General features: G+C 42.1%; 14 protein-coding genes and 1 long non-coding RNA gene across 84 annotated transcripts; 9 read left to right on the plus strand and 6 right to left on the minus strand.

Moving 5' to 3' along the window:
- Positions 1-146: 146 nt before the first annotated feature.
- Positions 147-1,239, plus strand: LOC105690616 (larval/pupal cuticle protein H1C-like). The gene is made up of 2 exons (XM_025746951.2): positions 147-366; positions 480-1,239. Exons 1-2 carry the CDS (start codon positions 355-357, stop codon positions 1,125-1,127), a joined length of 660 nt encoding a protein of 219 aa, XP_025602736.1. The 5' UTR covers positions 147-354; the 3' UTR covers positions 1,128-1,239.
- An 8,267-nt stretch (positions 1,240-9,506) lies between these two features.
- LOC110117249 lies at positions 9,507-11,189 on the plus strand. Of its 2 annotated transcripts, XM_048656184.1 has the most exons (5): positions 9,520-9,628; positions 9,700-9,742; positions 9,807-10,209; positions 10,300-10,570; positions 10,785-11,189. In XM_048656184.1, the coding sequence occupies exons 1-5, from the start codon at positions 9,535-9,537 to the stop codon at positions 11,075-11,077; spliced, it is 1,104 nt and encodes a 367-aa protein (XP_048512141.1). In that variant the 5' UTR covers positions 9,520-9,534; the 3' UTR covers positions 11,078-11,189. The 2 variants fall into 2 exon arrangements, with proteins under 2 accessions (XP_048512150.1, XP_048512141.1); XM_048656193.1 differs by having other exon boundaries at positions 9,507-9,628; positions 9,700-10,209.
- A 12,274-nt stretch (positions 11,190-23,463) lies between these two features.
- LOC105690566 (polypyrimidine tract-binding protein 1) lies at positions 23,464-320,026 on the minus strand. Of its 6 annotated transcripts, XM_048656159.1 has the most exons (17): positions 319,671-320,026; positions 293,810-293,834; positions 189,186-189,347; positions 122,393-122,428; positions 99,668-99,772; positions 78,599-78,748; positions 62,719-62,865; positions 46,320-46,466; positions 39,204-39,255; positions 37,725-37,783; positions 35,164-35,395; positions 34,620-34,834; positions 32,777-32,810; positions 31,613-31,705; positions 31,310-31,526; positions 31,092-31,233; positions 23,464-31,009 (listed from the first exon to the last, which is right to left on the minus strand). In XM_048656159.1, exons 1-17 carry the CDS (start codon positions 319,676-319,678, stop codon positions 30,941-30,943), a joined length of 1,893 nt encoding a protein of 630 aa, XP_048512116.1. In that variant the 5' UTR covers positions 319,679-320,026; the 3' UTR covers positions 23,464-30,940. The 6 variants fall into 6 exon arrangements, with proteins under 6 accessions (XP_048512116.1, XP_048512122.1, XP_012263857.2 ...); XM_048656165.1 differs by lacking the exon at positions 122,393-122,428 and having other exon boundaries at positions 319,671-320,025; XM_012408434.3 differs by lacking the exon at positions 122,393-122,428 and having other exon boundaries at positions 62,680-62,865; positions 319,671-320,024.
- On the plus strand, positions 196,853-197,895 carry LOC125501133 (probable nucleoredoxin 1). The gene has a single exon (XM_048656196.1). The coding sequence runs from the start codon at positions 197,381-197,383 to the stop codon at positions 197,642-197,644; it is 264 nt and encodes an 87-aa protein (XP_048512153.1). The 5' UTR covers positions 196,853-197,380; the 3' UTR covers positions 197,645-197,895.
- Positions 263,102-268,869, plus strand: LOC105690567 (esterase E4-like). Of its 2 annotated transcripts, none has more exons than XM_048656181.1 (9): positions 263,102-263,302; positions 265,547-265,678; positions 265,802-265,967; positions 266,057-266,433; positions 267,070-267,229; positions 267,385-267,560; positions 267,652-267,799; positions 267,881-268,022; positions 268,419-268,869. In XM_048656181.1, the coding sequence occupies exons 1-9, from the start codon at positions 263,129-263,131 to the stop codon at positions 268,687-268,689; spliced, it is 1,746 nt and encodes a 581-aa protein (XP_048512138.1). In that variant the 5' UTR covers positions 263,102-263,128; the 3' UTR covers positions 268,690-268,869. The 2 variants fall into 2 exon arrangements, with proteins under 2 accessions (XP_048512138.1, XP_012263869.2); XM_012408446.2 differs by lacking the exon at positions 263,102-263,302 and adding an exon at positions 264,633-265,064.
- Positions 320,027-320,676: 650 nt separating the features above from the next.
- LOC105690629 (coatomer subunit beta') lies at positions 320,677-327,882 on the plus strand. Its single transcript, XM_012408606.3, has 8 exons — positions 320,677-321,022; positions 321,386-321,737; positions 321,821-322,759; positions 322,965-323,200; positions 323,303-323,641; positions 323,738-324,337; positions 325,950-326,303; positions 327,596-327,882. The coding sequence occupies exons 1-8, from the start codon at positions 321,020-321,022 to the stop codon at positions 327,632-327,634; spliced, it is 2,862 nt and encodes a 953-aa protein (XP_012264029.1). The 5' UTR covers positions 320,677-321,019; the 3' UTR covers positions 327,635-327,882.
- Positions 327,883-332,844: 4,962 nt separating this feature from the next.
- On the plus strand, positions 332,845-334,669 carry LOC125502256. Its single transcript, XR_007280130.1, has 3 exons — positions 332,845-333,613; positions 333,711-333,774; positions 334,540-334,669. It is a non-coding gene; the product is annotated as an uncharacterized LOC125502256 (long non-coding RNA).
- LOC105690655 (forkhead box protein I1c-like) lies at positions 334,663-355,072 on the minus strand. 4 transcript variants are annotated; one of them, XM_048660347.1, is made up of 9 exons: positions 354,433-355,072; positions 351,724-352,666; positions 348,172-348,325; positions 336,825-337,661; positions 336,535-336,739; positions 336,237-336,288; positions 335,968-336,046; positions 335,723-335,886; positions 334,663-335,618 (listed from the first exon to the last, which is right to left on the minus strand). In XM_048660347.1, exons 2-8 carry the CDS (start codon positions 351,790-351,792, stop codon positions 335,732-335,734), a joined length of 1,551 nt encoding a protein of 516 aa, XP_048516304.1. In that variant the 5' UTR covers positions 351,793-352,666; positions 354,433-355,072; the 3' UTR covers positions 334,663-335,618; positions 335,723-335,731. The 4 variants fall into 4 exon arrangements, with proteins under 4 accessions (XP_048516304.1, XP_012264073.2, XP_012264072.2 ...); XM_012408650.3 differs by having other exon boundaries at positions 335,719-335,865; positions 354,433-355,067; XM_012408649.3 differs by having other exon boundaries at positions 335,719-335,886; positions 354,433-355,067.
- Positions 355,073-359,987: 4,915 nt separating this feature from the next.
- Positions 359,988-363,386, plus strand: LOC105690624 (dnaJ homolog subfamily C member 11). Its single transcript, XM_012408598.3, has 8 exons — positions 359,988-360,212; positions 360,600-360,729; positions 360,866-361,109; positions 361,206-361,525; positions 361,608-361,815; positions 361,898-362,462; positions 362,547-362,676; positions 362,763-363,386. Exons 1-8 carry the CDS (start codon positions 360,141-360,143, stop codon positions 362,783-362,785), a joined length of 1,692 nt encoding a protein of 563 aa, XP_012264021.2. The 5' UTR covers positions 359,988-360,140; the 3' UTR covers positions 362,786-363,386.
- LOC105690626 (uncharacterized protein C1orf50 homolog) lies at positions 363,109-365,182 on the minus strand. 3 transcript variants are annotated; one of them, XM_012408602.3, is made up of 5 exons: positions 365,030-365,182; positions 364,477-364,628; positions 364,278-364,390; positions 363,872-363,994; positions 363,109-363,790 (listed from the first exon to the last, which is right to left on the minus strand). In XM_012408602.3, exons 2-5 carry the CDS (start codon positions 364,535-364,537, stop codon positions 363,605-363,607), a joined length of 483 nt encoding a protein of 160 aa, XP_012264025.2. In that variant the 5' UTR covers positions 364,538-364,628; positions 365,030-365,182; the 3' UTR covers positions 363,109-363,604. The 3 variants fall into 3 exon arrangements, with proteins under 3 accessions (XP_012264025.2, XP_012264023.2, XP_012264022.2); XM_012408600.3 differs by having other exon boundaries at positions 363,872-364,090; positions 365,030-365,181; XM_012408599.3 differs by lacking the exon at positions 365,030-365,182 and adding an exon at positions 364,742-364,932 and having other exon boundaries at positions 363,872-364,090.
- Positions 365,150-366,381, plus strand: LOC105690627 (transcription initiation factor TFIID subunit 10-like). 3 transcript variants are annotated; one of them, XM_020854941.2, is made up of 4 exons: positions 365,150-365,481; positions 365,584-365,725; positions 365,786-365,850; positions 365,942-366,381. In XM_020854941.2, exons 2-4 carry the CDS (start codon positions 365,606-365,608, stop codon positions 366,141-366,143), a joined length of 387 nt encoding a protein of 128 aa, XP_020710600.1. In that variant the 5' UTR covers positions 365,150-365,481; positions 365,584-365,605; the 3' UTR covers positions 366,144-366,381. The 3 variants fall into 3 exon arrangements, with proteins under 3 accessions (XP_020710600.1, XP_012264027.1, XP_048514396.1); XM_012408604.3 differs by having other exon boundaries at positions 365,153-365,481; positions 365,579-365,725; XM_048658439.1 differs by having other exon boundaries at positions 365,156-365,725.
- Positions 366,382-369,282: 2,901 nt separating this feature from the next.
- On the minus strand, positions 369,283-459,103 carry LOC105690568 (calcium-activated potassium channel slowpoke). Of its 50 annotated transcripts, XR_007279354.1 has the most exons (29): positions 458,249-459,102; positions 431,078-431,139; positions 430,514-430,616; positions 429,409-429,672; positions 428,572-428,739; positions 411,585-411,676; positions 405,433-405,543; positions 403,274-403,379; positions 399,864-400,016; positions 399,402-399,557; positions 398,628-398,764; positions 392,078-392,233; positions 391,849-391,925; positions 387,335-387,403; positions 385,097-385,147; positions 383,137-383,157; positions 379,986-380,048; positions 378,611-378,643; positions 378,384-378,516; positions 377,282-377,341; positions 376,181-376,577; positions 375,811-375,994; positions 375,681-375,746; positions 375,457-375,593; positions 375,261-375,373; positions 374,947-375,108; positions 374,420-374,513; positions 374,146-374,320; positions 369,283-373,808 (listed from the first exon to the last, which is right to left on the minus strand). XR_007279354.1 is itself a non-coding variant. In XM_048658231.1 (28 exons), the coding sequence occupies exons 1-28, from the start codon at positions 458,552-458,554 to the stop codon at positions 374,240-374,242; spliced, it is 3,555 nt and encodes a 1,184-aa protein (XP_048514188.1). In that variant the 5' UTR covers positions 458,555-459,103; the 3' UTR covers positions 369,283-374,239. The 50 variants fall into 50 exon arrangements, 49 of the variants coding, with proteins under 49 accessions (XP_048514188.1, XP_048514350.1, XP_048514236.1 ...); XM_048658231.1 differs by lacking the exons at positions 403,274-403,379; positions 411,585-411,676 and adding exons at positions 404,298-404,403; positions 418,995-419,086 and having other exon boundaries at positions 369,283-374,320; positions 458,249-459,103; XM_048658393.1 differs by lacking the exon at positions 411,585-411,676 and adding an exon at positions 418,995-419,086 and having other exon boundaries at positions 369,283-374,320; positions 374,953-375,108; positions 398,628-398,740; positions 430,514-430,610.
- Positions 459,104-459,618: 515 nt separating this feature from the next.
- LOC105690480 (set1/Ash2 histone methyltransferase complex subunit ASH2) lies at positions 459,619-463,428 on the plus strand. 5 transcript variants are annotated; one of them, XM_012408268.3, is made up of 11 exons: positions 459,619-459,771; positions 459,969-460,127; positions 460,220-460,398; positions 460,473-460,645; positions 460,738-460,912; positions 461,627-461,835; positions 461,940-462,117; positions 462,199-462,343; positions 462,410-462,545; positions 462,631-462,882; positions 463,146-463,428. In XM_012408268.3, the coding sequence occupies exons 1-11, from the start codon at positions 459,743-459,745 to the stop codon at positions 463,248-463,250; spliced, it is 1,740 nt and encodes a 579-aa protein (XP_012263691.2). In that variant the 5' UTR covers positions 459,619-459,742; the 3' UTR covers positions 463,251-463,428. The 5 variants fall into 5 exon arrangements, with proteins under 5 accessions (XP_012263691.2, XP_048514355.1, XP_012263692.2 ...); XM_048658398.1 differs by lacking the exon at positions 459,619-459,771 and having other exon boundaries at positions 459,805-460,127; XM_012408269.3 differs by lacking the exons at positions 459,619-459,771; positions 459,969-460,127 and having other exon boundaries at positions 460,273-460,414.
- On the minus strand, positions 462,882-464,414 carry LOC105690482 (bolA-like protein DDB_G0274169). 3 transcript variants are annotated; one of them, XR_002305929.2, is made up of 5 exons: positions 464,256-464,414; positions 463,970-464,190; positions 463,812-463,880; positions 463,425-463,556; positions 462,882-463,206 (listed from the first exon to the last, which is right to left on the minus strand). XR_002305929.2 is itself a non-coding variant. In XM_012408270.3 (4 exons), exons 1-4 carry the CDS (start codon positions 464,284-464,286, stop codon positions 463,476-463,478), a joined length of 402 nt encoding a protein of 133 aa, XP_012263693.2. In that variant the 5' UTR covers positions 464,287-464,414; the 3' UTR covers positions 463,245-463,475. The 3 variants fall into 3 exon arrangements, 2 of the variants coding, with proteins under 2 accessions (XP_012263693.2, XP_048514386.1); XM_012408270.3 differs by lacking the exon at positions 462,882-463,206 and having other exon boundaries at positions 463,245-463,556; XM_048658429.1 differs by lacking the exon at positions 462,882-463,206 and having other exon boundaries at positions 463,245-463,570.
- Positions 464,415-468,959: 4,545 nt separating this feature from the next.
- LOC105690487 lies at positions 468,960-491,007 on the minus strand. Its single transcript, XM_012408275.3, has 2 exons — positions 490,877-491,007; positions 468,960-472,476 (listed from the first exon to the last, which is right to left on the minus strand). The coding sequence occupies exons 1-2, from the start codon at positions 490,895-490,897 to the stop codon at positions 471,445-471,447; spliced, it is 1,053 nt and encodes a 350-aa protein (XP_012263698.1). The 5' UTR covers positions 490,898-491,007; the 3' UTR covers positions 468,960-471,444.
- Positions 491,008-510,686: the final 19,679 nt, after the last annotated feature.

The following is a 510,686-nucleotide window of genomic DNA, read 5'->3' on the forward strand; positions in this document are numbered from 1 at the left end:
CGTTCGTTCATATGAAGTGACTTACAAATTGCGTAATAATAGTATATCGAACAAGGATATCTGGGTGACCGCGGGCCATTATTGAGGTAGATAGTGTGTTGGTCTTTTTTTTAATGGGAAGCTCCATCGCTGCTGACTTCGTAAAACTTATTAGCTAGCAATAAGCTACCTGTATCTCAATGTCAGGGAGCGTCAAAAGGCGTGGTCCCGCATGGTATCGTTGTGTACCTGAAAACCCGGCTGACCAGCCACCAGAGGTACGTATATAAAGCCCAAATCGAACACTGGAATCATAACACATTCGACAATTATAGCGAGTACTGGTGTACCAGCAGCGCTAAATTATCAACCAACATGAAATTCTTCGTGAGTATATCGATCGAATCTATAAAAAATATATCATTTCAAAAGTACCCGTCATCTGAAATATACTCGGAAAATAAGGGGCGACGTTTCATCCATTTCTTCTGTATTTTCAGATCGCTTTCTCCGCTCTCGTGGCCTTGGCCGCAGCTAAACCCCACGGTGCTCTTCTGGCGCCCGCGGTGGCCTACGCTCACGTACTTCCTGGCGCTCCGATCGGCGTTGACGGCCGCGTGGTGGACACCCCGGAGGTGGCTCACGCCAAAGCCGAACACGCCGCGGCGCACATCAACGAGAAAGTCACCCTCGCCAACGAGGCCGTAAAGTCTGCCGATCACGTCGTCGTTCACGGAGGTGCTCCAGCGGTGATTTCCGCTTATTCTGCCGTCCCAGCGGTCGTCTCGGCTTACTCCGCACCCCTGGTTCACGCTCGTCTCGTACCGGGAGCACCGATCGGCGTCGACGGGCGCGTCGTCGACACCCCCGAGGTCGCCGTCGCCAAGGCCGAACACGCCGCCGCTCACATCAACGAGAAAGTCACCCTCGCCAACGAAGCGGTGAAGAACCACGCCGCCTACTCAACCCACAACGTTGTTTCCGCTTACTCCGCGGTCGCACCAGCTGTACTTCCGCTCGCCGCCGCCGTCTCCGCGTATTCTCCAGCTGTGGTACCGGCAATTTCCAGTTATTCCGCTTACTCAGTCCCCCATGCTGTATCCGCATACTCGAGCCTCGCTCATCCCGCTGCTGTTTCTGTCTGGTAATCGGTTGATTCGATACGGTTCAAACCTCTGGATATTTCGCACTCTGTTTCATCGTTCACCTGAAATTTATACTTGTTAATATTTGATGCAATAAATACCATAACTCCGAAAACATATCGTTCTTGATTCATTTTTGACAGCATGACGAATTACGAATGATCCAAAAATGGATTAGTTTCCCGTACTGGAAATGAGGTGACATGATTGGAATCATATTTTTGAGATGGATATCTCGGAAACCCTGAATGAATTTTGTTGACGGTAAATGTCAACTTTGAAGAGACGTATATTGTCCCAAGGTGAGTTTAGCAAGTTGCCAAGAACATGATTGCCATGATTGTAAATTCTATAATTATTCTACTTCTTTAATGGATTCTAATATATTTTAATCCAAAGAACACAAATCCATCGAGAGAATTGAGTTCGAACGAAGACTCATCGAAATCTTTCAATTCTTTTAAGATGACCCTCGGGATATTTGGTGTCTCGCGAAGTCTGCATTCGCATGGTCAAGCCGAAGAGAACCGGTGCTTCAATAATTTAATTTAGATTCAAACCATCATTCATATACATATATCAAGGGGTTTCATTTTTAGGCGATATTTTTTTTACTTCTCCTACCTGAAAATGTGAATATATAATTTATTCATATTACACAACAAAAAAATTTATAACAGACACTATAAGGCTCTTAAATAATTGATTTGAGGAAGCGCCATTTTTGAAGCGCGTTGATTTTTGAATCCAACTTATTTTTGAATTTCTTCCGTTTCATGTGAGTTTTTTTCCACGTGTCGAACGATTCCATGGTAATTAGTGATTAAAATTCATATTTGATTGCAGTGAATAAACAAGTACTTCCTGAAAACAATAATTTAGAAACTCTATAGTGTCTATGACGAGTTCATTTTTTATGCAAGATAAATAAATTGAGAGTTGTACTGGATTTGGTGTCAATTTTTATTATCATTCGCCTTTTGAGCTCTGTGACTGCAACATTATTAGCAGTAAAGCTTGAGTTTACTGGAACATATTTGTAGCAAATTTATTGCCCTACGAAAGCTTCTTGCTCTTTTCTCGTAGAAACAAGTCTTGAGCACTGAAATGACGAGTTGAAACCAAAACGAAAATTGTTCATTGTTACTTAAACGAAAAAATGAATTTTTGGATAAGCAAAGTCTCTAATTCACAGAGAATTCTTTTCTAACAGGGAAACTTCTTCTCTACCAGATATTCAGGTAGAAACAGAGAGAGGAAGGACGCCTAAGAATCTAACACCCCGAAGTACATTGCGACGTCTCCAGTATGTCAATAAATATTTCAATCGACAAAATGTTCAGCATTGTATTATGATGTATCCTGGATTAACAATTTATAAACAAATAAAAACCATTTGTGAAATTGATTGATCGATTAATATTGATAGAACCTCTGCACCCGATATCCTTAATGAGTAACGCATCATGACATCAGGCCAGTGGATACGGATGGCTGGCTAGCAGGCACGTGACTGATTAACAGTCTGAAAAGATGTGCATGCATCCATAACATGTCTCAAGAGTTCGAAATACCTCCTCGGATTTCCTGTTCTCCTGATACAAATACCCACTTTTGGGCGAACTTTCCATTTTCAGGGCCGATATTCTAGAGCTCTACATTATCAGTTTCGGTTTGTATTGACGCAGAAATGAATGATTGAGAACACGGGCAGGCGTATAATGATTCGTGCAAGGAACCGGTTACTCTCTCTATCATGCTAGGACTGAATGCACAGAACTAAAGGCATGCACACGATGAGGCACACGGGGTCTCGGAACACCTCCTCGGGTTTCCTGTTCTCCTAATACAAATACCTACTTTTCGGAAAACTTTCAATTTTCAGGGCCGATATTCTAGAGATCTACATTATCGGTTCCGGTTTGTGTAAAAGCATGATCGAATGATTGAATGCAAAGAGAGGCATATACTTAGTCCTGCAACGAATCAGTTGCTCGCTCTATGATATTAGGAATAAGTATACAGGATTGAAAGCATGCACACGATGAGGCACACGGGGTCTCGGAACACCTCCTCGGGTTTCCTGTTCTTCTGATACAAATACCTACTTTTCGGAAAACTTTCAATTTTCAGGGCCGATATTCTAGAGATCTACATTATCGGTTCCGGTTTGTGTAAAAGCATGATCGAATGATTGAATGCAAAGAGAGGCATATACTTAGTCCTGCAACGAATCAGTTGCTCGCTCTATGATATTAGGAATAAGTATACAGGATTGAAAGCATGCACACGATGAGGCACACGGGGTCTCAGGACCACCTCCTCGGGTTTCCTGTTCTTCTGATACAAATACCTACTTTTCGGAAAACTTTCAATTTTCAGGGCCGATATTCTAGAGATCTACATTATCGGTTCCGGTTTGTGTAAAGGCATGATTGAATGATTGAATGCAAAGAGAGGCATATACTTAGTCCTGCAACGAATCAGTTGCTCGCTCTATGATATTAGGAATAAGTATACAGGATTGAAAGCATGCACACGATGAGGCACACGGGGTCTCGGAACACCTCCTCGGGTTTCCTGTTCTTCTGATACAAATACCTACTTTTCGGAAAACTTTCAATTTTCAGGGCCGATATTCTAGAGATCTACATTATCGGTTCCGGTTTGTGTAAAAGCATGATCGAATGATTGAATGCAAAGAGAGGCATATACTTAGTCCTGCAACGAATCAGTTGCTCGCTCTATGATATTAGGAATAAGTATACAGGATTGAAAGCATGCACACGATGAGGCACACGGGGTCTCAGGACACCTCCTCGGGTTTCCTGTTCTTCTGATACAAATACCTACTTTTCGGAAAACTTTCAATTTTCAGGGCCGATATTCTAGAGATCTACATTATCGGTTCCGGTTTGTGTAAAGGCATGATTGAATGATTGAATGCAAAGAGAGGCATATACTTAGTCCTGCAACGAATCAGTTGCTCGCTCTATGATATTAGGAATAAGTATACAGGATTGAAAGCATGCACATGATGAGGCACACGGAGTCTCGGAACACCTCCTCGGGTTTCCTGTTCTCCTGATACAAATACCTACTTTTCGGCAAACTTTCAATTTTCAGGGCCGATATTCTAGAGATCTACATTATCGGTTCCGGTTTGTGTAAAGGCATGATTAAATGATTGAATGCAAAGAGAGGCATATACTTAGTCCTGCAACGAACCAGTTGCTCGCTCTATGATATTAGGAATAAGTATACAGGATTGAAAGCATGCACATGATGAGGCACACGGAGTCTCGGAACGCCTCCTCGGGTTTCCTGTTCTCCTGATACAAATACCTACTTTTCGGCAAACTTTCAATTTTCAGGGCCGATATTCTAGAGATCTACATTATCGGTTCCGGTTTGTGTAAAAGCATGATCGAATGATTGAATGCAAAGAGAGGCATATACTTAGTCCTGCAACGAATCAGTTGCTCGCTCTATGATATTAGGAATAAGTATACAGGATTGAAAGCATGCACACGATGAGGCACACGGGGTCTCGGAACACCTCCTCGGGTTTCCTGTTCTTCTGATACAAATACCTACTTTTCGGAAAACTTTCAATTTTCAGGGCCGATATTCTAGAGATCTACATTATCGGTTCCGGTTTGTGTAAAAGCATGATCGAATGATTGAATGCAAAGAGAGGCATATACTTAGTCCTGCAACGAATCAGTTGCTCGCTCTATGATATTAGGAATAAGTATACAGGATTGAAAGCATGCACACGATGAGGCACACGGGGTCTCAGGACCACCTCCTCGGGTTTCCTGTTCTTCTGATACAAATACCTACTTTTCGGAAAACTTTCAATTTTCAGGGCCGATATTCTAGAGATCTACATTATCGGTTCCGGTTTGTGTAAAGGCATGATTGAATGATTGAATGCAAAGAGAGGCATATACTTAGTCCTGCAACGAATCAGTTGCTCGCTCTATGATATTAGGAATAAGTATACAGGATTGAAAGCATGCACATGATGAGGCACACGGAGTCTCGGAACACCTCCTCGGGTTTCCTGTTCTCCTGATACAAATACCTACTTTTCGGCAAACTTTCAATTTTCAGGGCCGATATTCTAGAGATCTACATTATCGGTTCCGGTTTGTGTAAAGGCATGATTAAATGATTGAATGCAAAGAGAGGCATATACTTAGTCCTGCAACGAACCAGTTGCTCGCTCTATGATATTAGGAATAAGTATACAGGATTGAAAGCATGCACATGATGAGGCACACGGAGTCTCGGAACACCTCCTCGGGTTTCCTGTTCTCCTGATACAAATACCTACTTTTCGGCAAACTTTCAATTTTCAGGGCCGATATTCTAGAGATCTACATTATCGGTTCCGGTTTGTGTAAAAGCATGATCGAATGATTGAATGCAAAGAGAGGCATATACTTAGTCCTGCAACGAATCAGTTGCTCGCTCTATGATATTGGGAATAAGTATACAGGATTGAAAGCATGCACATGATGAGGCACACGGAGTCTCGGAACACCTCCTCGGGTTTCCTGTTCTCCTGATACAAATACCTACTTTTCGGCAAACTTTCAATTTTCAGGGCCAATATTCTAGAGATCTACATTATCGGTTCCGGTTTGTGTAAAAGCATGATCGAATGATTGAATGCAAAGAGAGGCATATACTTAGTCCTGCAACGAATCAGTTGCTCGCTCTATGATATTGGGAATAAGTATACAGGATTGAAAGCATGCACATGATGAGGCACACGGAGTCTCGGAACACCTCCTCGGGTTTCCTGTTCTCCTGATACAAATACCTACTTTTCGGAAAACTTTCAATTTTCAGGGCCGATATTCTAGAGATCTACATTATCGGTTCCGGTTTGTGTAAAAGCATGATTGAATGATTGATTGCAGAGAGTGGCATACGCTCAGTCCTGCAACGAACCAGTTGCTCGCTCTATGATATTAGGAATAAGTATACAGGATTGAAGGCATGCACATGATGAGGCACACGGAGTCTCGGAACACCTCCTCGGGTTTCCTGTTTTCCTGATACAAATACCTACTTTTCGGCAAACTTTCAATTTTCAGGGCCGATATTCTAGAGATCTACATTATCGGTTCCGGTTTGTGTAAAAGCATGATCGAATGATTGAATGCAAAGAGAGGCATATACTTAGTCCTGCAACGAATCAGTTGCTCGCTCTATGATATTGGGAATAAGTATACAGGATTGAAAGCATGCACATGATGAGGCACACGGAGTCTCGGAACACCTCCTCGGGTTTCCTGTTCTCCTGATACATATACCTACTTTTCGGCAAACTTTCAATTTTCAGGGCCAATATTCTAGAGATCTACATTATCGGTTCCGGTTTGTGTAAAAGCATGATTGAATGATTGAATGCAAAGAGAGGCATATACTTAGTCCTGCAACGAATCAGTTGCTCGCTCTATGATATTAGGAATAAGTATACAGGATTGAAAGCATGCACATGATGAGGCACACGGAGTCTCGGAACACCTCCTCGGGTTTCCTGTTCTCCTGATACAAATACCTACTTTTCGGCAAACTTTCAATTTTCAGGGCCGATATTCTAGAGATCTACATTATCGGTTCCGGTTTGTGTAAAAGCATGATCGAATGATTGAATGCAAAGAGAGGCATATACTTAGTCCTGCAACGAATCAGTTGCTCGCTCTATGATATTGGGAATAAGTATACAGGATTGAAAGCATGCACATGATGAGGCACACGGAGTCTCGGAACACCTCCTCGGGTTTCCTGTTCTCCTGATACAAATACCTACTTTTCGGAAAACTTTCAATTTTCAGGGCCGATATTCTAGAGATCTACATTATCGGTTCCGGTTTGTGTAAAAGCATGATTGAATGATTGATTGCAGAGAGTGGCATACGCTCAGTCCTGCAACGAACCAGTTGCTCGCTCTATGATATTAGGAATAAGTATACAGGATTGAAGGCATGCACATGATGAGGCACACGGAGTCTCGGAACACCTCCTCGGGTTTCCTGTTTTCCTGATACAAATACCTACTTTTCGGCAAACTTTCAATTTTCAGGGCCGATATTCTAGAGATCTACATTATCGGTTCCGGTTTGTGTAAAAGCATGATCGAATGATTGAATGCAAAGAGAGGCATATACTTAGTCCTGCAACGAATCAGTTGCTCGCTCTATGATATTGGGAATAAGTATACAGGATTGAAAGCATGCACATGATGAGGCACACGGAGTCTCGGAACACCTCCTCGGGTTTCCTGTTCTCCTGATACAAATACCTACTTTTCGGAAAACTTTCAATTTTCAGGGCCGATATTCTAGAGATCTACATTATCGGTTCCGGTTTGTGTAAAAGCATGATTGAATGATTGATTGCAGAGAGTGGCATACGCTCAGTCCTGCAACGAACCAGTTGCTCGCTCTATGATATTAGGAATAAGTATACAGGATTGAAGGCATGCACATGATGAGGCACACGGAGTTTCGGAACACCTCCTCGGGTTTCCTGTTTTCCTGATACAAATACCTACTTTTCGGCAAACTTTCAATTTTCAGGGCCGATATTCTAGAGATCTACATTATCGGTTCCGGTTTGTGTAAAAGCATGATTGAATGATTGATTGCAGAGAGTGGCATACGCTCAGTCCTGCAACGAACCAGTTGCTCGCTCTATGATATTAGGAATAAGTATACAGGATTGAAGGCATGCACATGATGAGGCACACGGAGTCTCGGAACACCTCCTCGGGTTTCCTGTTTTCCTGATACAAATACCTACTTTTCGGCAAACTTTCAATTTTCAGGGCCAATATTCTAGAGATCTACATTATCGGTTCCGGTTTGTGTAAAAGCATGATCGAGTGATCAAATACACATGCGGGTATATGCCGAGGCCTTCATGCAACCAGGTGAATTCTCAATCATACGGTCAAGGAGTATGATTGAATTCACATGATGTCGTGATGTGTTGCTTGTAAAGGATGTTATCATATAATCGATGCAAAGGTTCACCTCACGTCAGGTTATTATTCAATTTGAGGGGAGTTTCGTTGAGTGATAAATCGAAGATATGATAGAAATTTCAACACATTTTTATTTTTGATATGGATTTATTTACAGACAAAAATCGTTTTTTACAATAAATTTCTTCTAATCTGATTGATTGAAGTTTTTTATAATAAAATAAACATCCTCAACATTCCAGGTAGTGCATGATCTATGGCAACGTGATGAATCATTCGGTTGACGAATGTAGCGAGCAATCATGCAGAGTCTTGTGTTCCAGACGCAGCGCGTAGTTGCTTTGAGACTACGGCTGCCGATTTCCCCCCTCTAACAGGAGAATTAAGTCAAATTTATCATCATAATGTCACTGTTAATATGACTCATGAGTGGCGAAAAAAAGAGAAAAAAAACCACACACTTCTCAAGAGATTATAAAATGGTTTCTTCGAATACGGAAGTGATGTGTGTCGACAGACATCTGAACCAAATGGAATCGATCAGTCGATTAAACCAGAGATTTACATCAGTAACGAGGAATTAATCTCTCACCATTGCCTCTCTCTGCGTGGGTATTACCTCGGATATTACCCACCGAAACGACATACCTAATGGGGTTGATGCTGATGAGAGAGCTAGTATATGTTATGAGATCTATTTTAAGCATTCCCGTATTTCCTTCTTTGCCAGTACAACTTTTGCTCTTCGGTATCAAAATCGAAGCTGCCCGAGTAATAGCGGTGATAAAACAGGTACTCACTGGTTCAGTACAGCGACGTAATGGTTCGAAAGGATTCTCACAATTTTATTGATAATCTGCACCCATGATCGTTTACCGACCTTACTTGTCCTATGAGAAAATAAAGGAATGGAACCCTCTCCGTACGGCAGTTGCTGGCGAGAATTTTTCAAAATAATTTAAAAAGACACCCCTTTAATTATCGCGACCTCGATGCCGGCTGACATATTAGGACAGGCAATGTGCTCGCGCTGCGGGAAACGCGTTCCTTGTACTCGCGAGACACGAGTAAAAAATAGAGTATAAAAAATATCATCCTCCACCCAACCACCAACGTATGCGCGACAGGAGTACACGGGCAGAAGTATTTTGAACTTGCATGTTGACCTTGCTTCTCCGCTGCGTCTTGCTCGACGCACAACCTGTTCTCGTTCAGATTACATACACAGACATGTATGTCCACGTTGTGTAGTTCCATCCTCGTCTCATCTGGTTTACAAATTCGCAATAAAAGACCAGATAACTTTACGCGTAGGGCGTGGCATATACTCGGTCCTGTTTTTGCCCGGTTACTCCCCTGGATCAAGCTCTATATAAGCTGTCAGATGGGCACCCGACGACGTCAATGTGCAAATCGAGTCGTCAGCTCCGCTGGTTCTGCGCGCGAGTAACAAAAATAACAGTGATCACCCCGTTCGAAAAACGCCATGAAATTATCCGTAAGCTATTACCGCACGATCTACGAGAATATGAATTCTCGAAGACCGCTCTAAACTCCGTTAAATTTTAGGTGCTCCTACTTTTCGGGGCTGGTTTGTTCAGCGTAGCTTTTGGTAAGCCAGCGGGAATAATTCTGGGCTATCAGGATGGTTTGGGACAGTACAGTTTCGGTTACAGTGCGCCTTATCAGGCACGTTCCGAGGTCCGTTCCGTCGACGGTGTAACGCGAGGCTCCTACAGCTACGTCGATGGCGCCGGCTTGGTTCAAAGCACCGACTACACCGCTGACGGAGAACACGGTTTCCGAGTTGCGGCTACTAACCTCCCTCAAGCTCCTGTGCCCGTTCAAGATACCCCGGAAGTTGCGGCCGCCAGAGCGGCGCATTTACTTGCGGTCGAACAAGCCGCGGGAAGAAACATTGAAGATAATCAACAAGCTGCAGCGGATGATCAATCGGACGGTGTTTCCGTCGTAGCAGAATCGTCGGCGGACGCGAAATCGTTCAAAGACGAAGTTCCATCGGTCGAGGCGGCTGCTGAACCCGGAGCGAAAGAATCACCGGTCGAAGAAAAAGCGGAAGTATGCCAATGCAACGATTCGTTGATTACGTTGAAAATATGACGATCCCTTTCTCTAATTGTAAACTTCTGTCCATGATCCGATGTACAGTCGGTAGCGGAGGCGAAAAGCGTCGCGGCGGACGAGGGGGTCGAGAAGAAGGATGAGTCGCAAAATCATCAGGATGTCGAACAACAGCAGAAAGGTCGCGCGATCGGAGGAGAGCAACATGTCGCACCTGTAATTGCATCGGGTGCGGCGACACTCCCGGTTCCCCTCATCCCTGTCAATTTTGACGTACCTTCCGTCTCGGTTTACTCCGTTAGACCCGCCGGTGCCAAGGCCGAACAAGGATCACTTCCGCAAGCAACGCCCGCTCAAGGTCATTATTAATATTCACCTATGTGAAACTGGATCTGAACCCACGCCCAGTAAAATTATCATTGTGTGCTAATTCTTTCCAAAGCTATTACGGCGACGGAATCTTTGTTTTGTTCGATAGTTTCTTTTCATTTGTTTTTTTGTTTTTTTCTTATCAAATGTTCTGGCGTTTTAGTGGTTAGTTGTTATTATATATTTGTTTCAATTTGAATCAGGACTAATTACCCCCGCGGGAACGAAGCTGAAGAGTTTACCGGGTGGTCAAGTGATCGCAGTGGCTCCTCGGGTAGCTTTGCCAAGTGAATCGCAGGCATCGGAATCATCGGCACAAGGTGCGGCGGCGTCATCGGTCGAGACATCGAGAGATTTTCCACATTACGAAAGAGCCCGTGCCGTATTTGCTCCGGTAGTACCGAGCATAAACGTGATTCCTTACGGATACGATCCGACCGTAGCATCTTTTTTGAGATACGCACCATTTCCATACATCGCTTATAACGTCTTGTAAATCACACACGATCGATTACTCTTCTTCTACTTTCAGCCGATTATAATTGTGTACCTATCGTATTATATTTAATCTACATATATGCTGGAGAAATAAAAAAATTCTTACCGTAGACCGCATCTATGTTTGACAATTAGTAAAGGGTGTAGTGTTTTCACCTATCGGCTATATCCCGTATGTTACGAAAATTTGACATTCGTATTCATTATTCCTTTCGTCATTCTGTGGCCCATAATTTATTCAAATAAATTGTATGGGAATTACTCGTCGGTTGATTCAATAATAATGATAATTTCTCACGAATTGGAATAGCTTATTATTTTATGGTAATATAAATCCTACCGCGACTTGTTTACGACTACATAATCGATCTCAGCAAAATAGAATCGTATTGAAAAAATGGACAAAAAACAAAACAAAAAAGAAAGAAATCATATAACCCAGCAGAAAGTGAACTTGATATTTTTGTTTAATGATTTTTATTTTATACGTATACCTACCCACGGCATACCTGCCTGGAAGTGGAGAGTGTCAAACATTCTCGCGGTTCAGTCTTTTTTTTTTCTTTTTCCATCGATCTGCAGTACAGCATCTACTTATTTGTACGCACGCTGTAACGATAAACGATGAATTTATCGAGATTTTTATTATACTTTTTAAAAAACAACATAAAATGTTTGAACAACAGAAAGAAGGAATTATATCTCCATTTCCATGTAAAGTAATATACGTATGAATATTTATATGTATACAATGGTACTTTTATATACGTGTAAATTGATTACAATATTAATGATAATAATAATTATCTATTATTAGCCATCTATACGTGCTTTCAAGTATGTAGATGATTAGCTACCAGTTATCTTTGAGATTTAATTAGCATGTTTTTTGATTGAATTTCCCTTACGTTGATCGCCCAGAACAATACCATCGATCTCAAATCACCATAGCATGTACCCACGCCTATAGACACGCTATAGATATCATACCTACACAAAGTTTATTTCAAAAACGCACCATATAACTAACCTACCACAACCTTACTGACCTAGTACAACACGTGTATTTGTAGTCAGCGTTGATTGGCTTCTGCTGCTCGTTCGCCAGTGGCATTCGTAAGGGTGCATTGGTTTTGAAGCACTGTTTGGAGGCAATACCCTAACTCCTGCGCGAGTGTGGTCGTTTTTCGAATGCTCATAACTTTTTCAAAAATGCACTCAGATAAATGAATTTCAGCCGAGATGAAAGTTTGAACCTTCCGCTCTCAGGCACGTCCGTATGAAATATTATCTCGTATTTCCCCCCTCGGCGCAATGTTCTAGATCGACCGGTGTGCGAATTCACTTTTTGAGAGTAAAAATTCAAAGCAACACATCAGGCGGACGGATTTTTCTTATTCACAAAATCGGTTCCGACTCACGAGATCCGTCACCTTCAGAACACTCCATCTTTTTTTTTATAGATTTTTTTCCTCGAAGCTAGACCCGTACGTTGCCTTTGTTCTCGCAAGTAATGTGAATGTAGGAAATTTATTATTATTATTATTATTATTGTTATTACTATTATTATTATTGGTGTGGTTAATATTAATTATTCTCATTATCGTTTTCTCATTATTAAAATTTCTTTTTTATTATTACGGTGATTAATTAATTTATTGAAAAATGCTGTAGCCTGTAGCATAATATTCTACTAAAGTGGACTTGTTTTTTTCATAATATTTTTATTCTCTTCCATGTTATAATTTGTTTTATAAATTTTTTAGTCATCATTCCCTTTTTTTTTCAGTTAACTGAAGTAGCGGCGCACGTATTATATTTCTATTACAATAATTATGTATTTCCTATATTTCATTTGTAGGTAATATATCTAGTTGCGTTTAGGTAATGATGCTGCACTCCGTGTCGTCCCAACACACATATAATATGTACCTGGGGAATTTTCGGTTTCAAAACAAAGTGGACTACGCAGTTATAATAAAGTGTTAGACATGATAAATAATTTTTTCACGTCATCATATATAACATGTAATACTGAAGTTTTACAATAGAATACTATTAGGTATTATTTGTATATTATATAATTATGGAATACCCTAAGTCTTCTCTTTTATTTTCCTCGTCTCTGTCGGCGTATATCATATAGGTATATACTATGTACATGCATCATTCCATGTACTTGTCAATAAATAAAAATGATACATCATATTATAGTGTATATTGTATATGATCATTCAATATAATTGTATATAATATATGATACGCGATTAATTGTATACGTAATCGTACTATATATTAACGTCGATAATTATACATATTAGAATAGTTTCCATACAGGTATCATAAGAGTTTCTCGTCATTTATTTATTTTGCAATTGTTGTCACTCATCAATTCATTCTCATTAATGTTTTTGGTTTTTTGGGAATAAACCCACACGATTCGAGTTGCAATTGCGTATAACGCAGTGATTTTATTTTATATTTATAATTACATATTCTAATATCTTATGTTTATATATATATATTTTTTATACAATTACAACTTAGGTTCAATAATCGCCATTTTAATTACAACTGCGTTACCAATATTATATAATCCCGATACATCGACAGTTGTAATCAATCTGAAGTATATTTCATTGAGGATTATTGATTTTTATTTATTTGTTCATTTAATTTATTAATTTATTTTCTTTTATTCTTCAATCCATCGTTTCCTATATTCCTTTTGACAAATTTTTGCTGTCGTTACAATACGATAATATATAATCGATAATAATAAGTTACTTAATTAATTTTTTTTTGACTTTACTCGTTTAAACTATTAAATATTTGGGCGGTTTTTCCATAAACTTTAACGAAATATAAGCTGTCGTATCACAGTACAGGTGAGAGGTTCCGCAATTTTTTTTTTGTCTTGATTTTTTGCACAGCTATAATCTTTATACGGTGAAATATTCAAATATTCAAACTCCCATAGATCTTGCCAGATTAATAATTCGTGATCTAATATTTGATATTTATCATCATTCATGCGCCTGCAGCGAAGAGTTTCAATTTCATACGCTTTACAATGTTAAGAAAATTACTTACGATTCTCACGGTGTAAATGGCAGAAGTATATATTTTCATTTCAATTCGCCCGGTCGGTATTATCTCGATTATTTTCCACGTAAATTTCGCAACGATTATTAAAATTCTTAAAAAGATTCATTAGCCTTTCTCAAAATTAGTGTACATTATCAATACTACATTATTATTTATGTAATATATATGTAACCGACGCGAATCATGAGTATATTAAATAGACGTAGATAGATGGTGTCGGATTTAAAATGAGATCGCTGTACAGAATATTTCGAAAATGAGGGTTTCTACTGAAAAATTTATAAAACAAAAGCCCCGGTTATGTCTCCGATTAGAATCTTTTTGGTGCATAGTTCGAAGATGGCAGATCGAAATTAACAATTTTTTCGCGTATATCCTTATCGAATTATTCCGATATCGCGTCCCTTCAAACCCAAGACACCCCATATATATTCAGAATTTTATAGCCAGTGAGAATCTTTTTTTTTTATATACGGAACACCTCCCTGCACGAACAATCATTTATCAATATTATTATTAGTATTGTTATTATTAATATTACATCATATACTTATCATGTATGCAAATATATATAGTATAATAATTCAATTAAAGTTTCACAATATCAATTCAACAATATTATAATTAACATTTTACCTCATCATTATACGTAAATATTCTTTTTTATTATATATATACGGAACATCTTCCATGTGTTACAATATTGTATTATTATTAGTGTATTTTTTTATTGTTTTTTTGGTTTGTTTATAGTCCATTGAATTTTTCATCATTATTGTTAATAATTTGTGTATAAGTATAATGTATATGTATTATCTATAGTTATTTGTATTTATTATACTTAAGGTAATAAATATTGATTCGCAATTGACTCTATACCTCTGTTGTACCCTCTCCAACCTGTTTTCCGAAATGCAGTATTTTATACACATTCTTTAGGAAGTTTTTAAACCAAAAGTAGAGAGCGATATAAATATACACGCTTATATGTTATATATACTCAACAAAAGTTTTTTGGTGTATAGCATATATATATATATATATATGTATATGTGTATAGGTATGTATAACGTAATTGTACAATTGTACCTATTTTTATTAATTACCTTTAAGTTCCAACTATATATCAAGAATTGAAAGGACATTCACTAACCAATCTATACACGCGGTATAAGTATACAATGTAAATCGTTACAATTATATTCATTGTTCCGATCCGAATATCGTTATAATTATTGTACATATTTTATAAACTCGTACGAATTTCGAGAAATATATTATATCCATCGTAATCTATCGTAATCACATAAATATCATCTATTATACATATGTAATTGCAATCAAATGTACCGAATATAACTAGAGTAGTACATAGGATATATATACTTATTGTTAGCACACGAGGATATTGTAGTTTGTTATTTAATTTTTCATATTTTCATTTATCTATATTACCACGTCTATGTACAGAGAATTCTCAGATTCGGTCGGAACCTCGGAAAATCGTGAAAAAACCCGTGGAATCGCGGCTTCGGAATTTTTACCGAAACAAATGAAATGGAACGGAAGGATATTTGCAGTCTGTTATTCTAGACGCGACGCCGTATATTTATTGTACATTGTAAATATCTTATCCATTTCAGATAAAGAAACAGAAATAAAAATCTCCCAATGCAGAGATTGTAGTACAAAAAGTTCAATTATCCGAATGAAAAGAGAGAGAGGAGAAATAAATTGATCTACGTACGAGACTTTGATGAAATATTTATACACCTTATAGTAAAAACAGCTGGAGGCTTACCCGATCAGATTTTCCCTAGTCACTCCGGTGGTATTGTTGTGTTTTCATTTTTTTTCTTTGTACACATAGATTTCTTTTGGCGCCGTAAATAATGGCAATTGATTATTTCAACTCCGTGTAATTGTGGCGACGTTTGGGCTAGTCATACAAAAGAGCGATACGCCTTTGGAACGTTGTTACAATACCTTAATTGGTTAATTACTTAATCCGCGTTATATTTGCTCATTGCCATTCAAGGTGAAATTCCTGAGAAGGCCGCCTCGTCGCTGCCCATGCGTCAATTTTATTTCAGTGCATTGCCTCATAGAAACCTATGAGAAATCGGCGGTACCCCCCGGGATAATTGACTCATTGTCAGAATTGAAACACGTAACTTCACGTATATCCGTCGCGATTTTAAATCTGCGCTAAATTTGCAAAATTCATTTTGCCAGTTTAAATTAATTTCATTGCAGCAATTCGGAATGAGATAATACAAAACGACGGGCGTGCCTACCGGGTATTTTTTAGCTGTTTCTTTACCTGCTCTCCATTCCCTCTTTTACCTCAACTTCTCTCCCTCTCCCTCTCCCTCTCGATTGTCGGGTATCATTTAATCCACACCAGTTTTTCTTCTTCGGCTGACATTGGACGACGAACGACGGGTGATCGACGTAAATACGTGGAAAGTACAAGCGATCGTTGAGCCCCTGGCGTTGTCGTCACGGCATTCCTTTGTTACCAGGAGCTTTTTAGCGGCGGCAGGACGACCATCTCGGTGGGGACCCTATCCGGTCTAATTACTTTTCGAGACTTTTATAGACGGACCTTTCCGAGTTCTGCAGCATCGAAGAATCCTCGAGGTTTCTTGTTCGCCCGAGGGCGTCCTCCGCGTAAAAGTAGATCGTACTTGTAGATATTAAATCCGTACCGTACACATAAAGAAATACGCTCGGTGGTTACTTCAATTTACTCGATATACATGTTTGAACCGGAAGGTGAATTCATTCGCTCCGATCTTTCGTCCCTCGAAGTTTTCAAGGACTCAGCAGAAACGATTCACGGATTCCAAAAGAAGCAAAAAAATTCAGAATCGAGGAGGTCCGTCGAGAAATTAGCACGGATAAAATCGTTCCGATATTTTCCTCGCAAAAAAGGAATTAACGCTAGAAAAAAATAGAGTTGCCAGTCGAACGATTTGAAGAGTGAGAGGAATAAAAAATTGAATACTGTTTTTTAATTATATTAAACTTCGACTCGACGGAAGGATCAAGGTCCCTTCGAAAGTTCGTTGACATCGCCGCGGTGCGCCGGATTAGGTATTTATGCGACCGAGGATCATAGATCGATTTCCCAGAAGGACGAAGAGAAGCTGACCAGAAAATGAAATTTTTGAAAAAATCTTTTTTCCCCCAAACAATTTTTTTTCTTCAACTTCGGTAAATACGATTATTGATATCCCGTGATTGTAGGACTTACCTATTCTATAACCCGTAAATACTTTCTACAGCGAAAAATCGTGCCAAATATTTATACACTATAAATATATAATATACAGTGTATGCGGTAACGATATCCAACCGTAGGTTATGGTCTGATAAATTTAAACAAGAGAAGAAATTGAAATCAGTTGCATAAACAACGTAATACGCAACGATCTATTAAGAAAAAAAAAACGAAAAAAAAACGAAAAATATCCTCCTAAAAATTTTTCATCAAGGATTCCTCGAACCCGACGATGTTGGTTTGTCCTATTTTATCAACTTTTTTCTTATTAATAGTAATTGTTTCATTAGAACAAACGATTCTCGCATCGATAAAACTACAGGTTATTGATTTAATAAGAATTTTGGAAAATTGTTCCAATCTGATTCCTATATATACCTATTTATATATTTTACACCTTATAGTAATACATGGAAATTTTCGATAATTTTTTTTGTCGTTAGTTTTCCCTCTTTTCTTCAAATTTCATTGTCGGTGTCGGTATTTGTGTCAATAGTGTCGTGTACCGTGTGCGAGAGTGAAGTATTTTGAGCACGTTGTGCGCGTTACAGGACATCGGTGCGTGTATTTATAGATTTTGGAGGCTATAATAATTCAAAGGGAAAGCGGGGCATAACGAGGTACGTGAGTTTGGCGAAACTTAAATACGATGAACAATCCATATTTTATTTGTACGAGGTACCCTCCAAAAAAGTAACGGAAATAAATGTGGTTGTCTGTTAACGTTAACTCAAAAACTATTTAATTTTAAATTGTAAATATTTTCAGTTAATTCGTTTGTATAAATAATATATTGTTACCACAAATATTTATTTGAACCTAAAGTGTCTTTTTTCCGATCCAAACTGTTTGAAGTCTTCTTCGATCCTTTAGAAAGAAATTTCGCACATTTTTTCGGCTACCCCATCCTACCCCGATACCCCACATTGCCCCGCGTTTCCCTGTATGCCAGGAGAGTTGATAATCTTGGCGCGTTTTTTTTTTCTTGTTTTTCTATTTCTGATACAAATAACTATAACCATAATAACGTAATCCAAAAGAGTTGAAAATTTAACCTGAAAGTCATTTGTCATTATAAATTTCGAATCGGAGCCCTGATGCAGATTCCGCTTTACAAATTGTTACCTCCTCAATCTTAATAATTGCAAAAAAAGAATAACTGAATAAATAAAGAAAATTAACTCAAACGCATCCAAGAAATATAGAAGATATAACGTTTCGAAGTTATTATAAAGATTATTGAGAAGAAATAGGTACTTGTAGTTTTATAGGTAGATTTGTAGTTTTCAAAGACTCAAATACGAGAGCAGGTAGGTAGGTAGGTAGGTAGGTATATACGAGTAGAAAAATTGCAAGAGGGAAGTAAAAGGAAAATATATAATACGATCTTTTTTCATTCAAAGATACGTATCTATATATGTGTACACGAGAAGAAGAGATTCCATCTTCCGTTTCCGGATAAATGAATGAAAGATTGTAAAAAGGTATATAGATTTTGATAAAGTTTAATAATATTTGTTTTTTTGTTTTTTGTCTGATTATATATATATATATATAATACATATAGCAGCAAAGAATAAGAGGATATAATGACGATGATGATAATAATAATAATAATGATAATAATAATAGTAATAATAATAATATGTATAGTACAGACAGATAGACTACATAGGTACATGGATTAGTAGGTACAAGTATAATAATATAGATATGAAATTATAACGTGTGATGGTAAATAGAAGATATATGTATATAATACATGTATATAGATATGACAATGATATAAAAGAATATTTAATAGTTCGCGAATCACGTAAGTTGTGCGTTATATGTATACATATCTTTTCTTTTCTTTATTCTTCTTCTGGTTCTTAATTAAATTAGAATTTAATTATAATACTATCGGCTAATAACCGACGAAGAGATTCGATCTTTCACAATTATCCATCTTGTATAAGTTCAGCATTCGGATCTGGATATATTCATCGGTCATTACGCGATAGCTTTTCTTTTTTTTTCTTTTCATGCATGGCGTTCGCGATTCGCCGAATACAAAATGTCTTCTTTTGCATTTTTCTTCTCTAATTTTTCCGGGTATTTTAATTAACGCGATTAGTTTTTCCGATCGATGAAGAATAAATTCTTTGTGTGGAATATCATGTGCATATTATGCGTAGCGAGAAGACTTAATAACTGACAAAATGGTGCTGAATTAATTTTCGTTTTCTTTTCTCGCAACTATAGAGGTCAATCATGATACCATCCCAATTTTAATGGTGAGATAATCTAACTCAATTAATTTTCATGTATATATAGTAATAATTAGTTTTATCTTTAAAGGTAATGACGTTGATCCCATAGAATACGTGTTTAAACATCTAGGCACAATTCCTAACGATTGTTCTGGCGAGCTTGTGCGGAAATTTTATCTTAATTTCATTTTTTTTTTTTTTTTTCTTGTTTCCTGTTCAATATATTCGATATATAATATATATATAATATATTATATCATATTATATTATTTATATATATATTTATAAATATTCTTTCAAGTATACAGGTTTTAATTGTAAATACGCGACGTTAACTTCCGTTTGCTATAATAATGTTATAATTGTTAATTATACTGGTAGGTATATATACGATATTTATGTATTTTATTTTTCTATATTTATACGTCTTCATGTATAGGTATATATACGTAATATGCGTGTAAGTATTACACCTATATTTATATATATCTATACATATGTGATTTTTTTTCTTCTGTTTTTCAATTAAACTTTTCAAGCCCTGAATATTGAAATAATTATAATACGAGACAGCGCCGATGTGCATGAATTTAATATTACCAAACTTCTCTTGGATACTTTTTTCTTTAAACCTGTAATGACCAGCCAAGTCAGTCGATCGTACATTTTCCATACATAGAGAAATGCTTTCTCCAGATCTGGAGAGAAAATTGAAGAAAAAAAAAACCGTTCGTCCAGGCATGTTGCAAATAGAAACCAAAAGGAAATAATATGATAATAAAGGTCAAATCTGTATGCGTTTATATTCCCAAAAACGAAAATTCCCATATTGCATCATGTATAATATATTTTATATTAGAAAATTCGACTCACGTACGGGGTTGTAAAATAAATTGCTCCGATTGATTTGGGGCTGCCAAACTGCTGCGCGTATCGTAATTCCGTCGTAACACACACCGATGTATACGACGTATAATATTATAAAATATCAGATAATTAAACTCTTCGCTTATGCCTATTTTGGCAGAGAAATTGACTAATTGTAATTAATAATTATCAATCGTACGAATTATCGATTAATTAATTTATTATAAACCTTCAACTATAAACTTCGTCCTTTCAGTGACCGTAAAATCGTGCTGCAGGTATATAGGTATATATATATATAATTTATCAATATAACGGTGCAGGGGTAAAAATTCCGATGATATAGAATAAAAATTCCGAACACATAAATTCACCCTCGCATATATATAATAAATTACTTAAAATACTCGCTGATCCCCGATACGCAACGGGAATTATAATCATCCGAATCATAATTTTTATCAAATATACACATATATATATCAAATTTTTTACCCACTTTATGATTACAATATTAATAATAATTATTAGTTTTATAATAACTCCGCGTGATTTTCCCTTACACTTCATTATATATTTATATACGCGTTTTTTCATCATTTTTGTTATCGTTACGTCTATGAATTATTTTTATTGTAACATATTATATTATTATTATTATTATCAATATTTCCGATATATATCTACATGAGTGTGTATATAATACCTATAGATATTATATTATTCAATTGATTAACGAAAACGCGATAAATAAACACCCCGAACGTGCCCCAAATTATACAATATACACTAATCGGAATTGAAAATTGTTTGCGTGTTTTATCTTAATAAAAATAATAATAACAATAAGAAAATTGAAATTGCGTTTTTTCCTTGGAGAAATATATGCGAGAAAGAAATTGACCAGCACTTATTTTTGCTCAGTGTACGTGAAGCCGTGATTTTCGCCCCTGTAATCGCGAATACCGCGATCAAGTATAGCGTATACACATGAGCGTTAATGTGGAGATAAAATCGAATGGAATGTGTTCGATGTGATTAGTATTTAGGTATAACGCACAAACAATTATTGAAATAATACTGCGAATAGGTAAGAGAAGATTGTTAAATATTTGTGATTTTCTTGTTTCGATCGAATTTCTTTTCATTTCCAAACTTGATTTCGTTGCGATTATCAAGTTGGAACGGAACACGAAAATACTTTGCACATTCAATGAAAGCGGAGACAAACTCGAAGCAAATTAACGAAAAACACCAGGTATGAAAAACAATTATGTATCTATATTATACGCCGTAGAATATGCTACGTTTTTGCGCAACCGCGACTGCTACCTTCCAAATTTATACATTAATCAGACATATTAGATACAGTGGTATTTAAAAAAAAGAAAAGAAAAACATTGATGTACAAACATGTAGGAAAAATAAACCATGGGCATAGGAGCGTAAAAATGATATGAAACAACGAGGGATCGGAGAAAATGAACACAAAATACTGGATATAAGTTTGACAAAATGAATATATTTTTATCGTGTTTTTTTTTGTTTTTTTTTTTCGTTTGATAATAAAGATAAGAATTAGAAATTGGGCATAAGAACACACAAAGACATTAGACAATACAGAAGGTGAGGAAAAATAATAATAATAATAATAACTAATAATAGTAGCAGTAATAATAACAATGATAATAGTAATAATAACGATGATAATAGCAGTGATAATAATGATACTGATAATAAACAGGCAAGGATTAAATATAGTGATAAAGACAAGGTGAATCAGAGTAATTAAACGTTCAAAAAGTACATTTTAATTGAATGCGTAATTCTATGTGTAACTAGTAAAATGAACATATCTTGGAGATGTTCCAAAATAGGAGAGAAAATACATGAACACAAAGTATGAACTAAAGATATAGTACATATTAAAATGTAGTATATAATAGGTAAAAATAATGATAATTTTCAAAGTACAGACAGATCTGGAAGTAATATAAATAACATTTATGATTCAAATATAGTATATATGTATAGAAATGATATAGAAATACTGTTCGTGAAATCGCATAATGCCTATTATCGGTTACCGACTTTACCTATTCCCCACTCTCTCTCATTTTCATTCATCATTTTTCTTTTTCTTAAATTCAACATTTTCAATCTCTTTCATCATCATTCCATACTAGCACCAAAACGAATCTTGTGCGTTTCTTCGACTAATACAGAAACGTAATAGCAATAAAACGTTATAAGCGTAACAATTATATCGAATTAATTTCCATTTTCCTATTTTCAATTCAATTCAATTTCTTTTTTCTTTTTTTTTTTTTGTGAAATTGATCGTTAAGTCACAAGAAAAATTGACGAATTATGAATTTTAAATTTAATAACAGATCTAAATTCAGTACATTAACGAAATAATAATCCCTATTCAATTTTTTGCGCCCGCGTCTTCCAGATCTGTTGAATAAAAATGAGGGTAAAAGGAATAGAACCAAATACAGGGAAATTACTCAAGTATACAATGAAGAAAATTTTTTAGTTGAGGTATCGAGTGGACATCACTGCAGCAGATTCATAATTTTTTGTGTTTGTGCTGAATAAGGTGTTTGTGGTGAACAATTAGGTGCACGGAATTTATGGATACGTGAATTCGATGAGAATTAAAAGTATATCGAAATTTCACAAAGTTTGTGATAAATTGGAAGAGATTAAAAAAAGAGTCTCGCAATATTCGTGCTCATGTGTGCGTGTCGGTATTATGTAATAGCCCTGCGTTTATCATAAAACTATACGCATCGTCTAATTAATGTATTTAATCTAATTCAATTAATGCGGTCCCCAGGCGTGGATTCATTGTATGATTGATTATTCGTATTCTTTTTTTTTTTTTCACTTTTTTTTAGCTCCGTTATACGTTCATAGTTTTAGCTGCCGTTGCTTACAATTATAAAGTCATCTTTCAATCCCATTCATTTCTCTGCCTCTTTCCTAATCTATTTTTTCTTCTTCTGATAAGTTTTAACGCGACAGGACCAAATTATTATACATATATACTATATATATAAAATAAACGAACAAATAGAAAATAAATTGTTCGCTATTTGCTAATAACAATATAAGATGTGTGTCGTACAGTTTTATTATATTGAAAGGACACCCACATTACGCGTGTGTACATCTCGTCTTCATGTGTGTTTTTATTATAACTTCTTGAGAATTTTTATTTAATTCTTTTTTTGTTTTTTATTTTTTTTTTGTTTTTTAATTTTCTTAGTTTGTTTCTCTTTGTAAACTACCTAATCAGTAATCAATTACTAGCTTAACTGTTAATGCTCGCTCTGACAGTTTATTATTTAAAAAATGATTTTTGTCTGAGTCGAGCTGATTGTGATTCTTAACGCAATTCCTGGCCCAATTCTTTCCCCAAAGGGCATCCTAATCGCTGTGGGCTAGTACCGTGGAGCCAAACTCACAGAGATATTCATTAATTGTTGGATAAGAAGTTGAGAACTTATAATTTTCATATTATTTATTAAAAGTGGAGTAATCTTCGCAGTGGGAACCATTCAATCGTCAATTACAGCCGTGGAGAATGATGAAGCATTGAAAATGTAGGATGGAACACACTACTGTGCGATTCGCGAGAGTTTGGCCCCAGGTTGGGCCACAGCTTCTACCCAAAAGACACCACAGAAGTCAGAATTCGAGTTACGGAGTAAAGAAGCGTGGAAATGAATAAAAGTAAGTTTGAATGTGGCTAAAGAATATGCTCGATGTAATGAAAATGCACGAAGTAGTTTGCTTCATCTCGCTTTGGAAGTTAGGGCGACAACGGTTTTCCTGCGGGGTGATAGATAATTTTAAGAAATTAATGTTGAACAATTAATGCAGCAACAATAAGGGGTTTGTTGCTAGTAAATAGTGATTGTCAGTACCTAAACGTTAAGATATTATAGTCAAAAGGTAAAATAGTTACCGCTAACAACGCTACTATTTCGCACTTCGGACATGAGGCGTAATTAATTTGCTAATACTTATAAGCTTCTGGAAAACATTTCCTACAAACTACGACTCTTAACGTTCCTACAGGTCTAACATTGACGACGGTGTGCTATGGAAATATATGTATGTATATTCACAGAGTTTCATAAAATAGACAGTGCAATCATTTTATAGGCTACCAACCAAACAGAGTCCCAAAGTTACAAGGACTGAAATATCAATTCCAGCGAACTAAATCGCGACTCTGATCATCATTTTTCACTTCGTCTATTTTTTCGTTTATAAAAGAGAACTTGCATATGTGTGGGGGTGTACGTGTGTGGTCATAATTTTTTTATTTCACATTTAGGAACCTGTTTGTTTTCCTGGAACCTATCGTCGCAAATCGGTAGCCTGACATAGTCGCGGTATGAGATAAGCCGATGATAAAGGTGTAGTCACATCTTTTTAGGTTTAGTGTGACTTTTCAAACCTCTGATTAGAGTAGGGTGTAGTCTTTTGAAATACCAGACATTGAAAATTCACTTCATTATCAAACCTTGCAACTTGTATCAAACTCTCAACGAACAACAATAGAACCTTTTCTAAATGTGTGGTGAGAGCTCCTTTCTCACCGTATTCACATTAATTTCGAGCTTACTAATTTCAAACACTTTGAGAATGATTACTTTCATTTCTCAGTGCCAAATACAATTTGTTATTTTTTTCTTCACTCTTTTTAAAACCCTGTCTAATCATATTACATATTATATATAATCATTTAAACTTAGCTAAATTTATGGTTTTTTTTTTTAAATTTTCTCTTCTCTTTTTCATATGTTAATTTAGTATCAATAATTTTCATGTTATATACGATTCTAGTGTTTTGTTTGCTTGATTTCCCTCTGTTTAAAGATCTCCCGACTTTAATTCATCTAATTATAGATAAATCGAAGAAAGAAGTTAGGCTTCTTTTATTTTCCAACGCAAATAATCAGTGGACTTTCACAGTTGTATATATTTCCACACCAAATTCCAGCAGGCTTTCGGCACAGCCGTGAACCACCAAATAGTGAATAAATTTTGCGGATTATATTTATACCAGTACAAACAGCATGTGCTCTTTAAATAAATACCACCATTTTTTCTGCTCTTGCCGACTTTGACTCACCAGAGTTTGGTGTGGATATAATTTATCGTTGATTTTTAGTATAGTCATAGTATGTTGTCTCGAACTTGTTGTGAATTGAAATACCACGAATTATCTCCTGTTCGACACCGCAGGTACGCCAATGGCTCGAGCATGCAGTTTCACCTGTTTTGACCCTCATGGGGTTTCATAGCTTAATGTTCATTTTTTAACTGTACCACTTTAAAGCTATCTCGACGATACATCAATACTGATACTGATAGTGTTTCTCACTATATTTTACAGTATAATGTGTACGTTATGTATATTATTATACCTAAATCATTCATGGCGTAACTCTAGGACTTAATCGTTATTAATAAAATATAATATTGATGCGGTCGTGGAGCTGACGGGCCGGTACCAAATTGCCAATTCAATCGTTTTCTCTCTGACAATAACTACCCAATACTTTTTGGCACGAGATGCCCGCTACCCCAGAACTCACAAAATAGACACACCTGTTAGAATGTACCCATACATGTATAAACATGTACAAATTGTACAGGTGAAATATATATATAAATATATATCCTCTTCAAGTTAGGCTCATCTACTGTTTGTCAAACTTGTATGTTGAACTTGTCAATCGAGCACGTATTTTTTCTAAACACAGTTTCTCAATCTTCTAACTTTTGTTATGTGTCTAAAACTTCAGTCGCCACGGAATTAGCGCACGCTTTGTCGAATCAGTCTCATTATTCAAAGTCCCACAGAAAAACAGGGCAATTCAGCTAGATTCAGATAACAGCGGAAACAATTATATCAATTTCTTTTGAGAAATTAGAAGTGTGCAGAGATTTACGGCTTTGCTCGAGTGATAATTTCAAGCATCAAGTTTATCTATCATCTTGTAGCGAGTGCTGGCTACCCCAACTCTCACCGCGGCCCCCCTCAATCCAGCTAGTATTGGAAAGATATAACTTTAATTACATTATAATTGCTGCCTAATTCGGATGACGCCGAATTGAGATATCACTGTTATTTATTACATGCGATGAATCTATCTCAGGAAATAATTGAGTGGCAATGTAATTTACTACGTATGCGAATGTTTGCATCTCGAGATTTATAGATGAATCTACATGGGAACATGTGCAATCACATGAAATTTTTTCCACCCTCAAAGGACGAACAATTTTCAAGGTGATGATAGCCTCGTGGGGTGTTACTGTGTAATGTGGAACGTGATTTTCAGTGAAGGAAAATGTTTCAAGAATGAATTGTATTTATATTCAAGAGATTTTTGTTGTTTGTACAAAATATGGGCAGCCGATCCTATTTTGTGTAATTGAGAAAACACTTAACAATTCGATAAAATTTAACGAGTTTTAGGCATGAATAGAATTAATAAGTGAAAATAAATTTTAATCATAGTAATACAATTTTTCGGATGACGACTGGTAGTCTAAAATTATTACCTGCTACGTTGTGCTGTGGTAATGGAAGCTGACAAATTGACATTATTACAACGCGATTAACAAAAGATTTAAAGGCTAAAAGTTGTGCAGCTGAAATAATATTAATACTTAAAAACACTAATATAAAATGTTTGAAACTGATAATTCTTAAGGTAATATTAAAAAAAAGATAGAATACTGCACCTAAGCAAGCTATGAAATCATGCAACGATCGATAGAAATGGTAATGATACTACAATAATATTTATAATTAATGAACTAACAACTAAAACCTAAGAAAAAAAAATACTTGTAATCAAATTTAATACTAGTTTTTATATTTTGCGTGTGTTGTGAAGCGTTGCTTTGTGCACTGGCGGCATATTAAGTTGATCAATAATTTAAGATTCCAGTCGGTGCAAGTGAACCTCTGGCCATCTGAACTTTCAAGTTGTATTAGATGTGGGCTTCGGAAATTTTCTCTCACCGATTTCATTGATTAATAGATGGATTGATTGCGTGATAATCATATTTTATCGTTAGAGTACAGAGTCTCTGCGTGGAAACCCATACAGACTGTACAGACTTTCCATGCCGCCATTTCAAATATAATCAAATTTTAACTCAAACTAGTCAAGCAAGAGAATATGCTGTAATAGAGTTTTGTAGCGAAATTTTTTCAACTCCTTGTCTTTAATTTTCATTTCATACCCGACAACGCAGACATTTTTCGACTCGATGCGTCATGCAAGTTGTGTTTAGAATTTAGGCCATTCAAGTTATATTATAGAGATTCGAAAGATACGAAACGCGGATGCAAAGACAGGCCTCTTTTGCTCACGTCGGCTGATTACTATGAGATTGAACATGCGTCCAATGATAATTACAGCAATGTCAATGTTAGAACTTCACCTTTAGATATTTTTTGATCTAGTGTTCATGTATCTTTGTTAAGAACTTATCGCGAAAGCAAATAAACTATAGCTAATCGTGTAAATATTCGACACACTCTTTGATGGATGGCAGCACCGAAAGAAAGATGAAAAAACGCCCTGAGCTAGTTCGGTGAAAATATTTGTGTACTGGCTGCATTATCGGAATTGAGTAAAAATATGATAGTGGATTTACATGTCTCATGGATTACACTGACTCGATCGCTGTTAAACTGGATTTACTTCGAAAATTTCCTGATCCCAAATAGCCTAATTTGGCACAATGAACATTGCCTGGGCCGGCACTCGCTGTTTCTACTTAGTATTTTGTTATTTTAATTGACTTCAACAGAATATTATATCAGTTAGACAAAAATGTACACAGTTCAGCACGTTTCTTTAGTATTAATAAAGTTATCTCACATTGTATTAATTTGCTGCGTCCAAAGCGATTTGCAAATTGTCCAATGTCCATTGCTCAATAACACTATCTTTTCTTTTGCAGGCTTATTCCGTAGATCCATATGAATTGATATAATGATTATTCAACATCCATAATCTACATATACGTATATACATATATATACACACACATGTATATTTGTATATATATACATATATATGCATATGTAACAATAATAATAATTTGATCTTGTAAAACTCGGTCATATCATTTGATGGTATGACCATCGTTTTTGTTACAATTTAGTTATTTCTCAATTTTTACTAATTTGAATTTATTTTTATACTCGAACATCACGCGCCTTCGGTTAATACTACATTTCGTTAATCGTTATTAGTTAATATTTATATTTAAAATTAATTTCACTTACATATATGTATATATATACATAAGTATACATATATATATATATATGTATATCTTACATGACCATAATATTCAAACACAACAGAACTTACTCAGCGCTTTGCTAGCACTTTTAGCTACCATGTTGTCCGCAAGCGCTTTATCAAGACTTTGACTAAAGATTTAATGGTAGGTAGAAAATCTGACGGTTCTTAACAATCTGTGACGTCTCGGATCTACGATACAAAATTTATTAGAATAACTTTATAATGTCATGCAATTAATCCAGATTATATCGAGGATTCATCCCAGATTATTTGATCACCATCAATTGACCATCCATTGCTGCACTTTCAGAACATGATTAATGCGTCATGTTATACAGAAACTTGGATAGCGATATGTCAATGTTCATTTATCGTTTACCTATGATATAAGCTACGCGATTCTAAGTCCTAAAATTAAAATATGTAATACTTATCAAACTGAAATACAAATTACAAAAATAAAACCCTTGAAACACATCATCGATCGATATGCTTGCGTGCAATGCAGTAGCGACAAAATCAAAACCATGCGACTTTGGTCAATCTTTTTCCCCATTCTCCATTATTATTATCATCAAGATACGAGTTTTCAATTAATAATTCATCAGAAGATCTCGATTGTTTGCCAATTCGGATACTATGTCTAATTTCCAACTATCCTCCAAAATCTCACGTCGTTTTGTCGTGGAACAATAACACCTATAATACCTGCAATTTTCCTGATCTCAAATTAACTGGCAATTCGTTTTCTACATCAAGCTAGTAAAAATTATAGTAACGCATGCTTTGAATTTCCGCAAATTATAAAAAAAAAAAGTTAATCTAACAAATAGCACTGTGTCGAGATGCAAAAGTGGCTATCTGAATGTAGAGACCTTAGTTTCCTCCAATCAAAAAAGTCAATATGTAAAATAAACCTGGCTTGGCTGCACTAGTCGAATACGGACGAGAATTATATAGTCAGAATAGTCACTAACTAAAACTGCCACGATAATTAATGATTTGTATGATGTAGTGTGGTATAAGTTTCGATGCCTCTGGTAATAGGCAGTCAATGCAGTCAATGTCACATGAATAAAACTACGAACGCAATCACGTTGCGTCAGTTTATATACCTTCTGCCTCGTGTGCATCGGTAGTTGATTATGACTTATTGTATCCTACAATTAAAGTTGCCTGTTGAATAAAATTGTTTTCTTATGTTTACAAATCCTTAACTCTTATTAGTAGTTTTGCCAGGAATTCACAGCTAGCGTCACGCTTGTAAAATATATATAATATATATATGTATATATGTATATATATCTTATTTCTTAACTCTGTACAAGAATGGGATTGTCAGCGAGGGGCTGGATGCCCTTTACCAAACTTTACGTCGCTGAATTTTTTTTCCAAATACCAGAACGTTCTACTTACTCATTCTCCATGAAAAAATGCACCGATTAAACCATTCCATCCTAGTCTATCCGAGAAGCTGTAGACTTGGAAGCGTAAACACTGATGTTTGAACAGTCGTTAGAATTATCCATTAGCACACGGCACTGCTGAATCTTAAATTAGTGCGTGAAAAAATGGAATTTGAGGGTGGATTCTGGTATCTGAAAAAATATTTCTGCACTGTAAGCCCTTTTTTCACCCTAAAACTGATCGGAACAATACTTGGTGTGGGAAATACGATGTTTCATAAGTCTTGATCAACGAGGTAGCTGTACAGCTATCGCGCTGAAAAGTTGGAACCACAGGTACGGGTGGCTGGCGTATCTTACTTTGCTTTCAAGCGAAGCTCTAAATCATTTCACATGAACGGTCACATCGTATGAATATTTGTCCCGACCATGAAACTCACTGCGATAGAACGATTGATTATTGATCAATCGATTACCCAAGTGACCGTCAATCAATCAATCGTATATAGCACTGGGATACCAGTAATGAACTAGGGTATAGGGCTGGAACCACTGGGGCTCGCTGTGAAGCCTCTCTTGTTAGATGTTACTCTTCGAAAACGACACCCTGAGGTGGTTGGATTCGCTCAGTTGATAATTGTGCATTTTCTGGAACAGAAACATCATCGTGTTGAATTAGTTTTGATAATTCAGCGATCGCAGAACGACGAAAGCTTCAAGCAGTACTCACGATCAGGGCTACAACGGCGTCGTCCATGCTGCCCATTTGAATGAGAGCCATTTTTCTATCCTTGGGGAAGAATTTGAAGGCTTTCACCGTAAACTCGTTCTTTGTAAAGGCATCTTTTATCTCATCTTCGGATACGGTTGCTCTGTAAAATATACCATGAATTTTCAACCGACGACCGAGGCCTGATTACCTAGCTACGTATTTGAAATTCAACTTACGGAATGTTTGATAAGTGAAGAGTTGAGCTGGGTGGGTAAATGTTTTGATAATTTTTTGAGCCAGGCTTTTTGAATCGATGAAGGGGACTGTTGGTATAGTCTTTGGTAAGACCTGCATCGGGTTGCCCCTCTTTGGGAAGCTGGACAGCCTGGTGCTTACTAAGCATCACCCTAATTTGTTTCCCAAACACTTTGAGCTTGTCCATATGCGTCATTGCTGTAAGTAATTAGGTTCTTTAGTGCCACCGGTGAAAATTTTCGGCAACTAAACTCATAGAATGATAATTTTACACAGATTATTACCTAGATGAGCTTGGTGTGGCTCAGCGAGCTGAATAAGTGCGGAATCCTTCTTGTTGTATAGTATTTTTACACGTTGTACGTCACCATAAACGCCTATGCACAATAGAAGAAAATACTATGGTATTATTGTTTGATAAATCATTCGATAATTGTGCATGGAAAGTTATAGATATGTTTTTTTCAATCGATGTATTTTTCAATAATGGGAACAAGTGATAGCTCGGTTTAAAATTTGAAGTATGTTTCTCAACTAAACATCTACTCGCATGCGTGAAATGTTCAACAATGAGTGAGAGCAATTTTGTCAATCAATCTGGTTAATCAACTTTGTTGAAAGAAGAAAAATGAATAATAATATTTAGACATAGTCAATGCAAAGATTTGGAAATTTTTACGACATCGATCAGGCACAGATTTTCGAATTTTGTATACGAAATTTGAGAATAATATAGAAATAACCGTTCTTATACATGCGTCATAATTGTTGAAATTCAGTTTTGAATAAAACGCTCAATCATTGTCAATCCATTCATAATCATTCCTATACGTGATATAAAAACAATATATACATCTACCTATATGCATATGTATTTGAATAAAATAAAATAAAATGGAATAAGCAAAGCTTATATTAAGGTGTTTGAATTAATAGTAAAATATTAATGATAAATTCAGAAGAGATGCTTGAAGAATAGAACGTGACGAGTGGTGGATAGCAGTAAAATAATAAAACAAGTTGAAAATTTTGAAACATCAGGATTGAAATAGTTGAAATCGAGCTCATAACGGGAATACTGAAAATCTATATAAAAAAAAAAATATGCATTTACCAATCTGATTAGTAAGAAGTTCATCACATTATATCACAGAAAGACAATAATCGATTTTGTAAAATTGAACCAAAAAACTAACTTCACATCTCGGACTTTTTGATAATATTTTACAAAGATTAATCTATTAATTTCAACATGACATTGAGGGGGAAAAAATACATTTCCACAAAATACAAAAGAAAAATATAATATGAGTATATATTGTAGTATATTCTGGTTAACGTAAGCGGCCGAGCGACCGACGATAATATTTGCATAATAATGAACGTATAAATATAGGTGTAATAATTAATAATGTAATATAATTAATAATATAAATGTAGAGACGTACCGAACAGGGTAAAGAGAGCGTCAGGCGTGACCATCTACACAGAGAACAGACAGAGTCCACAGTCAGTAAGTAGTCAGTGAGTATAATAGAATTTATGTATGATGTGGGCGAACGGTTCCCCTTTTAGCCCTCTTCTCTCTCTAGTATTGACTAATTAAGTAAACTAACATTTATGAAAACGGATATGAATTTATTACAAATAATAGGAATATCGGCACTCCGATTAAACATATATATATGTATATATGCAAAATAAGTACCAGGTACATACTAAGAGCAACAAAAACATTATCCAAAAAAGATTTTTTCAAACGAATAACGACAATAAACTGAAAATGAAAATTAAAGGAAAACAGATGATAGAATAAAAACTGTTTTATTTAATTATGATAAATGTTAGCCTGTATGAATAAGATCAGCAAGAGAAAGAGAGAGGGAGAGAGTGGCAAAAATCGAGAATCGTGCGCACACGCATAACGATAGTATGAGTATACACACAGTTATAGTACAGTAGTGACATAATAGTTGCAGCTGCGGAGTGTGGCGTTGACACACAAAATTATTGCAGTACAATGTTTAGAATTGGGGGAAAAAAAAACAACAACAATTCTTTCTATTCCAATTTTCTCATCGACAAAAACCATCAAAATACCTTCTAAAAATCAGATCGTATATCATCATTTGTAGTCCATGACGCATCGATCATATAAAAATGATTAATACAAAACAACCGATACATTTGTGACCTGCACTGCACCAATTTATTTCTCGTGAGAGGGAAAAAAAAAAAAAAATTAGTTGTCATTTCTTCATTTTTGGAAAGCACTTGGATGGTTATTACATATAAATATCATCTCATATATACGTTACGATTGCGGGGTGGATGTGGTTCCGACTATCTTTGGACATCTACTTAATTATTAAGTGTATAATATACAGGCTGGCTCATGGAAACAGGACGTATTTCTACCGTATATACTCAGTACAGTACCATATCATCTGCAGTTCACTGTCAAATCTTATTTTATACAACTATATATAAAATTTTGATCAGTCTATTGCAGATTATTATTATAAAATAATCGAACTATACAAGTTACAGCATTTGAAATGGCAGGAATGGATGAAAACTATAATTCTCCCGACAACTGCAGCGCTAAATTTTTTCCAAAACACTAATCGGTATATAACAAGAGCGATACTGTCAACTGCGGAGGAAATAGAGAATAGAATAAATGAACGGAAAACGAGAGAGAAAAAGATCAAGTGGCGTTCGGAGATGTATGATAACGCCTGGTAATTCGGTAGAAGGTGAATCATTGCGATGATTATGGAAAAAAAAAAAACAATAATGAACAATAAGCGAAAGAATAGGAAAAATCGCACGCTGCCATATCCGATCAGAGGACGGTTCGATCATAGTTTCAATATTCAAAACCGGCGCGAAACCAACTACCTGTTGAATATCACATGAAACGTCGTGCACGTTGAATCCAGGATTCTAGTATGAACTACCAACGGAATCGCAGAGAAAAAATTCAAATTTTAAAGATTTTAAAGAGAAGAATGAGCAACTGTATTTGAAAATGGCAGTCCCGTAACAAAATACAAATGCGTAGAGGGAGAAAAAACTTTATGGGATCGATACATCTCACCGTGACGGAATATATATGTACAATTTTTATTTGGCCAGTATTTCGGCAAAGTGAATCACGAATGGTTAGAAGATCGTTATTTTTTTGGGGTGTAGTTACCTACTGCGTTTCTACGGCGGGGGACGTGGATTCAAAGTACTTTTCTTTTCCTTACTAGAAATTTCTGGACCGTATAAATTGGAACTTACCTCTTCGTTGAGGTTGCTGACGAGGAGTACCGACGAGGGTTGAGGACTGCCAGGAACTCTAACTCCGAGTGCTCCCGCTCCAAGGGTGAAACCACCCAATCCTGGCAAACCACCAGCCGCTGCGACACCGTTGTAAGGTCCGGTCAAAGGTGATGCCAAACCGTGCATAGCCGCGAACGGGGATGCCAAGACACTCGGAGCGCCTGTAAACACATCTGCTTTACAAAAAAAAAGCAACGCTTATGATTATTCTTTTTTATTATCGATAACACTTTTTTGAAAATTTAGGAAATTCACGAGCTTTTCGCGTATCCGCCGCCTAACGTGCGAATTCACGGAAAAGGGCTAACGAAATTTTTGTCGCCCCGGCACGTGCGAAAGATGCATTTTGTTACGTCGCCAAAATGATGCCGTTTATGTGCAGACGCGACCTTTCGGAGGTTGATCTTGATGATCAGCGATCTTCGCGGTTGAATCGATTATTCGGTACTTCAAAAAAGCGGTAAAAAAATAATCGGAAAAATAGAACGGCAAAACTGGTTACCTTGGAGTCTGGCGCGAGGCTGCGTCCCAGCAGCTCCTAGAAGAAGTTGCGGAAGAAGTTCACCGCCTAGGGCCAGCGAAGCAGCGTCGATATTCGTGTCTCCGGTGGGAAGAGTCGGGTTGGTGTAATCCCTGGATTTGTCGTTGTTGTACTTAACATTGAGACTCTGCATTTTGCTGTAATCGATCCTGAGCGTACAGCAGGAATTGTAGATATTTTGACCGTCGAGCGACTGTAATATACACGGAACATAAACATTAGAACACAATATAACGTGAGATAACTTCACAATGCTTCGCTTCGCCGCGGACTCGTTTCGTTTTCGGTGGCTATTGTAGTCGGGGAGACCGTGAAAAGCGAGGAAAATAGAGGGAGAGAGCGAGGGAGAGAGAGAGAGAGAGAGAGAAATAATGAAAGAAAGACAGATGAAATGAAAAGCCAGGTTGGAAACCAACGGCGATAACAATTTCGCCGGAGAGCAGTTTTGCGCCCTAGGTGGCTGCGGTGCAGTGGCCAAAAACGTTATTTGGATTTCATTAATAATACAAGCGGAGACTGGAAACGCGACGTATGGTACGCTACATACAACGGAGCACGTTGTTCCGTATGTATATGGAAAGTCCGAGGGAACTGCGAAACATCTACTAACAGTTCGTACTTGTTTGACTTGCGTTTCCCATAGTGGGTTTCACATTTTATCGCATGGGAAATTCTGATTATACCGCAAAGTACACCACCTACGTTCCTCCCTCCGTGTCCTCGGCCGCTATTTACCGTTATAATGAATTAGAAATTAGGGACTCCGGCGGAAAAATGAGGGTTAACTCCTGCGAGGAAAAGGAGAGAAGAAATAAGTTTTTTTCTCATTGGAGAAAAAAAAAAAAAAAAACACATTTCATTCTTTTAATTGAAAGGAATTCGCAATCGGTATTGACTCAGGACCCTACAGTTTTGGGTAAATTTTTGGAAATTTACAAACCATAAATTACTCGTTAATTTTTAAGGTTGTGACAGCGCTTATTGGTGAAATATACGTATATGTATATTTCTATATAACGACGTAAAATCACCGCGCTGAAAATTACTTACCGTAAAACAATTCGAACAAATTCCTATTTTCTCTGATTTAGTTCAATTTAATTTAATTCTCTCATTTTCATATACGTTATTTCTTTTCTACTCGTATGCATAACAGTGGGGTGTAGGCTGTATAACGCAGCGATCGTCGCTCGCCTCGGAACCCTCGGGCGTTTCAACATTATTTAGTTACCGCGAGCGGACGTCGTATGTATATTTCACGTCGGCGTGTATATATCTATACATGACATTTACACATTACACATACACATCTGAAATGGTACCTCCACTTCGGAGGCGTGGGGAAAGTTCTGTTTATTTTAACGAATCCAACGAATATGTACGTACGTACATGATAACTCAAAGCCTCTCGTTTTCAAAAACTCCGTGAAACCGTTGGAGTCAAAAATACCGGGGGGGGAGTCGAGGGGCCCCCGGATATTTGCACGTGTACATTTTTAATTACGGTATTCTATGATTTTTTCATAGTTTTTTTTTCCCCCGCGTTTCTCCCTATGGCAAATCTCTTTAACGCGATGAGCTCAACGTTTCCGCAGATTCTTAGTTTTCCGTATTCGCGTTCAGCACTTTAATGATGTCGAATCCTGTTCGACCCACCGTTCCCATATTTCGGGAGGCTGAGCGCGGCGCGATGTATAAGAAAATGGCAATTACGCTCATCCCTACATTTTCGTTGTTCGCAGTTCGACCGACCGACTCACCCGTGTTCGTTGCCTCGTCCAGAAACATCCCTCGGGGCAAACATTGCGGAATCTCTTTCCTCGTGTCGCACGATATAAGTAACTCGCATTAAGGGTATACACGGGATATCTGTACATACCTATAACCTACGTATATATCTATATATAATACACGTAAAGACTTGCGGCAAGTTTTGCATGTAATAACAATGCGTCCTTAACAATACCCGTAGAGTTTCCCCGCGTTATATATAACTTTTGAACAACAAAACTTTGTACCCCCGTTCTGCAACGGCAATAGGGTTGGCGAGGTAGGTATACGCGATGTTGTATACCTAGTTGATTTGTTTTAGACGATGGCTTACCGCGTCGTTCTATACGAATGGTATATATTACATAGGCGTACCAAAGATAATACGCAATTTATACATCCGTGCACATGTAATCGAACATACGTAACCCCTGCGAATACAAGAAGGCGCAATAATATTAGGTCGTCGGCCTACTGCAGGTTTGACGACGCACGAGGTGCTCCGTTTCGCCGTTCCCTCGTAGTATTTTTGAAAAATAAAAAATTAACAATCCACAAAGGGAACTCGATCCGCGGGCGTACACCGTACATAGGATCTTTTTCTACTGCGCTGCGGGGTCGAAGTGAAAGAAGAGAAATGGAGAGAAAGAAAAAAAAAACGAAAAAAGAAAGAAAAAAAAAAAATAAAAATAAATAAAACCAACAACGAAAGGAAGCGGGGGAAAAATAGAAAAAGTGAGATGTGTACTCACGTATTTGGCCGTTTGCGCCGCCACCATGTCCGGGTACTGTATGAGCGCTTGGAAAGAGTCTGCAACAAACGAAGAGTAAATACATAATTCGTTTCGAACGGCCAATAATACCATCGCCGATGCGGTGCGCTTTAATAATGCATTGTGCTATTGTAGGTTGGTTTGTTGTACAGCGGCACCGAATCGCTGGTACATACAACTGTATTCGAGCATGTGGGGTAATACGAATGAATATCAATTCGGCGGCGAAATGGTTTTCCGAATAAATTCATGCATGATGCGGACTTTTTAGTGCCGAGGTTTTACTTCGCAATTAGGTACGCCCAATTTATTTCTTCATTTTGCATTTGCCGAATCGAGTCAAACTTTCGAAAATTCAAATCCTCCATTCACGACTGTACCGAATAACCTGCGCGATCGATACCGGAGGGAAGAAAAAAAACAAAAAACCGCTCTAGAATTTCGACCGAGTGTAACACGATAAATTGAATCGCAACTATTGAGGTAACTTTAGAACGCTAAAAGCGACAAAAGTTCTAGTCGGACGTCTCTTTGTTTTTTTATTTTATTTTATTTTTTAATCCAAGTAAAAATCGCGGAATCGGCGGACACGCGTCGCCACGAGGCGTCTGGCGGTTGTTTCCCGTTTCCGAATATTCTCACACACGTCGACAAACTTATCGCAGAATATTACAGTCAGTTGTTATCAGCGTTTCCGATCACATTCCGGCGTAGAGCGCGACTATTACACCCGAAGCGAGAGGAAGATAGGGCGAGCAGAATAAGGCGAGGCGAATTTCCACGAGGTTTGTGCAACGGCCGAACACGTAGTTCGAGAAAAGAGAAAAAAAAACGATAAAAGAAAAAAAAATGATTCTTACATGCGACGTGCAGTTGCACCCCCGTTTTCCACGTATGAATTCGTAACGCCTAGTCTAACCAGGAGAAAATGTTCAGGAACACTGCGGTTCGGTAGAAATATATATACCTACCTCTATAGTACCTTCGAGTTACCACCGACCACTGCACTGCGGAAACGAGTGAATATCCGACAATCCGACACCGTGACCTTCGAACTCATCGAGTTCGTCCTAATTTTAGTTTACAGGACGATATAGAAGAGAAAAAAAAATTTCAGACGGTCTCTATGCAGAGCACACCGCGTACCCGGTGAATGCTGATAGTGCATCGTGGGAATTTGAATCGTAAGAAAAACACGTTTACGACTGCGGATATAAATGATAACGGGGGGATGAAAGAAAGTTTTTTAGAACGTCCGTTAATACAGTGAAAGCTGTGGTGGTGAAGATGCAATATCGAAGGTACCGTATAGGTAGGTATAAGCCCTGAAGGATCCTATGGCAAAGTGCCTACAAGAGTCTCGTTGAGGATACACGGTAGGAGGGGGTGGATATAAGGTAGAGGTCTCAGGATGAAGTTGCCGGGGAGATACACCTGGCACGGAGATGCGGTACTTACTGTTCTTCGTGAAGGTAACGATTTTCAGAACCTTTCCAAAGCGTGTGAATATCTGAAACAAATAAAACGATAAAAAATAGACCATTAATCGGGGCCAAAAGGGTTTTCAAGCTGCAGCTGCGGAGCGAAGATTCGCCGCTGTTGCTGCTGTAGGGGATTAAAGACTGCTTTTAGTACAGGTGAAACAAAGGAAGAGATAAGGGGAGAAAAACTGAAACTTTTTGAATACCCTTTAAAAAATATCTACACGAACGGAGATTCGATAAAATTATAGTAGCAGTAGAACGTAGTATAAAAGTAGTTGAAAATATCCGTATTACGTATAAAATTATACACGGTAACTAATTTGACTCGGAGTTAACCGAAACAGTGAAAAAAGTTTCGTGTAAAGCTTGAAAAAACTTTTCAACCGACTGATTTTCTCTTTACCTTTTTTCTTTCACTGATTCCCTTCTCGGTTTTTATTTGAACGATAATAGGCTAAGTTTTTTTTTTCTGTGGGTCGCGGGTCTCGTGAATTTTTTTATCCATTCTTATTATATTTTTTCTTCATTTTTTTTTTTTTGGTTTGTTTGTTTTGTTTTGTTTTTTTTTTTTTTTTCTTTTGCTTTGGCATCAAACCAAGGGTGAGCTCTAACCTTGCACGCGGTATATTCAAAAATTTCCCTTGTGGTTCTACCGAATTGGTCTCGCGGTTCGCCATCTTCATTGTTACAAGAGCGGCTGGTGTCGCAAATGTTTGCGTGGGTTTGTCACATCATTACTTGGTTTAATCCGCGCACGTCGCAGTCTTTTAGAGATAAAAAGGAAGAGAGAGAGCGAAGAAAAGTGGATGAAAAGGAAAAAAATGAAATAAAATAAGTACGAGGGGAGGAGAGGCGATGTTCCTAAACATACGGGGATCGATATAAGGGCACGGAAACAAGGAAGCCCGGAGAGACAATTTAATACTTCGTCTTACATTATTTTAACTTCATTAAAAATTATTGTTTTTTTTTATCCGTTATTCATTTCTTTTTATCAAGTAAAGCCGTAGGCTGTGGACGTGATCTCTTCTTTGGTATTAAAAGAGATTAAAAGTACATTCGGAATTTTGTTCTTTGATCGCTGATAATTATCACATTGTAATAAGATCCGCGGCGGGGATATAACGTAAAGGAAGAAGAATCGTTTCAGAGGGGGAGGGGGGGGAGGGGGGGGGGCAACAAAAAAGCGAAAACAGGGGAACGAAAAAAAAGTTTTTCGTTCTTCGCGAATCGTCATTTATGAAAATTATAACGATATATTCTTCAACGTCGCTAATGGTTAGGTGGGCGGAGTACACAGTACGTGTATCGTCAATTAAAATAGTGTAATTGGAAGCCCGAAAAAATCGTACACGAGGCGGAGGTATAAAAAAAAAAAAAATCAAATAAAAACCTAACTCGTGTCAATTTAGTTGCGGATCTTTTTCATCGTTATTTTAGTTTGTTTTCAGTGATTTTATTTTTCCGATTCCACTATTTTCGTAACCCGTGTAATCGTACGCCTTTGTCGAATTCATCGTTCCGGATCTACTTCTATTCCCGTATACGCGGTCGTCTCTACGCTGAAAAATATAACGGCGTGTTACAAAAGTAAGGGTATCATTTGGACACGGAAGATAATATCTCCGGGTGTTTTCCGATAACCGCTACGTAGAACGTCACTTGAACATACCTTCGAAAAATGCAACAGCGGTAATAATACCATACGTACGCACAGGTATAGGTGAGAGCGCAAAGAAAAGCTTCGCGCCCGTTATACATATAGCTACAAATTTCCGTATAGGTAGATACACGCCACGTACGGTGTAAGGAGATGATTTCCCACAGGGTTTCTTAGAAAAGCTGCACAAGCTTTACAGCAGACTCGAAACCAGTCTGAATATAGCTACTTGAATACGGATCCGAATATAGAATGACATTCGGTTACCGATCGCAGCTTTATCCGCCCTTTTTTTCTCCCCGCCGTTGCCCCTTTCATTCCCTTGTAACTTACAGGGAAAATCCTACACCTCTTCCACAGCTCCGAACCGCGCGCGCGCCCCATTGCGTTTCGGCGTTACTTTGAACGAAAACAAAAGAGAACAAAAAAGAAAAAAAAAAAAAAAAGAAACGTTAATTTTTTTCCAAATCGAATGGAGCGACGATGAGGATGACGAGACGAATCAAGGGTGACACGGCTAACCAACGGCTGCTCGGTGTTGTCGCGAAGCGAGAACGAGGGAATTAGGTGGGGAGTAAAATAGACGGGGAAGGAAGTAACGTGTTCGTGGAAACCTCCGGGGAGGAGGTATTCGCCTATAGTCGAAACAATGCGAATTAATAACTGTAACGCCAATCAATAACGACGATCACCATTGACCGCTGGCATCGGGAAAGGGCTTCGATAATCCCTCGACACGGACTACGAATTTCGATAGCCCACGGGGCCAATGGCGATGGCCGCCGCGACAGCCAATCGTCGATGTACGTACGTACGTACGTACGTAGAGACTCTACAGAACGATATGGACGGGCGCGGAGTTTAACGGTACTCGCTCTCGTTAGCCGAACTACCGCACACCCCCACTATCATCTGAACGCCACCTCCCTTCATCCCTTCATTATTCAGAGCGTAATTTTAGCCCTCTATTCGTAATTAGTTAGAAGAGTATCGCTGAATAACCGTTGGTCACGTTCACGTAGAATTTGCAATAGATAATCCTGCTGCTTCCGTGTGGCGGCGTGAACTACGGATCAACAACACCATATTAAACGCGACGCGAAGAGGGTGAGAAAGTTTTCGAAAACGAAAACGGACTGATCCGGGTGTATTCTACCGCCGCCGCCGCCGCCGTTGCCGTTTCAAGAACTTGTCCGAGTGTTCTAACAGATCACTTGTATTGTTATTATCGTTGTATACGAGCCTGCCACAAAAACGAACAAAACCGAAACATTAATCAAATGTTTCTCGCATTCTATGATTAATGGATTTTCAGACCCTCTTAGCTAGACACCGTGTTGCGTTTAACGTTCTACGTAAGAGTGTATTATACATATTACACAGCTTCCCGATCCGTCGAGGTTATTCCTCGTCCGTTCGATACGTAGATATATACGTGAATATTATACGATAATGTATGTACGCATACATCGCGCGTTTCGCATTCGGTTTTCACCGAATTACACACGGCGTGCAACATTTCGCGACCCCCTTCAGCTGCCCTTGTACGCAAACTCGGTGAATTTCAAATTTTCGAATCTCGTGCAGAACGCGATTTCGAAGCAGCTGTTTTTCATGCGGGGAACGGTAAAAGTTTAACCACCCCCCCCCCCCCCCTCCCCCCCTAGATTTTCCATCTTCCGCGATAAAATTTTACGCACCCGTTGATTGGCTGATATATCGGTAGAGGAGTCGCGTGCCGATGTCCGGTTGCGAAATCGGATGGAACGATCGTTCGAAATTCTGACCTGTGTTTTTTTTTTTCTTTTTACTTTTTTTTACTTTTCTTTTCTCGTTCCGCAGCGGAGATCGTTCGAATTTTCGAGTTTCTTCGGGTACATATTTTCGATTGATCGTCCGCGAAGAATATTTCCTTTGTGAAGAGTTTTAAGATGGGGGGTGGGGGGAGTACGCTCATTACAATAACAACGCGCGACGCGTCTTCCTGTACATTATATATTTACGTACATAGTTTCGTATGTATGATATACATACATATAGTAGGTATACATAACCAGTTTCCCTGACACTCTTCGCTCGCGTGTACGTACCAGCCGCCCGCTCCCCTATTCTATTACGTATTGCGCCGTTACGCTAGTGGAATATCGGCGTAAAATGTTGAGGCTTTTAACGTTTATGCTCGTGGTGCGGGGATGTGGCCGCTAAGGTGAGTCTGTGACATAAACGGGAGCTCCTAGTGGTTGGCCGGCACCTGCGACACCCTAAATCTCGCCTTATTAAGGCCCCCGTTGTTTCTCACCCTCTTTTTCTAACTTCAACCCGTCTAAAATAAACCGCGATAGAGATTATGCGTGCTGCCTTTTTTCCGTCGTTCCCTTCGTATTCTTCTTCTTGTTTTTTTTTTTTTTATCAAAAAAATTTCACCGGTGTTCAAAAAAATAACGAAGGCTCGGTAAGAAAATTGAAAAAAAAAAAAAAAAGTCACAAAGACAATTTTCATTACGGAGATTTAATTTTCTAACGTTCACCCCGCAATTGCACGGTGAGGCTCGCGGTGGACCATAGGCATTAAAAACCGCTTGTAGGTGAGCTTTTAATGAAGAGAGAAATAATATTAACGACGACGAGGAGGAGGAGTAGTAAGTATAATTAATGATGTTAAACAATAACGACGATAATTTCTTCGATAATTATTCGCGTGTATCGTACGAGATTCATTAGCGCTATTTCATCGATACACTTCCGATGAATTGACGTATATATATATATATATATAACATTCGAACGACGACGACGAGGTGATATTAGAAATCGTATGAACGGGGGCTCGAGCCTTTGGTTTCAATGCTCGGAACCGTCGGAGCCCTTTGACCCCGATATGCTCGAATCATGCCACGCGTACGAGAAATTTCCCATTCGGACGGATCGCCTATTTTCAAGCTGCGCTTTATGTACTACCTCTATGCACGGAGCCCACGGCTGCCGTTATAAACGCGTGCACGTATACGGGTGTGTCGCTCGTAGGTGTGTACGTGCATTTTGCGCGTGGGATAGCACCTGTGTTAAGCTACCCCAGCACATTCAATTTTCCCTTCCACAAAACCACTACGCTAATTACAAACCGGGAGTAGAGAGGGGGAAGGAGGATATTATTTTGTGTAAAAGTTTCAAGTGCTTTTATAGCCCCGGAATTTCTCTCCAAATATACACGTGTATATATATACATATACATATACATATATATACACCTATAAATACTATATACCCGACTCTACAAGCCCCCAGTGGTTTTGTGTACACACACCGCAAGGTTTTAAGCAACGACAGTTAATTAATTAAATATCGCGGCCCGGATATTGCATCAATTTTTCCATTCATACCTTCCCTACCTAACCTAACCTACCTACTGTAACTGCCTTTCATTTTATTTTTGCCAACTTTTTATTTTCACTTATTATTATCATCGTTATTGCTTTGGATTACGAGTGTTAAACTTGTTGTTACGGATTATCCAATTTTTCAGATCAACGATTTCAAACACTCGGCTGCACACGGTATAACGTACAGGTGTACGATACGATATACCTATATCTACATATATTTATACCGTGAACTTTACTCTCATGCATATCATCCCCGCGTCGAAATTATACTCTGAACCAAGGCCGTAATATTCTTCGCGATTAGCCCCCTCCACGACCCGCGCCGCCCCCCTTTTTCCGTCGTAAGTATCGCGATACGCGTTACGTTTATACGTTTATACGTGTACGGTACGGTACGTACGTACATCCGTACGAATCAATTCTTACGCCCGACTAACGTCGTATTTGACAAGTGAGACGCGGCACAGTCCGAATTTCCGCTCGGAATAAAAAGGCTCGCGATTATGGCGATGCTCATTTTTGTACCGTTGAAAATGAAATCAGAGTTATCACGATACGCCGTGCGAATTTGTTTTTTCTTTCAATTTCTCTACTCGTCTCCCATCGCTTGACTTTTCTAGACACCGGAAAATCGATCGGCTTCGGTACACACACGTCGTATGGTACGTACGTACGTACGTGTAGAGAAATCAATGCGAATATATAGACACGTTAGGTACTCAAACGAATGAGCAGAACAGTCTGTGGTAATTGGAAGCTGTCCATCTTAATAAACGAAGTTCGAAGGGGGACTTGCATCAGCGGTTAGAATTTAATGTATATATATATACGGTACGGTGAGAATCATAAATTCTCCTCATATATGATAATAAACTTGACGATTGCAGTACGGTGTAGATTATACAATTTCAACCTCATCGTAAATTGAAAAACCGTGTTTTTTTTTTTTTCGGTTCATTGTACGATAAATTACGGGAAGGAAAAATAGAGGAGAAAGACACGGAGTTAAAAAATCGATAAATTTCTGTTTGTCGGAGAGAAAAAGAAAAAAAAAAAAAACATCAGAAAAATGACACCGAGTCAAGTGAACTAGGTGGAAATCAATCGTTTCTGTGGGTTTTCTCAGCTTTCTACTTCGGGTTGTATAACGTGTGGAGAGAACGATAATAGAGAGAATTGTATGCGAATAAATCTGAAGACGCGCATAGTTTTTTTTTTTTTTTTTCTCATCCCATAAAATGAATCCCTTCCTACACATCGACCTTTCCGGAGTCGGAGGATAATGATATCCAGTTAAAGACAAACGGCGACCGTAACTCGCAAACGTAATCCTGTGTGGGGCGACGACGATATATATATATATACTCAGAAATTATGGAGTCATATAAATATATTTATAGCCATGCAACCACCACCCCCCGTTCGTCGTATGTATATACGTACACGTACACTGCGTTGTGCCTTTTACAGGCCATAACGCGAAGAGGAATGTGAAAATCGATCGCCGCTGCAGTCCATTCCAAACGTATGTAATTTATGCGCATTTTACTCGTGACAAACTGTTAATTAATTGATCGATTTTTATTTGATTTTGAAGAAAAATTCGATATCCACGAGGGTGTCGTGTAGCGTTCTGAAATTACTGGGTGACAGTGCAGTCTGACCTGCGGATCGTGTCGACCGGTTAGTTTGTCGAGTCGAGTCAGACATAGGGTGAGTATTGCAGAGGAGTCATTAGGACAGGCAGCGTTTCCCAAGGGATACAAACCGGAGAGTGCTTCCGGTCTCGCTTGAGTGCCTTTTGAATTTTTAACACTCCAAGTGCCAGGTAAATAAACACGAGATTGAAACAGGGTGCGGGGGTTGCTTTTTCGCGACAAAAAAAAAAAAAAAACAAAAAACAAAAGCAAATCGCGCCGGCATTGGGATAAATGAATCTCCGTTTAATTGGAAAGAAAAAAAAAAAAAATGTCAAATTTGAGGCCGGTGAAAATGAGCGTGTGGAGGAATGGAGAGAAAAAAAATTATTACTCTCCCCGCAACTCACCTGATAAAGAATGTCCAGAGAAATTGGATAGATCATGTGCTCTATTATGACTCTTAAAACGGTGTTTGGTCCACCCTGCGTTTCGGCGCCTTGACCTTGGGCCCCCTGACCCTGAGCTGCCTGTAAAGCTGCCTGGGCATTCGCGTTCTGTAACGAGAAATGTAGGAGAAAATTATAAAACGGAAATCGATTACCGTATGATTCTTAACGATCTAACTTATGATTCTATGCACTTATGGAATAGCAATAATTATCGTCATTGTTATCATCGAGATATTCGTTCAGCGTATATTTTACACTCGATCCATCCGATCCGTATTCGTTGCAGATTTTCATTTTTATCGCAATAGTCCCGACGATCGATCGCGTCGTAAATGGGCAACCCTAAGTGTCTACGTGATCAGCTACCCTCGGGTAGGGGATGTACTGTAAACAAACAGCCGGTGAACATTCCTCCCCAACTCCGTTCTATAGATCACAGTTCCTGCAGGAACAACCACCAACGGCAGCACAACACCAGCTATCGCGACTGAAAGCGCGCCACCGCCGGTTTCCACACATACCCTATTTTCGTTCGATTCGCTGCTGCCTTATACCGTTAACTCGTCATGCGTGAATAAACGAAGCTCCGTAATCAGTGTGTTATGGTAAATTGAAAGCGACGATCTGAACCGGTAAAATTCGTCCGATATTCGTTCCATCCCGATCGCGTCGATGTTCGTTTTATAGAATTTGGGAAAAAAAAAAAAATAAAGGGGGAGATGAATCGGGAAAGTATTCTCACGCTGCCGAACGGAGGTTGCTGCTCGCTGAGAATTTTATTCCATCTTATTTAAATGCCTACTTTATTTTTCATGGGTTGTTCGGAATTATTTATATCGCAAATTAAACGAAATTAACGGTCGACCGTCGTACGATGCTACGACGTCGAGGTTGTATCACCGATACACCGCAAATACATTGGAAATTAAACGAAGGTAGGCGTCGAGACCGTACGAGGGTGCAGGGGTGGCGGTAAAATGAGCTTTGCTAGGCAAACGGAAGAGAGGTCTTCGTCCCGAGGGAATTATCGTAAATTGTTGCTCGAAGTAGAAAAAGTGAAGGGGAGAAAAGAGAAGAAACCGAAAGAAAGGAAGACTACGTCGCCGGTGTATCGAATGACGGGTAACGGGGGTGTTGGTAACGCGTGAGCGATTCGAATACCTGCGGTTTTTCCCCCGTCTTTTCAATAATATCCCACCCCTTTTTCAACCCCTCGCAGCATCGCGCCGGAGTTCCGTCGGTTGTTTGCACTGGCGTACCGCGGAGCAGAAATAAGTACATATACCGTCGGTCGGTATTCAGGAGAGGGGGGGGGGAGGAAGTATTCGGGCAAGGAGGAAGAGGAGGGTTGGGGATATTCAAATTGGGCGCATATTAAGCGTAAAAATGACGCCCCATTATACTTTATAAGTAAGAGTAATGGCAGAGGACAATATTGGGTTATTAAACTAAACCGCTTGGCGCTTCTGTTGTTTGGTACGCGACACGTTTTTTTTTACTAAAATATAGATATATACCTACAGACACGTATAATACCTGTACACAAGGTAGTTATTGTTATTAATATTATTATTATCATTACAGACCACGTTGGGTGTGGGAATTTTGTGCGGCGTTGCACCAGCGGCGTAACCCGCAAAGTTCTAAATAATGATTGCGCTAATTATAATAACGAGATACGCGTTGTAAACCGTACACACAATATTAATTCTCCGTAGCGATTATAAGACCAAAAATTACCACCGACACGGAGAGTATTCAAATCGGAATAATTTAACAAGCGTATAATCATTCCAATTCCCCACACAATTCGCTTGGAATTCAGACGAGGAAAGGCAATAAGAGCGACCGCTGGATCTCCGGAACCGAAAAATGTAGAGGAATAGAAAAAAAAAACAAAACAAAACAAAAGAAAAACGACATAATCCGACGCACATTCGCGGTTACACGTTGCGTGCGTCGGAGGGTTGAGAAGGATCGCGGGGGATGAAGAGGGAGGAGGTTCGCAAAATATTACCGCGAAGCCGAGAATAGGAGTTGAAAATTAGCGGTAGACATTAATTAATTTAACGAAACTGCGGTTGGTTAGATTGCCATCGCGTAGAACGGAGTAGCTAATTCTCCGAAGGCCCTTCCACGTTTCCCTGTCCCCCCCCTCTCCCTCCGCGCGTTCGGTCTCGTTCCTTTTTTATCCGCGGCGCGAGGCCCTAAGGGTTGAGAGAACCGTACCCCCTCCCCCGCCCTTTCGTTCCCTCGTCGCCCTTCGTTCGCTTTACCGTGTCGCGGGAGGCAGAGACTCGCTCAGTCATTTCGATCACGTGACGCAACGAGTAAAGTGCCGCCAACTGCCACAAGGTAGAAAATTAACCGAGTAGTCCCCGTCGTTGCTGGCGCTAAATCAACGCAAGCTGTGCTTAGAATCTTACTAAATTAGGAAAACCACTTCGCCTCTCCGCGCCGATGAAAACGACCACGATAAGACGGAGAGAGAAGCGTATGGTAAAATTGCTGTATATAAAATTCAACTATGAAGAGACGAAGCAGCTCGGGGGGCTTTTTTCATCGCGAAAATATGTTCACCGTGATTCGTTTCGTCGATTATTTAGTCTTTTTTCCTCTTTTTTTTTTGTTTTTTGTTTTTTGTTTTGTTTTGTTTTTTTTTTTTTGTTGCCGCCCCGTTTGCGGCTAATCATTATTTGATAAAGACGGTGTAATTTTATCCGGTGAACGCGGGGGCACGCGCACGATCCGCGACCGTGGTGAAAAACGTTCGTTTGATCACCGTGAAAAGTGTCACACGGGTTACGAAATTTCAATAACAATAAATGTAGATTCGGCAGGGGTACGTACGTACGTACGTGTATCGACGGTCGCAACGTGCGAACGCGTAACTATGTGTATGGGAAAATTTGCGCGAAACGAGGCGGGCACGGGACGGAAAATGGAGGAAAAATGGGAGCGCGCGCGACTCCCACGGGCGTAAACATTGCGTGTGCTTGTTATTTTACTTTTTATCCTTTTTTTCCATTTTTTCATCCGACGTACGCACGGTCCACCGTTGAGGTTTATATCGGCGTTGAGAGAAAACGAGGAAAAAGAACTACGAGAGAAAAGAAGAGAGAGTTTGACATAAACTATATATAGAAACACACGTACAAACGCGCGCGGGGGGCGTAGAGCCATTAAAATTGCAGAGGCTGGAAATTGAAGTTGGAAGTCGAGCGCAACGAAAACAATGACATTACCCCCTTTTCCGAGAGTCCTGCACGTGCGGGGGCTACTCGTACTCTCGTATTTCCGCCCCTCGACTCCCCCCCCCCCCCCCCGCCGCCTTTCTATCCTCGACCGATTCTACCTTCCCTCGTATATATATATATATATATATATATATGTATACCCACGCGGCCAATGTATATCGGTAATTTAATTTGAATTCGCCGTTCCGTTTGTACAAACGTTTCGGTGTATACAGAAGGGCATTGCGTTCGTTTCGAAATGACTGCATTGTTTTCTACCCCGCCTTTTATCGGCCGCGTGCCCTAGCGGCCAACGCGTCGCTTTGAACCGCGCCTGCACGAAAAAAGGAAAAAAAGGAAAAAAAAAAAAAATATTTGCAAAACCAAAAAAATTGTTTCAGCTGCAGGGCGCGTTGCACGTTCGAGATGTCCATTCAAACGTTTCGTATTTTTTTTTATTTTTTTATTTTTTTTGATTTTTATTTTATGCGTTTTTGCAGTTTTGCCTTTTACCTTTTGCCACGCTAAATACTCCGCAGCGATCGCGAAATCTATAAATATGAACACGCACGTTTTCGGAGGCGTGAATTTAACACCGAAAAGTCAATCGGTTCGCGATCATCGCGGGATAGCGATAAAAATGAAGAAAAAAAGTCGTCCGACTAACGATAAAACAAATTCAACGAGAAATACCCTTCGATCAAACGAGAAGTTGTGGAGAACAACTGTTGAGAGTGCGAAAAAAACAAAATTGATTTTGAAAGAGGTACTCCATTGGGACTCGATAAATATTCTTCAGTCACGTCAGTTTGTTCTTTTTATTTTTCGTCCAGAATTTAACGCCGAATCAACGAATATTCACGTTTTGCACGGTATAGTCAGTTCTTCGGTATATTCTCGGTGGTCCTTGGGGACGATCGAGTTTAAATTATACCTTGGAATTTCTTATTTCCCAATTATCTGTAACGTTTGCTGCGTACGACGAACGTAAAAATGACGTTATGCACTCTCACCGGTATACGTCCGCATTTTATCCACAGAGTAGAACTTCGTTCTACGCAATAACCTCTTCTACGGTATCCTTTCATCGAATTATTACCCGCTTTAGTTACTCGCGTGGATTTAAATTCGAGATTCGAGAGAACTTTGTTAAATCCAACTACAATGGGACGAGTCAAAACTGTTGTTACATAAAGTACATCGTGCGCTATGCGAAGTTATTATACGTTACTATCGGAGGTTTATTTTCGTCATAGGTATTATATGCCATTTACTATGAGGAGTAAACGTTGCTACGGGTTCAAGGCGTCCTAGAAGGACGAGAGCGAATAACGAACAGTTTCCATTCCTCCGCGACGAGATTGCACTCGTACGTACGGTGGAGAGAACGTTACGTTAAACACATCTACGTATCCACGTATTCCCGTTCGTCTAATTTTGTACTACTACGTACCGCGAGGCGAAACCTCGCAACTTTTATGTAATCCTCTTCTGATTACGTCGTTTGCCTCCGCGCAACCCTCCGCATAATTGGCCCTTTATAAACTCGCGTTCACCGCAATTAACGGAAGGGTTGAAACGAAAGAGAGGAAATAACAAATTGGAGCGTAAAAATCGAAGCAACCTAACCGGAAGTTCGATTCTTCCACTTTCTAAAAATCTGAAACGCGACAATTTTCAAAGTGCACGACCGATTCTTCGGATATATAATCTGCGGCGATTTCCTCTTCTTCTTTTTTTTTTTTCCCCCCACCTCCTCTTACGATTCGTCCGAGCTTTTATCACGGCGTCGACATTTAGACCGATAGTAGCGGAGATGCTATTCCGAGAAATACAATGAGTGAATGATGTACAGTATTAATGAAGATGCCGAGTCTCTTTTGTTCGGGGTTTCATCCCTTATATTATTCCGATGAACTTGGTATTCTTCAACGATCTCTGAAACTGGAAACACCAAATAGCCGTACACCCGCTGAGGGTATAAGATGGTCTGACTTGGCGAAAAAGAGGAGGTTGGATATGGGGAGGGGGTTGGTGGGGGGGAGGGAGGGAGGAAGGGAGGGATAAGAGTTGCTGGAAAACTGCCGCTATTAAAAACTGAAACTAGGTATTACCTGGCTGCTGCAGGGTATTACCAGAAACTGGAGCTTAAATTATCGGGTAAAGTTTTCAGTAATTGTACAACGGCCTTCCTCACTACCCTCTTTATCCCTCTTTCTCTTCCTCCTCCTCCTCCTTACCCCTATTATGTATATAACAAGCGCGTTTTACAACCGTCGTTTTCTATTAACAAACTTTACAAGGAAATGTGATATCCGCGCGTACAAGTTAGACGTAAAATAAATTCGCCCTGCAACCTAACCTGAACCTCGCTTTCTTTGATAATCGTACAAATAGATAATCTTTGTTTCCGAACAAAAATTCACTCGGAAATGAAAGAAGGAAAAAAAAGAAGAAAAAAAAAAGATGGGCGTGATCAAACACGTATTAACAAATTGCATTGTTTCCTTTCGAACTCTGGCGGTGGAATGAGGCGTATCGTAGAAATTAGGCGTCAGAATGGCCGCGAGCTTCCGTTCTTGCTACGATAACTGCAATGGGTACGATAACTGTGGTGACGTGAAGTAATTACATTCGGAAAGTCCCTCTCCACTTCCCGCTCTCTTCCTATTCCCATCCCCGTTTCCAGTTCCAGTTACGATTCGTCGGAGTCGGAGTTGGAGTTGGAGTTGGAGTTGGAGTTGGAGTCCCTGTCCTCTTCTTACCAACCGGCCGCCTCGGGTGAAACGCGACGAGAGAAATACCCAGCTATCTTGAGACGATGCTGCCATGGGACGCGAACGCTACGCTATATGCCCGGGTAAGCTATATCGAAAGTCCCGAAGTCAGAACCCGTGGGGTGCCCGTTCCCTTTTATACGGAAGGACGACTTCCTCCATCAAATCAAGACGTGTGACTCGAAAATGAAATTGGGTGCTTAAACCGGTGGTGGGGATATAGGTGTATAGATCGGTGTGCGGCGGTGTTCGAGCCTTGTAACGTATGTGTAAGTGGGCCACCGCTGAATTTATTTACTTCGCATGTACACTTCCGACGTTGAAATAGGAACACGGAAAATCGGCTATCCGTTCGCAATACATACGAAATAAGTGAAAGGAGGATGAAATATATGAAAGAAAGAAAAAAGAGAGGAAAAAAAACAAAAAAAACGTGAAGTAATATTGGCTATAAATTACTTTTCCAATAATCTCCCCCTCGACCTATTTATTCAATCCACTGTATCTCCGCATAAATTGATTTCAGACAGGTGGTACGAATTATTTAAGCAAAGATATGAATCTCGCGATCAAGGATCCACCCCAACCGCTGCACTTTCTCCACCCCCTCGGACTTCCGGCCCCCAGTTTCATCCGGAGTTCGCTCGACTTTCTCTCCTTAAATAAGACGGCGGTCGATGACGGAGGACGAAGACGGAGCGGGAGGCGAGAACGACTGTGTCGCTTGCGTGAATACATCAGGCAGATAAATATACACGTTTAATATTGTCCTACGTGCACACCGTATACATATTTACATGTATATGTATACATACGCGAACGAGGGTGGCTGAGATCAGGTTGGGATTGAATCTGAAAACTGCCGCGAAACATTAACCATGCAGAATGAAATCCGATTAATCTAGACTCGTCAAATGAAGTAGCTCGAACAGAATTACATTGGGGGCCGGGGGATGAAAAAGTACGAACTCTACCTATAGGGTATGTATTTCCACATTGTTGCAGGGGGTTGCTAGCGTCATTCGTTCAAACTCGAGTATATATTTAGGCGTATCAACCTCCTTTTTCCCTCATTTAAGGTATACTCGATTTTTCCCCACTAGCTCGATGTACCGTCACTCAAAACTGACCACCGTAACGTCGAAAAAACAAAAAAAAAAAAAAAAAAAAAACGAAGAAAGCAGCACTTCGAAGTTATATGAAAATTTCAGACCATAAACATCGAAGACAGTCGTCGTCGAATACAGTCGGGCTCTGCCAGCTTTCAACGAAATCGCGTTTTCATCTGTACTTTTTTTCTTCTCATCTCCCGTAAGGTACGCAAGATATCATTGTTTCGAATGAATATCATCGTCTGATGCCTATTCTCGGAGATATCATTATTTAAGGGAAAGAGACACAAAAGTCTGGGTGGCCCGAGCGTCGTGATCTCCTCTTTTTTTCACTTTTCCTTATCCACCGTGCCAGCCAGCCTTTTCTTACTTGTACATTTATTATGGCATGAATTATTCATCAGCCATAGACATCAGAGTCGAGTGTCAAGCGCGCTCTTATCCTTCCATCCACCTCCTATTCCCGCGTGACCCCCCCCCCCCCCCTCCCTCCATCCGCTTCGTTTTTCTTCTTTTTTTTTTGTTCTCCCATAGCAGCTTCTTCTGTACCCACCGTACTGCAGTCACTTTCCACGATCGTGTCCACTTACCTCCTCAATGTTTACCCGACCTCCCCCCCCCCCATCCCTCCCCCTCCCTCCCTACCAGTCTCGCTATTTCTCCGTACATCTTGACGCAACCCCCGGCGAAAGTATAACCAACGTAATACAACGAAGTAGAATAAAAAGATTAACCCCCCCCCCCCCCTCCCGTCTACCGTGTCCTAGAGAAGAATTTAATTTTCACTCTCGAGGGAGCGTTTGTCGGTGTCGAAGAGCTCGTTGAAATTTTATTCGAAAATTTTCCGGGTCGGTTGAATATGAAAATGTGTAAAAAAAAAAATACGGTAGGCGCGTATCGGGAATAGATATTTTGAAATTCATCGCGCACGTAGACGTGAAGGTACGTGGAAGAGTTTTTGCGGGGCACGTGCGCCTTCGACTGCACGGCGGTAAACATGTTACAACCCCTGGGAGGAGGAGGGGATGTTGTACCATAATCGGTTAAATATGTATAGTCAGAAATATGAGGGGGAAGTAGAGAGTCGTGGCATCCGGAGAAGGAAGCGGAAACCGGGGTATGAGGTTTCGGTCCGTATAGCAGACGGCGTACGGACCTTTCTTGGTAAATTTTAGGTGCAGGGCGCGTCACGTGTTGCCAGCGGACGGAGGTTTCTCTTCGGGGGTTTTCGGGCCCGTTCAGTTACCTAATAGGGCTGAGAGGGCTACGTAGCCTCGATAACGGCGACGATCGTAGCCGCGATAGCGTAAGACGTGTTAATTTGCGACGCGTTCAAACATTATTCCCAACTGTACGAGGGCGCCAGAAACGACCGGGCGGTCCAGATCTCGATAAAACGCCCTTCCGCTCTTCCGCCCTTCCGCCCTTCCGTCCACCTTCGACCTTCGACGCGCCGCGATCCCCTGCTTTTTCTTATTCGAGCTAAAAGCGGACCTATTCGAAGGGTACAACGGGCAAAGTAAACGCGAAAATTTGCTCAGAGGCTCGCCAGCCGACGCGGTGGCGATTTTGGCGCCTTCCAAAAGCAGAAAGAAAAGAAAAAAAAAAAAAAAACAGAAACAAGTTTATTCCCGAATTTACAACCCCGAGGTCTCCTTTTTCAGACGAGGACTAATGCGATCCGACATTCGGTACGCGGATCGCGTTTAACATTCGAGAGAAGTTGGGCGTTTTCCCGACTATTTTTCGCCTCTCAACCTCTAGTTGGTTTTTTTTTTTTTTTTTTTCTTCTTATTTCTCATATGGACCTATATCTCCGCGACAGCTAGATACGTACACCCTTCGCGCGCCGAGCCAATTGATAAATTGGGACGTAGAGACTGCTGCTGGTGGTGGTGGTGGTGGTGGTGGTGGTGGTGGTGGTGGTTACGGTGGCGCAGGATATATGTGAGGGGGAAGATATTCGTTGGAGTGAAAAGCGAATAGCGAAGAGCGAGAAGGTGCCGTGGACCGCACAACCCGGCAGCGTCGTTTTTCCGCCAAATTGCTGCTTCTATTATTAAGGAGGCCGAGAGTAACTTACGGTTCTCCTCGCCGAATGCCGCTGAATAATAATCCACCTTCTTTAATGCGACGGTTAGTTTGAATTAGGTTTCACGCGAAGTTTCATTCCTACTAACCGGTTTAATCACATCCGTGTATCACGGGTGCGTTATAACTGTTGCGATAAATAAATCCTCGCCACTAATTTTATTATTTAAACCGTATCAATAAATAATTCGAGTGTAGATGGGAAACTTTCACTATCGGATTCACGTGAAAAGATTACGATAATTTGCATCGAGATGCGGAAGATCGAGAAAAAGAGATTATAGCCGGAAATTCTATCGGTTGGTAGAGCGAAACCGGCGACGAGTATCGGAAAAATAGGTTCATCGAGTTGCATTGATAACGTGTAATTCGAAAAGCCGCTTATATTATATCAAAAAATAAATTCGTTACGACTCTTTCGATTTCCCTTTCAATTTCCCTCTATTTCTTTCGTACGGATATATATATATAAATACAACAAGCCTGATTGATTTTATTTTTTCGCAGATTACGTATTACGGAAAACCGATTAATGATTAAAAAAACAAACAAAAAAAAAAACCCTATTTAGGAACTTGTGTACATATAACTTCGATAAAGGTCGACCGATTGTGAGATACGTTTTGAGTAAGGAATTCGAGTCAAAGGGACGGCAAAAGGAAATAAAAAGATAAGTTATTAAGACGTTCGAAAAAGGGAAGCGTAGCTCCTGCAGCAGCCTCCTTCTTTCCGACTCTTCTAATTACCTTCATTTTTTTTTCTACACCCAAGTTATTCACGGTCTCCGTGTATAAACAATAAAATGAAAAAACGAAAGGAAGAACGAAGAAGCTCAGCTGTACCGCGACGCCTCTCGCTGTTTCGTCTTAGTTCGCGCCCGGGCGTTCGAAAAACTCTTGAAAAACTTTGATTTTTATTCAACTTTTTGCCTTCTTTCATCCGAAGAAGCTTTCGCAAATCAGAGAGAAAACTGTGGACATCAGGCCACGGGTGGTATACGTATAGCGTAGAATACGTCTTATCGTTACGGCCACCGCGGATCCGTCATTTTAAATTCACGTCAGGCGCGCGTACGTCCTTTCCATTTCGAGGGTAAATTTATCGTACCGAACTCTTTGTAATTAGCACGAAGTCGAATCGCGGTATACATATATATATATATACGGCGAGAATGGAACGGCGGAGGATTGCAGTCGATGCGCGAACTTCTTCGCATAATTACCCATTAACGCAATTTACACACAACAGGAATCGCGAATAATTCACGCGGCTGTTCGAGGGGACTGTAAAAATTCTTCAAACAAAGCACACTCGAATAACGGTTGAACCCAACAACCGTTGGTGCGTTGAAAATTTTTTAACGCGAAAAATTTGATACGCACAGATTTTACCGAATCGCTTTTTCGAAGAACAGATGCGAATGGACCGAGCCAAAGCCACAAACACCCGAAGTATCGAGATTCGCGTCACCGTGTAAGCGGGAATATTCCTGCTTTCTTTTGTTTTTTTTTTTGTTTTTGTTCTATTTTTTTCATCGTACATAAAAGGGAGAAGGGAGAAAAAAATTAAAATAAAGAAAGACGGGGGGAGAGGGGAAGAGGGGAAGAGAGAAAGAGAGAAAGATAGAGAGAGCGGAGGGATGAGTCGGAGGGGATAGATGAAAAAAGCCGAGAAAAAATAATATTCGAGGCGGCACGTAGAAACAATGCGGCCCCGTAGATCACCCAAGACGTTCCCCCGTTCCGTTCGGAGACACCGCGAATAGTACTTACGCGACGCTCGGAGACGACGACGCCCCCCCCCCGTTCCTCCATTAAAAATATTACGCCATCTTGCCCGCGTCGCGGCGCCCCGTCAGCTACAAGTCCGAATAACAATGTACCATTGTTACCGAGCTGCAACCCCTGAAATATGGAATACTCGGTACGACCTCAAACCCCCCCCCCCCCCTGAAAACACTGCTGCAAGCTCAGACTCGAATCTTCTCCGTTTCCCCGTGACGCTTTTCTCATAATGAATTATTGTGTTTACTTCCTTTCGTGTGAAACCGCGACTATTCAAAGTTTCGAAAAAACTCGACGAGAGTCCCCCCCCCCCCCCTCACCCCCTGCCGCATCATACGCACAATTTTTCGATCCATTGACGATTCTTTTTTCTTCAAACTTTCTTAGTTTTTCACCGTTCACATTTATCGCGATCGTTAGAACTTATACGACCTAGAACCGAAAATCGAGGTGAGTCGGTGCGATTTTTTTTCGCACACCGTCGATGTGATTTCTCGAAGAAAGAAAAAAAAAAAAAAAAAAAAAGGGGGCGAAGAGAAAAAAGACTCCTCGACCTTTTTTTTCTTTTTTTTTGATTTTTTTTGTATGATTCAAATCTTTTTTTTGTTTTTTCTTTTTTTTTCTCGCGAAAGAATCGCGAAGTTGGTAAGGAAAGTGATATACGGTAGAAAATCTAGGGAGTTTCAGACACAAATCCTCAATCAAGAAACCGCGCGCGGGGAGTCTTACACCGCACTTGCTCCCTCCTCTCGCACTCCGCTATTTTCCTCGCTTCCGTTTTTCCTCTTTTTCTTCGTTAATTTGCCCATTGTTCGTCTCGCTTTCAGAAACTCCGCGCCAAGGGGGTATAGTGACTGATTCAACCCTTTCCGGAACGTACGTAAGTCTTTGTTATACATTTCAGTCGCGGTGGTAATTAATATATATTATATATATATATATATACACCGCGGGACTAGAATCTGCATAACGCGGGCAGAGTTTTTCGACGGACGGTGAAAAATCACTGATACCTTAAGATTATTGACCCCCCCCCCCCCTCCGAAAATTCCCCCTCTAAAATCATTCTACCCTCGAACATCATTTTCAATTGTTTTCCGATAAATTTCTACGAGAGAAATGGCTGTGTAAGAAAATAAAACATTTTACCCACTAGATTACCGTACAGGGTTTCACTCGTACCAACCTCAGTTTTTTTTTTTTTTTTTCTTTGTTTTTTGTTTTTTCGTTTTTCTGAAGGAGACAAAGATCCGGAGTATCTTCGACAGTACGGGGTTGTATGGGTCGGTTGGGATGCGTTTTACAGTGGAAAACGACAACGCGTCGAGGGTATAAAACAAGATTATATCTCCCGAGATACGGGACGTGTGGGGTAGTTGTTTTTTCTTTGTCGTTTTCAATTTTTTTTCTTTTTTTTTCCCTACCCTTATTCGAAGCCAGGTATTCGGGTTCGACGTACATATCGCGCCGTACGTATTTTTCGTGTGACCGTCCAAATCTCGCAGAATAGAAGAGAGTTTAGGGTCCGAGGGGTTTCGGAATAGAAGGGCCGCCCGCCTCCTTCAGAATGACGCCGTATGTATAGTAAATCCCTTTACGAGTGTCACGGGTGCAAACTTGAAGGGAAATTTTCATCCCTGAAGTCCGTATATAAACGTATATCGTATCAGAATGAGACGTCTTGTCTTCTATTCTTTCTGGAACAATGGTAACAGCCAGCTATTTCTACCCTCGCAACCCTTTTCCCATCACCTTTTCAACTTCCGTCTACTTTGATTCATTCATTTATTTATTTATTTATACTCATTTTTTATATCTTTCATTTTGTTTCCAGTATACCTTATACGGGGTGAAGGGGGCGGTACGTGTGGCAAAAATGACGTTCGTTTCGGATCTTCACTTTTTCTCACCCGCTTTCATTTTAATGATTTTTTTGTTTTCTTCGCAAAGAGGAAGGACAGAGAGTACGTAAAGTCGGCGGTGACGTCGTGACTCAAAGAGTGCGATTACGCCGTCTACGCTGGTCTCCGTCGAACTCTCGACGTCACCAATTTATACGAAGAAGATAGTTCCCACTATATCGCGTCGCGCCGAGATAATTTCTGTAACGCGCTACGTCGTTGTCGTCTCCTGCGTGGGGGGGGGGGGGGGGGGGGGGTTGTTCCTTCTTCGCTCTGCCTTCGCCGTGTGCGAGCTTTTGAAGGGAAAAAGCAATCGGTGTAAAAGCCTAGGCCGCTTTAAAACGTACAAATTGGTGAGCGGGCGGTAGGTACGATGGTCCGATGATGATGGTGGGGTGCTACATATATACATCAGTATACACGTACACGTACCGCGTTACTACGCTTTGCGTCCGCCGCCGCCGCCGCCGCCTTTGGTTCGTGCAGAGGAGAGAGGAAAAAAAAAAGAAGAAAAAAGCAAAAAAAAAGAAAAACGAGAAAAAAGACAAATCTCGCGAACGTCGGTGATATATCCTCGTCGCCCCCCCCCCCCCCCCCTCTCCCTTCCCCGACACCCGTAAATCCACAGACCGTAAGATCATCGGAATGGTAATTCGCCGAGTAAATTTTCGCTCTCGTTTTTTTTTTTTTCCGTCCCTCTTTCCTTATTCGACCTTACAGCTTGGCGAGTTCAATCTCCCACGTGACTGTTTAACCGCAAATTATTGTCTTTGCACGTAAGCCATGTATTCGTACGCGTACAGGTTACACGTGTGCAGCAATTATTTAATTCGCCGGTGGACAAAACGCCCCCCCGCACCACGCGCCAAGTAATTGATTACGGCAGTTGTTATCACTGGACATGACAAAGTATACAATCTATCCAATGAAGATACGTAGATGCACGATGACGCAACAAACTCTGTAAATATAACGGGTGACTAATTTGAGAAAACGGGGTACCCTGAACATTCTTTTTTTTTCAAATTATCGAAAATGACCCGAGTTATCCCGCGTTGAATCATCATTATTGCTTATGGTTTCTCCCCGTTTCGCCCCTCATTTCCCCCTACATATACCCGAATGATATATTTTGGGAAACGAGTGGCTCGGGTAAATGTTTACATACATGTATGTATAACTACATCGAAGCCGTTACTCGCTAAAAGTGAGGATTAATTAATTGCCGGAATAAAAGGAGAGAGAGAGAGGGAGCGAGAGAGTTGAAAGTAAGCTCTGCTTTACTCGGATGGATAAGTAATGAGCCCCGTGGCTAATTTCGAGTCGAGTATAGTCAAGTACAAAGCTCCATCGAACCGCGACGCGTGGTATACGTGTACCGTGCACAATTATTATGGGGTAAAATTTACTACGCGTTTTAACAATGACGGTAAATACGTATCGCACACGTTAACCGTTCGCCCCGGTCGTCGTCGCGGTATATTATAATAATTGAAACAACAAACAAAGAGAAACCGTATACGTGCGATCGTAGCTACGAATAACGCGTTGTTGGTCAAGGTTAGCTTTGTTTTTCCCCGATTGTCCCGCCGCGCCGAACGAGCCCGGGTCAACTGAATTTCGTAAGCGGTGTGGTATATAATTTACGTCGCGCGATTTTCCTACGATATTTCGCCCTATTTTCAAGGGATGTGGGCTACGCGATAAAATACTAAGAGGGAGGGGTGGGGGGGGGGAGGGGGGGGGGATGGAGAGCGGAGAATGGCGAATGCGCCGAGTGACGGAGTATGTAACGCCACACACGCACACACGTGCGAACCATGGCTGGAATATTATAGGGAAACTTGGACCAAAGCACACCTCGTCTACGGGAGACGAACGGTTACCGCTACAGGCGGAATATATATGGAAGCGAAGGGTCGTGTAAGGAGGGGGGGTGGGATTGTGAACGGGATGAGTTTCGGGCGGTTGGAAGGAAACCGGTGATGGACTTTGCCCACTAGCGGTTGTTCATAAATTATGGGGGCGTTAATTATGACGGAGCTTAAGTCTGTTCGGGTTGTTTGGTTCGCGTAATACGTAAACTCCGTCGCGGACGTACGTCCAATTTCTACGTCTACATACGCAGTGGGAACGAACGCAACGACGACGTCGCGACGGAGATGCGAAAGTCGCCGGAAGTACTCGGGGGGGGGCCGCGGGGAAAAACAGACGAGAGAGAGGGAAAACGGGAAGGTTTTCAAGTCAGAACTACGAAGGTACCGCACGCTTGAAATTTGGTAAACGTTGCGCGAAATAGGAAAAAGAAAAAAAAAAAAAAAAAAAAATGAAAAGTAGAAAATTTGAGGAACCGTTGCTTTTTCTCTCTCCGTTCGGCCAGCGATTATCCCGAATAATACGTTTTGACGTTCGATCATCGTTGAAACAATTCTACGAATTGATAGCTCGTCGGATTGTGTCGAGTTTTCCGCTGGTATTCAGTTGGCAATGCAAAATTTCCGAGAGGAATTTAAGCGGTTGAGATTGATGTACGCGTGAAAGTGACATTGAAATTTACCCGTAACGAAAATTACGCGTAATATAGCCTCCCGTCATACGCCCTTGCCAGCGGTCAGTTATCCGGCAATCATATTATACGGTAACGGACACGCGTTATAATCGATGATCCTGCGGGATGGAGATGGACAATCATTCCTCATCGTAAACGTATATGGGTGTATACACGTATGTTTACGAGAAAAAAAAAAATAAAAAAAAAAAAAATAACTGAAAAATAATTTTCTGATCGATTCCGCCGATGAATTTTCATCGATCGAATGACACGTGAAATCGCAAACTATAAAAACACCGCTCGTTAAACGTACATCCGAGGATAAGCAAACGCGGAAAAAAGAAAGCTGAAAATTCATCTCGACCGTTATCCTGCAGGAATCAAATGCGACGTACGTATAATAAACGTCAATGTGTCGTTCGCGCGAGCTATTTTATATATATATGTATACATGCATAGGTATGTATACGGCAACGAAACGACCGGAAATTTATATTATTACAGCGATCCGAAACCGCCGTCTCGCATAAAACGTATGTCTATACACCACGAATAATATATGCTGTCGATATATATAACTTTAGATGAAAAACAAGAAGAAGAAAAAAAAAAAAAAAAAATTCAACGGTATATGCAGGCATACGAATAACTTTGATGATGCACAGGGTGTTTCATACGATTTGGAACAGCCGTGATATGGTAGGTGATTTTTTTTGTTTTGTTTTTTTGTTTTTTTTTTGTTTTTTTTTTTTCAGAATCGTTGGTTGTTCCGACCGAATGAAACATTCCGTATATATATGTATATCAATGATCTATGTAATATTAATAATATTAATAAATAAAAATAAAATAATAATGATACTGACGTTGGACGGGTTGGCGATGATGTTTGTGGGACTACTGACCGCGTTGCTGTGCGTCTGGTCCGTCTTCAGTTCACGATGATTGCTAAACTGAACGTAAACCGCTCTTCCCCTTAACTGGGCGACGCAGGACGCGTAATACGTTACCATTGTGGCCGCAGCCCCCTCGTCGGCCATCTCCAAAAATGCCTGAAACAGAGAACGTGCAGGAAGCTTCGTTAAACGGGCGAGTGGAAAAATGCGGAAGATACATCATATACAATCTATTCGTACGGTTGCGTTTTAATGGGGGGGGGGGGCTCCTCTCCTCTCTCTCTCTCTCCCCTCCAAGTTCAGTTTCTCGAGATCTCGCTCAATTTCCAATTTGCCAGAGAGTGTTTACACGTTTGGCCTAGTTCTCGGCACACAAGGGTAACGAAAGAGGGGTGAGCAGCGGGTTCCTTATTTCCACTGATATTTCACTTCCCCAATTTCCCCCCCCCCCCCCCCATCCAACGATTTCTCCGCTTTTACTCTATACACCACCACCTCGCTACTATACGCGACGTACCTACTCTGCACCGCGAACGTTCCTTAATTAATCTGCATAATTTCCTCACTCACTACCCTCCCATCCCCAGTTTCTCTATTTCGCTCGCTCCTCCGTAGCTCTCTTATGGTTACATCGGGCCAGATTAAATTTACCTTACGATGGAAAACCTGCCAGCCGAATGAAAAGTGAGAAAGAAAAAAAAAAAAGGAAAGAAATTAAAGAAAAAAAAAAAAAGAAAAGAAAATCACTCGGCACGTGCAGGAATCGAGGCATTTTTCTATTCGTTAAAATTTCGCAAATAATAGCACCGTGGATGCCAGTGAAAAAGAAGATAACGAAAGAGAAAAAAAAAGAGCAAAGGTAAGAATTCAGGGTATACAGGATGAATGGGGAATGGAAGAAACAACTCTGCGGGTGATGGTCGAATCGATAACGTTATCTGTATTATATTGAATTCGTTTCCTCGAAATTGATTTCATTTAGGAGTTAGGTGCGCGGCGAAACAACGACTATGCATCGGTGGAGCGTAGAAGTCTTCCTGCTGAGCACACAAACTTTAGTAATTATATTTTACACGTAAAAGGGTGTAACTGGGCGGCGTGCGATAATAGATAATGGGATTTCACCGTATTCGTACAATATAATCACCGTTTTAGTATCGGAATAACTTTCGAAAGAAGATATATATATACATATATATATATATAGACAGGGTGTCGGTACGGGGGTTAATCTCAGGGATCGCCCTGACGATAAATAACGAACAGCTGAGCTAGCGGTTTCGACCCCTCCGATAGTGTTCGAACTTCGGAAAACCTTCGAGGCGTTCGAATTAAAACAAAATCGATTTTCGCATTTTGGAGAAATATTTTTTGAAAATATTCATCGCTCTCGTCGCCATGCCCCTAACCGGAATCCCGTTCGAATTCATCGAATCCGGGGGTAGTTCGAACCGAGTAAATTATTCGATTTTTTTTTTTTTTTTTTCCCCGAAAAACCGATAAAAAATGAAAAAATATCTGCAATTCTAAACTTCACCCGTACAACGATGCGCAGACCCGCATGTACCCACCCTTTCGACGTTAAAAAAAATCATGATAATAATCACAAAAGAAATCTGTGCAGCATATTCATTTTGTCTCGCGTTTTTGTGATTCCGTGGGGAAATTTTCGCGAGAGCTATAATATAGTTTTCGAGCATATGTTAATGAAAACAAAATATGTATGTATATACATATATATATGTACATGGTATGTTACATGGGTGGTTAGGTGGGAGTGCGCGATGTTCTGGATGAGAATAAAAATATATCGCGACGCAACAGAGGAGTTCTAGTGTATCAGTTTCGGACTTAATAAAACTGACAACGCGATCCGTTCAAATCGGTAACGACACGTACATATGTGCGCGGTAGATGGGAACATATTTTCCATATGTTATAATACGGTGTGAATACAAAAGAGAACCAATTGGGTTATTGTTTCGACTCGACGATTTTTTGTTCGAATATCGATATCGCCCTTCGGCTTCGTTGTAGAGGTGCACAGGCGGCACGTGCATCCGATTTACACAGCCCGGCACATATGCCGTGCAAAAATTTCACGGGGGAAAAAGTGAGGCCGACAAAGAAAATCGTTAGGATGAAAAACGAGACGAAGAAAGTTCGGCGGTCGAGATAAGGGAATCGCGGAAATGAAAAAAATTCTGGACGAAAGAGCGGAATGCGGAGTTGCGGTTGGCGGATGGTGCGAAATTTTCTTCGAATCAAGTTCGCGTACTTCGAGATTTTAGCGACCGCATACGGGGTAAATTTTTAACGACGAAAATAAGTGGAAAGCAAAATAATTGGGCGAGAACGTCGGGTGGGTGGAAACTGAATTTCGGATCTCTATGCGTCATTACGTCGCAGAGACGGAGTGTAACTTTGTTAGGAGAAATTTTCATCGTAGTTAGAGTCGTCCCTGTGCACGCTCTGATATTTCTGTTAGCAATTGTTGCTTCTGTATTTCCCTCGCTCTGGTCGGACGTTGTCTCTGAAAATACTGCGGAATGAATTGCACGTATAAATGTGTGTATACGCGGGTAGAGGTGGAGTACCATTTCCACTAACCGTAATTAAGGGAAAACCGAGGGGAGAGGAGATAGCGAGCGAGTGGATGGGAAGGAAAGAGGGAGAAAGATACGCAGGTGGCGATGCACGCGGGACTCGAGAAGTTCCCGACAAACGGCTACTTCCTCGTTCTCACCTATATTTGCTGCATTTGCATTACCTACGGCCAAACCGAACACGTCTACACCCTACCTGTGTACGTCCGAAATGACGACCGGCCGCGGGTGTCCGCAGAACCGGCCGAATCAACGCAAACTCAACTATGTACGGTAAAACCATTATTCGGTGCAATCAACGCGGGCGTATAATAACCGAATTCCACGACTGGAAAAATGAACGCGATCGACGATCGTTGATTTTTCTTCTCCGCTCTTTCCCATCTTTTCTTCTATTCATCGCGCACGCGGATTTTTCTCTTTCAGCGGTTCCACTTGAGAGAAGAGCGGATTATTATTTACAAACGTTAGTTTGAATATATCGCTGAGATTTTATCCGAAAATTGAATTTCGCTGTTGCAAAAGAGAGGAGAAAAAGGAGAAAAAGGAGAAAAAGGAGAAAAAGGAGAAAAAAAAAAATAATAACCTGTTGTTTGCGGTTGTTATCGCGCGATTACTTGAAATTCTTGGTATAATATCAGCCGGGATATAAGGGGGAGAGAAATGGCGAAAGGAAAAAAATAAAGGAAGAGTGTATGTACCCATAGGAAATGGGAAGGGAAAATTTTCTCGCGTACCTAGCCGTAGCGAGGAGCGTCACCACATCCTCTTCCAGATCATCCCGCATCTTCCCCATTCTTCATCCCCTGCGTAGGGGATGTATCGTGGCCGTGTAGAGCCGCGCGTTCGAGGGTAAACATTGGTGGTATAAGAAAAGAAATAATCTGCCTGAAATTTCTAGGGGGCGGTTGGATGGAGGCAACCCTTACCCTCGGAGAATGGAGGAAGAAAGAGGGGCGACGGTGCCTCCTTATTTTTCATCCCCCCCCCCCCCCCCCCTCGACCCCGCTTCCTACACCGCTTTTCGCTACACCGAAAAGGATATATCCTCGGCGTTACGTTTCTCGGCACAGAAACGGGGTATTCTCATAGTTGGTACACCCAACGTCAACCTATACGTAGTAGAGAAAGCTTACGAATATACTCTGGAGAGGTTGTAGGCGGCTTACCTCTCGCTAATTGAAAAGTTACCTGCGATTATCCGCAGCCGTACCGAGGTAAAGTTTAAGTTAAGATCTCTCGTCACGGTTCATACCGCAGCTAGTTGTACGTAGATCCGGACATTACGGGGGAAGAATCGAGAGATCAGGGATACCGAAGTTAAACCTGACCCATTGAAGCGAATCTCGTATCACGACACGCCGGGATAATTATTTAATTCGGAGCGTGACGGATAACGGGGATCAAGAGAGGAGACGAGGTTACAGGTTAACGATTTTTCAAATGCCGGGGCGAAAGTTTTGTTCGGGCCGCTGCTGCGTCCGTTGAAAAATTGGCGCGGCACCTTCCGCCCCATCCCCCATTCCCCCCCATCCCCCTCCCGCGAATTTTCCTTTTTGACGAGTATGGGGCTAATTGGGTTCGTTTCATTTTGAGAAGTGGAGGAAACAAGAGAAGGATACTTAGCCGCTCGGGTGGTCGAGGGGGCAGGTTGTACGTCGCGCTTGTACAAACGTGAAACGAGCGAAGGAGCACAAATAATCAATAGCAATTCCATTCCCTGGGCGCCTCCGCCTTACTTTGCCCCATCTTCTTTTTCCCCTCGCTTCTTCGCCCCCTACCACCACCACTGCGAGAGAGGGAGGGTTTAGGTCAGGATCTCCGAGAGGTGTCCAGAGCGTTAGAAGCTGGGGACTTTTCTTTCCTTACCCTGCATCGTCCCTTTATCCCCTCATTTTACCGGGACGTTGTCGGAAAGAAAAAGTCGCGCGAGGATCGCGTGTCGCGGATCGTATATGGATACCCTACTATTTTCTCGCACCCTGTTCTTCATTTATTTATTTATTTATTTATTTATTTATTTTTATATGATTTTATTTTCAATTTCACGACGCTAATAACGTATCACCTGAGGTTATTCTCCGAGAGACGACTGACTCCGGGGGATATTTTTCTCTACACAGGTATACCACGAAGTCGAGAAAAAGAGCGCCGTGTTATATACCAACCTTGCGTTAAACCCATTACAAGGGTAATAAATATTTTATGGTATATAATACGGTATATTTTTTTCTTCCCCGGAGTTGACGATTGTTATCATTATTTTATAGCCACCGAAAACCTTGAACCTTCGATGTGATATTTACCCCCCCCCCCCCCTCGAACTCGCCGAGATTCGCAATAATTTTTTCCAAATTTATGAAAAATTTCTCTCGCGTCGCGTGCGGCGGAGGAAAAATGGGAGAAAAAAAAAAAAACGAAAGAATCGCATTCGATTTTCAGCGGTTGAGAATTATGAAAAATTTGCGCGTCTGCAGCGTACATATCGTTGAAAATATTCGATATCGTCGAACGATCGAGTGCACATAATTCGTTTTACGTATTATGTGTAGAGAAGTGTACGAGTGATGATGAAGAAATAAGGGGCACATACGGTATACATACCGAGCAAAGAGCAGTAAATAATGGTTACTTGATAAAACACGTCAAATTATAAAGATATATCCCCACGAAGCATAGGCGAGAGGGGACGGGTGCATACCACGTGATAAAACTAACCATTATACCTATATATTTATTACAGCGAACAGAGAATCCGCAAGAGAAAAGCATCCCCCCCCCCCCCCCCCCCCCCTCCGTGTAAGGGAGCAGCGGCATGCAGAGATGGTTGTACAGGTACGGTGGTCGATTTTCCCCACATTTCTCCATCGGGAAAAAGAGCGGAGCGTGGATTTTTATACCACCAACACCGTCGCATCGCAATCGTACGTATTGTACCTACCTAACCTAACCTACCTCAACTTTAATATTACGGTAGTGGTATTTATGCGCCGGTGGGACAACCGCTCCTATTTCCCTTTCCACCCCTCGCGTAATACAAGGATAATAATATAAGTCCGTATTAATGATATAATATTTCTTTGATTCACCTCGGAAACTTCAACGGGCCGGAGGGGGGGGGGGGGAAGAACGTTTCTCCTAACAAACTCCTTTAAGCGTACGACTTGGAAAAAGAACGAATTCGAACGTAGTTACACCGACCCTCTTCCCTCCTCTCCTCTTTCCTTCTTCTAGCCATCGCCCTTTTCCATTTCCCCCCCCCCCCCCCCCCCCCCCTCATACCCTAGAGCTCTATTTTCCGTTCCGGATTCCAGGTTTTCTATCTCACTCAGTTGAGAGGGACTTGGGGAATCTGTTTGCGGTTGGTCGCGGATAAATTACGTTCGAATTTCCAGGAATGATATAAGTAGGGGTAGAGTTCGCGGTTCGTTTCCGGTTACGCGACCGGTCTATAAAGTGTGTAGGTTTTCTATAAATAGTCGTGTATACCGATCATCGTTTGGTATATCATCTGTCGAGTTCGGAACTGCACGACGGCTCTGTACCACATTATAGCTCGGTTCAATCGAAAATGTAAACCACACGCACCGTGCATCTGTTATATATACATTTAATTTTCCGGCTGATAGAGGAGCTCTCGGAAAACGATAGGTAAAAAAAACGTCACCGCTCGCTCCTATCATACTATTTTACTCGGATTGTAATTCCGCCCGGATACGGGAGATATGACGGATACGAATTACGAAAATCTTCGAGAAAAAATCCATTTATATCCAGATAATGAAAAGGCGGGGGTCTCTTTCGCGGGTCGCTTATTACCCGACGCGAAGTATAGATATATTAAAATTGAAGACTTTTAAAATAAACGCGACTCGCACTCGATCCGGAGAGTTTCCGTTACGAGTTCCAGTGTGTAGTTTATGGGAAATTTATCAAGCGAGGAAATTCGGCGCGGTAGGCGGGGATCGGGGGGCGGAAGGGCGAGCCGCTTTTCTGTGGATATTAATTTCGATCGTTAGCCGGAAATGACCGAGCCGAGCCCTCGATTAGAGGGTGTTCCGCGTATAGTCGAATGTGTGGTGGGTCGGCACGGCGTTGTTACCCCCCTCTCCCCCCTCCCCCCGCACGATGGTGTAGGGTAAGCAGAATCAAGGAAACCAAACACTCCTGCTACTGCCGGGACAGCGTAACACTTATCTCTAATGTCACCGACGACCGTCGCCTAGCCGCTCAATTTATCACCGCACCACCGAAAACTTTTACACGCGCATTTGTATCGAACACCCGATAAAACCCCAACACGACTACGGCCGACAGCGAACATCGACGATCGCCTCATTTACGGGATAATACAATGTGGAGATAAATTCCAATTCGAGCATCACTTCTTTTTCTTCCACGGTTATCGATGGGTGTATACATATAATGATAGACGCAACGTTCGCTCGTAACCGGATTTTCCCGATCATTGGTAAATTTAGCGGATAAAAAGCCACCGGTTTTTAGTCTCTTTTCGTTCGCTCAATCTTTTTTTTTTTTGTATTTCATTTAAATTTATCCACTCGTTTTATTTTTCGCTTATTTTCCTCATCGTCCAATTTGATCCGCTCTCCAGCGTGCTACGACGTTTTTCGCGTACCTTGTGCACTTAGCCTCATTATATACGTACTCCGACGAATTACGAAATATCTCGGAAGAATTCCCGGGCGTACTTTTTTTCCGTAACCGTTGGACGAAATGAAGAAAAAAAAATCACGAGAAGAGACGAGGATAAAAAATAAAAAGAGAGTAACATATAGAATTCCTCTTGTAGAATCCTTGGATCTTCATGGTGGACGACGTTCTCCTCGAGGACTTTCTACTCCTTACCGAGACCAGTGGGATAGAGAAAATCGAAATGCGAGTAGAATCTATTGTCGATTTATCTCGCGGAGGATACCGTGAATAGTTTTTAACCTCCTCGAGATGAAAAAAACTAAATAAAAAGTGAGAACGGAAAATAAAGCAGTTTTTGCCGGAGCGAAAATTCGTCGCAATTTTCACAGAGGAAAGGATAAGGAGAATTAGGGTAAAGGTTATTTTCTTCGAATTACAACTCGACTAATTTTCTCATTAGCAAATTGAACATCACGAAACGGATTCTAGGTACGTACAAGAGTTCGGTTGCTGTTTCCGAGAGCTGAATGACATGCGAACCGAAGAAAGAAAAAAAAAAAAAAAAAAAAAGAAACCAAACGAAAATCAAGATCAAAAAGGTCGTGGGGCCGGCCACCAGGTGAAAAGGTAATAAAAGTGAGTGGATGGTCGAAGAACAGGTGAAATGAATGGTGGAAAAAAAAATGAAAATAAATAAATAAATATCAATTAATGGAAAAACCTAATATCACATAGAGAGACACGATATAAGGATACGGTATCATAGAAAGTTGAGCAGAACGAAGAAATGAATGAGAAAAAAGAAACGGAAAAAAGTACCGAAAAGGGTGAGGTAAGGTGGGTATATGAGGCGGTTCGGTTACAGAAGGTAATAGATAGGGTCATTCCTTCGTCGAGGTCGCGAAAAGGTCACCGTCGCAGAGAGCTGCTGTAATTTTCTATATTATACACGTTATAGGTAGAGAAACAGCTGAGAATCTCGGCGGTTGTAGGCGATCGCTTTACAGGGAACAGGAAGACTTTTCTATGGCTTCGCGAGTCCTCCCGATTGGTTCATTTTCAACACACAGCCATCCGTACCGTACCCCCTGATCCCCCCTGATCCCCCCCCCCCCCCCCAAGTTCCACGTAGGTCCTCTCCTTTCACGTACATACGTTCGAAAACTGATTCTCATTTCACCGTTTCGCCGTTTCTCGTTCAACCGCAACTTTACTTAAAACTTTTTCATTTCAAGACTTCGTTCTATTGCCCGCGGTTGGTTCTCTCGCGACTGCATCACCCTCGCCCCCCACCCTTCGCCTACGCCGATATACTTTCAAACCCCTCACTCACCCCGTGCAACGTGTCGGTCTACGTACATGTCTAATATCGCGAATTTTCACGTTTTTTTCGGTATTATAGTTGAACTTAAACTTTTTTAACCCTATTCAAAGGAACTTCCAACGTCCGTGCAACACCGACGGTAGTTTCGCTTGATACACGTTGAGCTTTGTTGAAAGGGTGAAAAATTTTTCTACGGCTTCGCGGCTCCGCGGGTATATGAAAAACTTACACACCGGAGAAAAAGAGAGAGAAAAAAAAAAAAAGAAAAAGACCAAAAAAAAAAAGGAAGGAGGGAAAGAAAGAAAAACATAAAATTTGTAGCAGTTCGAAACTATCCGTTCAACGATGCGATATATGTATACCTAACCGCGCATATTTTTTCATCCACTGTACGCTCTATACTTCACTACTGTACGGTTGTGAATACAACCTTCGATCGAGATAAAAATGGACCGAACAAAAAAAAAAATGAAACTAATAAATCAAAGAAACCTCCGTACGATCCGAGCGCTCGAAGTTAATAAATTTCAAATCTATGTAGGTGAATGGGGTTGGAAACGTCAAGTGTTCCGATATTCGATGTATATACACGGTCTTTCTCGTCGCCGAACCTGGATGTGAGGGTTAGGTAGACGTTTGGAAACTGTGTGGTATTTTTTTTCTTTCATACATTTAACTCTATTTTCTTAACTTTATTGCATTTATTCGCGGTGTAGAGGGTGAGGGATATCGTATGAAGGGATCGAGATTCCCGGTGAGCGATCTTGGCGGTGTTACGTCTAAGCGATTCAATTCTGCATAGGAAAAGGAAGAGCAGAAAAAAAAAAAAAAAAAAACACAAAATAAGATGAAACAAGACATAAGAGAGAAAGAGAGAGAGAGAGGGAAAGAGAGAGAATCTAATTGATCAGCGTTATCCGCAGCCACCGCTGCTACATATATATATATATATATAACGGTAAATGCGGTATATTTCATTCCCCCTAGGAATAAAACCTGTAGAGAAAATAGGAAGAAATCGACGATCACGAGACAGGCAAGAGACGTCGGGAAACGCGCGTTATATAAGCGCGGAAACGGGAGAAGCAGCGTCTCTCTAGCGTCGGGGTTCGGTAAAGTGATACAAGCCGAACTAAACTACGGCAGACAAAAAAAAAAAAGGAAGAGAAATGAAAAAAAAAAAAAAGGTGAAGAAAAAAAGAAGCCAGAATATTGGCACTAACTTGAATTTATCGATGGCATTGACGGGGGTCTGTTTAGCGAAGTCTAACCCATTCTGGTAACTTATTTAGAAGATTTCGGAGTCCTTCTCCTGTGCAGGGATACACATGGTTATAGGTATATACCAATACGGCAAGGAGGTGTAGCTAACTCGGTTGGAAAAATTTAACACTCCGAGTATTCTTTGCGGAGCCGCGTATCTCGTCGGTTTTGAATTTGCCGGTTCGATGTTTCCTTATATTTTCCGAAGTTCACTATTCGCGAAAGTTATATACGTGACGAGAAGGAAAAATATTTAACACAGAAAACTCGATGAAAAAAATCCTCGAATCGCGGCCCGAATTTTGAGAAAAATCTGAGGCTAAATATATGGTGTTCTTTGGGGGCATAATTCGAAGGTTGTTGCAAAATTAATTTCAGGGCCGGCCCTTTTTTTCCATCTATTTTTGCGCGAGAAACCCGAATCCGTTGACTATAAATTGAGCTGCGAATTCTCTCATCGAGATGTCCTTGAAATATATGCAGATATACGAACTAATAAATAATCGCACAAAAACAAGAGCGATCCTCGAAGAGAATTCAGTCTGCGATCGCGTTTCATCTAGTCGAGGGGTTGCGGTCGGAGAACACGTCGGACAGGGAAGGACGTTTGAAAAAAAAATAAAATAAAGTAAAGCAACAAAATAGATCCGAGAGAAAATGCTCAAGAAACAGCTGCTGAAGGCTGCAGTTCCATTGCAGCGAATTTTTTCTGTCATTAGCGCGCGAAACATTCTCTTGATGACGGAAGCGACGAACTTAGAATTACATCCCTGAAAAATACAAAAAGAAAAAAGAAAAAAAAAAAAGAAAAAAAAATCTCATCGCTCCACGCAGTCGCGAATATTATTCCTAAAGGTTTGTACAGGAAGATAGGGGAACAGAGGAAAAGAGTGAGGTAAAAATTCGCTCGGTACCAATGCTCAGCATCCTTCTGCACATGCGAGAGAGAGAGAGAGATGGAGAAAGAGAGCAAGATTTACATATATGTATAGGTGTACGTATATGCATAGGTGTATCGCAATGAAAACCACTCGAGACCCCTCGGCCTGCACGCGTCGCTACATTTAATACCACCCACTACGCGAAGAAAGTGAGGTGGGTGTGCGCCGAATGGTGAAAGAGAAGAAAAGTAAAACTAAAATAATAAAAAAAAAAAAAACGCCAAGTAGAAAATGAAAGGGAGAATAAAAATCGTTCCACGAATATACGCGCTCTAGGGGTGAAAAGGTATCTCGAGTCAAATTGATAAATAATAGATAGAACATTGTTGTTATCATTATTATTTTTTATTCCGCTACGTGTATTCCAATAATATACCTACTTTAATAACGCGATATCTTCCGATAGTATCATAGACAAAAGTCTTCCCAAATTTGAGCTAAATCGATCGATAACTTTTTGAGCAATAGCTGCGGCAGTTCTTGACAATGTAGTCACGAGATAATCGCGTTTGGAGTTTCCGTACCGAAGAACTATGAATATTATTTTCAAAAACGGGATACGATAAATCCGAGAATATATTCGATATTTCGATTCGATCTTTTCACCGGATACTTTCGAGATATCGTACTTTGAGAATATGTAAAAAAGAGAAAACAAAAAAAATCGATTCTTTGAAAATTCCAATTAGACTCTGCTCCCCTTAGAAAGTGAAGAGGGACTTTCTTCCGTAACACGTGGAGCATCAGAAATGCATCGGTGCGCATCGAAACTAAGTCTGCGGTAGACAATTTCAAACACCCGTCTACAGCGTAGGACGTAGACAACGAGACAAGCAGACGACCGACCCGAAGGAGCTTTCGGAGTACATGGTATCGCGGTTATGTGTAAAAAAGAAGAAACAAAATAAAAATAAAAAAATAAAAAAAAAATCAGTGTCGTTCGTGGCGACATTATACACACTTCCCGGACCCCCACGACCTGCAGCAGGTTTTTTCACGGATCCCGCCTCCCCGTTTTCCGCACCCCACGAAAATCACCCTTCTGTAAGTACGTATATCGTCGCGCCCCCCAGAGCGCTCACTGCACCGGAAAGAATTTTAGGTACGTCTACCGCTCTTCATTTTCAAGGTAGAACAGAGGAAGATGAAGGAACGAGAAAAAATATAGGGATGGAAGAATCGAGCACGGGAGTTGTAATTTTTATATTCAAAGCTTTACCGCCGTTCAAGGCAAACCGCCCTCCGAGTCTCCAGATTGCAGTTTTTCCGCTCCGGATTTATACACCCCTGACTTTTAGTTATTCTCTTCGACGGTTTATTTAATTTTATTTTGTTAGAATTTTTTTTTTTTTTTTTTCATTCGCTTTCACCGCGCCACGGTCTCTCTTCACTGATTTTCTCTTTTCTCTCCCTTTCTTTTGTCACACTTGTTCTGTTTCTGGCTCCTTCTTCTTCTTCTTCTTCGTCTCGTACTCCCGCGATTCATTATTCCGGGAATTTGAACTTTTCTATTTCAAAAGGAAATTCTAAGCGCTCTCGGTATTTAGACGAACTATATACTCGGTATACGCGCAAAAGAGGAAATAATTCAAGTTCGGTAAGAATGTAATAAGGAGAAAAGTGAAGTAAGGGAAAATTGAGCGCGTGCAAGGAAAGAAATACGAGTAATAAACCAGCCAGCCTGCACTAGAGACATACGTCGCGCCTCGCGTCTTCGTCGAACGCGGGTATAAAGGAAAGTAAATTATACCGACCCACCTTTTTATTCGCGGCGGAGTTTTAATAATCCCAAAGAGGGTTCGAGTGCCGCGGCACGCCAACGTCCGGTTCGTCGCTTTGATTTCACGTCGAACTATAACCGGAAACCCCGTTCGTTGCACCGAATAATCCGTATGTGGAATTTCACTTCGTACTCCCACGTAAAATAGACGTATTTCAGAATCTCGGAATCGTCCAGCGACCTGCGTACCCGAGGAATAAACTGCAACTTTTCGATAACGCGACGAACGGCCGCCCGGGTCCGATAGAGAGAAGAGTAACGATGTTCAAAATCCAGCTGCTCAATTAGCGGTACGTTATACGTGCGCGTGTGACATGTACAGCATATACGCACGTGTGTAAGGGCTACCAATATGGGATTTATCGCATTACTTATTTTGCACAAAAGACGCTCCGAAGGAATACGTATAACGCGAGTAATTGGTTTCCATATTACGTACAGATTACATAGGTACATACAAGTATGTATTCCGCTCTTCCGATGATTTTCCACATCTCGTACAGTGCGGGCTATACCCGTACCATTCCGTTTTTCCCGTCTCTCATAACTCAAGACTCTCTATAACTCTAATTGAATTCATATTGAATTTAAAATATTAATACTTCTCTCTAACACCGTACAGTTATTATACGTTTCCCTGCCGCTTTTATATACCGCCAGGAGTATACACGTCAGACGGGAGCGGTCCCCTTGCCCACGGCTCTTTCGGTATATCTGTCCGTTTCTTTGAGCACCGCCATCACCGTCGCCATCGCGAACGGTCTGCCTCATTTACTCGTAAAATTAATTAACTAATTAAATCAAACGTCACGCTAAACACCTGCAGCCCTTTACCGGGGGATTTGAATACCACGGTAGACGCTGCAGCGCAAAGTTGCGCCTTTGATATCGAGTGAGCGGGACGTAAGGTTGTAAGGACGTGTAGACCCACCCTCCGCAGGGTCAACCAGATTGAGACTAATCAAAATTAGGTCACATTGAATGGAACCTTCTTCTCGTCGCGACGTTACATGGAGCGAAGGTACCGAAATTCTCGATCCGCGTTCCCCATATTTTTTTTCTTTTTTTTTTTTCTTTTTATCATGCCTTTATTCTAGTCGCAGGACGGTTCTAGAAACGACGGAAAACTGTCGGGTAATTATACGGTTCGAAACAAAGTCTTAAAATATACATAGGAGGTAGTTGACTCAAGATGATATGATTTAATTTCCTTATCAGATCGGTGGCAGTGGTTTCTGGTATGCAGGTTGGCGGTAATAACCGCGCGGCTGGAGTATATTACGTTTAAATTCATGCGGCTAAGCAAACAGCCGTTTCAGTTTCGTAAAGTTCGTTTATATCCTTGGGAAGGAGCGAGAGGATTCGTACGGAGGGGGGGGGGGGGGGGAAGAGAGGGAGAGAATGAAGAGAGAAGGAAGGGCGGGACGGTTGGATAGCCGAGAGAAGAGAGAGGAGAAGAGAGAACTTGAACGGAGTTTGGGGTACGGGGGTGGAAGTGGCTCGGTTGACCCCTGCAGGCACTCGCCGTATTTGCTTTGATTCGAAGTTCCCACCAAGTTAGCTAGTGGAGCCGGTTCATCGTTTGATCCAGATTTCCACATGTCCTCCGTAACATCGTCCGTCGCCGGATGAAGCGAAGTGGGGGAGAAACTTTTCGAAAATTGAAGGGATTTGTCGGGGGTCCCCCGCGCCGTTTACACACCGTACGGTGTGCGGCCGTATTTCGCCGGGCTCCGAGGGTTTAGGTTCGACCACAGCTTCGAATAACTTCGATAACGTTCGGCTCTGGATATAACCTTATGTATTACGCCCCCAATACAATATATACACATATCGCTACATATATAGATACGCCGCGTACGTACATAATATATAATCTAAATGAAATTCACTACGTAACATCTTGATGTGTCTGAAGTTTGTCGGGGGTACAACTTCTCCTGCGAGCCTACTTTACCCGATAAACCCGATACTCCGCCTTCACCTAGGAGTACTCATCGATTACCCTTCATTATTATAATTACAGCTCGGTTCTGCTTCCTTCGGATCGTTTTCTCTGATCACGAATCAGAGAACGCACTTACCGCGTGCGCAGATGTCGGATGAGTCGCGTCTGTTATCAACGACAGGATCCAACGGAAAATTTGAAAATTCTTCTTTCGTTCGCCGCGAGCACTTATGGTACGCCATTTCGTTGCACAATTCGTCGCGATTGGATGTGATTAATAGATTATTGACGAAGGCGAAACTTATCGTCGGACCGCGGGATGGACGTAACAATTGGTGAGCGAAGGCCGGTTTGTTCGTAATATTTTGCAGCCGTGATTATAACATGAGAACGGACAGACGAACGGACGGACGGACGGACGGACGGACGGACGGACGGACGGACACGGTGGGATGGAGAGAAGCGGGATATCTGGAAAATGAACGAATGAACGAACGAACGGAGCGAGCTCGCGACTATCACTGAATAGTATTCATGGGATTTACATGTTATTCGAATATTCCATGGCTCGGTAAGCTACAACAAATGAATGCGAGAGCGTCCAAATTCAATCCCTTTTCGGGCCAGGAACTCTGACCAATGAAAACCAACTACAATTTGCAAGCGTTAATATTGAATTATTAACACGGTGCAGCAGCAACAGCAGCAGCAACAGCAGCAGCAGCAGTAGGGAACTATGTGAGTTAAATACTGTGCACGTATATGTATGTTCCGTTCGTATATGAATTTATGTAGAATTTTCCAACCGCTCAGCTATAAATAGATGTATACGAACGCCACGAGCATTCTCTGATGCGAATTGTACGCTAATTCTTAATTCTCCACGTTGCCAAATCGAAATAGATTAACGAATATTTAATTCCCCGGTTATTTATGCAGATTTCGAAAAACCCATCACGAAAATTCGCGTGGTTTTAGCGATTAGCGATTGAAAATAATTAAAATTAAAAAATCAAAAACGAACAAACAACCGTCGATATCCGATTCAACGAACTGTTTGACAATCGCTTCGGATCCGAGTGAAAAATCAGAGAGTTCTCGAAGTCAGGGTGGCGATTCAGCGGCGGCACCCGCGATAATCACCCGATTTCTGTTAGCCGTATACATGACATACACCACGTCGTTAATTAAGCCAACACTTGTTTTCACAGGACGATACGACGACCATTTTCAACTTTTATCAATTCCTCAAATACCATCGAGATCGATGGGCGACTTTATACGCAAAGGTTAGGGAGAAGAGCTTGGCTCGACGATAAAAATGAAGATATAAGAAATAAAAAGAGAAATTTCACATCAACTTTAACTGACCTGATTTTTTCCTTTCAGTACAAGGACGTTGGTCACTCTCCCGAAGGGTATTCCCAAGTGAACTATTTCCGCCTCTGTCACCTCGTTCGGTATATTTCTGATGTGGATAACCCGCGAGGGTTTGCCGTTGTGACTTTTGTCAAGTTTGGCCTGAAAAAGAGAAAATAAAAAAGAGGTGATTAATTTGGTGTATTTTTTTTTGTGTTTTTTGTGTTTTTTCTTCTATCTTATCCTACATTGAAAAACCGGCATACCGATGTTCGGTTTAATATACTCATCGTTAGTACATTTTCCTCCGATTGTAAATTTGAGAGTACTCCTCTCATGTCCGGTATTCTTTCCTCTAATATTTGTTACATTGGACGAACGCGTAAGTACGCAAATATACCGAAAATTTTCTCTAGCGTAATTCTCAATTTTGATCGAAAATCGATCGATATTCATCTCACGTAAAGGAATATCCGGTTGCCATATAATTCTTCGAACGAGGTAGGATTAAACATGAAAAAGCAAACGAATGAAGAATCGAGTGAAAAAAAAATATCGATCCCTTCGCACATAGGCGGGAACTTATTTCGTTCGTCGAACGGAAGTCGGGGGCTTCGTATAAAAATTTTTTTATTTATTTTTCATTCTCTCTGATGGGGTGTTAATTTAAAAAATCTCTTTTTCGCGGATATCCAGGTACGCGGGGGCGGGGGTGAAACCGATAAGGATTTAGTAATATTTTGTCACTCGTGACGCCAATAGGGTATATATATAATATATATATACACACACACACACACCCACCCGTTTGAATTATACATTCTCCCCCTTTACCGGGATTATCCTATCGGAGGAACCCTTCGCGTATATTTAAATCGAACCCCTTTCCTGCGGAGCAGAAGCAGCCGCCCGGCACAGTAGCTGGTACAGCGACGCGGCACCGCCGGCCCCAGGCAGAGTTTTCAATCACGCCTCAATCTAGTCAACTCCACTCGCAGAGTCATTCCCCTTCCGCACCCCCGAACCAGCCAGTCAGTCAGTCAGTCAGTCAGTTCTCACCCCCCCCCCCCCCTCCCCCCCGTTTCTATTCCCACACCACCGAGTCTCATCCTCGTCTTCATTCTCCGACATTTTCTCGAGCGGGTCTACTCCGCGCGCGCGAGGAATCCCCCCCGGGGCGAACGGAGGAGTCTCTTAAAACCGTTGTTGAGGTTTAAGCGAGTTTAACTGATCGGAAAACGCGTTTCTTATACCGAGATAAGAATATAGGTAGGAGTACACGTACCGGAGGGAGAAAAAGACGAGAGGGAAAGGGAGAGGGATGGCGGCGGATCCTATTGGGATTCGGTCGGTGTATATACAGATATTCGGTCTCGGGAAAGAGGGTACCCGTATAAGCGGGAGGAGCGTGAATGGCCGATCCTTCCTTTTTCTTTTTTCCTTTTCCCTTTTTATTTTTATTCCTTCATTTTTCTTTTTCCCCTTAACGAACGCGAAATAACCCCGGCGACGAGGATCCCGCCGATGGTATGGGTGGCGTAGTTCAATTTCCGAGGTGATCGTTTACGTATGTATGTACCTGGACGCACAGTGGCGGCTGCCCGCCGATCCTATACCGAAAACGTGGGGGAAATAATCATTTTCGCTTCTAAAATTTCAATCTCAATACCACCCCAATACCCCCCATACCCCCCCCACCCACCGATCCTCCTCCTCCGCATTCGATTTATTTATTTTCTCTTCTCTTGACACCAACACGTCTTGTTTTATTGCGCTTGGACAATTTTCAGTTACTACATACCCCGTATGTATTATATATACACGTGCGGAAAAGGTGATCGGAGTATCGCGAGGATATTCGAGGACGCGCCGGGGTGGACAATATCCAAGAGGATGTCTACTCATCCTCTTCATCTTCTTTCTGTCCGCGTTATCGGAAAGTGAGGGAGAGGGGTGGGGTGGGGGGGGGGGAGGGTGGAGATTTTGTGGGACGGGTAAAGAAAGGATGTAGCGACGTAGATTTAAAAATGTATACCAGCTGTACATACGTGAGAACCCTGGGAATGTATGTACGTCGGTAATACATACCCATGTACGATACATACGAGGCGATGGGAAAAGCCATTTTATTACAAACTACCCTCTATAAATCTTCTTCCTCTTGCGGGGTTCGTCCGAGCGGGCGCAGAAAAAAGGAAACGAAAGGAGAGAGAGAGAGAGAGAGAGAGAGAAAAAAAGGAAAAAAACAGACGGAAAAAAAGGGCGACAGGAAAATGGACATCTTTGACGGGGCTAAGCGCTGACACGACCTCGAGCGGTCAGAGGTCCCGGGGATCCTCGATCGAGTGCGGGGGTTGTCCTATTGGGGGGTTCGGAACTGCCATGCCGCCGGCGGGAGTGTGTGCCGGGGGTTGGGTGAATGATAAAATGGGACACGTCCGTCTGCGAAGCTACCGCCGCCCAACCCCAACCGCCCCCCCCCTCCCCTCCCTTGATATTCTCACAATGCCCATCTGCGTCCCGTCTTCTTACCCTCTGACCTCGCCTCCCGACCCACCGCGGCATCCTCTTAACCCCGAATCACGGCTTCTACACCCTCGATGTAACGACGGGGCATCGTCGACTCATCGTCTCGGTTTCGGTGTCGGAGGAGAGGGTAAAGGTTCGGATGCGTTTGAAAAATCACCGCGCTCCTACGCACGCCGACGAGGAAAAGGCGCGCGCGGAGGGGGGAGGGGAAGGGTTTGGGTGAAAATATATATATTTTTAATCTGTATCACGTGCCGCGTGTAGTTTCTCAGGTTGGCAGCGGTATCATCCTTTCGATTTATCAGAGCCCCGGCTACCGGCCAGTTAATTGGATTTTTCTTATACCCATCCCGGTACCTACCGCCTCCTCTTGTAACACCACCGAGTCGTAAACCAGAATCAGACGAGGCCGACATTGAATCCGCAAGGGATCAAGAGATTTCGTCGATTATGTTTCAAATAATAAAAACCGCGACGATAGTTTTTCGGCAGAGAGGAATTTTTCCCTCCGTTCACATTTGTTTTTCAATTAAAAAAACCGAACAATGTAAGGTGGGGTGGGGGGGGGGGGTGGGGTGGGGACTCGCGGCTACGAAATTACGGATGGAAAAAAAAAAAAAAAATTGGAAGGAGAACGGGGAAATGAATGGTTTGGAACAACCTCTTTGGTTCTCGCTTTAGCAAAAGGAGCGCGATTTTCGTCCTCTTCGGAGCCCCGGGGGGCGACACACCGAAGCACATCTTTGAGCTTCGCTGGTAGAGAGGGGCCTGTGGGCCTCTCGCGAGAGGTTGGAATAAAGCATTTTAGGGTAATTGGGAAGGGGAGCGGAGAGAGCAGCCGCGGCAACGGTGACGCCGCGCCGCTAAGAAATTCTGAGGAGAACCGTAGCAAATAACGACGACGACGACGACGACGACGACGACGACGACGACGACAAGGCCGTAAGAACAAGAAAACCGAACAAAGCGAACGCCGTCGAACCGTCCGCCGGCAGAGTCGGAGGCAAGAAAGGAACGAATCGACCTTCCGAACCCGCAAGGAAGGAAGTGTAAGGAAGGAAGCGAGGCAAGGAATAAAAGGCAGCCAACGCGAGTACCTCTTTTTATTATACCCCTAAACATTTTCCGACGATTATTATAAGATAAGAAGGTATCTTTATACCGTCGTGCTCTCTTTACCCGCGAGCTGGAAACGCCCGAACATATTCCATTCCGAGCCTAAGACCTTCTGAAATTCCTGATCAATCATCATTCCCATGGGATATCACGGAGATATAAATAAACGGTAACATCCGATAACTGCACATAGCAGAGAACCTCCGCAAACAAAGGAACACACAAACAAACAAACAAACAACGGTGATACGGCGAACCCGTAACAAGGAGATCGAGGATCAGAATCTGACGTGCCTTGTCGCAGTTGTATCGACCTCCTAGCCTTAGACTGTGGAAAAACGGAATCCGGATCGGTACCGGGAGGGTTGTCGGCATTGTTTTTCAGCCAATGTTCACCGTTAGTTACGTTCCATTGTACGATTCGAGAGGGTTGTTGCGCGTTAACTTTTTCGATTTTCACTCGATTTTAGCGAGATCCATTTAGTCGTGCGGGATCCGTTGTTCCATTAAGAAATTGCATTTTGCATGTGCGAGTTATCTGTAGTTGCTTTTCGTTTTTTTTTTTTTTGTTTTTTTTTCTCTTCTAAATCGCCGTTCGGTCGAGAAAAACTCGGCAAAGTCACGAGGAAGAATAATGGAAGTGGAATAGAATCACCCACTCGATCGATCGCGGAAGGTACAAGGGGACACGGTAGGGCCCTCGAAGTCACTCGTCTAGATTCCAACTCGACCGGAGATCCTTGTGTAAGGAATCGTCCCGTTTCCACCCTTGCGGCTTCCCGCGGAAAATCAACAGCCGTGTCAATAATTGCGGGACACAATAGAGGCAATTTGGGTGAAAATCGACGCGGGTGATATAACGATGATCGCGAAACTGGTACCATACCGTTTCGGAAGGGAGAGAGACCACCGATCGAAATCAATTAGCGTCGGGCACTATACGTCCGTTCGTTTCTCATCGTCGACGGGATCGAGCGGCGGAACGCGGATCCTCCCTTCGCTTCGTTTTTCCTCTCGTTCTCCTCGCGACGCGCGTAGGTACCGGTCCCGTCTGCTTTCCAAGAGGTCGACAAAGACATGCGAGGAAAATAGATAGGTGGGCTACGTACCCCGCACTTGGACTCATATCACCGACGCGAATACTCTCGAGGGATATATTACCGAAGGCCGCCGGACACATCCGGGGACGACTCTTATCGGGCTTAGCTACTTCTGCATTCTATTTCGTACAAAGGATTTAATGGAATGCCGAGACAAGATGTGGACCTCGGGTCAACCGAGTGCCCGAAGGGCTATATAGTTGAGCATCTCAAGGTCCTCTTGAATTTCTTCTTCCTCTCTTCCCATTCTTCTTGTATGTCTTTGTTTTTTTTTTTTCTTCTTCTTTTTTTCATCACCCTCAGACCGCCGGATGCTCAAGCTGATTTAGGAGCTCGTAAGGTCCGAAGGGCTCGACCCGGTCTTCGAATTCCACCCCTTCTCTCTGCCCCGTATCCAACCGGCGCGGCGTTCATCGGCCGGCGGAAAAAAAAAAGAAAAAGAAAAAGAAAAAAGAAAAAGAAGAAAGGAAAAGAGTGGCGAAATGGCTGAATTACCCGAAGCCACTTTGATCAATGGCGAGTGGCGGCGGTCAAGTGAAATGTGCTGAAGCTGTTTCAAATATTTTCTTGATAATTTTTAAAAACGCGAGTTAAAAACTCGACCGCGTCGTCTTATTTCGGGATCCGTCGGCGTGATATTCAATTCTCGATAAAATTTTCGAATATTCACGGAGCTTTATTATCGTGGTGGGCGAGGCTCGATTGCCGATCGCTTCCAACGTTACACATTTCTTGTCCGTACGGAAATGTTTACATACCATCGCCGTAAAATGATCCGCCGGATCTTCCGCGTGTGTGTATATTTAATGAATCGTTGAAATTATCCAGCGATTTGTTTATCTTCGATAAATCTAGTCCGACGGTTTTGACGATGTATATTTTTAACCAGCGAGTGTATTCGCCTCGTTTTTTATTCGTCAAATATGTTTTTTTTTGTTTTTACAACCATTTTTATCATCAAACATTTGTGTACTGCACCGACAATCGGAATAACGGAATCGCGATAATTGCTCGCAATTTCAAACCCAACTCGCTCCGTCGAACCGAGAAAGGTTGAAAATTATGGATTACGAGGTGGTTGTACGGAGGTGAAAAACACCGTCCGCCGACATTATTTTAGATTTAAGATCGATGGATTACGAGCGTGACTTTTCATCGTATACGTCAAAATTTACAATACTGACGCCCGCGCGACACGCACGCTCCGAAATTACTGAAAATATTCTTAATAACCGCGTGAAACTACAGATTAGAAAAACGAAAAAACTGCAATACGGTGAAAAAAAAAAAAAATAAAATAAAAATCAAACAAACATCGTAACGCCGATAATGCCATACCTGCCGAAAAAGTTCCAAAGTGGACTTTGAGAAATCATCAGGACAGCTCACCGAGTGTCGAATTTATTCCATAATTTCTTACCGGGAACTCTTTTTTTATTCCGGAGACATTGCCAGATTATTAGCCAATCGCGAGCCGAGTCGAGGATTGCGGTGTGTCGTCTTCGCACCTGGTGTTCGTGCCAGCCTTCGGGGCTAGATTTAATCTTATCGCGTGTCACGTGTCTTCTCGGCGGCGGTTGTCTTGACAAGGTTGCCCCCCATTGCACCATCGCCACCGCCTGCAGCGTCGCTATTGCCAGCAGCGGCATCACCTAATCTACCGGTTTCTCAAGTGGCAATCCTACCGGGATCTCTCCCTCTCCGTTCGTCCGCGTTAATCGATATTATCTATCGTCTCACCGCTATGAGATTTCGAATCCTCCACGTTTCCAGGTGAAACGGAGGACCTCGGGAGGTTCATCAACCGGGCCCCTTATCATTCGGCGGGATAAACTCGAGTGGATCTCTCACTCGACTGAAATCCCCCCGTGGAACACCGAACGCTAGAGATTGCGGCTAATTAGATGGTAACGATTCGCTTCGAATTTTCTGTCAAAATATGGAGAAGAATATTTATCATTTCTGTTCGCCCCGAACTTATACCGGAGATACTGACTTTTAGTCACCCGTTCGAAACCACACCGAAATACCGAAGGGTATTGAGATCTAGGTGTAAAAAAATTTTCGCGTTACCGCGCAACGTTCGCGGGATTTTATGCTAACCCTTGACGAGGATCTTTAGTGCCTCGGGAAGTGGAAGCAATGAACCTTCTACATACCTACGTAGTTCGGGGCGGACTAAGTAGCGAAACGGTTCGCTGTTTTTATGAATCGATTGGTAAAGTTTACGAGGCTGTTTTCGCGACCATTTGCAACGTTAACTTCACAGCCGTAGACTACGTCGCTGAGATGACGGTAAACGGTGAATATAACCAGGGAATAGGAAGAAACAAAAAAAAAAACAAAAAAAATCCGGCAAAACAAAAAGAACGGAGCAACGTTGGCTATACGTTTAAATTTAATTTCAAGATAAACATCCCGCTCGCGAAAATATTTAAAATACGGTGTATGCGTACAATGCGTACAATGTTGGTTGCGGAATCCGTTTTATCGACAATAATGGACAGGTATGATCGTTTAAAGCTGACCAAGCATTGTAAGAGGAGATGAAAAAAAAAAACAGAAGACTTGAATACCGTCTTAAAGTTTGAGTCCGAGTTCTAATTTTCAGGGTTGAACTTTTTTTGTGCGAGGAAAAAAAAAAAAAAACCCAGCCATCCGATCCTGCTCGGAATTTCGGTGAGCTGACGTTGGTTTTTTCTGAACGTTTTCAAGGTACGTTTCCTCGTTTTCGACAGAATACTTTCCGCACCGCGGATACACGCGGAACGAAGTGAGTGCCGGTAAGATGGTTGGGTGTAAGGAGTGAATAAGGATGTGTAGGTTGCAAGAAAGTAAGTAAGGGAAAGAAAAGGGAGAACAAACGAAGAGGAGAGACACTCGCGCGAGTTCTGATGGAGACGGTACCCCGACGGATGGTAGGAGGCGCCTGTTGCTTCGCCGAGATTGAAAACGTGTTGGGAAAAAAGTCACCGCGGTCGCGTTTTTTCACCTCATCCTTCAACTTCCCCGGGGTCTTTTGGGTGAAAATAAAAGAATCAACGTGTACGCCGTACACGCCGAGTGTAGAAGAGAAATTATAACGCCGCTTACGTTTCGGTGAAGATCTTTCGCCGCGGAAAAGCTCCGCGAACATTAAATCCGCACTTACAGTTATAGCTTAATAAAAGTTGGCGAATAATTAAAAAGAAAAAACGTAGGGGAAAAAAAGAAAAAAACAAAAAAAGAAAGAAAGAGGATTGCCACGGTGGTCGGCTTATACTCGCCGAGTTTATGGAGAGTGATTATCTCGTGGGAACCGTGCGACGCGCAAAAGCGAAACGCGAAACGCGAAAGGGGGGAGAAAGTTTGAGAGCTCGTGATAAAAAATTCACGAGACTAACTTGGGTACATTATTATTAGAAAATGGACGCGTGTTCGAGAGTTGAGTTCATCTTTCGACCTTGGAAAGCTCACCCCATCGGGCTACCCCTTTTACAAACGCGAAACGATGCGGTGCCTGTACTTTGTACGTGAAATAAAACTTCGGATGCCGCGGCAGAAAACAAATCCAGGACTCGCAGCGCCTGGTTCGAAGCAGATTAAACATATAATTTCATCATCGGTTGAATAAACATAAAAAAGAGAGACGGTTCAAATTGCACTGTAATTGTGAAAAAACGAAAAAAATAAATAAATAAATAATTAGTCCGCACATATATAGATACGTATTTCTGTATACACGGCGAATGTACAATTCGAAATACGGAATAATCCGATAATAAATTATTATTTGTCATACCCTTTTTTTGGTTGTTTGTTTCACTATGTATTTTGAAATGAAAAGAAATTATATGTAAAAAAAAGAAAAAGAAAAAGAAAAAAAAAAAAGAAAATGAACCATTTATGGGTAAAACAATCGAATGGTAACGAAGAACGTGAGTACGATGCTAATTGATACCACCAGTAATGAGTTCATTTTCGATATGGTGGTATTATTTGAACAGTCCAGCGTACAAATTTCGTATATTCTACGATGGGCCATAAATGAATGTCGGGATACGAAAACTAGAATACAACGTAACTTATTCTCATATACTCTTTGAATTTTTCGTAGTATGGATTACAGTGAATCCTGTACGGTTATATGGATTCGTATCATTGATTCGTTAATGTTTTTCCTCTTTCCATTTGTGTACATACATGTCGAATTCATATGATATTACACTTCATATCCTGTTCAACACATTATATCCTGTGTACGATGCAAATGCTACGTATACGTGCGGTATGAAGGTAAAAAAAAAGAAAAATGAAAAAAAAAAAAAAAAATGAAAAAAACCAAACACTGGTATCAATTATTCGCCCGGCACATCGCCTACACAGCACCGATAGGTATCGCGATTCGTTGATCAATTCAGCTTCATTTCGTGCATCAAGCTACCGAACTTCCGACTCCCCATTTTTCACCCCCACCTACGCTTTCACTTCATGTGCTAATATTAACTCCGGTAAAGGGGGGGTATACATCCGTAACTAACGTATGCTTAACAAATAATCGGTGAAGACGAAACCCGGGGAGATAAAAAACAAAAAAAAAAAAAATTGAAAGAACCGGAGGAAGCGGAGGAAAATTTCGTTATCGGTGATAGGAATCTGGCGGTGAAATCGACCGCTATGTCGAGACAAAGAAAGCGCTAATTATATCTTTTGATCCCGGAATAGTAGCTCGGTCGGGTTCAGGGGCGAAGGAGGCGCCCGGCGTCGCGTTATACGGATATGCACGTAGTTAAAGTACGTGTGCGGGTATGGTAGAGCCGGAGCGGCGCGTTGTATGACAGTCGTGGTGCACGCGAGTTTAGAACGACGTCGACGCTCCACTGGGAATTATCGGTAAAACGTCAATACGTATTACCTTAACGCCGCTGCCACTGCAGGCAGTAAACCTTCGCCCGGCACCCACCCACCCCGAGTACTGTCCTTCATCGCACAACTGCACCTGCACGGATCGACGCTATACGCGACGCAACTCGACGCTTCGTCGTCCTATTCGTCGCAAATTGCCAAGTTATAGTTATCGCACCCGTCAAAGAAAATAGAAAATAGAAAATAGAAGAAAGAAAGAAAAAAAAAAAAAAAAAAAAAAAAAAAAAAAAAAAAAAAACAGCCACCGAATTCCGCGCGACGGATGAGCAACTTGAAAGATTTTCAAGAACCAACTCACACACGGTGTCGTACGTAATAGTCGCGTATATGTATGTATATACGTTTTCGTAAAAAAAAACAGCTAAGCTCGCTCGCTCGATTTTGATATCATATAAAATCTCTGCGTTACGCCGTTTCATCGCATCGATTCGAGGCTAGCTATACCGACATACATTTGTAAGTACGACTTCAACGTCGGGGATAAAATGTTCGCATTCCGTATAGATGGACATCGGAAGGAGCGAAGGGCCACTTGACGATACGTGAATAGTCTCGTGAATAGCGTTCGGTATATATACTATGGCATATAAGTTTTCTATATAAAAATATGGAGGGATTTACATATTGTACAGGTATGTGTGTGTGTGTCTATACGTGAAACATCGGGAGTGAATAGAAAAAGAATATATGAAGGGAACGATGAGGGGATATCCGACGAGTGATACGGTCGAAAAATGCAATGGAAAAACGAGGGAATTGAATTTGTTAAATATGCCCCGAGAATATGGAGAGCGTGAGGTATTATGCGGGGGAGTGAATGCGGGAATTCAAAGATTAGGTGGTAAAGGTAAAAAGCAAAAAAAAAAAAATTATATATATACATATATACATCAAAAAAGCACAAAGAAAAAGCGTAGAAAGAAAAATGGAAGAGAAACGCGTGTGACACTTGTCAATATCGGACGAATTAGTCTGACTCGAAACGCGAAACGATTTCGGTTCGCGATACTTCATTTTATTTGAAAGTGAAAAATGAAAGAGAAAAAAATTACGTATTTCTATATGCGTACATAGGCGTGTACGCGCGTATATAATATGCATGAAGAAAAAAAAAATGAAAAGAAAAAAAAAAAAGAAATAACTCCGAGGGTGGAGATAACTCCAAAATCAATGTACATACACATTGCATTCGGGTCTTTTCATTTTATCAGCTGATATATATATATATTTCTTTTTTTTTTTTCTTTCTTTCATTCAATTCTTTATCAGAAATATCCGAGGAAATATCTGTAGCGTGTGAATCAATCACATCACCGTCGCATTGAAATGGCGAAAGAAAAGAGTGGGGGGGAAAAAAATACATTTTGAAAAATGTATCGCGAACATGAAGACGATCAAAGAAGTTCTCTTTCATCGAGATATCGTCGGTGACCTTCGAAAGTTTGCCGTATTACACGCGGGTTTGTTTAAATTTCGTGCGCGGTTAGCTGCAGTTCGTTCAACGGACATCCGGTTTTACGATTTACGCGTAAAGATAAAACTTGCCGATAGATGGAGGGGCGCGTGTACACAGAATAGTGCGGAATGGTCGGTATACCATGCACATATAACGTCAATGGTACTACCTTCCCCTCGAAGTTGCGCAAAATACAAGCCATCACCCGTCCCACAACCCGTACAAAATTTGATCAAATCTCTTTGTCACGTGTCAGACGCGCTTTTGCAGTCAAAATGAACGGGGGGGGGGGGAAAAAAAAAAAAATGGAAAGAAAAAAATATGCCACATTCAAATCGATATCTCGCGCACGGTTCTACGTTTATATTTTGAATATATATAGATATATAGATATGTTTAAAGATTTTTTGATATTTCAAACTATAGCTGAAAAGTGAAAGTAAAACACTTTGACGAGTATTCAACGACCTATAGAGAAAAGAAGAAAAAAAAAATTTAGAACCTACCCTTGTTCATAAACTAAATTCAAAGAAAAAATGTTATCACCATCTATACGTAGCTATAATGTTGAAACATTATATTATCTAAGTACATCTCTTTTCCTTTTCTTTTCTCATTGTGTTGGTAGTATAACGATGCGATAAATATATATTATACCTATTTATAAATATATATATTTGACACAGTTTCCTTTTCCCCTAACATCAGACCACGTTTGTATTTGTTATTATTGTTCTATATTTTTCGTATTTTTATTACTTTCTTTTCTCCACTTGTAATATCATCCGTCTTTTTCCCTTCTTTTTTCATACGTAGTTTTTTTTTTTTTTTTCAATTCTTTTTAATTCATTTCTATTTTTTTATAACTTTTTAATTTTATGCTTCGTTAGAGTTGGAACTGAAAGATAAAACACCTCGGTTATAACCGATTCCATTTGACTCGTTGAAAATAAAATGAATAAAAAAAATAAATCAACCAAATAGAATCAAAAAAGAAGTAAAGAATTAGCGGCTATGCATAATCGCGTGCGAGCTATCTGACGTCAGACATCTAACCGATACAACACGCGTTAATGACACGTGAAAATGTAACTATGGCGCGGAAAGTCCTTATTTTTAATTAGTACACGGACACTTGTTATTTCCTATGATATCATCGCACTGGAATGCCCTAAATTTTTCTCAAACTCTATTTTCACGTAACTCAGGATTATTTGGCAAAGAACACGCGCGATACCTCCGTTCCGAAAGGGACCGATCGTTTCGCTTAATTTTCATCTTTGCAAAGGTTCACCAGATTTACGCAGCTGCATGGTAGCGTGAAAATATAGAAAACGTGATATAAAGGAGATTGGTATGGGTAAATATAGATATAGCCGGGTACCTTATGTACGCCACGTATAAAAGTAGCATAGATACATAGATATACGTATAGGTATAATAGGTAAAGGGTGAGAGAGGAAGCATCGCGCGTAGGTTTCGTACGGATGTGGGTTGCGTGATTAATTGCAGGGTCTTATCTGGTAGCAGATTGGCTCGTAAAAAGGGGATGAACTACCGATAAACCCACGGGGTAAACCATATGCGGAACGGGACGCGTATAATGTAGGTATATCTCACAGAAACAGAATTTTTCTCTCAACGTTTCTCAGTTTCCGGCGGGGCTCCGCAGATTGGTATATATATACTTGCACTTTTTTTTTTTCCAACCGTTTGACCCTTTCCCGCTTTATATTGATTATGATTAATGATGATAATAATCATAACAGCAGCGTCGACTTTTCGACCGATGGATCTCAAGTATAGAAAAAACCGTGGAATAGAAGAGAAAAGTTTTTAAACACTCTTGTTTTATTCTTCATCACATATCGGAACCAACCATTTTCTCATTGTAGTTATAAAAAAATTAACCGCGCATGCGAAAGATGCGCGATGAAATGAACGACGGTGAATTTAAACAAAATCCAGGTAAAACATAATGAAACAAAAACATCGAAAAATTGGGGTCGTATAAGCTGATCGTGTGATTCGATGCTGCGATTTTCGGTCGGTTATACGTCGGAACAAAAGAGAAGAAAAAAAAAAACCAAAAAAAAAAAAAAAAGTGCTGCAGGTTCGAGTCCGGCTCAAACATTACACGTACCCACATTGCCGCCCCCCCCCCCCCCCCCCCCCTCCAGTATTTCCACAAGGTTTGACGGAGGTCGGAAGGCAGGCACCGCGATATTATACGTGTGTATGTAGGTGTACGGGAGCGAATGTAACGAGAAATCGCGAGGCAAGCAAAAATATAAAGTTTTGAACCGCAGTTGGTGAGGAACACTCGAACGTGGAGACCATCGCGAGAGTTCCTTCTCCACTTCCCCGCAAAAGAGTAAATAAAGGTTGGTTCGCTGCTTCCGTTAGCGACTACTCGTTTGCGGGGGGTGGAGAGACTCCGAGGTTTTTGGTTCGTTCGTTCGTTGGTCGGCCTGAAAATTGACCGTCGAGCTGCGCTCCCTCTCCTCTCCTCTCCTCTCCTCGCCGCTTTTTGTTTTTGTTTCTTCTCGTTCTCCTCCTCTTTCCATTGAATTTTTTGTTTTTTTTCGATTTTTCAGGGGCAGTTGTTGCGCGCGTGTAGGTCCGTATTCAAAGAATCAACCCCGTTGCAGTGATAGGTATTAGTGTCGTTTTGATTGATTACGAAATTCTGCTATCTATCACACCTCGTATAACTCGCTATTATTTAGCTTAACCTGACCCAACTTCTGCGATCACCCTCCTAACTCGTTTAATGTTTACGCGCTTTTGATTTATCTTCCTCCCTCGGAAAATATGTACCTATATAATAAACGTTATACCTACGCGTAACCAAAAAAGGCGGTACGACGCAGCTTCTGCTGTTACGAGAAAAAAAAAAAAAAAAAAAAACGGATATACGTTCGTTCATTTCCTGGCACAAACCTCCCCCCCTACGTATTCCTTTTCCTACCCGACCTCCACTTCTTCCCTTTCATTTTTCTCCTCGGTTTTTTGTTTTTGTTTTTTTTTTTTTCTTTTCACCTCTATACCGCTGTGTGTATAAAATAACCGTGCGAATAACGGAAAATCTGCAGATCTGATGTGTATCGCCGTTTCGGCATCACGGTGTGATTTTCTTTTTTCTTTTTCGCCATGTTCGATTTTTTTGAACACGCGATTACACCGACCGCGATTCTCTTCGGATTCAATTGTTTTCGTGCCTTATTCAAAATTTCTATACAAAGGACAGAATTTTTTCTTTCATGTATACGCGGATGTGTCATGTGTGACGTAGATATTGAATACATATGTATATATATATATATATATATGTATACTGCAAAGTACAATACAAGATTGAAGAAAAAAAAAGAGATGAATAAAAGGACAGAAGCGTCTCGATGCGTGGGTAGCTATCTTGCCGTATCTAGGTAAGTACCTAGCTAGGTTCCCGCATACGTATATGTATATATCCGGAGGTATATACATACATGTATCCGGGGCCGATGGACGACCGTTCGTAAAGTTTATGAGCTAATATCCATTCGCTTCTACCCAGGTATACCCTCATTTTATGAAGCTTTTATTCGCCCGTTCACTCGGCCACATGGTGCATCACCGACCCGTCCAGAAAGAAAAAAAAATAACGAAAGCATAATAAAGGGATAGAAATAAAAGTAGGAAAGAAACAGGGATAGAACAAAGCAACGAGAAAAATAAAAATAACCGAAACAATCATTAGTTCGGAAGCACCCACCCTCTTAAATTCGATGAATTTTCACCAGGGTGCGCGAGGCGATGAATACGATACAGCGGTGTCAAATTGATAACCGTTTTTCGTTCATTCGCTGAAAAGACTTTCGGTGAAATTCGACGGGACGAAAGAAAAGATTGTTTGGTATTTTGAATTGCTTTTATTTTTTATTCCAATCGCTTTTTCTTTTCAGTTTTTCAAATGTACAAAGAACGAGAAAATTGAGGGATGAAAATATACGAGCTTGACGTCAATTGCGAGATACGTATATATACGCGGGTTTGCGCATAACTAAAGTTTGTGTATTCGGTGCGAGTCGATATCAGGTAAGGGTAGTGCCCAGCTGAACGGAGTTCAATCGGTTCGTAATCGTTGATGGAAAATTCATAAGTCGTACAAGTACAGGTTGGATACGAGTTGAACGGAAGCTTATTAGGTTATTAATAAATCTGATCGTGACGCGCGAAATACTGACCCCGATTTTCAACGATTTAATGGTTTCCGATGGACCTCGATTAATAGTAACACCGCCGCTTCTACTACGGGGCGTTGGAACAAGCTCGTATATATTCATTCGAAGCAGCGAGCTGATCGAACGAACGAACGAACGTATGCAGATTCACCTGGAGCGGGAGGGTCCACGGTTCTATCCGTTGTTAATGTTTCCACATTTAATACCCCCTCGACAATCATTCTCTATTCAACCGCGACGTGTACCGAAACACGGAGATAACAAAATTGCAATTTTTCATAACGCGTCAAACTTCCCAAACAATTTGACTATAATGCAAAAACTGTGCGAAGAAGAGAGACAAAAAAAGCGTATCGAAATGTAGTTATAATAAAATTCATAAAATTGCGTCGACACGAGAGAAGAACTCGGACGCAACTCTGCTTCTACCTTTGCAAAAGTACAAAGGAATCAAAGCCGTACCCGTTTTTACAGAGCGGCTGCAGCGGCATGTGGACCGCGAATAAAGTCAACCCATGTAGAAGTTTTTCAACTTCTTTACCGATTCTACTTTTTTCGTTTCAGTTTTTTTTTTTTTTTTTTTTTTTTTTTTTTTCAACCCAAAGCCAAAGCTTCCACTGTACACTGCGTACCTGCGGTGTATAGGTATAGGTATAAGGTAGGAATCTAGCGCGACGCGTGGCATTATCAGCGTTGTATCTCCTCGCGTTCTTTCTCTTTTCTCTGCCTATGTAGAAATATGTGTACACTGAATTGCACGCGTATCCACCGTACCTGCGGTATATTTGTACGGGTATACAACAGAGATGGTACATGCACCGCTTGGAACACAGAGTAATATTCCGGATGGACTCTACCGCTTATTCGGCTCTTGAGTGTTTATAACTAGGGGAGAGGAACGGTGAAAACCGAAAAAAGAGGAAAAAACAATTTGAAGCAAAATAATACTGCCGTTTGGATAAGTTACTTCTGCACGAGGAAATATGTATTTTTAATTTTATCTCATATTTTATCGTTCTCGTTTTCGGAAGTTTTCGATGATGTATAATTTTTTTTTCTTTTCAAACAAAATCAATGAATAAATAAATAAATGAATAAATAATGTGACGTGCATATCTGTACGAATGTACCTAGATTTTTTTCGGTTCAGAATGATCCGTGAGAATAATTAGGTTTTTTTTTTGGTCTTCTTCATTTTTAATTAATCGCCCGGTAAAAAAAAACTCTTTCAATTCTTCTAACTTTTGTCAATTTACACACGTTAGAGGTTCATCTGTACGTACGCATACGATAAAATTTGATTCCATTTGTCATCCGACGGACAGATAAAGCTGGAACGAATAGAAAATTTTTTTACAAAGTATTTTCTATTTCATGTGGATTCGTGTTACGGTACAGGTGAACCATATCTTCCTGGTTCGCTGCAACATTTTACCTCCAATGCGGACGGTGAAAAAAGTAAAGGACATCGGACACACGCCTGTGTGTAAGTTTGCGATACACTCGCGTCACAGCTATATCTCTACACATACTTTGTTCATCTGCAGGGTGTCAAAAGAAATTATTCCCGTAAAATCTATTTTCGAAAGCTTTTTCCCTCTGACGTGGTGTATGTATATATCTACACGATGCACGTTTATCTCCCTTGCAGTTTCCTCTCTCGTTTGGTATTTTCCGTTTTTTTTTTTTTTTTTTTTTTTTTTTTTTTTTTTTTTAAACGTAATCGAGCTTTAGGGTAGAACATCACAGGGTGCAACACTTGTATAATGTCAGTTGATAAAGAGCGACGGATTTCAAAAAAAAAATTTTTTTTTTTTTTGCAACGTACCTACATTCTTTGCGGGGCGAAAGGGTTCCCCTTTCGTTGAACTCTATAATCATTGTGATAATTTTTTCGTGATTTTGTAGATGTTCCATATTCTCAGAAACCGATCACCACGTATACACGTACTTCGTGTACCGGAAGGTTTCACTTTTCAGGACTTGATTGATGTAATTATTCCTAAATTACGGAAGAGATCTCATCTCTTGTTTTGTGTGTTATTGCGCATTCTACGTTTCGTTAATTTTTTTTTTTTTTTTGTCACCTTCTCACCTCCTTTCTTATTCCCGTTCAAATCCTTCTTCTTACATTTTCTTAAATATGATTTTTTCTTTACTTTTGCACGGTACGAGGTATGCCGTTTTCGCGATGATTACCATACGTATATACGAGTGTACAAGTTTTCCTCTTTCTTTCCTTATAACTGTGATTCCCTGCTACCCCGTACTTCCTCATACTTCATAATTCCTCCCTTGCTTTTCACGGCTACCTCCCCCGTTTTTCCCCACCGCTCGCAGCAAATTCACCGTGTATAATACCGCAGCGCTGCACGAGCTTCACTATTTTCCCTTATTTTACTCTCGCTGTTTATTTCCTTGCCCGGAGGGTTTCTTGAGCTCTTTGTTTTCGAAAATATATGAGAAGAATCGGTTGACCAGACGAGTGTACACGTGACGGAAATCCACCCCCTTCTCCTCTTCCCCCTTGAAGCTGCATGAAATTCCTTTCGCGAAAAGATAAATGCCTTTTTTTTTCAATTTTTTTTTTTTCATATTATGCATACGTACGATTCGCTTATCTATACCGGCTTCTGCATTTTCAAGTACAGCAGCCGACTAGCAACGTAGGGAAAGATTTTCATACATTTTTTTGGTACGTTATTATTATAATTATCATCATACAAACGAACTTCTTATTCGTTTTATTTGATTTTATCATCATTTTTTCGTATACGACGCTCGCTATCTTGGAAACTGCACAGTTTTTTTGCCTATCCGTTTATTATTCAAGTCATTAAAATGCACAAATATGTAATACATAGCCGTGAAAAAAATTAGAAAAGCTTCAACTCCAACGCCGCGTTATTTGAAGTATATTTAAATACAAGAACATCTGCCTCTATTGAGAGATTTTTCATTAATTTCAAGTAATGGAAAAAATAAGAAAGAATCTACGTATAGCAGTAGGTAGATTATAACATGATGAAATTTTCAACTTTTTCATTATTTTTCGTCAAAACGTAAATTGGTAAAGGAATTCCAACCGATAACGGGTCGAGATATGTTTATTTTATCGTACTAATCGATAGACAGATAGATAGATAGATGGGACGGATTAGCGACGAATTGGAACATTTCGCGCAGTACTAGCTTTTGGATAAACGCGACGCCTGCCCCTTTAGTAATTGTGCAAGATATTTTGCAGGTCTGTCGGTAATAGCTGCGAATTCTCCTATACGCTATACGTTGAAACGACAACGCGACTAATCAAGAAAATGGGAACGGCGCGGTACGCGGAATCGTTACGAATAGACGCCCTAATCTCTAGCGTACAAAAGCTCTGTACGCGATCAATCGATACTCAGCCATTCATCGGATCGATCGATCGACGGATAAAATCGATCCGGGGAATCGCACGACGACTATACAGTTACCCCACTCGCTATCACGGTCGGGGCTATACTGTACTGAAATTTGACGATAGTCAAACTATCGGAATAAAGAGAAAGAAAAGCGAAAAAAAAAAGAAAGAAAGAATTCGTCATTCAAAAACGTCAGAGGGGCGTGAAAATAATTTCAGTGTTGGAATATACGTGACACATAGAAAGTTCACCGGACTATTTCCGATCCGTAAATCAACGAGATTTGGGATTGTATAGTTCAGGAGCAATGGAGGATCTGAGAAAGGTCATCGGGGGATGGAAAGATCAACGAATGAAGAGTAGAAGGGAAAGGGGAAATCGGGGGCAGAATATAGAATAAATACATTGTGGAAGAACAGAGATGTGTCTGCAATTTTTCCAGCCCGAGAGTATCGCCGAAGAATCGATGTACTCGGAGATATTTACGAGGGCGAACTTTTATTTTTTGCTCCTCCGTATCGTTGATTCTTCGGATCGGAAAATCAGTCCTTGCATCTGTACGGCAAAGCACGCGTTTCTCCATCTATCGATGTACTACCTCATATTAGGAGTTATTAATCGGGAAAATACCCGCCGGGTATGAAATGGTATCTTTTGTATTTCAACAATCTCGGATAGCTAAAACTACATATCTAACCTAACCTGTAATATAGATTATTGCACGGGCAACCGCCCCTCGCACCGGAGCCACGGTTGCAAAAAAAATATCGGCGATGTTAGGTCAGGAGAAGAGTGAAAAAGAAACGAACAAAAATAAATAAATGAATAAATCCAAACAGCGATTCCTTCATTTTATCGTCTAATCAATTTCATCTATGTATCGTCGTACAAATTCTCGTGATCCTTCGGTTTACATTTTCGCGAAATTTTTAATGCAATCCGATGGATAAATTTTTTAAGATAATCGACGTCAGCTACAGTTCATTGCTAACGACGTGGTGCAGGGGGAGGATCAATCGTCTACGACAAACCCTTATCGCCACTACAGTATTTCATGAACTTACGTCATTTCTCACACGTATATAAAATAATATTCACGCACTAAAAAAAAAAAAAGAGTTCCGTCCATTAATTAAAATTTTTTTTTTAGCTACCCGAACGAATGTGTCCGTCACGTCACTGTACGGCGACCCTAATAATGTGACGATCGTGAAGGGGAAAACAAAAATTTCACACGTAGTCGTTTAGTCACGGTACAGTGACCACCCGAAAAAAAAAACTAGGCGTAAAATATTGGAGTAAGAAAAAAGTGAACAAGACACGAACGTTTTTTTTTTTTTTTTTTTTTGCTACATAGGTAAGTGAAAAGTTTTTTTGTTTTTTTTTCTCCTTCCTTTCCGCTTTTATTTATTGGTATGCGGTTCGCGGGACCGAGTCAATTGTCACATTTATCGAAGGTGAGACAGCAGACGCAGTCGGGTGAGCGTAGCCTATTCCAATTTTTTGACACCTATTGTTAGTACACGTTTAGCTCGTGCGTTCGGATGATACCAAGTTTCTTTCTGTAGGAACGTACATCGTATACACACACATAAACACCCTTGGGATTCTGAGACGTCAGGCGTCGGTCCATTCACTTTTGCTAGCCAGGTACACGTTATATATACTTACGGTGAATAGGGGGGGGGGGGGAGGTTGTATCGTACACTTGGCACACAGGTGTATAACTATAGGTTTCGCGGGGGATAAGAGTGATCCGGGAGAAGTTGGAGGTACGAGGGGAGAAAACGTCGGAGTCTCACCCCATCTAGCGGAGAAACACGCCCGTCATACCGTAGGTTTCAGGGCAGAGAATGACAGGGAACACCTGGCAGATCACACGGATACAAAGATAACCGTCCGCGAGGTAAAGGGCAGTGATATATGTACCAGAAACTCCGCGTAGACAGGGATGTCAAAAAAGTCATGCATTCGGCTACGAACCCCCGCCCCCGTCGTTCCTTCTCTTTTACCCCGAAACGACCCGCCGCTACTCCCGGTTGATGTACGATCGCTTCTTTCCTCCGTTTCGCTCCTCGCCGATATTCTCGCTAACTCCGAGCTATACTTACTATAACTTCGTCGCGAATCACATGTCGGAGAATTCTTATTTTTTTTTTTTTTGCTCTTCCATGTTCTCTCATCTAATGTACCTACCTAATGCAACGTTATACGCGAGTTTCCAGCTTTTATTTATTGACGTTTTTATTGTTCCGCGAAAATGTGTGGATATCGAAAGAGAAAAAAAAAAAAAAAAAAGAAAAAAATAAAGAAGGAAATGAAAAAGACGAAAAATTTTCGCTCACCTTTTTAGCGTCATTGTTGTTGTCCGCGGCATGATGCGGTTGCGGACTCATTGCCGCACCATTACTGACAGCTCCACTTTGTGACAAGAGTTCGTCGCTTCCTCTCTGAAACAGAAGGAAGAAAAACCGATACGTTTTAGTCTCAACATCGCCAGATCCTCTTTGTTATCCAAATTCAAATTGTAAAAACGGGAAAAAAAATCAATTGATACGTTTTCGGGTATTTTGAAAGACGCGGTCTTTCTTCATTGTTCTTCGTTGATATCGCGCGAACATTCATTGTTTTTCCTACTCAATTTCTCCTCAGAAGAATATCTCGAGAACACCCGAGCGCGTTTCGTCGGATGACATCGAGAATTCATTTGCCGCGCGTTACTCTCGTATACATTTTATCCGTGATCGTCTTTGGTTTTTTCTTTTTTCCTTATTTTTTTTTGTTTTTTCATCATTTTTTTCTTCTTCTTCTTCCGGAGCCGTTCGTGTTTGCTATACCTACAAAGTTGGCAATTTTATCTGCTGTGCTGCAGGCAGAGAGCTGCTGCCTGTAGCATTTGTGCTGTGGATTTGAAACGCGAATTGAAAAATACGGATATATATCTCTTTGTGAAAGTATCAAGTGGAGGGTATATAGAAATTGTTTTCTACTTATACCACTCTCATACGGGTCCGTTGCGCTTGGTTACCGATTTACCGTCAATATCGAACTTCGAACTTCGAACAGAAACTTTATCCGAATCGTCATGATTTTTATAATCACAGAAAATTTTCATCGTATCAGCTGGTATTCAATTCACCGAGACCTAGTTCATCGGATGAATGAATTTTTACCTTTTTTTTTTTTTTTTTTTTTTTCTTCTCCGAAAATTATCATCATTATTTTTCACCGGCCGTTGTGTGCGGTAGACGACCTGCTCGCTCTTCACCGTCGCGCACTCGGCTCCATAGAAATTTTCCATTTGCCATTTTCTTGGATCTTTTGCAACTCGAGGCGCGTTGAAGTGGTTTTAAGTTTCGAAGCCTCGAGGAGAAACCCTATTGACTGTTTCTCGTCGCTGCACTGCACATGTCGTCGGACTCGTCGTTACGGCGGAGAAGAAGGGGGGGGGGGGGGGGGCGGGGTGTCGCAGTTTCAAAAAGAGTACGATAAAATTAGAACGCGTTTTAGCAAAGTTCTGCACAGAAGGAAACCGTTCGAAGTTCACGTCGTTTACCCGGTTACCACCGTTCGGTCGTCGGGAGGAGAGAAATGAGATGAAAAAAGTTTTTTTTTCAAGAGTTTCATGCACACACGTAATTCGCGTAACGTGAGTAGGTACGACACGTCCGACGTGCTTATTTCTCACGCCATCGTCTTCGCCGCTGACGTCGCAGTGGTACACCCCTATCCGATATGTGGAGAGGAATAAACGAACGAACGAGGAGATATTTGTACCGGCGTCGCGCAGTTATAGGTATATTTATACACCCACTTCAACGATATTTCGCAACGAATAAACATCTCTAGTCATCGCTTTTCTCGTTTCAAGCTTGGAGCTTCCTCGCGTTTCGTTCCCACCCCCCCCCCCCCCCCCCCAGCCCACTCCAAGATGTTTGTTTTGTACCGAAGAAAGCTTAGCGACGGCGAGGATCGCACGCGCCGTAGTCGTTCGCTACCGGGGTATAGAAGAAATCCTCGCCTATCACATCCGCTACGACGAGGGCGAGTAACGGCGAAAGATTCGAGAGAATAGACGCGTCGTGAACGCGGCGACGGACGTTACGAAAGCGTCGGAGGTCCGACCATAACCTCGACGTCGTTTAAGCCTAAAACAACTTTGGGCGAGGTTCTGTTGTTTCAGAAGCCTCGTATTTACGAGACAGGGATTTCCTATGAAACTTTGGACACCGCTGGTAAAACAGGATTTATTTATTTATTTGTTGTCGAGGTTTTCAGCGAAAAGGGTGGCGCCTTTTAGCGACTAGTCCTAGTGCTTTTACAACCGTCCTCTAAAAACAACGAAACAAGGTGTGGTCCGTATACACGTTTCACACCTCTGGTGTTTCGGAAGGTCCGTTCGATGAGTAGAACTGACCGGGGAAACGCTCACCGACAAATATCGTTGAAAAATACGCTTTCGTTCGTAGGAAAATTTCAATGAGAAAAACCGATCGAGTAGCGACCACGATCCGCGTCGATCCGCGTCGATCCGCGTCGAACATTTCTCCGGGGTGGGTATCGGTAAACGAACGAAGGAGTTCGCCCGGTCGATGATTTTCAAGTGGACGCCGATCGTGAGAATCTGAAATTGATCGTAGCGGACGGGTTTAACGCACGACGAAACATAGCGACACTCGACTCGGATCCGTCGTCCACGTTTATACGGCCGGCGAATCCTCGTCGGTGAAAAATCCTGGGCAAGTGTTGTTCCTGGCGAGCTGCGTTCTTATCGAGCTTATCCCGGGACTAAAGGACCTGGAAACGAGTGGTGGTCGGTACTTAGAAATACTCCGTTGAGCCAACGCTCGGGAGAGATTTGCGAAAAACGGGGAAAAAAACCGGGAAATACGTCGGGGGGGGGGGGATAAGTGTGCCAAGGAAAAGTATAAACGAGGAGAGGTACGAGCAACCTGGAAGAAGAACTGCGACTCGAACGACGACCATTCACTCGTCCGTAATCCATACGTCCACCAGAAATAAATAATACCCGACTGCGATGATCACGGTAGGGGTTCTCGCCGGTATCGAGAAGGAGAAGCGGCGGACGGAAGGGAAGGGGGAGGGGAGGGGAGGGGGAAGGGAAGGGAACAAAAAAGAAAAACGATGTCATACGCTGGATAAAACTCACCCTCGAGCAAAATACACCACACTCTAAACCCACCCTCGCTCCTCGTTCGCTTTGCTTTAAGCGCTGTCGCTGCTGCTGCTGCTGCGTTCTTTTTAATGGACCATAGTCTTCGCGTACAGTAGGAACTTGGGATGAAAGTGCCACCCTCTCCTGATCCCTGGAAACTCGGATCTCGCAGGGAGAAGAGCGTGGCTACATGCGGGGAGACGTAGAGAGAGAGAGAGAGAGAGAGAGAGAGAGACGTTGGCATAGAGCGACCGATGAACGGCAGGAAAATATCATTCATCAAGTATACGGAACTCGATTATAAGGGGGTTCGATATGAACGAACGGTAGGACCGGCATCGGCGGGAGGAGCTCTTCTCTCGGGATTTTTTTATACGGACCCTGCACTACTTCAACATTTTATTTTTCATCTCCGTACACCGGTATGCACGTACGAACATATCGCGAGCATATCTGTACGGATGATTTTCCAACCTTTTCATCCCTGCTAGTAGATGGAGGAGGGATTTAAAAAAAAAAAAACAAATATATCGAAGATAATTGCAGAGGAGATATCGATCCTCATTCAATGTCCTGATTCATTTTTCTCGTTTCGGGAAACGTTAAAGCGATGGGATACCCGTAGAACGGGTTCGCGAAAAGCGTCGTTTCAAAGTAGGGATAAAATCGCGAAAAGGAAGGAAAGAACAAAAAAAAAAGAAAGAAAGAAAAACAAACCAAACAAACGTATAGATTTTGCAAGTTGTCGAATGAGATTGGTGAACGGTGACTTGCAACAATGTCGGAATGGGACGCGCGTTTACATATACGTAGAAATTCTACCGGTGCTGCAGTACCCCACCCGCCGTTGTACCCGCATCCGGAAACGAAGTGGGCAAATTTATTCACGGTAGCGGTCGCAGTTAAGAATAGGAAGGAAACGGCTTCGTAATCATGATTTTCACTCGAGTAGTCTACCCACCCTGTGCGTACGCGTAACACGCCACTCGACCACCTTTACACCGTAAGCGAAAATGTCAAAGCACGTATAACGGCGTAGCTTCGAGTCGTTGCGTCGTATCGTTAACGAGACCGTCAACGTTCCGCCGTTCCGCAATACCGAAGCCTATATTCAGACAGACATCGGTGGTACGGACGTTTCACGGCATCGGCCGCTAGCTTTCGCTGCCCTCACATTGTCGGTAGGTAGGCGCCGGGTCCAGTTGGAGAATTTCTAACTAGCTCAGATTTTATGCTCTCCGAGCCGAACTCCGACTCCTACACTCTCGGCCTCCGCTTCCGCTCCACGTGTCCGAGCCGTCGACTTGGCAAATAGAATTTTTTCATCGCGTTGAGAGGAGACGTGACGCTGAAATCGGACCTCGAAACACGTGGGTACGCGGTAAACGAAACGGAACGGAGGACACGCAAACTATCCAGAGATTGATTTCGAAGGTGAAACAATGTCAGCCGTAGACGGGCGAAATGATAGGAAGTGAGAGCCGATTATAGGCGAAGGACGCAGATCCCGGAGTCAAAGGTCGGGGGTGAAATTGGAATGGGACGGTTATTGCCTCTTAAGACGGATGGTCTTTGGTATAATGCGAGGCGTTAGTCGGGAGCCGGAAGCCGGAAGGTTAGCGGGGGATTCTGGGGTACCGAGAGGCTCGAGAGAGACGGGAGCTCAGAGCGAACGGAGGCGTCTCGAAGATCATTTTGTTTTATGGATAGGATTATAACGGGGATCCCCCCCGTCGCGTTTCGTCTTTCGTCCTCCTCCGAAAGGGTGTGCAGGGAATAGAAAATAAATAAATGAATAAATACAAAGAGAAAGACGAGGGTGGAAAGCGGAAGGGAGAGGAGGAGAGGAGACCTCGGCATTTCCGCTTTTACGGAAATCGTATACGACGGTAGGCTCAAGGTCGGGCGATTCGGGAACCGCTACCGCGGCGACGACCCCTCTCCGCCCCCCCGAATATCACCCCAGTTCCCGGTATTCAGAGACCGAACATCACCGCGTGCGCTGCAACGACCGCGCGTTATATCGTCGAGACTTTGGAGTCGAGTGCAGCATCCGTGTGCAGTGAAATCGGTTACGGGGAACTCGGGTACGTACATATACCTTTGTAATAACAGAGGTGGATCGAGTAACGAATGAAAAAAATGAAAAAAAAAATTGTAAAACCGGGTATAAAATTGCGAATAAAGCGATGAGGGAAAAACGGTGAGCCGTTTTGCATAAGGCAGGAGTGTACAGTGAAACACCTAACGATGTCGTGTTTCTTTTTGGTAATTAGTGCAGCGCGGTTTAATTACTCTCGTTAACGCACAACTCCGCACATCCGCGTAAGCGTCGGTTGCATACGATCGGAGGAAAGGTGAGGGGGAGGGTTCTAGATGGGGATACACGCAGCAGCCCTGCTATTGAGTGCGATTATAATGACTGTAATAGTGGTAGACGGCACGGGGTGAGATGGAATATGATATGTAACGTAACGTAACGTAACGAAGCGACTTCCGTCCGCGGTTACTGAAATCCGGAGCTACGCTACCTTCTCTGCATCAACTATAAGTAATCATCCGACGGAGAGTACTCCGCCACGTACACCACCGCGTTCCAGATTAACACACCCCCTCGCAACCGACGCTCCCTCCCTACGTTCTTCGTCCTATGTGAAGTTATGACGAAGGGCGCGAATCGAGACGACGCAACGCCTTTGCTCTGCCCCGTTGGACTGGCGATCATCCTGGTGTCGGTGGTTCACCCTTATAATTCAGGAGATAGTTCACGAAGGCAACTGTAACGGTTGCACGCAGCTCTACGATACGCCCGTACGTATTACACCCCGCTGCACTGGACTTACTACACTCGCGACCCCGACGGAAGCCATCCGCTAACGAAGGAGCGTACGAAAGGATACATATATCCAAACGATCCCGAAGAAGGCCGGGGGGGATTCGCTTCAACGGGACGATGCGGACTTGCGGGATACGAGGTTAAGTCTTTCGGTTTCACTCTGCTCGATGTCCGAGTGTAAGAAATAATAGTAATAGTGATAATAATAACAAAAACAACAACAACAACGACGACGAATGTCAGATGTATCGAAGAAGGGTTACGGGGCGCGGGGTCGTCGACGAAGCGACGTATACCGATCAACCCCGTTCGGCGGACGAACGGGAATCAAGGTAAGAAAATTCTCAATGATTCTCATTTTCAAAGTACCGAAGATGTACGGTTATTGAGAGCGCCGTAGAGGAACTTCGATTGTTATCTGTAAAACTCAGCGGCTACTCCGCATCAAGAACGGCGGCGACAATAACGGCTGCATTCTGGGAATACTATTATTTCATCGGACTAGCGAAACACCTGCGACGTTTGCGACGATGTCTCCGCAATTGGTTTCGGTGACTTCGTAGAAACGCCGCGCTTCCTTTATTCACAAGCATTTCGTTTCGTTAGCACCACGCCTCGTTCCGCGGAGATATACCTATACGCGTACCTTTGGAATCTTCCGTATAACCGCGTAGAGTCAACGAACTTATCCGGGGAAGTGCGAACCTTGGTCGCGTGTGTCGCGTACAGTCGTGCCACTGGCCAGGTGTACTCCTATGTCACGTTGAGACGTGGTGGCGGGATACTCGTTCGAGAACCCCGAACTTCGTAGACGAGAGTGGCGGAGAAAAGGAGATGACGCAAGTACGACGAGTGGAAAGAGAAAAATTAGATAAAATATAAAATAAAAAATAACGCGGAGAGAAAGAGCGAGATCCCGGAGTCAGAGAGGGGGGGAAGGGGGGGGGGGATGGAAGCGAAGCCGTAAGAATCTTTGGCGGAGAAAATTGCCCGGAGTAATTTGGAGAATTACCGACCTACCTCCTCGCGGAAGAAGGGGGCTCTATGCGAGGAGGTGATAGAGGGGTGGGCAGGTGGCGGTAAGCCACCTTGGAAAAGTCGGACGTTGGAAAGCGGCTCTTCCCAGACGCGTCTGCTGGGGCTCTTCGTACACGTCCCCGTAATAGTGGGCCACAGAGTGGCTCGATGTACTACCCCCGTATCTCTCTCTCTCTCTCTCTCTCTATTTTACCGGAGTATATGTATATCGCCACACCCCAACTACTCCGTTCGCCGGCTAGTCGACGTGTTCGTCACTCTCGGGTGTCGGGGAGGTTTTTAAAAGTCGCGGAGAGAGGAGGCGGAGGTGGGAAAAAAAATCTGATCGATAGAACGGTCTCTGCCGTGCATTCGGACTCTGCTCGTCGAACGGCGTGGATGCGTCTCAAATTCGGCGCTGCCCTACTAGCGCTGTTTCTCTGCGGCTGCACGTGTGCGTTTGCTGTTTGCGAATTGCAAATTTCCCGTACCGCAAGATTCGCCACTGTTGGCTGCTCTGCGGTCGTCGGAGAATGGGTTATTAACTCAGCCGGATAGAATCTACGGTACGAATCTCCGCTGCACTGTTAACCGATCGGGTGTTCAATCGTTCGAAGTGTACAGGTATGCAGCCGGATACCTTAACGCACTCGTACATCGAGATCGGAATTCCCGATGAAATTCGCGTTGAAATCGGTATAAGTAAAATCGTTTGACCGATGGAAAACCAAATTGGACTCGCGGCTATCCTACCGCGGATATAATCCTATGCCGAAGGGTGTCGGGGGGGGGGGGGGGGGGGGGGGGGCACGCGATACAGGGGGATGGGTGGGCGGTTAACCGCGTGCGAACAGGGTCGTGTAATTAGAGGTGAAAAAAAAAAGAAAAAATAAAGTAATATCCAAGCAATGTCGGCGTGAGGAGAAAACATTATCGAAATACGAAAAAGACGTGGGATGTGATCTATGTGATAAGCGGAGATGAGAGCCGCCCGCGTATTCGGCGGTATATTTTTCTCACGCGTATTCGTACAGTCGTTGTTGTCATTGTTTTGAAATTCATGAAGTTGAGAGGGACGACGCGACTGCTTCGAGACAAAGTTGCGAAAGAGCGACTAACTCGATAAAGCTTCCAAGAGTTCGTTTATTCGTCGAATTGTGTTGTGTGCGAAGGGCTGTAAAAGAGAGTGGGGTCGTCTATAGACCGAAGACGAAAGCTCTCGGCAATTCGCGTATTCCCGAAAGTGTACCCCACTCGTTAATCGATACGATCAACGTGCGAAGATCGTGCCTGAAACTTATCGGGAAGATATCGCAGATCGACGATCTTCGCGAATTTCGAGTCTTCGTGTTTTCCATATAGGCGGTAAACATTTCTCGCACACCCGAAAGGTGGCTAAGAGAATATACCGACGACAATGAGAGAACGGAAGGGCGACGGGTGGGGGGTGGGGGGCGAAAAACCTATTCGCGGAACCTCGACGGAAGCGAACACGCGAAGGGCACGAAGAAACTTTTGAACGAATCGGTGGAATAATTTACACCGTAGCGTCAAGTGAAGTCGGCGGTTACTCCGGTAGAGCGGTAAGAAGTGTCTCCCTGGGGGGGAGGGGGGGAGGAGGGAGGCGCAAAGTCGCCCACCGAATCCGCGACGCGAACCAGTTTAACGCACCAATTCGTTAAGCGAAGGCAGTTGTCGGAGCGACTTTCCCGTCAAACGATGACTACGACGACGACGACGACGACGACAACGACGAGCAGCTGAGCGGCGTCCCCGCAGCCAAAACCGCCTCTTTTTCGTGGTTATCGATCATCCGGATGAAACGCGCGGCGCGACACACAGGGTAGGCAGGCAGAGATTTCAGAGTCGTCGCGGTAGCCACCCTTCCTCAGTTTTAACGGGCGAGAATCCCAAGAGCATAAGGAAATATGCGGGTATTTATCGTTCGTCTGCATGTCTCATCTATTTATCAGTGTTCGGGTGAAATGATCCGATGCGCCATTGTCGAGCGAAAGAGGGACGGATATCCCTTTATTATTGACCATTCGACGTTTATTCCCGGTGGCACTTCCTGCTTACGTTAAATTTAATTTAATTTCATCGTCTCGCGAAGAGGCTGATTCTCGTTTCGCGCAGAGTTATGCTGTAACAGCGGGATCATAATTTATTCTTCCGTCAGATGACACAATGACCTGTTTGTCCCAGTGATAGTTACAGGAGTTACGGATAGAAGATAAAGATCATCGGGTTTGCGGAGCGAAGGAAGCGGGGAGGGCGGAGGGCGGAGGGCGCGGCGGAAGGGACATTTTCAGCCTTTGCCCCGCTCTGCGGAAGTCGGATCTCGCGGGCCGGATGTTGACTAAGATTGGCACACCGGTGGTAAGAACCGCAACCTATATTTTCCACCCCCTTTTGTCTACCGTTCTTCTATCCCGCGCGTCGAGCCATTCTCTTTTTCTAATTTCCTCTCTTTCCTATTTCTCTTTTTCAGCCGACACTGGCTGGCGTTACTCGCCGCCCGTCACGCCCGCAACCGTTACCACTTTTCTCAGCTTTTCACTCTCGCGCGCTATTTTCGCACACGCCTCACACCCCTCCACTACTCCCCTTTCGCTTCCCCCCGTCCCCCGCCTTCCCTCATCTCAGTCGTTCTTCGCCTTCAGTCAACCGCCGCGGCAGTGGAATTGAATTGTTATTCTATTTTCGAAAGCAATTTGCAAGTGTTATCAAAAGTTTTCGTACTCTCGTTCGCTTTCGCCTCGCCGTTGCTGCTCTCGAACCACCCCCCGATTCCCGTATATTCTTGTTCTGCTTCTAGACGCCCCGGCTTCTGTTTACCCCTCGGCTGCATAGATTTTCCCGTAAGATCACCGCGCGGTTTTCGTTATATCACAGATACGGGTACCGGCGGAACGATCGACTGCAAATATCGTTGCACGTAAACAGATATACATATATATATATATATATACACACACGATATCGAGGAACCGGTCGATATTCGATGGTCTCTTACAGAATGGGGGTACAGGGTAAACAGCAACGGGAAGAAAACCATCGAGCATAGATTGTCTTCCCGTCCATGATTTGCAATCGACGTTTTTCCATTAATCGACTTCCTTGTCTCGTTAAACAAATTATCCTCGAAGTGGAACACCGATAGCTCTGCACAAACCCAGCTGCAACACCAGCTTCATCCCGCTAAACTTTTCACTTTATAGCAGAATCACAGCAATATCCAAGTTTAATTGTTCGCTCGACTTTTTTTCTTTTTTCTTTTTTTTTTTTTTTTTCATTCACAGCAGCGAAGGTAGTTTTCGCTACGAAATTCAAACTTGAGAGGAGTTAAGATTTTAGATTACCGCGCGCCTTTTCCATCCAGTCTGAAGGCCTCCTCGTTTCCAGACCAACGCCGTGGCATCTGGGTGTATAGTTATACAGTGACTCGGCATTCCCAGTTTCACACTGCTACGTAAATCGGGTATCCGCCGATCCACGACGAGCGAATCGTCATTATGCCAAAACGATTGACAAGGACGTTGTTGAACGTTGTTGTTGTATCTGGACGGGGTTGTCGGTGCGATCTTTACACAGGCGCAGTTACAAAAGTTTCTCAGAGGGATCCCCTTGTAAAATGTTAAAAATATTGAAAAAAAAACGTGACGCCCAGGTACACCGGAGTACAAAGAGTAAGTAATTTACCGCCGATCGAATCGTTCGTCGGGATTAGCTTGGAAGAGAAACGGGGAAACGCGTTTTTTTTCTTTCTTTCCTTTTTCCCGTTATTTCGTCGAAATCAATTTTTTCCATTAAATTTTACACAACACAACGCGATCTTCCGAGCGTCAATTATTCATCGCGGTTCACCGAGGAGAAACTCTTCGCGAAAATTAACGCCGCGGTACCTATGCGTAGTTGAACGAATACGCGGTTCGTACGCACGGTGGTATTCGTACCCTCTTCCGCCTACCGCTGTAGTTACCGCGGGCCATAAACATAACGGTATATGGGGTACACGCATGCCGGGCATGATGTGGACACAGACCCCGGGGGCGCGTAATATCATATCCAAACACGGGTCCGGTTAGTCCAGCGCGGGTGGCAGACGGCCCGCAACTCATCCAACGTACGTTACACGCACGCACGCACGCACGCACACGTTGAAGCTCGCAGGGACGTCGACGGTGCGGACGGTGTTGGAGAGTTTGCCGCCGGTAACTCGGCAGGGCCTACCTATAACGCCGTTGAGGTACGTACGCGTTTGACCTGTAGCCGAGGAGGGTGGTGACCGCAGAACGAACGAATGGTGACGGTAACGTTCGCGGTGGCGGACGGTCGGTGTTGAAATGTGACGGAAAATATGTATATATATTGTATTATATATAGGTAAAACTGTGAGCGAAACGACGATCGGCTACCAGCCGCAGTGAATAGTACGGCGGGTAAAAACTGTGTGTTGGGTTCAGGAGTTTTGATGCGTTATAAATTGAGACATTTGTTGCTCCGCAACAGGCTGCGGTGCAGCGTCCGCGAACCGTCGTTCGTTTCTGAATTGCGAAGTACGCGCGGGTAACGCTATTTACGACGATCGTTCGTTCTTACACCGTTTCTTCTCCGGGCTTCTCCCCCCCCCCCCCCCTCCCCCCCCCCCTCGCCCGCCGATGATAAGGAATAACGTTTGTCGTTTAATAAGCGCTCAGCTGAGCTAAGCTAAGCTCGGCTTAGTTCCCGAGGTTAGCGGGATTAGCGGGGGCTAATAGGACACGTTGCCCCCCTCGCCACGCCTCGCCTCGCCTCCTTCTCAGTTCGCAGCAGCGGTGGCGGACTCAACCCTCTCCGTCTCCTCCATCTTTCCGTTCGTCTTCTTTCTCTTACTCAGGTCGCTGCAACGTTCCGGGGACCGGTTGCCGCAGCGGCGAAATTCTACATCTATATCTTACAGGGGGAAGGCGAACCACCCAAACACACCCCCTGCAATTCCCGGCTCTCTCACCCTATCCCCCTCTCACCCTCTCGCCCTCTCACCCCCTCCTCCAACTCCCATACGTACGCGGAGAATCCTAAGATAGGGCTTAGCACACCCCGGCGGCGGGCTGCCCGCTTTCGAGGGATCCGAGGGACCACCGCAGTCGTCCCCTGCCTGCGATACCCACTACCGCTACTTCTGCTACCCGGGAGAATCCCGATTCCCCGGTCCGATGGCCGCCCCACGATCTATCCAAGATTAGTTCGTAAACTTCGTGAAATAACCGACGAGGAGTTTGGGGGGGGGGAGGCGGGGGAGGGGGGAAGGGGGGTGGACCCAGGTTGGTTGCCGGTTGGCTGGATGCAGCGCGGAAGAAACGATGGATGAAGAATTGTTTTTAATTACTGAAGAATTCTCAAAGTAAAAAGTAAACGTCGAGACGACGCGCGAGTTCCGAAAGCGGAGATACAGGTATACAGATATATATATATATATATTAGATAGATATATATATAGATATATATATTTGAGAATTATATATTATATATAGAATTATATATATATATATATATATATATAATAATAATAAAAGTATCGGAGTGTCCGAGAGGGTATGGCACGGTCGATGGGAAATATGAAACTTGGTACACGGTTTGATAAATGGAAAAAAAGGCGATGAGCGAAGATCACGGTGATTTTCGACGAAGCGCTCGAAGTAGGGTGAGTATAGTACACGTACGATCGTCATCCGTTTGTAACGGCGCAACTTGTGTACATACATACATACATGCATACATATAGTATATGCGCACAGGCACAAAGCTGGCCGCGAGGTGACGTTGAAACTGGGGGGAGGTCGGTAGGTTGTTCCGAGTTTGTACAAGGGTGAGAAAGTGCATTAAAGCGTGGCAAAGGGAATCTATTAACGCCGTGAGCCGCCTACCCGGAGCTCGTTTGCCGTTCGAGTGACCCTGCACCCGACTACGTACACCCCCCCCCCCCCCCCCTCCGCCGCTGGATGCTGACGCCGCTACCGGTGGCGGGGCTATCTGTCTATGAAATTCACCCTTGTCCCGCTATCGCGTGCAGCGTGTAACACCGGAAGCCAAGAGTGACTCTCGTCTACATTGTATAGTGAGAGCGAGGCGTTAAGTATTAATAAAAGTAAACGTGAAACCGGTGAAAATTCTCTAAACTTCGGAGCGTCGAAAGTCACGCCGGACTTCGGCTAACGGCGGGAGGAGGAAGACGGGGCTGGAATCGATCGGGTATTTGTTTTGCGCGAACCAACCCCATGGGTAAAATCTCGATTTCACGGCAAAGAAATGTGTGTATATTGTATACAAGGAGATCGCGTAGTCGACGGCGTGTTTTGCAGAGGGAATATTCAATGACACGGTGGATATTAAAATTTCACGAACAACTTGATCATGCAGGTAACTTTATGGCGCGACTTATACACATACTCGCGAAGCTTGGAAAAATGAGGTCATTCGATGCTTCGCGATACACGAGAATGAAATTTTCTTCGAGTCTTTGATGAAAAAAAAAAAAAGGAAAATTTTTTTCTTTCGAATACAAATTTACATGCGTTATATATTTCGGATATAGAGAAAGTTTCTCGCGGGTATTGGCTTCGTAGTGATTTTCTTTTTTTCCGTTATAAAATATACACAAGAATACCCGATCGTTCTCTTCGTTTTCGAAAATTATTGAACAACCTGTAAAATTCACACCCACTTTTCGCATAAACCCGACGCTATTTCCGATCGTCTCCAATCGATTGTCACGTAAACATCGAGCTTTGTACTTTTGAAAAATACGAACCAAAGTAGCCCGATTCTTCCTTTGTTTTATTTTTTTTTTTCAGCGGATCGAATGACTGGAAATGAAATTCAATCCGGGTGATCGAGAGAACCGAAGACTAGGTCGGGTTGAAAAATTGAAAGGAGTTCAAGTTTCACCTGATTATACGAAGAGTCTAATTTTCGCTTCCTTTAAATACTGCGAAGTAGTCTAGGCAATCGACAAAAATTAGGCTTTTCATTAGCATCTCGCAAGTACTTCGCGTTCAATTCGATCGTTTTTCACGACTCGACTGTACGATCTGTAGTTTGACGGTACGCGTGAAACGAGTCGTCGTCCGTCCCTTTGGTTAGTTAACGTAACGTCGCTATCGTGACGTCGACTTCTCGAGGGTCATAACGGATTGAAAAACAAAGTCAAACCGCCGATAACATCGTTTACGATGATAATTTGCGATCGCGTGTACACACCCGTAACATATATTCAGATTCATTCAATTTACCTGTAATTCCATTATGCGAAATACAAGTGACACGTTACACCCATACAATAGCGAAAACATTGCGCACGCGGTACAACAATTTCCCTGAATAATAATAACAATAATAACAATAATAAGGTAGAACGAGGTCACGATTCGCACGTGAACGATTCGTTATAATTTCTAGTTAAATTTATAAACCACGAATGACTTCGGTACGTAGAGAGAAGTATAAATTTACCGCTGTAAAATTGAGGGCGATATTTTGCATTCCACGCTCAGCTGAATTTTTCTCGTTTATTTGTTTATTTATTTATTTATTTATTTATTTTTTTCATCTTTCCAGCATTCTTCTGGTTACGTAGAGCGGAGTCACGGACGCGGTATATACATCCCGGATGGAAATAGCGATATAAATATGGAAATTTGATACATCGAGTTACTTCCCAAAGTGCGCTTCCGACGAGAGGAGATGAGCTGAGCCGACCGCGGGCTTTTTCGGGGGATGCTTTTGAGGTGTTGGATGTCATCAGTCGGCAAGTAGAGTCGGCCCCCCGGCTCATTCCCCCTGCACTTGGCGCTTTTATTTATTTATTTATTTATTTTTTTTTCTTTCTCCCTTCAGTTTTTCATCGGGAAATTTACTTCATTTCATAATGTGCCGATTTTTACTTCCCCCGTAGCTGCGAGAGGGGATGTGGGATGTCTATAAAAGCGGGGGAAATTGAGAGCCTCGACGTTACCCCCGCGTTAATCCCGACCGACTGTGAATTTTGCAAATGCTTCCGGGATCGGATCACGTCAAAAGCCGCGACGTGAAATTTACATCGGGTGGATTACGTTTCTCTGCACAGGATGAGAACAAAATGAGGAGGAGAAATTAAGTATCCGCGTATTACGGCTCCCGCGTACTTCGATGAAACTTTCGCTTTTTTTTTTTCCGGACGGCGTATCGCGCGCGACAAAAGGGTCCCGAGGGATTTTCTCAGCGATGCGGGGAGCGACGCGTCCGTTAGTCGAACGAACGAATAAACCCTACACGTAGGATACGCGGTATAGGTGGTGCTGCGGGTCCGATCGTACGTTTTTCGCCGTTATCTTTCATGCATACGTATTTATATTCGCAAACATAAATACTAAGGACGATACCCAGGTTGCCCGAGTTCCCTTTTTCTATCCCGCGGGAATATTAACTCTAATTTATACCCCGCGAAAGATGCAACGGCAGCAAGAACGGCAGCGGCACCACCCGCTGTGTGTAAAAATACGTAAACGGCGGTGGGATGGGTATATCGCGTAGTCTGCGAACGGCTCGTAGTATATTTTGGTATTTCCATGAGAGGGACTACGGAAATCTGCCAATCCCTTCGGGAGGCGTGAGAGTTCCCCGGAAGTAGCGCAACAGGATGCGATGCGATGCGATGCTGGTGTACTTTTTTCTTTTTTTTTTTTCTTTTTTTATTATTATTATCATTTTTTTTCCTCCCCCCATCGCGTTTTACTTCCCCGTGAAATTTCTCCTACCTCAGTAGTCGAACCCATATAAATAAATAAATGAATAAATAAATAAATGAATATAAATAAAGTGGAAGGAAAGAAAGAAAGGCTGCCGGGAGGATTATACCTCGGAGCTTATTTTACGAAGAAGAGGGCTACCGGGGATGTGAAAACGATGAAATGGGAGGATAATAAAAAATTTCACGACGCCGTGCAGCGCGCTTTCCTAAAACTTGAGGGAAAACTCGGTTCGGTGTACGTATAGTATTATCTCACCGGCGCTTCAACGTCAAATTAATCGTTCAATTGTGTACCGTTTACATAAGACTGCCGGTTACACGGTTTGCGTGACTATACATTTTATTTTTATCTTTCAATTTATTTCGGTTTTTGTTACCAAACACGAGAACGGAAAGAGGGATGTACCGGGCCTAAAAGGAATCGATTGAGCAACTAGTACCACCCGAAACTACGCCTCCCGCGGTTTATATCACAATTTAATAGCGAAAGCATTTCGTGGCGAATCCAAACTTTTCTATATTTATAACACGGATTAAAACTGTGGAACGTAAAACGCCCGAGGTATTCATTATTCACGCGACGTGTATAATTACCTCAGAAATCGTTCGATCGCGGTAACTCAACCGATCGTCCGATCGACGAGCGATTCTTCGGTAGGAGAAAAATGAATGAAAAATTCCCCCGTGAAGAACGAAAAAAAAAAAAAAAAAAACCTTGGCGAACGAAACCGAGGGACACGGGCAGGTAACTCGCCCCGGCGACTTGCGGCTGGAGGACGAAAGGGAGAGAAATAACAATTTTCCAATCTACCGAGCTGTCAGTCGGACAGGTTTATCACCACGTGGTAAATAAGAGAAGGGACGAGTGCGCGAAGGTAGAAAATCGCGCGAATTCGCCTCGCGACGAATGCGTATTCCGGGTTTTTTTTCATTATTTTTGTTTTTTTTGTTTTTTTTTTTTTTTTGTTTTTTTGTTCCACCGAACGGAACGTAACGCTATTGTTTGATATTGCAGAGAAAATTTCTACTCCGTGTATCAGTTTCGAGAGCTGTTTTTTCTACTTTTATTATGAACTGGATAATAATTGGCGCGCGCCGCGTATCCGAAGATTCTGAAATAATATTATAGAAAACTGATGGTTACGTACGGATGGATAATAAACGAATAGGTGGTAACCGGAGTTTAATTAACGGTGGAAACGAACGGCGGGGTATAATAACGTCCGAAACATTCGCTGCGAACCCCTATACTCCGCGCCATTATTAGTTGTCCCTAATTCGCAACGCAACTACGACAAAACGAGCTAATATCAGAGTTTATCGAAACGCGCGCTTCGCAACCGCTTTTAATTTTTCCGTCTTCTTCGTCGGGTGGAAAAAGATCGAACACCCGATAAGTATGTCGCGGGTGAGATTACGTAAGTTTTTCGGTATAAGAACCTCCGCGTTCGCACGAGTCGTTTGTTTGTCGAGTCGTCATTAATACCGATTAGCTTTCGCACTCGGAACTATCCCGCTGGAGTCGATTTTCGCACGGGTCGACCCGACGTCGTCGACTTCAACGTATCCGTATCAACGAAATATCCTCGTATCATCGCTCCCTCTCTCGCCGTTATTTATTTTCAACTCGATGAAAAAAGAAGGAAGAAATTTATTGTTCCGGAATTTTTCGGAACGCGATTAAATGTTCGGGGCTATTTTCCATTAATTTCTTCTCCTCTCATCTACAATTTTGTTTCGCACAAACTTCAGATATAATAATACCGTGCAGTGAAGTTGTACGGATATACACACATACCGCGCACAAGTATAATTGAAGCGATCAAGAAAATGGGGCGAGAGAAAAAAAAAAAAAAAAAAAAAAACAGAGCGAAATAAAAGATGAAAGAATGAAAATAATGAAACAGGATCATCACAGGGATGTTTGGAATTGAAGTGGAACGGCTCGTTCGTCGGTGTGCCTTTGATAGAGAAGGTATAGCGTATAATAAGAGAAAGAAGCGAGAGAAAACGCTACGAGAGTTGTACAGAGGGGGGTTTGACTGTGTAAGGTTGTAAGGGGCGACGATTGATATTGCTGCGTCATCGGCCATTACACGTGAAGGAGGAACTTTTGAATTAAAAAGAGCGCGTGCGGGCGTCGTTACATTTTCTGCCACGATGATAAATGTGCGTGTTTTTCTTGTTTTGTAGGGGCCGTTAGCCGGTTTGACGTTTACGGATTCCAACGGATCTCTTCCTCCTCCTTTTTTTTTTTTTGTTTTTTTGTTTTTTGTTTTTTTTTCTCATCTCGTCGCATCTTTTCCCTCTGTATTGTTCTCTCTCTCCAATCAACGAGAGAATCCGACCCCCGCGAAGGGGGGGAAGAAGCCCCCCCGTAGATCTGGGCGTCCGATACAGATCGGTCGAGAAGAATGCTTCGAAAATTGTCAAAGCGATATTCTTTTTTATCCCTCTGTACCGCCGCGACATGTCCGCGCTGTTTCCTGCCTTCGGTACCTCTCTTCCTTAATCCCCCGAACTTCGAGCGAAACTTTCGCAGCGTTACATTTGATTTCCTTTATCTTCCCTTGCTCGGAGGTTAGACGTGAAACGTGGATATCCACGGTAGGATTTTTCTTATTTGTTATCTCTTTATTTCCGGCGAAACGGAAAGGAAGAAAATATCGTGTAGTGCTCGTCATTCTATACGATTGCGGGATTCCTCCTCACGCGTGCGGAATATCGTGAAGAAAGGAAACAACAAAAACGATCCACCCGCGACGCTACGTTGCAAGGAAGTAAGAGAGAGAGAGAGAGAGAGAGAGAGAGAAGGATCGTGCAATGTCGACACGGAAGGAGGTCTGGAATTGATAGTTGTTTTTGGTTATGTGCAAGCAGCTCTTCCTTATTCCGTTTCTCTTCTTCTTAATTTTTTTTTTTTTTTTTTTTTTCATCTATTTTATTATTTTTCGATGGGTCCCGTCGACGGTCGCAGTCGGGTAATTCCCTTTGAGATACTAAACCGTATCACGGAGAAAGAGGAAAGGTAAAGTAAAGGGGGATGAATCGAGGGCGGAGGGACGGGGTCGATTCTTCCCCTTATATCATTGTACATATATATATATATATATATATTTCTTCCGAGTATGATATTCCCTTGAAAATTTCACGAGTCATCAGAAATTCAAGATCCTAAACTTCTAAACCGATTGGACCTTTCCAGAGCTAAAGGCACCGCGTCCCATCGAATCCGAGTACGGTGTAATATACATGAGCAATAGATGGGCTCGATATAAGATCCGGAGGGAGGAAAAGCGAGGGGAACGGGCGAAGGGATCGAGACGTAGTAAGAGGCCGGTTGACCATTAGGACCCCGTTAACAACGCCCGGTTCGGGGTATATATCCTCCGTCAGTACGTTGATATTCGTGGAGAAACCCCGTTCGGTAGAGCCCGCTACCCGTCACCGAACTTCACCTCGCCATCTGCGAGTGCGGTTATACCCTTCATTCCCGTTTCGTTGGTTCCTCTTTGATAGCCCCCCGTCAAGTTTCCTGCAGACTAGCGGGGCACACCGCTCTTCGAGGGTTATTTAACAAGGAGGACGGTGACGGCGGTCGACCGATGCCCCCCCCCCCCGTAAGAACTTTCCAACAAACTTTCCGACTCGAGATATTCTCTCTTATAATGGGTACGGGTATCCAAGGGCGGGAGGAGGTACCGCGATATCCGCGAGCGTGCGTCGAGCTCTTCGCCCTAAGGATCCGCAGGGTGAGGGGGAAAGAGAGGACGAGGGACGGGGGACGAGGAAAGATGTCGTCTGGTGTATACGAAAATATGTGGAAGAGCCGATGTGGGCTGGGGTGGGCCGGGTGACGTGACACGGGGACGGGGAGGAAAGAAAGCGAGGCAAGAGCTGCTCGGGCGGTAGAGCCGAGCGCACATCTGTTCGGAGACATCATTTATCCAAACGAACGAACAGAGGCGGACAGGCGGCGCGTACGGACGGAAAACCGTACGTCGGAGGGCGGACGCGACCGGGCCGAGAGGGCACGGCGCGCGTGCGGGAAAAAAAACAAAAAAAAAAAGAGAGGGAGAGAGAAAGAGAGAGAGAAAAAAAAAGAAGGGAGGAACCAGAGGGGAAAGAATCACCCCGAGTAGAAAGAAAGTTCCACAGGTGGATGGGGGGGGGAAAAGAGAGAACGGAGAAACGCGAGCCCGGATAACTATTACCGAGATCCCGTACGCTCCTGAAAATATTATTGAACCACGGGCGAAGGTAACCAAACGAAAGAAAAGCGAAGAGGAGGGAGGGATTGAGATATGATAAGGGGTCGATCGAATGAAAATCAGGTTAGCGAGAGAATGAAAATTTGATGAAAAATCTACCGAGCAGAGACGTATACAGAGTATAGAAATATCCGCGTTAAGAGCGAGGATCGGAGTTCACCCTTTTAGAAGCGATTTACGAGTAGACGGGGGCATAGGGTCGGAACTTACGGGGGAAGGAAACGAATCATTTATCATCGAAAGTTAATAGATAACACGCGTTACCCGCTGCGAACCGCGACGCTGCAGGGTGGTAAGGGGGGGGGGGGGGGAAGAGAAAATTCGATCGACTATCGGGCGCGATCAGTCGCGGCAGCGGCTGGGAATCGAAAGTTTTGGCGCGTGGTCCTTGCCGCCGCACCAGCTACACACCGCGAGTCTTATCTCGATGGAAGGTAGGTAAACGGGCTGAAAACTAAGGTTCGAAATCGAAGTTCCGCTTGCGACTCTCTCCCCAAACGCTGTGAGGTAACAAGGTTCGGATTACGATTCGAAATCAAAAACGAAAAAAAAAAAAAAAAAACAAATGATATTTTCCATAGAAAAATATTTCCCTTCCCCTTCCACTTTCCCTTCTTTCGAGATTAAATTTTGAAGTTTTTTCAAGTGAATTCCGAAGTAGAAGGTGAAGAAGGGTGACGTAAAACGAAAAGCCTGACTTAGGCATATATTATTTTCACGGAGTAATTCGACCGGACGTTGTCAATCGCAGGGAGACGTTGCAGACGACTATACTTTTGTCGCTGACATAAACCCGCTGTGCCCGGAATTAAGCGACGTCGCGTCGTATACTACGGAATTTTGTGGGAGCCGTTCGACCCCAGACGAAACGTAGAGCTGTCGTTCACCCCTTTCGCGTACGGAGTGGTCAGCGGTGCGTACCCCCGACTCAAACTCTGGGGTGAACCACACGGTTCCCGTACCGTAAATATCTATAGGTGGATATATTTTACGAGGTAGTGAAAAGCGGTGTCTAGTGTCGGCAGTTTATGTACGAGTAGCGGCGGTCGTACGACCGCGGCGTCGTCTTCTGGTTTACGGTGTTTCGCACCAAAATAATACAGTTTTATAGATTCCGGTTCGAGACCGGCCGCCGCGGCGGCGAGGCGTTAAATCCATAGCGGAGGAGAAATTGGAGAAGAGGAGGCCGACGCGGTATATATACGTGGGAGACAACGGCGATGAATGAAAACGACGTACCTGTCCCTAACGGCCGCATACCCACCCCGTTTTACGGGTGTCCCGATGCCGCCCCGAACCGGCGAAGATGTTTACCGATCGAAGGAATCATCATCGTTCCTATTTATTTTACTCCGTCCGTAACGCGTCCGAGGGTCCGAGTGACGCGGGGCGCGGGGTATTCCCCTCTAAGGACTTCTTCGATCCTCGAACAACGATCCCGTATCCCGTCTACGTACGCCGCACCACGCTGTGAAAATACCCGAAACGAGGCTGGCGGCGCACACGCACGAGCGAGTATTAGCGAAGGTCGAAGGACCCGCGAGCCCAACGCTAACCTTTTATCCGCTTTTTTTGGACGTCGCGGTTCCGCACTCTCCTTTTATTTTTTTTTTTATTTTTTATTTTTTTTTTTTCATCTACCTTCATAGAAAAAACTGCCGCGGTATTACGATTAGTACGGCATCCGGATAAAAGTATAACGATACCCGATTATGGCGAACCACCGTAATGAAGGATAAAAATAAATCATCCACTCGGTCGTGCATTTTTAATCGTCTCTGAAATAAATGTACGCGCGGCTTATTTATACGTACACGTTGCCGACTTGACACTGCATCATCTTCCGTTGCGAGAATTTACTTTGGAATTCCTACAAGAACGTTGAAATCTTCTTCTTACATTCATATCGCCGACATGCCGAGCTTTTTTTACCATTCGCTATAGTTCGCTCTCGTTCTCTACATCTGCCGATACTATCCTTGGAGTAGTTTTTTTTTTTTTTTTCTTTCCATTTTATTTCCATCTGACTGCAGTGACAATGGAAAAGAAGAGATGTGATTCGCTCTCGGGGCCCGGCAAAGAAAGTAAGCCGAGGCCAACGGTTTTGAAATCGTGGAACGTTTGAATGAAAATCGTGATCGTAAATTTCGTCCGATATCTTCATCCCGAATTTCTTCTTCTGCTTTTTTTTTTCTTTTTTTTTTACTTTTGTTTCGTCTCACGAACCATTTCAAAAAAGAATCATCGCGACGTACCCGTACAGCCGATGCCGCGACGCGAACGATACGAGAAATAGGGTGGGGAGGCGAATGACAATAAAGTCTAACGAAGCGGGTTCCTCGGTGCGCGTGAAATTTGTTCTACTAGTTTGAAATGCATGGAGAATTTGCCTGACGACTCCTCGGGGGTCCTTTGCACAGAGTCGCGGCTACCTCCCTTTGCACTCCTTCGCTACGAAAATAGGCCCTCTGATATCATTGTAATGAATAACGTATCATCCGTTCTGCGTGTAACGAACGACAGACTACAAGGTAGCTCGCAACCCAGTCTGCGTTATCTTAACGGCCGAAAATATGAGAAGATCGTCGGAACCAATTTGAAATAACCAATTTTACGGAGAGCTTGCGATGAAAATTATCAAACGGAAAAGTTATGATGATAACGTATACTTTTACGCGGTGTGCTCCGATTGCTGAAGATCTTCATCAACCGGATTCTCTTTTTTTTTTTTTTTGTTTTTTTTTTCCCTTATTTTCCAACCGAATCTCAAGCCTCTGGCGAGTAAACTTTAGGTCAGGGGTTTATTATATATCTATGGGAATCAACTAACCGTGAGTAAACGGTAATCAGTAAAGTGAATCATCCCTGAGGTAATTGCGGAGTCTAGAGAGAGAGTTTATATTCTATGGGAATGTTTAAATAGCGTGTACTGGATAGAGTCCCTGGTAACGGTACCTCACCCAGAAGTTGATTGAGGTTCTCCGTTTCGTTTTCTTTTACCTTTCCCTTCCAAAATTTTCTTGGGCAGTAACTCACCTGAAACAGAAAAGAGAGAAATCGTTCGGTCAGTTATCGATTGGAACAACAGTCGCAAAATTCGTCGAGTACAATTATTGAAAATCGAATTGAAATTACTACGTCAATTCGACAACGAGTCGTTATACTCTGGACAACATCGTCTTAGGCGCTGTGTCGGCTCTGTACTTCGACGTAACTTGGCACACGGAGGACTTGGCGAATTTCAGTCTCAATTGAGCTTTCAGTTATACACGCTGTGAATACAGAAGCGACAGTGTGTAGCGTCGGCGTGAGCGGGAACATCAGCAGCAGGGTGAGCGCGCGGAGTGCTCGGAGTAAGTTTAGTAACATTGGCGCATCCTGCTTTGTAATTGATGACGTCATATCCGGAAGTTGGGGTAAGCTATCTAGTAGGTAGAAGGTAGATAGCAGACACTATCATATCGTTGGGAATGGCGTACGAGTTAGTGGTCTGCGACGCGTTACAACACACGACCATTACCAACTCCAAAGAACTCGTAAAGCGACGGAAATAACGACCACCGAGCAACTCCGAATTATTCCCTTCTACGAACGGTGTGACCAGGTTATTACGCCTCTACTCACCCGTGTTTCGATATTTTTTCGCACAAAATTTCCACCTCGCGTTACTACGCTACGGTGAATAAGATAACAAAAAAAAAAACAAAAAAATGAATTTAATCGACGCGCATCCGAATAGACGTGAATACGTCGAGTTTCGCACGGCCCGAAGCATCGGAACTCTTCGATCTTCTTGGCACGAAGCCGTATTACCCTCTCCAATGACGGTGTGCTGTGGCCGAGTTCTCACTTTCCGGATTATGGGACTCGGCCGTGTTTCTAATAAGCCACGGCGCTGGATTTTGGGTTGCGCGGAAAGTGTTACACGGAAGGTCCGAGATACCGAGAGAATAGACGCTCGCCAGCTGACTACGTGTATAATTACCTCGGCCGCGAACGACTGTGTTCCTCATACGTTGAATCGGCGAAGAGGTGGTATGCGGGGCGTTAACGAAGGTCCGCGACTACACGTATGTAGCGGCGAATTCGGAGACGGTAGCGATTGTATACAGTTAGAGAGAATTGATTGGACGGTAGATACGACCTTCCGTCAGTTGATAATCTCAAACAGCTTTGGTAGCTTCGCCGTGTGATCGACCAATATTATTACTGACGCGACTCGCGTTTATGGCCACAGTGTATGACGCTGGGTGGTAATCGGTACTACCAATCAATCCGGTTGCGGTTACCTACGTGCACTAACACCTGGTGAACACAACGCCGCACCGCGTCCGGGATTTAGCGGTGAAACAGGCAGACCTCCTCCGCCAATAATTCCCGATCCGGACAGATTGGCAAAACGAGAAGATTATAACTGGGCGAAACAATCGACCGTTTGTAACGTCGAACGCGTAGTCGGACCGTAGGTGATCCACGAGACAACGGAAAATTGCCAAGATTTCCGTGCGTCGTATAGCCACAGTGGCGAACGGATGACGACGTAACTTCCCAGGTGAACGACGAGGGGTGGTAGAATAAAGGGCGAAGGTTTTCGAGAGGCACGGTGCGAATCGAGTGATAGACTAAACGCTGATGTAATTGATGTTCGTTGCGGCGGCATGCCGGTAATAAAAGAGCGGGCAAGCTCTGACGCGCTCCCGACGACGACGACGACGAGGATCACAAGGACGATGGTCGCTCGGCGAACGAGGGATAAACGAAAAGCTTGCGGGGTGGTTTCAGGTGGAGCGAAAGATGTCGAGTATAGAGGGAGCGGGAAAGGGAATGAAAACAGGTGGAGTACGAGGGTACAAAGGAAGCTTTCTTCGTAGCATTCGAGTCGAGAAGCCGAGACGAGGCGAGATGGTAAGGTAAGGTAAGGTAAGGCGAGGTTGGATGATGTTGGATGGTGGCTCCGAAGAGAGGCGGCGCCGGTATCTCCTGCGAAGGAATGAAGGGTTCTACCTAATAAAGCACGAATCGCGGAGCAGAAAGACGAGAGCAAGACAATAGTGCGTAACAAGAGCGCGTCGTTTTGTGGAGCATAAATTGGGGAAACGTCAAGGCTCCGTTGGAATCAAGAGGCGAGAAAGGGGAAAGACGACGAACTTGGAAATAGACGAGAGATGTGGGCCAAGTTTGTACGGTTCATCGCTTCCGCTGATTATCAAGACGCAAAGTACGTTCGCGCGATGATATTGTTTTATGTTTTCCTTTTTATATCCAAATTTCGGATGTAAAAATTTTTCATCCATTCCCTCTTTATTGTTGCTTACTTTTCATCTCACCTACCACCTGCGGGCATGATTCTTCAATTGTTACCGTGCATGCTTTGTAATGGATTCAAGAATTGAGGCGGAGGAAAGGAAGTAAAACAACGTCGAAAAAATAATGTTTTGTCTGGAAGAAAAATATTCAAAGTTATAAAGAACAGGGCTAGTTTCTCGCGGAGAAATTGAATACCTGGAAGAAAAGCGCGAGAAGTACGCGGTAGGAAGAAATAGGGGTATTGTAGGGTTAACCAATCCGTAGGCGAGTTGGAACTGGAGCGTTGACAAGACCGAGAAACGAGGGGAGATTTCACAGGCGACAAGTGAAAAGTGGTAAACGTTCCGGACAAAGTGTACGGTGGCACCACTTGGAAACCGTCCAAAAATTCCCTTCAAAATAGTTAATTGCCCGGAGAAATTCCACCGCGCTTCGAGTCTACGCTTGTAACATCAGTTTCCGCTATTTCGTGCTTCTGATGCTCCATTTTCCCATAGTCAGATGGTATTCACAGTTGCGAAGAATCGTTATTTCGATAATGTTTACAAACGAGGGCAAGAAGCAATTTGTGACTAAAATTGTAAAACTTTATCACTCGTCTTCTTTCATCTCGACGCGACAAGAACTATTTAAAATTCATTCCCGACTATAAACATGACGAAATTTTTCATACCAGATATTTCACACAATCGATATCACGAAGTAAACATATCCAAATGGAATAGTGAGAGTTTAGATGGAGCGAGTCGAGTTGGAGATATAAGGAAAAGTATAGAGTAAGGTAAGGTTAGGTTAGGTTAGGTTAGATACACTGGAATACATTCCGCTGGGAGGCATGAGGAGTAATTTGCCGCAGTAGGTAGGTAGTCAGTCGGTTTACCGATAAGATATTATGGCTTATAGAAACGGTGTGGTTTTCTACAGGAAAACAAGCGTGTCCGCCGGTTGTTCCGAGGTCTTCGGCCCGTACACGCCGCTGTTACTGCAACCGCTGCACTGACAATGAAAATCGTAAAGCGCACTTTCGCTCTTACGAGGCAAAAAACTAGCAACACACCGAGTCGAAGGGTCTGGTGTTGCTGAATAAGTAGGAAAAAACGCAACAAATGGGAAGAAAAAAATAAAATAAAATAAAATAGATAAATAAAAATTTGTCTGAATTTCTCCTGATCTCAACAGCGAACAACAGGACAATATGTACGAGTTGTTGAACAGGTGGCGAGAGCGTGGTAGAAAATAGCCTTTATGAGGTTATCATTTACATTACATTTACTCTGGTGCTGATGGTCTGATCCCGTCGCTAAAAATTGTCCCTGAATATTCAGAGACACGTAGTCGCTATTAAGCAAGATGGTGGTAACGATTGTAGACCGAGATACAGTGAAATTTAAGCCCTAGCTGAGTGGGCATGTTCCAGTCTCTTCTAGGACATAACGAACTTAGTTGTTGCCAACGGTGTATTTATACCCTTTATCCCCAGCCCTTTGCGTACCTTCCATTTTCTACGTAAAAACCCTGCAACAACGCGTTCGACGTCAGGGTCTAGGGGGGTCTGCGATTCGCATCGCGTTATCGTCATCGAGTAATTTATTTTTTCATCCAAGCGATCGGAAATTCCCTAGATCCCGTTAATTCCTAGATTGAAACTGTGCCGATATATTGGCTCTACTCGGTACCGACGAGGGAGAATCCATACGAGGTAACCGGTGGTATCGTCCCAAGGGATGAAGGTCACGGGTCAAATTAACACGACGGACTAAATCCACCATTGGAAAGATCAAAGGAGTGGTAATGAATTTCGATTCGCGTTCATAGCCTTACGCTCGGCCTCGTGTCATCGTCGAGCATCAGTCTAAATGATCGCGCGAAAAGTAATCCGTTTTTCAATTCCATAAACGCGGGATTACAAGTGGATTCAATAATTACGATTGAAGAAGAGGAATAGAGGGGGGTTTTTCGAGTATATCAAAGAAAGCGGAGAAACGAGCGACAAAAAAATACTTATTCGTCGACGATACAAATACGTTTTATTTTCCGCTTTTTTTTTCGAAGTTTTTTTTTTTTTTTTCACAGGCCTCGGATACCGACAGGGGTAGGTTCCACTAGACGCCCTCTGTACGCGACTACCCTACGTGATACATGTATCCGTAAAGTGAAAAATAAAAAACAAAGGGAAACGACGTCTCGCATACGTGAATGTGAATATAAATGTCAAAAGAAAAGGGGATAAAAAACAAAAGACAGGTTAAGGGAGGGCGACCGGAGGAGGAAATTACATGAAGCCTTAATACGCGTATGTGTATAATACGCTCTAACCTAACCTGAAAATACTTTTTACTCCGAGCTTGTTACACACCCCCCCTCGACCCGCCCCCCTCTCTCTCTCTCTCTCTCTCTCTCTCTCCCTATAAAACGGACGACACCCTCCCAGCTTACAACACTATAGCTGAAAGTAGCTCGAAAAACGAACGCGCAAAAAAAATTATATGGACGAGAAAGAGAGGAGAAAAAAAATTGAAAGACCAAAATAAAAAGAAAAAAAAAAAAAAAAATAAAACAGGAGAAAAGTAAAACGTGTACAAAGAGCCCAGACATGCAGGCGCCCACCTGCGCTACATGACCATCTTATATACCTGTGTACATGGATATTGAAAAAAATAAAAAGAACAAAAAAGGAGAAAACACATGAAAGAACCTGCGTGCGTGCGTGCGTGCAATGGACGGACAAACGGACGGAAAAATGGTCGAAGTTGATATAAAAGCGGACAGTACGGTAGGTAACGGGAGGGATGTGAAGCAGAAAAAATAAAATACATAAAATAAAAAACGGAGTGTGCAGCCCGGTAGATTGAGAACATGTTAGGGATACGCGCCAGGCCATAGGTACAAGCACTAGTTGGTTCGCTGGTTCTTAAAAAGAAAAAAAAAGAAAAAAAAAAGAAAAAAAAAGAAAATAGAATAGGGTTCCAGGCTGTAGTTAAAATGATGTGATGCCGTGTGTAAAGCAACGCACGATCGAGGTATGACATCTACGTCCTTATAATACGTATATACATACACGACGACGTAATATAACGACGCACGGTAACACTGAGGGGTGATTTTTGTTTTTCCTTTCTTTTTAGTTTTTCTAACTTTGTCTTTCTTCCAGGGTTTGGTGGGTGTAAGGATATACAATATTTCACGTATATAAAGTAAAGATATAGCCGTAGATGAGACCACCAGCTTGCGATACTTATACAGGGTGATATTTTTCTTGGTCCACTTTGTTTTTTTCTACTTTTTGTTTGTTTCTTATTTTATTTATTTATTTATGTGGAGTATTTTTTTTGCAACGACAGGAAGGAAGGAAGGAAGGTAACCAGTCTATTCGGAACTTTCAACTTTTTAAGAGAGGACCGGTAAAATTGAAGAAAAAGTAAAAGGCAAAAAGTGTTGGATAAAATAAATGGAAAGAGGGGTTACGGAAGAAAAGAAAAAGAAAAGTTGAGGGCAAACATTCTAGGCTTTTGAGAAGTGGAGGAAATATTGGAAAAAAAACGAAGAAACAAAAAAAGAAAAAAAGAAACAAAACGAAGGCTCGCCGTGATGCCAGAGATACTGCTTCGGGACATCATCTTTTCACAGGAATTGCTATGCTACGTATTGCTATATGCGTATCTATATAACGAGCGCGGATGTGGTGTACAAGTTTATCCCAGTGAGTTTATACTGAAGAGTTTTCTTAAACTTGGAGCAAATCATAAAAATATCGCTTCGAGGGCTTCGGGCGTCGCGCTTAATATCGCGGTACCTAACCCACCCTTTGATCTAGATCCTCACCACCTTTCGAAATATCGCGAAGCAACGTTTTCCTTGCTTGTTTGCTTTTTCCTTCCTCCACTTCCTCCTTCTTCCTCCGCGCCTTTGCCCCCCCCCCTCCCCCTCTTTCTTTTTTCTCTTATCTTCAGCAACCGCATTTCAAACCTTCAGCTTCAGAGACCGAACGAGAAGCGTGAGACGTCTGACTACGTTGGTCGATAACTAATTAACTTTTACTCTAATTAGAGAACATCTATTTAACAAACTCAAAACCAACGGTATTATAGATACATTATACGGAGAATTTTCGTCTTTTTTTTTTCAGTTCTTGAAGTTTTTGATGGGATAAAAAAATGAGGGGAAAAAAATTATTTTCCCTCCTTGCATCGGTATCCTTCGTAAGGATTCGGGTGAAAAAAAAAAGAAGCGGAAAAGTAAAACGGGTAAATTTAAATAACAACGTTAGAAAAATGACGAAACGAAGTACAAGTATATTTTTTTGATCTAGGAGAACGAATGTATAGTACGATAGAATGATTGGAAATCTCATAGAATTCAGAATAAATATTTTCCTCCGCGAGCGATAAAAATCGCCTCTTCTTTGTAGTGTAAATCGAAATTTGAACGGCGCGAGCGCGCCGGTGTTATTCAAACTAAACTGATTTCATCCTTCCAAGGATTTTCACGTTCATATACCTCAGCTCATTTCAAAGCTTCGATACAAGTATACCCACGTTTACCTAGATGTATACCTATACCCACTTCATTGCTGGCGGTTTAGCACAAATATAGTTTGAAAGAAAAAAAAAAGCGAACCAGAAAAAATGATCGGTGTTCAGGACCTACGAGTGTTGAAAAATTTGTTTTTCCTCTTTCAAAGAATATAAGCTTCCACTCACCTATTATGAAATATCTCATAAAAAATACACCGATTCACACGGACGAAAAGAGTTCGGAAAATTTGAAGGGTGAAAATCTCCCTCTAAGCTCCACGTCGTTCGTTTGTTCGTTACTTTTTAGTCGCTCGTATCGCGATATAATATTCATTTCGCACATAGTAAGGTACATACATACGTGCGACATTTTATCAACGCAACAAGCGAACAGCTGCGTCCGTGCTGAAGATAAGGCAGCCCCCCCCCCCCCCCGCCATCCCCCCCAAAAAAAAGCTCCCAAGAAAAAAATTCAAAATGATACGAGAAAAAGCCAATAATAATGAGGGGGATAGAAAATTGCAGCCCAATATTTCCATGACTTGGAATCTTTGAGATTCAAATAATTTTTCCATAATTCTATAATTTCCCAATTACTTTTTCATGAATAAATTTTGTCGCTTTAATGTAATTGGAATAGACCGCATTGAGTAATTATCGTGAGGTAGTGCGTTATACAGTTATTTCACGCATCTGTAGCATATACCTATTTATTTCCGGTGGTTGAATAGTTGTTTACACACAGACGGCGGTCTAATCAGTATAATGATAGATCAATAGTGTGGGCACAGTTTGAAACGAGCTATTCGAAAATGAATCGATATTTTCGGTAGAAAAAAACAAAAACAAAAAAAAAAAAAAGAAAAAACTATTTCGCTCCGTACCGTCTGGTCGTAACACATATCGGGGCTGTTTTATACCTATAATCTCAATAGCTGGAGTACGAAATAGCTGAGAAAATATATATTACGTAGATTGCGTGGGAGGAGGACTATACCTACGTAAGCCCAGCGGGTAATACGAACGAACGTTACGCGCGTACACGCGGTGCACGTATACAATACATACAAGAAGCGTATGTGCGTAACGCGTACGTTGTACCACATTGAACCTGTAAAATAGGGGTTTAATTAAGCACGCGGTGCAGCCCCCAGGCATCTTGTTCGGTCGTAAATTAATTAGAAACGAATGGCTCGCGGCGTGCCACCGACGATGTTTTTCTTTTCATTTTTTTTTTTTTTTATACATATATACAGAATAGGTACGGAACAATGACGATGACGGACATCGATATAGCCACGAGGTACAATTATATAGGCGGCGGACATCCACGATACGGGAAACGAGACGAGGATCCCCGTATGGCAAAATCGTAAAACTCGAGATATGCCGAGGGGAATTTACAAGAGAATGAAGGAAAATTACTCGCGTCCAAGAGTCTTGGAAAAAAACTCCGATGCACGCGGAGAATTTGTTCCGAGTCAGGGAATTGTAATACTATAAATAAATTTATACGTACGTACGTACACGTCGGACATTCCGCGCTCGAATTCTTGTTTGTAACATTTCATTCGCTCGTTCGTTCAGTTGTGTTTCCTCGGCCCCGAATATTTCCGACAAAAAAAAATATTGTCGTTCTTTCGCAAGTTATTTCAGCTATTTCCGAAATAGAAGAATGGAAAAAATGGCGACGGACCGATGATTCGCCGTGGTAAATCTTCTTGTACACGCGACTTAAGTACGACAGACAATCCTATTTGCACCTTCCGTCATCTATCATAATCTACTTAGACGTGAACGAGATGCATTTTGTCGAGGGTGTCGTAACGCAGGGTGTTTGGAAAAGCCGTCGAGTAGATGTGTACGTACAGGTATACTATAGTTAGACGACTGCATGCGTTACATTGTCACTCATAACCGACGTTAAATACGTTAGACCCGAGGTATAAGTAACCTCCTTTATATCAGCAAAGACCCGTAGCCTTTAATATCCGCATGCATCATCAGCGACGGGGGAAAATGTGTGCGCCTCGGCGGCGGTACGTGCGGAGAAAATCTGCCCGTAGACGTGTACGTACGTTACATGTGCAGGGTGCGGTGCGATTACCGCGAAATTATGCAGCTGTGGCGCAACGCCGTAGTAACGCGAATAACAGAAAACAACAAAGACCACGCGCAAGTTTGAGTAACAAGTCTAATGATCGTTGGCGATAAATATTCTTCAACTGCACCGCCGCCGAGATAGGATTACAACGTATTGCAGAAACTGAAATTAAATTACGAGTACGTACTTTTTTTTTGTTTCGCAATTCTTGAACAGATAGAGGATTTCAAGGATGTGCGGTACAACCGCCGCGAAGCCTCGCCCTAGAATATCTCTATTCCGATACGAGTCTAGTCACCAGTTTGAAGAATAACGGAAACCCTAGTCCCTCTCACGGATTCCCGTCTACGTTGATATCCCGCGGGATATCCGCGCTATTCCAACGGGATTATTCGCGGGAATTCCGGGAGAGATTCTTCCGGCGAAAAATAGTTCAAGTTTACAAAAACAATAGATCAATAATGTACGACGATGATAATGATAGTCCATAAAAATGTTTATAATGTTCCTGGGATAACGGTGGATCCAAAGAGCGAAGGGCAGAGGGAATAGAAATATTTCATTGAAAACAGAAAAAAATAAATAAATATATAAATAAATAAAAACAGGATAAATCTGAGGGATGAACCCGATGAAGAATAACGTAGAGAGAAGTAAATATCGCGACGGCGAAGCTCGGAGGTAGAACCGAGAGACGATAACAGGTAGAGAGAGAGAGAGAGAGAGAGAGAGGAAGAGCCGTGCAGGTGAAGTGAAAGGTTGAAGATAGGGGATGCGGTGGGGGTGTGTATCGAGTGGTCGTATCGAGGGAGTAGGGGGATACACAACGTACGGGAATATATCCGGATTCGGGCGAATCGTGGGATTTGCGGAATCCTTCTGGGAAAGAAAACCCGCCTTAAAGGAAACTAAGCAGCGATGGCAGCGGCAGGTATTTCTGACGGTACGGAGACAAGATAACTAGAACAACCCACCGCCGCTTCGATCCTCGAGGACGACGTAAAATCTGAACGGAAAACCTGAGTAAACGGAGGGGAAACAAACAGCACTTATATCGCGAGTACCTATAGAAACAATAGAAGGAAAAAATGAAGAAAAAATGAAGAAAAAAAAAAAAAAAAAGGAAATAAGAAGGAAATATACATCGAGCGCGGGAACCCGGATTCTATTTTGATTTTACCTATTTATTTGTTTACGAGTCCGAAATAAATTTTCCAGACGATCACCCTCCGCGGGATACACGCGTTGAGAAAAATTGAAGACGAACTGCGACGAGATGGGTGGTTGGTAGAAAAAAATCACCGAAGGAAAAAAGGGACGTACGTGTGGGCTCCTTATTAAAAATGATATTCAACCCGCTAGACGATGGTGGAAATGACAACAACAAAAAAAACAAAGCGATCAGCGAATCTATCCCTGGGTCGTTCGTATCTCTTTTGTTTTTTTCTTCGAGTTCGAGTTCCGCGAAGGGCGAGCTTCGGGACGAACCCTCCGACGGAGACAGCGCAGCGTCAGCTCTTTGAGCTTTCGCTCTGATATAGCTCCAAAACTTCCGGCCTTCAACTTTCAACTTTTAACTCCTCTCAGGTATTAACGAGGAGAGCCGGGTTAACGAGAGGTTACGCGCCAAGTCTCGGAATTAAGCGTTTAATTTATTGTGTCAACGCCTCGTTAGTTTAGCATATTAAATGACCCGGTGTCTGTCTCTCGGCAGTCGTACCTTCTCTCTCACATTCTGTATTTCCGCATTTCTCTCTCTATCTCCCCCCCCCCCTCCCCCCCCCCCCCCCCCCGCCCGATAATTACTTTCCCTTGCAAATCTAAGCGCACTGCACCGCATCAAATAATTTTATTTAACCAACAGTACCACAAAAAATACACAATTAAATTTTCAAAACTCCAATGGAGAAAAATAATTGAATTATAACAATCAAAATAAAAACTATAACCGAACGAGATGAGAAAAAAAAAAATTATTGAATAAAAAATTTCGTTTTCACCGAGTCGCCAATTGTAAGTTGAAAAACCTATTCATTCAATCGTCTTGACATTTTCTTTTCGGCGAGCTTGAAAAATTCTACAATCATTTCCGGTAGGCGACCTGATGCTTATTTTAGCGGCGGGAAGACTTCGGGACGCGCTTCGCTTCGCAGGCTACTTTTCCCCGTCGCGTTGTGTGCCGCAGTAGCAGACGGTCACGCGGTAACGCCCGAGGGATGAGGATCAGAGATGGAAAGAGAGAGGGGGGTAGGGGGTAGGGGGGAGGGGGGAGGGGGGAGGGGAAAGGGCGCGAGAAGAGCAGTTGGCTATTAAACGTTAATTAAACAACGAAATTTACTTAGAAATATGACAGCTCGCCCTCCCCCACTGCGACGCCGTTATAGACGTATTAAAGAGACAGCTGGAGCGCCGGAAATCGGATGGAACACGGTCGGGTTAGATGAAACAAAAAATAAATAAATAAATAAATAAATAAATGAAATACGAACGAAAGAGTGTAAAAACCAGAAAAACGTCGCTTTCGCGAATGCAGCGAACTAGCCGAGCGAATTATTCTTTATACAATATCGGTAGATAGATATATGAAAATGGGAGTGCAGAAGGAACTGCGGGTTTGGTTTCAAACCTTTGCGGTTCGAATACCTGCACCGACAATGAATTAACTCGAACCATCTACGAAACTATCTACCCGTAAGTAAATTGTGTGGATTTTACGATCGGTGAGTTGGGCTACGTTTGAGAGAGGAGAAAGAAAAAAAAAAAGTCATCTTTTCCTTTCATTTTCTGTATCGACAAACATGTACGCGATCGATAAAAAGAAAATCGTGCGTGCAAGCGTGAAATGAAAATGTTGCCAAAGTTTGGAGTTGAAGTTGAATTACGAAATGGCGATTGGGGATTCTTTTTCCTCTCTTTTTTTTTCTCTCTCTCTCTCTCTCTCTCTCGACATATGTTTGTTTTGTCTCAACGTGTATTTACGTTTTGTACACGTATCTACACGAATCTTTCGCTCGGTCGAACTTCAATTAGTGAAAATCTACAACACGCGGAGGCAGAAAAGAATCCTCGGCACGTAATCGAATACCGTTGAGGTTTAAACGTTTGCCGAAAAATCATTGTTTGCACGCGTAATTTTTTCATTTTTTCTTTTTTTTATACCCTTTCCTTCAATTCGCAGTTTCAATTTTTCCAGCGCGTCCACTTTTTTTTTTTTTCAATACACGCATCTATATGGTACGTATCTATATATATATATACTTGAAACAATTTTTTGTTTCTTATTCGGCGTAAAAAATAAGCATCAGAGAGTTAATTAACTCGATACTGAATATGCAAAATACAAAGGAGCTTTGAAATTACTCGGCGAACGTGCCAGGTTAGCGGTAGAGGGAACGGCCGACGGCTGCACACCGCGTCAGGATTCCGACTATCCTCTGCTGTTGGCGCTGTTGCTGCGCCGCGCGATATTGTTATGTGTGCGTTTTATATATTCCTACGTGTACGTGGGGAAGCATGTATTTTATATATAAGCGCGGGTATAGGGTACGCGCGTTTACAACTGTGGAAGCGGGTGTACGCCGCCCTGTGAGGATGATGAGATTCTGACAACGCTTTGCTTTTGCTACGCCATACCTAGGAGCTATGCTTCGCTTTGCTTTGCTTCGTTCTACTTTGCTCTGCTTTGCTTTGCTTTCAGCAACCTGCACCGCCGCCGCCGCCGCCGCCGCCACCGCCACCACCACCACCACCCTTCGGATATACGTAAACGTGCACGCGCACGGCACCGACTGACGTCAAATAAACTTTTCATCGCTTTACCGTACTATAATTTCTCGGGTGCATGTGGTTGCCGCGGGTTAATGAAATGACGATAACAAACAGCCGATAGATAGACCCTCGGAGCCGCGATCGACTCGACGTCGGATCGCGAAATTCCGGCGACGGCCCCGTCTGACGAGAGGGTAAAAATGGATATTCGAAATTTCAAATCAACGGACGAACGTAATTTTTTTCTTCGATTTTTCCCAACGGGGAAGCACTGCTAACTTTGTACAAGTTGTAATTCCGCGCGGTCGTATATAGTCTACGTAATTATGTATTTTTCACGTGCACGCCACTTGACGTAACTACGGTGGTACCCTTTGGCCCGCCACCGGCTGACCAATTAAGCTCTTTGGATTACGAAGGCCGCTTTTAGGGCTTTGCCGTCGGCCACTAGAGGAACTGGAAGCTCGAGGGGAGGATAATTCCGAGCACCGACTCCACACACGTAAACGTATCGTGTGCAGATAAGAGTCTTGCAGACGAAACAATGCGAAATACACACGTGTCTCTTCGTGCCCCAGTGTATTAATCGTTTGTTCGTATTATAAGCTGCGGAACGTCGTCGTCGTCGTCGTCGTCGTCGTTTCAGTTTAACGCGGCAAATTTAAACCCCTTGGCTGCCTGTACTTTGTACCGCTGAAATTTGTTAGGTTGTGCGAAAGACTTTACGTAGATCGTATACCCGTCATACCGTGGAATTCACTCCAAAGGGGCTTTCGTATCTCGAATGTGAAGCGAGAGAACATTACAGAGTCGTACCACCCTATGTCTAGTCGAACGATACGAGAATTACCAACAAAGACAGTTCCACATGTGCAACGTTCGAAGAAATCATCCTTTGAACAGTGGAATTACATCGCTCGCAATAACGCGATAGGATTGATACAGTGACGATCGAATTTAGGGACCTCTGAAAGAGATGCACGGAGCCCGGAATTCCACGTGAAACGGAACACTTTTATCAAAATATCCTTTAAAACTGATCAAACCTTTTTTTTACCGCGGTAAGGCGAACGCTTCGAGTAAATTGGGCTACGAATTTTTCCCATTGAGATATCTCAATTTTTTTGCTCCAAGAATCGGAGAAAAAAAAAAAGAAAAAAAAAAACGTTGAAGTTCGGCCCGAATTTGGAGAAAAATATAACTAAGGCTATCGGCTGGGCAGTTTTTTTAATTGGATTAGAAAAAAAGCAAAAACCACCGAATAATTTTCAAACATATGTTTGTCCCTGTGGTGATATCGAACGGTTTCGATATTCGGCCCAAAAAAAAAAAACCAAAAAATTGTTGAGACGATAACGGATAGATTTTGACAAAAGTCAAGAGGTGGTATAAATTTTGGCAAAAATTCTCCCCCCTCGTCTCTCTACGTGGAATGTCTCGTTCGCATTGTCGACGCGACAAAACGCGGAGCGGAGTGGCGGGAACGAAACGAAGTCGACGTTCGTATCCTCGTTGACGGAGAATCGAGTCGAGTTGCAGGCGAGCCAAATTTCTTCCAACTGCCCGTGTAACCGTATCGTTCATTCCCGGCGTAGTTCGTGGTTATTCAAATTCAGGTGTTGTTTTTTTCTCGCTACTGTTAAGTCTGAGAGATTCAACGACCTCGATTCAAATCCGAAGTATCTCTCCCCTCCGTGTCGTTGCGGGCTTCCACTTTTTCCCCTTAGTTTCAATTCGTTTTCGAGTCTTCGTTGTGCAATCGGCGCAAAGTTGATAATCGAACGTCGAGTCGCGGCATCGCGGCGGGTAGCTAAGTTGCCTCGTTAATGCGCCCTCGAGAACGATCCCGCATAGGTTCACAGGTTTTTCGGCGAGCCTCGCGGCCCGTCCGCTCGTTCGGTCGGTCAGTCGTTGGATGAGAAACGGAGAAACGAGCGGCGGCGATTCTCGGCGATACGGGTACTCTCGAGGGTCGCAAAAAGTATGGCGGGCGTTTGAAAACGAAACGAATCGAGCTCCCGTATTTATGGGTACACCAATTTTTTTTTCAAAGGAGTCACCCTTCCGGATCGCTCGCCTCCGGTCAATTCGATCGACGTACCGCCGTGGATCGGTACCACCGTGGATTCCGTGCGCGGAGATGGGAGATACGATATAACTCCGCCGACCCACGAACGAGACGACCTTTGAGGTTCGCCCGCCGAACCTCGACGAAGCCCGGCAATTAAAAAACGAGCGGGAGGGGGGAAACGCGGAAAAAAAAAATGAAAATTAACGAATGAAAAATTCACCGGAAAGTTAGGAGCGAAAGCCCGAAGGTGATTTTCAGAGGTTCCGAATCGCGAATCGTTCGGTTTCCATTCGCGATTTTTATTGGGATTATAGAAGCTCTTTGCGCTCCGGACCTTCGGAACTTCACTTTTTCGATATCTGAGCTGCTCACCCGAAAAAATGGAATTTTCTCGAATATCGTTAACGGCCCATTTGTTCGGCGTAATGTCCGCACACGCGTTTTGAGATTAATGCGTTACAGCTTCTTGTACGTTAACAAATGTCCTTTATACGTTGAACTTGGTTCGCTAGTTCTACACCAAGGGCCATGGATTATTTTCCAAACAAACGCAAACGAACATAGATTATCGTTGAATAGATTATAGTTACATGCCTAGCTGCATTATTGCACACATCTATACGTATGGTTGGTAGAGAGATCAACGAGCGTAAGGTTATGCAGGGATGAAGGTGTACGCGCGGCATTATATTCCACGCATTATAACGAGCATTGATCAACCCACACATCTTGGTGTACGCGCACGTATCCGCCCCGGTGTGTGATGTGGTATTTTCGGGAGGACGTTAATTAATAATTCAATCGAAGGACCCCGCTGTGGGTTATATTCGGCTCTAATTAAATCCCCCCCCCCCGCCCCTGAGCTTTTACCGAGGTATGAGTGCAGGGAAAGAAAGAGAGGGGAGGTGGAGCGAGGGGGTCAATCGATTCGGGGAAAAAGAATCGAGTGCGGGAATTCAAATTAGGCGGAAATCGTTCCAACGGACAAAATATCACGTATAGTTAATATGGGGGACAATTGATTTATCATCTAGTTTCCTTGTCTCTCGAAAAATAAACTACTTTTTTTTTTCTACAAAGCTCCGACAACGGGTCAAATTTCCTCGATATTCATACGCTTCGATTCTCTGTAATCTCGAAATCGTACAAGCGTCGAGTTGAAAAAAAAAAGAGAGAGAGATAAATAAATAATAATAACGGGTATTGGATTACGGAGGGGGGGAGAAAATTGGGATGAAAAAACATCTGCGCCTGAGATAGCATGTCCTTATCGAGGATAAGAGGTATAACGCACGGTCATCTTCGGTGCGATGAAGCTGGTTTTTAGGCCATTGAATATTTTACGTTAAGACTAAGAGCGCGAGGCTTAGCTCGGGATAGTCTCGGAATAAGGTACAGAGGCTAAGAATGAGATAAGACTAAGTAGAGTACCTAAAAGGTCGGTAGGGCGGTGAGCGCGTACGTTTCGCGGTGGTGTCCGTAACGGTGGGATCTGTAAGAGCGTGGGGGTTGCAGTAGCTCGTGCCTCCTTCCGCCGAGAGCTGGAGATGGTTTCGTTCCAGTTCAACCGCGTTATCTTTTTCCGCACAACGTTGCGCCGCGCGTACTCTTATTCATTTTAGTTTTCAACGACGTCACCGGCAGTTTTCCACACAGCGTGTTTCCGTCGTGTGTTCCGGTTTATGCAAAAGCTCACCTTGTTATTCCTTGTATATCATAAGTAGATATACAGGTATATACACCTATTTCGCGTTGTATATACCCCATACAGTTTTCCTACTCCTTCTTTTACCTCCTCTCTTCCCTTTCGTGTAATACTGCTCTCCTTCTTTTTTCCCTTATTTTTATTTTCATTTTATCCCCTAGGATTACGCGGAGCTTTGCGCTAGTTTTACTCCTGGAGATCTAAGGTAGTGGTTTTACCGTAACCTGCTGTACCACCAGGTTTTGTTTTTTTTCTTTTTTTTTTTTTTTTTTTTTTTACACAACCATTTCTCATCACGCCAACTCCATGCCGAAAAAAAACTGAACTTTCTCAAATTCGATTTTATTTTTCCTGAAATTTGTTTCTACAAAAATCACCTACCCTCAAAAACCAAACGGAAAAATAACCAAAGATTTGACGGGAAAAAAAAAACAATTTGCAATTCAAATACCAGATTTAATCCTCGACGCGCGCGTCGAACAATGGTAATGACGTGAATAAACATGGGGAAAAAAAAAAAAAAAAAAAAATGAGACGAAATAAAAATTCGATGTGAAACGGACCGAAGGACGATTTCGTTCTCTTCCTCGGCGACCCTCACCTCGAGACGGTCGGCCCGACCACGGTCAACGCGTATGAAGTTTTTCAACGAGCACCGCGTAGCTGTGTCGTGGGCATTCGGCGTGGGTGTGTGAATTTTATTGTCTGGTGTACCTTTTTATTTTTATTTATTTTTTTTTTGCCAGCAGAAAAAATTTCTACCACGGCCAGTCTTTTAAAGGTTTTTGCAAAGCAACCGGAGAAGCAGCTCAATCTGCACCGCAGTTTTATATCACGAATCAAAGTGTCTGTGAAAAACAAAAAAAAAAAAAAAAAACAAATCGCACGCGTTTCCGGTTCGAAGACCGACTATTGGTCGGCAAACTGGAGACCTCTAATGTGAGGTAAATGAAAGATTTCATTCGATACGTCGACGAAGTAACGAACCTGGTGAGAATCGAAGTCCGGATACGGAAATTACGAAGGCAAAAACATGATTGGGATGTTCGGAATAAAACTTGGCCCGGCCCGTATATCGCGTTGATATATATATCTATATATATATATATATATAACGGCAGTCTCGTTATTTCAAAGTGGCGGCGCAAGATGCGGAGGCGGAGGGATGAGGTTAACGACCAAGGCCACCAGATCGAAACAATACACACACCGATTTAGAGGGGGGTGCCGCTGGTGGAGATTCGACGCCAGTGTCGTCGAAAACTCACACGTATCACCCTGTATACCATACGCGAATACAATGACCCAGGGTTTCAAAGATTCTTAAAACGAGTCCTACACGGGATTATGAAGCGTAAAAAGCTCACCTCGAGCAGCCGGAAATACGAAGAGATATTTTCAGGCAGGGATGGATCCGGCGAGTCGTCTCGATGGAACACGTCAGCCACAATCGGAGCACCGGACTTGTACTCGTGTACTACTCGCATGCGCGTCGCGAATGGTACAAATTTCAATAAAACAAATCGTCGGGAAAAACTTAGGAAGGCGGACGTCCAATTTTACGAGTGAAATCGAAACTGAATCGCATGAATTTTGTCGCCGTCCTCGTAGTCGGCGCTGACGTTACCGAGGAGTAATTGGCGGTACGTCCGTTCGCGACAGGGGAAAACAAACTACTAAACTCGACCACGCGTCGGCACGACCGTGTTGGCCGGAGAGCGAGAGTACACGGAATCGAGTAAACTGTATAGCTACTTCGTGTACTTCGGGTCTAAAGTTTGTCGGTATTTGCAACAAGAAATCTCATGGTTAACCGGCACGGATATTGATGTTTACGCTAACACGAGGCTAGCGAGCTATTTCCATAGGTAGACGGAGTGAAACGAGCGATGTGTGCGTAACGTCGTTCGTCTGCCGTTTCGGTATCATATTCGAACGAACTTTAAATTTCGTCCTTTTTTTCTACTCCACTTTACGAAGTAGTTTGAACTTTCCTTTTTCTATGGTAAAAATGCTTCGAGTTACGTATAGAAGAAAAAATGCAAATAAATATGCAAATTTTTCCATACACATTTCGAGGAGGGTGCAGGTAAGTAAATTAATTTCACGAGTTCCATTGCAGGTAATAAAACCGCGCGAACGGCTAAGACGTTATACGGGTGAGAGAGGAAGATAAGAAGAGAGTATAAAAAAAAAAAAAAAAAAAAAAAAAAAAGAAATGTTTCTAAATCGGAAGAGAAAAGAAGCCACATTTTCATCCAAAGCTGTGATATCTTCTCCGCGTTTTTCTCCCTCCGTTAGTTTGCACAAGGGCGAGGTGTTAAGATCAAGTTCATCCTTCGCAAATATTAATTCCAGCTGTCGTCGAAAAAACCTGGACTAATTTTCCAAAAGTGCATTAGGCACTCGAAAAAGTAGCGTGACGTAAGAGGGGGGGAGGGGGTGGCTTTGGGAAGGAGGGATCGGGTGAGGTTAGGAGAGAAAAGAGTGGCGACGGTGGTGGCGAACAGACCGCAACGGGTATTAACTTGCGGCAAAGCTGAAAGCACCGCGCGCTCTGCCTCTTCCTCTCGCAAAATCCCACCCCTCCCTCTCGGCACCACGTATACGCGAGGTGAGTAGAAGCCAGAGTAGACGCGGCAAGAGGAGACGAGGATTAGTTCCCGCTGAATTAAAACAAACTTTCATATAATCAGACACGTTAAGCTGTTCGCTTTCACTCTTAGTGGTAAACGAGAAATGAAAAAAAAGAAAAAAAAAAAAAACCAGAAAACATTGGAAACTTTTTCGTCTTTTTCGTGACTAATTTACCCTATTGTAGATACTACGACTACGGGTGTTCGGTGCTTTCGTGGATATCCAATGTAGAATTTATTTTCAATGATTTTAGACCAAAAAAAAAAAAAATAAATAAATGAACGAGGGTTCCGAAATATTAAAACGACACGGAGTTTGGTGATTTTTTTTCTCACATTTTCCATTTTTCGATTACGGATATGGGATTGCGTAGCGTCATCACCTGATTGTTAGAAAGTATATTATAGCGGTATATATGTTTTTCAACGTTGGAAATTATCAATGATTTTAAAAGCTTTGCGTTAGTTGGAAGAAAAAAGATATAAACGATAAGTAGGAAAAGTATTATTTACCTAGAGAAAATGAATAAGGGGAGGGAAAGGAGGGAGGGTACAAGAGTGTGTATATTCTCTTGCGATGACGTTATGAACGAAAAGAAAGAAAAAAAGTATCTTGAAAAATTTAACATTTTTTAATAACGCACCCCAAAAGAGACTCGCAAAGAACCTTCTTCCGGATTTACATTTTGAACCGGAGATGGCAGGTATTAATTCGATCCTGGCGCGAAGCTAGGGGGGGGATTTTTATAACTCGAGTATAAATCCCCGGCGCTGTATATTATATTTATTTATTATATCAGTGAATTTCCATAACTCGATTAATGTTATTTTATTATTGTACAAACAAAACGAAAGGGAAATAAAGAAAAAATAATAACCCATACAGCTGCAATATATATGCATTTATGTTTAATAACAATAGGAAAAAGACGAGCGATTGATTTTCCCCATTTTTTTTTTTCTCTTCTTCAAAATTTCCCACGTAGCCTCGGGTGAAGCGGTGATTTTTAATGAACTTTTTAAAGCCAGTACTTTGCGGTGACCTTCTGCCGCCGCTCGGAAGCAAAAAAAAAAAAAAATAAGAAAAAAAAGAAAAGGAACAAAGGTAAAAAGCAAAAGAAGTTGATATAATATAAGTAGACGATGCGCGAACAGGCAGGAGAATAAAAATAGAGAAAAATGAGCCGGACGAGCTGGATGGGAGCTGAAAATTGCCGAGTAAAACTCGCCCTTTATTTCTTCGTTTCCCGCGCAACTTACCCTCCGCTTTCTGCCTTCTGGCTACCGGCGCGGCGCACCGCATGATTTCTGAAATCCTACACATTTCCCGCGGGGTGTAGGCATATTGCCGTTGCTTGCCTCCGGTTTTCCCTACTTTCTCAGATACCCCCGTACCCTTCAACGGAGGATCCTGCGGCGCTCGTGATCCCGAGAGATGGGAACTCGCCGTTTCATTTATGCCCGCGACTCAGCGAGACAACTTCGTCATGCCAAAAAAAAAAGAAAAAAAAAAAAAAAAAATCGACGGTAATAAAAGAACGGAGTATATTATCCGGGATTCGAGAAGATATGGCGGTCGCTTCCCGCGTTACCCTACCGCAAGAATCACAGAGGTATAGCAACCCTCGAAGCCGCAATGGCTTCAATCCCATGCGAATTAATTTTTAAATCGCTTTAGTCACGGTCGATGCCCGGCCCGGGCCACCTCCCTTCTTTCTCTCGAGAATCCCTACTACTCGGAAGGGGAAAAAATTCTCATTTTTCGAATTCATCGTCGGGTTAATGCCATTCAAAGCGTCGTACCATTGGTTAACATTCAGCGTTACCTCGAGGAAACGGTGGCCAGAAAAAAGTGATGAGAATAACAGTGGGAGACAAACGAGAAACAGAAATCAAAGAACGAGAAGAAACGTCATCGTAGGGATGTTCGACTCGCGATTCCGAAAAAAATTTCCTCTTTTCCGAACGTAGGAGAATATTGTATGACCCGTGACGGTGCGAAGTGGAAGTAATGAGGAGGGTGGAAATTGGAGAAGGTAAAAGAGAAGGTGAAAGTTTGGCGAGTCTGTGGATAGAAAGAGGGAAAGAGTCGTGTGCGCCGAGGGAGCGGAATGAATTCGATCGAAGCTAAGTGATCCGAAACAATTGTCGGGTTTTTTTTTTTTTTTTTGCCCCTACGCTGAGAAAAGGACGAAAAAAGGTACGCGCGCGAAATATTCTCCGAAAAAAGTCTGCTTCTATGTATGAAGAATATCTACAGTAATACCCTCCGCGGGGTTATACAGATAATAGAGTCCGTCGACGTCGCGTGTCCAGTTTGACCCCGCCGCGCCGGGATGGTGTCCGACCGAATATCGAATATTTTCCTGAGCGTGAAAATATGACGAAATCGAGAGCGTTCAACCGCCTTTTCTCATACCTTCCAGAGTCGGCTAGCTAGCTGCTATCGCAGCGAACGTGTAGGAGTACCGGATGTGGAGCGCGTTCAATTGCGTCGGGACGTCGCGACGTCGACGGGCTTAAAATTTTCCACTTCAACGAAACAACCGGCGACAGGGAATAGCCGAGGGTCGCTATATAGGCGTCGGTACATACTTTTGAGTCGTATTGTGCATACACACTCGGAAATAAGGTGCGTCAAAACTTCGGTGTCTTCGAAACCCGATACGTTCGAAACTAGACAAAGATCTGCGAGAATTCTCGGGACGCCCACTCCCCCCCCCCCCCCCCCCCCCAAAAGAAAAAGCTCACCCTTCAATTTTACATTTTTTCCATCTTTCCGCCCACTCGATTCGTCAAACAAAAAGAAAGAAAGAAAAAAAAAAAAGGCGAATGCTACGAGAGTGCCGAAGGTGTCCTTTTTTTCCGCTTTTCTTTTTTTTTTCTTTTCGTAGCCCCCTGCGATTCACATATGTACGCGAGTTTCCTTCGTGCCGTTGAATTTGCCTAATGCACGGTCGATTCGTTGTGAATTAATGTCGGCAGGCAGCGGCGGCAAAGGAGAGTAGGAAGCCAAGTTTGTTCCCGACAATGTCGCAGCGATTCGCTTGCGGTAATAGATGTTTTTTTTTCCCCATACTCACGAGCTGAAATCTGAGAGCTTTTCGCAAAACGAACGGAGGCCCGAAATTCGGTTCAGCTTACCTGAAACAAAAACGGAAAGAATTCGGTTTAGATAATTTCAAGTAATTACGAAAATTATTCTATACCAGCTGATGTAAATTTAACGTGAATTTTCAACTCTTGCATATTTTACCGAGCTCCTGATATTCCGTCCTTATGACCTGCGGGGTGCTAACACCGGGAAAAATATGGAATAAATATTAAACTCTTGAATAGTTATATTCTGACATGGAGCCGGTAGAACCACCTGAGGTACGGCAACGCGGACGCGTCGAGTTAACAATATAAGATGAAGATTAAGTGTGACGAATGTTGGACGGAAAGAAAGCAAAGAGAGAGAGAGAGAGAGAGCGAGAGGGAGGGAGGGAGGGAGAAAAGGAGAAACAGGCAAACAAGAGAAAGTAAAATAAACGAGAGAAGAAATGAGAAGGTGGATGAAAAAGTTGAATAAAATAGAGAAAAGCAGGAAAGAATAATTAGTGTACGCGCGAGAGAGAAACATCTGGAACATTTTCCAACCTCCGACACATTCATCGTCATCAACTTCGCGATTATTATGAACCACGACGTCGTCGTCGTCGTCGTCAACGCTGCACGTGTACGCGCGGGGGTCCGAAGGATCGCGTTAGGAAAATAAAATTCAAAGCAAAAGTCCAAGTTCGTTTGTTTTTTTTTTTTTATATTCGGATTATCATTTTTGAATTCAGTTTTTTTTTGTTTTTTTTTTTCCGAATTCGTAGTCGCAACCGTCGTCTCTTCCGATCGGAAAGGTATATAGATATATACCGGGTTCGTTCCGCTCCGCAGGTTTTATCCCATGTGTGGGAATATTAAAGCAAGTTTACCCGTGCACCGTGGAACGAACGAATCAAAAGGACCCTCCGTAATAAATCCAGTTAAATTGCACCAACAACCTTCGCGATTCGATTCACAAGCCGCACCACCGCAAACATGCAATTTCATTATACGCACACCTCTCCCGCCCTTTTTTACTCGCTTCGCAGCTCCGACAATTCTTTTGAGTCGAATTCGCTCGCCGCGAGTCCCAAATTCACTTCAATTACGCTTCGACGCTTTTACCCTCTTAATTTTTTAACGTTACAACAAAAACCCATATACGGTATATACATATACATATAGTATACGAACAATTTATTTCCCCTAGCGCGTGAGAGTTAAAATTTCCAATGATAAATATGCAATCATTGTCGTTGTTATAAATGGCAATTAATTTTCCGCTTACATTACTTTTCAATCAACGAACCAAATTTAATCAAACTAACTCTGAAAAATCACTGACAATTTTATTGCGTAGAAATAATTAAGGGGGAAATAAGGGATGAAAACGATTTTTTCTGTTACACGCTTAGTCAGGTGGTATTACTTTTCATTAGCAACGTGACGAATATCGCCGGACCGCGGGCGGGCAAAATTTCGTTGAATTTGTACGCGTGTGCCGTGCAATGATCTCGGAATATATACGAGTCAATTAGTCAACGGAATTTCCATCCCATTTCCCTTTTCCTCGTCTGGAGACGACTACCAGAGATTTCCGACTAATTGTAAGGAGAGTAACCGAAAGAGAAATAAGAGGTACCCAGAGAGAGTCGTCGATAACGTCGAGACGATGGGACCGCGAACGATTTGACTCCGTGATATGTACAAAGGTATTGAACATTTAAACGGAGGTTCGAATCGTTGCAGGTCTAGCACCCGGAATTCCCAATATACAGTATTTTCACCCCATTAGGGTCAGGTTATAAGGGCGCGGAATAACGACCGAGGCTCTCCACTCTGCTGGAGCGATTTTGGTCATTCGTCGAGATGGGGAAAATTGAGAAATTCGCCTTGAAAGTGCCCATCAGAATTAGGGAAAAGAGAGGGGGGGGTCCGGATATCGAGTTTCGCACTTAGTGAGGGCATCCTATAAAAACATTAAAAAAAAAGTAAGGGCAAATTGAAAATGGAAATGAGTATAATAAAGCGAGGTGCACGGTGCGGATGAATGATGAATCGATGATATGACAGGTGAGCGGAAAACGTCCGTAGAAATACGTCGATTCAAAGAATTTTATATAAATATATCGACCGGGGTGGATTCCTAATATTTTTCACGACGATTACAACCTACACCTTCGGCAGCAACGTGCCAAAGTACACACGTCCTTTTATTGATTAAACAATCAATCGTGGTCTTAAAGTACAAGGTAATATTTCTACTACTCCCTGCATTCGAGCATCAATATTATTATGTTTTTTTTTTTTTTTTTTATTTCAGCTTTTTCTTTTCCTTTACTACCCTCTTCCGCGTGGATATATAAGCGGCGCACGCTTATTTTACTTTGTTAAACAAATAAACCCTCTTCCGATATAATCGAGCCTCGTTTTTATCACTCGACCGATCGACGATTCCACGATTATAGTAATGAAGACATATTTATTCAGTCGCTATGAACCCTCAACATTTTCTTTCCCTCTCATTTTCTTTTACCATTCCCTTTCATCATCAACTCGATCGTTTCTAAATAAAATAAAAAAAATAAGAAAATAATTCTTCGAACGATAGGTAGGGTACTTGTAAAAAAACAACCGAGGTACACAATTCACCTCCACGGGGCTGTTGTTCCAATTTTCTCTTGGTTTTTGAAAAAAAATAAATAAATAAATAAATAAATAATCTTAAAAAATTATCGAACAGCGGTGCATCCGTACGCGGGAGCTGATGTTAAGTTTAACGAAGTCTACGCGGAGTCGTCGCGAAATAATTAAAAAACGATCGGGTCCCCAAAGTGTATCGAAAAAACAAAGCGAAGATAAATATACGAAGAGAGTAATGAACGAAAAAAAACAAAAAAAACAACAACAACAACAATATTTCCACAAAGATCGCGTACATCGGAATAGCTTTGCAGCGTGAGAAGCGAACAACGCGTTGGTGAAGTGTCACAGTCTGGTAGTCGCGCTTCCCGAAGGTGTAGAGAGCGCCCGGTAAAGGGAATATCCTACACGGTACCGGCGATTCATCCTTCGTCCACTTCGCCGCTCTCCCGCCCTTGCCCTTGCCCCCCTGTTTTTTTTCAATAATTTCGAACGAGACCTATTCGAAAGCCGTGCTCGCTCGCACATTTAGCCGCAGATAACGACCCGCCACCCCGCGCGAGAATGAGAGAAAGAATAATCGGCTGGTGGTTACAGGTGCAATTTTTTTCGAGGTTAGAAAAAAACAATCCGGATAATTTCCGTTCGTTACACAGTAGCTCAACGTTAAATTCAGTGGTACAAGTGTACCTAGCCCTCGTTTCAAGAGTAAATTGAATCCGGGCAAGGATAATTTTCGGAAGATTGAAGTCTCGCCGTTCCAGATAAGAGACGGAATTCAAGCGGGGCTCCGTTGTCACGGTGAGTCGGACGAGGTCGTAGCGTCCGCGCAACGAAGGTAGAGGGAGTGGTGAACGAGGAAGAAAAAAAATTGAAGAAGAAGAAGAAGTGGAAACGGGGCAGAGGAGTAGGTACGCAGCTCGCAGAGGCGTCCGTCCCGACGTAGTCACCACGGTGGGGTGAGCCGATCGTTTCTCGGTGCGACGATGCGGCCAACCGGCGATCTTCGTACGGCCATGCTACGGTGCGCATTCCTACGACTTCAAGGTTGGGGTCGAGGCACACCTTAGTACCACAGCGACGACTGCCGCGTAGCGAAAATTTGCGAAACGCGAGTCGACGTACAGATGAAAACTTTGACGAAGAAAGACGAAACGCTGCGCTGCGAAAGAGGGATTACAGTTTATTCGTTTTTGTTTTTTGTTTTTCCTCGCGCGAATCTTTCAATTTCGCGCGACTTTGGCGAGAGTAAGAGCGCGGAGATACGGAGGGGGGGGGGGGGGGCATAGGAGAGAATGACGCGGAAGATTCGGTGAGGTGAGAAAAAGCGGAATAAGCCGCTAGCGCGCACGGCTGGAAGAAGAGGAAAAAGTAAAGGGAAGTGAAAAAATAATACACGTACGCGTGCTGCACGGGGGCTAACAAGTCGACAAAGTCGATAATCCCTAATCGCGAGGAGCGGGTACGTGCACATGTGTACATTATTTCGCCGTAGCGGCGCGATCTTTTATCGGCAGCATCTCCTTTTATATCCGCACGGCGGTAACGCGCCAAATCTCCCGCCCTCCCCGAGCACAGAGGGTGACTGCAGCTGGGCGCCGCGAAGAATGGAAAAATCTTCGTCAAAATGACGAAAGGATATGTACCGTGCATACAGCCATTGGCGAAAGGCTCAATTTTATAACGAGAAATTTCCAATCGCGGTAAGTTCTTATTGCGCCAAGAATCACCGTACACCGTACATTTTCGGTCCGCCTTTCTTCGACGATTCTTCTTTCTACGCTTTCGTCTGCTTCTCTTTCAGCGTATACGCGAAGACGACGTTTCGCACGAAGCGTTTTTTTTTTTTTTTTTCTAAATTGAAATAAAACACGGTACGAACGGAGGTTTGGTGTCTTTAAATCCTCGAACGCGTCAATCGTGCGGACGCGAAAGGGTGCGCGCGAGCGGTACACGTCGTTCGGGAATAAGTCCGGAGTTCCGATTGGGGATAAAGAGTCTCGGGACGGGGACATTTTTCTATAAATAAAGGCCTCGATCGGTACGAGGGCGTCGACGGTGTTATATCTGGTCAAGTGATATTGACCAGATCCCCCCGTTTACGGAGATGAGAAAGGAATCCAGGACTTATCCAATCTTGCCAGAGTAAAGTGACAGCCCGAAGAATGAGAAAAATAGAAAAGAAGAGAGAATGAAATTTATATCTCCGGATACCGATGGACCAGGATGAAAGAGGGATTTCGAGAATTCGACACTGACGAACGCGACGAACATGCAGTTGCTGTCGATGATTAGCGGGTATATAAAAATGAAAAACTGGCATTACCGTGTGCAATTACGACTAACTTTATACCCGTTGAAAATGATGGAGTTTCCGAGTTTTAGAATTGGAATATCGACGTGCGGTTAACTCAATAGTGGAAATATTTCCCCGATATTATTGTACCTGAAAGCGGTACCGAAAGTTTGTTAAAGCATTGGAAAAATAAAACCGAATCGGCGGTTCGTAGTTTCGTTCGACGATGCCCAAACCACAGGAATAGATAGGGGTGGAATTTTTTTCTTCCATCCGGCGGCCCTTCCGCATGATTGGCAAACTTTTCGACGGAATTTACATTTTTCGATATACCGGTCACCGGCGTCAACTTACTTCATTTTTTTTCCAAAATACCGAAAACAAATCAACCGACGCGTTTGCATGAATAAACGGCGACGTAATTTGTGAACATCGTTTAGAAATATGCGCAAGGAAAGAGAAAGAAAAAAAAACAAAAAAAAACAAAAGAACAATTGGAAGTTGACCATAGAACCAGGGTCACGGATTTTTTGACCCGCTACTCATCGAAACGCCCGACTCTGAATCTTCTCTCTTATCCATCCGAAAGATGAAAATCTGAACACGGCGACGAAGATAATATTACCAGAAACTAGAAGCTCATATTGCAAATATTTTCATCGATGAATACAGACGTGAATAAAAATTGAAAACCCCTCGCCTCCACCGGAGCAGAAAAAGGGAAAGGGAAAGGGAAAGGGGATAATTCATCTCGAAGAAGTTATCGAGAGGTGTGTACGGAATGTTCCGTATAGTATAGTGATATGTACGAGAATATTCTTAACCCCGCGTGTTGTCTCGGCAAATAACGCGGGCGAGCGTGCCCGCACCCCGGACTCCGTAATCACCGTCGGTTCGATGCAACCAACCGACCAACCGACCAACCAGACGACCTTCCAAACGAGTTCTCCTCACGCACACACGCTTCCTCGGGACTCGAGACCTGGAACCAGTGCTATGCGGCGGCGGCATGGCGCGGTACCAGAACCACGACGACGAAGACGACGACGAAGACGACGTGAAACTCCTCGCGCTGCACTCGAGCACGAGTTCTTTTGTCCCTGCGTATAAACGACGTCCGACGTACGACGTATTCGTTCACCTGCCTACCACTTGTATATTTATCAAGGGAACTCGGGTGGGCGGGTATAGTATACGCGCGGAGGTACTCGGGGCCGTTTTAACCATCCCAACGAGTAATAAAACTGCTCGCCGCGCTACGAGACGGAGCTGCGGGTTGGTACAGGAGAGTGTCTCGGACGGGTGAGCGAGAGGGAGATAAGAACGTTGAAGAAAGCGAGAAATATATATATATATTGCGTGGGGTGTAAGTATAACCTCGGTATGAAATTGCTGTTCCTTCGTAGTTTTCGTTTACGGAGTGTAACCCCCCCCCCCGAGTGTTCGTTTACCGAGTGGAAAATGTTGAAAACGCGGTGGAACGCTGAATATATGTCGTTGAGAGACGCCGGTTACATCTACGTACACGAGTACGACGCCCGTCCGTCCGTACGTCTGTCCCCCGCGTGTCCGTACACCTCTCTATTTATTGCCGAAACACCCTCTCCGCCTCCTCGTACTTCCGATTTCGCTCGGCGCTCCGCTCCGCCACCGTTCGTTCTCCTTTCCAGGTTTCCGGAATCCGGCGGCATAGCCGCGAATCCCTCGAGCCACTCAACTCGAATCTACGTAACCCCCCCCCCCCCCCGCAGTCACTGGGCCTCGGTGGTATAGCCTCTGGCAAACAAGATTTACTTACGCAAATGGAGTTGCAGCCTGGCAGATTAAAGGGATCCTTACTTCTTCTCCCGGATCACGTCTATAGCCGACCGCGGAGGCGGTGACTCCACTTTGCCTTCGTAACCCGCTCTGCAGTTTTTTACTATACACACAAACCCGATATCTATTTCCTTCCTTCCGGTGAATTCCACGGTAGACTCGACACGAGATCGTACCGAGACGCACGCCGAGGAGAAACGGAGATAAGAACGGTGGAAAAAATAAAAATAAATAAAAATAAAAATAGAAAAAAAAAAAAAAATAGAAGCAAATCTTCGAGAGATCTCGGTGTTCGAGATTTGTCGGGTTAACTGAAAACCTGGACACGCGCGATTTTCGATCTCACCGAATGTCCGTGAACCGTGGGGAGAATCGGTGGGCTCGGATCAATCGTACGGAGTCGAAGACCGGGCGCTGCTAAACGCTGGACACGATTCCCGTTCGTTTTCCTCATCTGCGATATCCGTTGATGGAATCCAGCCGAACGCATATCTCTCGTACGTCGAGAAATTCACCCGCAGTATCGACGCCCACGTCCGCCTAGATTTTATTATCGAATATCTCTTACGGCGTAATATGCAGACCGATCGGGTGGTGCATTCAATACTACTTTTTCCTACGTCTTCAAGCGATGCCTGCGAGGCAGACTCGCGCTACTGCGGGACGCGCGCGCTCTCTCTCTAAATCCTGAACTCTCCTTTCGGGTACGGGTACGGCTCTTATCCGTACACTGTAAATAAATATGTTTACGTTATATCTGAGAAAAATGAGAGGAATGAGGGAGAGGCGCGCGAGTAGCTCGTGTACGTCGGCGAGCCACCGAAGAGCTCGACTCCGCTGCTACACCTGTGAGTCGGGGTCGAGTGCAACTCGTCTACGTTTTTTATACATTCGCTGCATCCAGCCGGTGCAGATTTACGGCTTACATCGAGCCGAGGAGAAGGTCTGGCGGAGGGTAGAGAAACTATAAAATGCATCCACGCGCGGCACGCTCTCAACGGTTTTCGAAAACAAAAAAAAACAAAAAAAAAACAAAAAAACAAACAAATAAAAATAAATAAAAATCCCTCGAATTCTCGCCGACGAAAATGCGGGATCGAACGATTCTGATGTTCGCTGTGGTTCATCGTCGAAAGCTCCGCGTCGGGAGTGACGTCGCAATTTTTTTTGTCAACGACAACAGTCGAAGTATGTATAAGAGAAATGATGGGAGTTGGGAGGAAAAAAACAAAAAAAAAAAAAAAAAGGACTCGTCCTCATCCTCATCGTCCTCTCGGGCGTCACGTGTAGGGCGGTCTGGCAGGGGATTTTCGCGAGCTTTTGCCTGTTTTCTGGCCTGTTCTTTGGCTGTCACATTACCGCGACAGCCGACAGCGGCAACGTTGTGTGCGAGGCCGGGGGAACACCCGTTGAACCATCACCGAGAACGCCGCCGTACGAATGCCGCGCCATGTACAACGGAGAGGGGGGGCGCACACGAAGAGAATCTCTCGTATACGACAATTTTTCTATTTCTCTTTCATTTGCGAAATGGCTAGGTGACAATTTATTCCACCTGTCAACGCGCCACCCGATGGGATCAGAGGATGCCGAGCGATAACAGGTCTCCCAGGGGGAATAACACCGCCGCCGCCGCCGCCGCCGCCGCCGCTCCGCGGGGTAACGTCAACTTTTAGGTCCGCGTTTCTAAACGGCGATGCTAGCGGGTCGTCGCGTTCCCCCGACACCGCGGTACGACGTTGTCCTCGAAATAAAATAGCGCTCTTAAATCCGTTCGTAGTTTCAAATTGACAAAAGACCCTGAGAATGAGAGAAACGGCGACAACGTGTTCCGAGTGCGGATAGTTGGGAATCGTACGCTCCTCTTTCAAAAGTCAAGCGTTCGACCGACCGACCGAGTGCACGACGCGTACCTTTATTATCCACGTAGAGCGACCCTTGTTCCGCGGCAAATAATACGGATCGGTAACAATGCTTTTCACTTGTTGCTGCAGCTGAGCCGTTTGTCGGGTTTCTCTGTTCTCGAGGGTTACGCCAGCCGGTCAATATCAACGATATGAAAACCAACGCTCTACTTAGCAGTGATTCTCTAAAAGAAAAAAAAAAAAAAATATCACCACACCTTTGCGAGAAATGAGTTTTCGGGGGGTTGATCAAGGTAATCGATCCTCGCCGCCGAACAATTTCAATTTTTTTTCCGTCCCGTGACAGCTTTTCTTTCAAGATGGCCGAACGCGATAGGGCGAGACGCGTCACCCGGACTCCCGGGAAGACAGACCCGCGTACGGGTGAATCGAGGAATCGAGCGTGGAGAGTTGAAAAGGAAGGGGGCGGGGGGGGGGAAGACGTGACAGTTTGTGGATTATGAAACACGTGGCACGCCGGGACAATGGAATTCGACGATCCACACCCCTTATTGTTATCGGAGATTGAACCGGTAATATCGCTGCGCTGTCGAACTTTGAACAACGTCGAATACGGATAAAATACTCCGTGGATGAAAATGGGTGCGAGACGAGGTGGTGATACTACTTCAACGTATCGTTGCTCACTGACAAACGACACTCAACGCGCCAACGGATTACACCGTCTCACTCGAATCGCGTTTCCGACCTTACCGCCGATTGCGAGACGATGACGGAAGATACCGAGGAGAATCTCGCCTCATACGAACACGAGGTGGTACCCACGTAGTTAGCTGCACCGCGGATTCAACGTGTGAGGGGTGACGTCGGTTCTCGTTAGCGCGAACGCACCGGGGTAAAACTGTCGTGTACCGCGACGACGTAAGCGGCTGTTCAAAGGCGAGACTGGAGAGAAGCTCGGCGTCGGCGTTGCCTGGATGGGATAGGCGATTACCGAAGCGCCCGATTACAAATTCAGAAGGCGTCAGCGTGTGCCGACAGTGATGTCACCCGCGGTACACCGTGTTAAGTTTATCCCGTTCCCGACGAACCCGTCGGCGTCGGCGTCCGCGTCAACGACGCGAGTTTACCGATTGCCCTAGAACGCGGTAAGAACCGCAGCCCCCGCGCTGTGCTCATCTTTCCTCGTCTCGGACCGAAGCGACACCCCCCCCCCCCCCCCCCCCCTTTTTTTTTGTTCTCCACACCGTACGTACTGATTCGCGCCGGCAACGAGCAGCGTGCGGTACGACGCGAGGCGACGCGATGTTTCTCGCGTCCTTCCCAGCCTCGGAATATAATGACAGGAAACTGGCAATATCGAGCTGACGGGGCTCTGGCGTTCGCAACAACGAAAGACCCCTCGCACACGCACGCAACCGTTGCCAACGCTCGACTATCCTATTTCCAGTGGTCTTGATACGCCGCAAGTCGCCGTTTCCGCGTAGGCTGAACCCGGTACATTGGAACCCGGGCATTGTCATTCCGCGATCGGTTGCTCCGGTATCTTTCCAATTTCTATATTTCGTTTGTATTTTCACCCGAAAAACTGGTCAGGCAATCATTCGTCATCGCTTAGCGCCTGGAGCGCGATCCAAGGGTACCTTAGATCGGGCGGAAAATAGTCGAGCGATTCAGGTAGGGTTATCCGTCATCTGTGCAGCGCCGTCGTTTACGGAATAGCGGAGAGCGGTGACCGTTGACTCCGAACGGGAGGAAAGGGAATCGGATGTAACGTCGACGGGAATGAAAAAAAGGATCGGGAGTCTCGCGGCAAGTGGATCCAAAAGAACGGGCGTGCACTGCCGAGTGTATATTTATTTATTGCGACGGTAGCTCGAACGCGGTGTAGAGATTCGCGTTTTATCGAATTCCTCGAAAATTTATAACATCGCAGCAAACGCGGGATCGCTCCAGTCATATAAATCGGTCGGGTTCGCGTTTCATCGAATATCCCATCTCCCGGTATTTGTTAATATGACGGTCAATGCGAAATCACACTAGCTTTCGTTGTATAAATCGGGGACGAGCTTTCATTCGAGTCTTATCTCAATTGCCCCGCGTTCCCCCCTATAATTTTCTTTTTTTTTTTTTTTTTTTTTGGCGAAATATTTAATCTTACGGTTGTACGCGAGGAACGACGTTTCGAGGGCGATTGATTCGCCAAAGTTGATTTACTTGGCGATGTTTTTTTGCACCCGCGGTGCTCTTTTGCGATATTAATTAACGGAATCATTTCTATCGAATATTCTTGCTATAAATTTCAATCGATTTACACCGGCCGAAGTCTGTCGAAGATTCACCGGGTGTTCCGCGAACCCTCGAGGCTCCGAAAGTGCAAACTTTCTTTTTGAGAGGGCACCTGAAAAACTTTTCTTTTCCTCTAGATTGCGGAGAGATCGGGCAGGATTCGGTGAATATCTTCGGCTCCCGTTTGCGCGAGAGCGTCGGATTCCCGGATTCCGTGAATCTAAGACCGTGTAAACGGTGGAACGCGGGAACCGTCGACAGGAATGCCGAATGTTAATTTCCAAATGTTAACCGCGATACGTTCGCTGTAAATTACGGCGATAATGTCACCGCGAAATCGCAACGACCGGGCCAACGATCATCCGTGCAAACCAAATTGTCGGAAGTTCTCGGTGAGCCGGACACCGATAATAGCGCGTCGGTCGTCCTTCCTTCAGCACATTGCCGGCTGTCAACCGATAATTAGGAATTTCTTTCCGAAAGTTAAAACCAACGTCGAGCGGATAATCAAACACGCCAACCATCTCGTTTGTTTTCTTATTCCGTAACGATTTTTTTAGCGAACGGGGAAAGAAGTGCCGCGAAGAAAATATATAGGGCGTCAACCCCAACGACCGCGTCAATGAGTCACCGCGTATAATCGAGGGTTATACGTACGTGGGAACGACCGTATAAATCGCGGGCTTGCCGTTCCTGCGAAACAAGATATAAAAAGCAAAGAAAGTGAGGATGGAAAAAGAGGTAGAGGTAAGAAAGATCCGCGGATCAGTCGGTTGAGTAAATGGAGCGATGTTTTTCGACTGTTCGTTCCCTCGGTGGTTCAAGATTGGTTTTCCGTAAGGGAAATCTTATTGGCCTCTCTCGCCTCGTCGCTTCGTTCCTCTCCTCTCCGTCTACTTCGAACATTTTCGCATCTATCACTTCCGCGGTCGTAGTTTCGCCGTTCTCGAATGTTCATTTGAAAATAAAATGACGCGGGTGAAATTAATCCGGTCAAAGCGGAGGTCTGCGCGACGCTCGTCGATCGCATCGCCTAAGATTATACGTCGTCGGAGATTCCGGAGTCCGTGCTCGTATACGGTTCTACACGGAGTTGATTCGATTGAGCGCGCGCGCGGGTGGGTGGGTTGTTAATTATGAAATAATTGTGAACTGTACCATATTGGACCATTGGATGATGTTCCGACAATGGAAGCCTACACCCGAGTTATTCGTGAGCGGAATTTAAAGGCCTAATTGTCCGACAGCGGATAGTAAGTCCGTTGTAGCAGATTGTCACTTACCACGCCGGTAAGCCGAAACCGAACTAGCGGTAAGTTCGCTAATTGACCGATCGCACGCGTCGTGTAGTTACTCGTCGATCATTGCTGCAAAGCGAGCGTTGCGTAACGGCTGGAGTAAAAGGCTTACCTGAAACAAAGAATACGAAAAGACGTGGTCAGAGGTAACTCGAAAAGATACCAGTGATTTCGCGAAATTTCATAAAAGAGATCTCATCGGCGTTGAAGGAAAAAAGAACAATAAATAAATAAAACAACTGAGCAATCGAGGAGCGAGCGCGGTGAGGGTAGGCGCGGTTGGTGCTTTCCGAGAGGAACGCGAAGATCACATTGCTCGTCCGATTGGCGGAGTTACGCGGAACGGAACGTAGGTCGTTCCGTGGCCCGTCCGTCGCACGGCTGAATGCCGTCCCGTCCCGTGCCGCGCCATGCCACGCCACGCCACGCCGCACCGGAGCAAATCCTCGGCTATCCGAGTCTAACTAACGTCATTAGGTAATTAGATACGTGCCGCGTGCTCCGGTTGGCGAGGTGGAGGATGCCCGGCCGAGTGGGAACCCGGAGGAAGCCAACCGAGAAGGAATAAAAGCGAGAGGGACGGGGAGAGAAGAAAAGAGACACGAGATGCCGGGTGCGGGATAGCTGGCACCGCGACGGCCGTGTGCGCGCACGGATTGCGTCCCGAAGCAATTTGCATCCAATAAACGAGATTGTAAGGAGGGAAGGGGAGGGGGAGGGAAAGACGTAACGGTTTTCCAGGGCAAAGAAGAGGAGGGCACTGTATTCGTACGCACACGTAAGCGAAGTAAACGTCTGGAATAAGGCGGCTAAAGGAAAATGGAAAGGCGGCAAAAAAGAATGAATAAGGAGACACGCGTGCGCGGAACAATTTTAAGAGACACCCCGTATTTCGCGTGCCGGTGTTTCGGTCGAGAAAATTTCCCGTGTTTTATGGTATGTGACAAGAGAGAGAGAGAGAGAATAAAGCATACGAGAAAGAGACCAATGAAGACGACAACGATTTTGTAACACGAGGCGGAAAATGTCCCGCGTGTCCCCCACTGAGCAAACGAACCAACCCGCTGACCGAACCAACGAGTCGCTATCGCGAAGTTTGTCACTGTCGCGCTCTATTGCGATTGAAGAATAAAAAAGGAGGATTAGATGATCATCTGGCCATGAAGATGATCTCGTTGTATCAACAGACCGGATCACCGGTGCGGTATTTTATGCGATCGGAGCCGCCTTCGAGTTGAAGAAGGCAACGAAGAAGGATGAAAAAAAATACAGGAATGAGAATAAAGAGCGAAGAGGATGGAGAGCTGGCCGATCGCCATCGCGAAACGCCTTTCCCATTGTACCGTAGGTAAGAAATTGTTACTCCACTACCAAAATCACGAATTTGATCGAAACGCGCGTTCGTTTCGTATCGACTCTCCGTGGCAACTTGACCAGAAGGCGAAGAGGCGGTAGGGAGGGAAGCGGTGGGAAGATGGCCAAGTAGACCCTGGGACCGGTCGGTTGCCTGTCGGAATGGCTGCTCGCGGAGGCTCGGAATTCCATAAGCCACTTCTACAAATCTCAAATCCCCTCCCCTCCCCTCCATTTCTGTGGAGATCCGCTACTACCCCTCAAGTCATCCCCTCGTCCTACGCCCCGTTCTCCTCAACGTCGACGGAGAGAATTCCGGGTCTTTCGGTGCGCCGGGCGCGCTTAACTGAAATCGGAACGGTTCGGCATCATTTCCGGGCGTAAAGGAGAAACCGGGAGCTCTTCGTTCGCGAGCAAAAACCATAACAGCGTGAACCGAACAAGAGCCTGATATATAAAGTTTGAAGGTGGGAAGGGGACGAAGAGGGTGAAAAAGTGGGTTCGAAAGTCCGCGGTAGGGCGTCGCGAGGAATATGAGGAAAGGCGAGAGAGATGGAGAAAATTATAGCGAACGAGGGGATGGGAAGAGAGGACGCGGACTGACGGACAGACGTACCGACGGAAAAGTTGGAATTGAAGAAATTAGATTTTTACGCCCCGTAATGATCACGCTACCCGGGGAAAGCCGTGGTGCAGTAACTCGGGGAAAAGTAAACCATTAAAAAGTCAAATTGGTACTTTGTTACTTCGAGCACGGTGACACGCCTCCAGAAATATCCGAGGCCGACACGTCCCGATGGTCGTTTTTACGGATACACCCCGATGATATTTCTATAACGAAACAGCCGACGGAGGAACCCGGTTCGAAAAAAAAAAAATTTTCCAATTTTCGGACACGATTGCAGTTCATTTAAAAAAAAAAAAAAACCGATCGAGCTTCCGCATACGAAAGAGATAAAACTTGAACAGAATTTTAAAAATCTATGAAATATTTCAGTGGGATGCGGGTACATAAAGTTACCGTCAATTAATCCCTTACGCCGATAGACGGTGGAACGAGAATCGCGTCTTAGCGTTCCTACGGTTGAGAACGAGTTTTGAAATTTCAGGACACTCAACGGGCTTTTGAGAAGGCGTTTATAAATAAATATACTATGCATAGCACAAAGCTACCCCTATGAAATACTGAAGAGGAATGAATACCTACCGAGTAAAATTCCGGAGTAAACTTTCCGTGTAATTAGATATTCATACGACTAGAATATCTCGAGTGACGTAGTTCACGGTATAAGAAAAAATTCATCCCAAGTACACCGGAATGCGATAGAAACAATGATTTCCTACTCCGTATACCGTTGCACTCGGGAAACCCAAACACCAAGATCGTCTTTCAATTAAATTTATTTTCATCGACCGCCCGGCATGTGTCTTATACTTCCTTGTATCATTTATTTTTTCACGATACCGAGAATGAGAGACCCTTCGTCACTTTTATTCCCTCACTACAGCCCTCCCTCGAGTCCGCAACGTCGATTGACCGCTGGTCCGACCCCTCGTGGTCATCGGTCATCCTACGTCCGATTCTCGAGTGGGGTAAGGATTCCGAAAAGCTTTTGCACAAGTGCCTTTCGGATTTTGCAGAGGGACGCTCTCGCGAAACGGAGAGAGAGAAGAAAAAAAATAGAATAAAATAAGAAAAAAAAAAAAAACTCAAGAAATACAGAGAAACAGTTGGCTAGTCGGTATTTCCTCGCTCGCAGCTGCTATGAAAATGCGATTAATGAGCGTACGACGCAACGTCGGTGATAAATAATTCGTCGAATGATCGAAAGCCCTCAATGACTACGTCATTGGGTAAATGGGATCCCACGAACGACGAGTACAACACGTCATACGTCCATCTACTGTGGCAGGTGAATCGTGAATTGTGAATATGGTAAATGGGTGGATGTCGTAAGTTGAGCGCGTCCGGCTTATATAGATTTGATGCGAAGGTGGTGCCTGCGAATCGATACAAAAGCTAATTTGTCGCTTTTCACGAGGGCACAATAACGCGCCTAATGTCGCTCGTCGTTACACGGCCGGGGAACCGGGCAGTCTACGGTAACCGGTAACCGTGGTAGAAAAACAAAAGCAAAAAAAAAAATTATACCGGTTTCATTAACGTTCGTGTATCGAAATAACGAATATCATTCGTTCGAAATTCCAGCGTAAAGAAATCTCGCCGTACATCTATTCGGCGATCACATGGCAAATAGAAGGAAACAAGTTACTCTCCGTACCGCAGGGTTGTGTAGTATATTCCTGTACTCCTTTCTCCACTTTGATATCCGATGACGCAGCAAATTAGAAATATCTTGAATGGGGTCCACTACTCCGATCGAACTGATTTCCCCAAGAGCCATGAAAAATCACTTTCCACGTCAAAGGCAGGCGGATTTATAGAATTGTTCGATGGGGGAGGGGGGGATAGGATGGGGGATGGTTTCGCGGGAATTCGAGCGGCGGGTGGCCTCGAGCGTCGGGCAGTAAAAAAGTAAAAGAGGAAGGGGGGAACAATCAACGAGGGGTTGAAAAAGGTGACATATCTTTACTCGGCCGTATATCTCAACCCACCGTGAATCGATCTCCCGCGTACAGACGCACGTACAGCCATGACCCGCGAGTGGAAGTTGAGCACTTTAAGCACCCCCTTCGACCTATCGCCACCTTCGCCGCAGACGGCACCCAAAGTATCGAGTGTCCAATTCGCACGCTACGCTAATACACGCCTTTCTCCACGGAGTTGTGACAGCCGAACACCTCCCGGTTGCCCGGTTGCGTTGTTCTTTTTTTTTTTTGTTTTCTTTTTTTTTCGCGTCGTCACGCATCCAGCGATCGGACAATATTCCATCAATCGATACCGACCTCGTGTACAGCTACAAAAATTCGTCTGGGCCCGACCGCGAACGTATGAGGTACGCCCGAACGTTTGGCCCGAAGCGAAAATATTTCCACAACGTCGAAACCCCCCCTCATAAATTATTCCGTATTTAGACCAAGGGATGAAAAGTCAAACCGGCGCGTCGCGTTGCCGGGAGACTGCTCACGTAGGTATAGTTGGGCAGGTGGGTGGATATAGACATGTGTATATATATATATATGAATGAGCATAAACGTCACGTCACATACGAAACGCGACGTTTGTACAGAAAGTAGAGACGACCGATGAATTATCGTCCGACGATATCTCGGTCAGGCGTGACCCCCAAAGTACACGTATTCGGCGAACCGAAGCATTAGGAGGACAAATAGCCGAAAAGCGGTGGACCTGCCGCGACCGATACACCGCGCCGGGGTTCGAGGTATCGATGTACGTCGTCTCTGTTATACCGGTGTGCGAGACTCGTCAACGAAACGATTAACGGGCTAACGATCCGTACGTGGATAGGTTGCCGCGTTAAAGTTACACATCGTCGATGCACGGAGCACTACTTTACACTCGGCACATATGCGCCTCTTTGGTCGCGACGCGTTTCGAAAACGGCATTACGGGTAGAGAGACGGTGAATTTCCGATGGGGGAAAGGGTAAGGCTCGAGGTGGCCAGCAGCTAACGATAATTTCTCCCTGGCGTCACGTGCCCGTAATATAAATCACCCCGTTCGAAACCCCTTTCTCAGCCCCCACAATTACCTAATACGCTCGGTCGGGGTCGAAGCCCGTCGAACTAGGACTGGGACCGGGAGCGGGACCCCGGCGAGGCTTTCCCTCCCTACCTACCTACATCACTCGATCGTTCGTTCGTTCGTTCGTTCGTTACTTCCTCCGAAACTACAAACTGCTCTCATAACCTTCCGCTATTTCCACCATTCCGATTCCCTCTACCATTCCATCTAGGAAGCCGCTGGATCCTCCTGCGGGTCTCTTTCCCTCGTTCCATACCCGCGAAGAACCACCGTTGAATCATGGATGCCGCCCGATAGTAATAATGGATGCGGAGAAATTTGCTTCCTCCGTTACTCCGGTATATATTCAGCCGAAAAATAAGGGGACGGCGCAACAACGTAGTGGAAACGGCGATCGCCGTCAGAGAGCGGGAGTTTACCTTTGACGTAGCCGCCGAACGGTCCGAATGGAGAGCCCTGAGTTAGGGTTTGGCGTGGAAGTTGTTGCCGAGGAGCAAGACGCGAAAATCGCGTACACACAGCTACTTTGGGCGATGAGAGTATCGGAGGGGGGGGGGGGGGCGAAGCTAGTTACTGCTGCCGGTGCTTCCGTAGGGCCGGCGACCGCCTAAGCTCCAAACTATTTGCGGATTAATTAAGCAAGATCCACGTCGTCGTCGTCGTCCTCCTCCTCGTCGTCGTCGTCAGTGGGTACCCTGTGTACGGCGGTGGTTGCGGCCAGGCTTCATCCTCTGGCATTCTGGTAGTCAAAGGGCGCCCGGGTGGATGCTCCCACCGAATGTATACAGTTATACGAGCGACGCGAGAGCGACGGGTGGCCTACTCGGGTACGTACGTACGTATGTATATCCGAAGACGTGCACACCGCACACGGCGACGGAATACGGGACGCGACGTAGGTAACGGAGGACGGAGATTCGTTCCCCGGTGTAGGAACGTCGTCGCGGCCAAACTGGGCGGTCGCAAAACAAACGGATATCCTTCGGCGTGATTTGACCCAACGCGACGCCTCGCCACCCTCGTTTTACCCACATTACCTACAACTTTCCATACTACGATGTGAAATCGTGGCGTGAAATATACCCGAGCTATCGGCCCCAACGGGGGATTTTCGGGATGAATCGGATGAATTTATTAAATCATTTTGCTCCCGTACAGCGAGACCGCAGATGTTCGCGAAATTTCGAACAATTTTTCACTCGCGCTCCGAACTGACAATGAGGCGAAAAAACACCGAAAACTAGAATAACAAAAATAGAGAATCCCTCCGTGCAAAAAGAAAAAAAAAAAACAAACAAACACGAAATCGACGTGTGTTGGGAGTGCAGTAGAGCTCGAATGAAAGTGGTGCAATAAGTTGGCACGAGATCGCTTTCACGATTCACTTCCGGTTAATATATCCAGCCGCGGTAAATCCACGAGAATGTGTAGATCGTTGGTAAAAACCGTTTAAACAGCGCTCTTTGCAAATCCGCTTATAAATCCGACTGCAGAATTCCTACAGAGTTGCGACAATCTCGTGGTCGCCTCGTCCAAACAGATTCCCCCTACTCTACCTCGGGTCGACATTTCTTTACCAATGAGAACCCGGCTTCCAGATGACAAAAAGTTTTTTTTTTTTTTAAGACGCAAGTTTCATCAAATTCTCTTCTTTTTTTTTCTGATCCAGCGTATTCATACCCTACATTATACACGCTATTATTAGTCTAATTTTCTCGCCCCACATTTACAGCTGTAATCTTTGCGACTCCGTTACGTCGAACTTTCTTTGGGCGTAGAGAAAGTTTTGGCAAAGTAAATTGATGCGATAAAGACCGCTCTTCTTCTCCTCCCCACCGGCGATTCTCTTTCTATTTACCATTTCGACATTTTGTTCATTTTTTTTTTCTCCGTCTCTCCATCGTTAGGGGAGCGAGGAAAATGAGCCGAACCCTTTGAAAGTAATAGCGAAAGGTGCGTGGACAAAAATCGGTGTAACGCGGGGGTTTCTCCATTTTTTTCGGTAATGACGGGGTGAAAATCTTTTGCTCTTTCTCAAAGAGGATCCCGATTGAAATCAGATGTCATTCAACGCACTCGAAGATACGTACGAGTATATAATAAGTATAACTCATCCCCGATCGAATTCTATAAATCTTCGGACGGCTTCCGATCTCGACCCGTTAACGAAATATCATTCGAAAGGATTATGTCACCCCGAAGATTGGATTTTCGAGCGAATCCTAGTACCGAGGTAGAGGATGGATACGTCGCGGACGCGTGGCTCCCAACCGTCGTTTCGATTCCATCCCCTTTAAGAAACCAAACTCGACGAGCTATCCTTAACCTATACGTGATGTGCAGTGGGGGGTTAGGGAAGGTGGTAAGCGTCGGTAAAATTCAACGACCTGCGATGGCCCGTTTAAAATCGAAGGAAAAAATAATGGCGCGGGGGAGGAAAGGAAGTCTCGGAATTTTCGTCCGGTGAAACAGAACTCACCATTGCGTCTTTTAGGTGATCAACGGGCTGAAGAAGCACCGTGGCAGTTGCGGAGTTAAGGGCGCGAATATGGGGCGCAGCTGTAACGGCAGCTGCGGCTGTTGCGGTGGAAACTACGCTGGCTGTGCAGGTGTAGGTACAGGTGCAAGCAAGGTTGCAGCCCTGTTGACCGAGGAAATGGCTCGCGACCCCTGGCGGGGGCAGTGGCAGGGGCACCGCACCTCCCGGTACGAACGAATACGAATGAAAATACGTGGTGAACCGGGTCTGAGTTGCACCGCGCTGAATCCTTGACGTGTTCCCCTGCGAACCTCTCGATCGGAGAGGAGGAGAACCCTCGCGATTTGACAAACTCCGGATCGTTCGAAAATTGTAACGCGAACTCTTCTATTTATTATTATTTTTATGAAACACAACCGATTCCCAATAAGGATTCCGCCCGAGAATTTCTATTATTATTGTTATTATTGTTGTTATTGTTATTATTACCCGAACCGAATTATTTAGTAGCGTTGCCTGCCTGCCGCCAATGCTCCGGATTATAATTACAGAGGTTTTTCTGCTTTTTATTTTTTTTATTTTTTTTTATTTTTGTTAATAAGTCGACGGAGAATAACACCACAGTTTTCTTTCCTTTTTTACTTCAACCACTTCTTTTTTTTTTTTTCACTCAGGTATCGCGATATCACCACTTACTTTCTATATTTTTTTTTTTTTTGTCAGCAACACTTTTGGATATCTGAAAGTTGGTCGAAATGATCGGTTTATTTCGTGTACTTTTCCCACGTTGAGTCGCTTCTCTGGAGATCTCGACGTGATTTCGAACGGCGTCGATTTCGGACAATGATCTATCCTTTCATCGATTTTATCCCTCGTGGGTTTTTCTTCTTTTTTTTCTTTCTTCTTAGTACGTGTGGGTGTTTGATATGTGCACGAGCAGACGGAAGTGCAGGAAACCCACGGAGCTCGGGGTTTTAGTATTTTTCAACTTGTTGCTCTGTGGTTTCGACCTTTTTCTTGTTTCTCCTCTATTGTGCGGGTGAATTTTATTGTTGTTATTCTTTTATTATCTTCATTACGCCTGCAGGTCTACAAATACACGTGCTCGTGTACGGTCGATATGTATAAGTGTGAATTTAATCAATTTTTCATTCGAATCGGAACTTCGGTTTAATGCCTACCATACGATATATACGATCTACCGAACCAAATAGTTTTTTCAAATATACTTTGTTCGTATGTATATGCAATACATCTATAAAGTGTAATACTTATCGAGACAAATATTTATAATTTTATATTGCTAGGGTCTAAATATTACAGCAAGTGCAGTCAACGGTTTAGCGTGAGCCTTTCGTCAGGTTCAAAGCCCATCGGCTTTGCGGAAGAAGACGAGATATGATTGTCCACGTTACTTTTTATTATTATTATTATTATTGATAATTTTACTATACTTGTATTCTCTCAGCTGCCACGTTCATATATGTGTTCCCAAATTCAACGAATTATCCCGCGAACATCGACACACAAGTGCATTCGATACCGATTCATCCGATACGTCTGATCCCTAATCTTGATCAATTATCTATTCATTCATTCGTTCATTCGCGTGCGTATGACTTCAACCCTATCTATATCCACATTTACACGTGAAAAGAAACGCGTGAGTTGTGTATGTCTGTTTTTTTTTTTTCTTTTCCTTTCCTTTCCTTTTTATTTTTTTTCTTTATATTTTAATTTTCACGACAAAGTTCTAATTTTAATCGTATGTAATTGAAACGACGTAGGTATACAGAGTACAGCGACGGTATATTACACGATTTTAATGATAATATCGATAACAATATGATATATATGTATACTTTATATCCTGGTGCAACTAATACCGGATATATGCTGATAAATTCAAGATAGCACACGGGCAAAAAGTACGTATCGTTGAATCTTGCACACCTGATTATTATTATTACTATTATTATTATTGATATACGAATAATTATTGAGAATAGAATACGAGCGATCGATGATTTTTTTCTTTCGATCTTCAAAGTACAAATTACTGATAGAACTAGGTGAAAATGATTGTCAAATAGTCTTCAGAAATGAGAAGGAAAGCTTTCGCTTTTCCGTTATTTTTTATTCTTATTCTTTTCGCTTTCCCATTCTTTGCTGTTTTCTCAACTAGATATGACTTGGTACAGACAAAGAATTCGAGTCTTCTGATAATATATCAACTCGTGACTAAATATTTTCATATATATTGTGTATAGAATTTATAGTTAGAGGCTACAGAGATCACATACGTAGAATGGATTCTTCTCGATAAAACTTACAACTTCGATTTCATTTATATTCATAAGTTTTCAACTATCGTACTTATTTTCACTACTTTGCTTGATTGTCTTAACGCGATTCTTATTATTTTTTTTTTTTTTTCGTCCCTCCTCATTTACCTAATTATCATTAATATCTACAAAATATCTTACGAATCGATTGATAATTTTATCTATAGGTATGTGGATATATGTATGTATGTATGTTGATATTTCTAATTTTCATACATAAATACATATATATCATACGTGGATTATTGTAAATTTGTCCGACGACTAATTAGTCTAGTAATACTTCAACGGTGTCCCTACGATGTGTTTATTACAAATAACCTACACGCGAGCGGTGAATTGTCTCGTTTTCCTCTCGTTTCACTACGCTTTTAATTTCTTTCTTTTTCACCCACCCTCTAATTTCACAACTCTGTCGATGTCATGATTGACACTTAGAATAGATGACAACCGACCATCATCATTATCGCGTGGCTATATTTATTTATTTTCTGATTCTTTCTCTTTTATTTTTGTTGTTATGTATATTTGTAAAATATTTTTTTCTTTCGTTCAGTTAGAAAATTGATTTTCCGAATATCTTTTCTTGTCAATTTTTTTTCTTTTTCTCTCTAGTCGTCTATCGACCGAGATGAGAATGAGGAAAAAATCTCTGAAATTGGATTCTGCTTTACGTGTAGTCAAATTATCGACTTACGTCTTCTTTGTCAAATTTATCCTCGAAGAGCTCAGTCTCCGGTCTCTTGATTTATTTATATAGTTAATTGATCAACTTATTTATTTTCATTTTTTGTCCCCTAGATCAAAACGTTGTTTTTTTTTTTTTTATGCGTATAACAAACAAACCAGGTAACTTGTTTTTGTTTTTGTTTTTTTTCTTTTAATCTTATTTTACTCAGTTAACTTTTTCTCCTCGTAAATCGCTTTTCCCGTTTCTTCGTTCTTCTCTTCGAGTTACACTGTACGTAAACCGTTGTCGTCGATCCTCCGACGTTGTGATTTTTGCGTTGATAATACGAGAATTATGGGGAATCGAATCACCTCCGGCTTTTCGGGACCCGAATTTCCCTAAACAACGACGATGTTGTCGGTTCTGTTGGGCCTAACAATGCGTATAGCAAATAATTTGCGGTTTCAGATGGTAGTGACAGTGACAGTAACGGTGACGCTTGACGTGTTGACTTAACGGTAACAGCGACAGCGGCTGTAGCAGCGGCAACAATTTCGTAGAAAGTGAAACAGGACGTCGAATCAAAGAGTCATAGATTTAATAATATAACAAAAACAAAGATAATTTAATAACAATAATAACAATTTAAGACAGAATTTATCTGATACTATAGGCGAATATGACCAAATATATATCGTAACATTATCCTTGTCAAAATAATAATTTATATAAGCAACGTGCGGGTGATTCTCTTCTTGTCAGTTTTCTTTCTTTTTTTTTTTTGTTTCGCGTGCTTTTTCTCCTTCGGCTTGCAATTGTTGTAGTTTCCTTTCTCTCCTCTTCTTTCTCTTTACGTTTATATTTATGATTATTTATTTAAAACTACCAATATCATTACCGTCAATATTATTATTAATACATCTATTTACTTATTACTGATGCGTCCGCATTGTGTTACGTCTTTTCCTTTCCTTTTTCTACCAAATTTCTTCCATGTATATTTTCTATTTTTTTTTTTTACTTTACATATGTATTAAACCATGTCAATTTTCCGTACGTGATTGTTGCTATTTTTTTGTTTTTCTTATTTTTTTCTTCTTTGTCTTAATTTTTGTTCAAAAATATAAATATGTATATTCTCGTTCGTTTCTTTTTCTTTTTATCTTTGATATTTCTTTTTGGTACCATGTACGGTGATATGCGGCGCGTGGCGGAAAAAAAAAAAAAACTTAATTTATTAATACAATTATTATTATTATTTTTGTTGTTGTTATCGTTATTGTATTATTTATATAGTAGAAGTGTAAATGGTAGCGGTGATGGTGGTGGTGGTGGTGATGGTTTTTTGGTGGCGTTAGTTAGCGAACAGGCAGGCGTTGGGAAAGATTTGAAAATGGAACGATTAAGGAGCGTCCTACTCGATCGCCTAGCTTGACACAACTGGCATACGCGAACCACCACGGGCTGGCTCTCCTCGAGTCGCGAGCGCGGTTTGAACCCGCGACCTCCCACCGCGCGCCTCTTCGCGCATTCTCCGCCAACCATCTCCCAACGAATCACGAACTTTCGCGAACACCCGCGAAATCAAACGAACCCCACAACCTTCGAACCCCTCCCGCAGCCCTCGAAAACCCCCGCGAAGGGTCGAGATTGCGATTTGCGAATCGGGACCTACCTACCCCCTGCCCCCCCATTTTCCAACCCCCTTCAACACCCACCGTAGGTGAAATAGGGGGAGAGAAAAAATTTCCCGTACAGTCGATCGGAGTGCGCGCGGATATTACGTGAAAAAAATTTCATAATTGATTTGTGTCGACAGTTTTTTTTTTTTCTTTGATTTTGATTTTTCTTTTTTTTCGGTCGTTTTTTGTCAGTTGCTCTCGCGTCGGTTCATTGTACCTGTGACTTCTAGGGTTCTCTCCATTTCTGGCATATCGGACGTGCCCTTTATACTGTTTTTTTTTTAATTTTTTTTTGTTAATTAAATGTCTGGAATTTAAAAACTCTATACAGAGGTGTATTTCGAATGCATTATTGCAAATTTGATTCGAAAAAGAAAGAAAGAGAAACAGGAGAAAATTAAAATTTGCCAACACTTGTAACTGCAGAGGGTTATGCAAAGGTGGGAAAAAAAATCGGGTTTCATTTGTCTTTTGAAATTTCCTCGGCGGATGTCTGTGTCTCCTCTTTTTCGCACTGCTTTGTATGTATTATATTATATATCAAGTATACATATGCGCATGGATATATCTGTGCAGGTATATATACCGTGTATATATCTACATCACTTTACTCACTGAGCTCAGGGCGATTTTGGTCTTTTCGCAGTTCTGCATATACCAACAATATATAGAAACTTACCTGCAGAGAACTGCGAGGGTGGGTAGGTAGGTACACCAATATACCACCGCCACGTCCGATGAAATTAGAATTTAATTTTAAATTAATTTTGAATCCCCCGAAGGCGCACGCGCCCAGACTAATTGTAAGTGGAAAAGGTAGGAGGACTTGCAGCGAATCAGATATTTAGAGGCTACGAATTTATATACACACACCGAGCGAATCTCGCATTCTCGCATGCCCTCTTTCTCATGCATATAAAACAACTCGGCGCTAATAAATAAACGAATGAACGACGAGGGATTGCAAAATGACGATAATTATTATCGTGACCCGATATCATCGTATACCCAATTGAACCGTTATGTGAATGTACGTATGTATATTGTATGTACGTACATTCCATGTACACGACAAAGCCCTAATGGGTTTCGTACGTCAAGAAATATGTTTTATAGAGTCTTTATTACTCCGAAACAAGTAATGGGGGGGGGGAAAAGGGGAGGGGAGGGGGGGGGGGGCGATTAAGTACAGAGAGGCGACGAAAATTTCATAACGAAAATTTCGCACGGTAAATTAATCACCTCGTCTGTGATTAATCGCGAGGGTTGATCCGATAAACAGTAAAATGCTAATTCAATTCCACCTCCACCGCCTCCGTCACCTTTATTACATAACTTTTATCAACTCAACGCAAAGTGTAACAAGCTGCACCTTGCTCCTCTCTCCTCTTCATATTTCTCGCATTCCCTCTTACTCTCAATTCCGAGACGTCGCATAACGTGCGAATCAATTTTTTTTCTCCTTCCCCCTTCCCCCTTCCCCCCTGCCCCCCCGCATTATGCACGGCCGGCTTTTCGGTTGATCGATAAATTAATCGATTAATTATTTCAGCACGGACTGAAACGACGTTACACAATTACAATTAGGAGTCACTTAACGCGAGCCGGATAATAGAAATCCGAATAAATTTTATGAAGGGTTTATTTAACGAAACTATTTGCCGAGGCGAAGGTCAGAGAGAATAAACGGATTACAAGCGCAATAATATATATATATACGCGCGTATTGTATCAAATATTCATCGCGAATTTCCGCCGAGATGTTTGTCTAAGAATTTTCGCGGTTTCCTAGAATTGTAATATGCTGGCTGGTTTTACATATATATATATATATATATATATGTAAAATACACGTACATAAAATATCTACGATACGAATACTATTATAGGGGATTTATCGCGAGCGTCGCGTACGTAGGGGTTCCAAAACAGTTGTCTGATTTCCGTATCTTCGTAGGGGTGGGTTATTAGGCGTGCGCATATATATATATATATATATATATATACATATATACCTGTACGTGTACATAACGTTGAAACGGGAGAGGCATATAAATGCAAAGTAATCTACAGGCGACAGAGGAGTTAATCCGTTAGGACTACCTTTCCGGTTGTCGAAACGATTCCTAATTACGTATACCAGCATCGTTTCCCCGCCCGCCTCACGTGTCGCCCCTGCGCGGAATCGCGTCAACGATCCGTTTCTTTGTCTCATTGGACAAACAGATTTACAACATTTGCCTCGGTCTACGAACGCGAAGAGGGGGGGGGGAGTAAAAAAGGCCGGACAACCCCTTTGGTGGTACGTGCGATTTCGCGTTATTATAATCGTCGAAAATAAATGCGTGGCTAAAATACACAATCCCAATTCACGAGGTATACGTATGCAGATATCGCCCGTGCGGACTAGGGTAAGCAACCAGACGGTCGTGTGGGGGTGAGCGTTAGGGGAGGTAAGTAGGTACGATATTAGTTCAGGAAAACGGATTTAATATCTTGGGCAAACTGTTTTATATACGTGCGGCGTCGCTCTCTCGCACCGCGTCTTTCCGTGTGCGGCGTGTATGTAGGTGTGTGCGCGCGCGTGTGTGTGTGTGTGTATATATATATATATATATATATATACACAAATGTATATACGTACGAATGTAGAGAGGACACCGTACGAGGTCCTACGCAGGTGCCGGGTATATCCGTGTTGCCAACGATTTCTGTCGGTCCCTGGTAGGAAAAGCAAATACCGTAGCAAAGCACTATGCAGATTACAAAATCGCATCTTATACGGGAGATTAACTCAACCTAATCTAACTTAACCTAGCCCCCCTCCCCTTCCCCCCCGCCGCTTTCCTTTCGCCGTCACTTTCCCGCTTACATGTACCTATATATGTATATACGTACGGACCGCGCGCGCATACACAAAACGCGTACCGCACGAACGCACGCTGACAAAAATAAATTAAGTATTCCGCGTTTGAAAAGCGGCGCGAACGACGCCGACCGTTGCAAAAAAAAAAAAAAAAAATTTTCATCCCCTTCGGGCGAGTGAATTTTCGAACGGACGGAAGACTACCGGGGATTTGATGTGGAAAGGTTGCGTTTCTACGGGCCATTTCAGTGCAGGCGTTGCAGCGCCGGTGTATGAGTGTACGAGAGCGCCTACAGTCTAGCGGGATAAAAGACGGGGTTAAAAAGATTTTATCAGACGGTGAGAATTTGCCTGCTCGTATACGCCTAGGACTCCGTACGTAGGTAGGAGAATGTGGAAAGCATCGGTAGTCGACGAGGTCCCGAAGCCGCTTTCGTAGATATATATATTCGTTAAGAGATGACGCGCGGAGGGTTGCCGAGCTTAAGGTAAGAAGAAATAGCGTCGGTGCGGGTCCTGGGGTGGGTGGGTGGGTTTTGAAATAGAGGGAGTGAGGCATGCGCGGTGAATTTGAGATATATATAGTTGAACAACGTGAGGGAATCATTTCGCTCCGAGAAAGCAAAGGGATAGGTGCGCGCGGAGCACCTCGGGGGATTTTATCCCCCCTATTTTGTATTTATGCCCGCGAGTAAAAAACGGAGGAGGAGGAGGAGGAGGAGGAGGAGGAGGAGGAGGGGGAGATAGGAAAAGGGTAACGGTTGAATCGAGGATGCGAAACTGAATATAAAGCTACTACCGGTTGCTGCCGTGTAACGGGCGATAACCGAAAATGGAATAATAATCCGTACAGACCAGTTCTATTTATTGGACGAACGAATTTTAATAGATTTTGTAATGCGACCCCCATCTGTTTCGCCGTATATATATATGTGTATAGGATGTGCAGCGAGCCGGCTAAACGATCGCTGCAATCGCGAATGTATACAACGATCGACGCATCGCGCGCGTCACACGAATTATAAACAATCGCAATTCCATATTCGTGATGTTCAAAGTTATTATATTGTTACATTTCATATATGAAACATCCAACCCCTTGCAGCTACGGAACAGCCGTTGTTACAACTACCCCTGTACGCGTCGATGCTTTACACGTGTAAAACTGTACATTGTTTTGTTTTTGTTTTTTTTTTTTACCCTCTACACTTTTTTCCCCCGTCTTGTCCACCGCGGTATATTGCACCGGTTTTACGCAAAATGCAAATCGAAATAGTAAACCATCTGGATTTAACGATGCCGTATGAGGCTCATCTGACGACCGACTCGATTTATGATTTTTGTTGTCGTTGTTGTTGTTTTTTTTTTTTTATTCCATCCAGATGCGGAAAATTCAGCTCCGCGCATGATGCGGGGAAAATGGTGGCGAAACTTGCAAAAAAAAAAAAAAGAATCACAAAATCGTTCGATTTTTGTGCTGAATATACTAAGTAAGTAATGAATTGTTCGCCTTGATTATTACGCGATGCCGATGACGCCCCATACCCTTGTTTTTTCGATATAAATTCTCATTTCTTTTTTATTTTTTTTTATTTTTTTTTTTCTTTGCTCATCATAGATTCGCTTGGAAGTGACGTTAGGAGGAGTGAAATTGTTGGAGCATGTTTTCTGGCTTATGGCGGGGCAAATTTGCAGATACGAGTGTGCAAGGGTTGGAAAACGAGAATCTCAATGGCGCGAGGGTGATGTCGGAGGTTAAAGTTCCGCGTAGATCGGGATCTATAACTCTTTCGTACGGGGGTCACAGATCTTCCCGGATAGGAAGTTCACGAACGTTGGTGGTGTTTCCGCCGATCTATAGAGATGTGTTCGCGTGTAGCTGTGTATGAAAGAGGGTAATCGGCCTGCTGGGAGTCACGGGAAAGTATAGCGGAGGAGGAGGAGGAGGAGGAGGATGAGGATGAGGATGAGGAGGATGAGAGAGAGAGAGAGAGGAAATGGAGAAGGAGGCGGAAGGAGAGTCGAGGAATGGAATTCCGAATGAAACGGACGAATGGAAAACAGCGGTAACTCAAGTAAGTGGTGTTGGAAGAGGTGAATCGCGTGAAAACGTAGCCGCGTAAGGTAAGGGGAAGGGAAATACGGGAGCGGCGCGGTGCGCCCCAGAGGGGGTTTGTTACCGGACCCGGCCAATCGCCTGGCTTCGAAATTCGGAAACCTCCGTTGGAAACCCTCCCCACCTCCGGCGATTTCTGCAGGAGCTCCTCTCTCTCTCTCTATACCGACTCGCCGGAGCGTCCCTTCCACCGCGAAGGCTCGGTGGTCACTTGGGGTTTAAATAAATAAAGAGAGCCGCGGAGAGAAGGTGGTCCTAGTGGGAGCCATGCATCAACCCCTATTACCTTCGGCGGCCTAACTATTTCCTCGGCGTATAGGTATTACCTCGTACCAACTCGTCCGACCAAAATCTCCATAATACCTAGACGTTCGTACAGCGCTAAGGAGTGTTATTATCTATAAAGCTCGAGTAAAGGCTTGTTCAAGGTATACCCGCGGGGAAAAATAGGTACGGACAGCGAACTTTCCAACAATCTTGATGGCGATTTTTTTACAAATTCCTAGAAAATCCCCGTCGCGTCGTTCCGTCGTGTTTACGGACGTGATCCAGCGCAGATGATGCTTTGCCATGTTTTGCGTTATATGCCGTCCGCGTCGCGGTGGTGAAATAAAGAAAAAGGAAAAAAAAAAAAACAGAAAAATGAAACAATCTCCATTTTCAGATTTGCGCGAGGAAAATTCTGTTATCGCCGTTGCAGAATCTGGATGCGCACACACACACACACACACATAAATATTATCAAACGGTTGATATACAGTGAATGCAAATCGCTTAGCCGGATGATCAACGCCAACGTTTACGTAATTTGCGAAAGCGTCGCATCCACTTCCCACTTTAAGAGTGAATTTTATTTCCCGCATCGCGTCCCATCCTCGGGACTCGCGATAAATTTCAGGAAACAAATTGAAAATTCATTCATCCCACGATTGCGGTTCGACCGAATTCACCGATCGAATCAATTAATTTCACGTAATTTAAACACTTGATTTCCATCTTTAATTAATCGCTTGTATATGCCATCAGTCGCGAGATGTACACGCGTATTATATTATGTAAATATAGGTTGCGAGAGTAATCGCTGCCTGCATCACCGTTTTTCTACTCGTCTTTCGATCGAAGAAAAATTGAAAGGAAATAAAAAAAAACCAAAAAACGATTATCGGGGTTTATACCGATTGCGACTAACGTAACACCCCAGGTAAATACATGGCGCGATGCGGTCGAGCGTTTCGTGGAGAATTCTCGTAAAAATCACTTCTCCCTCCCTCGAAACGCTCAGAGAAGTATACAGGTATATTTATAGCGAATATTAACTGTTAATCAATTGTACTATCAACCGTCGGTCGCACATTGATTTTCATTCGTTTTTCTCTACGTTCTTCTTTCTGTTATATTCGTTGTCCCCTCTGTGTTACTTTATATCATTTTTTTCGGTTCCAACAACCGCGCGATGACCGCGGCAACGAATAGGTGTAGGTACGACGTGTCCGTACCTTGCGTCAAAATTGATTTACCGTCGGGCGAACGGAGCGGATATTTTTATTACTCCATAAAAATTCTTCGCCTAATAGCTTGCGCGCGAACAAAGTACAAGGTACATATAATATGTAGTACATAGATGTGAGCGGAGAAAAAGAACGATTTTGCGGCGCTCGGCTGAGAGGAAAAGAAAGGAAAGGAGAGAAAAGAAAAGAAAAGAAGAGAAGAGAAAAGAAAAGTGAAAGAGAACGAAAGAAAAGGGAAGGAAGCGAGACTGCGACGGTGACGACCGCGTAGACTACGTTGAAGATGGTGCTCCGCGGGGGCGGGGGAGAGGGGCGGTAGCGATCTCATCCCCGAACTCATTCCCTCCCCCCCGGCTGGTTTCGCGCCGTCCTTTTTGCCGTGAAAAGCAGGGAACGGCGAACGGGACACCACCCGATGCCCCCGCAGGTCGGCTAGAAAGGCGATCGCGGAGAATCCCGAGCGTAAATCCAATAAACTCAAAGCCGATTAAATTTATGAAGTGAAAAAAAAAGGATGAAAAAAAAAATAAAATAATAATAATAGAGAGGAGAAAAATGAAAAGAGCATAGAAAGGAATATAAACCTCTCCTAGATTAAAAATACTTACGTCAAAAGTACCATCCCATGGTGGAGGATGATGAAAAAAAAAAAAAAAAAAAAAAGAAGAAGACAGTGAAAGAGAAAAAAATCTGCGCGGAGTGGTTGGTTCAACGGTGAGAATAAATCCGCCCGATCCTAACCAACGCTGTATTTTATTAGCTGCTGCTGTTCCGGTTAAAACCCTTCGTTATTCTTCACCGCATGTAAATGTTTGTATATACGTGTACCTACTGGTAATTTTTGGATATTCCGTTCATGAGGATAATCTTGTTTCGTTGTGCGAGCTATTTTAATCTACGTTATAGGTAATTTCGCTCGAAAATTTTAGTCCGCTAGTTTCTACAGAGTACGATTGCAGTTGGGCACTAGATGGTAACTGTAAAATGTATTTTCATCCTTCGGGAAGGGTAGATTTTCTAGAAAATCGTACAATCAGCTACGTAAGCCACCGCGGGGATGGATAAAACGGAGAACGTGCAGCGCGACGGAAAAAATGAAGAAAAAAAAAAAAAAAAAAACACAGTAGGTATAACCAGAAAAAGGACAGCGATGAAAGAGAGGGAGGGAGGGAGGGAGGGAGGGAGGGATAAAAAGAAGAACAGACGGAGAATTTCGTAGGTATACCGATATACATGCACTACAAAACTTCGCGTGATTTTCGAAAAGGAAGCACGTGTGCCGGATGGGAAAATACGCATTGTTTAGGACAACGCGAAACTACCCCTCGCAGAAATAGATACATTTAACACGAAAGGTAGCCAGCCACCAGACGCCTGTATCGTAAAAAGAAGAAAAAGAAAAAAAAAAAAAAGAGAAACGGAGAAAAGGATGAAGAAATTCGAGAGAAAAAGGACCGGGTCTCCTCGTCGTCGTCGTCGTCGTCGTCGCGTTACAGACTTTTGCAACATCGAAACTCTCAACGTAGAAAAATGAAAGTAAAGTCCGAACAAGTGACCGAATTCTTCATCCCCTGGTCTCGAGGAACTTCTAAGAATATATCGCGGTGAAGTTGTGACAACGACGACGAGGACGATGATAACGAGAGTTTCTTCTACGTTGTGATCCGCGCGGAAGAATATAATATGTAAGGTAAAGGTTGATGACGGGGTATGCGCCACGGCGGTTCACCGAACGAATGAACGAACGTGTGCCTCTGTATTCCCCGAGTTCAATCGCACCCTTAATTAGCGCACTCAATTAACCACCCTGGCAAAGGCGAACCCGACGGCCTCGGCTGTGTTACTAGCTGGCTTGCCGGCGGAGAGTTTTTGCGTTTAATTGCGTTAGAGGATTGAATTACAAACAATTATACGCCTGTAACTGAATTGGCCGTTTCGCGCACCGAACACGGAGATACAGACCGACAAGCGTTTCCCTCCGCTCCCTTTACCGCCCTTCACTCTCGTTTCAATTTTGTTACATTTTTTTTTTTTTTTTTTTTCTCTCTTTTTTTCTTTTTTCGTTTTCATATCGAGATACATCTATACATCGTACGCCGTACGCGTATGATATCATTTTTTTTTTTTTTTCAATTTTTTTTTATTCATTTTTCAATTTCCTTTCACACGTACGTTCCACACGTACGACCAACCAACATCGATGCATCAGATATTCCATTAATTTTTCAAAGTCTGAACCAAAAAATTTCAAAAATTAGAAGAGAGAGAGAGAGAAAAACAACACCGAATCGCGATGTATGAAAAATTTTCAACGGCGCTGTGATACGAGAAGGGAGAAGTTATTTTGGCAAAAAAAAAAATATATATATATATAAATAATACGCAGATTTTAACCAGCGTTGGATGTATTTCCCCGGTGAATTTATCACCTTGGAATTCGCTGCTCGCGCTTCTCAGACGGTTACGTTGCGAGTGACACAATGGTACGCTATCAAGGAGTGCAACGAGGATGATGAGAGGGAAGTGGGAAACGCTTGGAGAGTATTGGGTTGCAGCATCATCCTATCGGAAATATATTCTCACTTTGGCGCTTTGGGGTACGCGGTGACAACTCCATTGTCTGAAACGACTGCGTTCTGTATAGAGTTACGTCAGCGGGGAAGGGGTGCTTTTCCACCGACCACACACTTCTCGTCCGATATTCCGACGAAGACAATATTCGGATGTAAAAAGAGGAGTCCGATGCCGTACCGAGCGGGACGATCGAGACTGTGTGTATTCCCGTGACACGGAGCGCGCGAAACTTCGCTTTGCCGCGTCGCGCGCTCGCGGATTATATATATATGTATCATCGTTACCGGTATCCCTTGTATATCCCGTTCCGAAATTTACCAATCTCACCGTTGGAGATCGTTGAAATCGCCGTCGCGACGACGAAACTACATCGCATCCGGTCGAGTGGATGACCGTGCGATGAATGATCGAAGAAAGAAGAGAATGAAAGAAAAATGAGGGAAAAATATACGAGGGGATAGGTCGGGGTATATATATATATATATAAATAAAACGGGAAGAAACAGTCGAAGCGTGATTGGAGGAGCGATCCGCCGGCAATCAGAGGCTAGCCGTCGTGACTTGAACATCTGCAGGAACCGCGGGGGCGTCTTGACGGAGGTCGAATCACTTGACAAGTTTGCCGATCGTTTCGTGCGGTGTTTTCAGGTGATGCGAGACAGTTCAAGTTTTCATCAACCGCTCGTGGACGTGACACAGGGGGAAAAAAAAACAAAACAAAAACAAACAAGACATAACAAAACAAAACAAAACAAAAAATATATAACGCGACCGAATCGAAGGTGGAAAGTGGGATAAAACTATCGGCAAATTCACAATCAACGGGTGAGACGAGAAAATAAATCTAAAGAATAGCGTGGATATCGATCGATTAGAAATCTCGAGAGAAGGGGGAAATTGGATGGAAAAAACGAGAAGAAGAATTTTCGAATGATTTCGAACCGAACGTGCTCGCTCGTATATACAGCGAAACACTCGACACTTTCGAGAATACGACGTTTGGTCCGGGGTGCGCGGCGAAAGTTTTTATCCTCGGCAAGTTTTGCTGATAACTTTCGTTATTGTCACCGAAAGCGAAGACGAACGACAGGAACGAACGAATAGTTTCGAAAGAGCGTTCGCGAAGTGCAGGGTGTGCATTATACCTGTTGGAAGATGTCGATGCCCTTGCTTCACTCGCGGCATTGTTGTTACCATTGTTATCATTATCATTATCATTATCATTATTATTATCATTATTATATTTCTCGGTGCACGTCTTTTTATTACCCTCGATTCTTCTTCCCCAGGATGATTCAACGGACGTAATAGGGTTGACGTAATATAAAGGAATATATAAAATCGAAGAAGATTTTCCGCAGATAAAGAAGTATAAGGTGAAGAGTTGCCGGTGTATAAAGGACACGGGAGTCCGGAAGAAGGGATATACGCGCCTCGCTCGCTCCTCTCTTATGAATTTTCGTTCGACTGGGGTGGCTTTCGATCGGGGGGAAAACCGCACGCGGTACCTGTAACCACCCTCAGGATTTTCTATCCTTTATACTTTCCACCGGTTTCTCTCTCATCCTTCGCTCTCTCTCTCTCCGTCGCTCTCTTTCTCTTTCCAAAGGACCGACTGCCCATCGACCTCCTTTCGATCCCCTCTTCTTAGATTTACGGTAACGGCGTCACAGATTTACAATCATCCCTACCGCTGGCTGGTTGGTTCGGTCTTACAGGTTTTGGCGGTCCGGTCCGACCTGCCAACTACCCGCTGCAGACCTAATAATTTCGGCGAAAATTTAAGACCCACATAAACAATCTGGTTATAACTAGGCCGCGGGAGTTATACTGTACCGGATGGAAGTGAAAAAAAAAAACAAAACAAAAGAGAAAAAAACAAAAATCAAACCAACCGAGGTGGAAGGTTACCGTTCGGTCCGGTATTCCGGAATTCCGATTTTTCGCAAATTCGAGTACGTATGTATGTATGACACGCGTCACGAGGTGTCGCGAGGTTCTTTTGAAAAAATCTCGTGAAAAAAAAAAAATAAATAAATAAATACAATAAATAAAAATGAGTTGGAGAAATTCACCAGCCCTTCTGCGATTGAAAAAAGAATCGAATAAAGAAAAAGGTCGCATATGCACGAGCCGTGTCAGAGGAAACGATCCGTTCATAGGTACACATACATATACAGATAATGCGTACACGTGTATTCTGGTGTGAATTCGGTGTGCGAGAATAGGAATAGGGAGAAAAGGGATAGGGTGTGGAAGTCGGAGATATCATTAGGGTGACGCAACGGGGCATCTCATCAGGGCGAGGACTGAACTACGCCGCGAACCCTCCGACGCTTCTCTTTTGAAAACGCAGACTCGCGACCGCGTCTGCACGTCCGACCGCGAGGACTCGCGTGTATTTTCAATTTTACCCGGAGAAAAATCAGCGACGATCGATCCGAGGAAAAAGATAACGAAAGGAGAGAGAGAGAGAGAGAGAAAAAAAACAAAAAAAAAAAAAAACCACCAGGGAGGTGTACAAAATGGTTTTTCCTTTTATCCTTAATATTTTAATACGTCGATCAGGAGACGTTTTTTTGTCGCTTACGTTCATAAACATCTTTGTCGCGTTAAGGGGGGGGGGGGGGGGGGGGGGGGGGGGGGGGGGATGAAAAAATAACTGCGTGTAGCAGTTGCTGCTGGAGGTTCGGTTCCCGTTGTCGGTTAGAGTTTCTTTCCTTCCTTTAGTCGGATAGGTACGGGTACACAATGCGAACTCGGTCTCTTCTCAAGATTCGTGAATTTTCTATTCAAAATCGAGAACGATGGGCACGTGGTTGTGGAGAGGGGTGAGTGGGTGGTTTGTGTTCGGCACTCCGCAGCCCCATCGCTTTCAGCTACGCGAGGTGAGACGCCCGAAGGTTCGCTCCTCCTCCTCCTCCTCCTCCTCTCCTTACTTCCTTCTTTTTTCCTTTTCTGCCTCCTTTCCTTCGCTTACTCGCTCCCAGTAGAGGGAATTAATTTTTCTCCCAGCGGGGGCGCCGCTTTTTCAACTCCAACGCTCTCCTACTCGCGAACTCCGCTTCACCCCCCCCCCCCCCCCTCCTATCCTACCCTTACCGTGCATCTGTATTCTTGTATACACACACACGTTTTCCTGAAGGAATCGTCAGACCCCTTCGAAAAATCGAGAGCAAAACGCAAGAGCGGATCTTGTATTCATTGTTGGAAAAAAAAGAGAGGGAGAATGGAAAGAAAAGAGAAGAAGAAGAAGAAGAAAAAAAAAAAACGTGCCCCGTTGCTCGGTATCTCTCTTTCGGGAATTGAAGAGATCTGGGAAAGTTTAAGAAGCTGGTTACCCTTAATTGTACGTCGAAGACTCCCCCGCCGTGTCCTCCCGTCCCTTCGGCCCCGCGCACTGCGTGCGACTAATTGTATAAGAAGCAAAATTTTAATACGCGACAACCGGGAGGATCGAGAGAATGCGCCCCGTAGAAATATTCCCTTGATTACGAAGATCCCTTAAATTATGAGGGCTGCGGGCTACGGGGTCGGGGGTTTCCCGTGGGTTGCGGAGAAAATCAAATATATAATATACGAAATCCTTATATATAGTTGTCACATTTAAAAGCAGTTCAGCAATACGTGTATACGACTACGAACAATTGAATAGCTGTGACTATATCTCGCGCCAGGGCGCATTGTAAATGGCTGTTCAATTGTTATACGTATAGTTCTCTGAATATACATATATGTGTATACACGTACACGCTGTACTACATCCGGCAAACGAGCCTATACAGAAGTAGGTATAACCTGTAACTTCGCGAATCCGATACCAAACGAGCAACTACTTGAAAAATCAAATTGATCGCGTTACGTGTTCGTCAGCCGGGGTGTGAGACACCGCCTCGATGTATTACCTGTACACGCTCCGAATCCCGAATAAAAGCACTCCCAATTTTCTCTCTCTCTTTCTCTCTCATTCTACCCTAACCCCCTCCGTCGCCCGCCACCCCCCCGTTAATCGAGTCGGACTGAAAAGGATTCTCAATAATAGGGACTACTTCGAAAATTAATGACGTATGAATTTTACCTCTTGGAAAACCTGCAGCTGCTACACCCGCTCCGACGTAAAAGGTGGCTCTACCTATCGTATTTATTATCGCTTTGCTCTACCTACTCGCACAATAACCGCACGTGACATTATATTGTATATAAGTATACATTACGTGGGAAAATAACGGGCGACGATCAGTCAAGGCTCGTATACATCGATCTTCACAAAGCCACAATCAGTTTGTAAGTTTCGAATTTTTCCATGCCCCATTGTGAACGCAACCCTTGACAGGAAGTTTAGGGTTGTTAATCGACAGAATTATTATATAACCCGGGTCTTCTGGCGTTATTCGAAACGTAGGTAGCCGCGGATAATCGGATAGTCGATAACAAGCGGCAAAAGAGGGTGAGAAATTGTCCGACGTTAGAATTTCGTTGCAGCGGTGCACGGCGAGCGGTAAAGCTGACGGTTGAATGGTAAGCTGCGATTGTAATGAAGCAATAAAATGTTGCCGAGACATCGGACGGAATTAGGTAAATTAATTTGTGCCAATTGCTCGCGTAAGGATTATTACTTCCGCGGTGATTATTCGTAAGGTGTTTCGTAATGTGTATACGGAGGAGGTCGATCGGTCGGTCGGGACGCGGCAACGGGGTACCGTTCGTCCCGCGGAATTTCAAGTTGAGTTGCATTTTGTCGAATAGCTGCGAGAAATCCCTTGAAGTTGTTCCATTAAAAAAAATGCCCGGCAATAACCATAACTGTAACTACGTTCCCGATGCCCGACGCGAGCCATTATAAGCCGAGCTCTATGGGAAAACGTGGGGGTCTGAACGAGCCTGAGGCGCGTCGCGTTTCTAGTTATGCTTCCACCTCGAAATAGGCCGATTCAAAGTTGCTCTTATCGCCCGGATTTTTCCGCCCCCCCCCCCTCCAAGGAGCGGAATTTTATTAGCCTAGTTACGAGACTCGGGCGAAAACAATAACCATTGTTAGGGTACCACCGTGGCGGCGGTGCAGCAGCCCGTTGCAGCGCACCGGATTCGCTACGCGACGTAAGTCTATGGTCCAGACGTGCCGACGCGACACGCCCGGACGACGACGACGACTACGACGACGACGACGACGACGGCACCGCCAACTACGATGTTCACCTCTATGCCTGCCATACGGACGCATCGCGGAGCCGCCGCTATTCCCGGATCGTTTTCAACTGTTGAGCTTTCAAGCTTTGTTTCGCTCCTCCGTGTTTACAATACCCGAGCGCCACCGCCGCACTCGTGCTTCAAATGCACGCTGCTTTTTAATTAGATTTCAAACGGGAGTGCGATTTACGATCTCCATGGAAATGCGCGCCGCATGACTCTGTAAATGTGTAATGAGATCGAATGTCTGCCTTTACGATACCGAGAACGTCGAAGGTTACATCGAATAAACCCGGAGGTGGAGAAATAGAGAGTGACCGAGTATGGGGGAGGGGGGCACGATGCGTTCCAAAACAGCGACTCGACAGTGAGCGATGGATTCTTCTCATTTCTATTAAATGCCACATTTATTTATGGATTATTCAGGGCGCCCGATTGAAAATATCGCATAAACTGTACACCTAATCAATGAATAATAATCTCTGAACTCCGTTCACTGGGGCTCGATACACCCCCCAAATATGCATTACCCAAGGGTTGATGAAAATTTGATCGATGGATCGTCGCGAATAACCTTGCAACGTCTCATGATCGCTCAATCCAGACCGTACCGTCCGAGAGTCGCCGTTGAAATCGGTGGGGGGAGGGAGAAAAAAAAAAGCTCTTCATCCGGTGCACGAGGAGGTCGGTTTCAACCCTGACAAGTGTAAACGTATAGACTTTTTTGTCGAATTTTCAAAGGTCAGAAACGTATAGTACAGGCAATCGGCAGGCCGACATCGGTTGACCGAAGAGTACTCGTCGTTGCTTTGCGTTGAATAAGGACGGAAAAATTGAAGCCCGCACCTAACGCGTGGTACCTGAGCGGAAAAAGCAAGAAAAAAAAAAAAAAAAAAAAAAAAAAGAAAGAAAGAAAAAGGTCAAGCATTAAACGAGGAGCGAAGGGCGAGGGAACGGCGTTAATCTCCGCGATTACCTATGCAGATGAGGGAGATTACGCTCCGCGGACCACGATTGAAACGGAAGATGATGTGTAAAGAGGAAAAAGCGAGGGGAGATGGGGACAGACTTTGGACCGGAGAGGGTATCGCGGCGACGCGTCCTTCCCAATGTCTAATTCCAGATCGATTAATTCAAAGAAAATACAAGGCGCAGGAATTATACGAGCTTCCCCATGTCTTTGGAGGTCGAATACGCGAGCACCCGAGTGCCGCGAGACTCAATGGAGCGTATTTTCTGGTCGTTGGGAATATAACAACTCGGGAATTCGCAGGTTCGGCATGTGGATATTATACCATCAAGAGTTGTTCGCGTAAAATACACGTCCGTGTCTTCGTGATTAATTTCAAAGTCGGATCGCGAGCGCGACAAAACGGGAACACGACACACGTGTAGGTCGTTCGGCTGACGAGACGATGCATTAGTCACCGAATAGCCGTTCAAGGGAATTCGACGAAAATCGTGAAAACGTCACTCCTTTATTCCTCGTTTCAAGGAACGATAAATTATCCTCGGATTCTCCCGTCCGGGATTCTCCCCCCAGCCCCGTACGCCAAATTTTTTCCGTCTGTCGACGGATTCCGACTCACGGTAAAGAAAAAGCTACTCCTCGCTCACATCTGCAACGATCTACGATTTTTGGAAAAAAAAAAAAACAAAAAAAAAAACGAAAGCGAAATGGAAATCACCCATTCGAAAAACTGGAGAAAGTTGATTGGACGTGCGTAAATGACGGCGAGATAAATACCGCGAAGTTTCTTGTCCCGAGGACCTTCAAGTTTTCAATTAAGGGTGATCGAAACGCGATCCCGCAAAGATTTGAGGGAATAAAGGAATATACGGTGAATGGGGAAAATGCGAGCGGTGAGCGGTTCGAGGAGAGGGTGGGTGGGTGGGTGGGTAGGTCGTTCGTTCGAAATTTTGGATAAACTTTTGGGCAATTTAACCCAATCACCTTTTCACCGTGAGCAATAATTAAAAGATCCTTGGACGGCATCTCCGGGTTTCTCGCGTTTACCCCGTCTCCTTCGCCGATCGTCGTCGAGACTCTGTAAGCGGTCGGTAGGTGCCGTGGGGGATTCGCGTTCGTTGCCTCATTGTATCAGCTACTGGGTTTTGTTACGACCTCCTCCGACGCGCGGTGAGGCGCCCGCGCTTATTATATAACGTTTAAAAACAAAATGGAAAGAAACCCGAGCGGCCAGTAATCCAGCCAGCCGACAGACAGTAACGAAAGACGAAGAAGAAGGGAAAAAAAAAACGAGGAAGCTGGGAGGAGGAAAAGCGTTTGGTTACAATGTAGAGGAGATAGGTAGGCCAGCCGGGCGCTGGTAGCTCCTTTTATATAAAAGTACCGTGAACAAAAACGTGAATAACATTAAGTTAGTTAATATATTGCCTTAATTTTAATATACAATGCCCCACGGGCGCCCACGTAGCGGTCGACAGGCCGCAACACACCGTACGGGCGATCTCCTGGTCGGACGGTTTATTTTTATTTAATTTTTTCTTACTTTTTTTTTTCTCCGTTTTTGCATTCAGATTTTTTCTTTTAACTTTTCACTCTCGCATCGCCGGCTCCAGCTATTCTCCTTGGCGACGGGTTGACTGATGCGTTCCAAGCTTTATACCGTTGGAAACAAAAAAAAAAAAACAACATACCAACTAATCGCGAAAATATCGCGAAACAAGGGAGAAGAGAAGTAGATTTTTTTCGAAATCATATTTTTCATCGAACGAATCACGAAGGGATATCGCGAACGAAGTCCAAGGTGGAATGAACCGTCGTTGTCAACGTCGACGGTCGTTGGTCACGGAGTAAAAGTTAACGTCAATGTCAACGCCGGCGGCAACGGCCGCGTCACGTCTGCGACGGAGCAATAATACAACGACGACGACGACGACGATGACGATCATCGTCATAATCATCGGCCGGAATGAGGACCGGGGGAAAACCGTTGGGACAAACTCGCCTGAAAACCGGACCCGAGCCCCCCCAGTAACGGTCTGCCCCTAAATTGATTAGAGAAATTTCCCTGCGTGTCCCTCTGTGCGATATTAACCCTCTACCGTCTCTCTCTCTCTATCCGCTTCACTCCATGTTGCACTCTCTCTCTCTCTCTTCGTATCTCCGCGGTACCACCAGCCCGTCTACCTCGGTAATCGATACAATAGCGTTAATATCTCGCCAACGTGTAACGTCCGCTCTACAAAAGCACGGAAATTTCTCCCCGCCTCGACTTCATCTGTCATACGAGTCGAATGGAGCGCGCGGGGTGATTTCGTATCATTCGAAAAAAATGACGAAAAACAAAAGTTCATCGAAACTCGTGATAACTGTACACAGATTTTTTTTGTTTTTCTCTTCGCCAGCTCAGCTGATCATTTTTCTACGACTGACTAAATTTCACAAGCGAATTTTACGGGATTTCTTTTTATGTATTTACAACTAGGGGCTTCGCTCCTGATGCGCGCTTATTGTTAGCGCGCCAACCCCGTTCGGCGCTTCGCGCAATGAATTCTATTTCTTTTCAAATAAGATTTCTCATGCAAGAGCAAACCTATCTTTGCTTTGTCAGTCTCGAAATTTGAAGCAACATTTGATGTTCGCATAGTTTAGATCGATCAATCAATCAAAAGGCAAATTTTGAATATTACTGATCTTTCAGATGTTATTTATAAAATTGTGAATAATGCAGCACATAACCGTTATGAATTTAATCCTAATTATTTTTATTACTTACTAATTTTTCTTATTTATTTATCTTCTTCGATAATTTATAACTGAACACTTTTTTTTTCAATTTCTTATTCTTTCTTCTTTTGATATTTTTTTTGCTCTCCTTTTTCCTTCATCTCTCTTATATTTTTTATTCTTTCTCCTCTTTTTTTTTTTCCTTTCCTTTTTCCTCTATTTCTTTTTCCACCTTCACTCTCACCTCCGTTTCTTTTTCTCTTTTTCACGAGTTCCGCCCGCTCGCATGGCATGAAATCCCATCCGTCGTCTGTAATTTTATTTTCGTAATTTGATTTATTTCGAAATTTCCACTATCAGACCAGGTAACGTTCATAATGATGCGGATTCATATAAATTTTTATCCGTCAAGATTTGCATTCTTACGAGATTTTTATGCTTATAGATTGTTCAAAATTGTATTACCTCCGATCGTTAGCGTCTGTTTAATATTTTCCATCTGCAGTACAACCGCATTATGTCAACATCTATCCGTTTTTATCAACATCGATGAAATTATCTCAACGATTAATTGAAATCAACTTACTTTTTCAGATCATAGCGAAGCAGGTTACACGAACTTGCTTCTTCGCAATTTGTTGTAGAATGAATTTGTTTCTAACAAACTTTCATTTTTTCATTCTGTTCTTTGTTTATAACTATGGTATTTCATGCAACCAAATTTTTACCCAATGGCTGTAGTACATTTTGATTAACTTTGATCGGTTGTTGAAAAACTGTTGACCAACGAAAACGCGGTACAATTCTCATAACTTCAATAGAATCTGTCCGACAAAAAAGAAATGCATTCTGTTTTTTCGTTATTATTATAATTACAGTTTCAAAATATTATGATTATTTGTCTCAAGACTTTTTTTATTATATAGAGAGACTAGATCGTGCGGAAACCACTGAAATCAGGGGGTATCGATTAACAAAAAATACGGTTTTATAATTGCGGATTCTTTTGACTGTTTTTTTTTTTTTGCTCCATTTCTTTTATTTCAGCTGCTATTTCCTAATCCTTTCAAGCATCGAGTTTCCCATGAACCCCTGTACGCGGGGGAAAAAAATATATAGTAACCCCTGTCAGATATTAATTAAAATTCCACGGCGTAAATATTCTGCAGGGAAAGACCCATTGTCGGCTAATTAACCTGTTTATACCACCGACATTGATAACCCCTCGGAAGGGTGTAATACGGCGAAGAGAGGAAAATGATGAAAAAGTGGAAGGGGGACGTCGTTCATATAATACAGGTATGGCAGCGGTTTCGTGTAATCAAAATCGATTTTACGGGGGGCTGAGGATCGATGCGAATATACCTGTAAGGGGGAAAAACGTGGTGGCCGTTGGAGAACGGCCGCGGAGCGAACTAGGAACGAAAAGAAACATGGAAAGAAAAAAAAATAAATAAATAATAAAAACAAATTGAACAGATAAATAAATAAATCAATGAACAAACAAGAATTGTGTAACGAAGATGTGTGCGTAAGATGGTAAACCAATAAATCCGATACGGAATAAAGCTAAGGGGTGATAAACAGAAATATTGAAGAAAGATTGTACGTATAGGTACAAGGGATAAGAAAAACAGAAATGAAGGAGGAAAGCTCGAAACCGCGTTGCGCGGGCGGGAACGTTGTGTTTCGCTCTGACGCTCCAAATCCATTCTATGTACTTTTCAGATATATAAATAGAAGAAAAAGATTAATGCGAGAGAAACTCTCGCACCTCCGGGAAGACAACGGGGAGTCTGAGGGATCGATAAATTTCGATCACGTAACTATATAACACCTTAGATATTCTGGTGTATCTCGCGAAGGCGATGGGATTAGCGGGGACAGATTCTCGGAGCTCCGTGCGACCAAAAACCCTCGCGAATACATATATATATATATATATATAAAAAGGATAATAATAAAAAAACAAAAAAAGGGTCACTCCTGTCCACGTTGAAGGCGACCCCTTTTTTTTGCAAATCCCAAAGGTGGATAAAACAAGGATTGATATTGCGGGGGAGGGGGGATTGTTATTTTCTCGGAGTGAAAAGATTTTTCATATTTGTTTTCTTCTTCTTTTTCACGTTCGGGCTAAAACCTCCTTATGGTTCACCTGAATTTGGCTCGTCTGCCTTTTTTTTTCACGCCCTTGTTTCGGTTAGTTTGACACCCTGTAAGAGACCGCTGCACGAACCAAAAAAGTGGAATCAAAACTTACCTTGATTCCCAACGTTGGAGCGAGGATCCCATAGTCGTGCAGAGCGGGTAGCATCACGGGTGGAAGATTGGTCATCATCATCCTGTTGCTCGGTATAGGCGCGGCCCGTATCGAACTATACGAAATAATCGTTATCCTAGAACCTGTCTTTCTGTGACCTACCTGAAACAGACGACGGCAGAGTACAAGATTAACAAACTGTGGAGCAGCCGAGCCGAGCCGAAAAACAAAAACAAACAAATGAACAAGACAAATAAATTGATGAAAACGAAAGGATTGAGGGAGAGGGCAGAATTAATGTTTGCCGAACTTCTACGTCATCAAAGTTCAAAGTCTATTTACCCTCTACGATGGTCAACGGGACGCAGGACGCGAGTGAGAGAAGAAATTCAATTCCGGCGTGCGCGCGTTCGGCGCTTACACTTCGTTTCGAAAGTGAACGTTCTCCACCGGGTAAAGGATAGGCGAGATCTGGTTGAAGGCCCCCCCCCCCCCCCACCCCTCGTTCAATTACAGAGCAACCAATTATAAAATTAATCCTTTAAGATTTACATGGGACGGTGGGGATGCGTCCGGGATTAAACCACCGCCCCCTCCCCCGGCTGTGTGCGACGGAAGACGAAACGAGGATATATTCCTGCAGCGAAGGAGAAGGGAATCACCGTGCAGAGGGCGAGCTACGCGTAGCGCGCGGCTTTGCGAACGTCGAGGGAAGTGGGAGGGCCGTTGCCGTTCCGTAGATCTGTTGCCGAGTGATTTGGGTGCGATATTTTAGCGGCGCCGAGAAATGCGGGATTCGATCCCTAACGCCGTCTCCGGCGTGACGCGGTGGCCGCAGCCCACGTTCAAAGTACACCCGGAGGTGTAACGCCGCGGCGCGTTCTTACGCGGCGAGATTTCCGCGGAGCCCGTTCAACCGATCCGAGTTACAAACTGTATCCTTCGCTTTTCCAACTTCGTACCATCCGCGAACGAACACTTATACTTAAAATTACTTCGTTTCAACGGTTGGCTGTTACTATCGGAGATCGGAGGGCGGATGCCCACCTGTACACACGAAATCCGCGAAACTTTACACAACGGGGCAACCGAATGTCAAGGGCGCCGATGATCGTCCCACGGCGATTGGCGAACCGGCTGCAGTATCGCGAAGTTTCTCCCGATGACCGTCGCCCGAATTTCGTTCGATTTCGTCAGTTATTTTCAAAGTGAATTCTAAGATGTCGGGGAACTCGATGCGGTAGCGCGAGGTCTGTCGAAAAAAAATCAAAAACTGTTGGTAGAAGCGACGGTGTGCGTGGTTATGATGTGCAGGTTTGAATAATATATGAGGGGGTGTAACATAAGACGCGCGAAATTGCTCTTTGGCAGATATCGCGATCCCATTCCGTAACGCCTCGTCGTACGAAGGGATGAAGACTACAAATCTGTTTATGAAAGCATCGCTCTACCGAGTCAACCTCCTTAACCGTGTACCTCGCATACGAGGGGATGCCGATAAGATCGTCGTAAAGAGGCGAGGGTACCTTGTCCCGACGTCTAAAAGCGATTCTTTCACATTTTACTTATTTCTTGTTTCATTTTGAAAGCTCACGCGGAGTAACACCGTTACCCTGTATCGGATTTCCGTCGCGACAATGTTCTTCGGAATCCCCAAAATAACAAAATAACGCTCCCAAGAATTCCGAATAGCATCGTCTCATAGCGCGATTCTCATTCTGAGAATATTCGTTAAAAGTCTACAATAATCGAAATCTGATCAACGTCCACAGCGAACACAGGGATTACGTGTAATACCCCTTGCGTAACACACCGAATACTTTTGGTTATTTTTTTTAGTCGGAAAAAAAAAAAAATTTCATTTTATTTCCTCTCCTTCCGGAAACGAAAATGGATCGCACGGTTAATCCGTTGGAGCACTGTTGAGACTTCCCGCGAGCGCGGAGAACGGGAACGTGAAAAAAAAAAAAAATGATTAATAAAAAAGAAGAAGAGAGCAATAAAATCGAACAAATGACGAATATGGGTTACCGTCGGTGGTTCGTAGGGTTTGGGGATTGTCCGAAACTCATTTTTGACTCTTCTGAATTAGCGACTTCGTCCCCCACCACCCCCCTCGCCCCCCGTCCCTTTCCGCCGCCCCGGTGATATCCTCGTTAAATCCTTTCGCGGAAGCCTCGAAGCGATAATTGCGAGCGTTATTTGAACCTAATGCGGGGGATAAAGCTCTCGCAATATGTCCAGTGACGCGAACAATGCCGGGGCTAAAACAGTTACCACCCGACGGCACTACCACCGCCGATCCGCCGAGTATGCATTTAATTAATTCTATATCCTCCAGCTAATTTGTTAACTACCCCGACGGGGGGGAGGGGTGCGTTGCCGAGTTTTCGTCCCCCCCCCCCCCTCTATAGGTCTACGTATGCCCGAACCGTTGGAAAAAAGAAAACTGAACAATGAAAATGTAATCAGAAATTGTTTCCCCCGTTCGATGCAGTTTTCCCCGCATTAGAAACGCGTTGACCGATATAGTTTAACGATCGAAACGCGGAAAGGAAATCGAGGGGGGGGGGGGGGGGGGGGGGTTGAAATAATAACGTTCCATCACGGTGAAAAGGAGAGGAGAAACTATATACGACGACGCGGAGCCAGAAGCAAGGAAATAATTCCCCATCGACTGGCCGTTATTCGGCGCTCGTTGTCCGGCAGGGTAACGATGCAATTGCCTGTCCCGCGCACCCCCCTCGCGACCCCTAAATTCCTAGCCTCACGGCTGTTGACCGAGCGTATTGTACCGTGGCGTACGGTACGTGTGTGAGGCGCGTGTGTGCGGTAGGTGGAGTTGGATTTTAGGTGGAAGTTTACGTAGGTGAAAATATTTTCACCGCCCATGAGCGTATGGTGATGGTAATGTTGGTGATGCACGTGATGGAGGGGGGGAGGGGGGGAGGGGGTGGTGAGCGTCGGGGAGCACCAGACCAGACACCGGAGATGACGCGTGTTTTCAATTACTTCACACAGCGGCAACCCCGTCCGTCGTTCGGCGAACCTACCATTGCAGAAATATAGTTCCGGGAGAGGGCAATTTACATTTTTAGCCAATATTCAACCCGTTACCTCGCGCACTCGTTTCAGCGGAGCCTCTTTCCTCTCTGACAAACCGTATTTGGCGGCATCCGACCGTCCGGCGGTGGTCGTTTCGGGGACTTTCAATTTACAAAGATGAGGTTCGGTTTGACGACGTAACGTCAAAAATTTCACGACCCTATACTCCGACGTTTTTTTTTTTTTGTTTTTGTTTTCATATTATTCGTTTATTAATTACCGTGCAATTTCTTTTTTTTTTTCCAACAGTCGAAATACGGCTCGATATCGCCGACGTTATCCTATCTCAGCGTAGCAATCATCGGTACGCTATTGAAATTTATCGTCGAGTGAGAAAATTATTTACACCGACGCTGCAGCTCTCGAAAAATTATACCTGCCAATTAGACGATGACAGCTGACAACAAATACGGGCGGATACGGCGGAATCTTTTTATTTTCTCGGGAATTTTTTGTGCGTCACAAATTTTTATTTCTTCTTCTTTTTCCTCATCTACACACTTTGGGAAGACAGCTCTCGAGGGACAGTCGACATTTCATTCGCTCAGTTTCCGCTTTTCTTTTTTTATTACTCTCTACAGCATTCGAGGTGCCCAGATAAAGCAAGGAAAGAAAAATGATGATGATGATGATGATGATAATTTGAAAATAATTTTTTTCAACGCATTACAGTCTAGAATTATTTTCCAAAATTTCTCTTATCCATCGATCGACACAAAAAGTGTTTGTCACGTGCAATAAAATTGGCTTCTATATGAGATATACGGTATATTCTTCCTTTACCAGCGATAAAAAGTTTTTAATTTCCTAATGGACCAAAAGTCACTTTGGTCGGGGGTCATGAAAATAGAGGGAGGTGCAGGTGACGGAACCCCCGTGCCGGTTTTAAGATAGTTGGTCGAAGACCATTTTGGCGGTTCATTCTCAAAGGACGTTAGCTTGTGTATAGTCGGAGTTCGTCGGGTTTGCGCGTGTAGTCGGGTGATTTCGAGAAGTTAGTTCATATTTATGGAGTCGTATAATTCGTTGACTAGGAGCTAGCGATACGCTCCGGTGACTAAATACGTGAATTTGAGAATATGCCGGCGTAAACGAAACAGTAAACCCTCGACCGATAAATTATTGTCACCATCGGTAGACGCCCGGACGCTCCGAACCCACTGACAAAACTTCTCGTTCCTTTTAAACTACCTAAAACCTCGCATCGATATCACCGATCATAAGGCGACTTATACCGACCGTAAAACGTCGCTCCTCCCAACCACTTTTCGTACTCCCAACTTTCATCCCCGATGAGCCCAAGAAACGGGAGCGGGAAAGGTGCGCTGGGTGGAAAATTCTGGGTGGAACTTCGTCGTCTATTTTTTTTTTCGCGCCTCTTGTTCTCTATCGGTGTGTTTTTATTTTTCTCTCCCCCCCCCCCCCCCCCCCCCCCTCCCAATGATTTCGGAACGGCACGCAAGGCGTATAAACCAACTCGTTGTGTACGGGGGGAGGGTAACGACGATGCCCCGACGGAAGGAAAACATGCGTTGGGGATTTCGCGATGAGATGCTCGATTCATAATATACACGTAGGGTTAAAACGATGACCTACTCGACCCTCGAACCTCTCCTCCGTTGCTCCTCTCTTTTTCGGGATCCCGACCTCGACGCAGTATACCCCGTACACAGGGGACAACGGCGGAGTTTGTAAATTAATAAATTGAGGTTCGTTAAACAGTTAATCACTTAAGAAAGTTAGTCTATAGAGGCCGACACCTGTGCCGTCGATGAAATTACTCGGCGCAGAGGCGGTCGAGGCTGTCATTGTAAATACTTTCTAGGTATTCAATATTTTCCAAAAGTTCGACACTTTTGATTTTTTTTTTTTATTTTTCCCCGTACCTACCTCAGGGACACGACTTCGTCACGTGGTAACGCGAATCTCCCAGCGCCGATAAAAAACTTGACGCGTGTCGTGCTTCGAAAAAGTAACGCCGCGAACCGCCGCCGACTGACCGATCGTTCCCGACCGACGAAGAAACGAACTGAACCAAAAAAAAAAAAAATGACGGCCAATTTTCAACGAAGAAAGCGACATTTTTTTTTGAAGGCGAAAGACCTGTTACCTAATACAACCTGAGTACATTTTTTTAATATTCTTTAGACATTTTTAAATTTCTTACAAAAAGTTACACGCGTATATCTCACGGTGAAAGAAGAAGAGATAAATTTCTTAGAATATAAGAGAGCGGAAGCAAAAGAGAAGGAAAAGAAGAAAAAAAAACAAAGAAACGCCAAGTTAGAAGCCAAGAGGAGAAAAGAAGTTATTCATTCATCGGATAAATGAAGCGTTTAGCGCGTTTCTCGGGAAATGACGAGGAAGAGAATAAGGTATCGGTTCTTTGTGGACGGTATATATTCATTCGAACCGTTGGCAGCTGCGTTGCCGATGCTTATTATCGAAAATCTTAATTAGAAAATTTTAATTATATTCCGTTGGCCTATAGGTCATACCGAGCTGCCGCGAATACCGTGTACGCGCAGACACGTGCATAAAACCCGAATACAACCACCCCGTTTATACCCATATACTTTTAAATACACGCGTATACACACGGTATATGATACATAGAGACACGAGTTCATCGTTCTTGAGGCTGTTTCTGCTCCGGAGAGATAATGAATTTAAACTCTAATAGGACAGGAGGAGCAGCAGAATCGCGTCACTCAGTCAACTTCCGAGGACCTGCTGCCGGTGCCGGTGCGCTGACGCTGGGTGCCGGTGCCTCGGAATCGCCCTACTGTTGCATTAGCTATGTACGACGTATATATTCAACAAGCAAACGTCGACGTTGTAGGACAGGCGGGCGGCACGCGGAGCCGGCAGAAGGGGGCTCGGGATAGTCGAGGTTAAAGTAATTAAGTTCGCGATTCTCGTGTAAAGATGGCTCAACGTCGAAATCTTCAGACTACCAGCTTCCCCCCTCCCTCCCCCCCCCCCCTCCCTCCCACCTGCCCCCGTTCTTCCGCCAAACTGCAATTTCTTGCATCATTTGAATCGGTATCAATCCCCCACCTCCACGTTGGCAACATTGTTCAAAATCCTCGATTCGGTCAGAACCGCCATTTAATGAAGAAACGAGTGAACTAATTCAAAACTAAAACTTTGAAGGTGCGGTGAAGAGAAAACAAAAAAAAAAAAAGAAATGAAAAATAATAAAATTGTCACGATGGCCAGAGCGTGATGTGCAAAGAGGGTTGTGCGGGGGTTTTCGTGATATTAGGATAGTAGGTACTACAGCCAAACGGTAACATACATACGTATACATAGGTAGATGTACATGTTACATATATATTATATAACCACGCAACGTACACGCGTGACAAAGTTTATCGAGGAAGGATTAATTGGGCACTTAAACCATCTTTACGGGGGCAAAACGTTCCGGCTAATGACTTTTGACTAGATTTCCCCCCCCCATTTCGTATTTCTCTCTCGCATCCTCCTATCTCTCTCCTCTTCCATTTTGGTCCCTCTTTTATCTCCTGGTTTTGCTATTGCTAGCGCCGGTGCCGGTGCGGGTGCCGGTAGTGTTATACGTTCGGAGGCTCTCCTCTCTTCTTCCGCGGGCGTAGGTAACCCTTCGAGAAAATTAGGGTGTCGCTTTAATCAGAATAATTGAGATTCCTGTTTCTAAATCTTCGGGTAACCTAACCCTGCAAGTCTCGTATATCTTGAAAACCTGGTAATAAGTGTGGCGGGTTTACCCAACCCTGAGAAATAGCGGAACCAAGGAACCGTGGTGCATTCTGGGAGGCTAATTGTCTCCCTCTCGAGTCTAAACTGAACTCGGAGTTTCCGGTTCACGTCTTACCATCACCGGTGGGAACCGTATATAATTCCCTCTAATTTTCCCCATATTTGCTATCGCCTCACTTTCGTATTCCTCTCTCCGTTTTCCCCTCCTTTTTACCGCGTGGGTGTAACAAAGCATAGAAATAAAAATCTAGTAGCAAGAGGGATCGCGCGTTTCTTGCCTCTTCATTTTACTTGTAAGCTTTAAGGGGGCGATTTGTTCGCGCAGTTAAGGTTTTACGGTAGTTGTTCCTCCTTTTTTCAATGCCACTAATTTTTCTGTTTTTTTCTTTTTTTCTCTCTCTCTTCTATTCATTTCTAGACTCCCAACGCTGTAAAAATCCTCGTGGCGTCGCACCCCGTACCGCACAAGCCGTAAAACAGATCCGTCCGCTACCGATACGAATCCACTTACAATTAGCCAGCAGCCGTCAGTCTTCAGACGTCACGACCAGGCAGACCCTACCTCAATATTGTTGCTTATTCAAACTCGATGTCAGTTCGGGTTTATGTCACGACATGGAATTCAACCGGACCGATATACCGCCACCTCCGTTGTGAACTGCTGCTAGCGGAAGAAAATAAATAAAAGAAGGCTATACTTCCGATTGGGCACCACCTCCGGATTCGCTTCAAAATTTACAGACACATTCTTTAGACCATTGGAAAAAAGGTTCCTATGTGTCTTTTTTGGTGCAAATTGAATTTTTTTCGCGCCATGTTTTGTTTCATAATATTGAAATGATTACAATGAACTAGCCACGAATGCTGTGAAAAAAAAAGTCGAGATCGTTCGCCATAATTGTTTCAATTATTTTTAGAAGTTACAAAATTTGTTCAAATTTGTTTGTATTGTTTAATAGAAAATAACCAAAAATTTGACCTGAAAATGTTTTTCAGATTTTTTTCTCTATTGCCGCCAAGGAAAAAAACCTATAGACATTACTCAGGGACCTCATAAACAGGATTTCTACCAAGTTTGAAGCAAATCGGAGGTGGGATCGGAAGTATAGCCAAAAAGAATTTCACAATAACAAGGATGAAAAATAGGAGAAAGATTTCTCGCGAAGATCACCATCGGCACGATATTTGCCACGGATATAATATATAGTCGATTGTTTGTTTTCCGACGCTTCAAACAAACGCACGGAGATAAAAATCACTGACCGCAAATTGAAAACTCAAAATTCTAACCTCTGAGACGACGAAATGGCGAGATAGAGGGAACAACGATAACTCCAGTAATAAACATGGACACGTTGAGAGGCCAAGTGGTGATCAATAATAAAAATGAAGCTTTTCTGGCGAACGATATTATAAACGACGTGCAATTCGTCGCCTATTATTTTTCCGCGTCTTGGTGTCCACCCTGTGAAACATTTTTACCCCTTGTCAAGGAATTGAACGAAGAAATCGCCCGTCGCGAATTGTTGATGCAGATGTTTTACGTACCATCTGACCACGATCAGGATGAAATGTACGATTTTTTTTCCAAGAATCACGGCAACTGGTGAGACCCTATGACTAAATTCTTTCGACGAGTCATCCGATATTCCAGTCGAATTATCTTTTTCGTTTTTTTTTTTTTTTTTTTTTTTTCAAATTTCAGGTACGCGGTTCCCGTTGGTTCGGTGACTGAAAAGATCAGGGCGAGATATCACATATTTTCTATTCCGGCTCTGGTCGTAGTCACAAAAGATGGACACTTGATAACGAAAACTGGAAGAAAAGAACTGGAGACCCAGGGCGCTGTAGATGTCCTTCTTTTCTGGTTTCCAAATTTAGGCGAAGAATCTAAAAATGTCGAGTAACTCGCCGGTGAAATAAGATTGGAAAAGGAAAACCGAAAATCGAATAAATGAAATAAGTGTACGGGGGGAGTGAGATTTCCGACGCGATAAAATCTGTCGGGAATACAACGTGAAATATTGAAATTGATGTAGATATCGAATTTTAAAGCTTAAATACAGGAGATAATGTTAATTCGATTTCTTCATCTCGTTAGCAATTAGAGTGAGGCAAAAGCTCTTGGTGTAGAGCTTAACGATTTTTCGATGTAAAAGATACGATAGAAGGTGTCGGGAGTTGAGGGAAAAGCGAGTGGGTGTGAGTAAGTGAGCGGAGACGACGAAGAAAGGGGAGCTTCGTGAATGTGCAGGTCTCTTATATCGATCCGTCGTATAAAATATCGAATCGCAAGAAATATTGAATTACAAATTGAATTCCGGCCTATTACTGATGCAAGAGTTTCGTTAGAGGTTAAAATATGCATCGGGAATTGAATGGAATGAATGATGAAACAGCCATGGGGTCTGATTGTCGGATAGGTTGGTTTGCTCGAAATACCGTCGCATATATCGCGTCGCGACGCAAGGTAATTTCCGAGTCGAGCAATTATTCTGCGCACAAAATTCTTGTTTCACTCAATTTTCAGTAAATTTCGCTCCGAGTACGCCAAACGAAATGATAAATCAGAACGACGACGAACGACTTTGGCAAATCCTGAGTAAACTAAAGTCCGTCAATTTTTTCTCTAGAACAAAAACGTCGCCGAAAATTTTTCGCGAAACGGATCCGATCCGTCTCTACTCCGATTGCCCTGGACGATTACTCCTGAGCTCCCGCATAGTGCCGATGCACAAGACTCCTCGATCCATTCGGAAACCCACCGGTACGTTCGGTCGTCGTACCCGATGCAACGATATCGTGTACCACGGAAACAGCGCAAAGTTTCTCGATTCCCGTTTCTCATACACCTGTAATAGTTGCTACGTTTCACGCGCACACCTGCTCTCCGAGGAGCGTCATCTACATCGTCGTACGGCTGATTAGTCATCACTAATTGCCGCGAGTAGTTTAGTAACTTCAATTTGCCAAGTAACATAACAGACGTACGTACGTCGAAGTGGAGAGGTGACGTGTTAAGTTCAAGAAGCTTTAAGCTCGCGACGCGACGTTCTAATTATCCGAGCTCGCGAATTTCCAAATCCTTGATATACGCTTATCGTCGCATCTCTTTGCCAACACGGCGATTCGCGAAAGAAGAGCGACCGATGTACGAGCCGTTCCGAATAGGGAAAATTCAAAGGTATCGCGAACGATCGGTGATTAGATTTCTAACCACCGCGTGCAGCGGCGGGAAATCAGTACTCGTAAATTTTCCTTATTACTTTTCACTCATCATCGCTTGGTACAGACGTTGCGCACAAAAGATTATCGGAAATGCCTGTGTATGTATTTATATGAAACATTTTATTTCGGTGTAACGCTGCTGCAACAATAACGATAGTAATAACAGCGATAATAATGACGATAACAATGGTATACCTATGTACGCGACAACGATACAACAACAAGTCTCATTCCTTTTCCACCGCTCATTATCTTTGCTTCTTTTGAATCGTCGTCGTCGTCGTCGTCGTCTTTGCGACGACGACTCGCGATTGTACATCGCAACAGATGCTACTAGCCATGCCCTCGACAACTGACGTGTTTCGAGTACCATGGAAATTCACCTCCGTCACTCTTCGTGTTTAAAATATCGCAATCACGACGCTTCGAATGAATGATTAATTAAAATCCAGACTAAAAGGAAACAAAAAAAAGAAAGAAAAAAAAAAAAAAAAAAAAAAAACAGTGCCGATATGTAACTCGCTACGCGCGGTACTTACATATGGAATCAAATGATAATAATAAAAAAATAAAAAAACGAAAGAAATTAATCAACGCCGAAAACATTTGTCGAAAAATATTGACAAATTTGAAATCCGTGTTTACACGAGCGTGGCGGAGAAGCGAATCGCCGATCGAAAGCCATACGAAAATTATCGAATAAGTTGAAAAAAACAAAGCGTGCCTGTGTAATCCCATTTGCGCAATGACGACCGATTGCTTCAGCGATGCTTCGAGAGCGGTCGTCACGCCTCCGTTCTATACACATAGTAGATAATGTACAACGAAAACCGAACGATCGCGCACCCGATTACTGTAATTGATGAACACGCGCCCTGTATATACCCCGAATATAAACCGTGTTGATTATACGCATGATATACAATTTGCATTGCAGTTATTATTATAGCGCGCGGCGGCGCTGAGGTTGTACAGGGAAAGAGGGTTGTTTAATTCGGTCGAGATTTCGTGAATCCAGAAAAAAATTTTCAATCCGAAAAAAAAACAAAAAATGAAAATAAGCAAAATAAATGAGAGAGAGAGCGAAAATAACGAACTCCTGATTTCACACGACCACTTGAACTCTCGATCGTTAGATAATTCACCTCAAATAATTACAATGCGATTACGTTCACTTGATTTACGTACAATGAATAACGTGTGGACTTCTATACGCGAGACCCTACGTGCGATAATTAAAGTTTAATTAGGAGAGGAGAATGAATCGTTGGCGGGTCGGTTTATATCGCGTACACCGCGTAGATATATCGTATACTACAACGTCGTTGAAACTGATCGACTGACTTTCAGGGGTAGTATATAGGCGGGAATAAAGAGACTGGGGAGAAAGTGGGATAGAAAGTGAAGGGAGGGGTAACGACGTAATTGGAAAATGAATTGCGGGGATGGGATTCATTAGCGAAATTCGACGCGTCAACGGGGTACCGCGGCGGGAGTGTCAAATGCGCGGTATATCCTCCGACGCCCATGATCGCATCCTTCGAACTCCGTTGCAACGCGCTGCACTCGCATCATTTCCCCACTGAATATTATCGGCAACGTTCAATTTCAAAAATAAGGGTCGAACGCGAATTTCTCCGATCATTGTTCTCGTTCGGTCACAATCATCGTCATAATTTATTCGGCCGACGACAATTTGTTCGGTGCGAAATAAAATTGATGACGAAAAAATTTCAACAACAATTTTCAAAAACGAAAAGTCAAAGATATCGAAAATGAATGATCGCCGTAGCCTGGAGTACGCGAGCGACGAGAATTGGAGAAAGAGAGTTTTCGATTGTTGCGAGAGTTCGTAATCCTCGTCAACACCGCTTACACCCTATCAACATCATCCAGCCCTTTGACCCCGTTTCCCTCAGCTTCCCTTTACTCCGTCTTCAACGGATCGGCCCTCGCGGACGGGGTACCGCGTCCCCGACCTAACTGTACCTACGTTGATCCCGCTCGAAAATTGTCCGACACTTTGAAAACAATCGCTTCGCTTGGTTTCACTCGAACCGTGGTCCGGTTCGTTCGGAGCTGCTGCTACTGTTACCGAGTAGAAATTACAACTCGCCGACTAAGCTGCGGACTGTTGAAAAATTTTCAAATTCCACTTTGGCAAAAGTTTAAAAGCCGAAATCTTAAGGTGAAATTAGAGAGCCGAGGCGAGGCGGCTCTCGCTTTCTCCTCTTTGGCCGTGATAATGATCCCTGAATTACGACGAATCGAGTTTAATGTATTAATATCACAACAATAATAATAATCACGATGATAATAATGATGTCTTCAACCCTCCTCGATTTCACCCCCGAAAATATTCTCCGTCAATAATTCGTCCGGCTCTTAATTAGGGGTGGGTCGTTCGGTATCGAGAACCATTACTCGGATTACTTCTCAGCTCAGTGTTCCCGCTACCCTCTCTAGCTTATCTTCCCCTGTTTCAGCCCTCCCCTCCCCTCCCCTCCCCCCCGCCTCATTTTCACCTTCTCTTCCTCTTTTCTACCACCCATAGCTAGAACCACCAGTTTCTCTAGATTCATTCGCACCACCGATTGTAAAACGGAATATGGAGAAAGCCCACCTGGCTAACACGTGCGTAAACGCCCACTACCCGAAGCACTCGAGCCAACGCTAAAGTAGAACGTCGCTTCATCATCGCCACTACTTCCTTCCGCGAATACCTTCGTCGATATTCCGAAGGGATTTCCCATAGCGCGTCGAATAATTTTTACAGTTGCGAATTCCGTCGAGAAAATTTTCCGAAGGTAGTCATAACGAATAGCAGAAGAAGAACGGGATGAATGGAAAAAAATCTATTCCTTCGCCATCTGGTGAAATAATTCATGTGATAACAATTGGAAGGAATGTAACATATCGGGGGGGGGGGGAGGTTCGTTCATCCGATAAGAAAATTTCACATTTTATTTCCTCACGGATCATTTGAGATGAATAATTTTCTGAATAACCTTCGGAAAATGTGGCTAAGATCTTACCATTGAAAACAGGAAATACGGGGGTGAAAAAATAAATAAATAAATAAATAAATGTAGGAGGGCAGAGATTTCATTGTGTGAAGAATAGTTGCGCAGCACCTCACCAGAGTCGTTGAATTTACGATCCAGTGATACGAAGCGAGAAGGAGGTGAGAGAAGGTGGTGCGCCTGCGAAGGACCGCATAAGCCTATGACATCGCGATGTCGAACACCGTGAAAAATGTTATCATAAAATTTGTTTTTTGCGAAAGCCATTTTTCGCTACACCAATATGCAAAGGCCAGTGATACACGTCACTTTATCGGGTATACATATTTTTTCGAACCTCTACTAGGTTGCATTTATGAACTATGAACGATGTCTGATTGACGTTCCTAAATCTGCCAATGTATAATAAAATATTGATTCATCCTACCTACCTATCTACCTACGTACAATGTACGCCGTTGAATTTGATGCGCGTACGTAGGGTGAAACGGTAGTTTGGTTAGTTTTAACGCCTCCGGGGTCGCGTGTGTTTCAAATGACTGGCACAGAGAAACAGCGGGGAAATTTCTCATGCATGGAACGTTTGAGGGATTCCTGATCGTTTGTTAGCCGCTAACGTTGCTACAGTTGTAGAGCTACAGTGGTTACCGATTCAGTGTTATACTATATATATACAGGTGTGTATATTCAGTTTTCGCGGTGCATCGATGTATGCATCATCAAACGTCCGATGCATGTAGAAATATACAACCGACAGCGAAACGTAACGAACGTTCGTTGCTTCGGAAAAGTCTTTTGCTCGAACGAGTAGAGAAATAATATCGACTGTCGTTGAAGAAAAAACTAACCCGTGGATGGAACAACGGTGAGGATCGCTGCGAACGAGCGGTTTTTAGAGACCGACGGGAAGTGAAGTGAGCGAAAAATTTTTCGCTTTTTTATTGTTTGTTTTTTGTTTTTTTTATTTTTTTATTTTTTTACTCTTCCGTTACGTTTCATAGAAATCGAACAATTTCACAGCGTTCCGCGAATCGCGGTTATTCAACTATTCGGATTCGACGTTGCGACCGAATAGAGAGAAAAAACTGAAGTGAGACGCAAAAATTTTACAAACTATAAAAAATGGATTTCAAAGTATATGCACACCGTATCGGATTTGGTTCAATTAATTTTATATTCGGAAACCGCTGCACGAGGAATAAATAATGATAGAGCTTTGAATAATTGCGGAGGTGAGGGAGAAGTAATTAGTACGTTCATTCTCGGGTGTTTCGTGAATATCAGGTGTTTGCAAAAACTTTTATGCACCTATATATATATTATGCACGACGGGATTTCACCTCGTTTCAAATTTCAGGTGAACGAAGGTTTTTAGCGAGCATATCCTATAAAATAATTTGCCGACCAGCCAGCGACGACGCTGGTCATATACAAAGCCCACTACACGTTGATACCTTCTGAGGTTTTTTCGTCACTTACTTCTGCTTTTGCTTTCGCCGCTGCTCTTTTGCCCACGTCTTTTTGAACAGAGTTTAATAGAGCAATTTGAGGCACCGTCCAACTCGTAACTTTTCTTCGCAGAAGAGCGCCTTTAAACGCTCCTCAATTCCTCGTTTCGTCGCTCCACGTTAAAAAAAGGAAGAAAAAAAAAAAGAACAAAATGTTTTCAAATTAGACGAAAGGGAAAAAGTATAGGTATATATATATATATACCGTAGCGAACGCGACACGCGTAAATATCATTTGCTCGACGGTACGTAACGCGACAAATCTTGCCGAAGAAAACGTCTTTGTGATTTGTCGAAATTGAAATGTCGTATCATGCGGCGTTATCCTCCTTTTTCGCCATCCCTCCTCGATCTGTCAGATCTTCTCTACATTTTATTTTATTTCGTCTTTTTTTTTTTTTTTCCTCCTTCCCGGCTACATACCCGTGTGCAGTATACACGTATACTCATCTACTGAAGAGGCGTAGCGACGTGTGCGGCGGAGAAACAATTCGGAACATTCGGCGCACGATCTCATGATACATCAGAATGTAGATGTGAAAGGTATTTTATAAAAGAGCGAATGGTGGACCTTGTCTCCCATGTTTCGAGGCTAGGACGACGACAACCCCGCCTGCGGAGTCGTACACCCAAATCTTTTTCTAATGGAAATATAAAAATAGCCAGTCGTATAATATAGCTCTCGATTCAGGAGGATGTTATATAGGTGGAGGTGATCAAACTGCCATTTTGCATGGTTTAATAGAAACACATAACGCGGCGGTGGAAGAGGTATAAACGTTCAAGAAACTCATAGGTATTTTATTAGAAAATTTCAACGTATTCCCTGCGAACGAGTAAATAAAAATTCATCACCTTTTGTCTACACATGTACCTGCATTTTCACGAGGATCGAGTCGTTTCGTATTTTTCCCTTTTTTCCCCCTTCTCGCAGAATCGCTATCGGCAAATCGACCGCAGGTTCAAAATATTCGATATCTATAAGAAAGAAGAAAATCATCGTCGTCGTCGTCGTCGTCGTCGTAAGCAGAAACGGAATGAAATTTCTTTTGTACGAAAATCTGAAGTAGGCGCGTTTCATTGAACCCGGGCAATTATAACTTTTAGTCCGTACACGAGGACGGTTTGAGTCGGCGAGTCTCGTGGAGAGAACGACTACCACCACCTACTCGAAATGCAATCGCGTTCCTAATGCCGTCTAATGCCGGCGCCATCTCAAGATTTCTTCTTTTCCACGCCCTTCATGCTTTTTTATATTAGATACACGTATGTACGGAGGAAACTACCACCACCGCCGCCCTCTAACAAGTAGTTCTCTACCGACGCCAACGAACCGCATCTAACAATAAGTGCATCCAACACTTAGCGCAGACCCAGATTGAAAACTGAGAGCTATAACGGCGTGTACGGGAATTTCTCATACGTCTCCCCCGACACAAGGATCCGGGCCAAACAAAAGAAACCCAATTTCTTTTCGCTCTCTCATCTTCCGTAGCCATCCCCCCCGAGTAACTCCGATTCGTACCGCAGCGACACACAACTGCGTTACGTAAGAAACTTTTCAAAGATATGAAATAACGCGACTCGCATAAGGCGCGTGACCCATCGAGGGAAATGGGCGGAGAACCGAAAGCCGTACGGGCGAGTGGGGTAAAAAATTTTGATAAGACGCATTTTGTCGTATACACATACGAGTAGGCGTGATAGCCGAGGCGCTGAGAACACGTTCGTGGATCCATCGGCCGACCGACTGACGGGAAGAACCGGATGGCTGGCGGCATCTCTTGACAAATTGACATATCACGAGTCAAATAAATAAGAATAGAATAGAATGTAATATAATAAAAAACTTTTCAGCGGTTTCTTTTCGGACGTCGAACTATTTCTCATCGCATCTGATAGTGACAACGGGAAGTAAGTAGATTCGGGTGTGAACGAATTTAAATGGGATCAGAAAAACGAACGAAAAAAAAAAAGAAGTATTGCAGAGGTACGGGAGATGGAGTAATTGAATATTAAAAACAAATTTCTCCTCTATCGTCGCGGGGCGGAGGTACCGAGTATAAGAAAATAAAAACTTTACTTATAACAACGGCGGGTCTACGTTACGTTGCGAAACGTCGTCGTCACTCGGTGTGACAACCGCGGTGTACGGGACCTCCACGTGTTCGGAGGTGATGCATTAACGAAGAGAGAGAAGCCTTCGGTTCGTTGGCTCGTCCGATCGTCGGTCTTTCGATCGTCGGTTGTTAACGACGACTCTGAAACTGGCATAAGGGGGAGGGGGGAGGTGGTGAGGTGGCGAGAGGAGAGGTAGGCATTATCCTCGTCGTGTCGGAGAGCCAATTATCGCCGACGGTTGCGAGGCGCGCGATCGGGTGAAAAAAGGCTCGTTCTCCTCACCTTACTTCGCCGTCTTCCTTCCGCATCGGGTCGCGATTCGGTTCCTCGCTTGCACTCGGCGCGAATTTCCCCGGATTCCCGTAAACGCATCACACCCCGCGATAACGACGAGCATTGAATCGAAAATCGATAACAATCTCAATCGATATCCGTACCTACCCCCCGTTTTACGAGATGATGAATATAATGATATATACAGTTGAATTGATAACGAACGACGACGACGATGATGATGATAACAAATGACGGCGCATCGAGGCGATCGGATATCGCGTAGGTATCGTTGGAACGTTCTAACGAAAGAAGTAGAAGACTGAATAAAAGTTGGCTGGTGTCGAGTCATTATCCGCGGTAAGAAACGACGAGAAATGCCAACTTTTATCGATGTGTATTACGCTTGTACTCGGGCACCGGCTCCAATTAATAACGAATATAGGAAAAAAAACGGATTGTTTTTTCATCCGGTAATCCATTGTCCGGACGACCACCCGAGCTACTCACCCTTAGTCGGTGATCGTTTAATGAGAAACGTCGGAGCAACGGGAGAGAATTAAGAAGAACGAGAAATAAAGGTATTTAAGGGAGGATGAGAAGATGAAATCAAACAAAATAATATAAAATAATTGCAAACGAGAGAGAAGAGTTACGAAACGGAGAATGGCAATTGTATTCGTCATACGTATTAGTGCCGGTTGATTTGTACGTGGAAAGTGTTTCGATATGTCGCGGATTCCCCGACGAAAGAACTGACGAAAGAGCAAAGGAAAATGTGACGCGAACCCTCGCGCGATCCCGTCAGGCAACCCGTACACGGGACATAGCTTCGAATGAACCCTTTCAAACACAACCCCAATTGGCGTGTTGGGTTAGGTCCGTTACTTTTAGCCCGAAAGAAACGCCGGAAGTAGAGTTTAATTGATGTATACCCATCAAGCGGCGACCCGCTCTTCGTAGAAATCCGAAAGGTTACGATCTCTTTACTTTTTGTCCTATACAGACAGCGACCCCAAACGATTTTACATCTGCAATTCGGTAAGCTGTGGGTTTTTGGGCTGCCACCGGCGTTCGCTACGCCACAACGATTCCCGAAAAATTCTACCCAACGCTCGTCCCCTGTCCTTCTCTTCGCTTTCGCGTAAGAGAGACGGGGAGAGGAATAAATGATAAAAAGGGAAAGAAAAAAAATTAGAAAAAAGATAACCGTAAAGGACGAGCGTACGTTCGTAGCGTATGCGAAGGGTGTGAAAAGATACTCGAGCGAGAACCGGGACGAGAAAAGCCTATGTGTATCTCTGCGCACTTGAAAGGGGGCGACGAAAACACCGCCCTGAAAGTCGAACTCAAGTCGGGCAAGAAGTCATGTTTATTCCATTGCCAAGAAATAAGAGCTTTTATTCAAAGTATATCTTCAAGCAACTGCAGTGCACATGGAAATGAGAAAACACACGAGAAAGTCTCATAAGGCAAAAACCGTCTCTACGCCGACGTACGTATTATAATATGTACTTTAGAGGTAATACGTGAAAACTTGAGTCACGCCGCACTCGAAAATTCCAAACTTCGACTTTCCGTATCTAACGCAGGAGTAAGTGGGGGAATAGAATTTCACTCCGCTTCTTTCTTTCTCTTTATAGTTCCCCCGATTCGACTCTTTGGGTCGAAAAAAGGGAAATCAAAACTGTTTGAAAAAATGTGCAGAAGCAAGAGACGATTGTAGCGCGATAAACGAGGTCAAAATGATCGTAGGTTTAACGAATTTATGTACATCCGGCAACGGCGAAGAACAATAATTTGTTATTTTACTATCCGCAGTCCCGAAATTCGCGAGCGCCGAAATTTGGTTCGTTGATAATTGTACGTACGATATAGCGAGAAATAATTGTTCGTAAATCGGTTCGCGGTATAATTTATTGTAAAAATGAAAATAAAACGAATCGCAACGATTTATACATCCGTATGATGAATTGCAACTTTTTACGTACGTATCAAATTTCGAGTGTACCAAATGTGCGTTTACTATGGCTCCATTTACTCATTCGGGACAGCGTGGCGTGTGCCATGCATAACGTGGGCCGAATTTCTACGTGTACAAACGGACCTTTCCCGATAAACGTATGTAGTGCGATAAAAAAAGATATACCGCTACTCGAAAATATGTGGGTAAAGATAATTTTAATTAATTTCAAATTAATTGAATATCGCAGTAATTATGAAATAAACGCTGAATTAATTGTATTCATTTTCGCGATTCATTTGCCTATACAGTGCAATTAGTTTACCGTTATATTGTATAAATTGAAACAAACGATTTCGACGTGGTAGAATAGCGACGAGTACGTTTTTACCCCGCAAATATTTCGTTAAGCTGAGCGGGACGTTTCGTTTTTTGTATTTTCTCAAATTATAACAATCTATATAACACAAATATATAATACCGCACAGCGAGGTATCGTCCTCAGCGGTACGGAGCGTGCAAAGATGGAGAGAAGATAATTAAATTAAATTATCCAACATCAGGGTGTATACATATATAGGTAGAAGAAAAGTGTGTTTCCACCTTTCGCTCCCTCGCGTCATTATCAGTTACTTAGTGGAAACAAAAAAGGACGAAGAAAATAAGAAAGAAATAAAGCAGAAAAGTAGGAAAAAAAAAAACAACAAACAAACTGAGAGAACGTCGCGGAGAAGATATTGCTGAAAATTTCTCATAATCATGTACCTGTATCACGTGTTAATATACACCGCGGAATTCGGCATTGGTGCAATTTTTTTCGGTATCAAATAAAAAAAGGGGGGAAAAAGTGGAAAAGGAAAGACAAAATATGGAGAAAGTGAGAAGAGAAAGAAAAAATGAACGAATACAACCGTGTCGTTTTGTCCGTTCTGATTACGAACAATCGTTGTACAAAGTGAGTAACCCGCAAAGAAGTACGCGACGTTTACGTAGAGTTGTTGCAGCCGATTTTAATTAATGCATCGGGAGGCAAAGAGTACGATGGGAGGAGGGCGAGAGGTAGAGGGAGTTAAAGGATAAAAAATGAACGTAAATGTTCCTGCGGGGGCAATCACTTAAGCTTACCTCAGCCCTTTAGCAGATCTCGGTGTTGCACGTACGAGATCACTGAAAGAGTAGTTGGTATCTTTGTTCGCCGCATGCCTCTTTCACTTCGATACGGTAGAATGGAAAAAAAATGATATTACGATTAATCGAAAACAAAAAATTGTTTTACCACAGGTATCGATTAGGTAACTATTGGAAGAGCCGGAGAAATTGGGCCTCGATCCACGATGTAATTTCCTCGGTTTTCTTCTTTTTTTTTTTTCTTCGTATCCGGGTCACCGTAGGTAAAAACCAACCCCCCGATCCTATTTTCGAACAAGAGATTGAACGAACGTACGCTTACAAAATACGAAAGAAAAAGAAACTTCGTACCTAGGAAAATTGTAAAATATCCCCTGCGTCTACAAAGTAACACATAAATCGAGAGAGTTTAGAATTGAAATGATGAAGAAAATCACGTTCGCAAATCGAACGAAAGATGAAGGGAAATTTTTTCTGTCCGTTGACGTTGAACGAAAAAATGAATAAAGTAAAACACGAAATTCAGTTACCGACCCGTTTGCTCCTTTCAACACACGCGACCTACCGCATTACGGTCGACGATGTAAAACGAATATTTTGATGTCCGTATTTTACGATAATTATTGCACGTATAAATGAGAATCGCTCGTATGCGATGGCGTACAGGAATTGTCTGTTTTGGTTCATTTTTCTTCGGTATTTTCAGCGTTTGAACTTTGTACGCATATATTAGGCCGCATTGAATATTTACCGAATGTAATTTGTCCCCTTTATCTCTTCCCTCTCTCTCTCTCTCTCTCTCTCTCTGTACATGCAAACTGCGAATCAGATGCACGGGTATGTTTTTGGTGAAAATATTCGATAGATGTCAGCAAAAGAGAGGATAGGGAATGGTTAAATGAATAAAAAAGCAATGAATATTGAAATACATGTACAAATATAATTATTACGCTATGTATCGATGAATACCTAATATATTGCCTCGACGCGGGCAATATGCATAGCGCATAAGCGGGTTATACGTTTGAATAGAAAAATTATTCGTCAAGTTTTCCAAACTGAAAAAAAGCAAATTCGCAAAGTACTCGCTCTCACTTGGCTATAGTCGTCTCTGGAAACCTATGTAATTCTGTTCTCGAATTTTCGAGAAAACTCCCATAGAAATCGGTGCGAGGCGTAATATCGCTAGACAAATATACCTAGTTATGGATAAAATAGCAAGCTCTGCTACAGCTGTACCGAAATAAGGGTCAAACCGGCAATAATGCGAAGGTGGAGTTAGTCTGGCGGCAAAGACTTAAGTCGAGGCTTAAAGGAAGACTATAAGGTACAAGGTGTATGGTATAAGGTAAGGTTATAGATAAGGGAGGGTGAGGTAGAGGTCGCGAGCAGATGCGTCCCAAGTTTTAATATTTATAGCAGTAAACCGCAAATTTACCTCATACCAAATTTATCGAGTTCATCTATTAATACACAGGTTATAATGCAAGAGTTTTCGAGCGGTTTAATTTTTCAACAATTTTTTTTCATGTACCTCGTTTCTCGTACGAGCATTGCAAACAAAAACAAATTGAAAAAAAAAATAAAAATATCCCTACCTGTGGGAACGGGAATTGATTATAGGCGTATACGTAGGTACGGTATGTGAATTCCGATAAAGATATTGGTACATAACTACGGGCACCTATATACATTGTACGTATAGGAAAAGGGATTATTGCATAAACTCTGCAGAAAGTTACCTAATAACGCCGAATGACAAACGGCGCAATAATATAATGTTGCATTTAATGTGTCTATATTGTTGGTGAGACCCGTTATAAGGAGCAGTTCGTACACATAATATAACCTTATACACATACGTACGTGCCTCTTATACGTGTACAGCACACCCTGTATAATAGCGGCGGCACCTCCGGTCTAAATTAGATTTGTGAGAATTTCGTTGCATTCTAACGGTGAATCATGCAGGAGGCGTTTGATAATTAAATTCTTTACGGTATGTGTGCATAAGGCGTAAAAATGTACGTGCGGCGGAAATGTCTCAAAATCATTTACTCTGTTTCGTTTATTTTTTTTTTTTCATTCCAAGTCTGGAAAGCGAAAGAAAAAAACAATTGTTGCGCCATTTTCATAATCACCTTCTTCTGCTTCTTCTTCTTCTTCTTCTGACTTTTCATACTTTTATGGCAGCTGGGAAATTCCTCAGAAGTTTTTTATACACAGGGTTGAATTCGCCGTAATATTATATTCGCGACACATGAAATATGGATGTATATAACATAAACACACACACACACACACACACACGTGTACATATACATGTGGGTGTATACGGTTACCGAGTGTACCTTATGTACTAGCCTTATAGCGGTTGTTTCTCTTTTTACAATTACTTAGTCGCACTTGGTGTACAAAAACAAAATTGAAGAAAAAAAAAAAAAAACTGGAAAAAAACTGGAAAGAAACTGGAAAAAAATCATGCCGCTATATCACCCGGTATGACATTCTTTTCTCATTGTGGTTTGGATAAACGATTTTTCCGCATTTTTTCCCTGCATTTATTCCATATCTTTACGCAGACACTGTGAGGAACAATGGTTGTGACTACTTACTTATATGCAAAGTAAGAATACATCTTGAGAAAAAAAACCAAGGGAATAAAAAAGACGGTAAAACAAAAACTGCAGAAGCAATCGTTTTTAACAACTTGACAACCTTCGGTAGTTTCGCACACCTGCACGGAGGAAATACTTGATAGTGCAAGAGCGAAGGAAACGCGACAAAGAAACACTCCCGCTGATCATTTGTATTACACCAACTTGTGAATTTTTTCATTCGTTTTTTTCGTTTCCCTCTCTCTCTCTCTCTCTCTCTCTCTCTCTTTTCTTCGAGTAAGTGAAGGAGAAGAATCACGCAGCGTATACGAGTAACACCGAAGTTCGGTAGAAGATTTTCGAGGAAATGAATAAATATATCGAGCCCTCACGCTGCATTTTTCGTTTCTCTTTCAACATTACTTTTTCCGAATGTTCTGTTAACGTTCTTGGTTATTCATTTATTCATTTTACTTCGTCTCCTTATTGAAATTATTCCATTTTGGCGACCGCGGAACTCTAACTCTAGGTATAATATACTGGGATATAACGCTACTTAATTAATCACGTTTGCAGAAATGATAAAACTCTATGGAGTTGCACGAGCGTCGGAGCACACACTTTCTACTTCTTTTACTATTCGCATCTATCTTCCTCCGTCTTTTGTTGGTTAATTCTTCTCTCTTCGGCAACAACGAATTTCGGATAGTGCAGAATATTCCCCAAATCGGTCTGAAAACTCCAAATATTCGACAACGATCGAAAGAGCGCTTTTCGGGTTGATCGCCGAATAACAAACTAAATACCTATAAAAATGACAATACAATGAAGAATCGCTTCTTCCGCCCCATCGGGGTCCTCGGGACGATGCAGACGTAGCTCGGTTGTGCAGGAAATACGGAAGTTGCACCGTGGCTCTCTCTGCGGCAGGTCATGTTATTGGCTCATAAAGTAGCTGTTTTGTTAGCTCCTAAACTCCGTTACTACACCGTCCGTAGTTCGTTATTAATCATATAGTATATCCAGAAATTATTACCCGCCCCGGTTGTGGCCCCCGGTGACCTTGACGGTTCAACTTCCTCCCATCATTACTCAATTTTTATATTCATTTATCATTTTCGCTTTATTTTCGATTTCTTATTCGTTCACCCCTTTATTCATCGGTCACGCTAGGTATCTCGAATTTTACGCTCTCGCGATCCACCTGCTAAAAACACCTGCGTCGTTAAATTTTTTAGAGATTCATTTTCTTTTTTTTTTTCTCTCTTTTCTTTTTTCACTATGCAAACTATAATGATCAAATGCGAATGAAAACAAATGTATCGCGTCGTACCGAACGACGAAGATTCGTTTAATAAAAATACGCGGGGTCCTCCGTTTTCGTCCGACGTCCACTTCCGTCTATTCCCTTATTCAACGTACGCCCAAGCCTCGAAATAATTTCTTCCTTAGTTTCGTCGCCCCCCGTTAGTGCCCCGGACGACACATCTCCTTCGAGGTTATTGTTATTGGGTTAGCTGCGGGGTGCCCTCCACCTCTTCCGTCCCTCCCTCTGATCCTTCTTTCCCTCTTTCATCCCCATGCCCTGTATCCTTTTTTCCCCCATTTCAAAGGAGACGCGGCAGCAGCTACCCGGCTTATTGGCTCCTAGGAGCGATGCATCATGCAGTGACAACGACCCCCTCGGCTATTCTTTCGCCTTCCCCCTCCTTTCTTTTTCTTCTCTTCATAGCTTATGCGCAGAACTACGAGGAGTCGGGGGTCAAAAAGACGACTAATTAAAAGTCTCGCGCTATCTTCCACGCGGGGTGCGGCACCTTATATTACGCGTCCTATAGGTATATACACGAGACAAACGCAGGGGTTATGACGTGAGAGAAGAGGCTATACGTATAAGCGGGAGAAAAGTGAAGGAAATTTCGAACGAGAATATTCAAAAGCTCGCGATACCCGACGGCGCTCGAAACTGATTTCGGCACACTTTCGTGTCATAAAATACACGTTGTTTTAGATCGAATAAAATCGAACGGTAACCCGATTCAAGACTGCGCCATTCTTCAAAATGATCAATCGAATTGTAAAGGGAGACGAAAGAAAAAAAAAAAACAAAAAAAAATGAAACAGTGAGTAAAATCCTCAGTCCGTTCGATCGGCGATTTCACCGCAACGTCGATGGAGGCTGAGAGAATATGATAAACTTGCATTGTTTTTACCAAAATTGAGGAAAGTGAGATTGGGATGGGCGGGAAATGGGATAAATAAAATCGTAACGTCTGACGGAATTATGAATGAGCGGGTTGAAAGAGAAAAAAGGGAAAGTGAACTGATGATCTCTTTTTCCTTTCTTTTATATATTTTCGTCTCTCTCTGTTTCTTTTTTTTTTTTTTTTCTTTTTCTTTTTTCCTCCAAATCAAATCGTTTGTCAGCAATTTTCGACGAGCTTGAGCATCTGCTTCTGCATCTGCTGCTCGCCGCGTTGTATCTGTGTGCTTCGTTCGTGGCTCTATCTCGCGACTCGTTACGAAATCAATAACGCTCGAAAAGTCTTACGACCGAAAGAGGAGCGCGAAAGCGATTCTCGTTTCATTTTATTTATTTTTTTTTTTTTTCAACATTTCAGCTGCGTTATCGTTACCATCCTCGGACAAAATATGTCGCAATAAAATCCCATGTAAAAAAAAAAACGAATGAACGAACAAGAGTTAAGGTAGTTGCTAAAAATTGCGCGTCGCAGACATCGCAGGTACTACGAAGTGAGAGAAGCGAGAAATATAGATGAATAAGTAAATGAAAATGAAAACTTGGCAGAGTCGATGTCGGGGAAAAAGTTGACGTTCGTTTTGAAATAAGCGTTGCAACATCGGTTGCCACCGGGTGTATTTTTCCGTTGCATCTGTACACAACCAGCCCGATACCTACGCCTCTCTACCATACCTTGGTATAGTTGTCGTCGACGTAAGTTTAGTTTCACGCGAATCATCTGGCAACAGGTGTGGAGAGGGTGAAAATTTTCACGCCTCGCGGACGACCCCATACACGGATAAGTATACCCCTAGCGATACAGGATGTACTTCATGGTGTATTTCGCATATGTATGTCGTACATTGCCATATATTATAGCCCCCCCAAAAACGCTCTCGTTGCTCTTGATGGGTTTTTTTCATTCATTTTATTACGAATTTTTTTTTAGCAACAAAATATTCAACGAACACCAACAATAGCAATAATAATTAAAATCGAGGCATGCTGTCGGTATAAACAGACATGCATCGTTAAAGAAAATTTTTAATTACGACGAAGTTAATCCTTTTTTTTTTCCTATTATTATCAAACGTACGTTCGTTCGTTCGTTCAGTCGACCGGATTTGTTCAAGGATTGCTCAAACGCCAGAGCCAATATATTAATCCCCCGTGGTACCGACTCTGCACCAACGCGGCAACGCGCGTCTATTCAAATAATTATATTCTCGTCCTAATATCTGACTTCTTTTTCTGTTTTTTTTTTTTTTTTGCGCCCCTTTTGTACGAGTATAATATAATAGGAATATTGCGCATACCTAGACCCGCGTCGTTACGTATATCGCGACTGCATCATAGAAATACACGGGAAGGTATACGTGAACGTAGGTATACCAATAACGTGATACCTGATTCAGCATTTGTCGTCGGCGACGTCATGTTCCGACCAACAATGCGTGTTTATTTGATTCCGTGTGATGGAAAAGTGTTAATAAAATTAAATTAATTATGGGTATACCCGCTGGCCCTGTACACACGTATACATGTGACGAACGTATCTATGTAGTACATAGAGTGCAGCACGGCGAGAAGCGTCGAACATCTATTGTGCGTTATTGCACGCTGCCGACGGTGGGGGAGGTAAATATGTATTTGTCACGTGTGCGTACCTATAAATATATGCATATATACGATACGTAAGAATCGGGAGAAAAATGAGAGAGAGAGGAGAGACGAGAATAAAGCGAAGGAACGTACGACGTATAATAATGGAAATATTTCTCTCCTGCAAGGTAGGTATAATGTACGTGGAAACAGAAACGTGACGGCATACACTGCGTCCCTTCTCGATCGATCTGACCGTACAAAAAGTTAGAACGGGATATGTACCTAATGAACAAAATTTACTGAAACCATGTCCCGCCTATTTTTTTTACTCTCATTCGTCATTCGCAATTGATAAATTTTTCGTTCCTTTCGGTTTTTTTTTTTTTTTTTATTTTTATTTTATTTCAAAATCCAAAAATTGTCAACGGCATTTCGAAAGCGTTCAACTTTCATTCAGATTTTATAATTGACAATCTATTTTCGCGTATGCGTACGAACGAATGTATATATGTAAGGGTAAAAAAAAAAAAAAAAAAAAATCGGAGAACGGACTAAACTGTATATTAATGGTTTTAGAGTAAGGAGATTAGAAAAGTAGAAAGAACGTCGGAACCGTGCATGAGGAGTTATCCAAGAGTTTGAAAATTTTTGGCTTCTTGCCCACGTTCAGTTCAGTATATCATAATAGCATAAGTACGTATGTATGTATATTTGACTTTTTGAATTTATTACATATATATTTACCCATAAACTTGTAGGAAATAGAACGTTGAAGAAATATGCAGTACACACGCAGTGCATCAATTGATGGTCTCTCCAAACGGTCGGCAATCGTTGAAAATAATTTCGAAGATCCGATTTCCGAAATACATTTCACACGAGCCCGTGGTATAAATATGGGAATCGAGAGGAAAGACGGTAAAAAAAAAAAAAGAAAAAAGAAGCGAGGAAAGAAGGAAGATATTCGCTAGATTATCGCCCCGAAAGAAATTAACCGTCCGGACGTTATTGTTTAAAACCGTACGCGTCAAACATGGAAGAGTTCCGCGCATTGCCGGATATGGTATCCGATTATATAAATACCTATGACATTATTTCGTTCGTAGTACGGTTTTCGCGGAGGCGAAGTTCGTCTATCGTCGTTGAACGATGGGATACGCACGAATGCAATTGAAGAAAAAATAACAAAATAGATTGCACGAAAGAGAGACGGAGAAGAAATTCAACAAAATATAAAAAAAACAAAGAAGCCATTCTGTGCTCAAGGTGAATGAAAAGAAAGCACCGAGTAGACTTATGATCGATAGACATGGTTATATTTCCATCGATGTAATTCGATCACTCGGAACAGCCGGGGGATGAAGGAACGAATTTTCAAAACCTGAATAAGGAGGACGGAGTGAATTAACGACGAAACCGTTATGACGGTTCGTTTGAATTCAATGGAAACCAATGCTTGCGCGTTATAGTCGTAAAGTTTCGTCGAATTGACGAAGTGAAAGAATGAAAAATGAAAAATGACAAATGAGAGAAAAAAAAGAAAACATGAATAAAATCGCGCCCTCGTAGAGACGATTAAAAAACGATCTGCTGTTTTGCTTATACTCGATAACGTGAGTACATATTATGTGCGTTGTAAAGGCGGTAACGAGGACAATTTTTAACACCTCTCGCTATTATACGAATCAGAAGCAAGAGGGCGTAATATCGTATCGCGTCAAGTATTGAAAATATAGGTTATCGTATTACAGGTGGGGGAATTCGCCGATTCATAACCGAATCGCACCCTACGCTTCTCAATTCTTTCGTCTTCTTCTTCTCCCTCTGTATACTTTTTCCGGCTGACGTCGAACAAAACCGAATTTTTGAAGTCGAAGACACCCATCGATGTAACGGCTATAATGTGAACTGTTACCGAAAATATGAAAAGAAAAATGAGAATACGCGATTCTCAGAGTACCCAACGCTCATGAGAATCGTGATTACATTCGACGGGATAATAACAAACAATTAATTTCAAGGGGGGAAAAAGAAAATCAAGAAAAAGAGAGCAAGAGAATAGAGAAAAAAACCTTAGCCATCCCATTTCGATTAGCGAGTGAGAGGTAAGCATTCACTTATTGAGATTAAATTCATTAGGGATCGGATTTTTAAACGCTCCGTATTATGAGATTCGTCCCCTCTTTCCGTTCCTTTGAATCTTTTTCCCCCTATCTTTGTTTTTCTCTGGTATATTTTCAGGCATACGCGGCTCGATTTTACTCCCTTCGAAACTTCGAGTCTGCGCGCGTGATAATTTTTGGCGGATCTAGGCCAATCGTGTCGAGAAGAAGAAAAAAACGAGCATCAAAGTTTGGTCGCCATACGTGTAGGTTAGGTTACGTACGTACGTACGTACGTACGTACGTACGGTATACAACACGTGTAAGTCGTCGATTGTAAGCACGGGGAAAGTAATAAAAGATGAAACGTTCAAGTTTACTGCAGTACAGGCACATGTTACGTACTTTAATTTCGAGCAGCTTAGCCGCCAGGGCATGAGAAAAAAAAAAAGGAAAACAAAAAGATTCGAAGTACGAAAAGAAAATGAAAAACACAGGCAGTTCCGATCACATAATTCCATCACATGAAGTAAACGAAAAATCGAATTCGGGGGGATGAAGTTGTAACGGTGAAAAAAAAAAAAGTAGAGAATATATGACACGTATAACGTATATCGTTGTAACGTAGGTGTATTTTCTTTTCTTGTTTCGTTACTCATTTCATCAGGTCGTTTCTAATGTATGAAAAAACCAGGTCGAATCGCGTAAGAGCGGTGGAGGGAAGAATAAAAAAAAAAGTAAATCGATGAAAGAAAAAACGTAGAACAGAAAAATTGATACCGTCGATTTTCCAGCCCTTCGTGAAAACCATCTAATCTTTTCGGTATGCAGGCGTATTGATGTACCCGATGCATCGATCTCCGTGTACAAAAGAGATTGTTTCTACTTTGCAAGGAAAGCAGCTCTGTGTCGGAACGAGAGAAAGCAAAAAAAATATATATTACACATCTGCAGTATCAGCGGCCATCACAAAATTTCATCAAATCACCTGGGTATCTGCGCTTGAGTAGGTGTAAAAAAAAGAGTTGAAAAAAAAAAAGAATTCAAAAATGAAGTGTGTAATAATTTTCCGGAATATCAAATTTCACAACAAAAATGTACGATCGATTTTTATTATGTGGAATCTTTCTAAAAAAAAAAAAAAAAATATGTAAAAACGAGAAACGATCGATAGAAAAATAAAAATCAAAGAAGAAAAGAATCTGAAAGAGTGGTAAAAATCACACGAGACGATAGAAACGACTTTTAAAAAGTTCGGAGCGAATACATACAGCGATATCCAGAGTATATATATATGTATCGAGTTCAGTGTGTAAGGAAGAAAAGCGGGGCTAGGGGGGTGCGGAAGGGCGACGGCAACCCCTCGTGAAAAATCCAGTGCCACGATAGAGATTGAAAAACGCAATTTCATTTTGTAAATGCGTAATGCGTGGAGCGCCGATGGGATAGCAACCCGTGCCTCCGACCTCTGGGTTGCCGCTGCCGCTGCTGCCTCACCGCTCAACGATTAGTTATTTAGGATCTTGAAATTCTCCGCACCTTCCTTCCTCCCTTTCTTCCTCCTCCGTTCGTTCTTCATCTTTTCGCCTCGATTCTCCATCGGAAAAAAGCTACCGCGCGTACCAGGTATCAACTCATATTCCCTACTATACCGATCGTTTCGCAATCGCGAACGAATTTCGCGTGGAAATTTTTTTTCTTTCACAAATAATGAAAATGCTCATTGAATAATTATAAACGGGGTAAAACTACGGCGACTGGATTATGTGATTCGGTATGAATTTACGCGGTATTATCGATCGAGCGAGCTGCAGTGCGAGCGCGGTCTTCACCGGACCGCGTTGAAGGTGTACGTGCATATGCGAGTGTACAGAAACGAAGGATTTCAAATGTCCTCTTCCAGGGTTAAAATTACTCTCGTATTACTGCGTCACTCTCGCGTAAACTACGTCTCTACGTATAGGTATATCCGTTTCACCTCCGCTTCTGCCGCTAAGTCTGCAGCTACCGGGTGTAAAGTATAAGGAGAATAACTGCCGTTGGGCAGGGACGCCGCGCGGGATATAAATATAAAGAGATGGACAGACGGAAGGACCGAAAGAGAAGGAGAGGAAGCCAGATAAAGAGAGGGTAGGTTTCAATTAATTAAGTGACCAGCACCGCGGTAGAGAAAGGACGAACCTCCACCTACGGGGACGTCTACATATATATATACCTACGCCGACGCTTTTCATGCGTCTCTTCGTCCTCCCGCGAAACAAATTCGATTAATTTGCCGTGCAAAAAAGAGGTAAGATTTATGTAAGAATACCAACTCCGAATACCCATCGATACATGTTTGAGAACAATTTTTTTCTTTTCTGTTTTCCTTTTTCAAAATATAAAAATCGACAGAATTTGACCGGACGATACATAATGGTCCGGCTGAACTGGAGACGGTGTAGAATACATTGGCAATTTTGCAGCGACATTTTAAGCCAGAACCAATGCCGTACAGTTACAATGCTGCAGTATTATGTACTACAGGGTGTGTTCGAACCAGTTCTTTTCTCTATTTTTAGTACGAGCTGCCCCACGTGATATCTCCTCTTCTCTGCACCGAGCCGCGGTAATACTCCCCCGAATCACGCGCGTCGCTCGACACGGTCTCAATTCGACGCCCACGCTAGAGAAAAAAAATAAATAAATAAATAAATAAATAAGTAAGATAAATAAATAGGAAGAATTCCGAAAATAACGTTACCAACCGCGCCGACCCGCGAGCCATATACCCCGCGCGTGAGACTACGTTGCATGAATAAACATGAGCGAGGAACTTTTTTTCTACGTCACAACGACACCGATTATGTCTGATGCAAGTTTTCCTTCCGAAGCGTCGCCGCCGGTATTAGGTGGGTATTTAAAAAGACCGATTTCACGCACCGATTAACTCCGCGCCGTATATTATCGGAGATGTATGGGCTACGGAAACTTTGGAGACGTTCAAATTAATTATAACAATTTCTTTGTTTACTTTTTTTTTTTGTTTTTCTATCAGTTGCCAGGCGTGTTCCCTATCTGTTTCCCATGGATGTCTAAACCCTCGGGGGAATACACCGGCGATTCGTGCGTGTGAATATGATGTGTATCGTTATAGAATATAAAAATTTATCACCCCACCATCGGTAGTCGGCGGAATAGAGTTGTTACTCGACGATAATGTGACGAAACGGTGAGACGTGTAATTTTTTTTTTTAATTTTTTTTAATTTCTCTTTCTATTCGTTTCGAATGATCAATTGGGTGAAAAGTGTTGATAGACTTTGAAGAAATAGGTGAAAATTCATCGCTCGAAATACCGAGCGCCTCAATTTTTCGTGTATGTGTGCAGCAGAGGTTGGCTCTAAGAGATAGATAAAAGGGAACTGTGCTTTACGCGAAGAGTAAAAGAAGCGATGGAGAAAAAGAGAACAGACGTCGTGGTGTAATCGGCTTTAAGTTAGATCCAGATGGTTTCAACCGGACTGCTGTAAAACCTCCGTAAATTCTATACGAAACAAACGGAATCGGATGTTTCTGGCGAGCTGTACAAGAAGTCGTTTCAACAGAGGCTATATAAGCTGACGGTAACTCCGAAATTGTGACTCCCTTGTTTTTGCGTAACGGATAATTTTCCAAGTACATAAGATACAAAGTTCGCAAAACTCGGTGCGAGTTATCATTATTATTCCGGCGAATCCGAACGAAGCGAATAAATTAATACATAAATACCTCAGAGAAAGGAAATGAGTAGAAAAAATTCACGCACAAGTGTGACGAACTGAATCCATTTTTTGCACCTTTCATATTTTTTTTCTTATTCTCCCAGAATTCGGGGAGAAAGAAACTCGCCGATAATTCGTCGCTTGTATCGTACGGGCCGCGAAAAGTATATGGAGGTAAAAAGAAATGGTCGGGATATAAAGCGAGTTAAAAATTTCCGCAGGACAATCCCTGCGCGTGAGTCTGTAGGAAATTCGATGAAATTTGTTAACCAGTTCGGTCGATAAAAAGTGTGAGAATACACGTGAATGTTCCATACACGCGCACAACTGCACGTATACATTTTACCTTATTTCATAAGTCCCTCGGAAGACAAGAATGTTGATGATTATCACTTAATAGGACGAAAAGTTTTCTAATTCTATTTGTTTCGATGGTTGGGCGGGGGTCTCTTTGTCCGCCGTTTGTCGGGCACCCTACCTACCCACCTACCTTCGTAACTACCTACCGACCAAGTTGCCCCGGCATAGCCCAGCCGGGCTTGATAGCTGTGCTAAGATGCTTATCGCAAGTCCGGAGATTCTTACAAAGTTAAGACTCACCCAAGTTCGCCTTGAAGAGAAAAGAGAGAAAAGGTTCAAGATATTCGCCGGAGGCGGAGACGACGTCAGGACGTAAGAGAGGGGGAGAACTCACCTGGAACAAAGAAATGAAAATAATGATTTTACGAACAAAAACGTTAGGAATTAGTGTTTCTGGCCTCTCAGTTCCCGAGGTTCTCTCATTAATTATGATCTTTTTAAAAAAATAACGGAGATCCGGGAGGAGGGAGATGAAAAAGAGAAAAAGGGCGCAATAACGAAAGTGCGTCCAAATATATACCCGAACAATAACACGTCCCAGCTACTCGAGGGACACCCCTGCGAACCAAACCGAAGTCTAGAAATAAGTTCAGACCGGATGTTTATCCCGCCGTATAGGACGTTCAAAAAAAGTACGTACAAGAAAAGAATGAGAACGCGCCGAAAGAGAATACAAGGAAAACCGCCGTGATAAACAGAAGAGGGTATTAAAATAAAAAAACTAAAATAAACTAAAAAAAACTCTCGTTCGTGTACTTTTGCGATTTCACCGCGCACGTCGCGGCGGTATTTTCACCGGCAGTCGGTCCTCCGCGACGAGGACCGCCGACCCCCTCGTACGAGGCGAACGCGAGGGCGTCAATTTGTCAGACAATCACCGTGGGCTCGGCGAGGCCGACAATTATTAATAAGACGTCACGATTGCTCCGGTGCAGACTGGCCCCGACGTGTTCCCAGTTTTCCCAGCTGCTCCTCCTCCGTAGGCTCTTCGGTCTGGAGTCTGCGAGGCGGTGCTAACGGCGCTGTCTAGAGACCGACGCTGGTTAAGAATTCACAGAGCGGCGGGGCTGACGCCGGAGCGCTGGCAGGCCGGACGGGCAGGAGAATCCCTTCGAACCGCCACTGCGCGTACGTTACGAGCATACGTGTCTTCTCCGCGAGACCTTAACCATGGGAAAACACGCACGCACGCATTTTTTCAACGTTCACCTTCGAGGCGAAAGCAGTTGGCTCGTACGGCTGCGGACTATTCGACCTCGAAATGCATCCGAAGGATATCGATTTTCGTCGAGCCGGAATAAAGAGTTCTGGCCCTTCTGCCCGAAATCGCATCGCGAATTATGTTCGAAGACGGTGAGATTTCTCGTCGCATATATTCCGACGAGGCGTTCGTCCGTATGTTACCTGCGCTCGTAGCTCGACGGACCGGTAAGCCTTGGAATATCGCACGCGATGTCGTCGATAATACTCGAGGAATTTGCGCGCGGCGATAAAATTGGGAGGTCCGTTAGATCGTTGTCTGTATTTTCCTCGATTCGGAGTCCTCGCGCCACTCGAAAACGAGTTAGTTTCTTTCAATATTTTCACAGCAGACATCGAAGAAAGTCCGGCAACTCGAAAGAAGCCGAGGAGACAAAACACTCGATAGTGTCGCTGAAAACGAAACGGCATCGACGCTCCACGATACACCCCCATACAAGCGACGAGAGCGAAAGGAGATAGAAAGTTTTACAGTTTTTTGGAAGAAGCAGCCGATGAATTTTTCGAGCACACGACCAAAGTACCAAATTCTCGGTCTCTTCGTATGAGTAAATGTTTCTTTTAGTTATTCGTTCGAGCTCTTTCAAATACTTTGAGAAGTTCAAGTCTCGTCCCCTTCGTGAAAGGCAACGGTGAGAAAAAAAATAACAAGTAAGAGAAGAAAAATAAAAAAAAAAAAAAAAGAAAAGTACTAGAATCCGCACCCCTGAGCTCATCGACATTCACCGTGCATCCGAAGACGAGAATGACGAAGAAGACACGACAACGTTCGGTTAGGCTCACGGTGACGTCAGTCGAAGGCCATGCACGTGATAGTCGGTGGTCATCCTAGGACAGTGAACTCGCGGCCAATTCGCTCGACAAACGGTCACCACGGAATCGGCGCTCAATTGACAAGGAGCACGCAGAGAAGGAAAAACGACTCTGGTTTCCCGGTTCTTGATACTCGAAGCCCCAAAGTGCCGATTCCCCGGGCGGGTTGCGCGAGAATCGAGAGAAAATAATCAGAAAACGATGCCGAAGAAAGAACAGCTTCGTTCCGTTGCTCCGTTTCTGGCTATCTGTCGCTCGATATTCGCGGCATCAAATTTAGAATCCAATCGATTTCGAGAATATACTTCTTTCTCAGCTCGTAGGTGAAAAATTGGATTGTTTTTTTTTCCGATTTTAGGGTACAAAAGTCAACATTGATTTATACCGGGGTATGCTGGTGTATTTTGATCTCAGGAATCCGAATCTGCGAGCCGAATCGATCTATCCATAAAATTGATCGAGTTATCGCCAATTTATCGATCGAAAATGCTAACAAGCGGTGCGTGAGCTTAAAAAGTAGCAGGGGAATGACGACGCAACGACATCATCCTCTAGGGAGTGAAGATCAAGATCAGGAAACAGCTGTGGAAACGGAAGTGTCTGGATACGGTCTGCAGGGTGCAGTAGAGCGAAGAGCGAAGGGAACCACCTGCCGGTCGGTGAACGAAACCGCTTCAATGTCGTGGGAGTCTCACTCGACTCTTCTTTTATGCTTCTTTCGCGTGTATTATTTATAGTACGCGTATTTATCAGTGTATTATAATATTGATGATTGTCCCAAGTTCCCCTTCGTCTTCTTTTTATCCTCCTTCTCGTTCGGGTAATGGATAGACGACTTCGCATCCCTCCTCCTATCACCCATGAATAAATTAAAACTTTATTGGTAAGAACCGTTTGCGAAAACGCGTCTGTTGTTTCATTAGCATGCAAATTCGTGCAGCTGGGATCTCCACGCGCTGTTACCGCGGTTATTAATTACAACATCGTTTTGCACCGATGTCAGCACTTTTGATAGACTTTCAACGGGAAAATTGTCTACCTACTGGAGTTTGCCGACGTTTTCTTACAGCCCGGTATCCGTTCGAAGCTTGCCGAAAAATAAGTAAACCAATTCTTTCGACTCTTCGTATTCCTGAACGACGCTACGACATCATGACGTAAGGCATTCAAGTCGCGATACGAGGCAATTAGTGCCAAATATATAAATCTTAACGAAGCGGGTCAATGGAGGTCCATGGGTTTCGATTTAAATTGACAATTGAACGAACCGGTGCCATCTGCCGGCGCATTCGAGACCCGGGACTACGTCGTCGTCGTCGTCGTCGTCTAGTTGCGTGTGAAGAGAAAAAAAAAAATCATTGAAACATCAATTTTATCGCGACTGCTGAACGTTATGACCAATATCTGTCGGTCGTAACGGCTGAAAAAAATTTTCCTCGCATCTGCCAAAAAACCCCCCTCTTTCAGCTCACTACGTATCGGGGCGAAAGCCGTTGGAGCGACGCCGAAAGGATGACGACCATTACCCCGTATCCATGCGTATAGAAAACTGTATACGTACACACGGGAACGCGGACGATTTTAATTATGGCTTTCGGATGAAAGATGAGTGTAGGCAAGTGACAAGTTAATGATGAATCGTGCTATCGATCCCTTACATAAACCCCATACTTCATTCGAGTCGCGTATAGTTAGACACCGCGATCCAAACCCCACGCGTTGGGAGGACAAAAAAAAAAAAAACGAAACGAAAGGATAGTTTTTCCCAGAATATCTAAACTCCCTACGTCCACAGGGTCTGAGGATTTGAAGTCAACCAGAAAAAAATGGATAATATGTCACTTCAAAAATACAGCGCTGCACCGACAATATGGAAAAATGATACTATATTTATTCTCATGAGCATGGACGGTCTCTTACGAGGTGTCACGCATGTAGGTCCGCCTAGGCAATTGTGATCGGTGAGACGGACGAAGCGTCGACGAAGGGTGTGCTCTCTATGTGTGCGGAGAAGTCTTAAATCGTAATGAGAATTATCAGAGTCGAAGCCCGTAATGAAGAGATTTTTCGCGTTTGTTGAATAGCTTGACAATTTCATAGGAGTTATAAGCAGCAAATCCTGTCGCGTTGCCGTTTCAGGTAACAATCGCGTTGAACGTTCTCGCGTAATTTTTACGATAAAATAAACAGAATAGCTGACGATACCGAAGTGACGTCCGCAAAGATATGGGTGAGCACAGAATCAGCGGACAATTCCAACCGAATTTCTTCGTTTTCACGAGTGATCACGCTCCAGACTGGATATCTATAACTTGTCCGACCTTGGCGGTCAAATACACCTGCTTACATCAAAACCATTCGCAACAATTCCCGTTTAACAGAGTGTCATTTTTCCAGCGGAGCAACAGGTATATAATACCCAAGTCATTCGATAGGTAATGGAATCGCTATAGTTAACTGCGTTAAATTCCTCTCCATTGATCGTCCGTAAATACAAATTCTGTACAAGTGAGATCGATTACGTAAGATGAAACAGGAATGACAATGGAGATGGAAGATCTTGCTTTTCAGAGAATGAATAGAAGCAGCATGAATTTATTACACAGTTATCAGATTACGTTATCGACAGTCTACGCAATCTAAAATTATTGCTTCGTAATACCAATTTATCTTCGAATTCTGCTTCTCTTCAATTTTCTTGGCAAGTATTGCAGAGGAAAAAAACGAGATTTCTTACAAGTTCGATTATAAAGTGAAAGGATAAAACTGTGAGTGTTAAAGACAATCGCTACACCGTCTTACGTGACGGTTGGTCGCGTCCTGTTACACGCGAATTTAGAAACGTCGAAGCGATCGATGGATCGAAACCGTGATCCGTGAGAGTGAACCGCGTTGACCTTCGACGTAGGAGCTATGCGGAGACCAATTAAAAATTCTTCCTCATATTCTGATTTCAATTACCGTTTAGATTCCTACGAATATGGTCGGAGTTAAATCACTACCGAACGCCACAAGTACGTTATGCATCGTGAAAATCGACGTCAACGTTGGCCGTCTATTGACGATCCTACAGGCAGTGGCGGCACTCCTCGCCACCACCACTTGTTGAAGCAACGGCCACGACGCGACGCTCTGTATACGCAACGCCGAGTCAAGTCCTTCTTACAAATGATATCGTGGCTATAGGTATTCGCGGTGTGTATGTTCGGCGGTGGTACAGTCGGTTGAAAAAGTTTTCTCGGCATAGCGAGTTCACCGAGGCCATTGTTCAGGTCTTCGACAGACCCAGGCGTCGAAACTACATGAAGGAAAAATGTTTCCAAGATTGCGTCACCGATCGAACTCGCTTCGCCGGTCTGGGTATGGTATTAACCCCTGTAATTGAGTAAAAATGCCGTGGCAATTGACCCCAGCCTAGCTGCCGGTCAATTGACAGCGTTCAGGCAACGTTGCCAAGTCGACAATTTGTGTTCCAAGAGTTTAAAAAATCTACAGCACCCGAGCGAGACGCAAAGATGAAGATATCGGCGAGTCCAAGTTCCGGATATTTATTCGCAACTTTTCGTTCATCGATCTACGACGACGAGTGGTTCGCAGATCACTGATAACGCGGAAGTTGACCGATGAAACGTTTCGAACGACGGTGGATTTTTGGATGATTATTCATGGGACTTGAAATGAGAACATGACGTAACCTTGTAGCAGTCGAGTCTCATTGGACTTGAAGTCTGGAGAACGTTAATGACTCTGACGATGAGGACGAAGTGGACAACGACAACGGCTGTGCCTGCCCGGAAATGCGGTTAATTGTGGGTAATATCTAAGACAGTCACGTAGCCGAGGAGGACACCGAGTTGCGCTGGGTACGTGGACCGCAGGGAAAGAGATGAATCGATGCATCATGGCATTTCAGTTCGTGCGGTTTCCAGGGTTCCAAGTTTGCACAAGACGAGTAATAGAGCGACTACAAAGAAAAGGGGGATAAGGGCGTGGCGGATAACTACGCCGACGACTCGCTGTACTTACTGGTGGTGAAAATCTCGAAAGAAAAAACAAAAAACACCTTCGAAACAATGACACCGAGCGTATGGAGAAATAATAATCTTTCACCCGGAACGTCATTTCGGATGTAATTGAAGAAAAAAAAAAACAAAAAACTGAAGGCCCGAGAACAGGAAACTGTCTACCGACGCAACAACCAATCTACCATCGATTTGAGAACCTTAAACCAACAAGAGCGGCCGAGACTCGGGGAAAAAGGGGTCTGAAAAAGCATCGCGAGTCCAATCCGTAAGGCGGTAATGCGTTCCTTCGAATTGGATTCCCCCGGTTCAAGCCTACAAAACTCCCAGTAGCCCGGGATCCGAACATCCCGCAGACAAAGGCTCGCCAGTTGCCAGTTCCGGACCGAACCTAATATCTCACAAGGCGTCGGACGCTTCGCTGCTGCTCGAAACAAACCCCGAGCATCGCGACCCGCGGTCAAACTCCTCGTACATAGCCACCCAATTACTTAGACGACCCGCCCCCTGCGTCCCTTCATCTCTGCTTTCCTCCCTGACCCGACCGCCAACACCCCCACACCGGTTTTACCATTCTCAGTCGACGTTCTTCACCGTAAATTCTGGTCAGGTGCGATACGCACACGTCCGTCGGCATTCCACGACATGAGATCCCTCAGCGACTTTTTACTTCGGCTCGATGACGTCTCAGCAATTAAATAATTCAGAGGATTAATCTTTCTCCATCGAAGCAACTGCAGTTCGAGAGTAGGTTAGGTTACGTTGGACGGCATTACTCAAGGTTCATGAACGCCGTGTGCCAGAACTACGACCCTCCGCCGTTCCATCGGGGCTAGCCAACCGTCGAGCGAACCAGTCTGGAATTTGACTAGCGCTAGCGACTCCTGCTTCTCGCCCTCGCCACTCGTTCGCTGCGTGCCCCGATGCCATTGACCACAGCGGCGAGGGTCATGGCCAGCCGCCTGCCTCCTAGCCGCTCGCCCGTTCGCTCGCTCGCTCGCTCGTGGCTCGCCGACTCTACTACTACCAACATTTATTAACCAACCGAAGGACAAAATATACCCACTCCTTTGGGATCGAGGACTATGGGTATGGTTATGGCTCAGTACCACTCGACACGAGAGGTTCTTACTGCACACCGAGTTATAAAATAGTATGCATCGACATCGGAGCATAGTATAAATACTGGTCGGGTGTACCTATCTACCTACCTACCTACCCGAGGATCAGACGAGAGGCACACCCACGCTTCGAAGGCTGAGGCCTTTGGACTGTTAGGGACAAATACCCGGTAAAACTGGTTCACGCTGAGCTTCATTCCAGTCGCTAACCAGGCGGAGCCAGGAGCCTACACAACGACGCGTTTCGTGAGCACCGGTACAATAAAGCCGAGAACAGAGAGCCCCCTCGTCGTCGGATTCCACGGAAAGAACATGATTTTCAAAAAATCAAAAATCCCCCTGGCACGAAAATTCCGACACTGTTACGAATGGGTCAGCTAAAGAGGGTTCCGATCGTCCAACAGGTATGTGATTGGTAAATATTCAGCTTTGCTTTTGGTTGTTTAGTTCGTCACTTCCTTGTACCGGAAACAGGCAGCGTCGACGTTCCACGGATACGAAGCGGCGGTAACTTCCTTTCGTGAAGCCAAGCGAGACGAACGATGTACGCTCATTATACACCTTCGTACGCGTAGACTCGACTACACTATTGGTCAATGCCCCGCAAAGCGAGTAGGTGTCTCATTGCCGGTAGTATGCAGCCTGCGTTGTTATCCAAGATCATGATACCGAGACGAGAAAACTTCCGGGGTAACTAGGGGATAATTGATCCCCGGTAATTTCGATGGACGATTAACCTTGGGGAAAGGTATAACGTCGACGGTGGAGGAGGATGAGTCAGTCAGGGGATGATTAATCTGAATTTGTAATCGGGCTTATACTTTTGAAAAGTGAGCGGCTTTCAATTTTTTCGGTTAAATTGCAGCAGCTATACCTGTCACTTTTTCCCCTCTTCGTTTTCATTGTAACGTGAAAACTCACGTGGTCTAATATATTTTATTCAGAAGTCGCGATTCGTCGATAAGAGTGAGAGAAAAAAAAAAAGAAGAAAAGTGAACCAAAAATATTTGGGCCGATGTAGTACAACAATCTCCGAGAGAATTCAATTGCGAATCCTCCGGTATTGTCGACCCTTAGCCTTCAATTCCCCGAAGAGAATCCCCTCGCCGCAATGAGGAAAGAGCTGGTGAAGAAACCGTGAATAACTTGAATCTCGGTTACCCAGGGCAAATAAATCCCCCGCCGATTTCAGCCCAATTCAGAAATCGAATAGCGAAATTCACGCCTGACCAAAGCCAAATCTATACCAGAAAATTTGCATATAATTTTTCTTGAAGCAAAAACCCTGGTGAACACATCTTCCGAAATTTGTTGCTCACGGTACATCGAACGTTGGAATAATAACGATGCGAATTACCGTTTAAATTGTTGCGAGAAAATGAGTTTTTCTGTCGAAAACGTTTCATTTTTTTTTTTTAGGCCGGTTATTTCGACCTTTAGAAATGGCTTCCGTCACGGCCGCGCGGCACCCTCCTCGCCCGCCCCACGTACATTAGGAGGCGAGAACGGGGCGGAACGAGTAAAAAATTACGGCAAGGGATGAAATTCAGTGCAACTTGAACAACTCAACAGAGGAAACAGCGGTTAAAAATCCGGCCGGGACGAAATCTTCTGAAAACCGCCTTATTACTCGAAAATCATCGGGTATAAAAAGAAAGTTTCTTTACAGCTCGTTAAAATTAACAATGTTGATCAAATACTGGAAACTGTATAAAGTCTGGAGGTGAAAATTGGAGAGAAAATTCCGCACTCCAACCACGGAATCCGAGTACCCCGAAACATGCCCCAACTACCCATTCGATGGGACGAGGAAAATTCTTTGAAAATCGAACTTCGGAATACGCAAGTAATTCCATCGGCCGCTGACCCATGGACTTTAGATTTGAATAGAGCAAATGCGAAGTGCTGTTGATTCGAGAGGAGCCGACGACTAAAACTGATTGCTGTAGGCCCTCGAGGGAGTGGCGCAACATTTCCGCAACATTTTTACCGAACGCAAACGTTCTACACGAGTCACGGGAACGTGATGATCCGTACGACGATGAAAAATTCTTGCGGCTGAACTCGGCGATGACGACTTTCGCGTTTTATTTATCATTCCTTCCGTTTTATTATTTTTCTTTTGTTTTTTTTTTTTTGTTTTTTTTTCCCTGTTTCTCTCCGTCGTTGTCCAACAGTATTTCTGATTCTTCTGTTTTATTTACAGCGCAGTCATACCGCGCTGCCGTACGGAGCGCGGCATACTACGGCCAGAGTATTCTACCTGCAGTTGCGCTGGCGGTGCATATCCGCATTAAACAGCTCTGCTACGGCAGTTGTTCTCCTGGAATTACTTGCGTTTTTCAATCATCTACCGGATTCGCTGGTGAAACGATATCCTGGATACAGGACTCCCAACGGCTCTTTTACCATAATTACTAGCCTCGGGAGACTCGCCAAGTATCGAGCGATTCTCGTATTTAAATCCCACGGCACCCAACGTCGCCGTGATTATAAGATGCATAATACGTTTCCTCGAACATTAAACTCTCGCCCCGCGTACGGCGAACATGCTTCCGACTATAGCAGCTGTATCTGAACGCAAAACTAGAGGTTCGTACGTTCGATGGTTTGAATGATTAAAAGCCAATCTTGTCTCCCCCGGTATATTTAACCTGAACTTGTAGGTTTGCCCCGAAGCTTGTCATTACCGTGTATTTTATTTATTTTCACGTACACAGGAGAGAGGTTAACCTAGAATAGGATGAGGTTGGTAGATTTAAAACAAATCGCCTTTTCCACGAGGTTTTCGGGGTACCTGGCAAAGCTGCTGAACATTGAAAAGCTACTTATCGCGGTGCGAAATACAAAGGCGAGTGACGTTATTCGGTCGGAATCCGTACCTACCGTAGAAGTCAGGGTTTGCGGCAACGGGAGTAAGCGGGAAAGGGGAGGGAGGGGGGGGGGGGGGAAGTTGCCCGGCGTCTTTTAATTAACTTGAACAGAATTTCAATGAAACGAGCGCTCCCGGAGCGAGCGTCGCGACGTAACGTCGTATACAAAACGAGCGACGGTGACTAACTGCAACTGAACAACTCCAAAAATTGCTGTCGCTAACGGTGTTATAAAATAATTTACCATCGAAGAAGAAGAAGAACGAACAAAAAAGAATCTGAAATGATCGCGAGCCACAATCGCATTCGATCGGATGGGAAATGACTATGAATCCACGAATTTCAGCGCTTGAAAAATTTCCGAATCGTGCGAGGTGCGGTGAAAAAAAAATCAGTTATTTAATATCGTTCGTTAAACAGTCCGCTCGCGTTCTCCATTGTCTTCTAAATCGGCTTTTGTGCCATTTCGGTCTAGAGAATAAACCGGACGGAAGCTGTTGCTTCGTCGGTTGCAGTGTGGTCGTCGTTTTTTACCAGCCCGATGACGACAGTATTGTTTCAGGTCGCTGTAAGACGAGTGTGCGTGGCTCCGACTTTTGGCGGTACGTTACGAGGCCGTCTCACCTTTTATACCTTAAACTCGGGAGGCGTATCGCGACATAAGGCCATAGGCTATAATACACACGCGTATAGAGAATTTTTTTCTCAGTTTTTTGTTCGACTCACTCAAGGCCTAACCGACTTGCGTGGCGTCTTCTCGTCTCGCTTCGGTCGTCTAGCTCGCTCCGTCTTACGCGGTATGTAATACGGTTTCAAGTGAAACGTGCCTCTTCGTACGTACGGCAGACGGGAGCGGCGAGAATCCGCGCGCGTGCCCGTACGGCCAAATCGAATAATTATCCTCGAAACGACGTAGTCGGCGTCGTGGCGACAGAGACCGACGAATAGACAACGACAACGACGAGCCGGGATTTGAATTCGTAATAACCGGTGGTCCCCCATAGACGACGAGAAATAGTCGAAGGCCGAACGAAACGCGGCGAATACGATTTCTCCGATAGGCCGACAGCCAGATCCTCCGAATAGCGGAGGAGAGTTCCGTGTACGTAACTGAACTCGTATTTTCACGACTCACTCGCATTGATACCACTCGCGGGGTGGATCGACGTTCGGTCGTAAACGAATGATGATCGATAGCGAGAAATTATCGCCTAATGTCATTCGCGATAATTATCGTTTGAACATGAAATACTCGATGATTGAGAAAAATCGATGGACTCGACGCGCGGGAGTTGATTTCGTTGGACCGCAGATATAGTACGACCAACATTGAAACAATCACTTCGCGCGATCGTTCGTTCGGAACAAAGGTAGGCGGGTATGAGCGAATAGGGTGTCCACCTCGGCAGGTGCCCGCTTCGAGAGGATAAAAAGTGAAAGTATGTCGGTAGGTCAAGTGTGCGGGAAGATCGGGGCGAGTGGAGGGCGTCCTCGCGGCGAATCGAAACCGATGGAGAAAGAGAGAAAGGGAAATGAAGAAAAGGCAGAACGAGATAGCGAACCTATATTTAACCAGCTGCTAACCACCTATACACGAATCTGCTTTCTTGCGGGTAACTGCGACGACCGAATGAAAGAAAAAGTGAAAAAAAAAATAAACAAATTGTCCAACGAGTACAGCTCTTACGCAATTACAATGTTTCGAGGAATAAAAAAAAAAAAAATAATAAAAAAAATAAAAATAAAATAAAAACCCGTTGTCGTTACGTTGCCCGTGTTCGTTTCATTTTCGTTGATACGTCGAACGATGATTACGATAATAACAATGGCAATGACGAAGCACCGTACCTTTTGTCGCGACGAACATCGTTCGCACTAATTACAAAGCAACCTATATAATCATTTATAAAGCCAGGTCATATTCATACATACCTATCGGCCGATGCATATTGACGATGATTATGGCCATTATTAAATTGACACCGATATTCCACCGCAGTCGTCACGTTACACGAGACAACGACTTTGTAAGATTGACTTCGGATTCGTGGTACGCTCGAATCGAGACTCCAATATTCCATCTGATACTCTACTCTCTTGATTCGAATCAGCGGATATTTTCACTTAAAAAACCAGCGGAGTTCACTTCCGTGTGTATCGGTCACAGTCCCTCGGACCACCGATTCGAAGGGTAGGTAAGACTTCCACCGGTTGTTTCGTTAACGAAATTATTCGCTGAAAGAAACATTGACGAGTCGCCGCTGATTCTCGGTGGTAATTCGAATTTAGCTGATAATTAATTCGCGTAATCGTCGAGTAAACTATTTCAATCATCCCTGCAGATTTCGAAGATCTCGGTGCGCGCTCACCTCTTCCGACAACGTTGATCAAAATTTTCATTATTTCGCAATATAACCAAGTGTACGTAAAACAAAGATTAAAGACAGGGAAAGAAGAGGAAGAGTGGGGAATAACGAGGGTTAAAGAGGGAGTCGGGGAAGCGGAGGATGATAATTTTCGAGACACGCGCGTAGCGACGCGACATTCCTGAGAAAATTAAGGACATTCGTCTATAAGGAGATAGCGACCTATAGGGCGATTAGAGCGATTAAAGCCTCGCGAAATATCGCCGAAAGACGGTGGCAAAGGAGGCTCGTGTATTAAGCAGTGCGTTTGTCGTTTGTCGTTTGTCGTTCGCTCGTAGGGTTTAAAAGCGTTCAGACGTACCGGTACACGTTACGATCGTGGAAACGATTTAATCAGGCACAACTCTGGAGGCGTCCGCCGAAAATTGAATCAGCCATCGCTCTTTAAGAAGATCCTTGGCGCCGTTCGTCTTTTGTTTGAAATTTTCATCATGACTACCGCCGGTTGTTTCCGCGTGCGTTTTCGTCCACTGCTTTCGGCGTGGAAATTCGATCGGAATCGCCGATCGGCCGTAATGCATTCCGGTGAAACAGGTTGGAGGTATTATCGTACATACGTAATGCGAATGACACGACCATGAAATTACGGAATACTCTTCCAGCATCGTCGTTCCCAGGCTGAAAGTAAAAGTCTAGGTCACAAGCGAGCCAGCCTCCTTCTCACGGTCAGAGACTCACGATCGCCTGAGAACCGAGTTTCCGATATAACGACGACGGTGGTGCGCCGATGCGAAACCGTCGTTTTTGCGATCAGTATCACCCAGTGCCACTTGTCCCCCGTCTTTGTTGGCTTCGAGAGGCATGGCACGTATTGGTAGAGAGAAGGGGATGAGCGCAGAGGATAAGAGGCGCAATGGGGCGGATAAAGAATTAAAAAGTACAAGAGAGTGACAAAAAAACAAAAAAAAAACCGCTTGACACGTAGCGCGGAAGCTCAACTCTTCAAAAGTCACGGTCTACCGGGGTTCGGAGATTCCTAAAATATCGACATTTGCGAACTGAAGAAACGACCTCGAGCCGAGGTGCAAAAATCGTTCGATTTGAAACGGCGAGTCCCCGAGAAGGGTTGTTATATGTATATATATATATATATATAACACGTATAATGGTATAATTTTGGTGCAGGTCACATTATGGATGAGTTTCGTAATACCGCGGCACAAATCCCAAGTTCCCCGCTCTTTCGGCGTTTGACGTGGTTGTTCGATATCTAGCTCATCAATCTTTCTGGATTAAGAAAGTTGGAAGGAGATGCAGATCTAGAGATCCCACACAGAGTTCAAACTACAAAACCGCGAGACACAGCTGTTCGTGCCGACGGCCTAGCAGTTCCTTTGAGAAATTTAATTGTCGTCCGTATCTCGATCTTCACGTAAGAACAACGCGTCGCTTTGTCCCGTGTGAGCACAGTTTGGGTATAAATGAAAATTACAAGCGAAACAGCCCGATCGCTGGTCAGTTGTCGCGTCTGAACCGGTTCTACAAAATTTGTAACGCAGACGATGTTGCAAATCTGAATCGAAGTTGAACTTTCGTACATTTCAGGGATAACGAGCTACGAGAAACAAAACTGAAAAAAAAAACAAAAAAAAAAAAATGATCAATAATCAAATAATCGAGATCAAAAAATTTTTGCAAATGTCGTTATCTCGTTTCGTGGGATCTGGCTTTCGAGAATGTGTCGCGTGCGTGATTCGCGACGGATCGTCGCTCGACGTTAACGAAGAGAGAATAAAAATTTTGAAGTCCGTGGATCCGAGAGAAAGATCAAACTACACGGAACTTGAACCACGTAGGTTGGGTGTGGGTAAGAAAATCGGGCACGTGGTTTACGATGTAGAATAGCCGCGCAGCTGTTTTGGCTCCGGACAACCGTCAGCCAGTAATACTTCAAACCGATTCGGCGAGTACGTATCTCTGTAATACTTTGATGATATAATACGTTGATACCGTTCAATGTATGAGAGATGAATAAAGTCAGACAGCACACTCCACGCGCGGTCCGCAAGGTTTTTGTCATACCTGCAGCAACGTCGCGGACGATCGCGATGTGCTTACCTTACTCTGACCCGTTGCCCTGTGTTCGGTATAATCCGTATAAATCGTCTCGTCCGAAAATACGACACCTCGGAAAAAGATATTCGTGGGAGGGAACAATCGTCGCAAGCATACCGGAATACTCTAGTAGCTCTATCTCACAAGGATCTTTATTGTGCAATGATCACCCGCTATTGTCTTCTTCTTCTTCTTTTTTTTTTTTTTTTTGGTTTGGTTTTTGTTAGTTTGTTGTTTTTTTTTTCCCATGATTTATGACCTACGTTCATTTTCTTCCGTTAACACGCAGGTGTCGGCTCCCATATGTAATCCTTGGATTCTCGTACATCAAAGATAGTGCAAACAAAAGAGTATGAGGAGGGGAAAAAAATGGTATAAAATTTAATCTAATATTCTGATTGTAAAACTATGTTTCGCCGCGCATGCTCGACAAACACGGTTATTAATTTGTTGAATAGGGTTTTCGTTCTATTTCTCGAATCCATAAAAGTTACGCCTACCAATAAACTTAATCGCGTATGAAAAGCGAGAACGGAGCGTAAATCTTTCGTCAAGCCTTTATAACTTGGAAGCTTTTCTTTCGCCGAGGTTCAGAAAAGCACATGGCTACTAAATTTATTTCGTTCTTCCTTCACTCGTTGACCTAGACATGTGCGGTAACATGAGACGTTGCATACACTTATCTGAGCGTAGGAGTATATAAGTCGATGGCTTTTTATTCCCGAACGACGTATCTCGTCTGTCGTTGTAGTTTTTCTTCCCTTTTTTTTTTCTTATTTCACTTATTTTCGCAAGTATACGGATGAGGATGAAACAAGAAGATCAAAGAATAACCCGAAAAATAGAACATCTTGTGCAGAGATTCGTCAAACGAAATACGCGCACGATGTCGTCTCCATGACTGACTTCCGCTCGAATGACTTGAATTTTTCGCTGCCGTTCACGACGACGGCCTAAATTTTCATTTTGCTTCACTTTTTCTCCCTTTCTCTACCCAAGTCCTCATTCGACTCGAATTACTTGATTGTATACAAGGAACGTCTCATGCTTCTGATAACCGCGGGAATGGAAAAATGGAGAAAAATGGAATTGGAGGAACGAAAAATGGCGCGATGCGTATCGGCCACACGTACCGATGTTCTTCGACCCCGTGTTATGATTGAGATACTAAATATGTGAACTGCGAAATCTGGATGATTTTCTCTGTGTAGTTATATGCTGCGTACAATATGGACAAAATAATTGCGCTAGAATAAGGGCTCTCTTTTATATATACAGGACTAGGTCCTCGAGCCCAGATTTCAACCCTTGAATTTCACAACAGCAGCTTTGTATATAACGCACCAGGATCGTTTGACAAAGGAGAAATAAAGAGAAATAAAAAAAAAAGCAAAAAAAAAAAACAAAAAGATCGAAAGAAGAAAAAAGACCGAAGGACTCAAACTCCACAGGAGTCCAAGTCCTGACTATATATAACATAGTATAGTGGTTACGGTGGGAGGGGTTGGTTTCGCCACTACATACCCTGCAGGGTGCTGCAACAGCGACAGGAAAGAAAAGAAATTATAGTGCTGTAGACGCGGGAATGGCGACGAAAACTTGAACCGAGGGCGCGCTCAGCGTTTCTATTTTATTTTTTTAGTTTTTTTATTTTTTTTTTTTTAGTTTTTTTTAGTTTTTTTCTTTCTAATTTTCGTCCTTCACGATGCGATTACGTCAAAGAGCGGCGCGTATCATGGACGCGACGTACCTACAACACGTGACAACGCGTCCCTAATATCAATTATTCATTTCGGTTTGTTCGATTTTTTTTTTTTATTTATTCATTTTTGTTTTTATTCACAAAGCGCGGGAAAATCAGCTATCTCGATCACCAAGGTTACGGCCATCGGAGCGACGAGCTAGAATTTTTGGATCAACAAATGCAGGATACACACGAGCGGCATATGCACGCGAATGTGTACACGTGTATAGGAGGTTTATTATTTCATTTATTACGGATCGGATTTCGTTCCATCAAGGCCGAACGTCACGCTAACGGCTACGTAGCCGTGACGAACGCTTCCACACGCGTATTATATGTGTAAGCGCGCTTTGAAAAAATCGCCGCGAGTTTAACGTCCTGATATACACATATATATATATATATATATACATATACCTTTGCTTATACCTACGTGTGTACGCGCATACACGTACGTGTTACACCACGATGATCGTAACGCTCGCGTAAATCCGACCGTCGAATATAGAATACCAATTATAAATTCAACCTGAAAAATGAATCGAATTTAACGCGGGTTGTTCAAATTTTTCCACGGTACCCACCCTATCGTGCGCGACTGCTACGGAGAAAAAAAAAATGAATGCACGTATACCTAATTCGGTCTCCATTTTGTTCTCCTTACTTTTATCGTTTCGTTTATTTTATTTTATTTCATTTTACCAACACGTCGAGCAACTGAGCGGATTATTGCAATGTTGAGACCGCCGAATAAACAAAACGTTGCGTCGCGACCAGTTACTGCGGAGCAATCGATTCGTCGGAATCGTAAACTGCAGCGGACGATGTATGTACAGGTACATAAGAGATTGATTGTAAAATTACTTTTTTTTTTTTTTTTTTTTTCAATTTATTTACGAACCGAGTATTCGCGACGTTTGCTCGAGGCGGTGACCTGCAGCGGTTCGATATCGCTATGAGAAGCATCACCGCCGATTACGTTTATATACATTTGTATATAAGATACGTGCATATATACGTTATATATACCTGAAGCGAGGTCAGATGACGTACACAGTGTCTCGAATAATTTGTACAGTCGTTATTTCGGATATCGATACGAACGGCCATAGATGATTCCCAAGATGTTTTTTTTTTTTTTTTTCTTTTTCTTTACACCACACCTTGTATAATAATCCAACGACGATGCGATATTCGATAATAATGAAATCCAAAGATCACGGGCGAATCAAATCGAGCATGTGAGATAATCTATGGTAAAAAGAATCGGATTTTCGAATCGAATTGCGGTATATAAAAAAAGAAAGAGAGAAAAAAAATTTGAAAGACTTCGGCTAATTTTTTTGTGAAAAAACACAAGGAACAGGAAAGGCTTGGCTAAATGCGAGTGAAACGAGTAGAGAGAGAGATGAATAAACGAAACCAAAATTTAATTAAATCAAGAAATAAAGGAAAAAAAAAAAACTTGCAACCAGCTAAGGGAAACACGAAAACGACGATTATTGTTTCGAGCGAACAACATCGACGGCAGTTGCTGTTCCGGCAATGCACCGACTCTGGATGAAATTCGATACGTAACAACAACAATAATTACGATCTGATTATTGTCATAACGATAATAATGGGGGAAAATTTCATCGGCGGTTCATCATCTTCTCGGGAAAGCCCTCTCTCTTTTTTCTCCTCTTCACCATGTTCCAAAGAAAAAAAAAAAAAAAAAAAAAAAAAGAAAGAAAATTACTACACAAACTGGAGACAAAAAATAAAGCAAAAACGAAAGATGAAGACAGAATAAAATAAAGTAAAAAAAAGAAAATGATCGGCAACCGGTTGTTATCGATGACATCGGACAACAAAACTTGTTTGTAGCTATACACACGACGAGGAGTCGCGAGACGTTGGGCACATCGGGACTCGTGGGTAGTAACCTGTACCCTCGCCTGTACTTTTATATTCTCCATAGTTATAGAAATTACAGACTATAACCGCGAGACATCTTATCGATATGTATTATCAACAGTGTCATCAGCGGAACGATTTTATTTATACCGTATCAAGGCTTGCAACAGGCTAATAAACAATCGCATGTCGTTTCGAGATTTTATAAAAAAAAAAGAAAAAAAAACAAACGAATACAGTTAAACGAATTTTTTTTCATAAACCTCTGAATCCCAATGTTAAGGTAGTCTGATAAAGTTCAACAGCAATGATATGCGAAGAGCGTTGAATCAAACAATTTCACCGGCAAAATTCCGCCGCGCGTGTTCAAATACTGGAATGAAAAGGTCGTACCCGTAGATCGCGACCAGCGAAGGCTCGTATTGTATCGTAAGTTTCACTTATCCGTACAGAGTTCTCTAATCGCGATGCACACGCACATCTGTTGTGCATATCTGGCGGATGACCGTATCGCGATTAATCGAGGAACGCGAAAGTGTCGCTTACATACCGTGATACGCTTCCATCGAGAACGGAGAGACTCCGCGAAAAATTTCCGGACAGGAGTTCGAATACTACGTGTACCGTCCGTTCGACGCTACCGGCATGGCGCAAGACGGCGCCTCGTCGCGACACGACGGGTAGGTTAGGTTAACCTTGAAGATGCGCAACTAGTGCGACAGCCAGCCCCACGTGATAAACTGGCTGAAAGGGAGGAAGAGAGGGAGAAACGGCGGTAAGGGGAGAGAATCTCGGAATCGTCGGATAGAGGGGAGGATGGAAAGGGGAGAGGCACGAGTAAAACAAAAAAGAAAAACAAGTCCGCCCGGACTCGCCAGGTATACAGACGATGGCCTTTTCTTCTCCTCTCCCATCCGATCGACGGGGTACCCTTTGAGCATATACAGGGTGACCGATTCTTTCGACTCGCGACGCACCGTGAAGCGAGCGTTCCACTGGAAAAAAAAATATTCCGTACAAAGATAGCTTTGATCGCGGAATACATCGGGATCAAAAGTATCTTTATTTGATTCATGATAGTGTTCACCCTTCGCGATGTGCGTCGAAAGTTGGATCGGAGTATTGTTCTCCTTGTTCCGAGGTACGCTGTATAGTACGGTAAAAGGTGCGCATGCCCAAGTTGGGTGGTTAGTGCCCCTCGCTTTATACAGTCCTGAATTACTACCGGAGTTAAAAACATCGGTGGAAGTATTCCGATCCGGTGTATAATCTGGCGTCAGCAGCCTAGCTAAGCGTCGAGCACGAGAGCAAGCAGGACGAGGACGAGGTCGAGGACGAGAATGAGAATAAGTACGAAAGACGAGGATGAAACGCCATGGGCTACCAACAACGGCGACGACGACGACGACGACGATGTTGAAAGTTGAAGAGGATGGTCGATAACCGACGCGGCAGAAACCAGAGAAAAGCATTACCAAAACCCGACGTATGAACAGATTATGGGGCACAAGGGAGTCGGTTCCAGCGGGAGGAATGACTAGGAAATATGAAGAAAATATGGCGGGATGAATCGATGGAGAAGAAAAACCTTTGTAGCGCAAGTTTACGACACGTCTTTCGAAGTAAAGGGCGCTACGGTGTTGCCGCCGCTGCTGCTGCCGTTGCAGCGGTGTGTTGTGTATATTTAAAACCTACACCTACGTTTTATATCCTGTGCGCAGACGACGTGAGAAGCGCTGAGAATTCCGAGCTCGGATGAACCGGAGGATCGGATCACAAATACATATATATATATATACGTGTTCCTCGCATTCCTCGTGCGTTGCACGTGGGCACAGGGATGTTATTTGAAAGAATTCAAATCGACGTACAAGTAGAAGGCGGACGCCGAATGAAATTTAATCATATCGTCAATTTTTCAATTTTTCCACGCTTTTTTTTTTTTTTGTTTGTCAACTCCGCGTTTCGGGGATATGCGACGAACGTGGTATGTAAACTTGGCTCGATCGTAGGTGGCGTAGTAACGACGATTTAGAGGGGGATATATTTTGCGCAAACCTAAATCTCATCGCACAGTGTCTAACTACGTCACTAACGATCGAGCCAAGTGTACATAGGTTCGTCTGACCGACGAGCTGACTGACATCTTTTCTGAAACACACACCCAACCGGCAGTAGAGAAGAAATGAAATCCCTGTTGTACACAAAACCGAAACGATCCCAACATCCTCCGGGATATTTTTTTTTCTTTTTCTCAACAACATTGAGCGAAACAACGGTTGGAAATCGAAAATACATACTTACCCGTTGTTAATTAAATGCGTAATACGATCCGACGAAGTCCAAATGAATCCCCAAGTACGAATCAATTACTACAGGATAACGAAGGGAGGAAGTATATGCCATGCCGATATCATAATAACCGCTATTCTCGCAATCGTATAGTAATCACAATAATAATCGCCGATCGCATAGGATTTTTCATAATAACAACAGTCTGTTGTACGATTATCTGTATTATTAGCAATGAGTGAACGATAAAACGATTCACGGATACGCGATGTTGCGCATCACGGAAAGACGGCTGGACACCCGGCTTTCGAATAAATCGGGTGAAACGCCGGCGACCGGCTGCTTCCGTACAGGACGCTACGTGGTTTTCAGTTTGTCTTCGGTCCCGAGCACCGTCAGCTGTTATTCCAACGCATAGACATACGATTCGCACGGGGCGAGAGGATCTGCGCAAGTAAAGCACGCGAACGCGAACGTCAAGAGTTGGAAGAAGAGGAGAACAACGACGAAGACGAAGAAGTGAAGAAATACGACACGAGTGGTCAATTCGTCGAATTAATCTTGCGCAAAACGTAGGTACGTACGTACGTAAGTTTCGTACATTGTACGCTTTCAGTAGGATTAATTCACTTCGCCACTGTTCGTGCGCTAGAGAAACGGAGAAGGAGACTTGGGAGCGAACGAGAGAGAGAGAGAGAGATAAACTTTTTCTCTCCACTCTCCGAAGCAGTTGTTTATAATAATTAATTGCTTCGAGGAAGGAAGATAACCGCTAAAAAAGATGATTAAAAAGAGTGATAAAACGAGAGAAGGTAAAAGAAAACGTACCGAATACGATGGTAGGTCCGGTTAAAAATCAAACTGCAGCTGGAGATGGTATCCAAATAAAACAGCGTAAATAGTCACAAACAAACAAACGACCAAACAAACACACAGCTTATTATTATTATTGTCACCACTTTTCACAACTGTACGAAATCAAATAAAAGAAAAAGAAAAAAAAAGTAATGAAAATAAATTTATAAAATTTGTGTAAAGATGAATAAGAAAATTGAAAATTTTCAAAGATATTACTTTTCTTAGTCTCACACCAAACTCTATCACTGTGACAGCCAACTGCACAACGTGTTGTTAAATGTTATTGTTTTGCTGTAGTAATTGTTGTTGTTGTTGTTGTTGTTGTTGTTTATACGACGGAGAAACGTGTATTTATGTGCGAAGATGCGTGCCCATAAGGTTCTGGAAAGGTAATAGATTTCACCTATTTTACTGACAAACGAAATACCACTAACAATGGAATTTTAGGGAGAAATTTCCTTCTGTTCATAAAGAAAAAGGAGGTAAGGTCGTTATCAATAGAGCGCGGCGCGAAAGACAGTGCGCACTTTTTATGATTTGAAAATTGCGAACGGTAGCAAATGCGAATAAGAGAAGAAAGAAGCGTCGCGTCGTTGCGCGTCGGACGATCCGGTTATACGGAGTGTTGGTACGACGTTCAGTCCTATACTAACTTCTGTCAGAGTTTCAGGAGCGCGACGTCGAGGCTCGCGAGCCGTGTGGGCCGTTGGAGCTACGAGTTGTTAACGAACAAAAGAAACGGAAAAAAAAAAATATAAAATCAAAACGAAATGAAACTGAGGAAAATGAATGTAACAACGATCGGTAGTTAGAAAAAATTCCGAAGAAGTGCGAGCGCCAATTTTCGACTAGACACAACGACAGGGCGACGACTGGGCCGAAGGGCAAAAATAAAATTCGATGCACCGAGGGTACGAAATGCAGACCGAGGTTCATAAATAAGATTCGACTGACCGAGAGAGAGAGAGAGAGAGAGAGGAAATTCACAATTCACGGAGTCATGTATACGTGACAAAATTTCCAAACAACAAATAACGATTATACGTAGAGAGGCGGCGGGCACGCAAAAAGGCACGCACGATGCAGAAATTCGTTTGTCAAGCACTGAGTGAGTAAGTCTGAAGTCTTGTGCCGGCACCGCAACCGCCACCACCGACAACGACGACGACGACGACAACGTTGTTCCTCTTGTATAGGTTATGAAAATACACCGCTACACGTTTCTCTCGATAGAATAATCGACGTGAAATTTATCCCGAACACGCGAGATGCTCGCACACAAATGTAAAACGATGGTAAAAAATTGTATGAGATATAAAAATTAGTAAAACGATAAAGAAAAAAAGAAAGACCTCTCAAACCAGCGAATAATACAGAAGAAAAATACGTAATAGATCCGACTAAAAGTTGTAGGCACGCCACGAGTAGTGACGCTAAAACTTCACCACGAGTCGTTGCCGCGGTGGTGGGGAGTCGTCGGAGCCACGCGGGAGGGGAGGAAAATAAGAAGTGGGGTGGGGAGGGCGAGCGCAAGGCGTCGCGGCGGATCGAGGGGCGAAGGGCAAATGGGGGCGGCAAAACCGACGAACGGTGGAAAAGGGACGGGGAGACGGAGAGACGGAGAGACGATAGGAACGGCGAAGAAGGGGAACAAAACCGAGAGACAGCTGGATGGCGAGCTCCGTGGGCTCACGGCCGACTCGCCCGCCGCTGTTGCTGTTGCTGTTGCAGCTCACGAGCGCATATCGTCGTCCGTGACGTTTTTCGTGGCCCTCGAGGCTCCGAGTGCCGAATATACACCGAGGTACGGAAGCCCCGAGAGATGATACCGAGACGAAGTTTTTCGTCTGCGAAATATCAACGGTCGATGGAGAGGAGAAGAGAAGAAAAGAAGGAAAAGAAAAAAAAAACAAATACGTCTGCTCGAAACTATGAATTTTTCTATTGTATCACGTGTACTGCGTATATAATTTAGTTTTTTCTCTTCACCGAGCTTTTCGTTAATTACATTAACAAGATCACGAACAACGCACGCCTTAATGTGTTACGTATACGCGATGTCCTGCGCGATACAGTACCGCAAGGTTTCGTGCGTCTGGTAATTATTACATATATAATGAATTAACGGGAGAAATAAGGGTGCAGCGGTTGAATAAAAAAAAAGATAAAAATGAAAAAACAAACAACGGTGTATGCCCGCCTTCGTACGAGCAACAAAAAAAAAAAAAGAGAAAAAAAAAAACCCTGGAAAAAATATCCAGTCTAAGGGGTGCTTCTCCGAAAATCGTACGCCACGTCACATCGCCCGAGCATCGAATTACGCCATTGTATCGATGTACAGATAGACCGAGAAGAGCGTATAATCTTCTACTATTTTAGTCGATGATCAAAAATTTGAGAGGACATAAATATTGAAAGAAAAAAGAAGAAATCGAGTCCGCCGCGCATTCGAGAATCGTGTGTCATCGGGTTGCGCGAGTGCGGACAATATTTACACACGCATATTGTATACCGTGTATGCACATTCATACATAGAGAAAAGAAATCTGTGAGTCGGTTGAAGCGCACTGCACGTAGTATTATCGTATACAGTGTACGCGCCGAGCGAATATTTTTTTTCAACGGTCGTACACGAGGAAGAGATGATGTACGGAAAAAGAAGGGAACGAACGAGTGAATCACTCGATTAATTTGCGCGCGAAATATTTTTCCAGCACGTAATATAGGTGCGGTTGTTATACGTGTAGTCCGAATGAACACGTGATGATTTTTTTTGTTTTTTTTCGTTCTTTGTTTTTTGGTCGGCGTTCTTCTAGGTACTTGCGACGCGCGTGTGCGTACATGTATCTACACCTATACGACGGCGATGCACGCGTCTCGTTATCCACTCCGTACGCGTACGTACGTCCATACTCTGTCGGTACAGCCGAGAGGCTGCGGGCATTGAGAGTAAAGGAGAGGAACAAAAGAAATAAAGAAAATGGAAAAAAATAGAACGGAACACAATCAAATACAATAAAGGGGGTCGAAGGAGCGAAGCTGCACCAGTGTGAAACCGTGAGCCAATTAAGGCGACGTACGTAGGTACCTAGCGTAGTGGTACGTACCTACGCTGGTATTTTTCACGTACACATGCGGTAGGATATATATACATATATATATATTACATATATATATATGTATATATATATGTATGAAGCGAAACGAGAGCAGAGGAAAGAGAACGTTTCCCCGGAGCGAAATCACTCAGACGAGCCCCTCAAACGCGCCCTATAAAACTCCCTCGTGTTGTCCGCGCGCTCGCGGCTCGCGTCTGAAAAGACAAATATAGGCCCTTAAATGTTCTTTCTCTATATCTCGGTATAAGGACCAAAGTACGAACGAGTTTGCCCAGTGGTGAAGAACAAATTGGTTACGTACCTACGACGAGGTCCCGGTGCCAAGTATCGGACGAAATCGGAGGGTCGTATAACATTTGGAAAATAAATACCTGAAACATGAAACGAAAAAGGTCATGTATTTGGAAACGCGATGAAATCCAAGGAAGGAGTGTATAAAAACAAAAAAACAAAAAAAAAAAAAAACAAACAAACAAACAAACAAAACAAACACAATGGAATACATTATGATCATTATACCGCATATAACGCACGCAAATCTCGTGGGGGATTACGTGGCATCGAGCGATCATTGAAATTGCGTCAATCACGCGATGTGCACGTGTGTTTATCAGACGTACAGGCGGGATGATAGTTCGCGCAAAGGAAAAGCCTTACCCGGGATAAACTTGACGGCGAAGCTGACAATGAGCTACGAAGGTGTATAATTTTATAGCTGTACCATTATTATCTCCGAGTACAGACGGTCGCGCGACGCGTCTCGACGCCGTTGTGCGTGCTCGTCGAAGCCGCAGTAATTCGACAACCCCTATTTTCAAAGTCGCGCACCCGCAGGACTCTCGAAGCGAAACCCTGCGACGTTTTTAGAAGAGTCTGCGACGGGAGGAATACCCCCTTCGGCGTACTCCGCAACCCCCGCACTTTATCCGCCCCACCCCGTAAGCGCAGCGTACGAAAGCGTCGTGTTCAAACGTGACGCGCACGACGCACGACGCGTAATGCTTCTACGGTATAATTCCGAGGTTCGGCGCTGTCGATGCGACGCCGATGCGACGCCACCCGAGAATCGTGAAAAGGGAAGAGAAAAACGCCCCATTATTTTCGTCTTACCACACCGGAATTAAAGTGCTCGGTAATCACTCTTTCGAAAGAGGCATTTTCTCCACACGAGACCGTCCGTATAATACCGGCGTAACCGACGCGCACGTGTAAATCATCCACGTGTACGCGAGTGTACGCGTGCATACGCGCATCGTTAAGATCTCCGTGCGTACCGACGCATTTCGTAATAGATGCATATATGCATGTAGCCCGTCTACTTTTTTGACAAATTTCGCACGGGGGAAGAGTACGCTTTAAAAAAAAAGAAAATTGACCAAAATTTGACGAAACAGGCTTCTCCAGGTCCTTCGATTTTCCTCCAGAGATTCCCGACCACCCTGAAATCGAGTCAGTTTTTCGGAGTGATTTGTCAACGATCGAAGTAACGTGACGACAATCCAATGTTTCAGCAGAATTAGAGAAATTGTTTTTTTTTTTTGTCTACAATACTAACGATGGTTTCGGGATAAGGAAAAGAGGGAGACGTTCACGTGCGAATTTCATTTTGGCGTTGAATTCAAGCGATATCTACCGACTCCGGGGTACCCAAAAGTCAGGGATCTCAACCATCTGCGGAAATTCTCTAGCGTTTGCCAGTAGCTTACTTATCGTGAAATTATACGATTGCGGATGTATAATAGGTTAGGTTATATATATATATATATATACGCGAAATGTACAAAAGCTGATAGAGTCACGTCTATTCGTGCAGAACGTTGACTACGGCTTATGCGAGACCTTATATACGTGTATGTGTACTCGAGATACTTCAGTATGGCAGCCAGGCTTTTAGTACCTCAGACTTCTTCAGACCTTAGCCTTCTTCTTCTTCTTCTTCTTCTTCTTCTGCTTTCCCTTCATTTTTATCTCTACTTCTTCTTTCTCTCATCCGAGAGAGGATTAGGATTTTTATTTCACTCTTGCTTTGAAGATCTTCGAGTCAGCCGACTATGCCGATGTAAATGTAACGCGACACACGTGTAACACGCGCATACACGCTCACCCATCCCACTCGTCGAAACGATTACGCGCTTTTTGATCAAATAAGATGAGCGGCTAGGAAGCTAAAATATTTCAAGCCCAAATTAACCGACATCTGCCACCGACTGCAAACGACCGTACAGAAGAACTCTTCTTCGTCGTGGAATCTTCAGAGTCATTCGTCCGTTTGCGCATTTTTAAATATACGAAGCGTGTTTTATGGTACACCTACGATGTATGTATACCAATACGACGTCGAGCGTCGCTATGGGGTCATCCGACGCTGACGTATTTCGATCAATCTATTCAGATTAAGATTTATTACTCGCCATCTCGTATCACGCGAACAATATTCCCATTTGCTTTCTTAGTTCTTTTTCTTCGTTGTTTTTTTTTTTGCTGTTCGTTTGTTCTACGTTGTATCGAATCTGAACATCGATTCCTGTATTAAAAACAAAAAAACGCGAAAAAAAAATGGAAGAGGTACAAAATTTGGAGGAGACTGAAACGCTTGAGCTGTGTGTAATGAATGGTATAGTTGATACCTAGCCACAGGGATCGGTGGGGGTTCGCGAGGGGGTACGGAATAACGTAATTCCGTGAAGATTGTATTATACATATATCTCGAAAGAACGATTCAATATTAGCTATATTGAGTTTCCGCGTTCGGTTAATGCGCTTAAGACCTTGAAACCTAGTAATTGTGGTGTAGTTCGGTACTGCGGGAGAGAAGCTGAAGTCAGGTAGTGAAGCTTCTCAGGGCTTTGGAGCCGCCGCAGCTGCGGGTACTTCGAGCTTTTAGCTGGAAATTACATCCTACGTTGAGTCGTTTGTATGACGTAACTAGGAACTATAAACTAGGAGACTAGCCCCAGCTAACGTTTACGAGCGAGAACGAAGGCGACGACAACGCCACGTATCCACGAGGACGTGAAACCTGAACGCCGATGGCAGCAGGTCGATTGGAAACGTTTATTAATTGGCCTCCGGAGCGATATTCGTACGTTCGCGTTCCTACGAACCAACACGCTAGCCGTATACGTGTACCCGTCATCGTCACGTGCCAAAAGTTCCCCCCCCCCCCCACCCCCCTCACCCTCGCCATACCCCGTACCGTACTCGCGGAATTCCCTAATCCCATCGCAAAGACGCGGGACCAAAATTCTCGTCGTCTGGTTAACCACCCGTCGCCGTACGCTCTCGATGCGCCGGCTACACGGCTATGTCGCTCTGCAAACACATTTGTGTAGACCACCTATTGCCTTGGTGATTTCTCACCAGTCGGAGAACACCCAGATAACGAACGATCCAGCTGGGACGGACGAAATCTAACGAGTGTAGATTTTTACGACGATCAATCGATACTGCAGGGGATCGGGGGCAGAGTGATCGACGATGAGATCGAAAATCGGTTGGTAAATAATGCGTTGTTATCCGTACCGCGAAACACGAGTACAAAAATATACCTATGATACGTTATGTACGGAGTGTACGTATGTATGTGTACACGTATGTAACGTAAAGTATACGGAGTTGGCTATGAGCCTAGAATCGTTCACCCGCGATTCTGTAATCGCGACGACTTCTACACGTCGCTTAATTAACTACAGAATCAAGTGGGTAGGCTGCGGAGGAAACGTGGCGGGGGGGAAAACGCCGAGACAGCGATTAACGATCTTCGTACCTCACTCGCAAACGCCGCTGTTTTACTTTTGTGCGATTCATGCTCCGATGATGACGCCCGCCTACCAACCGACCGTTCGCAAAACGTCAAGACAAACGTACTACATAATACCAACAAGTGTAACCCCCCTCCCCCCCGCGCGTGATGTTTCATCATCCGTGACGTTTTATACGCCGTTGAAAATCCCATGGTGAGGATTCCATCCATCGCGATGCATCGATGGAATAGTCCGGTACTCGAGTAGAGGGAGGAAATATCGAACGGATATAAGACGATGACGATGATTCTAGAAAGAAGAAGAGGGGGAAACTGTAGGCTCGACGATTCGTCATGGATATGCGATTTCTCTCTCTCTCTCTCTCTCTCTATCTCCTAGTACACCCGACTATACTTATGAAGTGCGAAGTATGAGAACCTTTCTTCCGGTAACTCGCCCCCCGGTGCGGAGAGTGAGTATATTCCTGCTGCACAACTTACAGGACTTGTAGATTCATTCACGCTTAACGAAGCGCATGATCCCAGAGCGGGAGAATCTCAGTTATATCAAAGTTCCCTGCACGATGAATCTTAGATGCACTCGACGACGACGACGACGACGACGACGATAGAATGCAAGGACAACTGCGACAGCGAGTTCGCGTATACGCACGCGGCCATGAAAATAAAGAACGAACAATATTCATAAACGTGATCGAGCGAATAGGAACTCCGTATCAAAGGGTGCGGAATATATCAATGAAAAGGAGGTGAAATCGGAATGGAGAATTACAGAAGAAGAAGAAGACGAAGAAGGAGAAGGAGAAGAAGAAGACGAAAAATAAGAGACACAAAGTGTATATTCTGTGAGATATCATCGGTAAAGCCGCAGATATAATACCGAACCTTATTGCGGAGGATCAAAGCTCGTATCAACAGACGTCTGGTAAGATAGGTTGAGAATGATGCCACGGTAAAGCTCTGTTCAGCTGTTACAGGAAATAGTTTTGAATTTATATCCACCCCCATTCTATTTTACTTTCAAATACACGTTATGTTATTCTCTGTCTGACTGACGGTCCCTTGAACAAAAGCTCGCCCGTTCAGGCTTCGGCGATGTATAACGTGAGATAACGAACATCGAGTCGATGAAAGAAGAAATAATCATCAACCGATTCGCAAGATCGTAAGAAGTTCGTCACAATTTATAGTTCAAAACAAAAAAAAAAAGGTGTTATAACCCTGGTACATCGGTGATAGCGTTTTTTCTGTTTTTTTTTTTTTCTTTTATTAATTTTTAATTTTCGTTCTATCGTCGAAATTCGTACGGCGACACCGCGGTGAATAAATCGAACGATATTACGCGCTTTTAAAAAAAAAAACAAATCCTCAATATTCCCGGTATGCGCCTATCGATAAATTTTTGTAACGCGAATGAAATGGAACGAAATACGTGAAGCCGAAACTGTATTATCGTTGAATTATGCGTACAGGTTGCAGTTGCGTATCAAACATTCGCTTGTAACTATATTGATCAATTTGTCGATTGATTTGGAATTGATTTCGTTGCCCCGGACAAAATTTGAAGAACCGGCAGTTAGTGCGTTCGCATACCGCATGGGAGATAGAAATTCATTTGTTCTCCTGCATAAGCGATGTTCAAAATCAGTTGACAATTATTCATCGAGCTATACATATTCAATTAATCGTTATCGATCTTTTTTCAGTCTATCTCGACGGTCGAATATTACCACGTTAATTTAAACGCGCGATCGACATCAGGATACCGGTTTTCACGTCTACATCTCGAGAGTTAAATGCAACGTACACTCGTCTTTCAATTATTATCGGTATATATACCGAAGCCGATATAAGTATACACGATATCGGAAGACTGTTCGAAGGATCCGACAAAATTGAATAAGGTAAAACAAATATATTTATATATATGAAGGTTAGACCACGTCAGCGATATTGTAACCCTAAACTGGTTCAAGTTCGATGTAAATATCGGGGATATACGATACCGCGAATCGAGCATCGACTACGAGTCATCAATCACGGGGTTCCAACCGGTTCCTGTGCACAAACATAAAATTTGAATATCGTATCAATCCAGGAAGAGAAAAAAAAAAAAAAAAAAAAAAAAAACAGTCCAGTCCATTCCATCATCTCGAAATTTGCTTGCGATTACCGCGAAGAGACGAAAAAATATACCCACACATCATAGGTATACGGACGCCGCGCAAGTATGATCATCGGTATGCGTAGCGGTTTTTTTTTTTGTTTCCGCTATTTTTTTTCTCTTCTTTTCATTCGCCCGCGGGCACGGTGTGATGAAAAAAAAAAGAAAAAACGGACGGAGGGGGTTGCAGGTTGTCCGACGATTAAACTTATCGGATAAATATAGAGGGCGTCGTATCGCGACACTCCTGAGGCCATATGGCGGTTCAGTTGGTGGTCGTCGTCACCTTTTCCCCCCCGCGACATACGTATATCCGTGACCACGTCGTGCGGTGATACCGCGATAGAGCATATTATCACAGTTTGTTGTGTCGGTGGTAAATCCACGGCAACGATCGATCACGCGAAACTATGGAAATAATGCGGAGAAGAGAAACGAACGAAAAATTTGGGACTCGTGTAGAGCGCACGGTGTGCCTGGTTGGGAAATGAGGATGGATGAGGGAAAAAAAAAAAACAATGTCGATATTTGCGTCCCTCTCGTAGAAATCGATTCAGCGTTTTTTCGTACCCATAAGGTATCAATAATAGACGAAAATTATTGTTGTTATTCTTTCAATATTTTTCTATTCTCCTAACAGTCCCTCAGTGCCGGTTATTGACGCTTGTTGAAATTAATGGATCGCCAGGGAGTCCGTATATCTATACGCTATATACACTATGTTTTTTGTTTTTTTTTTATTTGTTTTTTTTTTCATTTTTATATGTATGTTTCATCCTCCTAGGCGTAGCTCCGCGTCTGCCATTGTTACAACAGATTTATGACGTCAATTTTTTACACGAACCCAATATGCACGGTGTAGATGATGTAGCTGTATCCCGCCGACTCCATATGCGGAAAGGTAGGCTGCCGTACGTACGTACGTACGGATTACACATTTCTACCAAAAACAATGACCTCTTTCCGTTCGACGATAGTTATACGTTATCGGCGCGTGCAGACGATAGAGCTTTTATTTCCAGACGCGATCGTCACTCGCAATCAATTTACCCCCCTCTGGTCTCCGGAGGTTGCTTATTATTCGCTGATACTTTTTACCTCGTTTCTTTTTTTTTTTTTTTGCCTCCTGACTTTTATCTCGTTCTCATCTTCGTTCTATTTCGTTTCGTTGCCAGGGTATCGCGGCGTAACGGACCGCGTCAAATCACGCGTTTGGATCATAACTTGAACCGCCACTCGTAAATTCAATTCTGTGTAAATAAAGTTTTCTCCCAAACATTGACGCAAACTCCCGGTTTTATTAACTTTTCTACGGGCTCCCGGGCAACGGCGGTAAAAACCGAAGCCTGCGAACGCCGAGGTGAGTTTTCGAGCGCTACCGCGGTACCTCGAAACTGGAGGCTCGAGGTTTTACCGACTACTTCCCACTGTATGCTGCCGCACCGAAGTGAGAAACGTCGGTGAAGTTCTCGTTTCGCGAAATCTCGAATTCACGGTTTTCAATTATTCTCTGCGAACGTGATCATCGCGATCGTGGCGAGACACGTAACTCGTCCACAAAGCTAGCGGAAGCGAATAATTTCTTCGGAACCGAACGACGACCGAACACGCCGCGACGAAAACTGCATATCAAAGGGATATCGCGTTCCCGATAGCGATTTCGATCAATCGCTATCGCGTCGCCCCTATCCACCGATCGATCGATCGATCGCTACGTCCCCGCGGAATTTACGGACTGTTAACCGTCGCGAAACTAAACCGTTCGCAGCAGGTGAGAGCGTACACGTACGTACGGTGACGGGATTCACGGTAGAACGAGCAAAGCCCCGGCGTGTAGGTATACCTGATGGAATCCACGATGCTAAACGCTGTTTATGTTTCTGTATCTGACAGAGGTTGTTAACTTGACCGGAAGAAATACGGACGTAGACTTTGTCGTAGTGAAACTAGACAGAGGAGCTGCGTACGCGTCACGCGTGAACCGTATTATCCCGGTACCGATGTACCGATTATGCAAACGACCCCGATGCCGTAACAGACTTGGACGCCGTCGATCCTTGGAAAGGAAGGGGTGTCCGACGATCCCGTTGAGAAAAAAATTCTGCGAAACGACGCTGGGGGGGGGGGGGGGTGTGTGTGTGTCTCGATATCGAACGAGTGCGAGTAATTAATTGACGCGGGAACACGGGGTGGTCCTTCGCCTAACAGCGGGCATCCCGACTCCCGTCTACGCGTACACGTCAACCGTAACATCGGGGACGTCCGACGCACGCGTATAACAACGAGCTTTCATGCGTTTCGTCCGCCGGATCGTTGGAAAACGGGTCGGTTTTGTATGACGTGGCTTTTCCAATGGGACGCGACGGGATTGATAGGACCGTAGGAGGTGTTGCAGATTTCGTGGAATGAAATTTCCACTCGGTGTAAGCTGTAAACTTGCAAAAACTCACTAATTTGGTATAATCGACCGTCGAGCGTGCACGTCGCTGGGGAGTCAGCTTAGGATTTACAGGTTAAGTGGGGGGGGGGATGGAAAGTTCCGTGAATTGGGTTCTCGATAGCGTTAAAATGCACGTTGGAGAGGAGATATTAGTACATATATAGAATTCGGTGTATTCCGTAATAGTGTCTCTCTCCACGTGTAACGGTACCGGGGGGGTTTCAGAGCTGTTGAAACTTAATAACGAGCAAACAGATGGGCGGGATTGATATTGCGTAATAATCACAACTCTCGAAAATGGAGAACTGCGGGTTGCGGAGTGAGAGAGAGAGAGAGAGAGAGAGAGTGAGAGAGGGAGAGGGAGAGGGAGCGTGAAATTCAATAAACGAGTCCATTCAGCCTCGCAGCTATCTGAGGCAAAGTTGCAGATACGTTACCTCGTCACAATGGTACCCCCTGTTCCTGAGCAACGATGAATATAAACCGACCGAGTAGTAGTCGTTACACGCGGTATCGAAGTCACCGCGTGGCAATCACCCGGCTATACCCCCGACGTGTATAACATAAGCGCGTACCCGTGTTCCCCGTATTTGTTCCATACGTCGCGGATGAATGGAGTCTCCACACGTTCTGGGGAGGGAAAGAGGGAACGGTTCGGAATGAGAGAAAGATGCCAAGGGATGATTGCGAGAGAGAGAGGGTGGCGAGGGGGGGGGGGGGGGGGGAGGGGAGAAAGAGAAAGCCGAGCGGGTTGGTAGCGAGCCCTTTATTATTATTAATGTCTGTTCGGACGGGTTTCTCTGTACGTTTCATCCGGCGAACTTGGTTATCAATCATCGTTGAGACCGCGACGTACTTACCACCTACCCGACCAACCGCCGCCCGTTTCGTACGCTTAATAATGCACCAGCGGCGTGGCAGGCGGCACGGGTGGCGCGGGTGGCATCAAAAGTGGTAGGAGTATAGGAGTAGGAGTAGTACAGCGGTAACGGTACGGAAGAAAATGAGAAAATCGTTTAGATAACACGGTGCACGCGAGTATTGTTCAGAGATTTCGATCTCCACCGACGAACCTCGGTTTCTTCATTTTTTTCCATTCGATCATCACATGTTCGTAGAAGAAAAAAAAACACACACACAGACACTCGTCAAATTCGGTCCGATTTCTCAATGGCTTCGAACGGTGCGATGGAATATGTGCGCGATATTTTTGGCGCAAACTTTTTCAACCCTCAGTTGTTTTTTTTTTTTTTTCTATTTTCCACCACGCGATTCGGTTCCTCGGCACTTGACTTTTGTCTACACGTCCTTGAACCGGTTGTCGTTATGTAAGTCACGCGTGGATTGAAAAAAAAAAGAAATTCACGCGAGTGACGATGGAGAAGTCGCGCAGAGGGGTTGCGGGGGACGGGGGGGGGGACGTCGGTTAACGGAGCGTGGATAGGTGATTAGCGTTATCATACAGTTCGGTGGTTCACTTTAGCGGTGGTTGGTGGACGGATAGGATAGTCATTTCGGTTTGCGCGGAAGAGAAACGGAGAGAGCAAAGAGAGAGAGAGAGGGAGAGAGAGGGAGAGAGAGAGAGGAATAGCGAGAAGGGGTGAACGAGGAGGTTATGAAGGGTGCAGAGTGAATGGTGGGGGGTGGGAGTGAGTCGCCCTCATCGACAAACGGACGGACGTAGGGACGGACGAATCGGTAGACAGACAACCGAGCGAACGGAGGCACCCGCATATCAAATAGCGCGTGTTACGGAATACAAGCAATTCCCATCAACCAATATTGTCATGTGGGTAATGAATGGCATTGAATAAACATGCGCCACTTCATATGGAAATGATAATTATTACGCTAGAAGCAAACCGTTTTTGTACTTATATATATATATATATATATATTCACCACGGATATTCTCAACCCTCCACGCAGCAACCCTCTGTACGAAGTATGTGCGCTCTACGTCACTTAGAAGAAATAAAATTCCCAATCTTCATAGACGCCAAAAATCACCAACATAGGTTAGGTTAGGTTGGCTTCTCTAGGAAACGGGAAAAATCAGCGCTCGCTTCCACTGCAGATTACCACGAGCGAACGATCGGCGGTTCGGGGCTAATCGGGGTATCGATGTTACGTTTCATTTATTCTTCATCTCGTTATCTGCTTTTTATTTTATTTTATTTTATTTTATTTTATTTTATTTTTTTTTCTCTTTGCCTTACAACAAGCACCGCGATACCCGGAGGGCATGGGTTAGCCGCGGTAGGATAGGTGGTACCTACGGCACAGGCATCGCGAAAAAGGTAAAATTTTACGCGCTGCGGGTGGAGAGTGGAAGGTAGAAAACGATGGGTCTCGATTCTCCGAACGAGGCTGCTAAATTCTGAATTAAAGATGTTATTTAAATACCCGTACACCTGGGCCAGGCCAGAGGGACTCCCCGTAAGGCCAGAGGTTATACGCGAAGTTAAAAGCGTAATTATTTCCCTCCGATTATCCGGTTCCGGTTACCTTTCCGCTTCGCTGCAGAGCAATTTTATTGTTCTTATATTTTAATTGATAATTTTTTCATTTCTCTTCTCGATTCATTTTTCAACATTCTTTTCTCGCATCTCGTGAAACAAATCTCGATGACCCACCCGCGACGCCGTTCGGCCTGCGGAGTCAAAGAAATTCCGGCTCGTTGTCGATGACCGTGTATTCTATCGATATATACATATACCGGGTGAATATATTCGCAGCCGATCATTCGAGAGAAGATTTAGCGAGCGGCGACACGCGACGTGCATTCCGGCGTATACGTATGGTTAATTTTTCGCTACATTTGAGCGAAACGCAATATTTTGTAACGTTCGCTAACCACCACGTGTATAGCGAAAATACGGTGGGGGTCTGCATAAATTGATAAAAAATAGCTTGGATTGCGCGAAATTGCAACCGCTGGTCGATCGCAACGGCACAATTAGCGATACACCACAATTTAAATGACCAACACCTGAGCACTTGACCGCGTTCCGCGGATGCTCCCGTTAATTATTCATTTTAGTGTATGAAAAGGGGGGTGTTTCGTGCGTTTGATATCGCCAGATTGGACCGGTGTAAGGTCGTATGTCCTCGAATTTGTCAATGTTTCTCGTCAAACATCCGACGGTTGCTACGTCGCGTATGCAGGGAGGGGGGGGGGGAGGGGGGGGGGAGACCTTTGAGCGACAATTTTCTTCTCTCGTTACATCACGGTGATCCACGGCGACAGGTCGAAAATAATAATTCCGAACAGATGTGTGTACGCATTTCCGCTAGAATTTTTTAACTGAAAACGCTACAGATATTTCAGAAACAAACAAACAACAAACGTAATTCATATACAGCGATGGTATATGCCGGCGCGACTCCCACGGTAATAAAAACCGGCACATGAGTCAAATCATGGACAATTATGCATACGCTCTCAAATTTGTTAACATCATTTATTCATTTATTTATTCACGAAGCGTGTATATATATATATATTTATCTACTTGTAGGAGTCCTGCGATTATCTACTGTTCCCCTAACTCATCCCTAACGCGTTGTAGCTACACGCCACCAACAGCAGCGCCAGTAGCGGCAACGGCAACGGGAGTAGAATCGTGCGTCGTTCGATGCAAATTCGCTTATGTAAAATACAGTCCCGACGCGTGTGTCAATCGGATAGAAACCCCTCCGTACACACGCCTATTATACACATCCTCTCGACGTACGCAATCCATACATACGCGTGCATAATGTGCAACAAATTCCGGGTGCTTCTAGGGTACCGCGGACTCGTTTCGCCCGCTCGTTTTTTTTCTCCCAACTCGAAACCGTTTCCCCGGATCCGGCGTTGGGCAGCGAAACTGAAAATAATTTTTCTTTCCTTTCCAGTTTTTTTTATTTTTTATTTATTTTTTTTCTTTTTCCACACCTGCACAGAAGGAACATTTGGCTGTTGAAAACTGGTTGGAATATACCGAGGAAGTATACATCTGATGGGGTTTCTGTACCCCTCGAAAAGTATTGGCGAATAATTCAACGACTCTTTTTATCAGAAATTTAGGTACATTAAATGAAAACGAGCCTCGCTAATTAATCGAGATTCGACGTTAATTTTATGTAACGAGGATGTGTTTGAATGTGTCACTAATTAGAGTTACCGCAAGGCTATGTGAAAGAAAAAAAAAAGTTGATTTCTACACGTTGATTTTATTAAAGTTAAGTTTTTTTTTTTTTGTTTTTTGTTTCCTTTGTTTTCGCTTTTTTTTTATTTCGTAGGGACCCTGAGATCGAAGAGACCTTGAATCGTAAATGTATTTTCAGTGAACTCTAATGTCGCTAATGAGCCGAAACGGCGTGTGTGTTTCTAATTAAACCTATACGTATAATTTGGGTATACTTTTTTTCCGTCGACGAAGTAGGTACGTCAAATAAAAAAATTGCTCCATCTGAGATATCGACGTAGTCGTATTTGGAGTAAAAATTTCAGGACCTCTATGACACCTGAAGACAAAAGCGCACATCGTCAACTCTGTTTCCCCACAATAAGATGCACGATGCGGAGAATACGAGAGAAGCAGGACTGGGCCGTTACACGATGGTTACGATATAGAGGAGTTGAGATGAAATTTATGTTTTGCGAGGGAACCCCGTCGTCAAGTTCTCCGCTGTAATAAATTCAAACGAAATTAAAGCGATTACGTTAATGCTCCCGTCCGAGTGGGAGGAATCGAGGAGATGTGACAGTCGATTTGTTCGCTCCGAGTACCGCGAGCGCGTCGAGGTACCTTTTTCTTTTCTTTTTTTTTTTTTTCAAATCGACGAAACACCCCCCCCCGTCGTCAAATTTTTAACATCGATTGTTATCGTTCGCTCTCAACCGCCGTACGAAAGTCCCTGAAAATTACGTGTCTTAAGAAAAATCGATGCACAGGTGCCATTTGAAAAAATCTACACGCAAACGTTGAACGAACGAACGCGAACCTGCGACGGTACGCGGTACGTTTCCCAATGATTTTCCGTAGGTTTCCTAGTTTTTTTCGAACGTCTTCATCTCTCGTCGTTTCGCCGGGCGAAATATTCCCGCTGTATTATTTTTTTATTTTTTTATTTTTTTTTCTTTTAATCCGATGAGCCGAGATCGATCAGGTTGCTTTAGTTGCACGTATATAAGCGATCGGGGGGGAGAATAGAGAAGAGGCGCTAAGTGTGTTCCAGATATAGTTGAATAAAGCGAGTGCCAGCTGCAAGCCAAGCCAATAGCACGAATCCCGGTGACAGCTGCCCGAATAAATTCGCGTAGCGTAATTCAGCCGAAGTGAACCGGCTATGAGATACCTGCGACATCGTTATATCGTTACCGACCTCCTCGTACTTGATTTTACTCCGTACGACCGCCGCCCCCGGACTTCAACATCACTTTCTTTCTCCCTCGAACTTGGCAGTTCCGTGGAAAAGCTCGAATTCAGAGGAATCGATTGCACGGGTTGACCATGAATATATTTTTTACGAGTTTTCGAAAAAAACCACCGGTGATATAAACGTTGCGTATATACTATAATGAAATACGAGCGAAGGAGTATTTTTGATCGTTCACCGTTTGCCAACTTCATATTTCATTAAAATCGCCGACGTGATTGTAATTAAAATTGACCCGAGCCCAGGCCGCGGCGCCGGAGTTACGGAGGTAGGCGATGGTCGCGCGTACGCGTACGAGTTGTAACGTTGTCCGCGCGCGCGCGGGTATAAACTTACGCTCGTATCGCCGTGTTTGCAGGTAAACGTGGGGTGTACGTGTGTTCTATGTGCGTACCCACTCTCGGTTCACTCGACCGTGCATTACCAGGATTACGCCCTTTGTGTAATCCTGACCGAGGTACGAGGACCCCGAACAACCCTCTGAGCAACACCAGCACTCCGCCACCGCGTAATCTGGGCTAGTTTCAATCGGAGCGAGACTAATTGTAAGACGCATAAGCGCGCCCGCTTACCTCCGCTGCATAAGTTAAGATCATGCGATCGTAGATACGGAGTCGAACCTGCGGATTTCTGAACAGAAAATTGATAATTTTGGTAAATTTATATATTTCGTCGCACGTACGGAGGACGTATTTTTCGAGTATACGCGCATCATGTGCGTAGGTCATATTTCGGAATCAACACGGCTTACTTACGAGTCGCGTGATATTCGAAGATACGAAGTGCGTAACGTTATTCGAGAAGATATTATTTCGCGCCAATTTTCCGGAAGGGATTAAACATCGTTCAAGTGTTCTTTATCCCTCGGCGTTGAAGGGAATGAGAAAAGTGAAGGGGGGGAAAAAAAAGAAAAGAAAAATTGATAAAACTTGGAAAAAAATGAAAGGATATCCAAGGCGCGTAAGCGACGCGTGTGATACGCGGCGAAAATTCGACGAAGGTGTGAGAGGTGGAGAAAGTGAAATAGGAGGAAAGAAATAGGGAGCAAAAAAAGAAACATGACATAACGGGATTTATCCAGCTCCGAGAAATCTCGAAAAATTTCACCAAACTTATTAAAATTCCTTGAATTAAAATTGAAGAAATTTTTTTTGCAACGAAAACTGCATTTTCAAACAATCTTTCATGATCGCACGCTACGTCGACGGGCGAAGCTAAACAATCGATCGATCGGCGTTACTCGGGTTCGGGCAAGGCGTGCGGCATTCGTTGAAAATGATTAAGAGCCACTACGAGATGAAACGACATCGTGGTGAAAAGCTAATGATGTAATTATTGTTATTACGACTGGCTATTTCTCTTTATAACAAACTGTTCATATACCCTCATTAATCTAACGTGGTCATGCATCACCGCGGTAAAACACGACCAACAACCCGCGCATCGCCTCGAACGTACTTTACAACATTGCCGCGACAAATGCAGTGCCCCGCTGATTTTCTGGCACCGGTGCGCGTCGCCGTCGTACGAATCCACAGCGCGACAACAAGCCCCGCGTAAGTCGAAACCGCGTCGTATGAAGCGCCCGCGCTCGTATGTGCGTGCGTGTGCGTGCGTGTGCCGCCGCCGCCGCCGCCGCCGCCGCAAACTTTTCTACTGGGCGTACATTTTTTGGGGAGAAAAATTTCGGAAGCGGAGAAGAGGAGTGAGAGTGGGTGGCGTCGGCGGGAGTCTGCGGGGTGAGGTGTGACGGGAGGAGAGCTTTAAAATACGTTCTCTTTTCTGGAGGGTGGGGGGGGGGGGGAGTGAGACGGTCCCACGCGGTTACTTTTGTCAAATATTAGGGTCTCCTGGCGAGTCTCGGGCGCATTAGAGCATTCAAGGGTAAAATATCTGACGCGTAACGGTGAATAATACATGGCACAGGGCGGGCGAGCGGGCGGGCGGGCGAGCCGCTACGCGGGAGAAAAATAGACGGACGTACGGCGGCGGGGGAGGCCGTGACACTATAAAGTAAAAACTTTCGGAATAACTCTGATGTATTATTTCTACTCCCGCCCACTCTGGCTTTCACCCCGTAAAAATATCCGGCACCGGGAGAGCGCGTCCGAGCGGACCGCACGTCGACGGTGACGGGAAAATTTCGCGGTCATCCCGCGCGGGTAGGCCGGGGGCCGAAGAGATCTGACGAAAAATCGTGGACGGTCGTAGGGAACCGCGAACGGTAGGTCAGGTTAGGGAGCGTTAACGGGTATCCCGAGCTATTCGAGGACTTTTATAGCGGAGCGTGAAAAGTTATTCAACCGAGCCACCGGGCGACCGCCGCGAAATCATTTCCAGACTCCGTGAAATATTTTCCAGCGCGAATGTTACGGCCGCCAGGACATAACGCGGTGTGCGCATAACCGCGTGTACGCGCGATACACACCACATGCATAATTTATACCTACGAGCTCTCAAACGGAGTAATTAATTCAGTCGGTTCGCGCGCGGGTGTTTTGTAAGTTCGAAGTGCGTCTTTGACGTATAACAGGCGGTACCGAGGAAACGGGAGATTATTCAAAACTAGGACAAACCGAAAAGCAAAGTGCGTACCGAGAGTAGGCGGGAATGGTCGGTCGGTGGAACGGGGTGAGAGGGACGGAGTGCGCGTAACGCGCAAGTTGATTCCGCCTATCCGGTAAGTTTATACGCGGAATCGGTTACGCTTTGCCTACCGCCGTGCAGCAGCAACGCGACGCGATGTCGTTAATTGTAAGAGCGACAAAGCGATCCAAGAAACCCGGTGAAATCGGAACTGGGGGGGTCGCGGTTGACGCATTGCCCTAGCCATCAGCCGTACTACACGAGTCTCGGCCACCGCGGTGGCACCCAAGAACACACTTGGAACGCCCGGAACACGCGAAGCTTTTAACCACGCGGTGGCATGTCGGCGAACGAATGGAGGCGCGCAACGAACACACCGCGCGCCCCGTGTTTGAAGGATGCCGCCGAGGCCGAGGAAGAGTTTCCGCTCGGGAATCGTTCGGCCGTCGGTAGTAATTGCGCGGTGTCAAACCTTCGGCGATGGCGCACGGTGGCCAGATGGATTTCGATTGGGGTGAGGTTCTGGTGGGAAAATCAAGGAAGCGAAGTGGTTTTCGGGAAGAGGGTTAACCCGGTCGACCGACAAAATCGAGCTGGAGCCTCTGCGGGGGAAATCTTGGAGAGTCAGAGGTTCTAAATCATCGGCGAGGTTCCAGGGGGGGGGGGGGCCCTCTTAATATCCACCGGAGTAGCTTATTTACGCGTGAATTTATGGACTCCGCTTTGGTATGCAGTCCGGTCTCGCGCTTTCGCGCGAAGTCCCGAGTCCGGAGTTTGGAGTCTGCCAGGCTTATGACGTATTAATAGAAAGATGCGCTCGACGGCCGACCTTCCCGAATATAACGAACTATACTGAGAGATTATTTGCCGCCTCCGAAATCGGCAAACTTTTCGTCGACTGCAGCAGCTGCCGTGGAAGTAGAGGGTGGGGCCTCGGGTCAAAAAGCGCACACGTCTCAGAGCGGCGACTCTCAGGTACAGGGTCGACCGGAAATCGTTAGAGTCACCGGAAACGGAAGGGCAGAAAGAAGAAGTGAGTACGGCGAAATGGAAGGCCGGGCAAAAGGGGCAATTATATAGGAATTTCTGTATTCTTTCACGAGTGAAAAAAGCAACTGGTGCTTCGAAAACGCTTTTCACTCTCACGACTCGTCTGTCGTTCGGTTGAAAATATCGAGCGGGGCTAATCGAATGCGTTACCGAAATATTTCGTACCGGCGTAGACGTGTACCGCGTGATCGAATCGAGCAGTTGAGCAGTTCCCCTTTGACAATTGATCTTCAATCGAGACGCGTGATTAATTCCGGAACGATAGGTGGACGCGGAGGGTTTGCCGCTCGATGAGAGACCAAATCAACAGAGATCGAACTTGATTACAAGAGAAACGGGGCGGATCTCTATATTCGCTAGTCACAAGTGGGCAAACTTCGATTATTCTAGTTCTCGACCCAGTGCTGGCAGGGAAGGTAGGACAGGGTCGCCCCGGTGCACGCAGAGAGCTGCTACACGTATCGGCGAGGGTTTGCTTTGGTCGATGCTCCGCGGGGTATTTCCACGTATTGTAAAATATCGTCGATTTGCATCGGCGGTAAACGGTCGACGGTGGGCGTTCAAGAATTTTTTCGTTCACCATTGACATTGGACGCGATAGGGTTAAAAACGGAAGAACGGAGATTGGGCCGGGACGCAGCGACGCCTGGGAAAACACCTTGATATTCGTTTGTCGTTTGTTAAATTGAGTTAATACGATCCGGTAGGTCATAAAAATTACTGGTTACTCGCTGAAACGCGAGTGTCGCAACTATGTGCGTGTAATGTACGCGCAGCGCCCGATTATGGTGGACGGGTCAATTGGAGTCCGTATACTTGTGTATTCGTCAGCGATATCAGTTCGCGTAAATTTTAGTAATTACGTAAAAGGCGTGCGGGCGTCATTCCGAAAAACGGTATCCGCCTCATTGACGGATTTTTCAGTAGTCGGTTACAGAGCGATGCTGAAGCACAATCGCTCTCCTTTTTTTCGAATGTCGGAAGTGAAATAGATAATTATAGACGTACAATTGAATTTATAATCGAAAATGCGGTGCGTTGTAACGGTGATTTTCATTTATCTGGGCGCAGTGACGTGTTCGTTCGATCGGGAGAGAAGCCCTACCGTGAAAACGGAGTTCGGCGAACACCAGGGTCTCTGGACTGAGACGATCAGGGGACAGAAGGTCGCCGGTTACCTTGGAATTCCTTACGCCAAGCCGCCGATAGGGAACCTACGATTTCAGGTTGAAAATTTCTCCCATGTAGATTTTAAGCCCGATATTTCGGGGCTGCCGCTCGGCTTAATTTAGGTCACATAACTTCCGGGGTTGGTTGGTGCTCCGCAATAACGCGTCCTCGCGCGCCCTGAATTGTTCGCAACTTTTGACGCCCCAAGGTCAACCGTGTTAGATTCTAATTAAACTGCGGTTAACCCCAAAACCATAAAGTGAGGTCATATCGTCATGGGATCCCACATTCGCACGCGTATACCGCGTTATAAACGCGTCCGACACGTGTTGTTGGTCGCAACCTGCTCCTCGGAGAAGAGAGTTTAAACATGCGGTAAAAACCGAGCGTCTCGACGCTAATTATGACCGACTAAAAATCTCTCGTAACACCAAGAACAACAGTCCCCCCCCCCGTGACTTTTCAACTTTTGATCGATCGATCGCTCCGATCCGTTTGTGAAAATTTATTGTAATGAAAATTGTCTCGCCTTACCCAGAAACCAGCCCCATGGACGAGACATTGGCGCAAAGTACGAGAATCCACCCAATACCGTCCCCCCTGCATGCCCCTCGAAGGATTAGAGCGAGGGAGCGAAGATTGTTTGTACTTGAACATATTCACGCAACAAGTAAGTGAACGAAAGTTTTCCGGGAAAAAAAAAAAAACAAAAAAAAAACACCTATTCTAGGAATTTACATGTCACGAGGACAAAAACGAAACGCGAGCGATTACATTGCAATGTGATTTTCAGGAGACGCAGGTTAAGAATCCTACTAAAAATGACGAAAAACGCGCAGTGCTCGTGTACCTCATCAGCGACTCGTTCGACCATAACGATAATTCCTTGTATCAACCCTCTTACATATTGGATCAAGACATCGTATTGGTGACCTTGAATTACCGAATGGGAATATTTGGTGAGCAGCCGTTTCGTTCGGTTTGAAAAATCTCCTCCAGCGAGCAACGAAACATCCCGATCCATAACGAATCAAAAATAATATTGCAGGTTATTTTACTACTGGTGACGAAGCCGCCCCGGGTAACTACGGGCTCAAAGACGTTCTACTGGGACTCAAATGGCTGCAGAAAAACGTAGCAGCATTCGGAGGTGATCCAAAGTCGGTTACCCTGATGGGACAGGGCGCCGGGGCCGGCGTCGTCCACCTTCTGGCATTGTCGAAGAAATCCGAAGGACTGTTTCACAAGTACATAACCCAAAGCGGAACAGCCCTGGCACCCTGGACCTACCGTCCGAGAGAAAAGGCGGTCGAAATGTCCAAGTTTTTGATATCTTCGATGAAATGCGAGAGGAACACATCCAAGGAAATGGTGGCGTGTCTGCGCACCGTACCAGCTTGGATGAACAATTACGCCGACGAGATTGTACGTTTTTCACATTTCAAAACGCTCAAATTCAAGCCGGACGACCATTCGCTGTTCCTTTTTTTTTTCCCTCTGCCGTTTATCAACTGGTCATACGACGATACTGGTTTTTGAGTAGGTTAGGTTAGGCCGATGAGTAGAAACTTCCGTACAAGTATGCGGAACGGTCGCAATTCATCCGATCGTAACCAACAGCGAGGCATGCCTCTATAGAATAACATCAGCAATTACGTCGGTGTTTAAATATAGAATCATGAATGTCGGTCGACGGTGACCACCACGTTGCCGGATAGGTGTAACGCGGTATTTGCTTAACCCAAGGACGGAGTTATGATAATCATGATTATAACAACAACGAGACCAGTTGAGAATTTATTCGCTTTAAACAACTGACTGGCTGACTGACTGACTGACTGACTGACTGACTGACTGACTAGTAGTTGTGACGAATTTGCAAGTTGGGTGAGGATAGCGCGTTGCTGTTACTCGCTTGACGCGAGGATCTTCTCCTCCCGTTTAATTGGGAAACTTTGCCCGCGTCAGGCTTTCTTATTCCACCCTACGGAGGCCCCCTCGCGCCGCGAGCAATTAAGTTTGGCCTCCGGTTGAAAATAAAATGGAAATATTATTACGCAGGTGATGAACCCGTGGGACGGATTCGGTCCGATAGACGAGCCAGAATCCGAGGAAGCCGTGATTATCGAACATCCAAAGATACTGATGGCGGAAGGAAAGGCTCGCGACATTCCATGGTTGACCGGTGTCGTTGCCGACGAGGGCTTCGTCATGACTCCCCGTAAGTGACGCGGTTCGATATGTCAAACCGATTGAAAGTCGGCAGATTTTATACGGTTGCCTAAATAACTAAAAACGCATTAGAGAAGTGAGAAACTATTTTCAAGAAAAAAAAAAAACAACTACGATCTTCTAACGATACCCATCTTTTCAAAGTTTTACACCAGAACTCTTCGATGTGTCAGTTACTCGCTGAAAACTTTGAGGAAACTGTGTTGGCGATCGCCAACCACCAGCTCACGGTAACCGACACCCCCGCTTACTTGGAATCTTTGAGCTCCTTCTATTTCGACGGCAACATCACCAACGACTGCGCCGACGGTTTCGTTGAGGTGAGATACTCTCAACTGTTTTGTTTTTATTCGTCAAGCCGGCAGAAGCGAGCGTTATCCAGCGTTACATTGGGGCAACTTTGATTTTCAGATGGCGGGAGACGTGCTGTTCAATTGGCCGGTATTCGAGGCTCTCGAGACGCAAGTGAAAAGCATGAAGTCGAAAGTATTCTTTTACAATTTCGCGTACAACGGCACCTTCACAACGACCTTTAAATTCGACTCGTCCCAACGATTCGGTAGGTACTCGGAACCTTCGTATCTATGCGCCCACTCGCCGATCGAAGGTGTAGGTAATCGGTGTTGTACGGTATTTTCAGGTGTCAGCCACGGAGATGATGTGAATTACATTTTTCCAATACTGAACGAAGTCTTCGATGACCTTCAACTGAGGAACACGGAGGACGACATAGCGATGATCAACGTGATGACCGAGATGTGGGGGAACTTCGTTAAATCGGGGTGAGTCGATGGTGAGGCGGGGGGAAAGAGGGAGAATAAAAAATTTCGCGGATTTTAACCGACGTTTCAAAAATTCAATACCGACCGTCATCGGATTCGTGATGGATTTTTTAATAACTTCGGCAGTTTTTAATTGCGCGTGTACCCGAGTACTAAAAACGAAGCGTTATGAAGAGTTTTTGCTATTAACGTACCGAACTGCGCGCGTTATTGCCATAATAAACTAAAAGCAATTAAACATCTGATGGCGGTGTTAACTGCAGCTCCCACCCACAAAGTCTCTGTCTTACGTTGATATCCTGTCTACGGGAGGACTTTCTTCGGTCAAGAAAATCGAAATAAGCTTTCGAAGTGAGACCTCCGCGACGCAGTTTCATATCGCGTGTTTTTCAACAGGGCTCCGAGCGCGAGATTTCTACCATCGTGGGAGCCTTACAAGAAGGCTCGCCGTTACATGGTGTTCGGACCGGAGGCCGAGGTTTCCATGGAGAAGGGCTTTCTCACCGATAGGATGAACTTCTGGCGTAAACTGAGCGAAAAATTGGTCGGAGAGTTGAACGAGGGGACACATAAAGGTGGATCGTCGAAATCGGCGGATGGTCAAGTCGTCAACCGATTATCAGTCCTCTTTGTATCGTTGGCGGTTCTCTTGATTTTCAGACGTTGAGGAAAGAAAGAAAAAAAAAAAGAAAAAAAAAAAAACAAAGAGCGAATTATAAAGTCGAAACTAACGAGAACACAAAGTTAGATAGGATCGTAAAACAGTAAAGAGCTGTATATAAATACGTATACATGTATTCAAGATTTTTTGTTGTTGTTATAATAAATCATATATGTATATTTTGTATTCACGTCTCGTTCTCATAAGTTACGGCCTCGTTGCCTTAAAAACAGTTTCCCATAGGAGCGGGGGGTTAAGTTACGACGACACGGAATTAGCTATAGAAACGACATCCCCGCTATGTATATTATAGGTATATATACGGGTGCCTATGGAGGTCTCCGAGGGTGCCGCGAAAACGAACGACGTTCGTTCCAACGCAGGGCGAATAAAGATGGAAGGGTTGCTGATTAATTTCCAGAGGCGACAGGAAGGGGTGAAGGGGGAGGAGGAGGAGGAGGAGGAGGAGGGAGAACCGTGCGCGGCACAGCGGGGTGCATATTTTATATGAACCGCGGCACAAGCTCGGGGGATCGAGGAACAACTTTGTCATGTGCGCGCGTTGAGAGACTTGATTTCACTACAGACTTGTAATCAACTTGGATTATACACACGCCCGTTTCACGTATGTACAATTCGCGCTTACGTATATCCCTACCGCGCTTATTATAACAACGACGAATAATCCCCGCACTCCGTATCGTACGTACGAACGTGTGTATAATACTGGCTGCGTCAAACGAGCTATGGACTTACTACCCCCCGCCGATTTTTTCACCGGACCCAAAAGTAAAAGAAGGTACCAATACTCGATTTCCGTATTCCGTAAAAGAATTCTCGAGGTCGAAAGAGAGAAATACGGGTTCGCAACGAGTCGATCCACCAGACGAACCTTAATTCTTCTGTTTTTTTTTTTTTTTTTTTTTTTTTTTTTTCTGTCGCCGCACTGCACGTACGGCGAATCTCTGAAGTTTGGCAGCCGCGTATCGTATATAGAAGTACATAACGGCTTGGTAGACTCTGAATAGTGAAAATTGGCTGTGAATTTGAAGGGAACACTTGTTGGTCGTTGGATTACCCTGACAATGGACGAGATTCGCGTGCTTTATGCACCGCAGAACGAACGGTTGGTTCCTCATCCTCCGCATACCCCTTTCCACTTCCCCTTCTCCTCTCACACTCCTCTCACTCTCCTCCTCCCGGCTATATCCTCCTCGTAGCGCTACGCCTTCTACGGATATAGGTACTCGAAATCGCGGCGAGAGGTGTTGTACGTTTCAGAGACGAAAATTCGACCTTGACGATGAAATACGAGGGTGCGCCGCGGACCCTCCGCAACGCTACGCCGTGAACCACCTGCGGTTATACGGAGGCACTCGATCGAAATTTCCGACCGTTTGTAAGCGAGTAGGTATGTATTACGTGCAATGCACCTGATGATATTTTCACTGAGCGTGTATTATAGGCGACGATTCTATATCCGGATTCACACTCGAAGGAAATATCTGGATCGAAGTTAGCCGGAGAATGAGCGAATAAAGGTATAGGGTGACCGGAAACCGACCGGCGATAAAAACAATTCGAAATTCAATGCGCGCTCTTGATTTATTTCGCGAAAAATTATCCGACCCAGGTTTTCAACTTTACCGTAGCTCGGAGGCGACGCAGCTTTCGGGGGCTCGTCGAAATTTCCGCGTGGAAATTAACCGGCTCGCCGATATAACGACGTGGCGAACGGGGTTATTTCACTCGCGTTGCAACGGGTAAAGATGCGACGAATTACGCGTTTGAACTTTGGGGGGAAGGGCATCGGTTGAAGTGGCGAACTCCCTCCGTTTCGCTGGCAAGCTGACCGGGGATGGAGTGGGTCCGCTCGACCGTTGAGTTACCTAATTAATTTGCTTCGCATGGATCCTTCTTCTTTCGGTTATAACGTTGGAGCGCAGCAAATCCCGGAATTTTCGTTGATGCGACGCGCCGACGAGTCCACTAAATATGTAACGTCGCTCAAAGTTTTCACGTATACATATTTAGTTAGAAGAAGCAACGTCAACCGGATATAACTCGCAGAGCGTACCGAAATACCATTCGGTTGATTAAACCGTTAGCAAAAATATTTAAATATTGCAAACCATCTACTTGAAAGCGAAAAGATAAAAAAAATACAGACACACACACACAAAGTTCGCCAGCGGACCAAGGTTCCCGGTGATTTTATTTCCGTTAGAGTTGTCCATAAATTTTAGAGAACCCGATGTACGCGACTAAGAACCAGGAAAAGAAAATATGGGCGACCAGATGCATCATAGAGCGCGCTGTTGACCCGTGAGAATGGAAATCAAAGAAAAAAAAAAAAAAAAAACAAACAAACAAACAAAGAAAAAGAAAAAAAGAAAGAATCCCGACGGATTAAAACCGATAGAGTTGCACCATTCAACGAGCCTTTACTCAATCTGCATGTACGCGACGTCGCGACAAAGGTACGGAAAAGCGCAGTTGATGGTTGTGAAGTTATAGATACCGTACACTCGTCGCGTTTGTTCGCCGTTGGGCTTTTTTGGTACACGATTCCGTCGAGCGGAAACAAACGCGTTTTCTCGTTCCCTCCATTGTCCGTAGACGTAACGCGGACGGTCGCTCACTAGGTAGCCAAGTCCGGGGCGTAACAAACCTATTAAGCGACGGCGTGCATCAATGAATCGAAGCAAAAAAAAAAAAAAAAAGAAGAATGATAATAATAAAAAAAAGAAAGACCAAAGATACAGGGGGTGGGATAAAAACAACGTCGACAACAACTCACGCCGGTGGAAACTTTATTTGTTCGGGGGAGTTTCGACGTCGCCTCCACCTCGTCGCCGTTATCGTCGTCGTTACACGTTCGAGCGGACTCCGGGCATCGGCGTTCACCTGGTGGTGGTGGTGGTGACGGTGGTGGTGGTAGTGGTGGTGGTGACGGTGACGGTGGGGTGGTGACTGTGGTGGTGGGAATCGAACGGCGAACGCGAAAGGGTCGATGGGTTGGGTGCGGATGGACGGGTGACCGGGCAGAGGTACACGGGTAACGTCGAACACGACGACGATTGATTGAAAATTTGCATAGATAAATAAGTTGACTCCGATGAGGCAAGGATGTATTTGCGAAGCAGTTGAATAATTGTTTTCGGCTGGGTTAGGTGCGTAGAGAGCCCAATATGACGTACGCGTGTGTACGGGTATTTCTATATCGTATAGCGGCATGAAACTATCCGCTACCACCGCTTCGGCTAGGCTTTGCAGAGCTATTGATGAGGGTGTTCCATTCTCGAGTAGGAGCTACCTATGCATAAATATCCGCATGGATACGTTACACGTGATCAGAAAAACAAAAAGGAACCGGAGAAGAATGTAAACGAGGAGTGGACGTGTATCGATCACTCAGTCTGCCATCTGTTTGCCGTTAGGATTGAAAATATGGAAAAACGTCGAGAAAAATTTCAGCGGTCCGGCGGTCCCGTTCACCACGGTTTTTCCATTAGTTTTACCGCTGAGCGACCGGTCGACGATGCGAGAGGTCATGTTCCGGTTTGAAAATTACAATTTACAGATATGTATATCGTTACCGCGTGTAAAGCTAGTCGTGAACGATAACGCAGAAGGTTGCGGCCAAACTTCCGTTGCTTGTCGCGTACGGATGTTATCCGATTGGAAAAATGGCGGGCGATTCACGCCACCACCCAACACCCATCTGTTCCAATTCCGAAACGTACGTCAACGCGTACCGAACCCGGGTTGGAAGAGACCCGCCGAACGACCGGCCGATCCACCTACATACCCTGCCGCGTACGCAAACGAGGGATGGGGGGGGGGGGGAGGGGTTACAAATTGGTCGATGCGATGCAACGCTCAAATACGCGGTGTACGAGTTTGGTCGGCTGGTTAGCCCCGGCTTGGCAGCTTGACGCGTCAAATCCGTAGGACGTGACGTCGCCGAACGTCGCCGAGCTCGCGTCGACGTTTCGCGGTGAAAATCTTTTTCCAAAGCACGTCAAAGCACCGACCGCCCCCCCCCCCCCTCCCCCCCCCCCCGCGCGCGCGCGCCTGCGATTCTCTTCACCACCGATGTAACGCGTGCACACACACATACGTAAGTATATGTATATACAGGACACTAGGTGTTAATTAAACCTGGAGAGCAACGACGGGTGACGGTAATTGATTAATGGCGGCGCAGACCTGCAAGCAGCTCGGTCATTCAGCGGACTGTAGGACGGAGACTCCGATACAGGGAGGTGGTATACGCGTAGGATACCGGCTCGTCGACGAGCGTTATGGATTGGGATTCCGATGAAGCAACGGGCGCCTGGTTGTAAAGGGTTACGTACGGGTGGTTTTGCCAAGCGGGTGGCACTTAGTGGGAGAAAGGCAGGATATAAAAATAAAATTTATAAAGAAAAAAAAAAAAAAAAAAAAAAAAAAAAAAAAAAAAATAAAAGAGTAAAAAAGGAGCCAACGGGGATAGGAGGCGAGGGATGAGAACGGAAGCTTGGCAAATGGGCAACGAAGAAGAACGCGAACTGGACCGGACCGCCCGAGGCGCTGATAGAACGAACGATGCTTTTGCCATCTGGACGTCCTCTCTGTATACCTACGCGTACTCGTACGAATGTACGTACGTACGTACGTACTCACGTGTACATCTCTTATAGGTATACATATACCTCGGTTAACTGAATATACATACATTTCGCGAAACGGTTCAGCAACGCCCGGTAGCAACTGCGTGCGAAACAATTTTACGTACACGGGAGATTCGCAGTTGCTTTTTCGACGTGCCGCGTTTCGCATTACGAATCAAGAGCTACGAGCATAATGAAATATGTTTACATAAGAGACGGTGTACATCTAGATTCCGTTTTCCCTTTTTGATGATTTTGTTATTCTTTTTTGAACAAGTTTCGCCCTCACATCGATCGACCCCTTTCTGAAAAAAGGTACATCAATGAAGCCCGTATCGTACATTGTAAACGGTTTTTTTTTCTCCCCCTTCTCCCTTCTCCCTCCCCCGCCTCCCCCTTCCAAAAAAAAAAAAAATCCGTGGTGTTCGGAAATCAATTTTAACGTTCGTTTTTCAATTCGATGCATCGGAAGATCGACGCGACTGATCCAGACATCTGTAATATGAAATGAAAATATTCCCAAGAAGCTGCATTTAGATTACATGATGTGAATTATGGATAACAGCACTTCCTTAGAAAAATAACCCCTAGAAACGGAGTGATCGCGTTAAACAAATATTTTCCAAAAATGATTTAGAATAATTCAAAGTTCTGTAAGATAATAAATTTTAATGGGATAGTTCTACATTGATAAACGAAATTGTTCCAATCTAACTTTCTAGTTATAGACGAGGGCACGAACTTAGTTTTCCTTTTGTCTTCCTCCAAGTGAACAAGGGAGCTGCACCAATAGCCGAGTATAAACGCATCGAAGAACAAAAAATCGTACATTTTATATTTCAAACGCATATTCGGCATCGTAGGAATCGATTTTATTTCTTCCTTTCTTTCTTTTAACGTCAAACAACTGTTTGTCTTGAATAAAATAAAGGGACGAGGAAAAACAAGAGGAGAAGAAAAACGACGAACAAATGAAGAAAAAATGAAGTAAAGGCATTATATTTTTACTATATTTAAATAAAAAATGGTTGGAATAAAAAGCTACGGGTAAAGCTGGCGAGTAATAAGAATTTTACCGTCCTTTTTACCTGCACATCCGTCCATCTTTTCATCTCCCGGCTCATTTCACGGGTTCACGGTTGGTCCAGCTGCTCTTTCAAGTTTAAGAGAAGAGAAAACCTTAAGACGTGGGTGAAATTAGTAGCGAGGTATGGGTGGAAGGTAGAAAGATTAGATGTCGCTTGAATTTTCTCCTTCGTTAACCGTTTCACGTCATTTTCAAATATTCATTTTCCCTCTATTTGAACATTTTACACACGCAAAGTACAACACAACACGCCACTGCGACACTCGTCTATCCTATACTTTCGTACGAATACATTCTTTTCAACGTTTTACGTCAGAAGCTCGATCGAAAAAATTGGAGAAACAAAACGAAAAAAAAAAAACCGACTTACCATTAAAAACTGGAATTCACGTAGGTGGACGGGATGTGTTTAAAATTTTTCCACCGCGTAAACTTTTATGCAAATTCTTGGAAGAATCATTCAACGGTTTACCGAGTTTTCACGAATCTGATACGAACCGACCGTGAGAACGATACAAATTCGAGACATAGTCCATTGAATTTTTATCTCCAAGGGAGAAAAAAAACTTCCGTCCACCTCGCGAGCGATGGTTTTCTCTACTCGCTACATCCGTTGACCCGTTGAACAAACAGATCCGATGATGGTATAAATTAATATAGACAGATACAGGTATATGTCCGCGTAGGAAAACTTAAGCCTCGATTAATGAAGTTCCTTTTACAGGTCGCAATAAAAGCATTCCTACCGCCTAAAAACACAGATGAATATTGAAGGCGCCTGCGGGGGTGCCGTTACGCGCCCCCATTCCATTCTCTTTCGCTCCTCTGAACCCTCGTCATCACCCTTGCGTTACTCCCCAGCGACGCAAAAAATACAATTAACCGCTATACGCCCGTGTCGTCGAGCAACCCTCTCCACCCCCACCCCCCACCCCCCCCCCCCAGCGGTCCCATCGACGGGGGTTTAGTCCGGTGCGGGCCGCGGGCTGTGGCTATAAAGGTACGCGGTGCCGAACGCGTACTTCTTTTTAAATGCATAACTCATTTATTTCCATTCTATAAAAGCGCGACTTATTGTCTGTTACAAATACGTTATAAAACCATAGGTACCTATATCATACGTCAATTTTCGGCCGAGTGCTCGCTCCAGCCGGCTGAGCGATAATCAAAGGACTCGACCTCGTTCAATCCAAAATTTCTAACAACAATTTCTGGACATTATAGCGGCAATTTTTTCCATTTCTCATCCCCGCAACGAGGTCCCCACGGTTGGTAATTCAGCCCTTCGTTATATATTATGCGAAACCAAACCCGGCGCGTCGGTCGCTATAATATCGCGACAAAAGACGTACCGACACCTACCACGTACCCCCCTTGTTTTTCAACAAAGTGCACAACGCCGCGCGCCCATTTCTCCCTAAAGACCGAGGTGATATCGGGCTCCCGGAAAAACGAGAGAAAAAAATAAAAAAATAAAATAAAATTAGAGGGTGAAAAATATCCGAAAGGATTACGCGGGGAAACGAGATTATATAATCCGACATCATTTCTCTCATAAAACGCGTCCCGTGCACCGGTGATGAAATAAAATAAAAAAATCAGAAAAAAAGAAAGAAAAAAGAAATTAAAAAAAAAAGAAAGAAGGAAAACTTTTCGAATCTATCAGCGAGAGCGACGGCGAAATGTATGTCGGAGTAGGGCGACGTGTAATGGAGGACACCTACGTACAGAGGGAGGACATCTGTAGCCCGTGCAGGGATTGCGGCGTGGAGTCGCGCGAGGAGGAAGGGATATGATGGAGGAATCAGCGTTTCAACGGAATGTAAATCGGTCATTGATTACGGGGGTTTCGCTTTATGCCGTCGGTACTACCTATACCGGTAGTGCATGCGCTGCATCGGTAGGCGGCCGTCGGGGGTTATCCGACTACTACCAGTCGTGTCGTGTGTCGAGGGACAATTCGCTTAATGCCTCGCTATTGTTCGGTCGACTCTCTCCCGAGTCAAAAATTGACGCTCGTTATTTCTTACAATGGAAGTTACCGCGCCCAGTGTAAATGGAGCGACGTTTACAGGTGATAATATTAGCGAACCAATCTACTGCCTAGTCGGACATGGAAATTTCGCGAAACGAGAACGCGTCCCAGAGATGGTAATTCCATCGGTCTTTCCGATATCGTCGATTGGCCAAGCGAACCGCCTCGTCCGCGTAGAGAGTAAAACAAAAATGACGAAATTAGAGAGCGCATTTTGTTTGTTTTTTTTTTTTCTCTCTCTTTTTTTTCCATCCAATGAAAGGGAAGAGTCACACTCGAGCTCTCGTTTGTAACGTACCCACCTTCTCGCGATCGTCTTCGCAGCCGGAAGCGTGCACCGCGACGGAAAATCACGTTTCGCGTGAATGCTAAAACAAATCCTCCGGAATCCCCAAAGGATTTACAGATGTATCCCGGGCTTAAGAAATAAGCACGTGTCCAAGAGAAGGGAGGAATGGCATTTCGAGTGTTCTGGAAATTGTGCGATTCGCCATCGTGTATGACCCCGAAATCATTCGCGGTTCGAAGAAAAGAAAAAAAAAAAAAAAATACGACGGAAATTAACATCGAAAGACACGACGGAGCGCGGATGACGAATGGTACGGAATAAAGGAAACGAGGAAAAATTCAAGAGAGAGCTAAAGAGAGAGAGAGAGAGAGAGACGGAGATACAAAAGCAGACGAAACAACGGGGGTGAGCTCCGAGCTTGTGATATTAAACGCTCGTAAAGCTCATGGAAGATGCATGCTGCGGTGAGTAGTGCGGGATGTTTCCATGAGGTGGATGAAGAGTACCGAGGGTGCCGACGGGGGGAGGGGATTGAAGAGGAAAGAGGAGCCACTTTCCGCCCACCGGAAAGCAGATTACGCGAGTATCTGTAGCTACTACGGATGTCCCAAACCAGCGGGGGGGGGGGGAGGCTGGATCGCTCGGCCGTAGGCACCGCGACACGGGGATGCCCGGGCGTCGTTTCATTTATTCAACGCGTAAAAACAAACTCATCCCCGTAGCAGCTGAAGCCGACGAACGAATTTTCACGATTAAACGGATAAACTTTGTAACGTGGCGTTTTCAGCCCCGTTACTACGGCACCCAAATCTCCCGGAATTTCCTCCCGTTTTTCGTCAATAATCTAGAAAACTGCAGCACACCGAAACGAATCACCAAGGCTAAATTGAAATAAGAGATATTCCGTATGTTAAGCTAATTTTCGTTGTTGTTCCGAATATTCTCTTATGTGACCTGGGAAAATACCGACGAGTTGAGCCAGGACGACCTACGAGGACCTCCCGGGCCCTTTCCTCCGAGGGTACAACTCTGACGTCATCCGTGCCAATCAGACTACCGATGTGCACTCTCCCGTGGTGGACCGGACCACCAGCTGAAGACAGCATCGCCAATTTCTCCCGCCTCCCGATCTACCGAATCGCTACCGGCGTATAGGACCGCAAGACGACCCGTCTACGATCTCCCGCTAGACGATAGGTGCGTAAGACGCTCTGCTATCGACGAATGGATGCTACGGAAGGCGGCGTATAGGGTGGCATGAACTGAGTAGTGTCACCTCCCGTCCCGTAACTTACTGGCCAGGAGCCAGACCAAAATAACATCTACCGTTCCGGAACTGATCCCGTCACCGGGTAAAACTTGGTAACCTCCCGAGATGACGTTCTGCCTAGGAAGACATGTAGGGGCCGAGGCACAAGTGAGCCCAGGACTACATTCCGACTCCCAAATCCACGTTGCAACTTATGAGCGTAACACTCGCTCGTTTCCCCGCATTCCATAACACCTACCTACGTTACCGGCGCAACAAATTACCGCCCCGGTATATACCGTTTTTCTTTGAATTTTTTCCGCAAAAAAGATGAGAAGCGCAATGGAAACGAAAAAAAAAAAAGCAAAATGAATGAATGAAAACGAGGAGGTAAGAAATGGTAGGAAATGAGATGAAATAACACCTAGGAAGGCCCGTTTAGTTGGGCAGCGCGAAGGTTGAAGGGTATAAAATAGGCGAGTGGGAGAAGTTCTGTAACCGTACAGTACACGGAGCCGCTAGAGGTAAACGCGACGTTCTTTGTGATGAGAGTCTGTGGCAACCTACGTTGGCAACGGGGGCGCGCGGCGTTGTAGAAAAGCAAGGTGCTTTTGCCACGAAGAAATATGGGCACCGCTAATTATTAGAATAATGGAGAAACTTGTATCGCTCTGAGTTATTACACGGCGTGCAGTTTGCCAGCTCTCATTGTTCGTCACGGTCGCTATGCGAAACTCGGAATCTTATACACATGTACGACCGACCGTTATCCCCCGATGCAACACGTTCGCCACGTTTATCGTACGACGACGCGACTATCACGAATCGATCAAATTCATAGAAAAAAGAAACACCGGTACTCCCACCCATATTTGCGGATCGCGACCGATTCACATTCGATAAAATGAACCAATCAACCAGATTAGCTGAGAATATTCCGACGGTGTCCAGTTCCCGACGACATTTCTCTTCCAGTTCACTTGGGGGTGAATCGCGTGAGTACTTGGAATGAGGGGAAAAAAAAAAAAAAAAAAAAAAAAAAAAAAAACTTCCGAAGGTATTCGGAGAATAATCAAGGACAGTCGGTGCGATACCGATTGTGAGAAATAGACGTAAGTTAAATGAAGGAGAAAAAAAAAACTTCTCGTCTGTCGTTTGTAAGCTCTGCTGGAATACCAAAGAGCAAGTTTTTGCGCGGTGAAAATCGACGAGCTTAACTACGAGCTAAGCGGTCAGTCAGAGCTGACTGAAAACCGCAGAACCGCGTATACAGCGGTACGAACTACGTTATTATACAAACAGTGTGCCCTAGTAGACAGCGCACAAGGGTATAAAGACCAGTCGAACTCTAATACTAATAATCCTCTCCGTTCCCTCCAACGGAGTTTTGACGCGAGCTACAAAACATCGAGAACGCCGAAGCTCCGCAAGGAAACCACCGAATGCCTGTACGACGTATAATTGTTCATAAAGTCGATAAAAACAAACTGCGAGAGGGATGAAAATGAAACGAGAGCGCCAAAAAAGGGGAGAGGGTAGTTTCGTAATATTGCGATGTACGTATTGATAACTTGAAACACAAAATTTCAGTTTCATTTGTATGCGTTTATCTGAAAACCGTCCGCATACACCTCCCCACTGTATCGTATCTGAGTACATCTCGTCGTATATCGTTCATCGTCACGGCGTACCTACGTTACAGGGGATATGATGTTTTTTTGTTGTTGTTGTTTTTTTTTTTTTTTTTTTTTTACGCGCGCCAACAAAAGGGACGGTTGACTAACGACAACAACAACAACGACAACGGTATGTTGCAGTACAGGTTGGTGCAGATCGTCGAGCTGAAGAATATTATAATGCTGCAGCTTTGCGTATTTTTCTTCTCGTGACGTCGCATCCTATCGTACATCGTGTCACGGACGCCTAGCGGCGTTCGTCTGCGTGGATCTCAACCAGGTCGAGTGAAAATTTCTCCGCTGGTATTTTCTTTATTTTATTACTTTTTGTTTTTTGCTGGGACGGTAGCCCCGATACAACGCTGTAAGGTAGAACGATCGGTGTGGGTTTCGTCGTGGACGGAAAAATCAAACACGCTGCATTATTTTACGGATATCGACGAAAAATTATTTCACGGCTGAAAACGTGCCGAAACGAAATTTAATCATCGATAGAAACTCGATGAACAACTGCCGATAGAACGAACGTTTGTAAGACGGAATGTGCAGGTTTACCGGTAGAGGAAAAAAATTTTCAAAGGAGAAACCAATAATTAGCCGGGCTAGTTTGCGAAAATATCGATTATATTGAATTTTTAAATCGTCACATATTTCACAGATCGCGATATTTGACGTGATATTGTTGGCCGGAAATACCGGAGCGCTGTTATACTTTGAAAAATAACAATAATATTTTGTACAACAATAACAATTATAATATGTATATAAATGAGAACAAAGTGCATTCACCGTGGTACGGTAGCTCCGCGCTGGTGCAGCGGAGGCCGTGATTGCACGTGATTGCGTCTCTAATTAAACGAATACATAATTTAATATAATGTGTGTGTGTGTGTTGTACATAAATATATATGTACATATATAAATATACGTAGCGGGTAGAGCCGCGGGTGAAAAGCGCGCGAATATCCGCTGCACAACTCTGCACCCAGCGCTCTCAACGTAGAATTTAATTTTATCGAATACAAACCATTTCCGCAATCTCGAATTTTTGCAAACTAGTTCATAAGGCATTGAGTACACAATGTACGTACACGGATTTTATAACGCGGATTAAAAAACAAAATCTCATCACCTTTAATCCTTCATATTCTGAGAGGGACGAAAATAACAAGTTAAATAATGATCGGACACTTTCAATTTTTGGGATTGATAAACAAAAAACCGTTGATAAGCTAGATAATTTTTTTCCACCGAGAAAACAGTTATAACCCGCGGTAGAGGCGATATTGTTTGATCTGCTTCGTTCCGTTACAACGGAAATCTGACCAACGATTCACATTGTAAAAGTATTTGTTCGCGGATCGAAATGTGAAACTGATTCATTTGATATATTATGTAATTACAAACAACACCGCAGTGTTCCGTAATCAATTTTTACGTTATTCTAGACCGCAATGCGAACAAATTCAAACTGTAACGACGCGACGCGTATATATATGTTTACGTGGGTGAAACGTGTGGACACACCAACCCTGTGCATACAGGGAAAGAGGGTGAATACGCAGAGACGCCGAACGCATTAAATATAGACATATCCGCGATGTTATTTACGCCCGAGCCAACGAAGGTTTCAGCCGCAATAACGGCCTCCCTCAAAACTAGGGGTACTAACTAGTCGATGAATAAAATAATACAAAGCTGCACAGAGGGCGGGGGGCGGAGAAAATGGAAAAGAGGGGTAGCGAACAATGACACGCGTTTAGTTCGCGTCTGCAGGCTATACACGAATTCCGATTATTCTGTTTCGGAGATTCTTCGACTCGAGTATGTAACGTAGATCGCGGAAATGGCGTTCAAATCGGTCCACGTAGTACACGTAAACACGTCAGCGGTATATCCGTAAGAGTATGACGATGACGCTAACATGATAATTAGGGAAATTGGAGCATGCCGTTAATTCCTTTGTTGGCGAAACAGGTATGCGTTGTACACGCGTACCAAGTAACAGTACATCCCGACGATCGTGCGCAACTGCTTTGAACTGACGTTTTCCAAAAATTTCCCTCGCGCGTTTGCAACAACGAACAACAACACCATCCTCCAGGGGGTTTCGAGGGTGACCCCCGCGGGCCCTTCCATCCCCCGCGGTACTTATGCAACGAATCTGTTCACCGCGAACAAGCGAACCCCACGTCCTGTAATACCTGCAGCCGGTCATGAATGGAGAGAGAGCCGCACGGTTGCCGCTGCGAAAGCTCGGTGTGTACACCCGATACGCGGTGAACGTATACGTATACGTATAAATATATATCCATACGTATAACCCGTATGATGCACAAGTGCAATTCAAACGGAGTAACGGACCACGTCGCATATCGTTAATTAACCGGTTAATGAACCAAACATCTATCTCCTCTAATTGAGGCAACGACCGAGGCCCAAACGATCGAACTCGTCGCCGGGCGACACTGTGAGCGACCGGTGACGCGGCGCGACGCGGCGAAACGGACGGAAATATTCGACGATCGCCGAGTTAGACGCGCCTCGTATCTGTCGTTAGAAACGGTTAGGCGAATAACGAAATTCAGCCGATACTCCGCCATCTCCGATCGGCGGGCACCGGGAGAACGCGTTCGCGTTAACGGCAACGGTAGCGACGGCAACGGCGGCGCGATATATAAAGCCCCGTTACACTCCGCACGTAGCGCTCAGAGACAGCGGTGCGGGAACCGCAGCGTATGATCCCGTAGCTTTGGCTTCGGCTTTGGACCGAGCATATTCAACGCGCTAAGCGTAGCGAGCCCGGCGTAGGTTTAAACCTCCCTCAACCCCCCCCCCCCCCCCCCCCCCCGGCGCCGCCCTCGACCTCGTGTTCCAACCTCCGTCTAATGCTCGAACGTACGTTCCGCAGCCCCCGACCCTCGACGCTGTTACCCCCTGGGGCAGTATTCACTAAACTGAACTCCCCCACCTAATTACCTGATTCATTAACAATGCACGTACTTCATCCCGGGACCATTATTACGTAACAAAACCGAACGGACAGTGTTTCTCAAACTTTGAAAAACCAATCTAGCGCTTGTCTGAAGATTTCGCTTGTTTTTCTTTTTTCCCCCTCATTTCGCGAACGGCTCGCGAATGTTCAGTTTTTCGAGCGGCGGAAAATTGAAAATAGAATTGTAGAGAGAGAGAGAGAGAGAGAGAGAGAGAGAGAGAGAGAGAGAGAGAGAGGTGAAAAAAAAAGAGAAAAACATAACTCGGAAGTTTGAATCTCCTTTTCTCTTCGCTTCGTACTTTATTCCGGAATCGTTCTGTTCGACCTCGATTCGCAGCTGCAACTACGCGACGTTAATCGCAGAGGCTCGTGCAACGTATGGTATTCATCGACTACGTACGTAATAATTGACGGGCGTAAAATGCGCGGTCAACTGTAGTGAATCCTCTAGGAAGGGATTGTACGGTCCACGATGCATTTATAGCTCATAGAGCAAAGACATAGCGGGGTTTTGGGGAGGATCAGGAAACGTGCGGAAGCCACTCTCCGGTAACCTCCCGACCTCCGCCGGTTACAAAGGCAAACTTTGGCCAGATGGCAGTAATATCGACAACAATCAACCGACCGAACTGTCGCCAACAATCCCGCCGTTGAATATCAGCCCTTGATGCTTCCGCGGCGACTGGCCAGGCCAGGGGTACCCCTACGACCGGGTTCCGTAATTCCGATCGAACTGATGCCGTAGCAAAGCCCCGGTGAAATTCAGTAAGTGAGATTCTGTTAGTAGTTGGTGCGGATGCGGACAACGCCAATGTCCATCGTACCACCGCACGCTAGCATGCAACGTCCATCTCCGCGCTTGTCCATTCCCTTTGTCGTATACGACGACCGAATCCCAGGGAATATTACGTTTATACGCTACAAGGTAATCACGCGGCAGACTACCAAGATCTATTCGAGATCAAACGTACCGGTCGCACGGCAAAAGTAATGGTCGTTACCACGTATGTTTCCGCGACGCACGCGACTATATGTATAATATATGCAGCATATCTGTCGTCCGACGTCCCTTTTCGATCTGGTGTGCGATCGGTGATATTTCGACTCCCTTCTCCCGTCGGGTGCCGTCGGCGCAACGGAAGCCTCGCGAGAGAGGGATGAAAAAAAAAACAAAAAAAAAATAACAAAAACAACAACAACAACAACAACAACCCTTCAACTATTGCGTAACGCAGGACACGCTTGTTTCGTACGCAAACAAGAAAAGAGGGGAAAAAAAAAACAAAAAAACAAAAAAACAAGGAGATACGTCTCGTTTGGAGTCGCGAGATGTGGGCCAACCCACTTGGTAAGTTCGTTGCGCGCGAGTGTACTTTCCAAGGTACGGAGCGCGTGTAACGCGCATTATACGTATACCGAAAGCACCGGGCGAAGACCTTCGGCGCGACCTCGACGCATGGTGTATACGGTTTCCGTTCCATTAGGCTTTGCTTTCAGTCATGCCAAAGACGAGGGTCTTGGCCGTGCCGGGGGTACGTGGTACAAACCACGGGTATAACTGTACCTTGTACATTAAGATCCTGCATTGTGAATAAACAGGCTCTATTAGTTCGCCCGATGAGCAGCATAGAATGGGAGAATGGACCCGTTTCGTCGGAGGTACGTTGTCCGTTGTTCGCGTTGTTGTTGTTGTTGTTGTTGTTGTTGATACCGTTACAAAGCGGATAGACGCGCTCGCGTACCTTTTTCGCGATTGTATAAAGAAGCGTCTGTGCGGTAAAACGGGCTTTTCCCCGATACACCCGACGTACGGCGACTAGCTAGCGAAATATGCTTCTTATATTTACACCGCGAAGGATCAGATTTCGCGATACGTGTGGTAAAAATTCGCCCGAAAAACTATATCCTTTTACGGTTCATTCGACTCCCGCGCGGGATACCATGGACTACCTACTTGGAATTTGGAATCCACAGGGGGATACGGCCTACACGGCATTCCGCGAAAATTCTCAAAACGCTACGTAGAGGCGAACAACCCCGAACCGAAGAATTACCGAAGATCCGTATCACTCTCTCTCCCTCTCTCTCTCTCTATCTACACGTCTAATGGTAATTTGGTGAAAGGTGCGACCGGTGACCGGGGTGGTGGCTTTCGCCTACCTACTACTTTCGTACCGAGTGGTAAAACGCGACGAAGAGAATACCGCGCGGGCAGCGCCGGTGGGTTTCCCTATATGTAAGGGTTCGCGGTCTGGACAACGAGGTGAAACCACGGAGGTTGTGGGACAGGGCTTTATTCATAGAGAACGTCGCCGAGCTTTGATCTGGACCAACCGTGGGATTATGCAGGCAACGCCGGAGCCATCACCGGCCCCGGCCGCACTTACCTCACCCCCCCGAAATTTCTCCGCACTTCTGCCAGCCTCACGTCCTCCCTCCTACGGCTCTCACCACATTTGTAGATTCTCGTGTGTACGCGCGTACACAGGTATGTTAAATCCTCTGCGTGTGTTACGCGTGTCCCTCTTCGCCGTCCTATGTTACGCGTCGGATGTACATATATACGCGATAGAAATCTGCATACGCGTCGTGTAAAGCGTAAAGAGAAACGTGATCGTATTATGGGGCGAAAGTCAGGGCGAGTGGAAGTAGTAGCCGGGGGTAGGGTGCGATGAATGGAGGTGAAATTGAATTAGGTTGTTGTTTTTTGTTTTTTTTTTTTTGCTTTTTTTCGTTTTTTTTTTTTTTTCAAGTTTGTTCAAATAAAATTGAAATTCGATAGCCCGACGTACAGGTTCTACCGATTGTTGAGGGAGGATCATCCAATACCTCCAAGTTCTTTCATTCCGGCTTACAAAAGTACGATGCTGATTTTCAGTTTCCCCCGACTCGTCTAACTGAAAAGCTACGCGACGCCAGGTATCTGAGCTGATTGAATTTCCGTTCAACGGTACACCATTGGGGCACCATTACCTGCCTCAACCTCAACGGCGAACGGGGAGCTCTAGTTTCTCGGCGACGACGCGGAGGAGCCAACCGATCGGGAAAACGGAACTCGTTCGTTTCCGTCGCGTTGTTCACCGTCGCCGTCGGACGGGGTACTTGCTTACTCGGCGCATCGAAAAAATTAGTAAAATAAAAAAAAGGAAAAAAAAAAAGGTCACAGAGTAAGTACCGAGGGGTACGTCGGTGCGGCGGCGGCGGCGGATGGTCCATTTCACCCGTCATTCTGTCACGCGATCTACGAGGGCCCCGAGAGCACGGTTTGCGAAGGTAATTATTTAACGTAAAGTGCAACCAAGCGGGCAGAACGCCTTAATATCCCCTGCCGCCGCTGCTGCCTTACACACTCCAACTTCCATACCTTAAACCCTCAACACCCCTGTACACCGTCTACCTACATTTATATCTATTAGGTGACGGACAGACCCCGGAGCTCCCGTAACAATAGAGACGGTCTTAGAGCTGATATTAATCATCCCAGGGGCGCAGGGGACATCAACGGGATGAGAACCAGCCGCGGTAGAAAGAGAAGACACGTTCACTCCGCGTATACTTTGCGTTGAAACGTCTCCGTTCGGAATACAGATACTGCAGTACACGCGTGTAGATACGTCCCTTTTTATTCACTCGTTTCTTTCGCTCGGTTTTTTGTGTTTTTCATTTTTTTTTTCATTTTTCATTTTTCATTTTTCATTTTTCATCGAAATCCTCGAGTTTCAGCATCGGCGTGAAGTGATTTCACGACCGCGGTAGGCCATGAAATTAATCAGATCGGAGAGTGATAAGAGCGCGATGGTTACGGGATATAGCCGGTTATTAGGGTCGAACGTGACACGTGCCGGCCACTGCTTTAGAGCGTGTACCCGTTTGCTCGTCCGTCGGAACCTATTAATTACGTATTCATAACGAACGGAGGTATTTCCGGAGAGAAAGATGGGTCCGGTTCACCTGACCGTCGTCGGATCGCGGAAGTTCAAATTCGGAAGAGCCTAAGAGAGTCGAGGGAAGTTGGAAACGGACCATTCACGTAAAACTACGTAAGCTGGATATACAGCGGTGGAACTAACTTGGTAAACTGGAAATCACAAACTTTGCGAACGTGAAATATACGCAGAAACGCTACGTGTCAAAGGGATGAAGGACGGGTGTTCGTTCAGGGCGTACTCGGGGCGTCAGCTAAAGCAAAAGCAGTAGCGACAACAACGAGACAGTTTCACGCGTGTTTACGGAGACCCCACGGTCTCGCGTATTTCGCATCAAGCAAAACCGTTGAAACGACGTTTCTGGAAGAGGAGAATCTCCAGCCGGAACTCGGAGCTCCTCAAAACTTTGAAACTTTTGCAAAGGCGTATCGTCCCGCCTAGCAGACAACGACGCGTCGCGATCCGGCGAAGCGAAATTACCCCTATGTCGAGCTCACGGTGGTTTTTGCGCAGTGTACGTAGTACGCGTGTACTTCGCAGCGACACGCCCGCCCCTCTTTGTCGTTAACGTCGGCAGAGGCATGACTTTTCGCGCGTGTTAAAAAAAAACTGTCGCATTTCTGGCCGAACGGACAAAAAATGTATAATTCATTCATTACTTACGGAAATTCGGAAGAAAACGTTCATGGAACGTCAAAGAGCGATAGAGAGGGATAAAAACCATACGAGATGTGGAAAATATTAAAAACTGCGTTTGTTTGACGGGAGCTGAATACGATCCTCGTTCGTAACGAACGGCAAATATGCGACAAAAGACTTTAAGAGGGATTTTAATAATGCAAAATATTATAATTGTATACAAAGAGCTGTGTGTACGGTATAACCTGAGCAAGAGATACGAATATATACGACTGCGAATACACGTAGCTAAAATTTCACATAAACGGAGGGACAAACAGACGGTATAACAAATTTCTATTCTCCGCTCCTCCCACTTCATGAAACACACACACACACACACACAGAGAGAGAGAGAGAGAGAGAGAGGGGGGGGGAGAGAGAGGGAAAGAGAGGGAGGAAGGGTACCGATATTTCGTATAATGTAGACGTTGGGAATCACGAATCGCGTTGTAATCGTGTAACATCTGCTAAGCCCACGGGGAGATAAGAAGGAGGACGGCGCTCCTGACTCCGTCCGTCTGTGCTCTCTTGCAATATTTAGACGCCAAATTATACGCTTCACAAAGGGATGAGGAGTTACCGAGAGTTCGCGGAGAGTCGGTGTAGTACGGGTATACCCCATACCCCCCGTATACCTTTCTACTACCTGTCCAATTTGCGATGTTACAGGGTAGTCGGCGAAATGACGAATATTGTCAGAGTGCCTCTTCCTCGATCCCGTTTTTCGTCCGATCTCTTTCTCTTTCATAAATATAAAATCTACTTCTGCTGCTGCGGACTCTTCGGATCGCGACCTGCGGGGCATAGGCCCCCCCGCCACTTAATTCAACAATAAGTATTCAATAACAATTTACCGCTTTAATCATTTTCCGTAGTAGTAGTAGTAGTAGTAGGGCATATCCGATGCATAGAGAAGCTGCGGGACCGGGAACCGGGAGCAGAACGATTTGCATAGAGGTTGGCCTTCCGGGTCGCGTCCCCCCGCTAGAGAAGATAGCCCTCCCTCGGGATCTATACTCCAAGATCGAAAACTCGCCTCGCGGTATTTGAATCTTTCATGAATTTATTCGATACGTTTTAATGTCCAGCCGTTACTGAGCCTGAACGCTTTAGCTTATACCCTCATACATGCGAAATAAATGCAGTAAATAACAACCCGCGCTACTCTCAGGTGGATGATATCGCGATATCACCCGACACTCCGGGCGGGCGGGCGGCACTCGAGGTGCCTTTTTTTTTTCACCTCTTCTTTTATCTTTTTGTTTTCTCGATAAATTTTTAACCAGGCCACTCGCTGCGACGGAGTCGACTTTCCGGCCGACCCGGTGAAATTATAAACCCAACTCCCTGCTCTAGCGGCAATATGAGAAAACCGATGCGGTTGCCGACCGACGAATTAAAAATCGGTTGAATCCGATCGATCGGATCGGACAAGCTTCGCGAATGGATCGGTTCCCAATCGGCTGTTATCCAACGTACGTTTGTGCAAATCGTTCGATGAGTCATTTTACACGCACGGAAGGGATCATCGTCGCGTTATACGGATAGTAGTCAGTCGTCACCCTCCATGGTAGCAAAGCCTTTTATCGGGTGGATTTTGGATAGGTAGCGGCAATGATCAAAAAGCCTTACAAACCGGTTGTACCGTATAGAACAATTTATAGACGGATTTCTAGCTAATGGATACGTGCGAGCGATGCATATGGTGTACGAGGTAACTCGTCGGTGATATGACGTTTCGATTCATCGTAGCGTATAATACCGGGTGACTACGAAGCGCGAGCGAGTATATGTGACGATGGAAAAAACAGAAGAAGAAGAAACAAAAACAATTAAAGAAGAAGTCAATGGGATTTCGCGAGTTGGCAAAAATCCACGTTACGAGATCGCGTATCGTACGGGGGGGGGGGGCTCGTTTTGAATTTCCCGTTTCTCATCCACCCGAGTTCTTCGCCTGCTTTATTTAGAGGTTGTATCGACGCCTGGTTTGATGGATGGACGGATAGGCGAAGGTAGAGAACCTCGCCGCCCACCCTTCGCGGCACCGTTTGCGAACATTCTTCTCTGTCTCTCTCGCTCGTTTTCTCGACGCTTTTCCCTACCCCCGCCACCCCCATCATCTCGGGTTTACCGTGGAATACCAAAAGCTGCGGATAACCATAGAATATCCACTCAGATTTAACATTCAAATTTGAACAGGTAGCCGGAGGCGATGTATATTCTCGCGGCACGACGTATCCGGCCTCGGAGATCCATCTCTCTCTCTCTCCCTCTCTCTCTCTCTCTCTCCACGTCTCACGGTTTATATCCATACCGCGTGTATATCTACGTATTATTTCATGCTGATAAAAGCAACTCTAACTTCATCAATTTTCCCAACTTCCCATACATTTTATCACGTAGAAAATAAACCGCGCCAACGCTGATCTGTACCCCAATTCTGTACCACGATTCTTTTTTCATCTAAAGACGCTGACGAATGCCAAGTAGAATTGTGAGTGCATTTTTACAAAAGTTGCGACCACTACGAAAATGGGGAGAGAAAATAATTGTATCTCGTCCGACCGGTTTCTACGGTGGGCAAAATTTTGGGGTTACTTTCGAGGTACCTGTAGATAATTGAGAAGGTGGGTCGACACGGAACATGGCAAAAAAAAAAAAAAATAGATGACAGGTCGTGATTAAGTCCCGGAGAAAGTTTCATCGTGCTTTCGAACGCGGCTGGAGTAAATTTTTTTTTTCCCTATACAATTCGAAAAAAATCGCATTATCAGATATCGAGGACGTTCGAGCGGCATTTTCACCACCGCGATATCACGACAAAGGATGTAAATTCATCGTAAGTTTAAACAACGAAATTACAATTCTAGCTATCGGAGAAATTCAAAGAAATTGGACCGAATGTATACCTGCATTATAAATCGTCGGCGCGTATGTATATATTTATGAGCGAGAGGTAACGCGCGAAAAGGCGGCTAACGCGGGTTTATTCTGTTTGAATGTATATTCGTTCCCCATGAACCGTTGAAAAATTAATTCACTTCTATAATGCATCATAGAAACAAATTGGTTCAAAGCTGAAGCCCCTCCGACCGGGTACTGCGTTGGAGGGCATAACGAAGCGTGGGATGTAAATTCCACGGGTCGTTTTTTGGGGAGGGGGGGGGGGGGGGGGAGGGAGACAGAGAGTGAGATAGAGGGTGGCGAAGAGGGGCGTGATTTTTAAACACGTTGAAGAAAATATGTTACGAAAGTCGACTAGATGATCCGACTTACGTAACGCGAAGGCTTATACAAGGAATAGGGAAACAAACGGTTTCCCCTCGTAAACAATTCCCTTTGGGCTTTAGGAAAATTTTCAGAAGACCTGACACCTTTTTGCATGAACGACGCGAGCGCCGCTGCCGCTGATTCTGCCCGCTGTTCCCGGCAGACGCGTTAACCCTTTTAATGCGGGAGTCGGAAGCGGGCGCTCCTTTCCGTTCCCTTCCTCGTCGCTACGACCACCACCACCCCCCACCACCCTTGTATTATCATAAATAAAAAGGTATAAGGCTTTTCCTCGTCTCGAAATGAAAAGCGAAAATTTTACCTCGAATAAATTTTTTTTCTTTTTTTTTTCGTCTTTCGTCTTTCTCTCTCTCTCTCTCTCTCCCATCGAATTTGTTTTTTCGTTCGTTTATTTATTTATTTATTTTTTTTTTTCCAACCGGCGAAGCGGAAAAATCTCATTTCCAGCCTGGAATTATCATCGTATATGGTTACAAGAGAATCCTCGCTTCGATCGCGTAGAGTTATGCGTACGTCTGAATATAAATTTTGAGAAAAACCAAAAGAGAGCTGTTCGGGTGTAAAACTATAACGATGGTTTTTTGTTGTTTTTTTGGTTTTTCGGTATATAGTTGCGGCGGTACAGGTACGCCATAGTCCATAAGGTAAGTGTGAGGGCAGCTTCCAGATTGCGTTTAAATAATGTACGAGACGCGAAGTGGGTTCTTTAGAGAGTCGTCGTCGGTGTTATAGCTGAGATAGTAAAAGGGCGAGAAAAAGGGATGAAGAGAGGGAGAGAGAGAGAGAGAGAGAGAGAGAGAGAGAGAGAGAGGAGAGAGAGAGAGAGAGAAACGAGCAAAGTCTTCGGTTGTAGTGAGACGCCGGGGTTTCCATCTTTATGTATGATATTGTAATGGCGTTGAGTGGCGTCACTCCGCGGACTTTCGTTCCGTTCCGTTCCGTTCGGTTCGGTTTGATTCTTCGCTGCCCCCGCGCGATATCTCGCTTCGAGGGGCGGGAAAGGGGTGGAAAAACCGAAGACGAAAAAAAAAAAAATATATACAGAAGCGAAAGTGACGGCGTTCGGAGTCTACGATCGTATACGATCTCTGCGAGTACAATCGAATATGATTAAATACGATCAAACGTGACCTCCGCGAATACCTGCATAAATCCATATCTAATTTAATTTGAGAAGCCAGAACGGAGTGCCACCCTGTATACATATATATATAGGTATATCGGACCATCCACCCCGTTACATCTTTTCTTTTTTGTTTTCCTTAATTTTTTTTTTTTTTTTTTTTCTCCGTCCCGAACCTCTAACACCTACGTCTCTTTTATTTCCTTCTTTCTTTCGACCCCTCGTACAGTCGTTTCTCTCAACCTGTACTTGTATCTACCTAGTCTCAAAATTACAGATAAAGAATAAAAATAAAAACAATAAAAACAGGGTGCGTCAGAATGAAAATCTTCGTGCTTATGTGGTAGATAATTGCTTCGTATATATACTTACACTTCGAGAATCGCGGTATGTCTGAGGATAAAATGAAGACTTACAAATAATCGGCGTTCGGAGGTATACATAGAGCGAAGAGACATTATCATGCGGCATATGTTGTTCAGATGTGTTCGACATGTGACAGTTACGATGTCGAGGTGCTCGTGTGGAGGTATGTAGACAGGCCGGATAAATTCGAAGATAAAATAGATAAATATAATGACGATCCATCCATGCGCTATTTACGGGGGGGTGAATATCAGCTGAATTTCTGATGTACAACTTGATAAGTTATTGAAAAGCACTTCTGTCTGAAGGGTGAAATCGTCGAGGTATAATACACGGTATGACTTGCGAATCACGTACTCGACAGGATCGATATCTGGGTGATTTTATAATCCGTTCAACGGGCCAAGGAACTACTGTGACGTTCCAGGCAAATAGGTAGGTATTTCCAAACGAGCCGATCGCGATGGGATAAAGATGTGGGTGACGGGCGCCGCCGTACATGAATTATTCAACTCGGTAATAGACTAGGAATAGTGATTCTAGGGAACGAAATTTCCTCCGTAGTTATACATGTGTATACATAGATAATTACACACTACATGTGCTATACGACGGTTGTGTTACCTTCTGCGTTTGCATAGACTGGGGTGATTTTTTTTGTCGACCGTTTTTTCTTTTTTTTTTTCAGTCCCCACCGGAAATTCCCTGAAGATTTCAGCCCTCAGAGGGTGAGAAGATTTTACATTCGAACTACACGTATGTTAAAAAAATTTTTTGTTTAAAAATTCTATAACTCATGCAACATTTTATGATATCATATTGGTTTTGATGGAAATTTATCGAGAAATTTATTAATTTTGAAAAATTAATTTTCCAACCAAACTTCGCTTGACTTATTTTCGGTAAAATTGACCATTTCGGACATAACAGCAATAAAACGAAAATTTCGGGTGCAAATCTACTCTACGTCTCAGATATTTTTGAAAATCCTTCAAATCTGCGATAATTCCGACCAAACCCAATATGGTATCATAAAATGTCGCATGAGTTATAGATGTTTGAAACAAAGAAACTTTTAATTCACGTTTAGTTTGAATGAAAAATCCTTCCACCAATTTGGAAAGTACATGGAATTAATATCGAGAGCTGAAGTTTCCGGAGAATTTCTTCTTTGACGTATAGGACAAAATTTCAGGTGGGTACCGAAAAGAAGAATAGTCGAACAAAAATGTCAGTAGACACGGTACACTGCCGGACAATATTTTTCACGTTTTTACAGGGTAGATACAGATAATACTTTAAAAATTAATTTCGAGTAAAAATTTCGGCGCAAAAAAAAATCCAAGTAATTTTTTTTTCTCTTTACAATGTATTTCAAAGGAAGATTATCTTTGACAATTCGTACACGTTATCCAACAATATGATGATGAATACTTTATAGTTTCGTTTCTCTGATTTATGATGCAAAAACTTTGTTCCTGTATTACCTCCATTTATATTCATGTGCCAGTGCTTACAATTGTTCAACAATGGAACGAATTATATAAGCGTAGATGGGGTGGAATTAACGCGGTTCGTAGAACAGCATTGCTTGTTAAATTTTGTCGAGTAGGTAACACGATATAGTTGGAAACGGAAGAATAGATGAAGATTGTATAGATAGGCATGGATGGATCGTATCGTAAGAAGAGAAGAATAAAAATTTTGAAAAAATAAAATAAATTAAAATAGAAAGTGTAAGAGTAGTTCGTACCTTATGCCCACTGTGCAGAGTATCTCTGTAAAGTAAACAGAAAATAGAAAAGTTAGAAAAATTGTGATACAGGTAACGTATAGTCTATTAGGTAAAGGTATATATGTACGTGTACAAAAAAAACAAAATATGTAGTTCGATGACGATACCATTGAAAAATAAACAAACAAAAAGAAAAAAAAAATAGATAACGAAGAGTAAAATTTAATCGTTCGATTAATCATTTTATTTCCAATTATATGATTCATCGATATATTTAAAAATAATATAGACGTGATGCAATAGTATAACGAAATAAAAAAAAAAAGGTACATATAATTATTCGAATCGATAAATCTACACACAAGGATTTGATCGGAGAAACAGATTTGGTGTAACTTTTTCACAGGGTAAAGTTAGAGACACGATAAGTTATAGTCATTAGCAATTAAACAGATATTGAAAGTTTTCATCGTGCTGAGGAAGGCAAAACAAGTAGATTAAAGTAAAAGGAGTTTTTCTTCTTTCTACCAATTCTTCGGAAGTCATCCTGAAAAGTAAATGTACGCTGAAATATCTGTAAAAATATATAAATTCACACATACTGATACGTACGTACGTACGTACGATTGCGTCTGGTGTCCAATTAAACAAGGCATTCGTCTCTCTCCCGCTTTTTTTCTCATATTCCTATTTGTTGATTTGTTTATTTTATTTATTCATTTATTAATTTTTTTTTTCCATCATCAACGATTGGTAGAAAGCAGTCGCGTTCCCACGGCGTACGATATCGCTAGAAATCAAAAGGGATGAATTTTTTTTGACGTTGATTGAAAAAAATGCAGATAACAGACCGATAAATTCGCCAAAAATTTGCCCAAGCTGTGTACGCACTCACGCGAACCAAATGACCCGGCAATTTTATTCATCGAAACGTACCTAATTTCAAACGAACGCGAACGGCACCGATCGACTCGTACAACGTAAAAATTACCGAACGTGATTAACGCGAATTAATGTTGAAATAAATCAACGTTTTCCAAAGTCGATTGCGTCGACCGGTTTTCACCGGTTTTGACCGGGCGATATCGCGATATTCGTCGTCGCGTACATGCGACTAAAACTATCGAAAAGGATTAGCTATTAGTGAAGGGTGGGTAAGTATACTGTACGGTGAATTGACAAAGTTTAGAAAACTTTATCCTTAATGGCTACGTAGCGTGCAACTGTGCTCGGCTTTGCTTCACGAAAAACGAAAAACCAGACAAAGAAGAAAAACAAAAAAAAAAAGATGGAATGAAAAAAAAATAATCGTCCAATCAAAAAAAAAAAAATATAGAATAAAATAGAACACTAAAAGCTAAAAACAGAAAATGTTGGTCACGTGTAACTTGACCCAATAATAGGTCGATAGCCAGTATGTATATACTGTACGTGTATATTGTATACATATGCATATGTGTACGTACACGGTAGGCAATAAAACTTGATGTGGAATCAGGCTTGGCATGACGGGAAGCGCGTTGGGACCACCGCGCGATTACTATAATGACCATTACCCGGCTATACCGTACGCCGAAATGCAAATGACGAGTGGCCAGGGTATTCCGGAACGGAATATGAGCTCCGCCAATATAATATCTGAATGTCGTTCGCTTCTATTTGTTTCCACCGTGCACACGCACGCACGCACGCACACACACACATGCCTATGTCAAGAAACGAAGTAAGCACCGTACGTTAGCTACCCGAATCAACGTTACAGACGGTTTCTGCATGACGGATAACCTAATACGATGTAAATCGTGTAAACGTCGATCGCGAGTGACGGAAAGATACATATAAAAAAAACACGAATAATAATAAATAAAGGAAAAAAAAAATAGGTGCGCTCGAAACATGCGGATACCGAAGTAACCTCGGTAAGGAAAAATACGTCACGTGTACGACGCGTATATGCCTCTGATATAGCTGATACCCGTTCCACGTTGTAATCCTAGTCTAATGCAAACTGGAAAGGGGATTAGACCGAGGTTTACGTAAGAAGGGATGTTCAAGGTTGGGGAGGGACTTCGCTAGATATCTCAGATATGGTCGGATTCGCTTCTGGAAGTTACCGGTATTAGACCAACGAATTCGAGAGATATAGAGGTAATGGAAGTCTAAACCTCCGACTCGTTTTACCGTATAGAATCTCCGGCAAGTCAAGTTACGTCATACAGCGCGTATTGAATCTGATGCACCTACAAAGTCAACCACGTCTATAATCCGCCGTTTGGTTCGGAGAACGGAACACCAGCGGGTTCCTGCGAGGACCCAACAAGTGATGGGAATCTCGAAAAACAGATCTTCAGAAAGCTCGAGGTGAATGGATTTCGATTATTCGGTATTTCGGTGAAGAACGGTTGTTGTTGTTGTTCTTTTTTTTTTTAATTTTCAAGAGCCTCCTACAACATGTGCGTACTGCGCATAGCGTGCGAATCGTGTTACAGGAAATTTCGGAGGTGCGGTAGTTTCGCTTACGTAGGACACGCCGTAGGTACACCGGAGCAGAATCGAAGGAGAGGTTAGATAATCAGAGACCGTGTGGTATGCCAGCCGAGTGTACGCGTTATGTGGAGAGGATCACAAGTGCATACACAGGAGCCATTCGCTGGGATAACATTGTCAAGGATGTTCTGGTACGGGGATGCGACATTGAGCTGGATTGGCACTCGAAGGACTCTCCCAAGGACCGAGGAGGGTGAAGAATGAGGAAGGAGAGGATCGGGCGAGGGAAGTAGGGGAGAAAGAGGTGGACCCTGCACGATGTACGAATGGTATAATATATACGCTTTGCACGCTTTGCACGTGTTCAACCACAGCTGCAAACCGTGACGGTATGTACGCGGAGCACAGAGGGAAACAGCTACAGGTAAATGTAATTAGGGGTTGATTGAATGGTAAGCACGGGGGTGTGTAATCGCTCGGTTCCATCGCCTAGTTCCTGCCCTTCATCCCCTCCCCCCCCCCGCCCCCCCCGAACGTTTCACCCCCATTCTCTCTCTTCTCCGAGCGTTTATAGATTATACCGTACGGTCGGGCGCTACACCGCAGGTGACCATGGTTCGACCGAATGCAATCGTTACCCTCACCCTCGCCGTCCTCGTCATCGCCATCTTCCACCGCTGCGGGTCCGTCGAACGCCCGTTACTTTTGACCAGCCGATTTTAGGCCTTAACGACGATTGCTGATCCGATCTCGTCCGCCTCGAGATTGCGAGAATCAGTTCGAGCAGACATTGAAGACCAAAAAAAAAAAAAAAGAAACAAACAAAAAAACGACGTTGAAAAAGATCACGTAATCCCGATTTCTGTGCGCGTTGAACGCGTAATAACGGAATTTTGCTGCGGTATACATCGGATCGAAATCGGTGAGGTGATTAGCGCGAATTAGCTTACACAATGATCAATTGTAATTGCTACCTCGTTTTACCCGGCATATATCGATATCGAATGTGTACGTACATATATATGTAAATATAAATACATATTCCGCGATTAGATGAAATCACGATTAATCATCGTCGTAAATATCAATCTGCAAATACCCCTGTTCCGCTGTAGATTCTCGGTACAGAGTAAAAAAATATCGACGTCTCTCTCTATTTTATTTATTTATTTATTTTTATTTTTTACTCTTCCAATCTAATTCGCACGGATTGATGTTAATCGATAGATCGAGTTACCTCCTAGGTATCGCCGGATCTCACCTAGTTTTGCACAGGATAAAAGTGACTTGATCAAAACGCACGCGATCGACTTCCATCGGGAAATATGTATGGACGAAAATTGACGAACTCTACCCGAGCTTGTTTGTTTTATCTCGTTTTTCGCAGCACAGTAAGTGGATCGCCTGTTAATTATTACATCGAAATTTCGCTCGCGCGTGTTTCACAAACCATATAATATATAGCGATGATAAATGGAATGTATGGGAGTATTAGCGATCCGCGTGTACTCGATAACTAGATAATTGAAGCTGGACAGAAGTGCCTGGGAGATACGGGTCGGAAACAATGTGCTCATGATCCCGTTGACCGTTCAATGGACGCAACTCTGGTCACAGGTGTACGTACTCGCGTATTACATTCGAAGTTACGACCGCCGACATCGACGACCGGAGTGCGGGGACGCGCATTGTCCCGTTCCACACACGCGTAGAAATACATCGGCCCTAATGTGACGTATGTTACCGGGGCGACGTCCTTCGATCAACAAACCTGCGGCGGGATTACGAAATGTTCAGGAGAAAACTCCCCGTACAAATTTACCCTTTCACGCGATTTACCTGTTGCGGTTCTCCGACTCGAACGTGCGATTCGCAGCTACGAATTACCTCTTATTCCGAACCGAGTTCTAACGAGGATTGATATCGATGAGATAAAAGCATTGTGACGGTGAAAAGAGAAAAAAAAAGACAACGGGAGTGAAGTCGGAAAAAAAGAAAGAAAAAAACAAAACAAGAAACAACGAAGAAATACCAGTCGAATAAATCTGAAAACCGGTATCGCCGGGGGAACAGTGACTGCTGCAGCGGTATTGTAATTATAAAGTATACGCGACGATCCTACAGGAATCACGGTCGAACGCACCGTGGAATGGTCCCTTTAAAGATATCTGTGTATAGGTCAGATATATATATATATAAAATCCCTCTTAATTTCCGTAAGTCGTCAATCCATTCGAATCGAAGTTGCCGATGCTTATGGTTCCTATGCAAATACCGTACGCCCGACTTCACTTTGTAGAGGAAGTCTTTCGATACACCCGACGCCCTTTTCACGACCCGAGTTGAAAGGGTGGGATTTTTTTCCATCTTTTTCTTACTCCTTCCATTTGGTTAATTCGACGGCGAAGGGGACATAAGCGACTTTTTACGGCGTTATATTTGTTTCTCATATCGACGGTGATTCAACTAGTTATATTCAAATCGTTATAAATTTCGCTCGTACACGTAATGAGAAAAGGGGAATACGAATGAATAAAAAATGAAAGACTTACGAAAGATAGGAAAAGAATAATCATGAATAATAAGTACGAGGGGAGGGTGCTCGCTTTTAGGTATACACGTAGGCGCGTACCTGTGACCTAAATATAACGCCTTATATCTAACGTTTTCGCCTTATTCATACGGTAAACTTTTTTCACCTTGAATTATCCATAATAATACCGCGTTGGGATACTACAAGTGGGGAGTGGGATGGGGAAAATTAGGAGGCGAGAATGGGTGGGTAAACCGGTATTAATACTCGCGTAGATGGAAAGAACGGAGAGTGGGGATCGTTAGTATTAAGGGGATGATCGAGGCGCGATTCCGCGCGACACATTGCGAATTATGCTCGATGGCAACAGCGGCAGCGGCGGCAGCAGCAGCAGCAGCGATATGATTCGATATACGGGGGAGGAGAGAACTCCGGGTTTACAATACATTTGCATTGGTAATAGAAAACTTTTATCCGACTCGTTAATGTTGTAACCATTCAATCTGGCCCGTGTTACCCCCCCCCCCCTCCCCTCCGCCCCCTCCGCCCTCCGCCGACCGAGTTTCCCCTACCTATCGAGTAACGTCGGGTGCGCGGAATGATATATGTGCATGGGCTGGTACAGGAGACTGTTCAATTTATAAGTTGAGGAGAAAAAAATGAATAGGAGGAAGAAAAGAAAAAAAAAAAAAGAATACAACAAATCGAATTACTTACGTTTAATAAAGTTATAATTGCGCCCTATACGTCCTCCTTGACGTCCTCCATTTGAATGTAATACCAAGTTATATAATAATTTCTACGATATTTCCACGAACAAGTATAATATGCACAATTCTCGCAACTTTAAAAATCGTTTATTTGACATCCGCACAGTGGTCGGGAATTTTTTTTTATTTTTTTATTTTTTTTTTACTCCTCGAATACAAATCTACGACTTTTACAGAAATGATCAGTTTCTAATCCGAAAAGAAATTCTATCGAATGGTAGAAATTCATCATACATAAGTACCTACAGTTTCTATACATCATTTATATATATATATATCATATATATAATATAGGGTGGGTCAAAAAAAACTTATTTTTTTTTTTTTAATCTCACACACAGAAACTTGTTGCTAGGCACCTTTAGAAAGGACACAGCCAGTATGGGCTCTTAATATAAATGGGAACATCCTCCTCATCATCGATTTCTATTTTCAATTCAGTTTGATATCCAAAAAGTCATGTTTCATCACCAAAAGCTTGTTAAGCCCGTACTATGGTCAATATCTGTAGGAAAGTGAATGCTCTACAAAAATGGTCTCTTATACTTTTTCGATAAATCTTACCATTTCAATTATATATATATATATGTATAGATTTCTTTCTTTTAATCACCCTCAAAGTTTTCGGACAATTAACGTGATTGGGAAAATTTCTCGATTACCGGGCCCTTCCAATTTTTATCTCGTCATCTGCTTTGCGAGCGGAGAAATTGAAAGAAAAAAAAAAAAGAAAAAAAGGAAGATAAAGAGACACGGAAAAAGAAAAATCACGGAAACTCGAGTCGCATTGGAGCGTTACGCGTCTCGCCCTAAAGGCATATTTTTTCAATTAGGCTGTCCGCGACGTTTTGTCTTCGTACGGCATCCCCATGTATCTGTCTACCCGACGTTACATTTACCTTTAAGACAACAACCAAAAAAATAATGTAAAAACAGAAGAATGCAAGAAACGGTTGAATTCCGTTTATCTTCTCTTCGTTTTTCCGTTCCAAAAAACTCCGCGCCCCCGGTTACATACACTGTGTAACCGAATGTACGTAGATAGGATTCAGGTACAATGCATTTTCGATAGAAAAAATTTCCCCACCACGCATATTATAACTGTACAACTAGGCCAATCGTGTATACATACGTACATATATACTTTTTGAGAAAAACATTTTCAAAAAAGAATACGCACGACGTGGATCGGGACTACGTGTACGATACGTGCGTAGTATATACCTGTAAACTCTTGTGGTGCATTTTCATTTGACTCACCTTTCCATCGAAATAAAAGAAATATACACACACACACACACACACAATATTATACGAGACGACGTTCGTTTTGCGCGAGTATAATGCTAAGGGCGAATCGCCGTTTCACCGGTGCAGAGGAGCGACCCCCGTAGCCCGAGGGATTTTTCGAAATAAGAAGAAAACACGGGGATTTTATACACTACGAAACTCGGGCTCTCTACAGAAATTTTTCCCCTCTCTATTATAATTTTCCGTTTTTTGCTTCGACTTTATTTATTTTAATTTTAATTTTTTTTTTTCCTTTTTCCTTTTTCGTTTTTTTTTTTTTCTACATTTTATTTAACTTATTTTCGTTCTTTATTTCTTATTATTTTTTTTTTTTTCCCCCACAAGACCAGAAGAGAGCCCCGAGGAGTTTGTAATTCGAAGATGGAAGCAATGTTGCATTGAACGTAGCTCATTTTATGGGTTACGTGTGTGTAGAAGACGCGTTCGTCATTTCGAAAGACAGTCGAGTACTACGAAATTCTATACAAGACGACAAATTGAAACCTGGAGTTTAATATTTTCACCTCCGCACGGCAGGCCCTAGTGATTTATAACATTGTACGAGAGAAAAAAACCAAAAAAAAAAAAAAACACTGGAACGATATTCAAAGAATAAGTCGTCCGATAATTTGGATATAGGATCGATTTTCAAGCGATTGCCGCTCTCGTCTTACGCCGCGTGCTTCTCGCACACGCAATTCCATTTCATCCAATTTATTTTCCCTTCGTCGCGAATAAAACGAACGTACGTGACGATCGAAATGAAGTGTATTAAGGGAGAATGAAAAAAAAAAATGTCGGCACATCTGCGGAGGATCGGGCGGTTGTATCGATATAGAAATAGTTGTCGGTATCTACCTATACGTATAAGGAAAATTTATACTATAATATATGTATATATATATATATATCTGGATGTCAAGCGTCAAAGGTTTGAAGAGAACGTCAAGCGCATCGCGCGCGGGCGCCCGGGGCTCGCGGCATATCAGATTTTCAACTCTCCCATGCACCGCCCTACGTTTTGAAGAAATAATAACGCGATGACGTGTACGCGCGGTGTATACAGGTATAGTTTTACGAAGGGGAGGCGAAACGCCGGTTAAAGAACGGGCGAAAGGGAAGAAGAGTAACGGGGAACCGGGGAACCGGGTGGCTGGGTGGCTGGGTGTATCGAACCGCGAGAAGGAAGAAGGGAAGAGAATAGGAGATAGGAAGGGACGGAACTAGAACTCAACATCCAGAAGGTGAAGTGCGCGATTTTATACGTACAGAATTTCTTGTACACCTCAATCCCCGAGCCCCCGAGGATGATGAGTTTGCAGGCTCGCGCGGCAGCATCGCGTCGCTCATTAAAAAGTTACAGTTTACCCTGCTAGCTACCGGCGGCGGAGCAACGGCAAAACCTGTCCATCGTCTACGGCGATTCTCTTCCGCGAGATTATATCTTGCAGCTCGTGATACCGCTCGGCGGCCCCGCCATCGAGAGACGTCGGCGTTTCAGAAATGAACGCGACGCGAGTTTACACCGCGACTATATGGAATTCGGCTGAATCATCGAGATGGATCACCCGACTCTTATACTGTCGAAAATCGAGGGTCAAAATTGACGTTCGATCAACGAATGAAAAGTTCAACTTTGAAAAAGCCGAAACTAAACTTTAACGATTGAAAAATCGGACGAGAGATCGGACGAAAAATCGGTATGAGAAGCGCGAATATTTTTAATATAATAAATCGAATGATTGATATGTGCATACAAAGGATGGTAACGCGTGTTCGGCTCAGGTTTATCGTCGGTTATTTTGTAAATAAAATGCGACCATTAAATTTCGTTTTTTTTTTTTTAAAAAAAAAAAAAAAAACTCTTCACTTCCATGCGGTTTATTAGGGTCCAAACGTTTGTTCGCTACGGGTCAAGTTCAAGTCCAAGAATTGAAGTAGCAGCGGGAGGAGGTTATAGCAGCCGGCAAAGTGAGGGTATCCACTCGGATTAAGACTTGACCGTCCTAATTCGAAGGGATTTAAACTTCGTTATTTATTTCTTTCGATTCTTTTTACTTTCAACTTTCCGTCCTCTTATTTTCTATTTTTCATTTCTCCTTTTTTTTTTTTTTTCTTCTCCCCCTTCCACTCTTTGTGCCTTTGTAGTGTTTCATTAATTTCTCTCGAATTTTCCACGTCGCCGCGGGGACTGCAGACGTATAAATACATAATTCGTTCGGGGACTGAAAAGTATCGACAAAGTGTCATTTGAGTAAAAGTACAAAGACAATTTTTCAATTCGCGAAGGGTAAGTAGGTTAAACCAAGCAAATACCGAGGGGGAAAAAAAAAATCGCGAACAGAAGTTTGAAAAACCAAGAACAACGGAGTTTTCGTATGTTGTACGAATTGTATAAAGAAAAAAAAAGAGAAAAAAAAGAAAAAAAAAGAAAAAAAAAATCGAGACAAACGGCTGGAAATGTAGGAATAAAAAATGCGCATCTAAAGACGACCGCGAATCGAACGGAAACTCATCAACAATTTCCTCGACAATTTCGAAGGAAAAAGATGACAGAAACCTGGAAAAAAAAGTGATCCTTCCAATCCGAACCTCCAGCCTTCTCGCCCTGGCTCCTTTCCTCCGTATTTCTCTTATCGACCGATTTCCGTTACAAATTTTCGTGCGTAACGCCGCGTACACCGGTATGTATCTACATATGTATCTACATATATATATATAAATATGTATAAAAATGGGGATTTTTTTCGGGGCAGCATATGCGTGTAGGAAACCCTTGCGAAAATTCATGCAAAAATATTCAGTGTTCGTTGATATATGTATGTATACGCATAATATTTGGCAAAGCGGTGTATGTATAGTGTACGCTAAGAATTCCGTTCCATTTTCATCCCCTTTTTCGAATATGTACATAGTCGCGTATATACCTAAATATGTATAGCCCGGAGGATGTGGATTTCTTCCCGTGCCACTTTTCCACGATTCACGATCATTCGGTGATTGCCGTGTCGCGTGCTGTTCTATTCCCCATGGGACGGCGGGTGAAGGGAAACGAGAGAATGGAAGGGAGTCAAATAGGTCTCGTAAGAGAGATTCGAAATTCTCCGGCTGCGAACGCGACTCGCTCACGAGTCCCCACCACTTTGTCGAATGTCGCGGAATTTCATGCGCATTATATATAACAAAAAACTATGGAAGAATTTCACATCACTATTCGTATCCCTTTTCTCGATACTTCGTAAAACGGGTGAGAAAGAGAGAAAAAAAAAATGAAAAAAAAGTCGAAGACTTCTCACCGTTGTTGACGATTCTTGCGATTGAACTGCACGTTAGTTGTGCGATTGGAGAAGGAGAAAAAAATAAAATTGAGCAGCAGAACCTGGTCGTACATATATATATAGATACGGGATTTTAGAATTTCGCTAACAAGCGGGTTTAAAAAAAAAAAAAAAAGGAAATTCTATACCTATACCTCTAATCGGTGTAACGACCATCAGGAGTTTGAAAACCATGTCATATTTTTTCATATTTTGAATCAACGTTACTCGAAAGTACGACACTGTTTTTCACTCAGATAATAATAAATCTCCGTAAAAGCAATAATGAATCGCAGGTAGTGGGTATCGTAACGTTGAGATTTATCGATAAAAACGATTGATTATATTTTACGATCGATATAAAATATCGCGTTATGGTCAGCCGTGTGTATATGTATGTACACGGTATATGAATTCTCCAATTAATGTTTTCACTTTTAAGAAAAATTTATCGAGAGAATTATTGATCGTTTCATCTGCTCGGGTATTAACGTCGCAGCAATCGTTGAATAGTTTATGAAACGATGAATGAAAGCTGTGGAAAATTTCATGTAAATATTTCATAGCATATTAGCCATGCGATCAAGTTCGAAATGAACGTAACCGATGTATTTACATACCCCGGGCAATCGATAGTCTGCAGTACAATATCCGCATTGTGTGTATGTACCTACAAACTGTGAAATTGAATTTTTCAAACGAACAGTATCCAACAATTTTTTCAAATCTTAAGCGTACGCGGAGAGTTCGAATAATTCTAGATACGCTCCGAAAGTATAGAGTGATAAACTCTTTTAACGAAACCAATGACTGTAGATTGTTGTACGAAACACAAAATTACTGCAGTAATCACATCGACTGACGATCGGGAAAACGAAACTTGTACTCACATTAATGTGTCCATATATTTTAACATAAGAGGAAGAAAGGGGTAAGCAGGAAGCGGAAGAAAGGAAGGAAGGAAGGAAGGAAGGAAGAACGTGTAGTATTATAATCCCTGACGAGGTGGGACGAGATGGGGGGGGGGGGGGGGGGGGGGGGGAGCGTCGGTCTTTGCGAGACAAACAGAATTAAAACTGAGTGCGGTAGAGAGCGGGAGTTGGACCGACTGTCAGTCGTTTTGTAGTCGGTCGGTTGCTTGCGTTAAACGCGATTAAATATCAAAGGCCGTTGTCTCTCTCATTACAAGGTTAATTAGGGATGGTAGTTAGCCCGGAGAAGGGGCCTAAGGGCGCGCGCGCCATTTCAGTCAACGGAAAATTCATCGCCCGTATTTTGAACGATTCGAATACGCGACGACGTCTTCCGAAAAAGGACACTACATTCGCCGAAGCACGATCTAGGCGATTTCGGGGCTCAAAAATTTACTAACGACGAATTTTTGTGAGTTTTCTAACTCGTGGATTTCAACGTATCCAATTTATCCATTCGATCGTTATTTGTTCGGTTATTTTTATTATTATTTTTTTTTTTTTTTTCTGCCGCCACCGCCGCCGCCGCGGCAACAACACGTGAGGTCTTGAACATAATGTGGGAAGCGCATCCAGATATATATCTGAAAAGCATTACCAAATTGGTTACAATAAATATTTGAGTAGGGTTGTCTATTTCCGCGCGTGTATTTACTGTATAGTATACGCCTACGTGAATTGTACATAGTGTAACACAGCTGAAAATGTATCGATACCACCGGAATTTGGAATCGAAGTAATTTCGTACATCGACCGCGATGGATTGCACGGAGCTAAAACCGCAAATAAGGTTTCAATACGGTGTTTACATACACGACGCGCATGCAACCCACACCACGATCACCCATCCCCCCCCCCCCCCCCCCCCTCGACTCCGAGCGAATTTTCATTTTTATTCTATTCATTGTTTCATCGTATTTCTCAACTTTTCCCCATTTCCTTCGTTCCATTGTTTCTATCCGCGCGCACAGACATCGCGCTTCTTCGATCCCACTGATTTGATTATTTCAGTATTATAGGGGAATCCGTATTCATACTTAGTTGATAAATAATCACTTACTTTTTTCGTCGATAGAGAGAAAACTAGCTGAAGTATCGTTGAGCAAAAGACGAGAAAACGTCGAAAAAATACAAAGTCGAGACTACGTGGAATATGCAAAATATAAAAGATAGATATCACGCTTCTGTACATAGGTATACGCGGTACAACAATGACGGTAGTCTACGGGGGGCACGTGTACACCTGCCGAGCAGAGTACAAAGTTTTACCTACAATGCTCAAGGGCTGTCTGGCAAGACCATATTCGGAACGCTGTTATATACCAGAACTTACGACTATCTCTGTGCAGTCCGCGTCACTGGGTCGTGAGATGTCGCATGCGGCAGACTAACAAAGTTTTCAACCCATTTCAATGATTTTTCGACACTGCGAAACACCGATTGATAACGCGCGTACGTTATGAAGAAAACGTTGATTACACCCTTCTGGTTCTTCCAGGTGTATACGGTACACCTACGTAGAGGTGTACCCTCGGATAATCTCACGTCGACGGATTCGGGAGGGGGGTGTGATGTAGTCAGAGCCATGCATTTACAAGTACGGGCTATCTACATACGAGATGGACGTGTACGGAGAGCCCTGTTTTATTCATATTTCGAAGGTATCTTATCGCCGGCGGTGGCGGTGCAGGGTGGGTGGTTGGTTGCGCACCGCGCGACTCGTGCGCCAAAATCCTCTGAATCGAGTACGCCGGCGAAATTCGCCATCGGTATGTAAACGGATTAAACGAACGGGCGTTCAAAATGCAAATTGATAGAAATGAAGGAGCGACGATGATAATTACGACGTTTTCTAACGACCTTCGTAGTTTGGCGACGTAAGGCGACGTGCGGGTGCCGGGCGCATCGGGTATGCGGCAAAATTTTCCATTACGATGTCTGATGAGAAATCGCGATGGAGGTCCGAACGAAGGAAATCACAAGCGAAACGTTTGCCCGGGTCGCACCACCCGTCGGCTGCGAATTTATACACGTGCAGTAAAGCAGAGTCGGTGAGTAGAGCGAGACCGTCAAACTCGGGAGCAGATATCATACGGTGGGTGTGTACGTGTGGGGGTGTTTATTAGTCCGCGTGGCTAATTTATATGGTACTTAATGAACAATTCCGACGTTTCCCAATCACATTCCTCGCATCCCACACCCCTCGGTCTCCTTTCCCTTCGCGATTCCTTCCTTCCTTCCTTCCTTTGACCCTCGAAAGTAGCGGGCAGTAGGCCCTTAGGGCCAAGTCGATCTCCGTCACGATCTCGTCGCCGTCGCTAGGGCCGTATATATGTTATATGGACGAATTATTATGTTATTGGAATCGGAATGGAAATCCGATTATTGTAAAGGTCCTCGATCCCTCCAGTCCACATCCGCGACGACCGGAAGTTAAGGAAATACGATGGTAATGAACATTCGGTCGTGTATAAAGGGTACGAATTTACTTGGACCGCGTGTCTGTAACCTACGTATCTACCGACCTACTACTATATACGTACATACATACCGTCTCGTGCTTCGGCGTAGAAGATCCTATGCAAAAGGATACCCCGAAGGTACCTCCGAATCCGTATTCAATTATTAAATCAACGCAACTTTAACATCCTCCGAGAATTACAAGAGCTTCTATATATGCAGGGGATTATACTCGCGAAACTAATTTTCAGCAATTTCAATGTTTCCAATTTTTTTTTTTTCATGCAGCTCTCATCATCGTTTCGACTTCCGCCGAAAAGTTTTTCGCGTCGAAACGTGATGGAATGTATATTTAATTTCGAAAAATTATTTTCAATCAAATTTTCTATTTTCTATTTTTCTTTTTTTTTTTTTTTTTAACGGAACTCGAACAAAAAAAAAACAAAAAATTATCTTACAACGCACCGACGTCCGTCGTCCGCAGCATCTTCAACGGTATAATTGATTTCTTCCGCATCTGTCTACTTTTTAATTTGATTTTTTAATTTCAATTATTTTACCAACGGCATAAAGTGCACTTTTTCAAACGGAAATGCAAAGGACGCTTCTCTTCCGGGTTCGATCTACGCCTGCGAAAGCTTTGAGGCAGTGGCCCGCGACTCGATCCTATATGCGCACCATCTATTGTAGAATAAACGATTAAAATGCAAATTTTTAACGGCACAAAATTCACCCCCATATATATACTTTTAACATCCCGACAGTCGAGAGAACCTTCCATCGTATGTCTCCTTTTCTCTTATTTTAGTTTTTTTTTTATTCGCCTTCAGGTGTGTACAGGTATTTGATCCACTTGAAAAAAAAAGAAACAAAAAAAACCTCAAAAACTATATAAAGTAGACAAAAATACGTACTGTACCCGTGGTGCTTAAATCCGTTAAAGAGTGAATGATTTTCGGTATCGCGTCATATTATATATAAGGAGGTATAGTGACGAAAACCTGTTAGACCGTAAGAAGCGACGATCGTGCATGCGATAAGATTATTACAGAGGCGTCTCGGATGGGCTCCGTACGTAGGGGATAAGAATGAGAATTTCGTATTTGAGCTCGTGCGGGTTCTTAGTATGCATTAGCGAAGCTCCGTTCCGATCTCAAGGGCTGTAGACTCCCCGCCCGAGTCCTGCGTGGACGTTGTACAGGTGTTGGAGAGAAATCTGCGCGGCAAGAGGATTCCCTGAAGAAATCCACCGTCTACCGGCTACTCCACGCGATCCCCTCTATAATCTTTTCACATCGGCCGGTTAACGTCAACTATAACCTAACCCACCCTTCTAAGCTATTATAAGCCAGGCCGTGGCCGCGACGAAACTCGACTCGACTGACGGAGATTTCGACGAAAATACCCCAGAGATTATAACCGTGGGATGATTCCGTATGATATAATTCACATATATTAGACTACGATTTTTTTTTTTCATAATTTTCACTTCTTAGGCTTCTTCGTTTTTTTAAATATACATATTTATTCATTCGTTTGTTTGTTTATTTCGTCACTGGGGCGAGTTGATTCGGTTTTTGTACAAAGAATTACCGAGGACCAAGTTCGTAGATAAAACTAACAAATAAATGAATAAGATCGAATAGAATTATGGTAATGCCTGAATAAAATGAGAGACGAAGGAGATTGGAGAAAATAAAGCGGAACTATTTTGAGATACGAAAAATGAATAAAATAAACGCGAACGAAATGAGGTAAAATAAAATATGAAATAATCGGGTAAAACGGCGGGCGCAGAATATGTTAAATCAACAATATATTCCTGAACGTGGATATTCAACTTGCACGGTTTTAGCCACACCGCATTCTCCCGTACAGTCCTTGGCGAAAATAACCAGATATTTTTCATCGTCGACAAATATAATTTTTTATAAATTTATAATAGCACGGCATAATTGTTATTGAATTTTTTCCCCACCTCTACGGGTGACATTGTCAGCTTCAACTGGGCTCAATACACGTATATATACGTATTTTTGGTGAACCGAAAAACAAGTAATAGAGAGAACGAAAAAAAAAAAAAATCAAACAATTTTCTTCGTTTTTTTTCACATTAATTCTAAAAAATAATTATAAAATCCTGCTGCAGCTGGAACGTATCCCGCGCGCAGAAAACGGCCACGGTTTGAATATAATCTACAGTAATATGATATTTCGACGATACAATATCGCGTGCGGTACAAGGATAATATAATTTTTTCACAATAGGAGAACGGTACATAAATATTTCCAGAATCACGGCGGACTGTACCAACCGCATCGCTGTTGCTGGTGCGGACTTGGTGATTTTTTTTTTTCTCTCTTTTTCGCCGTGTTTATTCATTTTTCGTACCATTTTTTTTTTTTTTTTTTTTCCAATTTTTAGTCACCGCTAGCTCAACCTCGGGCTCTGGATATTTACATTACAAATTAATGGCGTAGAGCTACCGTGCGACCGGGACAGTCGACGACGTCTGAATCTATCAGCTATAAGAACGCAGATCACATCCGTTACGATACACGTTCTAAAATTACCGCACATCAATCGTCAGAGAATTACGATACCTCTATTCCTCTGTATCGTGTAACACATCGATATCCCGTGCGAATGTTGAATGAAAATCTCACGCACTGCCGCACGCATGATAGGTACACGTGAGATCGATCCGCCGATATAGACAATAATTCGTATCGCGGTTTTACTCCGTCGCTATATTTTTTTCAATTGAGCTATAAAATTTATGCCTCGAAAAATTACGTCGTCGGAAGAACGTACGTACGTACATACATGTGGATATAGATGCGAATTTGTGCGACGAATCAAATGTAGTGGTACATACACAGGTATAGTAATATTTTACGCATAAACATATCGCATTATAGTTGGGGTGGATTCATCATTCGGAGATCAAAGGAACCCAATTACACGCCCTTCGTATACACTTTCCTGTTCGTCCATACACAGGTATACATATAGGTATACGAATACGTACGTCCTACAGGTATACCGTGTTGTCGTGTCACCGCGGCGAGTCGAATAATTCTGACACGAAAAAAGTCACCGGTATACCTAAATCGCATCCGTAGATACGTACGTAGGTAGGTAGTTAGGAAAGGCGGATCATTAAGTCGTTTGCATCGAGGTCTACGAAAACTCGAGGACCCGCAAACGGGGGGGGGGGGGGGGGGGGGAAGAAAAAAATAAAAAATTTCATACAAAAAAGACAAATGTACGAGCGATAATTTACTCCTTATTCCCTTTTCATTACTCGTATAGAAGACAAAAAAAAAAGAACCCCTCAAATCCCCACGACAGCTACTTCGCGTTTCAAGGTCTAATTCTAACGGACGAAAATTTGAATTCCTTCGCCCTAACGACTCGAGGTCCGAACGACCGTTAATTTCTAGATCGGCAGGTGTGTGCGCATTTTTTTATACCATGTAAAAAAAATTATACCGGGTATACACTTACCTACTATCACAACATACTCGAGGATATTTGAAATTATTTAATGAAAAGATAACATTATTTTATCATATATAAACATACGTATACATGTGTATTACACGGCCATAGTTGATTCTAAAATTTGAACCATGCACCTGTACCTTATCCGAGCATATCAGAGTGAAATAAGTCGACGAATAAATTTTATGTGACTATATGAAAAAATGTTAATTCACGAGGAATAAAAGGCGCGGTCACAGATAGAATCGCATTATTATTAATTTTTTTTTTTTTTTTTTTTTTTTCGTTCCCCGATTCTTTACTCGCGCTTTCGAACTGCATTCACCTGTATAAAACTTATAATAGGGCCGGCAAAACACACGTTATTGATATCGACGGTGCAACTGCTGCTGCTGCAGGAGCGCGACCTTCTCAACTTCGTTTCGCTCCGCTTTGGTTTTCGTCACTTTACGCTCCGCGCGCAATAAGCCCGGAGCACCGGCTGTACGGCAAACCGAATAAGCCCGGAGTAAACCGGATTAAAAAGCAGTTTTGAGCTTTGTTTCGCCGTTTCTATACGACGCAATACGGGGAGACAAACGAACGGCAAATTTAGCGAGATAGGATATACCGTATACGTGAAGTCGAACGTTGGCGGAAACATCGGCAGACACCGCGCGCGCGCAACCCCTTTAATTCGGACAACTTCACTTACACGCACATATTTGACAGGCCCTAACAGTAGCCGCGGAAAACAAATATCCCTTGGGAGAAGAGAAAAAGAAATTAGACGTTCGTTGCAATTGGGCGATTCATTACTCCGGTCTTCCCACTTGAAGAGCACTTTATCTCGGGCGGCGTAAAAATTTTTGCGAATTTTTTTTTATCGTCCTAAAATACGATTAAGTGACTATTTTTTTTTCATTTCTTTTTTTTTTTTTTTTTTTTTTTTTTTTTTTTTTCTTTTATTCTCGAGATACGAATCCACATAAAGTTAATTTAACTTTGCGCGGTGGTAGGAAAAAAATTTATTTGCGACCGCGGATTATCAATATAATTGGCTTGGATAGTATCAACTCGTGCGGTGCAGGAGCAGAAAATGCAGGAAAATTTTGCAACATCTGCAAAGAAGAAAAAAAAAAAAAGCTCGGAAAATTGCGAGAGGAAAAAAATGAACGGTATAACGGTCGCGTGCGGGATGTGCATATATTTCGAAAAATGTAATTGGATGTGTATAAAAAAGCGCAAATTTCGAAATCCACTTAACTCTGAAAACGTACGCAACGTGGAGTTCTATATTGTACACATGTGTATGTATGAAAAAATATAGTCCAGCAGCAGTTTTCCTGCGGCACGAAGGAAATACGATAGCTTACGTATACGGGTATACAGACGCAGATGCACCGTCAAGGTAAATGCATTACAGTGCAGACTCGGTGTTTTAGTGTTTGCATCTGTAGAGCGTGTTCGGTCGCAAATACGACCGGGCTTCGCTGTACCAACTACAATGGGCTCGGTAACGAGATACGTATGTATTCGCGTACGTACCCATGTATAGCGTGTGCAGCTCGGATGTACACGTTCATACGGGGGTGGATTAGGGATCGATAACAAATAATAATCAATTGATTGGAAGTTGTTGACCCATTCATTGCGAGAACACGTGAGGGGTTCACCTGTTCCGCGACGTCCGTTTCCCTCTCTGCCCCATACCCTCGACGACCACCCCGGTATACCTATGGGGTTATCCATTTTAACTCCTGTACCAAGTCCTCGGTATGAAAAAATATATTCATATTTTCTGTTGTTTCCTCCCAATTTTTTTTACAAACGAACTAATTTACTACGCTTTTTTCGGACGGCCAAAAAAATTATTCACCATTCGCTCCGAACGGTTGTCGATTCGTTTTGAAAATTTTTCGAAAAACGTAACGAGCTGCCACGATTTTTCTACCTCGACATGATCGAAATAAGGTCGATAATTCTAGGTGAAATGCATATGGCAATGATTGAAAAATTTCAAATAGAAGCTCGTGTTTCGGATTGTGATGGAAAAAACAAAAAATAAATAAAAATTTCCGACGTTACGAAAGTTGTGGGCCCGCAGTCACCGTCATAAATTTCGTAAATGAAATCCGAAAAATTTACGGGGAATTGAATTAGATAATGCGGATCGAGTTGACACGAAATGTCCCATGTATATGCGCATTCGGCGTACGGGCCGATTCTGCGGATATATACATATATTCACCACCGCATTTTGTTATCGTACCTAACTATCGAATACATATACCTGATTGCACATACGCGTAACCATTACGCGTGTATAGGTATATATAACGCTGTATGTATACCTAGAGCTTAATACTTACGACTAAACCGTGTGTAAAGCTGGAATTACACATGATCAGATAAAATCACAAGTCCGATAATAATGTACACAATATCGCCCTGCTGTACATGGTCGTTATAAACCAGCCGCAATAAACGATTAAACAAATGGACCAATTTTAACATGCTTTCCATACTGCGTCGGATCGGCAATAACAAACAGTTATATGTATACACGTATACCGATAAACGACTCTAATTTACCCCGAATTAAATATATAAATTATTCAAGAAATAAATAATCAATTAATTCTCAACGTCAGTGTAATTATACACATTATACGTGCGCGCAGTTATTAGACGAGGTAATCAGTGCAGCGCGTTGATTAGAATGTAGAAAATAACGACGACCGATGGCGCATAATCTTTTTTTTTTTTTTTTTTTTTTTTCTATCCAAATTATTTCATCCGCAGCGCCTGTTGCGCGTAATGATTACGCACAGACAGAGCGAAAATGATATTGTATGATAATCAACGGTCGCACCGGTTGTCGTAGTTTATGAGGTGGGATGAAATTAAGGGATCATGTCGGCTTTAATTAGGGTGTCGCATCGACGCTACCGTCGTCAAAATAACAACGTCTGCCCGCACCGGTACATGTAGTCCCCGGTATCGAGCTTAGCGCGAAGATAATTTCCATGCACGGACGAAATGTTTGACACCGTCGCATCTGTATCCGACACGTATACGCGCGTCGATGGATAATACGAATAAATTGTCATCGGTGTAACGCACAAACTGTAGACCGTAGAATGGCGTGGGCATCGATAAAGATCGGGGTAAATTTGGTAGCGGTAAGACACACGGTGAGCACGGTGCGGTATTTTCAGATGAGATGTGCCGCGTGCAAGGTCGCACCAGCGGCGGCAGGAGGATCGCCACATTGCGGTTGCCGGTGCTTTTGATCGACGCACCTGCTATGAATTTACCCCATCGCAAGACCCATGTTAGAGCGACGCACGGCGGTCAGAGGATATACCTTTCGAACACCTGTGCCAAAAGGTGTTTATCCAATATGGCGATATCTTCTCGTCATTTCGTCAAAACGTTATCTACACGCTCGCGTACAGGGATACGGGGACAGGTGAATGAGAGAGCGAGCTTTACTCGTGGTTAAGTCCTGTGACTTATCGCCACGTGTTACTCTACGTTCGGATCTAATTTCACGTTCAGTTACGAATCATCGTGATCTGAAGATATACGTGTTATTGCGTTGGATAGAATTAGCGGATTATTAACCAAGCGACGATGTATGGACGTGGCGATTTCGAATTTACGCGGTACATTAAATATACATACTTTGTAAATTGCGCGATAGGAAACGATAACGCACGTCGGTTGTAGGGCATCAGCCTGGAGTGACGCTGAAAGCCTTCAAATGACAATCGAGCGCAAATTGTAACGTGTCGCCTGACAATGTTAACCGGTAAACGTGTGCGTACGATGTTATTCGCATTATAATAATGCATGGTTCGCTTTTCCCGAAGGAATAAAGCGTACATCATCACGTACGCGACCGACTACTCAAACAGATATACATACATCACCCGACCAACAATCCCGTCCACCATAATTGTAATACATCGCATGTACAATGCGACAGTGCAGATTATTTCCGGTATAGAATTATCATCCCCGTCGCGTGTATTCGATTCGTTTCTTTTCTTTTTTTTTTTCGTTTTTTATCAAACCTTTCGAAGAAAAGGTTTAAAACATCGGCGATCGAGGCAAGGTGCACGAGAACAGAAAACTCGGTCATCGTCGTCTGCAGAGTTGTGACATTCCACAAATTCCATTATTTCGAAATTCGATTCATAGTATAGGCGCCACCAAAGAATACAACAATTCCTTCATGTTTACACACGAATTTTCTTAATGTCGAAGCGTACAGGTGATACGGTGAATATTTTCAATTGAAGGGCTGTAGACTTTGTCAAGGGGTCGAGTTTAAACGAACACTGATCACAAGTTCCGTTATATTTGCAAGTTGAACATTGACAAAGTTACAGGTATCGTGAATTGTGTTATACCGATGGAAAAAATGGATAGAAGTTTCGTTTGTCATTTGGCGACCGAATGTGCGAGCGATTCGTTGGGTGAAAAAAAATTTGAAAAATTCGCGTATCACTCGAATAGTATTGATAAATTATCTCATGAGCGTCGCGCGAGCTTCGAACAAAAAGTACATTGCAAAGACTCGGACGAATTGAATCGAGGCGACAGCGTCACGGGTGTAGTACACTCATCTACCGTACACATGACGATCGGAGGTTCGTGTGTTCCACGACGACGAATACGCCGTACATAGGACAGGTATATGCATATACATCACGCACACGGCTACACGTGTGTACATAATGTCAAAAAGTTTAATAATCTAGGTCCGTTTTGCAGTCGGTATACTGTAGCGGGTACGGGGGTTCCCGTACGAACGGTGGTATATATAATATTGGTAGCGACGGTTACATCGGCGGTGGTATACGCCGGTGAACCGGGCACGATAATACTCGTGGCACGAAAGGTAATTTGAACCGGCAACCGTTTGCACCGGTCACTACCCCAGTGCTGGACCCATTGCCCAGCGAGTTACCCATCAGCTTATATATCCTCCGCATATATATATATATACACCTATACATGTGTACAGATACCGTACCTATATATATATATACCGGCGCATCCTGCAGTGTACCCGTCATGCCCTGTCTACACCGTCGGCAATCACCGGGTATTCATGCAACGGGCAATCTCAACCCCCCCCCCCCCCCCCCCCCTAAACTCCTTCCCCTCCGACACCCCCGCGACATCCCGCGGGTGCAGCAACCAGAAACACGCGCGCAATCCTGAAATTATATTCATAGGTTGTTCGCGCTGCTCATCGTATACAGTTCCTGCTTCATATCGATACATGTATACATATGTATATATATATATATATATATACATATATACGTAAATTCATTACATACGTGTAATATACTCTACGTTTCAAACGTATAAGTCTATCTCTTTATCCATGTGTACAGGTAAATACATGCACGGGAGGACTGGACTATAGGTATACGCGCTGAATATCGCGAAGCATATCATCACCGCCATACTTGCCCCCTCCCCCGAATACTCTGTACGTTTCATGCGAAGTTTCATGTATCTATATAGTATAACGAGGGATACGTTTACACGGCTTCATCTATCGCTGCGTATAGGGTAAATCCATTGTAATTAGAACGGGAGCACCCGCGTACGCGTAATTTGAACACTGAATTTTTTGATTGACTTTGAAAAAAAAAAAAATGGAAATAAAATTTTCTTTCTCGCGTTGGGTGCATATGGGTATATCGTGTACGTGACGCATACCGTTGCAAGTCATTCGTTTACTTGAAGTCCTTCAAGAAAAGAAAGAAAAAAATTTATGACGATTATTGCTTAAGAATAGACGAAGTCGAGTTCATACAAAGCGATTCTATACATAGCTGAAGAAAATCTGAATTGATCCCCCGTTGTTAGAGTTATAACGTATGGATCGCTGTGCATTCGGCCGGCTTCGTAGCGGTTGACATACAGACTGATTCGCTGACGTTTTGATCGATCGCCTCCCCGACTAGGTTGTACGGTATAGATATAAAGGTAAGGAGTACGATATTTGCGGAATTCCTCTGAGGTATGGACGAGATCATTTCACGTGAGCGATATAGCGGCGGTGTAAGTGAGTAGACGTAGAAAGGTATAATATAGGATAGACTGTGGATACGTGGGTACGTACGGAGAAACTGCTGCAACTAGTCGGATGAAGATAGGCGAGCATTCGGTGGCATTCTGCCACGAAGGAATGACGGGAGAGGTCTATTATCGTCAAAACGACATCGTTAAACCGAGGAATAATTTTAGCATTATATAGCAACCAACTTGAAAAAATATAATACTGCGATGACGACGACGACGATGATGGTGATGACGACGTGATACGCGAAACACCGTATCGAAGCATCGTTGGCTAAAACCATCGTGCGACGGAATTTATAAAATGGAAATAAGAAATTAATAATGAACCATGATTAGAAACGATAAAATACACGCCAGAACCGTCGCAGATGTGACAGAGTAATAACGATAACTTTAGAAACGGCAATGCGTACGACATCGTGAAAAATGAACGTTTAGCGCTCGTTGATGGTCAGCGTAACTCAGTTAGCGATAAGAGCAAGCCAATAGTCTTTCCTGCATGCGCGGAGACTTTGTAAGATAATGAGCATTAATTCTTCCGGAGTTATTATCAGCACTCGTTGCTTTGGTTCAACTGGCCAATGACCAGCGGCGACCGACCGCTCGTGGCTACTGGCTAATGGTGGCTAATTGTCAAGCCACGCCTTACGTACGTTTACTTAAAAGCCAAATGCGGCAACCGTCGCGTGCTGTTTTACTAAAATCATACATTCAACAGAAAAAAGAATTAAACAAGGTAGGAAAAACATATCCGCATAAACATCTCTCTCCGTACTGTGTTGCGCACGATTAATCGTACGGTGCATGACAATGTCGTTGAGCCACGAGAGGTAATCTTTTTTTTTTTTCTTTGTTTTTGTAATTGTTTCACTCCTCATTTCGCGACATCCGCGGTCGGATTTTTCCCGAGCTATCGGGTCGCCTCGTACAAACACGCGTGTGTATCTATGCATCTGTGTACCTACCGTACACCCGAGAATCGATAGACTCGTGAATTCGTCGTCGAGGAGCTAACGAACGAACTAGCTAATGGATAGAGTCAATTAACATTTGAGAGATTCAAAGCACGCATTATTAATCCCTGTAATGTAATTATATGAAAACGAATTAGGTACATATACCATCGGTTGAAATGCGCTCCACTTTGCATATTCAGTCACAATGAGTTTTATTCGCCGAATTCTTTGTAGCTGTTATGTGAATGTCAAATTGATAATGAAAAAAAAAATTTGGGACTGTGGGTAAAATCGATTGTTTATATGATTCGCCGGAGGATAAAATCGAAGCTAAAACATCCTCGTTCGTAGGTATAGAATCTTAGAACAATCGAGCTGTTGTTTCTCAACATGAGGATAATTTTAGATTTTAGACGCCGAGATGCGACTCTTGTTATTTGCCGTTAACATGACGACGCCTCTGTTGTACGCGTTCACGCCCGGAGCTGATATTCTCGCATGCCTAATTGATTTCGGGAGCCAAAATCCTGAAATTCCCTCTACCGTAATAATCGATCTACAGGTCTCGAATTTCGATAATTTGTTCTGAAAATATACAGGGAAAATATGTGCATTGTAAATTATGTAATGAAATTTTGCAATCGGTACGAATCGCACTACTGGGAATTACAGCGGCGCGGCCGACCCGGCGGTTTGGTTTGAAAAATCGAAGATGCGAAGGTGGAGTATCGTTTTCACAACGATAACAAGAGATAACGGAAACCATATCCATTGCAAAGTAAGTATCCTTCTACCGTCGAAGTTGTAGACGTAGATATCATAATATTCGTAAACCTATACTGATGTTTTTTAGTGCTTACTTTAACTCCGTAGAAGGTACGAAGCGAAGCTCTCTGCTAGTTCCCATGCAGATAGAAGCGCACCTATTATTTTTACCACTTTACCGCGAAGCGATTTTCAATAATACAGAGTAACGAGCTTCCGTAGGTAATTCCTTATGGATACATAAAGGTGATTCCTGGAAAAACAATGGCGGAGAATAGAAGGTCGAATGCCGGATGGGCCGTAAAATTCAAATGATCTTAACGTCCAAGTTTCAAATATAATCGCGTATAGATACAGGTGGCTCGAGAAGTGGCGGTTATAATTCATAGAAAACTGCGAGAAATGTCTCTCTTTGTACAGCAATTGTTGAACGATATTTTCGATAATTTCAGCATGAGGTTTTTGAAGCAGTAAGAGTCGTAACTGCCGTCAGATGTGGGGTAATTTCAGCAAACGGGGATAAAATAAATTAATATTAGCAGTAAGACGTCCTCTGTTGGTATGGTACCGCGGATGTAAAAAAGACACGCGAAATGACGAAACAGGGAGAGAAAGAGATGAAAAATTGTCAGGTTTGTACGCAGAATCGGAGCAACTATTAGCCACACGTGGAGTAGCGAGACTAGACTAGGTTAGGTCGATTAGATGATAAGAGCTTATCAGGCTTACCCGTTCATCCTGGGGGACGTCTTCTGATCTCCGGAATCTCCTTTTGACGTCTAGGAATCAGGCACTCTTGCACTCACTCCGCCACGCTTTCAAAACAACAGGTTGCATGTGACGAAAATATGGCTGCCACGCGAAAAAATTTCTTCACCCGTCAAACCGATTATATATCACGATAAAACAAACAGATGTACACACTCGCTAACGATTCGAATAACCTCACCTTATCACTGAGCAACTATTTCGCTATTGACCGTTTTAATACTCGCGTAAATACCGTACGTTTTTATATTACTTTGGAAAATTTACTAGCGACACAACGACCTCGCCGTACACGAGATTGACAGTGGGCACACGTTATCATAGTACTCAACGATTACTAACCCTAACGGCATCTCGCGATAACAACCGAAACTAAAGATTTATAACAAATGCCCACCTGCCGACTACCTGCGATCGTTGAAACAAGCTGCGGATAAGGCAGACACCCCGCGACAAATTAATTTTACCCCGCGACCATAGAACTCGCAGCCAAATTCACGCGCCACTAACGTATTATCATCCAGAGGTTGTAAAATTCATAACCCAGTTGACAGATACCCTTTGATCAATCAATAGAGAAGTTTTGTTACAAAATTTTGTTATCATTAGGCCTCGACTCCGCGAAGGGCAAATTTGTCGACGACCCGCTCTACCGCCACTTAAACGCATCTAAACATGGTCTGGACATTTAATAAATTTCAAATAAATAAGTAAACCATGAAAATAATACCAATTTGAACGCAAATATGCAAGAAATTATTATATTTTCGTTTGCGGCTGATCATAATTACCTATTCCAAAATATTCTGCAACTTGTAGAAATCGTTAAAAACAGTTCGGCGTTGCTTGCTTTCACTTGCGAGTGTAGTCACCCGCCAAAAATGGTGGAGACTCTCGATCGTACGCATGTACTACTTCGATATGCTTCGATAGCGTACTGCACCCTTAAGTCTCGATTGCTTTGGATCGATCCGTATATCGGCCACGAAGGCGCCTGACATTTATTTTCTTTCGCGCGGTGATTAATGCGCCATGAGCATTCTGTACCAAGTACTGAAGGAATTATTGAAGAATCCGTTTGCTTCCTAAGCTGGAGCTGTTCATGTGTTCACTTGTCACGCATAAGTGACGAACTTATGAAATTCTGAAGTTCTATTCGTCAACCTGTCGTCTGCTCCACGATGCGCCATGTCAGTTCGAGCCACGTCTTAACTTCATGGCAGTGGTTTCGTGTTTAGGTTTACAATAAGTGTCTTTCATCTGACGTATTATCATTTCCGAGTATAGAATAAAACGATTAATTGTTAAAAATGGTAAGTTCAGTCGTACTTTCATTGTTTCTTAAATGCGGTATATAAAATCCTTGAACTAACAGCCGATGCCTTCTGAATATCGTAACAAACCCATAGCTATTCTGTTCCACGCACTGCATACGTCAAAATTCTTCAGTAGGCCGATTCGGATTATGAGTTATTCGAATCATCCTCTAATATATGCAAGTCCAATTACATTATTCAAAAAAATCCTTCCCTATTTTGTCGTTCAACATTTATCTAATCATGAATTTGTTAAGAATTGCTCAACTCCATAACCACTCACCGGAATTGTAATTAAAAGTACTTTATTTTAATGTTCCATCTCAATGCCCATCAATTGATGATTCCTTTCATTTTCAGCCGCTGCGACTGGACATCAAACGTAAGTTGACGTCGAGATCAGACAGAGTAAAAAGTGTAGATCTCCACCCGTCGGAGCCATGGATGCTCTGCTCATTGTACCAGGGTAACGTGAACATCTGGAATCATGAAACCCAAACGCTAGCTAAAACTTTTGAAGTATGCGACCTGCCAGTGAGGGCAGCAAAGTTTGTTCCACGCAAAAATTGGGTTGTCACTGGATCTGATGATATGCAAGTCAGAGTCTTCAACTACAATACCTTAGAACGTGTTCATTCATTTGAAGCACACAGCGATTACGTCAGATGCATCGCTGTCCATCCTACTCAACCTTTTATTCTAACTAGCAGCGGTGAGTATTTTTATCTCCCGTCCTTATGAGTTTGCAAAACTACTTCTAGTCGTAACACTTATTACTTCTGGCCATCCTCGCAGATGATATGCTGATAAAATTATGGAACTGGGACAAGTCGTGGCTCTGCCAACAAGTTTTTGAAGGTCATACTCACTACGTGATGCAAATTGTTTTTAACCCAAAAGACAACAACACATTTGCCAGTGCTTCTCTGGATCGAACCGTAAAAGTCTGGCAACTGGGTTCGTCCACCGCAAATTTTACCCTTGAAGGTCATGAGAAGGGAGTTAACTGCGTGGATTATTATCATGGTGGTGACAAGCCATATTTGATATCAGGAGCAGATGATAAATATGTCAAAATATGGGATTACCAAAATAAAACTTGCGTTCAAACTCTGGAAGGCCACACTCAGAATATATCAGCTGTATGCTTCCATCCCGAGTTACCGATTGTTCTGACAGGTTCAGAGGATGGGACAGTCAGAATCTGGCATGCCGGAACTTACAGACTAGAGTCTTCTCTGAATTATGGGTTTGAAAGAGTTTGGACAATCTCATGTATGCGTGGATCGAACAACGTGGCTTTAGGGTATGATGAAGGTAGCGTTATGGTGAAAGTAGGTAGAGAAGAGCCTGCCGTCTCAATGGACTCTCTAGGTGGAAAAATAGTTTGGGCAAGACACAGTGAGGTACAGCAAGTAAATCTGAAGGCACTCGGAGAGGATGCGCAAGACGGAGAGCGTCTACCGCTTGCTGTTAAGGACATGGGTGCCTGCGAAATTTATCCACAAACAATACAGCATAATCCTAATGGAAGATTTTTAGTCGTGTGTGGGGATGGGGAATATATCATCTACACCTCAATGGCTTTAAGAAATAAAGCGTTTGGACAAGCTTCTGAATTCGTGTGGGCTGCTGATTCTAGTCAGTATGCTGTCAGAGAAGGAACTAGTACTGTAAAAGTGTTCAAGAATTTCAAGGAAAGAAAGAGCTTCAAACCTGATTTTGGAGCAGATGGTAAGTTTTTTCCATACTCAATGAATTAAGCAACTGCTCCATTGTTATCAACACTCACTGAGGATGTTTTCACGATTAAACCGTTTGAGCTGTGTTAAAATTCCACATTTGTAAAAAAGTTTGACAACGTTTGAAAATTCTTTTCTATGAACAGTTCAAGTTTAGTACACTTCAAGTTATTTGTAATCTTCGTACCTCTGTTCAGGTATCTTTGGTGGATTTATGCTTGGAGTATCTTCTGGCTCTGGGCTTTCCTTCTACGACTGGGATTCTCTGAAGTTGATTCGCCGGATTGACATCCAGCCAACGCACGTATATTGGGCTGAAAATGCATCTCTTGTCGCACTGGCTACTGCAGATCAATACTTTATACTCAAATTCCATGCTGATGTAGTTAATAACTCTCCTGAAAACACCGAAGATATCGAAGATGCTTTTGAGGTGAACTTATACTTTTTCCAACATCATGACTATTTTGGTATGATACTCGTTGTAGTTTCGTATTTGACCCGGATGTTTACAATATTCTTTACTTACTTTCAGATGATTGCTGAAATGAGTGAGGCCGTGAAAACTGGTCTTTGGGTTGGCGACTGTTTTATCTATACTAACAGTGTTAATCGTATCAATTACTTTGTTGGTGGTGAAGTCGTCACCATTTCACATCTAGACAGACCGATGTACCTGCTGGGTTACGTTCCACGTGACAATAGGCTGTATCTATGCGATAAAGAACTCTCCGTCGTTTTCTATTCTCTCTTGCTCTCTGTTCTTGAATATCAAACCGCAGTTATGAGAAAAGACTTTGAAACTGCAGACAGAGTCCTGCCAACGGTGCCTAAGGAGCACCGTACCAGAGTCGCACATTTCTTGGAGAAACAGGTGAGCCTTCTGTCCATTGAATTGCATCATGCGGCTCCAAAATGAAAGATTAAACCAAAGGGTGCAAATATTCAAAAACGGTTTCTTCTTCCACAGGGTTTCAAGGAACAAGCATTAGCAGTCTCCACCGATCCAGAGCATAGGTTTGAATTGGCTTTGGCACTCGGTGATCTGAGGACAGCCCATGAATTGGCAAAGGAAGCAAGTAGCCAGCAAAAATGGCGGCAGCTTGCAGCACTCGCCACACAAAAGGGACGATTGAGATTGGCTCAAGAATGTCTTCATCATGCTCAAGACTTTGGTGGTTTACTTTTACTTGCTACGAGCACCGGTAATGCTGGAATGATCAGAAAACTCGGTGAAGCTGCCGATGATTCAGGAAAAAACAATATTTCGTTCTTGTCTAACTTCCTATTGGGAGATATCGATAAATGTTTGGATATCCTGATAAAAACCGACAGGATTCCAGAGGCCGCGTTCTTTGCGAGAGCTTATGCTCCAAGCAAAATATCAGCAGTGGTAAAATTATGGCGTGAAAAACTTTCTACAGTCAGCGAAAAAGCAGGACAGAGTCTAGCGGATCCAGAACAGTATGAAAATTTATTTCCGGGGTTCCGGGAAGCTCTCAAGGTCGAACAGTTCCTGAGAGAAGAAGCTAAACACACTATCCCAGCTGCAGCTTACCCAACGGTCACGGTAAGTTTTTGTTGGTATAGCTCACTTCTCAAATTCAAGTATTATGGGGCCATTCAAATCACATAACTTGCATTTTGACCTGAAAGAAAACTTAAAACTGATAACATTAGAGTCAATCAGAGACAAGGGTATTAAGAGTGTTGAAGACCTTGTATAGCATGGCGTGAGAAAATAGGTACACATAAGCAGCCAGCATTGTAACGATTCAAGGGGCGTGACTGCAGGACATAATTCACTGTCACCATGCTGATACCAATGACAATTAAGTTGTAACAACATATTTATCTTGAAGTTAACTCGCACGTACCCTAACCCAATTATAACAAATACATTTTAGATTATATTAGCTATAAATAATGATTTATTTGTACGCCTGTACAGCACCACGTTTTTAATATTTCAAGGATAGTTAAGGCGTCACGCCAATTTAACTTTGAGCCTTGACGGAATTGCAGCCATTCACTATTTGCAATTTGGTGAATTCACCCCTCAACAGGTGACTTCAATCGTTACTACATAGATGAATAGCTAAAACAAACGAGACAGTATTGATAAGTCCTAATTTGTGTTGTTTCACAAGAAATGACCTCCAGATCTCAGTAAGCAAGATTATTCAATGTGTATGAATGAATAATGCGGATTCTTTTTATACACTATTACATCAATATTGATTGGTTTCATGAAATCTTCAATATTATAACCCATTAACATTGAATTAGTTTTTTTCTTAGAGCAAGCACTGGAATAGTGTCTCAAATCGATAGAATATCAAAGATACCTTCAGTGTGACAATTAGCTTTTGCTACTTGAAAAATCTCAAGTTTTATGGGTCAGCTGCTGTTCAGGATATCTCATGTTGCGATCAGGAATTATCCACACCAAGTTCGATTCGAATAGGTCTTTGATAATGAATTGTGAAAACGTGTAAAGTTAGGGGTGCGATTGGACCTTATACTGAATCTTGGCTTTAACGATCAGCGATCACAGATATCGACGAGTAAACCGGGTGAGCTGGTTTATGGTGATTGCGCAACAATAAACTGATATTGTATTTATGTAGTGCAAATCATCTCGCCGAGACTAATCCATTACCTAAACCAATCAAGTTCCAATCTCTGGCCATAACTGTAATAACAATAACAATCCAGTGTTCCAGAGTTACATAATATTTTTATGGTCACTCATAACCACATTGTAAAGTGTTAACACTAAGTTACGCTTGTTATAGAAAGTAGAGATTATTCGCTCTATTATTATTGATCAAAACCAGAAATCACAATGCCCTATATTGAACTATCCTGTGTATCAAGGCATATCTTTTTTAACCCACAAATATCTCACTACCATTCAACAACTGAACTCATTTGTTGATCCCCATTATCACGTGTTATACAAATATTACTATACTTAAAAATAAATAACACAACACCCAGAGTCTCTGTTGCCGCAACATCGTGATGCTAATACTCCCAACATCCTAAGTTACAAAAACTCAACAATATAATAAAATTTGATTGCTCTTTCAAATAGTCTGTGACACCGGTTTCACAATACCTTACCTTAAGAGACTCACATGATTTCATCACTTATTTATTACTGTTCTTGTTTCTAGTTAAATGTTGCACGCAAACCACTGGAGGAAATGCAAGTTGCTGAAGAGGCTGGCAAGTTCGTTTATAGAGGGGAGCCACTGCCAGGGGCTTCGGACGAAAGTGTACAGCCAGCTGCAGCTGATTTCTTAGCTGACAGGCTATTAGATCTAGATATTAGCCAACCAATTTCATCCACAGTTGCATCTCAAGCCACGCCAAAACCTTCAGCTGTTCCGATCATACCTTCCGTCATCTCGCAACCCATGGCATCTCAAAAAGCTTCAAAACCATCAAGCACCACGAGACCACTGACCACAGAAGATGAAGATGACATAGACTTTGACCTCGAGCTTGATGAAAACATCGATACTACCGTAAGTTCAATGCTAAATTGAAAGCTTGTTAAAGTATAAGCTGGAAACTTGAACAACGGTTTTTCTCTTTCATTAACCGGTTGCCTCATATACATGAGAATGTGAACGAGAATTTCGTGATATTGGATTTCTTGAAAGAGAGTAACTTCATTATTGACCTGTAAATGAGGCTGATCAGTTTCAAACCATTAATTCACCATTTCGAGTAGTTCCGCAAAACAGGGTTGTCACAACAATCAGCCAGCCATGAGGCCAATGTGAACGCATGACTGAAACAATTTGTCTTGGGGCACTGGTTTTGAGTTGTAAATGTCATGATAATATAGTGAATTAGTGACGGGATAAGGCGCGAAACTGTAAGCTAACGCGCAGTACGGAGCGGTATTAGAGAAAAGAAAGAGAAAAAGCCTGCAATTAGACGACGCTTTAGTGCCGTTAATGCTGTTATACGTAGCCGTAACGCTAGAAGGGTATAGAATTACCAAAACAGAGTATACTGACCAGGAGAGAATCAGGTATACAAGAGCTTACACGAGAGACCAGCTGCAAAGCTGCGAGCAAGTCGTATCGTCAAATAAACCAATGAAAGCTGAAACAAGCCGGCAAGAATAAATAATAATAAAAAAAAAAAAAAAAAAAAACAAAAACATGAGTAGGGTCAACTATCAAGGAAGTCCTTTTTTTCTACATCGACTGCAGATTTCAAAGGTATGCTCTGACCAACCATGCGCATTGTTTGGTACAAAAGGTCTGTTGAACAATTTAATATCCCTACGTGAAAAGTAACTCCTCTCCAGTATTTTATCATTCTTTGATGATCTGGATCAAGTGGAGGATATTCCAATTCAGAACGTGGTTTTGATTTGCAAAATCTGTTGGTTTAATATTATTCTTCCACGGCTTTATTCGATTTATTGGACCACGTCAGTCATGTGACTCGTGCGTAACGAGGAACCTCGGTATAATAGCATGGAGCAGAGCGTGACAAAACATAGGCTAGCAAAGGTAGGGGGTTTTTCTGCCTTCAGGGTGGGTTGTTATGGAAACAAGGCCGTAAACAAAATACAGCGTGACTGCTGGTGAGTAAACAGTAAACCAGACGAAGAAAGTCAGGGGTGCACCTTTACCCTCGTTTGTATCAGTTACCTGTTACGGCTATAATTAACTGCTTTCAATTTTCACGGTGCACTTTAAAGCACCCCTAAATAAACAACTTTCTTCTCTTCAGTTTTTTAATTTTTCCCTAATCCTGAATTAGTCTCAATTAAGTAAATATTTTTTGCTTGTTTCAGGATGTAAATCTGGACGATGATTTGCTGGGAGAGGACTAACCCATCCAAAATGAGAATTTTGCGAGCTCCTGCTAATCTTTAATCTGTTTTTCAGCTCTGAGGAAATTCCGAACAACTCTCATCTCAGTCATTCCCTTCAATAAGCATTTTGAAGTATTAATAGAAACGAATCAATTACTTGTGGAATTTTATTTCACGCCAAAATATTGAATAATTATGACCTTATTGTATAAGAAGGGTACACAATTATAAATATTGTATAAGATTTAAATATATTATTGAAATAATATAATATCTCAATAATAATATCAGCACTCCACGCGCCAACAAAAAATCATCCTCTTCTATTTTTACGTGGGTTTAAAAGGCTTTACAGTCTTAAATATCTCAAGTAATGCATGTCCTTCAGAGAGCCCAACGCGGTACTAAGTGATTCGGTTAGTAAGCGGGACTAAAATGTTTTGAACGCACTGGGTGCTGTAACAGATACACCTGGTTGTTTATATAATGATGTTTATAAGTATTATACTCACCGTACCATCTGTTTAACAAATAATCTTCACAAGCTGGCGGCAGTTTATAGAACGTTTAACCGTTGACCAATCTTCGCTAACGAGTTGAAAATTTTTGCCAAGATTTTAATCATCGAGTGAAAATATCTCTCGTTTGACCCGCCGTACCCGAACCTACATATATATTTTATCAAGTACTTTTCGGCTAATAAGAGGTCATTTCCTTTTTTGGGATTTGTAAAAACTTGAAGCAGATGAATTTCAATTTTGGGAATAAATGTTGATATTACAGTAGATGAAAAATTGTATCAACTAAAATTGAATCGATAGATTTACAAGAAATGTTTCTAACAAAAATTTCCAAATAATCCCTCCTTCATGGTAGATGAAGTATAAACGTGACCGATACCAATCGTGACTGAGCGATTGAATTCCTAGAAATTTGCCTTTCGAGTCGACCGATTATTCGCACTTAGCTCGCCATTTACGGAGCTCGGATCTTCGGTATCCATCCCTACAGCTTTCGTAATTCGTAAATATAAAACGTGGCGTGTTATACGGTAGCAAGAACGTTTGGCAAAACAGTGCAGTTAGCACAGCGCGTACGTGCTCGATGCGAAGTACTGCACGGGCACGATATCGCTACTACCCATACGAGCCTCGAGGAACATGAGGAACCAGCCTGCACCAGCTCTGAAGAACCTCCTCTACTATGACAAACTAACGAGACCTCAAAGGCACGCGTGTGGCCGGGCAAAATATATAAATTAATACCAGCAGAAAGAGGATTTGCGTGGAGCTGCAGTAACAGCAGCTAGCGAGGCTTACTTTAAACGCACGGTACTTCATCTAAATCACATGTATTAGTGAATATGTGTATGGGGCATTCCTTGTCAACTCGACCAGTTTCTTACTCTATTGGATTTTTCTTTTTTTACCCTTACAAGTCTGCAAAAAGAGACTCAAGAAATAAAATCTCATCATTCCTTAACTACTGATCAGGTAATCTCTTCATTAGGAGATATGAGGAGTTTGGCTATCTCAAGAACGCTTTCATCGCGGTGTTGAAACAAAAAAAAATTTAAATACTCCTCTGGATATTTTGGAAGCAGGCCAGAAAAATGCAGAAAAATGTGAAAAATCACCTTTACGAGTTCACATGAAATGCCCCTTACGTATGTAGCGTGCGCTTGGTACTCGTACCTATCGCAGAAATATCCGAGCTACGCAAGTAAACGTGTACGTATAAGTTAATATCACAATGCGAAGAGGGTCATCGGATTCTGTACTTATAACAGAGCAATGTAAAACGTACGACGAGGAACGTTGCGGAATTACGTGCAGAGCACCGGCGATTCAGGAGTAGAGGCGATTTTCTGGCTGACGTTGCGGTTTTTGTTCTAAAAAACCCCTCGCACTACGGTAGCGCTCGATGAATTCATTTCACATACATATAAGGTCTTGAGAAGTACTGCACACGCAGTAAATATTCGGTGAATCAGCTTAGCATTACTTCTGCAGTATTCTTATCCACCGAATTACAAACGATTACGTTGTTTTCCTTTTTCCTGCAACTAATATGTCGAACGGGATGACTCATCACATCGATACGAGTAGAGCGCAAATTTTATCTGCATTATTAACCGCCTTATTAAATTCCATCGTCGCTATACGGTGATAAAATATTTTGTGATTCGAATTGCAAATGTTGAACTTTTGGATATTCGATAACGATCCTCATTGGGGGCGAAAAAATCTTTCACAAGATAGAAAAAAAATGCCGCGGTGTGCGAAGAAACGGGATAGAAAAGGAAACAGAAAAAAAATTGTTCGATGAAAGGAGGGAAGTAAGGGAGGACCGAATACGAACGTACGTTAGCGCCCGCACTCAAAAATAGAAATAGCTCCGTTGACACCCCGCTACAAATTGCCCGCGTCATTGCGCCTCGGCTCGTCGACTTCTTCAGCTGTATACGTAGGTATACATATACCGCGCAAAGGGAAAAAGATTAATAAGAGGAATATTCGTGTTCAGCCTGGAGAAAGAGCCTTCGAGTCGATGTCGCTAGTATAATTAACTAATACTAGCTGGCATAATGATATGTGGTGACTTGACGACGAATAGAGAAATGGGAGACGGTATTAATACTTGACTTTTTCAATTTTATCCACGCTTGCCTCGTAAGAATCCATATATTATAGAGAAAATTCACACCGATATAATCTCGAACAACTGAAACGCAACGCCAATTGATAAATAAGATCGAAGAGTGTAGATATATACATATACCTCTAGAAAAAGTAGGGGTTCGTGTGGAAAATGGGCGATAAATCAATCATAAGTCTAGTGTCCTTAGTTCAAGGGATGGCGCATGAGAATCACAAAGATGATTGTAGAAAAGAGTCGCATTTCCGTTCACCAAGCGCGCTCTACATCTCAACTCTCAAGTGCGATCGTGTATACCTACGTATAATATATTATTTGGTGGTACACCGTTCGAATATACGGAGTGTACGACGGTGTACGAGTCCGTAAATATTTAGCCACGCGTTTAGACGCCGGTGTATCGTTATGACATCCCCGCCAGCTCCACAAACAAATCCAAACGAAGCGTAAGCTAAATTCTCGTGTATATAATATCATACCAATACGTTATATCGGCTGGACCCAGTCCGAGAGTTATTTATGGTCCCTTTTATGCGCTCTCTGCACAGTCAACGAATAGGAGCATATAATATCAGGAACAGTGATCCCTTGTGCCCGCAAACCTTTCGCTTCGACCAACAAAAATAAAATGAAAGGTAATAATTTAATAAATAAACATTGAGTGGAAAGAAGTGCAATCTCGCGCAGCGTCATCGGGGCGATGCCTTCGACGGTGGATGTATATCGATTTTAGCGCGGAATAATCACGTTTCGAACATTGTCAATTGTTAACTGTAATATACCGCTAGACACAGATTGAAACGTAGAAAAGAAATTGTCGCATGCAGATTTCAAGGGATAATAAATGCGTCAAGAGTATGTGATTGGATTATTAGCCGTTGATAATTACCGCGAACTCCGGAGTGGCGTGGCTCGTGTTACGGTTTCGCCGAATGTCCATCGCCTCCGGGAAGATTGTAATCCTAATACTATAGGGTGGTGAGGATACGCGATATGTATTCGCTTTCGTTTGCGAGGTTCGATTAATTATCAAACCCGGAAAACTAAAACGCACTACCGCACGACCCTTGATATACAACGTTGCTTCTTTTCTCCCTGCAGTTTCTCGACCCTACAGTTCTCTTTTTTTTTCGACCCCGTAGGCTCCGCATGACGGTTTCTAGGTGCTGCGCTGCTGTGAAAATCCAAAACATTCCCCTCTAGGTATATATTTAAATATAAAATAACTGTACAATGTGCTCGTACAGTATATAAGGTATACATATGAAACACGTTCGAACGTACGTCGACACCTCTGAGACGTAGAAAATCACGATGCGAAAGAAAAGTGAGGAGAATCGTGAAAAGAGCAAAAGAAAGAAAGAAAAAAAAAAAGATAAAAATAAGAACGAGAAGCTGGATCGATGAAAATATATATAAAAAAAAAAGAGAATCAAAAAAAAATGCAAACCGCTGTCGCTGTCGCTGCTATACATACGTATAGACTCGAGTAAAAGTATCGTGTGCACGTGTGCCGGCATGATGTGTGCCGCTGCATTCAGCGGCTAATAGTCGCCTAAACGGTAGACACGCCTGCCTGTCGCCATACGTCACTTCGCCCAGAGAAAGCACGATCGTGTCTTTAAAATGAGCAGCTTCGACTTGGTTTTTTCGCAACGGAAATAGGCGGTATACCTAAAACCACGGTATTCGACGATAATTTTGTGCAGACGATAAAACTGACGAATGATAATATAATTAAATCGATGTCCGCTCGGACCTTTTCAGATCGTTGCGATTGTAAGGAAATTGACTTTGAAAGTTTCACGCGGTCTACCGATGTTTTTCTCGTGCTCTCTTCCACTCTCAAGTTTCATTCTCGATCGAAACATTTTGAGCATACCTCTACAAACTATACCGCACGAGATAGAAGACAGCGAGCAGCCTGAGAGCGGAGACATTCTTCTCACTTTTCACTCAGCTGTCGCCCGTCTTTCAACGCCTGACTTGGCTTCTAATTCGACCCCGATATACCACAGTGTGAATCCTATTCCGATTCCGTTCCTACCCACGAAATAATTATCGGAGAGGGTGCGGAAATGTATGTGACGGTGCGCCGAGAGAAAATATACGCGCGATTCGTATTCCGTGATTTTTCTAAAACTTACGTATATTCTTATGGGAAGTCAATAGACAGAGAATCGATGTTACACGCACAGAGATATGTATACATAAATCACTCGAATTAATTGGACGGGGTCAAATACAAAAGTCGAGTTAAAAATTGGAAAAACAATTTTATCGAATATCATACGGTATATACTTATATTGGCCGCGTTGATTGAACTTTTCATACAAGATAATTAGCACGAAGTCATCTGCGGTGAACGTAGCAGAGGGAATGATTTTCTTTTTTTTTTTTTTTTTTCTCGTGACATATATCTTTATTAATTGCATTTTCTCGTGTGCCTATAATCGCTTGTACATATATTTTATTAATTCGTCGCAAATTATATTATAAGCGCACGAGTTTAAGACTCTGCAATCACGATTGAGGATTCGTTAATATCTTTTATATAGGTGTAGGAAGGGTTATCAGGTTCCTTGCAGAGGGGTCGTTTTACCGCTGAATCAGCGATCGTTTGTAAAATAATATATTTTTTTTTTTTATTTCTTTCGGAACAGTTTACTCATTTTCGTTACCGCGGAAAGACGTGAGAAGCTTCGAGGCCTCCACGTACATATAATATCTGGGTTTAGAGGTGAGGAGGAGCGGCGCGATTTCATTCTACAGCATCCGCATCATGAGCTGCGTATACGTATATTACAGCCGAAGCAAACGGCTGTATATTTGTTTAAGCTTGCACCAGAGATATCTCCTGTTTATCAGGTGTTTATGTTCGGAGTGCCGCATAATTATCAAACAATTGAAAAGAAGTCGGAAATACCATTCCCGGAATTATTAGATTATTAATTCTTCACCGAGTTCGTCGTAATTCCTTTGAATTATATATTTACACAAATATTTCTATTACATCTCCGGAGGTTCCTCGCTTTCTTCGCCATCTCCCGTACATCAATCTCTAAACATCGAATCCCTGCGCGCAACAATTGCTGTCAAATATTACTTACACGATAATAATTGTTATTTATTTATTTTTTTTTAATAATTATTAACGGTAATAGTCGATGAAATGAGGCCGGGGGAAAAAATGGACGTCTGGTGTGCGGCCATTCAGGTGATCGTCCGCTGCCCCAATGAGAGCCGTTCACCTCGACCCAAACACCTGTCTGATCATTACCTGACTATACGCAGCGACCAATCGGATGCGATCTCACCGCAAATCGGTGATGGAGTCGGTACGTCGTGGTCTAAATTTTCTCTATACGATTCTGTGAATATTTATACAAATATATTCTTGATATTAAAAATTCTGCACCGTCACGATCGTCGTAGGTGCAAACCGGCATATAACGTGGGCGCGGGAATACCTATATACACGAAGGTATACGTATAACGGGTGAGTTGATTTTTTCTTTTCCGCATTTCACTGCAGTACAATAACAAGTGTTAACACGGGAGGTCTGTGCTGATCATTTATTGAGGATATAAATTTTATACGAGGCCAAGTGTTTGTTAAACATTGGTTTATAAACAACACCGCCTATTGGCTCTCCGTTTTCACAACCTCTTTCCACTCTGACCACCCCTATCGATTCGCGCGTCGGTCCGTTGTTTTTTCTATTTCACTTAATTTTTTTTCATTTTCACAACGATCAATAGCGACCGCGTGGCCTGATCTCAATCTTCCCTCCCACTGCAGCATCCCTCAGAAACGACTGGAAATCGAGTAGGAAAATATGTAGCATTAGATGGTTGATTCGACTTCATTTGGTATCGTTTTAACAGTAGCATGTGCAAATCATGCATTAGCGCATATAATTATTAATGCGAAGTAAACACGCTATCAAAGTCACTGTAGAGAATATTATATTACTCAACTTGACTGTCATTTTGCGTAACTGCATAACTGACCCTCAGCAATTACTCGGTGATTCATTCTCTATTTTATTGTTTTGTGGTTTTTATTCTTAATTATTAATTTCGTTATATCGATCCTCGTATCGATCACTCTTGGCGCTATTTTATATCCGTAATTGTAATTGAGCGATTAGCGATTATTGCAGATCAATCGGATATCAGTGGAGGGAAAAAGAATAATAAATCAAAGCTGATTATAAATTTATCAATATACGTATAGAGAAATCAATTTTTTTTTTTTCAGGTATGTATCCACTGTACGTGTGTATACTAGATGTACGAAATGATTTCACTACGGGCGGGATGAGATGCGGAGATGGTATAATAAGGGGGAGGGAAAATAAACATCGTTGCGTGCGAGATGATCCACGATAAATAAACTGAAATTTATTGTACCCTTACAGCACTATTTTATAAATGGTATTGTAGTATCATTACACAATGGAAAATGATTTTCGGTTCGTTTCTTTTTTTTTTTTTTTTCTCTTTCTTTTCCTTTCTTTCAGTATTTATACGGGGTGTATTACGCCCACGCAGCAGTTATAGGTGTGTCTCATATTCAGAATAAAAAATAAAATAAAAAATAACAGTTTGTCGAATCGCTTATGGATCAACGCCGAATTTTCGTAACATGATACGACAATTTTTTTTTTTTCCTTCCTTATTCATACGAACTAAATACATATCCCTGATCTATATGACTTGCAATTACGCGTCAAAGATCAGCTAGCATACCTTAATCAACGTCATCACTTCACTGTTTTATACATATTTATCTTAAAATATTACAATATACACGTACATGTAACAATGACATCGATGATTTCATAACTGTATATATATATTCGTATTTATATTTATATTCTTATATATTATTCAGATTTCGCAGACACTCATCAGTATTCGCCTACGGTATTAGCAGTACGATATATTTTACATTTACATTTACAGTTAGATTTACACCTAATATACCTGTTGGTAGTATGTATTTGTATACTTAAATAGCACGTGTACATACTCTCTTATTTTTTCACCTGCACGGAGCATCGAAGTATAATTTGTTGGCTGTTACCGTGAAACGACAATTGATCGTTCCGGATAATACATAACTAACTAGGATTATAATTCACATGAAGCACTTTGGACGGGCGGGAAAATCAACCCCAAAGAAACGCCGGATATGAGACACTCGAAGTGACGTCGAATTGCATAGAACCGATTACGCTGACGCCGATGCCTTACGTACCGTCTCGACGCCGCTCGACGGCTCGCAATCGGTTAATCTGCTGCCTCCATTTTCCTCTCTCGCGTTGATTCGCAACGCTGAAAAAAAGAGAGAATATTTTTCATTCGCTACAGTCGCTACAGTCGGAACTGTGAGATGAAATAGTTTACAATAAAACGTCATGATTTTCAAACTTACATACGCGAGCTAGCTAGTAGGGCGCGTATCTGGCAGCCTTGGGGTCAAAGGTCATTCCTGATTCGTGCCTCCTGGAACATCCGGTGAAACTACTCCCTCCATAGGCAGATCCACCACCGACGGATCCCGGCGAATTAGTATCCGCGCCTGGAACATCCAGGTAATTACCTTTGAGGATATTTAGCGAGTGAACCCTATTCGCGGAGCGCGTTTATCAAGAGGATGAATTTTTAGGGAATTTCAACTCACTGAGGGAAGAACCGAATTGGCTGTATCCGTTCATTGTCGATATTTGCATCGATTGGACGGGCTGCAAAGGCGGCTGAAGCTGCAGGAAAAAAACCAGAGATTCGAGTTTCTCGTTAAAACTTATAAAAGATATTTTATTCCGTGACGAGAGGAAAATTCGGAGAGAGTGCAATTCCGATAACGCGCGGTGCGATATATCAATATATTCGTACTGCAAACTGGATTATCATAAATTGAATACATTACAGAAAATGCAGAGGTTTACTCACCGCTTGACAAGGGGAATACGACAGCTGCGATTGTTGCAGACTCCACGCAGTGCTGTTATCGGAGATAAAATGAAATCGTGAGAAAATAAGTAGAAGTGTATTTTTTTGCGATAAAATACCTCCTTCAGTTATACAGTACAGATATGTACAAACGCAATATCGAACACTATACATAAAAGAGACCAGAAGGCCGATGGTTGAAATTACTATTGTTTCAGTCGAATGTACTTCGAGAGTGTAGCTTTTTCAATTTTTTAACCTCGGTATTCGTACAGCAGGACAACTCGCGAGTTCTTACCTTGGGTCGTAGCGCGTGTAGGCCGGTGGATACGAAGGAGGTGGAAGAGCGTAAAGATTCCGCGTCGCCGGACCCAGAGGAAGGTGTGCGGGTGGATAGGATTCGCCAAAAAGTGCTTTGTGATAGGGAGCATTCCGATACGGACGTTTCATCCTCCTTCTCCGTCTGTAGTTGCCGTTTTCGAACATGTCTTCGTACTGAGGATCTGGAACAAATGAAATCACTCGCGGTGAAATTCATTACGTAAACCACCACCCACGCCCAAATCATTCGCATCTACATTCGCTCACCTAGGGTCCAATAGTTTCCCTTACGTTCGCCGCCCCCTTCCCTCGGCACTTTGACGAAACATTCGTTGAGCGAAAGATTGTGTCGTATGGAGTTCTGCCATCCCTTTTTATTCTTTTCAAAATAGGGAAACTTCGCCGTTATGTAACCGTATATTTCGCTCAGCGTCGCTCGTTTGTGAGCGCTGTGTTGAATGGCCATCGCTATCAGAGCTACGTAACTGTACGGCGGTTTGCTATTCGTAGAGGAAACCGCGACGCTGTTCAATACTGCAACAGTCAAAGACGCCTCGGATCCGGTGGTCGGAGTCGAAGGTGCGAACGACGCCAAAGAATTAACGTTCGTCGAGGACCCGGTGCTGTTCAGAACCGAAGAAACCGTCGGAGGTGCTTCGGATCCCGTGGTCGGGGTCGAAGGGGCGATCGGCACCAGGGAATTACCGTTGCTGTTCAATACTGAAGCAGTGAGACACGCCTCGGACACCGTAGTTGGGGTCGAAGGGGCGATCGGGACTAAATTACCGTTACTGTTTGCGGAACTGTGTACCGTTCTTGGCGACGACGAAGATTTTTCTTCTATCGGCCGATGGCTGTGGTGCGACGAACTCGAGGTGTGTATCGAAACTGCACCGGACGTCGGGCTCGGATGGTTCGAGTGACCGTGGTGATCGTGAGAGACCCAATGAAGACCGTAGTAAGGATGGTAACGACTGTTGCGTTGGTGGCTCAATGAAACTCCCGACGATCCACGGGACAAACCGGAACCCGAAGAATCGGCCAACTCCTTACCAGAACCACCCATGCAACCACCACTCGACAAATCCGAGTCGAAACTGCTCACTGAAAGAATTACATTTCGAAAATCGATCAAGCTGATGTATTTTGTGCCATTCCTCGTCGTCGCCTCGTGAATATACATATACGTATATGCATAAAACTGACTTCTCTAAATTTTCAGAATAAACCTTCGGAATGATCTTCCATGTCAAAATATAAGTAATACTACACGGGAACGTGGGTGACGTGAGATCGAGTTTCCCTGAATTTTCTGCACGCCGATTTGCTTTTATTCACATTTGAACATTGAACGAAAATATCGGAGGAAGTTTCCTCGCAATAAATTTCTCGGTTCTATCTTATTTTCAGGTGACGTGCAACACCTTGCTTTCGATATGGTCGTCGAGAACGATCACACGTCATAAATTATATTGATCCACGATCACGTTGAAAATCTAAGGTGAAACGATATAAACTTTTTCAATACACACGTATTTATAACGCAACATTTTTATTATTTTCCGCTAATGACATATGTATCCCTGCACCGCAGCTACCAAGAATATTATTGTGCGGACAATGCAGACAATTATTGGAATACGTGTACCGAAGATTCCACGTATGATATACGGGGACAACTATGTAAAACATACTCGGTGTATAGGTACGATATTACGATCGGTACGTCTCCTCGCAAGAAAAATGACACGTATTATTTTTGAAAGCTATATAGATAACACGACAATTTTTCATCGAGTTCCGGTTCCAGTTTTGGCAAACTTTCAAATAATTCTTTCGAAATTCCAGAGTCAAGTTTGAATTCTTTGAAGTTTTCGAATACCTCTTTATCCGGCAGTTTTCCGTTCCTTTGACGCTAACGCGATCAACTGAATTATTTTCACCTTTCGATTTATAATAATAAATCAAACGGACGTGTACAAAAAGTGCGTTATTGCAGGCTCCAGCTAGACCCATAACGAAGAGGAAAATTAAAAGTTGGCGCGTGATGCCCGCCTGCTTTCGTACATCGTACTAGTTTCACACACATCGTATCATATGTATACCGGACTTATATAGCACGTGAAATGATCGATCGCGAGTAGCTGACTGCAAAGCAAAGCAAAGTAAGTATAATATAAGAGGTGTAGTGCAGCTATACGTTGTACATAACGTATAAGTGTATAGTATATTATAGCTTTACGCTTTGGGACCTGATTCTCAGAATCTTTTGTAGCGTAAACAATTAGGGTGCTAAGACGAAGTTGAACCGCACATTTCGGAAGTCGTTGGCATATTCGGGGCCACCGACGTTGTATAATATGTGGCGTATATATATTACAATAGGTACGTACGTTATGTATTTTCTATGCATATATACGTATGTGGGTACCTATATACTATATTATATGTATATGTACGTATACACGCGACGATCTGACTTTTGATACTCCAGCGATAAGCGAAACCGCCGAGCGGCGATCATCTACGAGTTTATATTTCTTTGATATTACGAGCATAAATATGTATACGTGTGAATATTATAAGGTGAGGCGATGTCCCTGAATTGGATATCCGGATATTGGAGGAGTTCTGCGAGCGAACGAAATTTTCGCCTCCCCTTATCAGCGCGTAAACAAAATCAACTTCGAACTTTAAATGATAAAATCGACAACAATCCTATCGAAATTAGAATTTTGTTCAGCGTTTCCAAGTTTTATTCACTTATCCATTCATTTTCACCATAAATACAAAATTTACCTGATTGACCTGTTGTTTTTGAATTGAATTACGATTGATCATCAGGTGCGAGAACGAGAGATAGGTTATCCGAATATTTCGCAGTAATATTTGTGTATATATATAATAATTATATCCACCGCATAAATATAGTGAATAATAATATGTGTCACAGTTGTATCAGAAATCTGACACCACGTTGCTCTCGGACGGAGGTCGGTCCGCATTATCATCGAGGCCTCCGGCATCGATAAAAGCAAACGATGGCCAAAGCCAAACTGTAAAGGGTAATCAAATTCTATACATAGATCGCCCGCGTATATAGCGATCATCAATTTCACCGATGACGCACTATAATATGGTATGTACGTAAAATATATGTACGTACCTATATCTTTCATACTTCTCTCATCGCGATATCGTTATAACACATTAACGTCGTTTCCTGTCACCCTCGTGGTGGAGGAAAAAAATCTGCAACCTCGTTTTCAAAAATTATCGATTCAACTTCGTCCCCCTAATTCTAAGCTCCGTGAGAATTTGCATGTTTAAAAAATCACGTTGAACTTTGATAAATTCTCTACTCATTTTTTCACCAAGTAAAACTTATGAACCGATATAACGTAATATAATATGAAATATCACACGAATTTCTCGAGAACTGGAATATAATATCGTCAATTAGAATGATTGTCAAACCGGAGGAATTATAGTAAACACGCGTCTAATTTGATCGAATAAAATATATATGATCGTGCAAACGGAAGTTAACGAAATATCCATTGAAGCCGTTGAGAATAAACGATTAAAAAAACCTCTTAATCGGACGAGTTTCTCGCGTTTAACTTTTATAAATGTACGTCTGAAATGTCACCCAGACTGTCTTTGTCCCGCGGGGCAAAAGCAAAAGTAACGTCGATCAGCGAAACTCGAGAAGGGAACAATGACGTCATTTCAGGTGCAAAACAAAACCGCCCAGCTTTAGATTTGTTCCTACGAAATACATCCACCAATCGTGTTATACTTATACGTACGTACATACATACGTGTTACGAATGAGACGTTGACGTGATCCACGTTATACACGAATAGACGAAATTAGAACGATCGGAATTAGATGGGCACGTCGTATATTCTTCAACCATGTAATACATGGCAGGTAGATATAGCGGTACGTACGCTTGTGACGCACACGTTTAACGATGCATCACAACCGCATGATTATAATATGATTCTTCAATCTGCATGGCGACGAATGCGGAATATGCGAGGGCATTCTCAGGTGACAGATACATGTCATAGCCGCACTATACGTTATGGAACAGGTCAGTCGATGTACACGTTCGTACAACAATACGAATCACTCGAATTGAGTCCTTTGTACCTACAATCAGTTGTTGTTGTTGTATAATTTTCATTTCATCTCTCGATCCTTTTGTTATTTTCTAAAAAGCGTCTCGTGAGATGTACGTATTAATACTAATATGCGCATATCAGTGACCCGGGATTCAAACGTTGGATAATTGGATAAAACAATGAAGTGACGCCGACGTAGATTACAATACAAAGCATAAGTTATTACAATACGATACAATATACAAATATTGACATCCCCAGATGCGCTGGCTCTTGGCGCACGTTGGTGTCGCATGGCGTCGTTCGGCGTCGCATGGCATCATGGCGTCTCCGGTTTCGGTCAGGTGTGCATTTGCAAACTGTATCCTCGTACGCTGCACGTTGGTAATAAGCTCCGGCTCCTCGCTAACTCATCCCTTCGGATTGACGATCGTGTGCAGTCATGTGTATAGATACACATATACTTACATATACATATACACGTTAGGGTGGGTCAAAAAAAACTTCTATTTTTTTGAATCTCACACACGAAAACTTGTTGCTAGGCACCTTTAGAAAGGACACAGCCAGTATGGGCTCTTAATATTAATGGGAACATCCTCCTCATCATCGATTTCTATTTTCAATTCAGTTTGAAAATTCAGAGATTCAAAAAAAAAAAATAGAATTCTTTTTTGACCCACCCCAATACACGTACCTCGTCGCTATAAATGGCGTGCACACTGTATAATATACATTATACACAGAGTCGTCCAAGTCGAAGATGAATTAGCGGCAATCGGAGGAAAACAATTTTCCCGAAAGCAGGGGACTTCGGAACCGGATGATCAGAGACAAGGTAATTGTATATCCATATCGGATGCCATCAACCAAGCATCCCCTGAGGTCCGTTATTATTTATAACATACGTGTATATATACAGTTACTGCAGTAGCGCGCGCGTGCCCTTCAGTCCCGCCACGCGCGATTAGCCCTCCGTTATCCGAAGGGTGCAACGATACGTCATTATTGTACACGGACACTTGAACTTTATTCGAGCATCGAGTGAAAATATGAGCTCGTTACCGCGACCGACCTGCGCGGTTCTTAGCAGAGACGCGCAACCTGTAGGTGTGCAGTTGCATTTTGCGGGGAGTTTTTCCACGAACTTCTCACCGAGTGAAAATCGCGTGTCGCTCGAACGAAAAATGACGAAAAACCCGCGCCATCTGGAACACCTTGGAAATAAAGTGTGCGCGGTGCGCCTTCTCGATACGTATAGGTACTACAAGTATACGGGTCAAGAAGGACCAGGGGCCAAGAATGCGATTTTATATGTTATATCGACGCGACGTGGACGGACGGACGGGGTTCTCGCCTCCCGCCTCCCGCATCCCGCATCCCTTGGACTCGAAAGTTGCCAACGGAGCCGCTTCTGCTTCTCCACGAAGTTCGCAGCAAGGTAACGCGACACCGCGTCGCGGAGTGGTCCGTTAGTTTGTTCGCTTGCGGCAATTCTTGGGCTCCATGTGCAGCGGCAACGGCAACGGAACGGCGGCAGCTGCAGCGCGAGTTTCATAAACAGGACCGTGTATCAAACTGCCCGGTCTGAACGCTATCGGATTAATACCGAAAATGATACGACTATATTTCGCCTGAATGTAAATATCTGCGATTTCACGTACATATTCCATAAGAGACACTTGATTATTTTTTGAATTGGCAGAATTTCATACCTGTATGTTAGGGTGGTCCTTATTTTGGGTATTTTCCAATTTTTCTTTACGATAGCCCTGAATCGGTTCGAAATAAATAAAACAAAAAAAATGCCTGCCAAATTTCATCCCTCAATTTTAATATTAACCCATGCCCCATCGCAGTCAAAGTTTTGAATGTATAAATAACATGTGAAATGTCATCTCGAAAAGTCGTTCACATATATGCTTAAAATTCTAGACTCTATGGTTACTTGTAGGAAATTGACCGCTCTGCAAAAAAGGTCTCTTATGATTTTTCGCTGGCTTTATCGGTTCGATAGATATTCGAGGTCAAAGTCGAATGTTTGTGCTTTATTACTTCGAATATCTATCGAACCGATAAAGCTAGCGAAAAATCATAAGAGACCTTTTTTGCAGAGCGGTCAATTTCCTACAAGAAACCATAGAGTCTAGAATTTTAAGCATATACGTTAACGACTAACAAAATTGCAAAGAACGAGATGACATTTTCACATGTTATTTACATCTAAAACTTTGTCTGCGATGGGGCATGGGTTAATATTAAAATTAAGGGATGAAATTTGTCAGGCATTTTTTTTTTTTTATTTATTTCGAACCGATTCAGGGCTATCGTGAAGAAAGATTGGAAAATACCCAAAATAAGGACCACCCTAATGTATGTGTGATATTCGCGAGAAACGCTGAATTCCGTGTTCTCGTTCGTTTTAATTAAATTTCTTATTACAAACGAAAAAAAAAAAAAAAAAAAAAAAAATAATGGAATTCAGACAGCAGTTTTGACCTCGTCGATAATGTTCAATCGTGTCGGTATATCGAGCCGCGAATGCTAAATGAATTTTGGCGCGGATGGTACTACATGTATATTGAAACGCTCGCGAATACGCGTTTTCTGGTTAATAAGCGCCGATCTATTTGTCAGCCGGGGTGGGCGCCCCGAGTATAAGTCGGGTCATCGGGTGGCGATAGGGTATCATTTCATATCTTTTACGGGAGCCAATAAACGCCCGGTATCTCGACCTCGGCGTGACGTCATTGGGGCATACGAACGCGTCACCTACTCGCGGATATAATAATAGCGTGTTATAAATCATATGCGTACATTTATCATCTCATCTACATAGAGAACGGTGAGAAGAAATTATATCAAACAAATCGTATCTACGACGGTACAAATTTTCAATATCGTATTCGTACGAATAACCTAAATTTTATTAAACAAGCGTCGCACGCGAACAACAATTCGCGAGATCGTCATCTGCTGTGCGGATATCGGTCCTACTCGTTATACGTTCGCCGCGCAAACGAAATTTTTTCCAGAAATCGTCGTGTGCCGCACGCTTATATTCCCAAGCATGCGTACATGTATATATACATACATGTATACGATCGAATATTGTTGCTTATTAAAAAAAAATTTGAACGATACGGCGATGATAAAATTATCGTTATGCACGGTATAAGTAATATACGCGTACGTACGTACGTAGCATCTAAACTATAATATAACTGATAACGATTCTCTCACATTCAGTATTTCCCGCTCCCGCGCCGCGCGGTACTCCGCACGAACAATTATCTCCGATATTAATATTATATACATATTATATTATCATGTTTACTATACAATTATATTAATATACGCAGCGCTGTATCAATCATATATACATATATATACATATATATATACAGTTATACATTTATACATCGTGAATGATTTATAAAATAAATATATCACTAATTTATAAATTGTAATGCTCCGTGTACGTATACGTACACGCGCTATTATACATATGTATACAGTCACCGTTAATTGTAACACAGAGACATCGTTACGGTAGACATAACCTGTCATACAAATAGTAAAAATGCAAACAAATAAAGAAAAAAAAAGCGAAACGAAACGATAAACAATGATTTGCAATTTTGCGATGGTCACGGGAGAATTGCGATGTGGATATTATTGTTTTCGTTATTACTGATGTGGGATTGTTGGGGGCACGATCGTCTCCGGACCGTGCATAATGTTTGTTATATTTGTATGTAAGTACTACACTAGTTATTCGTGTCATATGCGGTGCATAGCTGGCGTTAATTATAATCACAGGGAGTTCGCGTTGTTTATTAACGATGCGAAGAGAGAATCGTGTAGCAATATTCAATCTCGTATACGCGCGCGCTGATATTGTACTACATGATTTTCTAATATATGCATCCGCACCGTGAAAAGTTCTCTGAAATTGGTCGGGATCGAGAAATAATTAGCGATTTCAAAGCTAAAAAATTGAACATTTGTTGAATCGCGATTTGAGCAAATCTTTCCCAAGAATATTCTGCCGTCAAAAAGACAAATCCATCGACTGAATATTAGTCTCGAAGGAACAATGATCGAGATATCTCAATGTCGTCGATTTTCCGAACGAAAAATCGCCGAAAACACGACCATTTTCATAGACAGGTCGATTCAGACGGTCATCATTCAGAATACCTCATAAAAGCCAAGTTAAACAAAATGTCGATTTTTTATCCCAAAAATAGAAAAAAAAAATAAAATAAAACAAACCAAGGGGTCTCCTTCAAATTTTTCAAATTTTTGGGCCAAAAATGATCAATCGTAGAACACTTTCCTAACGTATTTTGACCTGGCGAACACGAATCCGTCGAATAAATTGAGCTGCGAATCTTTCTCATCGAGGAATCTCAATTATTCACCTCGGAACATCGAAAAATTGACAATTATCAATGCACTCTGATAAAATATACCAGCTAATTATAATTATGGTGTAACACTAATTACATTTGTTTTTTTTGTTTTAAACCGATGAGCTAATTTCCGAGAAAGTATGAGAAGAATAGGTAAAAGAAAGCAGAAGCACGAATCACCCCCGAAGATTATAGGTTCCGAAAACTGCGGCGGCACAAGAGTACGATCATCCGTCAACGTCGTCGGAAAGTCTAAATATCCGAGTAGCTGTCGCAGTCGCCCGCAATTCCCTACATTTATAGGTATGCATATACATGCATGTAAGCACGTCGTTCCGCACTCGTGATCGTGATATGCAACAAACTCATGGCGGATTAACTCATATATTTCTAGCCTCATACTCGTCGTTCGCATATCACGCAGCTGCGATTTCTAATCCTGACGATAGTGTGTGAAAACGAATAAATAAATAAAATTATACGAATACACGAATATCCTGCGGGTCACATCTCATACTCTGTAGGTATTAATATGAAGCTGGAACGAGATTTTAATGAAATTCAAACTACGGCGCTTTCTTCAGTAATTCATTACACCGTGTATCTATGGTAATCCTAAAAATGTAACAATATCCTGTGCCCGAAGTTCACCCTTACGATTTTAAATGAACTTAAGAAAACAAAAAAGATGGCGTGAACAGGTGCTGCAGGGGGTAGTTATAATATATTGGGAAACCGAACGTGAAATCGTTCAATCGTGATGCACGGGCAGTTGATGGTGTTTTTGAAACTCCTCGTTTTTTTCAACCCAATCGGGGAGGATTTGTAAAATCGGGCGAGGGTATTGACTAAGAGAACATCGGTCGCAGGGTCGCGCATTATAAGTCACGGTGCGCCTGCAACAACAATATTATAGTTATGTCCACTGTATTTTGCTTTGATTTTCACCCTCAAAATAGTTCTCCCTCCCCCCCCCCCCCCACCCCACCCCTCGATTTTGCAAGGGTTGTCCAAACAATTGACTATGCCACCGCAGCTCTCCAATTTCCCGAGATATTTTTATGTTCTCATCCAGACAATCCCTCCGGGAATAATTTTTCCTAAGAACTGTATTATATGTATAGTATACCGCACCTATTATACGCGCACATTAGAGGAAAAAGGATAACACTCCCAATCGGTCAATTAAAAGCCGTCTATCGAAAAGGTCATCCGATAGTTCGCATCATGGCTCAGCAGTGACACGATAAAAATTTACTATCGCCGTGGTCCGATCGCGTGGGAGTCCCGCTCACAATCAGTCCTCAGATATAAGAGATGATCGCGAGGGTAAATGTGCGTACAGAGAGGCTGATTATATATCGTATATTGCTGCAAAATACACATGCCGTTGTAACGTGTACGATAATTGTACGTACCTATGTACATTATACATAATATGAAATAACGCGTACGTGTCACGCCACGCGGGCATATCTCCCGCAGGCATTCTCTGCTCCAGCTTATGACGATTAGCGAAGTAATAACAGAATGAAATACAACACCGAACCGTCTTCGCCTTACTACATTTAAATTCTTCGTTTCGCCAGGCTCCCAAGTAGTTTTACAATCTCTCGGTCGTATCTCGTTCGCTCGTTTTCAATTCGTACGAGATAAAAACACAGCGCGCCCGTTTATTGCGGCTCTTTTTCCTCTCCCCCTCGCGTCAAATTGTACTTGTATATATATATGTATACGCGAATAATAATATAACTCGACGCCTAATACGTCCAACCCCTACCGCCCCCAGTGTTTTTTTTTTTTGAACTTCGAATGCGACCCGAGGGTCAACCGCGAACCACCCCATCTCCGAGTCTCCGATTATTGAGCACTCCGCGACGGATCGACGAAAATTGAACGACAAAAAAAAAAATCGAAGATCCAATCGAATGCCGTGCATCGATTTTTACACAACGATTGTAAGCACGGCGAGACAATTGCAACGCGGCGCGGTGCAGGTTTCGGGTGTTTTGAGTTTATACATATGTACGTATATAGGTGTGAAACACTTGTAGCTGACATGTGTAACCAGTATATGTACATGTACAACAGCAGGAGTATTATACCTTAAAGTATATAACAGCTACCGTAGTGCGACACTTGAGTATCTACTTCAAAGAGACCATATAAGCGATAATACGTCTATCCGATATAGCCAAGAGAGACAACGACGACTGACTGATTATTTCCATCATGTGTACGGTGTGAAAAAATTAATTATTGTTCATTAATGTAACGACGAAATGAAAAGAAATCAAATTACACCGTATCATACTTCCAAAGAAACGAGAGATCATCGACCCCCTCGAGCGTTAAGTTTTGACATTTTTTTTTCCCCTAGTCGGGCTGCGTGAGAACTTTTTTTTTCTCCTTTCCCTTTCCTCGGTAACGCAAATTAACATCGGATTTCAGAAGGTGAGATTATGCAGTTGGAAACGGAAGATACATACATATCCCCGTTTCGATATGACTCCGGCAAAACGGCCCGATATTATCCCCCGGGATAATATATCCGTGGATGACGTTGGCCGTATACTGGTGCTCGATATCGCGCACGCGGTTGATCGAGAGCGTGCTCATGGATGTGCAGCATTTCGTGGAGGGGAAAAATAAGACGCGGGTAACGGTTAAACACCGCCGCTGCAGCCTCCGGCTGTTTATCACCCTCGCCCCTTAACCCGCGCCGGATTCCGTATTATTAGAACAGCTTTTACCAGGTTCTTTAGAAACGCATTGCGACTTAAGAGGGCAGGCCTCTGAACCGTCCTTTTCTCTCTCCTCCCTATAATTTATGTATAAGCCTATGCGATCCCTCCCTCGTATGGCTGTGCGCCCTCCTCACGCGATTCTACATATGTATGTATGTACCACTTTTGCGTGGAGAATATCGCTTTTGCTCCGATACACGAATACCAACGGTTCGAAAATTCTATATCGTCAAAAATTTCAATTCTTGATTAATTGTATTTCATTTGTCGTTCAACTATATGTATATATAGTATTGATCAGGGTTGTAGACTGACCTTGGTGCATGGAAGGAAGCGACGAGGCTGGAGAAAGTTGATCGTAAGGTTCCTGTTTGATTTTCAACGAATGCGGAGACTCCTGTCCATGTGAAATACTTCCACTGACTTGCAATCCGAGACCTCCAAGATTACCGCCGCCTTGTTGAAGTTCCTTGAACAAAATTAGATCGAGTATAGGTATACGTATATTATATCGTACGTATATCGATTATCGCAAAAAAAAACAAAAAAAAAACAGAAAAAAAAAAAACAATTTCCGATATCCGTACAATAAGTGAATTTAATTAGTATTCGAACGCGAAGAGAAGCGGAGCGTAACAGCGAAGTTTGTGGAAACGTTTTTGGCGGGGCTCCGCTATGTTTGAAGTTTCGTCTCGGTCAGCTTACAAACAAGAGCTACGTGTTGTGACAGCGCATTATGCCAGCCAAAACTTACGGTCTTGCTAGATCGTTAATTTGCGATCTCCTTCACAACTCGACTAACCTCTTCACCCTCGGAATTACCAAAATCTGCTCCGTTCGCGCACCGAACCGATGATTGACTTGGGAAACTCGAAACGAAAAAAAAAATATACGAACGGAACGAATAGTCAAAATCTATGCAACCTTACGAATGCTTGTGAATGAGCGTACGTATATATATATATATATATATACAATATGAATTTTAATAAATTTTTTTCAATCTCCACGGCCTAATCGTGCTCAATACCTCGTATCACGCGATCGGTTTGAACAGAGTCGCGACGCGCATAATTCCGTGCTAAATGGTTAACGAACAAAATAAAAACACCGAGAGAAAAAAAAAAAAGAAAAAAAAAAAGAGCGCATGTACCGCGAAAAGAAGAGCGAAGAAACAGCTGCAGCGGTTCTTCGGTACAGAATTGTTATTAGGTGGCTAGAACTCGGACGGCAAAGGCGTTGAAATATCGCTTAGTTCGTCGTCCGCTAATCTTTGGCACGGCCAGGACGATTTAGTTAATTGAGTTCGTTCGCTCAGATCACAGTCAGAATTAGCCGCATAATATATTTTAAACTTTCAGATCTTAATCCTGACGGTGTACAGTACCTACGCTGCGACGAACTGCAGCGCGGCGGCGATTCGTAAGAGGGGTGTTCACGCAGGTTCTCTGGGCTAAATTCTACGCCGGTGGTGCGATTATAATAAACGCGGATGAAGTAGTCTCTTCTGCCTACATCTCTTTGAATTTTATTTTCGCACGATGATATGCGCGCGCGCGCGCGCGCGACGCGCACATGTACGACGATAGTGCATGTATAGTACCGTATGATATATTAATCTCTTGATCTTTGAGCGATTTATTTGTATACACGCGCTACTCTTGTTGAAAGTTTTTAGTAGCTCGTATTATACTCCTCCTCTGCAGCGTAAGATGATATTTACTACTTTCAAGTTTCCTTGTTTACTACCGACTTTTTAAGTCCGCTGCTTTACGAGCGAAACGCCGCACACGCTATTCAATATCTGATGTGAGTGTAGAGAAAATAGAAAAGTGACGAAAAAACAATTCACACGAACAAACGTTCGGAACTTATCCATTCATTGAATTTACCGAATGACTGCATATGTATAGTGTACAAGCGGTGCGAAATGATTTTTGTATACGCAGAAGAATTTTTCAAAACATACCATCCGCAGATTCATCCGACCATTGATATGGTTATATTCTTCTTACAGTATACGGAAATGAAGGGGTGATTGTTATTTTTTTTTTTTTTTAGAAATTTCGAGGGTGCTACGTATTTCACCCCCGGCTCGCGGTCTTCCGAACCTTATAGATGTAGAAATATTTACACACATCCGGAAAACTAGTTCAAGGTTCAGTTCTTTTAGATTCTCTCTTATCTTTCCAACGGGCATTAACGTCACCGCGAGCGATTATACAACTTCATCGACGCGTCGATCGTTTGTATAGTGAAACTTTACACATAGAATATTTTTGAACTTAAATATGGTACGAGTATACGTATAGAGTGTGAATCCGTGTCAAGGCTCGACGATCGATGCGATTCTATATAATTTCTATAAAATTGTGTTTTTATATATTATATACATATACCGTATAGTTTATATGATATACATACATATAATACTACATCAATTCAATTTATAGGAGGAAGAAGATTCGAAGAGAAATTAGTTGATATGTTACCACCGTTCAAAGTACGCGTGATTGATTCTTTGGAATAAATAATTATTCCGTGTATGTGGTTTATAGATTAATAAGTATTAAAGGAGCACGCATCGAGGGCGATTATCTCCGGTATATAGTTATGCGGTAGTTGAGTTACACCGTTTATGTAAGCCGGAGCTTATAAGGGCCATAAAACTCCCCTGATGTTATTGTAAGCACTCCGGTAGACACAGGCAATCAAACCTGCTAATGTCTTCCCGTACTAGCGCAATAATAAACGGCACACGCTCTAGCTGCTCCTGCCACTTTTGCAAAGTCTTTGCGCCACTTGTTTACACGCGCACTCCGCGTACTCTGTTTACATACATATACATATATTTTAACCCTGAAGTTAGTAACGAACGAGAAAAAAAAACAAAAAAAACAGATGAAACGTAGTCTAGCATGCACGCGGCGATTATGATACGAGTATAATTAATAATTGTTAGTTACATTACTGCACAATTTCTTAAATATATATATATATATATATATACATGGATCATGGCATCTGCATGAAGGATTTTATTCGCTAATATCCCCCATGTTCGATAAGCCATCGCGGATATCTGGTAATAATTAACACGTTCACGCCGGCGCGGGCCACCGGTGGCCCGCACTAAACTGTCTCATCGGGCGGCGCGGGCCACCGGTGGCCCGCACTAAACTGTCTCATCGGGCTTGTAATTATCTATTTTTTATAAGGGTAAAAATTAAAAAAACATTCTAATCACCTTTCTAATTATACTTACAGTCGGAAATTTGTTACACGAGTTACAAAACTTGCACAATAAGATTTCACTGTACTGCAGAGCAACAGAGCTGGCAGATGAAGCGCGATATTAATTTGAGCGCCGCCTCATGGCAAAACAAATGAAAATCGGCCCCGGCGTGAACGTGTTAATTATACTTATATGTGATTATTATACAGCAAGGCGGTGCGAAGGATAGCTTAAATTGGACCTTTGTCGTTTTCAATACCCACCCGGCAAAGATCATGTGAAATCGTGTTGAAAATGGTTGGAAATGTATTGAACGTTGTTCTACGCATCGGAAAACATTGGATAAATGATATTTCGATATCGACGTAACGAACCTAAACAAATTATCGAAATTTGTCATTAGGTAGAAAATAGCATATCAGCGGATTTTAAGGCGAGTGGCCCTGGCGCAGGTCGCGTCCCCCGGTCAAGTCGGAATCGTGTGAAAGTTTTTACTCCACGTTTTTGGAGTATGTATTTCCCATCGTGTGGTGATGTATTTTTGTGATTTTCGCGGTGCGGGTATAAAACGAAAGAGGTCCATTGATGAATTTTCTATTACCTATGGTTATATGATAAGATCTAAAACTCACCCCCGATACCGGAATAAGATGTGAAACCATCCTGGTCCTGTCGGCGGACGAATGTAATCCGTAGTTCATAAATATTGCATTGACGCGGTGCTGGTGAACAACGTCGCCCCAGTAAGCAGCCAGGCCCTCCACAGCTACGCGATTCTATTTAACCCTTTCGTATTTTTGATTATTGTTATAGTATTATTGCAATTGATATGTTACACTTCGATTATTTATTATTAGGATTTTGATCTTGATTGTGATTTTGATTATTACTCATTCGCCGGCTCGCGCCTATTACGTACAGGTATCGGACCTTTTTTCTCCAATTCTTACAACGATAACGACAGTGATATTGATAAATTTTTGCTCTTCCTTCCTATCTATTCGCACATATCTATCGTTGCTATAATACAACGACACCCTTTTATACTCGCGTGATTGAAAGAATCAGCTGATTAGTTGAATTTCACATCGAAATATGTGTTATATGTGTTCACATACACATATTAAAATATATTTTTGCTCGATTATAACTATGCAAATTCAAGGTTATATTATTCCACTGTGTCTGTTGAGAAATAAGTACAATTTAACCGATATCATTATTATTATTTTTATAATTATTATATTATACTTCTATTTTATAATTCTCACGTGAACGGTTTTGAACGAAAATTCGCAACCCTTGTTCGCGGTAGAACAGTTAATAGACTTTTGATTTTTAATATATTTTTACGTAATTATATCAGGTGGATTTCATATGTATGTTATATACGCTGATTTTTTTCTCAACGATTTTGAAAAAATAAGAAAAATATGCAGATAGAGGGGGACTGATTGTACTTGGAAAAAATTTACGCACAGATTTTAGAGACTCGATATTTTTATATGTGTATATTATATTATAGGATATATGGGTATACAGCAGCTCTGCACACGCTGCTTATTTTTTATATACCTGAAAAAATAAACGTAAAATATCCACATGAGTTATTATACATATAATATAGTAAGTTAAAATTATACGTAAAATATAAATTATAGTAATTATCTTGTGAAATATTTTCTATTATATAGTTTATTAGAAAAAGAAAATAAAAAAAAAGGAACGAAAAAAATGGAAAAACGAGTAAAACTTAACCCACACACATTTAATATTACTACGTACGTTATATGTACATTTATGTAAGCAATAAACTCCGAAACATGACATAAAATAATTGACTGGAAATTAATTTTGAACGACAGTTACTGCGATGTGAAACGCAGTTCGGTTGAATGAGCCGTATAAATAACGATGTACCTATAGGGATTCCCCGGGGATTCCTCTCGCGAAGATGTTGTACGTACATTGTAGGTGTATAGGCGAGTGTTAATGTGCATAAGCCTAGGTATAACGTACAAAGGAGCTATAGGAAGAGACTCGTGCAGAGTAGAGATGAGATGAAAAAGTAAAGTATATAAAGTTAAGGACGAAAAGTTTATATATGGTAAAGTATACATGGTCTTTGCACAAGTCAAAAAGCCGTGTGTACATATACATATACGTATATTACAGAGGGTTGCTAGAGTCGGACAGCAATTTAGACAGCGCGTGTATCGAAACGTGGCTTTAATGTGTTTTAAATGACAGTGACACACGGCTCTGACGGTCCCCGTTCCTGTCTCCGTTAGCGTTCCGGCGTAACACACTCGTATCCACCGGGTATATGTGTCCGAAGACGTATGTTTTACCGCCGACGTCGGCGTCGCGCTCATTTATACACGTATACGGACACCTACGTATATCCGTACGTACGTACGTACGTGTATTTCTGTATCTACGCTACCGTCGGCGTTACTCGAATGACAAGTCTCGAACAGCTGAGCACTTAGATATCTATCCCGTTGGAAGTCGGAGATGAGTTGAAACGTCGGGAAATGCTGGAAATGTTGGCCCGAAGCTGCCGCATAAGTTGCAGGATATTAGGGAGCCGAGGCAACTGCGGTGCACGCCGCCGCCGCCCGATGCAACGGGCCTCCCTGGGGAGACATTGCCACTTCCGCCGGCCTGTTGCACCGATCTCACTTATCTACATGGACGTGCGTTATGTACCTTATGTACCCGTGCGCACCTACCACACCTAATTCATCGGCTAACGCCTCCCGCGAGATGACCCGACTCGTAAATTTACCCACAACTAGCTGTCTATCTATGTTATAACAAACGCACCCAAAGAAGTTACCGAAACTTTAGTTGCACAGATTTTTTATGCGTGAACCATGCAATTGCACATTCCGAGGTCCGAGGTTCACGTTATTTTTACACATTCCTGCGAAAAAATTACCACCAATTTTATATTGCAGCCGCGGCTGTCCTCCGTATCGTATCATATGAATTGGAACATGCGGGTATTGGCGCATATATACGCGCATAAATATACGAGCGGTACATATATGTGGAGAACGGGGTGAAAAATTTATCGCTAAATATAATTATTATAATTCATGAGGTGCGAAAACTGCGTTATATGTTACATGTATGGCAAAGGCGATTCGTGAAGCCGTCGCCGCACCGTAGGCTGCACGAGCAGCTTGCACAAGCGAAATTCGATTCCAGCGCGATCTGATTCTCTTTATACAATTTAATATCTATGTCAAACGGTGTGTACGGCATCGTCGCGTATGTTTTCTAGATTATTATATTGATATAAATAGGGAATAACAAGATCGCATGATAATTACCTCGAAAAATGGTAGGCGAGTCATGATCGCTGAGTTTATATTGTTATGATGATATTGCAGAATTAATCCGCCACACGAATCTAGCTGATCCAGCTTCACAGGTGAAATTCAAATCGAAGATGATAAATTCGGTTTCGCGATTATTTATAGTGAAATGTGAACGAAACACTCTCAGTATACATATGTATTGTTCTCCAATTATCTCGTAGAACAGAAAAACTATAGGTATGTATAGATAATATACTATTGCCGCACTTGTCAGAAAAATAATTCTGCACCTGTAACGTTGTATTGCTCAGAGTTATTTAAAAAAAGTATTTGTGACAAATGGAAGTTTTCTAAATCGTCGAACGACATTGACTCTAAACAACAATTTATTGCCGCAGGTGCACTCGCTCGTCAGTGAACCCAGTGTGTACAACAAAAAGAAAAAACTCCGTTTGTAGGTTTTCCAAGATCACGTTGTCCGAGTATAACACGTACGGATATATTCGGCACTGATATTACAGCTGGGTAGGTCTGTGTACTTTTTGTCGCTGATTATTAATAATAAAAAAGAAACAAAAAAAATAACTTGGAGCGCGGTAATACAAACAACCGGCGTCAATTGTAACTGAACGAAGATTGCGAGTCCGAGGCTCGTTGATCCTCAAGAACCGCGGATCGGACGCGTGGGGAGTTTAGAGACCGCGACGTAGGCTGCGGAGGCGGAGGCAGTAGAATAAAAAGAGGAAGAGGCGGAGGCGGAGGGGCCGGAATCACGTGATGAAGAGAAGAGGGTCACGAGGAGGGCGAAAGGCGGAGTCTGTCGGATCTGCACCCCCCCCCCCCCCCACTCGAGAACGACGCCGAAAAAATGAATAAAACGACGCCGACGCGGACGCGCGAGTACCGCCTATAATATGCAGCACATTTTCGCATCATCTCGTCGTTTCAATTTTCTCTTACAGTCACAGGATATTCTGTATTAATATGCCTATAATGTGCAATTTATACCGCATGTCTCGTCAATTTTTTCAACGATATAATATCATCGTATAAAGTGTAATATATATGTAATGTATTTCATATGCGCGGTGCAGTTTTCAAATTTCTTTGCGCCATGACTTCAATTTTTATATCGCAATTTAGCAAGGCTGAAAACGGTCGCCATTTTTGGAATAGCGATAATCTTCGGCTTCGCTTATCCACATCTCACAATCAGCGCGATCAGTCATTTAAACTCAGGTGCTCCATTATAAATTTGCTGCATATAATCGTAATTTCGGTATGTAAATAATAACGTATATGACGTATAGTCATATGCAATTATATATTCAGGTAAATTCCATTATCATTACTAATAATTTATCGATATACGTTTGCATAATTTGTAATATTGAGCAAAATTCAGATCAGTAGGTCAAATGTACCTACATCAGCAAAAATGACAAATATTTATATGGGACACAACGATACATATTCAAATTATATATATGTATACACAAGTCGTAATCATATACGTCCGCGGTATATTATTTCAGTACAATATACCTATACACATATCTCTGCTCATAATTTGACACGTCCCGACGAGGCGAATAAAATTCGCAATGACAATTATTATGCGACGATAATGTAATCATGATGTAAGACGGTTGATGCGTGCGAGGATACTTCGTGTATATATATATATATATATATACATATTGCGCATATTGTCGGAAACAATGTGGACAATTATATTATATTTGTTATTGTATAATCTGATGCTCACCTTGCATCATGTAGATATGTTTATAAAAAATTGCAGTGACGAAATGTAATTACCGAAAGTCATGTGGTCGATATACAAACATATTGAATTGTGCAACGCTCTGCAGTAATTATCTTTTATACTTTGCCAAGTGATTTTCACCTACATAGGTACTCGGAATCGCTCCTGCTTATTATAGTATATGTTTGTGTATGCAGATATTGCACAAAAATATTCAGGTCAAGACCATTGTACTATACGAATATACGTCAATATAGGTGTACAGCTGATTTACATCATAATATAACGACGGTCACATCATCCTCTGTGCCCTCATTATTCTCAGTGGCATTCTTACACAATTTCTCCTTTTTTCAATAGGTATATGGGATTCTCGGATATTACCATTTGTGAGTATCATAATATATAATGTCTTTTTTTTAGCGCGGGCAGACACTACAAAAATATGCTATTATATTGATGAAGATATAATATTAGGGGTACGTACATCATTAGTGACGAAGGGGGTTGTTGCGGTTGTAGCGATTATTTGGGTAAAATATACATATATCTTGTAGGTGGGGAACGGAAGCGGTCGCCATAATGGGGCGGTCGCGAATTCTCGTCAGTCGCCAGGATTGGACGCATCTCCAGCGTCCTCGACGAAGCCGAGTCTGAGTCGACGCCTGCTGACGCCCCCGATTAGAGTTTATCCCTCTGTTTCGCCTACTACTCTCCCGGAGTATAAATCGCACTCCCTCCACGACCACAGCTCTGCGCGTATAACGCTGGACGCTGCGGGTGATGATATACTATCTGCGGAACAACGGAACACGAAAAACCGGAAAACCAACTATCAGATGACAAATCCAAACAACGTAGGCACGAGCTAGAATTCTTAAGTTATCCTATAATATACACATTGGAATCAAATGGACTAAGTAATTATAAATATGGATACCACCGATCACAGTTCAAGAAATTATGTACAAAATGGGCGTCTTATGAGGACGTTTATCGCTTAGAATTCTTCCCCAAACTATATACTGCAGAGCCGAGTTATAAAGAAGTATACGTGTAATTATTCTGATTTACTTTTGTGGCGCAGCAGGAAGTGACGCCTTTAGAAATATATGTATACATGTATGTTATTTATCGCATTCGGCAAACAATCGAAATGATAAACGAGAACTACATATATAAGAGCTTCTGCGATGGTAATCGATATCCTCTGCGTTTTCCAGCGCAGATCGCTGTGGGTGTTTTTTAAACATCAACGAACGCATGTCCTGCACACATCGCGATATACGTACCTATATGGTATACGAAATCGCAGGGGCAGCTCTTTCATTTCTCGTTCTCAATGATTTTTTTTCAATTTTTCTCCATGTCCAACTTCGAACAAGATGCTCCGAATTTTTTGGAAGCAAAAATTGATAACCGAAAAGTCACTCATAACTGATAACCGATGATTGGTGGGAATTAGCCTCGCTAAAATACTCCGAGAACATAAGTTAACTCGGTTAGATGTGGTGACGCGTGCGTGATTCAACAGCTCTATATTAGTCCGGATGTTTTTCAACTGCAGATGCATTAGAGCTGCATCGGATTTATGATCACCTATAGCCGTATAGCACCTTACAACTTGATTCCCTATACCTACTAGGAGTAATTGTTGACGAAATAAGCTGCATTACTGCACCACTGCAGTCACCCAGAGCATTGTTGTCAATATAACGGAGGCATTGTTAGTCGAGTACAATGACCGTGTTTGCCAACATGGCTACTCGATTGTTCAATTGTTTTAATTTTTTCATTCAACTTCGTTGTTTATACGGCGATACCGCTCTCAATATCACAGGCCGCACCACAGCTTCGATCATGCATGCTGGAATTTCACCTGACTATATAAACGCGGATGAGTTTATTAGGTACCTTTCTCAATGTATATATGTATATACAACATTCCTTCGTTGCTGTTTCACACATCTACCCTGTTTTGAATTTCGTATGTATAGCTTTTAATACATTTTTCAAATGTGTTTTGCATTATACACAGTATGTATAGACTGTGGAGTGCTGTGGCCCTCGGTTCAACGATTTTTTCGAAAAACGTCTATGGCTGGCGAGATATTTAAGTGTCTCAAGATGAATGCCTCACCCTGTATATGAGTACATTGATTCGACTTTCAAAATTAAAATTGAATTTCAGATGAAACAGTGCCATTTCTTCTCCTACGTATGTAGACTACAGTATATCAGGTCCTTGATCTCCGTAAAGGATCAGTTATATCACCGTATATTAATCGAACGCCACATATAGTGCCAGTGAATACATTTATTTTTCGTTCGCCGCTGTATGAATCCTATACACCTACGAGTTACATATATATATATATAGGTACATAGGGGAACGTGGGGCAATATGGGGAACTTAAGGATTCCTTGAGGAAACAAAAGGAAAATTTCAACAATCCAGAATGATGTTTGCAGTCCTTTTCGATCATTTAAAAAAAACAAATTCACAACATTTTTGGGGTATCCCATTCTACTCGGCGTTCCCCTATACGTAAAAAATAATTTAATGGTATAGGCTGAAATTACTCGAGGCGAACGTGCGTAGCTGCAGCTGGACGGATCGTTGTTCTCGGTCGTTCGAATATAATATTCGGTATACTCACGATCAGTATTGGTGAAGGTTTCGTAAGTCATGCAATGACCTAAACGCCCACGCGCGCCCAAATTTACGAGCCATTCTAGAGGGACGTGGTTAGGGGATCTTCGCTTCGATTACAGGTTCTACCGCACTCCGGGAAAAAATTCATCACCGATGGTTCATCAGATGAACGTGAATTCCAGGATATGCAAATCTGTCGTTTACTCTCGTTGTGCACAGCAAGTTGACATCAGTTCTTTATTAGTGATTGCAATTATTGTAGTGTATACGTATAGAGGCTGCCTGGGCCGGAGCTGACGATGAGTACCGAACTATATGGCATTGTTAATTGTTCTGGTCCTTCGCCGAGCCCTGTGTTATAAAAGCGCGGCTGCGCCTCGTCGCGGGAACCGAATACCGATAAAATAGCAATAAAACGCGAGCGGAGGCAGACTAGGACTAAGGAAGAAAAAAAATCTTCTAAATGGGAGGTCACTGAAATGAAAAAGAAAATAGAGCATGGAGAAACATGAGGCAGTCAGAACCAAGGGGCTCAAAGCTGTGGCTGCCGGAGCGCGAGAATGATATTCTCAAATCAAAACAAACCCTTTTTCCACGGATGTGAACTCCGTACCTCTTCTATTTCTTATTTATTTCCTCTCTCTACCTTTTTAATATGAGCTCCATGCAAAGTTCCCCGGATTTTGCCTGTTCTTCTCATTCTCATTAAGTTTTTTTTTCTAATGCATTGGCCGCAGATGTACGTACGTACGTACCTGTATCGTTTCTGGTCATCTAACGGTATACCTAATGTCCGATTCAACTTTTTTTCGAAATCATCACATGTAAGAAACTAAAACTTTTGAAATAAAAAGATCAAACCAGCTAAGTATTTGAATCCTAATATACATATGTTTTTAATTTATACCCTAAGTGATGTACTCGTGCTCCTTTATACCTTCTCGCCTAAAAAACTTGCCAAATTTTGCTATTCTCCCTCAAATTTTTCCGACATGGAAATTCGTAATTTATGTTCATGTAACCCTGCACGCCGGTATACAAAAATGCTGGATGTCTACTGGGTATAAATTTGCTCTACAGGGTATTTAGGCGCCATCTATTCGTGGAGCTTTACATTCTGTGAGACCGGTGTGTTTTTTAACATGTTATTTCGTAACCTACCAAAGCTGAAAGCAGAAGACTTGAAGACTTGTGAGCAAAGTCTTGAATTCGTTGCTTGTGAACCAAGAAATATCCCGACTCGAAGAGAGTAAAAAAAATTACCCAAACACTTTCTAAAATTTGTGCAAGTTCAAAATGGATGACGATAGCGACGGTGACAACGTTATCGAAGAAGATTTTTATACTTTTCTAAATCTACCGAGAAATGTAAGAGTTCAATGTTTTATCCCCAGTACTTTTAATAAGCCGAATCAATCCCAGCCCCTAACCCCCCACGTGATTGTCCAATTCATTAACCCGGCTGCTGAAACTGCGAAATGCCCCGAAATTCTCTGGCCCGATTATAGAGCGAAGGCTCTGATTATTTTTAGTATTTTTGAAAAATGAACAATTTTTAGGACATTTCGATCAATACATGAAATTTGATTGCAAAACTCCTAAATTTTTGCATCATACTAAATTTTTTACCATTTTCCATAATTAGTGATGGTTCATAATCTTAGCATTTGCTACCTTTGCTTAAAAAACCTAGCAGTACCATTTGATTTGAGATGGTGGTACATTTTAACTTATATCCTCTGTTTCGTATTTCAGGCCACTACTGATGAAATCAACAATGCGTATCGCAGACTAAGCAGACTCTATCACCCTGACAAACATGTTGACCCGATCCTTAAAAAAGAAGCAGAAATCCTTTTCAATCGCACGAAAAAAGCATACAAAGGTCTAATTATACTTCGATTATCTTAAACTAAGGATGACAATAATATCACCAATCTTTGGTGGATTTTAACGTTTCTAAGTAACAACCAATCCACAAGCCCTCAACTACTACTAATACCTTCGACTTTTTGGAATAGTACTCAGCGATGACCATCAGAGAGCAATTTATGACTCTCTGGGTACACGAGGGCTGGAAACAGAGGGATGGGAGATAGTTCAGCGCACGAAAACTCCTCAAGAAATAAGAGAAGAGTATGAAAGACTAGCACGAGAAAGAGAAGAGAGGAGGCTGGAGCAGCGTACAAATCCCAAAGGCAATGTCACAGTTAACATCAATGCTACAGATATTTTTAACAGATATGACGACGAATATGATGACATGTGCGTATCCTAGTGAGGTCTGACTAAATAAAAATACTTGTCTCTAAAAATCGAACAGATTGTTGGACTGGCTAATCAATAATGAATATTCGGCAGTGGTGGAGAGCGAATATTTCCAACTATAGAAGTGAGTGGAATGTCATTCAGCCAATCTATTGAGGCTCCGCTAACTCTCAGGGATACGGTAACGATGTCTGGGCAGCTCGGTACTCAGAATGGGACAGGATCAGGGTCTATAAATGTTTCCGCCAGACGAGTGATGTCTGCTAAGGGCTGGCTAGAACTAGATATAGGTGCAGGTAATGGACCTACTGTGTCTCTGAAGGGATTCAGAACTTTAACAAAAAGGCTATTCTGTAATGGAGCGACTATTCTCCAGTTTGAACCAAATGGAATGAGGCGAGGACTTGTCGGAAGTATGTTTTTTAAAGTACACTTATGACCTATGATGCCTGTATTTTTTGCAGAGAAACTACATTTTTGGTCATTTACCCATAGCTTTAGCAATGCAATTGGACAAACATGCCGTCGGATATATCACCTATCGAGGAGGGATAGAGGATGCCATGAGTACAATGATTGTAAGGAACACCGCACACTCACATACTGCATTCTCAATTCAGATTGGCTTTGTGCACTCTTACCTAAGCCTTAGTTATACGTATAAAATGGCCGAAAGACAGCTGAAACTACGTGGTTGTATTAAGTGAGTACATACTTTTTGTTCACACCTCAAACTCGAACTGTGGTAATTCTCATCATTCACCAAGAGAATTGTTTCACTACAGAGTAGGCACTTTTGGAGGATTCTTAGAATATGGTGCTGAAAAAAAAATATCCCAACACAGCTCTTTATCTGCTGCTGTTTCTGTTGGTGTACCCACTGGGGTGATGCTAAAGATCAGGCTTACTCGGGCCTCGCAAACATATTCTTTTCCCATACATCTATGTGAGGAAGTCATACCAGCTCCAATATTTTATGCAACAGTAGGCCCATTAATAACTTGGGCTGTTATTAAGAAGCTAATCATCGATCCTGTTGTGCGGGAACAGAAAGAGCGAGAGAAAGAAAAGCAAAAGGAATTAAATAAATCTAGAATGCTCGAGAAACAACGCGAAGCCAAAGCTGCTGTAGATCTGATGAAGGCAACTTTTAGTAGAATCAGATCCGAAGAAGAAGTGCGTAGAGGGTTAGTCATTACAAAAGCACTTTATGGCAGATTTGTGTATCCTCAAGAGCGGATGACACGAGAGGAGGAAAACAATGCGCAGAGAGAGGAAGTCATCGATGTAACTATACCTCTTCAATGTCTGGTCAAAGACTCTAAGCTTGTATTACACAACGCATCGAAGGTAAAAATCCAATTTTTTTTCCAATCAGCTAGAACTAATGTCCTCTGCAGTGCGGTATGATGATTGAATCTATTTTTATTACAGAGTCAGTTGCCAGGATTCTATGATCCTTGTGTTGGCGAGGACAAACAATTATTGCTGCAATACTTATTCCATGCTCAGACCCACGAGTGTATCATTAAAGATACCGAACCTCTGAGAATACCCAAACAATGTAAGTGAAACAAGCCTTATGACTTTTTGAAAAGTTTTCCTATTTTCCCCACTGAAAATTACATGTAATCTATTTGATGTTTACAGCCCATAGAGTGAACACCACATGACGTAAAAAGACTGCACCACGGAGTTAGACGGAGTGATTGGAACCTCGGTTGGTAATTCGCGCTACTTTCCTAACATTGAATTAAAGCCTGGCAGTTAAATTCGTGCTAGTAGTAACGTCTTTGAAAAATATTAGGTAAATATTGAATAGTTACGCTTTGTATGATAATTCAGCATTCTTTCAAGTAATTCGACGATCTATCCTTACATAAGTCTCCTACGGTGGTCATCTTGAAGATACTTTTTAGTAATGTAATGAGACACAAACTACACAACTCTTAATTGAGTTTGTGAAAGAACGTAATAATATAAATAGTACTTCCAGTCATTGAAAATTTATGTATATTTTACATAGTCCATTTTTGTTAGGTAGATCACAAAAATTGTTATAAGCAATTTGCTTCAAATTCGAACCAATGTGATGCTACAGTTAATCGTGACGTGGTCGGATATCCAATAGTACCAAGTTTTTCAGAGAAAGTTGTGCAACATGCATGTAAACATTCGTTGTAAACTCTCACTAGAATAATATTGAAGAAACACTTGTTACTGTACAAAAATGACTGTTTCTTTAGAGAAAAATAAAACCTTGTTGAAATATCACACGATCTTATGTTTCTGCAGTCAACACAACACAATGATTTTATTACAGCGAAAAACATCACTTGAAAATTAAGTCACTAGGTAATGCTAGGCCGAAACATAAATCAAATTATATTTCACCAATCGCATATATTTACAATCAATTATGCAATTATTGATTATCACTTCCTCATCTCGTGAACTAACGATTCCCCCGGAAATTCTTAGACCGGTGATCATTAGTCTACATTCATTTTATTGTGGTCATCTGTTATTGCAAAGGACTTATTTGAGTCCAAAATCTTATGAATTAGCTGCAAATCGTTATCCTTTTCTTCCAGCTTCGATACCGATGTCCAAGAGTGATCATGTTCCAATCTGTATGACCCCTTATAAATGTGTGGAGGACCATTTCCACCCCATTCCTGTGAAAATTTTAGACAAATTGAGAATATCGTCGTTTTGCAAAGAGATGTAAATGCAAAGGAAAGTTCATGTTGGCTCACCTCAGGACTCAACATGGAAAAATAAGTCTGCCCAGACTCCCTGAGGTAAATGTGATATACGTGACCTGGCTGTTTACGGAAGTTACAAGCCGCATGATGCAGGTATGTGTTCTGTTTTGCTTCCTGTAAAACATTCTCAGCTTGCTTTTGCAAAAACTTCATCTGCTCGGCGATTATTTGCAATTTGTTGCAAGCATTTGCTTTCACAAAATCATCGGCCTATCGATATAACAAACAAATTATGAGCGATAACTACTTTTTATAAACAACAATCGCATGCAGCACTTGGCTAAAATGTTACATGCATTAATTTGGCAACTGAAAATAGACAGCAAAATATTGACGATCATTTAACAACCTGAACACGAACTTCTTCTACTTTAATAACGTTCAATAAAATGAATACCTTTTGTATCTCCATGGCAAGCATAACCAAATCATTCGGTGCTTTTTTTGCACTGGCAGATGGATTGACCAGTGCAACACCTTGCGGAACAACATTCCGTTCCACGAGCCGGACTGATAATGAGAATATGAATAGTTACAAATATCATTATTGTAGTTTGCCATAACTATTTTACGTTCATAAACACTGAATTAATTACCTTTTGATGATGGAATGGCGCTATAGTTTTCTAGCTCCATCGTGATGTAACTACGCTTCATACGAAATGTGTGGGGTCAAATTAGCGCAGAAAAAAACGCGTAATGATCTTCAGAAAGTAGATAAGATGATATTGTGTAATGAAGCTCACATCTGCCAAAATGACGAAAATGTTAAATCATTGATATTTCCAAATGTGCCGCTAGAATTTCCAGCTAGGTATTAATCGTGATCAATTATGAACGGAGTGCCTAATTATTATTTACCAAAGTAAACATAAAACCCAATGCAGAATTTGCAGAATTTACTTAATTAATACGACTTATTCGATTGTGAAAAATCATGTCAGTTATCGAAGTTTACTAATTACAGACTAGCTCATCATATCAATTAACTAGAGAAAACTGAAAATGGCAAGACAGTTGGAGGGGGTGTGAAATGGCTGGGAAAAGTCTGTTTAAAGTAAGAACGAAGTAACAAGAAATTGACAATCAAATGATTGTACGATTGTTCAAAAACAACATAACCCTACAATGCAAAACAATGTGGCCTACCCTCGTGCTTTTTACCAACACCCCATTCTCCAGTCAACCCCCACCTCTAAAGACGTCACACGCAATGAACTCGAAGATGATATCGAAAATTCGATTGGTTTATGGTTACAGTCACTGAAATAGAGATATGGTTACAGTATTCATTGAACCTCATTGAAATTCCGCTCCGTCATAAATTCATTACCGATAAAACAATTACATTCATCGGTTTCGGGCGTGTCGCAATTTTTAGAAGTACACCCTAAAATGTGCTGCAGTAATGATGAATTTGAACATGCATAAGACATGTTTGAAGCTGTCCTGCTGGGTTCGATTGCGAGTTTTCAACACGTCACCTGTAGCCAATTTCAGTCCATAAAACTGCCTCTTTCGATCAGTGGCCTCTATACTGTTTATTTACTAACCTACGCTCCTGCTTCACAGGTCTCTACATTGGCTGAAGTTTTGACAAAGTATAACTTTATAGCTTGATTGCTCTTAGCCTCAATACTTTGGTGAATCGTAAATTAATAATCGCTTTACTAGTAACAATCATTGAATTGATTCAAGATCAGAAAGCCGAATTAATTTGAAAAAATGGCAGAGGGTTATGGGAGAGATACACCTCCATTATACTCTGGAGCAAATGAAGAACCTCGATCCGCTGGACTACCTCTGTCCGACTTCTTATTACAGCTGGAGGATTATACCCCTACTGTGCGTATAATTGAGTATAGATGTCATGGGGTCATATTGCCTAAATCTTTTTTATTTCAGGTACCTGATGCAATCAGCGCTCACTACCTTCACATGGCTGGCTTTAATACAACCGATCCACGAATGTAACATATTTCTAGTCTTCATCTCTGTAATATGACATAACATAAATATGCACTAGTGGCATGACATTAACACTGAAAACCTAATTTTTAGAGTCAGACTGGTATCTCTTGCTGCCCAGAAATTCATATCAGAAATTGCTAATGACGCTCTACAACACTGCAAAACAAGAGGAGCAAATCAGAATACAAAAACAAAAGGAAAGGATCGCCGCTACACATTGACCATGGAGGATTTGACACCTGCGGTTGCTGAATATGGAATAGTTGTGAAGAAACCTCATTATTTCGTTTAGTCTTAATCATTCGTTTCGTGTTTTCAATGAATCAGAGAATTCAGATGAAAATTGGAATGTTATTATTGATTACCTTTACTCTCAGCATTGACTGAAGATTACAAATCTTCAGTTAACGCCCTTAGACTAATGAAAGGCCCCGACAATTTGTTGTTTATCTAACTCAAACCCTAGATAATTATTCTTGATGTGACATCAAATTACACTGAACGCATAAATACAGAAAATACATTTTGAACTCCGCTATACTTCAATTTATTCTCTTGTTACATTTCTTATACTAGTATATAGTTCAGTGATCATAACAGATCGTGGCCGGTCGATGCGATCCCCCCACCTCTGCTGTGGCGCTGTTGTAAATTCGACTAGGGATATTTTGCGAGAACCTAAATCAGATAGCGATAGTGTTGAGAATGGTCCGCATACGTCCGAATGTATGTATTCTCGCGGTTTTGTGTCTCTTTTTATCTCGTTCTTCTTGAACGAAAGCCTGTGTGCTTTTCCGAAAGCACACGATTCACAGAAGAAATTGTCAATGTCCGCTAGTTTCACACCGTGAATCAGCCCCTTTTGCGTCATTTCGCGCAAAACTTTATTGTTTACGTGCCCCATTCGTTCGTGCCAGACGCGCAAGTTGACAGTTGACACATTTGCTTCTCTCGCAACACTTGGTTTTCTCACATCAGAAAGCATTCGGTAAATCTGATTGTCTTGTTGCACACAGAGACCGAAAAATTCGCCGTCACGGTTAATTGTCACTAGTTTTTCTTTGAAAAAAACATCGAAACCTTTTTCAGTGCATACGCCAACTGAAAACAAGTTCTTTCGAATCTTCGGAACGTAGAGCACGTTTTCGATTCGAGCTTCACACCATTTACCGTTCACTAGTCTATCGATGAGCACAGTGCCATTACCGGTAACGTCACACACGCCATTGTCCCCGACCGATATAGACTCGCCACTGGTAAGTGATATGCCTGGACGTACTGATGTCGGTGATCTAGACATCGCTTGTGTCAACTGCCATGAGTTGACGCCCTCACTACTCGGCACTGTCTCCGATTTCACTTGTCGCTGTTTTTGTTCACTTGTTAAAGCGACGAACGCACACTCGCGAGGGTTTTCACCGGCGCTGTCTTTGTCCCTTTTCTTTTTCCGGCACTCGCGAGCAAGATGTCCTTTTCTTTTACGATAGAAATACTCGACAATCGTACTTCGACTTACGTGTTATTGTTTTGATTCGCGGCGAACTTTTTCTTTTTGTTCCCGCCAAGCTAACAGCGGCTAACGCTCGAGTGACGTCATCGTCACCTTCGAGTCTTCTTTCTTCCTTCAATAATCGTTCTAATAGATAATCGAGGGTTTGTCTTTCTTCGGGTACACTGTCCCATGCTGTCTGGAAAGCGTTATACTTGGCCGGTAGGCTGCCAAGATCCTTCGCCATTAGGACCGTGTGCGAAATCGCTTCTCCCAGATCCTTCAGTTGAGACGCCATGTTATGTACCCGGGAAACGTGTTGTACAACCGACTTGTTTGATTCCATGCGATGTCCGTGGAATTTTTGTAGCAAGAGCATCTTGTTCGACACGGATTTCTGCTTGTGAATTCTCACCAATTTGTCCCACATTTGCTTCGCTGTGGTGCAGTTGAGCAAACAGTCGAGCTGGGAATCATCTATCGACGAGGAAACTATGCACATCGCCGTCGCGTTGTCTTTCAACCACTTTTTTCCATCGGCCGAAGCTGCGTCTACCGGCATCACTCGCACGCCCGTTACGACGTCTTGAATCGCGTTCGCGATAAGTATCGAGTTCATTCGAAATTTCCACGCTTGAAAATTCGAGCCATTAAATTTATTGATGTTCTTTATCAGAGTTGATTCCGCCATTTTCGTTCGATTATTTTCCGTACGCGTTTACCGGTACACTACAATGGAGACCACGTGTCGACCACAAAGGAAGAAAAATCGAGATAACCGTTTGCTCTCTATCATTCATTTGATGATTTCAGTCCTCTCTAGTACTCATATGCATCATATTAAGTAACATACAGGTATAATGTACTTGGCACAATAATTGATTTGGATCCTTTTTCCTCTGGAGAATTTGATTTTACGATCATTTTTGAGGAACGACTTTTTAATGGCGATTGATTTGAATAAATTAATGTACGTACTTGGCGAAGTTTTTTGCACCCGAGGTGCTTTTTTGGGAAAGGTTGTATAGCAATAGCGTCATCGATAAAAGATGTTTCAAAAACGGGAGAAATTATTCTTTTTAAAAGTTTCTATTGCGTGCGCTGCGCGAATGGTTTGAGATACACAAAAATCATGTACGACGGAATTGTTCCCCTTTAAAAGTTCTAAAACAAAGTCCGTGACGGCATATGTCTATCTTTTAAGGTTGACTCACTATAACCTTTTTCACTTTTTATGTTTTTTTCCTCAAATTAACGCTGGTGAAACCGCGGGGCCCAGCTAGTTTACTAGTCAAATGATACATGTATTTAGACTTACCAGAAATATTTTTCCACTCCATAGGTCAACACAAGGCCGAAAAGCAGTTTAATCCGCATTTTGTGCAAAGAAGTTTATGAGCAATCTGTTCCTTGTGAATTAATCCAAAGAGCCAAAGATTATTCCCTTTCCACATGATGGACTCAGCCGAATATTCTAAAGTGTTAATACTTATCGGTAAGTGTATGTGTATGTGTAGCTGTACACATGTACACTTCTATGCATGTGAGTGGGGAGAAGTGTGACGTCTATTTCACTAATTGTAAGATTACACAGGGTATTCCATTTCAATTTCACACCTGATTTATCTCGAATACGACTCCGATCGAGTATTGAGTGAAATGAAACTTTTAGGGTTCGAAAGGGGGGAAGACTCGACGCCGTCCATTTTTTTTTTCGACTGATCTTGTGAAGGTCGAATCAAGTTTAACTCGGTTTTTGGAATGACATATTGACAGAGGGTCAAATTCTACAGGAAAAAGTCAAAAAGGTGTCCATACACATGGGACCGCATTGTCAGAAGATGTCTAGAATTTTGAGAAAAAGACTCTATTGAGTCTTCTGATCTGAAACGGTCGGTGGAGTATCAGCGCAACCCAGGGTATCTTCAGAATGATTCGCTACTCATTTTTTTATGTATATAATTATTCATATCATCAATTATAATGAATATATAGTTATGTACAATATTGAATCTCATTTTTTAACAATAACATCAACAACATGATTAAACAACGTTCCTCATTGGTACACAAATTGTAAATGTACAGATAAAAAAGCATTAGATGAGGTCAATGAGGCATTGAAGGTGGCAAGCACACCGCGCGCCTTTTTCTTTATAATCTTTTTTTGGGTTTTTTCTCTTTCTTTTTTATACATTACATAATGAGCGTAATTTATATACATATATATGCAATGCCTAATCAACATATAAATATGTATGTATATAATAAAATCATTTTTTAGATGCATACGTCGCATACATACACGCAGATGCACCACGAGCGTATATAATAATTAATTATACACGATAATAATTATGATAAGGGTGATCGAGTTGATTGGATTGGTGCATGAATTAATTATCAAGAGAGTGCATGAATAATCATTGTATTTCACAATGAGCCAATAAAGTATCGCCGTGATTAACATCCAATCGCTATTTATCGCGGTTCATTTAATAATTCATGACACGCGTATCGTGCATGTATCTTTAACTTGGAATGAATTTTTCACCTTTGCACTCTTTAAATTACCTATTTATCGAAGAGGCTTGTGCATGTCCATGTGCTTCGACAAATGTCAATCGTACAATGTCATAATACTTATGTTGAAACCAAAGCAATGTAATGGTGCTAAGAAAATTAATAATAATAATAATAACGGAAACCAAAGGATATTTAATGAAAATGGTTTCATTGTCAGTAACAGAAAAAAAGATGGAAACAAAACTTCTTCCAACATCAAGTTGGGAAATGAAATTAAAAAAAGGAAAGGTTGAAATCTGATGATTGTGGGGGAGAAATTGGATAATTAAAGAGAGAAAAAGCGCTGGAAATTCTTACATTGTGCAAAAATTGAGGAATTATTTCATAATAAATATTTTATAACGGTAACCTATCTTGGCTCGTTGTAATATACAAAATTTTCTTCATTGTAAAATACTACACATATGCAGGCATTGGCAATTTCACGACCGATCTGCATAATAACATTTTAATGCATATGAATTACATTTATAATTTCATCAAGATAAGAAAGGAAAATATATAGATTTTCATTCTCCGAAAAAAAAAATAGTAAATTTTTCAAATCTAAGGAAATAAAACATTCTATTAACGCTGAACGATTACAAATCATAATCGGTAAGCAATTATATAGAATAACTTACTTTTCATTCGTTTTTCTAATTTCTTGTTTCGCGGGGAAAGAGAGAAAAAAAAACGGTGACTTCGATATCAAATTCATACTTCATCATGCACCACAAATGTAATAAATAGAAAAAAAAAACTCAAAAACTCCGTGGATAAGATGCAATGATTTCACGACTTGTTCGCCTAAGACCGGTCAAATATCATTACTATGCCGTACAGATTTTTCGGAGTACCGATCATAATTACATGAAAATTGAATTTAAAAAATATGCAGCAAGGCGAGGCATACGCACACAGTAGGTATGTCATCTATTCATCATCCCTTAGAATTCTCTCCTCTCCGTAACCAATTACAAAAAAAAAATAAAAATAATAATAATTCTATTAATGGTAAAATGAAAAAAATATAGGTACATTTATATCTATACTATGCATCAACAGATGATGATTGAAAATAGAAACGATAGTATAAATATTAACAACAGTAAGACAATAGTATGCGTTACAATTAAATATTTTCTTCTATCTATACAACGCAGTAGGTATATCGATAATCGACGGTGTAAAACATTTTCCCTTATCTCAATAAAACTATTTTGACTATGCAATAATGATAACACGGTAACTGCAGTGGCAGTGAAACAGTGCACGTTGATATCGATGCAACAGCAGCAGCAGCAGCAGCAGCAACTCAGCGGCAGCGGCAGCTCAGCGCGGTTATACACATTATACATAATATACGAACACGGCAGCGACTACCACAGCTAGTTGTCTTTAATCGATTTCATTTTTTTGAATATTTTTATTAATCTTTTAATCCTTGCCATTTCTCCCCTTTTCTCCCCTTTCTTTTCTCTTCTCCTCTTGTATTTGATGTTTTCTCTTTTTTCCCCTCTTTTTTTTTTTGTTATCGAGCGACCTTCTTTTAATTTTTCTTATTAGCATTGGTTTTTTTTTTAATTAATATCTTAATTAATGTCTAAAGAACAGTCACCAAGCAGAAACTTCGTTTCGTCTGGATTATGGGGATGATTATTTTTCAATTTTTTTCCAATTTTTATTTTCATTTCACTCTGATATTTATAACAAATGTATACACATATACGTAGTGTGTAGCTTCATGTGTCGAAGATATGGTGCACGTGTGCGTGCGTGTGTATGTTTTTTTTCTTCCTTGTATATTATTTTACATATAGTATTCAATATATTGTGATACACGCATATGTATATACAAATTTATAAGTATGTGCATAAAATTCATTATAATAAGTATGTCGTTACAATCGCGGTGATGATCACAAAAATATGCAAAAGGGAAAATGCTTGATGAGAATTCTTTTAATTTATTCAATTCGTTTGTTGAATTTTTATTCTTCGTTTTTTTGAGTGGGGTGGGAATATTTTTTTTTTTTTTTTTAATTTTCTTTTTTATAATAATTATTTCCATTTGTGTGATTGGTATATAATAATCGTAATATATATAATAGCGATTTACTAAAAATTGTGTGGAAAAGGGTGCTTTTCGTTTATAGATTTGTTTTTCTTTGCGTTTTCATTTTTATATTATATATATATATATATATCATTTTTATTTTATTTATTCTTTATCTGGTATTCCTTTTTCATTACTCCAAGGATATTTTCATCCATTTTTCATTTGGCTATCATATTTTCTCTTGCGTGTTCTCTAAATTTTCATTTTGCGTTTTGTTTCTCCAGTTGTAGCAGTTAATTTATTCGTAATTTTTGTGTTATTTGTTTCTTCTCCTTTTCCTATCGATTTTTAATATTCATATTATATTCTATACAAAGTGGATGATTGAGAGTTTTAGTTAGTCGTAAACAAGACACACGAGGTAAGATTGCATTTAGTCCCGCACTTATTATGGGTTCAGTTTAAAAAAATTTGTTTTTTCTTTTCAATTCTCATTTATTATTTTTATTATTCTCTGTTTTATACATGTTTTATATCTGTGGCACATTGATTTTCTTCATTTAATTAATATTTACCTTTTTCGTCTCTCTTCTTCGTCTGTATATCTTACGTATAATCTTCATTCCTTCACAAACATTTTGATCACTTCGATCGAAACTATCATCACAGAGAGATTGTCGCTCATCTGTCTCATATTTTCATCCAGATACACCTGGTACGTAGCTTTACAACAAATCGTCAATCCCTTTCCCGTTTTCACGATTTATTCAATTAATTATATATTATTTTTATCATTTTATCGCTAAAATCATCGCATACATCACACTAACGGTATAATACATGGCGTTGCAGATTTAATTTACTGCAAACAGAATTTTTTATCAAAAAACCAATCGAAAAATTAAAAAGTTGACGTTAAATAAGAAAAAAAAAAAAAAAAAAATACAAATAATAATATAGTCTCAAATTGTGCACGATTATAATATTACCTATATGTATGACTTTGACTGCGTATACTTTACTATAATATATTATAAGAGACTATATTGTACAATGTAAATCCACTTGAACAAAATAAAAGGAAGAGAAAAACAATCTGACTACCGTTAATGCAGACCAGTATACGATGAAAAAATGAGTCGTAAATCGCCAAATTTATTCTGTCACTCATTCTTTTTCTACATTTTTTTTTTCATTTTTTCAACTTTTTCTTACAATTATTCTCTATAACTTTTATCTCTTTCAACGAACTCTTCCAAATGTCTTGTTCATTTCTATCTCATTCGTCATCTTCGTCGTCGCTTATTCTGAGACCGTCATCAGTTTCAAACTTTAAAACACGGCTCCGTGTAATTGCAGAGAATCAAATCACCAATTCCTCATCGCATATATGATAATAATAAAATGACCTCACAAAAGAATTAGTTTATTGCGTTTTTCTTTTTAATCATATTTTTCATATCGATATATAATTATTTTTTTTTCTCTCTCTTAAGGTCCGTTATATTATATTTAGGTTTATCTTTATTAATCTTATCATTATTATTAGGGTTTTCCATATTATTTTTTACACTGTCCACATAGTCGTTCTGTTATTTATTTATTTTTTTACTTTGTTTTCTTTTCTGGTTCATTTTAATTTATTTTTTCGTGTTTTCTCAATAAGTCATTAATAATTTTGTCAGCTGTCCTTGTAGAATCTCAATTTAATTTTCATTTATCTCGAGACACTCTAAGCAGCGTGTAGCAGCCCTCGGACCGGGTCTGTCATGCCATTGTTACCAGCATCCCTTTTTCTTAATCGCCGATATATGTAAGTACGTTATACATACAGCAATTTTCTAGTTTAAGAAAAACAATTGAAAAATGAAATCGAAAAATAAAATAGCAATGTCTAGTCGTCATTTATGTGTTATGGGTATAAATGTAAAAGACTGACTTGAAATGAAATAAAAAACAACGAAAGAACAAAATTGTATTCCATGTTCTTGTGATAACGCATGTATAGCGTAACTATGTGTGTGATGTAGATAATATTTATGAAAAAGAGGTGATTGGTTGCAAATTTTTAATGTTGATCTTTTCTTTTTTTTTTATCTTCATCTTCAACTTCGGCTGCGAGATACGACCAGGTAACGCTTAATTTTAACGCAAGCGGCAAAGAAAGGCGTACGGTACCGTAAATGGGGAAGGTTTTTCTTGGCATGACGGCCACCAATTTCAATTAGATGTAAGAATAAGGTCCGTCGGTGAGGGCGCTACACAGCAACAGTCAGGAGGCGTCGTCTTTTCCTCGCGCTCCTCTGTTAGGCCGATACTCCAGACCTGGGTCAAACTGCATTAAAACGAATACCTGCCACGAGAAAATGAAGTTAATTTACCTTGAGTAATTAAAATTACTTATATCAGTGTGAAATCTAACATGGAATGCAGCAATTAATTATATATTAACCTGATCCGTAGGCAGCAAAGTGAAATCGTCAGGGGGATTTGTGATCACGTATCGTTTCGAGGAGGCGTCGCATGATGAACTTGTGTCACGAAACCTATATTCGTGGTGAATGGGAAAGAAAAAATTTAATCAGCAACCCCATTAAATATGGTGAATTATAATTATTCACATAATTTGATAAGCTAACTGAATGCGTTACATGTAAAGTAACTAATAATGTAAACTAAATGTAGTTTCGGCGAGCAAATAATTACATACTAAACAAATAGATGATGTATTTTATTAGTAAAATGTTTTTGTATGTTTTTTTTTTCGGAAAAAACTTTTCAAAAATGATATTTTTTGGATGGGTCAACTTACAATTGTCATTGTGGTTGATAGAGATGCAAAAAACGCAAAATACAAAAATGCAGTGCGCACAAAAAATTATAAAATGTTAATGTACACAATTTATTTGAACATAGTAGATCAAACGGATAATAATAGAAAATCCAATAAATACCATCGAGGAAAATAAAGTCCGGTACCTGTACCTGTACAGACCAATGCACAGCATTCCATACGATTTTAATGCTGCGACAAAAAGGTCGCCGTACTTGCCACCCTCACCATATTGGGCCAATGGCCCGTCGTATAAAGATATCTGTCCTACTCTGCATCGATCCCGATTCGAAAGGCTATCTGCCGTACTGAAGAAAAAATAAAATTAACCATTCCGCAGAATGCATCGACAAATCGTTGGGTAAGTTTTGGGAGTAAGTTGAAGGTTGAGAATTTTTTTGGATCGGTACAACTCCACACTCTTATATCACTTATAACCGAAAACAAAAGTTTTATCCACCTGTAACCGCCTCTCAAGCCAGCTCCTTCAGCCAAAATCAATTCAAGTTCAGGTGTCGCTCCCCCGGTGATTAATGACCGGATGAGCGTCAGTGCGTTTTGGTTAAAATAAGTCTGAAAGAAAGAGGAAAAGAAAAATATATATCTAATACTCTCATTATTTTTTGTTTCATTGTCTCATGACTGTATCGGCTAACCGTCGACATTAGGGAATCCAATACGCTAACAGCGAATGCGGTACCACAGGCGAACGGCTGTGTGAGATAAAGCTCAGTGTCTGGATCGTCGTCGTCGTCTTGATCGAGGAATTGTACGTTGCTGTCGTTCACAAGTTCTGAAATTCAATTAGATTATTCATCGTTTCTTACATTTGACTTTTTTCAAAGAATGAACGAAAGAAAAATTGATCTATCTTCCCCACCTGTGATCATCGGCACGTTTGCCCCGTAGACGGATCCTCGTCTTTGCAGTACAATGGGGCTACCAACTGCAGTAAAGTTTGTAAGACAATTATATTCTTGTTGTGATTGAATAAGAACGGTCTGACCTACCTTGACTAAGGACCCCGATTGTGTCGTCGAAGGTCATAGCCTTAATATTTAAAGATGCGAGGATGGCCTCCTTGTCGGCGAGGGTAGGGTCATCGTTGCTAGGCACTTTAGCCGACAAAATGCAGCACATGTCGCAGAGATTTACATTCACGGCACGCAAATCTGCTCTACTAAGCGGCGAGCCCTGTAGGAGAATTTCGAAATTTTAACCACGTTTACAAAATTATCATCTCCGACTGCGTATTCCGAGAGGATTCAGATAAAATTAACATTCTCAAGTATGTTTCCAACCATATTTTCATCTCTGAAAGGTTAACTAAGAGTTTAGAATAGTTGGTTGTAAAGATTTTTTCAAAACTGATGAACTTACGTTGAGAACTGATATTTTGGGTAGATTCTGCAGCATTTTCCATTCCCTACGAATGTAATCCACAGCACCGACTATGACTACGTGTTTAAGCTCGTGATAGTGAAAATTGGAAGCTCTTAATGGCATGACAAGGTTTCTCAGTCCAATTAGAGGTGAGTCGGGATCGGCAAAAAGGCAAACAACAACGTGTCCGTTCAAAACGGTCATTGCTGCCTGATTCCGATCGAGTATGCAGTCTTCGAGGTTTCGCGCCGGACTCCAATGGAACATTCCGGTCGAATCGTACTTCATCTCCGTTTTTTCAAAGTCAAAATCCTTTGCCTGATCGTCAGCAATTCCAATCTGAAGTCCTCCATTGTTATTCACGTTATTTCCACCCGACCCTCTGCTCGTCGGCCTGGAATCCATGAACGTAAATTTTCAATGTCGAATTTGATTTTTTCACGAAAAAAAAAAAAACTTCAAAATTTTTCACATCATCAGAGACAAGACGCGCGATCAGACAATTTTTATCCAGGAATTTTGAAAAAATAAGACCACGCCCGTCCTAGTTGAATCATTTTTGATATTAGAACGAAATATTTTACAAATAAATTCAAACGAGATTACCATGCATACGTAGTTATAAATAAATTTAGCGATTCGAAAATTACCGTCAATCACTCAAGTATTAGAACTTTTATTCTCAGAATAAGCTGAACTTGCTAAAAATGTAATGAAAATATGTACGCCCGGTTAGGTTGATTCTGAATCGGGGGTAAGCGCCCCGCGAAATGATTCAGAATTAACCTAACCGGGCGTACATACTTCTCTATTGCATTTTGGATAAGTATGCAGCAAAGTTTCAAAAGCAGCGGATATGTACATGCAAAAAACATCTTCATACTAAAATATCTGTAGTCATGCCGTTTCTACTCGTCATCAATATAGAGCACATCATATACATAGGAGCAATATAATATGCTCATAAGTGTGATTCAACAATTTTACATACACAGTATAATACACAGAACGGAATAAAGAAAATTTTGAAGATTCGAAATAAAACTTTGTAAAATTAATATAAAGAAATAATGGACAGTGTTAACAGCAGAAGCGTACATGAGTTTTTTGACTTCGTAGGCGAGATGGTAACCAGAGTATGCAGACTCCTCTTGCGATCTGGAATCAGAAGTTGATTTCACGTTGTTTCATCCTAACTGACCACAGCTCTCTCTGTGATGTATAAACTATCGAATTATTCTCATACAAAAGAATTAACAATCCCACTAAATTGACCCAAAATAAATCAAATTGTTGCCTGGGGATAGAAAAATATTAGAACAAAATTTAACCGTGTATTCAAGTAAAAAAATATCTTGATTTTTTTTTTTCCAATTTTCGCTGTTTTTTTTTTATCCATCGAGAAAATTTGTAAAAATTTGCAATTCTGGATCGCAGCAAAGTACCATTAGTAGTGAGCACCAAAACATAAAACGCATAAAATACGATACCTACGGTATATGTGATTCGGAAATAAAAGTTTCATGCTTTAAGATTGTATTACGTACTTTAACAATTAATATAAATCACAAGTATATAAGTGCGATTTAGTGAGTTTTGCTTATTCGGTGCATGGTACGTAATCACCCTAACAGTAACAATAGTAATAAAAGTATCAATGATAATAGAATAGTAGGTGCACTCGTCGAGGATACGAAACCGTCCTCTTATAGGCAATATGATCGCCTATATTTTTGTGAACCGTTCAACAATTGATACATTCTATGAGAGTGATTATAGCGAATCAGAGTTTTCAGAGTGGACGAGAAAATTCGATTATTTTCTAATTGAAAATGAAAATTTATTTTATTATATTTCATCAGCTCAAGTAAATGAAACCCAACGTGCACGGAATTAAGCGTTACGATGAGTCGTAGTTTCCGACGAAAGATTTGAAATATCACTGTCACGTGAAGAAAAAACTATAAAATTTTTATAAAATAATATTCAACGCATACCGATGATGCCATATATGCTACATATGCATAGAATTATGTCTTTCGTCGACTGTTTTTACTATTCCGTATGGTTGATTTTTTTTAACGCTTCAATATTTTTGGAAGAAAAATGAAATACAAAATAATGATAATAATCATGTTGAAAAACCCGGCAATGTGGGAGTCGATGATCATCGAATGTACTGGAAGGTCGATTATTATACCTCTGATTGTACGGTTGATTTGGACTCGACAAGCTGTCGTTGGCAGTTCTGTTGACGTTCGGTTTAACTTTGTTAACCTGTTTCGTTGAGTTCATCAGCGTCATGCCTACGGAATTCCGATGATTTCGCATCGCTGAAATAAAAGAAGGAAAACAGACATTCAGAACAATTGGCGGTACGATTTTTGAATGTGAAATTTCTTGATCAAAATTTAATCAACAGCTCACCGTTCAGGTCGTCTCGTTCGCGGCTGATTTCACCTAAAATTTAGATATGTACGTAAATCATGGGGGCAGATGAGCGCACTTGCATTAATTTTTATTCGATTTTTGTGTTGTTAGCGGCAGCTCTAATCGATCAGGCAAAATAATTTTAGCGGTGTAGGAAAACCAGAGAAAACAAGAAAAAAAAAGGCGGAGAATGACGATTCCCAAAAACACCACCCCTCCACTGATGTGAAAATTCACCAAGTAGGTTGTGCTTTTTGTTTAATGAAAAAATTCCCACATGCGTGTGCTAAAAATATGTACATTATATTATATTTTCTGATGGATTATAGGCAAAAAATTGCGAGCAAATAATAGAGTTTAGTAGAAAAATCAATTTATAGATTGATGGATTCAATTGATTGGTTAATTGATTGATTGATTGATATTCATTGATTGATTATTAACTATATTATTGCAGATTAGATTTACTAGATAATATATAATGCGGTGAGTGATTACAATTTGAGTTATACCGTCACAAAAAATCGTGGCCCCAAAAAAGAAGAAAAAACCGACAGCTAAAAGTACACTAGATCACCGTATACATCTACTTTCAATGCTTATATAGCGAGGTAACTTAAAATTCGATCAAAACATCAATGAATTTTCTTCAATTTTCATAAGTATTCACATGAACGCCCGAACTATAACAAGAAATTTAGCGAAACGCATGCAAACGATTATCAATACAATATTATCGTCATATTTTGTTTTTAATTATGTTTAGGATTTTTTTTTCTTGTTCTTCATCTTAACCAGCGATTTAACAAGCATGCATCTGATGCCACGACATGTACATATAGAATATCATTGATAATGTAAAGATTTTCACACGTTACACAAAAGTTTCATCCTTCTAATCTCTCTCTCCGACTGGAATTCAATTACGACTGATATACGATGTTAGTTCTATTCATTACTTGAAATTTTCATGTCTTTCCGTTAAATGATGTGGGTATTGATGAAGACAATCTGATATTTTACCGAAGAAAAAAATAAAAAAATCGTGGATCGTACATCTGTGATTCGGAAAATTTCTGAGGTGTACGCTCAGAGGAAGAGAAAAAAAAAAAAAAAAAAATTCAATTGAATTAATGTACGATTTTTTCGTTCAATCGGTAACATTTTCAGTCAAGTCGAGACAAAAATATTTCCGTTGTTTTAACGTTAAAATTTTCTCTGACTGATGCTAAAACAAAATTCAGATAAACGTGAAACGAAATATGGATCGTAGCAGAAAGCAGCTTGCGAGATTTTGCAGTTGATCTGACCTTATTTTGTACATTTGAAATAAATTTTATAACGAGTGAGAGAGAATGATGTGTGACTGTACCTCGCACGTGAACCATCTTGGGTAGTTCTGGCGGAGTGAATGTGGGGGGAGGATGGTGATCGTCTGTAACAAATCACTACACATGTTAGCTACTCTATCTAATTTTTCCTCCTTTTTTTTTACTTTTTTTTCTAATACGTCTACGGACAGTTGCTAAGTTTCTATTTTTTATTACGAATCCTTGTTTGTTCTTCATATATGCATGAAACAACAAAAATGAAAAGTAAAATTCGAATTAAAGAAAAAATTCTACACAGCAACATAATACTGGATAATCGTACATTTTAGTGTGATATCTTTTTCAGATCTTGTTTTTTTATTAATTGTTTTTTTTTTTCTTTCAAACGATCGGTGCCAATGAAAGGATCTACCACGATATCACACCAAAACTTAAAATAAAATTGTATTCGGTTATAATCAACAGCAGCCTTACAATAATGGAAAAAAAAAAAAACAATTACATCGTATAACAGGAATAGTGTACATGGCTGACTCATAAATCAGAACTAGAAATCGTTTTCTTTTCGGCTGCAAATTTCCATAAGATAAAGTAATTCTCATGTTATGCAACAAATTGAGATTTTTTTTCTCTCATTCGCCATGTTAATGAAATACAGGTACAAACTATTCTGTTATAATTTAACATGCCACGTGCGAACCAACTAGTCAACTGTCAAACTAATGTACACTAACTTGTCATAACTGAAATGGTTAGACAGAACGCGAGGAGAAATAGGTTGGTACTGATCGAAATTTTCAGCAGGCCTGGTCGACGAATACTCTCTTTTTGGATCAACATTTTTTAGCAGTCTCGGAAAAATATGAACGAGGTGTCATTCGATTCGGAACAACACGTGGATGATTGTTGAAAAGGATCAAGGTCCGCTTACGAAAATTGCAAAAGTTATAAACAATCGAGTCCAAAAATGAACGGGGGTTTGGTTTTTTGCAAACATTAGCCATTTGTAGTTTTTCCAGAGGGGTGAAACCAGGACCGAAAATGTGTAGTCTGGCTTAACAACGTGTCACGCCCGCTCGGGACACTTTAACAATGAAAATACTTGGAAGATATTTGTTCTTTGATTGATGTGGAATTGATAAGTCTTTGACGTTTCGACCGTATCTCCATTAGTTTATAAGTTATAATAATTCGAATGATAAAAAGCAAGGTGAAAATTTTGAAGTGAATAAGAACGGAATTTATGAAATTCTTGCAAGTATTTTCATTGTTAAAGTGTCCGGAGCGGGCGTGACGCGTTGTTAAGCCAGACTACACATTTTCGGGCCTAGTTTCACCCTTCTGGAAAAATTATAAATATTGGGTCTACAGTTCCGGGAGTCAAACTCCTTGTAGAAAATTTTCTCCTTTTTCTGAATCTTTTCGAAAATTTCAAAAATCTCAATCAGTTTTTGAGATATTTGCAAAAAACAAAACCCCGGTTCTTTTTTGGACTCGATTATGTATAACTTTTGCAATTTTCGTAAGCGGACCTTGATCCTTTTCAACAATCATCCACGTGTTGTTCCGAATCGAATGACACCTCGTTCCTATTTTTCCGAGACTGCTAAAAAATGTTGATCTAAAAAGAAAGCACTCGTCGGCCAGGCCTGCTGAAAATTTCGATTAGTGCCAACCTATTTCTCCTCGCGATCTGTCTAACCATTTCAGTTATGAATAATTGTAAGGTTTGCGTACACTACTATTGTCGTTTTGTTAAAGTAAAGTAGAAAATGATTAAGTTTTCCGCGACTTAACGATCAGTAAAGACGAAGATTTTATTTTGCACGATATAGATGCATGTCTATTGCGTTGAACCTGAATAATAATTTTCTGGCGCACATCAAATCGATAATTCATTTCCTACTTTTACTCTTCACAAAGCGTTCGTATAACATCCATATCATCGATATATTATAAAGTTATAAAATTATCATTTTCACTTCTATAGGCATGCCAAATTTATACAAGGAAAGGGTAATTTTATACGGTATAATATTGTGCGGTTAATTTTATATCGTGTAGAATCGAAAACAAAGACGAGAATAGAGCGAGATAGAGAGAGATAGATATACGTATAGATAGATAGTAAGACGGGGAAGAAACGTTGGGACAAACATGCCAGGGGTTTATTATTACGGTTATTATTATCATCGTTATTTGTGCGGAAGCTCGAATAGGTATATGAATTATCAAAAAGTGCAGAGTGCCTCCTTGGAGGTTTTTGTCAACTTATTTACTTTTTATAAATATAGGTGTATTATGTATCACGAAAAACATACTATAAAGGTATATAATATTATTCAAATGATATTAGTTAGTATTTCATTAAATATATTGAAAATGGAGTTTTTTTGTTCTCAATCTTCGGAAAAAGAGACAGACGGTGCAGATATTTATAATTCATCACGCATTACGGAAATTTCATAAATAAATCGGGTCGTTGCGGATACAACGTTTACTTAATTTTCTTTTCTTTGTTTGTTCATTCTTCGTTATCTTTCATCAACGTATTGTTACAGATCTGTTCATTCACCAGCGACGAGTTAAAAAAAATAAATTAAAGAAATTTATTCAATCAACTTTTCACCATATTAATGCTAATGATAATTTAACTGATGAAAAATATGAGCTGTTCTTGTTTGAAGAGACGAAAATTTTAATCACGTATCTGCAACTAAATAGTTAACATACCTACGGCGCACACCTATGTACAGTATGATTGAACGAAGTTTGCAAGAAATCAAAATTGGACTCTTTATTCGTATTCATCATCTTTTGTATCTTGATCTGGTGAATGCACTGCAGAACAATTCCGTTGATTAAATATCGTTCAATAAGTTACGTAGCGTTGTACTGTGATTGATGACGATATGAATACTAATATTCTTTAGCTAATTTCTTATACTTCACATATTAAACCTATATATTAACGAAATAAATGACGTGAGAAAAAATTTATTTGATCGCATGGTATAAACTGAATGTAATAATTATCATGTACATATAAATATCTATGTAATAGAATGTATGTAACATTTTCTATATTTCTGTATCTCAGTTTTGTTTCTTTTGTTTTTCCTTGTTATTCAAACTGTGTCTAAAAAATAAATGGACTCAAAAAATCACAGAGATTGGCCTCTCCGAACTTACTTGCATACGAGAAGTCCTCACCTACGTAGTAGAGGACGGAAGGATACAGGCAGATAGACATACGGACAGTTAGTACATAATTTAACCACAAATTAAATATCTTCGTTATATTCTCACACTATTGTAAATTTATACAGCTATGTAAACAAACCTCATTCATAACTGGCGTAGTTAGACGCTACGCGATACGATTTAGGTTGGTGCAAAATATCTCTAGGGGAGTTTACAGCTGCGTAACGGCAGAGGTGGGGATCTGGCGCCACTCGACCCGCATCCATCATACGTAAATTGAACTAGGGATATTTTGTGCCAACCTAAATCATATCGCGTAGTGTCTAACTAGGCCAGTTATGAATGAGGTTTGTGTACGTGTGTGGATCATGACTCCTTTTGAGTTTTTTTTATGTGTGCGGTGTGGTTGTCGGGTTCGTGTGTGTTGTGCTTTCGTTATGATAAGATGCGATATGAAATAATGTTCTAGGCACACAAACTGCACGTATAGTATTTTGTGACATAAAATTGATTAGAACACGTGTCAATTTCTGAAGAAAAATAGTCATCTCGCATCGTTTCAATATTCTAAATATATGATTCCAATTAGTTTTCGAATCAAAAGAACCATCGCACGAAGACGTAAAATACACATATGTATTATATCTATATGTGGTCATTGATTCAAAATTATGCGTTCGATTTCTGATGATTTGAATCTGTCCAATGTATTTCTCACTTCTTTTCGTGTTCTTTAGATTGACGCTTGATAATAGAAAAATCAGAGAATGTCATAGATTATTACCGTACTCGGATAAATTTTCATATTGAATAATTGATGTCACTATTACGTCCTGAATGAATTCCACTTTTGCTGACAACCATAATTATAGAAAAACCATTTAAGAAAACACTTACAAACCTGCAAAGAAAATTACATTCCAACAACAGTTAGAGCAAAGTTGCACAAATTATAAAAACACCACATCAATACGGTGCAAACACTAACATATTATTCTACGCTGGGGCCAATTTTTTCACTTTTTTTCTTTGTTTTTTCTCTTTGTTGTCAACTTTTTTGCTTTGATTTTACCTGAACTAAATATGGATTTTCTACACAACCACAATACTTGTTATATTTTTTAGGTTTGATCCGTTCTTTTTGTTTTTAATGTCTTACCGCAAAGAACAATTTAGAAAAAAAAACACATACGTTCTTTAAATTTTGAATATGCGTTATGACATACGATTAATGATAATCATGATACTACCATAGATTTATTTAACATCTATGATACTACCTAGATAAATAAAAAAACAACTGAATTGAAGAGTGTAACATTGAGATCATCGATAATGAGAAAATTTATACCAAGAAAGAAGGTAAGAAAAATATGAAAATTTTTGCAAATTATTCTTTGAAACGATAACAAATCTTATGATCCGGAAACGAGGAGTTGTATTGTCTGACGATGAATGTTAGTTTTACGTTCTGTTAGTTTATGTCGATTGGGATGACTATAATGAAATTTCAATTTGCCCTTAACCCTCAATTCCTACGATTTTTAATTGACTTTCTTTCTTTTAATCTAAATGAAAAATTGATCCATTTGCCTGTCAAACTCCAAGTAGGGCTTGAGGATTAATGCGATCATACGATGGCTGATAAATGTCACGGCAACGATCGTAGGTAAATCGCAGATGACGATATGTAAATGTCATAATATATGCAATGATAATAATTATTAGTGCGGAAATCAGTTGAAAATGGACGTTCGCGAACGAATTTTTCTCTTCAGTTTTATTCGTTCTTTTTTCAATTTTGCGTAATTTTGTCTGCGATCCAACCACGAGTCTGCACTCTACGATCTTGGGTGTCCCTCAGGATTATAACCTTGGGTTAACAGAGTTACGAGTAATACACCGGGAGCACAAGAGACACAATTTTCTACTCTCGGGGGATACGTACTTGCTCTTCCAACCATCTGAACAGCCCTCACGCCCTTCCGGAATGTGGCCACTGCCCGAAGGGAGAGAACCAGAGCTGTTAGTCTTCACATTAAAATTATTTTTTAAACGTATCATGTAGTTGGTGGGATTTTTTACACGAGGCTTTGTTTTGCTCTGGGTCTTTGCTCTTTGGTCTTTGCTCTCTTTTGTATTTTTCACCTTTATTATCTCATCGTTCTCTCATCGTTCTCTCATCGCGAGGACTCTGTCCATGTCCAATTCAAGGTCTTACCCCTTTTCACCAACACATAAGACTTATTCTTTCTTTTTTTCATTTCTCCTAATTCGAACATTGACAAAGGCATTCTGTTGCACAAATATATGAAATTATCTTGACGTCTATTTGACATACAACATAATATATGTATGTGTTCGAAGCGAACCTATGAGGCCGGTAGAGAAATTTGAACTTTGCCGAGTTTCGTCGTGGTGGTGGTGGGTGGGGGGATAAGAAAAAGGGGATTGATTCGAGATGAAAAATTAAAAAAATTAAATAATACGCTTTCTGCAGCAATATAACGACTAAGTGAAAAGTGTTCGTGAATAAGGTATACGTGTGATGCAATAGGTAGTGAAATGTGAGCAAGTGGAAATGGAACTGCTGCTTTCTTATGTGACGCATTTCATACGGTAAACCCTGGGCATCGAATTATTTGATACTTCTGTAAAATGGGTGGTTTCGTATCATTCGTTGGTAGTGAAAGTTGTTATCCCCGGTTGCATGGACTCGCTTGAATTTAGCAGTCTGAAACGATATCGATCAACTTCGATTGATTCTTCTCTGCAATTGCTCCGTGATAAGTTTTTGTTTCATTACGATCAAGTTCCATTCATCGGCGAGTCACGCTTCTACCGATATACAATTTTTTCTCTGTACTCTCGGTATTTTAGTTCGGTAATTTTTGGAAAGTGGGGTCCACCATATTTTCGGTCATCCTATTTTTGATGTTTTTGACCGAAATTTTTATGCTTTCTTCTTTCAAAGTTTGAAAGTATTTCTTATCGTAAAGTAGATGAAAAATAGAGTAATTTAAGGGAAAAAAATGTGTGATATAACATTTTCTTTTAAATTTGAATTTCTTATGACCAAATATATGGTGGGCCCCACTTCCAAACAGTCACCTTCATTTCAAAATTGCTGTTGAGTTTTTCTCTCAGAAAAGGATTGTCGCTTTCTACTCATTATTTATTCATTTGATTATTTACTCATTCATTTGCGATGATAATCTATAAAATGTGCTAAGCAGTGTGACTAAAGCTGACATTTAGATTTACAAGGTAATTATACAGTCGATAATTGATAAATTGGAACAAGAACAAATTGAAAAGAAAATGTACGAACGTATAAACGTACTGCGCTTTTTTACCGCAGCTCTATGTAATTAATCAAACATATAACAATGTATTGTAAAATATAATTTTAGCGATTCACGTATATAAGCACACTAAAACAACATTCAATTATTTACAAGCTTATATATAACAAAGTGTTCCATATGTATTATCATCAGCAATTTCAGTGTCGGTGTAGTAATAAGAAATTCAATAAATAAATAATTAGTATTACAGTGACAATAATTTGGAAGCACGACAAACTATACGTATGAAATTTTTTTACACGATGGAAATGCGAAATTCGTAAAACAAAAATTTCACCCGGTTCGTCGTTCTTTCAAATTCATTATTTTCATCTTATTTCTTAGCAGCTGCAGATATATTAGCGTATACATATGCGATCGCACTATTAAAATAATAATTTCGTGGAATTTAGAATTATTTCTTGCAAAAAGCTCAGGTGAATAAGCCGATAATAAAAAGCTATTATTCAACATTAGTCGTATTGTAAAATAATTATTAAAATTCAATTCCACAAAATAGTGAAAAGAAAAAGAAAGAAAAAGTGAAAGCCCATAGTGATTATTATATATATCTTGTTAGCTCTCGGTATGGAGGAGAGGAAATATCATTTGGAAAATTGTAAGAGCAACCAGTAGATTAATGGAAAACTATTCGAAGAGAAAAACTGACATAGTTAAGCTATGTAGTTTGAAAAGTTTTTCTACCGCCAGTAATCGTTTCAACAAAATAACTCCGAGATCAATTCCACTTTTTTGGTTAAGGGATAGTTTAGTCGGCTGGGATTTCGAGAATAAAAGGGTTTCTTTTTTTCTTGGTTTGGATTTGGAAAAAGGCATACCGTCAAGGTAACTGTGGTAGGTAGAGCCCCCCTTCACCATGCCAGTCTGCATCATCATCATCCCAACATCTGCAAAAAGCCAGTTGTCAACCTGACACAGGTATATCCATCTACTTTTTTTCTGTTTTAACAAAAAACAAATGAACACAAAATATTCCTAGCATCGGAGATTAACACTCTCGATGGTCACTGTGATCGAAAACAAATTACAAGTCAATTTTTCTGAATTTGTATAGTAAATTCTAATATTCGACATTACTCTTTTTTCCCTTCGAAAATAATAATAATAATAATCACCCGTGTATGTAACAATTCAAGTCATAAGGTGCGGAGATCTAATATTCCCTCTGAAGATCAATTACCGAATATTTTTGGGTCAATTAATTATATAACATACCTAACGACAGTCATACTGATGTATGGCGACTCTTGAGTGTAAATTTCCATAATAATTATAACGATTTGTGCGAGGAATAAGTGTGGAAGAAGAGAAAAATACACACACACTGAACGCACACCCGGTGATATAGATACGTGGCGTAGTTTTTTGTTTTTTTTCTCTTTTGTCGTACAGGTTTTAACTTTGGAATTAATCAAAGGTGTTAATCTTATGGTAAACGGACAGAACACATTAATCATTGATTCCAACTGCAAATTATCGATGATACATGTACTTCGGGTGTATGAAGTGTTCATTCATCGATTGTTACGTACTCTTGCAATCAAGGATCGGCTGGTGAGGTAACGAAGCTGAGTTATTTTTTTTGTTTTATTCTTCATTTCTGTAACTGACATTGTAACCTTTATAAAGAACACTAGAAATCAAATCGCAGAAGAACATCGGCTTTCATACCTCACGATACCTTCCTGATATTGACAAAAACAACATTGAACCTCAATACCCAATTTAAATCACACATTTAAATAACAGTTGTTAATAAGACACGAAAAATTGCACCGTACGATGTATAATTTTTGTTGTACCACGAGATAATGCGGGAGGATGACTTCGACGTGGAACACGACAGAAATAAAATTCGAAGTTGGTTATTTTCGGTTGCCCAGGGTTTGACATGTCAGAGGTGTGATGGGTAGATATGTCGATAAATGCTTGGATTATTTCTCGTGAAATAATAATCGTGTTTTATAGTCAAGTGTTTTTGTGGTACCTATATTTTCGTATCGTAAGAAAATGGGGATGAATTTACTACGAAGTTTATCGGCACGTCCTCTTCGTATACTTTGGCGTTTACCCTTAAAGATTACTTATGCGATCGATGATGCTTACAAATGTATTCATGAAAAATCGTGTAAAATAAAATATTGCTGAAAATCACTGAAAATCACGGGATTCGCAATAATGTATTATATAAATATAATGTACGATTACGCGATCAATATTTTGAAAAAAAAAAAAAAATCAAATTTATACCTAGGATCACGTACGGATGGGGAAGTGAACGTGAAATCGATCTGACCTAAGCACCGAACCTCTCAGATTGAGTTTAAAGTTTATGCGTATTTCTGTCGGTTGTGGCGATAGTATTATTTGAAATATCCTATGTGGATTAGATGAAATTTTCGTTGGGCTGCACTTGCGCTAGATCGACAGATTTCACTCCGGCGAATTCTTTTTCTGCGATGGAAAATTAAAATCCCAATGTATTTCGCCGATTGATTTTGACTCCGGCAGCGCGTTGTCTCTCTAAATTTTTGTCCGAAGACATTTCGAAACCGTTGCCCAAGTTTCGATTACGAGTATGAATTGAATCCCATCGATCGTGTGTCTAAGACAAGTTTCAGTTTTAGGCGAACTTCCAAGACACGATGAGCAAAACTCTCTAATTTTGACCGACTCTGAGAGAATCAGGATTTTGGTCAGGTGAACGATATCAGATGGAAGCCCCATTTGTGAGTTGAGTATATTTTTATGAAATATGCAAAGAAAAGAAGAAAAATGATACAAACATATCCTAGGCTTATGAATCAATGAATTTCTTTCATAATTGTTCCACTATATTACCTAAGTGCTTTTTTGTCTCATATATATTATATATTATATATATATTCATCGTTCATTATTATTGATCGTTATTCATCAATGACAGCTCGAACGCTGGTAGCCCAATTTCAAAATATAGAGCTTCGTCGTCGATTGCAATTAATCTAAAACCCGAGACTAGTCATGCAGGCAAGGCGGACGTAGGGCACATAACAGAGTGCAAGCTAGAGTTTAGTCAGTCAGGCAAAAATGCGCCAGCTGACAGAAACTATCGGGGCGGGGGGGCGGGGGGTACATGTCAATTTTGCGCAATGTTCCATCTTTTATCTGCTTCGTTTCTTTCGATTTCTTTTATTTTACTTTTTATTTATTTTTATCTCTTTATTCGCTATTCTTTTTTATATCAGTCAAAAAATTTATCACGAATCGTATCTGTTTCTGCACAGGAGGCCGATCATCGAATCCAGTAATTTCAACTGTAATTATTTTTTTCTCTGATTCAAACGGCTTTGATTATCCTCAAATTTGATTATCCAGCTGTAACACGTGGTCTAATTTAAAAAAGAATTATCCGATGCTTCAGTAGCACCAGTGTGCATTCATCGTCAATCGAATTCGATTGATTTTCTACTCATGATCAATATCACGATAACCGTTTTAAAATAATTATTATATGTAAAATGGAATATTACTCAACCATGTCATACATATGTATATACATATACGTAAATACATATACATGTATATACACGAGATAGATATGTGAAAGGGTATAAAATGCAATTATTTCAACCATCATCATCATCATCATAATCATTGTCATCATCATCATCACCTCATACGGAATGCATAAAAGAGTTCAAAATCCTGAGGCACAAAAATAAAGGTTGTAATAGTATAATAATATGTATACAAAATAGAATTGGTGATGAACAGATAGGCAGTTAGATAGATAGCTAGAAAGGGAAAAAGGAAGAGTGAACGAAAGAGGCTGCAACGAATGGGGACATAAAATGGCTCGAACGATAGAGAGACTGGAAAAATGACGGGTTAGTAACGTTATAAGGGCGGTTGCAGAAAGGGAGAAGAGAAAAAGAGATAAAGTGACAGACAGACAGATAGACAGAGAGAAGACTTATTTGGTATATATATAGAACGTATAGAACATATATGTTCTATATATATATGTATATATAGAACAGAAAAGTTTGAGAGTAAGCGAGCGAGTAGAGACCAAGAGACGTTACCTAGGTCACGGCCCCAGGAGCGCTGCTGCTGCCCCACTAGATAATATATCACAAGAGCGTTGTAACAACCATGTCATGTTTTGATTGTACATTAAACGACATGTAAGGGACATTTCGTACCAAATCACCTAACATTTCACACCATTTCTTCGTTCTGTCGCTTACTTAGCATAAATTATCTGTCACCGATTACATTGAAGTTGATCGAATCAGGTGTCTGAACGTCGTTGGAAAAAAAAATAAAAAGATCGGAAACCCGTCCTGTTTGCGTCCGGGAATTGATTTTTTTTTTTGTTTCAGTCATAGAACTGCGGTTATAAATTTTTTCAATAAACAAAAATGGAGTCTTCGTAATCAGCTGGAATAAGTTATTGAAAAAAATAGTTCTCATGAATGAAAAATTCTGGAATTAGTTCCGAGTGATAACGTATACGCATTAGGAAGAAATGAGGGAAATTTCAAAATGGTTGGGTGATTTGGTATGGAACACCCGATATATGTTGACGTTACACTGCTTTTAGTAAAATCCAAAGAATTTTCGTTCATCTCTTTCTTTCAAACGACGATGTATGGTTATTCAATGATCTAATATAACAACTGGGTGTAGTGTATATAAGTATCACATAATATGGTATTATATGCGTCTAGTTCAAGTTGTACCATTTATTATGAGGAATTTAACGGGTATGACGTGAAATTCCATGCCGCGACTTGGTCTTTCTTCTTTTCTTTTCCGCTCTTGCTTTTCGTTTTCATTTTTTCATCGATTATTCTACTCTGGAGTCGCCAAGGTCAGAGTATAATTAGCTATACCCGTGTATCGAAATTGTAATATTTGGAGGTCGATTTCATCAAATTGTATAGAAATAATTGAATACCTGTGTAGGTATTTGTATAGGAGATAATATCACCTACAAATATATATATATATATCGTACTTTTCGTAACGTCAAACGTACCTCCGATGAGGTACGATTATATGAATTTGCCGTTAGAGAGAAAATCAATAAGCTACCACAGCTCGTATCACACCTATTGAATTTCTTTTTTTCTTTTCAGTTTTTTTATACTCTATTAATTTCTGCTTCAATCTGATTGAAACGAATAAAAAAGAGATACCTTATGTACATCTAATTCAATTAAATGAATGAATAAATTATCATAGATCTTGAAATTCGAGTAAATCGCCATTGTAGGGGTTTTTGTTGGTAGAAAATGTACTGTATATCAGGTTGTAAGTACTGATTGTGAATAAATTGACTTACAGTTTTTGCATTTGCATTTCTTGATTAAAGTCTCATCTTTGATGTCGTCGTGGCAAGCTTTGCAGTAAAACCACGCTCTGCAATAAGATGTTACAAATTTTTATAAGTACATATTCACAACGATAATCATCACGATGATATCGGTGACGATAATGACAACACCAAACTCATTTCGACTTCACTTGTACTACGCGGTAATTTAATTACAATTCTTTCATCTCAAACTTACCGCTTCACCTCGTCGGCTGATTGAGCAATAAAAAATCCCTGAGTGTTCGCCGCAATTTTGGCACCCCGTGGGTTGATTGAAATCTTGCTGTCTGTTCCCGCGTCCCCCTTTATTTCAATAGCCAGCAGCAATAGCTTCAGTTTCGTGAAGCATAACCTAAGATGAATCCGTGCATAACATCCTGATACTTTGGTACAACAATTTACTTTTCTTTAAGTATTTATCGACATTATTTCATGTCATCCAATTAATTCGGACTTCGATACTCTTATAATGCACAAGGATGCGTTTCCAAAAATTCAACGTTTGAACACCGGATCGGAACAACTTCAACTTGTCGGGTTTGCATTCGGTTTGCTTTTTTCTTTCGCTCCTTTTAGCTGGTTGGCAATTTTTCCAACGGAAAAAGCACCCTTGTAATTACAGGAGCATATCCAAACAGTTGCATAGAACAATCAAACGTGTAAAAAGGTAAGAGGGAAATTTTTCAACACAACAGTTTATAATCACACAAACAAGACTAACTATCATCGCAAAACAGATGGGACAGGATTTTTTCATAACGATACTACGATAAAAACGGTTCGATCCCAGATATCAACCGGATTAGTTTCCAACGGGACGTGCGTGTCATACATAAATATGTGCAGTCTGGTAATGAATGCAGCGTATTACAAAGGATGATTATCCAAATTCCATGTGGAGGTATCGAAATTTACTCGGGTTAGATGAGAATTATCTCTATTTTTTCTCTTCAGATTCTGTCTCGATACGTCTACATGAAATGCACAAGCAAATCGCGATGATTTTTGATTATTTGTTAGTTTTACTAGACACTCAGCGAATTATTTATATGCTAGTTGGAAGTGAAGCGGTCTCATTTCAATTCCAACTTCGATATTTTTCTTTCAAGAAAAAAAAAGAGAATTTTTACAATCACAAAATTCAGAGACAATTTTCATTGTCAAAGAGCTTCTGATATAGTTACAGAAAAATATCATTTTTTTTTTTCGATTCATTGAAAACGATGTTTCATGCGGGATGCAGCGTGGGTGGCATTATATTTATGCAAAACAGATACAGATAGAGATAGATAAAGAGCGTGTCGTATGAAGCGTCGCATTGCGATGAAATTCTTTCTTTTCTTAATTATACGTAATATAGGTATGTATAAATGAAATTTATTTCATACCACCTAGTCTAGCTAGAGCATGACCAAAACGAAAATGATTCAAATTTTCTAACGTGTTTCTAAGCCAACGCCTGTACCCCATTCTCATCTACTCAAACTTCGAATATTACATGTATAATTTGTTTAAGCATTCAATGTATTGTATAATCAATTTAGTTCGTATTTTTTCTATGTATACATAATACGTATGTAAATATATCATCCAACTAATTATGTGAATAAATTATACTATTAAAGGGGCTTTACTGCTTTAATAATTAGGTACTCCCACACACGCAAACTAGTGTATTTATGTACATATACATATATATAAATATATACATATATAAATATATATATTTAGGGTGGGTCAAAAAAAACTTTTATTTATTTTTTTTGGATCTTACAGACAAAAACTTGTTGCTAGGCACCTTTAGAACGTATTCACCCAGTATGGGCTCTTAATATTAATGGGAACATTATCCTCATCATAGTTTTCTATTTTCAATTTAGCTTGATATTGAAATGGTCATATCTCATCACCAATAGCTTGTTAAGCTCGTACCATCGTCAATATTTGTAGGAAATTGAATGCTCTATAAAAATGGTCTTTTATACTTTTTCGATAAATCCCACCATTTCAAAGATATTTAAGGTCCAAAATTGAAGAATTTAAAGAAAAATAACTTTCTGTTTCTGAATTTTGTTACTGACTGAGTAATAATTATTATCGAATGCGCTGCATTGATTCTTGTAGGAAATTTAACGCTCTACAAAAATGAGAAAAAAAAAAATTTCGAATTTTTTCGAAATGGCGAATTTTCGAAATTTTTTTTTTTCTCATATGCACCACGTATTGGAATTCGAATGGGGATATCTTCGAAATGGTTTGAGTGATCGAAAAAGTATAAAAGACCATTTCTATAGAGAATTCAATTCCCTACAAATATTGACGATGGTACGGGCTCAATAAGCTATTGGTGATGAGATACGACCATTTTAATATCAAACCAAATTGAAAATAGAAAACTATGATGAGGATAATGTTCCCATTAATATTAAGAGCCCACACTGGGTGAATACTTTCTAGAGGTGCCTAGCAACAAGTTTTTGTGTGTGAGATTCAAAAAAAAATAAATAAAAGTTTTTTTTGACCCACCCTAATATACATATATAGTAGACATATGTATGTAGGCGATAAAACTTCACGTGCACGTACGCACGATATGCATGGATGGAAAAACGAAATAAAATTAACATAGAAAACAAAAATTATCAAACGTGTTCAATTAAGTATGTAATTAGCTTCATTACTTTTCTTAATTTCAATTAAATAAACGTGATTACAACTATGAACAGTGCGAGAAAAATATAATACCTATTCAACAGTCGTACAGAAGTAATTACGATATTCACTATCCGTAATTTCTATCTACGAAAGATCCGCGGAATTAACGCGGATAATATCCGTGAACGTGGCGGAATCGAATTTTCGGTCGTCAGGAATTCGGTCGATAATAATTTGAACGCGAAGACACGAAGCGAGGTGAGACTTTGTTGGACACGATTGCGAGAAAGCATAAAATCAGTGTTCAGTAGTAGGGCCAGACTTTAGTCAGACATACCGTATTCGCCGCGCTTCACCACACCGTTATCCATTTTTCACCTGTTTTAAGTGAACTCTAAAGCTTATAGTTATTATTCGTGTATTTCTGTATATTACGTGAACAATATCTGTCCTTTATTACCCTCGTATCGATTGGGATCTTCGTCAGTCGTCATTCTTTGGTCGTTTTCTTTCAAAACGTCTCGCAAGTGCTGTAAAATATCGTTCGATCATAGATATATTGAACGTGCGATTAAGTTTCTTTTTCTTTGAGTCCTCTCTATATTATAATCAAATTTCCTATATAGCAGGCTCAAGTTCACCAAATATTATTGCGCGTATCAAATTATTCAGCCACAAGCAATTCTTCTTCAAAGAATCCGTTTTTCTTTTTTTTTCTGTACGAATTCAATTGATCCGTCGTGTTACATCGTTTGTCCGACGTGTGGGTGTCGTTTTTTTGTTTCTTCTGTTTTTTTCTTTCTATTCATTAGGTATGAGTGAATATGGAGTGAGTGTTAGCGATTGTATTTCATCAATTTCTTTTTTAATTTTTTCAGAATTTTTCCCGTCGATTTTTTTTTCGTCGATTTTATAATTGAAGAGCAGCGGGCATGCGAGTACGTAAAATGGAAACGTTATATGATCGAAGTATAGATTCTTACAAGATTTTCAAGACGATGTAACGGAATTTCGGCGTGAAAGGATAGCCGTCGATGGTGCAAAATATGATTGAAAACCTTGTCGTTATAGAACAGGAAAAACTATTCGAATCAAAAAGAAAAAAATTTATCTATGATCGTATAAAATTCAAAGTATGTGAATTGCTCTTCCAGCGCATTTTTGATCGCGAAAGCGGTTAGATGAATAATTAATTGTTTCTTTTTTTACTCTCAACCTATTAATGCAATATAAATTCATCTAATATTATTTCTTATCCATTTATCGACATTTTCTGCATGCTGTATGCAATAATGTTTGTTAAAATGAAACTTTGATTTATAACCATCAAACAGCTTTTTAACGAAACAAAACAGCACAGTTATCTATACTAAAAAAATTAAAAAAATAAATAAATAAGTGAAATGCTTTGTAGAGTCATCGGTACAATTGCAAATGTATAAACAACGTAATGAATTATTCATTCGTCAATAAACAATTAGTTTCAAAACAATTGAATTTCAAAGATTGTTGAACATTGAACATCGCAAATAAAATACATCGATACGATGACTCTGCAGGCTTCGACGACTCCAAGGATAACTCGGATAACACACAGGTGCATGTAAAGAGCATGTGTTCAAGTATTTCAATATATTTTTGTACTATTTTGTAGGGAAAAATAAAAAAATGGAATTCTTAAAAACTCGCTAATCATACACGTAGAAAATACGAAGATAATAGTATAGATATACATGAAATGTGAATACCGACATATCTACTAAAAATATACCTATGCAAAATTTACTCAATCATCAAAATTACGTATGTACATGTATATCGAGAAAAAATAATCAATTGATAAATCAATTAAAAAATGGGGAATAAGTCGATTATTAAAAAATAATAAACTGAACGAAAGAAAAACCATCAACAGTTTGCATGTGTGGCAGCCGTGGCAGCGAGAACTTACTCGCTGGCTTGGGGAAATGTCATCCCGGTAAAGGACGGGGAGAGGGTTTCCGTGTACATCTCGCAGCCCGTGCCTTGAAGGTAATCGTTCTGCCACGCTTGAGTATCCGGCGACTGAAACACCAACCAACCAACTCCACGTCAAACTTCCGATATTTCAGCCCCCTCATAAGAATTTTTCCTCGATTCTTTTAGGTTATTTGTTTGCTTTTCTCTGCCTCTATTAATCAGTTAATAAATTCAGTCCACATACACTATAATTGCTAATATAATGATAAGTACGCGCGTGATTCGTCGTTACAATTTGTTCCGTTATTCAACACCTTGTGTCTCTTCTTTCCGGATCTCCCGCGGGTGCGCAGGATCTTGTTGAATTTTTATTTCCTTCCATACACGTATTCGCCATACCATCTAACCTGTACAATACTCGCTAAAAAATTTCGACTACAAACGAAGCAACAATTATCCTGAGATCAGAAAGAATGGGGTTCTGATTGTTTTCTTTTGTCACGGGTATATAGGTATTCAGATAGCATGCGGTACATCGATTCCGCGGTCATGATTGAAAAGAAAAAAAAAAAAGGAAAAAAAACATTCGAATGCAGAATGATCAGCTGGACAGAATAAATGATTCGGCGGTGGAACGCCCCAAATTCTGTTTTATTTACTAATGAAAAATAACTAGCCGACATATTTCTACGGTCGTTGCTGTTTGCTTCGGATATTAAAAAAAATTGTAATTTACACAAATTTCTGAAGATCATCACGTACTCCTAAATACGAACCATCTCTGTTCCGTTGCATACTTGAAAACAAAGTGTCTACTAACCACGAATCGTAGGTACAGCTCCTAATCATTTCACATACATAGGTATATATTACATACATATGTAATTCAACAATGACGAACGGTATGTTTTTCCTCGTCTGCGAATCATAGGAATAATATTAAATTGGAATTCATGGATTTCACGATCTTGCGATATACAGGGTATCGTTATCCTAACATACACTCGTAATTCTCGTTGTAGTTTCCCAGCTGAAAATTTACGTGATACGTAACGTGATCTTTTGTTTAATACAGCGCTTGTATGATAATGAAGTAGTAGTAGAATTATCGTATAATATTTGCCAGGTGGATGTACATGATAACGTATATATGCCGTTACTGAAGCGATGAAAAGTGGTTCACATTGATTAGGTGTAGCACAGATACAGTTTTTACACGTTGAAAACATTTACATATATAGAGAAGTTTTTCTTTGCTTTCATTTTTGATTTATTGTTTGCTTTGTTTTTTTTTCTTTTTTTTTTAAATTTTTTAACGTCTCTTTTTTTGGCAGCAAAGTGGAGCGGAGTGAGAGACATAGGCGAGGCGAAGCTTCATCCCTTGATATTTCCTGATTCAAGAGACTGACTTTCAAACCTGATCCACGATATTCCATGCAAATTAACCGCGATATAAATGGTTAGGATTTCTTTGAAAACAATAAATAAATTGAAATGAAATAAATTAAAAACTTCCACACATAGACACTGTATGTATAATAAATAGAGATATGCATAAATTTACGAAGCTGGAAACTGACGGGGTGGAGACGAAATTTTTTTGGAATAAGAATATTTGCATCGAGTCGGTTTCTGACTCGATGCAATAATTCTATTCAAGAGATTTCTTATGCCTATGTAGTTTTGGATGATAATTAAAGCATAAGAGAGAAAAAAGAAAAATAAAATAAATAAATCTATCACAGCAATGAATATACATCGAGAACGAATATGGAATGTTCTGATCGTTGATGATCGACCCGCCGGTCGGTTTGGCGATATAAACAGAAAATCAAATACCACCCAAGCAATCAAATGTCACCAAGTAAAAATCAAGTAAATCAACAAATGAAAATAGAAAATGAAAAAGTTCGAATCACCCGTTATATTGTAATGTTCATGAGTTTTGGTTAAATTTTAAAATGAAGATCAAGTATAGAAAAAAAAGGAACAAAATTGAGAAACAAATAACTAATGAAAAGCGTGGAAAAGTTTGCCGTTCGGTCGTGTCTCTTGTATCAGAGCTCAACTTTCGGCTTGAGGACATTTTTTGTTTATTGGTCTTTTTTTTTGGTTCTCGTAGACTGACTTACTCAGTGGCCTTGGCAAAGGGCATTCCAATGAAGGTAGGGCTCAGTGTCTCGGTGTACATCTCCATTCCCGTTCCACGAAGGTAGTCATTCTGCCATGCCTGCATATCAGGCGACTGGTTCCAATCAACCAACCATTTCTAAATTTCATATGTACATTTTCATGTACAGATATTAAGTTTACAGTGATGTACCAATTGTCTAATTCGAAATTTTCATTCTCTCTTCTCACGTTGCTTCTACCGAAGGTGAATTTTTTGGTACCGCTTAAGCATACCTGTTCATTCGCATGGAAATTTTACCGACGCACGCTTTATCCAGTTCGAAGAACGATGCAGGTCGTGAAGAGGATTAATCTAATAAAGTTTCTAAGAAGAAAATTAAATTTCAAGGATAAATGATGACTAGATAGTTTTCTACTGTAAACAGAAGATTTTTCACTACGCCACTAGACTATTCTAATTTTACTAATAAAATGGTGTTTTCTATGGGATGACGAAGATGTGTATGAAGATGAATTTCGCGATCGTCATGCCGTGTGTTCGTGAGTTTTTCGATTGAAAATGGGATTTGTGACTACGGATGAGGATGTGGATGACAATGACTGCGTCTAACCGAGATTCCGCGGTTCAAATTTTGATTTTTTTTTTTTTCATTCAATTTTTCATTCTTTAATGTCCATCACTGTAAACGCCTCACAAAGAAACCCGAGAGAGTATGCTAAACGAATATAGAGCTCGCGCGAATATTTTTTAGAGAAGGAAGAGGAATACTGACCGTCTTAAAGGAGCGCATGGCGAAGAGGTTGGCCATCATAGTGCTGAAACCTGGGGCTAGGCAGGATTGAGCAATGAAACCCAACTTCAATTCGGCCAGGCAGATTACGTCGTCACCCTGCTTCCAATCCCATGATGGAATGTTGAGTAAATAGGCCTACAACAAGTCCACCATAGCATTCATTCCAGAGATGAACAACAGGCAAATGAAAATTTTTATTTGGACGTGGTAGCAGAATCCCACTGATTGCCAAATAAAATTTTCGATCAATCGCGAAATGGTCCCATCGCGAGAGAAACGCCACGTAACCCCCGTAAATGGAAACCGATTCTTTTCTCTACGTTTGACTTTTATTTATTGATTTTTTTTCTTTTGTGTTTTGCCTTTTTACCGCGTGACTTTGGACATCGAATAATCGCGAGTTAAATGAATGATTTCAATGATTGGCGCGATGTGTCTCACCTTATTGTGATATTGCATAAGTTGAATAATAACGCGTATATCGTCGGAATAATTCTTGATAGAGATGACACGCATAATGTTGGCAGCATCTTCCGCGTCTGGATCCTGGCAGTATTTGTTGGCCAATACCAAACACGCGTCCGCCTCGTGCACCTAAAAAATGTATCATGAATTAATTTCGTATTTGCACTGATTTTTATTAACAAATATTTAGTTTACAGGGACAGAGAGAGTTCCTCGATGACAAGGGCGTTTCGTGTCGCGTTATCAAAGCTTTTTAGAATTACGGCCAAATTTTCATTTTATTCTTTCTATTTGATTGTTAGTAAGAGATTCGGAAGTTTTTTAAAAGTTTTTGGTAACGCAACAATGGCGCTGCCTTCTTTTTTTTTCCAATAGCTTGTGAAACACCAATTACAACGCTCATTGAACGAACTATCGTTTGGATTCCGAGAACAAGATTTTTTTTTTTATCATCCAATTTTGATTACAACTCGTGTTTTACAAGCAAGTATTTCGTGTGCTTCCCGATATATCTGTATGAGATCTACGTAATCTTCAACCGATTTCTCGACGTCACAATAATATTGAAAAACAAAAACTAATAAATGAATTGAAAAGCTTATTCTTTCTTTTTCTTTTACTTGCGATAAAAGAACGGGAAAATGAGCGGAATCGAGTTGTTCGCGTCTGTTAAGTGGAGATGGGACTGAATGGTTCGGTAATTTTGTCGGATCAATTTGATTGATTTTTTACTTTTGGTTCTATTATAATGACTCATCTTCACGCTCTCCATATATTTATTTATATATGGTCGGGTTGTCTAAAAGTTTTTATCTGAGTACCGTCAATAAATATTGGCTCATGCTCCTCTAGCATACAAATTACATCATCAAAGAATTTTTTTTACATTACAGCAACTGACATTGAATATCCGGTTTCGAAAATATAGTATACTCTCTAATAGGTGTGCGAACCATAAATACCGTCCCATTTGAATTAATGTACTTTGATCGTACAAAAAATCATTAATCCTTTTTTTCACAAACTCTTCTATAGAAATTGGATTATGTCTGGGTTGCATGAATTAAAATGGGACCTTCTCTACACATATTATTTTCATATCTAAGACGAATTTCATTAGCTAAAAAATGCCCTTCGTATTTGTGTTTATCAATTTTTTTCATCCGTTCATATATTTTCGAGCCAGATTAAAATAAATTCATATAAAAATTAAATAAATTTTATACCACGTAATTATACGATGCGTACATATGTTGTACATATGTATGTATGTACGTACGTACATACGTATGTACGTAAATATGGTATAACAGTGGACAAATAACGAAGAAATGGATGAGATAAACATTCTCAGCGAGGGTGCAAAATACAAATTTGAAAATAATGATGATCAGTTTGATGCGAATAAGTCATAAAAAATGAGCTATAAAAAATTGAGCCATCGTATAACGTTTTAATCAAATGGCAGGATAATATATGAAATTCTAAACGTTTCATCTTATTAAATGAAATGAATGAAATCTATTATACATAATATGATTATCACATCCTCAAATGAAAAGTGTATCTATAATATATACAGATGAACATGCGAATCTACGTCTATCTATATTTACATATAATGTAACACGAATGACTATATCATTAGATCCGAACTAAGGTGGTCTGAAAAATGATTGGAATCGACTTCTTTTTGCTTTTTTCGATTTTCCATCCGTTCTTTGTCAAGTCATCTCTCAATTAGATTACAGTTATCTTTGTTTTCTATAATAAAAATCTTTCTCCGAGCCTCAGATTTTGGAAACAGTTCTTGTTGTTTGATTTTGAATTCCGGGATTCCGAAGGAACTTATTCGCGTGATGAAAAAGCTATTTGACATGCTGCAAGATTTTTTTCACGTCTCGTTCGAGTGTAAAAGCTTCAAAAATCAAGCGTTCGCAGTTTGAAAATCAATTTGATATTGCAATCAAAAACAGAGAGAGATAAAGAGAGAGAAACTAGGTGAGCTCGTGTGAGAAAAATTGGAAGTTTTTGTTTGAGACCACCCTAATATCGCGTATTGGTATGACTACATGACGATATTTTCTAGGAGACAACACACATTAAATATATCTAATACCGATGTGTCCTCGATTGCCGTATTGGTTTTACAATTAGTATGGTATTAGTACAGTATTAGGGAGTATGCTCTAAAGGCTAATCTAATTTCTACTTTTCTATAATTGATAATGAACTAGCTTCGAAAAACACGGGCACTTACCCACCTGGGTCATCAGCAGGCATGGGTCTATCCACAGGTAACCTAGCTTTGTCAGGGTATCACATATCGTGTATTTGTAATATATACATATATATAGTGATCTATACGTATGTATATATTTAGTGTTTTTTCATGGGTGTGTGATTGATGAGGATTTTGCGTAATATATTATATATAAATGTCGGTCCTTGTGGACAAGACTCGAATATCTCAAACTGGATATTTTGTTTGCTACAATTTTTCTTCTTCAGGCATAGGTAATTCATAATAATTATTTATACGAATGAAATATGTATACTGTATGATAACATATGTACGCGGATGATTTGTAACATCTCATATATCGTGTGGTAGGTTTACAATATATGTATATATAATATATATTCAATAGTTCAACTCATAGGGGCAGGGGGAAGTGAAACAAGATGATAAAGATGATTTGCAGATTCTTATTCAGAAACACAAATGCTTTTTATGCTAAGAGTAGCAGGAAGTTTTAAAAGGGAACACACAGGCAACAACCATATCCCTGCAGGTACACCAGCGTTATATAAGTTATTATCATTGTTTTAATTTTTTCATTGCTGCAAATGATTTTTCTTCGGTAAACAGGGGGAGGGGAGATAACAATGTGTACATATACATGTATATATATATATTCGTATGTGCATATAGATACATGTGTAACTATGTCGTCCGCGAGTAGCGATCACAACTCTGCTTTTGCGAATCTTTTGATTTACCCCCACACCATCCCCAAAATATTAATAAAAAATGTCTCACGGAGAAAAACTTGTCGAGAACAAAATATCCACGAACTTTCACCCTGTTTCGATATAAGTGAAAACAAAAATACGCGACTGCGATTTACCCGGTTGATTTTCCTCGCCAGTTTGCCCGAATGAATGTATTCTTGCAACGGGTGTAGCGCCGTGAAAGCTACCGCGAACGTTCTTGGTTTTTCTTTCCTGATTGTGGGAAGGGGAGGGATTCAATATTATTCGTATAGTCGGATTCTAATATTAACGGTCTGTTGTGTCGGTGTTCTTATTAGTTATAAATTAGGAATGGAAAGTGTGTCGTGTGCGCGTATCGCGATAGTGTGTTTGAACTCGTGTTGGCTCACCTTGACCCGTTGAAGGTCAATGGGATTCATGATGGTCCCCTGAAAGAACTCGACGGTGGTGAAGTGCCGTTTGAACAGTCCTTCCAGCTCAAGGTCCGGTGGTTTCCTGCATCGGCCAATCCGACAAACCATACGTTTTATATGATAACATTCACTTCTAATAATCGAGATGCCTTTTACAGAATAATATAATAATCAATAAACAATAATATAACGATGATACGTAATGAAGTAATGATAACGACGTGATGATCGATTTTCATAGAACACGATGTAACGGAAATAATATATCAATCATCACGTATCTAGAAAGTAGCTACTGCACGCTGATCCTGCCTCATAGCCCAATACAGCATGCCATGCAGATTTGCAGACGGTTGCTTCTACGTTAACTGTCTATCGCCAAAATTATCTATCAGATTCTCATCGTCTTACGATCAGTTTTGAATGAGAGGAATGCCGAAGCGATTTTTCATCAGCTGAGATAATCCTGTTGCACAGGTTTTCAAAATCTTATCGAATATCAGGAAACCTATAGAAACGAGTTTCGCGTCACACGTCTGTCGTCGACACTATTTCATTTCATGACACATCGAATCCGGCATCCCTTAACTTTTTCACTTTACTTTCTCGTCGAATCAGTGAACTGAAAAAAAAATGGCGAGAGGCAGTTTAAATCCAAATCTAAAATATTGAGCATATAAATTATGAATATAAGATGGTACAGTATAATCAAAATAGTAATAATAATGTTATAAAGTTCTATTTATACGCCTATGAATATGTAAGGTATATAACGAGAAGAGCGTATGTATATTTTTGATACATATTATTCATGTATATATGTTTATATTATCAACGGTTGTTGGACCCAGATGAATACTGTAAAAACCTAAAAATGTGAGTTTTATAATATATAATCAAGAAGTGCGGCGATATATTTTGGCGTGGAATATTTGTAGCCGGATTTGGTTTCGGGGGTCGTAGGTCAACGGTTGGGGGGGCAGGTAAGGTTACGGGGTACCTTGACGCGTTCCAGGTCCACTGCGTTCATCATAGTTCCCTGAAAAAACTCCACGGTCGTGTAATGCCTCTTCAGGAGACCCTCGAGCTCCAAATCTGGTTCTTTCCTGCAAGCATAGGCCATTCCTTACATCTCAGGACACCTCCCCCCCCCCCAGAAATAACCGTGTTCCGGGGCCCAATCAACGATTTTTCTAGTCAGTTATTGTAAATTTATATGCGTCATTACTCATCCTTATGCCGCTGTGAATTTTCCCCCCTATTTTTTCCTTCCAATTTTTCTCGGAACGAAATCATCGTAAATTCAAATAACAATTCTCGTTTATCCTTGTTTACTCGAGAAAAATTAAAGAACGATCATGAAAATGACGACTAGATGGGCAGGTGTCATGAATGTGATTGATTATTATCAAATCGACTTAGCGAAGATATAATTAAAGATGCGAGCAGATTTTTTAGTTTTCTTCTATAGCTAGATTTCTCCTTACATCTGCCGCCCCAATTCCTAATATCATAATCCTTCTTGAGTCTATGTAAATGATGATTTTCCGGGCCATCGTAATCTCAATTATATTTTGATAAGAAATTTATCTCTGAACTACTTCTCAATACCTCATTACCCTGAAATTTGGAATTGACGTTAATTTTATTCGGAGGTTTTTAATGATATCGAATAGGTGATCACAACTCTACTGACGCTGACAGTGAAGATGATATTAACAGTAACAGTTCTTGCAGTGATTTTTGTTACTAACAACGAGTTCAATGATTCGAACTACAAACGTGTGACGGGAAATCTAGAAATTAAAACGATGCTATCGATTCGATGGATTGTTCAAAAAGTGCAGTAAAATTGCCAACCCTATATACAATTGTTATTGGTTTCATTTTTCTGGTCCTTTTCAGGTATAGCTTAACACGATTGAACGATCGGTTTGTTTTTTTACTAAACTATAAACATACCAATAAATGTATCGAAGAATGCATTCTAAACAAAATTCAGTTTTGAACAGAATAAATAAATGTTTCAATATACGGATACCTCACATTTGCGTGAGTTTGACTGAATTCCGTTTTTCAACGAAAATAATATTAATGATGATAATGACGAGTTTCGGAAAATTCTCATATCATACCTGTGCAAAAATACAACTTCTACGTCGACGTCCTCGCGATCCTCGTGTAAAAAGTCCTTGAGGAAATGCGACACTGATTCGTAGGTGATGTGACCGCAAACGACAATGTGTCTGCCAACACAAGACACATATTAGATCGATTTTCGATTATTTGTTCAAGTCATTGAATTCATATGATTATGATAAAGAAATTACTACAGTTTTACTAATTTAAGCTACATCGATTATTCGCAACACACATAACACGGATATCGATATCAATTTTCTGTTTGTACAGCAAATATGTGCTGGTTTCACAGACTTAATTTTCTTATTCTCTCAAAAATTCACATCGTTGATTCTTTTATATTTTATTGTTTCTTCCCGTAACTCTTATTCATACCATTTTAGTCTGCTGTCACAATAAGTGTTTTTCCTTTGTCGATATTTTTGTGATTTCTAAATGTTGACTTATAAAAATTTTCCACATAATTAATCGGACAACTCATAGCTAGCTATCAGCGAAAATGTATGACATGAAACGTTGATTCATATGTGGAAGAAATATCGTACGTGGTTTTTTCTTTTTATACATGTATGATATTTCTTTAAAAAATTTTGAGTTGAACGATGATTTGAACGCGTTCTCCATATTGTATTTGATAAATTTCACGCATAAATATAATTTTGTAATTTTTTTTTTACAATAAAGAACATTATAATTTTCAATTCCAATCGATCATGAATTTTTATGATATTGGACTTACCGGGTTGACTAAATAAACTTTATTGTTCTCTTGCTAATTTCAGCTAAATATACAACTCTATTTATAATATATATTATATGTATATTATGTACAAAATGATTAAAGTACATGTAATCTAATTATCAAATCGTGAGTGCAGGCTTTTATATTCGTGTGATATAATTACAGAAAAACGTGAAGAGGTGCTTCCAAACAAATCCAAAAAATATGAATAACGGAACAAAAAACAAGTAAGAATTTTTCACCTATGTATTTACAATTTACAGAACGACTCGATTACGGTACATGTAATATTGTATGTAGCGGAAAGTTAATTTACCTGGGTTGTATAGTACATACAAAAAGAAAAAAGAATGTCTTTGGAACAAAAACAGGAACCAAAAAAAAACAATTGGTGAAAAGATTTCACTACGTGGAAAAATGTAAAAAAGAAACAAAAAAATAACGAGATGAACTGTGTATTTATTTGTAATATAATTAGAAAAAGTGGCGAAGAGACATTCCATGCGCTGTGGTCTTGAAAAATTTTCTAAACTCATTTTGGATATGATACAATTGATTCAGTTGGTAGCATATGAATATCATACTTTGAGAAATTTCTTTAAAAAGATTGTATTAGATTAGGTGGAATGATTAATTGATTTCTGGGAAACTGTACCACATCCATCATGATCTTCTATATTGACCGATGACAACTTCGTGTTCTTCAATTAAAAGTGTAAGAATGTTCGAGTATATTTTGGTGTATAACATCTTACATTCGTGTAACCTTATTAACCGCATCGTTGAAATCGCCGTTGCGATCATAAATATTTCATACAAATCGCAAGAAATTAAAAACCAAAAAAATAGAATGAGAAGAAAAAAAACATCTTAAAGAAATGACGTACCGACCGCCGTATGATAGTTATGTGGGGTGGTGGCTGCTGAAAGTGTAATACACGCACCTGACGCTAAACTGAGTTTATAATTAATGGATCTTTTTTTTTCCTTTACTTAACGATGAAGAGCGTTTCGTGATTGGCAAAAATATGATCGATGCTTTCATGTACAACCTACGGGTGAAAAGTTTTTTGAAAACCACACGAGCAACTCGATATATTTGATTCGATTTCATTTAGTAGTTCTTGTTGCAACTTTTGTTTTTCCAGATGCGACAGTCATTCAGCTATTCCAATCTCTAATCCGCATGAAAGAGAAGAAAGAGATGAGAGATGGCACACATATCAATGAAAACTCAAGTTCTGTATAATATTCAAGAAAATTTGCGAAGATAGAAAATGATTTTCGTCGATTTTTTCCACCTTTCTCACTCTTTCTTTCTTTCATCGCAGTATAGAAAATAAATGAGGATCGATTTATTTCCTGGTTAATCGAGTATTATCAGAACACCCACGTTATAGTGTCTTTGTGAAGGTACGCACACAAACCTCATTCAAAAGTGGCGCATGTAAACACTACGCCATTTGATTTAGGTTGGCGCAAAATATCCCTGGTCGAATTTACAGCTGCGCCACAGCAGAGGTGGGGGGGATCCGGCGCCGCTCGACTCGCATCAAACGGCCACTATCTGTCATGTTCCACGGCGTATTTACCGAAAATATTAGAATTATTTGTCGATAATATCGTAGAAAACACGACCGATGTTATTTTGGGCAGAGAAATGATATGGTGAATTAGATAGGATAGGATGATCTCCGTCGATGACAACGTAAACACTTGCCATTGATGCATCCGAAATGATTGTTCTAAGAAAAGGACAATAAACGAGACGCATTAAGGATAATTGCATGCTAACTTCTGACTGCTAACTGCTTTAGACTGCTAACGCGTCTCGTTTATCGTTAAATCATCGTTAAATGGCTGTGTCTGTTTTGTGAGGTTAACACGCCGTGGATCATGACAGATCGTGGCCGGTCGAGGCAAGTCGAGTGGCGCCGGATCCCCCCCACCTCTGCTGTGCGCTGCTGTAAATTCTACTAGTGATATTTTGTACCAACCTAAATCAAATCGCGTAGTGTTCACATGCGCCACTTATGAATGAGGTTCGTGTACATAAGTATCGAACGATTGAAAATATTTTATAATTCCGATAATCGATTCATGGAGTACACTTATAATTGTATTATATACTTAATCGATTTGAACTGAACGTGTTTCGTACATAGAGTTATATGAATATGCATATGTATATGGGGGATTCCATGCGAAATCACCGAGGTTTTGACCTGACCCACTTCGATTTCGCTGAAACTTTTTTGACGTTCTCTATCTTACCAAAGACATTTTTCTGAATTTTTTCAGATTTTTTACCCAACCCAAAAAACGTTACGAATTTTTGAAAAAACCGCCCTTTTTTTTAAATTGCAATAACTTTTGCAAAAATTGACCTTTCGGCTCGTTTTTTTTTGTAAAATTTTTGTTTTTGAATGTAGGTTTCAGAAAAAATATATTTTTTTTTTCGAAAGTCACCATACATGAAATATTTCAGTTTTTTCAATAAAACCGTCATTTGTTCGAATTTCGACCCTTTCGATTTTCAATTTTCTTTTTTTAAAAAAAACTTCAACTAAGACAGTATTTAACCCCGCTATTTTAATTTTGTGCCGACTTTCCATTCTATTTGTTTTTTTTTGTATTAAAAATAAAAAAATTTCTAAATGTGGCTTATTTTTTTTGACTTTGCGCTGAAATTGTTTTGGATTGTTTTTAAAAACTTAGAAGATAAATAAAATTAGATCAAAATAACCGTAAAATTTTGTAATTTTGGCCGAAACCTACATGACAAAAAAAAATTTTACAAAAAAAAACGAGCCGAAAGGTCAATTTTTGAAAAAGTTATTGCAATTTGAAAAAAAGGGCGGTTTTTTCAAAAATTCGTAACGGTTTTTAGGTTGGGTAAAAAATTCAGAAAAATGTCTTTGGTAGGATAGAAAATGTCAAAAAAGCTTCAGCGAAATCGAAGAGGCCGGCTCAAAACATCGATGAATTTGCATGGAATCCCCCATATATATTACGTAATATCCATGGGTCTGTATTAGTATATTTATACAATATTTAATAACCGGGTTATGTCGTATGTATAACATATAATATATGTACTTCTTATTAGATAGAAACACCAAAATTTTTTAACAATATATAATATCGTAGATTGGTACATATTATGGGGTGGAACACAAACGTCAACGAATGTATTATACATCAATTAATTGATCGATCCATTAATTGAACAAAAGGTGCGATGTAGAGGATGCTAGATTCTTTCATGCTGGGATCAATGTTCGTCAATTGCTTACTCAATTCTGTGTTTTTAAGTGATCTAATATAACGAGAAATAATATTTGAATATATAGCGTGTATATACCTATGGTGTAACACACATACCTATGGTTATAAAGTTAGCAGGAGATGTTCGACGACAAAAAGAAACAGATAGATAAATTAAATAAAAGTACACTGACAGACGGACGTACGAACATACATACAAGCTAACCAGTCAGGGACTTTTTATAATCCATACAATTGCTAGGTGTGATTGGGAGGACAATGAAATAAAAAAATCGATAATAAAATTGTACGAACGCACCGGACGGTTCGATATCCGATTTAAAATGTTGGAAAAGAGACAAAAAAAGGAATAATAATTTCACTCCATCTTTTGAAATCCGAAGAGCAAAGAGGTATTTCGGGAATGAAATCAGCCAATAGCAAAGAATGTATACATTTTCCCACGACATTAATTAAAATTTGATTGGTTAATTCGTTATGGTTAAAGAAGAATCGAAGATTCTGATTTGATCTGATATCATGTAACGGTGAAAAAAAAAACGAATCACATCCAGAAAAACCAAAAAAAATTACAAAAAAAGAGTGGCCGAGGTACGTACACAAACCTGATTCATAATTGGCGTAGTTAGACCCTACGTGATATGATTTAGGTTGGTGCAAAATATCCCTAGTGGGATTCACAGCAGCGCCACGGCAGAGGTGGGGATCTGGCGCTGCTCGACCCGCATCGACCGCCCACGATCTGCCATGAGCCATGTGGGGTGTTAACCTTACAAAATTGACACAGCCGTTTAACGATGATTTAACGATGAACGAGACGCGTTAGAAGTGTTTACCGAACATATTAAAATTATCCCTAATACGTCTCGTTTATGGCCCTTTTCTTACAACAATCATTTCGGATGCAACAATGGCAAGTGTTTACTCTGTCATCGACGGAGATCACCCTATCCTATCCAATTCACCATATCATTTCTCTGCCCAACGCATCTCGTTTATTGTTAAATCATCGTTAAATGGCTGTGTCAGTTTTGTAGGGTTAACACCTCACATGGATCATGGCAGATCGTGGGCGGTCGATGCGGGTCGAGCGGCGCCAGATCCCCACCTCTGCCGTGAATTCCACTAGGGATATTTTGCGCCAACCTAAATCATATCGCGTAATGTCTGACTACGCCAATTATGATGAGGTTTGTGTACACACATACATAGATGTACAAAGGCGGTCTGAATTTGGAGACGAGAGAAAAGGGTTCCCGAATTCCTGGTTCGGGAGGGTGTTGGATAACGTTTTTTTCTATCTTTTCCGTTTTCATGTCAATTGAATGCGGTGTACATGGCGAGGATCGTTGATGGTGCTGGGAAATCTGTTTGGGTTATATCGATTGGCGTAACATGGTGAAACTAAATTATTACAATGCATATTGTATGCATACGTACGCCCGGTCAGGTTGATTGTGAATCGCTTGGCGTGTAAGTTAGCCACGAAACGATTCACAATCAACATAACCGGTCGTACGTGTATGGGGCACTTCATGTCAACTCAAACCGTAGATTCTGACGGTCTTTATTTTGTTCTATTTTGCAGCATTCGTATGTTCTATTTTTGTTCCATGTGACAGTGGTATCTTAAGTTTTCCTAATCCTCCGGTACATTAAATAGCGGTCTATCAGTTGTAACGTTCGCTTCAAAACCAATTTATTAATTTTCTCAAGTTAAACTTAATTTCCAAAATTTTCAGGTTCTTCGAAAACAACCATTTCTATAATACTTTGAACATACATTGCTCCATGAGAATATTGGACAAGAAGAAAAATTGATTTCTACCGGATATTTTACGTATGATATTTACAACAAATGCTGAAAAACCAAAACACATGGAGGATCAGGATCCGATCAAATCGACATGATTACCTCACTTTCAATTACGGTGGGTTCGATCCGATAAGAAATCTGTTCCTCTTTTTCTATCGAGGACAGGAGAGAAGGTATGAAGGAATGCGTGATTTGGAAGGATTTGATTTTTTTTCAAATATAGGTATAAATATTTGATTTTTAATATTTTTCTTTGTTTTTTTTTTGTTTGATTCTTGGTTTTTGTAATAATCTCTCACCTGCGACCTCGCTCGTTCTTCAAAGTGCCGCCGTACTTGTTTCGCGTTCCGATCAGGTCAATTATCTCGGGGATACAACTGGCGAATATGGCCTATACCACGTGATAGAAGAATAAAACACATAATATAATACTCGCGTAGGTAAAATTGAGAGTTTTGCGGCTTTTAAATTATTACTTTGTTCTTTTTTTTTCAAAATGATTCATCACATGTATGTAAAATTATTTATTATATAGATAAATTTTTTGTTCTTGTGGTTTGGTGTTCGTTGGAAAGGGTTGGGTTTCAAAGGGTAAGGTGATAGGATCTGTTCTTTTCTTCAGAGCTGTGAATGGGACTTGGGAACCTGAGTGATCATAATTATTTCGGGTTTTTTTTTGTTTTTCGGGGTTAAACACAGAATACAATTGGAATAATTTTGGTTCATCTACCGTGCGGGCGACACGCGGAATCACATAGGGAAGCCACTGGCACTCTCATAGATAGTGCGTTATAATACCGCTATGCAATCCGCGGGCCCATTCAATTATATAATGATTATAATGATAATAATGATAATAATGATAATAATGATAATAATGATAATAATGATAATAATAATAATAATAATGATGATGATGATGATGATGATGATGATGATGATGATGATAATGATAATAATATAATGATAATGATGATGATGATAATGATGATGATGATAATGATGATGATGATAATGATGATGATGATAATGATCATGATGATCATGATGATGATGATGATGATAATAATAATAAGATTGAGATTAAGATTAAGATCGATAATAATAATAACAACAACAAGAACAATTATAGTAATGATAATAATATGTGTATACATATAATAGAAAATATGTGACGAACGCGTGGTGTTATATTCATATATATATGTATATATAATTCATATCAATCTGAAGGGCAGGGTGAATCATAGGCTACCTACCTACGCCTATTCCTACACACCTACACCTAAACCTAGGCCTATTATATTTTAACTGTATCTAATTTATACATATATGTATATATATGGGAATCTATTTTATAATTATATAATTTATATAATTATAATATAGATTCACTAAATTTGGTTTTATCATACGTCCACCTCACAACTGCATCACCTCTTCAACGGGGGCAGGTGTTGTATTTTCTATTTCTCATTCATTCATTTATTTTTATTTTTCATTTACTTATTTATTTATTCATTTATTTGTTCACATTTTTTTGCGACTCGCACGGTCTAGGGCAGAAAATTTTGTTGCCAATTCACTTGCTTTTTGAATAACTTTTTTCCTCTTCATCTCTTATCGTTAATCGCTTTTTTATTTTTTACCTATACATAATTACGGATAGTTTGAATACTACGTGAGATTTACGTGCTATGAAAAAATATTGCGCGCCTATTTTATTTCCAATAATTTCGTAGATGATGAGTATATACGATCAACAACAGTGATAGACAATATATAGAAATCAAAAATTGAAAATAAAATTAAAAGATTTCACATTCACCCTTTGAGAATTCCTTGTTCTCCATAGATGTAATTGATTTGCTAATGAACTAATAACTGGTTACGGTTAGTTTATTTTTATTTTTTGGTTTTTCAATTAGTGAGCAATGTTAGTGTCTGGTTAACTGTATAATACACATATATTAAATCACTCGTTCATACTAGCGCTCAACACAGCCGAAATAAATACGAGTACAATAATCAGCATAACGGTTACGTGATTGATAACACGACAAAACATAATGAATGAACAAATTAATTAATAAATAAATGAATAAGTACATGAGTACGGGTCATTGAATATTTGATAGACTGATAAAGAGAAATAAACATCGCACTGCAACGTACTAAAAACTATTGTTAATTTAACAAATCATAATAGTAATAACAGCAATAATAATAACCTAATAATTGCAGTGATGATGATGATAACAACAACAGCAACAACAACAACAACAACAATAATAATAATCGTAATAATAACAACAATAATAACGATAATCATACTCATAATAATAATAATGATGATGATGATGATGATGATAATGACAGTAACGACAGTAATAACGCAACACGGTGGATACATATACATTGTGTGTATAATACAGAGTGCCCAATTGAAATGAATTCGATTTTCTAAAAAATAATTCATTTCATCGAAAAATAGTTTGGATTAAAATTGTTGGGTTTCAAAGAGATCCCGGAATAGTGACATTCCTACGGGACTAGGCAGCTAAGAAGACTTGGGATTTGTGTCAGTTCAAAATTGCACAAGCTAATTGTAAGCACAGACAGTATGCTAGCAATAAGTTATAATCATTGAGAACTTCTGATTACTTGGAGCTAAGATTATTCATTTTCCTTTGTTCGATAATCGAGTTCCTTATTTGATAAAAAAGATGGATATCTGGTAGAACTTTGATCTGAACTATTTTTTGATACGATGAATCAATATTTTCTTGAGATAATCGGACTATTCGTTTGAATTGGGAGACCCGGTGTATACGGAGCCAACGATAATAACGAAAATACATTTTCAATGAAATAACACACAATTAAAAATGCTGTGATAAAACAAAACAGTAAGGAAAAAATTATTCCGAACCATTCGCGGTATTTACGAATTATCGACATTGCGCTCTAATGATTGTCATGTGATTTTAGTAATTGGTTAAAGGAAATGTTATTTGAATTCGAGAGTGGTGTCAATACAATTCTGAAAATGCGCGATTTCATATTAGCTGCGTATGTAAGCTTGACTTTTTCATAAGTGTCGTAGTTAGACACTACGCGATATGATTTAGGTTAGCGTAAAATATCCCTAGGGGGAATTTACGTACGATGATGAATGCGGGTCGAGTGGCGCCAGACCTCTGCCGTTGCGCTGCTGTAAATTCCCCTAGGGATATTTTTCGCCAACCTAACTCATATCGCGTAGTGTCTAACTACGCCAGTTATGAATGAGGTTTGTGTACGTACAACAACATTTTACGTGCAGAGGAATAATTGTTCGTATCCGGCAAGTGCAGTGCGTTCTTTGGCAATAATGAAATATCATGTATTGGGTGTCCCGTTTTAAATGTACTATTCTGATGCTCAGAAAAATGGGCTGGTGCAGAAAATGTTTCTGTCAACAGTTTCAAAGTTCGAATGGGGGGAAACATTCTACAGATGCGATCTCATCTTTCTCAATCTCAGTTGAATAGCCGCTGGGATCAAGAGACGACTTGGAACGGGCTGTGATGCTGATAATTTAAAAAAATCGACAAACTTCAAATTTTCACAATTTTTGATAGCAAGAAGAGATACTTAGGTTTGTCAACTAGTCAGAATTTGAAAAGTAACGATCTTCAAAATTCTGGACGAGTAACAGTAAAGTAAGAACAAATCACCCATCATTAAAAATCGCAGGGGCAACAGCAACTCCATTGAATTTCTGGCGTATGTTACATCGAGACGCCAAATGAAAAAAGAACCCAACTCGATCGCGATTTCACATGAACACATGTAGTCCGCCGCATACGAACTCTAAAATTTCTGTGGAGTACATTTTACTGAAGATCCGATTTTTTTCGAGTAGTCAAAACAGATCAATTAACATAGGTTTGCCCTGTATACGTGACCTATTGGTCTCATTGACAATAAATTCGTAAAAATATCATCAACATTGATCGTGTTTCTTGGGGGTCATGAGCTAATTTTGTTTATATCTGTAACATAAATTTAATAATTACCTAGTTATTCATACGTATACATATGTATATGAATGTGAAACGACTAGCATGTGCCACAGGTACGATACGTACGTACCTATATCCGAATGTGAATATGTCTGCGATCGAATAAGGGTGATCTGCGTGTATTTTATTTAGTCGATTTTTCTTTCTCCTTTAGTTAATTATCGATCAAATATTTTACAAATCAGCTTATATCGCTTGGCGTGGTGTGACGTGTTAGCATTGTGATGGTTGTAATTGTCATACATATACTCCTCGTATTAAACACAGAATTGGACAAATTGATAATCATGACTATAATGCTATTTATCTATAAACAAATTAGAAGAAATGGTACGAGAAGAAGAAACAAAATTATAAGTACCTAATACAATAGGTAATGTACAAATCTGTGAAGGCGTGAAATTGAACGGTAAAACTAGTAGAATAAAAAAGAGAAGAAAAAAGAAGATAAAATTAATTGGAAAAATTGCAGCTAGTCTACTTATAGTGCCTCAGCAAATACATCATATATCTATATTATATTAAATAATCATATTCTGCCATTTTCTATTAATTAACAACATTGAAACAAAACGAATGAAAATCGTTTTTTGCAGGGAACATTTCGCGACGAATTATAGAGAACATCACGGAAACAGCCGTTTTTGCAAAAATTCTAATCACCGAAAACTTAAACGGAATAACCGTGAAATTGTTTTCGGTGTAGGTACTAACATGAATGATTTTTGTTAATTTTAGTTTCAGGCGTGATTTTCCTCGGACAAGATCGGCAGGGCCTTAAAAAAAAAATTCACTCGTCGCGCGACAGGTTCTCTGTAAAAAACTAATCGATCAATAATTAATTGCAGCGTTGAATTCTGTTGAGACGTGCAATGAAGTGCTGAGATCGAACTAATTGCAAATATTTTTATTCATAGCCGATGTGCCTATATTATGCCTGCACCCCGCTACCAGTCAACACACATTGTACATTAATGCAATTATTCCTCTAACAATAAATGAAATTTATTTCAGCCGATTTTTAAAAATTATCGCAACCTTAGATTTTTATTCAACTATACCTATACAATATACGCAGTTTCATCTCTCATAAAAATTAACTTGAATAATTTCAAAAGAATATCACATAACAATACTAATAATCATTAGGTTTACACATGATACCACTCGGAATATATATATATATATATATGTATATATATATATATATATATATCTCTTTTTTCGTACCGTGATACATCAATATAGGTTTGTAAATGGAATTTTCTACGGATATCTAGCGAAAAAATACTAACGCATGCCGCGAAGAAACTCAACAGGCATTTCAAGTATTCAATTTCGGGCTACTCATGTTCGTCTATCGAGCTGTACGAAGGTGGTGTATATACACGTGGCACTGTGCATGTAAATATATTATATACCAAATATCATACAGGTACACATTTTTTCCTTCCAAAAATTCATTTTTTTTTTTTTTTCTTCGATTTTACTTTCCTTGCTCGGGTATTGAATAACCAATAATTTACACGGACATTTTTTCGAGCGTTTCATCCATATGGAAAAAAAAAAAAAAAATACAAATTTGAAATTGTGCCAGAAAAGAAGGGGGTGCTTTTTTTTGGCGGTATATAATTTTTTTTATTCTTGTGCATTCATAGATATATCATACGTAGAGGACACCAAAGGTTCTTTATTTTTCTGCATATGTGCACGGCGGGTATAATTTGCATACCTGTACGCTAAATAATGTAGGTGATTTTTTAAACAATTTTAAGGGTTGAAACATTCGCAGCGCAAAATAATAAGTTAACAAAACGATTCATTTTCGTTATCGAATATCACGAAATCAATGGAAATAATGAACAGTCAAGAACTGAATTATTCTTTATATCTAAACAAGGCATACTTAATTATTGATTATTTATAATGTGAAATAAATCAGAAATATTTGACCTGAAATATTTCTATGAAAGTAAAAAGATGAAAAATAATAACAACCAAATTGTTACGGAAATCGGAAGATTAAAATTTACGATAAACCGATGAATTCACCGAAGTAAACTCAAATATCCTTCACGTGACGTCGTTCGATAGTAATTTTTGGCAGAGGCAACAAAAAAAGGGCGCCCTGCGTACAAAAAAGAATAAAAGATCGATATTTCGGTTGCTTTACGAATGGTATTTTAAACTTATTCCAGCGTCGCCTCTAGGGACGAATGACTTCCTTTTATCGTTGATATTTATACGAAGGGAGAATAGGTTACCTCGAAAAAGGGACAGTCGGATCCCTATTCAGGAAGAACCGCGCCGTTTAAATGTACCGAGTAGCTATCGATGCGGTAAAGGTTTATATCCAAAATAGATGAAATGAAAAACGAGAAGAATGAATAAATTCGCCGGGTCGCTTACTACCTCGGGTATGATGATTAAATGACACGGAGACAAACAATTTTTACAATTTTGCCTCTTTCAAAAGTAGTTAATCAAAAAACAAAATGGCCGGTGAAATTTACATGCCATGTGTACGTATATAATATACGGATCAACATACATGGATATTTGGAAGCCAATCATATCAATGAAATTCGAAAGCGCAGATCGATTTTCCCAATTTTCAACTACTGTCATAAAACTGATTTTTCATAACGGCAAGAACAAAAAAAAAAAAACCAGAAAAAACCAGAAAATATCGTACATAAGTAAGATAATCAAAGCATTGTTGTCATATCAGCGCATCAAAGATATACCTAATACCTATAATGTATTCCCTAGTTAACAACTGTCTGAGAATTGATACAAATTAGAAAAAGATAAAAAATCAAATCGAACAAACAAAATGAAACGGGGAATAGAAAAGAAAAAGAACGATAAATTAGTAAAATGTGATAATAAATAAGCGGTATATATTATAGTAACAATAGTGAATCACAGGCACAGGGCTTAACGGTATAAAGTTAATGTATTTAAAATCCTGGGATGCGTGTTATACGATCTCTAGATTATATGGTTAATGGATCATTTGAACATAAATACTGAACCAATAGTTAGGAGTCTTGTTATACATAAGAGCAGATTACGGAAAGTAACAAACGGCGCTACCCGGTAACAACATCCCCTCTTACATTTCCGGACAGAAAAAAATACCAATAACCATTTGAAAAAAAAAAACAAAGAAAAAAGAACACTCCCCTTCTTTTAACAGAGTTCAATGCACTTGAAAATATCCTTGTAAAATTTCCATCCCGATAAAAGCTCCCTGGAGCGTACGTACACATTGTGTATACATACACAGATTTTATGAATCGGACATTATAATTCCGTGAAGAAAAAGGAGATTAAAAAGCAAAAGAGAAGAAAAAAAGATACGCGGAACAAAAAGTTTTTTCCAACAATCAGGTTATAATATTCGGGAGAGGGTGGTCAGAGAAGAGAAAAAAATCAGAGATGAAGAACATCGAGGTTACATAAGTGTGGGGTGTACCGGGCACGCGGGTCGATTACTGCAAGTCCGTGATCCGTATGTACTCTTATTTTAGTGTTCCCCTTTTTTCTTGAGTATAATAATATAAATATGCGACTACGAGGGAGGGGTTGTTAATTAATTAGGGGTAGGTGTCCACGTAGGATGAATGGTACGCCCACCTTCGTCCTCGCTCGCGCTTGTACTGCCCGCCGTACTTGCAGCGATTCGCAGCTAGCTCGGTGATCTCTGGGATCCAGCTGGCAAACACCGCCTACACACCCACAATCATCCGTTGCCGTCAGAATAATGCCACCCTATTATCTCCTCAATTTTACATCTATGTATATATGCATTTAGATATATATATGTATATAAATATTTTGACTTTGTCTTCATATATTGCGTTATAATCACGCCTTAATGTATGCACATCGATTGCCCTTGCTTATGCACTTGTGGCGGGCGGAGCTTTTATTGAAGCTTGCAGCCTGTTTCACTTTCTTCTCATTTTTATTCTTTGTTCTTTCTCCAATATATTATTATACCAATTGTTCCGTTAATCACCAAATTATCCTGCGTCATCTATTACTTATTACGTGTATTTTATAACCAATCACAGCAGCATTCAAACGACGGGGACAAAGTGTTAGCGTATAGTAAGCACAGATGTTAGATATTTCGTCCAAGATGTTAGAACCAGATGTACTGAATTTTGCTAATTTCTATTAGACTTTATTATTCCTTCGTTATCACATTATGTTAACTAGTAAAATAGATGGAGTGTCGTTTGATTATTGCGTTTTGATGAAGATATATATATTTCGAAATGTAGAGACAATTACTTGGCGAGAAGTGAAAATTACCAGATCACGTGAATCGATTTTCAATGGTCTCGGAGATTGAGTCGATATATATTTTTTGTTCTTGGTGGAATGCGTTCGAGTTTTCCTACTCTTTACACGAGATTGATATGAAGGAAACCCCAAGATAACCGGTTGGCAACGTGAAACATGGAGGAAGATTTCAAATACTTTCTAGCCCTGAAAAAAAAAAAAATTCTGAGGTAGTTTTATGGGGTTCAATATATTTAGCTTTCTCTCCGAAATAACCCTGTGGTATTTTAAAAGAAATGAAAACTTCGAAGCATTTGCCAGAACGAAATACTTATACCGATTAAGAAACAAGCCTTTTTCATACATTTTCAGAGATTCTAGCCGTAAGTCGCAACTTTTGCGGACCATAAATTGTTAATACGACACGATTGGGCAATTTGAGAGAATTTTTTCTCAGCCCTATGTTTTGTTTCATCCGTATAGTTGTGAGAAGTGGTTCATGTGATCAGAAGGAATAACGTGTCAAATTCAACTCCCTCAATATCCAATCTCCATGCAGCTGATCTCATTCTATCTGTCCGAGTTTTTACATTATAAATGCTAGTTTTTGAAATTGGAAATCAATTAGTCAATAGCAGCTGATTTCATTAGTAAAAAAAACTTTTTCTTCCTTTTCCACGGATTCGATTTGCTTTGATTTTTTTCTTTTTTTACGAATCGAGGTAAGTGAACAAAACTCTCACACAGCGAGCCTACACTCTAGCAGATCGGGTTCGTGAATCACGTTGAGAATTCTCTCGATTTCTGGTTTTCTGAAATATATTTTTTCCTTCATATCTAACACATTGTACGCTTGAATAATTTTCATCTGTGTACTAATCGTCCGTCTATCATTTTCACTTTTCGAGAACTGTTCTTTTGAGAATCATTTTTTTCAACGCGAATTTCACCCGCGACCCGCTATCCTTACAATACCTATTTGGAAACACAAAATTCACCGCACGATTGTGATACCGGGACGAAAACCAACTGACACAAATAAATTTATGAATTCGTAAGTTCTTAATAAAACGGTGTACATAGAATCATTGATCAAGTCAATATGTAATTACAATACGTATAGATAAACATGTAACGTACACCTACTACATCAATAAATCTCATTTTCTTCTAATTAATATGAATTTTAATCATACGTGGAACGTATTTTTTGCATCCGTCGTTAAGCATGAATATTTTCATTTAATTGTTGAATTTTTTTTTTCTTCCGTTAGCATCGACTTTTATAATAATCTTCTTTCCACGTATATTGCGCTTATATATCACATCATTAAAAAAATAGATTCGAAGTATGTTTATGTGATTCATTATAGCATGAGAGTGCATATCGCTGATCGAATTGCGCCTATTTTATCAAAATTCATCTTTCATTTACTTGTTAGCGCACACTCACATCCTATTACATAAATATTCACTCACTACTTACATATGTATATACATAGTATAAATATAACAATAAACATGTGCACGATCTATATACATATACCTGGTATATTACATGATGTGAATATGAAATCCCGCGATTCCAAAAAAAGCGTTAATATAACTTGATAACAACAGCACTAACGAGAACAGCAACAAAAATTCAACTCTGACAAAAATCGATGATAATAACAAGGACAATAATAACATAACAATAACAATAACAATAATAATGATGATGATGATGATGATGATGACGATGATAACAACAACAACAATAACGATAACGATAATAACTACGATGATGATGATGATGATGATAATAATGACCATAACGAATATCAACCATCACAAAAAATTTTTGTAGCAGACTAAAGTGGTATTGTGCATTTTATTACAATAAACTATTGTTAGTTTGATAATATAAGTATATATATATATATGTGTGCGTGTGCGTGGGTGTGTTGGTATTGATATAATACACACTCACACACAGAGCAATGTAAATGTATTGCTGTGTGCAGAGAATGGAAAAAATACAAAAAAAAATATTGAAAATAAAAATATTAATTGTGATTCTAACACAATGTTTTTTATAACTATATAATATTGAAATTGTTATTTAAAATATTATACTACATTTATTACTAGATATATTTCTATATTAAATATATGGGGATGCGATTAGCGTGCTGCAATATTTTCGTGCAAAATAGAATAATTATGTATGTGTGATATAATTTTGTGCCGTACGAATAACACGAGGTTGTTATTCGAACGGCGTTTGGTAATTTAAGCAAATCGTTAAAAATTAGATAGGTACGTATACGTACGAGGATTTATTGAGTAATTATTTCAAAATCACAAGTTCAAGTTAAGAAAGACACAAGAATAATTGTTCGGATAATAAATTTCGATCTCATTGTTAATATGAAAATTGAAAAGTGAAGGTTTCCTTTTTCGAGCATAAAACATCTGAGAAATTGTTCAATGCGATTATTACCGGTTGCGTCCGCCAAGGCTTTTATTGACGGAGAAAAAGAATTTCGAGAATTTGTCAACCACAATTTTTCCGCAAATTTTTTAATGAGACTTCCCATCCACGCGAATTTATGTACTCATGTACAAGAAATGATCATACAGAACTAATACCAAGAGGCTCAGAGCGGTTAGTTATTTAGTGAAGTTCATTTTAGCAATTACTCGTTCTTCTCTTTTTTCCTCTTGAATCAATACACCGCGCGGGAAATATCGAGCAAAATCATCACGATACGCTTTCATATTTATTACTAACAGTAAACATCAGAATTATGCAGCAAATAACTATTTATACTATGGTATAATAAGGTATAAAGGTATAACAGAGATGAGTGATGCGTTATAATACCTCTTTCCATGTTCCCGCTTGTATTCGCCGCTGTACTTGGATCTACTGCCTACGAGCTCTATAATCTCTGGTATGCTACTGGCAAAAATTGCCTGCAAATAGAAATCAAACCTGGAAAACACTACGCCACTATGCATTACTAATATAAATTCATCTAAACAAATGCTTCTTGCAATACACAGCAGAAATTTGTTTTTTTTTTTATTATTTATTTGTTGATTTTTATCGATCGTTTTTTGCTTTCAAATATGCGGTGGTGATTCTCATCCTGTGTGTTTGTGTATAACGATTAACGGTGGGTAACAAAAATAAAAAAATAAATAAATAAATAAATAAATAAAACAAAAACGACGATCATCCGGCGAATTATGTAACAAAATTCTCATTTTCGTTTAGATTTGAACAAAAAAAAAAAAAACAGAAAAAAAATTTTCCCTTCTCTTTATTTTCAATCTACGATATTATCTTTTTCCGATTTACTGATCCATTTTTAAGAGCCACTGAGGAAATTGAAGATTACAGATAATATTCTGGTACATACATTTATAGTACACGTGAAAATAGGACAGGTATGAGTGTAGTTTTCAGAATATAGTCGCACCGATTGTATTAATTTAGTTTCTAATCCAATGAGTGTATAGTTACTTACAAGGGTAATTAATATTTAGCATGTAACGAAGCGAAAAGCAGCGGAAGATAGAAAAGCGATTTATATAATTGTATAGTAGAAGCTGCGGTGCGTTTGCGAGTGATAGATGTGAGCGATTTTCTTTTCTTTGATTCATGCTTATTAACTCAGCAAGCGAAAAGATTAATTCAACAGTGATTACAAATTCCTAAAGATCGCTATCCGAAAATTGTCTGTGATCCTACGATAAATTACGTAATGTGATTAACGGTGAATAATTTCGCGTAGGTATTGTTCTGTAGAATACGCAACTGTAGTTTTTTGGCCGTTTTTTATCCGGCAGCACGCGATGTGGCCGTGAGGAATGCAAGAAATAATGGAAACGAATTTGCCAAATCTAGTTAGATCTGAATTAGCACAATTTTAGATCTAACCAAAAGTTTTCAAACACACGGATCAAATCAGGTCTCAAAATTTATTCCAGCTGGGGACATAATGTTCTAGCTAGAAATGCTAAATTTCTGTTTCAATGAAAACCAAAAAATTTCAGCGTTGCGTTTCAATTTTCATCAAACTAGTAACAAGAATTCACCGATATCCACATGATCTATATTTAGACGTTGACGAATGACGATTGATTATAGGCGCATGGGACGGGTTTCTACGATATTTTTTTATCTGATAATTACATTAGGATGATGTCTAATCGTAAGGGTTTGATGTTAAGGTCTCCTTGCAAATTTTCTTCCGCTCACGCGTCCCGTAATGATTATTTTCAATCGAAAAGTAACGTTGGGGCTCAACAGACCTTAGTATCTATACCGATGAATTGTATAGGATATTATTAGTGTGTAGGTTCGATGAAAAATGAATAATTAATGTTAAAACTATTTGAACGAATTTATATAAAATCTAAAGACATTTCAGCTATTATCAAAACTGTAATATAATCTTAAGAGTGTTCAAGAAAGCGTACCACATTTTCTGGAAGTGCATCATGCCATGGTAATAAATATACGTGATGAGAAGTAGGTATATGCAGCTTACAACATTGCAGAGAGAAAATATTTCATGAACTAATTGCAGGTACAGGAACAAGAAATTTAGTTATGAATTTTGAAATAATGAAAAATGCTTGCGAAAACCAAAAAATATTGTAACAGTGATCACAGAGTTGCACGGATATGTATTCTAATCGTGTTTCAGTAATTGAAATAAAATTACAGAAAATTAAAACTAACCGGTATGAATAAGTATTGAAAAATAATACCATGATATAAAAAAGAAAATAAACGTGACAGCATACAAGCGTGTATCGAGATAATTTATATATTACGAACACCGTGGTAGTATTTGAAAAATATTTCCCAAATTTAAAAAAATATTTCATTCTGTTGACATTAAAAAAAAATGTATGCTCGATATTTTTCGCAAATTATTTCATACGATGTGCAATGCGTATCAGCTGCTATTACAATAACAATTCTAACGTACCGTACATGTTATTTATATATTTTTTCTAAATAACGTGGTTAATTGCTCGATCGTTAAATAGATGTTTAAAAAATATGGAGGTATTACAATTATTGAAAACGAAAAACTGAACGCAAAAAAAAATAGATGAAACTGAATGAAATTAAAAAAAAAAATTATAAATGTACAAAAAAAAAACACATATAAGCTCCATGTATCATCAGGTACCAATCATCAAGCTTACACATTTATACACGTTTTTTCACGTAAGTACTTTGAAGAAGAGAAGAATTAAATCCATATACAAACGCATACTTGGTTTGTTCATAAGTGGCGTAGTTAGACACTATGCGATGTGATTTAGGTTGGCGCAAAATATCCCTAGCACAGCAGAGGTGGTGATCTCGAGCGGTTCGACCCGCATTGATTGTACGAAAATTCCTCTAGGGATATTTTGCGCCAACCTAAATCACATCGCATAGTGTCTAACTACGCCACTTATGAACAAGCCAAGTGCAGATATACGTACGATATGTATATGTAGGAATAAATTTCAGCATAGTTCAGCATACGCATAAAAACACACATCAGCAAAACATCACGTACGATATTATTTACACATGTAATATACACGGACGTGAATATTGTACATAGATATATGTAAATTTATTATATCTATTATAGTATAGTGTGTAGATAATAACGGACAGACGCAATCGAAATCAAGCTCGCACAGACACCAACACGTCACTTAAGACCGCATGGCCCCGCTTTCTTAAGGTAGTAGCATAGGTATACGTATATTTAGTATACATAATAATATAATAGTAGACGATTTTAAGATTTCAAAAAGTATCATAATCCACTTGCATGTTTTACCAAGGATATAACGGAAAGAAGTTCACATCTATACAGGTAGAAGGTGAAACAGTAGTTTACATGCGAGACCGTAGCTCATTGACAAATTTCAACGAAATCGAACCGGATTTCCCCGGACAAAATGAAAAAAACCATCTGAAATTGAGTAATAATTATGAATAATAGTTCACATGATCAAAGACGGAATGACACCAAGATTTTCGGGATAAGTATAGAACAGAAAAGGACTGCAATTTCAAGATTTCTGTCCGTATGCCCAGTTATTCAGTCGAGAGACATCGACATGTATTTTATGTCATGATATTCCTCAATTTGTTCCCTTTATCTAGGAGTAATAAATTCCCAACCATTCAGTTTCCCAATGAGCCACGTCGCAGGTTAAAAAACTCGTTCGTTACATTATTTATTTCATTTTTTTTTTTTTCTTTCACTCTCTTCGTTTCTCGTCGACTCCGAGAATATACTTTGCTATGCAATCCACACAGATACAGATAACTCGCTTTTATGATAGAGTGAGGCGTGTAGGTTCCAGTACAATATCGGTCGCCGTTGGTATCTGCGTCCTAGTACTCAATCATTTGATTCAAATACCGCGACATGTAAAATAATTCTCTTCGAAACGAGAGTGGAAATACGAAAAGTAATGAGAAAAAAAAAATACAACGACAATGGCAGATGCCAAATGCGACCTAATAGATATACAGGCATAAGGCAAAGGTAGCCAGCCGGTCACACTAGTTTGTATAATAATAGTAAGAACATTAATCATAATGGCAACGATGATGATATAATAATGATAATAATAACAACATCATATCAACATGATAATCGAAAGAACAAATTAATTGTAATAAATTCTTATTGTTTTATTATTTTTTTTCAACCCTTGTCTGCACAAGATTAATATAAAATTGATTAATGTATGAGAAGAATTAGTTGAAAAAAAAGTCTTTGTACAGTGTGAATATATAGATGAGTTTATTCATTCAATTTTGAAGAATTATTAGTTCATTGAAAAGGTGAGAAAAAAAAAATTATTTCTTTCGTTTTAAACAACAAAATACAGCTGACGGAATTTTAACCGGATTGCAAAGGAAATGGAAGTATTAGAATTAGCGTGAAGCTGTCCCTTTTAAGCTGCGACGTACGTAAGCTTGGCGTGATCATAACTGAAATAGTTGAACACTATGCGATATGATTTAAGTTGGCGCAAAATATCCCTAGTGAAATTTACGTACGATGGATGCGGGTCGAGCGGCGCTAGATCCCCACCTCTGCCGTTGCGCTGCTATCAATTCCCCTAGGGATATTTCTCGCCAACCTAAATCATATCGCATAGTGTCTAACTATTTCAGTTATGACTAAGGTTTGTGTACGTATTACTTTCTGCCAAAACCTGACACAGATATACAATAATTATGCTTGATCAAATATATGAAAGTGCCTCAGAAAATCAAATGAATTCTTTGATCTTATCTTTTTTTGTTGATTCTTATCATTGGAAGAAAACTGTGGCAGGTTTATACCAAAGCATACACATACGTAGCTTTCTTGATATTAATGGCCGATTTGGTTGTGTTTGGTTGTGTTTGTTTCTTTCGATTCATTTTTTGCGTATATCATTTCTCAAAGTATTCGATCGAACGTAAACTCAAAGGAATAAAGAAACAAAAGTAGTTTTTCCTTGAATTTTTTACCAAGATTGAAAAATTAAAGGTTTTTGATAATATTTCAACCTGCAAAAATGTTGGGTAAAATTTAGCAGAATCCTTTACGTGTCATACTTCTGCTAAAAATTTCGGAAAAATCTACTTTCTTCCTTCGACCGTGACATTTATTGGGTAGGCATTATAAAAATTAGATTCGATTCTAATTTTGGCAAACGTTTTACGCATTAAATTGGAGCTTTCGTTTGAATGATGATGCAGCGATAATTTGACGTACTTATGTTTCATCCTTTTATATTCCCCCTTCTCATTTTCTTACATACGAAAATTTCAGTGATAATTTTTTTATAAAATACTCCCCGATGCTTCACCATTCGAAGAAAGTGACACCCAGCCTGCATCTCGACGTAGAAATATTATTAACAAATATTCGATCACCCCATGTAATATGATCATTGTATTGATCATTTTTTGAAAAGTTTTATCATTGTAAGGATGACTTTGTTTCCGGTTATATTTCATGGGGTAAAATATGTACTTATAATTTATATATATTGTATAAATAAATATGTACACCGAGTGCTTCTGTTGCAGTGTTACGAATAGTTTCAAATTGCGAGGTGGTGTTTCTCGTTTTACCTTTTCATCTTACGGCGTGAATTCGAAATCTCTGTATTGAACCAATTCTTCGTCGTAATGATCGAGAGAAACAAAAACACCCGTTCGTACACGTATGTATGCATAGTTTCAAACACTTGACAAGAAGAGCGTGAAAACGAATTTTTTAAGAACATGAATTTGAAGAATATCACAGTCGTACAGTGAAATGTTTAGAGGTCAAAGTCTGATACATAGGAGCGACTAAATTTAAATATTTTCGATATCTTTTTTCTTTTCTTTCATATCTTTGATCTGGAAAATCAAAATCAAAGGTGTGTAAAAAGAAAAAAGAAAAAAATTTTCAACCATCGAATCGCTCAAAGTTCTTTGGAGAAACCATCGGCGTCTTTTGATCAAATAATTAGATTTATGTATTCTGCGTAACAGAGTGATAGAATTGAAAAAAAATAAGACCATCTTTTGTTGGGGTAAAAATTTTTTTACCAAAAAACGCGCATATCGAGCCAATAATTATTTCCCTGACAAGTGTGAAAATGATGAACACATTTCTATATATTTCTTTTGAGAATCTTCATTTTTTTCCCTGGTTTTTATTCGTAAGGGGCGCAAAAAGAGAAAGTGGCGGTGGAGGGGAGGGAGGTTGGCGGGCAAGGGAGTTGGGGGTGAGGAAATGGTAGTAGTATATCATGAAGTTGTATATATATAGACACACATATGTATATAATATATGGATATTATTATGTATGAAAGTATAATAAGTGCATTAAGAAGAAATGATTCGCTTACCAAACCGACGAGTAGAAAAAACACTAGGAATGTGCGACCAAGAATTGTCTGGCAGAAAACGTCACCGTAACCAACGGTAGACATTGTTACGATCAGGAAGTAAACACACGTCCAGTAAGATAGATGTTGAGGATTTGTAAACTCGAACGGATCTCCGGAGTTCTCGAGCTTCAATTATATGAGAAAAAACTCATTAGTTATGAGATTATTTGATAAACGTGAATAAATGGTAACTCAGAAGATAAAATTTTTTTTTTTTGAAACGAAGTTTGGATTCTGATTTTGAAAATTGAATGCATGATAACGAGAAATCCTGCGGTTGAATATGACTTGTACGCACACGAACCTCATTCGTAAGTGGAGTAGTTAGACACTACACGATTTGATTTAGGTTGGCGCAAAATATCCCTAGGGGAATTTACAGCGGCGCAACGGCAGAGGTCTGGCGCCACTCGACCCGCATCCATCGTACGTAGGATACCCCTAGGGATATTTTGCGCCGACCTAAATCATATCGCGTAGTGTCCAACTACGCCAGTTATGACTGAGGTTTAGGTACATACGTATGTACGTACATTTATGATTACTCATTTGTTTCGCAGCAGAAAATTACGACTGCTCGTCGTGACTCTTATCCCAGTTGTCGCCGATAGGCCTGATTTCGGTTATCATCTTTATTATCATCCGTATTACCGTACAAAACTGTATTTTTGACACACGTACCCATGCGCTTAGTCTTTCCAGTCATTTGATAGAACGAAAATTTCGATAGATCGAAGTAATTTCGCGGTTTGTTTTTAACAAGAATGGAAATACAAATACAATAATATTGCTTACCAGATGAATGATACCTGCGGCAGTTAGCCATACGGAGATGAAAATTGAAACTAGCTGTGCGAGACGAATGGAACTCGACGTCTTTAATATATTTAGGTACTGTAGGATGTCGGGAACTGTCATCAGTCGTAGGGCTCGAAGGAACCTCAATCCTATCCACGTCCGGTCCAGATATATCGACACGAAAGACGGTGGTATCGTGAAGTAGTCCACGAACGAATACATCTCTAGCATGAACCACAGCTTGTCACTGGCGGCGATAAACTGTAATTTATTACAATTCAACTGCGAATTTAATTCACCATTTTCCTCAGCACCTCGCCTTTCTCATCTCCGAGAGTCAAAGCTGCTCCGATATTTACACAGGCAGGTATACGTATCTGTCGTGCCCCCCCCCCCCCCCCCCCCCCCCCCCCGCCCCACAAGGCACGAACAGCTCTGGTTGAGAACGAGGCGCTCGTTATAGTATACGCTTTTCCGGAAGAGCAGCTCGCGTATCAACATATGCCATATGAGCTGCTGCTGCTGAAGTTCAAAGCTTCAAGTATTCAAGTAGCGTGCATAGGTAACTCCCGAGAGCTCGTCAGCAGCAAGTTTGTTTATCCAATCAAAAAACTTACTACTGCAGCATCGCATTTGACAAAAAAAAATGAATAAATAAATAAAACAAAAAAAAAACCACAGTTCTCAACCATAAACTTTTTGTTCAAGTACTCATATTTTTTGGTTTCTTACATTTGAATAAACTAGAAATTAATTTTTTGAATTCACATTAAATAGGGTAACAATTTTTCGGGCTCAGTATTACACTCTACAGATTTTTTTATTTGAGAAGAACCCGCCTTGTGCCAAAAAAAAATATGTAGATGCCTTTGGAAAAAAAGGTTTAAATATTTATGATAACCTTCGGCAACCTTATTTACGCTGAAATACCGGTCAGGGCGATACGAGAAGCGGTAAAATTTTGGCGTGAGACCGGAAATCGGCGATTGGCCGTCGAAAAATTATCACCCCAAACTGCACAATGAATCTAACAATATTCTCAGATCCATTGCTTTCATGGTATATTATTCGTAGAATGTATATTTCAGAAAGAAGTACTTACGCGTATAAAAAAGTAGACCATAAAAAATATATTGAAAGCTAAGTCTATCTGCTGAGTAACGTTGTTACTCCACTTCTGGCACCGTTCCACCTTCTCGCTGCAACAGTTCGAATCAAACTTGACGTTAATTCAAACAGTCAAAAGTTTGTCTCCATTAATTCAGTATAGCCGAAGATCTGTCTAGATTTGCGATGCGCCTCCGTGAAACTTCTTTTATTCATTTAAATGAACTTATTCACTCATATTGGTATCGGTACGAGAACTTATACGATGCTACACATATAATGTATGTAGCAGTCATTCTTCGATCAAGTGGTTTTTCTTCCTGCCAAGATCTATAAGCCCTTCGTTTTGAAAAAAAAACGAAGTCTTTTCTTTTTTTACTCGAGATCTATACATATACTTTCCATGCTTGTCAATCGAATGAAATATGGTAAAGTTCTTGTTCAACAAAAATGGCAATGAGAAATGAAAAAATTTTCAAGGTTTGTAATTTGAACTGCAATGGAAACCATCGCGCTCGTAAAGCACCGTGATATTCGGGATCTCGGATTTGATACTTACTTGGAAGCATCGATGAAGTATATTATAAGCGATGCGATACTAAGAATGAAGACCAGGACCACCTGAAAAAAAAAAAAGATCCATTAATCATCTCTGAAATAAATTGTCGAGCTGCATGGATTCGAGTGAATGAATTAGTTAACAGATTTTGCGCATTTTTCCAGCGGGTCGTGCATATAATTGTAGCGGGACAACGTATAACTGGAATAATAATAACAGGTTAATGCATTGAGCACATGTACATAGGTAATAACCGTGTAATACATTTGCGCGTATATGAGGTGCTGCAGTTATCAGCTCGTTTATAACACCGCTAATTAATTCAGTGAGAAAATTTTATAATAAGATAAGCACACCGTGCGTTCTGGACCCAACGCTCCTACCAATTAACACCTTTTTTTTATCACACTCCATATTTCCGGACAGACTTATCGCGATCAACCGCTGTATCCTTTTGCTAAATTTTTCGCGCCATACGACACATTTTACTCCGATTAGTTTATCGTTAAATCAGACTCTAGCATCGTCGATTAAACCGCCGGTAATTTAATTAACTGGAAACTACGTTTGTCGGATGAGAATAAGATGTTCATCGACTTTACTTCGTTTCCATTTTTGAGGGATACGTCCTTTCTCTTATCCCTCAGATAAACGATGCCATCCATAAAACGAAAACATTAAATTCCGTCGTCGCTAATTTCATTTACTTTTTCGAGGGAAAGGTCTTTCGACTTCGAGCCCTCGATGTGGTCGAAAATCGCAGAGTTCGCAAAGTTACTCTCAAAAATAGAACCGAACGTCGCGGATGGAAAGATAAAGGAAGAGCGAGAGAGACTGGAGATATTTAGTGAAATGAGGGGTGGCGGTGGCAATTCAAGTTGTCGTGGAAGGTTCGAGGTCGGGTAAGGTCATGGTGCCTCGACTCTACTTCTTTCTTCTCTTCGTCGCCAACCGTTCCCCAGCCACGGTAATAATGGCCGATCACGATCACCTCAGATTTACACAAACTGTCATCGCATCGCGTAGCGTTACGTTGATTTCATTTATACTCGGTTACGGCTAAAGCCTTTGATTTCCTTCGATTTTCGGGCCAAAAAGATAGACCAGATTGATCTGTATCATTTTTACGTTGAATCAAACATCATTCCATGTCATTCGAAACAAACCATTTCCCCAACAGCTTCCTCGCGTAATGATCCTTCTCTAAATATCATAATTACAGGAGTGAAAAATTGAAAAATAAATAAATTGAGAACCATAGATGGAAAAAACGATCCGTTTAAATATACGTATATAGGTATATGTACGTTACGTATCTCGGGGTCTGACCACGTCGAACTCGCACTACTATGGGCTGACCTATAACGTTGGAATCTCCCGCAAGTTCGTTTGGCACGAAACGTTTTGGCCGACGCGGTGCACAGTGGAGAAGCTATAAAAGGTTTTTTTTTTATTATTTTATTTCGTTTTCTATTTTATTTTTTTATTTTCTCCTATTGAACAGGCAGCAGGCAGCAAGCGGCTAACCGCTATAAGAATAAATGGTTGGAAATACACCTCGGGTAGAAGCTTACACCGCCCCTCTCCGGCGAAGCCCGATTTTTTTTTTTTTTGTCCTTATTCCCCTTTTTCTAAAGTACCTATAACATCGAACGATATATCAGCGCGTTCTGTGGCCACCGCGGAAATTCGTGTATTCGTAATTCGGCGATTAACTCGACACGGAACGAGCTGACGGGAAGGGTGGGAGTTTAGACAGCGTGAGGAGGGCGGAAAAGAGCGAATTACTCGAACTCGGTCGAACATTGTGGAAAGAGGTAATGATTTCCCTTCATAAATTGATCTTCCCCTTCATTCTTTGCAGACCATACATATAAGATCTCTTTTTACATTATATTATTGGGATGTGTATTAGGGTGTATATAAAACGAAATCGCGTGTTCAAAATAGTAGCGAAAACTTGCATCTGACATTCGCATAGAATAATTTAACGCGACTCGTCCCTTCATTTCAGGTCTTATACATACATATATGTATAATGCATCGTATACGTATACCTCTGTAATAACGACGGCCTACCGATGAATTTAAACTTTGCCAATCCTTCCGTACCGACTCGAACACGTTGCAGGTTATGTATATGTATATTATACGTGTACAATGATGCAGCGATTTTCTTTTATCTGCGTGTAACTTGAGAAGAAAAATATTATGGCGTCTAGTTTATCTGCAAAAGCGAAAGCATCGACAATATGTAAAAGTCATCCACCGCACGATTCCGAGGCATCGATCCAATTCCAACTGTTTAGTTTTTTCAAATCTAAAAATTTATTAAGCTTATTATAGTACGTTGTGAATTACATAGAAAACTCGTTTGGCAAGCGGAAACGCACTTGGCGTGTCCTCATTATCGTCATGATTCTTTCATGCCACTGTACTATTTTGATATTTACATAAAATAAATGTATGATAAATTTTAAAGAAATTCGCGGCAATTCCATTCCACATTTCTAGCTCGGAATTATCGACGTTACATTTATATCATACGGTCTATACATATAGTCCTCATGTATACCTATGTGCTGAGCATTATATAAGTTCCTTATATTTCTACTTCATATCTAGGGCGCAGTTTATACTCGAAACTCTAACAATTTGTTCACAACGATGTATTATATAAGCAGAGATTTATATGGACGAGGGTGAAAATCTGACAGGAATACAAAGAAGTTGTTCGTCCTAAAAATACCGAGCGGAGCGTGTACCGGGTAGGTGAATACAAGGAATTGATCCGATGCAGGTGAACAAAAAAAAGGAAGGAAAAATCAGAGGGAGAAAGAAATACGAAAATCTTCTACGAGTGAGAAATTTCGTCTATTTATATCGTATTTATGACGTATGTATGTAACTACGTGCGCAGCAGATACGTCCACGCTGTGATTTTCCTTTCACCTAGTAATAATCCACCTTCGTTACTTATTCATAAAAATATCTAAAAACAATTTTTCCCTTCCTCGTTTTCCATCTATTTTTTCCATCTTTTGTTGGCAAGCGCTCACCGGCCAGCGATCGATGCGCATACGTTATCATCGTCAACCTATTTAGAGGGGTACGTTAACCGGACGTGACCCGCAACCACAAACACGCAACTATAGAGAGTTTCAGTTTGATAGAATGCACCGAAAGCATAGGTAGTAGCAAATGCGGCGGACCTACGAGTATTGTTGTAGTTCCGAAGAAAATGCAGCAGCTGATCGAACCGGAAGTTGTATCGCAGGAACGCGACCTGCACATCGAATCGAGGAGAGGAAAATCTCACGAATATACCTACATAACCGATCTCCTACCTACCTCTACCTGTTGAAACTTTAAGTGGACATCGCAGCTGGCTACTGACTTCAGTCCAAACTTTTTCTCATACGTGAACCGCTTTCAAACACGGGGTAACCTATATACTTTCGATCCTTACTATGTCGGGGTGGAGTGACCATGTTTTTTTCATCCTACAATTAATGGTTCCCAATTTCGGGTCACACTTGGAAATCTGATAATTTCTGGCGTTTGACCACCCCCACCAAGATTTGATCGCTATGGAGGAGCTCGAAAATATGTAAACACCACCATCCATTGACTTCGTCCTCCGCTGGCGTTTTTCGCTCCCGGAGAAAATTATTCCGAGGAAATGCGATTATTTGTAACCTGCATCGAGTATGGACGGAATTTAAGATTCTACGAATTTTCTTATTCCAACAGATTCAGTATCATATCAAGTTTTCTATAAATCCTTACACCTTCTTTCACCATCTCCGCTTTACTTAAACACGATCGATCATCGCTGCATCGATCCTCGAGCTGCTTGCTTGCTTGGTCCGCAGAGACTGAAGAGATACACTTGAGACAGAAGCTTGGGCCAGGCGGGAAGGAAATTATTCGGCGGTTTTACAAGAGGCGTTTATTATACGAAGCATTAGAAAAAGTAACCCCGCCCACGATATTGTACAGCGAAACACCGCGAGTTTTCGTTACAACATATCTAGCCTCTCCATTGTCATTGTTATCGTTAAACCTTTCGCTTCTTTTTCATTTTTTTTTTTTTTTTGTTTCGTTTATTCTTTTTTTTTCGTTGGTGTTTTTTTGTTTTTTTTTTTTTGTTTTTTTTTTGTACGTAACACAGGTCAGCGTCGCTTAATTTCCGGACGGTTATAAATTGTATCGCTGCAGCAGTTAACGATGAGACGAGAATAATAAAATACTATTTGAATTGCGCAGGGGAAGATTCGTGGACGGATCGGTGAAAAGGTAGAAGTCGCGTCGCGTTCCCCTTATTTGACCTTTGAGTGGACGCATTTCTACGTTACAAGTTCACCACCCCGTATAGGATTATTCCGTTGGACTCGAGGGTCGTGTGAACGGACCTAAATCGCAGCTAGGTAGGTGCGTGCGCGCCGTCAGATCAATACATGTCTCGTAGCAGCCGCACTCCGCGCGCCGTGCCGTCGCGTCGTCACCCGCTTTCTCTCAATATCCTACTTTGCAGAAGGTCGAAACGGAAGAAGAAATAAATGTCGTGATACCGATCGCCACCATTTTCGTTCGAGGAACAATTCACGCGCAAGCTACGCGCGGATGAAAAATGAAACGATCTCACTTTTTTACATTCGACCATAAAATTCCAATCTCTGGGGGGATAAAATCACCCCTACGGAACTTCGAACTTTCGCTACTTTTTTTTTTTTCTTTCGATATTTTCAAGATCTCACTTTACCGTCAGAGCTCATTCTACGGCGATTTCCAAACTTGTACCAAATAAAATCCTATAGGCGCAGCGCTTTTCATTAGCTGCAACACCGCGATTCACCTATTATATAGAGAAATAAACCGCTTATAAATTTAGCATGGCGATATTTGGCCGCTGTCGCGTGTCTCTTGCGGCATTAAGGTGCGAGAATAATAAATGTGATTAACTGAAATACTGCTGAAATTCGCTCGTTTGACGTTGCAGTTTGGCTAAGGGAGAGGGAAGAGGAGCTTGTCTTGCGTCCGCGGATACAAAACTTATTACCGCTGTTACGGCTGCTGACTTCAGTGGAGAGATAGTGCACGTACGTTTATCTTCATCACAGCTAACGGGGCAGACTGTGAGCTACGCACTTGTACGGCAGAAATCGAAAAAGCACGAGATCGAGAAGCGGCGCACGAGCGTCAGCATTTAACGCCGTTGCTACTGCGGGCATTTCGATATGCTCGCGCCTCATCCGTATAGGTAATGTACGTGTAAATGTTTCGCGGGTACGTACTGCATATTATATAGATTACAATCGGTGTAGCGAATAAACTGACGAGTGGTAGTAATAAGCTGAGAGCAAATAGCACACAAGAACGACATGCCACCCGATATTTCTGGCCAACGCGTTACGGCCTCATGAAAATGTTGCTATAAATACTAAGCACATGAAAATATAAATAGTTTCGGAATGGAAAGGGAGGGGAAGGGAAGGGATCTCTCCTGGCACTCTTCTGCAGAAAATAAATGAAAAAGAGAGAAGTGCAGAAAAGAGAAAATAAATGAAATGTATGTACAGAAATTGTACGATGCATAATTACGTACGTACGTGACGTGCAGTAAATGAAAGAACGACAGGAATTCTAAATTGTTAACTGAAACGCAAATATATTTCGATATCGATGATGCGGATAAAAATTATCCCGAATCGAAGCACGTGGAAAATTTGTCTACGTGGTAAATTCTTGTTAAAAAGCTAGTGGGACGTACGCATGTGTGTACACAAACCTCATTCATAACTGGCGTACTTAGACACTACGCGATATGATTTAGGTTGGCGCAAAATATCCCTGGTCGAATTTACAGCGGCACAACGGCGAAGGTCTAGCCCCGCTCGACCCGCATCCGTCGTACGTAAATTTCACTAGGGATATTTTGCGCCAACCTAAATTATATCGCGTAGTGTCTAACTACGCCACTTATGAATAAGGTTTGTGTACGTATAGCTGCTAACGCTGCTGGTAGCTAGCCAGAGTAACAGCGAGAAAGTAATTCCGCAATTTGACGTCCGGGAAAGACTGATGATGTTTACCTGTTGACCACCACGGTTTGGATGTATATACGATAACTTTTTCGGCTCACGTCGAATTCGTGGGCGCGAAATTACCTCGTTGACACGAGGCGGGCTATTTCTTGCTACGTCGTATAGCGACGCGCACGCGTTTAGGTATTGAAAAAGAAACCACGGGAAAGGATTCAGATTAACCAATTCAGCAAATCATTCCAGCTAGATTAGATTTGGGGTTTTTCATCCCGCCCCGATTATCGTCAGAAGAAGAGATAGATTCATTCGCTATACCTTGAGTTAATGAAAATGAAATTGATCGAATTAATTTCCGATGTTCAGTCGAAAGTGATGATGTTTCGTATTTTTTGTAAATGAAATAATGGCTTGCGGATGACTGTGAGGTAGTCGCAATATAATTCAACCGCGTCAGCTACACCGGTTCTGTAGCTGATGGAATATAGTATAGCAAAAGAAGAAGAACGCTAGGGGTGAATCGATATCTGTGATCTGCCAAGAGCAAGTAGATCTCTTCAAAGGTTCCCGGGCTTTAGCTTCCAAGACTTGGAGTGGTGTACGGACGTGAAGATAAGCCCTCTGAACTACGTTACCACATGCAGATGAATTCAGATAGAAATGCTGACGAATGACACGAGTAAATCACAGAGTTCAGTCCAGCTACGAGCATTTGACCTCGATATCAACTCTGCAAATCCGCCCTGGTACATGTAGAGGAAAAGAACGTCGCATTTCAGGGATTCCAATCTTGGTTTCATTCCCTTATTACCACGGTAACGTGCGAAAGGCGAATAATTTTAACACTGACAAGCGTATTACACGTGCAGATAAGTTGAAGAAGGTGACCATTAAGGGAAGCCGGTCAAATACGGCAAAGCTTCCGGCTTTCTCCTATTTTTATTTTATTCATTTTTGCGGAAACGAAGATTTTCGTCAAAACTAATTGAAAACTTGAGATATAAGAGACGAAGTGCAAAATCGTATTATACTAGTATTACGCTGAAATTCTTCGCATATCGGAGACTAACAGTTTGGTAATTAGAACGCGGGTTTTAGCGTGTATATGCAGGATACGTGATAACCCGGTATATTTTCTCTATAGCTATGCAAACTGCAATATATACTTGTATATATTTATATGTTTACTCGAAATATAGAAACGAAAGAAAAAGCCACATCATACGGGATAAAGTTTGGAACGAGCAATGCAAATGATAATGAGCTAAAGGGGTGGTTTGATTCTTTGATACATTCAAAGTTCGATTAACGGAATAGTTGCACTTCTCTCCGATCCCATCACGCTGATTGTCTTTTGTCTTAATCTTATCTTGTTTTCGCGAACGGCTTCCATCCAATTTTGGGCTGCGTAGCCAGCATTGTTTATCAAATGCGTGGAATGACAGGCCCGCGAACCTTGACCTCGCCAATTTTTATCTAATGATTTATTTCCGGGTCGTACGTGGGTTCAAAAATATATAACTTAGTCTTATCGCTTGTGTATTACGTTTTCGAAAAATAATCGACAATGGGAGATCGGAATCCCAAATTAGAACAAAAAAGGAACGTATTACAAGCGATTGATTATAAATTAATCTCAGTGAGGCAGAACTTGAAAGAAAACTCGAGTCAATTCGAAGAGGTCAGGATTTGCAGGCCTATAGATTTTAGGTGGATCACCTCCTATGTGTATACGGTCTCAAATAATTCTGTCCAAAAATTTGGCCTAAAATCAAAACGTGTATTAATATGAAATATTCCGTTGTGGAAGATACGGAATTCGGTCGTTAGCCTATGGTCACCGTGTGGCGAGTTAAATTTTCCAGCGAAAAATCAATTGCTTGGTTTTTCACACACTTATTTGAGATGAAAAAAAGACGAAGATTTTGCGAAGGAACGATACAAGGACATCGATAGCGAGTATTGACACGTATTCCAATAGCTTATTCGGGGCGGTTTGTACGAATGCATAAAAATGTATTGGAGAGGAATCGAAAGCCCATTTTACAAGAACAGTTTTTTCTGGCTAGACGCCAAGTTGAAATCGATCTCCGAATGGGCGTAGGCAGGTATATCTCACGTTGCCGGTATAGATTGTCAGTTGGAAGGACTCGGCAAAAGACCTCTTCATAATTTATTTACGTGTATTTCGATCCCTCCGTATCGGTGATGTAACCTTCGCTTTACCACCCAGAAACCGTATCAAACCGCACGGTGAGTGTCAAAAACTGCACCTACGTGAGCAACCCACTCCTCCCCCCTGCCTTCACCAAGATTCAATCGAATTGAACAATAATTAAAAATATATCAAATATTTTCGCAATCGCAACGGGGTACGTGTATTGTGTCAATGAATCGTAGACCTTTCGCCGCGCACCTGTTTTCGTGTAATAATCTGAGAAAAATTTATGATCGGCTGTTGAACAGCCCGGGGGAATTAGCTGCTAGCTGCTCGTCAGAATATATACGCTGACACGTTTTATTGGACCGAGGTTGCCGGTGTGACGGGAGTGGTGAAATTTTTTTTAATCATGGACTTCGCCCCTTTCCTCCTTGCCTATACGTATGTACACACATCTGTTTGGCAATTCTATACGCGCTGTATGAGGGAGACAATTTTCGTTGCCATCGAACGATTGTTCGGAGCGAACGCGATAAGAATCATTCGCTAGCTCGGCCCTGCAATCGATCGGATTTTACGAGAGCTCGTAAACCTTGAGAATGCGACAAGTTCCCGACTCTTCTGTCGTATAGACGGGTTCCTTCGTCATGCCTCATTTCGTCGTATTATCTCCTCGTTCGCCTAATCCATCCTCTCCACTGTACACAGAACCCCTCGGTAACTGATTAAGAAATTCGACGCGGGTCAAACTGCTATGCCGTCGCGACGCCCGAGCGAGATACGTACACGGATAATATCTAGACGCGTAAACGAAGAGAACCAATCGAGTAAGAACGATAGTTTATTTCATCTATGATCTTTGAATTCGTATGACACAATTTTCACGAGACCAGTAGACAAAGATGAACAAGAAATAGATGCACTGCTATAAAACAAATGAAAAGAGAAAGAGAAAGATAATATTCGCGCGCGAATTACGTGACCCAGAAATCGTACCAGCCAAAACTGTGTCATTCAAGATGGTAGAGCTGCGATTGCGGTATAGGCAGAGGTCGCCCCCCGCGCACACCATCCGAAGATATAAGAACCACGGGGAAACAGTTTTTTTCTTCCGTTTTTATTTTTTTGCTTTGTTCTATTCCGTTCCGTTTTGTTTCGTAGAGGGAATTATGGAGACTTGCGGAAACGAGAATTGATGTTGCGCAGGCACATTGATTCGCGAGGTGCAATGCAAGAGCCTAATTTTTCATTTCCAGCTGTCACTTTCTTCCTAATATAGGAATAGATTTCTTGAAAAGAAGAATATTTTACGTTTCAGCATAAATTGTTACCATATTATGGTTAATCTCACTATATCGAGAGAATAAGGGTAGTAAAATCCAATCTTATAACGATCTTGGGACGAAAAGAGGAATTCTCCAACCCTTTAGACGACCTCGAAGGTACTCGTAAAATAAACATCTCGCCATTCTGTAAAATAATTTGAAAAATTTTGAGAGTACTATACGCTCGACTGTATGCGTAAGAGGAACGAGGCAATAGCACGGGTAACGATTTTTTTTATGAAAAAAGGAACCGTCCGTAATATTTTCAACGACGCGACGTCGGAAAATTTCTTTCAATCTCAAAACTCGTGCGAGAATTTTTCTTTCTCATAATCCAACATCCACAATATCGTCGGATAAGATTTGCGAACGAGAAAACTGACCTCGCAATAATCATCACCCTAGATACGATAACATTATAATATATATCGGCAAGAAATCGCCAATTACAGAGGAAGCCAAACTACCGCTATAGTTCTGCGGTTAATCGCGTGACATTTGGCACGAGTATCTCTCCGTGTCGCGCGCTCCGGGTTTATTCCGGTTACCAAATTCCCTAAACGCCACGAAGAGCCAGATTATACCGAGCCGGGTTCCCGGCTGCACCGAAACGCGCGCGGGTATATAATAAACGGGTTTGCGATCCCCGGCCAGAGGAGGCCCCTACAGCAACGATTTCGGTACACTACCGCCGGTTATAACAATGAAATGTATGAGTTATGATTCGCCAGCTCCACGCAGTCACAAGTCCGCCGGTGCTCTCGCGAGTCTCAAACGATCCAAACGCCGGCTCCACGATCCGGTAGGACCTTTTGAACCAACAACTCGTTTCGAAATTCCATTCAATAGACGTACGTACGAGCGATAAGCTGCGCTTCCATTAGGATACCGGGAAAAAGTCCAGCCCGGCAACTCCGCCGCACAACGTCGCGACGCTGCATATCGACGTTCAGGGGCACCAGCCGGACCGGATCACTCGTCTGTGATGGTCGACCAGCCGTCGCAGATCACTCTCGTCGTCGGAGTCGCGCGAACGAGCTAAACCAAGTCAAGGCCTTGGCTGCTGACCATTTACCATTCCGATACTGTTTGCCCCAAATTTTCCACTATCTTATCTGTGTCAAACTTAAACCCAAGCTCTGAATTGGCCCTTCGGAGTGTTTGTCTTCTTTTTTTTTTTTTTTTTTCTTCATCTCGTTCGCCGAAGCTAATTATTTTTCTTTGCTTTCCGATTATTTTTGTGAATATTGAAGTATTTCAAACCCCCATGAAATCTTGATCCTGTTTGATGTTGTTTGTAAATTTTTTTTCCTCGCCTTAGCGGGTTCGAGATTCAAATTTCAGCCCCTGACGATCGTGCAGCCGCCCTTTGAAACGTAGTTCGATGTGCCTACGATACGTATTTTTTTTTCTCGTTTGCGCAATACGCTATTACTGAAAGCTAAAAATAGAGATATTGCACAACCCGGTACACGGTGACACGCAAGCTCTTTCTATCGGAGGTTAGATGGGAGCTTTTCATTGCCAGCTAGTTTGATAAAATGAAGGTCGTCCTTCTCGAGATAATTATAAATGTACGGATACGTATAACATCGTAATTCTTTCGCAAACTGCGGGCTAACTTCCCGGCGATATTTCCCGCGGCGAAAGGTTACTCGATCGAATAATCCAGTATTGATCTTCCGAATTCCAAACAGAGTATTACACCCAAGTATAGCGCGAACGGCTGTCTCTCGCGCAAAGTTCACGTGACGTACTCGTCACTAGTTTATGTCAAATATTAATTGGTTCCAATTCTTTTTTTTTTTTTATTCGCGACCGATTCTAGCTTGAACACTGAGAAAGACACCTTTCCCCTGCAGGTGGACCCTGAAAATAATACCGGGGTCGGAAGAAAGAGGAATCGAAGTTTAACAGCTCGATATCGATTTCCGCCACGCTGTCGATAATGAATTTGCAAACCTACTGCAAGGGTGACTCTGTCACGTTACATCTATAATTACTCTCTAATTGGATTTCTGTTTGGTTCTAGAACCCCGCAACTACGTCAGCCATCGATTCCGGGTCGGTAACACCCGTGTATCGTTACGATTTGCAAAATTTCACAGAAACCACATGCGCGCGTACGCGTCAAAAGTTTACAACCGTATACGAAGCAAAAAATTTGCAAAATTATTTCCGCGGCGATGAAAAAGAAATTCAATCGTGCAAAACGAACTTCGTTCTGAAGTGATCTGGTAGCAATGAAATCATAAGAGTTGAAGTGAAACGTGTAACAAATCGATCGACCAATGGTTCCATAGACGCGAGTATTTTTCACCTTTTTTCAACAGAATACCACATTTTTATATCTTCCGACTATCGACGTATATCAAACGATCCGCAAGACCCCGTTCCCCGTATGCGATCGTCGTTGGGTGTGCAACGCCGATCGTTACGACGACCAGATGACGTCCCGCGATGTCAATGATGGCAAAAAAAAAAAAACTGCGGAAAGCGACGCGCGAGGGGTGTCGGGTGAGCTAATTGTAAGAGTCACGTGCGGGTATCCAGAGCATCATCGCCTACATTTACCCGCGTATATTCCAAGAGTGAGCCATCCTTGAAAGATCGTGGGCGTGCTAAATGATACGCGCATAAATTTCAACTCGCACCGGGGTCTATGCCCGGCACCAAAAATAAATTCGACAACTACACGGCCGCGCACCCGAACGCAGTTGAGGCTAAGAGAGAAAAATCGTCGGAAAACTTCGACTCTCGAGAGAGACGATTCGAACGTGGCAACACGTGCTACACTAAAATACTGTTAATCCCCGTAAAAAGAATTCTTTCGCCGCCCTAAACGACCTTAAACTATTTCGTCTGTTCCGGCGAAAGGAAGGGAGAGGAACAATCGTTGTTCCGGCAAAAATAAGCATCGAACTAAAAAGGTGAAGTGTGTTGCAATAAAACCGTCAGGGTGGAGAGGAAAGAAAAATAAACAACGGATCACACCGAGTGTATATCCTCAGTATTAGCTACGCGGTGAATCGCTATAGATATCTGTGCCACGCGCGTAGGTAATAAAAAATAGAAGAAACAGAACGTACGTACACATATAATCGACACTGCCACAGCTCGTACAACGATGCAAGACTCTATGACGTAGGTCTAGTCGCTACGCGTCTACGCGACCGTTCGCTCGCTATACCTTGATTTCAACCTGTACTATAAATAAAACATAGTGGTCTCTATTTAGCGTGTGAATTAGTGGGGGTCTTCGACAACACGACTGAACCGCAAGCGTTACCCTCTATTTATATCGCCCACGAACGACCAAACAGATCCTAGGCCATGCCTCCTGGGTTTCTAGACCGGAATAAACGAATTGTACACCCCCCCCCCCCCCCCCCCCTCTACAATGATATAAATTTCGCAAAGCTGTCATTCCGTCAGAGGGTGTTTCATTTCGTCTTAATAATAATCAACGTGATCAGTCGTTCAGATTATGCTCACGACAACTTCGCGGAGTTACAAAAATCCTCCGTATCTCTTTAAATTGTTTTTTTTCCAAATTTAAGAAAAATATCTCCCACCGTCGAACCGCCGGTCGAATAGTTGAAACCGTTCTTCTTCTACCGTCACAATTTCCTTGCCTAAGATCGCTTCGAAACCAGAGCGGTACGCGGGATTAATTTTCTTCTTCAATCGTGACGATGTTATTGAACGCATCTGGACTCAGGTGTCTACGGAAAACGTGGCGCGAGGTCCAAGTTTACGTAGCGGATGTCAGTAATCATTAGCCGTCCGAGACAACGCAAAGTTCCCTAGAAACGCGATGTAGCGTCAAATTGCTATGTATCTCTTTGTTTGTTACATATGTTTTTTTATGTTCGTTTATCGTCGCGTCTGCATCTTATATTGCAACGCTGCGATTGTAAATAGCCGTGGAGTGTATTTCCAGCAAATTTCAAATAAAACCTGAATCACTCGATCCAATGAGTCACGATGCGCGGTGTAGTTTGAACGAAAAAAAAATAGGGGGCCGTGCACCGCGGGCGGTAACTGCTAAAAAAAAGGTTTGATGGACAAAAAAGAGCTCCCGCTGCGTGGTATATGAACTGTACGTACGTACGTATACAACCGTTGGGTGTTAGGAGTCTCTGCTAGAATTATACAGTTTTATGGATGAATGTGTAATACATGATTTTTCATTAGTTTTTAAACTCTTATTCGAGATGTGTTTCTCATGATAACTTGAATTTTCGCACTTATGTATATCGCATACATCCACCGCTTTGGTTTTAGCTACAGACGTACCGACACCTGTTCCTCTCATCGCGTTCGCTTCCATCGAATCACGATCGGCGGTACTGAAATACCAGCCACACATCTTTGAATCCGTTTATTGTTTCAGTTCGAGTTTCATTAGAGGCTATAAAACCGACCAGATTTTCATCAGCCCCCACCTTCCGAAGTCTGCTGCCTAATATCGCCTCGTATAAGACGGAGTAAAAAATACACCAACGCAAAATCCATCGACGGGGGTGAATTAATTGATTCTTTTCTTTTTTGTCTTCTTACTCATTTATCAATAAGATGTTTGAAATTGTTCAAATCTCTTCGTATCTTTTACGATGGAATCGGTAACACCGATTCCGTATAATATGAGGTATTAAAGTAGAGCACTCTGGCAGCTGTTATACGGAGTCAATACCCGATTCAGTGTGATCGTTATTATCGTGCGGCGGGGGGTCGAAGAACAGGAAAAGCTCGGCTCGCGAGTTGCAGTTACTCGCCAAATGGTCAGATGCAATAAAATAGATAAGGCAGGCGCCGTATCGACCTGCTGTCGCGGAGGGGTAGGCGAAAAAAACTTGTCAGAAAAAGACCGAGAAAAAAACAAAAGGAACCAACTGCGGGGCGTGGGGCGAATGCAGGCGCCGGGATCGTCGCCCGTCGCTCATAAGTCGCACCGATCGTGACACGGCCTACTCATTTTTATTATCGCAACTGCTGGTCCGCCTCGAATAGGAGGAGCTAACATTATACCTGTATGCTGGAAAAGAAGACGTTTTTTAAAAATAATAGTGGTTTCAGAACTCGGATGTATAAACCGTTTGGTAAAAATGAGTGAACTGAAAATTGAGCGCGGTATGTACTATACATAAATACCTACGATATATTCAATTACAGAGATCTTGATCATATCTAGCCGATAATTACATATCAGTAATTATTATAGCATAAAGAATAGGAGGACGGTTATAATTGAGGGGAGATCTTCTTCCCTCCATTTTCCAAGGTCGTATTATCACTGAACGGTACGTCCTACTTGACATAAATTGTTCGAATTCACATCACTTGCTCCCGATATTCAATTCATTTCAACGGTTTTTCTACAATAAGTTACAAAAATGACAAAAAATGACAAAAAATGACACCAGGCTTATTAATTCAATAATAAAATTAATTCGTATTTAGCCGGGGTAACGGACAAGTTTCAAATCCGAGCCCTTGAGCTTCTTTCAAACGAGGAAAAACCAACTTCTGAAAAACTTGACCTCCGATCGGAAAATTTCAAACCTCTCCAAGCACCTAGAAATTTAGCAGGAATTTTAAATGGAAAAACATTAACCAGTTCGGACAATTGCCCCATCGTAAAGTCAGATGGAAGGTAGTGTGTACCTTCTTCAGTCCGAACTCGGCATAACGTTCCGTGTAAGTCTAAACGAAGGTCGTTCATTCCTCACGTGTCTAGTTTCCACGATTCTCTTCTCAGTTCCCAAAGGGCATTGCACAACGAGGAAACTGTACGTCGCGCTTCGCTGCCGAGGCTGCATATTTCCTACGGAATACTCGCAAATGTACATAACTGAAGTGCTATACTTCGTGCCAGGACCATTTCACGTGTAACGTCCCCTCGCGACCCTGTATACCCGTAGACACACATCACCTAGCCCCTGACCCTGGCTATCTCGCAATATTTTTTATTCCTCTTCCTTTCATGAATCATTCAAGCTTCTTTCGCTCTTGCCGCCATTTTTAGTTTCTGAAAAATTCACGCAATTCGGCATGACCAGAAAATGCTCGTCACTCGAATGGGGTTTTTTATTTTTATTCTTTTATTTCGTCGCGGCCCATGGAGAATTGGTCTCTAGGTAATTTCGAACGCTCAAAGAAGACCCTGCGTTCAACCTCACATCAGCCCAATAATTGAAGGTATTACCAAAAATGTGGTACATATAATTCCAAAGCAGAAAATGCGCTGCGTCTCGAAGCTTTTTGAGGAAATATATACAGCGAGTGGATGCGAGTAAGGATTCGAAATTTTCTGCAAAAGTATATGTCGGCAGGTAAATGCAAATTTCCCCGTAGGGACTTTAGGGTAAAGTGAGAGGGCTGCAGGAAATCGAGTCACAAGTCCCAAGGCTCGAGATCATTTCGAGAGTTGATTGCGAATAGCAGCTCCTATAGTTTCAAGCAATCCTGCAGGTTCAAACGGTGTGCAATCTAGACTCCCCTGAATTCTTTGAAACGGGATCCCTCGAAGCGTGAACATTTTTCACCTGCAGTTTGCGCGCAAATTCCCTCATGCGAATATTCCTCCTTTTACGCTTTTCGTCCATCGTTATTTTTTACCTTTTTTTGTTTCGTTTTTTTTTCGTTGTTCAGAAGGTTTTTCGAAACTTCCATGCGGACATGTTTCTTTTCTTGAGTTCTCCCTCTGTTTTGAGGACGCATTATAACAGCTACAGCAGCGACAATTCGTCTCACACCGTTCACCCTAACCGTGAAGAAAAACGAGGAAACAATGAAAAAAAAAAAAAAAGAAGAAAAAAGAAAGGAAAAACCTGGGTTCGAGAGATTTCCTTTTTTCAATTACGAAACAGACGAATGGCATCGTATCAAAATGTAATTGTCCGTCCGCGTGTCACGGGACAAATTCGCCGCTCGTTTATATCTATCATATATACATACATCATATACTTTAGAGAATCACGCGAACTAGCAGCTAGCTAGCTAGTCGCGAAGCGGTTGGATTCTTGCCAAATTGTAAAGCCTAACGCTAACGATTTCGCTTCCAAATATGATCTACGCTATTCATATCTTTTCTAAACTTTGGCGCGCGCAATGTGGGTGCACAATTTACGACTCACTTATTGCCCGTCAAATAAGAGGTGGATGCTCCCTAGAATCGCAGGGGAAATTCTTACAATTAGTCCGTATCGATTTATCATAGACCCGCTCCTGATAACTATGCATCATATTGATTACGAAATTTAGATTCCAACGTTGCACCCGTTCAGTCATATCGAACGATGTACCTATGTGTCATGTGCTAAGTATTTCGAAATTTGGTATTCGCGAGAATACAGAGCCAAAAATAAAGCTTCGACCCCGACCCTCGGAGAAGAGAAAGAAAAAGAGAAATGAAATGGAAGAATAAAATAAAAGCGTTGAAACGCTCCGACCGCCGTTCGTTGGAGCGAATTTTTCATCGAGGGTTGTGAAATTGGCGAGAGTAAAAAAAAGTGTCGTTTCGCTTCGAATTGCAACCGGGGGTGAATTATTGAATGAAGTTTGGCGCGGTGGTCTGCGTCGCAAGAGCTGACGGAACGACGACGTCGAGGGTTGGTTATGTAGGTCGGCCGTCGGGTCACCTGGTTGGACGCCTACTAAAGGTTAAATTCCAATTATAGCGGGCAGCCAAATAGGCACGATTACGGCTATAAGCACTAATCCCTTGCACCAGCTGCCCGCGGTTGGTAACGGCTATTATAACTGCATCGCACGACGCCATTAACTGCGGTACTTAGCATTCACGTGCGCCGTCGCCGTCCTCCCTCTTCTATTTTTAGGGAATTTCAACCACCGTCGTGATATTTACCCTTGATCGTTCGCTAATTCAAGTCGAATTCTCGATCCCTCCACGACCGAGAGGAGAGAGAAGACAATTATGAAGCGTGTTCGCGTCACAACGAAATGTATCATCCGAAAAGGAAGAGGGAGATCGCCACCCCCGCCCATGCCGCGGTGAACTTGTTGCAGCCCACTTCCGACTTTGATCGCCGCACTACGATGATTCCTTCTCCATCCTGTACGCGTACACTTTGTACCACCTCCCTCTGGTTGTGTGCCTTGTATTTTTTCACCTCCCCCCCGTATCTCCCGCTCGCGCGAAGTCGTTGCAACGCTGAAATCCATTTAGCACTATAATACAAGGTAATCTCTGAAGAGAATAAGCGAAGAGCTACGCCGGGGCGTAGAATACAGCTGTCTCCGATTCTCCGACAATAATCGTTATATCGGAAAGCCCCATCGAGTACTCAAGGGACTGAATATAACGATTTTAAATCGCTTCAAATTTAGACTCCTCTCTCATATTTCGTTGAAACTTGTAACGTTCGAGTTTCACCAAACATTCCGCCGATGGATAATATGTCTTTCTTTTTCTTACTCTTCTCCACTTTTGGCAGACGTGGTATCCGTAATATTTGAGTTATAATACGGCGGTTGGAGACGCTGAATGCCAAGAAGGTTCCGACCTCTTATTGCAGCTTGCGATCGTAACACTTTTACGGCCAGACTTTCGTATATTATATTGATCCGCCTGCTCCGCACGTGAGAACGAAACCAAATACTACAGCATCTTCTTGTCTATTCTCGAGAGACATAATACACGAGTCTTCGGGCGTACACCTGAACGTTTACGAATTCTACGACCTCTGCTACATCTCTCTTCGACCTCGACTCACTCCTACCGTCTCCCTTTCAGCCCCCTCGTCGACCGCGCATAGCGAATCTCACGGTACCCACCAACTACCGATTAGAAACTGAGAGGTTTAACGAAATTGCGACGGAGAGTGAGAGTAGGAACGCTACACGTCGGATAAGTATCCGAGTGGAAATCACGTCAGTTTAGATAAGATGCTTTTCGATAAATCAACCTTTTGTAGGATAGTTTTTTATTTTCTCTTTCTTATTGTACGTACAACGAGGAGCGCCTCTTTCGGTAATAAAAACAATCCGACCGATCGAATTTCCGAACACCACTGCCAATTTCGAGTACCGTACAATTTTCATATTCGATCGATCTTGTTAGTCATCCTAGAAAACTACACACTCCGTATAGCATCATACTTTTTTGCGGGTAACGGCTTTCTGGCTCTTATGGCTCGCGATACGTAAGATAATCACGAGATTTCTGCAGTTGAGAAATAGGATCGTAAACGAGAAGGATATCGACGAGGTTGTGGGTCACATAGCTGTATAACGTGTAGTACCTTCGTAGCGACGTCACGCCCGTTGTTGTTACCTCGCATCAACCGAGATTGAATAAATTGTATATGACGCGGACCGATATTGAGTCCTATTTATAAGTGATGGGAAAATTTAGTTCGCGAGCTAGGAACTACGTTTGTAATGATTCTCGGTCACCTCGTCGTTCTTTCGAATTAGTTTTTCAATCTAACGAAAAGTTTTTCCCAAGAAATCGAGCGCGAAAGCGAGGTGGGCGTGGAATATATATATTTTTTTTTTTCAAAATTTGCGTACATTACACCGGGAGTTTCTGTATTCCGTAGACGGAACGCCAACACGAGTAGTCGCTTCGACAGGCGGGCGCGAGACTTTTACACCCCTCAGCTCGGATATCAAACGATAGAGATTTCTCTCGTACACCCATACATACACACCGTTTTTTGTGATAACGAACACAATTTTCACCAACTACTTATCCCGAAACGCAGCCGACAGATATTATCGGTGGGTGCATGTAAAATAAAAATTATGCCGAGGTAGCGCAGGTATCGTCCCCAGGATATTTCATCCCCTCTGCACAATCAAAGGATTCCGGGGCGCGTGCACCGCTGCATTTTATCGTTTGATGTCGGTGGTATAAATATCGGTTCATAGCTGGAGCTTGCTCGAATCTCCTCGTTCTTAACGAACGACGCGCAGAACTCGTTCTTTCCTCTCATTTAAATTCTCGTAACGGGAAAACGGCGGCGAAATCAAATTTCGATATGTATAGTTGAAGAATATGAACTCGTACGGTTCTTTCGCCGAAAAGGAAATCCCACCTTCCAATTTGTCTGCTGAGTATTTTAATTCTGACGACTCGCGAGCTTCATGTGAGTTTGGCAGTTCGCCGTTTAGTCTACAAACTCTACAGACGTAATATTTTCCCCAGACATATCTCACTAACATCCCTCGAGTTTTTACATATTTACCGGCGCTAAATCAGAGAGGATTAGTAATTGTTTCCGTTCTTACTCCAAATGATTTGCAAACAAATTATAAAATTGGATGATGATAAGATTTACCTACTTGAGATGCTGAATTCAAGGAAATCGTTCGACCAGACAAAGCAGGCCTCAGATTGCAGGTGCAACGGAGTTAGACAATCTCGATAGGTATTGGTTTCGGTTATATGACATCTCGCACAAATTCGGCAACCCTAAATTCGCGAGTTGCTTTCACCGAATCGACGAATTAGCGGTATTTCATCAATTTAGAAGATCTCGGCATATTTTTTTTTTTTTTTTTTTTTCATCAGAAATGTTTTGCTCTTTACCTGCACGTTGATATCAACTCTTCACATCAACTAAAGTCACGCTCGTTGCTTTCGAGAAAAAAAAAAACTAATCTAATCGTAAACGACATTTTGAAAATTTTCAAGAAACCACCCTGTGAGAGCGAAGAGATTTTCTCTAAAAAAATTTTCGTGGATAAACAGAGTACAAGTCGTAAGAGTGTCGCCGCGGCTTGTTCATTCGACGGTAATATCCTGAGATTCGGTTGGCTCGTTTCAGGCGAAATGCTCGATACTCGGCGGCTTACAAGATTCTCCGAATACAAATATTTGTCACGCTCTCAATTATCCACGGGATTTTGTCTGTATCGATAAATTAGTCGAGATATAAATCTTATTACAGCTGAACGTAAAACCGAGAACTAAACGGTTTACGTATTGGATAATGGGCGGCCGCACAAGCTCGCGAGTCGCACGTGCCACTTTTTGTGTCCCAGAGTCGAACCATGTGTATATAGCTACAGGGGAGACTGGGCAAAGGCAAAGACAGAGGCATGACCGACTCATAATTCGACCCTGGTACCTATGTATTGAATATATAGATATACGCAGTAGCTCTCCTCCATTTTCTACCTAGACTCCACAGTTGTCTAGAGAAATATTATATTATGTTATTGCACAGGTCTATGGCTGCTAAGCACCCCGTTTCCATGTCAACCGCGCAACGTTGCGCCGCTCATACATCTACGTTATAACGTGAAAGCGACCGCGGTATACATATATACCTATGGAATGTGCGTGTCGCAAAAGTGGGATAAACACGGTGAATGTATCAACCCCGTAATTTTTTCTTCGTTTCGTTTAGTTTTTTTCAAATTTTTTCTTTTTTTTTTTTCTTTCTTTAAACACATTTCATACCCAGAGTTCACTTGTTATCATTTTTTTTTATACACAACGAACGGACATGTCGTGGAGATCTGCACACGATAGCTAACAGGTATAGGTATACATACAGAGCGGACAACGTGAAATTGCGCACCCAGATTTTGTGCGCAAGCGTGAATCAAAACGACAGCCGAATTCATCAGCTGCTAGCGTGTTGTACCAACAGCCTCAGATTTCAGCTGTAGCTGTCAAATTGTCGATCACCAATACAGCTGAGATCGCCGTATTTAAATATGACTGAGGTATGTTGTGTCAGGTGAATAATGCGACACAAAACCAAACACAGATAAGTAGGGTGGCATAGCATCAAATAAAATTGATCAATTGAATGAGAGATTAATTAAATGTCGACAGAAATACACTCATCGAAAAGTTCAGGTTAGGTCCTTGTATTTGACAGCTAAATCTGAAAGCGGAGTGTTGTTGGACATTCTGCGAAACAAATGCCGACGATCGCGCATGTGCAAATGGGGTGCGCAATTTCACGTTGTCCGCTCTGTATATGTACGAGTACGGATTCATAGATCACAAACTACTCGGCTGAAAAATAAAAAAACTTCACAGCTCCGGTGATAACGACGCGACATTATAGCTGGGTGTACGCGCATGTTATGAATTCGAATGTTATATATTATTGAAAATTTCTGCCCATCGCCAATTGTCACGAAAGAGCGTGACAATTACATTGCCGTCTATGCGTGGACGCCAGAAACGTAGGGTCTGTTTCATTCGTTGCGTGTATTACTAGCTCTGCAGAGGAGAGAAAAATTTCGAGATCTTCTCCCCGAATCCGCGGTGGTAAATCTGCGATGGTGCTGATACTTGTGATTTTTTCGAATTTGACTCTCGACCCAGAAATCAAGAATCGCTCTAATTTTGATTTTTTTTTTTTTTTCTGTTTTTCCTGTTTTCGCAACTTTTCCATTGAATTTCAGTTTCTCCTCGTCACCCGCCTCGTACAGAGATGCCTGTGCCGTGCACAGGGGCGTTTTCGATTATCGAGTTTCGTATCGGTCGCGCGGCGCCCACGGGCCGAATTGGCTCAACCCTAATTCAGTTTCGATCGCGGCTACGATGCGTGCAGTCGTGTCGTGACATGTCACGGTGTGGCGTGCGGGGTGGTTCGGCATGGCGTGCGAGCGATTCGAATCGCTCGATGCGCGGACGGGGTGGCGGCGGTTCACGCTCGTCCCACCGCGTCACCCCGACGCCGATGTCGACGCAAAGGCGCGGCGTATCGCGGTGGTATACGCGAGGCTCCTCCAATCGCTCGGCGATCGTTCGAATAAGAGCGCGGTGTTATGCATGTGCGCCGTTCTGCGATACGTGGTCTTTGTCTGCGTAGCCCTTTCGTCGCCGGTATAGCTTCGGCGGGTGAATCTTGGCCGCATATCTATAATAACCTACATTGACCTCCCGTACGGGCGTACTGACGTCAAGTTTTAAAAAATCGTTATTAACCGCTTCAGAGGCGCAAGAGAGCGAATGTGATCACGTCTAGGTACTAGTCGTCGACTCGAAGCTCTTCCGGAACGTGCCGAAACCACTCCCGACGAAAGTTTCAAGCTACCTCCAGCCTCGTACCTCACGACATACCCTTGTGTAACAACCTAATGTTTATCATTCCCCCCCCCCCCCCCCCCCCCGAAATACTCGCCCGGATATTCAACTTCCATCGCGTATCATTCCTCGGCGTGCATCCCACTAATTGCGGCGAAGGGAGAACCGTTTCTTCTCACGCCGCAACGCCGCTTGACATCGATCGTTCCTTTCCCCCCTCTGTTCAGTTTTCACCAGGTGTTCAAGGTTTCAGGTGCGAAAAATCAACTTTCAATACCTAGATCATCGACGGCAGGATTTAATCGTCCGATAAGCTGATCTTGAGGACGGATCGGCCGGTTTTTCATGAGTTTTGTTTTTATCATTTTTTTTTTTTCAATCGATTGAATTTTTAGAAGATATCGACTATACGGATATGATCGGATTACACGTGAGGGGAATTCATCCATCTTATCAGACCTAACGATTAGATGGTAGGTGAAGCTGTGTCGGAGCTATATGTGGAATCGCAGTTTGTTGTTTTTTGTTTTTTTTTCTATTGTTCCGCTGGAGAGATTATTCTCGGTCTCATACACGTGCAGTAAGCCGTGGATTTCGCGAAATATAGTCCCCCGCGGGAATCACGTACGTGTACAGTATGTACCCAGGTATACGTATACCCAATCTAAGGGTAGAGTAAACGAAACGTCACGTACCTATAGTCGGTCTCACTCGACCGAGTAGAGATCGAGGTACGCTGGGAAGAGGAAATTCGACCCGCAAACGAACGGTGTATGACCGCCAATTAGTTACCGAGAATATTCGTCAATTTTATATTCCACGGATATATTCACAGACTACGCGGCAACCCCCACGGAAATACTCGATATTAACTAATCGTAAGTCAATATCGAGTCATTTGGCGCGATGAAGTATTATTACAAGGCTGTCAAGCGCGTGCAGAATTTTCGCGACCAATTTTTCTATCCTTTATCATTCTTATAATGCAAATGAGAGCTGAAATCGTGTACCGAATTCGTTACACGAGAGAAATGAAAAATGAAGAAATTCACCTAAATTCGCGGATTTTCCAAAACTCCACGGATGAATAACATCCATCTTTCGCCTACCAACAGATTCAATTCGATTCGTGTGAATATTTAACGATCAAGATCAAAGGTATATATTTGTTTATTACTTTTCTTTTCGTTTTTCACTTTCCTTCTCATCGAACCAATTATAGCGAAGTTGCGTTCGCGAAATAGATTTTCGGAGATTATAATTCGTTCTTATATCGTGGGATAGGGACGAGTGACAATATTTTATTATTCGGGTGTGCCTAACCATCCACTTTGGCATCTGACACCTGTTCGGTGTAGATCAAATTCTCGTTCACACGACGGTTGAACGTTTTCATATTTATAGTTACCGTGATGTAATATTGAGTCGTCGTCGGATGACGTGGTAATGGACGAGAACAGCGAAGAGGACTATTGGCAGAGATGTCCACCCATCGCTCATGGTATAAAAAAATTTGACAAATATCGAAGAGTAACGACAAATGATAATAATGATAATAACAACAACAACAACAACAATAATAACAACATCGTTGGATCTAGTAGCTGCGGCAGCGAAGTCATTTTCAAAATCGTTAAACTAATTTCTCGGATCCATCTTCATGCACTTGCTAAAAATTTATTATCGTCTAAACTTAACGATCACGCGGATTCATTAGCGAGTGCATAGCTAAAATTAATATCAGCTGGTTATTTGAGGTACGTTAATTGTATCGGTCGATGTTTTGAAGTATATAACACAACGTCGCACGTAGGAAGACGACATCGCATCGGTGAACGTGCGTGGGTATATTTAGATGTGAGACCACGCGGTGAATCGCGACATTGAAGATAATCTCCGATACTCCCTGTAGCGTTTATTTTTCTCGCCAACTACACACCTGTATCTATACCGAAGGATTTCCGGATTTTTATAAAAATCACGCTCCCCATTGCATCGTAGTGTTAGATACTTATAGATTTTCCATGGGCTGTGACCTTCGAATCCATTCGATCGCGGTATCGAAAATCGAAATAGTTTTCTTTGGTTTATTCACATATATGTATATTCTGAGCTGAATAATCCGAATCTACAAGTCGAATCGGTCGAATTGAAATGATCGAGTTATCGGAAATTTCAATAATAATAGGGTAAAAGTGAATAGTCTCCGCTATATCCTAACTCTAAACTTTAAACAATATATAAATAAAATCAAAAGAGATTGGGGCGTGTTCCTTAACATGAAAAAAAATTAACGCGAAAAAAATACGACATAAAGTATCTAAAGAGTTGGGGAAGGGATGTTCACCGTGCCCGGACTTTCCTTACTTTGGAAAAGTGTCATACGATCAATTTTGAAAATACTTCATTTTCGGCCCAAAAATCGGATATATCCAAAGGGGTACCTCTTGATTTTTTTTTTTCGATTTTGGTGTCAGACATCAACATATTTCTTTTATTGGGAGTTCTATAGTATTCTGATGTATTTTGATCTCAGGAATCCGAATTTGAAAGCTAAATTGATCCATCTACAAAATTGATCGAGTTGCCACCAATTTATCGCTTTTCGGGGCAGAAAAATCGATATATATCGACTGGTTCTAGCCATGACCTAACTATCATCCGTTCATTCATTATTTTCATCTGACTCAACTCCATACGAATCCGCAAACAAAGCATCAAGAGAAAGATGACATTACCGATCGGCAAGCAAAATATCACGGTGCTTGAATACAGAAATGGGAGGATGAACCGATATTTTCTCTCATTCCGAGATTCGACTGGACATTAACTTTTTGAAATAGAATTAGTTTGATAACATTTGAGGGTTTTCGTAAAGGTTTTTACATTCGGAGAGTCACGCGCACATTCTAATGTACGAGCGAGAAGTTGAGATGCTCGAAGAACAAAGAAGGTTATTTAGAATATGATGGCGTCTTCCAGAGGGAAGATTCGGGGAATGATTTCTCTTATCTCTCACAATCAGTTCTATCCGCGGAACGCGGAGATCGCGGGGCGATGAAGAAGCCGAATGAGAATAAGAAAGAAAAGAGAAAACGTTGAACGGCAATTGAGGCGCCTGAAGGACGATGGCGAGGCTGGCAGCCCTTCCTCCCTCTAGCCTGTATTAACATGAGCATATACCATCGTTAGAGAGCTTATATTTATACGTACAGCCTACGTCGCGGATAGCGTCGAAGCTTCTCGCGTCGCGTCGCGTACGCACTGCGTAGAAGATACTTGCCCACCCCGCCGACAACGTGTCTGGCTACGTGGGGTGAAACTAGGTCACCAACCACCCTTACCAACTATCCAACGTTCCTCAACAACCCCAAAGAACTCGAAACTCCAATGGTTACACTTGTATTAGTCCCACCACTACCAACTACGTACAGAAAAGACTTCGACATGACCCTCCGTTATAGGTATCCTGGATACGTACGTCGCTTCGTCATCATTTCACGACGACGTCTGTATATTCATCTATGTACATATATATAATAAACACATACACATATACCTATATATATATTTATATACTTATACATTATGCATAATTGTGCAGCGCATGCATTATTATCCTTGGGATCCGGAATTCGCTGTACCTATAACTTCTGCTGGTGATTACGAGTGAAATGAGTGTTAAATCACGAGATCAATTCCGAAGAAACCACGACCGTGTAACGTCGATCGCAGTAATTCTTAGTGCAAAGAAATAACTGAAACCATCACAATTTTATAGTTCGGTAGAGGATGAAAGATCCGGTATTGGATCTCTGCAGGAAATAATACCTATACCGTATATATATATATATATATATAACTGGCCATCGACTGAGTTGGCAACGTATATACATAGAACGGAGAAAATTGTCCAAAGATAACGATGAAGAAGCGTGCCCAAAAAAGCTTGAAAAACAAACCCTATGTTTTCTCATCTGTACGATACGTTGGACAAATTCGAACGCGCGAATCACGCGATCGTTCGTAATCTCTATGCGAATTCCCAAAGAGGTCATGCCCCGTTCATTTACGTAATATACACACACAATAGTATGTATACATAGATATTATGATATTATATCATCCTACAAAACAAACGAGAGCAGTTAGGTCGCAGCTTTGTGGTTAGCAAGCATCCGGTACGTGGACAAATAATTAGCCCTCACACAGCTCGAAGAGATGTTTGAAGTTTGCGTTTTGTTTTGTGTCGGACTATCAAAGCTGATCGCACTATATGTATATTGTATTCCAATGGTATCTTCATGGATCGTTTTCCTAAGCTTATTGGACGATTGTCATTATAGGGATGATATACATTGCATCAAATTACCTGAAATACCGCGGGAATTCGTATACAGAGAAATGAGAATGAAAATGAAATCCATCATGGATTGTTATTCAAAGACAAGGCGTACAACATCGAGCTTGCAAAGACTTATGTCCTTGACCCGGGACCGGAAGACCTCGCGGATCAAAGAGAAGGACCTGGATCTGAACAACAAGGAGTCCCGGAGCCGGGAGATGTGTCTGGTCATTTTTTTTTTTTCTTTTTCTTTTCTTTTTTGTAGGTATACTCACGAGAATGCGTCCAGTAGTTGTCTGCCCGGAAATTAGCTCGCCGGCCCAGTCCTTCGCCTCTGTCATAAAGGTCCCCTCGAACTCCTTACCCTGGCGGGCCGCCTTCTGCTCCTTCTGCTTGGGGTCATTGGGAGCAAATTCTGGCTCCTTTCGACAGCAGAGGAAGGCGAAAGCCCGCCAGAGTAGGACGATCAGGAGCCCCGCGAGGAAGGTGAAGATGCTGGACAGGACGAAGCACCACCATTTCCGTACCTTGAGGCACTCGTCTACCGGAGGTGGCTCCGTGGTCGCGTCGGTGCACGTCATACCGGCAGAACTCTGCCTCCTGGCGACACATTCACCGGCACTGACCAGCCAAATGTCTGGGGCATTTGATGCGCTTCATTATACTCGTATGAACAAATTTTTGGTGCCCTTGCTCCGATGACTTTTATCTGAGATATTTACTTCGCGCAAGGAAGATAAAAAGGAGAAATAGAGTGAGAGAGACAGAGAGAGAGAGAGAGAGAAAGAGAGAGAACGTCCTCTCGAATGGTTTGTACACCTCCGTTTCGTACAGGAGAAACAGCAGTTAGTTAATTCTTTTTGTTTTTTTGTTTGCTTATTCGCGTTTTCTGTTTTTGAGTATTTTATATCCAGTTCTGCGATTGGATATTATTCTTTCATCGGAACGACGCTTTTCAAGTCTCACAACGACAACGACGGTATTTTTTCACTAACACACTACGGGAGCACAGAATTCGCGGTAACCTTGCGCTTCTCAGCACCGCAACGGCCACCGACGACCAAATGTCTCACCACCGAAAACCATACCACTCCGCAGCAATCAATACGCAACAATGGACTGGGACCAATAAGCAGGGAGCTTTTCCTGACGTAAATGCACGCCCCCGCCGCCCCCGCCAGTTTTATATGAGACCGTCGCGGCGCTAGCTCGCGGTTACAAATATATGTTCCCGTGCCATACGCGCAAGCGTTTGAAGCACCCAGAAAAGCTCCAAATTCAAGCGACAGCTACAATCTTTGAAGAGACTGCAAGCGTCGGTTATAACTCCGTCAGCCATCGGCATCGTCATTTGCATTATTCGGGCTACTGAAACTCACTTTACATCTGAGCTCTTGTACGGGAGCTTTTTGTGCCATACACGTTATTAAATCAATGAGTCGCGAATCTCTCACTTTTATTTGCTGAAATACTCGGAATGTAATCAAAATGATGAACTATAGCTATATTGAAACAATTTTTAGTCCTATGAAAGCTCTCTTGCATCCCTCATCCCTCGTTTTCAAAAGATTAGCGCGTTAATTTTGCGCTCTTTCTAATTAATCTAACCACCGTAGTTGAGCAGTGGCAGCACTTCCCGCGTAATTTTCGAGGATTCGGAGGCGCTGAGGTTGAGGTTGGGTTCATAGTCAGGTTGGTCAGGTCGTCGGACGCACTGACGGGATCCGCCATCAGCCGTATCGAACATCAAAAATTGGAGTTGTTTACAGATGGCAATGTTCGATCAAAAAATTGAAGGGTTTGTACAAGCAAAGTTGCTGAGCAAAAAGTGGTCGTGTTTTAAATATCCAGAGAAAATAGAATATGTGTCTATTATTCCAGCGGTGCAAAGCATGAGTTTTTATTTCAAGCATAGGGCTATAGTTTACTTAGGTTATATTCAATGTCAACTGATACTAATGATATTTTGTCTATTTTCTATTTGCAATTGGTCAGTATTTCGGAGCGGCTGGAGAGCGGAATTAAAAGCTTCCTGGAAGAAAAAAACAACACCAAAAGCGACGATAACAAGGCCAAGTTGAAAATCGTTAAAATCGAAGACTCTATTGACAAAACAAACAAAGGAAATAATTCTGACAGCGGAAATTGCTATTGGTATCATTTTCCCTTTCAACTATTATCATCCTGAGGTAATAAGTCATTCATTTTTACCTTTTGTTTCTTATCCACTTTGATGGTCTCTATAGTGGTAAAGAGCGTAATCTCAACATTGTGGAACTACTGTGCGCGAGCTGCTCCAGATGGTACCACGAATCATGTATTGGCTATCAACTAGGAAAACTTGTGCCATTTATGATGAACTATGTTTTCATGTGCAAAAACTGCTCCCCTACTGGGCTAGAGAGTTTTAAGAAAAATCAAGCTCGTGCGTATTGAATGTTGTACGTATCACCTGCTTCAAAAATTGGACTACAAATATAGAACTTGTTTTACTTACAGCATTTCCGCAGATGTGTGCAACTGCTATAGCAAATTTGCTACAAACAAGTATGAAAGATAGAGAACAAAGGGTCGTATTTCACAAGGATAAAGACATCATCCCTTTTATAGAATGCCATTGGGAAAGCATGACCACAATGCCTAGAAGAGTGACACAGTCTTGGCATGCTACTGTAAATCAATAAACAATTTTCAATTTTGGCTGAAGATAAACCTCTGGTGGCAATTACAATATTATAATAATAATTCTCATTCTTCATCCCAGATACATCGGGCGCTCATGAAAGATGTCGGTAGTCTCTTTACCGTTGATGAAAACAACACAGACGGCCAACAATTTGGCCTTCTTGTCCCTGATCTGACGTTAATGAAGCCCAACTACGAGGCAATGATCAAAGGGGGACACCTGAAGGTTACGGAAATGGGTGTGCAACATGTTGGTGAGTAAATTAATCTGCATTGTTGGGTGAAAATTTTCCTTGTTCAACTATCGATTGCTCAGTAACCATGACAGCTTGGAACAATCAACAATTTCTTGTCGAAAGAAATCTCCATTGATAATTTGCGCAAAGATTAAAATAAACACAGGATCATGAAAACGAAAGGTATGATTTTAGCTGCCATTGAATTAATTGAATACTCTCACAGTTTTAATGGTATAATTTATATCACCTCGGACAATGAGTTAAATGGAACTTGATAATGCACAAGAATAAAGTTTTTAATCATTTCCCCACACACCTGAGATGGCAATTTAGAGGTGTACTCTTATATACCTCTAATTCCTTATCTTATCACTGGGATGAATGTCTTCGCATTGTCATTGAGCCTTGACTCGATTGATAGCAATGTTGAAATCAGGTGTGTTGGTCCAACTCGTGCATTAGTTAACTGTATTTATCTATCAACTAAATCGTATTTCCAACTCGTTCCCTATAATTAATTATGTTTCAAATTTTCTCTCGCTAACCTTGATTTACTGTTTAAAACTAATTCGTTGAATAACGAAGAATTGAGATCTTATCACATACACGTACTTGGTTATAGAAACTCAATACAGATATTTGTAATACAATACTGGTGTGGGTAACATGAATATGCAATCGTTCTCCATTCTCTATCTTCTGGATTAACCATACTTTTATGCTCGACAGTGCCATTAACCGGAGGTCTACGGGGTCGTAATGCAAAACGTAAATTTCCTGGCGAAGGGGCAGGAACTGGCCCAGGGAAAAAAGGGCGTGGATCAGACATGACTACTCCTAAATTACCTGCGCATGGCTATCCACTTGAACATCCATTTAACAAAGATGGGTATCGATATATTTTGGCAGAACCAGATCCACATGCGCCCTTCAGACAGGTAAGTCATTGGCTCTTTACTGTTTAGATAAAACAGTAGCCTCTCTACTGTATTTAACTCATCTTGATTGCAACAAATGAGCCAGTCAATTCACATTTTTACAGGAATTTGATGAGAGCAGCGATTGGGCAGGAAAGCCAATACCTGGCTGGCTTTACCGAGCTCTAAGTCCAAGTACTGTTCTTCTTGCGCTGCATGATCGTGCGCCACAGCTCAGAGTTTCTGAAGACCGATTGGCCGTAACTGGAGAAAAAGGATACTGCATGGTCCGAGCAACACATTGTGAGTCTTTACTTTCTGTGAGATATGAGAAATTAATATCTATCCTTAACTACTTTTCATCAATGCACTTTTCCGAAACAGGTGTAAGTAGAGGAACTTGGTACTGGGAAGCAACTATTGAGGAAATGCCCGAGGGTTCTGCAACCAGGATCGGATGGGGGCAGGAGTATGCAAATTTACAAGCACCACTTGGCTATGACAAATTCGGTTACTCGTGGAGATCTAGGTAAACGATACCTCTCTGTACTCTACTGTATGTATCATCTAAAGACTTTCGTTTTACATGCATTAGAAAAGGGACGAGATTCCATGAAAGTCGAGGAAAACACTTTAGCAGCTCCTACGGAGAAGGTGATACATTAGGATTCCTCATCACGCTACCAGATTCGTCTTCTGTAGCGCATATCCCAAACACTTACAAAGACCGGGTGAGAAAATGACTGAATTCGTTATTAATTTTACTCAAATAATTCATTTACACCATTTGAAAATTTCCAACCAACTTCATTCCAGCCGTTGGTGAAGTTTAAGAGTCACTTATACTATGAGGAAAAGGACCAGGTGCCAGAAGCTCTGAAAGCCCTGAAGTTATTGAAGGGTAGCAGAATAGTATGTTTCAAAAACGGTGTCACACAGGGTGAGGCCTTCACTGAAATCAATGCAGGGGCCTATTTCCCGACCATATCTATCCACAAAAGCGCCACCGTGTCTGTCAACTTTGGTCCCAATTTCAAAAATCCACCTAGCGACATATCCTACCGAGGGGTAAGAATGGATTCCGCAGAGCGGGATTGAAATTTTAAATTTATTTTTCTCCCCTCCGCGCGGAAAGCGACGAATTTCATCCCGCTGCGCGAAACGAAGTTGTCGCTTTTCGCCTCCGTTGAGGAGAAAAATAGTACACACACCAGTAAATAAGAAGGCCTCAGATCACTTGTAATTGTTGGCCGAGGCGAAGATATTTCTTACTTTGCTCCCCTAGGTGTGTAATATACTATATTCACTGACATAAATCCTCTTGTTCACAGATGTATGAGAAAGCCGAAGAAGCCATTGCCGAGCAATCGATGGCAGACATGTTATACCTAGCTGAAAAAGAAGGAAAATTACGACTGGATACATTCTCATTGTGACATTAATGAACTATTTTTATTTCAACTCATTAAATTGACTTGTACATTGTTTATATTGATTTAAATTACAAGTGGGTAGATTCCATCAATTTACATTCTGCCCATATTATCGCTCTATCGTGAAACTGAACTATAATTCGTAGTGACGTTTTCTAAATAAATTCATGATCATACCAAATTCTGAAATTGTAGTATTGTTATTCAGAACGAACCGTTGAGTGGCCATCATTTCCCAAAACCACCTCGGCAAGCGGGACTCGGCTCGACGACTTTGGGGTTTTCTTCCCATTGTGCCGGAGTTTTTGCCTGTGAAGTCAAAGCTATTCCCTGATTTGAATTATGCTAAAGCGAATGTCGTTGGTCCACGATTCAGTTGTCATAGCAACGGTAAGCATCAAAATTTAAATGTAATAATAGTACGTTGAGTAGATTGATAGGCTCTTCATGAAACAAATTACGAATACGCAGAAGCTTCATAGAGGTTGATTTGATATTGCTTTGTTTATCGCTTTTTCGTTCGTGTAACGTGTCGAATGATACTAACGATTGTAATTTACTTACCACAATAGAAAGTGCGTGTACTCCAGTTTGCAATTCGTTTTGTAATAAATCGTTCACCATTCTGTGTCGCTATAATTGGCAAAATGTTGACAGATGAAAAGTACTGAAAATAAATCGTAATTTTTTGGTTTCGAAAATCGTCATCTCATTTTGGATACCTTGATCAACGGCTGGTCAACGAATTTATCTGACACAACGATAACTTTAAAATGAGTTTCCGATCCTTTGGGTACGTTATGCATGTGAGATTCATTTGAAATTTCAATAAAGCTAGGGCCCAATGCTGCGGTCAATTTTTTTCTGATAGCCGCTTCAACCGGGTTCGCATGCGCGAGGCTCGTCATGTTTTGAATATGGCGACCAACCAGTGGTAGGCGACCTGGAAAATTCAGTTTCTTATTAAAATCGATGACTACAGATTTGGGAATCAACCAAAGTACTTACTTTTTATTTTGACTGAAAACAGTTTGTACATTGATTTAGAGAAATTTATGCTTAATCAATAAAAAGTACGTAATTGGACGAAATATCGATCCGACCATTGAATTTGACAGCTGCAACCAAGAGACCCTTTGCAACCAGTGCTGAACCGCACGGTGAGGATTTGCGAAGCTTTTTCTAAAAAAAGAGTCCCGAAATGTCAGATGGCATTACAGACTAGTCCAGCGTGTGGCGCCATCGTGTGAATTACAGACGATCTTGGCAACGTTTATTTATTATGTAGGGCACCTAATTTATTATTATTATTAGCATAATTCTTTACTACTATCAATACTACTATTCCTCCGTGTCAATACTATGGTTATTATTACATTTTAGTTATTTTTATCGAGCTTACTGTTATTATATCCAAACGTATCCCGAGTTGCAGCGACCAGGCGCCACCGAATCTAACGATGACGATTTTGCGGAAAATTCTAATAAGGTTTGTTTATCGCTGAATGTGTGAAGAATAGCAGATTCTCGGTAATATCTCTAATTGAAAGTAGTCCAGCCGTCCAAGAGTTCACTTTTTTCGGTGAATTTTTAATTAGTAGATACATACCATAGTTTAATTTTGAAAGGGCAAGGCTGATGTGAATAACTCGTTCCCATTTACGAGAAAAAAGTCTTTAAAATGCTGGAATAAACGTCGTAGCTTCCAGGCCTTCGATCACACCTGTATAATGCTAAGCTTTCTACTTGTAATAAGTGCGGATGTCAGATATTAGGAAATACTGGCAAAATAATTTTACATGTTCTTCGATTCAATAATGTAATACATTTTCTATGTATATAGAATAATACTCTTTATTGTTTTGATAGTTCTTGTAGTCCATATAGTTTGTCTTCCCTTTTCCTCAAGTATTTGTTTAATTGATTTCTTTTTCTTCTTCTTCAGCATCGTAATTTCTGCTGCATTTCAAGGTAATATTATTTTTGTAATACGGTACTGCTCCCATCGATGTATATTAAACATTATTTCATATAGTATAATACGCGACGTAAAATTTCTAAATCGATCCCAATCCAACCATCCTTCAATGCAACATTTTTTTCAATATATTATCGTTATCATCATTGTTATTGTTATTATTATTATCATTATTACTATCATTATTTATTATTATTATTGTTATTATTTCATGTTCAACTCTCCATGCTACAGTTTGCGACTAGACTTATCATTATTAAATATTATTATCATCATTCCTATTATTATTGTTATTGTTATTAGTATTAGTATTATTATTAGTATTATTATAATATCATTACCATTATTTTTATTACGTATTCTTCATTCGAAAGAATTTGGTACATTTTTTTCAATTGCATTTTGTTTTGGATTTCTTACTACTTTTCATTTTCATGGTTTTTTTATTTTTGTTAACTTAATCACCCTGATCTGAAAACTACCAGTAATCACGTTTCGATGGTCGGACAAATGGTGAAGATATTCTACGTCACGTTCTAGAACATTTATATGCATTCTGTTGTTTCGAAGAAGGAGCAAAAAAGAAAAAATCAAATTCACGCCCTCATGTACATGAAATAACGTCTCAAATAAACTTGACGAGTTGAGCATGATGTAGGATCGAATAAATGAATTTTTCTTCACGAAATCGATATTCAAGCTTCTCGGTGATTGAATCGATTTTCTAAGCATACGCATATGATTGAGGTGCATACGCATATGATTGAGGTGCATATGTATAACATTCATGTTACTCTCGGTACCTGTAATTTCGGGTAAAAAATAATGTGGAAAAATGAAGTCGTTGTAGCAATCTGCTGCGGCACCTTTTCAACATATCTCTATAACAACAAATATCATGATTTGTGGAATCGTGGAAAAAATATCTACATGGATAGAAAAAAATTGGTTTATTTTTTATTCTTTTTTTTGTCATTTTTCTTCATTTTTTGTAACATTATTTAATGCGCATAGAGCGTGACTCCGGAATATTACTATTATTGTTATTATTAATATTATTATTGTTATTATTATTGTTGTTGTTCTTGTTGTTGTTGTTGTTATTATTATTTTTGTTGTTGTTGTTGCTGTGATTATGATTATTATTAATATTTCTTCTTAATCATCTCTGTCTTTCTGTAGCCATCGTCGTCTGCTCTAGTATTTACAATGTACATTGTTTCTTTTTTCCTGCCCTAAAATTTTGGCAACAGCTGGACTCGCTTGAATTTCACCCACATAGAGTCGCGTAAAAAATAGTGTAGGTAAGTGTTTTTACTTTACTATTTTTTTATATATTTATATATGTTTAAATTGAATGTCGAAAAAATGAAAAACAATTAATATTGTAAGTATGTATGAATATGAAGACAATGGCATGATAGTTAAATCTTGCCAACTTTATGCAATGATTAAGGTGTATTTTTTCATATGTATACGTGTATGTGTGTTTTTTTTTTGATCTGTTTATAAATGTACGAGTAAATGTAACTATACGTTTAGGCCGGCGTTACGTTCCGGTTCGATCCAGATAACGGATAATAATTTGTTTGATTAGATATAATAGGAACTTAATCGTACAGTGTCACACCAACCCACGTGCCTATATTGAGAAAGAAATTCCTCGTTTTTCATCAAGTCCATTTTTGGGTGGTGGTAGACGTCCAGTTTTGCAATTTCATTATCATGCAGCTATTTTATGTATGCATATGTTTGGAAGGTGAAGAATTCATATTAAATATTATCAATCGAAAATCTGTCCGTCCAAGAATAAAAATAACCAAATGACGTGAAGAATAAAATTAATGCACCGTTAAAATATCGTGCATGTATAGGCAAATAAAATTCGTGACAATATCTAACCCTTTGAGTTTCTTTTCTATAATACGTATATTGTTTTATTATACAAACTGTTGGTATCACTCTATATTGGGTGTAAAAAAAAGCGAACCCATAGCTGCCTTGTATCACTTACCAAGGTAAATATGAATAATAATCTTACATATATGCTTCTTGTTTATGTATAATATATAATAATATCTTATGTATATATTTCATTTTATACCTATTCTCAATATTTCAATGTACTCTCCGTACTATTTATACTATTTACAAGGATTTCCATTTTTTTTTTCTCGTTTTTCTTGATTGTGTTTGTGGTGTTGTTCATGTATCAATGTTTGTAAAATTTGTCAACTTCCTATATTTTTCATCTTTTTTTTTTTGCACAGTAGACACCAATTACCCTCTTGTTTCATTCTCTCTCTATTTCTATCTCATTCTCTTAAATGTTTCTCTTTACATACGCAGACATTAACTTCATTCGATAATATGTATAAATATCATATATATCATGTGCAAGATACATACATATCATAGGTTTATACATAGGTGCATATGTATTGAACTATCTTTTTTATTTTTTTTTGCTCCTTTTCGTGAAAGACAAAATTTATTTTTCCCTTCATGTTTTCAAAACATTTTCACACTTTCATTCGTTTTCAAATTTTGTGTATAGTACATGGTATTCATGTATGCCTGCGTGTACATTTCTTTTGCATTTCATGAATATATATGTTATATATACAGATAACATGGAATTTTTTTTTACGTTAATTTAGTTTTAATTGATTTGTTTATTTGTTTTTTTTTTATTATTTTTTATTCCTTTAAATATAATCTTTGTGCCGATTGGTATATTACTTGTCCTATTCCACGGATAAGGGATGATTTTTTTGTCCTCTTTCTTTTAATTATCTTTTTTCTTTCTCTGCGGATCAAAATACGTCTTGTGTGATTTGCTACCGCTGCAAAGTTGAGTATTGCTAGGCATATTATAATATAAACAATTTTATACATATATAGGGAATCCATATAATAATAATATTTTTTCACTTGGTACATCTATATACCTATATGTATATAACATTTTCAGTGTCTCCCGAGACACGCAAGACATATTTTGAAAAACATTTAGCATGAATTAGTCGTATTATTCATTATTTATTAATATTTTTTAATCATTATTATTCATCACTATAATTATTAATGTTATTATCGTTATATCCGTAATTATTTTTATTATTTTTATTATTATCATTATTATTATCCTTACTATTATTGTTATCATTATTACTACTATTTTTACTAATTTTAATTTTTATGTTAACATTATAATAATCATATTTATTAATAATGTTTTTCATATAATTATTATAATGATTATTGTTATTGTTATCATCATTAACATTATTATTCTCACCAAGTATAAAGCAAGCACTATGGACGAAGTTTGTCAATTTGTCGAAAGTGTATGCACCCATACCGGTGCCCGCTCGATATTTAGTTTTTTTTTTTTTTGGTATCTCATTTTCTCATTACGAATATTTCATCATATATGTATAACGACTTTTCTGAGGTGAACAAAAAATTTCCACGATTTTGTATTATACAAAATAGCAATAATAATTATGGTAAGAATAATAATAACAATTATAATTATAACAATCGTAATAGTAACAGAAATTATAATAATTATATGATTACAATAAGAATAATAATCATAAAATGGCCTCTTTCGGCGCCATAATAACAATTATTATTGTTGTTGTTGTTCCTGATGTTGTTGTTGTTGTTACTGCTGTTATTGTTATTATTATTATCATCATCAACATCACGATTATGATCATTAATTATTATTGTTATGATTATTAAATTTTCTCTCTTCTGTGAATGTGCGAGCACACGGGTACACCACGGTATTTTCGTATGCACGCATGTAGGGCGAAATGGGGCGTTGTGTTTTGCTAAAAGTAATATTGCTCGTCGTTTCTCGTAAAACATTGGACCGAAAAGTTGAATAAAAAATCAAAAACAGTCGAAGATGAAACACGGTTATGTCTGAAATTCGAATGAAAAAAACTACTGATGTCACAAAGAACCAAAGGAAAAGAGAAGAATGTACCCAATCTTTCTGGTTTACATATACATACATTGTGTATATGTTCATTAATATACATATACATGTATATTTGTGTATGTATTTATGTATTGTAATGTCATAGACCTAATTAGAAATGTGTTTATTTACAAGAAGTACCTAGCATTTCTGTTTTGTTTAATTAATTTGTAATTATAATAATTACATTTGTTAAATAGACTTAAATTTTATTAGTTACGTTGTGTTTTCTTTTAAGTAATCAGTCAAGTCTATTAATTAGCAATTATCGTAAGAAATTTGTTTTATTTTTAATTGGATTTTCATTTTTCTTCCTTTCATCAATTATTTAAGTATTTAGCTGCACATCTGGAAAACTATGGACATGAATTATTGTTATGTGTGAATATTCAATTCGTAAAAAAATGTATTGTTTTTTAAATAACTTTTCAATTTTTTTCAATTTCCTGCTATATCAACATAAATATATTCTCTCGATAACTTACAGTATTACGTTGATTGCCGTGGGAATCATTCGGGATATCAGATTTTTAAAAGTAAATTAGTTCTCAGAGAGTATATATACATTTTTTTTTTTTCTTCCATTTTTTGTTACTGTCAAATAGCATTTCATTCCTACGAACTTACGACAAGCGGGCTGTTCGTTCGTTTTATATTCATTATTACTATTGTTGTTGTTGATATTATTACTATTTTCCGTGTCAAGTTTGGAAACAACTGTCACAGCACCAGGGTTATCCTAGCACCATTTATGCATGTGTTTTTTCTGTGTGTATACATGTATGTATGTGTTGTGTCGTGTGTGCCTGCAGTGTTTCGTCTTGTTATTTTTTGCGTTTAATCCATTTCTCATTTATTATCACTACCGTTATTACTATCGCTATTATAATTATAATTACGATTACTAATATTTGCATAATTCGCCAGGGCATCGTTTCAATTTCTTTTGCTTATTTTTTTTGTTTTTGTTTTTATTTTTTCGTTACTCTGGGGGATGGGAATTATCAAAGGGTAGTTTCTTCGTTCCCCACACTGTCGCCTAAGAAATGAAAACATTGATTTCTTACACGACGTTGCAGCGGGCAGTCGGGCTTTCAACACTAAACCAGCTAGACCAGCAATGTTTTTTCCTTGATTAAACTATACAAGGATTGAAAATTCATGCTAAGGACTTGGGTATCATTATAATAATTATTTTTATTTTTATTCTTTTTCTCTTATCTACCACATTGCCGGCCCGGGGGCCAAAGTCTTAAAAGCACCACGGTATCAGCCGCAATGGCTATATATATACGATTATAATAATCGAAACTCAACTTCCAGTTGTTTTTTTTTTCCTATAATATATATTATATACGGATGACAATTATACTCATATTTTCATTCATGTGATTTTTATTCATTATCGTTTTCATTTCTATTGTCTTCTTCTTTTTTTCTTATTTACCTTATTTTTTGTTTGCAAACTACGGATTGTCCCAGATTTGATCGAGTGAATTTCGTTAGTACAATCGTTATCTTAGCAGGTGTATTAAAAATCATTCCATCGTAGAGTTTATTTTTCGTTCGTGTAATTGTTTTTGTTTTTTCTTTTAGGGTTAAAAAGTTGGTTCTCATAACATTCGATCAAATCATCGAATAATTCGCTGTATGTATATCGGGTGGAAAAATTTTCAGTTACAATAGTGCTTGCAGTTTATAATATAATTCAGCAGGGTGTTTCGTGAATCAATAACCCAGTATAGAAGACGAGAAAAGAAAAATAAATCATTTCAATAATCAATGATAAAAATCGACTGAATAATTGACATGAATAACAAACTATACCTGTATACATATAGTATATGCCATGTAATAGAATCATACGACGATGCGTACAGCATATATATATATATATATATAAATGTTTATAATATCGATAATTGTGAATCCCATTGATTTTCATTTCATGTGTTTTTATAGACGCGTGAGAGTGATCCGCGCGTTATAAATAGTATTTTTTTTTCTCCATTTCAGCTTGTCGCATGTTTTATTTAATTTAATTATAATTTTTTGTTTTTTACAATAACAGTGCAGCGCCGCAATGAGAAAAAGAAAAAAGATAGGAAAAAAGAAAATAAAAATCATCTCTAAGAGGGTATTAAAGACTTTGGGAGATTAGTTACTTGGGGATTGAGGGGATAAAAATCGATGAGATGACTCAACGACGTCAATATCGGAGGCTATGAACCAACGCACATGAGGGACTCGTGCGTACTGCTACAATTGGCGGGGTTCGAGGGTGAAGACTGCTCCTGTATACCGTTTGTACTCCTTAGAATATCGTCGGCGGAAAGTGGCGTGAGTTTCCATCCCGGCATAAAGTCTTCTAGATCAGGACCAATGTCGACGTCGAGCAGTTCGTTGTTGTTCAGAGGATCGAGGGGCGATTGACTCGACAGAGACAAAACACTACCCCAGTTTATGGACCGGCTATCGTCGCTGTCTCCGATGCCGGAGTCGGCGTCTGTTTCGCCCGATGATGTCGGGGGTAGGGGAAAGGGGGTTAACCTCCCCTGTTCGGGGGGTTGTAATTGAGCAATAGGTGCTGGAATCACGGGTTCCATCGGCGGTGGACTTCTATCCCTTTCCATTTCACGTTCTAAATGCCTGAGGGTGTTGCATATGAGGACAGAACGGTGCAAACTTGGATCGGGAAATTGTCTATACCTCGCTAGTTTGCACATTGAAATATTAAGGACCGCGAGCCTCCTTTGCCTGTAACACGCTCTTCCTCTCCTGCACCAACTCGTTCTCGAACCCTCGCAACACCTTTCGTTTGCACGATAACTCGATCCGAGCTCAAGGTAACTTTTCCCATTTTCTTCCCTCCTTATCGTTGGTGGCTCATAGTGGTGTTGCGGCGTTCCCCACTGAGGTTGAGGCCTGGAAAGTTGGTTGTAACCGTTGTTACCAGGACCACGGTAGTAGTGCTGCGGATGGTGAAGCTGCGGAGGTGGCGGTGGACTCGGGGCGGGTTGGCAGGGATTGCTACCCTGAAGACAGGGGGGTGATGATATTTCCATCTCGTAGTAAGACGGGGGCGTTTGGCTCAAGGGCGGCGTGTAACCATCCTCCATCGCCCACCAACTACCTTCGACACGTCCCAACTTGGACGGACTCTCGCCCATATCCATATCGAACTCTGTGCAGCCTACGCTTCCCTCCAACTTTCGTTTTCCTGCTGTCGCCTGCAGACCCATCATTGCACAACTCTGAAAAATACAAGGAAAAAGGATCACATTAGTTCGTGCGAACACCTCTTCCTTACGCCTAGCGATAATAATATCGTCTCCTTCGCTAAATTTTCAACAGCCACCCGGCCAGTCATCGCGCGATGACGAGACCGCCAACTCGGTTATTCCGCACGATTATTGGTGTACTAAAATTCATGTGCGCGTCGTCGGTCGTCGGTTCTTTTAGCTCGGTATACGTTTAGCTGTTAACTTCGGAGTCGCGCGTCAGTGTAGCTGCTGCTGGATCGGTATGACTCACTGGGTCGGCTCGCTGACAGCGCCATGGCGATGACGTCACTGCGCCCGCGCCCTCTTCCCGACCCCTCGGCAGTTCCCCTTAATCATAGAAGAAGCCACCATTGGAATAGTTCGGAAGGGGAGTTACCAAGTTACCACGAGGTTACTCATGGGTTTCGTTCAATCATACGCCATGCGGGCCCCGCACATCGTGTACAAAATTCCCCATCAATGCACCGCGATGCCCCCCTCCCCCCCCCCCCCCCCAGTATATCTACGCAACGGGTTACCGGATTCACGCGCTCATTTTCAAAGTTCGATAATTCGGGACTTGGGATATTTGCGGTCGGATCTTCAAATCGAGATTTTCTACGTTAAGGTCATGAGTATTTATAGCTCAGGAGAAGAAATCAAAAACACAATTCTCAAAACTAAATTTCAGGCCTTCGTCAAGAATTTGGCGAACCACGTTGAGGAAGAGAACGGCGTTCTTTTACCCGTCCGCTCTAAAATAATGGAGAACCGCGAATGCCGGTCCGTAAGGAAAGAAAAATACGAACACGACCAATCGCTAAAAATCCCGTGTGCAAATCATGTTCGTCTCTGAAACTGATCAAAGCCATCGTCCTTGATGCTCTGATATACACGCACACGCGTGTTCTCATGTATGTAAAATATCATACGAGTATCCCTACGGGCAATTCCAAGGTTTGCGACAAAAAAACACGGGGCACAAATTGTTTTAGAAAACGACTTTATCATTTTTTTCCTCTCACTCTCTTCGATAGGATGGCGAACGGGGACCAAAAATTCGTGGATTATCGCCATAAATTAGCATATACAGAGAAGTATGTCGGCGATTAATTTGCTATCGTCGCCCGAGCGCAATCGGAGATCAAATTATTAACGCATCTAATAATGATTATAACATAGAAGAGATAAGAGCGAGATGACGAGAGAGGAGAGATCGGATCGTTCGATCGCATTATACGATGCGATGAGGTAATGTTTGTACACCGCGTGCAGCAGCAGCAGCAGCAAAAGCAAAGCTGTACGGAGGTGGTATCCGGCTGGTTTTCTGTTGGAAGAGTTGACTCTCTGGAAGTTGAGTGAGATAAAATTCTAGACTCGTGTTGGTAGACCGGTTAGTTAGTATTTTAGTAACACTATACTCCGCGATATACGCTATATATACATATACATATATATATATATATATATACATACATATATTCCATATTCTATAATACCAAGAGTCGCTATCGTCTATGCTCTAGAGTTTGCAACAGCCACGAGAGTTGAACGCCGCCGCTGCGTAACCCACCCGTCGGACTCTTTATACGTAATACGTGTATAGTATATGTATATATACCCATTATACATAGATACGTACACGCCTACAGAGAGACACGAGCACGCGGTATAAAATATAAATTGTGTTGGGAAATGTGTGGTATGGTTATATCGCAACATATTCGTCGATGTGTGTTTCTCCTCGAATACGAGGCGCGCGCGCAACTTCAGTTGCTACAAGGTTTAATACGATGATGGGTATACGAGCTACAACCGTCGCGCCTTTCGCGATGCTTTATCTAGCGGCCGATCCTAAAACTAAAATGCGAAGGATAAGGCCTAATCTTATCCCGCGAAAACCGTTCGACGCAGAGATACGTACGATATTATATGTATACCTAATGTCCAACGTAACGTGTAAGGCAACGAGGCTCCCCTTTTTCAATGACAAACGAATAGGATGATGACGACGATGATGATGATGATAATGATGATGACGACGCTACAGGCGAACATTCTTCGTTAACAGCGGAACTTAACAAGCGAAATTCGAATGTGAATATTACCGTCCCTTGTTTATTCAAATTTCCGTACTAAATCACAGAACGGGAAAAAGAAAACTAAGATAAATAGATGAAGAAATGGAAACAATTTCCATGGATAATGATTGAGCGTGTGCCATTTTTCACTCGTCGGCTGATTTAATTTTGTTAGAATGCACAACGTACAGGTGTGGACGGTGATTTCTTGATTATAAATCTTGAAGTAGATTCAAAATTATTTTGGTGAAGCGCGCAAATTTATCGCGACAATTGTAATTGAAGGTTGGCGCAAGACTCGCTGTAGATTAGGCGGCGCTATCAGTTCGGTTTGCAGATAAGATTGCCGTGCGAACCACGACAAACACGTGTTACATAGAATGTAGGTGTGAAATATAATGCCATGCAGAGGTGCCTATGTGTATACCGAGAAGCATAATACAAGCGAGATAATTGAATTGTTTAAAGCTATATGCGTTGAAATACGTGCAGGAGAACGCGGGGCAGAATGGGGTACCCCGAAAATACCGTAAAAATTCCGTTTAAAATGATCGAGAAGGACCTCAAACGTCATTATGGATTGAATAGTATTTTTATTTTCATTCTCATAGATCCCTCAAGTACCCCGTATTGCCCCGCGTTACCCCACATACCGTACGAAAATGCTCGAGCCTCAAAACTTGCGTCGGATTAAATAATCTATAACCACGAGTCACCGAATCGAGAATGAGTATACCGAACGAGTGACAGCGTGCGTGACGGACGCATATAACTCACAGCACGTGGTCAACGTCGCTAAAAGTCCCGCCAAGGATCGCTCGAAAGATTCCCGATATGTACGCGTATCGATCCACCTTTCACCGCTTTACATCGATTTCGAATTTTTTCGTCAGGCAGCGACATTTTCAAATCTATTCTTCAAATGGTAAAAAAGAATCGTCGACACATTTAAGATACGTATATCATCGCCAATAGCGGTCGTTCCGAATGGATTGGGTTCGAAAAAATAACATCCATCGATGGTATAGCCGCATGTTAATTGTTTGTGGAATACACGATGACGTATGATGTCTTTGTCGTAACAGCGTGTAAATGAGTGACATCATAGGATGTTGACACACGATTGTAAAGCAATTGCATTTGTTTCCATGCCGCGCTCTTTGTTCTTTTATTTTTGGTTTTTTCCAAAATTTTACCCCGTCCAAATGCCTAGAAAAGCCTACAAATACCCACAGTTGACGATGAATCGCTAGAGTTTTGAGGGTCAAACGATTTTCTGGAAGGACCTTTCCGTCATTAGAAGTCCGAAAAATTCTAATCCAGAGTTCCCTAGGGTTGTTTCTTACCTGGGTCCCCCGCTTCGCCCAGGTAGAAACGCGTCCGGGTCGATTCTGTTGACGAGGGTCCGACGTCGGGACCCTATAGGTCATAGGGACCCATCCATTTCGGGAATAACTAACAGTGGTTCTCTTTTAACCGGTCCCAAATTTTGCTGCCAAAAAATATTACCAACAAAGAAACTATATTGAGGTCAGTGTCTCGATTCGATATTTACTCGATAATTAGAAAGATGACCGAGTTCCGGAACTCCGCGACTCCCGCAGACTGTACGGCTAATGTCCGCACGGGTGATTCGACACCTGAATTAGCATCCGTTTGTTTATTTTTTTTTTTTCAAATTCCAACAATTTTTCTATCCACGACTTCTTCTTGTATCGAGAACGAATGATTGTCAGTCGAAGAAAATGCACGAGAAGAATAATGGTGATCGGTTCACGAGAGAAGTGAAATCTCCCGCGTGAACTTGGCGTCGTCGTCGTCGTCGTCGTCGTCATTTCGGATTCAGCTTGATGAAAGAATATCCTAGCGGGGAAGGAGCGCGCGCCGGTAACGGGGGCCGAAAAGAGGGATCCGAGTCGAAGGGACCACCCCATCGTCGGGCACCGCGTACAGTTGTATTGTTGAAATCGGGGGTAGACGAGGGTTGGAACCTTTCAGGCGGAGGCTGCCAGGCCGGTAGGACAGGATGGCATGAGGCAGGCGGTAAACGGCAAAAGCATGGCTGCCTGCCGCCCGGCTGCTCGCTCGCCCGCACGTCGGTCTTCCCCCCGACATCTCTTTGTGTGGGCGACCGGGGTCGACCGGGTAGAACCTCGAAGACCCCGACGTACCTACGCCGTAGGAAAATCCCTGGCCTATGCAGTGGTAGTCATTGAATATCGTCGGTTTATTTGATCGTACAATTTCTTCCTATTTCTTTTTAATCGATCGTCCTTCGATTTTACGCCACGAGTAAATAACATCCCTCTGTACGTGAATAATTTTTCACGCTGTTCAAGGCGTGTTGTCGTGCCGATGATGATTTTCGAGCGTACGCACAGAGTCGAAGAACGGCGAAGGATCCAACCTACCGTGAGGGGGATACCGCGGCCGAAGAATTCTCATTTCTTGCACAGCCTGCGAAGTCAAGCCACACCTTTCACCGACACCTAACGCTGCGGCGGCAGCAGAAGCAGTAGCGTCCGCGGACTCTACTCGGTTGCAAAGCCCTGAACCAGGCCCTGGTAAAACGGCGACTCGGGTCTAGCTGACAACGCGAGAAACTAACAGTAAACTCTTCTTGTCCCTACCCCCGCCTTAGCTTTTACGTTCACGTCCATATCAACCTCCACCACCTTCGAAGTAGACAATTACGAAATAGTCTCGAAGGGAAATTATGCATCGAATCCGAAGGATATGTGTACTTGAATAAGAATGTACAAAGAGTCGTTGAAAAGGAGCGTGTTGTCCTGTCGTTTTTATCGTTGGACTGACGATAGGAAAAACCACCACGAGCGTACTTCATTCGTTAGGGAAAGCGAATCGCGCTGTAGTTTTCCACTTTTCCCGCGTTTCGCATTATTATTACACGGTGACATTGAGCGGGGGTACAACGGCTCGTGGGCAAAGGTATGTCACGTGCACCTGAGTTTTCGACTTTCGCGTATAGAACTTCTTCTGCCCAGCGTTGATGTCACCGTCCGCTTCGGGGTAAACACGCGCCCAAATTATAATCCCACCTAGCGCACCGCTGTCTACGCTATAGCCCGACCGACCAGATATCTCTGTTACACGCATGGCTCATACCAGCTAAACAACGTCCCATCCATCCACATACCCGCTTTACACGTATATATCTTCGGGTATAACTTCACCACCGTCAGCGATATCGGTGCTAGTTGCACACGTAAGGACAGTCCCGCTATAGTTGCAAAGATTTCTCTCGCTTTGCTTATGCGGCAAAAGCACCGATGTCGATGCCGATGCACGTCTACGATCCGCTCGCACCGCGGTTGTCCCAGGTGGTAGTCTGACCGGGATCGGCGACGTGCAAATTTTACAATCCGTTAAAAACAGTCCGTCCGCCAAAAAAAAAAAAGAAAAAAACAAACATTATAGAGGCGACGAACTTGTTCACAATTTGTGATCGCATATCGCTCTCTGGGACAATGCTGGGTTACGCATTGCGAGGATCGAAGGGTTAATTTTGGTCGGATATCGGCAACCCTATTGGAAGACCATTATATCATCGTAAGAATTGAAGTTCTAAACACCAGTCAAGGCCAGCCAGCGATAACTTGCATCGGTGAAGCAACATCGCCATCGCCATCATCGCCATCATCATCATCATCATCATCATCATCATCATCATCATCATCATCATCATGAGAACTGCTGGGTGTATCGTAGCTGCTGGCACGAAGCAGCTAGTTGCAGAACAGCAGCAGCAGTAGAGAGACGGCTAGCTGGATTGCTGACTGGTCGGACGGGCGGGCGGACGAACGGCTGTACTGTTATTTTTAACTCGACGCCGACGCGCCGCCCGAAGTCTAAAACCGTACGTTCCCTGCGCCCCTGCTCTCCGCTCCCCCTCGTCGTTCCCACTGGCGCTTCTTCTCTCTCTGACCGCCCGCCTTCGACGACGGCAAAGTCCCACAGCTCCGTCGTTCGCTTAACGCGGCATCGCATCGCATGGTACAACGACGACGACGACGCAGCGCTACCTTGCAGACACCGGGGGCGACGGGCGCATATTTCGGAGCCTATTTTCAAAGTCCCCTCCCCCCCACCCACCCCCCCTCCCCCGAATAACGTCGCGACACCCGCAACCCTCTTTCCGTCGTCTATTTTCAAAGTTATCCACGTACTACGTTTTTGATCTGAAAATTTTACAGTAACATTTCTAAACCGCGTTAGTCAGTAATTGAGGATTTTATTTTTAGAACGTCATCACAGAGGTCGCAGGATCCCTTCCTTCGATCGTTGAAAATTTTCAATACTACCTCACCGTCGACGATAAACCCTACGATCTTCCGAATCTCTTTTATTTACCCCCCTATGTCGAACGCTCTAACGTCACGACTGTACCACGTATAGAAATATTTTGTTTCGAAACCTAGATTTCCCGCCAGTGGGATTACCGGCAACGTTGTAATCGCGCAGGAAGAAGAGAACTCGGACACGCGGCAACGCAGCACAAATGCGTTGTAGACGGTTCCGTGCTGATACCCACGTTCCCAGCTTCGCCTGCTGCCACCAATGCCGCTGCTGTTGCCAGTGGTAGTGGTAGTGGTAGTGGTAGTACCGCTGATGTCGAGTCAACGACGAACGAAACGAATACCTTCAGCATGCCTTTACCATCGGAGAGACTTTCTACCGAAGGAATGGGGCAGGAATCGTCACAGTGGTAGAAAATGCGTGCCACCTCGGAAGGCTGAATTTTTATAACAATTTCAGCTTTGTCGAATCGAAAACAAATTTTCATAGGCCAAAATTCCCGAAGGTTTTCAGCTAACGATGTGTCCGACACGTGTTGACAAAAAAATTACACAATTTGAAGCTTGGTTCAAGATTTTTGTTTTTTTCGTTTTGTTTTTTTTGTTTTTTTTTTTTTTCTTTTATAATTCACTCGCCGTTCGGGCTTAGCAAAATTATAATATACCACGTATGCGTGATAATGTTATGTATAACGTACGATATATCTCTCGGCGTTGGCTGAACATCAGCAGCGGCAGCAGCAACGGCAGCGGCAACTTTCTAGTTTAGCTGACGTGCGCCAGGCATAGCGCGTACGTACTTCGGGTGGGTTCGAAACCCGCCTTGTGTGCGTGCACGGTGGTTTTGCTGTGTGATCATACTGGCCAGCGCTATAGCTACAGCTGAAGCTAAAGCAACACAGCAGCGGCAGCGCACCAAACTGGTTTTCTCGAGAGAGAGAATAGAGCAACTGCTCGACGCTCGACGACGACGACCGACGCCGCTTCTTTCTTATACCTATACGTATACACTGGTAAGATTCGAAACTAACGAAGTGGATGCAGGGCGGGCGTAATAAACTAGGAACGAATCCCATGAAATACGAAATATTGTAATCGAAAAAAAAAAAATAAATAAAGCGTATTTATCGTAACGATGTTAATTATTTACCAGTGGATAATCATCATTTGTTATTGTTACTCTGACTCTACTCTGTCCTATTGCTTTTGATTATTTGATTTATTTATACCGTTCGCATTCTTAATTATTTATTCCGTTTAATTCTATATATTGTACTGTACGGTTGAAAGCAGCAGCAGCAGCAGGCGGCTTCGTTGCACCGTCTCACGTACGTTCGAGAAACATGATGTATGTCGAGGTATGAAGAGGTAGCGCCGCGGTACGGAGGGGGCGGTTTTGCGAGGGTGGGGTGTCTCATTACTGCAGGACGTTCGCATCTAATCTCTTGTAATTCTGTCCGTTTTTCGAGGTAGCCCTGTTATATATATCCCGAGTGAAACTCCCTCCGCAATATATCCGTCCCTGTCTTACTTCAGGGGGTACTTCGCCCCTTAGTCGGGGGATTGGGGATCGGGGGATACCGAGGAGGATGTGAAATGGGGGATGGAGAGAATAGGACGTTTGGGGAGGGGCGGATAGAGGGAAGGAGAAATGGGTTGATTGCACTAGCGGCGCCGTGCCTTCCTCTATATCTCTTTCCCTTTCTCTTTTAACCCCGCATCGCCCCCCGCCCCTCCTCCCCTTCCCCCTGGAACCACCCGGCTGTAGCTGCTGCTTTTTTCGTTTTTTATTTTCTCGCTTTTTCTCTCGTAGCGCTCCTCGTCGCGCCCTCTCACCCTCCCTTTTTCCCTCACAACCGTAGAACCGCGCGAGCGCACGACGACGACCAGCGCAGCAAGCCCCACTTCCAATTCTATACTACCACACACAACGACACGACCAACTGCTGAACCTACGGGTGTATATCGTGCAGATATATGTATGTATGTACGTATATATATGTGTTATACACGACTCGGAGGACGCACACATTTCTACCCTACCCACCATCCCATTTCTGCTCCTCTCCCTCACTCGTTGACGAGAATTGTTGGTACGAGAGAGGGGTGAAACGAGTAGGGGTTGCCATGGCAACGCCCCATGCAGGAGTTATATACCTTTCCTTCTCCGACCCCTTCTATACGTATACTATACGAATATACGTCTATATGTGTGTGTGTGTGTGCGTGTGTCTATATATCACATATTATATACCGAGTATACGTTCGTATATACCATAATATCCATCCATGTGTGTGTAATATCGCTCTCTATATCTCTACAGGGTGTTTCATTATACCTCTCCGACTATTTCGATTCTCAAAATATAGTTTTTTGTTTCTAAATTCAGATCTTGAATTCATTTTGTTTCTCTTTGTTTTTGGTTTTTCTTTTCGTTAATCCCCCATTTCTTACAGGCTTCGGCGAAATAAAGATGTTCATTTTTATTCGTTCGAGTAATTAGGCGATCACCTACGCGACATGTCACGATGAACCATCGTCCTCGTCGTTTCCAATGTGTACGCACACACAAGTATACGCGTACGTTTGTATGTACCGCGTAACGCCCGCGCGGAGCGTCATCGTCGCGTTACACAAATTTTATGTAAATATTCCACTAACACGTATTGTCAGTGGTCAGTGACGAATAGATTTTCTTTCGGTTATACCAGCTGGCTCACACGGATACCGTCGTGGAGACTGCACGTGCCCGTCCAATCTCATGCCGATACACGCGTCGATGGAATTTTATTTCTATTCTTTTATTTCGTACAAATTTTTTTATCCGTTCTTTTTTCAATATCATTTTGCAACTTGTTTCGATTTCTTCGGTTTGCCAATTGACGACGGGCTGTCGACAGTTTCGAATTCGATAATAAGAATAGAAATTCTTTGTTAAGGGAGGTTTCGAATAATCGGTGTACAAGAGTCCGTGGAATAACCTGTATCGCGCACCGTCGCGCTGCTGCTGCTGCTGCTGCTTCTCCCCTCTTCGTATAGATTTTCCGTTGCCGCCGTAGCTTGGCAGAGACAGAGAGAGGGAGAAAGAGAGAGAGGGAGAGAGAGAGGGAGATATGAGAAAATGAAAGGAATGAGAATGAGAAAGATGGGAGGTTGGGAAAAGTTGAGTTTCGGGCGCCCCAAAAACGCGCACCTTCCCTCTTCTTCCCTTTCTTTCTCCCTCGGTTTTCTTCACGCTGCTCCCGCACGTTTCGAAGTGGGGTTGAACTGCTTATACGCACTGCGTATAGCTGCGAGGTGGGTGAAATTTCACAAGGCCGTGAACGCAAATTTTCGATAAGCTCGCTTTCGGATTACGGTCCCATATTAGACCATGTATCTTGTCATCGCGTTACACACTGTTTTTCATTCGAATTCTCTTTATTCTCTTTCGTTCGTTCTTTTTACATCTGTACTTTTTCGTAGTTTCTTTTGTTTTTTTTTTCTTTTGTCTCTCCATGAGCCGTGAGCTACATGGTACGAAAAAAAAAAAAAAAAGAGCTATGATTTGATCTGAAATTTCGCTACGCGTTGAATACTAAAGAAAAAAAGTCAACGATCGTTGCACTCCCACGCCACGTTAAAATGCACACCGACAACCACCATCCAGACGTAAAAGTCCATCGCTATTTTATATCTCGGTACCTATACGTGAAACGGGGAGAAAAAAAATTGTTCTCATTCACGCGTATAATGATCCTGCGAAGGCAAGTTCTTTCCTCAAAGGATGGGGGACGAGAAATAAGGGGTGTCATCGGCGGTGAAATGAGAAGAGAAAGGAGAGACTCGGAAGGGAAAGGGTGGCAGAGGGGAGAAGAAGACGAAGAAGAATAAGAAGAGAGGGGAGAAGGGAGAACGAAGAACCACAGATTCGGAGAGTTGCGTCCCTGTGAAACTGGTTTCAGAGGATGTGACGTCCTCGTCGTTTCTCACCCGGCTGCACGCATGCGCTCCGCCGTTTCTAAGGAATTTCTTGCCGCCGATACTCACTCTACGTTGTGTACGTTTTCCCGTACGTACGTTCACACGAGCAATAAGCATGAGGCATACGTGCAGTACACGCACACCTATCTATACTATATCTACTACGCAACGCACCTGACGGATACATGCATATTATACGTACGCGTGTACCGATGGGTCTACAGATCGTAGCTACTCTTTCCAATACACGCGATGCTACGGCACCTCGATTATTGAATGTACACATTTATCCGAAATCAAGGTAACATAAGATCGTGAAATTTCGACAGTTCGATCGTAAGAGAAGTAAAGTATGCTTGAGAAAGGAAAAAAAAACAAAAACAAAACAGGAAATACCCTCTCTCAACGTTGACGGAATTTTCCAGCGACTCCGAGGGACCAAGGGCGCAGGGGCGAGTAACGCCGTCACGCGAATCGATATTTTATACCACGGGCTGAATCCAACTTCAAAGTTTCGATCGATACACGAGTTCTGTCCACGATCCCTACCCTCCTCCCTTTTTCTCTTTTCCCGCGCGCACGCACGTACACGTCTCTACCGACCGGTATACTACATGCACATCTATGTACGCGTAATGCACATGTACATAATTGTTATATATTTACGTTACGTCGGGATAGTCGACGGCGGGAGGTGGGGGGCGGCGGTGTGGTCGGTACCTACAAACACGCGCAATCTATTTGGATCATTCGCTACGAATTGTACGTACCTATTATATATATATGCGATGTATTCGTACATTATATGCGGACAGTCGTATGGATATGAAGCGTGGTGTGTGGATGTGTGCTAAGTATATGACGTCACCGCGGCGTACTCTCCATAGGTGTATGGGTGTGTGTACACGGGGGACGGAGAGAGCTGCTTCGTTACAGGGGTGGAAGAAGCGGCTGAGTGTAGCCAGGGGTGGTACGGGTGCGGGTTGCGTGAGGTGTGTTGGAGCGAGAGGGGTCGGGGAATGGGGAAGGGAGGGTGGAAGTAGGGGGTGAGTTTCGTTCGTTCGTTCGATAGCGGGCGCACGTGGCCTCGCTTCGTCGAGTCGCCGTCGCGGCGCCAGCGTCCAATTAACCCCTACGCCGGCGAAACGTTCCAGTTTCCACCGACGACGACGACGACGACGACGACGGCGACGACGACGACGACGACGACGACGACGACGACTGTGCCGTATATAACGTAAAAACACCGCATGCGCCCGCCTCCTCCCATTTCATCCCCCGTTCCACTCCGCCCCTCGCCGCTTCCCCTCTCGCGACCCCTCGCACATCCGAAAAACTGATGGCTTCGCTTAATATTTCAAGCCGAATATATAATTGCGAATGGGCATTGCAAAAAGTACGGTGAAACGGGGGAGAGAAAAAATGAGCAGTAGAAATAAATACATCGATAACAGGCGTAGAGGGGGGACAAATTGATAGAAAGTAGATAACTGTGGTCTGTACGCTATTGCTGTACAACTGCGGATGATACCTAACCTAACCTCACGTTGTAGGACCCACAACGTGAACATCCCATTCCGTCAGTTTTCCCTCGACGCACTAGCGATCGTCGTGTTTGGGGCTAGAACTGAGAGGTTCCGGGGAAGTTTGTCGTTGGCAGATGGTTGCGTAACCTGGGGGTAAACCGGAAGCTTACGGCGGTACGGTTGTCTGCGAGAATAACGAAGAGTGGGGTATGTAGGTACCGAATAGCGAATTTGAGGGTGAGGTACGGAGTAGCGGCGGCAGCAGCGGTAGTAGTAGTCGTAGTAGTAATAGTATACGAGGAAATAGGGAGCAAGAAACAAAGAAGAAAAAAAAATAAAGGTGATTAGCCGTCCCCGATAAACTACGTAAACCGCGTAAGCTCGGGAAAACCACGTGTTTTTAAAAAGAGATGACATCGCGCGGGATTCCGACTACTTGACGTTTCGCCGTGCAATGTCGTTCCTGCTGCATCGCCACCATAGATGCGCGCGTACGCAACTTTCCTATCTGATTCCGCTTAACGCAGCGGATAACTCGCACCGCGTGCCATTATTATCCAATCCCAACGGAAGACGGTCAAACGAAATGCGATAAAAAAAAAAAAACAAAACAAAAAGAAGAAACAAAAGAAGAACTGGCACCCGATTTTCGATTGAGTGAAACGTAACTCTCGGATCCTTTTTGTTTTGTTTTTTTTTTTTCTATCTCGCAACTGTGTGTGCAGTGGCGAGTAGAGCGGCGAGGTGGGACGGGACGGGACGGGATGGGATTGTTATCATCGTATTTCTAGTAGACGGTGTGCTATCGTGCGCTGCACCAAATATACCTCCTTGGATTTGCATATCATAACAACCCGCCCCCTTTCCAGCCCTGAACGACACTCGGAAGACTCGACCCTCCTCTTTTCCACCACCGCGCAAACCAGCATCTACTCCTCGTATCAAAAGGCGAAGGATAGATAAGAGAGAGACTGATGAGTGGTAGTGCCACCTGTGTGCAAACGCGGCAAATCTATCTATACATGTGTACAAGGTAGTCGAGCTTGAATCGAGGTGAAAAGAGGATACAAGAGAGAAGGAGAGAGAGAGAGAGAGAGAGAGAGATGGAGATGGAGAGAGAAACGAAGGGAAGGAGAAAGAGCGATTATAGGTCCCTCGGCACCACGTGGCTACTTTAACCACTAACCAGCAAGTGCACCACCCGTTGAAAAACGTCAGATCTATCATCAACGACGAAAAGGATCAAGTGCAAGCGACGCGCGATGAAAAACTTACGAAATTTCCAAACGACGAACGTCCCGTTAGAAAAATGATCGTCAAATTATCCGAAGGGAGCAAAAATTTTCGTAGGGTGTATAAGTTCGCGGTATCATTCAACATTCGCTCGATATATAGTGACGAGGATGAGCAACGCGTGTTCAGATTCGCGATAAACGTGATCTTTGAAATGCGTGGTTCGTCTCGTCTCTTCTGGTCCGATCCGATCCCGAGGGAGGAGGACAGAAGGAAAGGATATATACGAAAGAAGGCGGGGATGTTCACATCTGTTATTTGCACGTGCATACGCGCATGAATAAGATGTAGGAGCGGGATGTTTATATCACGGGTAGGTTGGGTGAAGTTATGCACAGGTGACGAATAGAGGTAGCTGCTACCGATGTCGAGTATTGACGTAGAAAAAAAAAGATGGGTAAAGCGAGACCGGTAAACGGTCGTGGAAATGACCACGTGCGTCCGCGTTGCAGGACTAAGACGTCAATTTGCACAATGAAACCGACGCGTTTGCTCTGAAAATGATGAACGTATCGCGACATCGATTTGCATATCACCGAGAGACCTGAATCTGACCGAATCGAAAAGCCAAGAAAGAAAAAAAAAAAAACAAAAAAAGAGGAATCAATTCGAAGACAGTAAAACCTCGAACAATGTACATACATGTATTATACGGATCTACGGTGATGCGAGAGCGTCTTGCCAGAAGTGAAAATTGACGCAGAGACATCGATGGCGCAAAATCGTCGCATACTGCGGTTCGCGAACGTTTCCAATGCAGCAGAGTAGGTGCAAGAAAATATCGGTAGCGGCGAGAGCCTGGCCATATCATGAACCTCGTCGGTATCCGAGCCGAATCCGACTGAATTGCAGTATGGAAGCATGGAAGCGGCGAAGTGCATCGGCCGTTGGTGCAGCAGCATCAGCGTCAACAGGAGGTGAGGTGAGGTGAGCCGGCGGTCACTCGGGGGGGCGCGAAAGGGGAGAGAAATGAGAAGGACGGAGAGCATCGGAGAGGGGATAAACCGAAAGGAAAGCGTGGCGCGAGGGGGGGAAGGGGGGGGGAGGGTAAGTCTCTCTACCTCTACTCGCGTGGATGCGAACGATGCGCATTCAGCGGTCCGCGAAAAAGTTCAACTCTTTTACGATGACGCGATGCATCGCGTACGCGTTCCTACACTTTATCCCCGTACACAAACCCGTGTGTGTATATTTACCATACCTCTGTACGGAAACGTGTACGTGTCGCGTTGCCGGTGCATCGTCAGATTCCGCTGAGACCATAGGAACCGGACCCCCGTGTGTTTGTCTACTCGCTCGTACAGGGTATATGTACGCGCGCACCTCTACCGTCTTGAGGTACCACCCGCGTACCCTACGCTCAACCACACGCGCTTCTATATACATGCGGGTATATATCCGCGCCTGACGTATACAAACGTGTTTTACATACGACACACCGAGGTAAGAGCGCAAAGGTATCCGTCAACTACCGCTGCACACCACCCTCTCCTTCGCCCTATATACTTAAGAATACACACATTTGCATGCATATATATACATATGTATATACATATGTATACACACCTCGCGGTATCGTCAGCTGTTGCTTCTGCCCTCCTCTCGTTCTCTCTATCTACCCGCCCCCTCGCCCCTCGCCCCTTCCTCTTTCTCCCCCGTCCCCCTTATCCGCCCGGTATATTCCTTCTCTAATACCCGCTTCTCTCTCTCGCTCTCTTTATATGCGCGCGTATGTGCGGTTGCGGGTGCAGAACTGGCTCGCTTCATACGGTGTGTACGGTATAGCGGTGGGCGACTATATATAACGTATTGTCGACAGAAATGTGACTGGCACGTGTGCAACTAAAGGTGCACGTGCTCCTGCCTTTTCTGTTTCCGAGACGAGGTCTGAGCGCGCGAACGACCCGCCGTCGCGCGGATTCCCGCAACGAGATGACATCCAGGTAGGCCCAACGTCCACTACCTTCGTACATACGTTTATTGTACGTGTGCGTGATAACGCTTAACCGAAGAGGAGTAGGTGAATCTAGACGATTTGATTGATTTCATCTCACTCTCCCTCTCTCTCTCTCTCATCAACTTCACGTTTAGGTCGACTCGTCTCGACGTATACTTGATGGAACTTCTTCAGGCTCGCTGTGTGATGTACAGAAATTATTCTGTACCCCCAACGGCTGACTACCGTATATGTATATACGTGCGAATCGTATGCTTCGTTATTCCATCTCGGGGATCGGCAGATCATCGGGTGATAAGTATTCAAGAGATATAGGGTAATCGGTTAGTTACAACGAGGAACGTATCGTACGCAACGAAGTTTACGCAATCTCCTCGATCGCGCGCTGTTACAACGTCTCGCGCTACATTGTGTCACGTTCGTGTTACACGCGGGGAGTTTTCATCACTCGGAACCACCGTGTCGTATATTCGTCGGGTTTCGTTACACGCCTTACGATAATTTTCTCAACGGACTTGTATACCATTGTTTCGGTATTCCAATATCCAAAACCCAAACACGTTTCCGTCTACACCTGTACGGTAAATAAGTTAAGTCTTCCTCGTAGCACGACCTTACCAATATCATGTACGCACACAATGTATGGATACATGCCCCGTTATTGTGAACCACACGAGAACGGTGGGATTATACTTTCAAAGTAGTGATAAGAAGAATGGAGTAAAAAAGAGCGCCAAACTCGAGGACGTATAGTCGGTGTGGTGAGTTCGCCGCCAGTCATCGCGACGACAACTTCGAACGTAGTGGGTCGCAAGTGTGTTGTGTGCGATGTGAATGTTTTGTTACACGCGCGTGTATAATCCGTAGGTATTTACACAATACGCGCGTAAATCAAGACCACGTGTTTTGCGGCAAAACTGTGCAACGCCAGGCGAATTTATGAATGGGGTGGGGTGGGGGGTCCTATTGACAGATCGTGCGTCGATAACTCTCATTAATGGGCTTCGGGTTCACTACACTGCAGGCGACCGTTCAGCCAGCGACTCTCTTACATTAGCCAAACGGAGAAGAGACCTGTTCGTGTGGCGGGGGCGTCCCTAACTCCACTGGCTACATTCGTATAATGTTATTCTTACAGGACCTCCGACGTTCCCGGCGCAGGGCGATGTTTTTTTTTTTCTTCTTCTTTTTTTTTTCTTTTTTTTCAAATTTCGAATTATTTCAACCCGTCCGATTGTTCGTCGCTGCGAAACTCTGGCGGGTACAAAATACCGCATCACCGATATCGTTTGAAACTGACCACGAGATAAAGGACTCGAGCAAATTTCAATGGGAAAACAACGTTTTTCGACTCTTCGATCGTTCCGTTATTTTCAACATCTCCCCCCAAGAGATAGATTTTCACCAACTTTCGAGAACCCCTGCTGGATATTGCTGTGCGGTTAGGTAACGTGCGTATGCAGAGGAGTAATGCATTCGGCATACGTAAGTTGTACGTACGTTTGGATAACGTGTATTATACGCACACTGTGTCGTGTAACGAAAAATTTTATGAAAATTTTAACAATGCGAGTGATGGACGAATATTTGTTATCGGAATATGTCACAGGATGTGTGCAATAGGCCCGATATAAGATGTAAAAACGTAATTCTCGATTAAGTCTTAGTTTCCACGGTGCCAATTCAACGATGGATCAGATCAGAGAAGGAAGGCGTCAGATCGAACGAACAATATTTCTTGGCTAATTAAAAACGGCGAAACTATACCCTGCAGCAGAAGTACCTAGTTCGCAGTAGATATCGTCAACGAGACTAAAATTAATTATAACCTATATCGGAATTAAGGGTATATTATAACGGATCGAATCCGATAACTGCAGCTGACAAACGGAATGAAAAAATTAAAAAAAATCCCAAAACGTAATTGGGAAACGGAAATGAACATTTTTCTAAAAGAAAAGACAAGTTTTTCATCGTCGTCTTCGTCGTCGCCGTTACGAGTTTTCGGGAATAATAATAACAACAAATAAGAAAACATATATATGTATATATATACGCTATACATATTCCGCGGGTTACGAGAGAATATATATAAGGGGGGAAAAAAAAACTGTAGGAAAAAAGAGAGAGAGACAGAGAGTCTCGATAAAAAGAACGAGAGCCCGAAGGAGTTGTGGAATTGTTGTTGTTCCCGTTCCCATGGCGACGCCGTCCCGATGGCTGGTCATAACTACTGGCTCCCCCCCTATGCCCCTCCGAGCCCGCGCCCAAGATCGAAGAGCTCCTCGTCGCCGAGGCGCGTTAAGTTTCCTCTATGGCCGGCCAAGTAAAGAAGAGACTACTGACTCCGGCCTCTGTTTTCCCCCCTGAGCGGCACTGCGCTTCACCCCGCCGACCCCCATTGGGCGCCCGACGACCCGCAGCCACCTCACCTCGACTCTCGTCTCTTCTCTTTTCCTCGCCTCGCCTCTCCGCGCCCGCTGCCCGCCAAGGAAACGCGGGATCGCTCGAATTCAAACAACTGCACACGAGGTTACCACGCGTCAAATCTGACGTTCTTCCCGACTACCTCTAGAGATCCGACGCTGCCGGGATTCCAAAATTTTTAAATTAAAACGCATTTCGAAAGACTCCCCATTTTACGCACGCATACTTCGTAACCGACGACGTTAGGTAGATGGAAAGTTACGATGATCGAGTTGGTGTAATTTGGAAATTTTCGTCGGTCGAATCCGGGGTCTTACAGAATTCCCGACCAACGTCCGATGCACTTTTAACCCGCGAAAGCTTCCTCCGCCAAATTGATGATGCAACGGTGGTTCGCGAAGTCGACTCAAAATCCGAACAGAGAAATCGACTGGAGGAAAATTGTTTTTCCGTTTGCGCCCTACATTGCGATACCCCGATCGAAAACAAGGACGGCGGTCCGTTGGATTTCGTTCGTTATCACCTCCCAGTTCTCCACGTGCGTAATGTCGGCTCTATAACGTTCTCCCTCGCACTCGAATTTGATATTTATTTTCGGCCGGGGTAACGATAACACTAATAAGAGACAGGTCCTATAACGCCACCTCGGAAAACACCCTTGGTTTCATGAAAAACTTACTGGAGTCGGTGGTAGTCGCCTTTCGAATTAGTCAAAGAACGACGAGATTTAGGCGGCTTCTTGAATTCGGTTCTCTTTGCATCGGCGTATTTGTAAATTTGTATTTTAAATAGTAAAACTCGTTAAATTATATCCACTTTGGACTCACCTGGTTAACGTCGCACCACATTATTATTTCGCTAGCACTGATGACAGCATCTTGGACTGTTCGTTAACCATAGACGTTTGTTAGTGTTGCACCGTATTTTCAATATTTAAATAATATCTATATCTATATCAATAAGTATATCAGACGTATTTTTTATAAATTTTTCAAGTCCTCTTGTCGGCCCGTCGACACGTCTCGGTGTTTGAGTAAACGGTCACAGTGCACGATTTCAACTTCCGACGGTATAAATATCTTCGTGTTTTCCGGTTGTGATCCGGTGGTGCTCCGTAAAATACGACGACCGAGTTCAAGATGTGCGGTAGCAAAGGTCCTAGGAGTTTTACCAGTCGTGTAAGAAACGGCAGCAGCGACAGAAGCAGCGGCAGCAGCAGCAGCAGCAGCAGCAGCAGCAGCGGCAGCGTTAACGGAGCCAGAAGTAGCAGACGTGGTATTCGTGTCGTGGTAATAACAATTTGGAGAACGATAACGTGAACAAGAACAGGACGATTGCGATGGCGAATAAGTAGTAGAAGAACAACAACGGCGACGACGACGGCGACGACGGTAGGCAAACACCACACGATCACTTCGCGACTGAAAAACAACTCTCACCGACCCTACTACTGGCGAGCCAGCCATGCAAAGCATTACTGAACACTGACAACAGTCTCTCTCCACCGAGTAGCGGCGCAGAGGCGACGCTAGCGGCTGCTCAGTTTTCCCCCGGAGCCCCGATCGGACGTTTCCGCCCTTTGTCGGCCCACCTGCACTCCGCTATGACGAACACCGACACGAATACCAACGGGGGACACGAACGCACCGACACACCGAGCCGACGTCGACGTCGACGTTCCGCTCTGCTCCGAGGTTCGCTTCCACCGCTCGCTCGCTCGCTCGCTCGCTCGCCGCTCTTCGTTCGTTCGGCTGGTCGGCGTATACGAAGGTAAACCAAAGCATCGAGCTCACGGCCAGCATTCACAGACAACGCTCTCGGTATTCTCTCTACCAGTAGCGGAGTCTTTACTGCTCGGTATACAGGTTAGCAACCTAAGAAAATTCACCTCAAACATTTTTATTATTTACCCGTTAAACCGGGTCCCCTCAAACTCCACGATTTTCGCTCACGTATCCGACGTTTTACCACCTCGTCGCATTCGACGAGTCGTTAGGCGTGTGCGCTGTTGTGGTTTTTTTTTTTCTCGTGTTTTTTTTTTTTTTTTTTACTTCAATTTTTGGTCGGATCTTGGAGAATCACCGATACGTGAATTTCGAAGCGATTCGTGACGCGTACGCGACGACCATCGGGCAATTCTAAGCTCGTCGAGGATATTTCGAAGCTGCGATACCGGTCGAAATCAAAGGCATGGACGGGCGTGAAGAATTCAAATTCGACGCGTCGTCTCTCGATCTTCGGGGAAACGTCCTTATCTGAAAACTGCTCGTCGCAGCGCAGAGGAGAGTTTTTAAAATATTGCTCGGTTTTGCCGGCTTTTGCGGGAAAAGAGACGGTCGGTTATACAGAAACCTCTTTCCTCCGTTCCACGGTTCGTTCGGTTGTTCGTTTCACGTCGGGATATCTCGGAGAAAACTACCTCCGCTGCTGACTCCGCTTGCTTACTTACGAATCGTGCAACCGGCACACTCTAAAGATATTGCTGCGTTACCACCGCGCAGCGAGGTTGGGAGGACCTCGGCGACTCGGCGAGCCAGAAGCTACGTCATTGCGTGACTCGGACTCAACGCGTTGCTCACCGAGAAACTCTGACTTTGATTCTCTGACTCTCTCGATAGTCCCGACTGCGCGAATTCGCTAAAACAAACCATCTGCTTTTCCTCACTGCCTTTCCGTTACCCTACGGTGCAACCTATTTACAACAGCGCACCGAACACAATCAGTTTCCTCAAACTCGGAGAATCCGTCAAATGCGGTTGAAAAATACCGCGCTGATCTTCTGACGTCGCGACGCTATTCACCGAGCAATCGTACGGTAACGTGTGCCGTACGCAACGCTAAAGATGTCCTATGCTGCAACGATACATATACATATGTATATGATACGGCTCATGTATTTACATACATATGTACGTGTATACGCATATCATAGCCACCGTACGGTCGGGAAATCAAGACCGCTGACCAACGAGGAAAAATTCAAATCTCTCTCAGTCCCGCACCTAAAAACTCTCGTCCGCGATCTCAACCACGTTCTTGTCAGAGGGTATCATAATATCTCGGTTTTTCGCTTATTAGTTCTGATTTCGACGGTGATGCGAGAGAGTAAATATTATCTCCTTCCGATACCACCACCGTACAATTACGTGACTTGGAACGGATCATCGGTGACAATTTTACCGATATACGTTTTCGGACGTTTTTTTCGTATATGCGTTGAATAAATGAAAACTACATTGCGATTATAATTTTCGTATATTTTTCCTTCATTCCCAATGTACATCGAGTATACCGACGGTGGATCGAGACGGCTCGTTTTTCATTCGTTCTCTAGCCGATAATGAGTCTTGCTTGTCGCGGTATAACGACGACCTTCAACAGTTCTTGACTGCGCAGTAGCGTCGTGTACGCTCGGCTCTATACGTTGAGTGTGTATACGGTTTCGCTCCTCAGGTTCGATGATAAAAGGAGAGAAACAAAAAAATATTTTTTGATAAACGGAATGAATGGGGATAAAAATTGACTCGAAATTTTGAAAGCTACCGCCGCTGGCCTATGCTGTGTATATATATATAGAACCGAAAAGGATCGGCGCGCTGCTGACGCAAGACTCGCGCTTGTCGTCGTCGTCGTCGTCGTAATATAATTTGTTGTATATATACGGCCGCGAGAATTGTGGCTTATATAAACACGCCGCGTACGCGGCAATATTATATACACGCTCTTGTACCGCGGTGCGAGAATAATGTCGTATAACGCTCGCGTGAGATTTTATTAATCTTTTCAAAATTGCAAAGCATGCGTGGTTCGCCCTTGAAAATTGTCCCATCAGCATCGACCCTTGCAAAGCGGTGCGAAATGCGCGCGAAAAGATCCGTACACAGCAGCAGCGGCGTGTGCGGTATAACGCACGCCCTCGTTAAAAACACGAGGGACGCGTGGACGTGTAGCGTCGAACTTCCAACGGCTCGATTCGCACACGTACCCTATGAACGGTGAATCCCGAAGTCGGGTCGGTTTTGTCGCAGGTGAAACGAATTCATTGAAATCGATGCAACGACGACGATCCGAAAGATAGTCGTAAGTTTGGCGACCTCCCTAGTTATCGGCAAATAAAATATTCGACTAACTTTGTACCGACCAATTTCAAGGAAGGGTTAGAATTACAGCTGATAATTCGCAACTTGTATTACCAAAGGTCTTCCCATGCGTAGTCCTATTTCTGACGTCGTCTTATCAACGCTTCTATGCCGATAAAAGAATCTTATCAGCGATGAATTGCCTTCGAGTTTTCGCTTATCTCTCTTGGAACGAACGAGAAACTCAGCTGCTGCCGCTCGAAACGCGATTTCCGTCTTATTATTCGGATTCAAAGTATCACGCGTTATACGTACATACGTACGGTTGTACATAGATACATAACAGCGTGAAATTTCGGCGGATCGCCGGAACTCGTAGCAAACTCCGTAGCTCTCGCGACGCGATCGCGCGCGGGATTTTTCAATGGCGAAGATAGCCGATTCGCCGCTTCGAAATACCCGCGCGCTTTGAAAACAAACTCACATACGTCAACGGCGAGTAGATAAGGTGTCCCAGTGAACGCATACCGATACACGAGTCACGCGAGCTAGGCAGTTCTCGCGGTAAACATATACCACGAGTTTATACAAATACGAGACTCGCTCGCCCGCTCGCTTACAATCGGCGTTGTTGCTTCCATGCTGTCGCTGCTTCTGCCGCAATATCTCGGTACGCTTCGCTTTATTTTTGGCTCGCGGTATCATCGAGAGGTCACAACTCGATCGAGCGAACTCGGCGAAAAACGTTTTTTTTTCACGTTCACTCGGAATCGCCGGAGCGTGAAGACAGAGGGGAGGAGGCGGTACGTTTTTTCTTCCCGCCGCGGCACGCGTCGCGTCGATTCGAATACCCGATCGGCGGGGTGTTCCCCCCGCGGCCGATCGAGAAAAACAGCGGTCAACAATTCGAACGGAATTGCACGAGGAAGCGGCGGAGGTGCGCCCATGGCGTGAGAGATAAGAGAGAAGAGGGGATGAGAGCGGAGAGAGGTCCGTAACGCACGGTTGGACGTATGCCACGGCGAAAACTCGACGATGACAGAGACATTGGGGCAGGTCCGGTACAAACGAGCACCGCAGCGGTAACGAACGGCGGCAGCAGTCGGAGCGATACGGGCGACCGTGAGAGAGACGCTTACGCAATTCACGTTTCGGAGATTAGCCTTCTTCGTAACCCGGTACCGGGGGAAACTGTCCTCACGGCTTACCGAGAGCCGCGCACGCTCGCGCCGAGCTCAAACCCCTTTTTGCCTTCCATCGTCGACGGCTCCGCTTCGCACTTCCGTTCAACGCAACGGACGTTCGAATCGCGGATCTCGAGCAGGTATCGTTCCTCCCGCTCCCCCCGTTCGAATTCTTGAAACACGCGTCGTGCGGGATCGCGAATTATCTGACCGCAACCTCGGAGTCACTACTCGTCTACGGGGTGACGGCGCTGCTTCGAAATCTTCCGATACCTACGTCGCGTTGTACTCCTCGTTACAATCGATATTCCAATGCGTACTTGACTTTCGTAGCAGCTGACTACTTGTTGCGGCGGGTTGCGGTCGGGTCATAATACCTGCTTTTCTTCGCGCGTACTCTGCATGGGTACGGTGCACCGAGTGCACGACTCATATCGCATCTATAGTATATCCAGCGGAAAGTTAGCGCGTGTGAGAGGAAAACTTCAACCCGTACATATGTATGTGTGATATTCGGGAATTCATTCAGTTTTTAAGTTTTCGGTGATGAAAATCACAGGGTCGGGGGATAGGGGAAAAAGCTCGACGCTCTAACCGGGCTCGGTCGGCAATGCAGCTCCGTATCCATCGAGCGTTACGAGCTTTCGCGGGGACCGGTTCGAGTGGGTAAAAGATCTTCGTCTGACCGAAGCGCTTAGCTCTACCACTAGAACGTATTATATCGCCTATCTTTTACTCGCGACCGCTAAACAACGTCGGCGAGGCGACGTTTGACTCGGACGTAGTCGGCCGAGGTGGAGCGAGGAGGGGGGGGGGGGGGGGGCGGAAAGCGAAGAAATTGACGACGAAGAGAGGCGGGGAGCGAGGGGAGGAGGTTGTGTAGGCACGGGATAGGCTGAGTCGCACTACTGGGCAGCTCAAGGCTGCCTGCTCGGCCGCATTCCAACTTCCAGTCGGCACACCACTTCTATGCCGGAGCCAGGCGCGACGACTATAGAACTGCGCTAACGTTAGCGCACCTCCGTAGCTGTTCGCTACTCGCTGCCGTTGCCGTTGCCGTTGCTCTCTACCCACCTCTGTACCCGTGTGCAGCTACACACATAACATAACTCACGCTGTACGAACGTCCGACTCGTGCAACGTAGAGGCTTCCAACACGCGCAGGCTAATTCCAACTCTTTCTTGCGTCGTATAGTGTGCGCGATGAACGAGCTTTTTTCAGTTTGCCGGAACGTTCGGAAACCTGTAACGCATGTCTCTGGATAAATGATTCGAAACATTTTGTGGTAAAGAAAAAAAAAACGAAAGAACAACAACAACAATATTAATACAACGTTTAGCTGACTAATTTTGCGTTTTTCGAGGGCGGGGAAAAAATTTTTATTCGAGAAATTAGTCACCTTTTCTATTCTCCTGAAAATATCTGAAACCGCAATGCACGGGGATATTGAAATGAGCCGGATATTTCGGGAATTGCGATTCCCCGGAGCCAAGTTTTTGAAGCTCGGAAAAAACGGCACAGTTTTCAGGCGTTGGCAAAAATAATACAAAAAAAAAAAAAAACTTCACAGATAAGAACTCCGACTTTGGTGCCGGTATATTTTATCTAATCGTACATTCCACCGGGTTTTCATTCGCCTGTACAAAGTGCTCTGCCTGGGCAATATACGTTCGTTCATGCGATTCGTTAACATTGCTAATAAATTAGAGCGTTCGCCATCGCTATCGAATTGAAATTATTGTACCAAGATCCACCGTACCCGCGAGATGTCTTTTCACGTTCTGAGACAAACGTACCTCGCATATTTTTCGTGTACGACCATCGAAGATTCGGACCTGCAGCGGCCGGGTCAGTGTCTGTGTCGAAAGCACGTGGCGTGCGTTATTTTTCACACGTTTCCCCGTCCTTTTGTTGTTTTTCTTGATTTTCTCCTCCTCCTTTCTTTTTCGAGCAAAGTGAACAAGGTGCAGAACCTGCCGGTGGTCCCGAAGGGATCATCGGGAGCGAGATAACTGGAACGACGAGACCGTCGGGGCTATGGGTGGGCCAAGGTTATCGAAGAAAAACAACCAATCCTACAGAATTATCTGTGTGTATAGCCACATGCCGGATACCTCCTACCTACCTACCTACCTACCCTTCGTACGTTCGTACGTACGGGACGCCGGCGTGCTGCTCACCGTTAACTTTCATTGATGGTCGCGTTTCCGCCGTTCGTTTGTTTATAGCGGTACCGCAGTTCGTCCGCGTTGGCATTTACCCGCGCACACCCGGGTGCGGGGTGGGTGAGTGTAGCGCCGACTTTTTTTCCGTTCAATCTCCTCCCCCCGATGGCTGCGTTAGGCGTCAGATCCTGTCTCCTTCGTTGTCGAATCGAAACTCATGGCGCGACGATCTGCGAAACTACAAAAAAAAAAAAAAATTGACATCTTTCTATGGGAGAAAAAAAAAAACAAAACAGAAACAGAAAAAAAAAAGAAGAAAAGTTTCATGTTGTTAAATTATATCGCGCTCGATCTTCTTCTACAGATACAATTTCCTGGGAACCATCGCGCCACTTTCTCATTGGCGTACGACCTGGTCATAGAATGTTGTGTGTGTTACCGCTGCTGACGATGTTCGTTCGCGGAGTCGCGGCACCGTAGGGAATATTTGTGGCACACTTACCAGTCGAAGACTGACTGACTCATAGTCAGCAACAGCGACACACTTTTGAGCGCAATACTCAAGAGTCGCCGCCCGCCACTCCCAGCGCGTTCGTCGTCGGTCGTCGTCGTCGTCGTCGTCGTCGTCGTCGTCGTCATAGTCTACGATAATAGGTATATGTTATACTTTTATTTTCTCTGCCCTAAGATAACACGTGAGAAAAGTCATCCCAACGTCGTCGGGATTCGATTGGCACCTGGTGTACAGCGAGCGTTGAAGGCGAAAAAAATGTCTGACCACAATTTGGGACTGACTTGATGCGAAAATAAAAAAAAAAGAAAAAAAATAAAAAAACCCATAAATTGAGTGCCTCAATTGAATCGTATGGATTTCTCCGTAACGACACGTTTCCAGTTCATTCCTAGAAAAAGTTACCGGAGTTGCGTGTCTCGCAATCCTGTGGCAGCCTTCGAACCTCAAGGATATGCCTCCGGTCGTATACCGTGCCGAGCCAAGGACGACTGGCGCGCCCGAAATTCAGAATTATCTTATAAAATATGCTCTCTTCGTCCCGAGTAACTTCATCGGTCCGAAAAGACACACGACCGGTGTACAAGGATCGTCGGAGTAAATTTCGCTTTTTTGAAACGATCATTTTCCCATCGCATCGCATCGCCTTCGGTCACTTTCGTGTCACCGTCGACTCGTCGTCGTGTTGCGATATTCCTCTCGACGTTGTTCGTCGTTCGTCTGATTCAACTGCACGACGAACGGGACCCTGCAGGCGAACGGTACGGCAGTCAGCCTGGTTCGTCGGACTACGAACACTTGGCTACTACTTGGCGGGATTTCGTTCGTTTATCTGAACGGCTCGAGCGGCTGACCACGATGGAACTGCTCTACTAGTTCGACACGGTGAAAGGTGGTGCCGGTGCTGCTGCCGCTGCAGGAAGCGCACTTTCCTCGTTATATTATTGTTTTGCGCGGCAACGCCAGTTGTTGTTCCGGGTTTTTATCTCGCGAATATGTACCGGGGTGTGTCGGGAATGAGCAATTTCTTTTTTCATTTTATTCGTTCGATTCCCTTCCACCCCCGAATAAGTTTTCGTTTCGTTTCAACAATTGCAAGGCTCTTTTTCTCATCTTCGATTCAAAAGAATTGCACGTCGGATCCGACGAAGTACAATAATTGTGAAAACGGCGAGGCGTTTATATTTCTCGTAAGGGTCAAACCACCGCATCTGTGACTTCGAGAGAAAGAAATACCTATGAGTAACATGAGAAATATCGCTAGGCTGTACACATTAATGGTATAGATGTACGATCCAGGATGATCAAGTTATAGGCCAGCCTATACTATTTCGCGTGGCGAACTGCAGTCCGAGACTCCAAGTTTTCTAACCGATGGTCGGTGGTCATGCACGGTGGACTCTCCGCGAAGCTGCACCATGAGCAGGATAACAAGCGTTAAGCGTATATCGTCGATGCTAAATCTCATGTACACCGCGGGTGTACACCTTAGGTGCGCACCTCCACCGCATCGCGCGTCTACGGAGTCCTGGGGATCAAACGTCCAGGCGCCGCTTGCTTTCCGATCGGCGCATCGAAGGGATCGGGAGAGAGATTTGGCTGAACGTACCGTTGAAATTGCGACGACCAAAATCTTGACACATTTCAGCGGTCGAGTTGACCCGTGGGTGGCGTCGGCGCGGACGATGACGATTCTCAAATTGAAACGATTCTCAGTTCACCGAGAGACTCGCGGGTAGTTTCGAATGTATGTACATACTTGGCGCGAGTGTCTCTACCGCAAGGAGAGCAAGGAAGCGCTGCGGAGCCAACTGTTTCATCGAGTATCTCAGAAATCACGAGTATTTCGGGAAATTCGGATGCAACTCGATGCGATGTAAAACGGAGTAAAGCTTTCATTCAAGCCTAATATCGATAGAATCGTTGGTCGGAGAACTGAGGTGTGACAATATCTGATCACACCGTCGTCGTCGTCGTACGCCGGATATACATGTCATACGAAATCTGAAAACAACACCGTTCCAACGTAAATGTAAATAGACGGTAGGCCCCGGTGTGGTCGCTGTTGCGGCTCGCGCCTTCATGTTTTGTATCGAGTAGCAGAAAGGTTATCATTCCCGCTAATACTAATAGGTAGCGTTAGCGTAGTCGTAGGTAAACATTTTTCACCGAGTTTGCTACCGCGCAGCGATTTCTTTTCGTTGACCCTCAGGAAAGCAGCGCTCTTTCGCCGCGCCGACTGCGTCTTGTCTCCTGGAAAGTTCAACATGGTTGTGAGCCACCGTAGAATTGGCGGGCTTGTCATTGCTGATATGTATGGATTTTACGGTGCGACATGACCTTCTGACAGCCTCCTTCTCAGTCCCGTGAATGAAAGTCCTAGAAATAACATTATCAATATAAATAAAATGAATAGGAGGACACCGCCATGTACGATACCACATATACATAGATAAACAACAAGGAGTATCGGAAACAGATGATATAAAAGAAATACGTCCACTCCGCAAACGGGATCAATTGTATAATTTTTAGAAACGAGACATGTGCGGATACAATTTTATATATATATATATATATATATATATATGTATATATAAACAAGGGATGAAACAAGCACAGAGAACGGAGAACATTGACGAATAAGATGGCTCGTTCTCCCACGACACGATATCATTAATATACTGATCAGTGTTATATATATCTTATTAGTATTCACTTATCTGACGTATTCACGTATACGCACTTACGTTGCGTACCTATATAACGTCGTGTGTTCGTGGGGGAGAGAGAGAGATTATCGGTATTACCCGACAATTGCCGTCGACTCCTTACACCCTGTCCCTACTTTTAGATAACAGACACCCGCGCGGGCAGGGTAAAGTATCCGGTATGCAATTTATAAAATGTTCCACGCATCATCGATGTGCATTGTGTACACCGATATAATAAAACCTCTTGTGAATATTCTCAGTTATGTAAAATATCCGGGTATATACCGTTTCCCATTGCCTGTTACGCAACTTGCATATTGCATCAATATAGTATACGTATATTTCCTTGTTATGCTCGTATAATAATCATGTTTTTTTCATCAAGTTCCTTCTGCTGGTACTTTCTGTGCGTGGATACGAAGCTACGAACCGATGACAAAAGTCTCATGCTATCCGATATTCCAAGTTCCAATTTTCAGAAAAAAAAAAAAAAAAAAAAAAAAAAACACGCAGTGCACGAGCGTTACACGGTCGAATGTCGAGTAGAAAATCATTTCGACTCGGTATCGTTTTCGCGCCACCTATCGTAGGATAATCGAGTTTCTATTATTTGCACGAGATTTGGGATCGCTCGTGCAAAGCCCGAGACTGTCTCCTTCTCTCAACCCTCCGCATAAGTTTGAACGTCGTCGAGTGGCGTCAAACGGCGTCGAGGCGCTCGGCTAGAGCCCACGTGGTCGTTGGTAGTTACCGCGTTGCAGTCGGTGAGAGGCTTTCGGGATGTTCGGGGTGCTCGGGCTAGTACCGGCGCGAAGACCGGCCCGTTTGGCCAAAAGTTTTTGACGTTTTTCGCGGGTGGCAGAGCCAGAATATGGACATACGTCAGCCACGTGTGCGGGGAACGCACCGAGTTCAGGGCCCTTCGGGATTGGTCGACGCCTCGACCAATGGGATTCGGTGAAGGGGAGACGGCGTCGAGTTCGAGGCGTCGTAGTGGGGAACACGTCGAGGCCGGGTGGAGAAGGGCGACCGAGGGAGGAAGCGGGCTGCATCGGGGATATGGGTGGAGAAGTGGCGAACTCAGGGTAGAAGGGATCGGCGATCGCGCCCCGTCTCACGAGCTGAGTGAATTTTCATTCCCCTTTCGCCTTTCGTTTTTACCTTTTTTTTTTCGTTTTTTTTTTTTTTTTCTGTCAGGGGCGGGGAGGTCGGGGGGAGGTTTTTTTCCAACTAATCCTGTTTTTTTTTTTATGCTTTTTCGAATTTTTTCCGGACTTACGGTTCAGGCGCTTGTCAGAGACAGAGAGAAGCCAAAAAAGAAACAATTCGTGGATTTCGGGGGGCCTAATTTGTACGTACATATATATAGAGATGACTATCGATTCTTTGGAGACAACTTCGAAAAGAGGACCAACTGCGGGGCAAAAATCTCTTCGAACGATCCGTTGAGGTATGTGGATTTACCTGACAACGAGCGGTGGTATCGCTCCGATGATTTTCAGGACTTCTTCGATGACCAGAACTGCTTCGAATAACACAGCGAGAAATATCGGGCGCATCGCCCGAGGTCCCGAATGCGATAGTTACGTCGGTGACGCCTCTGCTTCTGCCGTGCTGTTCTCGGCAAAGAAACCAAAGGAGTGGAATATAGGAAGGACGCGGGGTCCCCGGGGAGACTCGAAGGAGTGAACAAAGGACGCTTTGTAGGGAAAAGAGAAAGACTCAAGAAGGCTGAAGTTGGGAGCCCCAACGATACCACCACTGACTTTCCGTGCCTACCTACTGGCAGAGAAGGATCTCCGTTCATCTGTTCTTGCCCTGCGGTAGATTCTCTGCTGTTCCTCACGCGGTGTATTTACTCGTTACCAAAGTCCCGAGTACTGAGTCCCGAAGCCCGCGCACGCGGCCCTCAAAACCGATACTTTTTATCCCCTCGTACGCGGTGTCGCAATTTATTTAATATCGTGAAACATTCGTTTTGTTTTGTTTTTTTTTGTTTTGTTTTTCTTTTTTTAAGGGTAAGGGAAGGGTTTAGCGAACCACCGCATGATCGCTTAGTTTTGTCACTTGTTATTTTCCTGCCGATTTTCAGTTCGAACAACAATGCTGCAGGGACATATCCGTGCTCGATAACTCCGTGCAAGCAGGTTAGCTTCGTTCGTCGTTTCAGATCGTAGAGAATAATCATCGAATGAGAGAGAGAGAGAGAGAGAAAAAAAAAACAAACGAAACAAACTATTAGCTAACGGGAACTTGTGCGTTACCGGCAATAAAAAGCTAAAGAGAAACAAAAAAAGTTCATCCACTGTAGTATGTACATAACATTCCAGGTTCTGCTCTGCTACGAAGCAGCGTCAGAGGTAATAGCAGTAACAGCGGCAGAAGCAGCAGCAGAAGCAGAAGCCCAGCAGCAGCAACACCAACCGGCACCAGAGGCTCCGTAGTCGTCAGTGACGCCGGCGATATTCCCCGAGAAATATTTCAGAGAGGAACTCGAAGCCTGTCCAACAGCGAGAGAGACGGTAATCACTCTGACGTTCTTCGTTTCCTTATAGCGTTCTTTCTCTCCGTTCCTCTTATCCGTCGTTCGCTTGTTTTCTCCTTTACTTTGAACCGTAGCGATCTCCCTCGTTCTCTCCCGTGCTCCCCTACCACCGTTCGGTTCCTCCTCCCCTTCCCTCCACGTAGATACTCGCCCGTTCCACCCCCTTTCCCGTCGCCTCTGACGTCGACGACCGAGAGGTGGGGCGAAGGCACGAGACCGGCGGTGGGGAGGGGGAGGGGGAGGGGAGGGGGGCGAAAGGGGAAATGTTGGAAGGTTCGGGGGAGCAGGGTCTAAATTGGGAAGCGTATAGTCGGGAGTGCAGAACCCGCGACGTTCGTTGAAGTTCCCTCATACCCGCCCCGTACCACGGCGGATCTAAGCCCTATATAGCGGAGCTTTGCCGTCATCCGAGAGACGGACGGGGTCCTTCGGGGCATGACGATTCCCACCTCCGATGCGTTGATATCTTAGGAACCAGAGGAGAAATAAAGGAGATAGAAAGTAGGTGATGAAAGATCGGAGGTTCCACATCGGGATGGGGAATGACCAAGGGAACGTAGAGGACGGAGACAGGAAGTCACACAGGGTCTCCGTACGCCTAAGAACATCCCGCCGGTGTTGCAACCGCATGACGTTTTCAAACCGGTAGCGGGCCCGACGATCAGGGGGCCTGAAAGTTTCCCGAAAAACTTTTACCTCGACGGGGTTTCCCCCCGGCATCGCCGAGGCGCGATCTCTCCCATTTCCTCGCTGTACGATGCGACGAGGCGTGATCCCATTGCCATATGAAATATATTTTTCACGGGTATTTTCCACCGATATAATTGCAGAGTTTCAGGACCCATAACGGGGCCGCCGAGAGGCCCTCAAGAAATCATACCGAAAATGGGGAATTTAAATTCGAGACGGAGGTTACCGCCGTTTTCTGTCCACCCCTGCACGACGCCGACGCTCGCTGCGATATCTATGGGGTGCGGACGAAGAGAGTATAGAGAGCAACGTATATCCCGCGTAAGATACGTTATACGAGTACGGGGGGTGAGCGCGTCGGACGGCGGTGGGGTTTCGAGCAACGTTAGAAGGGAGAATTTCACCGAGGGAGAGGGGAGCCATAGGAGAACAGACCATTGCCGCGAACGTGTGATCGCTTCCCCTAGTTCGCCTGCGGAGCTGTCAGGCGTTTTCCATGTGTTCGCTATATCAATGTACGCGCGCATACACGAACGTGAGAACTCCACGTCCAAACATCCGTATACACACAGACGCGCGCGCGCGCGCGCGCACACACGCACAGGGACGTATCGGAGATTGGGGTGGAACCGCGGGACGAATAGGTGTGCCGGGGGTTGGGATCGCTGGCTTGTGTCGGTGGATGGAAAAGAGGGGTCGTCGAAGGGGGGTAACGTCCGCCGGTCGCCCGTTCAACCGTGTGTGGGTTTGAAATTTAGTTCGCTAGTGTTGGTGTCGATGTTGGATGCGATGTGGAAAATTCCCCGACCCCGCGTATTCCCTTATCCACCGCCGTGCAGCGGCGAATGTATAGATGTGGATGTGCCCGTTTGTACCGTCCGTGATATTTGAGCACGTGAACGTAATTTTTTTCAAAAAGTATGCGGAGCGCTTTTCCCTACTCCGCCATCCCCCTTCGCACATAAGACCCCTTCCCCCCACCCCTCTTCCTTTTATATACGACGTTATACCTACTCCTGAGGGATATATGCAGCAGTCGCCAATTTTTTTGATACGTTATATACACGCATATCTGTATACGTACAACGTATTACATCGTGTATGCAATAATAGGCATAAGACAGCTTCGTCGCTAATTTTTTATTAGATCTGCATGTCGTATACATTTCGATATATATATATATGTATATATATGATATCGGTGGGTATCCATATACTTCGATATAGCACTCCGCTCTATAGCACGCGGGCTTCGTTGTTACTCCTGCGACGAAGACTTTTTTTTTTTTGCGATTAACGAATGTACATCGTGCTACTGCGAAACGCCAATGCGTATGGGGTTCAAAAAAAAAAACACTGCACACAACGCGCATGTACCTTTTCTCTCTCGCTTTTCCACAGTCAAAAAAAATAAACAAATAAATAAACAGAATCGACCGAACGATCACCGCGCACGTGCACGTGAAAATTTCGTAGATACGATATTCGGAAACAAAATATGCGCGTTGAATTGTTAGTCATTGTCAGGTTGATAGCTGGTTACAATTTTTATCAATCGCATCCACGTACGTTAGGTATATCATAGAGTCTCGAGTATCGCGGAGGGCGGATCATCCCCGCGTCGACAATAATTTCGGAATATAATTATCTCTTTGTTTCGGCGCGGGGAGAGGAGCTGAAAATAAAATTAATCGAGCAGCCGCCAGGAGGGACGGGGGTGGGTGCCGGTGGAACGAATACAACCAACGAAGGGATGACAAAAGTCACGTTGTGCGCGGTATAGGTTGTTGACACGATCGTAACATATCGACGACCTTGAATCCCTCCCACCCCTCCCGTATATCGACCTCCGAAATTTCGTACGCCGCTCGTTCGTAACGCTCCGTCGCAAATAGCGAGGATTTCGGTCGTCGCCATAATTAATAGAACGCTGGTACTATTTCATTTCACTTCGCTCAATCGACTCTCCGAACACCACGTTACGAGCTACCGCATCCTCCCTTAATCGATCCCGCGACTGCTTATATCACCTTCTGGAGTGCCGATCGAATACCGAGTATCGGTGGTATATACGCGGTTCTGCTGCAGGTACCTTTCAGATTTCTAAATGTGTATACGCACGTACAGATGTATTTATTATAGAATATAACGAGGCACGTATACCTGTAGTCAGTCTGACGGGTGCCGTCTTTCACGCCAATCTACGTATTGTATATATATATATATATATATATATATATATATATATATATATATATATGTTTATAAACGAAAACCACATGGGTATTCACGCGTGTGCATAGGTGTATCGTGCGAGGGTTGTTCCCGTCCCTCTCGCTCGCCACGTTGATCTCCCTTTTTCCCGCCTTTAGACGACGCGACGCCAAATTTTTGCACTTTTGCCGGCAGCCGGGGGACACCCACCTCACTCGGCGGGCGGCAGTCGAGCGATCGTCAACCGATCGGGGCTCTCGGGAGGAATTTTTCACATGCAAATGTATATATGAAGACCGTACGTGAGGCTATATCGTATCATTTCGACCACCGTTTCACGCTCGCAGTTTTAACAAATCCGGTGTTGTAGTTGATCGATGTTTTTCATTGATCACGTTCGACTCTTTCGTCGAAGTTTTTTCAACGTCTTCTGCGAAAACGAGAAAACGCGATTGCCTGATTTGGCTAGAGGCGCCAAAAATTTTTTTCACCCGATGTAGGATTTTCGAGAATTATTTCCGATTTTGAATAGTTATAAAAATTGACAAAAAAAAGTCTAGAGCCACAGCGGCTCTCGGCCGACTTTTGAAAATTGAAAAAACTCCTGAAACCTCGGATCTTCTCGTCTGCTTGTGTTACGTAAATTTTTCGAGAATAGAAACAAAAATATAAGGGCATAACTTCGGTCCAATTAATGTAGAGTATCCCATTGACGCATGCATTATATGTACATTATTCATTTTTGAAGGAGAAATTTTTGTCACGGTTAACAGCTCTGCAAGAATATAGTATGTGTACAGAGGATGACGATACATCATTTAATCGATATCGAAGCCGTTATTTCCCTCCTATCGCACCATAATCAATTTAACCCTTATTATGGAACCCTAGCGATTGACCCAGGTCAGTTAGTCGCTATGATGTACGATTCTTTGGAACAATCGTTGCCGTCTAATCGTTGCAAAATCTCTAGTATCCGACACTTCGGTTTATCCTCATTATATGCCGTCTACCGCTAATTGATAATGCGAATCAGATTTCAGATCACAGTATAGGTAATCTGCCGTACGAGCGTATCCGAATGAGTTCCAGGGATGAATTTCGATTCAGCGTCGGAATCGGAGGATTGAATAGTCATCGGTAAATTAAAAAGAACGACGTACGACGTCTTATTTTTCCGTCGCCCGGCTCCGACGGATTCAAAAATATCCCGTCCACATACGCATAGGTACAGCGTGACGGACACGTGGGTGTAAAAACGTTGAAATTTGAATTTCGTGGTCCATTGTGTTTCACTGACCTTTGCGTTATAGTCGGTCAAATATGCTCCGAACGTTTCCCGAGTGGATTTAACGCGCTCACAAATTCCACCGACCATTGATCTCGCCTAACAGTTGTAGTTGAGAAATCGAGGGACCGGAGGGAGAAGAGTCTCGAAGTGATATGGAAAAAGTTGAAACGAAGAATAACGGGGAAAAAAAATCGAACCTCGCGGACGATCCAAGAGCCCACCTCTGTTTCCGGAGCCATCGGGAGGCTGCAGTGTAGTAAACCGTGACTTTCTTGCCTCCTCTGTAACAGTAGACCCAGCAGCAACGTGGTATTTTATCATTGTCCGTTGTAACCCCCGTCTTTGTCCCCTCGCGCCGTTCGTCGTTCGTCGTTCGCCGTTCGCCGTTCGCCGTTCGTTCGCGCTCTCGAATGACGTCGGCTCTCGTTTTACTTGATTAAGTAATGCGAGTATACGCTCTTCGCCGTGTTATACCACCGCTCGGTGGATCCACCGACGGGGAACCGTCTCTCTCGCACCAGCGCTGAAAAGTCGCGGCTTTATTCGAGGGACGAAACGAAACGGAACAAAACGAATGAAAGGAACGAACGAACGAACGAACGAACGAACGCTGGTTTTCAGAACGGTACAACCTCCTCCGCTCTCCTCCAACGAGGGATTAATTTTAGAAATTCGTTTCTACTCGGTTTAGTTTATTTTTCCCTCTCTCTTTCGCTCTTCTCATTTCTATTTAATATATCGTGGCGATCGACCATTATCGCGCAAATGTTGAAAAAAGCCGTTGGACTTTTTCTTCCATATTTAACGACGATGATCGCCGGACGGCGGCGATGTGTGCTACACAAACCGATTCCGAAGGGAATCCGAAGACTTTCAAAATAGATCCGTTCGATGCTCGCGTCTTCGCATCGACGCGATTGAATATACCGATATTACGTAATGAATAAAATGTTGGTATATATACCAGCGGACATAATTCTCGGGATTTAGGCGGCGCGGGAAAAAAGTACGGAGACGGACGCCCTTTCGGTATAGAAGGGAGTTTGGATGCGTAGCGGGCGAAAAGGATGGGTTGGGTATTCGGGGGTTCGGGGGTTCGGGGGTTCGGGGTTCGGGGCCCACGTTAGGGTAGCTTCGAGTTCGGTCTTGAGGGTAGGTAAGGTTGGGCGGTAGGTAAGGCTATATCGCAACCCTCGGATCGATCCCCCTCGCGTTGGGGAAAGGCACAGTAGCGCACTCTCCGCTGGGGGAGAAACCATCTCCCCATTCGCTCACTCGCCCCATTCGTCCCCGACGCCCCGACGCCCCGACGCCCCAACCCCCCCCCACCCCAACCTCTGCGATGTATATAGATCTACCGCTGGATACATATATAAGGTACATGGCCGCTGCTATATACGCACATATATAACGCGAAATGTTCTCCCACACCGACCGATATCGTTATATCCCGTACATATATATACCTATATCCAACGCCCATGATACATACACACGAATACACACATATATATATATATATATATATATACAGGTATACAGGGCTATAGAAGTACATGTTAGTATATATATATAACGTATGTATTTCGCTGTACTTATGGTATAACGTCGAAGGAGAGAAAGCCCCGTACCCATCAGGGAGGCAGGCAGGCAGGTAGGTAGGTAGGTAGGTAGGTAGGTAGGTAGGATGCACAGAGCTAATGGGTCCGCGGATGGCACACCGTCGACGCAGCGTGGGCGCAAAATTAAAAGGACCCGCGCGTCAGGACTTGAAAAGCACGACTCGATCCTCGTACCCGACGAGTTGCGCACCGTTTCTTAGCGGAGAGGTTGAGGAACTGTAGAGGTCAGACGTAGGTCAGAACTTCGATCCTCCTCTTCTTTCGCCACTTCTTCTTCTTCTTCTTCTCCTTACGCTTCTGCACCGTGCGGTCGCCCCAAGGTTTTCCACGACAATTTTTCTCTCTTACGTTTCACTTCATTTGCATCTTCATCGCTCTACCGATCATCGACGATTGATATATTTTCAGCTGAAACAAGCCTCACCGATTAGTCTATTACACGCACCGTTCCGACTATCTAACCCAGACGCTGATCTTGGTACCTGCGTGCGATTTAATGGAGCTTATTGTTAGAAAAAGCTTTTAAGTAGTCTGGATCCAAGATAGTCTAGACGGTTCGGTATCGGGGTTCGTATACATACACGTAAGTACATGACTTCTGCTACGCGTCTGTCACGCGTGTGCGTGCGTAAATAACTCGTTGCAGCGAATACCTATTGCAAAATAGGCGGTAAACGGTGATTGAAAATATGACCGGGACTCGGCATCGCAACGTAGCGGCTACATGCAGGTAAATATAGAAAGATACGATGTGTCTACGTGCACGTTGGTATCGCGTCGACTCTCCCGCGCTAAAACGGCGAACTGCACCGCCGCGCAAGGAGTGTCTGTCACGAACGGGTCGGCCATGGCTTTTCAAATGATTGTACGGAAAAGTGATGAAACTCGCGACTACGGCGGAAAGTCAGGTGCGTCCACCTATCGTCGGCAGGGTGGAAGATACGCCGAAAATATTCAAGAATAACGAGGATCGAGGATCGTTCGGATGGGCGATAAATTTTCATTCGTAAAAAGTGTGTACGTAAACTTGACGGAATATCGTTACATTGTATCTATCCTCGGATATTAATTTTGCGTAACTCCTTAGATCGGCGATAGCTGAGGGTGCGAGTACCACGTACCACGGGCTAGCCGGATGTCGAATCGTTGAGTTTATTTGACGCAGGACAAAGGGTCCTCGGGCGCAGTGCGCCCGGTCGTCCCCCCGTCGACTATTTCGGTATATAAGCCTCGCGATCTCGCCAACGCCGACGTCATCCTCGTCGGCACGGCACCCTGCAGCACCCACCACTGCGACGGGCGGTGTGGAAGCTCGAACGCCTCGATCGATACCGCCGCCCCTCTGGCTCAGCCGATTTTTTCCATCCACTTCTCCCCGCGCCCCTTCCATCCCCGCCGGGGCATGCGCGATCCGAGCCGCCGCTCGCCCGAGTAGGAGTTTCCATTATATCGCCGAACACCCCCTCGCTCTTCAACCCCCATACCATCGGCGTCGCCTCTCGCCACAGCCGCCGAGTTCTCCACCGCTCCCACTCCGCCCGCTCCGTTTCGCAGTCCCACTCCATCGCCACCCTCGCTCCGCTCCCTCGCTCGTTTTCTCATTCCCTCTTACGCGGGCCGG

The sequence above is a fragment of the Athalia rosae genome, chromosome 1, assembly GCF_917208135.1.
Source record: "Athalia rosae chromosome 1, iyAthRosa1.1, whole genome shotgun sequence".
In the NCBI taxonomy this organism is placed as follows: Eukaryota; Metazoa; Arthropoda; class Insecta; order Hymenoptera; family Athaliidae; genus Athalia; species Athalia rosae.

Bases quoted from the DNA above. Each gene is read 5' to 3' on its own strand.
- LOC110117249 (XM_048656184.1), top strand. From the start codon at position 9,535: ATGTGCAAATCGAGTCGTCAGCTCCGCTGGTTCTGCGCGCGAGTAACA. The intron at 9,743-9,806 runs GTAAGCCAGCGG...TTTCGGTTACAG, and splicing joins TTTGTTCAGCGTAGCTTTTG to TGCGCCTTATCAGGCACGTT. The intron at 10,571-10,784 runs GTCATTATTAAT...AATTTGAATCAG, and splicing joins GCAAGCAACGCCCGCTCAAG to GACTAATTACCCCCGCGGGA.
- LOC125501133 (XM_048656196.1), top strand. From the start codon at position 197,381: ATGGACACGTTGAGAGGCCAAGTGGTGATCAATAATAAAAATGAAGCT.
- LOC105690567 (XM_012408446.2), top strand. From the start codon at position 264,867: ATGCGGTGCGTTGTAACGGTGATTTTCATTTATCTGGGCGCAGTGACG. The intron at 265,065-265,546 runs GTTGAAAATTTC...CGCCTTACCCAG, and splicing joins TAGGGAACCTACGATTTCAG to AAACCAGCCCCATGGACGAG. The intron at 266,434-267,069 runs GTACGTTTTTCA...ATTATTACGCAG, and splicing joins ACAATTACGCCGACGAGATT to GTGATGAACCCGTGGGACGG.
- LOC105690566 (XM_012408434.3), bottom strand. The intron at 37,784-39,203 runs GTAAGTACCGCA...CGTTTGTTGCAG, and splicing joins CGTTACCTTCACGAAGAACA to ACTCTTTCCAAGCGCTCATA. The intron at 31,234-31,309 runs GTAAGTTGAATT...TATATTTTACAG, and splicing joins CTTCACTTATCAAACATTCC to AGCAACCGTATCCGAAGATG.
- LOC105690629 (XM_012408606.3), top strand. The intron at 321,738-321,820 runs GTGAGTATTTTT...CCATCCTCGCAG, and splicing joins TTTTATTCTAACTAGCAGCG to ATGATATGCTGATAAAATTA. The intron at 322,760-322,964 runs GTAAGTTTTTTC...ACCTCTGTTCAG, and splicing joins ACCTGATTTTGGAGCAGATG to GTATCTTTGGTGGATTTATG.
- LOC105690655 (XM_048660347.1), bottom strand. From the start codon at position 351,792: ATGAACTACGGATTACATTCGTCCGCCGACAGGACCAGGATGGTTTCA. The intron at 336,289-336,534 runs GTAAGAACTCGC...CTCCGATAACAG, and splicing joins TACACGCGCTACGACCCAAG to CACTGCGTGGAGTCTGCAAC. The intron at 336,047-336,236 runs GTGAGTAAACCT...TTTTTCCTGCAG, and splicing joins CGTATTCCCCTTGTCAAGCG to CTTCAGCCGCCTTTGCAGCC.
- LOC105690624 (XM_012408598.3), top strand. From the start codon at position 360,141: ATGGATGACGATAGCGACGGTGACAACGTTATCGAAGAAGATTTTTAT. The intron at 361,110-361,205 runs GTGCGTATCCTA...AATATTCGGCAG, and splicing joins GACGACGAATATGATGACAT to TGGTGGAGAGCGAATATTTC. The intron at 361,816-361,897 runs GTGAGTACATAC...GTTTCACTACAG, and splicing joins AAACTACGTGGTTGTATTAA to AGTAGGCACTTTTGGAGGAT.
- LOC105690626 (XM_012408600.3), bottom strand. From the start codon at position 364,537: ATGAAGCGTAGTTACATCACGATGGAGCTAGAAAACTATAGCGCCATT. The intron at 364,391-364,476 runs GTAATTAATTCA...TCTCATTATCAG, and splicing joins CGCCATTCCATCATCAAAAG to TCCGGCTCGTGGAACGGAAT. The intron at 363,791-363,871 runs GTGAGCCAACAT...AAATTTTCACAG, and splicing joins TTTCCATGTTGAGTCCTGAG to GAATGGGGTGGAAATGGTCC.
- LOC105690627 (XM_020854941.2), top strand. From the start codon at position 365,606: ATGGCAGAGGGTTATGGGAGAGATACACCTCCATTATACTCTGGAGCA. The intron at 365,726-365,785 runs GTGCGTATAATT...TTTTTATTTCAG, and splicing joins TGGAGGATTATACCCCTACT to GTACCTGATGCAATCAGCGC. The intron at 365,851-365,941 runs GTAACATATTTC...CCTAATTTTTAG, and splicing joins AATACAACCGATCCACGAAT to AGTCAGACTGGTATCTCTTG.
- LOC105690568 (XM_048658231.1), bottom strand. From the start codon at position 458,554: ATGACGTGCACCGACGCGACCACGGAGCCACCTCCGGTAGACGAGTGC. The intron at 429,673-430,513 runs GTAAGTACTTCT...AATAAATTACAG, and splicing joins TGGTCTACTTTTTTATACGC to TTTATCGCCGCCAGTGACAA. The intron at 375,995-376,180 runs GTAAGTTCATCA...ATTCTCCTACAG, and splicing joins CCAAAATATCAGTTCTCAAC to GGCTCGCCGCTTAGTAGAGC.
- LOC105690480 (XM_048658398.1), top strand. From the start codon at position 459,916: ATGTCAACTGATACTAATGATATTTTGTCTATTTTCTATTTGCAATTG. The intron at 460,646-460,737 runs GTAAATCAATAA...TCTTCATCCCAG, and splicing joins CACAGTCTTGGCATGCTACT to ATACATCGGGCGCTCATGAA. The intron at 462,344-462,409 runs GTAAACGATACC...TACATGCATTAG, and splicing joins GGTTACTCGTGGAGATCTAG to AAAAGGGACGAGATTCCATG.
- LOC105690482 (XM_012408270.3), bottom strand. From the start codon at position 464,286: ATGTACAAACTGTTTTCAGTCAAAATAAAAA. The intron at 464,191-464,255 runs GTAAGTACTTTG...TGAATTTTCCAG, and splicing joins GTTTTCAGTCAAAATAAAAA to GTCGCCTACCACTGGTTGGT. The intron at 463,881-463,969 runs GTATCCAAAATG...TGCCAATTATAG, and splicing joins TTGACCAGCCGTTGATCAAG to CGACACAGAATGGTGAACGA.
- LOC105690487 (XM_012408275.3), bottom strand. From the start codon at position 490,897: ATGTGGTGCGACGTTAACCAG. The intron at 472,477-490,876 runs GTGAGTCCAAAG...TGTATTTTTCAG, and splicing joins TGTGGTGCGACGTTAACCAG to AGTTGTGCAATGATGGGTCT.